We start from the raw sequence: 576,716 nt of genomic DNA, 5'->3' as shown, positions 1-576,716 counted from the left end.
ACCTGAGAGGGCAGCTGTGTCCTTGGGTTAACATTTCACTTGCAACTCTGACAGTGCAGCACTCCCTCTGTAGATTTGGTGTTCAAGTTTCTGGAGTGGGTCGTGAATCTGCAACTTTCAGAGTCAGGACAGAGTGCTACCCACTGAACTATGGCTAAGTCTAGCAGAAATTTCTGGTTCCTAACAGCTTAATGTGGATGTGTTTAGTTCCATGCCTGATCCAGGAGATGGAAAAGAGCAAGTCTTGCAGACTGTATGGGTAGATGTCATGACGATCTAGTGACAGTAAAGAGACATGTTCTGTGGCGATTTATAGATGTATTTATGTGTGATCCCTGACAGCCTATTGGCAGTAGTCTGATAGATGTCTAATCCTTGGCAGCATGCATACGACCTTGACTTTAGACACAAATATCCAAATTCTGTGTTTCTAAAGCCCTTGTTATGGGTTGCAAAAGCCTGAGTGTGCACACCCACTATTGTGCAGCAGCTCCTGTAGGTATTCAGTTCAGATACTGACCACAACTGACCTCTTTTTACATTGTTATTTCATAGCAGCCCAACAATTCTTGGTGGCAATGAGCCAAGATGCTCCCGTCCCACTGGTCATCTAATTTTTAAATGTCAGCAGAGGCAATACCGACCAGAGCTTGGCTCGACTGTACAATTATTCCACACAAATGCAAAGTGCAATCGATTTTTTTTTCAGGCTCCCTGGTTGCTTCTTTCTTCAATGCATCAGTGCATCCAGCCCATATACTGGGCATGGCTGTGAGTATTTTTGACATTGCAACTGTTGAACAAACTGCTCATGCATGAACAGAGGGTTTGCGATAGCAAATGTTGTGAGGCTAAAATAAAGAACAAGATTTGAATATGACACAAAGCAGGTTATCCTGAGTAGAACTCACATCATTGGGTTTTTTGCTGCCTCAAAATTTGTGTGTTTATTTTGGGATCTCTGGTGATCCATTGTGAAGCATCTTGGCCTACAAGTTTACTTGCACCTATTTTTTGTTTTTTTAAAAATTTATTCTTTCATGGGATGTGGGTGTCGCTGGCAAGGCCAGCATTTGTTGCCCATCCCTAACTGCCCTTGAACTGAATGGCTTGCTGGGTCATTTCAGAGGGCAGTTAAGAGTCAACCATATTACTGGGATCTCTAGTCACATGTAGGCCAGACCAGGTAAGGATGGCAGATTTCCTTCCCTAAAGGGAATTAGTAAAGCAGGTGGGTTTATACAACAATTGATGATAGTTTCATGGTCACCATCACTGAGGCTAGCTTTCAATCCCAGACTTTATTAATTGAATTTAAACCCCGCCAGCTGCCATGATCAGATTTGAACCCGACCCCCAGAGGTTTAGACCAGGCCTTTGGTTTGCTAGTCCAGTGACATTACCACTACGTCACCATCTCCCCCTAGGGAACGATCCCTAGGGTTAGGGTTAGGGTTAGGGAACCACATTACCATCAAGCTGGCAAGCCTGATAGTGCCAGGCCTCTCGCCAGTGAAATGTGATTGAAAATCGGACCACTGTTCACACCAGGGTGTGAGCGATGGGGCAGAATTATGAGTTGGGTGGGTGGGCGCAGGCAGCTGGCCCAGGAGCAGCCGGGAAACGGGCTGCCACCTGCGATCGGCCCCCGACCGCGATTTCACGTTGGTGGGCCAATTAAGGCCCGCCTAGCGTGAAGGGCTGCTCCTCACTGGTTGGGAAGGGCTGAGTAAGGGTGGGGGCCAGTTGGCTGCTGGGTTCAGCAGCCGGTTTAAAACCAGCCCAGGCAACCCTGGAAGGCTGCCAGCAAAGAAGACATCTTCGGCGCTGTCGACAGAAAATTATGGCTCCCAGTGTAGCTGCAGACGCCAGGCAGGAGGGCAGGTTGGGTGGGCACTCGGCCCCTCTGTTTTCTGATGTGTGCCTCCCAGTCCTCCTGGAGGAGGTGGCTACCAGGAGGGACACACTTGCCCCCAGGGATGGAAGGAGGAGGCCACTGCATCTGACAAAAAAAGCTTGGCAGGAGGTGACAGCGCTGGTCGGCAGCCATGATGTGGCGCAGTGCACCTGGGCCCAAAGCCGCAAGAGGTTTAATGACCTGTTGCGCTCAGGAAGGCTGAGTACCGAGTTGGCATGGATCAGTGTGTTGAAGTGTTAAGGTCTGGCCATCCCAGCCCTGTGGAGCTCAGGGGTGTTAGAGTCTGAGTGCCAATGGCCAAGGGGGTGAGCCCTGGCTGCTTGGACTGAGCGCCTTAAGGCTCGAGGGCCACGACTCGGATGTGCCCTGCGAGGTGTTCCTCAGGTGGGGCTGGCCAGGCTGCAATGGTGCTGTAGGTAGAGAGTGGACTGATCAATGCTCCTCTGTCCTTTCAGGAGAAGACAGCCCATAACAACACGGAAAGGTCGCAGACCGGCAAAGGCCCCGCTAACCTCCTAATCCTCACAAGGTATGAGCAGAATGCCTTGGAGGTGGAGAGCCGGCATGCACCTTGGCCAGCCTGCTGCAGAGAGGCCGGGGTGTCAGACAGTGAGAGTTTCGGATGGTGCAAACATTCTTGCCTAGCCTCTTCATTGATGGGAGCCTCGAACCTGGATTCCCTATTGATCACTGAAAGACGATGGCACCATGATGCGGATCTCCAGGGTCTCACCAGGGTGCCTGGCATGCACAGTGACAGTGTGATGACTTAAACTAATGACATGTTGTTGTTCTCCCTTAGATTTGCCACCACGCACCCAATCGCAGGACCCCGAAGACCCACCCCTGACACCAGAGGACCACCAGGCTCCACATGCGCCTGCGTCACACCCGCTCTCTGAACCAGGCACCAGTGCAGGTACCAGCGCCTTGGTGGGCATTAGATCGGCGGCTAGAATGTCGGTAAACATTGGTGAGGGCACTTCACACTCGCTTGAGGTGCAGGCAGAGGCAGAGAGTGCCCCCAAGGCGCCGGCAGTCAGAGGGCTGCTGGAGACCAGGTCAATGCTGAGTCGAAGGCTGATGATGAGCCTCTGGAGTCGTCCATTAGGCGGCAGATGCTGGATGTCCAGTGAGCTGTGCGGGAGGATCTGGCGGAGACCCATCAGGGTCTGCGTGCCATGGTCTCCGTTATGCAGGAGTCCATGTGGAGCATCAGCACTGCGTTGACCCTCATGGTCGAGCGCACTGCCTCCTCCATTGAGAGAGTGGCGACTCTCCTGGAGAGGCAGCTCCAGGGGCAGAACCAGGGGTTCCTGGGGTTGCGCTCAGACCTGCAAACCCTCACACAGGCACTGACCTCAGGTAGTCAGTGTCCATGTGCGAGATGGATGAGGCACCTGGTATCCCAGCTAGGTGCCCGTCCATCAATGGTGAGCAGGGAGGTCCAGAGCGACCTCACGTTGGCGCACGAGCTGCCTGTCATCTCTGTGGGCTCCTCTCAGGGCACTCTGGATGAGGGCAGCAGCTCCTCCGCCCCCCTGCCAGTGACTGTGGGATCTGATGAGGTTGTGGTGACTGGGGAGATGCCAGCCATGGCACTGGCTGCTCCCTCCCGGGCGGGGCCAGCACAGGCTCCACTGGCCAGAGGATGACCCACCAAGGTCAACAAGATCAACAGGACAGGAGAGTCAGAACGCTGCCTCCAATGCCGGTGCCAGCGAGGGGGAAGCATCAAGATGTGGCACTTGCAAATGTGAGTTTAAGACACTTTGACCACAAAAGGGGTTGGTCACAGGTGATCTTCTGTTGTGTAATGCTTTGTTTAATTTAACTGGTCTGAGGTTGAAGACTAGAGAAGGTTCTGTTCATTTGATTGGACCGTCAAAATTAGATAAGTTTTCTTTTGTCGTAATGGCCCGAATATCCTTCATTTTTTTAATTTAATGTGGTTCGGGGTATGCCAGTATGTAACGCTGGACGTGGGTGGCTCTAAACTCTATTGCACAGGCACTGAGTGGACTTTGGGGTCAAAGGAAAGGGTCATTTCAGACATCCGGGATGGAGGTGGCAGCCCTGGCATGAGGTGGTAGCACTTATTTGGCAGCCTAGCTGAAGGGGTGTTGGATCAAGGCATCCCTGGTGTCCCTGCCTCCCTGGAGGTTACAGAGGTCTGCCTCCACACCCTCAGCGCTCTCCTCACCGTGCTCCTCTTCTGACTCACTACTGGATTTATCCTCTGTGGCCTGTGCAGCTGCGTCAACATCCTCTTCCTCTTGTGGGTCTGCCCCTTGCCAGTGCCAGATTGTGGAGAACGCAGCATGTGACTCGATCAGTGACACCCACGCTGAGGGGTATTGTAGTGCTCCCTCTGAATGGTCTGGGCATCAGAAGCGAATCTCCTGAAGACCTATGGTCCTCTCTATCACTGTCCTTGTGGAGGCTTGGCTCTTATTATAACGCTGCTCTGCCTCTGTTCTTGGGTGGCGGAGAGGTGTCATAAGTCACCTTTTCAACAGATAGCCCTTGTCACCCAGCAACCATCCATCCAGTCGGGCTGGAGCACTGAATAGCCTTGGCACCTGGGAGTGTCTGAGGATGTAGGCGTCATGGGAGCTGCCTGGGTACCTTGCACAGACTTGCAGAATCTGCATCCTGTGGTCACACACTATCTGTACGTTCATGGAGTGGAACCCTTCCTGTTGACAAAGGCACCCGGCTCACCCGCTGGCGCCTTGATGGCCACATGTGTGCAGCCTATAACACCCTGGACGGAGGGGGGGAACCCAGCAATCGCTGCAAAGCCTCTGCCTCGCTCAGCCTGACTGGCCTCATCCGTACGGGAATGAATAAATGTCATTACCCACCTGAACAGAGCATCAGTCACCAGCTTGACACAACTGTGGACAGCTGATTGGGAGATTCCACAAAGATCCCCCCCTGAGCCCTGGAAAGAGCCGGAAGCATAGAAGCTGAGGGCCACTGTGACCTTCAGAGCCACTGTCACGGGGTGTCCACCCACACAGTAGGAGCTGATCTCAGGGCCGATCCTCTGACAGGTGGAGGTCACTGTCTTCCTTGAGAGGCAGAGCTTCCTTTGACATTGTACCTCAGACATATTGAGGTAGCTGCATCGCCGCCTGTAAACCCTGGCAGCAGTATAGTGGCGTCTCCTGCGGCTCCTAACGCCTTAGACTATCCGCTGGCCTGCGCCTCCTGTGCCTGCGCCTCTCCTCCCACAGGTCAGTCCCCTGGAAGCTGCATTAGGACATGTGGCCTCCTCTGCCTTCTGCCCCTCTCTTCCTCCTCAGAGGAGGTGTCTCCAGCAGAGGCCACAATCCCCATTGCCAGTGTGACAGAAGGCTGGCTGATACCTGGAAGGGTCCACACCTCAAATGAAGTCTGGAAATGCTAAGAATGAAGCCCCGAACAGAGATGAAGCTGCCAAGTACCAGTAAGTCACCAGCAGCAAACTACCCTCACTACTGACACTGGCAATGCTGCTGACCCTTTCTATCCCTCCCGTGGATGAGGTTTTGCAAATTGTCGGCCGGCCGCCTGCCTGTTTTGCTTGTGCGACGAGTGCGAAATCACACAGACAATGTAAAACCAGTGTCAGTTGCCATTTTAATGGCCTTAGCTGGCTTCTTACTTAATAGCGGGCACAGCTCCAACTCCCACTCACTCCTGCCAACCGAACTTCGACATGAGTGCGTGATGGCACCGAGACCCTCACCTGACATCATCGTGCGCTATCTTATGCTCGAGCGAGTCCGGCACGCGCCCGCCCACTCAGTGAAAAATTCTGCCCAGGGCCTTGGGTGATCATTTGGGAAGTAAAAGGTGGCCTCCTAGGAGGAATGGTGGGGGGGCAGTGGGGCAACGATCAGGCTTTGGGGGTGGGTGTTGGTGGAGCTGAGTGTGATGATCGGGGGAGGGGTGAGGTGATGTTCTGGGGGGGTCGGGGGGTGATGACTGATGGTGGGTTGGGGGTGTCAATTGGGGGATATGGGCGGAGGTGATGATGAGGGGAGAGGATGGAGATGATGATCGGGGGAGGGGATGGGGATGATGAGTGGGGGAGGGGGTGTAGGTGATGATTGGCGGTGGGGGCAGGGTGAGGGTGATCAGGAGGCCTGGTGTCAGGGTGCTCAAATTCATGTCATTGTAAATTTGATCTAAATAGACAGTTTTAAGGAACATATTGCCCCTGTCACATAGGAAGAGATCATAACATTCTACTCCCAAATACTCAAGAGCACAGCTTTATACACCCCGCTATAGACTGGACAGAGAGAGACCCTTCTTTATATTGGCTTTTCTTCCAGGACCACTCACTTACTGTCTGACAATTGCTGGCAAGAGAAACCGACATGCTTGCATGCCCAGTAATGAACTTTTTTTTTTCAAACTCAGGTACATCTAAATCTGAAATGCCTGAAATAAATCAAATTCATCTAATCTGAAAATTAACTATGACAAATTTAGGCCAATTCAGGCTTGTAATTTGATTACACCTGGTGTAGATGACTGATGATGTAAAGGATGAAAAGATATAAGCCAAATAAATGTGCGTATAAATAAAAAAAATATTGTTGCCTCCAGTCCAGAACATAATGAAAACTTTTATTGAATCAACGCTAAAAAGGAGAGGACTCCCTTTGCATGTTGGGAATTGTAGGATGAGGGGGTTGTACAAGTGCAGTCCTGATGCGATAGAATATTTCACCGTAATCTTTTCAGCCAGACTAGATTCATGCTCTCAACTGATGAACTGGAGAATGAAACTCCGACTGGCTCAGTCATTTTAATTCAGTGAGTAGCTCGTGCAGAGTAGGAAGATCTCAGGTTTGATTGTGTATTTAAGACCGAGATAGATAGGTTCTTGATTGGTAAGGGGATCAAAGGTTAAGGGGAGAAGGCGGGAGAATGGGGTTGAGAAACTTATCAGCCATGATTGAATGGCGGAGCAGACTCGATGGGCCGATTGGCCTAATTTCTGCTCCTATGTCTTATGGTCTTATGGATTGCTGGGCCCTGTGGATCTCTCAGAACTCTGGCCGGCATTGCTACGATGGGTCTCAGTGCCCTAGTTACTGACAGCCAGGAATAATAGCCAGCCACGGTTCTAGCTAACTAATCCCTGCCACTGATGCCCTCTGCAAGATGTATATGTTTACAGGTGGAAGGCAGGGTAATAGAGGCCATTGAATTGAATGGTCTGCACCTTGGGATATCTTCGGGACAATGGTATTTGCTGATGATTGCACAATATTCATCACCATTTGCAACTCCTCAGATGCAGAAACAGTCCTTGTCCATATCCAGCAAAACCTGGACAACATTCAGGCTTGGCTGACAAGTGACAAGTAACCTATGCACCACACAAGTGCTGGGCAATGACCCTCTCCAACAGGAGAGAATCCAACCATCTCCCCTTGACATTCAATGCCATTACCATCACTGAATCCCCCACCATTAACATCCTGGGGGTTACCATTGACCAAAAACTGAACTGGACTAGCCATATAAATACTGTGGCTACAAGAGCAGGTCAGAGGCTAGGAATTCTGTGGCAAGTAGCTCACCTCCTGACTCCCCAAAGCAGGTCCGCTATCCACAAGGCACAAGTCAGGAGTGTGATGGAATACTCTCCACCTGCCTGGATGAGTGCAGCTCCCACAACACACCGTGCAGAACAAAGCAGCCTGCTCAATTGGCACCCAATCAACCACCTTAAACATTCACTCCCTCCACCACCAATACATAGGGGCAGCAGTGTGTACCATCTACAAGATGCACTGCAGCAACTCACCAAGGATCCTTCGACAGCACCTTCCCTAAACCCGTGACCTCTACCATCCAGAAGAACAAGGGCAGCAGATACATGGGAACATCACCACCTGTAAGTTCCCCTCCAAGCAACCCATCATGGAAATATATTGCCGTTCCTTCACTGTCGCTAGGTCAAAATCCTGGAACTCCCTCCCTAACAGCACTGTGGCTGTACCTACACCACAAGGACTGCAGCAGTTCAAGAATGGGACTCAAGGGCCATTAGGGATGGGCAACAAATGCTGGCCTAGCCAGCAACGCCCACATCCCGTGAAAGAAAATAACCAGCGGCCATGGTCTTCAGCGGAACAGAGCTGTGATGGGTGCTGTTTGTGACATCTAGAAGAATTCAAAAATTCATTCTTAATTTTGACATCTATGTTATTTTTAATTAATTCTCATTTAAGGAGCAACATTCAGCTGCAGCTTCAATTCCCTTGATCGTACAATGTTGGCCTCCCAAATGTATGCACCCTTCAACAAAGGTGTCGCTGTGTTCGATACCACCTAGGTTAAGGCAGCCCATCCACCACCTTAACCATTCACTCCCAATGCACAGTGGCAGCAGGTGTGTGCACCCTATACATGATGCACTGCAGCAACTCACCAAGTCTACTCGACAGCGCCTCCCAAACGCACGACATCTACCGCCGAGAAGGGCAAGGGCAGCAGCTGGGTGGGAACACCACCACCGGCAAGTTCTCCTCCAATACATGCACCACCGTGACCTGAAAATATATTACCGTTCCTTCACTATCGCTGGGTCAAAATCCTGGAACTCCCTCCCTAACAGCAGCTTCATTGCACTGACTGCAGCAGGCAAGGTGGGTTCACTAGGGCAATTGTGGTTGAGCAATTAAATGCTGGCCTGGCCAGTGATGCCCACTTCCCATGAACAAATTAAACAAAATCCCACTCTGTGCCTCATCACTAAAAAATCCCAAACCTCACAAACTGTGGCACATTAACAAAAGGTCAAACTTAATGATCAGTTAAAATAAAACTGCTGTATGAATTTAACAAAAAAAAACCAGATGGGTGGGAGTGGTTACATTCAAAATAGTTTTTATTTTGAGATTCAGATGGCAAAAAGAAAGCTTTATTCTTTTAGGCTGCATCATCTCATGAACTTTACTCACACTCAAGTACTATGGTTTTCTCCTAACTTTTTATTTGGAAACTTAATTTCTTCAGCTGGTCCCCAGCAGCAGAGAGGCGGAACTTCTATAGGGAGATGCAGGCTGCCAATGACATCTTTTTATTTATGTTTAACAGTTCAATTTCACTTTTTCTCATTTTCTCCTCTCTCCTCTCCAAAGGCACGGCCCACGGCTGAACAATGAGGACCAGCAAAAACAACATTTGCAGTGCACAGTTCACAAAGCAGAAACCCAGCAAGGTGTTTCACCAATAGACGGAAGAAAATGGATCCCCCAAATAGGGAGAGATTAGGAGGCGGGGTGTGGCCAAAGAGATAGGATTTGAGAAGGCTCCTCTTTAGCAAGGTGCAGAGGCGGAGATGTTTAGACGGATGACTCAGGGGAGTGGGCCTGAGGCAGCTGGCTGGGCCAATCAAAATTCCCTTAGGTTCAAGCAGTCCATAGTAAATGGTCCAACTGGCCATTCCCCAGATAAGCCCAGGCAGTGAGTGATGTCGGGCTATTTAACCACGGAGGCCATCACAGTTCTCACTAAGTGTTTGCACCTGGACACTTTTGAATATGTTGCTCCTCTTTTCTACTCTATAACCCAGGGCACTGAAGTTTGCTGTAACACTTAAACTCCTGCCCCAGCAACCAGGAATCATTGTTGGAGCATTTACCCCAGCAACCAGGAATCATTGTTGGAGCATTTACCCCATCAACCAGGGATCATTGTTGGAGCATTTACCCCAGCAACCAGGAATCATTGTTGGAGCATTTACCCCAGCAACCAGGAATCATTGCTGGAGCATTTACCCCATCAACCAGGAATCATTGTTGGAGTATTTACCCCAGCAACCAGGAATCATTGTTGGAGCATTTACCCCAGCAACCAGGAATCATTGTTGGAGCATTTATCTCAGCAACCAGGAATCATTGTTGGAGCATTTACCCCAGCAACCAGGAATCATTGTTGGCGCATTTACCCCAGCAACCAGGAATCATTGTTGGCGCATTTACCCCAGCAACCAGAAATCATTGTTGGAGCATTTACCCCAGCAACCAGGAATCATTGTTGGAGCATTTGCCTGTTCAGCGCGGCTTATCCATGTTGCTTATAGTCACCAGTCCATCAGGGCAGTGAGGGCTATGTTTGTAGCTGTGTGTAGACTTCAGGGTTGAAGCCAACCTGCCCACTTACTGTCCAGATGACCCTTGGCGACGGGTGCACGGGTGGAGCAGAAAAGCAAGTCTGGGTTATCTCCGAGGCAGGTATTTTTAATCAGCTTTGGCATTCATCGAAACCCAAACGAATATCAAATTTAATGTAATGACTACGTAATCCTACCATTCTTCTCCAACAGTACAAAACAGCGAAAAGATGAAGAGCTAACCTTCATAAATCTGGGGCAGCTGAAAGGTTACTTATTATATCGCCAGCTGCATAAACCCCCTTCTGCTCCACAGCTGCAAATTTGCACTTGTGAATTCACAGCTGATTCACAGCAGAATTATTAATGCAAACCAAAAACTCTTATTTACTCCAATTTGAGATCCCAGTAAAAACTCCCACCTCCGGAATGTCAGATGGAAGTCAGCAGTGACGCAGTGGGATTTACATTGGACTTTGACAAATAGACAAATGCGAAACTCTCATCCTTCCTTGGCCACAAGAAAAACACCGACACTTAGGCCGGGCTGGCAATTGCAGGCCGCCCTGCAAGCAAAGTGAGCCATGGGAGAACCTAGCAGAAAAACAGAGGGATCACAGTCAGTTTAGATCATTCTGATGCGAATGGGAAATGCAGAGTTGGCAAGGAGAGACCTTTTCAGGTGGGCACTGGTGGCATGGCAGATGGGGTGTGTCAGGCCCACAGCAGAACACAGATCTTGCGAGTCAGCTTAACACAGAAACGTGGGTGGGGGGGCGGTATTTAATACGGCAACAGGGGTCTTAGCTGTCGGCTGGAGGGCGAGCGAGAGTCCCACGTCCCCTCTTTTAGCGTAGGCCCGCTGCATCGAGTGACACCCAGGCACTTGGCAGGACAGCGGCAGCCATTTCCTGGGGTCAAGGACCCTGGAGGTGAAGTACCGCCAGTCGAGAGGTGACGGCCAAATCAGTACGACACCCAGCCGAGGCCTAGGGCTGTGGATAGACTCAGACCACAGTCGAGTGAAAGGAGGAAGGGGTTTGCGGGTTAGGGGTTGTGAAGGGGGTCAGCAACAAGGGCAGGGAAGTGGCTCCCAGCAGGACCCTCCTTACCAGTGCCAGGCCCCTTGATCAGGCACTGAACGCTTTCGAAGGAGGGAACCCACCCCTGGGAGTTGGCAAGCAACCCTGCATAGGTTGGCTTATCATGCTCCCTGCACGGCAAGTCCCCACCCCTGCCCATGCCTGAGTTAATACCAGCAAGGGTGGGATGAGGCCCTTAACCGATTTAAGGGCCTCAGTTGTTGGCGGCAGGTTGTGGGGAGGGTGGGGTGAGGTGGGGTTGCAGGCGGGAAGTCGGTGGGGATCCCAGCTGTCCTGTTACCTTCAGGGATCAGCACACGTTCACTCCAAGGTTCCTCTGTTCCTCTACTCTTCTCAGTATCCTACCATTTATTGAATATTCCCATGCCTTGTTAGCCTTCCCCAAATGCATACCTCACACTTCTCCAGATTGCATTCCATTTGCCACTTTTCTGCCCTCACGACCAGTTCATTTGCATCTTCCTGCATTCTATAGCTTTCTTCCTAATTTTTACAGCAAACTCCTTAATCATGCCGCCAGCGTTTACGTCTAAATCATTGATGTAAACCATGAAAGGCAAGGGACTCGTACTGAGCTCTGCAGAATTCCACTGGAAACAGCCTTCCAGTCACAAAACAGCCCATCAGCCATTACCCTTTGCAGCCTGTCTCTGAGGGGGGTTTTGGATCCAACTTGCCACTTGCCCTTCGATCCCATGGCTTTTATTTTCTAACCATTCTGCCTTGTGGAATCTTGTCAAAAGCCTTGCTAAAATCCACATTTGCTACATTAAATGTGCTACTTCATTGACCCTCCATGTTACCTCCTCAAAAATTTCAAATTAGTCAGGCACCACCTTCCCTTACAAATTCCACGCTGACTGTCCTTGATTAATCCGTGCCTTTCTAAATGATGACTTATACCGTCCCTCAGAATTTTTCCCAATGATTTGTCCACCAGCAGGCTAACAGGCCTGAAATTATTAACTGTATCCCTTCTCGCTTATAGGCCTTTGCATTTTTAAAGGTGACTAGAAAACCGCACATGATGTTGTCCATTGTCAGTGGATGAATGCAATTTTTTGTACACAAAGTGTTGATAGTATTGGGAGAGAGATTTCTGAACGTCTCCACAGAGCCATCTAAAGATCAGAGCGTGTACCTAGACAGTGACAAGTCAATAGAGCAAAACAGAACAGAAAACGTTGACAGAAAGCACCCCTAAATCGTGTCTACAGAAAACAGTAACTACCTGCTGTAAACATGATTTTTAAATGATATTTGGATTAGCATACAGGAAACTAATGTAAGCTGCTGGGCATAATTCGACAGGTCTTATTAAGGTATTTGTAGTCTTAGAAAGTTCAATAGTAAGCATTTATTAACTATTGGAAAATATATACATGTGTACAGTAAAGGTCCAAGCTAGGAGCTGTCTCCATGCTTGCTTCTACACACGACTCAGTCCAACACTACACCGACCCCTAGGTGCGGGTCATGTGTTCTCTTACATCACTGTGTGGGCGGTACTGTACTCAGTCCCACGTTAACCCTTTATGTGCCAGACCCTTATACTACAGAAACAAGGAACTACTGTTATTTATATTTAATAATATTATTTAATTTTTCAGATAATTATAACAACAAGGGATTGACTTTAAGTCCCAGCAGCTTGACAGGCAGATAGGGCTAATGTAAAAAGGCACTTGCAAGGCTATGTTTGAGGCCTGGGGTATTTTAACTGTCAGGCCCCATGCTGCCAGCCAGTTACCTGACCAAAATGGGCAGAGCGTGTCAGAAAAAAACATTTGCTGACATCAAGGGCAAGCTGGCAGGTTGCGAGGAGAGAGTTTCAGGATGGACTTGCGGTGGAAATCATAATAGGATGCTGATTTACACTAGTGTGCCTGCCTGCTTCGGCAGCCATATTGCCGTGAGCAATTCAAAATGGAGGCCAACAGGGTTCCTGTGGGAACAGTCTCCCTGGGTGAAAAAGTTCCCAAACTGTGAGCAATTATGCCTGTTGGTTACAGAATGGTATGTCTTAAAGTAGCCTCTGTAGTCTTCAGTAGGTTAACTGTAAGTCTTTAAGAGCTACTAGAACTATTTACACATGTACAGTAAAGGGTACAGGCTAGGAGATGTCCCCAAGCTTACGTCTACGCCTGGGTTGGCGTCATGTACCTTCTTACATCACTATGTGGGCGGTACTGTACTTAGTCCCACGTTAACCCTATCTGTGCCATACCCTTATACCACAATGCTAATCCCAAAATTAAAGCAAAATTGGCCAGGTGCCTGAGAGTGCTGAAGAAACCCAGCGGACCAGTGGAGAGAGAGATTCAGAGTTAACGCTTCGAGTCCAATATGACGCTTCATTGGAAACGTTCTTCAGTTCTGAAAAAGAGTCATATTGGACTCAAAACGTTAACTCTGTTTCTCTCTCCACAGATGCTACCAGACCTGCTGAGTTTTTCTAGCACTTTGTCTTTTTATTCTGCTCACCCTACTTGGGCCATGCATTTCAAAATGTTTTGGGTTCACATTGTCTGAACAAGCACTTTCTGCTAAACACTTTCCTCGTGGTCAATTTGGGCCTACTTCCAAAATAATAGCAATTTTTACGTGTATTTACTGTCAAGCGTAAAATGACAGAATTGTCCTGACACCATTTGCATTTCTGCCAGGAGTTTAATATTGCGGGAAGCACTAATTGCTAAAGGGATAGAAACACAAGTTAAACAAATTGTAAGAAGGTGGATTGCATTAAATTAAATCGTTTTTCTGAAATAACTGAACCTTATACCAACTGTGCTACAAGTCACACTTTGATCAGGATTTCATTCCAGTTAAGTCCTTGGGGGCTTAATTTAATACTGACACAAAAGTCAAAAACAGTCTGTTTTGGTTTCAGTGGCTAACAGGAGTGACTGTAGAAAGCACCTTGTGAACTGTTTGAAAAATTCCCCATGCACCTTAATATGTTTAGAAAATATCAGAAGATCGCATGTAGCACAGGAAGTTGGTGGATGTGCTGGTTTTGAATGACGGGAGCAAATTGCAGCAATGTTCCTTTAAGAAGCAGATTTTCAACCAGAAATCCAGAAGTGGCAGGCACTGGGAATCCAATTCCCATCTATTTGTCATGGCGGCTGTTTGTATAGTGACCAGCACAATATTTCTTTTGCTTAGGCCAATAACAGCACTTTCTGTAATGGTGGCGTGGTCTGTTGAGGGGGAAACATTTAAAAATAACTTCTGAAAATGATGATAAGAGGTCCCCGGAGTGTGTCAATGTTTCAGGAGGTCCCCAGCACACGGAACATTTAAAGGCTGTTTTAGTTGAGGCCACCAGGACTAAAAAGCCCAGAAGTAGGGATGGTTTCTCTCTTGACTGGCAGTAAATCCTGGACATCTCACAAAGCTCAGGAGAATTCAACAGGGAAATGATTGGCTTTCTCCCCCTTTGTTTTTGATTATGGTTTCCAGTGTGACACACAGATTAGCTCCTCATAGTGCCTAAAGAGCAACTAATACACCTTCAAGTTTCCATATACAAAACTAGTCTAGAACAAGGGGTCTCAGGATACAGGGTAGGCCATTTAGGGCTGAGATGAGGAGAAACTTCTTCACTCAGAGGATGGTGAACCTGCTGAATTATCTATCACAGGAGGCTGTGAGGCCAAGTCACTTGATATATTCAAGAAGGAAATAGATAGATTTCTAGACTCTAAAGGTGTCAAGGGGTATGGGGAGAGAGTGTGAGTACGGCGTTGAGATAGAGGATCAGCCATGGTCATATTGAATGGCGGAACAGGCTCGAAGGGCCGAATGACCTACTCCTGCTCCTATTTTCTATGTTTCTATGGGTGGAATTTTTTGTGCCCGCTGGCGTCGGGCGTGTTTGGTGGCGTGAGTGGACAATATGGCGAGAAGGCCGGATATCAGTTTCACGACGTTGTGAAACCAGTGTGCAATCGTCCGCTCTGCCCCTCGATGGCAGGCCACGTTTCCCGCCGTCGGACATCTGGAACCTCATTGTAATACAGCCGCATATTATTATAAGCCCAGCTGGCCTGAAGCATCCCTCCACACTGGATCATCCGGCAGATCACCGTGATTGCACGCCAACGTGTTTCACGAGTGTACATTAGCGACATGCACCTCGTGAGCTGTACTTTACTCGGGACTTTGAGGCTTGTTGGCCTCGGGCAGCACTCGCTGTCATCAGCGCCAGGCTTTGCAGGCTGCACCACATCACTTTTAGGGGGGCTCACGGGCGGGTCTCTACTTATGAGGCCAGCCATAAGGCGGGGGTGGCTTTTCAATGGCTGCAGGGCTAGGGCTTGCTTGGGGAAAGCGGAGAAGTGGCCTCAGGCAAGGGAAGAGCCTGCAAGGCGAGGGCATTACTGGGGAAGGGGGGTATCCCAAGGCGAGTGTGGAGACGCAAGTTTATCTGTGCAAGTAGCCTCAAGCGGGTGAGGGCTGAGGAGGCAGTCTCCAGAAGAGATGAGCCCAGATGGCGATGTGAGGGTGTGTGTGAGAGGGTGAGTGGTGATGTCCCTTGAGCTGGCATCGAGTGCGATGCCAGTGAATGTGTGATGGGCTTGAGTATGTGAATTTAGAGTGATGAGATGTTTGCCTTACCCTGGTGGCACAGGATGAGATCATTCATCCGTTTTCTGCACTAGATGGTAAACCTCTTGTGTGCAGCGTTGGCACTGACCACCTCTGTCACCGCCTCCCAAGCCGGAGTGGTGACACTGATGGGCCTCCTGCGGCCAGCGCGGGGGCAGAGGACATTGCAGCGGGCTCCAACGGTGTCCAGAAGGCATCACAGGGATATGTCACTGAATCAGGGGGAGCTGCACTCTTCTTGGCTTTTGGGGCCATGTCTTCACCGGTGCCGTCCTGGGCTGGAAGCACTGAGAGGTGTGCGCACGGCTGCAGTTTAAATAAGGCGGCTGGTGTGGTGAAGCGGCGAGGTGATGGCGTGGCGGGCGAACGAGAGCCCGCTCGCCATGGAAACGCCGTGTTTCCCGGGAATGCATAGTTAGTGAGGCGTGAGTGGGGCACGAAAAGCCGACATTGTGGCTGGCGGGTAAAACGACCTTTGTTCCGTCCGCTACCGCACTTAGTGCAAACCTGGGGCGATTCCACCCTCTGTTTCTATAGGCACTCATGCAAAAATAAAAAATCCCATGGCATTTAATGTTTTGAATAGGAACAGCAATAGCAAGGATGCCATGGTGGAGACAAACTAGAGCAATATGATTCAAAGTAACATCTCCATGCCCTCTGGCAGGTGCTGAAAAAACATGACCTGCCCTTAGATTTTCTATTTTCGACACACCCTTTATGAAACTGTTTTATAGGTAGCAGGGCCATTGTTCAATTATTCTGCAGCACAGAGGACTTGTCCCATGATGGCCTGGTTCTTGATTCAAAGTCATAAACTAAAACTAGGCTTACATTTTCGTTTTTCTTTTTTTATCATAGAGTTTTAACCAAAGCCGCACCAGGAAGGATTGTGTGGCAGCGTCTCGAATGGCCGGCTTGCTTCGCTGTGTGTTGTTAAGCACCAATGCCCGGGAGCAGAGATGTAGAATGTGGCTTCGGGCCTCTTATTCCCCCTGGTTTCAGTCAGGCTGTCTGAGGCAGATGATGAATGGGAGGCAAGATTGTTCCTCACCGAGAAGCAGGGCAAACCAGTGGGAGAGCCTAGTGTTCCAGGACTAGTGACTGATTGCAATGCCGGATTGGCAGAGGACTGGGAGCAGATTGCCTGCCCACTTTCTTGGCTGAGTTAGTGGGAACCCGGTGGGTGGAGAGGGGGTGGGGGGGGTGGGGTGCAGGTGGGGGTGCAGGTGGGGGTGGTTATTGGGGGTGGGTGAGGGAAGAGCCTAAAGTGGGTGACAAAACCTTCAAAAGGACGGATGAAATGCATAACAAAAGGCACAAAAAGGTCCACGTGCAAAAAAAGGTGCAAGATCGGGATGATGAAATGTATTTGCAAGCCTTGTGCCGTGGGCTGTATAGTGGGCAGTTTGCTGCTGTAGTTTTAGACTGGAACCAAGTCAGAGCAAATGTTGCAGGAGCTTCACAGTTGATCTTTCGTCTGGATTGTTGTGGGCTGGGTGACATCAGTGAACTGGAACTCCCATTGCACAGGCATGAGAATACATTCCCATTGCCAGGATGTGTCACAATTGTAAGAGAAAATAAATGTTTTCCTTTCTGTCCATGACCTCATGGAGTATTAAATTAATGTAATGGAGCCAGGCTTGACTTTGGCTTAAGTCTGGATCATATTTAGTTATTTTAGGTCTCCGTGATAAGTAAACTTTGCAGGAATTTGGGGCAATCTGCATGGAAAAAAAAGCTACTGGCTTGATCTTAAAAAAACACACATACAACATATTTAGGGAGAAGCTGAAGACTTGTAGATCTGATTGATGTGTCATCGTGTTAAAAGTTTAATTCCGTTAACAGGAAGTGGAAGGTCCTGGTGCAAACACTTCCTGCTCTGGGAATCCTTATCCAGAACAGTTTGCCTTTTTGATCTTGGAATTATTTTTAAGTTGCTCTTGTGTGTCCCTGATTTACGGAAAAGAATGCTGCCCAGTGTTCCTGCTCCTCGCAGATGCCGGTGTGTAGGCATTAAGCAAGGGGAAAATATGGCTCAGTAGATAAATAGGCATTGAGACTCAGTGTCGAAGGTCACATGCTAATAATGGCCATTTGAACAAGCTAACTGTGGACAACTAAAGGAAGCCATACCTGGGGAAGGAGCATAAGGAGAGCATTAGAGGGGAGAATGCTATGGAAAGATATTAGGAGAAATTTAAAAGAAAAAGGTAGCAGGAAGTTATCAGTAGTCTAAAACAAACTTCCTGTCTTCAGCTATAAGAAATAACATTGACTTAATGGGACCACACACTGGTGGCTTTCCTCCTGTATTTATTGTGTCCAACCCCATTGGCCCATAGTCTTGGTCCATAGCTACAGGCTTTGTAACTTCCAGGACACATTTATGACTGGTGATCAATGCCTACTTTCAAAATGGGACAGGGCAACAAAATTAGTTCCCCACAGAATTACTTAGCTACATTAAGCCAAAGAGGCTGCTCAATTGGCAAATAATTCCAAATGTGATTTGATTAACGGATGCGTACTTCAGTGTTCAGGAATTTTTACAGCGAGCTCTTCTGAGCAGCAAGGCATTGAGTCACGCGAACCAGGAAGATCCCAAGTTCAGTCCCCCATTGCCGCATCGACAAACCTCAGCCTATGTGGAGGGTCAAAACAACACAGTGGGTGGGTGGTGCGGCAGAGTGGAGTGGTTAGAAAAATCAGCCAAGATTCCTACTTGATGCTGGAAAGTACTAATGCATTGACAGTAATGGCCTGGATTTTGCAATCAGCAGTGAAGGATTGGTGTATGCTGTCCATTGCACTTACAGCTGTGAACAGTGGACTGTTTGTTGTCATTGGGCATCTGATTTAACACAGTGTCCTCTACAGGGGATCTGTGCCATGTCTCAGCAGGGCAGGCTGCAGCACTGAAGAAGAGACATACACAATCGAAACGTTCACTCTGTTTCTCTCTCCACGGACACTGCCAGACCTGCTGAGTTTTTCCAGCACTTTCTGTTTTTATTTCCGATTTCCCGCATCCGCAGCCTTTATTTTAAGCCACAGCTTGTCTCTTTAACCAATCAGGTTGAAGAATCCTCACTAAGCCACGCAGAGTCCAAACCAGGAAGATTAAGTTAGGACATTTAATGAAATGATAGATCATGTACAGAAATTGAAATAAAGCGAGGGGAAGAAAGAGGGAGAGAGTGAGAGATGAGGGGCAGAAAGAAAACACTGAAAAGAACCAAGATCAAAGCTGGGACTCTCTCCGGGTTCTGCACAGTTTATTGTTGCACCCTCATTCTGCAGTTACTCACTCGGCCATTGGGGGAGCTCTGCATGCCCTATTTTTGCTGCATTTGGTTTCACACAAGACCCTGCGAGCAAGCATGTTATTTTTTTGCGCTTAGTAACAGTGATGCAGGTGGAGATGAGGTAAGGTTATCTGCTTACAATACAGCCACTCCCTTGCCACATAATTCCCCACAGAGCCATAAAACATTAATCCTGTGACAAAAATGAGCCCAAAGGCATTTAAGATTTAAAACAAAACTTAGAAAAAACACAGAGCACGCACCTTCTTATTTATCACTGCCCAGCTGAAACCAGTTTTACATCTTGCGGTATATTTTCAGCAAAGATAGATTACATGACAAATCTGATGCCTGAACTGAAATGGTGGTGGCAGAGGCATTATTTCCTGTCTGTTTTCAGTTTTCCAGCCTGGTCTTGATGTGCTCTCCATGGGTATAGACTCTTAAGGTTGACCCACTGTTATGATTTTCTTCACAAAATCCGTGAAGGGACCCCAGAGGCGGCCATCCTGGAGATCTGAAGGAGGCTTTCAATCAGCAAGTCATCTCTCTGCCAGAGAATGACGCCTTTTGTTTCCCCTGCCACTAGCTTTTGGATCTGGGTTCCAAGCTCGGTCAATCACCATTATTATGGCATTGTTATATCCACGAATGCCATCACTCCAATTGGCGGGTTTATCTCCTGGTTAAGAAGACAAAAGTTGAATGCAAACAATGGATTTGTGCAGGCGGACGGAATGGAAGACGCTTTACAGCTGAAATCTTATTTTTCACTCAGACATGTAGCAAAAATCCTCGTGGACAAAGAATTTTACATTTTGAAGTGGATCTGTCCATGGGTGGATTGGGGTCGCTGTGGCACATTATGCAGGCAGGAGGTAATTTGGGCAGAATTAGAGGGGCTGGGGGGCAAGGGGAAGGTGGCCCAGCCGGGAAAGTGGGCGTGGTTTATACCAAAGTTGTCGCAAAATGCATAAATGACTAAGTTTACGAGGTTGGGTTTTAGATCAGCTACAACAGGCTTGTCCAATCTTGTCACTTGAGGGGCCACATTTCCATTTTTCCCTCACTCAAGGGGCTGGTGAGCAAATTTCGGAAAGTTAAGGTTTGACATGACCTTAAACATGAATTTCAGAATAAAGTTGAGGTGTGAAGAAAAGAAAAGAGCAAAATTAAAGCAATGTCAAAGCAATAAATTGATAATTAAATAAGATTGATTAATAAAGATCGTCATTGGGGTGTGAGAAGGACCGAGTCTGTTTTTCTGGCTCACTCCCAATCTCTTGATGCCCCCTCATTCACCCTCACCCATTGTGTCAGGGGGCGTGCTTGTGTGTTGGTGTGTGGGGGTGAGGGTAAATGGGAATCCTGAGACTGTGAGTGAACCAGACACATACACACTCCCACACTCACTCACTCTCTCTGTCTCCCCCCACCTCACTCACACACTCTCTCTCTCGCCCCCACACTCACTCACTTTCTCTTTCCTCCCACACTCATTTTCTCTTTCTTACACGCTCACTCACTCTCTCTCCTGCTGACATACACTTTCTCTCTCCTCCACACTCACTCACTCTCTTTCTCTTCACACTCACACACTCTTCCTCCCCACACTTGTTCTCTCTCTCTCTCCCTCCACACACTCTCTCTCGTCCCCCCACACCCTCTCTCTCCCCCCACACTGACTCACACTCTCTCTCCTGCCCATACACAATCACTCGCTCACTCTCTCTCCCCCCAGACACATTCACACTCTCTCTCTAACCCCCACACTCACTCACTCACACCCTCTCTTCCCTACACTCCCTCACTCTCTCTCCTGCCCATATACACTCACTCACTCTCTCCCCCCACACACACACACACTCACACTCTCTCTCTACCTCCCGCATTCACTCATTCACATTCCCTCTCCCCCACACTCACTCGGACTCTCTCACCCCCCAAACTCGCTCACTCCCTCTCTCCCACAATCGCTCACTCTTTCTCTCCCACACTCTTGAGCGGTGAGTCTCTTTGCCCGCATCCACCTGGCCTGGCAGCATCTCCCTCCCCCATTCAGCCCAGCCCGCCAGCCAGCGTCTCCTTCCCCTCCCGCTAGCCTCCCCCCACCCAGCCCGGCAGCTCCCCTCCCCCACCCAGCCCAGCAGCTCCCCTCCCCCACCCAGTCTGGCAGCTCCCCTCCCCTCGCCCAGCCCAGCAGCCAGCCTCTCTCCCTCTCTCTCTCTCTCTCTCGTTCTCCCTCCCCCTCCCCCCACCAACAATACCTCTTTTTCCAGAGCACATTGCTGCTGCCAGTGTTGTTGCTCCTCCAGCCACAGGCTGCCTCTCTCCCACATCGTTGATCGGCAGCAGACGTGGGAGAGGAATGGCCTGTGATTGGAAGAGCAACTTCTTTCAGAATCCTCCACTCCACTTACCGACATTTTGAAAAGTGCCTTCAGGGGCCCACATCGCAGGGCTTTGCAGGCCACATACGGCCCCTGGACCGCGCGTTGGACAAGCCTGAGCTACAACGTGCAGAGCACGTTGGAACTATGGTGTTACAAAGTGCACTCTGAACGCCAGTCCAGCCCAGACATAGGGGACGAAGCTGGCCAATCAACTAGCCGGGCATGTGGAACACATGATGTGACTGGTGTTTATTAACCCTTAAATAATAGCGCTAAAACAGAGGAAATGGAAACATAAGAGGGCCCTGTGAACATCCGACGGACTCTGTATGTTGTTCTGATTGATTATGTGGACACATCATCCACATTAGCGGAAAGAGATTTCAGGCAGGGTTTTAGAATCGTGCCCAGTCCCTGCCCACCAGCGTAAATTCAGCTATTTTTTCATTTCTCTGCTTTCCCCTTGTGTTGACCCCATATGGCTGCTTTCAGCTTCAGTGACACATCCTTTACACTAAGCAGCAGGATTCCTTGAGCTACTAAGAGATCGGAATTCAGATTAATTCAAGCCAAAACCAAGTGTAAGGTTGTGGCTGGGAGATAGCATGTAAAGTGTTATGATGCAATGCACCTCCCAGTGTGCAGCCTAGTATGGGTATTATTATGCAAATATTAAATGGACTGGGTTGCTGCCAGCTTTTTGGTTGTAAGGGTGGAACTAACAAATTTGTGACTCCCATTAACACAATACTCACAGTAATAATAGTTGCGACCAGCCAGCTCCAGAGTACATTTTCATAAAATGGTGGCAGAGTAAATCATTTGTCAACTAGACTTTGATCGTCATATAAAGATTAGAACCTTGAAATTGCCAACAAAATGAAAACAGAACCTGCTGCAGGATTACACTTCACATTCAAGAGTAGCTCCAAGGATAGGGGAAGTGGTGGCGTAGTGGACCAGAAACCCAGGATAATGCTCTGTGGACCAGGGTTCGAATCCCACCACGGCAGATGGTGAGAATTTGAATTCAATGAAAAATCTGGAATTAAAAGTCTAATGATGACCGTGAAACCGTTGTCGATTGTTGTAAAAACCCATCTGGTTCACTAATCCCCCTTTAGGGAAAGAAATCTGCCGCCCTTACCTGGCCTGGCCTACATGTGACTCCAGACCTACAGAAATGTGGTTGTCTCTTAAAAGTGCCCTGTAAACAAGGGCAATAAATACTGGCCTGGCCAGTGACACCCACTACCCATGAATGAATAAAAAAAAGGATAAAGCCATTGTACAGTTGTATTTGAACAATTAAGCTGGATTTCAGACCCACCCTTCCACTTTCAGGTTATCCTGATCTAAAGCAGAAATTTTAAAGAAAATGCTTCACTGTATGGTGAATTAAGTTAAAGCCGCAATTCTTGACAAAGTAAGGTACAATTCATTGCACAAGATGCTTGTCAAAGAGCCAGAGAAATAAATGCCTTGGTTGGCTCATTCTGATGAAAGGCCACAAAATGAAACATTAACTCTGTTTCTCTCTCCACCGATGCTGCCAGATGTGCTGAGTATTTCCAGCGTTTTCTGTTTTTATTTCAGATTTCCAGCATCCGCAGTATTTTGCATTTGCCTTGGTCGAGTAGCCTCCTTATGCTGAAGGGAAAGCAGATGCCTTCAACAGATAGTGATCCCTTCTGACCACCAGGGAAACGGATATATAAATCAATCCACATAAACCGTGCTTCAGAGGTTAGATTTTGGCTGATCCTGGGTCTGAGACAATATCCAAAATACATTATGACTGCGGTATTATCAGTGAAGTTAGAACTCTGCTTCAGTCCAACCCAGACCTGGGAGCTGGCCCAAATTAATCAACCATTCGAATGGTTGGGGAAGAAAATTACCAGAAATACATTAAACCGTTCAGAACAAGTGTGTTTTGACATAAACACACCAGAAATTACAAAAAATAAAATTGGTAGGATATGTCCCTGAAAAGCATGCTCGGTCAGTGACTCCTTCCTTTTTGCAGAGACTACAAGCCACTAAACGTGATGGTATATGACTATGTTAATGTAATATCACATATCTGCACAATGGACATAACGGAAAAGCCAAGACTGCTTATCCGAAAGACAGGCCCAATCTAAATCAGCCCAAAATTATTTGCATGAATATATGAGAGACTTGTCCTAATTTAGACAGGAGTCTATTTATAAATTTGCTGCAGAGCTCATGTTTGCTTCATTACTTCAGACTAACTTTTTAAAATCCATTTATAAAGCCATGGACCAGACGCAGCAGTGACATTACTCTGATATCTCTTGTAGGCTGGATATATGAGGACCTAAAATTCTCTTTTCTGGTGCCAGACCAGGAATCTTTACCTCATACCAATCATATTATGTGTGGCCACATATTAAATATGAATCCAATGGCCTTATTCCTGTTGGCTCAATAATTCTCTCTATTTATGTCAGGAGTATCAGACAAGAAAGCTAGAGGGAAACTATTATGAAGGAATGTGGCTATAAATGTGAAGGTATAAGAGAATCCAGCTATAAATAAGGAGTTATAAGATTAAAAAGAGTGAATCTCCCATGGAGTAAGGATTAAAAATTAAAAACTGAGCTCATCAGCTGGACAAAGGTTTAGAAGTTTATAAACTAACCTGGGCATAATTGTGTGCTCAGGGACAACAATATCCTGTGGCATATCATCTAACACAAGGCAGTTTTGGGAAAAAAAAACAGGAACTGGCCTTTACATCACCTCAGCAAGGCATTGGTAAATTGTAAGATACTACAATCTAACAATGGATAACCTTAAGGATGACCCTAAATAACTTGTTAACTGAACACTAGAAACTGGGTGTTGCAAGGAAATGACCACTATCTGCACCTCTTAGATCTGCACCTGTTTGATTTAAGGATGTTGACAAAAAACAAAGGATGTTGTCCATCATGAGTGCTCAACGTGCTTCCTGCTAGTTTAGATCTTTTAGGATATAAATATTAAAACTACACAGTAGAAGTTTTTGATTCATTGGATTCACTCATGTGTCTCTCAAGGTAAGGGTAGCTGCTATAGTGTAGTGATGATAGTTCTCCCTTAATTGGGGTAGAGGAATCTTGCAAGCTTTGGTAGCTTTCTACTTGGGGATTTAAGGTAAATACCACTTTAAATATTGATAGATATCTTAAATATCTCTCTGTAACATTCATAAGACTTGGATTCTCTATTAGAAACAAGATTATACTTACTTTTCCTAGAACTGTCAATATTGTAATTGAATTGCCATCAAAAGTGAATTACATGTTTGGTTCTTTAATAAACTCTTATAAAATTTGGAAAAGATATTGTCTCATATAGCCTTCTGTATCCAAACTCAAAAACCCATTTCTATACACTCTTCAGTTGAGAGGAGGAGAGATGCCCGGACCCTTAGAATATCCGGGTTGCTATAATATAAGCTAAAACTTGTCAAAAAGGTTATCTGGAGGACAGTAATATTCTCTGGTGACTCCTTTCCTTCAGGGAAAGTTCTTCGGACCTATTTAAGTGTCTGTGAGGCCTGTCTTTCTCAACCTTAAGCGACAGTGATCATGCGAGGAGTACGCCTGATCTGGAATAGCCCCAAAAGAGGCTAGGGTTATAATCCATTTCACTATTGGCAGGACGTGATCTTGCTACATGAAGGCAATGTTCAGCCACTGCCTTCTGAACAAGCCTGAGCCTGGTTCATATGCTGTCATAGCTTCAAGTCAGTTTGGACAAAAGAGTTTTGGATTTATCAACATTTATACAAACTCCAAAACTGTTCCATAAACACAACAATAAGTTATATTATTTTTCCAATTACCTTTCCCATCTCCCCTTGCAGCAGAATTTGTTGTGTTGTGGGGAAAACCTTCCCCAGGTGGGATCATTGCTAATTAATAAGTTGGTTAAATGTTACATTCAGAGATCTGCTTAACTATCAAATGGACGTCACTGCTGTTGAACAAGTGGTATTAAGAACACCAACTTATATTTATACAATATACAATCAGGCAGAATCAACATGGGTTTGTGGAAGGGAAATTGTGTTTGGCAAATTTATTAGAGTTCTTCGAGGATGTAACAGGCAGGTGGGTAAAGGGAAACCAGTAGATATGGAGTATTTGGATTTCTAAATGGCATTCAGTAAGGTACCACATAAAAGATTGCTACACAAAATAAGAGCTGATGGTGTTCAGGGTGATATATTAGCCTGGATAGAGGATTGGTTAACTAACAGGAAACAAAGGGTCTGGATAAATGGGTCATTTTCAGTCTGGTGAACTGTAACAAGTGGAATGTGTTTTAATACCATGCTTTACATCGAAAATGACTTTATTTAATTATTGGGCTGAAACCACTGGTTGAGTATTAAAAGACTGAAACAGTATTCCAGTAACTTAAAACAACAGCTTCTAAGATGGCCAGACATTTGCATGACTGGACCTCACAAATTCCAAAGCTATGGAATTGGAGTCAATCTGTTTAGAAAACCCCATCAGAGACAATCATCTTGAAAGAGTGTGAGTGGACCATTTCCTCTCCCATTCACAAAACTTCCAGACAATCACCTGTGTACTCAACTGGGTGGGACCAAACATTAGATGTAATCACTTTGAGCAATCAACTTTGCTGAGAAAGGAACTTGTCCAGCCATAATCTAACCATGTCTACACCATGGACCTGGAATCAACTAGCTATGACCATGTTTGGGTAACTGGTCATTTGGTGAGAGGGGATCTCGTGATGAGCCAACTAGCTCCCACTTTTTTTGTGTAAGAATCTGCTTTTCTCCAGGCCAAGAAGCAGAAGAAGGAGAGATGATGAAGAATCAGGGCCCCTGAGTAGATACTTTCTCTCTCTTTCTCTCTCTTTCTCTCTCTCTCTCTCTATCTCCATCCAGCCTGCAAGCCTGAGCCCTGCCTGCTGTTTGACCATCCAGATGCTGCAGGCAGTGTCTTAAGAATCAACCCAGCAGCTGCTGGCTTCATAAGAAAAGATAAATCATTCATCAACACCTTTAAAATCGTCTCGACACAGAAACCTGAAAGATCATGAAGCCCAGAACCATCTGAGTCATCAATCTACAAGATCTGGATACTCCCTGACTTTTATTGGACTTGTAAACCACTTAAACCACCTTCCCACTTTTTAACTTATTTACGTGTGTGTGTGTGTGTTAACCCTTGAATGCATGTGTGAGAGTCGGAGCATTTTTATTACTTTTATTTAGGCCGGGTGTTCAGTGCAATAAATATTATTCTCTTTTCTTTTTAAGAACTGACAAGGAAACCTGTCCATCTGTGTCTTCTTTATTCATAGGACTTAAACAGTTAAACACTCACTGATTTGGTAAGCATATCCTTATTATAAAAGAACAGTTGCAAGTCAAACGAGGAGTGGGACAAACAGGGAGACTTTCCACCCTTCCTCAACTGATCACAACAAGTGCCCCAGGGATCAATGCTGGGGCTTCAACCATTTACAATCTATATTAATGACTTGGATGAAGGGACCGGATGGATTGTAGCCATATTTACTGACGATATGAAGGTAGGTCGGGAAGCAAGTTGTGAGGAGGATACAAAGAGTCTGCAAAGGGCTACAGAGAGGTTAAGTGAGTAAGCAAAAGTTTGGCACATGAAGTATGATGTGGGAAAATGTGAGGTTGTCCACTTTGTCAGGAAGAATGGAAATGGAGAATATTATTTCAAAGGAGAGAGACTGCAGAATGCTGAAGTTTAGATGGATCTGGAAGTCCTTGAACATGAATCACAAAAACTTAGCATGCAGGTTCAGTAAGTAATTAGGGTGGCAAATGGAATATTGACCTTTATTGCAAGGGAGATGGAGTATAAAAGTAAGGAAGTCTTGCTACAAATGTGCAGGGCATTGGTGAGACCACACCTAGAGTACTGTGTATAGTTTTGGTCTCCTTACTTAAGGAGGCATAAAGTTGCATTGGAAGCAGATCAGAGAAGGTTCACTAGGCTGATTCCTGGGATAAAGGGGTTGTTTTATGAGCCTATACTCATTGGAGCTTAGAAGAATGAGAGGTGAACTTACTGAAGAACGTACGATTCTAGGAGGGCTTCACAGAATAGATGCTTCTCCTCATGGGGAATTTAGAATTAGGGGCCATAGTTTAAAAATAAGTGGTTTCCAATTAAATGGAGATGAGGAGGAATTTCTTCTGAGAGGGTTAATAGTCTTTAGAATAAATAGTTGTTTGACCGGCACAGACTCGATGGGCCGAAGGGCCTTTTTCTGTGCTATAGGCCTCTATGACTCTATGACTCTATGAGCTCTCTTCCACAGAGAGCAGTGGAGGCTGGGTCATTGATTATATTTGAGGCTGAGTTAGACAGATTTTTGGTTTACAAGGAAGTCAAGGGTTATGGGGTACAGGTAGGAAAGTGGAGTTAAGGCCACAATTGGATCAGCCACGATCTTACTGAATGGTGGAGCGGGCTCGATAGGCTGAATGGTCTACTCCTGCTCCTATTTCTCAAGATCTTATGATCTTATTTAGCACCTTTAACATAATGAAAGATCTAAAGATGCTTCCCTGGAGCGTCATACAACAAAGTATGATGCTGAGCCACAAAGGGAGATATCATGACAGATGGCCAAACACTTGGTCGAAAAGGCAGGTTTTAAGAAGCATCTTAAAGGAGGAAAGTAGAGTAGAGAAGCCGAGGTGAGGCAGCCTCCAAAATGTATCTGGATGGGACTGACAAAAACTCTCAGGATACAGTCCCCTCTCATCTGCCTTATTGTATCAGAGATTTATTTACTTTGGTGATTTCAAAAATCATTTTCAAAATCTCTCACAAATTTCTCGCAGAGGACATCTCAATCCCAAATAACACCACATGAGTTGTTGGAACAGCAACGAGCTTTGCGAGACACCTCCGCTAGACCTTCATCAACACTGGAATCGTGTAACTGAGATTCTTCTCCTCCAATGGGACTGCAGTGGGAAATTTTGTGTCCTAACAATAAGACAGGAAATAAGATCTCCTCATTCTTCTGCCTGAACAATGACACAGATTCTCTTTATGTAGGGCTAATGCAAATTTCTTACAGAAATATTGCAGTCGACGCCACCCTTGTCCCCTCGTGCTCCTCCGGGAAGCATTTCATTATGGTTGGGCCAGGTTCCATTCTTCCTTTGTTTTAGGGCAGAAGTTACATTTACTTGTATTTCATTTAGATACTGTAAGATTGTGTTAAAAGCATGAAAATTAACAGGAAAAATAAGCTTTCAAGTGGACCTGTAAAGTTTACATCTGTACACTTTTCGTTCAGCAGTTTTTGTAAGAGTTAAAGATCAAAATAAAACACAGCAGTTAATCATTCTTACCTCTCCCTATTTAGTCAAATTTTCTTTTACTAAATTAATCTGCTGTCTTGAAAGTATTCCGAGCTTGGGTACAGTTATAGGGCATCAAGTTCCTTTCAATTGTTTGGGCAGGCTACTTCTTGCCCATCTCTGAGTCTTAAAGGTGATTGTTGGTAGATGATTTGACCATGGGCGAGGGGTTGTGGGGGCACCACAGTCGTGTCCAGTTACCTCCTCACTCGAAGTTCATGTATAAAGTCCCAGGACAGTAGTCAGGAAGCCTGGCTGATTTTTCTCTTCCTAAACTCGGGTCACTGAGGCCATGAAGCCCTAGCTGCGATTAGCTGGCTTACAACAACAGCTTGAATTTAGCTGGCACTGTTACTATAGTTGAAAGTCCCAGTGCGCTTCACAGAAGTGTTATGAGACAAAATTTGATGCCGAGAGGTGGGCTATACAATGCAGGTACTCACTGTGCAAACTTTCTGGCCCATGCAAGTGAGCAGTGATTCTTTATTTTAATGGTTATTCCAGTCAAACTGCCTATAATTTTGATACTAATAAATCCATTCTAGTTTGATCAGGCATAAACTCAAACATTAGTATTGTGAGGCTAGAATTTGGGTTAGTTGTATTTAATGCTAATGATCATATAGCTCTACTCATCAGGTCTTGCCACCTGCAGGAATTTTGCTATAAGTTGATTCTTTCATCCACAATTTCAATGACCTTGAAGTCATTGAATGAGTTGAAGAAAATATCAGAAGTACACTATTAAATTAACAGTTTCTTTTAACAGAGCTCATAATGTGCATCACATAATTCAAATTTGAATTTCCGAACTGGCATTTTCAATCTATCTGAAACCATACACTAGCAGGAACAACTAGGCAGCATAATTTACATTGTCACACTCAGGTGCCATTTGCGTCATTTTGTGTCTGAAGTAAAAATTGTAAATGCCTGAAGGGAAGAGAGCAGCTTCCATGAAGGGCACATGGATAACGTGCGGGAAAACGGCGGGAAGAAGCTGAGTAGGAAGGAGAGCTACAGTCTCTGTCCACAAAGTGCCGACACCAGCACCTCCTCCAAAACTGTGAGCGTTGCTAACTCCTTTTGCAAGTGAAATCTTTGAGCACATCATGAATGGCCCATTACAAAAAGCAGTGCAGCTCCCGAGAGATCTAAACCACCAATACCCCTGCTGCTGCTTCCCGGGGAATTGGCCAAGCATTGCACGTTGAAAGAAACAAAGGCAGTGACCAAGCGAACTGGCTCCAAGTTAAAACTCCAAACTAAAAATAAGCAAAACACTGGCCTGCAAAGTGGCCTCTGAAACCCTCACCTCTCCTTTTCCTCCCACTGCTGAATATACATTTGTAATCTGAACATACATTGCAAGCTTGTAAATGTAATCCCACTTCACATTGGGATTACAGTTCAAATAGGTTGCCAAATAATGGAAAAAGCTTGTGAAGAATGACCTTACAGATGAGTAGATTTTTAAATCATCGTGTTAAACTCAGAATTGTTGGAAGAAAAATGTGATAAACCTCTTGGTGCTTGCAAAGTGATTTGTGAAAATGAGATAAAGGTCCACAAAAATAGTGACTGAAATGTTGCCAGTATAAAAGATATACATTTATTTAAGCTTCTTAAAAGACTGATCAGCAGCCACGTAGCTCTGGTGCTAAGATATCTGGCACCCATGTCGGAAACCTGAAATTGAATCCCAGGCTAAAGTAGAATTCACACTCTGCTTTCTCATGACCTGCACTGGCCGTTCCACACTCTTTACTGACTGTGGATTGCAGGAGTGGGGTAAAGAATGGGAGATGAGTGCCTGAGAGATATTTCAGTGGACCTAAGACATTAAGCCACGTTATAAACTTTCCGAATTAACGGCCAAGAAGGTTAATGCAGCATTTCCTTTCAAATTTGTTTTCTGTGCTATCCTGTGGAGCGCTTAAATGCCAAAGAGGAGTTTACCACATAGAGAGTGCCACCATGCTGCAGGGAACATTGATTCTCCCCCCACTCCATTTTTGTGACTGTGATTTATGCTGCGAACTGTAGCCTACAGCTGTTGTTGTTGTGCTTAAAGATGGGATTCATCCACTTTTTATAACAAGACATAATTTTTCTTGCCTAGTCCTCTACCAGAATGCTGTCACACTGCTGCACAGAATCTGCCTTGCATCATGCGCAGGCGAAAACAATACTGCAATGTGACACATGGTAGGGAAATAAATACATTTGTGATTTATCTTCATAGGTGACAAACTAATGCTGACTCAGGACCTTCCCCAGTAGCTGCTGGTTCCTACAACCTGACTAACAAGCTTGCAATGTATACTGTTTAATGTTTTTGGCCAACAAGGTCCTGCTGAATTCTCTCTAATGGAGGGGCTGTGAGTGGGGAAGAAATCTCAGGAGTCAGTAATTAGGATAACCCATGTTTTTGCCCATCTATATTTTAGTTAAGAATGGTTTCGGGAGGTAGAATTGTTGGCCAGCGGCTGAGGCCCTGTGATTTATCAGAGCTTCCCATAAACTAGCACAACCCCATCCTGCTGTGTTGCGCCACAACTGGATTCAACTTTCTCCAAAAACTTTCCCAACAATTCAAGTGGAATGCCAAATTCAAAGTTGGAACATCACTTAGTTGTTCAGGAAAGTACAAAGCATTGGCCCGATTCCATCTCCTCTAGCCGGTTAAGAAAAAGAAATGGGTCATTTTAGTTTTGGTTTGTTCTACACCAGCGGACAATTCATCAAATGCTTACCATCACTTCCATACTTATGTGCTACATTTGGAAGAAAGGGGTTAGATAGATTGGGAATTAGCTTTAATGATTTCTTCCCCTTGCATGTTATTCTGTCTGTGGAGTCTGAGTATGTAGTGTTTAATGACTATATAGTCTGTAGTGGCTCAGTGACTATAAATAAGCATCTGATTCTCATGCAGTCCAATGGATTACTTTTTGACGTTGTTTAGTTACTTGGCAATTTTATGATACAGTCAAATTCACTATCAGTTAAAGATGTACATTTTCAAATTCCTTGGTCATCTACAGGAATTGCATTGCAGTCCCAATCGGCCTGTGATATTTATGCATTTAAGATCCCCCCTTACACACTAACATTTATTTTCAACCTCTGGATGCAGATTTGATCCAATTTAAATTTGTTCCCCAGTGGGAGGCTAATCTAAATTTTGAATAGATCTCATCTCACGCTCATTCCTATCTAACAGCTAACACAAAAAAAATGAGAAAAGAAACAGCAGAGCAAATATGCTAACTGACAACAGATGTAAAAATGGCTTTGCTCAAGTTACACTAAGCTATATGATTGAAGAGATTCTACCGGAGGAGTTTTGAGTTCTTTTAAAAACTATAGACTTCCTTCATTCTTTAAAGAGACAATAATGCTTTGTGACAGATTATTGTATGTTTTTTTAAAAATACCAGTGGGCCAAATCCAACATGGCTGCAGCCTTAAGAAGCCTCTGTAATTTTCATAATAGCTGTGTTTTTCACCAGTTCCAAAAATATGAGTTATATCATATCTTTAAAGCTGAAAAATATATATATAATTACTGCAAAGACTTTGCTCATTTCGCTTCTGATAGAGAAGATAGTCAGATAGTGAGGCTAAAAGTCATTGCCATTAAAAGTGATCATTACTCATGCCCTACATTCCATGCCGTCCCAATGACTGGATTCATATTTCAGGCAAGTGGAGTCGAATACTTTAGACCATTTTTAGAATGCGGTCTTTAGGAGCCCCTGCTTTGGCGAGGGACATCTTGGTTTCTCTTTTATAAAGGAGGCATAAGCAATGCACAATGACACCAGGCGTCCTGTCGTAGGAGAGAGCATCGTTGGGGTGCCAAGGTTGATTGAGAATTGAGGGGGTCTCATCACGGGGACCTTCAGTGTGCTCAATTCCTAGAGAAGCAGGAAAATGTGCTCTGGAACAGAAACAGAAAATGCTGGAAACGTTCAGCCAGTTTGGCACCATCCGTGCAGAGAACAGATGAGCTAACGTTTTGGGTATGGACCCATGGTCAAATTAAGTATACTCCGGAGCCAGACAAGCTTAGACTGAAATACATTAAATAGGAAGAGAAAGGATGTGCATGTATGTAGTACTTTTCATGACCTCAGGATGTCCTAAAGCGCATCAAGTTGCAATGTAGGAAACATGGTGGCCCATTTACAGAGCAGTGAGATAAATGATTAAATAATCTGTTTTTGTTCAGGAATAAATGTTGACCTGCATTTATACAGCATCTTTCATGCCCTCAAGATGTCCCAAAGTGTTCTACAGCAAGTAAGTACTTTTGAAATCTAGCCACTGCTGTAGTGGAGAAATGTGGAGCCAATTTGCTTCAAAGTAGTGCTTTGGGATCATTTTACTTCCACCTGAGATGGAAGATGGGGCCTCGGTTTAAAATCTTCTCTGAAAGACGACTCCTCTAACAGGCAGCACTCCCTCGATACCGCACCAAAGCGTCAGCCTAGATTATGTACTTATATATCCGGATTCTGGCTGAAACCCACGACTCTGGCATCTTACATGCTGCAAAAAATACAATGGCACTTGAATTCAACATTACAGCATCTCAGTTACAGGCGTAAAACCAGCACAACGATGACAATTTTGGCAGAGCAGCAGCCAACACCTGATTAGCTGAACTCTCAGGTCACTGCTAAACTCACTATCCATTTTTTTAGGTGACCCGCAAGTCTACCCTGAAATGAGAGCAGGCCTCAGAGAATCCTGGGCTTAATTCAGGGCCTGTTTGCTTTTTGCAGTCTGCAAGCTCCCACTAGTTCTTCAGGCTGCACGGCAGCCTAACCATTAATCCAGTAAAGCCTCCTCCTGCCTCCACATTAATATTGTAGGCAGCTGCTAGCCCCTGCTCACACTTCTCCTGTTTTCCTCTCCCTCCATCCTTAGACTTACCTGCAAGTTGATCAGCTTCTGAGGCCCCTGAAATTGGAAGGCTCTGACCTATGGCTTTCTCTAGAGTGCCCAATTGATAACTACCGTTACTGGATTTAATGAAATAAGCTCAAGGACGGATTCTTCGGTGCTCCATCTTCCGACTCGTATTACTGAGCGCTATTGAATTCAGGCTGCACAATCTCCTGCAGCACTTTCTGCAAAACTGTTTTATGAATCAGAATTAGTTTGCTCAGCATCATGATATTACTTACATTACACACACTCAAACCCCACAGTACAGCTTACCTATGACTTCTCACACTGTATTAAAAAATGAATGGTTTCTTCCTCTTCAGAACAGTTTAACTTTGATAGATTGTGTCTGTGCTCCAAAGGTGGACTTAGACTCCTTAACCAAGTCATTGCTGTCCTTGGCACGTATGAATCTCTTGAATCTCTGTCAAGGCATTTTCTCTTTCTTGTATTATCCTGTGTCCCTTTAACTGGATGGCCATGACTTAAGATTTATTTAGATATCACCTTTAACATATAAAAAAAATTCCCACACAGGAGGAAGGATTAAACACTGGGGGAGGTAAGATGTGACTAAAGGCTTTTGGTTTAAGGAAGCTTTGAAAAGCAACAAATGCAGAGTTATGGGGGTAATTATAAAAAGAGCTCCAGAGAGTAAGACCAAAATGTGGACGCTCTGCCTCCAATGGTGAAAGGAAGGTAGTGTGCAGAAGGCCAGAGTCCAGGGCTATCTGAACAGGGGGTGTCATTTTAACCATGGTCACTGTTCCCAAGTGGGTGTCACTTCCGCTCTCTGGCTTTTGCAGATTCCCATGTGATTCCAATGAAAATTTCATGTGCCGATGGCATGCATGGGAAACACATGTGGTCACGTGCGGGGGAGGCTGTTCATCGGTGAAAGCCACCATCAGCTGACAATGCTGCAGCTACAGCCGGGCTACAAAAGGATAAAAAGGGAGGCTCTACATTACCGCAACAACCTCCCTGCTCAACTAAATTGCCATTAACATGAGACTTATTGAGAGCACAAAAGGTCACACGGGTGTTATTCAAATTCAAATTTCACTTGTTCATGTGAGCATCATTGTTATTTGTTGACACTGACTTTGTCAGAGAGCTCAATGTACTGGCATGCCTCATGGTTGGCACACATTAATGGTTGCAGGGGAGTTCGGGACATTTTTTTATTGTGGAAGGAACAATGTTGTGTTTATGCGTTCACTCTTTATTGAGTGTTGATGTTAGTGTCCAGCAACACTCTGTGGGACAGGGCTGAATTTACAGGCTCAGCTGGCCCTCCCTTCTGTGAATGGTGAAGGACGCTGTCCAAAATCGCTCCCAACGGGGATAATTGAAATGGTGTAGATGAACTCAAAGTTCTGTAAGGATTCTGCCAGCCAACACCCTCAGATGGACCTGCATGTGGACAGTATTGACCCTGCCCTTTAGACCCCTCATTTTCTTATCTGACTGACCCCACCATACCCAGGACACCAGGCTCTTGCCACCTCAGTCCTCCATGCCTCCAATCCAAGCCTTTGTCCTCCCTTGGATCCCTCCTCCACTCCTCCCCGCGCCTGACACCAGTCCAAACCTTCCATTCACCCCCACCTCCAACCCCATCACTACTGACTCACCCTTGCCGATCCCGATTCTCCATGCAAGCTGCCATTCTCCTTCTCCTCTCCTTTGTGCCACAGAGTTCAATGAGGAAAACCACTGGTCTCAGGCAAAACTGCACAAAGCTGACTGTTGCATGCCACCTTTAAGCAAAAGTGAGCTGGGTGCCCCGAGTTTCTCGGGCACGGCTGACTCAATCTTGAAATTAGGACGTAATGACAAAAAGTTTCAAAATAATGAGTGTTCATGGCATGCAAATGTATTACAAGTAGGAGACCACCAGAGAATGGCGGGGGCCTCCAACAACACGCCGCTAACTTAGGCCCAGACTTTTGTTCCAGGGGCGGGTGTGCAGAGAGGGGAGAACTCCTGGCTCTGCAAACCCAACCTTCAAAAATGACAACCCACAGTTCTGATTTTCATTCTAGGGTGGCGGGATGGATTAGAAGTTGATTCGCCACCCCCAGAACGAGTGTGGAGGCTGCCAGGCAGGAGGAGGGCTGGCGGAAGGCCTGCCCCTATGCTCCAGCGCTTTGTCGAATTTTGGCATTCATGGTCCTCACGCCCACTAGGCCCCACATCCCCGTGGCCCTTTAGAACCCCTATGCCAACTTAGTGCAAACTCATGCCAACCCATGCCCCCCACCCACCACCCTTTGCCTTTACCCCCTCCATGTCAAAGCACCTAGTATTCAAAAAAATTATAACAAAAACATCCCTCCAGCTCTCAACCCTCACACCCCCCACACACTCCCCATGCCCCATCCATGTCAACCAACGCCACTTCCTGCTCCCCCACCCATCCCATCACCCCTCAAAACTCCTATGCCAACAAATGCCCCTCCACCCAGCCTCATGACCCCTCATACCCTTATGCCAACTTATGCTCCTCTAACCAACACCATGGTCCTCACACCCGCTATGTCCCACATACCCATGGTCCTTTATAACCCTATGCCAACCTAGTGCAAACTCATACCACCCACTGACCAACCATTGCCCTTACCGCTTCCATGCCAGGGTGGAATCGGCCGGTCCCGATGGCGGCGGGCGTCATGGCGGGTGTGAGCAGACAATATGGCGAGGAGGCTAAAAATTGGTTTCATGATGCAGTGAAACCAGTTTGCGATAGTCCATTCTACCCATCAATGGCGGGCCACGTTTCCCGCCACCACATGCTGGGAACCTAATTTCAATGCTTTAGCATTTTATTGTAAGCCCTGATCGCTGGAATCATCCCCCACGTCAAATTTCCCACCCATGTTGGTGTGATTTCAGGACGGCGTGCTTCATGGCTGCCTTTAAAAGATGTGCATCCGGCGAGCTGCACTTCAAGGGGAATTCAGATGTGAGTCACCCAGCCTTGTGCAGCACCAATGAACATTACTCATAGGAAACCATCTGGGGAATGGGGTGGGGGGGTGGGGGGGAATGGGGTGGGGGGGTGGGGGGGAATGGGGTGGCGGGTATGGGGTGGGGGGGTGGGGGGAATGGGGTGGGGGGGTGGGGGGGAATGGTGGGGAATGGGGTGGGGGGTGGGCACAGGCAAGTCGCTTATTCCTGGCTGGCTTTCAATTCAGTGCAGGGGCGAGCGCACTAGTGCAGGTGAGGCCAGGGTAGGGGGGTGGAAGCGGGGGGTGCAGGGGCAAGGCAGCACAGACGGAAGGCAGTACACAAGCACATGCTGGGGGGCAGGGGGATGGAGGGTCAAGGAAGCAGCCACAGACTTGGAAAAGCTTGTCACAAGTGAGCATTCTTCCGCAGTTGAGGCCGTTCAGCTGCAGCCCCATTGACATGCTTGGAGTGGCGCCTCTGAGGCTTTTCTGCCCACTCAAGTAACACAAAAGCATGAAAGTGCCACCAAATGCTCCAGGAATTTTCACTCCTCGGACACAGCCTGCAAATTCATGTGCATTTTTGGGGGCAGCAGAACAACTGGCTGACTGGGCAAGTTGTAGAATCCCCCTGTGAAAGATGGTCATGGTGCAGTCACTGGTGGAGGCGCTCACAGCCCCTTGCAATGTCTTTATCAAGGTTTGGATCAGTATTCCTCATGGTTCAAGCTAACAGCTCAGTGTTACAGTGCGGGTTAGGAGAATGCCTGTGCCTGAGCTGAGAGAACATCGTGAAGTCCAATGGCCAAAGTTGCCGCCAATCGGTCAAGTGGACTGGGGAAGAGGTGGGTGGGTTTTCGGACAGCCGTGAAGTGTACTACATACTGGCCATCTAAATGGTGGCCAGCACTCTCCTGCACGCATGGAAGGGCCTTCAGATTTAACCAAGAGAGGTCCTTAGGACATATATGCTAATGCACGCGTTTCTCTCTTTGATCCTGCAGGAAGAGAACAGCAGGATCATGGAGCCTGATGATTTGGTGGTAGGCCTCATGGCTTACAGGGAGCAGAGAAGAAGAGGAGTGCGGCAGAGGTGCCTGGCTCGGCAAAGGGAGGAGCACCTCCCTCAAGGTGAAGGGGTGGCTGGGGCTCCTGTGCATGCAGCTGAAGATCCACAGTGAGACGTCGCTCATAGGCACTTTGGGTCTATAGATGGCGCTTGTCATTCCTGCAGAGGACTGAGAACCTGTGTCGCTGAAGACTGCGTATGTCCAGGGAACTGGTTGGTCATATATGCCACCTGCCGCAGGATTTGGCGCCATGGAGGCATGGAGGGCATCCACTGCCAGTAACCATGAGAGTGACCACCGCACTCAATTTTTACAGCAGTGGCTCTTTCCAGGGCTCCACAGGTGAGCTGTGTGGGTTCTTGTAAGACTCCACAAACAAATGTATTCAGGAGGCCACAGATGCCATCTTCACAAAGGCACAGAACTTTGTCCATTCTGACCAGAAAAGGAAAGCCAGGAAGCAAGAGCGCTGGGATTTGCGCAGATCTCTGTCTTTCCACAGGTGCAGGGTGCCATCGACTGCACTCATGTGGTGTTTAGACATCCATGGCAACAAGCGGTCCACTAAGTCAACCGCAATGTTCAGCTGGTGTGCGACCACCACAAACGCATCCTACAGGTCTGCGCACAATTCCCAGGGAGCATCCATGTTATGACCGATGCAGTTGGTAAAGTTGAGTTATTTAAAAATCCAGAGGGAAACTTTAAACAACTGTGATAACCTATAATTTTAAGTGTTATGTCTGAGATGCGACTCTAAATTCAGGAATCAGACCACCAGTTCTTATTAAACTAATTGAATCAATTTATTAATTTACACAAGTTAAAATATTTATACGATGGCTACAGATTTACTACGATCGTAACTATTAACAAATTCCCAAACTAATCTCCATTAAGGCAACAGCAACCCATAGACTTAACCAAACATCAGGCAAAGTATTTTCACCTTGCAAATTCAAATTGAGGTTCTTTTCACTTTGGTTCCTGTGGAGACAGTTTGAGGCTTACAGCTGCCTTTGATCTCGTATTGCCTCTGACCCGCACACACAAAACTGCTGAAGTTATACCTAGCACTGCTCATTGAATCTAAATTCTCATTGTATCACCAGCCTCTTTGAACTCCACTTTTTAACAATAAATCCCCTTTCATAGTACCAATTTTATTAGTAATATAAACATAATGCTTTGTATCTGAGGAACAAAGGGACCTTAGTGTGTGTGTCCATAGATCTCTGAAGGTGGAAGGGAATGTTAGTGGGGTGGTGAAAAAGGCATATGGGACACTTGCCTTTATCAATCGAGGCATAGATTACAAAAGTAGGGAGGTCATGTTGGAGTTGTATAGAACCTTGGTGAGGCCACAGCTGGAGTACTGTGTGCAGTTCTGCTCGCCACATTATAGGAAGGATGGGATTGCACTGGAGAGGGTGTAGAGGAGATTCACCAGGATGTTGCCTGGGATGAAACATTTAAGTTATGAAGAGAGGTTGGATAGACTTGGGTTGTTTTCATTGGAGCAGAGAAGGCAGAAAGGCGACCTGATTGAGGTGTACAAGATTATGAAAGGTATGGACAGGGTGGATAGGGAGCAGTTGTTCCCCTTAGTTGAAGGGTCAGTCACAAGGGGACATAAGTTCAATGTGAGGGGCAGGAGGTTTAGTGGGGGTGTGAGGAAAAACATTTTTACCCAGAGGGTGGTGACGGTCTGGAATGCACTGCCTGGGATGGTGGTGGAGGCGGGTTGCCTCACATCCTTTAAAAAGTACCTGGATGAGCACTTGGCACGTCATAACATTCAAGGCTATGGGCCAAGTGCTGGTAAATGGGATTAGGTAGGTAAGTTAGGTGTTTCTCACATGTCGGTGCAGACCCGATGGGCCGAAGGGCCTCTTCTGCACTGTGTGATTCTATGATTCTGTGATCCTGTGATCTGCTAGATAGGGGGTAGTTTTCACCCCACCTCTTGAATGCTCCATTCAAAAAATCTAAATGCACGCTATCTTACATATCAAAACCAGTACACATCAAAGCACCCAGATTAGCTGGCTTTAATCCAATTATGACACGCCCACAGACTAAACCTCTATTTTAAAAGAGAAATATTTTCCAATAATATTATATAAATTAACAACTTCGTGACAGTCGATGACTCCTACATCCTTAGCAGATCTCAGATTCCTGATGTCTTCCAGGGTTGAGGGAGGCTGCGGGTTTGGCTCCTCGGGGACAAGGGCTACGCACAGAGGACGTGGCTGATAACACCCGTGTGGCGGCCTCAGGCTGCAGCAGAGCGATGGTATAATGAGGCTCATGCTGTGACCTGGAGTTTTGTGGAGCAAACACCAGGCATCTTGAAAATGAGGTTCTGGTGCCTCGACAGGTGATCCGGTGGAGCACTGCAATACGGTCCACCGAGGGTGTTGCACATCATAGTATCTTGCTGCATGCTACACAGCCTGGCGCTGCAATAGGGGGAGGAGCTGGCTGAGGAGGAGGTAGGAGAGGTGCACATCTCCTCCAACGAGAAGGATGTCAAAGGGAATGATGGTGATGAGATCCTTGAAGATGAGGAGGCCAACGATGAGGCCATTTCACTGGCCAAATGAGGCAGGTGCACTCAGGAGGCTCTCATAGCCGCAAGATTCGTGGAGGATGATGACAAGATGCAGTGAGGACAGTCCTGACATCCTCACCTTGCATCTGTGAACATTTGACTCCTGTGTAGCTGATGGCAGCACACATACCCTCAGTGCTCAGGCAATGTCATGCAGACACAGCAGAGGCCCTAATAATCGTTAGATTCCAGGAGGATAATGATGATGACATTCAGTGAGGACACTCCATGGATCTTCACATTGCCTCTGTGAACGTCTGACTCCTGTCTGGCTGAGGGCAGCTCACTTGTGCTCTGTGATCAGGATCATATTATGGAGATGCAGCCGTGAAACTTTAAATGCACCTGATTCTTTGTCAGCCTTCAACACCTGTCCCCCTCAGAAGCATGCCGTCACTGGTCACAGATGCTGAAGAGATGGGGGCCAGCCCCACCTCAAAGGTGCTGAGAGCACACAGAGAGAATGATGGAACTCTGTGATGCCTGCCCTCGACATTCTGGCAGCAATAATAAGCACCAACGAGGTGCAGGCATCACTGTGTCCAGTGAGTGTGAAACCCGACCATCACTTTACTCTGGAGGTTACACACTTCACAGGGAAGAGGCCCTGGACTGAGATATTTGCCTTTACCTTGTAAAGGAACCAAGGTTTCACATCTGAGTGTGATACTACTGGTCCCTGGTCGAGGTTCCCCCAATTTGTTAATTTCGGGACGAGGCACCCCAAATTGTTATGCTCCTGGGTGAGGAAGGATGAACTGGCTCCCTAACTTTATTCAAACCCCTCAGTTTGCACAAGGTTAATTTAAAAAGGATCCCTTCCCTCGTGGATATCTTTTCCCAGTCCAAATGTATTTATGTTTTAAAAGGAGCCAATTTAACCAGGCTTTCTAAAGTCAAAGAAAGGGTGGGTTTATTAGTGACTAAATGTGACAAAAATAATTAAAATGCAACACACATGCACACAGGTTAGATATGAGAAATTGAGTCCAAAAATAAAAGTTTAAAAAAAAACGAATCAGTCTTTGGCTTGTCCGTGAGGAGTAAATGGTGAAACATTGCAGCCGTTAATTTGGGGTGATTCCGATGGCGCTGATTTAGGTAGTTGAGCAGTTGGTTTGGAGATTCCTGGTTCTGCAGGTTATCTGAAAGGAGTTGTCTTGTTTCCTTTTCGACTGTGGCTTTGCTGGCTTGTTACTTGCTTCCAGCAATCAGAGAGAAAGTTTTTTTTACCTGCAAGTGCAGGGATGCCTATTTGGGGTTCTTCAGCTCTGACCTTCACAGCCCACACACACCAGAGCAAAACGCCAGACTGGCACACAGAACTAGGGTTGCAGTTAGCTTTTTGAAATCATTTTGCTTGTGTATTCCTGGAAGTGAAAAAACAAACACGTTGTTCACCCAGATCAGTTTTCTGTTTTAACTCATTTCATGTTTACAGTCTGCTATATGACTCAACAGGAGATGGTTTCGGCTGAGATGGTAATCATTTTTCCTTTATCTCTGCACCTACAGGAGATTAGAATGTTATCATTTATTGTGAGGGGAATTGATTACAAAAGTAGGGAGGTTAAGCTTCAATTGTACAGGGCACTGGTGAGACCACATTTGGAGTATTGTGCAAAGTACTGGTCTCCTTATTTGAAGAAAGATGTAAATGCTTTAGAAACAATTCAGAGAAGGTTTACTAAACCATTACCAGGAATGGGCGTCCTATGAGGAAACATAATTTGTATGTTCGTATGTACAGTTCAGTTTGCATTGTCTCTTTTCCTTTGAAGTGTCCCTATCTGAAGTAAGCCTTGTCACACCTTTTAGGTGCGAAATTCCGATCTTTCTAAACCAGTTGGACAAGTAAATCCACATAGGAATTTTCCAGCAAGAGGTTACCTTACAGCCTCAGCCAGCTTTTACTTGTATGTCCTTCTTTAAAAATCACATCCTACTTAAAAGTTCAATGTATCCATAAGTAATTCAGGGTTAGGATCCGTGGTCATGACAAGTGACACAAATACTGCTCATCATAACAAGAAGCCATAGGCAAGGAGACATTCTTGGGAGTTTATTCACAACAGGGAACATTATGTACAAATGATTAACACCCATGCCCAGGCTGTGCAACCACATCTCCTTAACTTTCCTAACCCTGTCGCTATGCCTTGGTGCTCCCCTGACATCCACAGCAGAGGTGGCCTGCTGACTGCTATACCCTATCTGTGATGACCTTGGTGAGTGTCCTCTGAAGGGCCGAGACCTGGAGGGCCCCAGCCTGCTTTGGGTGTCCTGCTGTGGGCCAGGTGCACCTTCCTCGGCCTGTGGAGCTGGAGATGATGAGGCCACAGGAAGAGGGGATTTGGATCAGCCAGGCATTCCCGGAGTCCCTGGGTGGATGGTCCCGGGGTGTTGAGCTGCTGGTCCTCCTCGCTATGGGTGCCTGAGGGCCCCTGCCTGACTCCTTGAGCAGAAGGGGAAGCTGGAGTGAGATCGAGCTGCCCTGCAGCTCTCCCACGTTGACGCTGTTGGAGGCCAACTGTGGCGTCAGGGATGGAGTTCATCCCTTACAGCAGTGCAGGAGAGATGTCCTGGACCAAGGTCTCCATGGTGGCCACCACCCTGCCAGTGTTGGCCACGGTGCGTTGGCATGCTGGCATTACCACCTCAGCCTGAAGGCAGTCAGACTCCTCCTTCGTCCCTTACAATCTGAGGAGTGCACCAGACATCCCTTCCTGATTTTTCTTTTATTCATTTACGTGATGTGGGCGTTGCTGGCTAGGCCAGCATTTATTGTCCATTCCTAATTGCTCTAGAGAAGATGGTGGTGAGCTGCCTTCTTGAACCACTGCAGTCCCTGCACTGTAGGTACACCCACAGTGCTGTTAGGGAGGGAGTTCCAGGATTTTGACCCAGCGACAGTGAAGGAGCAGTGATATACTTCCAAGTCAGGATAGTGAGTGGCTTGGAGGGGAGCTTCCTGGCGGTGGTGTTCCCATGTGTCTGCTGCCCTTGTCTTTCTAGATGGCATTAGCCGTGGGTTGGAAGGTGTTATCTAAGGAGCCTTGGTGAGTTCCTATAGTGCATCTTGTAGATGGTACACACTGTTGTTACTGTTCATCAGTGGTGAATGTTAGTGGAAGGGCTGTTAATCAAGCAGGCTGCTTTGTCCTGGATGATGTTAAGCTTCTTGTGTGTTGTTGGAGCTGCACTCATCCAGGCAAGCGGGGAGTATTCCATCACACTCCTGACTTGTGCCTTGTGGATGGCGGACAGGTTTTGGGGAGTCAGGAGATGAGTTACTCACCGCAGAATATCTAGTCTCTGACGTACTCTTGTAACCATGATTTTTTTTTTGGCTAGTCCAATGCAGTTTCTGGTGAATGGTAACACCCTGGATGTTGATAGTGGGGGATTCAGTGATGGTCATGACATTGAATGTCAAGGGGCAATGGTTTGATTCTCTTTTGTTGGAGATGGTCATTGTCTGGCACCTGTGTGGCGCAAATGCTACTTGCCACTTGTCCGCCCAAGCCTGGATATTGTCCCGGTCTTGCTGCATTTGGACATGGACTGATTCAGTATCTGAGGGGTCGTAAATGGTGCGGAACATTGTGCAATCATCAGCGAACATCTCTACTTCTGACCTTATGATGGAAGGTGGTCATTGATGAAGCAGCTAAAGATGATTGGACCTAGGACACTACCCTGAGGAACTCCTGCAGTGATGTCTTGGAACTGAGATGATTGACCTGCAACAATCACAAGCATTTTCCTTTGTGCTGGGTATGATTCCAACCAGTGGCGAGTTTCCCCCCCTTAATCCCATTGACCCCAGTTTTGCTAGGGCTCCTTGATGCCACACTCGGTCAAACGCTGCATTGATGTCAAGGGCAGTCACTCTCACCTCAACTCTGGAGTTCAGCTCTTTTGACCACGTTTGAAGCAATGTTGTAATGAGGTCACGAGCTGAGTGATCCTATTGGAACCCGAACTGAGCATCAGTGAGCAGGTTATTGCTAAGCAAATGCCACTTGATGTCACCGTTGATGACCCCTTCCATCCCTTTACTGATGATGGAGTGTAGGCTGATGCGACAGGAATTGGCCGGGTTGGATTTGTCCTGCTTTTTGTGTACAGGACATACCTGGGCTACTTTCCACATAGCCGGGTAGATGCCAGTGTTGTAGCTGTACCGGAACAGCTTGTCTAGGGGCGCAGCAAGTTCTGGAGCGCAAGCCTTCAGTGCCATTGTTTACTATTGTTCCTGTGATTGTCTTTGCAGTTCCACCAACTGATTGAAGACCAATTCCAGAGGCTCATCACCTAGGAGGCAGGATGTCCCTACCTCCGCCTGCTGTTGAACAGGTTGTGTGGTGCACTTACCAGATCGTGATCCCGAGGTGTGTGTCGCTGTGTGAGGGTGAGCGCTGTGACTGGTCTTCAATGTGCTGCCCTCAGTGTCCTCATCCGTGATGCTCTCGGCGCTGGGGTCGAGGTCACAATTGCCTGAGGGCAACGTGGTAGATGTGCCTAGCAGAGAAAGTGGGGATTGTTAGTGCTTGGCAGCTGTGTTGAACACAGAATAGTGGACTTAGAGTGGTGCTGAGAGGAGGATCATGTGGTGCAGGATCTTTATGTGGGTGTTCGCGACTGACCTCACCATCGTTGCAGGAACAGCCTATGCCCTCTGACCGGCTCCAATGTGCGACTCTCAAACGTAGTGGGGATCTTGATGTCCAGCACTCCACCTCCAGTCTGGGACCTCTCCCGTTCATTGTGCGCGATCTTGTTCTGCAGAAAGACAGATGAAGAGAGTGTGTTCAAGGTCCAGGCCAGGCCAAATGAGAAGGATGCCAGGTATGCGCAGGTGCTGAGTGGAGCAATGGGCCGGATGAGGAGGCAGTCTCCAGAGGAGATGAGGCCAGATGGAGATGTGAGGGTGTGCGTGAGAGAGTAAGTGGTGATGTCCCTTGAGCTGGCAGTGAATGAGATACCAGTGAATGTGTGATGGGCTTGTGAGTGTGTGAGTTGAGATTGATGAGATTGACTTACCCTGGTGGCACAGATGAGATCATTCATTCATTTTCTGCACTGGATGGCTGACCTCTTGTGTGCAGCGCTGGCACTGACCACCCCTGCCATCGGCTCCCAAGCTGGAGGGACGGGACTAATGGGCCTCCTGAGGCCAGGGCGGGGGTAGGGGACTTCACATCGGGCCTCCCTGGTGTCCAGATAGTATCTCAGGGATGCATCACTGAATCGAGGGGCTGCAGTTTTCCTGGCCTTTGGGGCCATGTCTTCTGCGGAGCAGTCCTGGGCTGCAAGCATTGAGAAGTGTGCGTGCGGCTGCAGTTTAAATATGGCGCCCGGCATGAGGAAGCGGTGAGATAACGGCGTGGTGGGCAAATCAGAGGCAGCCCGCCAGTGATCCAGCGTGTTTCCCGTGACTGCATAAGTTATGAGGTGGGAGGGGACGATACAACGCGAAAACCCGCCATTGTAGCATTTCTTCACACCCACTACTGCACTTAGTGCAAATCTGGGATGATTCTGCCCCTCGTATCCACCATGGGCAAACATCAGGAGTCATGCTGACTTAAAATAAAATTATGTGTCTATTGATGATTTCACCATCTTAACCAAAGAAAAACACCCATTGATAAAACCTATTGAAATTTCTTCAACTAGTCTCTTAAGAAAACTAATATTCCGGGACCAACTGTAGCTGTCAATCAAACTGCTCACTTAACAGGCACCCCACTGTGATAATGTTAGATTGTTAGATAGTCATTGCAGCACAAATCCTATAGTAAAACACCAAGCACTATGTTTCTGAACTCCAGGTTTCTTATTAAATTTAAAGCCCAGCAGAGTTAAATCCATTGACACCTGTGACAGTTTCAATGAGTTTTGATAGTTCCAATGGGTTTTGCCAGTACCAATGAGTTTGACAGTTCTTTGAAGCTTTGACAGTTCTTTGACAGCTTGGCAGTTCTATGACAGCTTGGACAGTTCCAATGAATGTATGCAATTTTTACATATAATCATATTCACTTTTAACATTCCCAAAGGGTGTCTTACCTCTCCTAAATGTATCCCAGGATCACATCCAAAGGAGTACCTTACCTCTCCAAAGGGGTACCCTGGCTATCCAAATGAATCCACCAAGATCAGACCAGCTCTTACCTAGTCTAATCTGCACAGTCTGGGTTTCACACTCGTGGCCTACCCAAAATCTCATCAGTGGAGGAAGATAGTGATTTAAATGGCCAGCTGCCTCTGTAAACCCCGTGTACATGAACCCCAGCCTGACTCCAGTCCTGCCCCCTGAAAGTAGGAAATGTGGTCTTTGGGAGCAGGGCTTAGGATTTTCTGTCATTTTTGCTCTTTTTGGCATGTTGGAGAGGCTCCCCATGGCAAAAATCTGGGGCCTCAATCTCTTAAATTTGAACCCATTGTCGGGAAAGTGAAATTTTGGCTCGTGACTAACTCTGTCACCCTGCCCAGCACATTTCCCACTTGTGCAGGCCCCATAAAATTCCCCCAGACTGTCTGATGCCCAGACTTCCACAATCTATGAATTCCACTGAAATCTGTTAAATCTCCCTCCCCTATCTGAACTTTTAGGAACTTATTAGAAAATACTCTATAAACTGGTTTGTTATGAGTCTGAGCGTGGTGCTGGGGTGGTGAGGTGCTCAACTGGGAGAGGTGTTAAGAGTTCTTATTGAATCACTTCGCATTCCCCTATTGCCTTATCCTCTTCTGAAGTTGGACCATGCCCTCGAAAACCCCACCTAGTGAATAATTCCCATTTATGTTGGGTATCAAACAGCTATCAACATAGAGCATCCCACCATTCTCCAGAGTAGAAGTCGGGCCTGGATCACTCATTGCACTTTGCAGACGGAAATCTAAATTCTTGGGTTGGATCCCTTATTGAGAAACCTGTAATGTAAGCATTTTGCAAATTTTTGATCAGAGAGCCAATTTTTATCTTGCAAAATTAGCGCCTCTGCTGTAACTCGCTACTTATCTAGGATCAAACTATGGGTTTTGAAATTAATAAAGAAAATGCTAGGAGCACATATCAATGAGTGCATACGTTCAAAATGTGTAATTATTCCTGTACCGTTAGCATTTTCTTGTGCTGTTTGGAGCACGTCTACCTTTTTGGACAATTTGCTTTTAGGGAATGGCAAAAATGTCTTAGAATGGTACAAGATCACTTATGCCTAAGAAGATAAAATCGGGTCCTGTATTTCGCTACAGAGCCTGATTCTATTTTAAAATTCCATCACAGAAACTGGTGTTACTATTTTTTTCCTGGCAGTGCTGTCATTAGAAGTAAAAATGAGCAGTTGCCATTTCTTGTTTGGGACTGAGGGAGGGCACAATGGCCTCTCCCTCCTGATGGCATTTCACGACTGGACTGACCTTCATGGTGCTGAAATTGGCTAAGCCTGAAAACGAGCTCGGAGAATCACAGATTTAACCACAGCAAATCGGTGCTGCCACCTGTTTTCAATGAATGCTCCAAGCAGCCAGCAGTCCCTATGCTGCTCGTTGGCTGCGCATATCAGCGCGGGGCCTGATATTATAAGAGGCTAGCATTACTTAAAGGCAGCCTGTTCCTCTTAAAGGGGAGGTGCACTGCGGTGTCAAGGAGAGGCGAGGGTTTTTGGAAAAGCGTGACTGGGCTATTTTACTTTGAGGAATGGCTGTACATGTGTGTGAGAGAGAGAGGGAGAAAGCACCACGGTTTTCTAACAATGCACTGGGGGTGCAAGAGGTGAAAAGAAGGAGCGATTCCTTGGCAGGCGGTGGGACACGAAGCCCCCCCTCCAGACTTATGCCCAGGTGATAGTGGGAAGAAGTGAGAAGAAGCTCAATGCCAGACATGAGAATCTGAACGAATTGCAGGAAGAAGTTGAATCATCTGACACGAGTTGTCAAGATGAAAGAGTTCAACTTGAGATGGCTCATCTCACTAATTTACCACTAGCCTCACCCACTGGTCAATTCACTACGCCCCATCATTCACCTACCAATAATCTGTTATTAATCAGGACTGCCACTACCGTTCATACATTTGGCCTCACCCTCACATACTCAGCACTGTTGTAAGCCCCCGTATCAATAACTCACAACTCACACACACTGACAACTATTCAATCTTAAGCCCCATGTTATCCAAACATTTGCTGGACATTCACTGACACAACTCTTGCAAGATAAGGTGACACACAAGAGCAGCAAAGAGCTGGAGGTGGAGGGAGTGAACGTTTGTGGAAGGGGTGCCAATCAAGCGGGCTGCTTTGTCCTGGATGGTGTCAAGCTTCTTGAGTGTTTTTGGAGCAAGGCAGGTGGAGAGTATTCCATCACACTCCTGACTTGTGCCTTGTAGATGGTGGACAGGCTTTGGGGAGTCAGGAGGTGAGTTCTGAGTAGAGCAGTTGTTTTGGGAGTGTGGAGTCAGGCATATGAAGGACATATCCCACCAGCAGAGCTGGTTTTAAGTGATTAGTGTCTCAATACTGAGAAAGTTGGCTTGGGAGAGGACGCTGCTGTTGGACTGCCTCTCTTGCCAGCGGATTTGGAGGATCTTGCGAAGGCACTGCTGCTGGTATTTCTCCAGTGCTTTAAGGTGCCTGCTGTAGGCTGTCCAATTGCTGAAGCATACGGTGACGTGGGGATTACGGCTGCCCGGTAAGCCATGACCTTGGCTTGGGTTTGGGGTCCTGATCCTCAAACATTCTTCTCCTCAGTCGGCCGAAGGCTGAGTTGGCACATTGGAGGCGATAATGAATCTTGGCACCTGTGTCTGCCCTCGTTGAGGGGAGGCTCTCAAGATACGGGAAATGATCCACATTTTCCAGGATCTCGCCAGTGATCTTAATCTATTGGGAGAGGTGTTTTACTGTGAGAGCTGGTTGGAAGAGGACCTTCATTCTCCAGCGATAAGCGAAAGGCCCATTTTGTCATGCGCTTCCGAGGAGTCGACAATGACCTGGAGCTCAGCTCCTGAGTGAGCGCACGCACAAGTGTCATCTGCATACTGAAGCTCTATGACGGAGATTGGAATGGTTTTGGTTTTGGATTGAAGGCAGATTAGGTTGAACAGTTTCCCATCTGGTCTCTAGATTATCTCCACACCTTACTTTCTCCTTAGTGCAGGGTCTCACTCTGCTTCCCATTGACAACAACTAGTGCAATTATCAAGAGGGAGATTTTCCATCGTGACAGCAACCATTTGTCCTTTGGCTCACATTCCAAATGTACAAAAATATTGATGCCACACTGGGCAATCAAATTATATTTAAAGTAAACTCGACTGCTCCAAGTGTTATGTGGATTTTGTGTCTGTGCAAGAAACCTATTTGACTCATAGTAATATGGGGTGGATGTCATGGAACAACAAAAATTTGACCCAAAGTCATCCAGTCAAATTATGCTACGTCGCACCTTTAAACTATAATAAATGGAGTGAACGTGTACATTTAGAATTCAAATAGTTTGAACTATTAAAACAGCATTCATTCAAATTTTGTATGTGGACAATGTATCCCATAAACTGGGCGGACTGCTCCAGGACTACATGGAGGCAACGACAACACTTCCAAAAAATACCTCACTGGCTGCAAAACGCTTTGGGACACCCTGAGGTCTTGGAAGATGCTATAGAAATTCAAGTCTTTCCTTCAAGATAATGTTACTGCTTTTGTGGGATCAAATTCACATCTGATTGCATGTGTCTGGAATCATGATTATCTAATTAGTGTAAAACCGAACTGAAAGATGTGCATTAGCACACTCCACTTCATTGTATCACAAGGTGACTTCAGATTCACTAAATCCACCCCATTGTTTTTTTTAAATTCAAATGAGCTGTGAAGTCTGCAGCTGAGGTCTCTTGATTTGCCCCAGGTTACAAGCAATGGTTCAAAAACTATACAAACAGGGATTACTCAGTGGCATCAGATGCAAATGTACTCAATATATCCAATAAACCATTCAGTAAGAACTGAAAGAAATACAACCTGAAGTAACAGCTCCTAAAAGCACCGTTTTTGAAATTTTGCGGAGTTACAGAAAATATAAAACCTCAGAGCTCTTATAAACTTTCCAGAAATAACACACACGCCATATACAATATATAAATTTATATCTATATTTACAGTTCCTGCAGCTATGAGACCCATATCAAAAAGAAATCGCTGATCCATGGTCTACGGTTAGGTGGTCACCCAATATCCCAAGAGACCACTTAGCTAAAAATAACACAACTGCACATTCATCACCATAGTGACAGAATTGCACCCAGAGTGGGAGTCTGACCATGGTTTGTGAAGATCTGCTAATTTTGGCATGTCATCAATGTGCCTTACTAAACTTGGTGTGAGCAGCTTTGGTTGACATTCTAACGCTAACCATTCTCTTAAAAACATAGACGAATAAAAGTTTACAACTCTGGGATGTTTCCACTCATTTCTGAGCTCTTGGAACAGCAAGGGAACGACTGCTCAGTGTCACATTTTACTTTGAAATAAATCGTGTAAATTGGGCAAATATAGCTACGCTTAATCCTTAAGTTATTTGCTTAGACAAATAAATAGCAGCAAGAGATAGTTAAGAACAGTTGATTCATTACACAGTATACTCTGTGTTATTCAGCCAGCAGATGATTTTGCCCAATGGGCAGGAACATATATATCACATATTTCTTGCTATACAAAATAATAACATAGTAGTGCAGGCAAAGACAGAGAGGACTTGGAAATAAGAGCATTAGAAAACAATCTACTGTATCCATCAGCTCCCGGGGAAATGGAACAGTGCCAGTAAAGTCCATTGAATCTCAAAAAAAAACACAAGCTTTTGAAGGCAAGTTAAGAAAAGAGTAAGTTCTCAATAGAAGTGAAAAACAAGGTTTTTCTGCCTGCTGGAAAGCTCTCCCTCAATTATTGAGCCTTTTTCACTGAATCGTGCTCACAAACAATGCAAAGTGTCGATTTGCACTTTCCTCAGACTTAACACTCCAATCTTCCATATAAGCCACACTTTAGCTCCCTCAAAACCCTTTGTGAAGTTAGAACAATCCTGCAGATAATTTTTGAAAGGTACATTTCAGTTCCTCTTGAAAATCGGCTTTGGATTTGTTTCTGAATCTCATGTTTGTTGTTGTGCCCTGCCCCTTGGCTGCGATGATTGTAAGTTGTTGAACTCCCATCATCCAGCCTGATAATTGAGTGATCCATGTACAGGAGACATCTCTCTTTCTGTTTGAACACCCAAAGCTGCACATACTCCACAGCTGATCAGGTGGCTTAGATGTGGTTTCACAACATCATCTTGCCCTGCACTCCTGACTATCGCCCCGCATTGACTTGCTATCCTTGATCCCTAGGCTAAATTGCCAATCTGTCCACTGTTGGTGGATAGAAATTGTAAATAATGAATAAATAGTATATGGATTTTGAATAATTTGGAGTAATCAATATAACCTGTGCATCACTGATAAACTGGAACCTAAGGAAGTGGAATCTGTTCCTTTTACAACGCCCGTCAGAATCTGCATGGAGTCCATAACGGGATGAGATCTTATATGTGCATCACACTTTTTTCAGCCTATTGATCGCCTTTAAAAATTAAATGAAGCATAAAGAATGCACCATGAAAGCTTCAATTAACTCCTGTACACACTGTGACATTGTGTTCTGTGCATTGCCAGTATAATCACCCCCAGGAGTTTGGGAGGACCCTGTGGTGAAGAGTGATTCAAGACAGCTGTAACACCGCCACAGCTAGAGAGATCTGGCCTGACTGAGAAGGAAAATGTGTCCATATCTGCAACTCACAAATTTCAAACATGCCTTTCCTGTTCAATTTGAACACACCATGCCTTTAGATTGTAGCTCGTTCCTGAACTCTGTAAGCCTCAAAAGGCATTCCCTGAACATCATCCTGCCCCTCAGAGGAAATAATCTTTAATTCCACCCATCGTCCATATTAAGAACTCAGGTGAGATTTTTATGCATTTGTATTTTTGTCTCTCTTTCAAACACGGAATGGGATGGCGGAGGGGTGTGTGGGAAAGGATTCATTGTCTACTGTTTAAAGCAAAATCATGAACATATTTTTTATAGGTGAGGTATGGGTTTGCCCTTAATAGCAAATGGCTTAAATCTTCTGTCATGGTTAGTCTCTGCATGTATGGAAGTGTGAAAGTCATCATTCACAAACTGCATAAAGTCTAAACTGAACAAGATTCACCACTTGACAAATTAATTGGAAGATTTTGCAACTATCCAGAAAGGGTGTTTTTTTGCCAATCACCAGCATCACTGTGAATCCTATTTATACCCGATTGATGATTGAGACCAGAAGAAATTCAGCAAAATTTAGATTTTTCAACAAAATAAATCTTCCACTTGAGAAAAAGGCAGAATATTTATTGACAAGGAGAATTTCCCTCAATGTCTTTCAGTTTGTATAATTGTTTTGCCCAGCAAAGGCATGTGCTATTCACCGCTCCAAACATGGACTGTGTTCCTGTGGAAGCTTCTGTAACTTTCTTTTATGTTTTAAAATGGACACTCACAAGGTGGCTAAGATGGCTGCCAAGTGTCAGGTGACCTTTGCAACTTCAACACAGAATACCTCAAGCTTCCGGAAAGTTCCGAATTGAATCATATTAGGTGGGGGCCTCCCCTTTGATATGCCCAGACAGTACCCCTCTGTAGAATTCACACCTGCCATTGTTCAAAGTTCACTCCAAACACAAAACCAATAGACCTCTAGACATCTCATTTCCAAAATCAATGCTTCAAAAAAGAGAGCTGAAGAGATCAATTATCCACAGAATAAGTATGAAAGACCACCATCCATTTCCTATCACGTAGCATGCCTTTGGACTTCCCAACATTCTGGTTAGATAATACCAGTATTGGTCATGTGATTGAAACTGGCTGGAGATAAAAGGGTTTTGATCTAAAGACCCAGAAAAGGCCTGGGCAGTCTGCAGGAGAACACTACAAGACAGCAGGTGCATCAAAAGGCTGTGCCATCCTTGCCTTTTAAAAACCAGGAGGCTGTAAAGTCTTTAAAAGCCTCCCAGCCTGATCCCAAAACTCTAAGTCCATCTGCAGAGAAATTTGACCTCCTGATACAAAAACCACAAGCACCTAGCTTCGTAACCTGCTCAAAATTCATCTCGTCAAGGGAACCCTGCAACAATCCCGATATCTGACTTCAGCTGTTTGAAGTCACCTGAACTACAATTCAAGAGTGGAAAAGGGCCTCTTTCCCAACCAGGCTCGCAATGACTGATTTTCTACAAAAAGCCGAACATGTGAAATGTTAACTATTCTTTTGGTTTCCTGCTTGTAAAGGTGCACTATCCTCTTTAATTGCATCTTTCTTGAATGTGCGGTGTGTCAATGATGCAGCATTTTAGACTTGGCGTGAGTGTTTTTTTTATTCATTCTCAGGATGCTGGCTGGGGTCAGCATTTATTGCCCATCCCTAATTGCCCTTGAGAAGGTGTTGGTGAGCTGCCTTCTTGAGCAACTGCAGTCCATGTGGTGTAGGTACACCCACAGTGCTGTTAGGAAGGGAGTTCCAGGATTTTTACCCAGCGATAGCAAAGTGTGTGAATAAATAGTCTTCTTTATTTTTAAACTCAATGAAGTCCACTGCTGTTTACTTAAATTGACCAAACGTTAAAGGGGGCTTAGAAATGCCTTTCCTACCTGATTGTGGACAGTAAGGGAAAGGAATTGGGGGTTTCAGTTTATTTCTCCTCCCCTGTCCATAACAGTAAAACAGACTGCAGGTCTCACCTTCACCACTGAATTCATATTGTTTACGACTACTGAATTAATAGGAAGGAAACATTGAAAATCACCCATAAACCAACGCTCTTTACTACACGTTTTTCCACAGTTTCCAAAGAATCTAACAGAGAAGGTTGATTATTCATATTGTAGAATCCTTTTGTTGTGATGCAATTCACAAGCTAAGAAATGGAGCGACAGGGGTTCACTTCACCATCATTTTATTTTCCCCAGAAAAAACATCCAAATTGAACCACTATGCAACAAAAGCACCATGAAATGAGTAAATCACATTTCGCAGTAACGGCTACTGCCATTTTGCGGAGTTTTTGATTACACTGTCTGTTTAGGGGGAGCTGTGAGTGCTTGTATCTAAGTAGTTAGCCTGCAGGAGGGCTGAACAGCAAAAACAAATTCAGACATGTGGATAAATGCATTACTGAAAATTATGTCCTCTCAAATCAACATTTTTGTATGATATGTGAGCTACCGACTTTCATTTGTGAACATTATTTCCTCACAGGCCTTGTAGACCTCAAAACAATCATTAATGCATGGTAATTTATGAAGCTATTCACTTTCTCTTTGTCCTTGATGTGGTTAGCCTAGAAATAAAAAACTTATAAAAAGTGACAATAGGCTAGAATGAACAATGAGGGAGTAATGTTCTCAGATTATTAAAAAAAAGGACGCTATTGAAAAGAAGTGGCCCTTTACGTGCTCAAAGAGCAATGAAAGATGGGAACCAACCAACCATCATTGCTGAGGTGACAATGAGTGAAGTGTACTCTCCTGTTTACCTGTGGCTGTCAGAGCGCTTATATGCAAATTAAAATTGAAAATCTACAACATAAATGCCTGCTTTAAGAGGGCAGGAAATAAGCATTGCACAAATTGCAAACCTTGCTTCAGCTGGGCAGGGCAACTTAAATGTGATTATACACTTACCTTTCGAGATTCCCATGAAAGCATTTGTACCACAAACCAGTAATAAATCTCCGAGTTCATATAGCAGAATAGTAAAGCTTTGATTGTCTATCAATGTCGCCTGAATGTGCATCATTTTTTGCTGTACACTTTTAATATAACATATATTGTACATTTCCTCATAGTGTGTGGGGGAGGACTTAGGAAGCGGAGCAGGTGTGAGTTATGTGTATGTAGGTGTCCCTTTTACGTATTGTCCTCTCATTGTGCATGGCCTGCACATTCAAATGCACTGTACATTTTCATTTTTTTGTATACATTTAAATGTGCCATGTCTTAAATGGAACAACCTAGCAGCCCACATTGCACCTACTAAGTTGCTGTGTGCAGATTTAAAAAAAACATTGGCAAGGGGGTGTGTGTCTGTGTGGCAGCTAAAGGTGGGAGAAGGTGTGGATGTGTGTGCATGTGTCTGTGTGTGTGCATGTGTGTGCCTGTCTATCTTTGCGTGTGTATGTGGGAGTGGTGGTGTGCATGTCAGTGTGTGGGAGGGGGTGGTAAGTGTGTGCGTGTGGTGTCTGTGTGTGTGGGAGGGGGTGGTAAGTGTGTGTGTGTGGTGTCTGTGTGAGTGTGGGGGAGGGGGTGGTAAGTGTGTGTGTGTGGTGTCTGTGTGAGTGTGTGGGAGGGGGTGGTAAGTGTGTGCGTGTGGTGTGTGTGTGGGAGGGGGTGGTAAGTGTGTGTGTGGTGTGTGTGTGGGAGGGGGTGGTAAGTGTGTGCATGTGGTGTCTGTGAGTGTGGGAGGGGGTGGTAAGTGTGTGCATGTGGTGTCTGTGTGGGAGGGGGTGGTTAGTGTGTGTGTGGTGTCTGTGTGTGTGGGAGGGGGTGTTAAGTGTGTGCGTGTGGTGTGTGTGTGGGAGGGGGTGGTAAGTGTGTGCGTGTGGTGTGTGTGTGGGAGGGGGTGGTAAGTGTGTGCGTGTGGTGTGTGTGTGGGAGGGGGTGGTAAGTGTGTGCGTGTGGTGTCTGTGTGTGTGTGGGAGGGGGTGGTAAGTGTGTGCGTGTGGTGTCTGTGTGAGTGTGGGGGAGGGGGTGGTAAGTGTGTGCATGTGGTGTCTATGAGTGTGGGAGGGGGTGGTAAGTGTGTGCGTGTGGTGTGTGTGTGGGAGGGGGTGGTAAGTGTGTGTGTGTGGTGTCTGTGTGAGTGTGTGGGAGGGGGTGGTAAGTGTGTGCGTGTGGTGTGTGTGTGGGAGGGGGTGGTAAGTGTGTGCGTGTGGTGTGTGTGTGGGAGGGGGTGGTAAGTGTGTGCGTGTGGTGTGTGTGTGGGAGGGGGTGGTAAGTGTGTGCGTGTGGTGTCTGTGTGAGTGTGGGGGAGGGGGTGGTAAGTGTGTGCATGTGGTGTCTATGAGTGTGGGAGGGGGTGGTAAGTGTGTGTGTGGTGTCTGTGTGGGAGGGGGTGGTAAGTGTGTGCATGTGGTGTCTATGAGTGTGGGAGGGGGTGGTAAGTGTGTGTGTGTATGGTGTGTGTGTGGGAGGGGGTGGTAAGTGTGTGCGTGTGGTGTGTGTGTGGGAGGGGGTGGTAAGTGTGTGTGTGTGGTGTGTGTGTGGGAGGGGGTGGTAAGTGTGTGCGTGTGGTGTGTGTGTGGGAGGGGGTGGTAAGTGTGTGCATGTGGTGTCTGTGTGTGTGGGAGGGGGTATTAAGTGTGTGCATGTGGTGTGTGTGTGGGAGGGGGTGGTAAGTGTGTGCGTGTGGTGTGTGTGGGAGGGGGTGGTAAGTGTGTGTGTGTGGTGTGTTTGTGGGAGGGGGTGGTAAGTGTGTGCGTGTGGTGTGTTTGTGGGAGGGGGTGGTTAGTGTGTGCGTGTGGTGTGTGAGTGTGTGGGAGGGGGTGGTAAGTGTGTGCGTGTGGTGTCTGTGGGTGTGGGAGGGGGTGGTAAGTGTGTGCGTGTGGTGTGCGTGTGGGAGGGGGTGGTAAGTGTGTGCGTGTGGTGTCTGTGTGAGTGTGGGGGAGGGGGTGGTAAGTGTGTGCATTTGGTGTCTGTGTGAGTGTGGGGGAGGGGGTGGTAAGTGTGTGCATTTGGTGTCTATGAGTGTGGGAGGGGGTGGTAAGTGTGTGTGTGTGGTGTGTGTGTGGGAGGAGGTGGTAAGTGTGCGTGTGGTGTCTGTGTGGGAGGGGGTGGTAAGTGTGTGCGTGTGGTGTGTGTGTGGGAGGGGGTGGTAAGTGTGTGTGTGTGGTGTCTGTGTGAGTGTGTGGGAGGGGGTGGTAAGTGTGTGCGTGTGGTGTGTGTGGGGGAGGGGGTGGTAAGTATGTGCGTGTGGTGTGTGTGGGAGGGGGTGGTAAGTGTGTGTGTGTGGTGTCTGTGAGAGTGTGTGGGAGGGGGTGGTAAGTGTGTGCGTGTGGTGTCTGTGTGAGTGTGGGGGAGGGGGTGGTAAGTGTGTGCGTGTGGTGTCTGTGTGAGTGTGGGGGAGGGGGTGGTAAGTGTGTGCATGTGGTGTCTATGAGTGTGGGAGGGGGTGGTAAGTGTGTGTGTGTATGGTGTGTGTGTGGGAGGGGGTGGTAAGTGTGTGTGTGTGGTGTGTGCGTGGTGTGTGTGTGGGAGGGGGTGGTAAGTGTGTGTGTGTGTGTGGTGTGTGTGTGGGAGGGGGTGGTAAGTGTGTGTGTGTGGTGTGTGTGTGGGAGGGGGTGGTAAGTGTGTGCGTGTGGTGTGTGTGTGGGAGGGGGTGGTAAGTGTGTGTGTGGGAGGGGGTGGTAAGTGTGTGCATGTGGTGTCTGTGAGTGTGGGAGGGGGTGGTAAGTGTGTGCGTGTGGTGTGCGTGTGGGAGGGGGTGGTAAGTGTGTGTGTGGTGTGCGTGTGGGAGGGGGTGGTAAGTGTGTGCATGTGGTGTCTGTGTGGGAGGGGGTGGTAAGTGTGTGTGTGTGTGGTGTGTGTGGGAGGGGGTGGTAAGTGTGTGTGTGTGGTGTGTGTGTGGGAGGGGGTGGTAAGTTTGTGCGTGTGGTGTGTGTGTGGGAGGGGGTGGTAAGTGTGTGTGTGGTGTGTGTGTGGGAGGGGGTGGTAAGTGTGTGCATGTGGTGTCTGTGAGTGTGGGAGGGGGTGGTAAGTGTGTGCGTGTGGTGTGCGTGTGGGAGGGGGTGGTAAGTGTGTGTGTGGTGTGCGTGTGGGAGGGGGTGGTAAGTGTGTGCACGTGGTGTCTGTGTGGGAGGGGGTGGTTAGTGTGTGTGTGTGGTGTGTGTGTGGGAGGGGGTGTTAAGTGTGTGTGTGTGGTGTGTGTGTGGGAGGGGGTGGTAAGTGCGTGCGTGTGGTGTGTTTGTGGGAGGTGGTGGTAAGTGTGTATGTCTGGTGTCTGTGTGAGTGTGTGGGAGGGGGTGGTAAGTGTGTGCGTGTGGTGTCTGTGTGAGTGTGTGGGAGGGGGTGGTAAGTGTGTGCGTGTGGTGTGTGTGTGGGAGGGGGTGGTAAGTGTGTGCATGTGGTGTCTGTGTGAGTGTGTGGGAGGGGGTGGTAAGTGTGTGCGTGTGGTGTGTGTGTGGGAGGGGGTGGTAAGTGTGTGCGTGTGGTGTGTTTGTGGGAGGGGGTGGTAAGTGTGTGCATGTGGTGTCTGTGTGAGTGTGTGGGAGGGGGTGGTAAGTGTGTGCGTGTGGTGTGTGTGTGGGAGGGGGTGGTAAGTGTGTGCGTGTGGTGTGTGTGTGGGAGGGGGTGGTAAGTGTGTGCGTGTGGTGTGTGTGTGGGAGGGGGTGGTAAGTGTGTGCGTGTGGTGTGTGTGTGGGAGGGAGTGTTAAGTGTGTGTGTGTGGTGTGTGTGTGGGAGGGGGTGGTAAGTGTGTGTGTGTGGTGTGTGTGTGGGAGGGGGTGGTAAGTGTGTGGTGAGGGAGGTTGGCAGTTGGGGGGTAGGGTGTGTGCATTTAAGAAATTTAGTTTTGTTTTCCCTGCTGGCTCTTTTGCTGTTATCATCTGTCACAATGAACACAGGAGGGTGAATCATGTGAAATGGTTTTGTACCGTGTAGTTTGAGTTGCAGTAATACCAGCATTGACTTCACTGCGTGCTGCAAGGGAGTACTGCACACTAATACATAATGCGGTATAATTACAAATTGATTTTCAGACTAAACTGGATCCAATTCTTTCACACTCAGCCCTGTCCCCACAGCCCTGACTCATTTCTATCGTTTACCTTTCTTAGGCTGCAGGTGAACATTCCTTTCCTCTCTAAAAAATCAATGCTACAGGCTTTCCTAAGGCCTCTGCCACTCCCTCTCCCCGTTTAGTGCCACTGTTACTCTCCCTAAGGGCTCATAGCCACCATTACCTGGCACCATTCTGTCTCACAAACACAATTAGCATCCACTATCTCAAACATCAGTAGCTCTTGAAGATCAGTTGATACATTTTCATATCAGCGCTCATCTTTTGATGTGTTTGGCAGTAAGTATCTTAAAGCTGAAAACTCAAGAGTGGGAAATCCCTTGCAGTAGGTAATCTTCTAAAGTGCCTATAACTAGAGGCTACTTCATACCTGTATAGTCCAGTTGTTTACTTAATTCAAAGCGTCATGTTCCCAGTCAGTAGATTGAAGATCATTGATACCTTTGTGTTCAGATCCTTAGTTAAAACTCATTACTTAACCATACATCTTAATTGGGATTTTTTTTTTGTCATCAGATGCCTGACATAAAATTAACACCCGTCACGATGTTTAGGAATCGCCAAGTGAACCTACTGGCGCATCTCCACCCACCTATACGGTTTCTGTTGTCCAATATGGAATGCACATATTCTCCCCTCAGGGACACATTCCACCAAACCAAGGCTGGACAGCCAGGGCTGAAGGAGTCTCAAACATATCCAGGGACAGTACAGCAGTTTAAATATAGCTAAAAATTGTAGTATAAGGGTCTGCCACATAAAGGGTTAATGTAGGACTGAGTACAGTGATGTAAGGAAACACTTGACTTACACCTAGGGGTCAGCCTAGTGTTGGACAGAGCCATGTGCACAAGCAAGTGGGGAGACAGCTCCTAGCTTGAACCCTATATCCTGTAGTTAATAAATACGTACTGCTAACCTACTTAAGACTACAAGGACTTCATCAAGACCTACTGAATGGTATCCAACACCCTACAACAAAAATGTATAGCTTACCAGGCCTACTTTGCAAAGCCTTCCCATTTACTACAGCAGTGCCATGGAACATTGATTGCAGGGTTATCTGGATTGGAGGGGGTAGAATCCTAACCCCTCATGATAGCTTGATTCATAGACGCTCCATTCATGAGCATGATTTGCAAGTCAATGATCAACAGAGCTTTAAAATACTGCAGTCTGCCTGCTTCAGGTATTGGATCGAATGTGCCACAGAGGGTCGATTTACTTTTTTGATCTTTTATGCCCAGGCACATCATCGTGAAGCCACTCTTGACCACTTGGCAATAAGCAGTAAGAGTTTGATGGGACAGGCCCCATGGAGGAATGGGCTGACAGTGTGGAATGGGAAGAGTTTATGTGGCCTTTTGCTTGATCATACAGTCACAGTTTGACCTTTAACCATGCTCCATTTCAGTGATACTCTGTGAAGCATCTAACAGGAGCATATTGTGGGTAGGCAGGGGGACATGCCCAGGTTATCCCCAGTGCTGTTTAAGATGTGTCTGTAGCCACAGAGCTTTGAAGTCAGCATCCCGCTGGCTCGCCACTCAGGAGATTTCAGAATTCCCTTTGTTTTTCCTTTATAAGCAGAGTTATCATTTTCTGTCTTCCAAAGTTCCCTTGCCCTGTCTGTATAAATTATTATTTATAGCTGTCATTCGTCATTAACTCCTTTTTCTGTTTCTCTTCAGCATTTTGATTTTGATTTCCTTTCGTTTTCCCTCTCTTCCGTTTATTTTTTTTTATATATTTCATCCCCCCCCCAACCCAATCTCTACTTTCTCTCTCTGGTTCCTGTCCGTAGCTTCTCTCTCTCTCTCATTTCACACACGTATGCACTCTCATGCATACACACAGAGTTGTAATTTATTTGGAGTTAATGAGTAAAGGCAGGGGCCAGTATTAGCTTCATTACCTTCCATTCGTCATACTCTCTCCTAATGGAGGAACCTCCATGCTGAGATTCTAATGGTTACATTAAATTAGAAACCTCTCAGTTCCTTTTTTTTTTAAAAGAAAAATCTATTTTGATGCAGGCAATTTCTCCTTTAGCTGATTAATCATAAAATGGACTCTCCCTTGCAGAACACACTAAATTCCTTGCTCAAGTTGAAATGGGGAAGAACCTACCCTTTTTCGGAAAGAAGAAACAAACTTGTATGCTAATTACATATTTGACTGGAGCTAAACAGCACTGTCTGAATGGGGGGCAAATTAAGAAACGAAGTTAGTGAATTAAGAGGAAGCCCATTAAAGATTACCTGAGGGGAAAGTGAATGCAGTCTGTAATTCCAAGCATGCGTTGTGCCAGCAGTTGTAAATCCCACCAGAATCTAATTTGCTTGGCAGTAAAATTCAGCCGTGTGCCTTTTTATTCTTTATCATCTTCCACCTGTTTGATGTGGATTTAACTCATTTCTCAGTTTGCTTTCATCTAGTTTCTGAAATGCAATAAATCCTTCAACACAGGTGACGAAATCCTAAAAGTAACATGTTTTGATAATGTTCCTGGTTTCATACATGGTTCGAGCAAGTCCCCAGGGTGCATTTACATTACAGCAGCAGTGTTGGAGTAAAGTGGGCTTTGCTTCTCTCTCTTAGACTAAATCCAGAATCAGGGTTTGCTCTGGATGGAAGTGGAGAGGCAATTCTTACAGGACGAATCTCACTCTGAAGTCAAATCAGGCCTGTATCCCAGATGTCCTTTACAGAATTTTAACACAAAGTGAAAAATGTTCGCTTTGCTACTCCTGTGCATAAAACCTGACGTAAGCTTAATGGGCAGCTTTAGATGCAGAAACAAACTTCTACTATGTTCATTTGTTTTGCATTTTTTCTCAGTTACATGAAAACATGATTCCGTTGCACTGTATTCTCTGCCGATATGGATCACTCGCATCTTCCTTTGGCAAAGACGATGAATGAGGAGACGCCCTCGTTCACCAGAACCTGATTCCGGCAGGGGCGCTCGAATGATTTCAGTGGTGGGCTCTCAGGCTATGTCTGCTACCGCCTTCTTCAGGCAAAGGCTGACTCCAGTGGTCATCAAGCAGAGTTGCTGAGAAAATGTGGAATGTGAAGTGGTTTGGTTTTCTTGGGGCTGTAAGTGCCATTGCAATGAACCAGATGGTGTAATCGTTTCCTGATTTCCCTTCAGGTGAAATACCTTCTCTCAGCTTATAGCACAACATTTGAGCCTTTGCCTAAATATTGATAAGCTTGCCCAACTGGAGCATGCACATTTCAAAGGCAGCTGGGCATCAACCGGAGATCTTTTGGTCCATTAGCCCTAATTTTGTGTATATATCAGGTTGAAGAAAGCCGGAGGAACTTTGAATGGGAAGAGCTATGGGGCAGAATTTGGCATTCCCCCATCGGCGGGTTTGTACGCACGGGTCGTAAAGTTTTTCGGATGGCCTTCCCACTGGGCACCCGCCTGCCCCGACCTCTTTGCAACTTTACACTATAATGGGAGAGGCCTAGGCTGGCTGGCCTGCCCTTGCCCCAGTTGAGGCCCTTAAGTGGCCAATTATTGACCACTTGAGGGCCGTTTCCCACCCAGCCTCAATTTTCAGTCTGGCGGGAGGAGTTCAGGGGCGGCGGTGGGGGAGAGGCGAGGGGGGAAGCCCAAAAACTAACCCTACTCAGGCCTCGGGCAGGAAGGGGGATTGGGGGGGCTCCTCCATCAGTAGCTTCCTTTTAACAGCTGGCACCCCACCAAAACATCTGGCCCCCGCAATGCTCCCTCCCTCCCACCACCCTCTCCACCAACACACCCGCTTCCTTCTGCCCACTCCCCCTGGGCCTCACCACCCCACCCCACCCTGAGACCTGATCTGATGTGGTCTCGAGGCCACCCTGAGACACTTACCTGGTCCTGGACTCCCGGGGCTTCGGCTCCGAGGACTACTTGCCACCCCAGCCCTGTCCACTGCAGCTTCTGACACGGCCGAGATTAGAGTGAGAGGCAAAAGTCCTGCCTCCAGCCAATTAACGCTTGTTGGAGCGTTAAATGGTTGCGGGACACGTGGTATCATTGGCGGTGTGTTTGCCACCGACTGCGCGGATAGCGAGAAGGGAAACGCCGCCATCATAAAAATCCTGGCCATGGTCTATTAGCAATGGTGCTAAAGCACCATGTACGTGTTTTGTTTTAATGGACTTTGTGGGAATTTTGGCCTGATAAGAGATGAGAGATATTCGTGTTGGGGAATGGCACACTTTCCATTTAGGGAACTCATTATCAATAATAAAACCAGCACGGTGATTATCGAATTAATTACAAGATACAGTTTGCTCCAATTATTGTGCTTCGGCTCCAGTCTCAACAGACAACCTCTCACCGCATGAATGTGACTTTTCCATTTCCAACACCAGACATCTCGTGGTCTTTCGAAGGGGTTACCTAGTTTTGTACTCATGCCAACCTTTTTTTGTAACACTAGTAAGTGAGGAAAACACTCGTATATGGGAGATTATTGATTTAGTGGCACATTTTGCTTTATTTGGTATTTCTGAGTTTAAAAAAAGAGTAGAAACAAACGTAAGGCAATGTTATCTTTTTGCTTAAAAGAATGAAAAATACACTACAAAAGTACATTTACTCACTTAGTCGCAAAATTGAAGCAGTTTTATACTGTGGCTCCAGACACATTCAGAACCGAGTTCCCTTCATATCAGGCTTTTAAACAGACTTCGTGGGATGGGGGCATTAAGGCCAGCATGTGTTGCCCATCCTTAACTGCCCTTGAACTGAATGGCTCACTAGGCCATTTAACAGGGCAGTTAAGAATCAACCACATTACTGGAGTCACATGTAGGCCAGTCCAGGTAAAGATGGCAGATTTCTTTCCCTAAAGGACATTAGTGAACCAGTTGGGTTTTAACAGCAATCAATGATTACGGTGACAGTCACCATTACTGAGACTAGCTTTATATTCCAGATTTATTAATTGAATTTAAATTCCACCAGCTACAATGGAGGGATTTGAACCCATGTTCCCAGAGCATTAGGCTAGGCCTCTGGATTACCACTATGCCACCATCTCCCCAAGATTGCATTAGGCGTGAACAAAAAATAAAAAAATACCTGGAAAAATTCAGCAGGTCTGGCAGCATCGGTGGAGAAGAGTACAGTTGATGTTTCGAGTCCTTATGAACCTTCAACAGAACTAAGTAAAAATAGGAGAGGGGTGAAATATAAGCTGGTTTAAGGGGAGTAGAGAGAAGGGGGGTGGGTGGTTGTTGGGACAAGCAAGAAGTGATAGGAGGAGATAACCAAAAGATGTCACAGACAAAAGAACAAAGAGGTGTTGAATGTGGTGATATTACCTAAAAGAATGTGCTAATTAAGAATGGATAGCAGGACAGGCAAGGTGCAGATAGCTCTAGTGGGGGTGGGGTGAAATAAGACTAAAAGGGCATAAAAGGTATAGATAAATGATCTGTGGAATACATTAAAAATAATGGAGATAGGTGGGAAAAGAAAAATCTATATAAATTATTGGAAAAACAAAAAGGGGGAAGAAACGGAAAGGGGGTGGGGATGGAGGCGGGAGTTCAAGATCTAAAATTGTTGAACTCAATATTCAGTCCGGAAGGCTGTAAAGTGCCTAATCGGAAGATGAGGTGCTGTTCCTCCAGCATCTTTGCATTAGGCTTGGCTGGAGTTGAACCCAGGAGCCAATGACCACTATACTACAGGTGAGGAGTCGGTATCTGTGAAAGAGCAAATGGTGAAGGAAGGTTTCAGTGAGTGAGGCAACTCCCTGAGACTGCAAGATGCAGATTTCACCCAGGTCCGACTCTGCCACGTGTGTATAACTTTTGACAGTCTCTTCCTGGATATCCTTTTCAAACAGCTCCAGGATATTGCAAGTCAGACACTGAATGAGAGGTCATGGTGCCTCACTGCAGACACTGTTGAAGCAGCCTCAAAGCCCAGTGTAGTTAAAGTTTCTGGAAATTCCAAAACTGACATTGGAAGTAGAGTCTTGGCTGTGTCTGGAATTCCACATCAAGCAGCACTAAGGTGTGGGCATCCATATAAGGAGTAGACGGGACAAAACTTCATTGCTGCAAAATTTGGCTTTTCAGTAGCCGGCTTTTCAGTGCTAAGGGTGTTGTTTTGGCCCCGAGATGGTGTCCACACTGTACACTTCGGTTCCAAGTCATGCTAGATGCCGTTCTGGTGAGAACATCAGCACATGGGCAGCAAGCGTCTGCTGGAAGTAAGCAGAGTATGCAGATCGTGACTTCAACCTGAGGGGTCTTTTGACAGGGTCAAGATGTGGAGAGGATGTTTTCTCTTGTGGGAGAATCTAGTACTAGGGGTTACTGTTCAAAAATAAATGGTCACCTATTTAGGACAGAGGTGAGGAGAATTTGTTTCTCTCAAAAGGTTGTGAGTCTTTGGAACTCTTTACTTCAAAAGGCGGTGGGAGCAGAGGCCAGGATTTTACGACCCACCCACCCCCCCGCCCAGCGGGATATTGCGGTCCCGCCGAACTGAACGGAGATTTAAACGGCTCACCACACCCACCGCGGGGGAGACACTCCACAGCAGGACCGTAAAATCCTGGCCAGAGCCTATTTAGAGGGACCATCAACCATTTTCGGCTAAGTTGCTGATTGATTTCTGCCGGCTCTTGCTGTGATCATAGGAGTGTTTGGTTGTTTATAGAACTCCTTAAAGTTGCTAAAGTCAACAGGGAATGGTGTGGCAGGTGCTGAAAGACTTGATCCTGACTTCAAGGATTCCGCACACACCACTTGCTCCCAGGCAGGGCTGCAATAGTAGGCATTGCCCTTGGATTGCTACATGACTGGGAGAACGAGCTGAGGCCCAGCATGACTGGGAAAGCTGCTGGAAGTGGGAGGAGGAGGAGGAGGAGGCAGGGTGGGGGGGGCTGAGAGAAGGTCTCTCAGCAGCTGAACATATCGACCCAGGGTGTTCAGGGAGCAATTCTCTTACCTGAACTCCAGTGAGCCACAATGTGTGAGGCATTTTCACTTCAGGAAGATGTCCTCGCTGAAATCTGCCACAGCTGCGGCCTCAGAGCAGGAACCATGAAGCCTTCATTTTGTGGCAGTCCACTGTGCCATCTGCACTTGAACCACCACGTCAAACCAGAGGGCGACTAGTGAGCGACAGGAGCTGTCCATTGATGACATGGCTCATGACCTCTGTATGCAACCAACACTCAGGTGGGCAGCATGCATACAATGAAAGTTGCCACGCGAAATGTGATAGAGCAGATTACTGGGGTGCTGAAACAATGCTCCTGTTGCCTGGACTGCCCTGGAGGAGGCCTGCAGTATTCTGGCATAGCACATGTCAAAGATTCGTGATGGTCTGGCATGCTGCACAATGTCACCATCATGAAGGTTGGCATGCTGCCCACATCAGAAGCCAATGGCCTGGATTAATTGGGAATCTCCTTGCTCGCTCCTTCTGGGGACTATTGAACTTTTCTTTAAACGTGTGCCCTTCCCCTAATGTCTGGTTATTAAATATATCTCACTTCACCACTTTGCTCTCAGTTCTATTTTCCACACAAACTGATTTTTTTTGCTGTTGCAATTAAAACAGTAAGATGCCAGGTGATGATATTCTGCATGGTACACACATTCTTATTTCATGTTCCAGCACATGCAATGCTCTTTACTAGAGCATCTCATCTGGATGTCCCCCTCGATGTGCATCGGTGTGACAGTATCTTGCTTCGTGGGTGTCACCCAACGTTTATCTAACCATCTCGCAGAAAATGGCAGTGGTGCATTGACATGATTCGCGTTTGGTAACATATTTCATTTGGGGGTTTTCCGTTGATTATGAAAGACCTTAAATAGTGACCATTCTCTCCTACTTCTAGTACCTTATTGCCATGCAGTGAATAATGATTGCAACTAACCGCCACTGGTTGAAACGTGTAATTGAAAATTTACAATTGAGCATTATTTCCGCCATCCAGCCTCTCATCATGAGATTAATTTGCTCTTGATCACTCTGCCATAACCATTAATACCAAAGGGATAATCGGAACTGACAAGGAATATGCCCATTAAATCCACTTGAAGACAGTAGCTCTGTACAAGAGGAAACAGATCCTTATAGTTTGGGAACGGCTGCTGTAGTTATCTTTCATATTCCATAATGTTCAAAGGTACCTGTGTTGTATATATTCTCACTCAGGCGTGAGGTATTATCCATTAAATACTGTACTTACTGTTGTCTCATCTGCTTGGGTCAGAAGTGACAGGACATCCCATTTTGAACTTCCTCTCCGCTGCTTATTCTGCAAACATTTCCAATTGTGAATGGGCATTGAAATCAGAAAGGGGGAAACAGAAGCCTTGCTGGGCTTGTGGGCATGAAAAGATCCTTGGTAAATCTCCAGGGTTTCAGTCAGGATGTATATTACATTCCTGCAAAGTGGATGGCACCTCTGATTAAATTTCTCATTCATATTCCTCCTTTACAGCTGCCAGTGTTTGCTAATAATCTTAGACCAACATTCAACCATTAAACCCTACACAAAGGTCAGACAGGAGTGGGGGTGGGGGAATGGTAGAGGATGGAATACCAATGCTTCTTGAAAAACTTTTCTGCGGAACTCGGTTGCAATCTCTCTTTTTGATGGTCTAAGTGAGTTAACTTGTCTTTTGCCAAACATCTACATAATTAATAGAATCATAGAAGGTTTATGGCACAGAAAGAGGCCACTCGGCCCATCGTGTCTGCGTGGCTGAGAAAACGAGGCGCCCAGCCTAATCCTACTTTCCAGCATTTGGTCTGTAGCCCTGCAGGTCACGGTATTTGAGGTGCACATCCAGGCACCTTTTAAATGAGTTGAGGGTTTCTGCCTCTACTACCCCTTCCAGCAGTGAGTTCCAGACACCTACCACCCTATGGGTGAAAAATGATTTCCTCATCTCCCCCCTAATCCTTCTACCAATCACTTTAAATCAATGCCCCCTAGTCACTGACATCTCTGCTAAGGTAAATAGGCCCTCCCCATCCACTCTATCCAGGCCCCTTTTTGTACATCTCAATCAAATCTCCCCTCAGCCTCCTCTGTCCCACGGAGAATAATGCCAGCCAATCCAATCCTTCCTCATAGCTGCAATTTTCCAGTCCTGGCAACATCCTTGTAAATCTCCTCTGTACCCCCTCCAGTGCAATTACATCCTTTCAGTAATGAGGTGACCAGAACTGCACACAGTACGCAAGTTGTGGCCTAACTAATGTGTTATACAGTTCCACTATAATCTCCTGCTCTTATATTCTATGCCTTGGCTAATAAAGAAAAGGATTCCATATGTCTTCTTAACCACCTTATTGACCTGTCCTGCTACCTTCAGATCTGTGGATATTGACTCTAATGTCCCTCACTTCCTCTACACCCCTCAGTACCCTCCTATTTATTGTGTATTCCTTTGCTTTGTTTGACTTCCCCAAATGTGTCAGCTTGCACTTCTCTGCTTTGAATACCATTCGCCACGTTTCTGCCCACCTGGCCAGTCCATTGATATCTTCCTACAGTCCACAGCTTCCCTCCTCACTATCAACCACGTGGCCAATTTTTGTGTCATTTGCAAACTTCTTGGTCTGGTTGAATAGCATTTGCCACTCCTTTTTTTAGCCAGTCTGCCATGTGGGACCTTGTCAAAAGCCTTGCTAAAATCCAAGTAGATCACATCAATCGCAGTACCCTCATCAATCCTCCTTGTTACTTCCTCAAAATATTCGATCAAGTTAGTCAGACACGATCTTCCCGTAACAAATCTATACTGACTGTCTCTTTTGGAACAAGTGCATTACCAGGTTCGGAAGGCAATTTCACTAGAAATCTACCAGCGAACTGAGATCTCATAATAATTCCAATATCTTCTACATCTGACCGCACCCACGAAACCAGCTAATCCAAATCAGCCACAACATTTAACGATCCACAACTCAAGGACAAGCAAAGGACACCTAATGTACATTCTTTTAACTTTTTTACTGTACTCTAACTTCATTTATTTCTGATACCTGCGTGTGAGGGGCCATGCGTTTTTATTTATTTTGTCAGGTTTAGTGATTAATAAATTTGCTATTTCTTTAACTCAAGAAAACCTTGTTTGATTGGCTCCTTATTGCTTACTGCATCAATAGTTAAATGCATTTGGATTTGGAAAAGGCATATCCTCGTGAGAGAGAAACTTAAACCTTTGTTGTGATCCAAGAGGAGAGCCAGTTCACCCCTTCTCATCTGGTTAGAACACAAGCTACATCATGTGACCACTGGTAGAAAAGGACCCCTCAATTGATTTACAACAACAACAACAACAACAACAGGCTGCATTTATATAGCTCCTTTAATGGAAGAAAAGACCCCAAATCTCTTCACAGAAGTCAAATCAGGCAGAAACTCAACACCCAAGCCAAAGAAGGTGATATTAGGAGGCGTGATCAAAACCATAGCCACTGCCTTTATTTCGTAAGCAAAGTTCATAGTTATTTTGTCCCAGACTACCACAATGCCGGTCACGGAGGTCGGTTTTAATGGGGATCTAAAAGGATGAGTGAGAGGCTTAAGGAAGGCACTCCAGAGCTTATGGCCTTGACAGATGAAGGCACGGCCGCTGATGGTGGAGTGAAGGGAGTGCGGAATAGGTAAAAAGGCAGATTTGCGTCAAGTATCTTGGGCTTTACACATGACTACACTTGTGGAATAGGAATTCACTGCCAAACTGCATAATGACAACCAGGCACAAAATTTACAAATTCTGGTGAGGCGTGAAAGGCAGGGGAAAAAAAATCCAAAATAGAAGCTAAGCAGTGAACTAAATGTCCCAAACTAAAGTTGTTGTTTGGGAAGCGGTGACAGATTTTGGCACAGGAGGCTGGAGAAATGTTGCAGTGATTCGTAAACTGAACTACTGCAGCCAAGCTAAGACCAATAGCGAGTGGCCCAGTTACTGATGACTCAATATGAAAAAAAACTCTTGCGAGAGTGGGGCAGGGATTTGTTTTAATAATCATGTGAATAGCCAAGATCTATATTTACAGAGACCATAGGGACCAATGAACAGGTATTTGCATCTCCAGTAAATACGCTGCTGCCTCACAGCTCCAGGGACCCGGGTTCAGTCCTGACCTTGGGTGTCTGTCTGTGTGGAGTTGCACGTTCTCCCCATGTCCGTGTGGGTCTCTGCTAGGTGCTCCAGTATCCTCCCACCGTCCAAAGACATGCTGGTTAGGCGGATTGGCTACGTAAATTGCCCCTTAGTGTGTGTGTGCGTGTGCCCTGTGATGGACTGGCATCCCATCCTGGACCATTGACCTAGCGCCCATTGCCTGTCGGGATGGGCTCCGACTCCCCATGACCCCGAGTTGGAGAAAGCGTTTCTGGAAAAGTGAGTGAGTGAAGCGAGAGTAAATACTTCAAATCCATGATGGGGCTTGGGGCAAGGATAAGAGAGGAACAGTTTGCCGATAAAAGACAAAAGACACTTGATTGGCACCCCATCCACAAACATTCACTCCCTCCACCACCGACACATTGTGGCAGCAGTGTGTACCATCTACAAGTTGCACTGCAGGAACTCATCAAGCCTCCTTAGACAGCACCTTCCAAACCCACGACCATTACCATCTAGAAAGACAAGGGCAGCAGACACATGGGAACACCACAACCTGCAAGCTCCCCCCAAGCCACTCACCATCCTGACTTGGAAATATATCACCGTTCCTTCACTGTCGTTGGGTCAAAATCCTGGAACTCCCTCCCTAACAGCACTGTGAGTGTACCTACACCACACAGACTGCAGCGGTTCAAGAAGGCAGCTCACCACCACCTTCTCAAGGGCAATTAGGGATGGGCAATAAACACTGGCCTAGCCAGCGAAGCCCACATCCCATGAACAAATAAAACAAAACACCTAAGTCACCTCCTACCATCCTGCTAACCACATGATAGAACGATAATGGAATTGAACAACGTAAATAATTGAGAATAAGGGTACATTTACTGCAAGTTTAGAGCCAATGCTGAGTTGGCAGTGTAAACACAGAACCAGAATCCCAACTAGCTCTCCCTGAATTGGAAGCAGAATCGCCCTGGCACCAGTCATTTCACAGCACTTTGGTTTGACACTATATGGAGTATAAATCCAGAGCAGTCTCTAACCTGGTTTTGAAGTGCTGAGAAGATCAATTGGACCTCGGAACCTTAATTTAAATATTTAGAGATAAGGGATACACATTTAAAGTTCTCATTTTTGCTTCATGCGTGCATGTATCCAGGCATGTTCTGACCTCTTCCCTTAGTCTCAGCCAAGCAGGAGCCAAGTAATTTAAATAGCGTTCTGCCTGACTGGTACACAAACTGCAGCTACAGGTCTCAGCTATAAAAGAATATGCACCTCAAGTGGTTTTGCAGAAGGAAGAACAGACCAAGTTTGTTGCATTTTTTAGAACATTTCATGAAGTTTAATGATGTACAAATAATACAATACATTTGCGGGGCCTGTATCTTTAAGGAAGGGTGGAATGCACTTTCTGTTCTCAATGGATGATATGCATCTCTAGCAAAGTTGCTGTATTAGAGTGATTGTCAAGCCACTGTTATATTCAAGCGGAATTCGGTAAACAATCAGAAGCCGTGCTCATTCCCAACAACAACTTATATAAGTTTATTTAGTAAGTAGAGTCTATAATTATTTTGTCCCAGACTATACAATGCCAAGGGAGATCTACTAAATAATATTAAATTTCTATTTCATGATAATAATCGGATAATGCTAAACTGCTTTAATAGAAAAAAATTAAATCTTCATTAATAATCACAGGCAAACATTTCAATATTTCTTCTCAAATTCTCCTACCTCTTCCACGTGGCAGAAATTCCTTTGGGCCTGTTTTTGGCTCTGAAATGGAGTCGTACACTGAGCGTGCACTCCAACGTGGAGGCCTGAAGCCAGCCTGAAGTTGGGCCTAAGGCCTCATTAATAGCAGTTGGGTGAGCTGGTGCTTCTAGATGGTGCTTCCACACACGTACATTTAATAAGGATGAATTTTGGGCCGCTTGCCTCACTAGCAGTGACCTGAAGGAAATTCCGGAGGAGGTGGGTAGGGCTGCCAGCTGTGATTAAATTTATTCCTGGAGGTTTCATCACATGACTTAATTGCCCTCACGCTCCAGCCACTAGTCGGCCAACACATCCAATCTTGCCTTCCTACACCAATTGAAAGCAAAAAGACTCATTACCCAATTGGATGATTCTTAACTGTCAGCCAAACAGTGTTTCTTCCCCCCATTTTCAATATTCTTATACCTGGTGAAGAGAAATGTTCAAAGAAAAAGATGAAATAAACAATCTTTTTTACGTCCTCATGGTTTTTCTCCACGGTTGCACACAGTAGTGTTCTGGAGATTAATCTCCAATTCCAGGAGACTCCAGGTTAGTCCTGGAGGGTTGGCAATCCTAGGGGTGTGGGTGGGCAGGAAAACCTAAAAGGGGGTGATTTTGGGAAGGCAGTGGCTATCAATGAATTTAGGCCTTTATTTCAATAATATTTGTTTTTTCGAGAGGATATGGTCCTAATACAGGCCTCAATATACTTGCGTCATTTCAGTAGCAGCTACATGTTTGTATTACAACCAGGTCATTGTTAATAGCGTACAGCCCTTCTCCAAACATCATTCTGTCCCCTGGAGTGTTGGAAGCAATTTGGGGGCATTTCCAGCTCCATAAATTAAGAAAATCAATAGCCACTGCAATTTCTAGTCTGCGTCTGGTAAGAATTGTTTCATCTGAGTAAATGTTACTCATTTAAATAGAGGGAACTTTGTGGAAAAGATAACATATTATTAAGGGTATAGGATAGTAATAACATCATTTTCAAGAAGATTATGGTCATTACTGACCCTGAACTGCTCATTACCGGCCTAAGCAAAGTGAGGGATGATTATGAGACCCTCAGGGTCAGTAATGACTATAATGTCCAAACAAAATTACTATTTAAAACGTTACTGCCATTGTAGAGTATGCTACTTAAGAGTGTAACTGATTTTCCACAAATATTTGTACACCTAGCAGGGCAATACACTTTATTATGGATTATGTATCAAATATTCAGATATATAAAGACACAACAGTTTGAAAAATACCAATTCATATCTACTTAAAGAGTCCACAGGCAGAAAAAATATGGTAGATAGTGGCTTCCAGCCTTGTCGACAGCAGCTGTTATAAGGGGAGTCTTGCAAAAGTACAACTTGAGTTGGCACACATCTCCTCCAGAGGCCTTACTTATATCGCAATACAGCCACCAAAGGTGCAGAACTTACAGCTGTTTGATCCTAGCCACAGAAGTTTTCAAATTTACTATGCAAAGGTGGAAATCTGGGTAAATACGTTTAAATAAATACCAGTTATGTTACTATATGGACAAGCCAGGCAGCTCGCAGGCCTAAATCCAGCAAGTGGCATTGGGTCACCTGTTTGGGACAGGCACCTTGCTGGTGCCCACGCCTCAAAATGGCTCCTGCCTCTTCGTGTCAGAGGAGGCAGGTGGCCAGCACTCTGCACCAGTGGGAAGGGAAAAATCGACCTCATGGACTCTCATACACACAAATCTAGAAAAGCAGCAAAAGCTGACCGACAGCTTCAAAAAAATGACAACTACTGACAGGTAGTGAAAATAGAGAGTATGTGAAATAATTACATAGCTTTGTAACTGGAGTGTGCAACATTCCTTGCTATTCCCCCCCGCCCTGCCCCACCCCCAGAAACTCATATTAGGCTTGGCTGATTTGATAGCACTCATGTCTCTGAGTCAGAAGGTTGTGGGTTCTAGTACAATTCAGCACAACAACCTAGGCCAACTTTCCGGCACAGTGCTGCCCTGTCAGAGGTGCTGTCTTTCAGATGAGGTGTTAAACAGAGGCCCTCTGAGGTGGACATAAAAGATCTCCTCACACTGTTATGAAGAAGAGCAGGGGAGTTATCCCTGGTGTCCTGGCCAATATTTTCCCTCAAATCAACATCACAGAAAACCGATCATTTGGTCATTAACGCATTGATGTTTGTGGTAGTTTGCTGTCTGCAAATCAGCTGTAACGTTTCCTACTTGACAACAGTGACTACCCTTCAAAACTACATAATTGGCCGTAAAGCACTTTGGGACACCTGGTGGTTGTGAAAGGCGCAATATAAATGCAAGTATTTTTTTCTCTCCTTTTGGGTTGGGAGAAACAAAGCTCAAAAGTACGTGAAGATCTGAAGGTGGTGCATTTCTCAGGGATTCTAGGACAACTGTGCCCCCATTCATGTGCAGTGACTGTCAGCAGGCTGTTTGACTGTGATCAACCCAAACCCAAAACTGTATACATCCACAATAGCTTGTGTTATGGTCTCCGGGAAGCTGTCAAGGTGCTGGACAAACGACAGGCTCACTCGTGTGTCCTGGCAGGCAATTGCGATGAGGCACAGCATGCTAAGTTAATAGAGGCACTCTGTGCTGAGCATGATCAACCTGATTAAGGCTGATGTCAATAAGGAACTTGGTGATGGGTAGGCCTGTGCAAAATAGACCAGGAAGGGAAACCTCACAAGGTTGTAGGCCGCAGTTGCGTCGTTGGCGAGAGTTATGGCAAAGACTCACAAGCCAAGGATGTCATTGACAGCTATTTCAGAGGAAAGTGATGTGTTTCATAAATAAAAACAAAAACTAAAAAAAAAATCAGCCCAAACCCACATACGCCAACCATCCATCGTTTAACCCGACAGTCAATGATTCAACCCAGGTTTCGGGATTTCAGAAGAGAAGTAGCTCAGCTTCCTCCCTCCTGACACTAATTGGAGTTTGTCAACCAATTACATCAGCTGGAGGGCAGGACTGGAGAACCAATCAGGTTGGACAATTATTTTAAAGGGATTAATTAAGCATCATCATTTAAAACAGTCGATCTGGTCATTTATTTCAATGGGATCTTGTTGTCCACAAATTGGCTGCCATTACCAGACTACAAAAAGTACTTTGCTGGCTGTTCTGAAAGGTGCTATAGGAATGCAAGCTGTTCTTTTCAATTTCTTCATACCACTATTAAAATAGAGGACGGAGAAGAATGCTATTAGCAAGACTGTTGCTCCTAACGTTCATTTCTAACCTCAATCATCTTAAATGTTTGAATTGCGCAGCCAGTTAATCAATATCTAAAAATGAAGGGAAGGGGAGTCAGCTTTATCTTTGGTTCTGACACTTCATCACAATTCAGCTCGAGAGATTTGTTTTGACAATACTTATTCATATCCCTCCTGAAAGCTACTGTTTGTTTAGATATAGTTTATTTATCAGTCACAGCACTGGCTGGGTAAATGTCCAAAGGACAGTGCAGACCACAGCTGGACTTCACTGCTCTATTGCCCGAATCCTCTATAAACTCATTAAGCCCCAAGTGACTGTGCGGGGTGGAGTTTAGTTCTGAGTTTTCAACTGAGTTTCTTGAACAACTGAAAGGAAGTATGTGAGCTTTTTGTAACAGCTCAAGTTGTTGCCAAGCTGACCTTTGATTCATATTGGTATCACTTACATTATGAACATGTAGCCAGCAACTAAGCCTAATAAGGGCTCATATTCGACTGAGAACTGAATGTGATTAAAGGTATACTGCCTCCTATAGGTCGCGCTGAGGATAGTTTACCTGCAGCCAGTGCTCTGAAAATGGCTGCTAGAGGAAGCAAGGGAACAGCCTGAATGATTCACCTTGAGTTTTCCCACCCTAATCCAAAGTCTCCTTGTGTTGGAAACACACATAGGGAATATCTCCACCTTACCCTTTCCCAGTTGAGAGGGTGGATGTTCTCTACCTTTCAAAAACCATGGCCTGAATCTTTTGGATGGCAGGATCCAAAGAGTCGGTAGGGAATACATCCCCTCTGACTCCAAGTGCCCCAAGCCATTTCACACTCAAATGAGTGTCAATTGGCTGCAGGAGGGAATTCTGCCCCTCATTCGGGTGGAAGTCCCTGCCTTAGAGAGCTGCCAGCCAACCTGATTGGCCAGCAGCTCTCCAGTCCCCGTAGCGACAAGAGCTGCAGTGGACTGAAGAGGAACTTCAGGAAGATACCAGAGCCTAGGTCCCGGGACCGGAAAAAAAGGTAAGTTTAAGGGGTCCCATGGTGGGGAGGGTAGGGAAAGCCTGGGCGGGGTGCAAAGGGGGCAATCAGTGTGTTGGGGAGAGGCCAGGGGCAAAGGGGGAGGTCCAGCAACCACCGGAACTTAAGTAGGGGGAGCACTAGAGGGCAGAAGGGGGCTTCTGATGTAGGCGCTCCTCCCTTCCCACCCGAGATTAAAGCCTGTTCATTTTCAGGCATCCCCCACACCAGGGGCTGAATTTTGCCCTTGACGGGCGGGCGGGCAGCCGATTGCCGCCGTCGAAACGGGCCACGCCGCCATTTTACGTGGGCGGGCCAATTAAAGCCCACCCAGCATGATGCCCGATGGGAAGCACTATGCGGGGTCGGTGGGGGGGGATTCCCCAAAATAGAGAGTGCGCTCTTTCACGCATGCACACGATAGAGCGCACATCTCCCTGAGGCTAAGTGCTGCCTCAGGGAGATCGCTGAACGGTTGTGAAAGATTAAAATTAGAATAGTAAAAAAATCATTAACATGTCCCCCTCATGTGAAAATGTCACATGAGATGGGACATGTTAATGAAGTGCACAAAAACTTTATTAAACTTTTTAAAATCCGATATCAAACCTCATCCCGACACTGGATGAGGTTTGTTAAAAAATCACTTACCCGCCTGCCCGTTGGGCACGAGCGCCGACCCAAAGTTCGCACAGGCCCCTCAAAATCGTTGCCAGTTGGTGACTTAATGGCCTTAACAAGGCCTTTAATTAATGGCGGGCATGCATCACGCTGCATAGTGCGCCCGCCAACCTAAACATCGCGATGCCGCGTGCTGATGTCAGGTCGCTCGCGCGACATTTTAAGCGCTGACGTGCGGACTCCACCACCCGTACACCAGCCAGAAAATTCAGCCCCAGGTAAATCCTCCCACCAGCCTAAAAATTGAGGCTGGGTGGGAAACGGCCAATAACTGACCACTTAGGGGCCTCAACTGGGGCAAGGATGGGTGCCCCGTCCGAGGCCTTGCCCGCCCCAGTGTAAAATCGCTGTGAGGTCGGGGCAGGCGGGATCCTAGAGGGAATCCCGTTCCTTCAATTTCACGCTTCTTCCCACTCCCCGCCTAAAAACCCGTCAGCGAGAGAACGTGAAATTCTGGCCCATGTGAAAATTTCAGTGAACAAACGCCGACGCTACCAGGTCTGCTGTTGACAGAAACAGAGTTAACGTTTCAGGTCTGTGACCTTTCGTCAGAACTGAGGAAGGTTAGAAATGAAATAGATTTTGAGAAAGTGCAAGGGGCTTGGGTGGAGTGAAAAACAAGAGGGAAAGCGTCTGATAGAGCGAAAGGGCAGGACAGATTAAATGACAAAAGATTTCATGGTACAAAACCAAATGGAGTTGTAATGGGACAAGCAAAGAAACAAAAGATGTATCTAGATGAGGTGTGAATGGCAGGTTTAAGCAGCCATCCAAATGCAAAATAAAGGGATTCATATTTTCTCCAATGAGTATCTGCTTTTTCCAAGGACAGAATCAATACTGTAAACTAAAAATACAATTGTAGCACCATGATCATGTCAGAGTTTAATATTCACACTGAGGATTGAGAGACACATAGGCAGATTTCAGAAAGTGTACAGGACAAAAAATACTTTTTCCATCTAAATTGTATATTCAATAGTGAGCAACTCAACTTCTAGCCAACCAAGTCCTTACACTAGCATCTGGACATGTGATTAAGCTTCGCGATATGTATTGATGATATAATCCCTTGAACACACTCACCATCTTTCCCCTTACAGGAGTTAAACTTACAAAAAAAAATGAATGGAATTTAAATTTAAATAAATCCAGACTCATATCTAAACAACCTTGGGTTCTGATCTCAGCAGAAATTATCCACTTCATCAAATCACTTTCCATTCCTACTCTTCTTACCCTATACTGAGTTTTTATTCCAAGCTTATTCCCTCCAATTTTCAGCTGTATGCATTCTTCATCCAGTCTCCAATTTCAGTCAAATAATTCAGACCGTGTATATTGGATGCATAATGCTTTTTTTGCCATGGTTATAGAGGTATGATAGGCCATTAGTTAAGGATATAGGGTGTACATTTGATTCGGGAAAATTCCACCAATTCCTCCAGTTGTTAAACTGCAGCCCCACGTATTGTCACCTCACCATAACCTTCTGCAGTGGATGGATCTCAATGTAGGTGGCACATTCAAAACAGATTGAGAGCCGGCAGCTCCAGGTTTCATTGGGTTTATCCATGGTCCACTTTGGTTTACTTTCAACACTTGAAAGAAAACCCATGATTCTAATGAGGCCATGGTACAGGTTTATGTACTGCTGTAAAAGAGTCTTGCACTCATCAGGACAAATGCAAAAATGCCAAATTTCAAACAATCACAACAATTTATACTGCAGGAGTTAAGGACAAACTATATTGTTGACATCTGGAATTTGGTCCTACTATACGTCAGGGTTAGTTTGTTGGCAGGAGTTGAGAGAAGGATGGTTTTGGGGGGGTGGTGGGGTGGGCAGCGGGGGTGGGGGGGGGGTGGTGGAGACAATGCCAAACAAGAAATGTCGTGGTGAACGTACGGTCAAAGGTTAAGCAGATGGGATTTTCAAAGTGCACTTGTAAATGAATTAGGAGAGATTCTTTTTTCATGGCGGACACAGAGGGGAGAATGACTGGGAGGAGGAAGGCGGATGTGGGTGGTGACTGATACAAGGAAGTCATTAGGGATGTGATTTATACAATGGGAGTCATGAGGCCAAAGGTGGCAAGGTTAAAGGGGTAGCTTCAGTGAGCAGCCAATAAGAGAAATGAATGCTATTGACTCAGGGCGGAATTGTCCCTGATTTGCACAGAGTGCACTAGAGGGCGTGGGAAGGGACGTTTTACCCGCTGGCTGCAATGTCGGCTTTTCACGCCGTATTGGCCTAATCCTGGTGCCCCCCACCTCATTAATTATGCATTCACGGGGAACATGCTAGATTGTTGGCGGACGAGCTTGGACTTGCCCACCATGTCATGACCTCAGCGCTTCCTCAGTCCGGGCGCCATATTTAAAGCGCACCCGAGCGCAGCCTACTCCATGTCTACAGACCAGGACTGCTCCAGGCAACACATGGCCCCGAAAGCAAAGAAGACAACAACTCCCAAATTTAGTGACACCTCTCTGGGTGCCGGCTGGACACAGTGGAAGGCCGCCGCGATGTCCTCTAACCCCACTCTGGCTGCAGGAGGTCCACCAGAGTCATCAATCTGGCCTGGGAGGTGGTGGCAGCGGTGGTCAGCACCACTGGAGCACAGAGGAGGTCAGCCATCCAGTGCAGGAAGAGGATGAATGGTCTCATCTGTCCCGCCAGGGTAAGACACTCTTCTCATCACTCAACTCACACACTCACAAACCCATCACACATCCACCGGGATCTCACACCTCAAGGGACAACACCACTAACTCTCACACACACCCTCACATCTCCATCAGGCTCATATCCTCTGGATCTCGCATCCTCATCCTGTCCATGGCTCCGCTCACCACACAAACACTCCACACAGTGCCATGTGTCCTGCTCACACTCCCTCCATCTGTTTTCATGGAGGAGAAGCTGGCTCACAACAGCAGGGAGAGGTCCCAGTGGGAGGGGCCCACGTTTGACCCCTTGCTTACTTTGAGGAGTGTGCTGTCGCACTGACTGCTGAGGGCGTGGACCACACCTGCGGCAACGGTGAGGTAAATGGCGGACACCCTCCTGGGGATCCGGCATCAGAACATCCCTCTCTCAACGCAACTGTGAGTGGTCTCTCTCCTGCTTTCGACTCTGCTGCCATGCACTAATCGTCTCTACTTTGGTTCACAGGGAGCTCTGCCAAGCGACCGACACCCTCAGCCAGCCAGTCCCTCAGCTCCATCCAGGTCCTCACCTCCAGCCAAGAGGACACCTCTTCTATTGAAGAGCTGGAAATAAGCAGCCTGGAAGACCCATCACAGTGCTTACCCACACCCTCCACCAGCGCAGAGACACACACCTTGGTGGGACCTAGATCTAGAGCAGGCTCAGGTTCACAATCTGGTGGTCACTGCATGGACATGTGTCCACAGCTGGAGGAGGCAGGTTCTCTGGGGCACTCGGAGGCCTGCTGGGAAAGAGGCATCTATGGGGTCTGAGTCAGTTGACGAGCCTCTGGATTCGGCCTTCCAACTCATCGTGGAGAGTCAGCAGAAGGCGGGGGAACATCACGCAGAGCTGTTAGAAGCCCTCAACAGAGTGGCACGCAAGTCAGAGGAGTGTGTCTGCCTACTCTCTGATGAAGTGGTGCCCACATATGCATGCATGGAGGTCTCCATGAGAAGATTGGCGGCCGCTATAGAGACCCTGGTCCAGCAGAATGCGGAGATGCACGCAGACCTGCACTCTATCGTGTGAGTCATGGGTGAGTTCCTGCAGTTGCAACGCAAGAGGGAAATGGACACCTCGACTTCCCTCCAGGTGGTCCTTCCCCTCAAGGAGTCAGGCTGGGGCCCTTGGGCACCCAAAGGGAGGAGGAGCGGCAGCCGGACACCCCTGGGTCATCCACTCAAGAACCTCAGAGGCTATCTGCTCCCTCCTTTTGCCTGTGACCCACTCAACCTCATCCTCTGACACTGCAGAGGGAGCAGCTGACTCACAGGAGGACAGTCAAAGCAAACTGGGGCCCTCAGGGCCTCAGCTCTCCAGAGGACGCCTGCCAAAGTCAACAGAGGCAACAGGGACAACCATTGCACAGGCTGTCTCCACCCCTGCTGCGGATGTCAGGGCAGCACCTAGAGGAAATGGTAGGCCTAGAAAAGTTAAGAATTTCTGATCACAAGTGGTTGCAGGGGTGAACACATTTTGTCTCTTTATAATCTGAAAATATATTCACTTCCACTGAATATAATCTGAAAATATATTCACTTCAGCTTCATTGACAGACTTCGCGAGTCCTCCCCCTGCATCCTCCCCACTAGCAGTTCAGCTGCAAGCAGCCAGACCAGAAGTGATTCTGGAGGGAGAAGTGGGCGTGTGGCAGGGCCTTTTGGAGTATCGTGCAAACACTCTCCCACGCGCCTGGAGCATTCATCTCACTGTCCTGAGCATTTTCAATGCTGCTGCTGGGGTTCACTTTCAGGTTGTCTATCTGAGCTGACCTGCATCTCCGCCCACCCACTGTTCACACTCCCATGCAGCACCTGCACCCGTCCAACACGAGGATCCGCTCACTTTCGATTTGAGAAAAATGGTATTCATCACATTTCTGCTCAGCTACCTTGTCTTTCCCCCTCCCTCAGTCGCCCATGTCCTTTCCCCCATCACTGTTGACCCCCCCCCGGCATCACCTTCCATCTCCCTGCCATCAACTACCAACCAGAACCCTTTACTTTCCGGGATGTCCAGGTGAACATGCACGTTTCCTATCTGGCTGAAAATTCCACCCCCATCCACATTGACCTCCCCAACCTCCTCCTTCCCATCCCCAGGGTCCGTGTCTGCCTCCAACCACCCTTGGCAGCCCTTCTACCGCTACCGTCGCGCCCTCACCCTCCTACCCTCCTGGCTCCCTCTGCCCCCTCTCATACTCACCCTTCCCTCCTACCACGTCCACCCTCAGTTCCTCCCCAGGAGGCAGTCATTGTCCCCACAGACCCCTCCCTTGCACGTTCACCTGGACATCACCCCGCCTTACTCCCTCCTCCACCTTTATGCCTTCCCTGCTCTGAACTCCTTCCTCTCCCCTAGACTCCTTCATACACCTGGACTCTTTCCCCCCCTCCAGGCTCCTTCCCTTACACCTTCCTACCCCTTACACCCACCTCCCTACTTGATGCGTTCTCCCCTGTTATGCCCTCCTCCCCCTCGTACTGCCTCCTCCTCCTCCCAACCTCACCACCCCCACCGACACCTTCGGTGTCCAGCCTGCTATGTACGTGTTTATTCAGGGTCCGGTAGTTGTAGGGCTCCAGCATCATCTGCTCCTCGGATGTCTGTGATCTGAGCCGTAACGGTAAGTCCTGACTTCTGCACGTCACACTTGTCCAGACGTATTCTGGGCCGGCTAGTTTTCCTGCCAGTATAATGGTAAATCTGGCGTGGGGGGGGGACGATTCCAGTCGGGCCTTACTTTGCATGCCATTAGCGGGAGGCAAATCAGATTCATACCAGCCTCCATGGAGGACACCATCGGATGATCCCGCTGTGCTTTCACTCTGGCGCGAAACTGGTTTTTGGCCTTCTCACCATATTGCCCCCTACCCCCCCACCCCCCCAACCCTGGTCGCCATGATGCCCAATGCCAACGCGGCCGGAAAATTCCGGCCTTAATGTCAGACAAGAAACGTGTTTATGAGCATTGGACTGAGGGCACACAGTCAAACAGTTAAAAGATGAGTTTGATGAAGATTGGGGATGAAAATAGGCAAAAAAAAAATGGCTGAACCAATTAAACTTTGATTGGTGTAGTACTAGATAAGCCATTCTTGACCAGTTCGAATGTATGTCAATGCAGCTCCTCCTTTTCCTCAGTCTTTACAAAGGGCCTCCTTGTGCTGGCACTGATACTCTGTTTCTCACCTCATCCTTCACTTGAGGCTCCATTGCTTCCTTCTCATTCATTGTCAAACTCTTTGTGCTCGGCTGTGATGAGCCAAGCCCTTGCAGCCCCTGTTTTAAGTACTTCTAATTGGTACACTCAGTCCTAATCCTTTTCCTGAGCTGCCAGATGAAGCAATTTTAGCTTTCTGTCTGTGTCATTGTGAGCTGCGCTGGTTATATTTACTGCTGCCTGCTTCTAGTAATTTATTTTAATTGTACTTTGAACAGCCTGTTTTTGGTATTCATCCCACTTTAGTTGCTGTCAACTGTTATAATTCAGCCCCACTCACAACTTGCTTTATTCATGTTTACAGCAACTGTAGTTCCCAGAGGTGAACCCAGGAGATGAGAGTGACAATTTAAGGCATCTGCTGAATGGAAACTAGCAAGCCTCAGGGTTAACAACAACTGTTAACGCACCCGAATTGGTGAAGGATGATACGCATAAACTGCAGATCTCTTCACTAAGTGGAAAAACACTATGCTGTCAGATAGTAGGCTATTCAAAACTCGAGATCGGATTTATATGACTGAAGTAAATTTACACAGAAGCGAAATCATTCAGCAAGCGTTTATACATTGATACTTCCAACTGTTTCCAAAACCCAAAATGTCAAAAGATTTGAGCAGTTGGAGTCCTTTACCTGGTGCAGATTCTTATGCAGAACACCCTTATCATGAGATTTCTACCTCGATACCATGAGGTGGAAAGCAATGGTTAAACAGACAGAGCTGAAGAACTCAGGGCAGCACGCCAGATGCACCCACATCTCCTTTTGAAAGGGAGCATGGCTTATTTGAAGAAGCTTCTAAGTTCTTTCAAAAACAGGCCATTAACTATAATATTCAATTAATTCTATCATCAAGCCAGTGGAGATATGGATCGCAGCCCCAACTGCTGTCGGGAGAGGTGCTAATAATATCAGTTTTAAACAAAGTCTTTTGGAATTTTCATCAAGCATGGCCCCAGTTAATATTTGTGACAACAGAGAGAGAGAGAGAGAGAGAGCTCCATTTTTTCTCCCACTACCCAACTTCCTCGCATTATCATTCCACAAGATGGTGATCTTGGTTAGACAACATTGGTCTTATGAAATACTTTTCAAGGGCATATGGGTGACAATATAAAAAGACACAGCTTTACCCAACCCCACTCCCTTCCTGCCCCGACCCCACACTGCATCAAACTGCTATTGCCCACAGTACGGTGTGTTGCTTTACCCTCAGGCTCAGAAACAATGTGCATCTTTTCAGAGTGCTACACAGCTACATGGAAAGTACATTAGCCCAGCCAAAAGTTCAAATGGAAATGCAGACGGATGTTTTAAGATATTACACAGGACAAAGCCTTATGTCTGTCAGGTTTTTAAATCCCGAGAAGTAATTCACAAGATAGTTACAGATGAAGAAAGTCATTCGACCCGTCTAAATTCATCCAAGAAAAACCTTCAAATCCTCCTAATGCAATATCCAATTATTTTTTGAATGCTTTCAGGTTTTTTCCCCCCCCCGCCACTATTCTATCTGGACGTTTACTCTGTATGTTGATCACTATCTGCCTGAGGAAGAATTCCATGCTGTAAGCCCCAAATTCACCTTACATTGGTTACAACCAAGTCCTTCTCTTACCACTTAATTTGAAGTAATACTCCAGATTTATCTTTTCCATTTCCTTAACTATTCCATATGCCTTAATCTTTCAGATCCCTCTTCTCAAGACTAAAAAGGCCAGAGGGGTTCAGTTGGATAACCCTGGAGAATGGAAACAGGCTTCATGATGCACAATTAACCCTTGCCCGTTCAGTGTAATGCAGCAGCATGCCACCTCCAGGCTGCCTGCTCCTATGTGCAGTCAATGCTTCGTGTGTCACTTATTGGCTGCGTGCATCAGCGGGGACCAATTGATATCACTAACTTGCACTACTTAAAGCTGGTCTGGACCTCTTAAAGCAGAGGTGCAATGTGACAGGATCACATGCTGGGAGTCTGGAACCTGGGAAAGAGAGATCAAAGGCTGACCGTGGCAGACAGGAGAGCCCCAGGTTTTTGGACGCTGCACTGGAATTCTTGGTGGAAAAGGAGGAGAGATGACGGGAGATGGGTTTGGCTGGGGGTGCAGGATGCTCTCCTGATACATGCTGGGAAGGCAACAGGAACGGGTCAATATCAGGAATCATGGATGCAGTGCCACAAGAAACTGAACACAAGTCGTCAAGGTCAGTGGGTGCACCTTGAAGCCCCATATCCTACGAACTGCACCACCACACTGCCATCACTCACCAGCCAACAATCTCAGGCTCAGTCATAGCAGGCCATTGCTTCACTTCACCCTCACTTCACACTACTGCAAGCCTCACAAGATAGTTACAGATGAGGAAATCCATTCGACCCATCTAAATTCATCCATCAAGAAATTCTCCCACCCTCAGCCAAGTCATCCAAACATTGCACAACACGGAATGAAATTAAATTCTCTCTCATCGCATGGAGAGCCTCAGTTTTTTTTTCAATTCATTCATGTGGGCATCACTGGCTAGGCCAGCATTTATTACTCATCCCTAACTGCCCTTGTTCAGAGGGCATTTAAGAGTCAACCACATCGGAGTCCAGATCAGGTAAAGATTGTAGATTTCCTTCCCTTAGTTAGAACATTAGTGAACTAGATGGTTTTTTATGACGATGGTTTTGTGGTCATTAGACTTTTAATTCCAGATTTTTATTGAATTCAAATTTCACCATCTGCCATGGTGGATTTGAACCCAGGTCCCCAGAGCATTACCCTGGGTCTCTGGAATATTAGTCCAGTGACTATACCACTATGCCACTGCCTCCCCTTATGACAGGCAGCCTAGACCGAGGTCTCCATGGCGGCCGCCATCTTACCAGTGTTGACCTCAGTGCATTGGCATCCCGGCGCGATCACCTCAGCCTGAAGATGGACGGACTCCTCCATCGTGCCTTGCAATTTGAGGAGTGCAGCGGACATCCCTTCCTGTTGTTCCCGAGCTTGCCTTGGCAGCTCCAGCAACTGAGACAAGACTGAGTCCAGAGGCTCCTCATCTGACTCAGGGTCAGCGAATTTCCAGCCTCCAGCAGCCCTCCGAGTGTTGGACACCAGGGAAATCCCTGCCGCCACCCGCTGTGTATCAGACAGTGCGATGTGCTCACCAGATTATGATCCCAAGGCTACTCTAAAGCTAGGTCCCACCGAGGTTTGTGTCTCTGCACTGGTGGAGGGTGTGGGTGAGCGCTGTGAGAGGACGTCAAGGAGGGTGCCTTCAGATTCCTCTTCAGAGATTTCTTCGGGGCTTGAGTCGAGGACCTGGATCGTGGACTCCATCGGCTGTTTCCCAGATGTGCCTGCAAAAGCAAGGAGAGATAACCAGTGTATGGCAGTGGCCTGTGACACAGGACACTTCACTCACAGCATGGTTGTCTAATGGATGTTGCACTGCTGGATCCTCACTTGGTTGAGCACCACCGACCTCATCATCAGCACAGGAATGGTCCAGGTCCTCGCTGGCCAGCTGGATGGCTCTGTTTTCAAAGTCTGTGAGGACCTTGATTTCAGGCGTTCCTCCACCAGTCTGCAACCTCTCTCTCTTGTTGTGTGCCAGCTTTTCCTGCATGAATAGAGATGGCGAGAGTGTAAGCAGGACGCCTGCCAGGCCAGATAAGAAGTATGCCTGGCATGTGTGGGTGGTGAGTGGTCTCATGGACGGGATGAGGACAATGAAGGGGTGTGTGAGAGAGTGAATGGTGATGTCCCTTGAACTGGCAGTGGGTGAGGGCCCTGTAGATGTGTGATGGGTTTGTAAGCGTGTGAGTTGAGAGTTATGAGAGGAGTGACTTACCCTGGCAGAACGGAGGAGATCATTCATCCTCTGCACTGGGTGGCTGTCCTCCTTTGCAGGACGTTAGTGCTGACCACTGCTGCCACCGCCTCCTAAGCCGAATTGGCTACTGCCCCTCCTGCGGCCAGAGCAGGGATAGAGGGCAACACGGCGAGCCTCCACGGCATCAAAAAGGAGATGGATGCGTCACTAGACCCTGCCGGTGGGGTTGGGGGTGGGGGGGGGGGGTGGGGGGTGGGAGGCTACAGTCTTTTTGCCATATTGGCCATCCTGTCCTCTGTGCAGCAGTCGTGGGCTGGAAGCACTGAGAGGTGTGTGCGCGTCTGCACTTTAAATATGGCACGCGGCGTGATGAAACAGTGAGGTGATGGCGTGGCAGGCGACTGAGAGGCTGCCTGCTGTGGAATTGGCGTGTTTCCCGGGAACATATAATTAATGTGGCAGGTTTGGGACGATACAGCGTGAAAACCCGCCATTGCCGCCAGCGGGCAAAACATCATTTCCCCTGCCCGCTACCGCACTTGGTGCAAATCTGGGACGATTCCGCCCATTGTCCTGTAACTTACACTATTCTTGTGTTTTCAAACAAACCTGGTCATCACCACCATTGTTTTCAAGGGCCTGTTTACTCTGTTGATATGAGATAGAAAATGCGCTGTGACTGAATGCCTCTTCCCACTGAAGAGCTGGGGAATACTAGCACAAAATACTGTAAATTTAAAATTAAAATGCAGTCACTTAAAATAAATTAAAATGAAGTGGTCTTACCACACAGAACATTGGTTGTCTATGAGGCTAGTTTGCTTTCTGTATATAATTGAATGTAAGAAAATGACAGTCACCAATTCTGCCAGCATTACAAGGATATAAAGCTCATCTTACAGCTGCACAAAATTTATTTGAACATTTTATGACAAGAAGAACCACTTTGCATTATCCTTTTGTGGTTTTATTATTAAGTACTTAGCTGTTCTGCTCATTGTCACTTAAACACTGACAATTTCCCTTCTCTGAGGATCATCCTGCATTTCCCTCTGTCTGGGCAATGTCGCTTTTGATTTTCACAGAAGTCTCATATAACTGCTTTGAAAATGGAGGAATAAAGAACATCATTTTTTTTTAGGAACAGGAAAAAGTCATTTATGGCAATCACGATCCTGCTTCATGGATGAGCCCAAGCTTCTGTTGTGGTTCAAGGAGACCAACCACCAACTGCTCAGGGCAACTGGAATGGGCAATGAATGTGGTCTGGCCGGCCAAAGCCACATCCCAAAAACAGATACAAAAAAAAATTCCCCCCAGAAACATTTTTAGTCGACTTTTGAACCTGCCTCAAAATTTCCCTAGTAGCTATTCCACAACTCTGTTAATTCTGGGTAAACTGTTGCCTGCTTTTCCTTCTTACCGATTGTCTTCTGTTTTTAATTTGCTTCCCTAAGTGCTTGATCCCTACACCAATGTGAATAATTTGCCTGGAACAATTGCTTTAAAATATCTTAAAAAGCTTCCATTAGATTACTTTAAAATTCTTTTTCCAAGGTAAACAAACCCAAATGCCTTAATGTTTCCTCACCATTTACATTTTCAATACCCAGAATTGCACAATGTTCTGTACTATTCACGACTCCTCAGATACTGAAGCAGTCCATGTCCAAATGCAGCAAGACCTAGACAACATCCAGGCTTGGGCTGACAAGTGGCAAGTAACATTTGCGCCACACAAGTGTCAGGCAGTGACCATCTTCAACAAGAGAGAATCCAACCATCGCCCCTTGATGTTCACTGGCACTACTATCACTGAATCTTCCCACTATCAACATCCTGGGGGTTACCATTGACCAGAAACTGAACTGGACTAGCCATATAAATACTGTGGCTACACGAGCAAGTCAGAGGCTAAGAATCATGCGTCGAATAACTCACCTCCTGGCTCCCCAAAGCCAGTGCACCATCTACAAGGCACAAGTCAGGAGTGTGATGGAATACTCCCCACTTGCCTGGATGAGTGCAGCTCCCACAACACAGGACAAAGCAGCCCACTTGATTGGCACCACATGCACAAACATTCACTCCCTCCACCACCGATGCACAGTATCAGCAGTGTGTACCATCTACAAGATGCACTGCAGGAATTCACCAAGGCTGCTTCGAACAGCACCTTCTAAACTCATGACCACTACCACCTAGAAGGACAAGGACAGCAGATAGATGGGAACACCCACCACCTGGAAGCCCCCCTCCAAGTCACTCAACATCCTGACTTGGAACTATATCGCCATTCCTTCACTGTCAATGGGTCAAAATCCTGGAACTCCCTCCCTAACAGCACTGTGGGTGTACCTACACCACATGGACTGCAGCGGTTCAAGAAGGCAGCTCACCACCACCTTCTCAAGGGCAATTAGGGATGGGCAATAAATGCTGGCCTAGCCAGCGAAGCCCACATCCCGTGAATGAATAAAAAAAAGAATTCCGTCTGAAAGGGCAATAATAAAAATATTATGATTAGTCAACTAAACACACAGGAGGTGAAAGTCAACATGAGCAGAGAAATGTTTTTGCTGCCTGCGATATGACACACATGATATTCGGATTTGTTGAGGGTACCTTAATCTCTTTCTAAATATCTAGTTTGTTGCATTTAACATCTAACTGAGATTTACTGCTTAAATTGTAAATTTCATCCAGGCTTAAGCACTGGAGAGCTGTTGAGTTTAGTTAAATAAGGTTTTTCTATTCCTGGAGTTCAGCTAACTCTTTTGTTTCAGAGCATATAAATACAGGCTTCTCGATGTGGCTTAGCACAGGAGTGCAACTTTGAACAGAGTGCTGGAAGTTTGGTGAGTGAGGGAGTTAGGGGAAGGAGATGCTCCTTTGCTTTTCTAACTTTCTCACCCTGTAGGAATTGGTGCTTACTCTACTACAGGAGAAGAAGCTAGCTGTTTGGTGAGTATCTGGTAAATGCCTATGGCCTATTCTATGCCTACCATTTAACATAGTATACAAACTGGTGGTAAGGTTACTAAAACATATACAAAAGGAAAATAATGAATTGAGTAAAATAATTAAGTAGTTAATTAAAACATGTTAAGGATGTCAGGAACAGGTGATGTGTCATGGCTGCAGCATATGGAAGCTCCTGGATGCCATAGTGATCCAGGGAAAACATGTCTACAGTAAGTGTTTGTGGCTTGAGGAGTTTCGGCTCAGAGTCATTGAGCTGGAGGCTGAGCTGCAGACACAGCAATCCGTCAGGGAGGGGGAAGTTGCTGGGACATTTTGTACCAGAAGGCAGTCACACTCCTTAGGATAGGGTCTTCTGATTTGGTCAGTGGTCAGGCACAGGAGGGTGTGACTGTGAGTAAGTGAGGCAAGTAAGGGGGCAGGAGTGCAGGAGCCTCAGCCTTTGCAATTGTCCAACCGGTTTGAGGTTCTTTCAGCTTGCTTGGATAAGATTGGGGGCTGCAGGGTGGATGAGCTGACTGACCATGGCCCTTTGGTACAGGAAACCATTCAAGTGGAGGGGTGGAAGAATGCAAAAAGGAATGTAGTAGTAGCGGATAGTATCGTGTGGGGGATTGACACTGTTCCCTGTAGCAAAGAGCAAGAGTCCAAACAGCTGTGTTGCCTTCCCGGTGCCAGGGTTCGGGATATCTGCCAGTACTGGCGGGGAACTTGATGTGGGAGAGGGAGGATCCAATCGTCGTGGTCCACGTAGGTACCAGGAGCATAGGCAGGATAAGGAAAGGGGTTCTACATAGTCAGTATGAGGATCTAGGCACCAAATTAAGAAGCAGGACCTCAAAGGTATTAATCTCTGGATTATTACCTGAGCCACGAGCAAATTGGCATGGGGCAAATAAGATTAGAGAAATAAATGCGCGATTCAAAGACTGGTGTGGGAGAATGGGTTCCGGTTCATGGGGCACTGGCATCAGTACTGGGGAAAGTGGGGTTGTACCTTTGGGATGGTTTACACCTGAACCGTGCTGGAACCAGTGTTCTATTGAGCCACATAACTAGGGAAGTAGGGAGGATTTTAAACTAAATAGTTGGAGCAAGGGATCAAATGTGGGAAGATGTGGTAAATCAAAGACTAGAGACAAGGCAAGAGAGAAAGGTACTAATATAGGAAACGATAAACAAACCGTGATAGGAGGAACAGAGAGTACAAATCTAAGAGTAAATCAGCAGATATGACTAGAAGTTATAAAAATAATAAAAGGACAAAACTAAAGTCTCTGTATTTGAATGCACATAGCTTTCGAAACAAAACAGATTAACAGATAGCTCAAATAGAAATAAATAAGTACGATCTGATAGCCATTACAGAGACATGACTGCAGGATGAGATAGATTAGGACCTGAATATTGAAGGTAACATGACATTTAGGAAGGACAGGCAGCTAGGAAAAGGTGGAGGGGGGCTCTGTTAATTAATAATGGTATTAGCACAATCAAGCGGGATAACCTAAGTTCAGGAAACCAAGATGTACAAGCGGTTTGGGTAGAGATGAGAAATGATAAAGGTAATAAGTCACTTGTGGGAGTGGGATACAGGCCACCTAACAGTAACCATATGGTAGGACAGAGTATAAAGGAAGAAATAATGGGAGCCTATCAGAAACATATGGCGATAATCATGGGGGATTGTAATCTACATATGGACTGGAAAAAATCAGCTGGGCAAAGTAGCCTAGATGAGGAGTTCATAGAATGTTTCCGGGATAGTTTCTCCGAACAGCACGTTCCGGAGCCAACCAGAGAGCAGGCTATACTAGACCTGGTATTGCGCAATGAGATAGGATTAATTAATGACCTCATAGTGAAGGCGCCCCTAGGTAGCAGCGATCATAACATGATTGAATTTTACATTCTGTTTGAGAGAAAGAAGAGTGGGTCCAAGGTTAGTATTTTAAACTTAAATAAGGGAAATTATGAGGGCATGAAAGCAGAGCTTGCTTCAGTGACCTGGAAAATTAGGTTAAGTGACAGGTCAATAGAGCTGCAGTGGCAGACATTTAAAGGGATATTTCAAAATACACAGAATAGATACATTCCAATGAGAATGAAAAATTCCGAGGGGAGGATCCACCATCGGTGGTTAATTTGTCATGCAAATGGACTACAACTTCACCAACTAATTACGGGCATATTAGGCTGATTAAAAAAGGCCTGTGTTTTTTAAAGAAAGATAAGAAAAGACATTGATCATAAGATGGCTGATACTGTAAAATGACCACTTTCTGGAAAATTCCTATGTGGATTATACTGACAGACTTGTCCTGGGAGAACATGGAATTTCGCACCTAAAGAAGTTCGACACCTCTTACTTCAAACGGAGACACTTGAAAGTACGGCATGGAAAATACAAAAGGTTAGACTTTAATCTCCTGTGTTTGTGCAGACAATGGAAACTGTGTCCTCAGCCAACTACTTCTCATCAGACATCCAAACACCCATCTCTTGTTGATTTCTATCTCAGATGTGCCTATTTCCCCCTCCACAGAGAGAATAGGTTAAAACTGCCTATGACCAGTATTTGGCAGTGACAGAAGCAAGAAGAAACACCAGACTAAGTCATTCCTACAGAGACAAGCAGACCATTCCTCTATCTCTCTCTCTTCCTGGAGGCAAGTGTGTTTTATCAAGGACAACAAGCAGGAAGAAACAGGGCAGCCTCCTCAGTCACCCCTGCAGAGACAAGCAGGTCATCTCTCCCTCTGGGAACTAACTCACAAATGTCTCCAACAGACTGCGAATCTGCCAAACTCTTACTATCTTTTTATTTTTCTAGCTAGCTTTCTCTTATACCCTACTTTCTCCCTCTTTAGTTTCTTTTAAAGTCATTCTTTGCTGGTTCTTAAAATCCGTCTAATCTTCTGACCTACCATTAATCTTCATCAATTTGTACAGTAATTTGATACTATCTTAAACCTCCTTATTTAACCATGGATGATGCATGCTTCTCAAAGGGTCTTTCTTTCTCACTGGGATAAATCTTTGCTGAGAGTTATTAAATAACTCCTTGAAAGTTTGCTACTGCGCCTCTACCATCCTGCCTATTAACCGAGTTTCCCAGTTCAATTTAGCCAGTTCTGCCTAATTCATACCTTTAAATTACCTTTACAGTAAAATGCTGATGAGTTGAATCCCACAGGATCCGCCCACAAATTTGTGTTAAGCGGATCCTTGTAATGGCTAGTATGCAGGAATAGCAGGTAATTCAGAAAGCCAATAGAGTTATCATTTATTGTGAGGGGAATCGATTACAAAAGTAGGGAGGTTATGCTTCAATTGTACAGGTCATTGGTGAGACCACATCTGGAGCACCGTGTACCGTACTGGTCTCCTTATTTAAAGAAAGATGTAAATGCATTAAAAGCAGGTCAGGGATGGTTTACTAGACTAACACCAGGAATGGGCAGGTTGTCTTATGAGGAAAGGCTAGACAGGTTAGGCTTGTATCCACTGGAACTTAGAAGAGTAAGAGGTGACTTAATTGAAACCTTTAAGATCCTGAGGGGTCTTGACAGGGTGGATGTGGAGAAGATGTTTCCTCTTGTGGGAGAATATAGAACTAGGGATCACTGCTTAAAAATAAGGGGCCGCTCATTTAAGACAGAGATGAGAAGAATTTTTTTTCTCTCAGAGTGTTGAAAATCTTTGGAACTCTCTTCCTCAAAAGGCGGTGGAAGCAGAGTCTTTGGATATTTTTAAGGCAGAGCTAGAAAGTTTCTTGATTAACAAAAGGGTGAGAGGTTATCAGGGGCAGACAGGAATGTGGGGTTGAGGTTACATTCAGATCAGTTATGATCTTATTGAATGGCGGAGCAGGCTCGAGGGGCTGAGTGGCATACTCCTGCTCCTAATTCGTATGTATGTTAAGCCCCATTCCCACATGAATCTCTATGTAACTTGATAATGCCTACAAACGCAGTCTTGTCAAAAACAACAGATTCAAATGCTGAATGAAAACACAGTAACTCAGTAAGTATGTGAAAAAGTCTTTATTCAATTTGTTCATACCTTACAATGGCCTGACCTTTTAAAAGGCTGGTGCTTTCCTTTGAAAAATGTTGGGAGTTAGCTCCAGGAAAAGCTCCATCATCTTTCTGCTTTGCGTGCTGTTTTCGAACATTAGGGATACAGTCCGCCACACCGGCAATGCAGTCAAACATGTTTTCCGTGTTTTGTGTTGCAGTGAAAAATGCCGGAGCATCTCTACAGCCATCATGGCACCAGCCAATGGTTTTCCACTTGTTGTATCAACTTCACCTTCTCTCTGATCGACTACACTTTTAACTTTCTCATGGATTTAGCCATACTCACAGGTTTTGCTCACCTTTTCACAGGGAGGTCTTGATGTCAAATGATGGCTTTTCCAGTGCTCCTTGATTTTGCACTCTTGTGTGGTCTAACCCTACTCTGATTGGTCAGTTTGGCCATAGACAAGCTTAGACAAATTTGGATAATCCAGATTTACCAGTGTGGAATTTTGGCTTATCACAGTATGGGATTTGCTGTTTTGCCAGTTGAAATGGTTGACGACTTTGACGTAACTGGAATTTTGCATCATCCAAGTTTGTTTCATCGCGGTTGCACTATGCTTAGATTTAATATATTAGTCTAAGACCCACACTTTTCACCTTCAAGCTGATCTTGAAATTCTATTATGCTATGATTGCTGATACCGAGAGGCTCCTTTACTATGAGGTCATTGATTAATCCTGTGCACATTACCAGGTCTAGAATAGCCTGCTCCCTGGTTGGTGCTGGAATGTACTGCTCTAAGAAATTGTCCTGAATACACTCTATGAACTCATTTTCCAGGCAACCTTTGCCAATCTGATCCGCCCAATCTACATGTAGATTAAAGTCGTCCATGATTATTGCGGTACCCTTCTTACATACACACCCCTTTATTTATCCCTGTATACTCTATCCTACAGTGTAACTACTGTTGGGGTGCCAATAACTACTCCTACAGGTGATCTCTTATCTTTCCTATTTCTTATCTCTACCCAAACTGATTCTACATCTTGTTCTTCTGAACTAAGTTCATTTCCCACTGCTGTACTGATGACATCTTAATTAACAGGTAGGGTGACAGCTGGACAGTATGTTAGATGGGCACAATGGTAATTGGTTAGGGTGGCAGGTGGGTAGAGTAATTGGCGGGTATGGTGGCAGCTAGTTAGGGTGGCAGCTGGGTGATTTGTATAGGTAGATGAGTGGGTAGGTTGGTCAGAGGTTAGTTGGGTCAGGTTGCGAGGGGTTGTCAGGTCAGGGCTGGTCATGTCAGGTTGGGGGGGCTTGTCAGGTTGGGCCAGGGGGAGTTGGGTGGTGGGGGCTAGTCAGGACAGGTTCGGGGTTGTCGATGGGGGTTGAGGGGGCACGGCAGGGGTCAGTTGCATAGTTATCCAGGAGTTAGACTAGAATTTTTCTGTCTAACATTTCCTGGGTAACTATCTAGGTAAGTAAGTGTGATAGGGAACTGCCTGAAGTCTCTAACTCTAACTCAGAGTTGGAGACCTTTGCAGAGGGCCCCGGGGAGCACGGGAATCTCCGACGATCTGGAGACCGGAAGATCTGGCCTATGTTAAAGGTGCTATATAAATATAAGTTGTTGTTTTTAATGGGACTGAATATTGGACAAGGTGTGTTGTGGCCAACCAATGCAATATTGCCTATTTGCAACCCCTCCTATGTCCAATCTCACTCCACACGCTTGCAGTATTCCAGATGTGGGGTCTGATGAACACTTTAGACAACAAGAAGTCAAATTCTTCATATTTTTAATCAAATATACACCCTGTACTCCACTGATAGTTTCATGGGTTTACCAACTCGATAATTCCCAGATCTCTGTCCTGATCAGAAATCTGTACCAGTATTCCATTTAACTCATCAGCTTGGCTCAATTAATAGTCAGGTTAGAAAGTTGTGAGGACTTCAACGTATAATCTAGGCTCCTAAAACAGTGCAATATATGCAAGTTCTCTTTACTCAATTCTAAACTACACAAATCTTCGCCTCAGTTGAAAATAGCAATGAGGGGGCTGCGTAAGGACTAGTCACTGAGCCAGACAGTTTAAGCAGTTCCTTAGTTCAATCCTCATGGCACTTGTCCTGAGACTGGAAAGCGAGGACAAACGGAGAAAAGAGAAAGCAAACAGGTCGGAATTCACACTCCTGTTTACTGCCCAGCAACTATGATCAGAAAGCGCACACGTGAAGGGAAAGTGAGCAGAACCCACTGTGGTCGAACAGTTCACTGACACTCGTTGCTGTGCTCACATGGGTAGCAGAGGGAGTCCAGCGCCCATGGAACTATCAGCAAGGAGCCAATGTCGGCCGAGAGGGAAGGAAAAACTGACAGAATAAATCAGAAGCAGCACACTGTATTTTTTGCAGTGCATTGTAGGAATGTAATGAGACACCTTGAAAAGACTGAACTTCCGAAGCTAAAGACACAAGTGTTCGATATTTCCTCATTTTTATGATTCCCTTTCACGGTGCCCACCAAAATGAAATAAAACGTAAATCTTGTGATGTGACCAATTTTGACAAGGCGCCATGTATAATCAAATATTGTTAATGGTAGTCCTGATGGACACGTCCCACTGCAGTTCGTACAGGGCGTAACCGTTAGACTATTTCAGTGTGTAATCAACACAATAAATTCTTTTCTACACAGATTATACCTTTATCACTGCAAAACATCAATACTATAAAAATTGGCAGGTCCGTTGACATCTTTAATAATCCTGAACTGTTCACAGTTTTTGTATATAAATTTCTAACTCACAAATCTGAACTTTTCTGCCAACAATAACCTTTTAATTTAGTCTTCGCTATGTATTAATCTGACTTTAAGGCTACAACAATATAAATTGTTTCTGCTGGGATCCAGAAGGCTCCAATTTCCTTTTGTTTCATCATTAAAAAAAAATTACAATTTTTTTTCCCTATAAATGTCCCGAGATTTGTCGGCAGATGTGGAACAGATGTGAGTGCACAAATATCATGACATCACAGGCACCATAATGAATATCCTTCATGCTCAGAATCATCGAGAAACTGGGCAAGAAGAAAGTATTGTCTTGGAGCCAAAAATAAATAAAACCCTGACGAATCACTAAAAGAAAATGCCAAACCTTCAGTTAAAGGACGTGGTGAAATGCACTCCCAAAGACCACAGGCTAGTGCCATTCATCAACAACGGAACGATTGTGATGGTAATTACATGCAATGACCGGGCAAAATAAAACCTGACCCGAAAATATAGTTAAGTTGTCAAAGTTGGTGGGGGAGTAGAAATTGACCATTTTGGTCAACTCAAGCCACAAAACATGGATTATCTTTGAATTCCAAAATTGACCAACCAGCATTCTCTGTGTAGTTGCACTCAATTTGCATTATCAATCATTACATTAGTGCTGACCCATCAGCAGTGACCTGTGTTTGCATGAGTAGAGACTGCCAAGAGAAGACCATATGCTATACACACTAAACCTGTGGCCTGCTCAAAGAATGGCGGGGGGAGGGGAACAGCATGCAAATTCACTTTTATCATAACAGCACTTTAAAACTTCAATTTGGATGACTAATTAATTGCTGTAAATGATTTGACTGAGATTCCAAACAAATAGTAATGGTTTATGAAAAGTTGATGGGCTCTCGTGGGGTTTTATCTTCTTCCATCTTTTACCGTTGAGGCCTCTGCTGATGCTGTTCTCAAGACAGCTCCAGGGAAATGTATAAGTGGAATATGGGTTGGCTTGGTTTCTGATTTTCTTTCTGTATCCGTGAGGAAGTGCTTTCATTGCCTTCAGCTTCTCCTCTCTATTGGATCGATTTCTCAGACTGTCAACGATTCCGCTTGTGTGACATGACCAAGGACGTGATACCAGGAATGCGTGGGTACACAAATCAGGAAAGGATTGACAGGCTGGGTCTCTTTTCTCCTGAAGGGTGGCCTAATAGAGCTCTTTAACATTATGAAAGATTTTGATTGAGTGGATACAGTGGGAATGTTTCCTCTTGTGAGGTTAAGCAAAACTCAACGTCGTCAATGTAAGATAGTCACCAAGAAATCCCACAGGAATTTCAGAAGAAACTTTGTTACCTAAAGAGTGGTGAAAATGTGGAACTTGCTATCACAGGGGAGTGACTGAAGCGAATAGTATAGATGCATTTAAGAGGAAGCTAGACAAGCATATGAGGGAGAAAGGAATAAAGTGTTACAATGTTAGATTTAGATGAGAAAAGATGGGAGGAGATTCGGATGGAGCCTAGACACTGCCATGGACTGGATGAGCCAAAGGGTTTGTTTCTGTCCCATATACTTTATGTAATTTTACATAACCAACGCCCAACAATCCATCACTCTTTTAAAATGTTTCAGCCCCCTCTCAGGCATGTAAGGGAGGCACAAGAATATAGAGATTATAAGCATTCAGAAAAGGCAGTGTTCACCAATTCCCATGTTTACTGAATAGTTTTTAAGTTAGAGGGACTAAGTTAAAGTGATTAGTTGAAGGAATTTCTATGTATTGAATGAGTGTTTTTTTCAATAGTGATGTCATCAATAGACATGTAACTTTATTTTATATCAGCATGGCTCCTGAGGTTTGCCCATGGTGGATACTAGGTGAGTTGGCATGAAGAGGGTAAGAGAAAAGGGTGGTGGGTAGGGGCATAGGTTGCCATGAGTTGGAACTAAGTTGGCATAGGGGCTATAAAGGGCATGGAGTGGACAGAGGGGCATGGGTTGGCATAAGGGGTATGAGGGGCCATGGGGTGGGTAGAGGGGCATGGGTTCGCATAGGGGATTTAAGGGGCCATTGGGGTTGGGTGGGGGGCATGAGGTGGCATAGGTTGGAGTGGATGGGGCATGGGGAGTGTATGGGAGTGGGGGCAAGGGCTGTTTTTTGTTTGGTGGCTGTTTTTAAAATTTCTATTGAATTCAACAAAGTGCCAGAGAACAGAGGCAGGGCCCACTGCCCCACCCGACAATAAACCTCCGCGCTCATTCCAGGAGAGGTGGGCCTGACTTCTAATCCAGCCTGCACCTCCCCCCTCCCCCCCCCCAACCAACCCCCACCACCAACCCTACCCTGGAACAAAAATCAGAACTACGAGCGGTCATTTTTAAAGGTTGAGTTTGCAGAGTCGGGAATTCTCCTGGCTCCACACGCCCAACCCAGGAGTGAAAATCTGGGCTATTTCAGATTTCAGTCTGATTCCTGGAAATGTTTCACCATTAAAGCATGAATTGGCTTTCCTTCATTCTAAATCTTTGGTATAAAGCTTTTATACATCAGCCTAGGCACTTATAATAACTGAAGGTATATTTCAGGGTTTAAGGTGAATTCTGTAAGCGTCTGATCATTAATACTTTGTCTGAATTGTGTGTAATTTTGTAATTGCGACTAAAACTTTCCTGCACCATTTGAAAATACATACCCTCCCTGACAGGATATCACAGGCATTATTAAGGACCAAAAATTGTACATTTTTTAGGCCTAATGTGTTCCAAGCGAGAGAGAAAGTTGATTTATTATTTAGTTTTAACCCAATCAAATCCATAAGATACCATATTGAAAATAGTCACTTTTGAGTTGGATGCACTGCAAGTTTCACTGCAATTACAAAATTACACACAATTCAGACAAAGGCCTGAGTATTAATGATCAGACACTCACAGAATTCACCTTAAACCCTGAAATATAGCTTCAGTCATGATAAGCGCCGAGGCTGATGTATAAGAGCTTTATACCAAACATTTAGAATGAAGGAAAGCCAATTCATTCCATTTTAAAACTGCAACCATAACATTTAAATACAGCCACAGTTGTATTTGTTTAAACCAATTGTGGTCTATCTCATCCTTTCTGATCATAAATGTAACTCATAACATTTGCTTGATGTTGATACATCTACATCTATCCTCATTCACTCATCTAGGTGCTTTGAGTTCTGGGCAGAAAGTAAGTACACCTCCAGCTTTAGTAACTTTTGCGTTTTGATCTATTTTGATGCAATTCAACATAATTGGGTCAGTCAACATAACCATACAACTCCAATCCCTTCCTCAATATATCTCTCCGATTCTGATCAATGCACACAACAGACATATGCATATGTTTTGCATAAAATGCAGCATCTCAGAACCAGATAAGATCTTTTTAAAAAATTATTTCATGGGATGTGGACATCACAGGCAAGGTTGCCCATCCCCAATTGCCCCTGAACTGAGTGACCTGCTAGGCCATTTCAGAGGGCAGTGAAGAGTAAAGTACATTGGAGCCTGGAGTCACATGTAGGCCAGACCAGGGGATGGCAGATTTCCCTCACTGAAGGACATTAGTGAACCAGTTAGATTTTTATGACAATTGCTGATAGCTTTGTGGTTGTAATTATTAAAACTAGCTTTCACATCCAAATTTTATTAATCGAATTTAAATTCCACCAGCCATCATGGGGAGATTTGAACCCCTGCCCTTGTGAGTATTAGCTTCTGGAATATGAGGCCAACAACATTACCACTACACCAACCTCACCCAACATAACTAACATGTAGGCATAGATAGGTGTGATGTATTGAACTCACCCAAGGCAGCCTTGTTGGAAGGCAGCGGTATATAAAGGACAGCTATATTTAATCTCCACATGTTCATTTGCCCATTGAATCTGGATTAAGATATAATGAGTGTCCACTTTCATTCAATGGTGCTGATGTGAGCTGAATTTTCCCATACAAAAAAACTCCCTCACTTTCTAATTCCTGCAGGGTCTGAGGTTCTATCATCTCACTAAACAGGAAGGACAAGTTTCATGTGAATATTTTCTCTTACAGCAACCAGTCATTGGACAGATTAGTTGTCACACTGTTTGCCAATGTTAATTAATTGTATCATTCCAAGTGACAGTAAATGAAGCCTTTTCTTGAATTAGTTGACAACATCAAGTTCTTGGTCATTAAACAGGGGCGAAAGTGTTAACGCCTGAACCAATTATAGGTGAAAGAAAACGATGAGACCAATACCAAACAAAAACAGAAAATGCTGGAGAGAGTCAGCAGACCTAACAGCGTCTGTGAAGAGAAAAATAGAGTTAAGGTTTCGAGTCCATATGACCCTTCTTCAGGGCTGAAGAGACCAATACCAAAGTTGAGGAAAAGTCATCAACCTGAAACATTGGCCGGAATCTTGTCCTTGTGTCAGGAGACACACCAAAGAGCCTGAAAGCAGGAGCGACCCCATATTGGGCGCTCTGCAGGACCTGGAGCCACATTTTACATGGGTCAGGTGACTAATAGGTTGCTGTCAGAGCTCCTGTCCCTATCTTTAAGGATGCTCGTTCGCCCCCCAGAGCTGTTGGCCAATCAGAGAGCTGACAGCTCCTGGGGGTGTCCCTGTCATAATCCCAAAGTGACTGTTTATCTCTGGGGACAGGTTCAGGAACCGGAAACGGTTCCTATTTGCTTTGCACCCTGTAGGGAAAGGCCAATTTCAAGGGCAAGAATTTTCTGCCTGTTGTGTGGGCCGTGCAGGAGCGGGTGCGGACCTGATCGTCACCCGCGATAGGGTCCGCACCGCCATTTTACCCAGGCGGGCCTATTAAGGCCCGCCCAGCATGAAACGCAGCTCCCAAGGACAGCGGGAGTGGGCGGGCGGCGGCAGGACTGCTATGGCCGCAGGGCCTGTTTTAAAAGAGGTCCTGCGGCCTTGCAAAGGCTGTCAAACATGGCCTCTGGAAGGGCTCCCCAGAGCGCTGCTGGTGAGCAGGCCAGGCAGGAGGGTAGGGCAGGGGGGCACCATGCCCCGAGTTTTCTGATGATTGCCTTGCTGCCCTCCTCGAGGAGGTGGCAGGTCTTTGTATCCCAGGACGGAAGGAGGAGGCCCTCCCCGCATGACCAAACATGCCTGGGAGGAGGTGGCAGAGGTGGTGAGCTCCCGTGACATGGTGCAGTGCACCTGGATCCGGTGTTGCAAGCACTTCAACAACTTGTTGCACTTGGGAAGGGTGAGTACCATGTTGCCATTGGTCACTTAACCCAGCAGGTAGGCTTTCCCCCCCTGGCCATGGCCCCGCCCCAACTCCGAGTGCAGTTACTGCAGTGTATCATTGATGACATGTGTCCTTCGCTGGGTGGGCCAGCAGATATTGCCCATGGCAAGGTCACCCTGAGAGGGTGGTGTTGAGATGGGTTCTGCACCCGCAGCATGTGGTACAGTGACACCAACATGACTGTTTTGGGGGCAACCTGGAGGATCTGCAGCTAGGCGTAGAGCTGGAACTGCAAAACATGTCTAAGTGAAGGTGCTGAGATGTTGGGAGGGGAGATTCCCTTCCATCTGCTGCCCTTCACATTCCACGTGCTTGCGCCTCCTCGCTTTGCAAGGTTGGACCGTGTGGTGCCAAATATGATGTAGGCAGCATTTGGCCAAGGTTTGGGGGCGGGAAACAGGCCTGGCATCTTTGTGTGAGTGTGCGGCAGCTGCGGGGTGAGGAGGCACTGGAGCCCTGCGATGTCCCACTCTGGTTGGGGTAGGCCGGCCGTGAAGAGAATCCAGGTACAAGTCGCACTAATCAATGCTCTTCTCTCCTTTTTAGGTGAAGAATGCACAGAATGCCGCCGAGCGGGTGAGGACTGGCGGAGGGCCGGCCCAGTTGGCCATCATTACCAGGTTCAAGCAGGAGGCCCTCAATCTGGAGAGGTGCCATGCGTCATCGAGATGCGGTCAGTGAGGCTGGGGTGCCACGGGCAGGTATGTTTGCCCAGCAGTGAGGTCACCATTGTTCTCCCAACAGCCATGGCAGTGCTGAATAATCAGTGATTGAAGTTTGCAACATGGCTTGACCATTGTTTATGGAAGGATGAGCGCATAATGATCCGGGGGACAGGGATGCACATTGACATTGTCTCCACGTTAACTAATCAAATGTCCTTGTTCTTCCTTTCAGCATCAGCGGAGCAGGGCCAGGAGGAGGAGGCACAGGGGGCCCTTCTCACACCTGAGGGCCCTGAAGTCTCTGACCCACCAGCGTCACACCATCTCTGTGAGGCAGGCACCAACGCAGATACTAGCACCTCGGTGGGAATTAGAACATCGGCTAGTGTCCCGGGGCACAGTGGTGAGGGCACTTCACAGTCATTGGAGGAGCTGGCAGAGACAGAGAGTGCCCATGGCGCCAGCAGTCGGAGGACTGCAGGGAACCAGGTACATGCTCAGTCGGTGCCTGATGATGTACTTCTGGAGTCATCCGTGAGGCAGCAAACGCTGGAAGTCCAGCAGGATGTGCAGGAGGATCTGGCGGAGATACATGAGGCTATGCTTGGTTTGGTCTCCATGGTGGAGGAGTCCACGTGGACCATTGCTGATGCAATGAACCTCATGTCCGAGTGCTATGCATCCTCCATGGACAGAGTGGCGACTCTTGTGGAGAGGCTCCTCCAGGAGACCAATCAGGGCTTCCTCGGGATGCGCTTGGACCAGCAAGCCCTCACATCGGCATTGACCTCAGCTGGTCAGTGCCCATGTGATAGATGGTCCGAGTATCAAGTTTCCCAGCTCGGTGCCCACCTATCCACAGTGAGCAGGGAGGTCCAAAGCGACCTCACGTCGGCGCAGCAGCTGCCTGTCGTCTCTGCGGGCTCCTCTCAGGGCGCTCCGGATGAGGGCAGCCCCTCTGCCCCTCTGCCAGTGACCGTTACATCCGAGGAGGCTGCGACGACTGGGGAGATGCCAGCTGTGGAACTGGCAGCTTCCCCCCAGGCGGGGCCGGCACAGGCTCCACAGGCCAGAGGACGTCCGCCAAGGTCATCGAGGCCAACAGGACAGTACGGTGAGCAGGCTGTTTGATGCCAGTGCCAGCGAGGGGTCAGCACCAAGATGTAGCACCTGAAAGCGTAAATTTAAGGCACCTTAGGCACACCACGGGTTTCTCACTGGTGGTTTTGTGTTGTTCCACAATGAGGTCATGATTAGTTGGTCTGGTGTTTAACACCTTTGTCATGTTGTTTCCTTAAGTTCATTTTGTTAGATCATTAAAGTTAGACATGTGACCATGGCTGAGGGTGCTGCTTTTCCACTGCAGATGGATGGTTAACCATGATGTTATGAGTGGGTTGTGTCACATTGAGCTTTATTGACAAGGCCCTTAGTTAATGTTCCTATCCAGGCAGATTTATCACTCAGGTATCAAGCATGCAGCCTGCAGCACAGGCTTTTGTTGGAGGTCTATCTGTGGTGCTCTTGCTGAAGGTTCGTTGGATTAAAGCCTCCCAGGTGTCCCTGCCTCCCTGGTGGATGCCCGGGTCAGCGTCTACCCCCTCAGCGTTCTCCTGTGCGTGCTCATCCTCGGACTCACTGCTGGATTCATCGTGTGCAGTCAGAGCAACTGTGTCCACATCTTCTTCGTCCACTGCGTCCCCCCTTTCCAGCACAAGACTGTGCAGGGCGCAGCATACAACCACTATCACTGAGACACGATCTGGGGGGTACTGGAGTGCATCTTGAGCAGACCGATGGTTCTCTCCACTACAGCCCTTGTGGTGCCGTGGCTCCTATTGTACCGCTGCTCAGTTCCTGTTCTTGGATGGCGGAGAGGCGTCATGATCCACCTTCTGAGGGGATAGCCCTTGTCACCCAGCAGCCATCCAGCCAGGCTGGAGCACTGAAGAGCCCCGACACCTGGGAGTACCTGAGGATGTAGGCGTCGTGGGAGCTGCCTGGGTACCTTGCACAGACTTGCAGAATCAGCATCCTGTGGTCACACACTATCTGCACGTTCATGGAGTGGAAGCCCTTCCTGTTGATGAAAGCACTGGGCTCACCTGCTGGCGCCTTGATGGCCACATGTGTACAGTCTATTGCACCCTGGACACGGGGGAAGCCAGCAATGTCCGCGAAGCCTCTGGCTCGCTGTGTCTGGCTGGCCTAGTCCCAGCGGTATTGGATGAACATCAATGCACGCCTGAACAGAGCGTCTGTCACCTGCTTGACACAAGTGTGGACAGCTGATTGGGAGACACCACAAAGATCACCCACCGAGCCCTGGAAAGAGTCAGAGGCATAGAAGTTGAGGGCAGCTGTGACCTTTAGAGCCACTGGCATGGGGTGTCCACCCACACAGTTAGCGGAGATCTCAGGGCCTATCATCTGACGGATATAGTTGACTGTCTCCCTTGAGAGACGCAGCCTCCTTCGGCACTGCACCTCAGACATATTGAGGTAGCTGCTTCACCACCTGTAAACCCTGGCAGCAGGATAGTGGCATCTTCTGTGGCCCCTTCCGCCTTGGACTTCCTGTTGGCCCCTTGTGCCTGCACCTCTTCTCCCAAAGGTGGATCCCCTGGAGGCTGAATGTGCACTTCTGGCTTCCTCCCCCTTCCTCAGAGGAGGTGCCTCCAGTGGAGAGCACAACTCCCATTCCCAGGCTAAAGGAAGGTTTCCTGAAGCCTGCATTCCCCAAAAAGGATCGTCACTGTAGAGTGCTGACCTGAAGGTTGTGAGTCCGTCCAAGCAGCTGGTATGAGTTTTGAAGTATTTCTGCTCACAGAGACAAGTATCAGTAACTTTCCAAATTAAATATCTGACTGAGTACATTTGCGATCCCGCTGACCCCTCTTATCCTGCCCTTGGATGAGGTTTATACAAATGTGTCTTACCCACCTGCCCGATGCTCCCGTGCGACAACCTGAAGATCGCACGGGCCCCGAATAATCACCGTCAGTTGGTGGCTCAAGGGCTTTAAATGGCCCGTTAATTAATGGCGGGCGTGCATCGGAGATCATCACGCGCATGCCCACCGAAATATCGCGATGGTGCGCCGTGACATCGGGACGCTTGCTCGACATCACCGCGTGTCATTTTACCTGTCCGCGTGCGGGGCCTGCCTCCCACACGCCAACGGGGAAATTCTGCCCCAAGTGTTTTTCAGGGTGGGTGACGTCCTGACCATATCTTCAGCAGCAACTAGGCAGCTAGCCTTACTAGAACTTAGAAGCGGCTTTGCGTTCTGGGCAACCATGCGATTAAAAGCAGAAGGAGAAGGTAGCTCTGTCAATACTGTCCTCCCAAGTAATGGAATAAAGGAGGCTGAACTGTCTACAGAAGCTTCCAGCCAGAAATGCTGAGTGAATAATCCTGTTCGACCTCCTCCTCATGATCCCAGGATCCAGCTTGTTAAATTCAGGCCGTGTAATATTAACGATTGAATGCACTGAATGTGGCCAAGGTCTGACCATATTCTGTCTTTAGTGTTGCAGACCTGTGAACTAAATCTGTCCAGTCTCCGACTGCTCCAGTGCAGCTATGACACTGCCGGTCTAGTTGACAATTCAGAAGATTAGTCAAACGTGCCCTCCACACACTCAACAATATAAAGATAATCTGCCCTGTCACCTTCCTTTCAATAGCAAGTTTACAGCACAGAAAGAGGCCACTTGACCCATCGTGTCTGGGCCCAGCCTAATCCCACTTTCCAGCATTTGGTCTGTAGCCCTGCAGGTTACGGTACTTGAGGTGCACATCCAGGCACCTTTTAAATGAGTTGAGGGTTTCTGCCTCTGCTACCCCTTCAGGCAGTGAATCCAGACACCTACCACCCTCTGGGTGAAAAATGTTTTCCTCATCTCCCCTCTAATCGTTCTACCAATCACTTTAACTCTATGCCCCCCAGTCGCTGACCTCTCTGCTAAGGTAAGTAGGCCTTCCCCATCCATTCTATCCAGGCCCCTTTTGTACATCTCAATCAAATCTCCCCCCAGCCTCCCCTGTCCCACGGAGAACAACCCCAACTGATTCAACTTTTTCTCATAGCTGCAATTTTCCAATCCCGGCAACATCCTCCTAAATTTCCTTAATCATTAGTAAAATGATGGAAGGAGCCATTAATAATGCCACCAAGTGACACCTAACGCCAATAATCTACTTATCACCTCTCACTTGGGGCTCCCCTCCAGGACTGCATCACCTTGATCCAGATTGGGATACAGAGCTGAATTCTAGAGAAGAGGTGGGAGTATATACCCTTGACATTAAGGTAATGTTTGACAGAGTACAGCTTGATCCCCACTTTGTCCGAGTCAACATTACTCCTACAAATAAAACCAGCAAAAGCTAATTATTTGTTCATTTATCTCATTGTACTTTTTTGTGGAATCTTGCTGTGCACAAGTTTATTGCAATGCTCCTCTTTACTACAAGAGGGACCAGACTTCCAAAGTATTTTGTTAGCTGTGAGGAGCTTTTGGACCGGCTGAGAAAGGTATGACCCGACAATGAAAAAGTGGTATTGATGAAAGCAATCGTGAAGCTGGCTGACGGCTGTAAAAACCCACTTAGGGAAAGGAACTTGCCACCTTTAGCTGGTCTGGCCTAAATGTGACTCCAATCCCACACCAGTATGGTCACTTCTTAACTACTCTTAGTCGTCTATGAAGTCACTCAGTCGGACGAGTAGGGGATTGCTAATAAATGACGATCTTGCCCTGCCTCTGCTCATAAGCTGCTGAAACCCTCATTCATGACTTTGTTACCTCTAGACTCGACTCCTGGCTGGTCTCCCATGTTCTGCCCACATGACCTCCTGCAACCCCCACTCCCGGTAAACTTGAGGGGCAGAATTTTGCCCTTGATGGGCAGGCGGGCCCCACTGGCTCAGTGGTGGGCGGGCAGCCGATCGCCGCCACCGAAACAGGCCCCGCCGCCATTTTGAGTGGGCGGGCCAATTAAGGCCCACCCAGCGGCCTGCCCAATGGGAAGCGCTATGCACTTCCTGTGCAGGGGGGAGGGATTCCCCAACTGTCAGAGTGCGCGCATGCGCACGATAGAGCACACATCTCCCTGAGAGTAAGTGCTGCCTCAGGGAGAGCGCTGAAAGTGTTTGAAACTTTAAAAATAGAAAAATAAAAAAATTACTAACATGTCCCCCTCATGTGACAATGTCACACGAGATGGGGCATGTTAGTAAATATCACAAAAACTTTATTAAACTTTTTTAAAACAGATATGAAACCTCATCCCGCCAGTGGATGAGGTTTCATGTATTATCGGAAGCCCGCTGGGGCTCCTGGCCTACCCACCAAACTTAAGGTTGGACGGGCAGGGCCTTTAATTAATTTAACTACCCTATCCATGGCCTCAATTGGCCATTGACAGGTCGATGGGTGGACAGCTGATTTCACTGTGCCCCCGCCTTCCTGAATATTTAAATGGGGCGGGTTGACATCGGGGGTTCCTCCCGTCATCCCGCGTCATTTTCGCTTCGGCAAGTGGGCCCCGCCCCCAGCTCGCCGACGGAAAAATTCTGCCCGAGGTCACCAAAAACTCTGCTGCCCATGTTCTAACTCGCACGATGTCCTGTTCCCCCATCACTACTCTGCTCACCAACCCATACTGACTCCTTGATATGAAAACTCTGATCCTTGCTTTCAAATCCCTCCATGGCCTCTTCCCTCTCTATCTCCGTAAACTCCACCAGACCCACAACCCTCCAAGATATCTACACTCATCTAATTCTGGCCTCTTGAGCATCCCCGATTTTAATCGCTGCACTATTGGTGGCTGTGCCTTCAGCTGGCAAACCATAAAGTCTGACATTCCCCTCATGAACCTCCCTACCTCACTTTCTTCCATCGACAATCCTTAAAACCTACCTCTTTCGCCAAGCTTTTGGGCATCTGACCTGCTCTGCACTTGGCCAGGATTTTGAGTTTGGCGGGCGGGTGTGGTCAGCGGGCCAGGGAGCGGGCTCGCCACCTGTGATTGGCCACCGACTGTGATTTCACACTGGCGGGCTAATTAAAGCGCACCAAGCGTGAACAGCGGCTCCCCAATGGGAGGCATGGGTGGGGCGGGGGCCTGTTGGCTGCCGGGTCCAATGGTGACCCGGTGGCCGGTTTAAAACCAGCACAGTCAGGCCCTGGAAGGCTGCCATCAAGGAAGACATTTTGGTGTTGTCAGCAGGAAATTAAAAGTTATGGATTCCAATGTGGCTACAGACACCAGGTGGGAGGGCAGGTCAGGTGAGCACCCGGCCCCCTTGTTTTCTGATGAGTGCTTCGCGCTCCTCCTAGAGGAGGTGGCTGCCAGGAGGGACAGCCTTGTCCCCAGGGATGGAAGGTGGAGGCCACTGCACCTGACAAAAAGAGCTGGGGAGGAGGTGACAGCGTTGGTCAGCAGCCATGATGTGGTGCGGTGCACCTGGGTCCAATGCCGCAAGAGGTTTAATGACCTGCTGCGCTCAGGAAGGGTGAGTACCGTGTTGGCATGGATCAGTGTGGTGAAGTGTTAAAGTCTGGTTGTCCCCCCCCGTGGAGCTCAGGGGTGTTGGAATCTGAGTGTCAACTGTCAATGACGCCAGAGCTGGCCAAGGGGATGAGCCCTGGCTGTTTGGACCGAGTGCCTTGTGGCTCAAGGGCCCCAGACTCGGATGTGCCCTGCCAGGTGTTCCTCAGGTGGGGTTGGCCAGGCTGCAATGGCGCTGCAGGTAGAGAGTGGACTGATCAATGCTCCCCTGTCCTCTCAGGAGAAGATGGCTCATAACAGCATTGAAAGGCCGCAGACCAGCAAAGGCCCCGCTAACCTCCTAACCCTAACTAGATACGAGCAGGTCGCCTTGGAGCTGGAGAGGAGACAAGCACCTCGATCAACTGGCCACGGAGAGGCTGGGGTGTCAGACAAAGATAAGAGTGCAGTGCACAGAGGTGAGAGTTTCAGATGCTGCAAACATTCTTGTGTGGTCACATCATTAATGGGAGCCTCAAAACTGGATTCCCCATTGACCATTGAAAGACGATGGCACCATGATGCAGATCTCCATAGTCTCACCAGGGTGCCTGGCACACACAGTGACAGGGTGATGACTTTAATTAATGACATGTTGCAGTTCTCCCTTAGATTTACCACCATGAGCCCAACTGCAGGGCCCCGAAGACCCACCCCTGACACCAGAGGATCACCAGGATCCAGGTGCGCCTGCATCACACCCGCTCTCTGAACCAGGCACCAGTGCAGATACCAGCATCTTGGTGGGCATTAGATTTTCAGCTAGAATGTCGGTGCACAGCGGTGAGGGCACTTCATACTCACTTGAGGTGCGGGCGGAGGCAGAGAGTACCCAGGGCTCCGGCAGTCAGCGGGCTACTAGAGACCAGAATGATGCTGGGTCAAAGATGATGAGCCTCTGGAGTCGTCCATTAGGCGGCAGATGCTGGGTGTCCAGTGAGCTGTGTGGGGGGATCTAGCGGAGATCCATGAGGGTCCGCGTGCCATGGTCTCTGTTGTGGAGGAGTCCATGTGGAGCATCAGCACTGCGCTGACCCTCATGGCCGAGCGCACTGCCTCCTCCATTGAGACAGTGGCGACTCTCCTGGAGAGGCAGCTCCAGGTACAGAACCAGGGGTTCCTGGGGTTGCGCTCAGACCTGCAAACCCTCACACAGGCACTGACCTCAGGTGGTCAGTGTCATGTGGGAGATGGATGAGGCACCCAGTATCTCAGCTAGGTGCCCGTCCATTAATGGTGAGCAGGGATGTCCAGAGTGACCTCATGTTGGCGCACGAGCTGCCTGTCGTCTCTGCGGGCTCCTCTCAGGGAACTCTGGACAAGGGCAGCAGCTCCTCCGCCACCCCCCCCACACCCCCCACCGCCTGCCAGTGACCGTGGCATCTGATGAGGCTGCAGTGACTGGGGAGATGCCAGTCGTGGCACTGGCCACTCCCTCTTGGGCAGGGCCAGCACAGGCTCCACTGGCCAGAGGATGACCGCCAAGGTCATCAAGGCCGACAGGACAGGAGAGTCAGCAGGCTGTCTCCAATGCCAGTGCCAGCCAGAGGGTTGTGGGGGTCTGGGGTTGCTGGGGAGACGATCCCAAGATGCAGCACTCTCGAATGTGAGTTTAAGGCACCATGAGCACAATAGGGGCTGGTCATGGGTGATCTTCTATTGTGCAATGTTTTGTTTATTTTAACTGGTCTGGGACTGAAGACCTGTTCATTTGTTTTGACTGCGAAATTGAGATAAATTCTCTTTAGTCATAATGTTTCACCTTTTTTATTTAATGTGGTGCAGGGTACGCCAGTATGTAATGCTGGACGTGGGTGGCTCTAAACTCTATTGCACAGACACTGAGTGGACTTTGGGGTCAAAGGAAAGGGTCATTTCAAACATCCGGGATGGAGGTGGCAGCCCTGGCATGAGGTGGTAGCACTTATTTGGCAGCCTAGCTGAAGGGCCGTTGGATCAAGGCATCCCTGGTGTCCCTGCCTCCCTGGAGGTTACCGAGGTCTGCCCCCACGCCCTCAGCATTCTCCTCACCGTGCTCCTCTTCTGACTCACTACTGGATTCATCATCTGTGGCCTGTGTAACTGCGTCAACATCCTCTTCCTCCAGTGGGACCCCTCTTGCCAGTGCCAGATTGTGGAGAGTGCAGCATGTGACTTGATCAGTGACATCCGCTCTGGGGGGTATTGTAGTGCTCCATCTGAACACGTTCAGGCATCGGAAGCGCATCTTCAGAAGACCTATGATCCTCTCTATCACTGCCCTTGTGGAGGCATGACTCCTATAATAACGCTGCTCTGCCTCTGTTCTTGGGTGGCAGAGGCATCATAAACCACCTATTCAAGGGATAGCCCTTGTCACCCAGCAACCATCCATCCAATCGGGCTGGAGCACTGAAGAGCCTCGGCACCTGGGAGTGTCTGAGGATGTAGGCGTCGTGGGAGCTGCCAGGGTACCTCGCACAAACTTGTAGAATCTGCATCCTGTGATCACACACTATCTGCACGTTCATGGAGTGGAAGCCCTTCCTGTTGACGAAGGCACCGGCCTCACCTGCTGGCGCCTTGATGGCCACATGTGTACAGTCTATTGCACCCTGGACACGGGGGAAGCCAGCAATGGCCGCGAAGCCTCTGGCTCACTGTGTCTGGCTGGCCTCATCCGTACGGGAATGAAGAATAGTCAGTACTCACCTGAACAGAGCTTCTGTCACCAGCTTGACACAACAAGTGGACAGCTGATTGGGAGACTCCACACAGACCCCACATTGACCCCTGGAAAGAGCTGGAGGCGTAGAAGTTGAAGGCCACTGTGACCTTCAGAGCCACTGGCATGGGGTGTCCACCCACACAGTTGGAGCTGATCTCAGGGCCCAATCATCTGACAAATGGAGGTCACAGTCTCCCTGGAGAGGCGGAGCCTCCTTCGGCATTGCACCTCGGACATGTTGAAGAAACTGCATCGCTGCCTGTAAACCCTTCTGCCCCTCTCTTCATCCTCAGAGGAGGAGGTGCCACCAGCAGAGACCACAATCCCCATTACCAGGGTAACAGAAGGCTGTCTGATACCTGGAAGGGTCCACACGGTCTGAATTTTCTGGGGTCCTTGGAGAGGCCAATGAAGCCCTGAACAGAGATGAAGCTGCCATATACCAACAAGTCACCAGCAGCAAACTATCTACCAAACTCCTCACTACTCACACTGGCAATGCTGCTGACCCTTTCTATCCTGCCCGTGGATGAGGTTTTTGAAGTTGTCGGCTGGCCGCCTGCCCATTTTGCCTGTGCGACGAGCATGAAGTTGCATGGGCAATGAAAAATCGGCATCAATTGACTTTTTAATGGCCTTAACTGGCCTCGTAATTAATGGCGGGAGCGGCTCCAGCACCAGTATGTGCCCGCAGAGTGAAATATCACGCAAGGGCGCGATGATTTCGGGACGGTCACCCTGTGTCTACAGGCACTATTTTACACTCGAGTGTGTCGGGCATGTGCCCACACACCGAGCAAAATATTCTGCCCCTTATGTGGCTTGGTGTCATATTTTATTTTGTAATGTTCCTGTGAAGCGCCTTGGGACGTTTTACTATGTTAATGGCTCTATATAAATATAAGTTGTTGTACCTGAGATTGAGTAAAAAAATACATAAATATGCATTCTTTCCTTTTTTACAACCGGCTCTCTGCCAATGCCATTGTGAGCCAGTAGGTTGGCGATGATGGACACAATGCCACCCACCCCCTTGATCCATTGTGTCCCCATACCATGCTATGCCCTCCACCCAGTCTTTATGGCCCCTTATGCCCCCATACCAAACTATGCCTCTCCAACCACTCCCCAATGGGCTCTCATGTCCCCATGCCAAGCTGTGGCACTTCTATGCCAATTGACCGAAATTACACTGTATAGAGTCAATGAACCCTATGGTGGCAATGGGATGTGTAAAAAAAAAATTTAAAAAGCAGTCCTTCATTCATAACTTTCCACTACATTAAAAAAGGTGTCATTTTACTACAGGGCAATATCAGTGTCAATCATCCAGACCCTTTAAGGTTTCAATAGTAGAAACCGCAAGCACTTGAAGCCTCTTAATCTTGTGTAGTTAAACATTGTGAAACTGACAGCAGTGATCAGAGTGCCAGAGCTGTCAATCAAGCAATGTTTTCCCTGGGGCTCAAGTTTTGTGGTACTCTAATGGATTTCTGGGCTGTCAGCCTTGGCGGGAGGTGGGGGGGGGTGGGGGGAGAGGAGTATAGCCTGGCATAGGGGACATGAGGAGCACTTTTTGAACTTATCTTTCAAAAAATTCCCTCATGCAGACTATGGTTCATGACACCGTTGAGTCACCCTGAACCATGTCTCTTTAAAAAGCTGGCCCAACTTAATGAAAATTGCAGAGGAGTAAGACATACCCATCTCCCCAATAGAGCTGCCTATCTCCGCAATGGAATTGGCCAGGTGAGGAGTGCCGGGTGCAGGTTCACGACCTGAACCAGCCCGCACCCTTAAAAGGCACTGCCAAAAATCAGAAACCCTGGGAACAGGGTCGGGAACCCTGGAACTGGGCCACGCCTGTCATTTTTAAAGGGGCTCCTTCGTCATCCTGACTCAATGAAAATCCAGGCCTTTATCTTTGGCTTGCCGTTTCCACTATGAGGGAGAGAGCTGCAGGTCAGGGGCCTACACCCCCCAGATGCATGCGACCACGATCGGTGACACAGCAGTTGGGCGGTTCAGACCGGTTGCCATGGTGCCGCTGCTTGGTGCTCCAAGGTACAACTGACATGGAGAATTTGGAAAACTTACTCTGCGCCTGACCAACACACCTATTCATGTTTTTCAGTAACGTTATCTAAAAATAATCACATTTGATGTGTTCCCATGAGGAGCCTGGCTTGCGCTCCATTTAATTTCTACAGCAATGCCCCGTCAATGATCTTTCAAAAACATCATTGTTTGAACAAACAGATCATTCTGTTACAATGGAAGAAGCTCTTCAAATATGGAGCAGTCCTGCGGCGCAAAAAGGAGCAAATGCACTTGGGCTGGGAGATCCACTAATCCAGAACGAGCCCTTGAACAAATAAGAATATGAAAAGCTTCACGATATTTCGTATCGTTACCCTTAAGATGTGCTACTTGTAGGATGTATGCTAGATACAATCCACAGAAAGGCTGACCACTGGAACCTGCCCCTTTATGCAAAGCAAGGCATTGACAGGGAGCAGAGTGACTACAGCAAAGGTCAGAGGCGGAAACAGTTATTTCTATGGTTAACCAACTGTGATAAATTTTAATCAAGTGCAGCTGTAGCTGTTTAATGAACCGTTACTCGAGTCGCTCCCCTAAAGTTTACATCACCCACCGGGACTCACAGTCTGTCATAACCATAAAATAATAACAGGAGAAAACCCAGAATAAATACATCTCTCTCTGAGGCTGTGGCTGACAGCTTTACGCCAAAAATGGAATCACGTATCAAACAGAAATATTTTAGGATTATTGTTGTTAAAGACAACAGACGTGAGAACTATTCTGCACTTGAGGCCATTTATCTATCTCTACCCTCTGACCTTTCGTGTTAGAAATGGAAAAGGTAACACTTTGAGGTTTCGCCTGGTTGAAAAGCCCTTCAGTAGTTAAAGGTTAGAGCACACTCTAATGAGAGCCAATGCAATCAAATAAAAATGCTGTAAGGCAGATAAAATCCATCTCTGATTTTATAGTACAGTATTTTAATCAAATACTCTCCTGTAATGAGGAGAAAACTAGACATAAAAGAAGATCATCAGTGGCCTGCATATTAAGGTCATTTTGAGGCTAAGGTCAAAGGTTAAAGAGTTTTACAATATTCACCGTATTCTGTAATGTGAGACTGAAAGACCTTCTATTTCCTTTCGCCAAATACCTCCCTGATCTACTGTTAGTGTTAAATCACATCAATAGAGGACAGATGGTTGCAAACATCAAGAAGATATGTTTTCATTTCAAAGCAGCCTTGAAGCCAAAAGTATTTAAGGTTTGGTTGCAAAATATTTTCTTCTAGGTAGCTTTCCGCAATTTACATCGCTGACTGGAGCTTAAAAGTGTTTGTGATCTCCCTTGCACACACATGACTGGCTGCCCATACTATCAATGCCTGAGTGACCCAGAAGAAAAAGAGGGGTCAGGAAGATCATCACGAACCAGCCACTGCTCTGAATTGAAGAGGATCCTGGCTCCAGGGATCATGGTTGGTTTACTGAAGCGGCCAAGCCAGCAGTCCTTTGTTGGCCGCTACACCCAGTCAACAGTTTCTCTGCCATTGACTCCTATTCACACGTTTGTAGGCACTTTTAGTTTGGAAGAGGTTGGAGTTCATGGCAGATGCTTAGTCCACCCTCCATCAACATGATTTTCAAATCGAGGGACCTTGGAGATCGAGTGGTCTTACAGATCCAGACTTTGTCAGACCCTCTCCTGTGGTTCGCTAAAGGGATGGAGTCATCTGCGTGTTTGTATCGGGCGTTTAATTTAAGTGCGGCTTCTGTATCCTGAACAATAACCTAAAAGTGCCTTCAGAAAGTGAGATTTACAGCGGGTGGGTGTTGAACTGAGCTCTGTCTGGATGCTGCCACTAGCTTACTCTGTCCCCCACAATAAGACATCCCTGACAATAAAGTGGGAACCAGATACCCAGGCAGCAATAAAATGCTCAAACTGCTAATGAGGTCGTGCTATAGACAGTGCTGATACCACCCGGTTTGTTTTTCTGTTGCCAGGCAACTGCAAACCTGTTGGGACAAGAATTCAAGAGTGCTACTCATTTGCTGAGTCCACAGCACTGACTCAACAGTATACCAGCCACATATTAAACACCCGATTCACAAAGTCCCAACCGCAGTCATGCTCCTATGCAAATGTTTTGAAATGTCATGGCAAATCTCTGGAATTGAAAATATGCTTTTATACGCATTCAGCAGGGCTGGAGATAGATTAGAAACAGTTATCGCTGGCATTGTGGATGAAGACACTGATCATTGTTCAGGCAAGATGACTACAACCAAACCATAGCCACAGACTGTTTCCTGTTTTCCAATTGGACAGATCTCTGCCGGCGTTAACTGATGCAGCTCCAGAGAACAGGCTCAGCCAAACGTAAAGTACTGCGGATGCTGGGAATCTGAAATAAAAACAGGAGGACGCTGAAGCAGTTTTGAGAAAGGTCACAAGCCTGAAACGTTATGTTTCTCTCAGCTTTGCATTCGTAGTTGATTACCTGCAAGCTTGTTCCGTATACCATATGACTCCCATACCACAGAGCAGTGGGGCATTCAATAGTCCACAAGGTGAATCTGTGATCTCAGCAACGCTGTCAAAGGAGGTGTAAAGATGAGCAGAGCTCAGGCACAGCCCTTGGGTGGGGTGAAATAGAGTCATAGGGTGAGTCACAATGGGCTTCCCTCACCTTGAACATCTCACAGGGCACTGGAAGTGCCAAGGGCAGGTTCCATAACCAGCTGCTGTGTTGTGTAGTTGGATGCAAACAGAAGAGGAGAAAAATTCTGAAAAACCTGTAACGATGCCTGTCTCATTGGGCAGAATTTTACGCTTGGCGTGTGGGCATGCGCCTGACTGGCCCGACATGCCCGAGTGTAAAATGACACCCGATGACATTGGGCGTGCGTCCCAATGTCATCACGCACTCGTGCGACATTTTATTTGGTGGGCACACAGCTGAGTCAACTGTGCGCCCGCCGATGATTAAAAGGCCTATTAAGGCCATTAACAATCTAATTAAATTCAAATCTACGGTTGGCGGACAGGCGAAAAGAACAAGCAGCCTTTACATTTTCAGGAAATCTCATCCACGAGCGGGATGAGGTTTCCTAAAGCAAATAAACATTAAATAAAAACTTTATTTTGGGATTAAAAACATGTCCCATCTCATGTGACAGGGTCACATGAGGAGGCATGTTTTATTAAATTTTTACTGTCTTTATTAATTTATTAAACAGCGCTTCAACCTCCCTGAGGCAGCTCTGTGCCCCAGGGAGACTGAAGCACTCTTTCTCGCGCATGCGTGAACTGCACGCTAGGCCCAGCTCTCCCTCCTTCCCCCGCCCGCACAGGCGGCGTTGAGCACTGCCACTGGCGATCCACGCAGGGTGGGCCTTAATTGGCGTGAAATCGCAGTGCAGAGCTGATCGCGGGCGGCAGTCGGCTGCCCGACCACCCGCCGAGCACCCCTGCCAAGGGCAAAATCCTGCCCATTATGGGTGTGGAGGAACCGATTTAAGGCTTCCCAAGGCATCTCTTTATTCCTCAATTTCAGAACTATAAAATTAAAAGGTAATTGAGAATGGCAGCAAAAATATTTAACAAAGAATCAGCCTCTGACCCCTGAGTAGGAAGGCCGTGGGTCAAAGTGCCACTCCAGAGATTTGTTTTGTTCTTTGGTGGGAATAATAGGTCCAAGCGCCTTCAGTTCTAATGCCCTGGCAGAAGTGTCGAGATGTGCCCTCTGGGGACTTGCACCTAAGTTTCTGAGATCATGGGCAGGGGACCTCATTAGCATTCCAATGGCTCCTGACAGCACCAATATGCATGTGCTGGAAACTGGCCAGGGCACAACGAAAAGGGAAATTCCCTACGTTTTCAAGTTGCACAATCTTGCTGTAATATTCCATTGCATTGGGCAGGTCAAAAGATATGTAAATCTTGCTGCATCATGAACTACAAAAGCATTTCGCAATGCATTTTTATCAGCATATTTTTCCTGGAAATCCAATCCCTCATTCCTGAATACAAGAGAGGATACAGAACAGACACAGTACAAGGGAATAAAAGCAAAATACTGTGGATGCTGGAAATCTGAAACAAAAACAAAAATAGCTGGAAAAACTCAGCAGGTCTGACTGCATCTGCGGAGAGGAGCACAGTTAACGTTTCGAGTCCGTATGACTCTTCATCAGAACGGACAAGGGAAGCGCCCCGGGGAAGTTTGTGTTTCAAGTTGGACCCTATTTGAAAATATTTGACCATACGGTTTATAAACATATTTACCAGGTTATTCATATTTTCCCATTCTCGAGCTCTGAATGCATCCTCTGACACATCAATAACTATGTAACCCTGTAATTGAGGATGAGTTCTTGCAATTCCCAGTTTAGAATCCCTGCTTTTGCAAGTACAGACAGGGGGACCCAATGATGGACTGAGGAAGTAAAGTTGGACCGTTCACCAGAAGTGAAGCCTGAATGTTCTTGGTTCTGGGGAGAGATAAAATTGCAATTTATCCTTAGCTCAGCAGTAAGGTTGTAATTTGGATTTGATTGAAGGTCTTATTTTGATTTTGAGCTGCAGCAGAGTATAATAATTTGAAACAGATTTTACTCAATGTGAATTTTTCCTCAGTCAACCAGCTCGGAGGCAAAGAACCATCAAGAGCGAGGCTTCTGGTTCTGAAAGTCAGGCATGGCTGGAAAACATTCTAATCTCTGGGCTATTTACCCATTGTGCTTGATAATTTGCTTTACTGCTGAGTTTAGCGCAATTGCATGCATCAACGTGAAGGAAAGCAATGCTGGGATAACTGAGGCTTCCACAGTGGAGTGGCAGTAGCACATGCTCGGGTGGAACATAACGCTGAACTCAAGAAAGAAAAAAAATCAGACTGATAGAAATTATGGAACAGAATGAGGCCATTTGGCCCATTGAGCACTGGTCAATGATAGCTCTTCAACTGTAGCCATCTACTCTTAAAACCTTTATCTGCTCTATCTCTATGTCTTTACTATTCTTCCACTTCAATAGAAGTCTGTCTTAATATCCACATGTGGTAAAGTTTCCCATGTTGTACCAGCCCTCAGTTTGAAAAAAAAATCTGCCAACTTTTCCCTTCATTGTTTAGATGATTTTTAAAAAAATATATTCTTTCACGGGATGTGGGCATCACTGCTAAGGCCAGCATTTGCTGTCCATCCCTAACTGCCCTCAAACTGAGTGGCTTACTGGGCCATTTCAGAGGGCAGTTAAGAGTCAACCACATTGCTGTGGGTCTGGAGTCACATCTAGGCCAGACCAGGTAGGGGTGGCAGATTTCCATCCCTAAAGGATATGAATGAACCAGATAGGTTTTTATGGCACTCAACAATGGCTTCATAGTCACTATTACTGAGACCAGCTTTAAATTCCAGATTTTATTAATTGAATATAAATCCCACCAACTGCCATAATGACCTTTGAACCCATGAGCATTAGTCTGGGCCTCTGGATTACTAGTCCAGTGACATTACCACTATGTTACCATTTCCCCCCAGCTATTAGCTCATTACTCATTACTAATATGCTAACCAGTTGAAACAGTATTTTCTCATTTATCCATGTGCAATATAATGTGGATGCTGGAAATATGAAATAAGAGAAGGCATAACAGCATCTCTGGAAAGAGAAAAACAGAGTTAGTGGGCAGAATTTTGCTAGCCTCCTGGCAACAGGTTCAGAGGCAGGTGGGGTGGGGGGAGGGGGGAGGGGACGGCGGGTTAGAGCAGATCCCCCATGTCCTCCCACCGCCAGCGGCGGTCAGGCAGTGGACCTTTCCTCAATTCTCCCGACAGTGGCCAGCTAGAGCTGTTACTGCGTCCGTCACCTGCTCCTGCGCACGAGTGCCATGCTCACCAGCTGGTGCCACCTGCTCGAAACCCATGTCGATGCCCACCGACATGAGAATATCCGGGCTGGTGGAAGGTGTGCTGGGCTGAAGAGATGCTGTCTCCTCAGGTGGCTTCTCCTTTGATGTCTCACGTGGTTCAGATGCCACACCTGCCTCGCCCTCTGTGACAGGCTGGCCTACTGCAACCCATCCAAACTCCCACATCCTGATCCATCTTTATGATTAGAAGGGCACACCAACTCCCCTGCCCTGCAATATGAACATGCTTCTCCTGCAGGCTGAAATACACAGTGCCACACTTATCTCTTTGTCCATCTGTGTTTGTTATTCTGTGCCAGTTTAGTTGCTCACCATCAGGCCAATGGGAGGCCAGCTGCAAGTGGCCATGAACAGTGAGCACCTCTGACTGACTATGGTCAGTGTGGCAGCTCTGTAGCTCACCGTGCACAGTGGTCCTTGGTCATTCTCTATGCATGGGTCAGGCATCTCGCCTCACACCTCATGGGCACCAACAAGCAAGGCTGCCACCTTGCCATCATGCATGCAACTCACCCCCTCAGACCGCACCTGGTCTTTGAATCACTTCTGGAACTGCACCCATGCGTGTGCAACCACCCCCATAGCTGGTGACTTCCTCAGCCCCCTCCAAACTGCTTTCTTTGTGCAGCCTGCTGGCCCCACCCTCCTGTCCATTGGGAACAGGACCTCTCTCCGTTCCCTCGCCGTTTGCAGGACCACCTCCAGAGACCATGGAGCCACCCTTTCTCCAGCCCCAGCCATTCCTCCACAGGCTCTCTTCTGCTGCAGCCCTTCCTCTACCCTCTGTGTGCAACCTGTGTGAGGAAGACTGTAGACTAGACCTTAAAACATGGCACCTGCAGGCTGCCTGCCTTAACTAGAATCCACCCGTTACACATTATTGGCTAGCTCCCCTGCCAGCCGGACTCTAATTGGCTGTAAAATTGGAAGATCGCCATTGTAGGCCTCCCACTCCGCACACGCAGTCACACAACCTGCAAACGACCCCAGTTTTGGAATGTCGACTTATTTAGTAAATCCAGCTCAAAGTTCCAGATCGACTCTGATGAACAATCATCAGCCTGAAATGTTAACTCTCTCCACTGACGCTGCCAGACCTGCTGAGCATTTCCAGCATTTTCTGTTTCCTCATTTATCTTCTCACCTTCTTTTGAAGACCATTTTTGGAGCTACCTTTATTCCTTCTCTATTCCAGTAATAAAAAGACCTAATTTTTAGGCCTTAACTCAATCTCCTTCCTAGCAGCTTCCTAGTAAACTTCCACTTTACCCTTTCCTTTGTTGTAACATCCTTCCTGTGTTAATTGGCGCCTAGCGCTGCCCACAATGCGCCCAACAGCCAACATCTTCTTCAAATTCAACTCACATCCTCGTGCTTGTTTTCAGTGCCCATGTTGCCGCCTCTCCTACCTCCATTCTCATTTTTAAAGCTCCATGGGGTTAACTCCTAATGGGAATTCTGAAGGGACGTGCCCAAACGTTGAGTTTTCTGCCTGCACACAAACCGATCTCTACCCATAGATCTCTCCCTCCACTCAGCCAAGATTCGTGCCACTGGGGTAATTTTCACCGTCACTGTCTGGGGCAGTGACCTGGCAGTGCAGAACCCTCACCCATTGCAGAGTCCACTGCTTTTCAATGGGATGAAAATGGACGGGGATGAAAAACACTCAGTCAAGTCCTGCACTGGGTGGGAAAACTGCTCCATTAGGCAACTGCCCAGGCAGTGGCAGCGAGAATGATCCCTTCGATGTCAAAATGATTTATGCAAATGGAGACACCCAGGGACGTACCACTGTCCAGAAGCTGGCTGTCTGAAAACGAGCGTGCCAGTGCAACCCAACCTCAAATATTAGCAATATTATGAGTGACAAGCAAGAGAAGCATTTTCAACTTTCTTGATATAAATTGCATTTCCCAGCTTATTGCTTTTCAAGAGAGTAAAAAAACTCATAGGAACCAATATAGCAGGAGATATTGGCCCAGATCAGATTAACCATAGTTTTAAAAATTCAGGAAGCTGAATAGCTTTGCCACTACAGGCAATTATATCACTAGACTATTTATAAGGCATTTCCTGGTCTTGATGTAGTTCGAATTGAAATATATCTTCTTTTCCCTTGTTTCCACATGTTGAAGAAAATTTTTTAATAAAAAGTATCAACATCTACGGCATCTCGTTAAAGCTCTTTACTGAAAGAGCCATCACTTACCCTGCAGCAGCAACTTACTACATCCGTTTTTATTGGTGATTAAGTTATTTTAAATTAATTTTAAATAAAAATTGCAATTTTCTCCTTAATAACAAGATAGCTTTTCCTCTTTTCCCCTTTGTTGGCTTCTGAGGTACTTTCTGTGGTGAAGTCATTTTCTTTGATTAACGGTAGGTTTTAAAAGTCCATCTTGAAAAATTAGGGCTCTAATCGAATGAGGACAGAATTCTGAGCTGTAAGGATAATGGTGAATCAGGGTGAGCAGTTTCTTTGTCTTATTGGTCTCATCTCCGCTGACATTCACGTAGCACCTTTTTACAGACAAAGATCATCCCAAAGTACGTTGCAGTCAATGTCGTGCTATTTGAAATGTGGTCACTGCTGTAAGGTCGGAAACGCGGCAGCCAAGATCTCACAATGAAAGCAGTGCTGCTGTCGTGGTGTTGGTTGAGGGATAAATGTTGGCCAGAGCACCGTGGCCCTCAACTTTGGTGCCAGTGGATTCTTCCAGGTTGAAGCTGGTGACAGCACCGTCTTGCAGTTCGCCATCCATCACTGCATCCGAGAGAGGTCCGAACGCCAGGGGTGAGGACTTCACTCCCATCTCTCTAAGCAAGGCTTTGCCAGGATGGCACAATTTCCCTTGGTGCAGGGAGCCATTGACTGCACACACACGGCACATCTCAATGGTGAGATGTATCACAGCCTCGAAGGTTCCACTTCCTGAATGTGCAGTTGGTGGGTGACCATCACATTGGTGATTTCCTGCTATCCTTGCAGCAGTCATGATGCTCTCATTCTGCCCGTCAGTCATCCAGCCACCTTCAAGTCACCACATCAGGCCAGAGGGTGGCTGCTCAGTGACATGGGCCATCCACTCTTCATATGGCTAATGACTCCCCTTTGCCACCTGACTACATGTGGTCAGTGATCTTACAGTGGCAGCCATGGTGCAACTAGGAATGTCACGGAGCAGACCATCCTGAACCAACAGAGCACTGCCTAGACCACTTGCAGGGGGCTCTCAGGTGCCATGTCTCCTGACTTGTGGTGGTTTGTGGAATCCTGCACAGCCTGATTATCATGAGGTCACTGCCCTTGTCACCTGTCATAGTTGAACAGCTGGAAGAATGTGGAAGCAGTGGTAGGTCTGTGAGAGTGAGGTGAAGTGTATGATTGTTAGGCATAAGACCGGATTGCTAGAAATTGCTGCTGGGTGGGCGATCTGGGTGTGGGACACTAAGTAGTGTGTGAGATTGGGGGCACAGTTGGTAGGAGATGGCTTTTGAAGCTGCAGTCAATGACCTTGGTAACTCGTGTGAGGTCATTGTACTTTTTTCCAGCACAGAATCCCGACTCTTGCCATTGACCTCAGCGGCTATCTGCTCCCACTGTCTTCAGCGTCTGTCCTGATCTCCTGTGGAAAGATGACCTCTCTCCTCCTTTCCACCTTCTGCTCTAAAGCCCCCAGCACTACGCCAGAGAACCTGGGAGCTCTCTTTCTGGCCTGCTGTTCCATTGCTTCAGTTTCTTCCTGCCATGTCTTTCCCAGTCACTGCCAGAAGGTGCTGCAGCCAGAATTCACCTCCCCCTTTAAGAAGTTCAGGCTGGCTTTAATTGGAATTAGCCTCACAGGAACCTGGGCCCCCTGCTGAGTGTGCAGGCACTCACTCAGCAGCAGCTCACATAGCATTGGACTGTGTACCACAATCACGGAGATGAGCTGGCAGCATGGAGTTTGTGCGCTGCCGCATCACTTCTCTCATGTTCTCTTGCAAACCCTGTGCCCACGAATAACGCCTGCTCTCATCTAAAAGACAGCACTTCTGACAGTGTAGCAGTCCCTCAATACTGCACTGGGCTGTCAGCCAAGATTCAGTGCTCAAATCTCTGGCATGGGACTTGAACCCATGCTCTCTCACTCAAAGGTGAGCCACAGCTGACACTTAAATGCGATTATATCCTCACATTTGCATATATTTCTTACGGGTCCCGCCATACATGGCAACGAGGTGTGGAAGTCCCTTCTTAATTATATCTCACTCTACACACTCTCCAAGATAAACTGTAGCTGCTTTCAGCAGCTACTTCTCTTGTCCTCCCTTCACACTGTCCCTCATTCATTTCTGCTGCTGAGAATAGTGATGGACTCGGTGTCACTTCAGGAAGAGGAGGGTGGCATTCCTGAAGATGCACCTTCACTCGATCGGTGCATAGCAAGCGCTAGCTCAGAGAGTGGCACATGTACTTTAAGAGGGGAAGTTAGAGGAGGGGTCTTCATTAGGGCTGTTAACTGTGACTAAACCTGTGGAGGTTTCATCACATGACTTGCCCCCACATTCCAGCCATTTGTCGGCCAACACAGCCATTCTTCTGACGCCAATTAGAAAGAAAGACTCATTACCCAATTGAACGCTGCTTGACTGTCAGCCTTTTGTCCGCCCTCATTTTCAATATTTTTACCAGGTAAAGAAAAATGTTCCAAGAAAATGGCAAAATAAAAAAGCTTTTCTATTGTGCTAATGATTCTTCTCCAGGGTTACACAGAGCTGTGTCCTGAAGATTGATCTCCAAGTCCTGGTGACCCCAGACCAATCCTGGAGGGTTGGCGACCCTAGTCTTCATGTCATGAGCAACCAGGCAAAATTGTGTAGGAGCTAGAGGCAGAGGTTGGAATACCACTGCTGCCAGCTTACTGGAGGGCAAAACTGCATTCTACATCTGGTACAGAGGGTGCAGATGTTGACTTGAAAGGCCCAGGCTGCTGAAAAAGATGGTTGATGGGCACACACTTGGCCTAGGAAGAGGGGACATAAAATCAGACAGAATTCCCACTCAATATCCAATGATCCATGCTGGAAAAATGTACGTTTGGCTGATGGAGGAGAACAGCACCTACCTTGGCTGCCCTTCCACAGACTAGTAACCTCCTGACACACTGTCAGGTTCACACATGGCCAACTGGGAGATACGTCAGAAGGTTACCAGAGCCTGGCAGCCAAACTCAAAGAATGCCGCATCTTCAGGAAGAAACTTGACAAAAAAGTTTTTTAAAAAAAACAATGCGGGATAAAGATTTTTTTTACCTGAGAAAAAACCTTTTGCTTGGTTCATCTATGGCCACTGTCAAAACAATCAGGATGGAAAGACCCAAGCAATAAATTGTGAGTTAACAGGTATTTTACTGAAGACAATAGAAGATGCCATTTGAGAACCAGACAACATTCTGACCATTTAGAAACACAATTGGCCTCAACTTGATTAATTTATTGCACCAATGTGAATGCTACTTGATAGCAGTTACTGAAAGAAAGGACAGTACATAATTAATTCTGCCTTTAATCATGGCTCTGTCTATCAGTGTTGCGCACAGAAGGTATGTCAAAAATATCAAGGCCTATTAGAGATTCAAGCATAATATTATTATTTTCAATGTTCTTTTTAAGTATTGGTGCAAATTATATTTTATACTCAATTTACTTTCGATTGGATCCTAAGTCAAAAAGGATGAGTGTTAAAAAATAAACTGCAGCAACCATATATATTTGGTGGAATGTTAAAAGTAAAAACTCTTTTATTAGCTCAGCAGTTTAATTCAGTAACTCGCGAAGTTGTACATCAAGGGAGATGTGAGTCCAATCATCATGAGTTCAGCCAGGGTGACAATGGTGGTGTTACCATTAGCCTCAGTTAACAGGGAAGATTGGCCATGTGTTCTCCTTATGGTCACTATTCAGTGTCCTCACTGGAAGAGCAATGTGTGGGTGTCAAGTGAGAGCAGGGCTGGGATTGGTTACATTGCCCTCAGTGATGAGTCAGGGCGTTGTTAACTCACTGGCATGACCCGCATGTGGACACTGGCCTTTTGAGCAAGAGGTTGCGTGATGACCAATGTCCATGAATTGCAAGAGGTCAATGCTTTGCAGCAGAGGTTGGGACAGAAGGAGGGAAGAACATTTACAACACCGAAAAGTAACATCTGTTTTCAATCAGACCTATCTATAGTATCTCCCTCCACATCCTGGTGTTTCCTTTCTCAAAGAGAACAGGCTAATTATACAGAGAAGGTTTTCTCCCTCGTAATATACACCGTGTACGGAGCAACAAGGCTTGGTTGCACTATGTAGACTTTAACCACAATATTCAGGACCCAAGTGCTCTGGCTACGTCAACCAGGAGCATTTTAACTGAACACCTCTTCAAGAAAAACTGGTGTTTCGTGTTCATGTCCAGTGGATGTTGCTGCAGTGCAAGCAGTCAAGCGACTTGCATATTGAGATGATTTACATACTGAATTTTATGGTGCATGAACCATCAAGTTAAAAAGCTTCACGTCAGCAGGATGGTGTATCCTCCAAACAATATTTACCGCAATACTTCGAAACAATGACACGCTTGCCGAGCCCTTTTTTTTTAAAATATTTATTCAGAAGCCAAGTTATCTATAAAAATCTTAATACTAAAATGCTTTTACATAGAGATCGTGTCCATAAAACGTATTTTTTTTTTAGTGTTTACACAAAAACTGAGACCATAGTCATACTTTACACATTTACAATAGGGTTTTTACTACATTTAAACACTTTTGTTTCTTAGAATAACAGTTCCTTCCATTTCAACAAAAACTGAAAACAAAATAAAAACAAAAATCGACAAGCTTAAAAAAAAAGCTCTCCAGGGTTTTCAATTTCAAAATATTTTAATATCTAGTAAATAACTCTGTAATATTGTAGTTTTTTTTATTGTATAATTTTTTTAAAACTTCTCCTAGCCACTTGTAGCATTAAAACACTATTGAGCAAGTCTCAGACGGTCCTGCGTCTCACTTGCCCATTTATTTCCCATGATGCATCACAATTCCAGTCCCCAGAAGCTCTCACTTTACAAGGCAAAAAAAAAAATAAAATCCCAGTGAAACCTCAGCCGTCAGTGAGGAAGTATTGCACTCGTGTCACTGGACTGAACAAATAGGTAACAGAACGCCGAACAGATTGGTCCAATGGTGACATCACATAAAGTACCAGATGGAACACAGCTGAACATCCTTTTGCGGGACTGGGGAGGAGGGGGAGGGGAGCGGGAGGAGGGGAGGGGAGGGGGGGAGGGGTTGCATTTCCATTATTCTCCACTGTGAATTTTTTTTTAAAAAACCTTAAACACAAGGCCGTCCTAAATCGATCCCTTTGACAAAGGGCTGGGTCCCCAAGGTTAGGTCCCCGTCTCACTGCTTTTGTTTCTCATTTGAGGTACAGAATGTAACAGGAAATTCTGTGATCTACAAGCAAGAGATTCTTGCATACAAGTAACAGCCAATATGGACCAGCTCCCATGACAGTAGAAATTAAAATTCACCTTGTTTACATATATATTATATACATATATATGCAACTTTTCTTTGTTTCAAAGGTTGTAACTTTTAAGGTTATGCAAACACTTTTGAAACAGGCTTTATTCCAGTTACCTGTGATGTACCCACCTAACCCACTGTTTCAGAAATGCATGGACATCTGACTTGCGAGCCAGAAATTCCTAACAAAATTACCTCCACCCAGTGAGCTGACCTTTGACCTTTCCAGGCAACAGGTCAATAACAATTTTGCACACGAAAAATATACAGATTTTTTTTTTTTAAAACTTTCCTGCTATTTGTTCTTGTGTAAAAAGTTCTTCATTCAGTATGTCTAAAAGAGCCTGAAGCTTCAGAGGAATCTGGTTCTCTTTCTCTTTCAGCTGTTGCTATGGAGCTTACAGATTCCACCTCCCACCCCCACCCGCCACGCCCCCCCCACCCCCACCCCCCTGCCAACCCCGCACCGCCATGTTTCACTAAACCACCCAGTTGATTGATGAGGTTGACCTATTGAAAATACAGAATATGTGATTGTGATGTCACACTGCACCATTCTCAATGCAAAAAAAAGGTCACTAAGTGAAAGTTCAAATGCCAAAGATTAGTCTCATAAAAAAAAAGCATCCTGCAATTTATCTTAAATACATTTTTTTGATATATAAACAGGCAAACTCAAATAATCCTTCTGGAGGGCAGCCATGTTATATAAAACAAAAGGAAGATCATGCCTAAGCCAAGTTGATTTTCTGTAGCATGGTATTGTTGGAGACTATGAGGCTTATGTAAGGCTCTGCATGACACTTACAACAAAGTATTAAGAAAAAAATCCCCAAGAACTGAGATGCAGCAGTAATATATGCTGTATATATATATATATAAAAAACTTTTTACAACATATTAGTGTTTCAAAGCAACAAAACAAAATACTACATTGATAACCTATGCCAAGCAATAACAAACAACATGAACTCAAACTTTTAAACACCTTTTGTAAACTGTGGTTGTGATCTGTTTTCATGGAGACAGTGTCCCTTTTACGATAACTATGCAGGGTTACCAACAAGCTAGTATGTAGTGCCAGTCTACAACAGGAGTCAAGTCAAACTCTCCCCTTCAAACATTCTAACGCCATAGCATCACCATGAAACCACGTGTGGAAAATAATAGGGGGAGGAACCATCACAATACTAAACAGTGTATATGCGAACTATGCATTTCCAACTATTCCACTTCTACACCCCAAAACAGGATGACATTGCCTCTTTTATTAAAATGCTGTGAGTTTTATTTTTATTTTTTGCAGTTGGCATAAACAGCTCAAATAAAGGCTACAGCTAGCACCTTTCCAAAGTTAAATCAATATTAACAAATATTTATTTGACCTCTCTTTAAAGCCACCATGGTATATTGCAAAATGTACACAAAGATCTTCATGGGGAAGTTTCATGTTCCTAGAGATAGGCTGGCAATATTGGGCCAGCACAGGTACTGGATTTGTAGCAATCACATGTTAGGAATGCAATACCACTACAGTGCTGATCTTTACAGTTTAACTTTCACACTATTATTTCCAGTTTTACAATAGATTTTGATGACAGTGCAGTATCAAAATTGTTTTTATTAGTAGTCCATTCCTACTTGATCTTATTATGGTGGCATAGATTTGCCTGCTTGCAGCAAATTAAAGATCAATCTGAGCACTCCCTTGTGGTTTAACAAGGTAAGACCTTCCAAACTCCTACCAATGAATTCACCTTCTAACATTCAGCCATCTTAACAGCTTTGATTTTTCTTTCCACTCCCTGAATGCAGTTTCAGGAAGTGGTACAACAGTTAATTCACATTAAACGCGACAAATAGTTTTAACACTAAAATATACATTATATAAGGTAAAAGGGCTTTAAAGGGAACCCATTTCCTTGCACTGATTGTCCTTTACTTAGGAGCTATTTCTTCCATGATTGATCACAATGCTGAAGTGCTAATTTTCACTTTGTTTTAATTTTTAAAGACAAACATATCATCATTCTGCTCTGACTATGCTGGTGGTAGGTTTGTCTCTATGGTGCTAAATACCAGCCATGAAGTGCTTTGGTTTTAAAAGCAGTGAAATATCTTTTTGGATCCCTTTGCTTTACTTCAACCCAAAAATACCCACTGTCCACTTTGGTGCACTTCAGTTTTTATTCTATGTATAATGCCTATGAGGATTTGATTGAAACCAGTCACGAGGCGATGTTAACCACAGCAACATATAGGGTGAATACTAGATCAATGCCAGTGTAGGCACTGTGTGTAAGACCGTCACTGCCTCAATCCAGACATTATAAATCAAATATTTTATATATCTACCAAAGTTCTTTCAGTCCTGCACCTGAGGCTGTATTAATGATGAATGGACAGTATATAATATCAAACTAATCCACAATACTGCTGATAGGCAGCCTTGTGATCTAGTGCATGTGCGTTCTGACCTGCTGGTCTAGGGAGTGGTCGCGCACAAACTCTCTGTCCTTCCTCATCTGATGAGTTCCAATCCCATCAGGGGAAGTGCTGAGGGGAAGTGAGGCATTTGTCCTGGAGCCAGAAAGTTCATGCTTCTCCATTTGGGGATGAGTCAAACGACATCGCTCACATGCCTCGCTCAGTAGATGTTTTAAGAAGAATTCAGTTGGAGACAGAATGGGGATAGAGAACTATGGAGGCAGGAGAAGATAGTGTTATCACGAGCTTGTGGATGTACAGCATATCCCATTTTTATTGAGTGTTAATAACTTGTGAAAACCCTTAATGTTTCGAGCACCACGGGAGCAAGTGAGTTACAAAGACCCTCGTCTTGAACTCATCTTCACTGTTGAAAAGGATCTGCTTACATTAGGAGCTCTGTTTATTGGATTGAGGTGATGATTGAATTAATTCTGGAATGGTAGCTGCAGCTGGCACCCATTACATAATAATTCACCAGAGTAAATAATCAACCACAGAAGCAGTGAGAATAATACTCACTCTAGTCAATGAATAAGCTTCAGATTTTCAAAGGAGCTTTTTTCTGATCTAAGTGATAATATCATGAGGATTTGTGAGGGTTCTTGGATCACTGCTTATTTACTTAATTAATAACTTATAATTGACAAACCATTTCCTTTTGAGAGCAGTTTTCCAGTCAGCACCATTTTCATGCCGAATTGCCAATTACATCACAACGATCAGAAGAAGCCACAAATCACAGTCGTCTTAAATACTTAGTGTTGAGTGTTTGTATTTTTTCCTGAAAACGTTGAAATATTTTGAAGCTATCACTCTATGGAGTCAAAAATCACTACCTAAAAAAGACCCATTAAAAGTGGGTCTGGAACAGACCGAAAGACAGAAAATGCTCCAAGTTAGCCAGGGCCTGAAAGATAAAGATAGGTTAATGTGTGGAGGGGTGGGGACTTCAGATCCTAATGATCGAATACGCTGTCTCCCCACAAAATGTTTGCTTTTTGTTCTCTTTCAGGTTCTGATTAGCCTGCTGTATATTTGTATCCCTATCTGTTTCGATTTCAGTTTTCTGCTGGTCTGTGGCACAGATCTCCAGGTCAGAGTCTTCTGTTTCCGTGTTCCCCGATACATGATTGTCTGTCCATTAAAGCGAATAGACAGAAAATCAGGCACAGGAGCACACACAGCCCAACCACTGTCTTTGGCACCAGTGAACTTGCAGTTATGGAATAAAGCTGCAATTAAAAGTAACAAACATTTAGCCTGATAAAAGTCTAGGTTACCCATCGCTCAGCTACACCTTCTCCCTCTTAGTTATTACATTGGGCCAAAAACGTATTAATAGGAAACTTAACAATGCTGTTGTTTGATTACCATTTGTCTATGTCTATCTATTGCATTGGGCAAAGCCCTCTTCCACAACAGTTAGTCTATATATGCCTCAAATATAAGAGTTTATGGCAGGTTCAGATGGGTTTTTCATATCTAATTACCTTCAAAAGTTGAATTAGAAAAACATGATCTCCACCATGCGTAACAGAGTCTGTTTGTAGTTTCCAAACCTTTGAGGTAAAAGGGAACATAAAGAGAAGTTACCCCTGAAACAATTACAGATTGGAACTCAACAGGTGATGCATTACACAACGCCTGGGTTTTAAAGGCGTATTGTCTCTCTTTGCTTTCCTTCCACAATGATTGCTTAAATGTGGAACTAAAGGAGCCAAAGACTTGTTTGGTACTGGCATTTATGCTTCATGTGGTTTATTTTCAATAGTTTATCTTTTCAATGACTCATAGTGGAACTTCCTATCAGGTAGAGCTAAAAAAAAATCTTTAAAAACTGGATCAACTAAAGGGTTGTTTCCTGAAAATAGTAACACTTTATGAGATCAGTACAGCAGAACAGATGCAGCCTTCATGGATTTTGTTGTCAATTCACTGGTATATTTTTAGTAAACCAATCAGCATGATTTTCTCCCACTTCCTGAAGTAAGCAGATTTCCATTGTTTACAGGAGAGAGAAGGTGACAGGTGTGTCATAAGGGGATTTTCTTCAAAGGGTTGAGCCACATTATTTCATGTGGGATTGCTCTTTGTATCGGTTAGAAGCTCTTAGAACACAGCCCGCATAAGCCACTAAAAGGGAGACTGTCTCTTTAACATTTGTGCAACAAAGAGGGAACAAACATGGCCGACCATTCCCTAAATGTGTGCAGAATTCTATACAATTTTCAGCAATAGGGATTATAATTCTCTTCACCAATCACTTTTTTTAAAAAAAGGGAACATTTAATCCACAGAGTGAATCACTCAACAACGGTTCATTTAGGAGGTTAGAATTAGTCTGACAGAATGATGCCACAAACTGTCTTGTATAAGAAAACAATCTTCTTCAAAGTCAAGTCTTTTTTTTTCCCTTTCTTTTTTCTTCTTCAGAAGTTCCAGCTAACAAGCAGTCTCAGCTGAGCTGAGTAATGCACTGCATTAAAAAAAAATCCCGGGTTTTTACAAAACTCTCCAGGAAACAAAGTAACAACAAAATGTTAGACCTGATTCTGCTTTGCAAAGTTGAAAGCAGACGGAGGTACTGGGAGTGTATGGCTTGTATGATGCTCATTTTTCTTCTTTCTCCAATCTATGCACGCACACATACATGCACACACGCACGCACGCACGCACGCACACACACACACACACACACACACACACTCTGAAATAAATTCCATGCCGTTTGACCCACGGTTGAAACCTGCTCTCATCAAGGTCTAGTTCCCATGTGTCCATTCTAGCTTCCTTGATTCTTTGAGGCCCAGAGCTCACCTCTAAACCTCCATTGTTTTGCGGCCTAGTTCTCTCGTGTGCAAATTCAGCCTGGTCGACCCACTGCTGCCTAGAAGTCATGCGTTGAAATTCCAGCCCACTTGATGCCCTAAGGGTTCCACTTTGGTAAATCCAGTATTACTGATCCTCAGAAGACTTAGTTCTTATGCCTCCACAAACCGTGCTGTTTAATTATTGTGTATCCAAAAACCATTTTGCTGATCAGTTAAGGGATCACTGCGAATGATTCCAGGACCAGGTATGAGCCTCAAGGTATTGATAACAAATTTCCAGATCCAGTCCATCTTGCATCATTTGAAAAGTTCATTAGGTTAGTTAGTTTTTTTTTAACAGAATGGTTTCTCAATCTCTGTTAGTGTGGTGCAAATCCAGGGCTATATATTAATTCATACATTTAGTTTTTAACAGAGACTGGGCACTCCATCTGCGTTGAGGATTCTGCCTATTGTAGGGTCGTAGGTTCCTGCCAGGTAGTACAGATCCTGACTGTCATGGTACTTCTTGGTTTTTATCATTTGTTCATACTGCTCCAGACTGACCACCTGACACTTATGGGAGATAGTCTGTACATCGTTTTCATCTTCATGACAAGATTGGTACAATGCTTTCTGGAACAGCAAGGGAAATTCTTATTAGAACATGAGCTTAGTGCTGAGGTGTACATTCCAGTAAACTATAATATGAATGGTCCTTAAAGAATCAAATACTAGACCTCACCAGGACGTGACATGTGTCTACACACACACAAAAAAAGTTAAATTTAAAACCAGAATGTTATGTTTGGAAGATGACCACATATTGTAGCTTTAACATTCAGTTAGAGCTCCCAGGCCAACAAAGTCAATGGAAGAAAGGCAGAAATGTGTCCTCGTGTAATTATAGAACTGCAATTAACTGGAAAATCAGAATATCGTATTCAGGTGTAAACATGTAGCCACTTGTACCTGCATTAGTGCTTTGTGCGTGACTAAGAAAACAAATGCACAAAAATGATGGATTCAAGACTTTAACCCTGGGTTTATACTATAGGAAACCGAGTGTCACATTAGAAACACGGTCTGACTGTTATTAAGTCTCACCTTGCCATCATTGCATTTTTTGCCCAATTTTGTTTCCTCAGGATGATAAAACCATTTCACTTTAACCACCATGTTGCTTCCCCATGATTCCCACATGCTTTCAATCCGGCCAATGTACGGAAGATTTGGGCGTCCAACGGAGAGGAACACAGCACAATCGCCAACGCAGATTGTCTCCTTCCCTCTCACAATGGCTTTGTAGTAAAGTTTTTTTGCTTTTCCTTTCATCCCTCGTCTCTGTGGAAAAAAAAAATCAGGCTTGGTTATGAAATAAGAACAGGAAACGCTGGAAACACTCAGCAGTCGGGCAGCATCTGTGGAACGAGAAAGGTCAATGACTTTGCTAATCTTATTCAAGTGCTGCAGGACTACAGTATCACCTTCCCTTTGTTTTTCATTTTCGCCCCCTTGGGATAATTTGCATTTTTATAACTGAGAGAAAAGTGGATGATAGTTAATTGCCTTCCTGCTTCACACGATGCTACTTTGTCTATCCCACTGACTTCAATTGGAAAGGCAATGGGATGAGATGTAAATTGGGCTGCTGATTCACTGCCACCTGTTTCATTCTGCTTGGTAATAAAAGCTCCAATTACCCAGCTTGATTCCTAAGGCTCCCTCATTCATACCTTCGTCACCTCCTAGACTTGACTATCCAAATACACTCCAGGCTGGTCTCCCGCATTCTACCCTCCATAAACTTGACGTCATCGAAAACTGCCTGTGTCTTAACTCACACCAAGTCCTATCACCCCTGTATTCACTGACCTATATTGGCCCCTGGTCAAGCAGCATCCTAATTTTAAAATTCTCATCCAGCCCCTAGGGAGGGAGATGAGGGAAAAGTGTGACTATACGGTTCAGTCAATTTTAATATGTTTGACTATTGGCCCATCTAAGAATGACATTATTGATAAAACTGTTCCTGTTCGGTTGCCCTCCTGGATGGAGGGAACAAGAAGATTGACTTGAAAGGTCTTGCTCCTTGCATCCCTTTACACATCACTGCCTGGGGAGGGGTGGGATTAGTAGCAGCATTATAAATGTTGCTGAAGCCTACCTGAGTTGGCTTCCCAGACCATTTCCAGAGCTGTCGTGCTGGAAGAAAGGAGGAGATTTTGGGGCGATTTTCTACAGATGGTAATCTCTGTCTCTTTGACAGCTCCTTGGCCTTTTGAAGTCGGAATTCTTCCTGTCTCTTTAATTTGATCTTATTAGCAGGCATCACTGACTTGACTGAAAAGGAGGGCGATGACATTTTTGGCTCTGTCTGTCGCGGATCTGAGGGGGTCAGCATTGCAGGCACAGGGTGCGTCATACAAGTTTGAAGCAAGACCGCTGAGTCATCATCAGAGCTGTATGATGAGTCATCATTGTCTGATGAACACAAGCTGGAAGTGGAGGTAGAACCAGATGTTGAAGATGATGAAGATGCAGAAGATGAAGAAGAGACAGACAGCCTAGACATAAATCTCGAAGTGACACTCTGTTGCAAGTTTCTATTTTCATCCTCGTCATCAGAGTACGAACTATGGCTGTCACTGTCACAATCCATGCCAAACTCTGATTGACCAGTGTACTCATTCATTGCTAAGCTCATAGGAAGGTTTTGAAGTTGAGCGTGCTTTCCTTTTAGAAGTTCTATCCTTCCATTTCGCTCTTTGCATAGCTGGGAGTAGCCAGCAGCAACTTTCCCTCCAAATTCCTTCTCGCCCATCAGCAAGGCTTTTCCGTTTTTTGTTTTCGGAGATGTCACACCTTCGTGATCTAATTTCACGAGGTATTCTGTCCCTGCTTTTCTCTTCCCACCTTTTGGAACTGACATGTCCATTTTTTCCACCCTTCTGTACTTTAGGGCCTTAGAGTTTGGCGCGAGACTTGAACTGCTTCCAAAGGCTGCAAAGGTGTTGGCGATGCTGCTGAAGGAGTCGACTTCGAAACCACCACTGAATACAGGGGGAGGAAGGCCTTGCACTGGAAGGAACCGATCTTTACCCTTTATCCTCTTTGCACTTCCGTTTAACTGAAACAGGTTTCCTAAAGCAGCGGTGCTCTTATTGGAGTTCCTTTTCTTTGTCTGGACGATTCCTGGCCAATTTATCAGTGCATCGGTCTTTTTACTGAGCATATGTCCTGCTTTCAACAACGTTGATACCTCAGAGTTTAAAACTCCTTTTCCTTTTCCAGAAAGAAAGCAAAGAATTATTCTTGTATAATTTCGATTGAGAATCAGATCATTTTACTGCAAGGTGATCAATCATCCCTCTGCACAAATTAGATAGATACATTACCTGTTCTTTAAAAAGTATCACCGCACATTCATGATCCTTTACACTATTAATCCTGTAATTATTTATAGATCTTATGTTTCCTGATAAATAGGCCTTGCTACAGTCTGCAAGCCCCATTTTCCACTGAGCTGCTGTAATCACTTAGATAAAAATATGAAAAATAATATTGTGAGGCATTTAATATTTTAAAATGTTAATTTGAAAACTTGTTAAGAGGCTAGTAACTGGTTCACTAGTTTTTAGGCTGGAAATGCACAATCATCCCCTTAACACTTGATATAGGTTAGGCTTAAGGCAAATGGTTTTCCAACCAGCAGCTGTTCGTGCTAAAATAAATGGCCCATAATGGCGACCCAGCCGCAAATTGTCTATGGGGTCTAGGAAGCCCTACGCGTTCCTGTTCACACCATGGAGAATATATCACACCCATGTTAGTCGATATACCCTGATGAGCACAAAAGACCCTCATACTTCTCCGCTCTCAGCTGCTGAAGGACTATGGTCTGAGTCTCGGGCCAGAGTACATGGGTGGTTTCAGTCCTAAGGTGTGAGTAAAACATAAACGGGATACAGGAATACCCCATTTTAAGTAACCGATACCCTCCTGGAAACCACTACTTAAGTCAAAACCACTTATATTGAAGCAATAGGGAAGTCCTGTTACAACTGTACAGGGTGTTGGTGAGGCCACACCTGGAGTACTGTGTACAGTTTTGGTTCCCGTATTTAAGAAAGTATATACTGGCATTGGAGGCAGTTTAAAAGAGATTCACTAGGCTGATTCCTGGGATGAAGGGGCGACTTATCAAGAAAGGCTAAACAGGTTAGGCATTTCTCCATTAGAGTTTAGAAGAATGAGGGGTGATCTTATTCAAAAGTACAAGATTCTGAGGGGGCTTGACAGGGTAGATGTTAAGAAGATGTTTCCACTAGTGGGGGAATCTCGAACTAGGGGACATAGTTACAGAATAAGGGGACACTCATTTAACACTGAGATGCGAAGGAATTTCTTCTCTCAGAGGGTAGTGAATGTCTGGAATTCTCTACCTCAGAGAGTTGTGGAGATTAGATTACTGCAAGTATTTAAAGAGGAGGTGGATAGATTTTTGAAATAGTGGGGAGTTGAGGGCTATGAGGAGCTGGCACAAAAGAGGAGTTGAGGCCTGGGGCAGATCAGCCATGATCTTATTGAATAGTGGGGCAGGCTTGAGCGGCCGAATGGCTTATTCCTGCTCCTATTTCTTATGTTCTAAGTTAAATGTATGTAATATCAGGAGATGCATTCCCAACTCAAGATTGTTGGCATTAATACATTAAGATAAACATGAAATAAACAAAACACAATGTGAATAAATCTATGTACCTGGTGATGTAGCAAAGAACCAAACAGGACAGATTTTGTTTTTTCTGATTGCTCTAAAATAAAGCTACAAAATGTATCCCCAATATATAGTCGGCAAATTTTTGCGAGATCAATTTCTCCTATGCTGACTCATGTTAGTTTGTTTTAACCCTTAAAATGACCAGCTTGCCTGTGCTAATTATCCTCCTGGTTGCAGCCAAAACCTAAGCCAACAGCAGGTACCAAGGTGGGGGTGGGGAGACTAAAACCTAAGCCAGAAGTTCTAGAGATTGGGGGGAACAGCCCTTTCATTGATCATCCCAGCCAGTAACTATGCAGACAATTACAAAAAACTTTTGCACCTAGTTCACAACTATTTTATAATGGGGTGCTATCTGAAATGAATAAATGGGTAGTAATTTTTTAACTACTTAATAACAAAATTATTCTATTCGGAACTACTTAAAACAAGGCACAGCTGCATTTGTTGTGCGAAAGCAATAGTGAAGTGGTGATTTACCTGCTTGTGATACAATTTGGCCCTTACACATAGCCATGTGTAAACATGTATGAATAGCGTATTGCTAAGAACTGATGTTCTTCTCATTATAATCCAAATATTAGAAGTGAGAACATGTCCAATTTGACAAATTGTTCTTTCTACGGTAAAACTACACATAACCAATTGTAGATGGGGCTGATTAGGAAGCTAGAGACATAGGGGTCAACTCTTCAGGGGGCAACTAGGTAGGTGGGCAGTTAAAATTGTCAAAGTTATTTTTGCTCCCTGGACTTGCTGGTTTGGAATTTCCACTGCTCTCCTGAGCAGGCAGCCAGGCCACCCTACCAAATAGCTGGCGGGGTCCTTATAGACCTCTGCATGCCTGATTTTTGGTGAAGGCATCAGGACCCAACTGAAAGGTGGGTGGGCGACAGGGGTCCGGGCGGGGGTGGGGGGTGGTGGTGGTGGTGGAGGAGTTGGGGTTGATGGTGATATGGTGATTAAGTGGGAAGAAGCCGTAAGTTTGTTGTCAGGCTATCCTGATGGATAACAGGACCGGGGTTAGAAAGGCCCCCAAAATTTAAGTTTAAAAAAAAAATTACTTTTCTTGTTAGGGCCTTGAGCAGCAAGATCATTTTTCTCAGCCTCAACAGAAATGATTCTCCTGCTGGCTGCAGGATGGCCTGGCACCAATCCCACCACTCATCTACTGTTGGCAGGTGGGCTGTTCTATGGACCACCCAACTCTCTGTTGCTTCCCAGCACCTTCCCACCCAGACTCGTCAAGCGGAGGAGGTAAAATACTCCAGGCTTTATTTCTGGAGCAGTGGGATGAGTTTGTAACTGGCACTGCTGCCAAATGGCACAGATCAGGTCAAAATCAGGGCCTATTAGCCTCGTTCGGGCCCTAAGAAGGCAGCCGTGTGAATTTGTAACATTAAGACTATATATTGCATTGTGAGTCACTGAATAGCTGGCAGTGCAGCATGAGTTTGTTCTGGAAAGAAAGCGAAGAAACTGGTTTGTTTGTATTGCAAATAAACCAGATTTGTGAGCTTTCATTTTTACTCTGTACGCAACTTGGTAAAAAAAACATTAATGGAGGCACATCCTGGAGCAGGGTAGGACTCGCCTGCTTTACATGAATCACAATGGGAGGGAAGTACTAAACAACTATCATGGGATTTCCACATTGTGTGACTATGCACATACTGAGCACAGCTGTGATTTGCAACTATCTGTTTTTTTGTGATGTCATTGTAAAGGAGTTGCTATTCTATTGTCCACCATCATTTATGGAAGGCTATTGCTAGCTCATGTCAATTGATGGACAACAGCAGAAACTATTTTTCATTCATAATAGCACATCGGCCAACTGAATGCCACATTTAATACTATAAGGCCCCTTTAACCGTTCAATTATATTTGTTTGCCTACATGGAAACTGAAAGTGCATTTAATACTGAGCCATCCTTTCATCTGCTTTTTCCAGGCACTACTGCTACTGCCTGTTTGTTGCTCTCAGCCAGCTTGGCCTGTAGTAGTGAGTGTAGGAGTGGCTATTCCCTTTTGTTGCATACTCAAGCCAACTTCCTCTTACAACCTTGACTTAATTTACATTTATTGCAGTTGTTTGACTGCTGAAATAGCCTTGCTGTATACACAGAGTCAGAGTGAAGCTTTGCAGAGCCGTCTGTATAAACTGAACATTATCTGCTGTGCTGGCCAAAGCAATGAAGTGAATCATGCACACAGCCAGAAGAAGATTTGTTACTTCCTTCCCCACAATGATTTTGTCAGGTCTGTTGTCTGATTTGATTCCACTCCATTGTAGAAACCCCAACGCAATTCCAGCTCTTTGTTTACACTTTACTAGTTCCGCTGTGAACTGACTTGTTGCTGGCCCAGTAATAACTTTACAAAATTCAAGAAACGGCCAAGTTCGCGTGTTGCTGACTGCATATTTAAACGCTGCCTCTCTCTCTTTAGAAAAAAATGGTTTCACTGTGGACGTACTTACTAATCTGCTTTTGGTCTGCTAATAGTTATAACAGAATCACAGCAAATATTATAGATTGTGAATTACTGCATGTCATAATGTTGTCACCTCCTTAATTGGCAGAAGAACTCAAATGGTAATGAGTGCGGTTGGACTTTTAAAAAGAATCCAACTTTTTTGAACAAACTTATGTAACTAATAGAGGGCTTGGGTTACAGTTTAGCTACTATTAAGCTTTTCTCTTTCAGAGGACTGGGTGGTGCAGTAGATTAGACGCAGGTGTTTTACCTTAGGCAGCCGAGTTCAAATCCTGGCTAGAATGATGAGATGAAAATCTCTTCTGACTGATTGTTGTAAGAGCCCTACGTGAAACTCTGGGGTAGTTTCAGTCCTCTTAGAGGTGATTGGCCTGCAGCACATTTCTGTTCCTAATTTGGCAATCTCACTCAGATGCGGGGAATGGAAATCTGTTGAGGTTCAAGGTGAGGCAAAGGAAGCTTTACTCTGCATCAGAGCGGGATATTCTTGACTTAGGAATGCTTCATTTTGACAAGTTGGTGCCGTAAATGGGAAAACGCCACATGATAACGCTCCTAACCTGGCTTAGTGCAGGAAATACCACACTCGTGTAAAAGTTGACCCTGTTATTTTTGGGTGAGTTTTTTTTCCCCCCAAACGCCTTGTGTAAAAGTCGATCCTAGCTTTTCAGGGATCAAAGCACAAAAATTTCAGAAGCAAAATATAATCCTGGAGATGTTAATGATTCGATTTCAGTGTAAATGTATAAACGCTAATGAAAATGAGCGCCGGTCAGTAAATGCCGAAAACATTTCTACAACTAAATTTTGTTTTTATTCATTCGAATTATTAAGGTGATCAGATTATGAATGATAATTAATATGAATTCTTTAGCATTGTTAGCTTTTACTTTCTTCCATTGCAATGGTATTTTTTGTGCCTAAGTCAAACACACATGTCAACCCCTCGAAAACATTACCTGTTTAAAAGCTGACCCCATGATTTTTAGCTTAAAAAATTGGTCTCAAAAATTCAACTGTTACATGAGTATATACGGTAATGGAATTTTCTCTTTCAAATGCCTTTAAACACCAATATTACCATTTGATGCCCTGTGCACAGAACCATTATCTACTAGAATTGTTGAAATAGAGAATCTCTTGACATGCCTTTCTTAAGGATATAATTTCCTAGAAAAAGTAAACTCATCAATCGGTTGTCAACAAGCTTTAGAACTGGTCCACAAATTCTGCAATTTGTAACGCGGTCTTAAAACCTATGTCGCAGCAAGTCAATGGCCAGAATCTCTTGTGAAGAAGAGACTGTTTGTTTGCTTGCTGCAATGAATTAAGAAATTACGCTGATGATCCAAGTTCCTAACAGCCTATGGTATAAGGAAACTACACAAACAAGGAGGAGGGAGTGAAAATATAGTGCTGTCGCACGAGTCTAACAATGAGATAAACGCTGAGCAAAGATAAACCCACCAGCTTTCCCTTTTACTGAAGCCTTTTTGCCAGGGTTTTTGCTCAATTCTGACGCATTTTTTCCATCCAGTGTATGGTTCTGGCTGCTTTCTGCACCTTCTCGCTTTTCACTGGGCAATCTCCTAACTCGAAGTCTCCCATTGGATACCAGCAATGCAGGGGAAGGTTCTGTACCTGTAAAAAAAAGATGTCTGTTGAAATGTGCTAGTTGCCTTTTTTAAATTTTGCTTTCGATGCTTCTGCAGTTCTATTGCCTACCCCTGGAAGCCTGAATTTAAGATCATTGGAATTTAAAGGAATGTAGTTTTATTTTTCAATCTAAAAGGAACAAGCCGGCTGTGTACATGTTCTATCTTCTAAGTAAACCTAATGTCTGATATATTCCTTTAGAAACTAGCCCAACAGCTCTTGGAAACCTAAACTAGCTCAGGATCCAAACTAACAAGCACCTTTTGGAAACTCAGTACCCGAAGCCAACCTAGTACCCAAACTAACCCAGCACGCCTCCGAAATCCAGTGCTGAAACCAATCCAACAGCCCAATCTAATCCAACATCCAAACTAACCTTGGAAACCCAGTGCCCAAACTAACTCAGCACCTCAAACCAACCTAGAATGCTAATTCAACTCTAGATTGACAAAACTTCAGAGAATGACACATAACCACGAATAATGTATACAGATTAACAGCTCCCAGATTCAGCTGCTGATCTATGCTGTCAGAGTGCCAGCAGAAAATGGCCTCAGGTTTCCTCGGGCCTGACGGGGAAATCAGACATGTTTCCTGTGCCTCATCACATCTACTGTGGCCCGTTGGGAAAAAAATAAGCACGAGGATAGCACTGGGTTTTGTAATAATGCAGTTCAAGGTCAATTAGCCTGTTGATAAGCATGGCTTAGGTTCCTACATGGCGACTGACTATACGAGTGAATTATCTGTGGACGCCCAGCATCCATGAAACCCTACTCTAGCAAGGAATTAGTGCTTTAGCGAGGGAAGGGAGATGGGGATAGAGAAAACTAGAAAAGAAATTCCGATTCGGATCATTAAAGAGGATTAATTTTACAACTTTATTACCTAATGTGCATTATCGTCATATTTTAATATCAGTGCTGTACTCATCAGTATATTAAACAATGCACTAAGCAAACATGATTTGAACAGCTCATAAGTGCATGATACATTTTTATATTCTCTAAATAATGGATTTTTTTTACAATATTTCAACAAGCAAAAATAATTAAGTCACTGGGGAGTGGGAAACAGGTGATCTTTTACTCGGTTGAATGAGGCATAAAACACACACACACACAAACACAACACACACACAGGCACAACACACACAGACACACAAACACATACAGACACACACACAGACACACACACACAGGCGCACACACACACAGGCACACACACACACACATACACACAAACACAACACACACACAGGCACACACACACAAACACACACACACACAAACACAACACACACACAAACACAACACACACAAACGCACACAGACAAACACACACACACAGACACACACAGACACGCACACACCCTTTAGCAGTCATGAATTATGGCTCTTCATACATGTGAATGAGTCTCCCATTTGCTTCTTGCAGGTAAGTTACCGTCTGCATCTGCATCTGGGGATGGTATTTCTTCACATTGGCTCTTTAAAATTCAGGGGGTGTCTTTCAAAGTATATGGTAAAGGCTAACATGATGGTTAAAAGATTTTTTTAAAAATCACTGTCCCTGAGCCACATAGCTTGATTAGGTCCCAGATTCAATTTGGGATCTGTTCTGAGTCACTGGCCTCAGCCTGGATGGTGGTAGTTGTACTAGAATTAATGCTGCCCTCTAAGTTAGAGCATACAAACATAGGAATTAGGAGCAGGAGTAAGGCCACTCAGCCCTTCAAGCTTGCTCCACCATCCAATAAGATCATGGCTGATCTGATTATAACCTCAACCCCACATTCCCGCCTACCCCTAATAGCCTTTCACCCCCTTGTTAATCAAGAATCTATCTAGCTCTGCCTTAAAGATATTCAAAGGCTGCATTTTGAGGAAGAGAGTTTCAAAGACTCACAACCCTCAGAAAAACCTTCTCTTTATCTCTGTTTTAAATGATCGACCATTGATTTTTGAACAGTGACAAGCTGATCAAGGTTCCTGTTCCTAACCACTATCCTGTGCTCCCTGCTGGAACTGCAAAGGTTTGCATTCAGGGTGATCCTCCCCCATGCTCCAATAGTCTGTGAACAACCGCTGTTGTAGGTTGCACATAAATACTGATTACTGGGAAAGGGATCAGAGTGTAGCTACCACCTATCGAGAGGGAAGTCGGCACTGTCAAGAGAGAGGAGAGAAAACTAGAGAGAAAAAGAAAAAACTTGTATAAAGAGCCTGTGCAGTAATATTTCTTGGTTGTGTTGATTCCATCTTTCAGTATAAAATAACATTTTTGTGAAGCAGCTAAATAATACTTTGTTGGTCTTTGGCTAGATTTCAGAAACACATAGGGCTGGATTTTATAGGGTGCCATGTTCCTTGGCTCCCCACCGCTCCCCTAGACGAAAAGGTTGGTTGGGAGCCCGCCCACAAATAAAACAGCTGCCCTGCAGCCACTTAGCGCTGGGCAGGGCATTAATTGGCTCAAGGCGTGACTTCCACCCCCAGACTCAGGCGCCAGGTTCCAGCAGTGGCCACTACTGTGACTACAGCCAGTCCCTGAAGAAGAGGAGGTTATGGAGGCCAGACTGAAGTGAAGACCGGTGTTTGCGGCCCCTGACTGGCCCCAGAGTGGTGGGGATGAGGGGGTGGGGGCCTGGGTTTGAGAGGCCATGCAGAGGGCTGGGGGTGGTAATGAGCTCAGAGGCGGTGCCTCCAATTGGCACAAGGAACCTCCAAAGGATGTTCCCCCTACTTGACTGACACCAGCTCGCCCAGTGTAATAATTATGGTTTTATTTAGTGTGTAATGTACCTTTAAGAATAATGCTTGTTAGGAAAGATCACATGATCTGTAGAAACCAATAGGAGAGTAGCATGGGCTACCTCAGCAGACAGTGCAGAGATAGAGTTGGAGTTGAAAGCACGCATTTAGTTGCTGCTGAGTATATCGTAAATAAACTTAATGTTTCCACTTAAGAAGTGTCTGCAGATCAACTCTATCATTAATAGCACAACTCGGCCATCCTTACAACAAACTGGTGATGAGGATAAAACAGGATTGAACAGAGCAATCAAGTTAAAAAGAAATGAGCACTGTATCTAGCCCAGCGATTGTAAGTAGAAAGCTCCGTTAGAATTGAAGAAGTTATCCCCTCTCAAAACACCACAATTTGGGAGAATTGATCCTTTTGAACCAGCCGCAAATGATTGGTCCCAATACATAGAACGCCCCACGTTCTTTTTTCTAAGCGATCGAGATTACGGGGGAAGAGAGGAGGTGAGCGATCCTCTTAAGTATATGTGGGAGCAAAATCTACGGTTTGATTTGAAGTTTAACGGCACCCAGTGCCCCAGATTCAAAAATATTTCGATGAATTGGTGGACCTCATGAAAGGTCATTTTCAACCAAAGCCCTCAGTCACAGTGCAGAGGTTCAGGATTACATCAAGAAATAGAGATCCAGGTGAGACAATTGCATGCTATGTGGCAAATTTGATGCAGCTAATGGAATATTGTGAGCTTGGTATGACTCAAAATGACATGCTCAGTGATTGTTTAGTGTGTGGTGTGAAAGAGGACACTATTCAGAAAAGATTATTGTCCAAAGTGAATGTGGATTTCAAGAAGACACTAGAGATAGCGCTGGCCATGGAAACTACAGTAAGAGATTCAAAAGCAATACAGGGTGTGCAAAATGGCGCCATCCTCCACATTGGGCGGGAAACCCCAGCCAAAAAGGGTGTGAAAATGCAAGACCCCGCCGGGAAGCAGGAAACGGCCCCCGCTAGCCGAAGAATATAGAAAAATAACTTAGCGGCAAAATCGAAGAAGAATTTTAACAGATGTGGAAAGACAAAGTCTTTTAGCGATCGGCAGTTTAAAAAAATCGAATGCTCATAATGTCACAGAAATGGAAATATAATGAGGTAGTGCAAGGAAAGATTCAAGCAGGCTTGTAAACAAAAGAAGAAGCCCAGGTAGAAGAGCCTGAAACAACAATTTCAGACATTTACTCGTTTAATGTGAAAGTTGGAAAGACAGAACCAATATTCGTCGCAATGCAAGTAAATGGCAAACCTGTTAGAATGGAAGTGGACACGGGAGCTTCCACTACAGTAATTGGAAAACATACCTTCAGATATCTGAATAATAGTGAACATCAATTAAGCTCAAAACATATACTGATGAAGACATTCGAGTAAAAGGCATTAACAGAGTAACTATCCATTGTGGAAGCCAATCAGCAAAGCTACCCTTGATGGTGGTAGCAGGTGAGGGGCCAAGCCTCCTGGGGCAAAATTGGTTAAAGGGAATTAAATTAAAATGGGCTGAAATTTTTCAGTTGAGAGCAAGTGGGCTACCAGAGCTACTTCGAAAGTACGCCACCACCTTCAAGGACAAACTTGGGAAAATCCAGGGGCTGCAGCCAAAGATTCATGTGGGTCCAGAAGCAAACCCTCGCTTCAGGAAGGCGAGGCTGGTACCATGTGCCCTGTGAGAATAGGTCGACACAGAACTAGACAGATTAGAGAAACTGGGTGTTAAACGACCTGTGCAGTTCTCAGAATGGGCAACACCTAGTCCCTGACCTTAAACTCAACCGATACGTCCGAATTTGTGGAGGCTACAAATTGACGGTTAATAAAGTAGCTAAGATAGACAGACACCCCATTGCAAAAATCAAATACCAGTATGGCAAGCTGGCAGGAGGGGCCACCTACACAAAGCTTGACATGTGTCATGCTTATCAACAGCTAAAGTTGGATAATGCCTCCTGGGAATTTGTCACAATTAATACCCACAAAGGGTTGTACCAATATACACGATTGCCATTGTGTATATTGGTATATTGCCCATTGAGAAATTTCACCAGTACATACACAGACGCCATTTTACAATTGTTTCAGACCACAAACCATTGCTAGGATTGTTTAATGAGGATGAGGCTATACCACCAACAGCCTCAGCAAGAATACAATGATGGGCTTTAATTCTGGCAGCATACGAATACACTTTCGTACATAGACCTGGCAATCAAATCGCAAACGCTGATGCCCTTAGTCCTTTGCCTTTACAAGAAAATGGTGAGCACATCCCCGTTCCACAGGAACTTGTTTTACTGTTAAATTTCTTAGATTCCTGGCCGGTATGTACTCAACAGATCAGAGACTGGACAAGTCGGAACCCAGTCCTATCTCAAACATGAGAACAAGTGCTGCATGGTTGGTCACAGGAGCCCGTATCTGATGAAATGAAACCGCACTTCAACAGAAGACATGAAATAACCAGTCAGGTTGGCATCTTATTGTGGGGAGCACGAGTGATGGTTCCTCCAAAGGGAAGGGAGCCACTTTTAATTGAGCTACACAGAGCCCATCCAGGAATTTCCCAAATGAAGACCATAGCACGCAGCTATCTATGGTGGCCTGGGATGGATGGTGAAATGGAGAGTTTAGTAAAGCACTGTGTGCAATGTCAGCAACTGCAAAAGTTGCCAGTGACAGTTCCGTTATGCCCTTGGGAGTGGCCAGGTAGACCCTGGGTGGGGTTACACATTGACTATGTAGGGCCTTTCCTGGGAACAATGTTTTTGCTCATTATTGATGCCCATTCAAAATGGTTGGACGTATATGAGGTGAAGTCACCAACATCGGCTGCTGCAATTGAGAAACTACGTCAAGATTTTGCCATTCATGGACTACCAGAAGTAGTTGTTTCCAAGTGCTGAGTTTCAACAGTTTATCAGCCTCAACAGTATCACTCATGTAAAAACTGCACTGGATTGCCTTTCCTCAAATGGACTGGCCGAAAGGGTGGTTCAAATGTTCAAGGCAGGCATGACAAAGCCAACTGGCAATTTCTTAGCAACCAAACTGGCACGCTTTCTTTTTCATTACAGGACTACCCCTCACATAACAACAGGTGTCACACCTGCGAGGTCATTGTTGGAAACGGTGTCTCAGGATGAGATTGAACTTAATAATGCCGAATTTAGAGGGGAAGGTGGAAAGGAGTCAGGGAAGCCAGAAAACTAGACATAGTCATGAGAGGAAACTTACCGTGGGAGAACCAGTCTACGTGAAAAACATCGGGGAAGGACCAAAGTGGTTACCGAGTGAAATAAGCAGTGACTGGACCTCTATCTTACCACATGGAGGTGGAGACTGGATCATATGGAAACATGTGGACCATTTAAAAGAGAGAGACAAATCGCCAAGATTTGTTTGCACCAGTGACCATGACTGGGTCTGCGCTTCCTGTTGAGGACACTCAACCCAGGACTGACATGTCTAATGTTCCTGTAAGAGTTGAGGACACAGAACTGCAAGTGCCCACTGAAGCACCCGATGTTCAGGCAACTCCAGAAAAGAATCTGAAGTTGTGGAGCTGAGACGTTCCACACATGCCAGGAAACCACCTGAAAGACTGAACTTGTAAATTCCTTACCCGGTGTAAATATGATATGTATAGCCGAGTTAAAGAAGGAGGAACGTAGTAATTATGATTTTATTTAGTGTGTGATATATCTTTAAGAATAATACTTGTTAGGAAAGATCACATGATCTGTAGAAGCCGATAGCAGAGTAGCGCGGGCTACCTCATCAACTCTATTAACAGCAAAACTCGGCCACCCTTACAACACCCACCAAAAGCTGCTGGGCTACCCGCTTGGAGTGGGCCTCCCCCGCCATGGGTAAAAGAGCAGTGGGGCAGGATGAGGCACTTAAGTGGCCATTAATTGAGTGGCCACTTAAGGGCCTCAAAAGACCCAAGGGCGAGTTGGCTGCCTGACGCCTCCACCACCCCCTGTAAAATGGGAGGCAGGTTGGGGGTGGGCTGGCCCCATACTGCATTTTACAAGCTCACTCGCCTTCAAACACACCAGCGGGGTAGCGTAAAACCCAGCCAATAAATTCAGAATTGCCAAAAAAATTTCTTCAGTGTTAGATATTTGAGAGATTCCAGAAGTTCATAAACATCTTTGTGCGCAAACACTCTGTGACCAGAGTGCAGTCTTGTTCCCCAGGATTACTCACACTGGATTTTATAATCCGGAGGGAGGAGACGGATATTTGACAGAGAAATTCGTCCCACGTCACCATCGTCAAACTCCACCGTGACACAATCGTCTTCATTCTTCTCTTCTTCCTCCTCACTGGTACTGCCTGCTGGAGAAAACACAAGCACAGGAGAGGCTCTGGTTACAGGGAGGATACAGTTAACAAGAGATGATCGCTTTCAGCATTTGTTGTTTTTGCTAAGTTAAAACTATGCGCAGCGTTTAAGTCAAACAGTGACATTCACCACCATTATGCCATCAACTCAAATATTCATCTTACATGTGCAACCACTTTTTAAAATGAGTCATGACACAATCATTGTAAATTCCAGCATAAGAATCCTTTAACTGTGTACATACTCAAATCCAGGCTCCTACAATGTGTACAATGTTAAGACAAACAAGTTATTCATAGCAAAAAAAAATTAAACTAATCTTTACTTAGTCAGGGAGAAAGTGGTGTAAGTAAAGAACTGCTGATACACCATCAACAGTTTTCTTGTAACATAATCTTTAATTTAAGAGCATATAAATATTTATAATTCCAAGTTGCAAGGTGGTGTTATAATACCAAAACTGCATTGATCCTCGGCACTACCTGGAGATGAGGGAGATGTCCTCTGTATGTTCCAAAGACTTGTTATACTGTTTCTAAAAAAAAACTTTCCAATTTCATTCCCTCCCTCCCAGTTACTGAAATGGTGCAGTAAGGAGCAGATTTTTCTTGTTTTTTTTTAAACAGATTCCCTTTCTATCTACATCCATAGATCTCTCTCATACATCTGCCACAATGGTTTAATAACACAATCTAGCTTGTCATAGCAAGATTTGGCTGTTCTTGGACATTCCCTCGGTCACTATTTATCCCTCAACCAACATCACTAAAAAACAGATTATCTGGCCATTATCACATTGCTGTTTGTGGGACCTTGCTGTGTGCAAATTGGCTGGTGCGTTTCCTGAATTCCAACAGTGACTAAAATTCAGAAGTACTTAATTGGCTGTGAAACGCTCTGGGACATTCTGAGGTCATGCAAAGCAGTATTTAAATATAAGCCTTTCTTTCTTCCCCAAAATCCCACTACGTAAGATGGTTGATTCAGCATCATGAATGATGTATTTCACAAAACAGAAATATATATTAAGTTGGGAATGCTAAATTTAGTGGCAGGCTGGTATTGTGCTCATTTACAAGTGATGATGGTAATTCCTTTAGCTCAACTGGAATGAAAGCATTTTTTTAAAGAGTAATTAAGTATTCAGTCAGTGCAGATATGACACCTTTTGACTGTAGACACCAGTCGCTATTGATTGGTGATACATTTTACAAAATCCCTAAATACAGCTGGATCGATCTCTTGTTGGGCATAGGTCACATGACTCTAATTATATGCAGATCTAATTATAAGTGACATTTTCAAGTTATTGCACGCAAAATAAATCCATTGACTATAGATTTGAGTTTATTTTTAACCTGTTGCAGTTATGGTGCAGACATCAGCTAAGAATCCACTTTGATCAATTCTGTGTTTTTTTTTACAGTGGAGTCAGTTAATGCCTGTTGCAATCCTTTCCTGTGCTAAATTACCTTTGTCAAACTGAAAATTACTCAAGGACTATCCTGTATAAAAAGCACGGTCTAAGCTAGGAATATTCAACCTCACTTTTAACTTTAACTTGTAAAAAACATCAATGTCAATCTGAAACTTGTGGTCAAATAATTAATAAAATGAGCATCATGATTCTAATAACTACTAGTCCAGAATTCGCTTGATTGAATAATACTAATGGCCAGATTTTAGGCATTTTTTTTTAGCAAGCTAATCTGACCGTTATTGTTGATGAGTGCCAGAGGATATGTGCCCAGTTACACCAGCACTTGAGCATCTGCCTCTCAAGCAGATGGTTACACACTTGAACCTCAGTTACAACCTTTTGACAAGAGTGTATCCACTTCAGCTGCTCTTCTTTAAAGCACAAGATGAAGTGATATATTTCGGTGGGACACATCTCAAATGAGAGGAGAAAAATGAACATATTGGGATGGACACTCCTCCATAGGGGCAGCTCCTTCATAAAGACAGGAAGGAAGGAAAGAAGGGAAGGGACAAAGGAAAGGAAGGAAGGAAGGAAGACAGGAGCGAAGGAAAGCAGGAGGGAAGGAAAGCAGGAGGGAAGGAAGACAGGAGGGAAGGAAAGCAGGAGGGAAGGAAAGCAGGAGGGAAGGAAAGCAGGAGGGAAGGAAGACAGGAGGGAAGGAAGACAGGAGGGAAGGAAGGCTTGCATATATGTAAAGCCTTTCATAACCACCATGACCAAAGCACTTTACAGCCTTACTTTTGAAGTGCAGTCACTATTGTAAAAAGTGGCTAATTTACACAGTGCAATCTGCCACAAACAGTAATGTTTATTTTTGTGATGCTGACTGAGCGATAATTATTGGCCAGGACACCAGGGATAACTCTCCTTTTCTTTGAAATATTGCCATAGGACCTTTCACATCCACCTGAAAGAGCAGAGGGGTCCTCGGTTTAACATCTCATCCTAAAGACAGCCAGCACCTCTGACAGTGCAGCACTCCCTCATTACTGCACTAGAGCGTCAGCCTAAATGTTTGTGCTCAGGTCTGCAGTGGGATTGCACTTCTTGCCTTACTAGCAATGGCCTGAGTGTAGCTCCCGGAAGTGGGCCTTCAGCAAGCAACTACAATGACCGTCGAGTCTGCGATGCACTCCTGCCAGCCTTGGTTCCACAGAAAGTTTTGAAAGACCTGGCTTTTAGTTGGCAGCCTCTGAAGGAGCGAATCTTCCACTCATCACTGCCAAAGTTCTGTGAGGAAACCTGAAACAGGCATTAGGCTGCTCATTAGGGGACTCCTGTTTCAGGTGGTTGCCAGGGATGTCTGAAAAATGACAACACAATCTCAGCTCTGGTGAAAGGTCCTGACCCTCATCATTGCTGTGGGGCTTGGATGTGGTCATCATGCATCTGGACTTACAGGTAATGCTGTTGGTAAGCTTTATCTTTTATTGAACATTAGGCTAACTACATACAACCCAGACTCAGCGCGAGGCTCTACATGGAACTCTCTCTTTTCATGCTCTTGCCATGTGATCTTATGTCACTGATGATGATGTAGGCTATATATTTACATATTTAACATTAACTCTTTATCCGACAATGACCTGAAACATTAACTCGGTTTCTCTCTCCACAGATGCTGCCAGACGCGCTGAGTATTTCCAGCATTTTCTGTTTATATTTCAATTTCAGGTTAGACTTTTTTCAGGTGTCCTTGGGCCGCAGAATGTTGCTCCGCAACATTAAATCTTGTTGTGCCCATCGCGCATTCGTAAAACAGGTGCCACAAGGTCCAACTGCTACCCCATTATCTTTGCCCGAGGCATATTAATCCTCCTAATGGCCAATTGTGGCAGTCATGGAGGTACCTGTGACCTTTTCCATCTGCTCTACAGAAGGCTTTGCATCTTTCCTATCAAGAATAAAAAAGAAAACGTTGATTGAGAGTGAGTCTTTCTCAAAAAGAAAACCCCCAAAAAATCGAAAGGGACTAGAAATACCTGCCTGCCTGAACTACTACTTTTATTTCAGCCAAAAGTCCTGAGTCAGAAGGAGTTAATTGCACAACTTCCCACTAGGCTTTGATAAACGACATCTGGATCTTGCACTCCCTAGTCACATTCGACCTTGGAGCTCGTCAGTGACTGATATGACCAGTCTGTTCTCATCTCAAACATTCATACTAGCGGCATTTCTCTCCACTTCACTCCAATATTATCAACATCCATCACGCCTCTCTCAATGTGAGTAGCAGCATCATTTACACAGCTTGCAATATTCAGCATGCACCACAAATCCATCACCTTAATGGAGTACTAATTCAAATTTAAATGTTTGTGCAGCGGCTATGGAAGTGGCCTTCGGTAGATAATTATATGATATTGTTTTTTCTGCTGACAATTGTAGCAAAGCCATATAACTGACCCATGGCTCCCTTATCTCTTGGTGAAATATTCCAGTTAACCGGCTGTGGGTTTTTCTCCACCCCCCCACCCCCCGCCCCACTTTTACTCCTCAAATGTTGCTTGATTTCATGTCACACTAATCCTCCCAGCACAGCAGGAGAGTGGTTTGTGAGCAAGGGCATGCACTGATCTGCAGTTTTCAGGGAAAAGTGGACAATATCACAGAATACATTCTCCAAAACAGCTGTAAAAAAAAAAAATACATATATAACAAATAGGAATGTAGGAGCAGGAGTACGTCATCCAAGCCTCGCACTGTTCTACCATTCTATTCAAATCACGGCTGATCTATGCCTTAAATTCACTTACCCCCATTTGTTCCATATTACCCTGTTCCCAAACAAAAATCCAGCAATCGCAGTCTTGAAAATCTCAATCGATTCAACATCTTTGGGGGAAGAGTGTTCCAGTTTTTCCACTATCCTTTTTTCTGAGAAAGTATTTCCTCATCTCGCTCCTAAACTGTTGGGCTTTAATTTTAAGGCTATGCCTTGTTCTGGATTTCTCCACCATAGGTAATAGTCTCGTTCTATCTATTGAATCTCTTAAGCATTTTAATCACCTCAGTTAGGTCACCCATCAAGTTTCTAAACTCAAGAGAATGCAAACCAAGCTGCCCTCATAATCTAACCCATTAATAATAATTTAGGCCACAGTTTCATGCTGATGAACCCACGCTGTACTCTGGGGCCAATGTATCCTTCTTGGCAATGAGATGCCCGAATCTAAACAAAATACTCCAGATGAAGTCTGAACAAGGCTCTGTACAACTAAACGTTCACTTCTCTTTTGTATTCCAATTAATTTGAGGCAATAGGTCAACATTCCATTAGCTTTCTTGATTACTTTTTGTGCTTGTTCTCTAACTTTTCATGATTGGTGCAGATGGATATCCTAATTCTTATGCTCGTCCTCAGTTCCTGGTCTCTCCTCAATAAGAAAATATTCCAGTTTGTCTTTCTCAGGTCCAAAGTTGATAACCTTGCACTTCCCCACACTGAACTCCATCTGCCACAGTTTTGTTCACTTGCTCAGCACATCCATCCCTCTGTAACTTCTCGCTCTGATCCCGCAACCAACGGATCAGATCAAACGTCTGCAGTCCTGCCAAGTCCAGTTGTGAATGGTGGTGGGCAATTAAACAATGAACTGGAGGAGGAGGCTCCATGAATATCCCTGTCCTCAACGATGGGGGAGCCCAGGACATCAGTGCAAAAGATAAGGCTGGAAGCATTTGCAGCCATCTTCAGCAAAAAGTACTGAGTGGATGATCCATCTCAGCCTCCTCCTCCGGAGGTCCCCAGCATCACAGATGCCAGTCTTCAGTCAATTCGATTTACTCCATGTGATATCAAGAAATGGCTGAAGGCACTGGATACTGCAAAGGCTATGGGCTCTGACATCATTCCAGCAATAGTCCTGAAGACTTGTGCTCTATCTAGAATTAGTCATGCCCCTAGCCAAGCTATTCCAATACAGCTACAACACTGGCATCTACCTAGCAATGTGGAAAATTGCCCAGGCATGTCCGATCCTCAAAAAGCAGGACAAATCCAACTGGCCAATTGCCGCCCCATCAATCATCAGTAAAGCGATGGACGGTGTCATCGACAGGCTGTCAAACAGCATCTACGCAGCAATAACCTGCTCATTGACGCTCAGTTTGGGCTCTGCTGGGGCCATTCAGTTCGTGACCTCATTACAGCCTTGGTTCAAACATGGACAATAGGGGTGAACTCAAGAGGTGAGGTGAGAGTGACTGCCCTCGACATCAAGACTGCATTTGACACAGTGTGGCATTAAGGAGCCCTAGCAAAACGGAAGTCAATGGGAATCAGCGGAGAAACGCTGCATTGGTTGGAGCCATACCTAACACAAAGAAAATGGTTGTGGTTGATGGAATTCAATCATCTCAGTCCCAGGACATCACTGCAGGAATTCCTCAGGGTAGTGTCCGAGGCCCAACTATCTTCACCTGCTTCATCAATGACTTTCCTTCCATCATAAGGTCAGAAGTGAGGAGGTTCGCTGATGATTGCACAATGTTCAGAACCACTCGCGATTCCTCAGATACCGAAGCAGTCCATGTCCAAATTCAGCCAGATCTGGACAATATCCAAGCTTGGGCTGATAAGTTGCAAGTAACATTCACGCCACACAAGTGCCAGGCAATGACCATCTCCAAGAAGAGAGAAACTAACCATCGCCCCTTAATATTCAATGCCATTACCATCACTGGATCCCCCACCATCAACATCCTGGAGGTTACCATTGACCAGGAACTGAACTGGACTAACCATATAAATATTGCGGCCAGAAAAGCAGGTCCGAGGCTGGGAATTTTGTGGAGAGTAACTCACCTCCTGACTCCTCAAAGCCTGTCCAGCATCTACAAGACTCAAGTCAGGAGTGTGATGGAATACTCCCCTCTTGCCTGGATGGGTGCAGCTCCAACAATCTTCAAGAAGCTCGACACCATCCAGGACAAAGCAGCACAGTTGATTGACACCCCATCCACCACCTTCCACATTCACTCCCTCCACCACTGATGCATGGTGGCAGTTGTGTGTACCATCTACAAGATGCACCGCAGAAACTCACCAAGGCTCCTTTGACAGCACCTTCCAAACCTGTGACCTCTCCCACCTAGAAGGACAAGGGCAGCAGATACATTGGAACACCACCACCTGCAATTTCCCCTCCGAGTCACACAGTGCCCTGACTTGGAACTATATTGACGTTCCTTCACTGGGTCAAAATCCTGGATCCCCATTCCTAACAGCACTGTGGGTGTACCTACATTACATAGGCTGCAGCAGTTCAAGAAGGCAGCTCACAACCACTTTCTCAAGGGAAATTAGGAATGGGCAATAAATGCTGACCTAGCCAGAAATGCCCACATCCGGTAAAAGAGTGATAAAAAAAATTACACAACTAACTGCAATTGGCAAATTTGGATATACAATTTTCAATTTCTTCTTTCAAGGTATTGATTTTTAAAAATTCATTCTAGGGATGTGGGTGTCGCTGGCTAGGCCAGCATTTATTGCCCATCCCTAATTGCCCTTGAGAAGGTGGTGGTGAGCTGCCTTCTTGAATCACTGCAGTCCATGTGGTTTAGGTACAACCACAGTGCTGTTAGGGAGGGAAGGATTTTGACCCAGCGACATTGAAGGAACAGCGATATATTTCCAAGTCAGGATGGTGAGTGGCTTGGAGAGGAATTTGCACGTAGTGGTGTTCCCATGTGTCTGCTGCCCTTGCCCTTCTAGGCGGTAGTGGTTGTGGGTTTGGAAGGTGCTGTCTAAGGAATCTTGCTGAGCTCCTGCAGTGCATCTTGTAGATGGTATACACTGCTGACACTGTGGAGGGAGTGAATGTTTGTGGATGGGGTGTCAATCAAGCGAGTTGCTTTGTCCTGGATGGTGTCAAGCTTCTTGAGTGTTGTTGGAGCTGCACTCATCCAGGCAAGTGGAGAATATTCCATCACACTCCTGACTTATGCCTTACAGATTGTGGACAGGCTTTGGGGAGTCAGGCGGTGGGTTACTCTGACTTAGCCTCTGACCTGCTCTTGTAGCCACAGCATTTATATGGCTAGTCCAGTTCAGTTTCTGATCAATGGTAACCCCCAGGATGTTGATCGTGGGGGAATTTAGCAATGGTAATGCCATTGAATGTCATGGGGCCGTGGTTAGATTCTCTCTTGTTGGAGATGGTCATTGCCTGGCACTTGTGTGGCGTGAATGTTACTTGCCATTTGTCTGCCCAAGCCTGGATATTGTCTAGGTCTTGCTGCATTTGGACATAAACTGCTTTAGTATCTATGGGGTCGCGAACGGTGCTGAACATTGTGCAATTTAAATGCTGTAAGGTGAACGTCCCAGTACAGATCCATGGAGAATAGCACTTGCCATGTCCAGCCAGTCAGAGAGCATTTCCTTTAGTCCCACTCTCCATGAACTACCTCCAAACAATTACCAGCATGGTTCAGTTACCTGCAATTTCATGTATTCCCATTTGGTGGACACACACTGCAGGCAAAATGATAGAACCTGACTTCCTTGGATCACTATAAACTCATAGATTGAATTAAAAATGGACAGAACCATTAGCAGACGTTGGAAGTCCTTGAAACAAAAATGGAATTTATCTTATTCGGTCACTGTTTGTCATCCTGGTCATAGATATATAATTGTTATCAGCACTAACGCAGCTCCCTGAACTAACCAAAGGAGGCATATCCAAGATAAATCACAAACAAGGGTGGAAATTTTGATCAATGAAACTCACATACACACGCTTAATGCACTTGTGTGCGTGGGTTATTTTTACATGAAGTGTTCATGCCCGCATTAAAATGGGACCCCACGGGGTTATGGTTTGAGTGCAATAAGTGCTCATACATGAAAATTACCAATCAGGATGTCTGCTCTAGAGTAATCTTATGTTGTGTTCATATTATTGCCGGAATGCGCCTTGAGCCTGCTTCTGTCTATACTGGGCTGAGAGATGAGTTTGTCTCGTTTATACGTTAATTAAAAAAACTCAAATTGTCCCAATTTAAACCACTCAAGGTGCTGTTTCTACTTATCTTTAATTAAATCAGGCTGTGCTTGGCTCTTTCCAGCCATTTGAAAACTGTACTTCAGTCGAGTTGCAGATTGACTTCCACTCAAGTGGTTGGTCATACAAGTGAGATACACAGATCCATGCTGAGCCAATTACGGCTTCTTTAATTTAACCGGGAATGGCGCGATTATGATTGCGTCTAACAGTGACTGTCAAGCTGGTTCATCAATCTGAATTCGCTCTAATTCTGACACTTTGACGGAGCCGAGTTATTGTCAAGTTACCTCAGGAAAAGGTTGGATTGAGCCTGGATTTTCCTAAACTGCGTTTTCCCCCATCACTTACAGCAAGAAAAATATTCAGCTGAAGCCAGTGAAGTCAAAGAGCTGAAAATGGTTCCTGCAGCTTTTGTACGTGTTCAGATGGAACTTTCGGTGTACACCCTTTGCGATCATGAGAGCCCAGTTCCAGTGCTAACACTGGCATAGTGAACATGAGGCACTTGGGCTAAGATGAATAATAGCAGCTGCTCATTGCTATCTCCTTACTCAGCCGTGATGTTGCTAGCCTAAAGTTTGTGTGCTTGAAGCATTTTATTCAACAGTAATTATTTACCCTGTTCTGATGCATGGCCTGCAACCCATCTTGGGAGTACGGGTTGAGGAGGTGGGGGGTGTTAGGGGTGAAGCCTTGCTTGCTATTTTTGTTGCAGAACAACAAAGGCTCTGTAGGCTGTGGCTCACTCTGCAACAAATCAGTGTCAAAGCAGTCATTTAAAAATCAGGTGATTTATCAAAATTATTACAGTTTTGCTATAATAGGCTGCAAAGAATATTGTATTTTATTTTGGACAAATATTATCGTCTACTCCTGCTCATTCCAAGTCATATATTGCTCAAAAATGGCGAATGATTTTTAATGAGGCCTGAGGCCCAATTTCTGGAGGCTTCGGGCCTTCTGATGGGACACAGCTGCCCACCAGCACCAATTCATGGCCCAAAAGGAGCCAGGATGAATTTCTACTCCTACGTACCAAATGGAATATGGGGGTGGGTTAACACCACAAAATATATGAGTTATAAAAAGACTTAACATCGCTCTTGCATCCAATTAAAGTTTTTCTCCTCAACTGCAACAAAGAATGAGTCCTGTTGTGACTGTCATTATTTTGCTGTGTTGCCCGAGGCTGTGCTTTTATTCCAAAGGGAGCATCTGCAGCCAACGTGGGCAGTAGCTGTACCATAAGAATGAAGGTACGCTGATACCATCCTCGTCTACCGTAAAAGTGCTCTGACCAGGAGACATTGTTAAACCGAGAAACCTTAACCTTGTTTCAGAATGTAGCTGCTCTGGCGCAGAACATGATCAGTAACTCTTTGTGACAATACAGGATTTGCAGTGATGGTTCCACTTCCACAGGTTCTTTGGTAGACATGACAACAAACAATTAAAAATATAAGGTTGTGAAAATGATGCAACCGCAGCTTTCCCCTTCAGCAAGTGCTGAAAAATAAAGCTGACATAATTTTGGATGTTCCTCCCATCCACTCAAGACTAACTTCAGGAGACTGTCCCGTCAACACGGCTCTCCTTTGGTTCACCTCAGAATGTGCTTTTGCTGATGATGCTCTGTATGGCATACGGGGAAATCAAAAACGACTCCCTTACAGCCAGGGAAATCTGACGTTCGCTCAACTAGTACCATCTGTGTCCTTGAGGCACTTTTGAAGATAGTTGGGTTTTCAATGGCCGGCAGAATATTAATGACGTCTGGCTGTCAAAGTGGACCACTAGTCCCACAGGGTGACCTGCATGTCCATCTAGGAGTTCCAATTTGTCTTGGAACATTTAAAACACTGAACTCATACCGATGCAGGAGACAAGTGTATGTGTGCGGGCTCATTTTTCTCTTTATCCCAATGGTGAGCTTAAAGCTCTTTGGAATTACTGCAAGACCAGCATTAGTCAAAAGCAGCTCAAAGCAGATTGAAACACGAGCATAACATGTGCAACATAACTGCAGAAATTACCAATCAAGATGCTGACAATGTCCTCTGAAGTCTAAAATCACACAGACACACTAAAATAACTTCATGAAATTAGAAGTTTGCTCACCTCCCACTCATTCCAATGGACCTGACATGTCCTAAAAAGCAACATTACAGCACAGCAGCATTAAAAAAGGAATGACAATCCAATGGGCTTAACTCTTGATGGTAATCAAAAGGCCCATGTTTTAAGTTGGCTTTACATTTTGCAATTGGTAAGTAAAATTGCTGCACTTGAGTTGAAGTTGTATTTAATATATTAGATTACAAAGATGATTTGTTTGCAATCAATGATACTTCTTGCGCTTTATATTTTCACATTCAATTTACTCTGGTCAATCTGAGAAAAAGTCTTTTGTTACAGAGGCTGAGAGGAAGAAAGAGGGGAGTCATTCATCTCACCAGTCACACACGGAACAACTCTGCACTGAACATCTATCCTAGACTAATGACATGTTAGGTTACTTTCACACCACATACCTATGGCTGCTCTGTGGAAACTTATTGTGGACTTGCACCTCTAAATGTTACACTGCAGGAGAGCAATCGTATAGCAGCCTGTGTTCCAAAGTTTCTCCCATGCTCCAGTGATGAGTGGGTCCATCCATTTAATTTGTCTTTGGGAGTGATTGTAACTGACAACAGGATGAACATGGTGAAGGTCACGCAGGAGAGTAACTATAATTACGTGTGTGGTTTTGCACATAAACTAAAACTTGCTGTCACTTCTGCACCTGACAAACGCTGATCTTTATGTCTCACCCCTGCCAATATGCTTAGCATTTGCAATTATTTCCACAGATCAAAGAAACGTGGGGAGCTCTGAGGCTGCTTCAACCTCAACGTGACTCCCGGCACAACCTCAGACAAAACGTTCAAAGTGGTCCTCACATGAAGCTACTTATGCGGTGGAACTGAAACATGAGCTACACGCCATTGCTATTCTTCATGACACTGAAAAAGACTTGGAACTGCTCTGTGTTAAAACTACAGCCTCACCCCTCCCTATCTCTGTAATGTCCTCCAGCCCTCCAGCCCTCTGAAATTTCTGTGCTCCTCCAATTCTGCCCTCTTTCACATTTCCAATTTTAATCGCTCCACCATTGGTGGCCCTCACTAAACATTGCCACAGTTCTTCCTCTCTTTACTCCTTTAAGACACTCCTGAAGACCCACTACTTTGACCAAGCTTTTGGTCATTTGCCCTAATATCACCTTGTGTGGTTTGGGGTCAAATTTTGTCTTGATAGCCTGTGAATATTAAATACAAAATGGCCATAAGAGACCCGAGTAATGCAGGAGTGTTTTATCCAGTTTTTGCCCTCACACAGTTCCCAGGATAACAAAGTTCTGCAGCTGATGCGAAGGTTGGCTAAGAGAATGATACCTATTCTTAGAGCCCTTAGTTATTAGGATAGGCAGTAAAAGTTAGTGCTTATTTACTTTAGATCTTTACTTAGATCAGGCATGATTGAGATTTCCAAAGCAATTAAGGGCTTTGATTCAGTCTGGCTGCACAGATTATTTGAGATGAATTGAACTAGGAAGCATGCATATAAAATACTTAGGCAAAGAAGTAAGTTAGATCCTGAGAAGTATTTCCTTTCATAGAGTTAATGCCCTCTAGAACAGACTATTGAAAGATGAAGGAGGTAATGTGTTGCTATAGTCTACTAATAAGGAATGTGACATATTCCTAAGAGGGTATTCCTGGTTAGAGAGGGTAAGTTTTCAGGTAGCTGTTATTATGAAGAGTTACGAGCAATATGCTGGAGCCTTGAAGCTTGATTGCCTTAGGGAGTCAGCGAAGAATTTCCCAAGGTTTTCTCTGAACTGGGCATACTTCATTTCTGGTTTTTACCATTGCAGAAAATGTTTATAGGGTTTGAGAAGGGGTTGTACTGTTGTCTGGATGAAAGGGACTTGATGGCCCCGATGGTCTTTACTCACCCGCCTTTTATACATTTATATTTAATGCACAGACCCAGGCAACAAAGACGTAGAACTGATTCCCTTCAAGTGCTTTACTCCAAGAGTTAGTGTTAACCTGATGACAGAATCATTCGCCATTGTTCTATGATGCCACTGACTCCTGTTTACACTATGGGAATTGAAAGAGGGTCTTGCATGCCTTCAACAACAACAACTTGCATTTATATAGCGCCTTTGACATGGCAAACTCTGGTGCTTATAAGAACATTATCAATAAAACATATTTTTGACACTGAGCTACAGATGGTGATGTCAAAGAGGTAAATTTTAAGCAGCTTCCCAAAAGAGAGAAAGGAAAGAGGCTGGTAGGTTTAGGAAGACAATTCCGTAGAATCGGGCCTTGGACTTGTGCAAGAGGCCAGAATTGGAGGAGCACAGAGAGCTTAAAGACATGTAGGGTTAAAAGTTACTTCGGAGTCAGGGAGGAGCGAGGCCATGGAGGGCTTTGAAAACAAAGATGAGAATTTTAAAATTGAGGCAATATAGGACTGGGAGCCAATGGAGATCCCAGCACAGGGATGATGTGTGAACAAGACTCGGAGCAAGTCAGGACATGGGCAGCTGAATGTAAGTTTACAGAGTGTGGTAAATGGGAGGCTGGTTAAGTGAGAATCAGAATAGTCAAGTCTAGAGAAATCAAAGGCATGGATGAGGATTCCCCCAGCAGATGAGCTGAAGCAAGGTTGGTGTCAGGCAGTGCCTTGCAGGTGGAAGCAGGCAGACTTGGTGATGGAGTAGTTTTGTGGTCACTTCGTGGTCAAACGCAACACCAAGATTGTTTTTTTTATCAGCTTCAGACAATTGCCAGTGATGGAACTGGTAGTCAGAGAACAAGAACAAGGACCAAAGGCAATGGCTTCAGTCTTCCCAAGAGTTAGCTGGAGGAAGCTTCTGCTCATTTAATACAGGAAGTCAGACAAGCAGCATGACAAATCAAAGAGGGGTCAAGAAAGGTGGTGGTGAGATAGAGTCGAGTGTCATCAGCATACATGAGGAACCTCATGTTCTTTCTTTGTATGATATTGTCCATGGAGTGGACAAGGACAGATCCTTGTGGGGAGGCGCTTCAGAGGTAGTGGCATAGGAGCGGGAAGAGAAGCCTTTGCAGGTGATTCTCTGGCTATGATTTGATAGATAAGAATGGAGGCAGGCAAGGGCAGTTCCACCAGACGGAGAGGCGTTGGAGGAGGATGAAGTGATCAACCATTCGGAGGGCTACTGGTAGGTCGGGAAGGATAAGGAGGGATAGTTTACCATGGTCACAGTCACATTGGATGTCACTTGTAACTTTGATAAGGGCTGTCTCGGTACTGTGGTGGGCGGAAACCTGATTAGAAGAATTCAAACATGGAATTGCAGGAAAGAAGAACACAGGATTTGGGTGGCAGCAACATGTTCAAGGACTTTGGAGAGGAAAAGGAGGGTGGAGGTGGGTCAGTTGTTTGCATGGACCGGACGGTCAAGGGTGGATTTTCGGAGGAGAGGGATTCATGACCGCAGATTTGAAGGGGGGGAGAGAGTACCTGAAGCAAGGGAACCATTAAAAGGTCAGCTAAAATGGGAGCGAGGACAGAAGTTGGGTGGTCAAAAGTTAGTTATGCTCTTGTAGCAAAAGCACCACAGGTCCAGTTAATTTATTCCTGTTCCACTTAGCCTCTTCCTCTCCAGAGAAGTGGCTTCTTCATATTCATTTATGCATTTTACGAATGATCTAAAACGTGTGATTATTTTTATTTTATTGCAAATGCTAGTGCAGGCTTTAGAACAAACCAAATGAACTGAATGACAGAACTGCTAAATGTGTATGTGGAAATAATATTAAGTATCTAAGCAAACTAAGCTTCCATTGTATTAACGAAACAATACAATCTCCACCCCAAACACAAAAGAACGTTTTTCACTACATCAAGTTGCATCTCCACCTTCCACATTATTTAGCTGAGTCCTTTCAGCACTCAAACAAATTATAGTGATTTTGCTAATGTGTCACTGCAGGGTGCAATGACTTACCATTTTTACAAAGTGCTCTGGCATCTTTCCAAATGCCGTACCCTTTTACCAAATTCCATATAATTTTCTCAGTGATGTAACTCATGCCTTTTCACAAGTGCCAGGCTTTTTTTTTTATCACTCTCCTTAGTGCGCCAATCTGATTTGTCCAAGTACCTTCCCACTTTTCCTTTGCAGTAGATGGAACACAGTAATGGAATTGCAGGGCTGCAGGGAAAACCTTCCCTGGGTGGGATCACTGATAGTTTATAAGTTGGCCCAAGTGATAAATCAAAGATCTACTGAACTAAGAAATGGGTGTCACTGCTGATGAACAAGAGGTATTACCAACAACAGCTTATATTCATATATAGCCTTTAACATAATAAAACATCCCAAGGTGCTGCAGAGGCACCTTATAAAACAAAATATGACATCGAGCCACATAAGGAGATATTAGGTCAGGTGAACAAAAGCCTCCTCAAAAAGGTAGGTTTTAAGGAATATCTTAAAGGAGGAAAGTGAGGTAGGGAGGCAGAAAGGTGTAGCGAGAGTATTCCAGAACTTGGGACCCAGGCAATAGTGGAGCGATTAAAATCAGCGATGCTCAAGAGGCCAGAATTTGATAAACTCAGACATCTTGGAGGGTTGTGGGGCTGGAGGAGATTAAGGAGGGGCAAGGCCATGGAGAGATCTGAAAACAAGGATGAGAATTAATATTAATAATCAAATTTAAGCAAATGTAAGTGTGCTTTGTGTAGTTTTCAGATGTATTCGCCTCTTAATTTACAGTTAATTAATACATTATGCATAAGTGGCAAGGCTGTACAGTAGGAGTAAATTGACATCATTGGTAAAATATAATATTTAACTTTGAAAAGCAAAGTGAGCAGCAGTCGTTCACAATCAAAGCAGCAACAGAGCACGAGGCTGCAGCCTTTTCCCCTCACGCACCAAAAATGGCACAACGTCAAAGTGTGTGAATCAATTGCTACATTTATACACAGTCACCATATGTTTACTGTGCAGCCTAGTCGTTTATAAGGTCCTGCCTTAGGTCACCATTAAGTTGACATAAGAAGAGGCCCTTCCAGCAGTTACATATATATGTATGCAGTGTCGACTCTGGTGGGACTCGAACCCACAACCTTTGAATCTCTTTTACAACTGCAGCTAGAAGTCCAACACGCTATCCGTTGCGCAGAGCTGGAAATGTCAGCTCCACAACTCATATGGAATCAGTTACTGTTCAGTCTTAGGAAGCTAAGAAAAAAAGAAATTTGCAAGGTCGCAAGTTACTCAGACATAATCGCTCAATTTCCTTTTATCTTATTTTTATACCGGCTTTCTTGCTACATCTGATCCTTTGTCTCAGGCTGCATTCCCCACCCTTCCCCCACTACCGTACCCAGGCCTGGGTCCTCATCCACACTCTTGTTTGTTACGATTCACTTCCTCGGGTTAAAGTTCAAGTAACAGTTTTTGGTGCTTGAAATGTTTAAACATGCTCAAAGTGACCCTCTGTGCCAGGTGATACCTAATTTTTAAAGCACAAATGGGATCAGCTGCAAACTGAAGATTACATAAACTGCAGATGTGGTTGTAAATCTTTGATTCCAACTCGATTCAGCACAGTAAAAGTTGTCGAAAGAAGTCAGTGTGCTGCAGTCAACATAAAAGGGCAAAATCAAACCAACAGCTTCAAAATTGCTGATATAGTCCCCAAAAGGCCGATAACTCAAGAACAGCTCGATATGAAAACCAAAACTTTGTGTGAGCACTTTCCCCTCCCCCGCAGGTTATGCTGGCATTCTCCCTCCCACACCCTCTCAGTTAATGTTGACATGGTCCTTCCTCCCCTGCCTCAAAACTATGTTTCCAGCTTCATCTTTCTTCCTCCAAAGCACCATTCCCCAGTTATGGTCCTTTGATCCTTACATTCCCCCATATCCTTTCCCCTTCATTGCCTTCTATTCCCACTTGTTTGCCTCTTTAACATCATCCTCCTTCCCTTTCATTGTCATCTATTTCCCCACCATTTCATTATTACCTGTTCCCCCCTTCCCTCTTTCCTTTATTCCTTCTCCATTTCCCTTTAGCCTCTCTTTATCAAAGCCTAGACATCCCTCTTTCCTTCTCCCTTTCAATCCCTTCCATTTTTCCTTTCTGCTTCCCACCCCCACCTCATTTCCTCCTTCCTTCTCTCCTGGAATGCCATCATTACTTCCCTTCCCACTCCTCCCAGTGGCATTCCTGCCTGAATCCTCATAACAATGTGAGATTTCCTGGACACCGCACACCACAGGTGGAAATTCCCATGTACTGTTTGTAGTGGCTACATGACCAGCCAATATTGGTGGAGTGGTATTGAGGGGTCTGCTTTGTGGAATTTTGGTCAGCAAAAGATGACTTGCAGGCCAGTCTCCCAAAACATGGATGGTAGGCATATTTGACATGAACAACATTGTATGTGTAAAACTATCAAGTTTTTCTTTCTATGCATTCACTTTAGCTCTACAAATCGGTCTAGATTTTATGCCTTTCTGTCAGTGAATCTCCTGAATTGGATGGTTAAGAGGAGATAATTGTTCATCACAGAGGCACAACCCTGACTGATTTGCTCTTCTGGCCTTGGGGCCATTTTAATAATAGACTCGGGCTCCCTGGCCTCTACCATGGTGTGTCACTGAAACAGCACTCTCAGAATGGCTGCACGTGCCCTGAAACCAATACAAATCCTCAGGCCCTCCTCTGTTGCCTTTGGTATACAGGGCTCTTGGGATTAGGTGGTGACCCTTGCTTTGAATGCAGCAGTGATGCATGTGATGGGAATTAAGTTGGAGAACATTATTTCTCTTATTGGTGAGCATATTGTCCTCTACTGGGCAGGGAGTAGTGGGGTCACACAGCAAAGAAAAGGGTCTGACCAGGCATGTCCCTGACCAATTTTCTGCCCTTGCCTACTTCAGATGTCCAGGAGAAGGGGTAGTTCGTGGTGATGGCAGAAAATCCAGTCCATTGTTTAAGCAGAACATTTTGTTTTATATGCAGTAATGTAACAGGGAGCTATTCAGAGTGTTCTAACAGCTAACAGCACCATGATGCACAAATGAAACAGTAATAGCACAGGGGATGCAATGTCACAATGCACAATGAGCTGTATTATCATAACACTCCAAAGGGAATCAAAGTCATCGCAATAATCTCCAGGAAGACAATGAGCTCACAGTGCTGCACAGGGAAAGCAATTGCTCCAGAATACAAACAGAAGAAAAGATCAGTACAGAAAAATAGTAACATGGTATTACTGGACAGGGAGTCAACAGCAGTCGCGATACTGCGCCAGGAGGCAATGGCATCTCAGCTGCAGAGGAGCTCAAGGTTTCAGTTAAACAAAGCTGGTGAGGAAATCCTACAAAGAAATTCTATCTTAGGAAGTTACTTTTGGTTTTGGGGAATTAAAAGTAAAATTTGAAACCACAACACTGACTAATAACCATTAACAGGGGCACATTAGATCAGAACTGTTTGCTCAGATTACAGAGGAAACCGATGAACTAAGCAGCACGGGAGAGTAACAGGGTTATGTTGTGTGCAGAGGGGGAGTCGAGCGAGACAGACTTTCCAGAAACACCTCTTTGTTTCTGCGCTGATATCTTGAAACCTTCAATCTCACATTACTACTTCACTCACCAATAGCGTGTGTCACATTAAAGTGTCCCAGTGGCTCCCAGCTGACTGGGGAGAAATCTGTTAAACGGTCCATGAAATATTTGATAGTAAAAAGGTACTCATTTAACCATCTCCCGAACTGTTGTCAGCTGGGGCCTTTTAATGGTGCTTTCACCATGGTGACAAAATAGATTGAATTTAATTAGTTCAATAAAGGGTGTACATGACAAAACTCAACTCTGGCAGATGCAAGAAGCTGACCAGCCATGATCTTGTAATGCTGGAATGAAAAATCATGGGATGAATTTTCCCATAGGCTTTAGGACTCTGACATTAGGACCAACTGGGAGTCCAGACTGTGCTTGCCACAAGGTTATTCCCAAAGGTGACCTCCTAATAGGCCACCTCTCAGATCACCATTCAATTAAGGATGGCGGGCGGGTTCCATGCTGCCAGAGGGCTGGCAGCTCCAAAGCCTCGGGTGCCCCGCCAGGAGGCATGGGCATGGCTGAAGCAGGTCGAGGGTCAGGAGGGCAGCTCAGCAAGGAAGCGTCCACTGAGGGGCAAGTTTAAAATAAAAATTCACAGGGGCTAAGCAGGCAGGCTGCTCAGATCAGACGGGAAACTCCTCTAGACAGCTCGCTGGGGTGAGGGCGCTCTCTTTCCTGCCCACGGCTCCCTCTTTGGGACATGGGTCCTCCAGTGCTGATGTCCCCCCCCCCGCATCCTCAGACTGCCACAAGGAGGCCGCTTCCAATGAGCTGGCAGTCTCCCCACATGCCAGGGTCCACCCTGCCACCAGCCATCTAAATAGCCCCTAATTGGGGTCTTGTATATGGTATTTTTGGCTGCCGCCTCTGTTCACAACGTGCTAGAATTTCACATTCAATTTGTGGGTGAGAAATGTGGTTCTAAAACGAGTGTCTTAAACTTAAATAAAGGCCGTTAAAAGGGTATGAAGACAGAATTGGCTAAAGTGGGCTGGGAAAATAGGATAAAAGATGAGACAGTAGAGAAAACAGTGGCAGGCATTTAAGGAACCAATTCATAGCTCTCAACAAAGATATATTCCATTGAGGAAGAAAGACCCCATAAGAAGGCTGCAGCATCCTTGGCTAACTAAGGAAGTTAAGGATGGTATCAAATTGAAAGATAAGGCTTACAATGTTGTAAAGATTAGTGGTGTCCCAGACGATTGAGAATCCTTTTAGAAACCAACAAAGGATGACTTAGAAAAAAGGGAAAAATAAGAATATGAGAGAAAACCACCGAGAAATATAAAAAGAGACATTAAAAGCTTCTACATAAGTATATAAAAAGGAAATGAGTAGCTAAAAAATTCATTGGTCACCTTAAAGGATGAGACTGCAGTATTAATAATGGGAAACAAGGGAATGGCAGACTTTGAACAAGTGTTTTGTATCTGACTTCACAGTAGAAGACAAAAAAGCATCCCAAGAATAGCAGAAAATCAAGGGGCAAAAGGGAGGGAGGAACTTAAACCAATGGCAATCATGAGAGAAAAGGTACTGGGGAAACTAATGGGATGAAAGGCTGACAAGTCCACTGGACCTTATAGCCTGCATCCTAAAAGTGGCAGCAGAGATATTGGATGCCTTAGTTGTAATCTTCCAAAATGCCCCAGATTCTGAAAAGGTTCCAGGGGACTGGAAAACAGCAAATGTAACACCTCTATTCAAGAAAGGAGAGAGAAGGAAAGCAGGAAACTAACAGCCTGCTGGCCTAACATCTGTCATTGAGAAAATGCTAGAATCAATTATTAAGGAAGTAGTAGCAGGACATTTGGAAAATCATAATATAATCAGGCAGAGTCAGCATGGTTTTGTGAAAGGAAAATCATTAATAATTTATTCGAGTTCTTTGAGGAGGTAACAAGCAGGATGGATGAAGGGGAATCAGTAGATGTAGTCTATTTGGATTTCCAAAAGGCATTTGATATGGTGCCACATAAAAGACTACCACACAAGCTAAGAGTTCATGGTGTTGGGGTGATTTAATTGTCCGAATCGAGGATCGGCTAGCCAACAGGAAACAGAGAGTCAGGATAAATGGGTTGCTTTCAACTTGGCCAACTATAACTAGTGAAGTAATACAGGGATCAGTGCTGGGGTCCAACTATTTATGACCTATATTAATGACAGTATTGCAGCCAAATTTTCTGAAGATACAAAACACAAAAATAAGCAAGTTGTGAGGAGGATACAAAGGTCTGGATTTTCACAGAGTTCCTTTAAAAATGGCGGCGGGATTCCTGGCTCCATTCCTGGTGCCCCTAATTTTCATCAAGACGAGATAAGGGTGAGGGCTGGTGTGGATCTCAAGGCCGCACCTTGCACTCCCAACCTACTCAGCTCTATTGTGGGATAGGCATCCTGGAGCCCCCCCGCAGCTTTCACGGAGTTGGGACAGCTTTTCACAGCCTGTCAGAGGTGTCATGAATCGTAGTCTGGATGAGGGAGCTTTTGAAAGGCAAGTTCAAATGGTCTTACCCATGCCACCACCCCCCATGCCAACCTATACTCCTCTGCCCACCCCCCCTGGTCCTGCACACCTCGATGCAAATCTGTGCCCCTCCATCCATACCCATGGTCCCCCATACCTTCCATGCCAGGCTATACCCCTCTACCCACACACAGACCCCTCTTACTCCCATGCTAACCTATGTCCCTCCAACCATCCTCATGGCCTCTCATAACCTCCATGCCAACCCGTGGCATTTCCATGACCATTCACCCAGTATCGCTCTGTACAGAACCAGTGAACCCTATACTAACAACATTACGTGTGAAAAAGTTTTTAAAAAGTCATTCATGACTTTGTTATAAAACTATTTTTACTACAATCCTACAAAAGTGTCAATCAACCAGACCTTTAAAGTATCAATAGCAGAAACCGCAAGCACTTGGCACTTCCACCTTGTGCAAATAAACATTAAGAAATTGAGAAATAGATCTAAGAAAAAGAGTTGTCAATTGAGCAATGTTTTCTTTTGGGTGAAGTTGTTTCAACGGACTACTGGATGTCTGGGGTCTCAGCCAAGAATGCATAGTGAGGGAGGTAGCTGAAGGGGCATAGATTGGTATGGAGGGTATGAGTGGACATGAGGGATGAGTGGATGGGTAACTGTTGGCATTGAGTGGGCTTGTAGAGTGTGTGGTGGGGGGGGAGGGTGTGGAGAGGTGTGAGGGGTGAGGGCTGTTTTCTGTTTTATTTAGTGTATCACAACTGACATGGCCCGCCTCTGCAGCTGGCAGCCCGTCACTGCCTCCGAACTCTTTCTGGGGGCGGCGGGCCCAACTCCAGCATGCGCCTGTCCCCACCCTGGAATGAAAATCCCGCCTTTGCAGGCTCTTCCTCCTGAGGCAGGCGGGCCGAGTCAGGAAATTTCCCGGCTCCCACTACCTACCTCCAGGATGAAAATCCAGCTCAAAAAGTCTGCAAAGTGATATGGTTTGGTTAAATAAGCCAGCAAAAATTTGGCAGTGGGAGTATAATGTGGGAAAATGAGAGATTGTCCACCTTGGCTGGAAGATTAACAAAGCAGAATATTATTTAAATGGAGAGAGAAGGTAGAATGGTGCAATACAGAGGGATCTGGGCATCCTTGTACATGAATCACAAAAAGTTAGCATGCAGGTATAGCAAGTGATTAGGGAGGCAAATGGAGTGTTGGCCTTTATTGCAAGGGGGTTGGAATATAAAAGTAGGGAAATCTTGCTATAAATGTACAGGGCACTGGTGAGACCACACCTAGAGTACTGTCTGTAGTTTTGTCTCCTTACTTAAGGAGGGATATACTTAAGGGAAACAGTTCAGAGATGGTTCACTCGGCTGATTCCTGGGATGAAAGGTTGTCTTATGAGGAAAGGTTGAGCTGGCTGCACTGACTTGAGTTAAGAAGAATGAGAGGTGATCTTATTGAAGCATTCTTAGTGGTAACGGGTTTGTTAGGGTAGATGCTCAGAGGGTGCTTCCTCACGTCGGGGAATCTAGAACTAGGGGCCACAGTTTAAAAGTGAGAGGTCTCCCATTTAAGATGGAGATGAGGAACAACTTTTTCCCTCAGGGGTCATTGGTCTTTGGAATTCTCTTTCCCAATGAGCAATGGAGGCTGGGTCACTGAATATATACTTAGGATGAGTTAGAAATTTTTTCAGCAACAAGGAAGTCAGGGGTTATTGGAGGGAAGGTAGGAAACTGGAGTTAAGGTCACAATCAGATCAGCCATGATCTTATTGAATTGCAGAGTAGGCTCTAAGGGCCAAATAGCCAACTCCTGCTCCAACTTCTTATGTTCTTAGTTCAGCGCACAGGCAGTCTGCGTCCCTATCACCGCTGGGAAACCTCCCAGTCAGCCAGTATGCAACAGGGCGCCATCCCAATGTGGTTCCCCACCACCAGGGGGTCAGAAAAACTCTGCCCCATATTTGGTTGGTTGTGGGGTTTGGGTTCCAGTAAGTTTACTTCCTTTGCAGCTTCCACCCTTTTAATAACCCTTTACACATTTCAAAGTCTCCACTGAACCCTTGATTGTATCAATGCCGTTCTCATTTTAGCTGATAGTTAACTGGTTGCTGTGACTATGGGTTGTTTTCTTCTCCCGGTGTGCCCACTTCAGACCCTTATTACATGTACTACATCTACAAATGAAGATGTGACACCTACTTTGGATGATGGTTCCTGGGTACAGGCAGCGTGACTTCTGACTCCAATAAGCACACACTCTGGTAGCTGGTGGCAGGAATTGTGTTGAAGGTGGTCTGACATCAAGTACCTGCGGGTATTTTTTTATATTTTATAAAAAAGGTCGTTAAGTAACATTGATAATACATCATATTCCAGAAGTGCCCTCATGAAACTAAACTTCCAAAATAAATGATCGGAATAAGTCTTTAATACCAAATTGAGGCAGTTATCAACTCCTGCTGGAAAAACTCAAATCCCCGCTTAATTAAAAAGAATGTTTGGCTGTGGTAATGTCCTCACTGGACATTCACACTTTCGCTCCACACCCCCCCAACCCCCATCTCCACTCAGCAAGTGCTTTAAATACAGTTTTTATTGCTGGCCTCCACCCTGTGGTTTAGGCACCGACTCACAGAATGATGCCGCACAGAAGAAGGCCATTCAGCCCACCGCACCTCTGTCAGCTCTTTGAAACAGTTATCTAATTCTTCCTGCCATTTCCTCAGAGCCTTGTGACTTTTTCCCCTTCAAGGATTTATCCACTTTCCGTTTGAAAGTTTTTGAAAGCGCTTTTCCACACTTTAAGCCAGTGCACCCCAGATCATAACAACTTGCTGCGGGAAAGAAATGGTTCCTCATTCCCTCCCTGGTTTCTTTGCCTGTCTGAGAAAAGATGGGAGGGCAGAAAGTGCGAAGCATTCCAAATTCAAACCAGATTAACATGTTTTTGACACCACTCTCTTACCCGCTGCTCCCCTCCAACTCTCTGCCCCAGGCTCTAGGTTACAAGCTAATTACGTCCCAACATAAATTTTCTCTATAGATATCACATACTAAAACTATCAATCTTACGGTGACATAAAATATTCATAATCTCAACTTTAATTATCACTCATAAGCAGACTGGACGAGGTTTGAACTGCGGGCAGCGGGAAATGGTTGCAAAAGGAACTCACCGCTTCCTGGAGCAGTTGCTCCAGGGAGTAGATTCTCTGTCGGTTTCCTCTTTCTCCTTGAATCACAACACTGTAGCTGTACAAAGGCAAGGAAAGGCCAGTTACTGACACACTGTGTCAATACGTCCATGCATGGAAATATTTATGAATTCTGTAATTGGATAGGATATTACAGCTGACATGGGGCAGCCCTTTAAATGGTTTCCTTAGTTGAAGGGATGGAAGGAAACTCCTGGGAGCCAACAAGACTATGGACCTTTAGTGCAAAGAGTGTAATCATGGCAAACACACAATTCCCCCCACTGTCAGCTGCACTTGGAAATATAAGTCGCCTGACTTGCCTTGTTCCGGGACAGTGGAAAACCACTTTCTTGTGAACTGCTGTTGGATTCACCAGCCCTGCTTCTGGATAAAGAATAATGCCAGGTAGGGAAGCAAACAAGGGGGAGAATTGGTGCAAGAAGGCTGTCATAAACCAGGATACCAACGTGGCGGCACAATGTGAATGTTAAAATGGGAATTTCTCTTCCGTTAGTGGGCTGCAGAAAATGCGGAGTGCTTAGTGTGTGTGTGTGTGTTTTGTGATGACCTGTACTTAGCAGGTCATAAGGTTGATGGCACCATGATGCAAGATGGCGTCCAAGTAACCAATATGGAGGTTGGGGTGTACATCCTCATGATGCAATGGAAGTGTGCCTCTCGCGCATTACCAAAGGCAGAAAAAGGGACGTCCAGTGCCCACGCCTGAAACGTGCACCAGGCCCTATGCATTTGTAATTAGAGGGCCCCATGTCTGTTTGCAGCTCCCTTTGTAAAATCAGATGCAGCCAGCACTCATGGCCACTGAGTGGAGGGACAGTGTTCCATGTCACTTTGCCACCCAGTTTTTTTATCTATCATCAGTTTTCTCTTCTGCCTATTTTAAAGAGTTAAAGGGCAATCAGGCAACTCTATAGCTATCACCTTGATATATGGAGCTGGAGAGCAGGCATATGGTTAAGAATACTCAATCTAGAACACCCCACCCCAGCACAATAAACTAGGTTCATTATATTTATGTCTGTAAACATTACATGCATCACCCTTTTATATTTGTGTTGGCATCTTTTCCATATTATACACAAGGTGTTACTAGTTTCTCTTCTTCTGAGTTAATCTGCCTTGGTCTGCTTCTGCTGCTCAGTCCACACGAGTCCCAGTTACTAAGTTACAGGGAATTGGGAAGCTGTGTGCAATGCAGTTCGGACCCTCCACAATGGTGGTCTGGCAGCTGCAGCCACTTTTAATTACAAACAGTTTTAAAGTTACTGAGAAGGTGCCTCAAGATGGAGGTGCCCTCTCTCTTCTTTACCTGGAGGAGCAGGCTGCAGCTCCTTCAGTGTCAGAGGGCCTCCGATTGACACCTCAGCTTCGAGAGCCCACCCACCCTCCTTAATTTGATGGTCAGCGCATCCTCTGGTCACTCACTGGCTAATCCTGCAAAAATTACTGTCAGGTCACTGATCCTAACATGGTGTGGGGTCAGGACCCGGATTTGATCTGGACATTTGGGTCCCGACTCCAAGTGGAAAATCTTGCTCTACGTCTCATTGGTCATTCAAGTACAGGTAAGACTCATTCTATAATTCAATTTTGAGGAGAGACTAGGTTTTTAAACAGTGTTTCAGGCAAAACCTCCTCTTGCACTTTGTGCTTCTGATTTTTGATAGGTTTGTTCCTCTGATTAGAACAGCGAGTTGGGATGGGCTGATCCATGGGGAATGCTGCAAACCGTATACACTTCTTTTAAAAACAAACATGATGGATATCCAGGAATGAGATTCTCAATCACTGTGAAATGAAACAAAATTAAAACTGTCTCTTACATATCAGGTGACTGTAGAATTTTGACACATCCTGCGTACAGTAGTTTGTCTTCCTTTGGTATAAGAATGTGAAGTCCTTCTTTGAGATCTTCCTTACTGATGGCACAGGATTGAGGGACTGAGAGGGAACAAAAACAAACAATATTCTGGTTTAGACTGTTTCTCTACAGTTCAATGCTGAATGCCAATTAGGAATTCTGGTAGGGTCCTTAATTCACTGGAATGGCTTGGTACAGAATATCCTACCTGGATTAATTGTCCTTACTTAACTCACAGAGGCTGATAAATAATTGCCTTATTGCAATTCCAAACGCTGGTTTTTATAGAAGTTACTGTTAAAAGCAAACAGGGGAGCCCAAAAACCAAGATAAGGCCAATTTGGTCCATCTTGCCTCTTCAGAGGAGATACTTATAACATTTCAAGCAAGCGTTAGCTACTTGCTTTTGTTACGATGTTAAAGTCTTTTTGTTCACCTTTCAATGTTTTTAACTTAACAAACATAACTGCGGGTAAACGTTCAACCCCCACAGTGATTAGAAATCAGCTGTAATAAAGTACAGGTTACTTCACACATGACAAAAACCTGGAATTGTCTTGGAAAAGCTTGCTTGAGTGAGCACGTCCTAAGAAAATGAGAGCAGGTATATTAAAAAAGTCTCACCATAATTTTTAGTGAAACATTTTATTATTAGAATCTGTACAATTAATGGAAGCTGCAATTTAAGGGGCAGTCTCTGATGTCTTGGCATATGATCAATTTGACCTTTAACTAAAATCACACAAAGTTGCATCATCGCAAGAATATTTCTACCTTCCGATATGGAATACTTTGTTTCTTGATGCAGACAAGAATCTGAGTAGGAGCCCCGTAAAATGTTTGGAATTTTCCATTTCAGGAAGTTTCTTTTAATAGCAAGCCGCCTGATTAATCTCTCCAATCGGCACCCGCTTTCTATTGAGCCGCGGGCTTGCAACTTGCTCATTTTTAATTTTGCTCGCCCGCTACGCAGCACTTAGCGATTTAAAAAAAAAAGCTCCTACCGCACAATTCTGCTGAGCAGCTCACACCGGCATTCTCGTCTTCCTCCGAAAAGCTGCTGTCTTCGTCGAATGCAAAATCATCCTCGGCAGCAAAGCTTTCCAATAGTTTACTGACAGCTCGTCCCCTTGACTGCATGAAGCAAGAACAAAGCTCTTTAGATGCGCATTTGAATTCATCTTTCCCCTCACAGTGTGTGTGGGTGTAATACTATGTTAGGCAAGCTCATTGCTCCCAATGTCAGAGTGAAGGATATTACATTAAAAAGCTGCCTGCCCTTGTCCTAATTCTTACAAAGTCCTGTTCATCCTGTTTGTCCTGGGGAGTTGGGTGGGAGCCAGGGGTTCAGGTGCAGTGTGAGGTCTGAGTGTGGGGCTGGCTGGAGGCCACGAGGAGTGCAGGTTTGGACTGGCCCTGGGAGCTGCTCTTCAGAGTTGGGGAGGGCGGGCCCTTCTCTCCAGCGATCCAGGAGGTGCTCTCCCATGTGCAGGTTCAGCTGGGGCCATCCTGAGGTCTTGTGTGTCTGGGAGAGGAGCTTATTTGAGAGGCCTTAGTTGTGTGGCATGATGGGGGTCTTTTGGGGGGGATTTAGAGCTGTGGTTAGAGTTCTCTTGAGGAATTCTTGGTGGGTTCAGTGCTGTGGTGAGGGGATTTAGTGGGAGGGATTTGATGCTATGGTGAGGGGCTGTTTGGGGGGCAGTTAGTGCTGTGTGGGGGCCTTTTTAGTGGGTTTCAGCACTCTGACGGGGACTTACAAGGTGGTTTGGTATTGTGTGAATTTTACTGAGGGGGTTAAATTGCTGAGGTGCTGGTCTAGTGAGGAGGTTTAATTTAACAATTTAACTGAGGTGGAGGCTCTATCGAGTGGGATTAGTAGCTAGGCTGGGTTCCGAAGGTGGGCACCAGAGATGGGGGGTGTGCTGCCTGCTGTAAGTGGCCTCATGAAAAGGCACACGTGAAGGACATGACCTTATCTACATCTGTGGCGATCTGGGCCCTGCCAGTCGATGCCTTTCAACACTAACAACAACAAGAGTTATTGACTGAGGGAATAAACCTGACACTAAATCTGGAGTGAAGTCTCATTAGGTGGTTGGCATTTCCTTCAAGTTAACGTCTTCCAGCAACTCCTGTAATCAACAGGCCCCAGGCTAAAGGCCTTTGTCTTTCCTCTGGATACGAGGTCGAGGGGTGGGTACAGATGCTCGGCAAGTCTGCACCTCCTAAAACCATGCCTAGGCCACACGGCAAAGAAAGGAAGGTAACCTTCCGGCTTGGAAGCTGCAATGTGAGGACAATGAGCCCTGGCACAAACAACCACCCACAGGAAGCAAGTGTACACAAGATGGCCATGACTGACAGTGAGCTACACAAGCCTGGTGTCGACATTGCTGCTCTACAAGAAACCAAATTAACCGACACAGGCTCTAATTGTGGTGGTAAATACACCTTCTACTGACATGGAAAGACCACTGTGAGCATGATGTAGGCTTTGCAGTGAGCAAATGGCTGCAGTTAATTGAGTCGCCCGTAGCAACCTCGGAGCACGTCATCTCCTTGTGGTTATCATCTTATGGAGGCACAATCAACATCATATGTGCCTATGCACCAATCTGTATGCCGGCATCTCAGACAAGGAACATTCCAAATGATGAGAGACGATTCATCTTGGGTAACTTTAACGTATGTGATAGGGTGGAGATTGATTCATGGCCGACGTGCCTCGATCATCATGGGATGGGCAAGATCCATGATAACGGACAATGCCTTCCTGAGCTTTGTGCCCTGAATGAACTCTGCACCACCAACACCATCTTTCAGGGCTGACATCACCACTCGGTATCATGGCCTAACCCATGGTCTGGACATTGGCACTAACCGGACCTGGTCATCACAAGAAGGTGCCAACTGTTCAGTGTTCTCCACCCCTGCACCTACCACAGCGCAGAGTGCGACACCGACCACTCTCTTGTCAGCAGCAAAGTGAGGGTGTAACCCCCAAAAATTTCACAGCTCCAAACATGACAGCCTGCCACGTAACAACATCCCTTGCACAAGTAGTGATGCCAAATACCAGCACTTCACACTGTCTCTAGAACGAGTGCTACCCACCAAAGGTTGGCCAGGAAGTGCTCATGCTGATATCAATGAAGTTTGGAAGTTGCTGAGCTCCATCATCTGTGAAGCAGCGGAAGCATCATTTGGTAAAGACGGAACTGGCAACGAGGACGGGTTTGAGATCTGCTCAGCCCAGATGACATTTGTCATTGACGCAAAAAACATGACAAACCCGACACTGAAACTGCATGACCTGAAAGTAGCCAAGAAAGGCGTGTGAAAGATAGGGAGATACTGTGCAAATAAAATCTGGATTAATTTATGTCAACAAATTCAAACTGCCTGTGACAATGGAAATCTACGTGTTACGTGTGAAGGGATCAAGAGGGCACTTGGTCCGATCAACAACAAAGTTGCCCTCCTGAAGTCAACAGATCGTGTGAAGCACTCACTGACTGAAATAAACAGATGTCCCTCTGGGCTGAACACTACTGTGATCTGTGCTCTTGTGAGGCAGACGTCTCCCTGTCTGTGCTTGATGCTGTCCTGCAGCTTCCTGTCATGGACTAGTTAGATGAAGAACCCTAGAGCTAGAGCTCGAGAAGGCCATAGATCGCTTAGCAACAGAAAGGCACCTGGCAAGGGTGGAATCCCAGCCGAACTGCTCAAGAACGGAAAGTTCCATTTATTGACACACGTTTATAGCCTTCTCCTTCTCTGCTGGAAAGTAGGGTCCGTTCCACAGGAGATGAGTGATGCAAAAAGACATCATGCTGCACAAAAACAAAGGTAACAGAGGAGACCACAATAAATACAGGGGCATCTCACTCCTTACTGTCATGGGGAGGGCCTTTGTTAGGGTCATATTTAGAAAACTCCACCTACTTATGGACCAAGTGTACCCGGAAGCACAGTGCAATTTCAGTGCCGGCCGATCTACTGTGGACATGATCTTCTCCATACGCCAGCTACAAGAGAAGTGTGGGGAACAGGGTATACCCTTTACCTTACTTTTGTAGATCTCACTAAGGCATTTGACAGGGTCAGCAGAGCAGGATTCTACAAGATTTTGGGGAAAATTGGCTGTCCAACAAAGTTCCTCAGTCTCATCTGCTCCTTCCATGCCAACATGCACTGCACTGTAAAGTCTGAAGGCTCCACCTCCATCAGTTTTGGAGTGAAACAGGGCTGTGTCCTAGCCCCCACTCTGTTTGGCATCTTCTTCTCCATGTTCCTGACCGTTGCCTTCCCTGCAGGTATGGAAGGAGTTTACTTGCACACTGGGTCAGACAGCAAGCTCTACAATCTATCAAGACTGAAAGGGAAGACAAAAACATGTCACATCCTGGGCAGAGAACTCCTCCACGCTAATGATGCTGCAGTGGTCACTCATGCAGAAACTCAGCTGCAAAGACTGATGGACTGTCTGTCGCTCTATCCCTTGCCTGTACCTTGTTCTCCCTGACTATAAGCATAAATAAAACCGTGGTCATGGGATAAGGTGTTGTATCTCTCTCCCTGATCACACTAAACAACGCCCCTCTGGAAACATTTAGCAAATTCTGCTTCCTCAGGTCCACGGGGACAGTTAATCCGACTCTTGATGCAGAACTTGATATCCACATAGAAAAAGAAGCTACCATCTTTGGTCAACTCGTGGAATAACATCAAGCTGACCCTTAGGGCCAAGCTCATGGTTTATAAGGCCTCCCTTCTCAGCGCCTTGTTGTATGACAGTGAAGCATGGATGACTTAGAGCTATCAGTGTCTGGGTATAGTAAGGGTATATCCTTGCATGAATCTGGCAGTCTTCCCAAAGGCAGAGCTCCCATGTTTGTCAGCACTCATCAAACAGAGATGGCTTCATTAGCTCGGGCACGTCCGCAGGATGGAAGACGGTCACATACCCGAAGACTTTCTGGATGGTGAGGCAGCCGGAGCCAGGCAGCCAGTAGGAGGCTTCAAGGATGCTTGCAAGTGTGACATGAAAGCCCCATTATCACACCAGGGAATCATTAGCTGAAGAGAAAATGGTGACGTCACCTGCGGGTTGGCATACACCATCACGATGACCAGTGGATACACAGGCTATGGTAGCAGATGCCAATGTTGAAAAGAACCCACAACGACAGTTGGTAGCTTCATGTACAGTACTTGTGGCAGAACCTGTCTCTCAAGGATTGGCCTCTTCAGCCATCAGCAAAGGTGTGCCAGATGAAGACCCCCTGTCTGACATGGATTGCTGGATGCCCATCGTCTTTCATAGATCGAAGGATACTGATCACGAATACTTAAGTGTCTGTAAAGCTAAAGATCTCACCTTACTTTCAGCAGTTGTAACAATGGTTTCTCTTAACTGTCACAGAACAAGATCTTATTCCCCGTTATATCTTTCAGACAAATATTTGTATAGTCTCTTTAATGCTGCAGATCATATGTACAGTCCTCATCTCTTTACCCTACATCATTCTACCAGGGAAAACTCTACCATTAGATTTTTAAAATGCATTCACTCATAGGATGTGTGTGTCGCTGGCTAGGCTAGCATTTATTGTCCATCCCTAATTGCTCTTGAGAAGACTATCACACATACACCAACCAAACCACCAAGGATTGGATTCTCTCCCCAGGGAACACATATGTAGATAACGCATATTAGATTGGAGGGTTTGAATGCTCCTTATTAGATGATCTGAATGAACTGGATACTGTTGGCTAGACCGTAAAGTGATTGAGGAGCTGGATAAATAATTCCAAAATCACAAAAACAATTGACTATTTTTGTTCTGTTATCTTCAAGCAAATTATGGGAAATGACTGCTGAGATAAGTAGAGTTACGGCACAATATGTGCTAAGGGACACAAGAGAACCAGGCAAGTCAAGCACAGAATGATGCAGTTATTTGCAAACATTAATCCCATTCTACACATTTCAGATTCTGTATCTAATTTAATCCTGAGCCATACTCATCATCAGTTATTTCATGAAAGATTAACACACCTTCAGGAGTGGGATGACATTAGTAAAACTATCCTGACATCTAACATTCTCAAACACATTCTCTTTAAATGCATGTCTTTAAAACTACACAGGTGAACACGCATTTAATTTTTAAAAAAAAACGTAATTTAATAAGTTACCAATTTGTTGGTGTTTTTCTCAGAGGTTATACCAGCCTTTAGTAGTTATTCTGCATTTCAATTCAGCTCAGATTGACCAGACATTTTGTTCAATCATTTGACTAAGAACCACTATTCTTGGTTTTTAATTTGGTGATCATTCATGTTTCCCCCTGCATTTTATCAAATCATTTTTAAATAGTTTATTCATATAAATGGTAGCTGAAAAATGAAGCAACTCCTGATTCCTCTGGGTATTCAGGGCCACTGATTCGTTTACGGAGGTGGTTTGCTATTGTATAAAGGGACTTCTTGTTTTGTCTTCTCACCTCTTTCACTGGCAGTTTGCTCTTTAGTTTGTTCAGCCTATTCCGATTATAGTCAGTGGGGTTGGCTCCTTTTTGTAAAAGGCACAGTCCACTTGATTTCTGACACAGAAAAACAAAAGTGTAAATGGCAGTGCACAAAGCTTGGGTTCAATTCCAAAATAAAAGCAAATCCCATGTGGAAGTTCCATTTAAAGAAGATTCATTCCAGAGAATGCAGTCAACCTTTGAGACACAATTAACATCAGTGGAAAAAAAAAACCCTTCCTGTCCAGGCATGAGTTACACAGGAGAATGTAGGGCAATATGAGGGCGATGCTCATCTGATCCCTGCCCTTTTCACTAAAAGGTAACAAGGTGGTAATATAGAGACACAACAGACCTGCTTATCTAAGGAGCTAGCTGACGGAAGTTGTCCTCTTAAGGCATTTCCCAAAGCGAATGCTGCTTTCTTCAGCTTTATGAATTGAATAAATGGGCATTGTGGCTATAAATGTAAAATAGAAAATTGCAGTCCAAAGCACACTATCTGACATTCAGTCCCACCATTACTGTCAACTGGTCCACAGCCGTGCTTTTTTTTAAACCACGCGAATATTGAATATTTGCAAATTTCTAATTGCAGGTAGATGATTGATTATATTACATCTGTAAAGCTAATTGTCCACTAATTCCAATAAAGAATTACAGAATGGATAGAAACGTTCTTGATATTGTGCTTGGGGGGAAAAATGGCAACTTTGGACCTATGGTCCCAAAGCTCTCCGAACACTGGGGCTGTTCTTGTGTCATGTCTGGGTCTATTGTTAACTAATTGATAGAGATCGATTGCCATGATTACTCAACAAAATTATCGTCACAGCCTGCAACTACCAGGATGGTGGAAAGTTAACAAGATGAACCTTGGTCTTTTCTCATCTAGAAACCCTTGTGTTCTTACTCTTTCTGTTACTAGTAGGATGATTTTTTGGACAGCAGGATTTCCTGCCTTGCCGCCTGTAAAGTTGACAGGGAACGCATCCCCACTGATACCGGCTGTTTAACACTCTGATTGGCCAGAAGCTCTGTCGTCCCAGTAGCGTCAGGTTCAAGCATTGGCCCCTGTAGGGACAACTGGCAGCCCCAAAGAAGTAGAGCTGATGGAGGCCAGGCTTCAGGTTTGTAGTAGTAGGGCCTGGAACGTACAGGGTTAATGTGGGACTGAGTACAGTACCGCCCGCACAGTGATGCAAGAAGGCACATGACCCAGAGTCAGGGTCAGTCTAGAGATGTGTAAAGACCTAGAGTGGAGTCAGCTCCATACCTGTACCCTCCACTGTACACATGTATATAGTTATGAGTTGTTGATAAAGACTTGCTGTTAATTTACTCAAGATATTAAGCCTACTTCACGGTATCTGAAGCAGGATTCCTCAAGGTAAGTCTGGGGTATCAGCAGCGTTTGGCTGGCAGACCCCAGCGAGGGGGGTGAGGAGGCTGTGCAGCCACATTTAAAAGGCTGGAGGGGGAGGGTTAAAGGGGGTGTATGGCCCAGTGGGGGACCCCCAAAGAAGGCACCAGTCCCCCTGCTGCCCAACACCAGCTCGTCCAGTAAAAGCTGCCGGGATACTGACCTGGCGTGGGCCGCCTCTGGGGAGGATGAGGCAATTAGGCAGCCATTAATTGGCCCCTCAAGGGCCTCAATAGGCCCAAGGGTGGGCAGGCCACCCGACGTCTCCACCGCCTCCCGTAAAATGGAAGACAGGGTCGGGGGCAGGCGGACAGGCAGGTGCCAGTGGGGGACCGTAAAATTCTGCTCTACATTTTCAGAGTAAGATGAACAGTAACCTTGTTCTGCTTCCGCATTGGCATTCGAATCTTCTCTCAGTGCTCAAATAGCTGGCGTTATTTGACTAGGGATAGTTCATTATTCCTCATGACTCCACGGTTACCTCTGCCATCACTGAAAGCAGGATTGTGAGGTAATGGGATTAGGAGGTTTGCCACATTGCAAGTCGTGTGTCCACTGAAGCACACGATAGTCAGCTTCTCTGATGATGGTCTGATCTGCCTTGAAAGCTGAGCTGATAAGTCTTTAAGCTACTCATATTTCTGACGGATTGCTGGGACTTAATTTCTTGACCACAGTGATGTAAGGTGAGGGCCCTGCACCAGCGCAACAACTCGTCCATGAAATTTCTAATTATAGCAAAATGAAGAGCAAATGTTACAAAGCCCATGACAGGCCTTTGAAGAACCTCCTAAAGTAAAACTCCAGTCAATGGTCATTAACCCTTGGAGTATTCCAGCCAGGCTGGTTTTCTGTCATCTCAAATCTGCACTCATTATTTTGCCCACCTTCAGTGATTTAAAGCTGCTGGATTATATATTAAAAAAACATTCATTTTTAAAAAAATGTGCACAACTTTAAAATATTTACCACTCGTCAGAAATTTGCCCATTGAAAAACTCAGCTCAAGGACAATATGGGGAATTCTAGTTTGTACTTATACCAGGAAACTATTGAGGTGCTTCACCTCTTCATTTTTGCCGTTATAAATATACTCAAAAGCAGCCAGATTTTCTGTTTATCTGGCAGGAAGGAGATCTGATCTCACTTCTACATATTCACTCTCCTTCTGTCCCCTGCTACACAGATGGCTGGCCCAATTTGGGCTGCTAATTATTCAAAGGCAGTTTTTAAAACTTATTTATTTAAAATGAAAACGTTGCTGGTGAGCATGGAGCAAAGTCTACCACAAATATGCCATCACATGGTTCAGCTCAGCATGGAGCAGCGAGACATTTAAACAAATAAACATTTTAAGAAATTGCTGTCAAATAAATTGCGGCCAAAAAACGGTTCAGGCGACAATCAGACAAAGCAGAAACAGACAGACATGGAGGCCAGCCTTCCTTGCTGTAGACTGGTGCAAAGGACATGGTAATGATCAAGCCCAACAGCAACAACAACTTGGATTTATATAGTGCTTCTGATGTAGAAAACAGTCTCGAGGCATTTCGCGTGGGATGTGAGGGAAAATGAATGCTGAACTCAAAATGGAGGTATAGGGAAGAGGGACCAAAAGCTTGTTGTCAACGAGGTGGGTTTTAAGGAGGTTTTTGAGGGAGGAGTGGGAGGCGGAGAGGCAGAGTGATGCAGGGAGGAAATTCTAGGCAGGTGGGCACCAAAGATACGCAAAGTGGAAGAAATGCAAATGGCTAGTGTCGGAGAAACAGGGCTACATAGTGAACTTGGTGTTTTGGATTGGAGGGATTTGTGGAAATAGGGAGTTGTAGGACAGGGTGAGCAGTCAATTTAAAGACATTTAAATTTGAAGATAGTTTAATGTACATCAAAACTATGGGGCTAATTTCAACTCCTGGTCTGTTTGGTAGGAACAATGTGGTTAGGGGCCTGGATAGCGAGGGGGTGGGGGGGAAGGGGGTGTCTTGGGGTGTCAAGGGTTCAAGTTGTGCGTTCACAATTTTGACCTGCTTAAATTCAAAGGTTCAAATAGAGGATAGTGGCCACAGCTGGCTCAGGTGAGTGATTTCATCTTCAATTTTAAAGTTTCCTGATATCCTTGGAGGAGCAGGAATGTTCCTTCTTGCCCCAATAGCGTACCTTGGGCCTGCCCTCTCCAGAAACTCCTCCATCCCCGGGACGTAGACTTACCCATCCCTTCCTCCCCACTGACCATTGTGTAAGGTGCTGTGGATCATTTCCATGATCTTTTGAAATGGCGGACCAGGCTCGAGGGGCTGAATGGCCTACTCCTGCTCCTTGCTCGTATGGCCCCAGATTGAGACTTGTTCTGCCCCACTCCACCACCCACCCCCCCACCCCACTCCCCGCCAACCACCACCATTCTCGACCCCCACCCGCCTGCCACAAGGTGCTGGCTTCAGGCAGGTATCAAGAGTTGTGGATTGTAAACGAGGCCCAGGATTTAAGTGGGGTGGTTGGGAGGAGGGGAGCGCTACCTGTTCCAGCCCCCGCACCACCGATTTCTGACGCAGTCTGAAATCAGCCTTTATTAATCTGCAGCACACAGATAATGCAAAGAACTGGTGAAACATTTTAAGATGCCATTGCCATTTCACTTTTTTTTTTGTTGAATTACGGGCAGTTTAGCTTTAAGATTCTGGCAATCCGATCAGCGCAGCAGACTGCTGGAGTAAGACACTGTATCACACAGTAGCAGGCTTTGGGCTCATGCCAGAGACTCTCTGCACTGCTAGCCTCCAGTCATGGCTGAGCTATCACTGCGAAACACAGAACTGAGGAGTGCTGCACGAACAGTGGGAGTCAGGAAAATCCAGAGGGAAATCTGTCCTGCTATTGTCATGTGTGGTATAGGGAGATTTAAAGTTGGAGAGGGCGGGGGAGGGGGAGAGAATCCGCGGCCAAGGTGAAAAAAATAAACAATTCTAAACGAAATCCTTATTGGCACGTTGTCGGATTTGGTTATCCTCAACGGGTGAGCGGTGCTGGTCAGTGATTGAGGTGTGCTTGTGGTGACATAGCACTGGGATCAAATCCTCAAAGAAATCCATCCCACTGTGCAAAATGGTTTCCTGTCATCTGATATAAGGACACAATGACAGCAGCTGGAGACACGACTGTGGCTGACCTGCTCCAGTCTTTCGGCTGAACGCGGGTAACCAAGTGGCAGGGGTGCTGACACTGGAGGCGTTGCAGGGGCTTTGAAAACAAATTTAAAAAGGCATTATTCACGGGGGGGGAAGAGTGAAACCTGGCAGAGGTACTGTACGTGGCTGAAGGAGCCACGAAATAAAACCGAAAACTATTGAAACCTTTTGAGGTTAAACAACTTATCAGTAAAATGCCCGGAGTTAAAGAATGCTGGCTAACACACAACAGTCCGGGCAACGATGTAAAACGATTAGTTTCGGTTGGAAGGTGCGTTGTTTTTTCTAAAACCTACCTTGAAAGTTGCTTGCAGTACTTTGCTTTTTCTGGTGATGTTTTTACATCTGTTGGCAGAGCCTTTCTTGGCCTGCCTTCTGGATGCCAGTTTTGCAGGTACGGAAGGATCACCGGGACTTAATCGCTCGTTGTGCAGCAGGGGCCGCAGGTCAGATTCAAAACGGTGCCAAATTGTCACCTCTGCTCCCCCCTTAGCGTTCTTCAGCTTTTTATTCTTTTCTCCTGCCTTCAGCGCTTTTTTCTTAATCGGCGGCAGCTTCTCAGTCTTTTTCACTGCATTGCTAGGTTCCAGGCCGTGCTTGGCAGGGCGCTTTTTAATCTTCACATCTCCATCTGCACTGGAAAATCCGAGAGTTCCTGGAAACACAAGGAGAGGAATTTACTACTCACACACACGCTGGCCAATCCAAGAGGAAAAGCAGGAACTCACCCATTTCCCCCCCCCCACCGCCCCCCCACCACCCCCTCAGCCGAATCCAGCCCATTCATCAAGCACACGGAATGCCTCCGGTGGCCTTTAATCCATCCCGGCACTCGGGAGCGGAAATGTGAGGAGAATCAGCAATGGCCTGTGAAGGCTGCACAGTACAGTAGGAGCTGAAGGTTTGACGCAGTTAGATCATTGTAGATATTTAGCTCGACTCAGTAAGCTTCCCTGAGGCAATTTGAGGGATGGGGTGGGGGCGGTGGGGAATGGGTTGTTTTCATACAGTGGCATCTGTCAACAGTGACCATTCACAGCTACTGCAGAATTAGTCCTTATTTGTAGGTGGTCCCTCTGCACAGCTGTGAAGTAAAATGAGATTTGAATAAACTAAATCCCTCTACCATTGTTTATCATCAGCAGCTCTGAGTGCTTTGCAATAACCATTTGGAAGCTGTCCTAAGCCACGTGCCGATCATGCAAGTTTCCTATGGACATGTTTTTTTTCCTAATAATAAAATCAGAACTGGGAATGGAAGTATGCAGTTGTGGTTACATGTGGCAGGTGGTCCCTATTAACAGATTTTATTGCAAAGTACATTTGTGAGGCTTTTGTTTGGAACTTTTATGGCTGTTTTTTGACAGTTGGCTCTCATTCTTGGGCAGACGTCATACTTATTTGAATGGGCTACAAAAATTAAATTTAAAGAGGGAAACTCGCCATCAGCCAAGCTTCCCTATGTGCACTCCATTCAGTTTGTGATTGTGCTGTGTTGGAGGCAATTTTTTTTATATATGCATATTAATTCTTGGGATGTAAGCATTGCTGGCAAGGGCAGCATCTATTGTCCATCCCTAACTGCCCTTGAAAAGGCGATGGTGAGCTGCCTTCATGAACTGCTGCAGTCCATCTGGTCCAGGTACACCCAAGGTGCTGTTAGAGAGAGAGTTCCAGGATTTTGATCCAGCAATGCTGATATATTTCCAAGTCAGGATGGTGAGTAACTTGGAGGGGGTCTTGCAGGTACTGCTGTTCCCACGTGTCTCCTGCCCTTATTCTTCTAGCTGGTGGTGGGTTCAGCAGGTTCTGTTGAAGGAGGCTTAGTGAGTTGCTGCAGTACATCTTGTACATGGTACACACTGCTGCCACTGTGTACCAGTGGTGGAAGGAGTGAATGTTTAAGGTGGTGGTTGGGTGCCATCAAATGGGCTGTTTTGTCTTGGATGGCATTGAGCTCTTGAGTGTTGTTGGAGCCACATTCATTGGGCAAGTGGACAGTATTCCATCGCACTCCTGACTTGTGCCGTATAGCTGGTGGACAGGCTTTAGGAAGTCAGGAGGTGAGATACTCTCTGCAGGATTCCCAGCTCTGATCTGCTCTTCTAAGCATTACCTGCTACTTACCCAGAAGGCCTTGCCTTTCCTTTTTCTTCTTTGCTTTCTGATTGGCTTCCAGCTTCACGACAGAGGAAGGCGATGGGCCAATGTCGGTTGCAGCGAGTGTTGTCGAGTATTCTGTGCGCAACCCCAGGTTGGAGTCTTTGATTGGCAGTTCAGTGATGGCATCACTGCCATCAGCACTATTATAGTTGTTGTCATGTTCACTCATATCTGGGCCAGAGAAAGATGGGGGGAAAAAATTAGCAAACACGTTTGTGCAGGTGTCCATTCGATTATTCCTTAATACTTTAATTATGTGGACAAAATACAGTGTTGAAGGTAGCAGAATTTGTTTTGACAATTGGTCAATGTGAAGACAAACTACTGGGCACAAGTTCACCACCCTGCATGGTACTCCAGCCAGTTTGGTCACATCTCAAACTGTCAATAGGATGTACAATTCAAGATGTCAATTGTTCCTAAAATGGATTATCTTACTTTGAAATGGTTCTCTTACTGACTAATACAGACCTCACTTTAACAGAGATTCTGAATCTCTGAATGAGTGTCTCTTGCCTTGGAGGTGCTATTCAAAAAGAAAGACTCTACATTTTCCACTTGTGATGCAAGGGAAACAGTCCAGTTATAATGGGTTTCAGTTGATGAGAAGCCTGGCCAAAAAACTGTAATCAGTCACTCAGCTTCCAAGTCTCTGCCACTGTTGCTAATTACCCCAGAAACTAAGAGGCATGTGATTGAGGACAGGTGAACTCGCCCACTAATAGTTTCCCTCTCTGTACTGAGGTATCTCACCTTTTCTCAGTAATCCCTTGTTACAGTCAAGCTATTATCCTGCAGTTCACCTTACGAAGAATTGTAGACTTAAGCAGACCCAATGATGTAATTCTGCCAAGTATTGATAAATCAGTGTTGCGCACTGAGACACTGTGCACGGGGCCAACATTAATCCATCTATGTCACATTAGTTCCGGAAAGGGTGGCCGGGATTTTCCAGGCCCTGCCACAGCAAATGCAGCGAGCCAGCCAAAAGTCCATGGACTTCAGTGGCACCTTTTTGTTTCAAAAGCAGATATTTTGAATTGGAGCATTGACTTGAAAATTTGGGCCTTTCGACTAGGCAAGATTACGGGGTGGTTGGATAGAAGTGTGTAAATTTATGAACGGGTGGGGTAGAGTAGATGGAAACCAGAGAACGAGAGGACAGGGATATTGAAGTTAGATATGAAACTTAGGACAGAAAGCAGAAACAACTGTTTATTCAGAGGGATTTGAATCTGTGCAACGCACTAGCAGAATTAGTGAGCGAAGCAGAAACCATATCAAATTGGATGGATGAACAAAAGGAGGATAAGGAATTAGGTAAAACAAGCTGGGCACACAGGATTACTTCTTGGGGATAGGCACTAAGACAGATTGGTTGGGCCACATGGCCTGGTTCCATGTTATAATTCCTCAGTGGTTTTATGAGGCATAGTACCCGTACGCAGCATACCAGCATCTGAAGAGAAACCATCACTCTCTGTGGACATCCATTCCTTCTCATTCACCGTTGGCTGAGCTTCCTGCTTCTGCTTCTTATTGCTGGCTTTCTGCACTTTGACTCCAACAGCCCTTCTCTTTTGCTGAATACCGGGTTTCTTTTTAATGACAGAGTTAGCCTTCTGAACCGCTTTGTTTTTTGAAAAAGTAGCTTTACTACTTGGTAAACCATCTTCTTCTCCCGATTCCATTTTCAAGGCTGTAATTGAAAATAAAGTTGGCGTCTTCAATTATTATATTAGAAAGCTTGTGTCCACATGCACTTTCTGTCTACAAAACTCTAATTCCTGTTGCCATGTTTCATCAGACTTTTGTGCCAACTTTCCCCATTATAAATTCACAATGGGAAACTGCATATGTAATCCTGTCACACTGTACTTAAGTCCTCTCACTAGCCATTAAATTGAGGTATAGTCTTTCCCTCTCCTGCCTGTACTGTAAAGATGCTCCCTTATTCCCACCAACTCTACTTTTCGATATGCCTATAAAACTTTCAATGCAACTATCAATAATAACAGAAAATCAAAGTATTTATGTATAAAATTAGGGGCACAACTGTTGTCAATTTTATATGTTTGATTTTTCCTCAGAGAAATGCAGAGATGACCCTAGTTTCTAAGTGGGCAACAGGTTCATTTACAGTGCTTTGAAGTATCCCTGCAATCACAAAATGTCTGTATTCTTGCTCATCCCTGCTCTAGCTTCTAGTATTTTCTAGCGGCTCTGTTTATTTTAGCTTTGAGTCATCACCCAGGCTTAACCAATCAAGCAAAGTGAACATAGGTCAGTCACCAGACTCTCACAATCAATCACAGAAGAATTGAACACTACAACAACATGATTTTTAAAATGGGAACTAAATTCCACCTGCATGTCCATCACCCCATCCTCTAATCCTGCTTCACCTGAGGACTACTTGACTCCCAATTTATGTAATGCCACAGGAGATTGCCTAATAAAACTGAATAATTTAAAAACATGCGCCTCAAGAAAATGATCTAACCTATCAGCCTACGCCAGAGATTTGTGGCAGGTAAAAGTCTTGTGAAAGAGTCTCATTTTCCCATGTTTTCAAAGAGCAATTCTAGGTAGCCTAAGTTCTTCAGCATCTTGATAAAAAGGATTGTGTGCATAGGTGACCTAGATTTAAAATTAAGCTCCTGTCATCTGTAAATTTGTCCTAGAATGAGTGTTTCAAAGTCATAGAATTACTCCAATGTGTGAGTACGGGACAAAACCCAGATAAGTAGTTTGTGACCAGAACAATTTAAAAGTACCAATCAGGGCACAATATTGACCAATGATTGGTTAATTCTTGCACTTGTATTAAACATGGCACTCTAGTGTTAGTAACTATTCACAGGGGTGGGGAGGATGAGATTCATCCCAATAAGCTTAATTTTAAAACGTGTGTGGAAGGGAGGAAGAATGTATGTGTTTTCATCGCTTCCCTTTGTTTTGTTTCTATATAAATGCCATTCACTTCTCCAGTCCTTGTAATTATTAACTTGCCTGTGCTCTCAGGTGTTGTCAAACCTGCTGTGAATTTCTAGCATTTCTGTATCTGTTTCAGATTTCCAATTTTAAAAAAAATCATGAGGTGAGTGCACGTTGTTTTATGACTCGTGGACGCCATTACATTTCTGAAACTCGAGACCTAGTTCCACGTCTTCTAGCAGCACACTTACCCTTTTCAGAAGTTGCTGCAATATGTTTTGCTCTATCCTGGCTGTGTGGTATTGAGGCAGTCTTTGCTTTTCCCAGTCGCTTCTGAATCTTGCCAGGCAGGGCTGATGTTTTGCCCCTAAAAGGACTGGTGTTGGCTGATTTCAGGATGGCCGCCGTGTGCGATTTACTTGCAGCTTTGCCCAGTACTTTCTGCTTTGGCCTCGAGCTGTACTTTCCCAATTTAGACGTGAGGCTGGTTTGAGGGGTGTCCTTTTTTGCCCTTGGTTTAATCTGAAAGAAATCCATGTTATGTGTGAGATTAAAAGATGCTACCATTTATTTACGTTGATGTATGTTCCTAGCGTCTACTTCGAGAACCGTTTCGTTACTGCAACACCAAAGTCTATCTCGGGCCAATGTTCCAATTTGCCAACAGTACCCCTGAAAGCTAACTGGTTCCTTCCCAAAACTGTAATGTTAAAACAGTTTGAAAGGTTGAATCTACCTGTTAAAATTATTCCTCCCATTTTATGCTGCCTGAATGCTGTTATCAAATGAATTCCTCCGCTGGGCTTCTCGCCCATGAAAGCATTACTTGATGGGCCCTAAGTCCATGAGGTGTCTGAAATATTTCCTGAAGAAAACACAAGTGTTCTGATGTGTAGAACATAGAATGAGAAAGGCCTTTCCACATTCCTCCACCCATCTCTATTGAGAAAAGAGGCACATGATGCAGGAAGCAGAATTGACGGGGGAAAGACATGAGCTACACACCCCCTACAAGCAAAGATAGCCTAAGCAGGAAAAAACTCCAGGACCTGATGGTCACAGAAGGTGAGTTCATAACGTGGCCAAGCAGGATGATTGTCTGCCTGTAAACCCTTCCAACGTGCCTGATGGCAGGCGGTGAGAGTGGGGAGAGTTTCCTGGTCAGCTACACAGCAGAGAGCAATGGCAAACCACTTTGCCAAGCATAATCACGGACCAATCCAATGGAAGTCCACGGCTACCAATGCCCTCTTAGGGCTTGGTACCTGAAGGAGGATAGGCTGAAATGGAATCCGGCAACACAACAGTTCTGCCCCCATCCTTCATCCTGTTTGCCCCACCTGATTTATTCACACTGGCTGCAACTGTGTTGTTCCCACAACAACTTTTGTCAGTTTCCATTTAATACAGCGATAGCGTATCCTGCCTGGGAACACTGTCAGATGCACTCTCCTCAGTATGGCTTCCAGAGCTCACGAATGGTAAATGATGTCTCTAAAGCTGCAGGTTTGTTTCAACTTTTAAAATAAATTTCTACCTTGGAATGTAAATTTTCCTAAAAGTCTCAACAGAAGAACTTGCTGTCACAGCAAAATAGTTTTTCCTCTAATATCCTCCCCTCTTCCTTTTGAAAGTGCCAACTTGTGAAAGAAAGAAAGTCTTGTATTAAGTAATGCCTTTCACAACCTCTGTCTGCTCCCGAAGTGCTTTACTTTTGAGGTGGAATCTCTGTTGTAATGTAGGAGGCAGCGTGGGTGCTGTCCACCATCCAAGTGACTATGTATACACCATGAAAAAGACCATTGGTAGACATGACCGTTAGAGTGGGAAGCAGGGAGACGTCAATACCCAGCTCAGTCCGGTCGGTCTTTGCTTGATGTTCAGATGCGCGTTCATCCCAGTAGGAGTCATGGGGTAGTGATGAGGTGTGAATTCACTGGCTGATTTCTCCCTCCCTATCTGAGGATGCTGAACTTTATTGTAGCACTGCTATCACCAGCCACGAGCTGAGATCAGCCAACTCAGCAGCGGGTAGGGAATGAAGTTGGAGGAATATGGCATGTCAGCAAGGTTCAGCTTCATCCATACAGAACTTTTTCTTTATTAACTGAGCCATCAGAAGAAAATAGTCCAAACATGAGACACATTTGTTTGTTACACCATCAAGATTGGTTTACTGACCTCTGACCCAGTCTTATTGCCGCCATATTCCTGTTCCTTGCTCTCCCTCCCGGGAAGTTTGCACTTCTTCTTCTTGGGCTCCCCTTCATTCCTCAGTTCCTCACAGAGGAGGCTCAGGCCTGTCCTGATGGATCTAGAAATACACAAAGAAAAGGCCACCTTCAGTGCTCTGCATTATCGAAGCGATTACTGTAACAAACACATCCTGACAGGCCCACTTGGCCTCGCTGAGCAAGACCCAGCTTGATGTGGTAATCTCTGAATCACCAATTAAACTAGATCACCATTAGACTATTCACTGCTGCTTTCGAATAGTTCATAGATAGATTTCTACTCCGAGTCATTCAGCATCAAGTTTCTAATTGACCACTGGGACATTAACGCTGAGGAATTTTCCATTTTGAGAATGAGGTACATTTTCCATTGACTTCTTTCTCCCCTGCCCTGCAACCCACCCCATTTCACAAAAGTACATTGATGGATATTAAAAGACAATGAGAAAAATGTGCAGAACAGATGGTAACAACTCCACTTTCCATACATTTCAATCCCCTTTACACTGAAAGAACAGATTCAATTCAAGGTCAGGTTAATTGTGATGACAAAAATGCTCTCTCAGCATTTGCACTCACCTCTGCTCTCGAGTCAGTTCATGCACCGGGCAGTATTAAATTACCATCCTGATGCATGTGTTGCAGTTTTCTTTGAAGCAGAAAGTGACAATAGATCAGAGGAAATAACTATGGTGATTTGCTACTAACATTTTTTACTGCAGGCCCATTGTAAAAACCTTGTACGCAGTAGTTTTGGAGCATAAACAATTTTGAACTGATGTCGGGGACGTGGGAGCAGTCAGAGTATAATCAGGAAAGTCAAACCTGACCTGTTTGCTCATCCTCTGTAACTGTTTCCTCACACTGACAGACTGCCGAAGGATCCTCAGCATTGCTGGTGGAACCTGAGATTTGCTGCTTTTGCAGTGAAACCATAGCTACATGATCTCATCTGGATTCGATCAGAACAATCTCATATAGGGATAGCAGCCAACATGCCCGAAAAAAAAAAAATCTACTTTTTCAAGATTTGGGTAGGTAAGGTCAAGGAACTGAAATGTGACCTCTTGTTATTTTGATGTTGCGTTTCAACTTTCCATCTGTTTGCTATTTGGCTCATAATTTTGTTAAAACTCCTGTTCATTCGCATCTGCTTTTTGAGCATTTTCGTAGCAAGGTTAATACACAGATTGGAAATGTCAGTGATCACACAGGAGTAAGAAAACAGTGAAGCAAATCTCAATCACTGGGTAATGGGGGGGTGGGGGGGGAGAAGGCCTTTTTCTGGTGCTAGTAATCAGTGAGCATTTCTCTTGGGGCCCACAACGCCCAGTTATTACTGTTGTGGGAAAAACTATCTACGCTGGGGATACTGTGAACAAAAGCCGATGTGCATGCCCACGTTTTTAAATCCCTTGCCTACAGGCTCTTGTTCGATCTGCAGCCGGAAGAAATGTAAATCCTCTTGTACTCCAAAAAACAAAAATGTGCACAAAATGCTCTGCTTCGGAGTAAGTCATCTAAGTTCCAACTGTTGTTGTACTGATTCAGTTAACAGTGGCAGTGATAGGAGCTCCTATTTTAGGTGAGGGTGTATAAAATTAGCTCGCCTTTTCTAAAAATTCATCGAATGCTCGCAGAAGCAGGTCCGGATAGCCAGTTCATTTGCAAAAACACTTATTCCACACATTTTGTGCTGATGCACAGCTGTGTTATTTTAGTGGCGTTGCAATGCTTTTACATAACACACAGGGTATACGGCACAAAAACAGGCCATTCAGCCCAACCAGTCCATGCCCTTCTCCTCCCCTCTTTCTCATATGCTTATCTAGCTCCTCCTTAAACGCATCTGTGATATTCACTTCCACCACTCGCTGTGATAGCGAGTTCCACATTCCCACCAATATTTGGGTAAAGAAGTTTCTTCTGAATTCCCCATTGGGTTTCTTGGTGACAACAGTATCTTATATGGATGGTATCAGGCTATGCATTTCCCCATAAGTGGAAACACTCTCTCTGTACCCACTCAATCAAAATATGTCATAGGCCAGGGATTTTACGGCCTCTCCCGCCTGGCAGGATATTACAGTCCCGCTGAACTGCACGGAGATTTAAATGGCTCACCGCATCCACCAGGGGGTGACATGCTGCGGGGGGGCCGTAAAACTCTGGCCATAATTTTAAACACCTCGCTTAAGCGACCTGTCAGCCTTCTTTTTCCAGCCTGTTCATCCTTTCTGATATGTCTACCCACACATATCCAGTATCATCCTTGTAAATCTTCTCTGCACTCTCTCCTGTGTCTCTACATCCTTTTTATATGGCGACCAGAACTGCACGCAGTACTCTATGTGTGGTCTAACCACGGTTCCGTAAACGGTTTAGCAAAACTTCCCTACTTTTCAGTTCCATCCCACTAGAAATAAATCCTGGTGCTTGGCCTTCCTAACCTGTGGCGCGACCTTTAGGGGCTGGTGTATTTGTACTTCAAGATCCCCAGGTAGACTAGTACAGTGTAGCTTCAATCTAAGTTAAGCGGAGTATGTCAGATCACTGTAAGTATATAGTCTGTTACAAATCAGATGCCAAGTGCATTTCAAAACACTACCAGCATTTTCTTTAAATTGTTAATCTTCCCACCGCCAACAAACAGTAAATTAACTTGCTGGCGTTTAGTGGCATAGCTGAATTGGCATTTGGATGCCGGGTAGCAGGGCTCTGTATTGCATTTTCCGCAAGTAGGGGATGGTTTAGAGCTGTCATTGTAAGATGGGCTGCCAGCCCCATAAGATCGAACCACCACAATGTCATATTTGTGGTAATAGAGACGTTTGAGAAATAGACCAAATATATATTGAGCCAATCAGAATCAGCTCACCCCATTTACTCAACTGAGGCAGTTTGTAAGTGGCAGGTTTTCAGTGCAGAAAACATTTCAAGAACATTGATGTTCATAATTACATGACACGGAAAGGATTGAATACGTTGCATAGAATGGTTAGATAACAATATGCTTCATTATTTTAAACCCTCGCTTGAGTTGTCAAAGGAACTGGCAAACTCCTTGATTCGAGGTTCAATTTTCTGAGCCCTTCTTTCAATCAAACATCACCTACTGCTCTTTAGGGCAAATTATTGCTTAACTAAATCCCTGCTCGGAACAACAAAAGAGAAATTGTCTCCATAATTTTAACTTTTATTTATTTAATTTAGTGCCTGAGTAGCCTGTAATCTGATTCTGAATGAAATGGGTCATGATCCTGGGTTCAAATTGCACAGTCAGCATTGGTTCTGTTAGCAAATCTCACATGACTGCTCTTACACTGACCTTAAGGCCTGTTGCCCTTTCCTGACCTTAGAGCCAAGTGTCACCAATGTCCTAAATTGCTCATGCATGAGAGGGAAGGAGACCCCTGTTCAACTACACGAGCACCAATAGAACTCAACAGAATTAACTTCATATGGTTAGCATAACAAAAGTGGAAAGTTTAATGGGTAAGAAACTGCAGTGCAACCTTTGCATCTTGTCAAGTTCCATTTAATCTGAATAAATTCTTTTGTTTAAGAATAGTCTATTCTTTCCAGTCTCACGCTTTGAAATAAATAGTTCTAAACTCCTGGGCATACTGCTGACTGTACAACTTTTGACTCTTCTCTAAACCATACATAAATTATACCCGTGGAATAAACCCTCATTTATTTTGAATATCTGTATTGTATTTACAATATGCAATTAGAAACTTAAGATGTACATCATTTATATTGGATGTTTGGTCTCTGCCATGAGTAATGAGATGTTGAGTTGACCTAATTAAATGGATAGTTCAGTGAGAATGGGGACCAGTTATCAGTTGACTAAGTATTTTATAGACTCAAGAAAACATTACTCATAAGTGAAAAGCGGCCTTCTGTGTCTAAATGGAGCAGACTTTCCAGATTTGGTTTGGGTGAAAATTCTGTGGACTTGAACGTGGATTTATCTAGCCAGGTGTGCAAATACATGGTGTAGATTAAATTGAATGCGATTCAGCATTTTACAGTTTTCATCAAATTCCAACAATGGCAATAGGATGGAAGAACCCTGAATTTTGTTTTACATTCAGGTGGTATCATCGCCCTTTTGAAGGTGCTCAATTCTGGGACAAGCAGACACTGCTCCAAAAGTTCTATTTCCATGAATGCCATCAGTAGCTGACAGGAAAGCTCTGGCTTCCGCTATAACGTCTGCCAAGAGACTGTGTCCATGCAATTGGTATTTTAGAAACTTCAATTTTTTGCAGTCCAGAAGTTAAAATGGCAGCATTATTTCACTAATTCTGCCTCTTCAGATCCTGTTTGGAAACTTAAAAAAAAATGACAGCTCCGTCAAGCATAAAAATGCTCCTTATTTCAGATTGCTGACATGTCTACAGCATGTTCAGGAAACCTTTCAGATTACTGTGCCAGTACAGCGTCATGCAGTTCATGTATTCACATTGCTTATGGCTGCTACAGTGTATACTGCAAATGATCTTAACTTTCAGTATTTGGCATCACACTTCGTGCTTTGGATTACATAATGCAAACTGTGCCAACAGTCAAATAGAGATGTTATCACTGTGTCACTAGCAAGTGAAATCAGATATTTAAATGTTTAAGATTGTGGGCCCTAGGTTCACTTCAGCTAATGCCAGCATCAGGCAACAGACTGATGATATTAATGTGCGGAGTATTAAAACATATGATTAGAGATCATAATTGGATCAGGGAGGGGGAGGTGAGATAAATGTATTCCTAAAAATGGGAGCCAAAACACACTCATTCAACTTTTCAGTATACTCTTGGAGAACAGACCCACGCCTAACAGTGTTTAGGAAAGTTAAATTCATAATAAACCAGCTGAGATTCTTGCCTTTTAGTTACTCTAGTTTCCAGATTACCTGCAAATGTTGAAAGGCCACCTGTGGGAATATGGCTGGATGGTGTGATGGTCCTGTATGGTTGGTGTTACAGTGCACTAGAATCTAAATCTGGTGGGAAGGAAGGTGATTCAAAAACAGTGTCTGCTCACAAGCCAACATGCTCAGCATTGAGGCACTAATCACTCAAAACCAGCTCCACCGGGGCAGGACATGTAGTTTGCATGTCTGACCCCAGTCTCCTGAAGCAACTGCTCTACCTGGTACTCAGTCATGGCAGGAGACTCCCAAGAGGACAGCGGAACCACTTTAGGGTGGCCCTCAAAGTATCCCTGAAGAGGTCAAACATACTCACGGGAGTACCTGGCTTGTGACCAACCAAAATGGAGGAGGTTCATTCTGGAAGGCACCAAACACATCGAGTGACTTTGTTGGGAAAATGAAGTCAAGGCCCTGGAAAGAGCACACAAATCTCCACACACCTCATCTGTCTGACCAATCAAGCACCGCCTGTTCCACACACAGCAGAGCCTGCAGATCGTACACTGGACTCATCAGCCATCTCAGAACCCAACAAGTCATCCTTGGTCCCAAGGGACTGCCTAAGAAGGAGAAGAAGCACTCTGACCTGTGACATTAACTAATGTGTTGGCTCCTGTCTTGCATTCCTCAAAGGATGAATTCCTAATCTCAATTACAGTGCTAAATGGAGGCCAAGTGCATCCGCCCAGGGAGAGGAGAGCTACCCTGGGCTATATTTGTATACCTCCCTTGTGGGACTCATAACCTTTGGCTGGAGTGTAGACAATAGAAAAGGGGGAGAGAGTAAAATACCTTCTTGCCCCTCCCCAAGATTGCATACATTGCTTTAGTTTACCTACAACAACCTATTTTACCTGCAATTAATTATAACATTTTATTAATAGACTTGGTGTTTAATGTAGGTGATGGGGGTTTTGCCTGCCAGCTCTCTAGCTGGCGAGGGCCCACATCGCCTCTTTTTGGAAGCCCCCCCACCCCCGGCCACATTAAATGCTAATCAGGCACTTAACTGGACAGTGGTGGCCATTCCCTGTGAACAAGGACCCCAGGGATGGAAGTCCCGCCCACCATCATTGCTTGGCAGGGCCACCGGGGAGGCTGTGGTTGCCACCCATAATGGACCCACCCCAGGCCCAGGATTGCCGAGGGACCCAGGCCACCGGCGAGAGATGGCAAGAGGGTGATTGTGGGGTGGGGGGTCATGGGGGTAGGGAAGGTCCGCAGGAAGGGCAGCAGAGTTGCTTTAAGTGGGCCCTCCCCCAACCCCCCTTCCCAATGTTAGGTTCCTCTTCAAAGGCACTCAGTGCCAGATCGCGGGAACTCCCTGGAAGCCCATAAGCAAGCCCGACAGGGTTCGCTTTTCGGGTTTCCTGCATGGCGAGTGCCCCACCCGTCATTTGTGAAGAGCAGAGTTGGTGGGATGAGGGCTTTAAGTGGGTATTAATTGGGTGGGAAGGCAGCTCACAATCCCTCCCACCACGGCCCTAATCGGGGCAGAGGTGAGAAGGTGGCAAGGTCCCCACCCGCCATCCTCTTGCCTGATTAAATGCAACCCCCACCACCAAACTTGCTACGGGAGAGGGCATTAAACTCGGACCGAGGTTTTTGCTTTTACTGCTCTCTCAGTGCTCCATCTGTCATGGATAAACTTGCTTACATCTGCTGCACACAGATATATAGATCTTTCACTCCATGTCAACCTGGCCAGTAAAATCTCACTGCTGAGAAAAATGTACATAAAATGTTTACATGATGAAAGAATACGCTGTTGGCTGGACTTGAAATCGTTAAGGATACTTCATTACTTCACTGCACAACTGTAAGTCATGAGTTACTGCGTTTGAATGTGCTCAGCCTGTATCTGCACCCAAAATCTCTCCCTTAATGAGCGATTTAGAGCTGCTGTGAGCGTGAAACTTTCTGTAAATGGTTTGTAAGTAGGTGCATGCTACATGTTGAGTAGAAGTCAGATTATTATCAGGTAACTAAGGCCATTTAATGATTGCATTTAATATGCAGAACAATTGATAAGTACAGGCATTAATTAAAATTTACAGAAATTCTAAAACTGAAGACAGTTCCAGACTGTAGTGCACAAGGAGAAGTGCTTTGACAAATTTTCTGCACAACAACATGTGTCATGTTCCCTTCCAAACCCAGATCCCACCTGGAGGCAAGCTAATAAAACAATGGGGAGCAGAGATGGGGGATTTTTAAAGGGAACAGAATGTGTGCTGTTACCAAGGAGTTGATTCATGTGATTCCCCCGGGGCTCTGACTGAATTAAGTCTGATATTCATACACACACTGGGAACTCTTAATCATTTTGTGCAAAGGAGTGGGTACTGTTGACAGACATTGCCCTTTAATATGGTGGGTCATGTGTAAAATATTCTCTTGCATTTCCTGCCTACATGTTAGTCAACAATAATAGTCAAAATAGTCAAGTGAAAGTGAGCTCCCATCAGCTGAACTGAGACCAGCTCAGTTGACTTATCCTCTCCACCCACTTGCTGCTGCTCGAAGAATGCCTATGGGAGAGAGAGAGAGAGAAGCAGCGGCATTTTAAGGATCTGGAGTGGATTACGAGGCAGCCACACATTGAGGGATTGAAAAGATGCCACAAAAATTGACAGGGCAGCTCAGCTGGTTTATGAAACCCACCTTCAACCTCAAAATATTTTACTACTTTGGAACGTATTCCAGATTGTGTACCTCCGTGTGCTCCATACAAACGTTATGATTTATTATCTTTTCCAGTTCCACCTTTAATAATGCCAATAGTTGTGGAGGAGAGTCAATTTTGCTTGTGTGGATTGTAATTAAGCTAAATGTGATATTGTGCAACCTTGCTGTGTAAAAAGTGATAATGGGATCTAGTCACAGTCTTGTTTGTAGCATGAAAGCAGCATTTTAAACGCTATGTTCGAAAATGTGGCAATATGTTAAATTGAAATAAAAAAGGTACATTGTTACCGGGTCAATGTTCAATCTATGTTTTGACCATAGCTGTTCATAACAACTGCCAAAGCTCTGCCTAATAGCCTGTGCATTTCTTGTCTGCACACATACATAATCTGCTGGTTTACAAAAAATCCCACTACTAGGTTTGCTTTTAAAAAATTGAAAGGCAAGAACCATCTAACTCCTTCACGTTCACTGCTGATTGTCTTTTTTGCATAATGTTGCTTAAACAAAAGGCTGACTTCCAGCTTTGCACCCTGGGTGGTAATCTGGCAAGGTGGACCACCTGCCCCTTGGACAACTCCGTCCACTGCTTGCAATAGGATGAAAATCAGCCGACTCCTATAATGACCGAATGACCTGCTCTGCCATGTTTACTGCCCAGTGAAGTTGAGAATTACCCTCAACGAGTGCTGAATTGGTGTTACTGGATAAACTAATCTGAAGAAAATGTTTGCATTTATAAAGTGCCTTGTCATGTGTGAAATATGCTAAAAACACTTTAAAACCAATCGATCACTTTTGAGTTTAGTTAATCTTATCATGTAGGCTTAAAGCACAGCCAATTTGCATAGCAAGGCCACAAAAAACAAAGGAGGGAATGACCAAATAATCTGGTCACGGCACCAGCTAAAATTCCCCCTCCTTTCTTCAAATAGTGTATGGCACCTTAAGTCTACCTGAGCAAGATGACAGCACCTTGGGTTCACATTTCTTTCAAATAACATCACCTTCATCAATGCAACACTTCCTCAGTCCTGCAGTGAAGGATCCCCCCCCAGGTAATCTGTTCAAATTTATTGTGTGAATCCAGATCCTCTGACCCACAGATGGGTATGCTACTGACTGAGATGAGAAGCTGAATGAATACATGAATGGAAAGCTAGGATCACGAGTGTGCCACTCTAGACGAATCAATCACCCACTGGTAATATTTAAGACTTCTCCATAAAGTGCAGTTCAGGAACTTCTTTCAGCTCATACTCTTGCATTTCTCAGCACTCGCTCCCGGAGAGCGAAATTTAAAATGTCAACAAGCTGGTGCAGAGGATAAACAACCAACGTTCACTCTAAACCTCCTAAAAGGAATATGGGTACGCTGGCTGCCTTCTAAAGCCATCATTATCTTTTTTTTACACTCCCAATGTGGGAGTTGATTCATTTTCACCCCACATTATTTTTATGATAAACTACCATCATCCCAAATTTTGTTGTTCAATTCAGTTTCTATAGTCATTGTTAAATTCAGTTTTATAATTTCCCAGTTTGACTAACTACTTACTTCCTGAAGTTTCACATCATTGTCGATGTAGCTTTCTTACTCATTATTATGTGATTTTTAAGTTCATTTAGCAAGGTAACATGTGATTAGTACTTCAAATATTAAAATGAATGGCACTGAACTCATTATACACTCTGGGAGTGAATCTTTAGTAACTGTGAAGTATTCTTCTGAAACCTACATAAACTCTGCATATTTTCAGAGCAAAATGTCTCAGACCAAATTCAATCTAAACATATTTTACATATACAAGAAATAATCAAACAATTTTTCTCTTTTATGTATATAACACTGACTTTAGAATTGGTGAAGATAACTCAACCTTTTTAAATTCATTCATGGGATGTGGGCTTCGCTGGCTGGGCCAGCATTTATTGCCCATCCCTAGCTGCCCTTGAGAAGGTGGCGGTGAGCTGCCTTTGTGAACCACGGCAATCCATGTGGTTTAGGTACATCCACAGTGCTGTTAGGGAAGGGGTTCCAGGATTTTGACCCCGTAACATTGAGGAACTGCAATATAGTTCCAGATCAGGATAGTGTGTGGCTTAGAGGGAAACTTCCAGGTGGTGGTGTTCCCATGTGTCTACTGCCCTTGTCCTTCTAGATGGTAGTGGTCATGGGTTTGGAAGGTGGTGTCGAAGGAGCCTTGGTTAGTTCCTACAGTGCATCTTGTAGATGGTACACACTGCTGCTACTGTGCATTGGTGGTGGAGGAAGTGAATGTTTGTGGAAGGAGTGACAATCAAGGCTGCTTTGTCCTGGACGGTGTTAAGCTTCTTGAATGTTGTTGGAGCTGCACTCATCCAGGCAAGTGCAGAGTATTCCATCACACTCCTGACTTGTGCCTTGTAGATGGTGTACAGGCTTTGGGGAGTCAGGAGGTGAGTTACTCGCCACAGAATTCCCAGCTTCTGAACCGCTCTTCTAGCCACAGTATTTATATGGTTAGTCCAATTCAGTTTCTGGTCAATAGGACTCCTAGGATGTTGATAGTGGGGGATTCAGTGCTGGTAATGCTATTGAATGTTAAGGGGCGACGGTTAAATTCTCCCTTGTTGGAGATGCTCATTGCCTGGCACTTGTGTGGTGCAAATGTTACTTGTCACTTGTCAGCCCAAGCCTGGATATTGTCCAGGTCTTGCTGCATATGGACATAGACTGCTTCTGTATCTGAGGGGTCATGAATGGTGCTGCACATTGTGCAATCATCAGCAAACATCCCCATTTATGATGGAAGGAAGGTCATTGATGAAGCAGGTGAAGATGGTTGGGCCCTAGGACACTACCCTGAGGAACTCCTGCAGTGATGTCCTGGAGCTGAGATGATTGACCTCCAACAGCCACAGCCATCTTCCTTTGTGCTAGGTATGACCCCAAACAGTCGAATATTTTGCCCCGATTCCTATTGACACCTGTTTTGCTAGGGCTCCTTGATGGCACACTCGGTCAAATACTGCCTTGAAGTCAAGGGTAGTCACTCTCACCTCACCTCTGGAGTTCGGCTCTTTTGTCCACGTTTGAACCAAGGCTGTAATGAGGTCAGAAGCTGAGTGACCCTGGCGGAACCCAAACTGAGCATCAGTGAGCAGGTTATTGCTAAGCAAGTCCCGCTTGATAGCACCGTTGATGACCCCTTCGATCACTTTATTGATGATACTTCATTTTAATGGAATCTATAGTTGACTTACCCAAACATTAGTCAAATCATCACAAATTGCTTATAGGCAACCAATATGGAAAAAAAAAACTTACAAGTAACTTTCATGTAACCTTACCCTTCAGTGGTTTATGTATTTAGTATCTTTCAATAATAGATTGTGCCACATTAGAGCCACTTCTGATCAACCTGTAGTTATTAGAGATCATTTGAATTTATAAAACTTGTGGCCTAAGATTGACAGAGGTCAGTATTAGGGACATCTTAGAATTTCACTTCCGGCATAATTTTAAGGTTCATATAGAACCTGCTATTTTATTCTCCCTTCAGAAATTCCATTGGGAATGAAAGTAATTCTGGCACCTTAATTTTTCAGCTGTACAACGTTCAAGTTAGCAAGGGATGAAGTACGTGAGAATCTGGGATCGTTCTTTGAACAGAGAAAGTTGTAAGGAGATTTTCCAAAGCAATTCAGAATTATGAGGGCTTTTGATAAAGAGAGAAAATCTAACAGGGATGTTGTAGCTTCACACCCATTCGCCGCTACCTTTTGGCTGTGTTGAAGTTAAGTTTAAGGATTCTTGTCCATCTAATTTTTAGTACATGTTGTTAATCATATTCTAAATGAGATCTACACTGAAGTACTCCTGCCTTATGTGTACAAAAAGCCGCAGAGACAAAAGGGTTGACTGCACAAAAAAGGAGCAAAGTGAGGCTAAAGTTTTACAACACCATAAAAATACTTCCTGTGATTCTTTACAGACACGTTCTTATTAATTTTTTTGACACCCAGTTTTTAAACCACAATGGCACCGACTCAAGTGGTATTTCCTGTAGATTTTTCAATTCCTCACAAGATACAGTCTGAGGGTAGCACTGTAATGTGAGCTATTTTTGCAAAAAAACAGCAGCAGTGTTTGAGGTTGAAAAGCCCTACATGCAAAAGATCATGAAATAGAGCCAGTACATTAAAACACTTACTGAGAAAAGGGTCAAGTCACATCCAAACAAACCACTACTCCCTGACTCCTATAGTACCAGTGGAAGGGTTAGGTCATGATAACTGAATGCATATTTGGTGTCAAACAGAAAATTTGCCAAATAGGATTTGACTGTCCTGTCTCTTCAATTACAAAACAGAGTTCCATGGGGAGATGTGACATTTTTTATGACCTGAGGGGTTTTACACATGTTCAGCAGCAAAGGAGTAAGGAGGCTGTGATGCATGTTTCACCTTTATCCCACTCAATCCTAAATGAGCTATGTGAAACCTCCCTTCGCATACCCTCTCTTGGTTTATCACTTTGCTTTCCAATTACTTTGACGCCAGCAGATGTAAGAAATCAGGGAAGTGTTGACTTCATCTAACCCAGCAGAGTAATTATCTTTTAGATAACACCTCCCACTGGTCCTACCTACAAAATGCAAACCCCGCTGCTTCCGAGATGCAGGAACACTGATCTAAATTGAAGCGTTGATGACAAGGAGTAAATGAAGCAAAGTGATATCAGCTTGATCTGAAAATCATCTCCCTTCCCTTCCTTTGCCAGTATCAACATTTGCTCCCCCACCAGTTCCCGGTCCCCGATCTGCCTTCGCCCCATTCTAACTCCCTTGGCTGAGAAAGCACCTTTTCTCGATAGCCAGCGTAACACTCTTAATGATTATTTTGCAGGAGGCATAGTTTTGCAGGGTATCAGTGGTCAGGTGAGTTGCAGCACTTTACAAGTAGGCATCATTCAAGTTAGCAAGCCAGGTAATAATTAGCAAAAGCAACCATTAGGTTAGACTGTCAGACAAGCCTGAAATTTGAACTTCTGACCCTTTGGTCATAAGCCCAGTGTCCCACACTGCAGCTACAGATTGTTACCTATCCTTAAACGCGGTTACCATTCATTGGCATTACTTGATATTGTGCTCTTACATAAACTAAATTTCCAATAAGGAAAAGAACAGGGAAAAAAAAACAGATTGAGAAAAGTCCATTGGCTTATCAAACATTGTCCTCCCACAGGTCACATGCGATGTATTTGATGGTGAATGACTCTACCCTACCGATTTAATTTTCTAAAGGAAACTGCTCCCAGATCCCCAAAGGTAACCAAGCAGAACTCCAGAATAATCATCCATTCCTGTACCTGCAACATTCAACTGTGAGCTACAGACAGGTGCCACAGCACATCCATGCATATAGATTATTTCATCATTTCAGTCTTTTACTCAGACTATTATTTCCAATTCTGGTGCTAACTAAATATTTGACATCTTTATTTGGAGTAAGTTCACTGATACAGCTTCTGTCTGTTAATTTTATTTCTATCGCTCTTTCCTGTTGTACTTCCTATATTTACTCTGCAGTGATTCTGAAGAAGGTGAAAAGGATTTCTTAGAATCAGACTGTGCAGAAGGGGGCCATTCTACCCAATGTACCTGTGCCAGCTCTTTATAACTGCTGTCCCATTAGACCCACTCCCCATAACTCTTCTTTCCACGCATCTGCAAGTTTTTACCTTTAAGTACTTTTCCAGTTCCTTTTGAAAGTCATTATTGAATCTGCTTCTGACACCCTTTCAAGTAGTGCACTCCAGACCAAAATAACTTGATGAGTTGAACAAAATTCTCCTTATCACCCTTCCGATTCTTTTGGCAGGCTTTATATCTCAATAGTAAAATATTTCTTATTACATAATATCCTAATCAAAAGGGATTACATTCTTGAGTGTGATCTTGTATTGAAAAATTGGAAAGTAGGAATCATTTGAATCATTCCAATGGAAGATTTGGAATTGTCACGATGCTGTGAATGATATATTCACTCTCTTGTGGCCAAGTGGTTGGGAATGGAGAGTCAGACATTTGCTGTGTTCAGTTGCTATTGAATATTGGAAATGAACCCGAAATAAGCATTAAACACTCAATCTGCATTGTCAATAGTCACATTGGTTGTTACAGGTGGGCACCTTGTCCGAATGCCATACAGTTATTGCAGAATTTGTGGGCACACACCACATGCCATACTGGACTTTGCAGTGGCCATTGTCTGCCCGAAGAATCCAGTTTCTAGAGGAATGTCTTTTAGTCACTTGGTAGTACAGAACCTGAGTATTGCTGAAAATAAGAGACATGCTGTCAAAGCTTTTCCTCTTGCACTCATCGGGCAGATGAAAGAATGCCTAATTTCAAAGAGAACAACAAATTATACCTCATGTGAAAAGGGGTGCTGAGTGGTTGGCAAGTCAACTTTGGTTGGTTGAGACATTACCATAGCGAATGCACTAGGAAACTATTGTCCCCCATGTTTATGTTTATTCAAAAAAGGTGCAATGCCTGGACATATTCTTTTTGCCCACAAGGACAAGTCCCTGCATATGAATATATGTAGCTTCCAGCAAGCATAAGTGAGCTACATTGTGAGCCCAATTGATAATCTTAAATTGGTTGTCTGTGTAATTCTTCACGCACTTGGCATTGTTCAGCAAATGCTGTCCAATCATGGAATCATCTCTAACATTAGAACTGTTCGCAATAGGCAGAGTACTGACCATATTCAACCAACCTGTGCTTGAAAATCTCAGAACATAGGGCAACATTTTCCCGCCATCGAGGGGGGGATGTGCGGGAGCGGGCGGGCTTGTTCCCGATTGGTGCCACCAGTTGGAGGCTTGCCGCCATTTTACGGGGGCGGGCCAATTAAGGCCCGCCCAGCGTGATGTCCGCCAGGAAGCACTATGCGCTCCCTGTGCAGGGTGGGGGGAGGGAGTGCGGGTGGGGATTCCCTGAGCCGGGAGTGCGCTCGTTCACGCACACACGCAAAAGAGCGCACAGATCTCCCTGAGGCTAAGTGCTGCCTCAGGGAGATCGGTTCTGGTTTGAAAATTTCAATGAAGAAGGGGAAAAAAGTTACTGACATGTCCACTCATGTGTCACTGCCACATGAGCTGGGACGTGTCAATTTCTTTTATTCAAATATTTTATAAAAATTTTAATACCCTCATGAAACTTCATCCCCCCGTGAATGAGGTTTCATGTTTTTTCAGAAGCCCGCCTGGGCTCCCGGCCTGCCCGCCAGCCTTAAAGTTGGGCAGGCAGGTCCATTAATCGTGTTAATTACTTTATTATTGGCCTTAATAGGCCTTTGACAGTTCGGCGGGCGCGTATCCAATTCAGCTGCACGTCCACCGAACTAAAAATCTAAATTTGACGCGGGGTGACGTCAGGATGCACGCCCAACTTCACCCGGCGCCATTTTACCCGTCGGCGAGCAGGGCCCGCCTCCCCGCTCGCCAAACGGAAGATTCTGCCCATAATGTCTAGCGTTAGATGTGATTCCACGATTGTGCAAGTGTTGCCCATTCTCGAGTGTACTAAGAATTACACTAATAACCAATTAAAGATTATCAGTCAGACTTGCAATGTAGCTCCTTACACTTTCGAAAAGCTTCATATATTCATATGCAGGGACCCATCCTCTGCAGGCAAAAGGAATATGCCCAGACATTGCAACTTTTTTGAATTAACAAAAGCATGAGGGAAGAATAGTTCCCTAGTGAGTTTGCCATGGCAACTTCTTGACCAATCAGGGCCTCCTTTCTCATGCAGTATAAATTGTTGCTCCACTTTGAAATTTGGTATTCTTGTGAATCTGTCCTGACGAGAGCAAGACGAAAAGCTTTGACAGCATGTCTCTTTTTTCAGCAATACTCAAGTAATATTTTTGTTATTGTGTCAATATGGAGTTAATAGACACACATGCCTGTGCATGATAATGTCATGGCAACTGGAATGCATACCTGTCACCACAACAGTACCTCTAGCAAGACAGGTGACAGCCAAGAACTATCCAGTGAGGTCTGGGTTTTCCTTGCTGCTGGTCTAAATAAATACAGTGGATCTATGTGGGTGTGATGGCTGCTCATGTCTGACACATGAGTTGGTGGTCAAAGAGCAATATAAAAGTACCTTGTGCTTCAACTAGCATTTATTAAATTGGTTGGTTCCTTTGGAGAGTAGCAACACATGGCTCAAAATCTGGCCAGTTCAAGTTAAGTCAAAGGCTGACAGGTAATAAGGCAATGATGTTCTAAAGCATTTACTTGGAAAAAAAAGTTAAAACAGGCAACTAAGCACTGTGAATCTCTCAGTAGGTGGTAAATTATATCACTGGTTATATATCACCGGTTATGCTCATTTGAAAACTGACCTGAAAATAACATCTCGTCTGTTTGAATTCAAATGCTGCAAGAGTGAACCCTTTGTCTTCACTGGGAGATTTTGTTGTTGAAAGAAAGCCTTTTGCTTTGAAGGCAGTTTTATTTCTGCTCAGGGCAAATGGGTTCAAGCTCCCCACATAATCTGGGGCTCAGAAACATCAGACTGAATGCAATCAATTAAATTTTAATTATTAGGTTTTCACCAAGTCTATACCACTAGAATTCACAAAGGCAGACTTCCCATTCTTATCTTCCCGAGCTGGGGTCAAAGTTCAGAGGCTACCCTATCATACAACTTTCTGGAGCAGGTCTCTGAGGAGTTCACTCCATTAGCAGGGTTGAGGAGAATATTCCAGGTCAGGCTTCTTTGTATCTCCAATACAAATTACTACTGAAATACAACAAAAAAGAGACTATTGTAGCTAGCTGCTTGCTCATCCTGACAGGCCTTCCTTTGGGAAGACAGTAAAGTGCTACGCAGAAACACGCTACTCACACAGTTGGTTAAGGATGGCTATGCCATTCCGATAAGGTTTTCAATTAGTCATATAAAGCACTTCTACATTCATTCTCAGCATGACTACACCAGAACTCACTTCAGGTAGCAGGGCTGATAAAAGTTCACAGGCACTCCCTTTTATATATTGTTTCACAATTCAAATTAGAGGCCATAGACGACGGTACTAATGACTATGAGCAGGTGCCAAAAAGCTCTACATTGCTAGTCTATCTCACGTGTTAAACCTGAAGTCCTAAAGCACAGGTATGAGTTTCCACATCCCTCACATTAGAAAAAGACCTGAATAAGGCTTTCTGAAGAGTTTTACCCACAGAACACACACACGTCAATGCTATGGCTTTAAGAACGATGATTTTAATTCTTGGGTTGTAACAAGCCAAATTCACCCCTGAAAGCTGGAGTCAAAATATCATGTACAGCAGAACTTTTTCAAACTATAAGGGCCTAGGAAGTTCTGTGACTGCCTTCAAGCGACAGCTAGATTTGGGCGAGGGTGGAACTTTCATCCATTCCATGGGTCTTGACCCTGCCCCACATACTGGGATCAGGAGCATTAGCATAAGTTGGGCTGGCTCCGGCATGATTTTTAATACTATGCGTAACTGGTTATTTCCATTAGCCATAAGATCTAATTAATTGATCACTCTTCTAATCCACTGCTGTAGGAAAACTATCCACTGAGAAGTAAAATGTGTTCCGAGTCTGCCGGGATCAAATCCTAGCACACACGGGAGCAAGACAGGCAGACTGGGTCATCTTGCCATTGACCTCTTTCTGTGATAACCACACGAAAGGGGGCAGGCACACAAATTGCTTGGCCCCAGGGCAATGAAACCCTGAACAGACAAAAAAAACGGTGTGTACGCCCAACATGACTAGATCCCACCTGAAATTGGTTGCCCAGTTTTCATGCTTTCACGTGAAAGGAAGTTTTAGACAAATATGTGTGTGGGTTTGAGCTTTAAGCTTGTGTGGATTGAAGATCCAACTCACTATCATCCTTAAGCGCTACTGGAGAATGGTAACAGTTTCATCTCCCTTGTCTGATCTGGACTGAAATGAAGGTTGCAAGAGGTGAAAGTGCAGTTTCTGACGCGTTGGGGGTTATTTTCTGGTTTTGTTTTACTCAGTCCAGCTTGTTGTATCTTGTTAGCTCTGGATTACTTGGAGGGAAGGGGATGAACTTAAACTTTATTTAAAATCCCTATGCCATTCTGCATCATTTAAAACTTTTCTTACAGTTCCAACTCATTCTTATGCAATTTTTGGAAGTGCAGTTGACCCAGTTCACAGCCAGAGCAAATCACACTTTCAGTCATTAATAACCACGGTTTTTCAAATGCAGTCTGAAAATAAATCTGATATTGATTTTTTTGTTTGTTTTGTAGCCATGTTTTTTCCTGCATTCGGCCCGAATAATTAATAATAACTATTTCATGTTAGTTCTGTTGCCTGGAAGACCAGGACATGCAAGAGTCGGATATTTCCACAGCCAATCAATGTTTGAATTGCCAGTAGTGCATTGTCAAAATGAATTCCTCCCAATCAGCCACTCTTCCTTACAGTGGCTGCAAAAATGCACCCTAAGTAGAAACTCATGCCAACTGAAACTGGGGGAAGGGGGAATAAATTTCCACTGCTCTAGCCCAGAAGTGGAGCCTCCCTAATGGTGGTCATAGGTTGGAAACACAGCATTACAATGTAGTAGCCCTATTTCTACCACTGCATTCAATCTTAGCAAGGCTGTACAAAGGAAGAGGTCAGGGTCCCAAGATATTAGGCTACCTAGCTAAGAGATGCAAGTAGTACACCAAAATTATCAGCAAACCAATTTCAACTTTTTGGTTGTAAATCTTTTAATAAGGTAGCTATGGCCACGTGTAATGAATACCAATGAAACACTCAAAAAATTACCTTTGTGGTTGTTAAGCAGCTGTTTCAGAACTTCATGATTCAAAACAATTTCAAAATGATCTCAAGGATTGTAAACCACTATTTGTTGGAGGCTGTTTCAGAATCTCAAGCAAGATTGCATTTATTGACAATAAAAGAAGTCATTAGTCATTCGATTCTGTGGTCTAATGCTTACTGAGGTTTGTTTTTTCCCTAAACTATTACTTATGACAAAGTCTCCTACTGGGAAACTAAACCATTTGTTCAGCTTTAATGTGATTGGCCGTTTTGCACAAATTGTGCTACCTCCATTGAATCAGTGAGTTTGATACATTGCAAACACCAATCACATTACTGACTAGCTAAATACGCCTGCTGTGTTGGAGGGGGTGGGGGGGAAGGGGTGGGAAAAGAGGCAATTTGTACCACAAAGAGGTTGAATTAGAGTGGGTCTTCCAGTGTGGGAATACCATCCCTGCGCAGATAATGAATGATAATTAGTCCCTGTGATAATGAGCACTACCACAGCGTAACCAATGGCTTTATCTTCTGCAGTGTTGGGGGCTTTGCACAAGTTTGGAACTTGTTTCCAAGTTGCTGTGTGATGAGTGTTGATAGCGCACTGGACATGGCTTGAAAGAGTGAAAGACCTTTTTCTTAAAATGCTTGTCATAACTTTTCTCCTAAATACTTGTTCTCAAAAAAAGCTTCATATTTGAGTCTGACATATTCATCTTCAAAGCTTTGATCATAATGAAACGTATAAAAATAATGTTAATATTACAAATCAGTTTAATGGCAATGCCTTGTGACAAAACTATTGCAAGTAATATAAACACACTTACAAGTAATTCTCAGTGAGCTGGATTGAAAGTCATAGCTATTAAATAATCATGTATTTTGAAGATAACATGGTCAAAGGACTTCCAGTTTCAAGCACTGCAAGTACGAAAACCAGCCTCCAGAGAAAGCTTAAACTCGTTCCCCTTCAGTGTGTTAAGTCTTTTTTGCTGCTCTCTCTCAAATTAGTTACTGGAATATGTGCAGAAACATTAACGTTATTTCTCTTGGCAGCAGGTCTCCTCGCTCGGAATGAGATAAATGAAGTTTCAGCTCTTGATTTGAGTTGACAGTCAGTAAAACTCAACGCGACAACAACAACTTGCATTTATCTAGCACTTTTCACATAGTAAAACATCATATGTCATGTCACAGGAGGGGTTCCCAAGCAGAATCTAACACTGAGTCACATAAGGAGATAGTAAGACAGGTTATTCAACAGCTGAACCAAATACGTAGATTTTAAGGAATGCCTTAAAGGGGGAGAGATAGGTAGAGAGAGGCAGAGAGGTTGAGGGAGGGAATGCTGATACTGAGAAACTTCAGAAAAAAATGCTGGAATTAACAGCCATTAACAGGAGTGTATAAGAAGCAACTGAAGCACTCATCCCAGGTGTGGCTGAGATAAGAACCAAGGTCTGTAACATTTACACAACCACTGATCTCTGACCTTCTGCAGTTTGTTCATGTAGATGTGCAGGAAAGATCAGTGCACTGACATCCTTGTTGCCTGGCAGCATAGATCATAAGTAAACTTTATTGTCACTCCTGGTATTTGTGTGCATTCTCTGACATCAGAAGGGATTTCTGTATCATTAAGAAGGGTTTGTAGAATTCCACTGCAGACTTCAGCCTAACCAATTTTACTCTGGAGCTAATCTGGCAATGTAAACGCTCATCAATTTGAATTATACCAGCGGCAGAGTAGATGTCAAGCAGCCCACCTGCTCTTAAGCCAATGAGGCCCTTAAAGGGCCAGTTACCTCCTCCCGCCACCGCTGCAGGAGGCGCCCACACCATGTGGCAAGGCCACCAGGTACACCCTGGCTGCCTGACTGTGGCCTGGGGTTTGAGTGCCTCCTGTTTGGGAGCTCTGTGCCCAAGGAGGGACCCCCACCTCCGCCTCCCAATTGCGGCCCCTCCCATCCCTTTTGCCGGAGCCTGCCTGACTGGCCCCGGTGAAACCGCCCCACTTATCTCAGCGCCTGACTTCCTGTGACAATTTTGTGGCGGGTTGGCTGCTCTCCCAGTAGCGGCCACTGCTTCAGGTGGCGCTGGTGGCACTAGAGATCTGCTGGCATTTGACTTGCTGGCAGCTCTCAGGGAAGCTGCACTTCCTCCCATATGGGAAGGGTGGGGGTGGGGGTGAGGGGGGGGGTGTGAGAAATGGGGTGCAGAAGCCACGAACTGAGCCAATGAGCAGCCATCGGGCCATCAGGTTGGGGCTTGCCCGCTCTGCGGAGGCAAACTTGCTCCTGACGGTCCAGCCGGGTGCAGGGGCGGACGGTTTGTGAGGGCCATTGCCACCTCCGAAGAAAATTACTGCCATGAATTCAGAAGGGGGAGATTCTATTTGACCAACGCCCTTTTGAGGTAGCATGATTTCTCAAGTGGATTGCGGAAAGCTCTACAATACGATCCATTTATATAGCCAATAAAGGGGTAAGGACAAGCCAAAGGAAGTTGTGCTCGAACTGTATGGTGTGCTAGGCAGACCACACTGCACTGTGCCAGCACTGGGGCCATTAAAACACAAGAGAAACAGTGAAGCCAAGGATGCAGTTCAGAATCAGGCCACACGGCTGATCCCTAGCATCAGGAAACAGTAGCACAAGAAATAATGGAAGAATGTGCACTTTTCCAACTGCAAAGGAATGGATAGAGAGGTGATCTTACTGGGAGTATATGAGACAGTCAATGGTCTGGAAAAGTTTGAAGCAGAAAGTTACTTCAAACCAGGAGCGTAGGGCTAAGGGTCACAGGTACAAACGAGTAAAAGACAAATTTGAGAATGTTATTGGGAAGATCTTTATCAAACAAATTGTGATCATCACAGGAAACAGACTTCAGGATAGGAAAGTGAAGACAAAACCCTGGAATGGGTTGAGATACAAGTAGATGTTAGGGTAGGGGAACTGTAGGATTTGCAGGAGTGGCAAGCTAAGATGCAATTTGGAAATAAATAGCCTCAACCTTTTGTGATTTGAAAAGCGGATCCAGTGGAAAAAAAATCGAATGTCGTGAAAGCCATACTGACATTGCAAAATGTAAAGAAAACACAAGTGATATAAAATATCTAAATCCTTATGTTAATTAGATCTTTAGCTACAGACTGTTTCAGCTTGTAACAGTTTAGGAAACACGAGCACATCAGTCCAAAGCAGCTTCACTCTGCTTCCATTCCACCTGACTTGTCCCAAAGCAATTTCCTCTTTCGTCAATTACACGATTGTTGCATCAGCATTTCAGCTGCTGATGGCAAACTGGCAACACAACTGAGATTAAGGAGTCATAGCCTACCCAAAAAAAATCTGCTCCTGGTGCCCCTCTCCAACATCAACGCCGATTCTAATGGCATCACAAATCCAAAGCAGCTTGCCATTGGTTGCTACCATGTGTATTAACTGTTGGTGACCCAGGCAGCTTGAGTATTTTGCTGAAATGCTTCAGATACGTTTATTTTGCCGATTCTGTTGGATTGTAAGAAGTTGGAACTGTCTACTGCCCTAATCAGGAAACAGTGTTTGGATGGATTCAGTTCAGGTTTTCCGAACTCTCCATTTTGGTTTCATTTAAGTCTAGCTTCCGGTTGCTATATTCTAGAACTGCAAGTGCTGCTCATTTAACATAGAGATATGATGGTGGGAGAGAGTTCTTACTTTTTCTTAATTGCCAGGTAAGTTCCTATTAGAATATTCCACAATTCTAGGCTGAACGGAAAAAAAATAGGAAAATAATGACTTGCATTTATATAGCGCCTTTCATGACCACAGGTCAGCCCAAAGCCAATTAAGTACTTTTGAAGTATTGTCATTGTTGTAATGTAGAAAATGTGGCAGCCAATTTGCTCACAGCAAGCTCCCACAAATAGTAATGTGATGATGCCCAGACAATCTGTTTTTATGATGTTGGCTGAGGAATAAGTATTGGCCAGGACACTGGGGATAACTCCCCTAGTCTTCTTTGAAATGGTGCCATGGGATCTTTTTAGTCCACCTGACAGGTAGAAGGGGCCTCATTTGAATGATACACCTTTGATAGTGCAGCATTCCCTTTGTACTGCACTGGAATGTCAACCTCAAAATTTCTGCTCCCACGGGGCCTGAACTAATAATTTTCCTGACACAGAGGTGAGAGTGCTACCACTGAGCCACAGCCGGAGCAGCATGAGTGCTTGATGTTGTTCTGAATACACCATGGAACAGGAATTTTAAATCAGTAAACGGCCACTTACTTTGCTTTTTTGCTGTCACATTTCTCCAGTTCACTAAGCTGTCCGAGCGATGACAGGACAGTGGAAAGATGTTTGCGTTTCCTTGGTCGTCCAGGTCCTCGCCTTGCTGGGCTTCTTGAGTTTTCATCTCTCCTACCAACCAGAATACAAATAAAGCTATCAACTTGTCACCACCAGGTTCTCATCTTACGTTTTCATGTACATGTCTCCACATCTTGCCCTCTTTTCAGGTCATTTGCCGACCCCCAAGCACCCTCCAACCAGTAGGCGAGACTGTCTGGGCCATGACCTTTTCCGTCAGTGTAAATGATGCTTTGCTGTGATTGACTAGGTAAAGGAGCTATTTGATCAGTTGGGATGAATTATGTCCATTTTTTTTTTTCACTGTAAGATGGAGTACCTCGTTATTGTGCCATGCTTTAGTTCGTCGTTGAGGAGAAAGCTGATGCAATTTTCCCAACCCAAAGCAGGCAAGGTAAGAATGAAACACAGTCCCTGGGATCAAACGCATGGCATCAAGTCCTCACGACGCCTTCCATAAGATACACTTCGACTGGCATAAGCACAATATTTTTAATATGATCCTTTTTTTCCCTGACTGCAACTCAAAACTCCAATTTACTCTAGATAATGTTAACATTTCGAGTGCGTTTTCTGCTTCAAGGACAATCGCCTCATGAAATTGAACCGGCAGATGGAGACAAAGCCAGAGACTTTGACGTCATGCAATGAGCCAGCAATTTTCTACTAACATTATACCAGAACACACCATAAATACTCAAATTACTACAAGGTAAGATGCATCTAACTCCATGAGTAGGAAGGTCATTGGTAACTTTAGTAACAAGCCCAAGATACTTATCATGAAATATAATGAAAAGTGTATTTTCTGTAATGTTGATTATTATACAGGTTATGAAATGGAGCAAAGAATACAACATGGCTGAACCTCACTCTACAAAAGAGCTTGTCAAACATTTACTACTGCACTGGTTTACGTTCACACTTAAGAATAGCCACCTGGGAAATGTACCAGAGGAGGATTGGTGACTATGGAACTGTGGCCCAGCAGGAGTCGTTGGGCTTTAGGAGAGAAAGAGGAAATTGGGAAATGACGCTGAGTGTATGTGTTGTGATGCACAAGGCATTGCAGTGGTGTGGGACTAGCCAGTGGGCCTCTTCCTGTGTGGCATTGTTGTATGTCCATATGGTGCAAATGTTTCCTATGTTTTCCCCTCCTCTCCTGAAAGGATGTGCGGTTCAATATTCTCCATGGGCAATGAAAGTCTCTGGATGTCGTGCATTTTCTGCACAAGCTGCAACAGTCAGTGGCATTAGGCTCGGGGCTCAGGGATCCAGTCGAGAACCTGATCTTGTCAGCATCTGATGCTCTCATATTTACAGCAGTGATCAAAAGTGGGGCTCTTTGCTGAGCTGCCCCTCCCTAGCCTCTGCCACACTGAGGCCAATTGTAATAGCCCACTCTCACTTACCTGAACGCAGCTAATTCAACCCTGCCTTTGGATCTGCATCATACAAGGTAATGCATTCACTCGCTCAATTGGTGCTCGGTTAACAGGAAAGTCGATGTGGCTGGAAACGGATGTAAAACTCGCTCCTGGCTGAGATTGCGCTGTGAATGCGATTATACGCTGGGTGGCCAATTAAGGCCCGCCCAGTGTGAAACACGACTGCCAGTTGTTTCTTCCGTGCGTGGGGGTGGGTCCAATGGGGACCAGGCGGGGTGTTCAAAAACAGAAGAGGCAGCTCCCTGAAGGCTTCCAGGAGTTGTGGGGAGGCTGAGGGAGCTGTCTGGACGCTGTTCAAGAAATGTCCTTGTGCGCAGTCATCACCTCAGCACCTGGTGGTCATGGAAGGTTAGGGGGGAGGGGGTTGTGGGGGGTCAAGTTGGGTGGGTACTCTGCCCCTCCCCACCCCCCCATTTCTCAGATGAGTGCCTGGGAGTGCTGTTCGAGGAGGTCAGTGCCAGGCGACATATCGTAATGCCCAAGGATGGCAAGAAAAGGTCATCCCAACTGACCAAGAAGGCCTGGACAAAGGTCGCTGCCCAGGCCAGTGGGCATGACGTGGTGCGCCGCACATGGCTTCAGTGCCGCAAAAGGTTCAATGATCTTCTGCAGTCAGCAAGAAAAAGTGGAGGGATGTCATGGACCTCTATGGAGAATTTTAGTCGGGTGCCCGTTGCTCAGAACGTTCAGAGGTCTGTGAATGTGTATGGCAACTGGCATGAAGCCTGCCCTGCCAAGGCTGGGATGTCAGCACGACTGGTCTCAGTGCTTTGCAGGGTGAGATGTACCACAGTGACATGGCCCGCCTAATGCCCGGGTGGGCAGGGGGGCGGTGGGTGATGAGGAGAAACCAGGAAAGGACCTTCAGGGAGACGGAGCAATAATTAGACTTTCTATTTTATCCTGTCAGGAGAAGAGCAGTCATAATGCTGCGGAGCACAACCCTCAGAGAAAAGATTTCTCCTCATCTCTGCCCTAAAAGGGCGACTCCTAATTTTAAAACTGTGCCCTCTAGTTCTGGACTCACCCACAAGAGAAAACATCCTTTCGACGTCACTTTGTCAAGGCCGTTCAGGATCTTGTATACTTCGATCAAATCACCCCTCACTCTTCTAAACTCCAGTGGAAACAAGCCCAATCTGTCCAACCTTTCCTCATAAAACAACCCACTCATTCCAGGTATCAATCTAGTAAACCTCCTCTGAACCGCCTCCAATGCATTTACATCCTTCCTTAAATAAGGAGACCAAAACTGCACACACTATTCGAGGTGCGGTCTCATCAAAACCCTGTATAACTGAAGCATAACATCCTTACTTTAATGTTCAATTCCTATTGTAATGAAGGATAGCATTCCATTAGCCTTCTTAATTACTTGCTGTACCTGCATACTACTTTTTGTGACTCACGCACTAGAACACCTAGATCCTTCTGCACCTCAGAATTATGCAGCCGTTCTCCATTCAAGTAATACTCTGCTTTGTTGTTCTTCCTGCCAAAGAGAACAATTTCACATTTTCCCACATTAAACTCCATTTGCCAGATCTTTGTCCACTCGCTCAACCTATCTATATCCACCTGCAACCTCATGTCCCCTTCACAACATACTTTCCTACCTATCTTTGTGTCATCTGCAAATTTAGCTACCATGTCTTCACTCCCTTCATCTAAGTCATTGATGTAAATTGTAAAAAGTTGGGGCCCCAGCACAGACCCCTGTGGGACTCCACTCATCACATCCTGCCAATCAGAGAAAGACCCATTTATGCATACTCTCTGCTTTCTGCCTGCCAGCCAATCTTCTATCCATGCTAATATGTTACCTCGTACACCATGCGCTTTTATTTTCTGTAATAATCTTTGATGTGGCGCCTTATCAAATGCCTTCTGGAAATCCAAGTATAGTACATCCACCAGCTCCCCTTTATCCACTGCGCATGTTACTTTTTCAAAAACACTTTCAAAAACTCTTTCACAAAACCATGCTGACTCTTCCTGATTGCCTTGAGCTCCTCTAAGTGCCCAGGTACAGCCTCCTTAATGATCAATTCTAATTTCTCCACGACAGACATCAAGGGAGACCTGCATGCAGCAGCTCTCCACTGTCTCCTCAGCCTGCCTAGTATGCATAGTGACTTTGATGATTGAATGTACTGATCTTATGCCTTCCTCCTACAGATGCGCCATTGCAGGAGGCACTGACGACCCTGAGGACCCACCCCATTGAGCTCCGAGGAGGACATCACACCTGTAGCAGCATCACATTGTCTCTGTATACCAGGCACCAGTGCAGGTACTCACACGTTGGTGGGCATTAGTTCTTCAGCCCCACAGGTAATGGAGTAGTGAGGGCACATCACACTCGCAGGAGGAGCTGGCAGAGGCAGAGAGGGCCCAGGGAGCCAACAATGAGAACACAGCTGGAGACCAGGACCATGCTGCGTCTGAGGCAGATGATGAGCCTCTGGAGTCATCCATCAGGTGGCAGACGTTGGATGTCCAACGGGGTACATAAGGAGAACTGGCGGGGATCCATGAGGGTCTGCGTGCCATGGTCTCTGTCATGGAGTAGTCCATGCAGAGCATGAGTTTTTATTTCACCCTTAACACCATGCGCCCAGCCTCCTCCACGGAGATAGTGGTGACTCTCATGGAGAGGCAGCTTCAGGAACAGACTCAGGGGTTCCTGAGGTTGTACTCAGACCTACAAACCCTCACACAGGCAATGACCTCAGGAGGTCACTACCAGTGTGAGAGACGGATGAGGCACCTAATCTCTCTGCCGGGTCCCCGTCCATCAACGGTGAGCAGGGAGGTGCAAACGCACCTCGCGCTGGCACACGAGCTGCCTGTCATCTGTGTGGGCTCCTCCCAGGATGCTCTGGACAAGGGCACCAGCTCCTGATGATGTCGCGACCACTGAGGGGTGCCCAGCCATGGGGCTGGATGCACCTTCCCAGACAGATCCTGCTCAGGCTCCAGCAACCAGTGGATGACTGCCAAGCTCATCAGGACCACCAGGGCAGCAGAGTCAGCAGACTGCCTCCAATGCCAGGGTCAGCGAGGTGGGGAGCACCAAGACGCAGCACCCACAGACGTAAGTTAAAGGCACCTTGAGCCCAACAGGGGCATGTCACAGGTGACATTATTTGCATTAACTATTTTGAAGCTTGAGTGAGGGATGGACACTTTGTTCATGTGAAGAAACATAAACATTTATTTGACTTAAATGGGCCGAGTTGGCTGGATGGTATGAATAGGTGCCAGATGCAGCACAGGCTTGTAAAAGTGTGGTGTTATTTGGTGCTAGTGTACTGGGTTGGGTTCTCAATTATTAATTATTTGCAAAGGAGACTGTGCATTGGTTTGATGAGGCATCAGTGCCTTGGGTGCCTGGCTGAAGGTTCGCTGGATCAAAGCATCCCTGGTGTCCCAACCTCCATGAAGGTTCCTGTCCTCTGCCTCGCTGCACAGGTCCCCTACTGACCCCCGAAAAGAACCGGAGGCATAGAGGTTGAGAGCCACTGTGAGCTTCAAAGCCACCGGCATGGGGTGTCCACCCACGCAGTTGGAGGCGATTTCCAGACCTATCATGTGACATATTGCTGTCACCATATCCCTGGAGAAGTGGAGTCTCCTGCGGCACTGGACCTCGGACATTGGGAGGTAGTTGGAGCACTGCCTGAACACTCTGGCCGCTGGGTAGTGGCGTCTTTGGCGTGCCCTCCCTGCTGGCCCTGCACCAACTGAGCCCGTGCCTCTCCTCTTAAAGGTCTGTCCCTGGGATGCTGCCCACGTCCACATGGCCTCCTCTCCCTCCTACCCCTCCCTTCATCTTCAGAGGAGATTCAACCAGCGGAATACACTATCCCCGTTAGATGGGATGCAGAGGACCAGTGCCATGAAAAAGAAGGAGCACTGTGCTGCAATACTCAGGGGAACCTTCCAGGAAGATGAGGAGCTGAGATGCTGAAAGGCAGGTTTGACAATCAAATGAGATTCAAAGAAACTCTGGGACAACACTGTACTCACACAGCATCGAGCTAGCAATGACAGAGAAAGCGCTGCTGCTCCAGGTGCCGTTTATCCCATCTGTGGATCAGGAAATGATTAAACGCGATTTTATGCCCGCCCGTTTTGCCCGTGCAATGAGCTAAGAATTGCACGGGCAATGTTAAATCTCGGTCAATAGGCTTTATAATGGCCTTAATTGGGCCTTTAATTGTCAGCAGGTACAGCTCTGACGCCCGCGCGCGCCTGCCGACCTCAATATTGCACGGTGTGTGCGATGGTGTCGGGACGCACGCCCCAAGTCATTTTGCGCAGTTTTACGCGTGTTCGGGTGGGGCACACGCCTGACCTGGGAATGTAAAATTCAGGCCGAGAAACAATTTGAGAAAGTTCCATGAATGACAGCAGCTTTTAGGAAGCTGTGCCGTGACATTGTTCGTCTTAAGTATTTGTGCTGTATAAAATTAGCAGGTATCGCAAATATCTCACGTGGCGATATCAGCTCATTCGATGTGGCTGCTTTGATAATTCCTTCCAACACCTTTCAGCTATTCTAAAATAGCCCTGCATCCCATGCTTTCATCATATCCTTGTCCCTTTATGTGACGAGAATAAATTGTGCTCGTTAGATCAGAGCCTTAGCCACACTGTTGCTGTACAGACTGAGCTGTGTGCAGAGACATAAATACACCTGGAATTGTCTGATCGCTGAGTGAGGTTATGTTGGAGCCAGCAGTACAGCCCTCCCAAACACCCAGAATGGAGCTGGGGATGACGGGGAAGGAAATTAGGGGAGGAGGGAGGAAGTCAACTAAATTGAAAAAGTGTAGATGGAAAGATAAAGGCTGAGTTAGCTACGGGAGAGTCGTCTTTAGTGGAATGAGTCTGATCTGTCGAGCCACCTATTCTTCAATACTACAGGCAAGACAGAATTGTATCAACAAACTCAGATGTGTGGAAAGCAGTTTGCTGGGAGCTGCGCTCTGCGCTATCTGAACAGTATTTCTGATTGCAGCTCTATCACGTGTTTAAATAGGTGATATGAGATGGCACCCACTCGTGATCATGTCTTCTTTGAAGTTTGGCCAGTTCTCTTTGCTTTTCCTTGTAGCGACGCTGTAGTTCAGCAAGCCTCATTCTCATCTCCAGCTCCTGTGTGTCCATTCCATCCATTGCAGCCTTTAGAGGACAAACCTTGACCACAAAGAATCAATATAAAAGAATCAACCATTCTGTAAACAGGTCATCCTACCAAATTAAAATCATTTATGCTAATTATTGATACATTATTCCCACTTTGACCGCCTCCAGTGTTTGCTTCTTTCACTGGTATAAAAGCACCTACTTCACATTATATATATATATATATATATATATATATATGGCATCTGACACTACACTAGCTGTCCTTCTAATTCAATTTTAAATCCAAATTTAAAACCATCCTCCATAAAAGTCTTCCTTTCCTCATGAAGTTAACATATAAACGATAACTAAAACACAGTATTATTGGTCTAGCCTAAGTTCTCTTGTACCCAATTGTGTGCCTTGTCCCTGAAGCTGGGCATGGATTGGTACTTCGACAACTTGTCCTACAAATGCTACACATTAGCTGACAGCGTACACCCCGAATCAAATCATTTACAATTGTTTTACATTTGTCCCTGGATCACATTATTGTGATTCACAGCCGCTTCATATGGATGGATGGGCGAGAAAAAGAACATCAACTTTTCAGTCCTGGCAAATCAGGGCTGCCATGCTGTACCTTCTTGGTGCATTTTGCGATTTTAACTTCTTTCCCTATTTGAATGGACTCCACACAAAAGGTGTTGCGCTTGTGTCCGACGGCCCCATTTCCCAATGCAAACCATCACGTGTGAAGGTCTCTGCTGCATTTAGCCCAGGATTTATTGGACTGGATGCTTTCTGCAGCTGGATAACCAATGGTCCAGGCTCATGCACGAAGAATCAGGCGAGTGGGATTCAAGAGGCCCACCAAGTGCTGTGGAGCCTAAAACAGCAAGGAGTTACTTTCTTCACTGGCTATTTTCTAGGGGGATGCAGAGAGTAACCCAGTGAAGCTGAGAATTAATGGTGTCTAGCTCGATGTCACAAAATCTACCAATAAACTCACCGTCTCTGCCTTTGGACTCCATGAGTACTTCCTCCGTAAATTCAGCACCCGTGGGATTCGCACTATGTAGGATCTGCTTGACCTTGTGTCAATATGGGGGTCACCCAATTCGAGGGACACTGCTTCCACCAATGAGCGGGCAGCAGCAATAGTCGCAAGGCTTTGAAGATCGTGAGTAAGCATAGCCTCGTCCTCCCCTGTGTACAAGAAACATTTCCATAGTTCATTAGCACTGATGCATTGTCTTGTACACTATCTTTTGCAATACAACCTCAATCTGTCAAATGCTAGCTTTGGTGCTCTCTCTCTCTCTCTCTGTCTCCAATTGCCTAAAAGTAGTGCCAGTCACAAATTTTCAAGTGCTCAGATGTTCACCTTTAGTTTTCTTTACTGCCCGATTGCTAAAAGCAGTTCCTACCTAATTCCTTTCAACTTATATAAAAGCAAAATACTGCGGATGCTGGAAATCTGAAATAAAAGCAAAGTGCTGGAAAAGCACAGCAGGTCTGGCAGCATCTGTGCAGAGAGGAACAGAGTTAACATTTCGAGTCCATATGACTCTCCTTCAGAGCTAAAAGGAATTAGGTGGAAACTGCTTTAAGTAACTAGGCAGTTTAAAAAAAAAATCTTTTAGCTCTTTGGGTCATACTGACTCGAAACATTAACTCTGTTTCTCTCCCCACAGGTACTGCCAGACCTGCTGAGCTTTTCTAGCATTTTTTTGTTTTTATTCCTTTGAACTGATACCTATTATTCCATCGATTTATTTTTGCAGTTTATTCTTTATGCATTGCTATCGATTGGGGAACTGCAGGAAGCTGAATAAATATTCAGAGCAACTGCTTTGGAAAATTAATGGGCAAGATTAGAAGATTCAAAGAGCAAATAAAGTCTTTCACCTTTGGAAATAGAAGCTACTTTTATGGACAAGGAAACATAAATTAATGACACTCTGCAGTATCAATATTTTACACTAACTTCCCTATCAATCTAAAAATCAAGTCAAAACATCTTTACTTCTAGCTTACATATCAAATTCTCTGCAAACCCTGGCATCATCAGCATTCTCCATTTAACTGAGTCCATCGCTTCCACCTCACTCCTTCACCTGTTCCAGGTAGCCTGGCCATCTCCACAAGCCACTGGCAACATGTAAAACACTAAAGGAGCTAAATTGGATAGCCTCCTAAAAGGGGGCATACGGATTGCGGTGCACAACTAACCTTCGCCCATTCAACTGGCTGCAGGCAGCACACCAACTTTGTGCTTCCTGCTCAACGAAGTGATTGCCGTGTGCAGCCAGGGCTAACTGTGCTGTTCATTGGCTACACACAAGAACTGGGGCCCAAAATTATAACTTCTTAGCACCACATAAAATTAGCCTGTACCTCTTAAAGGAGAGATGCCTTGTGTAGGGCAGGTGCTGGCTGTCATGCAGGAAGTGTATCTGACCTGGGAGATGGTGAAGAATGGGCCAACATGGGATAGAATGGGTTCCATGGCACGGCATTGGAGGCTTTCGTGGAGCAGCTGGAAAGCACGTGGTGGGTCCTGTATCCGCAATCTCCAGACATATGCTCAGAAAGGCAGGACTCAAGCCCTGAGGAGCTGGTTGCAGTGCCACCAAAAGTACAATGATCTCACTCAAGTGGTCAAGGTCAGTGGCTGCCATCCCCTACCAACTGCACCATTCGCCTCAGTCATTGCTCAAATGACCACATCTTCATCACTCACCTATCAACAAACTCTATCAATCAAGACTCATACCTAACATTCATATATTTCGCCTCAAGCTCATACGCTTAGCATTGTTGCAAGCTCACAGCTGTATACACTGCCAGCTGTTCAACTATGACAGCCACTTCACCTAAACCCATTGCACCACACTCGCTGACACACTTCCCCCTCTGTTGCAGGACAAGGTGGCACACTCTCAGGGGACAGGTGCACCTCCATGTCTTAACCCTGATGGAAGAGATGCTGCTGGTCATTACTGGGACGCTCATTGCTGAGATTGTGGCCAGTGGCAGGGCAGAAACCGTTGAAGAAGATGAGATCCACATACCTAACCCTCCTTCTGACATCCCTCCTCCCCCTCATCCCACACTCTCTTCTTATTTACAAACGATAGATGGTGAAAGCATGCACCCTCCTATTTCCTGCCCTCTCTTCTCACCACAGCCTTACTCTTGTGTCTTTTTTACTTTCTGATACCCAAGAGGTGGAGCCTGATCTGGCAGTGAAGGAACACCAACACAGTGATCATAAAGACACAGCACTATCACTTGATTTCAAACTCACAGCCACCAGCTCAGATCCTGATACCCTGTGTATCTTACAGGATAGATTATAAATGGGATCTGGGTGTGTTGCGAACATATGAACGTACAAATATACAAAAAAAGAGTAGGCCATTCGGCCCCTCGAGCCGAACTGATAGTAACCTCAAATCTGCATCCTGCTTGCCCCCAGTAACCTATCACCCCCTTGCTTACAAAGAATCTATCCACCTCTGCTTTAAAAATATTCAAAAACTCTGCTTCCACCACCTTTTCAGGAAGGGAGTTCCAAAGACTCACAACCCTCTGAGAGGGGAAATTTTAAATTTTAAATGGGTGACCCCTTATTTTTAAACAGTGACCCATAGTTCTAGATTCTCCCATAAGAGGAAACATCCTCTCCACATCCACCATGTCAAGACCCCTCAGGATCTTAAAGGTTTCAATCAAGTTGCCTCTTACTCTTCTAAACTCCAGCGGATACAAGCCTAACCTGTCCAACATTTCCTCATAAGACAACCCACCCATTCCAGGTATTAGTCTGGTAAACCTTCTCTGAACTGCTTCCAACGCATTTACATCCTTCCTTAAATAAGATGACTAATACTGTACACAGTACTCCAGGTGTGGTATTACTCGTGCCCTGTATAACTGAAGCATAACCTCCCTACTTTTGTATTCAATTCCCCTCACAATAGATGATAACATTATATTAGCTTTCCTAATTACTTGCTGTACCTGCATACTAGCCTTTTGCAATTCATGCACTAAGACACCCAGACCCCTCTGCATCTCAGTGCTCTGCAACCTCTCACCATTTAGATAATATGCTTCCCTTTTATTCTTCCTGCCAAAATGGACAATTTCACATTTTCCCACATTATACTCTATTTGCCAGATCTTTGCCCACTCACTTAATCTATCTATATATTTTTGTAGCCTCCTTATGTACTCTATTAGCCAGCCAAACTTCTATCCATGCCAAAATTTTACCCCCATACCATGTGCTTCTATTTTCCACAATAACCTATCATGTGGCATGCTATCAAATGCCTTCTGGAAATCTAAGTACAGTACATCCACCGGATCTCCTTTATCCACAGCACATGTTACTTCCTCAAAGCACTCCAATAAGTTGGTTAACATGATTTCCCTTTCACAAAACCATGTTGACTCTCCCTGCTTGAACTTATACAAGTGCCCTGCTATAGCTTCTTTAATAATAGCTTCCAACATTCTCCCTATGACAGATGTTAAGCTAACTGGCCTGTAGTTTCCCGCTTTCTGTCTCCCTCCTTTTTGAATAATGGAGTTACACTTCCAATGTAATGAGACCTGCTCCGAATCCAGGGAGTTCAGAAAATTAAAACCAATGCATCAACTATCTCACTAGCCACTTCTTTTAAGACCCTAGGATGAAATCCCTCAGGACCCGGGCATTTGTCAGCCCGCAGCTCCAACAATTTACTCAGAACCACTTCTCTGGTGATTGTAATTTTCCTGAGTTCCTCCCTCCCTTCCATTTCCTGATTTATAGCTGCTTCTGGGATGTTACTTGTATCTTTTATAGTGAAGACTGGTGCAAATTACCTGTTCAATTCATCTGCCATTTCCTTATTTATCAATTCTCCAGTCCCACTTTCTACAGGGCCAACACTCACTTTGTTAGCTCGTTTCTTTTTTAAATATTTATAGAAACTCTTACTATCTGTTTTTATATTTCTGGCTAGCTTTTTCTCCTACTGCTTATTAATCTTTTAGTCATCCTTTGCTGTTCTTTATATTCTGTCCAATCTTCTGGCTTTCCGCCTATCTTTGCACAATTATATACCTTTTCTTTAAGCTTGATACTATCTTTAACCTTTCTAGTTAACCATGGATGGTGTGTCCGTCCCTTGGAGTTCTTCTCACTTGTTGAAATGTATCTATTCTGTGTATTCTGAAACACCCCCTTAACCGTTTGCCAACTGCATCTCTATTGACCTATCCCTTAACCTACTTTGCCAATTCTCTTTGGTGAGCTCCGGTTTCATGCCCTCATAATTGCCCTTATTTAAGTTTAAAAACATAGGGCAGAATTGCCCCAGATTTGCACTAAGTGCGGTAGTGGGCAGGAAAAATGACCTTTTATCTGCTGCAGTGGAAGCTTCTCACGCCGTATTGTCCCGATCCCGCCGCATTAATTATGCATTCCCGGGAAACACGCCGTTTCAATGGTGGGCGGGCTCTCATTCGTCCGCCACGCCGTCACCTCGCCACTTCCTTACACCGGGTGCCACGTTTAAAGTGCAGCCGCACGCACACCTCTCAGTGCTTCCAGCCCAGGACTGCTGCAAATAAGACGTGGCCCCAAAAAGCAAGAAGCACTGCAGCTCCCAGGTTTAGTGACACGTCCCTCAAGCGCCTTTTGGAGGCTGTGGAGGCCCACCGTGATGTCCTCGACCTCTGCTCTGGCTGCAGGAGGGGCAGCAACATTACCACTCTGGCTTGGTAGGCGATCGTAGTGGTGATCAGTGCCAATGCAGGGAGAGGACGAAGGGATACCCCCCTTCCCCAGTACAGCCCTCACCCTACAGTGTCTTCCCTTGTTTGAGGCCACTTCTCCCACTTCCCCAAGCAAGCCATAGCCTTGCAGCTGCACAAAGACACCCCCACCTTACGGCTGGTCTGGTAGGTAGAAACCTGCCCGTGAGCCTCCCTAAACGTGATGTGGTGCTGCCTGGCGCTGATGACTGCGAGTGCTGCTTGAAGCAAGGTAGGCAAACAAACCTCAAAGTCCCGAGTGAAGAGCAGCTCACCAGGTGCACATCACTTATGTGCTGTTGTGAAACACGTCGGCATGCTATCACGCTGATGTGGGCGGACGATCCAGCTTGGGGGGGTGGAAATCAGTCCAGAGGGCTAGTCTTATAATGATATGCCGGTGCACTACAATGAGTTTCCTGACGTCTGATGGCGGGAAACGTGACCCGCCATTGACGGGCTGAACGGACGATCGCAAACTGGTTTCTTGACATTGTGAAACCGATTTTTGGCCTTCTCGCCATATTGTCCACTCATGTCACTGAACACGACCAACGCCAGCGGGCATAAAAAATTCCACCCATAGTCTCGGACCCACTGCTCTCTCCCTCAAACTGCTCAAACAAATTCAATCATATTATGGTTGCTGCTACCTAGGGGTGCCTTCACTGTGAGATCATTAACCAATCCCCTCTCGTTGACCAATAGCAGGTCTAGTATATCCTGCTCTCTGGTTGGCTCCAGGACATGCTGTTCTAAAAAACTATCCCAGAAACATTCTATGAACTCCACATCTAGGCTACCTTTGCCCACCTGACTTTTCCAGTCTATATGTAGATTAAAATCTCCCATTATCACCGTGCCTTTCTGACAAGCTCCCATTATTTCTTCCTTTATGCTCCATCCTACTACGTGGTGACTGTTAGGGGGCCTGTACACGACTCCCACAAATGGCTTCTTGCCTTTACTATTTCTCATCTCTACCCAAACCGTTTCCACATCCTAGTTTCCTCAATTTAGGTCTTCCTTCTCTGTTGTGCTAATACCATCATTAACTAACAGAACCACCCCTCCACCTTTTCTTCACTTCCTGTCCTATACCCTTTAATATTCAGCTTCCAGTCCATGTCCTCCTGCAGCCATGGGTAGGATTTTTGGGTCATCAGGTGGGTACGGCAGGCGGGCCCGGGATCGACTCACCGCCTGTGGTCGGCTCTTGACCTCAATTTCACGCTGGCTGGCCAGTTAGTGCAAAGGTCTGTGCGTGTGTGGGGGAGGGCGCACTGAAAGCTCCCTGAAGGCACAGAGCTACCTCAGGGAGCTGAAGATTTTTAAAACCTAAATTAAAGACTTTTAAAATCCGAAAAAAATGACCTGACATGGGGCTGACTCAATATAAAATGAACGGAATGAAAATTCTGCCCAAAAATTTATATTTATTTTTTACTTAATTGTGGAAACCTCATTCTGCCCATGGATAAGGTTCACTAAAGCAATCAAAAGGCCGCCTGGCCGATTCGCCCGCCTGCCAACCGTAAGGTTGGACGGGCAGCGAGAAACAGGGTTAAATTAATTGATTAAGGGCCTTAACCGGTCTCTTAATTGTCGACTCTCATGTGCGCCTCTGCTGGCCGCAATATTGCGCGAGTGCACGATGATGTCGGGATGCTCGCCCAGCGTTATCGTGCACTATTTTAGGCCCGATCGGGTCAGGTGTGCGCCCGCCCGCAGGACATAAAATCCTGCTCCATGTCTCTGTAATGGCTATCAAATTGTACTTATTTATTTCTATGTGTACTCTCGGTTCATCTGTTTTGCTTTGAATGCTTTGTTCATTCAGGTACAGAGCCTTTAGTTTTATCCTTTTACTCGTTCCATAACCTCTAGTCTCATCTGTTGATTTACTGTTAAGATTTATACTCTCTCTCTCTCTTCCTATCACAGTCTGTTTTTCATTTCCCATAATAATACCTTTCTCTTTTGCGGTGTCTCTACTCTTTGATTTACCACATCTTCCCAAATTTGTCCCCTTGCACCCACTACTTAGTTGAAAACCCTCTCTACTTGAGACGCTGGGCATGAATGGACTGCAGCCAAGGTTAGGGACAAGGATAGCCGGAGGATAAGGTTACACATGGGCTCCGCTGTAGCTGATTCACATGAAGGCTACAATGGGGTAGCCTGTAGAAGATGGACAGGAAATGTTGGTCCATTAGGAAACCTGCCAGAAAGGTTGTGGTCAATGACCGGAAAGGTGGAGGCTAACTTGACACAGGGCTTTGTGCAGAGCTTGGAGCCCACCCTTTCCAGAATGGAACTGGTGGCGAACTCCATTCTCACATCTGTGGACCCAACTATGATGCAGTGGTCGGTGACTGAGGTTGCAGCTTCTACTGCAGTGCCAAGCATCAGCTACCCAACATCTGAGGGCTCCAGTGGCACCTCAGGCTACTGCCATCATGGCTTTGGATGACAGTGTCCAAAGGAGCATGCTTGATGTCACAACAGTTCAGCAACCTGTCCTCCAGCAGACCATCAGGATCGCTGAGGCACTGCTCTGGGGTGGCTCCATGGAGTACAAAACTGCTGCCCTCTCTCAGGATGTCAAAATTCATCCTCTCAATCGCTGCCACTCTGTCACTGCCCTTGCTGTTCCATGTCAGCTGGTTAGACAGTTGCCGCCCATGCCAGGAGCTGCAAGATGTCGCCCTCCAAGACCATCTGCAGTCTCCCCCAGTAATAGTCAACAACCTTTCACCAGCCATGCCTCAGTCACTAGGATAGCACTGTGGAGGAGCACTGGGACAGACACAGGTACATGGAAGACAGACACTAAGGATGATTAGTTGACATTTGTGTAAACAGCATGCGTGATTTCATTTATAAGTTTGGTTTGGAATGTTTATTTTGTGGTGGCTTTTATTTTTGCATTGTGGCCAGGTGAACATTGTGATGGTCAGCGACAGCAGGAATGAAAGCAGATGTGAGGCTGTTGACGAATGGGTTATTCGGGCTGAGGTTATTGATGTTGCATCTGAGGTCTGCACGGTCTGTCTGGCCAGAAAGAGGCTGTCAAACATCCCTTCAACCAGACTAGCCCAATCGGCAGAACCAAGCAACGAAAGGACCAGTGTGACTTAGATCAATGTTAGCGTCTGAAATAAGTGACTCTTCAGTATTCATATCAAACTTGAAGTGTAGGCCCCCAACATCCTGGGGTTTACCAGTTTTGACCAGAAACTAAACTGCACTAGCCATTTAAATACTGTGGCTACAGGAGAGGTCAGAAGCTAGGAATCCTGCAGCGAGTAACTCACCTCCTGACTCCCCAAAGCCTGTACACTGTCTACAAGGCACAAGTCAGGTGTGTGATGGAATACGCGCCACTTGCCTGGATGAGTGCAGCTCCCACAACACTCAAGAAGCTTGACACCATCCAGGACAAAGCAGCCCTCTGGATTAGCACCCCTTCTACAAACATTCACTCCCTCCATCACTGACACATGGTGGCAGCAGTGTGTACCATCTACAAGATGCACTGCAGGAATTCACCACGGCTCCTTAGGCAGCATCTTCCATACCCACGTTCACTACCATCTAGAAGGACAAGGGCAGCAGACGCATGGGACCAACACCTGGTAGTTCCCCTCCAAGCCACTCACCATCCGGATGATGGAAATATATCACCGTTTCTTCACTGTCACTGGGTCAAAATCCCGGAACTCCCTCCTTAACAGCGCTGTGGGTGTACCTACACCAGATGGACTGCAGTGGTTCAAGAAGGCAACTCGCCACCACCTTCTCAAGGGCTATTAGGGATGGGCAACAAATGCTGGCCCATCCAGTGATGCCCACATCCTGTGAATCAATTTTAAAAATGGCCTGGCAGGGCCTAGCGCTGGTAGAAGGGGCAGGAAATTTAATTGCTACAGCAGGCCTCCCAAATTCACTACTACACATGGATGGCAGTTAGCAGCCAGAATAGTCCAATTGTGTAACACATTCTGCCGGATGAATAGCTCTCCATTTTTGTGTATTTTGAGAACCCCACTAGCCAGACCACAGCACCGTGTTTCATTGGGCCTCAGCAAGTGGTCTGCTGGTAAAATGAGCTGGGAATTCAGGCCTCATGGAAGCTCTGCAAAACCCTAATGTGAGGTTTAAGTGGCAGAGGTCAAGTGGAGGGCATTGGTCAGGAAAATCTACCCTATTATTTTCTGTCTACTCATGTTTTTGTGGATAAATGTAGAAAAACAATTCAAAGCCCATTACACATACAGACTGAAAAACCCCCGAACTGTCTGATATGGACATTCGACCCCAGACATCTTTACTCAAGGATGTCACATTCCAAAATAATAGTGTAACAGAGTTTCTTTAATAGCTGAGAGGACAATCAAGGCCTTGGTTTAATGTCTCATCCAAAAGACAGCACTTACAACAGTGCGGCACTTCCCCAGTACTGCACCGGAGTGTCAGCCTGGGTTATGTGTTGATATTTTTTTTTATTCATTCATGGGGTGTGGGCATCATTGGCTAGGCCAGCGTTTATTGCCCATCCTTATTTGCCCTCGAGAAGGTGGTGGTGAGCTGGAGTGGGGTTTGAGCTCGCAATCATCTGAATCATGAGAGGCAAGGGTGCTGTCACTGAGCCAAGGCTGACACATGATACTAGACAACCGATGTTAAAAAATGTACAGAACCACAGAAGAATTTTTGATTTGTGGAGCTCTCTGAATAAACTCATAAAAAGTAATCTTAGCCTAGTTTACTTGCGGAAACTGCAGTTGTCCTCAAAGAGTTAAAATCAAATTTCAGGAAAATGCTGGTGTAGATCTTCAAAAGGGTCATGGACTAAAAATAAGCAAATTATGTCAACTCATCTTAAAAAAAGACAAACGCATGATGTCATAAAACATTGCAACACAATGCCTGTTCTCCAATTCCCTAGTTATCCTATAGGAGTGACCTCACCTTTTTCCCAAAGAAGAGTCACTAATGGATTCAATATGTCCTAAGATACTTCAGGAACAGTCAATCATTTTGGCCAGAAATGATCAATTGAGATGATAAAAGTTTTTATTGATTGAAAAATGTAACAAGACTACATGGATTCAATAATTTAATTTCCTGTGTATATGTGTGTGATGAGATTTATATTCCGCAATCTGCAAGTGTGAGGTACAGAAAACTCAAGTGTGTTTGCCCTGGCATTGGGTATGTCCATGTAAATAAGGTGATAAACAATGTTTTAATGGGTGCATATTGTATGATCAAGCCTGTGTGTTGCTGGGTACATTGTGTGTGTGTGTGTGTGCGCGTGTGTAGATATCGGCCATAATTTTCCAGCCACATTGGCAGCAGCGGGCATCATGGCAGGCTGGCAGGGGGGAAACAATATGGTGAGACAACCAAAAATCGGTTTCCCGCCATCGTGAAACCAGTTTGTGACTCTCCGCTCCCCCGTAAATGGCAGGCCGCGTTCTCCATCGCCGCACATTGAGAACCTAATTTCAATACTTTGGCATCTTATTATAAGCTCTGCTCGCTGGAATCAGTCCCCCATGCTGGATCATCCAGGTACACCGGTGTGATTGTTTCACAACTATACATAAGCGACGTGCACCCGGCGGGCTGCACTTCACTCGGGACTTGGCGGTTTGTTTGCCTACCTTGCTTCGGGCATCACTCACAGTTATCAGTGCCAGGCTTCACAGGCAGCACCGCATCATTTTTAGCGGGAGCTCACGGGCAAGTGCCTACCTATCAGACCAGCCGTAAGGCAGGGCTGGCTTTTCAATGGCTGCAGGGCTAGGGCTTGCCTGGCGAAGGGGGAGAAGTGGCCTCAGGCAAGGCAAAAGGCTGCAGGACGAGGGCTGTACTGGGGAAGGAGGGTATCTCAGTATGTATACAGGGGCACATGTTGATCTGTGCAAGTGACCTCAAGATGGTGAGGGCTGAGGAGGCAGTCTCCAGAGGAGATGAGGCCAGATGGAGATGTGAGGGTGTGTGTGTGAGAGAGAAGTGATGATGTCCCTTGAGCCAGCAGTGAGTGAGATACCAGTGAATGTGTGATGGGCTTGTGAGTGTGTGAGTTTAGAGTGATGAGATGGTTGTCTTACCCTGGCGGCATGAGATCATTCATCTGTTTTCTGCACTGGATGGCCAGCCTCTTGTGAGCAGCGTTGGCACTGACCACCTCTGTCACCAGCTCCCAACCCAGAATGATTGCCTCCTGCAGCCAGAGAAGGGGTAGAGGATATCGTGGTAGGCCTCCACGGCATCCGGGGCGGGGCGGGGGGCTGCACTCTTCATAGCTTTTAGGGCCACGTCTTCAACAGAGCAGTCCTGGGCTGCAAGTATTGAGAAGTGTGCACGCGGCTGCAGTTTAAATATGGCGTGAGGAAGCAGCGAAATTACGGCGTGGAGGGCAAATCAGAGGCAGCCCGCCTGTGCCACGGCATGTTTCCTGTGGCTACACAATTAATGAGGCGGGAATGAGATGATACGGCATGAAAACCCACCAAAAAACAACTTTTTTCCACCCACTACCGCACTTTGTTCAAACCTGGGATGATTCCGGCCTTTGGCCCTGATCTACCTGCAATAGTCAGATTGGGGACATACCCTGCAAATTTCGCTAACGTGCCAATCTCTCCTTTTATAATTTACTCTATATTTTCCTGCATTTCTAATTAGAATATGCTGCAGTAAGCTTTGTGATAAACCAGAAACAAACTAGGCAATAGCCTTACAATGGGTGACAGTGTTCACAGGCTGTTCATGCTGCTTCAGTCACTTCCCCGTCCATATCAAAGGTGATCCTGGAGTAATTAAAGAGGGAGTGATAATGTAGCTATAACTAGAAAACTACAATAAATAAACAGAATCTCCTGGCAGCTAAAAAATATAACTTTTTGCCTTAATTTGTTTTTAATGTACTGCACAATGTATGACTCCAATAACTGTAAGCCACTTTAATTAATAGACGACAGCATCTCAATTTCATACCCCTTATCTGAACAAGCCCCTTCCAGACAGGTCACAGCCTCTTGTTGCCAAGTACATAAGAAACCTAAAAGCTCGTTGGGTTGTGCACACTCTTCAGCACAGCAGCTGTAAAAGTGTGCCCATTTCGGGAGCGTAGGCTTGGTGATGTCTGTCTATTTCATCAACCCAACTGCCCCTACAGAAAGGCTCACCTGCAGATTAAAGCCCTCTTTGAGAGGGTGGTGGTTCGACTCCATCTTTAGATTGTTAATCCTAGTCAGTTACGACCACCTCCCTTTGAAATGAATCTATTTCGCACCAATTTCAGTGGAAATAACCAGCCAAATTTTTGCGGAAAGGAGACCATTTTCAGCCACTATCCAACGCCTGGCCTACAACCTGGGTTTCCAAGTGTTAAATAATGCAGCCCATCCCTTTGTAATGTTTTATTCTGCCCTGCCCGGGATTGTAAGCATAAGGCATCGGTCTTCCTTGACCTTTCTGTCAGTCTCTATTCCTGACGTAGGGTTACATTCAGCCGAGCCAGTCTATGCCAGTGACTAAGCTTGCTTCAACTCTTGAGGGAAGAACGTGAAAAACAAGAACAGGAAATTTTTTTTCACGGACGATGAGACGGCTGACAATCCACGTTTCTTCAACACTTCAGGTGAAGATGTGGAAACCGGGCTCTGTGGGTTTTTACCTCTGCCTCCAAGGAACATTCAGGTAGTAGGCGCATTTAACTTTAGTCGGCACTTTATACATTTTACTGCCAAGTGACAATGATGGTTGCCAGTTATTATTCAGTTTAAGCTGTGGTGTCCCTTTTCCAGTTTTGTGACTATTGTCAATTTTGCTGCTGCCAGGTTCCCAGCGCAATTACTTTTCTGTCTAAGCAGCAGCAGCAGCATGAAACCTGGCGCTAATCCAGGACAGTGGCGATTGGCATTTATTTTAATATAGTGGAGAAATGATAATTAACCTCTCACTGTTCATGCTGAGAATAATGGATGAACGGCCCGAAAGTACCAAGAAAATATGGCACGGCGTAAGTAATGGCGCCAGCCACTTACTCTGTCACTTCAAGGGTTTCTATGTCATAGACAGGCCATAGCTTTGCTGCTAATCTCCAGGAAAACCAAGGGCATGACATTATATCCAGCGTATAAATACGTGTACGTCATATGATACAAGGGGCAGGGTTTCCCAGTTCCGCAGCCGCTTGAAGTCAAAGGACCTTTTGGTGGTCCATCAAATTTTCCGTCCCGGCTCTGACAATTCCTGCAGTGGGTAGGACCGGAAAATCCCGGCCCGTGTGCATCATATGTTACATGTGTGTGTTTCGGTACACATTCTTTGATAGTCTGTGCGCAAATACGCATCTGACAGCATGAGTGATTAATCTGCTTTCGTCAATGAGCACGTGTTTATGATAATCTATATGCGAATGTGCATATAGCTTACATTTCCAATCAATGGTGAGAATCGTATCACATTTTTTCGATTTTTCTTTTAAACACCAATCTTGTATCATACGTGACTTGACCCGTCATTATCAGATTAAAAATAAAAGGCTATCAGACAGCACAACAGCATAAGTTTTTAAACCCACCTGATGGATAGATTTAAAAACGTTGTGTTGTAAAAGACACAGGAGTACTCCAGTTTTCAGCTGGGCACTGTGGACGATACTGGTGTCAGAATTTCCAAAAGTGTCAATTTGTATATAAAAAAAACTTTAAAATAAATTCAAACCAAAACTGCTAAGAGATTAATTTTGGTCTCAGACCAAAATTAATCTCTTCAGCAGTTTTGGTTTGAATTTATTTTAAAGTTTTTTTTATATACAAATTGTTAAACAATCCAAACATCAATATTAAATAGCACTGAAAACTAGATTTATCATTTTCCCTCTTGCACTTTTTTTTACTGTGTGCACCATTCCTGGATTAAGTGAATGGGTGTGAGTGAGTTTTCATTCACTGGTTCTTAAGAGTTATGTGATATTGGTCTTAGGGTGACGTTCCCTTTTGGTGACAGTGCAGGCAATCTCCACTTGGAGCATCACATAATGTCCTTGCCAAAATTGGGGACATGCTTTATAAGAAACAAGGGGTCGAACTTTGTGTTCAACTCCTGCGCAGCACAACGTGTTAGCTGGTCCCTGACGACCAGCCCGTTTACATTGTGAGCTGGAATCCGGGACACTGGTGGCAACTGAGAAACAACTGCTGCATGCTTGAAATTTCAGCAAGTGCCTGTAATGACAAATCGTACTGACGGCTTGTGTGGTGTGTGCTCAGCATTCAGCCCATCGGCAGCCAGGAGAAGCTTGCAACATCTGTTTGATGTCAGCAATTTCGTGGCCTCCCGAGGAACCTCTGAATTCTACCTCCGGAAGGTGTCAGTCTCGGCTCAGTGTTGGCAGTATTGCCTCGGACTCAGAAGGCTTCACTCAAGCCCTACTCCTGAGATTGAAGTGAATAATTTAGGTTGACCCTTCAGTGCAGTACTGAGGGGGCTGCTGCTTTCAGATGAGACGCTGGGCTGGATTTTACCACCCCCTCCCCTCCTGCCGATGGGTTTGAAGGTGGGTGGGCAGGGAAAATCCAGGGGTGGCCTTCCCGCTGCCTATCCACCTGCCCCCCCGACCTGTCTGAAATTTTACAGTCGGAGGGGGCATCGGGCAGCCTTGCACCTACTGAGGCCCTTATGGGGGCCAATTAGTTGAACATTAACCAAACATTTCACACCACCCACAAAAATAACCCATTAAAACAGATTATGTATCGCGTTGTTGTTATATGCAACGTGTTTCCCTGCTGTACAACAGGTGCTATATTTCAAAGGCTATGGAACACTTTGGGAAATCTGAAGGTTAAAACACCTAGTTTATTTTGAAATATTGCAGCCCAGGGAAACCCTGACTTTTATGAAAATGACATAAGGGACAGAGTGAGGGGGATGGGGGAGGGATGCGTGGTTGGAGGGACGGTAAGGAACAGGATAGCAATGTTCTAAACCTCCTAAAACGTATCAAACCTAAAGGTGAGATTTACAGAGCATAAGCTTACAGGTAATTTGCAGGGTTTGTTTTAAATTGCTTTTCACCAATTAGTCCCTGTTGCTAATGAATAAGAATGTGGGCCTTTAGCAGCCGATACATTGCCTGTCATAAAAAAAATGTCCTTAAATGAAGGAGTGGTAGTTTTAAGAAAAAGTAAATCTTTGACAACAAAAGGCCATCTCAAATACTTTCTTTCACTTTCTAGCAAGAGCTCAATCGTGCAGATAGATTTGTGCAACCAGATAAAGTTAAATGTACAAGACTGGTGAACACCTGTCAGGGGAGGGGGGAGAGGTTTAGAACATAACACACACTCTACCCTCACAACCCCTCAGTCACCTCTATTGACAAAACACTGTCCAGCCCCCTGTTGACTCTGACTGCACTTATTTACCTCCGCTGAGCAGTCACCGCTCATTCTGCAGGGCAGTTAAATCTAAACAATCCACTGCCCTTCTCCTTTCTCAGCTTTCCGTTTGTCCAAATGAGGCTTTTTAAAATCTTGTTTTGCTCCCGAGTGGGTGATTTCTCGGGGAAGTTGCTCCCCTGTGTGAAACTGCTGCCTGAAAGCTGCAGGAAGTGATCAGAGAGTGTTCCTGCCATGTTGGTGTGGGCAGGAGGAAGTGTTTGATTGTGCTGGGTGAACATCACAGCTGTTTGGCATTGTGTTCTCTCAATGTTTTGAGACCAGAGTGAAATACAGGCCTTTGGGGAGATTCGTTTTACAAGACGAATTCTTTATCTTTTCGTAACACAAAGAGAGAGGGGCTTCAGGCACAGGGTTTTTTTTTTGGCAACTGTTTGAAGGTTTTGATAATCAGGAAATAAGTCATTGTTGCATTGTGCCCGTGTTTGTTCTATAAATACCAAAAAAGAAACGACACACTAATTTAATCCCTTGCGCCACATCCTTCTGTGACCTGTTCTGCAATAAAAATTGAATTTTAAAAAGGTCTGTTTTTATATGAACATATTCCCAAAAGCCTCAGTTACAAAGTAGCTTCATTTTAAATGAATAGATTATATCATTTCAGTTAAAATATATCTAGCATTGTAGTATCATCGGTGGGTAGTAATGGTAGTAAAATAGTTTTGAAGAAGGATGTGAAGTAGCGAAAAGCTTAGACAGATACTAAAACTAATCGAAAACCCCTCACAAAATGGGGAACGAACTGAAATGATCTCAAAATTCTCATCTGCATTTACAAAATTGACTTCAAAGGCCCTTGTCCCACCCTGTCTCTAAAACCTCCCACTGGCCTACATGCAGCCTGCAACTATCTCTCCATTGAATCTGGACCATTGTCCCTTCCTTTCAGTGTCACAGCTTTCAGTTTGGGCTTATCCTTTGGCCTTTGCTTCCTCAACCCGCCACAATGTGACCTTTTCCCCGCTTTCATAAATGTCCTGAAATCTTACATTTTCAACCGTTTCCTTTAACTCCTCCTTTAACTCCTGGTCAGTGTCCACTTTCCACCCATCCTTCTGAAGTTCCATGGGGTAATTTTGTTACAGTACACACAGGCACAAGTTATTGACGCTTTACAGCTCTCTGGGTTCAACACGAAATTCAACAATTTAAGGCTGTAATCTCTGCCCCTGTTTGTTTCCTTTTCTTTGCATTTTTTGATCTTACTCCTGCTTTTCTCTTGTTGTTGCTTTCGTCTATGCATCACCCTGCCATTCACATCTCCTCTAACTTTTCCCAGTTCTGATGAAAGGTTATTGACCTGAAATGTTAACTGTTTGTCTCTCCACAGATGCTGCCTGACCTGCTGAGCATTTTCAGCATTTTTGGTTCTTAGTTCACTTTTCTAGCATCCACAATATTTTGCTTCTGTACAAGTTGTTATTATTTGGCAATATTATTGTTGCACATATATTCCAACTGAAGAAGTGCTTTTTAACATATATGCATTTATTTTATTGCTGCTTTATAAAAGAAAGAGCTTGCATTTATTTAGTGTTTTACCACTAATGAAGCATTTTGAAGTGTAATAATGTAGGAATTGTGGCAGCCAATTTGTGCACAGTAAGACTCCATAAATATCAATGAAATAAGTGAGCTGATCACCTGTTTTAAGTATTGGTTGAGGATAAATGTTGGCTAGGACAATGGAGAACTCCCTTGTTTATCTTTGAGCAATGCCCTAGGATATTTTATGTTCACCTGAGGCGCCAACAGGGCTGAAGTTTTACTTGTCCATTTATAAAATGGCACCTCCAGCAGTACAGCACTCTCTCAGTAATGCACTGAGGTGCCAACCTAGGTTCTGTGTTCAAGTCCTTGGAATTGGGCTTAAACCTCTAGTCTTCTGACTCAGAGACAAGAATGCTGTCACTGAGCCAAGGCTGACACCTAACAGCTTTGCCATGGACTAATTGCACAATTAGTTTAAAAGTATCATCACAAAGCTTACCTTCAGCTGAATTAGGACTTTTAGTTAGAAGCTGCATTGTATTGTAATAACTAGAGCTTGAATAATATAGTACAGAGTAAACCATAACATTTCACTAATCAGCTCCTGTTGTCCCCAAAATTAACAGTTAAGTATACCCTTACACCACTGCTTATATGATGCAAATAGAATATTCCTGTTAGTGTTAAATCAGATGGATAAAATCCTGAATTCAGAAATTTGACATTTGCTCCGTTAGAAATTCATGCTAGTTTAAGATAATACATTTTCTCATCAAATGTTCTCTTCTGCCCTCCCAGAGGGTGTTGACTACTTGGTGGAGTCCCATGGACTCTGAGCTCCATCTGGGAGCTCAGCCAAGTGTCCGTTATTTATGGCTGAGTCATGATAGTGAGTGTTGACAGGCAACAGTCAACATTAGAGCCAAGCACAATTCTGACCTCACTCACACACTTTCACCGAAGTGTCACATGGATAGTAAGTAGCAGCAGGAAATGTGGCTGGCATTCCTTTTTTAAGTTAGATGCATTGAGACCAACGGTAGTGCCCCTACTACTGCCCTGGCTCAGAGCATCTAACCCAGCGCACACCAAAGATCAATACTGGAATATCTGAAAAGATTTTTGAATGAGACCAAAACACGGTCTGCAAGTTTAGGTGGGTGCAAAAGCTCCCCATCTTAAGAAAGACAATATTCATCCTCAACCCTTAACCTATTTGATGTTTGTGTAACCTTGCTGTGTGCAAATTGGCTGTCACATCAGCGACTACACATCAAAACTAATTCACTGGCTGTAACTACTATGGAGCGTCTTGAGGACATGATGTCATGCGGCATTGACATCATTTTGTTCTTTCTCTTGATGTTCTGCATTGTGTAGTTACTCCCTGGATAAACTGACTGAATAATTAGATCAATTTTTATTTTGAAATTCCACTTCACATCTGGATTTTCAACAACTATATTCTTTTGCCAATGCCCAGATTCTTCCATTTCATTTTTTTTGTAGAGGGTGGGGTGGGGCGGAGGGTAGTGTATCCAATCATAGGAACAATTAAAGTAAAAGATTAAATGTAGTTAGAAAGGAGCTTAAAATGACTAACTGAAGAATCATCATGCAGACACTGATATTGAACAGAGTAAAGATGAGTTAAGTTAAGGTAATTACCTTGACTGGTGCCATCACAGTTTTGTTGCTGCTGTTCGAGTTCAGCCAGTTCACTCAGCAGAGCTATTCCATGCATCCCCGAGCAGGGGTAACAGGTTGAGGTTGTAGGGTGTGAAGGTGCTATGGGGGCACTGGGAACCTCAGGCTCTAAAACGAAGAGCTCTCCCATGCTGAGGCCAGCTGCCACCAGGGCATTCATCCCTGCTATGCAGTCCAACCGCCACTTGAACACTTCATCCCTCTCTGAGGCATCATGGCGAATTTCTGAATCCTCATCTCGATTCACCTGTTTGGCTTCTTCAACAATTTTGCATTCCTGGTTTAAGTCAGTTTCAGCTACTGAACCCAAGTGATCAGAGTTCCTTACATCCAATGTTTCATTGGTTAAAGTTGTGGATTCACTGGTTGTGCGAGGTGACTTAGTCACTGAAATCTCTTGTCCTCCCTCTTCTCCTGCAAGTCCTCCATCAGTGACAATTCCCTGAGAAGCAATCAAATGCCTTGAGCATTCCATGTTTTCTTTCATAGATGACTCAAGTTGCTCCACAGTTGAATTCTCTGCTAGCATTGCATTTACTGTCTCCTTTCCTTCTGAGGTGCAGAGAACCTTGTGTGTGTTTTGCTCTACAACATCCAGGTCGTTGGTTGCGATCCGTTTGTCAGTGAGGTTTGCCTCCTCCACCATGTTGGATTGAGTATCACAGTGAATTTTCGCACCAGGCGTAAAGGTTCTGGACTGCTCTGGTTCAGCCGCCGTGGTGACGGGTTGCATAGTTTCGGGGTCCGCAGGATCGGCAGAGTGCACAAGTGGAGTAGGGGAGTTGTAGCCCATGGCGACAGCTGTGTATGTATAACCAGGTGGGAAATCTGAAACAGAGAGAGAGAAGGATCTTGTTTTATCCAACACATTAACCCCTATTGTCCAGCAGAATCTGAGCATATTCAATGTGGTTTTACCAGCAGAGACAGTTTTCTGAAATCCTTTCTACCATGATGGGGGAAACTCCATTTAAATTGTTCAAACCTTTCTGATAAATAATTCTCTGTGGTGATTTTTTTTTGGGGTGTGTGATCCTGTTCTATAAAACAGAAACTGTGATCTGTAGGGTCTATCGGGCAATGCAGTTGCTGTGTTAAGTCCATTTTAATTTATTCTCCTTTTCACTCTGATAAATTGAACATGCCTGAGTGGACAAATCATCATTTATAGCGACTGTAATCATAATGCCATGATACTCACTCTACGTCAACCTTTTGATACCGCACTAGAAAATCTCTTTTTTGTTCAGGTGTCTTACGTTCACACGCTGTTACAGTAACATTAAAAATTATTAACGGAACAAAAAACAAACCAAAAAGTGCAGGGGGAAGTGGGAGCAGAGGTTGTGTGATGCTTGAAACTTTGAGCAAGGTTATCAATTGGTTTCTGGGGGTGAAAGGGTTAAGCCTCGTCACTGCAATGCTCTTCACCCTGAACTGATAATCTCCCAACCGATCGTACAGCTGACACCCAGCGCAGGCAACAAAACAAATGTTATTACTCTGTCTTCCCCAAGAACTCTGAAGGTGCCCCTGACTTTATCCTGGCTGGCAGCATCCTGACTACCTTGTCATCAACTGAGTGTAATTAATGATATCCATCCGCCTCTTTTGACATTACCACCAGATGAATATGTATCCTTCCACCAAACTGCTTCCTTCCCAAGGACTGCTGAAGGATAAAAAGGTTCCTATCTCAAAGGTTGCTCCTCCCTTTCTCTCCAAAGTAAAACAAAAGAATTAGCAGCTGCATATCATCTAGCCTTGAAAATTAGAAGGAAAAATGTTGGACTTTAGTCTCTTGTCTGTTTGCTAGACATAATAGCTTTAGGGTGCTGGTAAGGTACTTGCAGCTGATATTTATATGGTAAGTTGTTAAGGTTTAAGGATCATGTAAAGTACATTGAGATTAAAAAAAAGATAGAACAGGAGTTTTCTATACAACATTGTCCTTTGGCGATTATTTCTCTTTTTTCCTTCCAGAGAAGGCAGACAATCTGAGTCGTGGAGCTGGATTTTCCCCACAGGACAGGGAATGGGAGTTGGGATTGTCTCTGGGTTCTGAGCCTGACACTGTGGGCGGGGTGGGGGGTGGGGGGAGGGGGGCATTGTGGAATTTTCACCGAGGTATCCCCTTAATTAGCATGCAGACAGGTTCCAGGCCCAATTAAATGTGGCAGGTGGGCTCCAGAAGCTGGAGGGCCAATCAGAGGCCTTCCAGCTTGAGAGGGGCGAGTAACTGCTTCAACATGGAGGCAACCTCTCACCAACCTTTTCAACACTTAAAGCATAAAACAGGTAAAGCAACCAGGCCATCACTTCCGGGAGGGGTGGGGGGAAATCCCTCCACAGTCCGACCTTTGACTACACCAGCACCCAGGTAGGGGAGGGCCTCTGCGCCTGTCTGGGGCGTTGGAGCCCAGCCTGCCAATGGGTGCCCACCTCCAGGAAGTTAATCTGCCTCCATAACAAAAACAGAAAATGCTGGAAAAACTCAGCAGGTCTGACAGCATCTGTGGAGAGAGAGAAACAAAAGTGTTTCTCTCCATTGATGCTGTCAGGCCTGCTGAGCTTTTCCAGCATTTTCTGTTTTTGTTTCAGATTTCCAGCGTCCACAGTATTTTGCTTTTAATCTGCCTCCAACTGTGTCGGGAAAATCCCAGCCGGCTTCCTTTAAGTGTGGTTAACAAGTACGGGCGGGTAACCCTGCCAACCCCGAATACAACTCGGCAAAAATGACCGGCACCGGGAGCAGGCTTGGGGAACTGGCATGCCGCCCGGTGCCTGTGCTTTCAGGACTCGTCCGCCTCCGTCCCATCTCGGTGGGGTCCAAAAATTCAGCCCATGGACTTTTCCATATTAATGGGGATGAGTACTCTATTGTCGCAAGCTGCTTCAACTATTTGCCCAAATGAAAACTGGCAGATCTCACTAACTGAAAGCTGGTGAGCTTAACACTCTATTCAGAGTGTCCAACAGGATTTGGTTATCAGATCATCCACCCAGTAGCCAGTGGGGAATTTTCTTTCAGCTGAAAACTCAAAAGTTGTCCGTTTATCACAATACTCCTGGTAGTGTCCAGAAAATGTAAACGTATAAATACCCAAATAATAAGACTCCACTTGTTGATTGTATGTCCCTACGAGCAGTGATGTCAGATCATAGCTTTTCCTGCCCTCCCCCAACGTATTATTTTATTCGTTCACAGGATGTGGGCGTCGCTGGCTGGGCCAGCATTTATTGTCCTTCCCTAGTTGCCCTTGAGAAGGTGGTGGTGAGCTGCCTTCTTGAACTGCTCCAGTCCCTGTGGTGTAGGTACACCCACAGTGCTGTTAGGGATGGAGTTCCAGGATTTTGACCCAACGACAGTGAAGGAACGGCGATATATTTCCAAGTCAGGATGGTGAGTGGCTTGCAGGAGAACTTGCAAGTGGTAGTGTTCCCATGCATCTGTTGCCCTTGTCCTTCTAGATGGTAGAGGTCACAGGTTTGGAAGGTGCTGTTGGAGGAGGCTTGGTGAATTGTTGCAGTGCATCTTGTCGATGGTACTCACTGCTGCCACTGTTCATCAGTGGCGGAGAGAGTGAATGTTTAAGGCGGTGGATGGGGTGCCAATTAAGCGGCTGCTTTGTCCTGAATGGTGTCAAGTTTCTTGGTGTTACTGAAGCTGCACTCATCCAGGCAAGTGGGGAGTATTCCATCACACTCCTTACCTATGCTTTGCAGATATTGGGCAGAGTCATCTGGGGAATCGTGGTGAGTTAATTGCCACAGAATTCTCAGCCTCTGACCTGCTCTTGTAGCCACAGTATTCCTAGAGCTGGTCCAGTTAAGTTTCTGGTCAATGGCAACCCCCCCAAGGATGCTGATGATGGAGGAGTCAGCGATGGTGATGCTGTGATACGTCAACGAGAGAATGATCAGGTACTGTTTTTTAGGAGATGGTCAATGCTTGGCACTTGTGTGGCATTAATGTTAATTCCACTCATCAGCTGCAGGCACAGACTGCTTCAGTATCTGAGGAGTTGTGAATGGCACTGAACACTGTGCAATCTTCAGCAAACATCCCCATTTCTGACCTTATGATGAAGGAAAGGTCATTGATGAAGCAGCTGAAGATGGTTGGGCCTAGGACACTCCCCTGAGGAACTCCTGGAATGATGTCCTGGAACTGAGACGACTAACCTCCAAGGACACAGCAACCTTGCTTTGTGCTAGGTATGACTCTAACCAGTGGAGAGTTTTTACCCCTATTCTCACTGACTTCAATTTTATTAGGCCTCCTTGATACCACATGTGGTCAAATGTTGCCTTGATGTCAAGGACAGTCACTCCCACCTCACCTCTGGAATTCAACTCTTTGGTCCATGTTTAGACATGGTTCTGGCAGGACCCAAACTGGGCATTGGTGAGCAGGTTAATGGTGAGTTAAGTGCCACTTGATAGTACTGTCAATGACACTTTCTATCTCCTTAATGCTGACTAAAAGTAATGGGTAATTGGCTGGATTGGATTTGTCCTGCTTTTTGTGGACAGGGCATACCTGGGGAATTTTCCAAATTGTCAGGCAGATGTCAGTGCTGTAGCTGTAGTGGAACAGCTTGGCTAGGGATGTGGCTAGTTCTGGAGCCAAGTCTTCAACACTACAACTGGGATGTTGTTAGGGCCCATAGCTTTTGCTGTAGCCAGTACCTACAGCTGTTTCTTAATATCACGTGGAGTGAATCTAGTGTCACGTGGAGTGAATCGAATTGGCTGGAGACTGGCATCTCTGATAAAGGAGGCCTCAGGAGCAGGCTCAGATGGATCATCCACCTGACACTTCTGGCTGAAGATGATCTCAAATGCTTCGCCTTGATATGTGTTCATTGAGGATGGGAATATTTGTGAAGCCTCCTCCGCCTGTTAGCTGTTTAATTGTCAACTACACCCATGGCTAGATGTAGCTGGACTGCAGAGCTTTGAACAGATCTGTTGGTTTTGAAATTATTTACTCTTTCTATCGAAAGCTGCTTCCAGTGTTTAGCATGCATGGCTTCCTGTGCTGTAGCTTCACCAGGTTGGCACCTCATTTTTAGGTTTGCCTGGTACTGGCTCTGTCATGCCCTCCTGTGCTCCCTTTTTGTGTTAGCTTCTACCATCATTCCCAGAACACACAACTGGGGTGTTGCCTCTGACAGAAAGACTCTGAGCTATAGAAGCTGCAAGAGTCCACATTCATCTGCCATTCATTCATTGATCAATCTTTACATCGGTCTCTCACCACTCATTTTCCAGCTGCTGCAAGTTCTGCTGAGGGAAAGGAGAACTTAGAATGGGGCATTTGTTGAAACACAGGTTCATCCACATTTACACCAGTCGCTCTCTGTCATTCGAGTAAGAATCAAGAGGTCTATCATTTTTATAGGATATACTGACAAGTCCACTGCTCTACTAAAATATCTGTGTCTAGTTATCCTGTCAGATTTTGAAGTACCAACTGGACTCCCAATAACCGGAGCCTTTCAATTTTATGCAAAAACATTTGTACCTTATTTAGTGTTGATGACATACCTGGCTCAAAGGTTTCTGGATAATGTTGAGGTGGCTGTCTTTCCACTCTCTTTTCAGCTGCTTGACTTTCTGTGGAATTCTGGGAAGGAGGGCGGCTGACTGCTGAGGATTGTGGGGCAATGGCAGGATCCGAAGAAGGGCAAGAAGGTAAAGGACATACAGCAGTGGGCTGGGGGGTGGGACAGCCTGATTTGGGTCCAAGAGAAGGAGAATGGTTGCAAGGTGAAAGTTTGGCAGAACACATGCCAGATGGCAGTATGACGGGTGAAGAAAGACTCTTGGGAGAGTTTAAGGCAACTGTTTTATTTGATCTCCTATTCCTCTCTAGAGTATGTTCTTCTGCTTCTATCCGGCGTTCCTCTGCTTTCCGATGATCCTGAAGAAAAGACAGAAATCAAGTGGTGAACTGACTCTGTTGATGTCAAAGATTCTTGTTTCTTTCTGTTTTCCTATAATTAAGGGGACATCAAATCTAAACATCAGGTTACTTAGGAACATCAGAACAGGAGTAGAGCATTCAGTTCCCCAAGCCTATTCTGCCGTTCAATTACATCATGGCCGCTGTCTTCTCACTCCATCCACCCACCTTGATTCTGTACCCCTTAATACCCTTGCCTCACAAAAATATGTTAACTCTTGCATTGGTAACAGAGATTCAGCTATCCAAATCAAATAAAGCTGCATTGTGTCAATGAAGTGAGCATTTATGTTTCGAATTTACAAGCTCCACTGGGGATTCTCACATCTAATTTGATAGCAGCTTCTCACAACTTCCTCTTATACTCTAGAACTCCCATGGCACCACTCAATTGCTGTAGCTTCATAGCAAGGGAAGGAGCTGAGAGAAGGCAGCCACCATCAAAACTCCAGCTGAGATTTCAGCCTTGGTCCCTAACATTGCTTTCCAATTCAGGTATTCGATATTACATGATCTTTTTTGGACAACAAACTATTTACTCAGAACAAATGCATTGGTTTTAATTTTCCAAAATTCCTCAGGTTCTGGAAAGGTCCCATCAGACTGGAAAATAGCAAATGTGACTCCTCTATTCAAGAAAGGAAGAGGACAGAAAGCAGGAAACTACAGTCCAGTTAGCTTAACATCTGTCACAGGGAAATTTCTGGAATTATTATTAAAGGGGTTATAGCTGGGCACTTAGAAAATCTCAATGCAATCAAGCAGAGTCAACATGGTTTTGTGAAAGGGAAATCACATTTTACTGATATTTGGAGTTCTTTGAGAAGGTAACAAGCAATGTGGATAAAGGGGAACCTGTGGATGTGGTGTACTTAGAATCCCAGAAGGCATTTGACAAGGTGTCACATCAAAGGTTACTTCACAAAATAAGAGCTCATGGTGTAGGGGGGTAACATATTAGTATGGATAGAGGATTGGTTAGCTAATAGGAAGCAGAGAGTAGGGATAAGTGGGTCTTTTTCAGGTTGGCAACATGTGATGAGTGGAGTGTCACAGAGATCAATACCGGAGCCTCAACTGCTTACAATTTCAATTACACTGACAATTTACAAAGACTTGGATGAAGGGACCAAATGTATGGTTGCTAAATTTATTGATAACACAAAGATAGGTAGGAAAGTAAGTTGTGAAGATGGTATAAGGAGTCTGCAAAGGGACATAGAGGGGTTAAGTGAGTGGGCGAAAATTTGGTAGATGGAGTATAATGTGGGAAAATGTGACCTTGTCCATTTTGGCAGGAAGAATAGAAAAGGTGCATATTATTTAAATGGAGAGAGATTGCAGAGCTCTGAGGTACAGAGGGATCTGGATGTCCTGGTACATGAATCAGGAAAAGTTAATATGCAGTATGGCAAGTGATTAGGAAGGCAAATGGAATGTTGTTGTTTTTTGTAAGGAGAATGGAATATAAAAGTAGGGATGTTTTGCTACAGTTGAACAGGGGGTTGATGAGACCACATCTAGAGTACTGTGTACAGTTTTGGTCTCCTTATCTAAGAAAGGATATAAATGCATCAGAAGCAGTTCAGAGAAGGTTCAATCAACTGAGACCTGGGATGGGGGGGTTATCTCATGAGGAAAGGTTGGACAGGCTGGGCCTGTATCATTTGGAGTTTAGAAGATTGAGAGGTGATCTTATCGAAACATATAAGATGCTGAGGGGAGTTGACAGGGTGGATGCTGAAAGGATGTTTCCCCTTGTGGAAGAGATTAGAACTAGGGGACTGTTTAAAAACATGGGGTCTCCCATTTAAGAGAGATGAGAAGAAATTTGTTCCCTCAGAAGCTCATGGATTTCTGGAACTCTTTCCCCAGAGAGTGGTGAAGGCACGGTCAATTAATGTTTTTAAGGCCGGGGTAGATAGATTCTTGATCAACGAGGGAGTCAAAGGTTATTGGGGGTAGGTGGAATGTGGAGTTGAGTCCACAATCGGATTAGCCATGACCTTATTGAATGGCAGAGGAGGCTCGAGGGGCTGAATGGCCTACTCCTGCTCCTAATTCGTACGTTTGTATGTACAACTCCAAAAGGAGAGGTGCTCTTTACACAGTCTGGCTGATTGTGGGGTGCTGTGAAAGATATGGAGAACAGGGGAACGGAGGTCAAAATGTAATTCGTCAAAAAAAAAAGCTATGCAGACAGAATTCATTCATTGCATTTTTTTCTCACCACTAGTTGTGAGTGCCGTTGGAGTTCAAGTGCTTGTGCCCGTTGCTGTTGCTGCTGCTGATGCTGCTGATGCTGATGCTGCTGATGCTGTTGCTGCAACATGTAGAGTTCCTGCTGCCGCAGAAGCTGGGAGCGAGGGTATACTGAAAGCTGTCCTGGATGCTGCATATGTGAAGTGGGCGCTCGCGCTGGATAAATAGGTGGCCAGAGAGAATGCGCAGGATCCATCACTTCAGCTGGAGGACCCCAGCAAAGAAAGAATCACATTTAGACAGTATCACAGTGCTATCTTCTGCAATCAAAGACACCCTGTTGTTCTGACATATTGAAGCATTCATTTTGAGATCATTTTACATTACAATCGATAAAGAAATTAGCTAGCTGTGCAACTTAATGTAGAAACCAACTTAGTTCCTATTAAAGTTGAATGATTTAATGCAAAAATGAAAAAAAAGCAGAAGGTTCAGCTTCAGAGTCAATCTCAATCTAGTACCCATTAGATGTCTTCAGGCTACATGGGGAGCATGTCAGTAATTCCTGACATTCATATTACAGCAGAGTTTTTAATTACCTTGATTCAAATAGTGAGATACTTGGGAAAATTTCATTGCTGAATTATAGGACATCTTTCTACTTATGCACCTTGTTGCAGCCAATGCCCATGCCTAGATTAATTGTCACATCGGTTAGGTGTAGCATTCATATAACACTGGTCGGAGAATGCACATTATACCGAACCTTTGTAAAATCTGACACTGCTTGCTTCTGAATAGATTACCATCATTTGGCCTCCGCGGAAATATGTACATATCTAGTTAGCTCTCAAATTGTTCTACCTTTGCTGCCATTTTTGGCTCATCCTCTGACTTTTTCTCCATTAACTCAGGAGTCCCCAGGGCTCGGTCAACTCCCTTAATCTGTCCCTACTTTCACCAAGTTTCTACCGATGATTCCACTTTACATCCATTAACCTCCTTCAGATCATACACCCCTTGTGCTCACCAATTCTCTTGCAGTGCAAAAGCTAATCAACTAAATATATATCTGCAGTCATCCTTCAAGGGAAAATGCCAATCTGTTTTTTTTTTCAATTCTCCAAAGTCAGTTTCTTCAGGTATCCCTCAAGACTAGCCAATAGCGGCAACCTCTTACAATTGAGAACTTCATGCTTCACCTTTCTGACCTATCGACATTTTCAGCCTCACTATCTGCTCTGCCCTCAAATGGAGCTCCCACATCTCCTCCATATAGCTATAGCTTCCTCCAAGAAGCTTTCTTTTGACTTTCCTGTCAAAAATAGAAGACAAAACAAGGAATCTTATTACCTGGGCAATCTCTTCCTCAGTCTCAGTCTCCTGTTTTTGCTCTCTTGGTTGCACCATCTCTCTCTAGGTTCTCAATATTACTATGGTCAATGCTCTTCTGGCCCTTTCATCCTTGTTTCTCCTAAGCTGCAGATATGTTGCCTTCTGTGCTGCTCTGCTTCTCTACATTCTCATTGAGTTGAAATCGCACTGTGCACTTATTCTAACCTATTCTCTCAGGGGATACGGAAATTGTGGAACTCCTAATCTCCTGATATTATGATTTTTTATGGGTGCAAAACAATCTCAAGAAGTTGAATATTTCTAAACCACTACGGAAATTGACAAGCACATTCCGATCTATAAAATTGCAAGAGCAACAGGACACCCGCTAGTATATTATTATCATTTCCAGGTCATTCTTGATAACCCCAACATTAATAACTTCCACAACAATGTAAATGACCTGCTCCGATACATTCTTGGTGCATTATATTAAGATAGATACAGAATTCAATGCTTCCATCGGGAGCTGTGCTCAAGGGAAGCACAGGTCAGCGACAGGGATACAGCATTGTAACCCAGACTTTTCAGGCACACACTCCCTTTGGGCTAGGCCCCTCCCTGACTGTGGGACTGCTCAGCTGATCCTCTTGTTTTGTGAAAAGATGGCTGGGTGAATTTGTTGGTGTATTAGGATAAAGCCCGAGGAATGAAATACCTTATCCTTTTATTTTTTTATATACGTTCTTTGATGGGATGTGGGTGTCGCTGGCTAGGCCAGCATTTATTGCCCATCCCTAATTGCTCTTGAGAAGGTGGTGGTGAGCTGCCTTCTTGAACTGTTGCAGTCCATGTGGTGTAGGTGCACCCACAGTGATGTTAAGAAGGGAGTTCCAGGATTTTGATCCAGCGACAGTGAAGGAACGGTGATATATTTCCAAGTCAGGGTGGTGAGTGGCTTGGAGGGGACTTACACTTACACACTTACGCTTACTCTCAAGTCAGGTTTCTTCCTGTGTAAATTTCTATTTTTACATAGCCTATTTATTCTAGGCTCTCCGAATGAGATTTTTTAGAACTTATGTTCATTAGTGTCAAAGCACAGTTAGTTTTAATAGGGATTCCTGTTTAATGGGAACTACATTGGAAGCACTGGATTTCACCCTTCCAACAAAATCATGGCTTTCATCCTGTGTCATTAAGTTTGGATTATACTGACCTTGAACCGGGAAGCAGTAAAGTAAGGAAAATGTGCAATTTCTTTTAAAGGTCTGTGGAATCTGTAATTGGTTTTAAAATGTTTGAAAATGACTTTTAAGAGTTTGCATCAATTGTAAAGGGATCATTTGTAATTTTCTTGGATAAGAAGAAATACTGGTCCAGGTGACCTGGCGACCCTTGACCTGGAAACAGTACCAACAGCATGGAAATTAAGAAAGAGGTTGTGTGGTTGGCAGACACAAAGGAGAGCTGCAGACACAAAGGAGAGCTGCAAGAAAAAAAGCTGCAGGGTGAAGGCAATCAGCATACAGATGCAGACACAAAGAGAAAGCAGACAGGGACAGAAAGAGGAAAACAGAATACATGTGAGGAGAAGAAGCAAATCACTCTAAGGGAGAAATCAGTTTTTCCGTTTGGCAGAAAGGAGACAAGAGTTCTCGGAGACAATGTGGAAGCTGGCTAAAAATGTCTAAAACCTGGAGAGCTTTGTGAATAGCTCGGAGCTGTTAAAAAGCTGGGTGTTTTCCCAGCAGTGACTAAATCATGAACTGGGGTGTTATTAGTTGTTTGGTTGAAAATGAACTCTGGGAAGCTACACCATCGGGACCTGAAAGAGAGGGGGTTCATAAAGGGGGCTGTCATAGCCTCCAGGGCTATGGGCTAAGCTTTGGAAAATGGAATTAGTGTTGTCAGATCTTTGTTGACCAGCGCGGACACAATGGGCCGAATGGCCTCCTTCTGTGCTGTAAACGTCTATGAGTCTATGGGAAGTCTGCCTTGCTGATGATAATCATACTCGTGAAACTCAAGGGTAAAAGCTGACGTCAGATAGACTCCTGGCCTACCCTGCATGAATAAAGAATAGCATATTATGGAACTGTGCAGCTACATTATGCCACATTTCTGACTCATATTAAAGTAAAAGCTACAAAATTTGGAATCTTATTAATAATTTCTTCATATGGGGGTCATTCAGTGAATTTGTTTATTTTGGTTTTACGATTTTCCCACAAAGATCGTAACAGGGTTCAGGTTCAGGTTCAGGACCCTCAAGTTATCATTCCTCCACTCAATGCCAACAATTAGAAATCACTGATGAGGAAATACATGACACAAGTTGATTGGAAAAATCTACTTAAAGTAGATACGATAATCTTAGATCATATGTAAAATCATATACTTCTGTTAGGGGGTTGCTTTACTTAATTTATACCTTTAAAAGTGGATGCCTGAGAAGGCTGTGATGATGTTAAACACAAAAACATATGGATCTGATTTTCAATACATTTCAAAATATGTTCTGATTATACATGTCAACTGAAAATGATATGGAATTAAATCCAGAAAAGGAGAATTATTTGGCCATTCCGGCATTTGAAAGGGAATACATTTCACCTCTTCATGACATGATGAACTAATGGTAGTCTATTCTTCCATTGCTCTTTGCTGTGTTTACTGTGACACCTCAACACAAAGGTCAATAGGGAGACCACAACAAGCCCAATTTACCTGGAGTTAAAATAAAACTAGCAGAGAATAAAACACACTTTTGTCAAAAAGTTAACAGGCAAGGGTTCATAGGAAGGACCTCCTTTTCCCATCTGGTCTTTATTATGTAGATCTTTTTAAGTCCATGTAATTTTATTGTTATAAATTATAAAAATAGGAAAGGAAATATCAATTGTATTGTTTTATCATTGAATCTCTTTCACATTGTGGTTTCCCGCATTATAATGTTCATCTTATTTTTTACAGAATTACATCATGTGTCTGCTAGGGAAAGAGAGAAAAAGAAAAAGAAAACATGTATTTAAATATGTCTTTACACACCCTACAGGCGTCCCAAAGGGTTTCATGAACATGAACATTTATAGTAAAATCAAGCGATGTGCAACCATAGCAAAAGGGATGGGGAAGACTTGCACATTTTCAGGAACAATGATCTTGATACCAGTCGAATTTTATCAAGATCTATCTGTTTATCCTGTTTAAAGAATATTCAAAATTGAATACATCAAGCAAGAAAAGGGTCAAAATTAACAAATGAATTTTATGCCCCTAATCTGCACACCCTTAATACCATTGCATTACCGAGATGATGAGGAGTTGGGTGTGGTGCTGGTGGCTCAGTGGGAAGGATAACAAGCTGGGCTGAGGGATCTTGGGAAAGTGGGAATACTGTCTGCATGGCACTTGGCATCGATGCTGGGAATCCAGGTGGTAGATTTGAATGCAGAGCTGGGTGACCAATTCCTGTGTTGGTGAATAAAAACAAAACAGGTCATTTGTAAAAAAAAATAAGCTGAGTAAAGAAAGGTTAAAATGTACATATTGTGATGCACAATTACAAGGAATGAACTGCTCTGGTCAATACGTGCAATCTCAAGCACTTACTTTTTAAATGCATCTGCAGTGTCATCATACAAAGCAACCAGAAAAATTCTTCTCCCATGTATTCAAGCATTTGTACAGTCTTCTCATCTTCAGCTATCACTCTGTAGTACTGTGCTTATTCTTCCTAAGCTAATAAAATGTCTCACAGCAATAACACCAAAGGAAGCAAAGAAGAGAAGAGGATATTTGATCCATTCAAAACTCTCTCCTTTTACAGATCATGGACACTGTTCTATCAGCTTCCCCACTTATTGCACCATGAGGGAAGGTTATGTAAAATGTATTCCAGATATCCAATGATGTTTGCGTTAGTTTTAAATAAAATGGGAAAAGGGTATTGCATTATTCTAATATAAACTGAAGGCTCAATGGAATTTAAATGAGCTTGAATGATACGCTTATGCACCCGGGAACAGGAAACAGCAAGTGTGTACACTGGAAGGGCTGAGTTAACCTCGCCACTTTCCTAGCCGAGTTCACTTTGAATGTTATCAAACTTCAGTGTACTGCTGGCCACATGGCAAAAGTGTCATCAGCAAATTTTATATTACAAGAATGTGCATCCTCCATATGATTTATGGGCAGTTAGGTTGATTAACTCGTTTGATGAATTTGTGAAGGGGAGTATAACGAGAAAGAAAGTAATTTGGAAGAGGAAGGAGAGACACATATCCTTCCACAGGGAGTAATGACAAAGCAAAATTATGGGATGAAGTTACCACAGCAGCAGTACCTTCCTACCTCTCCACCTCCTACTCCGTGTTTAAAACCCATCGCTTTGGCCAAGCTTTTAGACCCCTCCAACTATCTCCTCCTTTGGCTTAGCAACAACCTTTGACGTTTCTATTGCCTTGGGATATTTTTCTACATTGAAAGCGCCATATAAATGTTTGCTGTTATTGCTGGTGCTAAAACTAGAAATGCCAAAGTAAAAATCTACCCAAAGTCTGTGCAATAACATTTCTTCCTCAACACTTTCAAAACTATTTGTTTTTCCAAAGAGAATTTTCTCGTAAATACTATGCGGACAGCCAATTCCTCTGGTGACTTCCACCTGCCATACTGGCCACTTTGTATGTGCCATAATTTTCTTTTGCAAAAGTTTAAATGGTCTTTGTACAAGAGTTATGATAGTGTATTGGTTACAGAACTGGGCGAGTAATTCAGGGGCCTGGACACGTCATCCAGAGTATGTATGTTCAAAACTGACAATGGCAGTTTGAGAATTTGAATTCTGTTTAAAAGATCTGGAAAATAGAATGTGGTATAAGTGAAAATGAAGCTGTCATGATTGTTGCAAAAGTCCAATTGATACACTAATTGCCCTTTATGAAAGGATACCTGCCAATCTTATACAGTTAGCCTATAACCGCCCTTTAAAGTTATCTAGGGCTAGGCAATAATTACCTGCCTTACCCGTGACATCCCACAAATAGTTTTTAAAAATTATAAGGGGAAAATGAAACAAAGAACAAAAAAAAAATTTAAAAATCAAAAGAAAAACAAACATCAATTGTTGAATAATCCTATAAAAATCAGACCTTCAGAAAATGTTTTTTAAGAAATTAAATGAAAGGCTGAAGAAATTGGTAAGTACAATTATTTTAAAAAAAAGAATCCATATAAAAATAGGGGGAAAAAAACAGAATGAGTCACAGGGCAATTATAGAATTAATCCAGTTTTCTGTCGAAATCACACATCATTCTGTTCTGCATCATCTCTTACACAATGAGAGGACATTGACAGTTTCCCAAAACATAGAAAATGAAGATTAAAATAATAGAAACATGCTGCCATATGTAACATTTCTTGCAGTTGTCGTCAAAAATAGATGACTAGTTTTGCTTTTCATACAGGTGAAATGATAGTTCAGTGTAACTACTTTCAGTTAAATATTTTTAACAAATGAACATAATTACCCCGGAAAAGAGATTAGTCCCTCGCCATAAATAAATGTACTTCAGCAATTTGATCTCATTAGTTTAACTACTAACAATAATAATTGGAAAGATATGGTAATACTGCCCTGTTGGAATCTTCTGGCAATTATTGGGATCAGTTATAATAACACAGTGGGTGTGTTAATGCAACTAGGTGGTACAGAGGAAAATACAACTGCTACTGATATTCTGGAATGATTTTTTATGCATATAATTTTATGATACTTTCACCTGTTCTGCCGTAGAAGATTTGGATAAACTACAACACAAGGTAGAGATTGAGACGTCATTAAAAAAAGATATTTTGATCAGTGATCTGCTGACTCATGTCGCAATCCATTATGTGTTGGTGTCTTTCCAAAACTACTGAAAAATCCACATGGGTATGGTTTCTGTTTGCTCAGCCTAGAGGACACACCCTGCTTACCCAAATCCAGAGAGCTTGAAGACACTCAGCTGTGGGAACCCCCAGAGGGAACCCCCAGAGTGTGCAGGAATATTGTTGAGAGTTTTACCAGTTAAAACTATGCATTGCACCAGCATTGAGAATTTCAAGGTTTCCCCGCTGTTTGTTCAACCTGGGCCACTCTGCCTAGATGGGCACAGGGCAGCTCCCTGCTCCCAGTGACAGGTCCACCCCTTCGGGTTCCAGCAGGGAGATGGGCTGACTGCTCAACTGTCCATAGTACCTTAAGTACCACAATCTGCCTTTGCTATTGGATTGCCACAGGCCTTAAATAAAGATCTTAAGGATGTTAGGTGGTACAGTTGTCACTCCAATCATAACACAATTTCCATTGACATTTCGAGATAATACTGGCATCAGGTAATCACACTACTGATTCCTCAAGTAATTCATTGAATCAGAAATGTCTATGAAAGGCAGTGGCTGTCCATAATGCAGCAGAAAACAAATCTATTTTACTGAGTAACAGAACTTAAAATATTCCCTTGAATTGGAGAAGTATTTGGAGTACATTAGTTTAAAACGAGAATCAATTTTATGCCCGCATCCTCTGATTTTTAACGTGTTAAATTATGAAAGGCTATTAACTGATGAAGATGGAGGACAAGAAACTAAAGTATTATACATAAATTTAAAATAATCACAAAATGAATTAAGGAGCAAATTAAGAATGTCATCACATTGAGAGGATTAGTTTTTGTAATTCTCTACCACAAACCATTGTTGAAGCAGGGTCCATAAATTATTTGGAAAGGAAATTAGATAGTTGCTTGAAAAGAGGGATATTAGCGTATATGCAGAGAGAGCAGGAGAGTTGGGTCAGAATTAAATGCTCATGCAGAGAAAAACGACAGTGCAAACTGGATGTGTCAAATGGTCTGTCTCTGAGCAGCAACATTTTATAATTCTTTATAGGGTGCTAAAATCCAAGACATATTCTAATCATCTGTTTAGGGTACTGTTCAGTTATTAAAAACAAAACTCTTGTGCCTGATTCATTTTCGACATTCCAGATGCTGCATTTCCAAACTGAGTAATGAGCAGAACTGCTTTACTTATGTATTGTACACTCCAGCAAAAAGGATTATCCCCTGTACAAGTGGTAATCAGATACTCTCTCGCATCTAATGACTGGATTACTTTGGCGGCAGATGTAGTAAGATATGAGAGGGCCCATTTTGGAAAGCTAGAATTTGTAGAACTGCTCAACCAAATATAACAACCTTGAGAATGCATTTGCTTTAGGAAGAAGATACTACCATCATTAGTACAGATGGGTTGGCTTAGGTCAATAATAGATTTTGACAAACCCTTCTTTTCTCCTGTCAGTTTGGCTTTGTGTATAATAATATTGACTCATAATACTTCTATCTGCAATCTATCTGCCTGATGTTTTGTTTGTGGAGTTTCCAACACTGTTGAGTAAAAAAGTGAAAATGCGTGCAAGGAGTTGACCATGGCCTGAAATTGAGGATGTTCATACGGTGACATTACATTCCAAACCATCTGCAAAGAACTGAGAAGGGGTTGACAGCAGCACCATTTTAGTTTTCCAAGAAAACAAATCGGAACTGCACCTTATAGGGAAAACACTGCACTCAGGCGGCACCAAGAAACATTCCTTTCGAGGCTGCCCCCTTTCTTTACTGCACAGTTTCAGCTTCTGCATCAGTGCCCCTGCAAGCTCCTGGGGCTCCCTAAGCCTAGGGTCTTCCAAGCTCTGTGAACTTTGGTAAATAGGGCGTGCCCACTACATGAGGCATAAAGAAACTGTACCCATGCACATTTTCAGTTTGATTAGGAACTCTTGTGACTAATTCGTTTGGAACATGCATATATGTTGGCAATCTCATTTGCCTGGATAGAATTAAGGCAAATATCAAGTTTGAAGTCACAAGATGTCCTCACACCTAATTTCAGTGGCTGGAGACAACTTCGGCATTTGTATGACTGTTTTCATGTGGAAATTGGCCTGCGTACACTCTAAGCAGCTGACAGTACCAAATGAACTTCCTGGTTTCCTTCACACTTATATGCATTTCAAATGTAACTCCAGACTTTCACTTGACAAAGGGTGTCTTTCATTTTGTGACTGAAGCATGAATAATATGTTATTCACTTTCAAAATATGGGGTTTTACTTTTGCTCCATCCCAACTATAATTCTCCATAAAAGTTGCTCATCTCCTCAACAGCTGCATCAGATGTCAGAATGTTTTCTTGGGCTGTTGTAACCACACATGATTTCACCATTGGCTCTTTCTCATGACTGGTTCATTTGTGCTTTTATATTTTACTGTAAGTAACATATTTGTGTGGTAACGCTTCTGTCTACCTGGACCAAAGCACCTTCTCATTTAGCGAAGTACTTTCAATTCTTAAACTTCTTCCATCACTACATAGATGGAATTATCGATAGATGAGCCAATGTATATTCAAGCTTAGAAAGATGGGTTGATACATTGATAAAAATGTTTAAGGATATCAGCAATACAGATGTTTACAAGGTTTATATTTCCCATACGGGCAACCCCCATTTAGTACTTAGCAATAAATGCACCATGACTACCTTTTTTAGCCATGCATTTCTTCAACTCGTTTTTGTTGATTTTTCTTTCCTTTCACATAGTATTTGAAATACAATTTCATGTAAACAAGCCAAAAGTTGGTAAATGTGAACCTCACTATCTTGTTTTAGGGGTAAGAATAACAAAGAAATTGTCCATTGTGTCAGCTGTGTATTGGATACCAGTGTGAAAGGTGCTCTAGTCATGAGTCAACTTGAACCCATGAACTTGGACATTGCTCTTTCATAAATGTAAGATGGCAAGACTGACCGTATGAATGCCCACCCATCCACACGGAGGGGCTGCCTGTCCTTGGAAGCCAATGTGGAGGCGTAAGGTGAGGATGTGCATTGGGATCAGTTCCTAGTTGGTTGGCTTGTAAAGATGACCCTCCAGTGACCATCAGGTTTGGATTTAGATCTCCAGGACAACCACTAGACGGACGGATTCGTGCAAACTCCACAAGTTCCTTGTTTTCTCTGAGTTCAATGAAAATGTTTTAAGTTAGTGACAATCACGTCATCTTTGTCATACAAGGAGCATTTTCAATGCATTGACGGCAGCAGTTCAAGGAGAAGACTCACCTTCAGCTTTCCAAGGGCAACTGAGGACAGGCAATAAACGTGAGCCTTGCCAACGATGCCCATATCCCAAGAATGAATTTTTAAAATATCAAGCGTCCTTTTCATAATTTTTGATACTTGGAAAATGTAAAGATTTTGAAACCAGCCATGCACTCCTTTTGGGACCTCACTGCAATGACGCCCTTTAATCTCTAGATCTAAATCCTGCTCCTGTAATGAAGCACCAAACAGACCAAAAGTGGAAAAGTGCAGACTTTATTCCTATAGGCTGGGTTTTATTTTTTTTGACAGATACTAGGCTGGATTTTCACAGTCAGGGAGTCTCCGCGGATCTTTAAAAATGGCAGACAGGACCCAATTCCGGGATTCCCTGCCCTATTCCTGGCATCCCCAATTTTCGCCAGCATAGGATAAGGGTGCAGGCTAGTGCGGGTCACGAGCCCACACCATACACTCCTGACCTGTCCAGCTCCATTGCAGGGACAGGCATCCCCTAACCCACTGCAATTTTTGTGGAGTCGGGCCAACTGTACAAGAAGTTCTGGTTTACGGTCCTTCAGAGTTGTCATGAACCATAGGCTGGATGAGGGAACTGTTGGAAAGGCAAGTTCAAAAGGTCTTACTCATGACCCCATGCCCCGCCACCCATCACCAATGGTCCCTCATACCTTCCATGTCAGCCTATGCCACTCCACCCATTCCCAATGGCCCCTCATACCCTCCATGCCAATCTATGGCACTTTCATGCCCATTCACCCAGTATACACTTTGTACAGAACCAATGAACCCTATAGTAACAATGGCATTGTGGAAAAACTTTTAAAAAACAGTTACTGATACATAACTTTCTTTAAAATAAACTGCTTTTACTACAGCCCTATAAAAGCATCAATCGTCTAGGCCTTTAAAGTATCAGCAGCAGAAACTACAAGCACTTGATACCTCTTTATCTTGCGGAAATAAACATTGTGAAATTTACAAAATAGATCTAAGAGAAAGAGCTGTCAATCAAGCAATTCTTTCCCTTGTATGTAGTCTGTTTCAACAGGCTAATGGATGTCTAGACTCTTAGCCAAGAATATATAATGAGGTTTAGCTGAGAGCCCAGACAGGGTGAATGGGCATAGAAGTGTCATAGGTTCGCATGGAGGGTACAAGAGGCCATGGGTAGAGGGGCATGAGGTTGCATGAATTGGCATGGATGGGCTAGGGGGAGTGTGTGGGTGGTGAGGGGTTGTGAGAGGTGAGGGCTAAAGGGATTTACTGGTTTTATTATAACTGGGACAAAGTCCCAAAGCACTGAGACAGGGCTTTTAACCATCTTGCCTTGACACTTAGCTGCCCCTTTGGCTGCCTCCTAACTGTTCCCAGGGACAGTGGGCCCAACTCCAGTTAGCACCCATCCCCCACAAACCAAAATTCCTGCCTTTGCGGGCACTTTCTCCTGAGGCGGGCACACTGAGAGGAGATTTCCCGACCCCGTCTACCCACCTCTCAGGTGAAATTCCAGCCCATGGATTCCCCATGTTGTCTTATTTCTATGCCCATTAGTAATTTGTCACCAATTAGCTTTCTCCACTTAGAAGCTGAAATAATCTGGTCTGTGGGCCTCACCACAACTACAAGCATTTCCATTTCACGATCTGTAAGCTAAAGGTGTAACTTATGTGAGTCAGGCCGACCAAACATTCATTGTCTCATCCTCCATGAGATGGAACATTAATTATAGCTGTCATGCTGAAAACAGACATCTTTCGTTCAGCTAATGGTCTTCCACCAAGTGTAGAAGCAACCAGCGCCACTCTGGGATATGAGCATCATAGTCCATGAGTCAAGCACATAACCAACCAGCCCTTTGAGTTTTAACTCTCCTTTGCAGTTTTCCTGGTGCTGAAACTCTGCGAAACCTTTTTTTTTTAACGTGTACCCTGCTCCTATAATAATGTTGAAAGAAATAAACCTATGGAACCTATCAGCATTTCTTAATTCAGGATTAAAATTATTCGGCTTAGTTGTGTTAGAATGATACTCCAGTCAGATTACCGAATTGTCGAAAGTTTTGGGCACAGAAAGAGGCCACTTGGCCCATCGTGTCCGGCATTTGAAAGGATATCGGAGCAAAGTGGAGAGCTGTAGAAGAAACCTGAACTCTCAAGCTATTCAATAAATCACAATACGTGTGGCAACCAATTCTGATCATCTGGGCTCAGGTTTTGGGGACCCGACAATAAAAACAGTGTTAACAAAGACACTTAATGTTGTATTAATCCGTGCACGGCCTTACCGAAGTAAGTGGTCCCTTTCCCTGTCCAAACGTGACAGCCCCATTCTTTCCTCACGGAAATGATTGTTTTCTTCCTCTGCTTCCAGGTCTATGACGTAGGCGGAGCGCGATGATCCTGCAAAAGATGAAGTATCGTTTGCAGCTAACCAGTGCCAATGAAAAACCCATGCCAAGTTCATTACAGTGGTACAGCTTAATATGAGTTCTAGCCAAAGCAAATGCACGTCCAAATGAACTGTTCTAATTGTCAAATAAAGGTATCCAATGAAAGTTGCTTCTATTTTCCGACATTTAATTTGCACTGCGTGATTGGCCACTGCATTAGCATAATTTTAGGTCAAATGGAATGTGTGATGCCGCATGGAAGAGTTCTGATGATTTACTTTAGATGTTTATGGAGCTACTTCATCTGTAATATTTCAGAGAGAAATTTTCAAGTTCTACATTCAGTTTTTGCTGGATCGAATACTTAAATGACATGGTGGATGGAAAATTATAATGAAGGAATTAACTTTCCCACACTGAGATCCTTTACAGGCTTTATAAGGAGTACATTTTGGGTCTAGCGTCTACTCAAAGGCAATAAAAACTAAAAACTAATAACAAATTGATAATAGCAGAGAATTGCGAATATATGTGGAGTTCCTGTTTCATTGCAACTTGAGGTGCTCTGAAAATTTCAATCATTTATATTTTCAACCGGATGTTTGATGTGCTCCTATAAGTGATAACTCACAGTAGGTGACATTCAAAACAGGCATATCACAACTCTTTTGGGGATCTAATTTTGGACACTTTGTGGTCAGTTTTAACAGTATTCAGCGCAAATTACCTTCACATTGGAAGTGAGGACTGTCAGTCCAGTCAGACTGTCAGTTAACGTCAGAGTACAAGATCAGCAATGGGAGCTGTGATTCAACTAGGTTGAGCTGAACAATGTCATGTTTTCATAGCCTCAAATGAATCACTTCAGTCTAACAAACATATGAAGCTGAAGCAGCCAAAGCAAGAATTAACCTGCAACTCAAATACGTAACTATTCGGGGAAATTAAAAACTGTGCTATCATGGCATATAAAGATAACACTGCATTTGAAATATTCCCAAGTAATTTGTCACCAGTAAAGATCGGTGACAGACTGGATAGCTTTTACCAACATCCCCATGGAATAATAACAACAATCAGATTTATGAAAATAAATTTTACAAATTAATCCAGGTTATTAACAAAAGCATTGTTTGACTACTTATTTAGGTATTTAACAGAATCCCACCTTTTAAACCAGGAATATGCCTGTGCTGTCTGCTGGACTCAGCACTACAAGGCAGTTCATGCTTGTTCTGGTTGTCTTTTTGTCTTGCAACTGCTACTGCGATCCCAACTGGCGGCTGCCGTACCTCTCCGTCGCCCTGAGATGACTCACTTTCCCTTCCTTTGGCACAGTCTGGACGCTCCAAATCTAGGTTTGATTTCCCACTTTGGAATTTAATCTCCTGATGGACACAGCTGGCCCGAATGTTTCCCAGACCTCCGAAAGGGGTCTTCTGCCCAACAATCAAAGCCTGCGTGCCGGGGGGAAAAGAGCTGCTGTATTTTAGTAAACTCTTCATGGCCGAGACTTCGTCGGTTTGACCTAACATGTCTTGGTTTAGCACAGACCCTTGTGACAACATTGCCGCCTGCTGTAAACTTGAACTAAAGGGGTCAAGATAGGAGTTTTTCCTTTCTTCACCCAATGGAATCTGAGGGCTCTGCCATGATGGTATGTGAGATCCATTGTAGCTCATACAACTGAGCTCCGGTGGCCTTCTCTTCATCTCTGAACCACTTCCTATGTGCTCCACCTCAGGAAGCTTATGGTGCTGGTGCCGTATCCTGGCCACTTTTTGCCCCTGTGAGTCTTTAGAAGCTTTCTCATGTGCATCACTGCCATGTTCCCGATCCAGCATGTAACCGGAATGGGTGAGTTTGGCACAGCATGTCTCCAGCTCCTTCGAACAGAAACAATCCTGAGACTGTGGCATAACATAAGTGCTACCTTTCCCTGAGGGGCCCTTGGCTGCCTGAGGTGTGAAGGGCATCACCATCTGTGCACCAGTGCTGCTACCACACTGTTGTTTGGATTTTATGGCTGAATTGTGGGGCCAATCCATTCCTTTCCCATCTAGCTTCAGAGATGTGTGCGAATTAGGAACTGTCCCAATATCAGACCTCTCTGTGCTTTTGTCATGTGTCTTCTCCTTCCCTATGTTTCTGTTGACCTTGCAGTTTTCTGCAGTGACTTGAAACAGTCGACTTTTGTCACTGAAGTGTCCCACTGAAGGCACGTACGTAGGCCCAGTGACCTTGAGCTCCCTGCCGGCCTTATCTTGAGGAGGGTAAAAAAGGTCTAAGTTGGAATGAACCTGCAAACAGGGGAATGTTCCAGAGGCTGTGCTAGATGATGAAGGAATGTTGGACAAAGAAGAAGGAACAGAGTACGCAACAGAATGGTGTGGAGTTTGCCAACTGTCCGAGCACTCAACATGCATTGGACCAGAGGGGCCATTTTCTCGGAAATCCCTCTCAAACCTTAAGCTCTCTTTGGTACACCTGCCTGGGGTATGAATGTCCATTTGCCTCGGTAAAATCCCACCAATATTAGTGCAGCTTGCTAATAAAGTCTTATTGGAATCTCCATTCATAACTTTGGAGTTTGTTAAACAGCTATTTAAGTGTTTATTTCTGTTTTCACACATGCTATTATGCATATTTGTTATGTCGTCTTTGCATCTAACGTCTGGCATCAGGGGCAGCACAATTTTATGCCTGTCTTTTCCATCGTCTTCTGAATGTCTCTCCTTGTGTGTCCTTTGACTGTTCATTGAATTGGCTTCACCCTTACTCATTCTTTCCTTATTAGGTTCCTTCGCAGTTAGGAGTCTGTCAGTTTCCTTGATCGTTTTGTGGGAATGGCTCATCTCTCTGTCTCGGCTGCAGGAACCAATGGGATGGCTGGGTGCCGCTCGGGAAATGGAAGGAAAACTGTGATTGGCTGAGAGCAAGGTTGGCTGCCCGGGTAAATTCCTCAGATAGAAACCATCTGCAAGTTGAGAAAGACCTCGTAAGATTAGTGTATGATAATATATCACCGTCACTAACAACACTTCCTCTGCTTTCTTGCACAGCTTACCTGCTGCTCAACTCAAAACCCACATTTTTAGGTCACTCTGTACCATTGTATGATGAATAGTTGTTTGTTTATATATCATATTTTGCCTGAAAATTTTACCTGCCATTTTTCTTCTTCCCCTTTCTTCCCTGAAGGCACAGACCACTGGTGCTGGAGGATAATTCAAAAACATCTAGTATCTCGCCCAAGTGGCCATTACTCATGTGTGAGCTTTGAAGGATTTCTGAATGCCTGCTTCTGGCACATACTGAGCAATCCTGGGAGTGCTCCTCAAAGACTTACCTTCACCATGGACAGAAATATCATAGGAAGCCTACCCGCTATTTCCTAAAACACTTTCCTGATGAACAAGTTCCTGTGTCAAGGATGTACTTTTAGAAAACCAACCCTTTATTAAGTTCAGTCGGTTTTTTGACCATAGGGGGAATCACAGACAAACCTAGCCCTGTTTTGAGCAGGACTAAACAGGTACACAACAGCAAGAGCAGGGAAGCCTAGCCAATTTATCCTTTCCTAACCCGGGACAGTAAGGATAACTACAGATTCCTGCCCAGCCCAAATCAGTTAATTCAGCACGGTCCAGGATTGGAACATGAATGGAGAGGGGCCTGGCATCAATTTTTAATTTCCTCCATGGCCTTGCCCCTCCTTACCTCATCCTAACATCCTCCAGTTCTACAACCCTCCAAGACCTCTGCGCTCACCAATTCTGACCTCTTGTGCATTCTCGATTTTAGTCACTCCACCACTGGTGGCCGTGCCTTTAGGTTCCCGGGCCTTAGGCACTGGAATTCCCTCCCTAAACCTCTCTGCCTCGTTACCTCTCCCTCCTCTTTTAAGAAAATCCTCAAAGCTACCCCTTTAACCGAGCACCTCGTCATCTGTCCGCATGTCTTCTCGTGTGATTCGGTGTCAAATTTTGCTCGATAATGCTCTGTGAAGCACCTTGAGACCTTTTACAGCTTTAAGTGAGCTTTATAAATACAACATGTTGCTATTGTAAAACTGGGCTTGCTTAAACCAAAAGCTGCTTAAAGAAGAGTTGTGAAAATAAAATTGACATTGAAGACTTTGGTACAGCGGGAATTATCAGATGATAAATGCATCTAGTACTTTGCTGTATTCTGTTCTTGAAGTGTTTAAAGCAAATTTGAGTATGTAGGAGTGAATTTGATCCACTGCACATTAGCCCAATACCAAGGAAATACTTGAGAGTTCTAATACCCCTGGACAACCACGTTAAATTTAAAATCTCTCACAGGTAAACCAATGACAGAACATATATACCCCAGGCAAGAGACCCCTCCTCTATATGGCCTCACAGTGAGTTTTGATCCTTTCCTCCACCATTGAGGGATGTCAGTTATATGAAGCACTAGGGAAGCTGGACTTGTCCCTCATAAAGCAGTGGCCGGAGACCAGAGAGGGGGAGCCGCCATGTCCCAGCAGGAGGTCACGCTGCAGAGCTACAACAACGAGCTGGTTAAATGTATCGAAGATTTGTGCACAAAAAGAGAAGAAACCCAACCAACAAATCTTACAAGAGGAGAGGGAGAGAAGGACAGGCTACAGAGTGATATCCGCATTTTTAACGGAGAAATTTGCCAAGGTCAATCAGGGTCTGGCGCGCAAAATGGCAACCCGAAACGAATTTGATAGAACTGCTGCGAGAGACTGAGGCTACTCATATGAAGATCCTCGAAAGCTCCCAGACACTGCTGACTGTCCTGAGGCAGGAAGCAGGGACCCTGAATCAAGTCAATGAAAATGGTGACAACAAGAATTCCTGATGTTTGACAATCAGCTTCAGAGGAGCCGGAAGCGTGGAAGAAAGGGAATCTGTGATTGTAACAGTGAGAAAAATAGTCAATAAACGCCTAATGCTGGATCACTGTTAAAACAATTTCAAATTCTAGCAAGGGATTGATAACTACTTAAAAGACTTTAATTTGCATTTCTGTTGATAATGGAATTTATAGATTTGGGGGAAAAAATGAAGCAGAGAGGGTTAAGGGGAGTTTTTTCTTTAGAGATTCTAAAAGGTTTTGGTCGATTTCATGGAAGGGAGGAACTGTTTTCACTGGCAGGCGGGCTGATAACCAAAAGACACAGATTTAAGATAACTGGCAAAAGAACCTGAGCAGATGAGGAGCTTTTCTTTTCACTCATTGAGTTTTTAAGACCTGCAATGCGTTGCCTGAAAGGGCGGTGGAAGCAGATTCAACTGTAACTTTCGTAAAGGAATTGGGTAAATATGTGAAAAGGGAAAAACATTTCAGGGCAGTGAGGAAAGAGCAGGAGTCAGGCTAATCGGACAGCGCTCTCCAAGGGCAGGCTCAGGCACGATGGGCTGAATCACCTCCTTGTGCGCTGTTTGACCCTATCTGTTCTAATTGCATCGCTAGATGCGAAACCTCACAGACACAAACTTGTGCTCACAGTGAAGCATGTTAGGGCTCTTCACTCACTGGCACCTCCCTTTTAAAACAACCTTTCCTTTTACTTCCTGACTTGAATTTTCCCTTTCTTCCAACGTCAGTCTCCTTCTTTCTGTTTTTCTCCCTCCATGCTCCACCTCTCTCTTACCCTTTTTTACTTTATTGATTTCTCTGTCTTTGTGTTTGCTCTGTGCCGTTTCTTGTCCATGGAGTGGATAACAATCAGCATGAATAATTTTGTTTCGCTGGAAGTGCAGAGCCTTGTGTACGCTTTTCATTCTTAGTGGTCTCATGAATAAGGTTTGGCATCTCTCTGCCATGACTTGGGTTCAATTCTGATCAGGAAAGTCATTCATCTGGCCTCCCCTAATGGTTTGGTAGGTACAGTCTATTGTTAATATGAAGTCACTTCATTTGAATAATCTGTTCATTTGAATTTTTTTTGCACAAAGAGCCTTCAGTGCTGTTTTATTTACATTGCTTAGATTGAAATACTGGAAAATTTAAATTTTTGGAATGCAAATAACAACTTTGAATTAACAATCAACTCTGAACCACTGATCTGTGGGTGATAACGCTACAGCTCTGAAGGGTCCAGGTTCAATCTTGGCTTGCATTATTCTCAGTACGGGTGACAATGAAGGTGCTTAGGTGTCCCTGAGCTAGGGAGAAGAAAGGATTCCAACTCAATGGTGGATAGTCAATGTGCGTCTGTATGTGAAGGAGTTAGGACAGCAGGTGAGAACAGACCGTGTTCAGCTGTAATGCCACCCATCCCCCTAAAAGCAAACAGCTTACCATCCAGAGACAGACATGAAAAATGGGTATTTGGGTATGATGCTGTAAGCCAACAATGACTGAGGGACTGTACCACAGCATGAATCACCTCTCTCAGATGAGGGGTAACTCTTTCGCGTTATCAACAGTCACAGATTGTAACTCTTTCGAGTACATTCACAGTTCTTGGTTTCCGGGAGTGGGACATGAACCCACAACCTTCTGATTCAAAGGCGAGGGTGCTATGAACTGAGCCACAGCTGACACCTCAGATGAGGGGTAAAAGGAGGGGAAAATCCAGAGTGCTTCAGAGGCACTCTGTACATAGTTGTAAAATTTAAATACCTACTGCATTTACTACAGTTGAAACCAATAGAGATGCTGCCTTAATAGGGAGGATAAAATACCCAATCAAGGCAATAACAACAGGCAGGATGTTATTTAGCTAAAGGCCTTGCACAAATGTTCACCAGTTTGATTTCAGCTTACAAACCATATGTGGTACATCATTAACCTAAATATCATGATTAAACTCTAATTTCAGTGTTTACTACATGTTATGAATCAATAAGATTTTCTTCTGATTGCTTTTTTTTCAGAATCCTGGATTTTATTTGAAATAAATAGTAAAATGCAAGATGACAACTACAGCCCAGTGAAATAATCCATTAGGTACTGTTTAGTAAACACATGCAGCAACTATATTTAGGTGGAATATTTCTGGTTAAGACTGAATGCCGCATTGCAGACCAAAACTAGGCTCCTAACTGGTTGAAAATGATACATACAGCACTCTGCTGGATAACTAAATGGTCATAATTCCAATAGTTAAGTGTTAGTTCTGTTAAATTGAAACAAAGTACAATTAAAACATAGTGACGTTATTGACATTACTATTTTGTAAGCTCAATCTAAATTTACATTTACTTATGCTGGATATTTCACTTGCCTTTTTGTGTATCATAGAACCTGTGCTGACCATAAAGTACGCTGTTGCTGTTACTGTGGTGATCCAGGTGGCTCATGGGAAGGAAAGTGGAGGCCAAACTGCTTGAAAACCTGGAATATCCTGGGACTGAAGAAAATACAAGGTTAGAGTTGCATAGCACAGTTGCTTAAGAGAGGGTGAGCATATTTCTTTTTAGACTATACTTCAGTTATCATAGTCCAAGCAATAAAGTGGTTTTCAAACAAATGTCTTCTAATTGCAAACAGACCATGGAAAAGAAACCACTAAGGTTTCAGTGCTTCTGTGTATGATGAAAAAGAATAACATAAGATAGAATCTCCACATTCCTTGTACTTTATTTATGACTGATAGAGTGGATTCAACTACTGTACTTTCACAGAGTAGTCTGGCATGTTGCCCTCCACTTTGAGACTCAGTTCAACTGAAGATGATTTATCAAAAAGGTCACTTCTCATTCTCTCAAAATACTACTGAATGGCAACTAACAATAAATTATAATTAAGGGCACGTTAAAAATCCATGCTCCATTATCTGTTTTTATCTATGCCAATAAAATTCATCGAAACTACAGACAGAAGGAGGCCACTCAGCCCACTGCACCTGTACTAGTGCCAGTTCTTTCGCTGGGATCATCTACTCGAATCCGTTCTTTGCTTTTCCTTCTCGTATTCATTTTCAAATAATTACCAATTTTCTTTTTAAATTGTTATATAAATGGAAAACAAGAAATCCTTGGGCACACCACAACCTACATCCTATCAATCTGATAAACATTGATTTTTGTTTTCTACCCATGCATCTACATGCCTTTCACATCATCCTCCCTCTCTGTAACTAGTTTCATATGTACCCTCTTATCAAATTCCTGTCGAAAATTCATCCATATAATATCTACCATTCCCATTACCTTATTCCATAATTTTTTTTTAAATTCAATAACTTAGTCAAGCACAGCTTGCTCTTAGCAAGTCCACAATGACTGTCCCTAATTAGCCCTAATTGTATAAATGTTTGTGAATTTTATCCCTGATTATGAGCTCTAGGCTTGGAATATTTCTTTAAATTCATTTATGGGATGTGGGCGTCACTGGCTAGGCCAGCATTCATTGCCCATCCCTAATTGCCCTTGAGTAGGTAGTGGGTGAGCTGCCTTCTTTAACTGCTGCAGTCGCTGTGGTGTAGGTACACCCACAGTGCTGTTAGGATGGGAGTGCCAGGATTTTACCCAGCGACAGTGAAGGAACAGCGATATATTTCCAAGTCAGGATGGTGAGTGGCTCGGAGGCAAACTTCCAGGTGTTGGTGTTCCCGTGTATTTGCTGCCCTTGTGCTTCTAGATGGTAGCAGTCATGGGTTTGGAAGGTGCTGTCTAACAAGCTCTGGTGAGTTTCTCCAGAGCACACTGCTGCCTCTATTCGTCGAGGGTGGAGGGAGTGAATGTTTGTGGTGGGGTGCCAATTAAGCGGGCTACCTAGTCCTGGATGGTGTCAAGCTTCCTGAGTGTTGTCGGAGCTGCACTCATCCAGGCCGGTAGAGGGTATTCCATCACACTCTTGACTTGGGCCTTGTAGATGGTGGACAGGCTTTGGGGAGTCAGGAAGTGAGTTACTCGCCACAGGATTCCTAGCCCCTGACCTGCTATTGTATCCACAGTGTTTATATGGCCTCTATGACAGCACCTGAAATTGTGCAGCAAGGATGCAATGGAAAATGGGGCATAGAGGCTTATAATCTGATGCCTGCACCCAAAAAATGTTTGAAATTTTCTCTCTACTACTTCCCAATCCTCCCACCACCTCGAGGGTCTTGGCTGTATGTCCCTAGACTGCCCAGTGCATTTACGTGAGAGTTGAACACGAGGTTATAGGAATTAGTCCATTTCCCAGCCTGTCCAACCAGTGTAATGCTGATCCCGAGTGAGAACAGATGGAGAGTGCACAATACTTGCTCCAGTAGCAGGAGAAGTGCTGAAGGCAGGGAAGGAGGACAAGGGTCTAAGCTGCCATGTGGGCTTTGCACGGACCATTTGTGAAAGATCTTCACATTTTCAAGGAGCTTGGGCCCCTTTTTAACTTCAGCTCCTTCCCCTTCTGGTGCTGCAGTGAGTACCCTGCTGCACTTCACTGGATTTTACCTGCAACTAGTGATGAGCTCCTCCTATGTAGTGTAGATACTACTAAGGAGCACAACCTGAACGTATGATGAACCCTGAACCAGCAAATGGATCAGAGTCACTGGGGGGTTGGGAAAGGGGCTGAAAATCCTCTACACCTCTGGCAACAAAACCACCAGGCAGGGAAATCAGCCTTGGATGCTGACCCTTAACTTGCCTTTGGTTGCTGAGCAGAGATGTGAAATATGCTATGCTCCTGCAGTTCTGCGGCATAGTTTCCATTTGGAAACATTTTGGAAAATTATGGTTAAGATTTCCGTTATCTACCTCCCATCCCACAACAACACCACCTCCCACATTCCACCCCACCCACCCAGCCACCCCCTCCCCGCCTCAAAAGTCCCTTAGTATTCTGGGTGCTTCTTTTCTACTTTTCATCTAGCTTAACTATATTTAACACAGTTTTATTGCTGCTAGTTATAACCAGTAATTGGTGTTCTACATCTGGCACCAGTATTCTTACAGGCCTAATTTCATCTTCCTCTATAAAAATTGAGGCAAAGTACTTATCAAGTGTCACTGTCATTTCCCCATGCTCAATTACAAGCTGGCCCTCCTTCATATTTAATTGATCTCATCCGTTCTTTTATTTCAATGTGTTTATAAAGGGTGTTGGTACACCGATGATAGTTCTACCTCTCCAGCCCCTCTCTTGAGCTCTGCATCACCTCTTGTGTTGTTGAGACTACTTATCCAACAACCATTCAGATCTTTGCCAACTCTAGACTTGACTATTCCTCTGCTCTCCTGGCTGGCCTCCAATGTAGACTGTAATTCATTCAAACCTTTGCTACCCACATCCTTTATAATACCAAGGCCTGTTGAGCTATCATCCCTGCTCTCACTGATTATCATAGCTCCCAGACCTCTAATGCCTCAAATTTAAAGTTCTCATCCTTGTGCTTAAATCTTTTCATGATTGTGCTTCTCACCATCTATGAAACCTCCTCCAGTCCTAAATCCAGTCCTCCTTCCTACAAACTATCTATTCCTCTAACTCCACCCCCATTTATTGTTGAACTCACCCCCCGACAGCCACTATGCTTTATCCACTATTGGCAATTGTCCCTTCATTCATCTGGACCCCACGTTCTGAAATGTCCTCCTGTACTTTTGTCCATCTCATATTTAAAAATCTCCACTGCTCGATCTGCCATCTTTTTCCAACCAATTAATCCAGGCGAGGTCCCCTTTCGCCCTACTGAATTTATGTAATTTCCAGTGCAACACCTTTAGCTTCAACTCTCATTTATCTGCATTCATTTTCATTGCGAACCTCATTCAGAAACAGGCCGTAATCTAAGGGCTCTCATACCTTCAGCTCCCTTACTTGTCCTATATATCCAGAACCCAAACTAGCATTTTTGCTCGTCCTCCAATGCACTGATTAAGGAAACAGTTTTCAATGCGATGCTAAGAAGTTCTTTTCATTTTGATCTCAAACGTTTGTCTATTCTCAGCTACTGGCTATTGCTGCGCACAGCATTAAATTAGCTACAAATCACATCCTCGATTTCTTTCCCACCATTCAGTGGTCTATAATGCATTCCGCACATGGTAACATACTCCTTTATTATTTCTTAACTCAACCCAGACAGAGTCTGTCGAAGGATTGCCATTGTTACAAATCTTTTCTTTCAATGGGTGGAAACAGTTCTGTCATTAACAAAGGCCAATCCTTTTCTTCCTTTGGTATCTTTCCCGAAAATTTTATAGCCAGGAATATTTTGTTACTAGTTTCACCCCAGCTGAAGTAAGGTTTCAGTAAAGGCTATAATATCAAATCCCTCCACTCTAATTAGTGCCTTTATACACTGCAATCCTGATCCACTCATATTCTACAGTATTACCTCTCTTTTTATTTTATTAATCTTTCCTTCACCATCCTTCCTAGCTTCTCTCAATACACCACCCTTGAACTTAATCATTCAGGCTTCTTTGTCCTTAGCAATACTTACTCGAGTCCTCCACCCACGTCCTTCCAGTAAATCTTTTCACTCTACCCTCCCAGAAATTATGAGGTTAAACTCATACCTAGTTCAATTCAAATCACTGAAATTAATTGCAGGCCACTGAGCTTATGAAAATTAGAATTTACATGTCACCTTCCTGGGGTGGGGTAGAGGTAAGTGATGCATGAGTGGACAGGAAGCTCCTTTTACCGACGTTCCCTCTACCAGGGATAGTTATGCAAAACGATTAAATTCTGAGTTCATTTTCATAAATGACTACACAAGTAAAATTTCATTAACAAGGAATTTGGGGAAATCATTGAAACAAGATTTCCTGTCTCTCATAGTAAGTACTTGTGTTTGGAATTTCCTGCCCTCTGCTGCATCATTATGACAAAGGTTCAGAAGAAAATGTTGTACTTCTCAAAATCCTGGGCCAGTTGTCTGCAGTTTCAGACACCAGCAATATTACTCAGCTGGACAGGAACAAAGAAAAATGATTATAATGCTAAAAGACTGAGCCGCCCACACAAAGTTCGAATTTAGACTTCGTTACCCTTTTAAAAAGCCCCAGCAGAAATGCTGTTTACAATAGCTTATTAAGATGTCCAATCATTTTTGTGGGTCATTGAGTTATTTGCACAGCGTTCACCTCAACTCATGCTCTTGTTAATGTGTTCGACCACCTTCTGTAGGGATTCATTTTCATCTGGACTGCTTCCAAGTTCACAATAATCTGCCTTGTTTTCACAGTTGTTCTATAGCGTTACTCCCCAAGATAATAAAAATGTTTTTTATTCAGCACTAATGAGTAACTTATTAACCCTTTCATTGAGATGAATGTGGAGCTCTGTGTTATTTTCAAGGTGGGACATGTACTGTCCTATTGCTATCTAGAGGTCGCTTTGCCTCAGTCGCCAATGCGCATACAAAGCATTTAATCCCAACTTCATTCATACCAAAACTTTTGAAAACTTCCAGTTTGAAACTGCAGGAACGTTACAAACAATAAGCACAACACAAAGAAAGTGTTCATATAAATTAACAAACACATGTTGACAAGTGACAAAACACTTTTTGCCTGACAAGTAGAGCATTTACAGTTAGTTTTTTTTTACTCCAGATATTTTCCTTGGTTACATCATTGTCAGCTATCACAGCTCACACCCCGATTAACCAGTGTGTCTTCACCTGGCCGCTATCTAGGTGCATGTTGCGAGGCCTGCAAAACCCTTGTTACTTTTCTCTCATGTCCGGGATGTTATCACATGATCTTTGTTAGGCAGAAGAATAAAGACTGTGGCTTAAGCTATAAACCGCAAGACAGGTTTGTTGAACAGTAAGCAGGTACAGCACACAATATAACAGAATGTTTACAGTAATCACAACCTTTATATTCTCCTTGAAATATGAAAAACAACAGATGCTTTCTTGTACTGACCTTCACACAAAAATGACCCTTCAGCCTCAGTTGCATATTTCATATGTGGCTAGCTGTTACCACACATCGTCCAATTAACCTCAAACATCTAATGGTCTCAGACTAACTGTCAAATTTCTTTGACAATATCTTGGAACAAAGGGACAGTAAAAGCTGCATCTCCCATAGTTACATCAGCCATTCCCAGGGTTGCAGGTACAAATGGTATCTCCTGATCATGGTTATCTCTTGCTCTCAAGACCTATAATTTTAGGACATTTATACTTATCTAGACAGCTTTCAGAGACACTACTAAACAAGATGATACTAAGGATTCTGTATTTAACCAGTATTAGCATGTTAAATGACTTCTAGTTCTACATAAAGAAGGTAAAGGTACATAGTAATATCTTTGGCATGCCAATATAATGCATACTGCACATAACTTGATGGATCAGCACTTCATTTTAATCCTGTAAGAGCTGTAATCAGCAAGACAGAATTCAATAAATAATCCACCATGGATATACACACCTAATGTTTGTCACGGTGCAGTATTTATCCAGGTGTTTGCATAACTGTTTTAATCATTCTATTTAAGCTATTTGATAATAATTTCCCTTAAGCTATTCAATAATAATTTCAACAAAGCATATACAATGTCAGTAATTAACAAGCAAATCAAAATTTGTAATGACTTCAGAACAAACAGGATTTAGTTCTGCTCGGAAAGCACAGGTACGATCAGAACTCGATACTGATGGAGGGAAAACCTAAGCCCCTAAAATTCACAATCCTCCATCTACACATCAGGTTGTATTGTCTAAGTTATACTGACTTATTCATGTCAACCCCTTCATTGAAACAACAGTACGATATATCCTGTTATAAATTGTGCATGCTTCAGATTCAATTTACTGTCTGCTGAACAATTCATGTAAAACATGACATACATTTTAAATTTAATATACATATTTTTTAAAATACGTGCATTTCTAAAGAAAAATTAAATGGCATTTACATCTAATTAGTTATTCTTGTAAAATCTCAACTGAGCCAATCTTGTCCCATCTCATCTGGCAAGTGCATCAAGCAGCAACAATGTTGTCATGTAAGGGGTCGAAAATATGATGGAAATGGTTCCCTGCTTCCAAGCCAACGGGAAATTCACATGCAGCAGATAAATCCACATGCTGAAAGGGTTAACGTGTAGTTGTTGTATTAAAGCTGTCTCCTTTAATTAGGGTTGTTAAAAGTTTAACTGGTTCCACTAAAGCAAATGAGAGTCTGTAAATTCCAACTGCAGATGCCCGACTCCCACATGGAGTCACCTTTCCCCCACGGAAAGTCACTCCCATTGTGGCAGATGGACATTAAACATCTGTGCTGCTAAATTCAATGCACAATGTAACAATTCCACCTCTAAGTACGACCAGACAAACCAGACACCGCTTCACTTTAGAACTGCGGTTGATGCACCATTAACTGTAATTTCCAAAGTTAATTTGCAGGTACATTAAGAACAAGTTGTATATGTGATGAAGATTATACCTGTGGGTGGGATAACTGCAAAACTTTTTGTGGAAGGCTTACCCTTTCTGATTCTTTTTAAACCATTTTCACAGGGTTGATAATACTTGTGGATATGCTATGGGCACATTTGAATAAGTGGGTTAATTTGTAAATGGATGTATAATAGGACACAGTAGGGATGGGACTAAACTATTTTATTATGATTTGCAAACCCCACTATTCAACCCCAGCTTTTTATGTTTGAAAATGCAGCCCAGTTCCCTACCTGTTGTTTTAAACTTTCATCACTGAGCTGCTCCTTGTGAAAGGATCTAAGTCAGGTGGCAGGAATGGCTGTTAAGAGGGTAATGTGATTTTGGATAGTGAGCTGATTGATTTAAAGGTGGATCTCATGCTCCCAATACAGGAGTTTGGCAAAACTGCACAGCTTCATTTACTTTCTTTAATTATTGGAATACATCTTTTTTTCTTTCAGGGGGAAACCAACCACAAGTCACTCAGCGATAAAATTCTTCATTCAACACTGCTCGTTTACACTGTGTTGAACCCATTTTTGCTACAACTTTGGCCCCAGTTTGTTCAATCTAGCACTGTTGATGTAATTAATGAGAGAGAGAGCAAGAGACAGCGTCCCTTCACATCCAAACTGAAATACTTGAGGCCAAATAAATGTGCACTGTTGCATTCAGCAGTGCACATATAAGACACCATCGTATTACAACAGATCCAACTGGGGTTGGGGGGGTGGTGGGGGTGGTGGAGAGGGGCTGGAAATGCATCAAATCTTCAATAACCCTAAATCATTCAAAAGCTATCAAAAACGGTCACAAATACAGAATAAGCTGGATACTTAAGTTGATTATCTTCTATTGCCACAGACCAGACATTGAGAAAGTCGCACATCAGGCTTGCTGGCAAATCATTACAAATTAGTTACATTGTCATACAAGGAGTTGACCGTTATTCTGCAGTGACTAAAAGAGAATAATGACCTATAATTAACATGTTTGTTGTTTTAAGTTTTTTTTTCCATGGGAGAGCACTACAGCTTTAAGAGTGAAGAGGAACTGTATGATACACAAGTGTGCAGTGCCCTGCCAAGAGCATGCTCCAGCACTCACTGGCAGCCACTAACACACCAGAGAACAATGACTTCTGTATTCAAACACGGAGAGTACGAGAGAGAACAAGTCTGCATCAAAAAAAAATCATTTTTAATAGTAACAGCTGTCCCTGGAGCCGTGACCCTGACAACGTTTGAACACTGAAGCTCTTTCAAGGAGTGACAAAATAAGAACCGATGCAGCTGTGCAAGGGAACTCATTTACAGTTCGGGCAGATTAACGCACATGTCCTGAATAGGAGACAAGAATTTTGATTTACGGAAGCCAAAGATTAACTCTTAGGGGTCAAAATAATTCTAACGCAGATGAATAACGACACACAAGTGTGAAGACATCCCTGGGCACATCCAGGCCATAAATAGGACTTTTTCCAATAAACGTATCGGTGTGATCCTGGAATAGCATTTTAATAACTATATGTGTGTCCGTAAACATATATGTGTATGTGTGCATATGTGTGTGCATATGAGTCTAAATGTATGCATGCATATGTATGTGCATAGTACATATCTGTGTGTATATATATGTGTGTGCATACATTAAACAATAATATTCTGTGCATGTCTTGATTTCTATTATCATAATATCCACCATTAGAAAACTAAAGATAAAATGGAGCTGGGTAACACAGTGGCACAGGAAATGATTTTACTGGTATAAAATGACATAAAACATGTGGACATTGAAATCTGACAAAAGTTCAACGTACAACAGGTTAATCCTACGATGAGTATATTTTTCAAAGCTGCACACAGGCAAAATACATTCCATCCTTGCAGCTGAGTCCTTGGATCCAAGAATTCTGATGGACGGAATGTGCCATAACACAGTACAAAATGTAGCAAGAGGCTATACAATTTTTCAAGCTATATGATTTTTCTGCATGATTTACGTGTAACATATTGACAAGCCAACGTGGTAACATCGCATCTAACGATTCCAGAATTCTGAGTGAGATCAATGTGAAAGAATAATGCTGCCCTTTCCAGTACAATGTGTCTGGGTCCAAACACAGGACAGAGATCACACATCGTGTACAATGGATCCAAACGGCAACAGCAAAATTTTGTAACCCCAGGAGCAGGATTTTACGCCCCGTGGGCGGGCGCGCGCCTGGCGCAATCAGACGTAAAATAGCGGGCGATGCAGTCGGGCGAGCGTCCCGACGTTATCGCACACCCGCGCGGTATTTCGGTCGGCGGGCACGCGCGAGAGTCAGCAGCGCGCCGGCCGACAATTAAGAGGCCTATTAAGGCCATTAATCAATTAATTAAAAGCTCTTTTTCGCTGCCCGTCCAACCTTACGGTTGGCGGGCGGGCGAATCGGCCAGGCAACTTTTGGATCTTTTAGGAAATCTCATCCACGGGCGGGGTGAGGTTTCCAACAATAATTTTAATGCAATGGAAATGATTTGACATTATTTTTATTACGTTTATGTTCATGTGAGTGAGCCCTGTGTGGGAACAGTTTTTTCAGACTTTTAGAACCTTTATTTTTGGTTTTGAAATCTTTCAGCTCCCAGCCTTCAGGGAGGTTTCAGTGCACGCTCCCCCTCCCCCAGCGCCAGCGCAGACTTTACCGCTCGCCCTCCTCCCACCCCCACCACCCCGGCAGCGCTGGGGCTCTCAGCGCACCTTTCACGCTGGTTGGTCGTTAATTGGCTGCCCCGAAAACCCTGCCCCTAATTTTGAGACCAATCCGTTTTTAAATCTTGATCTTGTGTTATAGATATCGAAAACAAACAAAACAACAGCAACAAAATAATTACGTTGTAGTACAAGATCTATTTGACAACTAAATCGTGTTCTCATCATACTTGTTGGCAATATACACACTTTTTCCACAGTGATATAACGGATGTACTAAAGTATAGATCACTAATGCTATATAAGCTGGCATTCACAAACGATCGATCCACAGCACACTAGAAACAGATTAAAGCATTATCGTTTTGTATCAACCATTTATTCCATAGAAAGGCATTAAACTGCTTTTTTTAAATTTTCAACGGGTTGCATGTGCTTTGAAAAAGAGCCCTCACAGGATTGTTTTACTCATGCTGAGGCAACTTAAGACAAAAATTAAATGTCCTGGTTATTTTCTCGTGCACCTCCAGCAGCATCAATAGCCCAGAATCTGGAACCAGGTGCTTTATATATGGAAACCCCTTCTATAATACAGTTAGCAGCTGAAAATTGTCATTTGTGAGCTCATCCATCTCCTGACCTCTCACTTTACTCTTGTATTAACTTCAAAGTCAACCATTTTTACTTTAACACTTTCTTATTAGATAAAATCTAGAGGGAAAAAGAGTGGTGAGGAAATATCAAAAAAAACAAATGGACTTTGCATGTGACAGGTAACGTGTCGACATTGAGGGTTGGTATGTGCAGTGTTTTTTTTTAAATTCCCACTTTTCCTCCTCAATTCCAATGTGATCAGAAGAAAAGGCCGATTCATGTTAAGAGAAGATGTTAAGTGGGAAGGCAGCAGTCAGGCATGCTGGCTGGAGCAGTCATATTTCACACAAAATATTCAGTATTTGGTGAACAGCAGCATTTGTGTGCTGGAAGATCTGGATATGTGAAACCCATGCACAGAGAGTGGAACAGGAGCCTTTTCAATCAGTCTTCTTCAGACCAGTGAAACAGTCCACGCCCACATGCAGAAAGACCTGGACAACATTCAGGCTTGGGTTGGTAAGTGGCAAATAACATTTGCACCACACAAGTGCCAGGCAATGATCATCTCCAACAAGGGAGAATCTAACCTTCTCCCCTTGAGTTGCAACAGTATTACCATCACTGAATCCCCCACCATCAACATCCTGGGGGTTACCATCGACCAGAAAATGAACTAGACTGTGGCTACAAGAGCAAATTAAAGGCTGGAAATTCTGTGATGAGTAACACGCCCCCAAAGCCTGCCCACCAGCTACAAGGCACAAGTCAGGAGTGTGATGGAATGCTCATCACTTGACTGGATGAGTGCAGCACCAACAACACTCCAGAAGCTCAACACCATCTAAGACAAAGCAGCCTGTTTGATTGGCACCCTTCCAACAACTTAAACTTTCACTCCCTCCAGCTTACGCAGTAATAGCAATGTGTGCCACATAAAAGATGCATTGCAGCAACTCGCCAAGTCTCCTTTGACAGCACCTTCCAAACCCATGACAGCTACCACCTGGAAGGACAAGGGCAGCAGACACACGGGAACACCATCACTTCCAAGTTCTCCTCCAAGCCACACACCATCCTGACTTGGAAATTCATCGCCGTCCCTTCGGGTCAAAATCCTGAAACTCTCTTCCTAACAGCACTGGGTGTACCTAAAGCACATGGACTGCAGCGGTTCAAGAAGGAGCTCCACACCACCTTCTCAAGGACATCTAGGGATGAGCAATAAATGCTGGCTTTGCCAGTGACACTCACGTCTCATGAAATAATTTTTTAAAATGATAACTAAAGCTACAGGCCTCTTTTCACAATGCATTGGCTGATCTATCAAAACAGAACATGTTTGAAGATGGATATTTGCAGGATATATTCCCAAAGATTTGTTCTATGTAGACAGTTACAGAATAATCAATTTCAGAAACAGCTCTGCAAATAGGGACATACATTGCAATCTTCAGCCTGTGGAACACTAGTCATAGCTGCAATAAAAAGGTTCCAAAGATTCTCTTCACGTCACAATATCCACCAGCCTTATAGCAGCTCTGGTGTTTCAGTTTGTGCAGAGTGGTGTAATGTCATTGATAGTTTGATTAACCTCAAATCAATCTTCTGCTCTTATGTCTAGAATGCATCATGGCCGAATCATCTATATATGAGGGATTTTTTTTTTTCAAAAACAAGAATCTTTAAAGAAACAATGCTGTATTAGTGTAGGAATTAATGTCCCAATGGCTCAGCATTAAAAGCACAGTTCAATGTAGTGTGGGGCCATCTGAGATTGGGAAGGTCATGAGTTTGATGACTGTCATGGACAGAATTTATATGTGTTTTCTTACTGTCCATGATCAGTGGTGTTTTGTACGTGAGGAGTTTGTGTTTTCTTACCCTCAGAGTGATTGTCCCAATTTAACTAGCTCCAACAGCAAGCTTTTTGTCAATTTTAAAATTGTCATGAAAATATAATAATTTTCATAATATTATTGTAATTTATTGTGAAGGTCGGTTAATAGTGGGGTTTGGATTAGTTTCTGTGTGTGGGTGTGTGTGGGGAGGTTTTAATTGAATTTCAGAGAACTGGTCTGGGTGCTTTATGTATCAGAAGGGAAACTAGGTTTGAAGTGCTAAACATGTAAACATGGCTGAAGTTTTAGAATGTGAGGTGTGAAGAACATTTGCATTTTTAGATAAATCCGAGTAGTGAATTTCAAAGAGATGGTAAGGTGTTACACCTAGCCAACAGAGGCTAAGCCAAACAGTGTGTTTACTTTTCCCAAAGGTTACTGTTAATTTGAGCACTATGAAAGATTTATATTACGGAAAAAGTAAAGTTGCAAAGACATATTGGAACAATGGAATTGACATTAAAAATGGAGAAACATGTATAAAAGAGATGAGATTATGTGTAAGAAAAGAAGAAATTCTAAGATCTAACAAGTGTGAAAAGCCTCCAGCCTCTATGTACCAAGCTGCTGCCTCCAGGGGCAGGATTTCCCGGTTGGCATTCGAGGGCCAACTCATAAAATAGCACGGGATGACGTCGGGCGGAACTCCCGACGTCACCCCGCATCATTTCAATTTTCAGGTTGGCGGGGGTGCAGCCGAATCAGCTGTGCGCCCGCCGACCTGTCGACGGCCAATTGAGGCCATTTAAAAAGTAATTGCAGTAGTTAAAGGACCTGCCCTTCCGACCTTAAGGTTGGCGGGCAGGCCGGGAGCCCTGGCGGGCTTCAGAAAAAGCATGAAACCTCATCCACGGGCGGGATGAGGTTTCATGTAGGTTTTTAAAAATTTAATAAAAGTTAAATTAAAAGTGATGGACGTGTTCCAACTCATGTGACAGTGTCACATGGGGGGACATGTCAGGGGAATTTTATTTATTTATTTTTAACATTTTTGAATTTGGCGCCGATCTCCCTGAGTCAGCACTTTGCCTCAGGGAGATGAGTGCGCTCTTGGCTGAGGGAATCCCCCTCCCTGCCCACACAGGGAGCGCGCTTCCTGGCGGACGTCACGCTGGGCAGGCCTTAATTGGCCCGCCTACTGGTCGGGGGCGCCGATCAGAGGCGTGCCTGCACGCACCCGCTCCTGAACTTCCCCCCCCAATGGGTGGAAAATTCTGCCTCAGGAACCAAAGCTAAGAGAATTTGTTTTAATTATCACTGTCCAGGCTATTATGTGCTCTGTTGGAATTTATCTTATTTTATTGTTGCCTTAACAGGGGTGTAACTGGGAGCTAGATTAATTAGGAGAGCTAGGAGTTATCATTGTAGTAATCTGTAAACCTATGTATGTGCTTAAAATCATTTCTTTTATTAATAAATGTTTAATTTAGCTTTGTACAAAACCTCTAAGGCTCGGTGGTCTTATAACTACTGAACTCAAGGCACGCATCTCGAATAAAAATACAAACTGCATAGCAGTTGTCCCAGCAGTTTCAAGCTTCCCCCTGGAATTTGAGCAGCTCGGCATTTACCATCCACTGTGCCATAACAAAAATAAGGAAGTTTATTTATTATCACACACTTGCCCTGGAGGTTTAAAAATGCAAACTCCCGCTCACTCGACTCACCCACACTATCACTCGCACAAGATTAGATACAGATAAGGGTAAAACAATACAATTACAACTTATAATTATCTCAGTCTCTTTTGTGGCAGGCCTGTAGTTTCTTAGATGAAGATGGGCTTTAGCTGAAGTGAAGTTCTTGTAAGGCAAAGGACTCTCATTAAGCTGCAAAGCTTTTTGTGGTTGAATTTCCAGGAGGCTGGTTCTCAGGTGAATTCCAAGTTGGAACAGATTGGGGAAGTCCTTCTCTTTGCTCAAAGTCTCCCACTTTCAAGGTATTGCTGTTTATTACCTTGGCTACTTCGATGCCTTGCAGCTGGTTGATGGCTTTTGGTGAAATCTGTTGGCAGAACCACTTCTTGCTGTTACTTTAAAAGCAGGCAACCAACATGGCTGTATCACCATGTGACCTGCTACAAATCCAAAGTCTTTCTCCAAATAAGATGGGTGGCCAGGTTGATTGTGTATCCCGTGCGATGATTTTCACGCCTTGAGAGTTTGAGGCAGCCGGTGTCTTTGGTCCTGAATGCCCCATTCAATTTGAAATTACCCTTTTGATTTAGTTTCAGGAAAAAGCGTGTTGTCTCTTGAAACCACAGAGTGTTTCAATGCACAAGAGAAGTCAGGTGATCCTCGGGTGGCCATCTTTCTGCAGCCTTTTGTGGTTTTTAAAAGTATAGAGCATTGACGGAAAGTTCATTATATACTGGAACATGACAAGTGCTATAGTGTCAGCCATGGCTCAGTTTGTGGTGCTCTTGCCAAATGTTCTGGGTTCAATTCCCAGAGGCTTAAACACACAAATCTAGTCTGATGCACCAATGCAGTATTGAGTGCTGTGCTGTCTTTGGAATGAGAAGTTAAATGGAGGCCCTATCTCTCTTTCAAGTGGACCCAGAAGATCCCATGATACTATTTTGAAGAACACAGGAGTGACGTCTGCTGTCTGGGTCAATATCCAGCCAACAATCAATATTACTAAAACAAATTATTTGGCCATTATCACATTGCGGCTTATGGGAGCTTGCCATGAGTAAATTGGCTGCTGCATTTCTTCTAACAGTGAATACGCCTCAAAAGTGCTTCATGTGAAGCACTTAGAGACATCCTGGGGACATGATAGGCAGTGTATAAATGCGAGATACTTTTCTTCATACCAAGGAGGTTAGGAGCATCTGTTGAGCTAGTCCTGATAGTGAATCAACTAGAAGCTGGCTATGGGTGAAGATTAGGTAAAGAAACAACTGCACTGGTTTCTGAGGCTCCCAACAGCTTCCACTTCAGTAGGACATTTATGAGTATGAAATGATGGCGAGGAACCTTACTCATTGCCTCCGCATATGAGAAAATGGGAAGTGTGTCACACCCGTGATTTGCCACTATGTGGCCAGTGGAGTTACATGCCACTGGCACAGACATGGGGGCAGGATTTTCCCCCCGTCGGGGGCAAAGTTGAATTGTGGGCGAGCACAGGCACGCCTCTGATCGGCACCCCCGTTCGGGGGCGCAGCGCCATTTTACATGGGCGGGCCAATTAAGGCCCGCCCAGCGCAACATCCGCACGGAAGCACTAAGCGCTCCCTGTGCAGGCGGGGGGAAATCCCTAAACCCGAGTGTGCGCCCTTTCGCGCATGCGCACGAAAGAGTGCACTTATCTCCCTGGGGCTAAGTGCCGCCTCAGGGAGATTGGCTGTTCTGTCACAAATATTAAAAATAGAAAAAAAAATTCCTGATGTCCCCTCTGACACTGTTGGGACATGTCCATAACTTTTTAAAAAACTTTAATAAAGTTTTTAAAAATCTACATGAAACCTCATCCCGCCCGTGGATGAGGTTTCATGTTTTTTCTAGTTCCTGCCGGGGCTCCTGGCCTGCCCGCCAGCCTTAAGATTGGATGGGCAGGTCCATTAATGAGCTAAATGACTCTGTCAATGGCCTCAGTTGGCCATTGACAGGTCGGCGGGCGCACAGCTGATTTTGCTGCGCCCCCGCCTACCGGAAAATTTAAACGGGGCGCGGTGACGTCGGGAGTTCTGCCCAATGTCACCACGCATAATTTTACGCGTCGGCGAGCGGACCCCGCCCTCCGACAGGAAAATCCTGCCCGTGGAAAATGTAAAGTTCAATGCCCTGACTCACAGATGAAGAATTTACCTGGGTGAGGTGGATCTTTGGTGCTGAGGGAAGTGAACTTGCAAGCACACGTTAGAACTCCAGAGGAAGGTGAAAATTCTGGATGAAATGATATGCCTCTACACCAGTGGGGAGGGGGGATTATTTGACTGGCCAAGTTTTAAAACAAAAGAATTTACACATTTGCTTCCAATTCGAATATGTCCGTGCGTGCGTGCTGTTTAAAGATCATACACGAGCCAATAGGGAGATTTATCTGAAATAAGTCAGCAGAATTATTAAGTACATGATTTATGCAACCAATTTAAAAAATATACTGATAGCTTTATATGGGCAGCATTGTATCAAATTTAAGACAGGGCAAGTGTGAGAGTCAGTCTGTTCTTCATTTACAACCAACCCCCCAGCCCCCAACCACCCCACACCATCTCTCTTAAGCAAGATAATACTGTGCTAGTCCATAATTGCTTCAATGTTCTTTTGTTCAGGAAAATAACAAGGCTGGAGAGTTTCCTCAAGAATCTTTGACTCATAAATGACTAAAGTTGATGAAATTGCCAGCACTGACCAGAACATGTGAAAGAAATTCACTTTTCCCTCGGCACCCAAGAAATCCCCTTCTTAAAAAAAGTGTTCTCATCACGACTTTCCAGGACGGAATTCAGGGAGGACTGCAATTCCATTTCTCCAGAAAATGATGAAATCGTTTCGACTAGCAATGATAAATAGAAATGTTAGGGAAGAGAGAAAAAAAAGTCCCTATTCCCCGGATACCGAAGAAATCTTTATTTTTCTGTGGGAATGATTGCTCTTTTCATTATGTGGACAAGTGATTACACATTCAGGAAAATATTGGAAAAATAATACACTGGAAACAGCTTTCGAATGTTTTTGAGCCTTTTTTTTTGGGAGTGGAAAGAGAAGGAATCCCAAGAAGTTTGCAGCATATCTTCCGATTGATTTTTTGAAAACAATATAGTTTGAAAATGTCTTTTGAGGGTTAAGTCTGTTAGTTCTTGGGGGGAGTCGATTTAGGGGTAATGTCACTGGACTAGTAATCCAGAGCCCCAGGCTAATATCCTGGAGATGTGGGTTCAAATCCCGCCATGGTAACTGGTGGGATTTAAGTTAAATTCTAAAAAGAAAAATCTGGAATTGAAAGCTAGTCTCAGTAATGGTAACTATGAAACTATCATCGATTGGTGTAAAAACACATTTGGTTCACTCATGCCCTTCAGGGAAGAAAATCTACTATCCTTACCTGGTCTGGCATGTGACTCCACAGCAACGTGGTTGATTCTTAACCGCCCTCTGAAATGGCTGAGCAAGCCACTCAGTTCAAGGGCAATTAGGAATGGACAACAAATGCTGGCATTGCCAGTGATGCCCACATCCCATCAAAGTATAAAGCAAAAAAAAACACAGGGGAGAATTTTCTCCCTGTCGGGGTGGGGTGGGTTGGGCGGGAGCGGGCGGGCATGCAGCCAATCAGCTGTGCGCTGTCATTTTATGTGGGCGGGCCAATTGAGGCCCACCCAGTGTGACATGCCCCCGGAAGCGCTGAGTGCTCCCTGTGCGCGCATGCGCGTGAAGGAGCGCAGAAATCTTCTGTGCAGCTCTGTGCCTCAGGGAGATTAGTTTGATTTCTTAAAATTTTAAGGAAGAAAAGAAAATTTTAAGGCATGTCCCCTCATGGGACAGTGTCACATGAGCTGGGAGATGTCAATGGACTTTAATAAAAACTTTCATTCAATTTATAAACACTTCATGGAACCTCATTCCGCCCGTGGATGAGGTTTCATGATAAATGCGAAGGCCGCCTGGGCTCTTCGCCTGCCCCCCCGCCGACCTTAAGGTTGGACGGGCAGCTCCGTTAAGCATTTCAATTGATATTTTAAGTGGCCTTAATAGGCCTTTGATAATGCGCCGGGCGCACAGCCGACTCTGGAGCGCGCCCGCCAAACTGAAAATCGGAATGACGCGCGGTGACGCCGGGACACACGCCCAACGTTACTGCGCAGCATTTTACACATCGGCAAACAGGGCCCCACCCCTGCTCACCGACCCGAAGATTCTGGCCACAGTTAAAATAGCTTGTATGGAATTGTTTGATCAAAACTTTTTAAAACTGTTTACAGGGAGAAAAAAATTGTAAAATGTATATCTCTACGATTAACTACAAATGAATAGAAATTAAAAATAATAATTTGGACTGAAACATCTTAGCTGCTTGCAGTATTCTGGAACAATGTCCTGTCCTTAAAAGGACTCACTAAAACAATTGAACAAATGAAATGTTACAACTGAGGGTGTGTTGCAAATACGTTTTCTTTAGAAATACTGTTAACTCATTTGTTCCAGCGATCTGTTTTTTGCCAGGTCGCAGCAACACTGAAGACATGGTCGTAAAACAGCGTCTGACACGTGTGACATGAACTGCAAACTGCATCTCACTGTCCGCTGCACTGAAGAGGGCATTAACAGATCTCGGGTATTGCACTCCCCAGTTAGCTCATTTTTAATGCTGACAGAATGTAAGGTGCTGAGTAAGAGAGAGAAAAGTAGGAGCAGAAATGGGGAAGGTAGGGAGAAAGTGGGGCAGTCGAGGGGGGGGGGTCTGGGGAGAAAATAACACCAGAAGAGGGGTAGGTATTGAGGGAGCTGGGGGATGGGGGGGGAAAGGGAGGGACAGGAGGAGGGAAAGTGAGAGAGAAAGTCAAGGCAGTGGGCAGGCGGGCCAAGGAGAAACTAGAGGCGGTAGGATGAAGGTGGGGAAAATGTTGAGGCAGGGGAGGGAGGAGACGAGGAGCATTCATTTTCCCTTCACGTAAAAAACAATTAAAAGTTAAGTTAGGGTTATGTGGGTACATGTAAATCAGCTCTGCGCTGGGCTAGAGCTACACTGCACCCAGTGCAATCTCAGAGTGGTGTGAAAGATCACGTGAGGGAGGTCTTAAATCATTCGGTTGCAGATTGAGACCTGACTACTAAGCCTCACATCAGCATACAAGTGCCAGTATAACTACAGTCCTAGGGCCACCAGTAGGAAACCTCACATGTACTTTTTCAACTTTTTCAACAAAAAACAATATTTTTTCTAAGCAAACGGCTTGTTGTAGATTCCAATGTAACTACTTTATATAAGGGCCTGAATTTCACACTTGGTGTGCGTGCCAAGTCGGCAGGAGCGAAAGTGGATGTGGAATCTGCTCCTGGCTGCAGCCGTGTTGTAAATACGATTTCACGCTGGATGGCCAATTAAACAAAACGCCCAGCGTGAAACGCGTCTTCTCAATGGTTGGGAAGGGCTGGGCGGGGGCGGGAGCCTGTCGGGCGCCGGGTCCAATGGCGACCTGGCGGGCACTTTAAAACCAGCCGAGGCATCTCCCTGAAGGCTGCCAGGGGAGAATATTTGCCGTGTGTCCAGGAAACCATTTCACTCAAACAATGGCCTCACCAGCGGCTGGAAACGTCAGGCTGGTGGGCAAGTCGGGTGGGCCCTCGGCCCCCCCATTTCTCGTACAAGTGCCTCGTGGTCCTTGTGGAGGAGGTAAGAGTGCAGCGCACAGGGGGTGAGAGTGTCGGATTGTGCAAACATTCTGGTGTAGTCTCATCATTAATGGGAGCCTCTAACCTGGAGTTCCCATTGATCATTGAAAGTTAATGGCACCATGATACAGATCTCTACTGTTTCACCAGGGTGCTTGGCACAGTGACAGTGTGATGATTTAAACTAATGTCATGTCATTGTTCTCCCCTAGAATTGCCAGCTCACCCTGAAGATGGAGGACCCCTCTTCTGGTGCTATGTTCTCCCCAGCAGGACCCGGAAGAGCCACCCTTGACGCTAGGGGTCCACTGGGTTTTAGGTGCACCTGCGTCACACCCCCTCTCTGCACCAAGCACCAGCGCAGATACCAACATGTGGTAGAGCATAAGATCATCAGCTAGAATGTCGGTGCACAGCGGTGGGGGCACTTTCACACTTGCCTGAGGCGCAGGCAGAGGCAGAGAGTGCCCAGGGCGCTGACAGTTGGACGACTGCTGGAGACCAGGATGATGCTGAGTCGAAGGCTGATGATGAGCCTTTGGAGTTGTCCATTAGGTGGGAGATGCTGGATGTCCAGCGGGATCTGTAGGAGGATCTGACGGAGATCCATGAGGGTATGTGTGTCATGGTCTCTGTTGTGGAGGAGTCCATGCGGAGCATGAGCACTGCGTTGACCCTCATGGCCGAGCGCACTGCCTCCTCCATTGAGAGAGTGGCGACTCTCCTGGAGAGGCAGATCCAGGGACAGAATCAGGGGTTCCTGGGGTTGTGCTCAGACCTGCAAACCCTCACACAGGCACTGAGCTCAGATAGTCAGTGTCCAGTGTGGGAAATGGATGAGGCACCCAGTATCCCAGCTAGGTGCCAGTCCATCAATGGTGAGCAGGGAGGCCCAGAACAACCTCATTTTGGCGCACGAGCTGCCTGTCAACTCTGCGGGATCCTCTCAGGACGCTCCAAATGACGGCAGCAGCTCCTCCGCCCCTCTGCCAGTGACCATGGCATCTGAGGAAGCTGCGTTGACTGGGGAGATGCCAGCCGTGGCACTGGCTGCTCCCTCCCGGGCGGGGCCAGCACAGGCTCCACTAGCCAAAGGAGGACAGCCAAGGTCATCAAGACCAACAGGACAGCAGAGTCAGCAGGCTGTCTCCAAAGCTGGTGCCAGCGAGGGGGGAAGTAACAAGATGCAGCAGTTCGCAAACCTAAGTTTAAGGCACCATGAGCACAAGGGCAACTTGTGATTTGCTGTTCTGCCTTGTCTTGTTAATATGTTTACTGGTGTGACCATTAACACAGTTGGAGGTGATCTCAGGCCCAATCATCTGGCAAATGGAGGTCACAGTCTCCCTGGAAAGGCGGAGCTTCGTTTGGCATTGCACCTCGGACTTGTTTAGGTAGCTGCATCACTGCCTGTAAACCCTAGCAGCAGGATAGCGGCATCTTCTGCAGCCCCTTCTGCCTTGGACTTCCTGCTGGCCCTGCGCCTTTTGTCCCTGCGACTCTCCCCCCACAGGTCGCTCCCCTGGGAGCTGCATAGGGACACGTGACCTCCTCTCCCTTCTGCCCCTCTCTTCCTCCTCAGAGGAGGTGTCACCAGCGGAGACCAAAATCCCCATCACCAGGTAACAGAAGGCTGTCTGGTGCCTGGAAGGGTCCACATGGTCAAAATCTTCCGGGGTCCTTGGGGGTACCAATGAGTCCTGGAATGCTCAGACTGAAGCTCAGAGCAGAGACAAAGCTGTCAAGTTCAAATAAGCAACCAGCAGCAAACTCTCTCCCAAACTCCTCACTACTCACACTGGCAATGCTGTTGCCCCTTTTAATCCCCCCCACCACCTTGGATGAGGTTTTGTTAAAAGTGGGCTGCCCGCCTGCCCGTTTTGCCTGTGTGACAAACGTGAAATCGCACGGGCACCGCAAAATCGGGATCAATTGCCCTTTCAATGACCTTAAGTGACCCTCTTTTTGTTGGTGGGCGCAGCTCCGACACCCGTGTGTGCCCGCCGACCTGAGGAGAGCTTGTGTGCAGGATGATGTTTGGACGCACGCCCGTCGTTATCCTGCGCTATTTCACGCCCGTTCAGGTCGGGCACACGCCCGCCCACGAGACGTAAAATTTTGGCCAAGGTGGGTTATTTATAGTTAGGCAGCTCTGCGTATTAAACTGTGTGTGTGTTCAGAGACAGGGCTGGAGTCAGGGTCATTTCTAGTCAAGAGAGTTGGAGGTTCAGTGGGGTAAACGGAGTATGTGTGAGCTTTGCATTAGGCTGAGGCAGCAGCATGTCCATTTTAGTGTTGAGCAGAGTGCTCGGACTCATCTCTTGAGTAATCAGTCCTAGTGTTAATCTGGTGTTTGGGGTCTGAGGTAGATTTATCATATTTGCAGACTTGTCTGTAAGGATATGAAGTATTTTTATAGGCAATTAGTAACATTGTGATCATTGAATGCACATCAGAGTTGGAATTGCACACGCTAGTACTGAGTCTGTTCTAGTAACCTAGACATAATTGGCACAGGTCTGCTGTTAGAAATCACTCATTGCCAACTCTCTATATTTTCAGTGAAACTCTCATTTCATTGCCAGTTATGTGGGCCACATTACCTGTTATTTGCCACTCTAGAGGAATAACTTGATAAAACATAGTTGTTCCCAAGTAACAAGAAACGGGGATTTAATTGGTTCGGCCTATATGGTGCCAATAGAAAAAATAACATTTCCCCTTTGTAGAACACTTTGCTCCATAAAGGCAACCGTTAGTCAGTTTGAAATTAAAAACTAATTTGTGAGAGCTCAGAACCAAATTCACTTACCTAATCCATCATTGTTTTATGGATAGAATTTTACTGCTATTGCTCCTCTTTCATGATTTTGACGAAAGTAAGTTGCGTTCAGCTTCCAAGAGAACCTCTCAATAAATTGACCACTGCTCAATTATCTCAGGGCAGCGAGATAACCGTCCAATTGCTGACTCCTGCTTCCAATTCGTATGTTCGTGTGTAACCACCTCCTTTCTACTCCATCGCACGTTATGCTGGAGTTAGCTTCAGCGTGGGCCTTGTGCTCATCTAGGTAGACGCCTGGAGGATGTCCATCTGTCCCCATTAATTTCAAGCCCATTCAAACCAGGCTGAATCCTTTAATGTACACGTGTACTTCTTTGTTTAATTTGCGCCTGTAGCTTATTTCAAATGGAACTACTAAACCACGCAGGCCACGCAGGAACTCTGACTCATGTCAAGTCTGGGAGTGGTGAGCAACATGTTCTCTGCCGGCAGTGCTCTTCATTTCGTGGCTTCGGTTAGCAAAGTAGCTTGGTATTCCCTTCAGTAAATGCTCTCATTAAAAAAAGTAATCTCTGCTTTCCTGATTTTCTTTGTTGAATTTCAAGGTAAAACAAACTTCCTCTAGCAAAGCCTTAGTTAGTGGATGTGCTTTTTCAAAGGGGGCGGGGTGGGAGAGAGAAATACATTTGTAGCGTTTGACTTTGTACAAGCTTTTAATGTTGTAAGACTTAAAACCCCGCTGTAAACTAAGTACCTCCGCAGAGATATCCATTCATGGGCCCCTTGGAGAGCTGGAGTCATCCAAACATTGGGCCCTCTCAAGGTTAATTATTTCTTCAGAGAAATTTGTTATGTTTCCAGCCAGTGCAAAGACATTGGGCTGAAAGTGCAAAGCAAGGGCTGTTTCTGATGGTGCAGCCATCCAATATACTTCAATATACACCATTTATCCAGTATGCTTTTAAAGAAAAACAACCTTGTACAAATAGTGCACTCTCATTTCCAGGACAATAGAGCTGGGCTGTTATGAAACCTCCCTGAAACGTGGCATTACAGAACAAAACATTCCATTTTTCCTCAAAGTCACTCTCTTAACATTTCAGCAACCATGGAATTCAGATTGTGTTGATTCTAACAGGCATTCTTGGTCCAAAATGGAACCAAGAAACCAGGTCAGTTCTAATGTGGTTTTACTGCAGCTGGCGTCCCCACAAACTGCTCTCAAACCACCGCGGTCTGACACAATCTGACATGGATAGCATACCCTCACCCACCTTTCTGCTCTTTGTAGAGCAGGCTGCACTAGAAATGGAAACTGCCCTGGTTTGTGAAGGCTAATACGAACCTGGTATAACTTTCACACTATTAACAAGTTCTGAACCAGCCACAAACAACAGGATTGTTCGGTGAGGCAAAGGGAACTTGAATTTGCCTGAAAGCTAAGCTCTGTTTGTCCTACCTGTTTACAATTGCCTTGCACATGAGTAAGTTCCGCATTACGTGTAGGTCTCTGCCAAATGCCAATTCGGACTTATCGGGCCACTGGCAGTGAGAGCCAGCAACTGAACATGGAACCTTGTTCTAACCAATCTCCTATCCATTCACTCTCTTCTGTAACATTTACCACCCCCCCCCTCCACCGCCACACAAACTGGTTGTACTGAACACGAAAATTATGTTAACATTTTCTTCTGGGCTTGTACACGGGCACCAGCTCCATTTTAACCTTAGTTCATTTTCAGTATGGGAGATGTAATCAGCAGGCAGAAAGTAGAAGTGTAAGTCCACGGACGCTAGCGCCTTCTACTTGGTAGCTGGGGCAAGAAAAGACTACCTATTTGACTCTTCTACAAATAACCCTTCAACAGGAAAACCTGACACAGGAAACCTACTGCAGTTTACCAAACCAATTTGAAATTGTAAGAATAGCTTCCACCTCTTTATGCAAAGAGTTCTTAGAGCATGAAATCCTTTGGCATGGGAAATGGTCAAGGCAGAGACCGCCGCATCTCTTAAGGGATGAGCAGATAAATATTTGAAGCAGACAAGGAGCAGGGCTACAGGGAGGCAGCAGGGCACCCGCCTCTCATTGCTCTCGCAAAGAGTCTGCACAGACACAGTGGGGCCAATATCATTCTTCAGTGCTGTGAATTTCTACAGTTCCATAGTTGCAAAACACTGACGCTATTAATGATGATACTGCTTCCAAAACAAAGCAGAAAACAAACTCTGCCTATGCCAGTACAAACACGCCCCTGTAAGTGTTTACAGCGCCCTCATCTTAAATGATCACTGGCAATTTTTTAAACCTGTACTGGATAAAGGAAATAAGCATACATATTTGCTGCATGATCCACATAATATTTGATATATAAACAATCTCACTTTCAGGTCTATCAGGTCTCATAGATCTCCGCCTAAATTCAGAATAAGGGAATTTTCAATATTTTATTTAAACAGCTGCTTGAGAACAAATGGAGATCCTGTTGTAAAATTACCCGGCAAGTCATAGAATAACAACATCTTATTCCACATGGCTAAAGTTACATGAGTAATATAGAGTGTAACAAGCTGATTAACTCTTTTATTATCTCGGTACGGTACATGAAGTTGGAAATGGCAAAAGGCAGCCTTACAGACCCTTAGCAAAGCCAAACTTGAAACAGGAAAATGAACCATTCTGCTGATGGGAAAAATTCTCTCCCAGCCTTGTCGATATTGTTTGCTTCGAACGGTTTGGTCTAAAAATCTAAAGATAAAACCCTTCTTTGATTCCAGGGTCCTTCCAAAGTGGGAAAAGTAGTATTGAAAGAAGATCCTGATGAGCCGTGACAGAGCAATGGAAAGTTCCAAATTCCACCTTTCGTAGAAGCACCTTAAGTCTCCTGTGGTCCGGGGCAATCTCATTTATTTCCTATTACGTTGACCTAAACTGAGTATAAACTCTTTGTTCTCACATTCACCTCTCCTGACCCAGTCAGTATGTTTGACAATACCAGATTATCAGCTCTATATTGTGCTGTGTGACTGTGTTCTGTGGCCAGTGGTTTGGGCCGGGTAACCTGTACCGTTTTGGTTGAAATCTTGCAGCTCCATGACTGTCTTTATACAGGCATCACACAGGCAACTTTAGAGGAAAGGGTGGGCACCAATGTTCCCTTTAGCTGGTGTGCAAGAATAGTTTCTCCAGTGTGTGGTCCCTTTAAACTTTTTGCACGGCCAGGCAGCCACAAAGCTTAGCAGAACACAGGCGGACACCCTTGACAGTCGCACAAGTAATCTGAAACAATTTAGAACAAAGGTAAATCTGCAGGTTTGCTCTCAACTGGGATTGGGTCTTTGAGTTGGAATGAGTCAGGAGACCAGTATAACAGTCAGAAAAGAAACATGTGCTGCACATTCATGCCAGGATTTCACAGGAATCCCAGCTAATCAAGCTCCACAAGGATATTGCCAGCTCCCACTCAGGGCAAGGTGAACAGCATTCAATGGAACATCCCAGTGGACAGAGCAAAAGTAATCCTAGCTATAATGAATACTCCAATGTGTCTTAACCCCCTTTTTACACAACGTCTCTAAAGGGACAGAAGTCAGACTCAAAAGGAGTCACTTGATCCACTTCCTGTGTCTCCGCATCATTTATATCACACAATAAACTTCCACTCACCTGGAAATCGGCTCCCCTGGCAGTGCACAGGAGAAGAAATGAGCAAACAAAACAAGATCCGACCGGAAAAGACATGCACCAAACCTTTCCCACAATAATACATCGACCTGGCCGGTCACACTTGGCATCACGTAGTAGTGCCGCAGAAGGGCTGTGTGCTGCGTCCACTGCAATGGGTTTAAGCCACTGGAGGGCTAGTATTGGCATCAGAGGCATAACCTCTGTCGGGCTGTCTGCCTTCAATGGCACTGCTACCACGTATTTGCATTAAGTACCCCCGATAGCAAGCATGAGATTGAAGGAAAAGGATCAAAGTAAAAAGGGCGTTTAGGCTCAATGCACAAAATGTTTACAAAAATGCAAAGCGCCCCTGAAACTCTCGAATCTTTCTCCCAATCAGGAGGAACAAATGATGTTGATCATCTTAAGCTTTCTATCTTGCCAACCAGAGGAAATAATTTATAATTATTTTATCTATTGTAAACCTTCATAATCTTAAGTCATCCATTGTGACATTTTTTTAATTCATTCACGGGATGTGGGCTTTGCGGGCTGGACCAGCATTTGTTACCCATCCATAGTTGCCCTTGAGAAGGTGGTGGTGAGCAGCCTTCTTGAACCGCTGCAGTCCATGTGGTGTAGGTGCACCCACAGAACATCCCTTAGCCATAGCTCCAGTGGAAAATAAGTTTTGAAGTCTGCCTTTATAAATATTGTCTAGCCAGTGTAACACATCTGAATGAACCTACGTTGGGATCTTTTTATTCTTATAATAAATTAAAAGCAAAATACTGCGGACACTGGAGATCTGAAACAAAAACAGCAACTGATGGAAAACCTCAGCAGGTCCAGCAGCATCTGCGGAGAGAGAAACAGAGTGAACATTTGGAGTCCAATATGACTTCTTCTGAGCTTGATCTAGTTCCAAGTAAGTCATGTTGGACTCGAAACGTTAACTCTGGACTTGCTCATTTTCCCAGCGCTTTCTGTTTTTATTTCTTTCTATTGTTCTATTGTTCTTCGCGTGTGCTGCATGCCCCTTTTCTCTGCAGCTTTTTCTTCCTTCCTCTGTACACTGAGAAATTAGTAGATGTAATCCTGCTGTTTGATCGCAGTTTGTTCCCTACAACCACCACAGATTCAGAGCTGTCCTCCGTTGCTAACCACAAATCCTAAGTTAGCCACCAATCCAGAACTGCCTGACCCAGAGACCTCTGTTTTTAATTTCATTTCTTCCCAATCTTTAACTGTATTTCCTGTGTGCTCTGCCAAGTGGTACACGCAGAAGAATTTCTGGCGCCATTCTGAATTCAGCCATCACTGCAGCTATTTTTGTGGTAGTTCTGCCCTTTTAAATCCCCGAGTATATATCTGGAAATACCATATGAAAAAAGCACAGATTTCTGGTAATCCCCGGTTAAACTGAATGAATAAGACGAAAAGAATCCACTTTTTATGCAGGTGTCTGGTCTGATGCTTGTCCACATCTCCTTTACTGGAAGTATCAGAGCTGCTGCATTGCTTCAATTCAAAAGATCCTCAGTACTTTCTGGATCAAATTTAAGAATTGATTCAGATCCAGGACTTGCGTGGATGTGATCCAAATTTACTGAAAAGGCATTGAACCTCCCAGGAAGACCGAACAAATTAATACCATGTTTGAAAAATTTAGCATTCAAAGAAGCCTCCCAAAAAGAATAGCTACACCCTAATTTGGAGATCTTCAAAATGGAGGAATCCTGTATGGATTACCCCAGTTACCACCAGGTCGTCATGGCAACTTGCTGGAGCAATAGAATTCGGGTCTACATCCCTAATGACTTTCCCACAGTCAAAGTTTGATTGACAGATTCTTGTGCAGCAAGCGTATTAACGGCTGTGGAGCAAGGCGAGGAAATGGAGTTAAAGAACGGCTGCTCAGTCTTGGGCTAGCTGAATGGCGGAACAGGCTCGAGGAGCTGCGTGATCTATGTCTTAAAACTGCCAACCTCAACTATGCGGAACAAATATCAGGCAGCTCCCCATGATGAATGGGGAGAAATCAACTTCAGACACTCGTGAGCACCTCCTAGTGGCAGGGTCACATTAAGAGTGTTGGCAAAGGGAAGAGCTGCATGAAAAGTGCTCATCAAGGGACAGTGTAACACAATGTGGCAAGAGCTAAGAATGGGAATAAAACAGTAAAAATATAGTACAGTTCAGCTGTTTGCAAATACAAACTCTGCAATGACTCACTGAGCCTCAATTCACTGATGGATCATGCATCAATGTATTTTGTGCATATTTAGAACCTGCCAAGTGGTAAATTTCTATTTAACTATCTCCTAATCAGCTGTAATTTAATTAGCTACTTGTAATGTGGACTTTTTTAACATTGCTTTCACAAGATTTACTGTAATCTTAAATGCTAATTACAAGGTGCTCAGTGGCTTTAAAGGACAGTCTATCACTGCTCTAGGGCGCATTTTAATTTGAACGCCCTCAATGTACTGACTCTGACCTGTTACAAACTGCTCCTTAATCACAATCAACTATTAATTTGAACCACATATAAATGGTAGGCTCTGTTTAAGCTTGGTGTCTGTTTAAAGTGAGTTTCTGATTCACAGAAACGCTAGTAAGAGGTACAGCAAGAGAACATTCAGCTTAACATTTATAAGACTAAAGGAGGTTGTCGTTTAATGTAACTGCAGCAAAGATTGTCAGGTGAAGTGCCAATTCCAACAAAACAAAACCTCTTTCTCCAAGAGCCAGGGGTGTTCTGATGGAAAAATTATGAAATCTAATCCTCAGTTCTCATTGTTGCCTCATAATGGAGGTATTTTAGACAAGATGGAAATACAGAGAGAAAATATATTTACCCTTTTCAAGACTGAACTTCCAATTGAAAATATTCAAAATCAAGTCAAAGAGTTTTATGTCTTCAGAACCGAAGCTCCCCAGCAAACATACATCGTACTTTACTGTTTCACTACTTTTTTGATCTTGCCTTTTGCAAATCCTGACCATAAAAAGCTCTCGTGTCTGCGAATCCATCTCGATTGGGGAGGCAGCAGAGGGCAAATGAAGTCATCTCCAAAAGCTGCTGTTAATGCCATCGTATGGTCATGCAAAGTGACAAAAGCAAAATACTGCGGATGCTGGCAATCTGAAACAAAAACAAAAATACCTGGAAAAACTCAGCAGGTCTGACAGCATCTGCAGAGAGGAATACAGTTGACGTTTCAAGTCCGTATGACTCTTCATCAGTTCTGATGAAGAGTCATACGGACTCGAAACGTCAACTGTATTCCTCTCTGCGGATGCTATCAGACCTGCTGAGTTTTTCCAGGTATTTTTGTTTTTGTTTCATGCAAAGTGACACTCGTGGCTGGAAGAGACAGATAACACCAGTTCACCTTCTCCCCTCTTCCTCACCGCAGATGCCTTGTGCTGCTTTTGAGCCATACCACACCAAATGCAATGTAGGTAATTCAAGCAACAAGCAGTCCAGGTGCTTACCTCAGAGCTTTTGATTGGGAAGCATCCTCGCTACCAGCAGGTTTCTAAATGTTGAACTCTTTAAATAAATTTTTCCCCTTCATGCACATCACCCATTTCAAACAAGGTGAAATTCTGATGGCAGCTACAAGGTCTGAGACCGACAACACGCAAGAGATAAGGAAGAAACAAAATCAGGGAAGGGATTGATGCATGCCACTCTTGTAATGCCAGCTTAATGGGGCATCAAAAAGGATACGGGGGCAGATTTCTGGGTGAGGGATAATGTGCATGTTGGGAGCAGGAAATGAAAGAAAGTGTGTTGAAAATGGGATTTAAAAACAGGATATTTAGATCTTCCACCATTCACTAATTTTAGAAGATAAAACATATCAATATAAAGTGGGGTCTTTATTAACTTAGATGTGGTTTTCCATTTTCTTTTTGAGTAGGTTCTCTGACTGATATCCCATAGATCACCTGGTGGGGTGTCTGGTCTCTCAAATAGAAACAAGTTCATAATCCCACCCATGATTCATCTTCAAGTTTGTAATAATCTTATAATGCCTGCATTTACTGAACGCCATTTATCTTTAGATGTGTTCAATTATTTCACATCATTACTTTTGAAGTGTAATGATTATTATGCAGACAAACCCCACCTTAGCTCCCCTGAGCCTATCAGGAAGATAGTACTCCAACTGGTTTGACCAGTCAACCAGTCCATGATAACAGAGTGTTTTCGTCCTTGAAACTTGAAATTATGCAGCATATCAGCAACAAGTATCTTGATGTGTTAAAGTGGGTTACGGCTTTTGTTAAAGTAAATTAAGCACTTTCATACAAATCTGTTGACTCATTTTTACTGATTTTTTTTTTCATTTTTTTCATGGGGGTGAGGGCATTTATTGCCCATCCCAAACTGCCCTAAATTTTGTGAATTGAGTTTACTAGGACATGCGATTGGGGAAAAAAGGATCATTTATTAGTTCAGTTGTATTGCTGACGGCTGCAATACCTTTGAAGGAATGTGTCTTGAACATGGGATTTGATGTTCCAAGCATCGTAAGTGATACTTCAATGGCTTCTACATGTTTCATTCACCAGACAACAATAAAATTCACTTCTGCAGCACCTTTAACATGGAAAACTGGCCCAAGATGTTGCATGGAAGAAGAAAAGAACAGATGTGAAGCCTTTGTGGGCATTTAAGAATGAGGCTGAAGTTAAGGAGTCTTTAAAGGTGGGGAAAATTGTAGAGACAGATGGAGAGTGAGATCCAGACAGGAAGATTGTAAACTCATTCTACTCTTTTAAGAACCTCCTCAAAAGCCTAACTATTAGACCAAGTTTTTTTTTATCAGCTATCATTTATCATTCCTTGGTTTAGTGTTCATGTTCCCTACGCCACTATGACATGGTGTGGATATTCTGAAGGAGGAAAAGAGTAATAATAGCCATGGTCACAAAGAATATCATTCACAAATTTGACCAGAGCAGCCTTGGTGTTGTGAGCAGAAGGTAAGCCAGATTCAAGAGGCTGGAACAGGGGGGCTGAGGTGAAGGTGGACACTGAACTAGGACACAAGTGTCTATAAACTTCAGCAGTAAAACATACATTTGAAATGAGGTGCTGTTGGAGATGACAGAGGAGTCAAGAACAGGTCGTTTGAGAAAGGGGGTAATAGTGGTGGTCTTGAAAAGGAATTGAACAGTACTTTCCAAAAAGGAAGCTGTCTGCAAAGTTGGCAAGCACAAGGGCCCAGAACGGTAGCTGATGATTGGAAGTTGGGTATGGAGAGGGTCAAAGAAGCAGAAATGAGAAAGGGCGGGCTTAGTGTGGAAAAGGAGAGAAATCAGGAAAAAGCCACAGAGTGATCCAAGACAAAGGCAGCAGAGTAGATGAGGGTGAGACAGTGTCTGAGGCAGCTGCCTGGATGGTTTCAGCCTTTGCAAAATAGCAATTCACGAGCTCCTTGGACTTGTTGTTATAAATAAGGGTGGATCAGATGGCAGAAGGAGGACTTGATGAAGCTGGTTGTCATGCAGAAGAGGAGTTGTGGGGTTTCCTTATCCTCCAGGATAATCCTGAAGCAGTAGTAAGACTCGGTTAAGGACAAGGAAGCCGATTGAGTGAAGGCAAGACGGTACAGGGGATCAGAAACACGGAGTAACTTGGTAGGGGCCAGGAGATTAAAGGCTGAAATGTCAGCTGAGACTCAATTGGTATCATGTTTGCTTCGGAGTTAGAAGGTTGCAGGTTCAAATCCCACTCCAAAGACTTAATTGAACCTAAAAATCAAGGCTGACACTCCAGAGAAAGTACTGAGGGAGTACTGCACTGTAAGGGCTGCAGTCTTTCAAATGAGATATTAAACTGAGGCCCTGCCTGTCCTCTCAGGTGGTGCAAAAGGTTCATTTTCTAAAGAAAAGCAGGGGAGTTTCCCTCAGAGTCCTGGCCAATACTTATCCCTCAATCAACATCAAGAAAAACAGATTCTCTGGTCACTATCACTTTGCTGTTTGTGGGAGCTTGCTGTGTGCATATTGGCTGCCTTGTTGCCTACAGTACAACACAGACTGCACTTCAACAGTGCTTCATCAGCAAGAAAGCGCTATAGAGAGTTCGGAGGTTGTGATATGCATTGTATAAATACAAGTCTTTCTTTCTTTCAAATTCGGTGGAGCAGCTGAGTAAGCTAACAGAAGTAGTGGTGTTGTGAGGAGATGGAATTTGGAGTTACTCGGCAAAGCGGCTTGGGGCTCAGAATGAGGGAGAGTTTTGTGAGGAAGTCATGCAAAGAATTATATATTAACTTCAATAAATCCAAATTTTGGTGACACTGCTATTAGATTGTAAATCTCTATTGCAAAAAGATCCATCCCAATGGAACAAGAGCCCAAAAATTACCATTTTTGTTATTAAAAATTTTGACTTTAATCAAGATGGAATGGTCCCTCTAAAAGTGGATGCATAGTCATTCCTCTCAGGTTGCTGAGCAAAATAACATACAACAGTACGAATCACAGTATCATCTAACTTGGGTAAAGGTTTCATGGAAAACTGCAATAAAGTATCAAATGTGTACAATGAAACAGACCAAGATTATAACTGAGGGCTTTTGCCAGTCTGTAAGAAAGCATATTCTTCAGCCATTTGAGAAATGTGTGCAGGTAGTGTTCAGTTGAAGAAAAATATATTTGTTTTCAGTCATTTTTAATATATAATGCTCTAAAATGTTGACGTTTCTTTGTAAAACCTACCACCGCTCTTTGAAATTTAACATGATATTCCTTCAATCGCCAAAAATTCATCTAATTAGACCTCATCTTGAACAGTTACTGTACTTTGAAAGCTTAAGCAGAACTCTATTTATCAAATCCCACACTATCAGGAAGGCAGGGGCTTTGTATGCATTAGGGATTCAGAGAAGAAGTTACTACAAGGGAGTTATCTAACTGTTCACATCACTAAATATTTACTTGTCTAACATTGCTTTATTTGTTCTTTGGCACTGTTCAGTCCCTTCAATGCACTGATTCATTTTGTGCCCGGTAGAAAGCATTCTGAGGTCAGGTATAAGCTGGCAAATGCACAGCCTCACTGTATTCCCATAAAAACAGCATCACTTCCCTATCTTCCTTCCACTGTGCCAAATTGGACAAACTAACAGGGATTTTTAAAAGTGAGAGCAGCAAGCAGTTTGTTTATTGTTCTTTGAATGCTAGACCAATATGTCCAGTGCAAAAATGATCCAATTATATATCAAAAATTTAAAAACCACAAACATTTTTAACAAAGCCAAATTAAATTTGTGCAGTGAATTTTTTTTTTCCAGCTTAATCTTTTGCACGCTTCCCTGACCAAACATGTGTCGTGATGTTGTAAAGATTAATATAAGTGCAATAGAGAAACCTCAAAGCCTGAGTTAGAATGCACTGTTATTAAATTCAATGCACTGGACTGCTCCAGTGTTAGACTCATGTTCACAATGTCATTCCATCACTAGGGTACTAATATTATAAGAACAGTCAAGATACTCCACTGGTCTGAAATATCTTTACACTGTTGACCTGTTTAACCCCTTTTAGTACTAAAGGAGACAAGAATGCTCAGCACAAATAACAAGTGATCTCTTGACAAAGAATCAAGCTCCATTTCTTGATATCAAAATCCAGGAACATAAAGAAGGTCCATATTTTCTTATCATTGATCCATGACCAACTGAATGAGAAAGTATTGGTCCACTGGACCCTGGTCCTCAGCCATCGCTTCTAACTAAGATTGCACGCTATATTCTATTTGTACGCCATATCTTGATTTAATTTTTATCTTTTACTGAACCAACACAATTCTCAATTAATTCAACATACTTAACATGATTAATCTGGCTGTTTGGTAGCCCAATGATCTACCAATATCCTCTCTACTGTGGGTGATGCTGCCAGATTTCTATAAGGCTCAGGATTAAGGGCTTTGCATTCTTCCAAAACTAAGGCACTAACATTGGTTCACAATAATTTTCAGCCACCTGACCAGATTTGATTTCTCCCCCACAGTGGCTAACTTCATGTTGATAAGTAATGATGTTGTCTGAAATATAATGTGGTCCAATTGCTACAGTGCTAATAGTAAGACCTCCAGTTTGAAAAATGTGGGTGAAAGATTAAAGTGACCAAGTAAAACGTCACAAGTGGAATCCAAACTACCCACTGACCCCATTATCAACAGACGCATTCCCTACACTTGAGACTTGCGTTGCACTGTGTACCTCACAGCTGCCATCAATAATCTTGCACTACGGTTGGTTAGTCAATTCTACTTCACCAAGGAGTGGTCCTGCTTTGGTGAAGTGTGCTATCTCTGAAATAAAAACAGGAAGTGCTGGAAAATCTCAGCTGGTCTGGCAGCAACTGTGGAGGGAGAAACGGAGCTAACGTTTCGAGCCTAATATGGCTCTTCTTCGGAACTTCAAACTTTGAGTTCCGTTGAAAATCAAAAGGAACCCTCTGAAAAATAGCAGGGAGGTGGAGTAACAAGTGGCCCTGAGACTCAAAACCAAACATTGATTGTTTGAGAGGTTGGCCTGCTATTATCTTTACTACCAAGTTGCCTAGCCCATTATAAAACCTTATAGATTTAGACTTGTATAAAGTGTCGTAATAGCTCTATATTCTTTTCCATTTGTGTTCCTGTATACTGTTACAGCTTATTTAAGATAGAGGAAACATGCTATAAATTTTACACGTTGCTCACATAAAACCAATCAAGCTAAAAATTCAACAGAGTTTACTTATATGTTGCGTAAAAGTTATAAATTTATTTTAATCCTATAGCTCAGACCGACTTCTTTTCGTATGTGTCGTGACTATTTTGACACTGGTTGTCAAAGGGTTAAGGGATCAACACAATGCCCTTAACTCGTCAGACACACCACCTCGTGAAGTCAGTTCAATGATAGACAGAAAGACAGGCAATGTTGGCACGGTGCATTGAGCACTGGCATCAAGCCCAAATCCAGTTTGACAATTTGCCAGCTGGCTCCTACATGTCGGGGCCTGATCGTACGAAGCATGCGGCTGCCTAAACTGTATTAGTGGAGTCCTCATTGAATCCCAGTCTGTCGGAGCAGTGGAGAGTAATCATCCTGAATGGGGCAGTCAGCGCCCTAGTGTTAATGATGACATGCTTCAGTGGGGAACAGAGGTGATTAAGATTCACTGGGTTTTGTATGTAAAGAAAAAAAAAGGACACAATCTTAGACTTGAGATGCCCTAAGATCTTACAATAGGAAAAATACCAATGATAAACCGCGCCTGATATTCATCAATCTAATGCAACTCTGAATGGTTTAGTTAGTAAATCTGGTGGGGATAAGGAAACTGTTCGTTTTTGACTTGTTGAATTATTGCCTAATCATTTGCCTTAAAAAGTCACACGTACAATCCCAACATAGACGCATAGTTATCAACTAAAAAAGTTGTTGGCTTTATGCCTTAACTGCACTTGGCACATGCCTGACTATACCTAGCTCTCTCTTCAGTCCATTTTCTTTTCCCTAAATTAGAAACTCATCTGCAGGAATGATATATTACCTTGACGGACAATCATTATTTGCACATATGCAGAAAAACAAGCTATTTATTTGCATGTCTTATAGTTGCATACCTTATAAACCTTCTGATTGTAGTTTGATTTTTAGATGTGGCACTGTTTTTTCTTCTTAAATGCCTGTGGCTAAGGGTGTGCAAAATTAGGTTACAGCCTTCAGAATTGGAGAATTTGCTTTGATATAATCGCCTTTGATCTTTTCAATTGGCTTTTATTTTCACTGCAAGTGGGTTAAAATTGCACAATTTTGTGGAGCAGAATATTTGCCAGATGTTTTAGTTTCTCGGCATGTGGGTCACTTTAATGCAATATCGTTAATGACAAAAAAATTATTTCCCTACTGATGTTAATGCTTTACAACCCCTTTCAAATCACGTCAACGACCGGTGCAGTAGGAGCTATGGATAAACATGTTGTCATCTGAACCTACCCAAACTGATCCAATCCATTGGGAAATGAAGTACAGCTTCCAAAGAGGAAGAAACATTTTGCTGCTATCAATCACTCGACTCTTAGAACTTGGATCACCTGCCACACCACAGAGGAAGAAATCTCCCTTCTCATTTCATTGGTTACAGGGACATAATTTATCTGGTGCCCATCAGGTCACTTTTGTGACTGGGTAATTGTACCCACTGGCATCCATATAGTGTTTTCTGATGGCTCCATTTTTTAATGAATATGATCCGGCTGGAGAGTTTCAAAAGACATTGGAATACTTGGGAAGTATTCATTTGGAAGGCAGAACCGGGGAACTGATTTTACTGTTCCACACTGTTGTGCCTGAGACTGAAACTCTGCTAATTATAGGTGACGTTTGGAACATTGTTTAGCTGTTGGTTGCGTATGGGGGTCAGTTCCTTTTGTGTGTCCTGCTGTTTTTTGTTTTGGGCGGGTTTTGTTTTACACTCTATACAAATATGAAAAGCTGATTACTACTCTCTGATCGTATTTCCTATTGTAATGGCTCAAAAATGCATTGTGGAAGGAAAGGAGCAGGCATCAAAGGGCTACAGCAAGCAGGTGTCTGCAGTTCACTAGGGTACATTTCTCCGAAGTGATCAGCAATTCCTATTACACACAAGCTAAATATACAATAGTGTTTGTGGAGGCTTAAGATAATGGGAGAAGGCTCCTTCTAAAATTAAGCCTGTTATTTCTAATAGTTTATCTGTACTCTTTTATTCGAGTGATTTTCAAATTTCATGGCATTTTCTTTCTCTGTCTAGATGGCTGTCTGGTTCTATAGCGACAAAATACTCCTTACTGTTACAGATAGACAAATGGCTTTTTACTGGGCTTCTAAACTTCTATACCTTGGTATTTGATGTGCTCGTACAGTCATTGGTCCATTGGTCCCACAATTTATTTTAATCCTTTATTTTGAAAAAAATACGAGTTTATGATTGTAAGGCAAACATGACGAAGAAAAATTTTTCCAAATTGTGCCAAATACCACTTTTTTCATCATTTCTGTCAACATGAAAGTTTAGTTGACACAAAGAATCATGTCTGCCAATTTGGGACTCCATGTGCAACAGCCGTGTGTGTTCAAGAATTAATTTCAGACACTGCAAAGTGATTCAGCGATTTTTCTTCTGAATCTGACATGAAATGTTTAAAGTTTCTATCTATCAATGTCAATCTACAGCATCAAAATGAGTGTGAGAAATGATATTCTACAAATGTTCAAGCTTGCATCAAATTTCTCTCTGCTGTTATTTTAGTGGAGATGTCAACCATTTCTTTTAAATTTACTTAATCTCACAATTAAAATAGCAGGGAGAGGCATTTGATGATTGTATTAAGTATTCATAAGCTGATATCACTTCCAGTCACTTCCACCCTCACATGTGTCACAGGTGGCCAATTGTGTTTCAAAGAGTTTCACTTTCTGCATTCTGTTTGTTAATAAAAACTCTGTTTAGAAAGATAAAATGTTATACTGAATAACCAAGTAACAACAACATTTTCTAACAATTGAGTGCTAAAGCTTTAAAGTTGAATAATCTGATGACTTCATTGCAGTAAGATGCAATGTCTTACATACAATGTTTGTATGTCAGAACTGCTTACAATTTAAATAAAATCTTAATTAAAGGAAACAGAATTATCAAACCACAATGTTTCCTTTCAAATATTGTCATTTATTTTGTAAATGAGTGGCTGGTGGGGGGGAGATTAACTTATTAAGAAAACAGTCTGGGCAAAGCTCTTAGATTCCCACTGAACTGTTCTGCAGCAAAAATTACTTTAAACAACGCCACTTATCCACCTCACATCAAACTGCACAAAATCGGCCTTTCAGAAACTTTGAGATCAACTCAACAGATAAACTTTTCCACATCCATAAAAAGGTATGACTGCTTTTGTATATATGCATGTAACTACTCCAAGGGGAGAATTTTCTCCCCATAAGGCAGGCTGGTCAGGAGCGGGCGCGGAGCCAATCACCACCCGCGATCAGCTGCGCGCCGCCATTTTACGAGGGCAGGCCAACTAAGGCCCGCCCAGCGTAACGCACACCTGGAAGCGCTCAGCGCTACCTCACATGAGGTGAGACATGTTTATGAATTTTCATGAAAATTTTTATTTAATCAATAAACCCTTCATGATACCTCATCCCGCCCGCAGATGAGGTTTCATGAAAAATGCGAAGGCCGCCTGAGCTCTTCGTTGGGCCCTGACAATTCATTTAATTGGTTGACCAATGGCCTTAACAGGCCTTTGACAGGTCGGCGGGTGCACAGCCGACTCCGGCGCGCGCCCGCCGAGCGGAAGATCGGAATGACGCGCGGTGACGTCGGGATGCGCGCCCAAGGACACCGCGCGTCATTTTACGCGTCGGCGAGCGGGGCCCACCACCCCTCCCACACGCCGACGAGAAAATCCTGGCCTTGAAATCATTTACGAGACAGTGTTCAGGGGGAATTGTCAGCTTTCCTGGATAGATTAGTTAAAGTGGGCCAAGCGAGCAATCTCATCTGTATTTATCTTGTGATCCTGTGAAGAGAGCGGTATGACAATGATAACCTCTCACAGCCATGGATTAAACATAACTACATTTTAAAAACTCCTAAAAATCAAATAGCTATTCATTCTGGGAATACATCAATGAGAAGGGATGTTGGTAGGTGTGGTGCCTTTGAATTACGTTTGAATGCTGTGGGCAGGGCTAAGTACATAAACTGTTCTTTTCCTATGATCTAGTAAGCAGCACAACAAATCAAAGGAACATCTGTCATAGGCAGTGCTCATTTTAAGTGGTATATAGCCTGACAAAGGTTGCAGCACACAGTATTAACAATGGATGAGAAAGGAAAGATGATTATGAAAGAGATTAAAAATAAAATGCAAGAGAAACAAAAGATAACATAAAAGAATGAAGATGGAATAGAACATTAAAAGGAAACCGGTATCCAGCAAATCAGAGAAAGCAAATTAAAGAATGTGAAGCAAAAATGAAGGGAAGAGAAGAACTTGCGAACAAAGAAATCCAATAACCCGAGTTATCAATGATCAAAGGTCATAGGTTAAGCTAATCTGATGCAAGTTAGTTAGGGCATGGGGGTCTCCTGAAATCCGAATTCTCTAAGACACTGAACTAAAATGTTGCATCAAACAATGTGATCTTCATAGTCACTGTGATCATGCGTACTTACCTGACATGCAACCCACAGGAATTTAAAGAAAATAATGAGTTGTGGCTATTATTCTGAAAGGAAGGGGTGAAATGAGCAAAGGGCCTTCATCACTCAGATCTTGCGATTATGACATTTAGCCCCAAGCACTTTGATTTTTAGTTCTGCTCTGTCGGCCGGAGCCCTGTAAGGGGTTTTCGCTCACCCTTTCGATGACATTAGTTATGGATTCAAGAGTTTAAGGATCTTTCCAGAATGTAGAAATCCATGCTAAATTCAGAACTGTCAAAACTGGATGAATATTTCTACAAGTGGAGACTGCAATCAAACCCAGCGTTTAACTTCTCTGCATTCCTCCTTGAAAATCACCAAGTGCACAATGCCCTAAATATCACCTTGGAGAGATAGCACTATATATGACTCCCACCTATCTTGGAGTGACCCTTAACTGCTCCCTGACTTACCATCACCATCTCGAAAAATTACCAAAAGTGCCAAGACATGAGTGAACATCATCCACAAGCTCCCTGGCACAATACAGTGCTTCGTATTTCTGCCATAGCTCTGGTCTTCCCGGCAGCTGAGTACTGTGCACACGTCCCAGCCTCGTCATCACCAAACTCATTGACACACAGCTTCACTCAGTGATGAGGATAATCTCTGGAACTCGGAGGTCAGCTCCAGTTCAGTGGTTACCAGTCCTCTTAAATATCGCCTCTCCAATCGACAGGACACAACAACGTCCAAAGAAATAACTTGGAACTTCCCAACCATAGGGGCCTTCAAGGCCCCCCCAACTCACCACATGGCTCTATGAGACCCCCTCTGGATACGTATCGAATATCTCCAATTCCAAAACACTGGAGGCAAGTTTGGGCAGAAGGCACCCTTCCAAATAAACACATAGGCCAGGGTTTTGTCCTCGTTGGGTGGACTTGGCGGGGGCGGTCAAGAAGCTGACTGCTGCCCGCGATTGAGGCCGGAACGCAATTTCATGCTGGCAGGCCAATTAAGGCCTGACCAGTGTGAAACGGGCACTGCAGCGCCTCCTGTATGGGAGAGGGGGAGAGGAGAACGAGTGGGGAACATCATGCATACACGCAAGTGCGTGCAGGAAAAGCTCCCTGAGGCACAGAGAGCTGCCACAGGGAGATGAAAAGCTTTGAAATTTAAAAATAAAGATTTTTAAAATGTTAAAAATCATGTCCACTCATGTGACTCTAGTAACACGTCCCTGCTCATGTGACAATGAAGTGTTTACATTTTTATATTTTTTATATATCCCCTGGTGAATGAGGTTTCCTAAAAAAACGCAAAGGCCTCTTGGCCTTTTCACCTGCCCATCAGCCGTAAGGTTGGGCAGGCAGCGAAAAATTTAATCCAATTCTAATTTTAACGGCCTTAATAGGTCTTTTAATTGTCGGTGGGCACGCTGCCGATTCACGCGCACGCTCACCGACCGAATTATCGCACCAGTGCGCAATGACATCGGGACCCTCGCCCAACATCATCGCGCGTCATTTTAAGCTCGTTCAGGTCAGGCGTGCGCCTGCCCGATGAGGGTAAAGTTTCTGGCCATTGGCCAGAATCTTCCATCCAGAGTCCAAGCTTGGTAGCGTGGAAGTGGGAGTGATTTCCGCTGGAGGGGGCGGGACTGCTGAGCGCTGGCAATCTTGCACTATTCAGCTCGCTAAATATGCATCACGAGGAGCTCGCCAATTCTGGCAGTGGGGGCAGGCAGGAAGTCACTGTCCCCACAGTTACCTCATGAGGCGCCCGGACAGCCTGCACTATCCCTTCCACCTTTGCCCGGCCACTGCCCAACCCTTCCCCGCTAACCCCTTCTCCCTCCCTTGGTCACCCTCCATGCAACTGGTATTGCCACCGCCCAGTCTTGAGCAGAGGCTGGCATTTACAGACATTCCCCAAAGAGGACAATGCAGCAGCAGCTCACTGTTAACCACAGGAGAAGCCAACTTCACCAGGTGCACGCCACTTAATGCGGTCGTGAAAGTGAACGTTCTAATTTCTTGCTGACGGGGGACTTAATGCCAGAGTGGTGGCCTTTTAATAAGCGTGCATGACCTGCTAATACAGGCAAAAGGGCTTCCCAACATTGTTCGTCGGGAAGCTCGACTGGCCTTTAACCTGCCTTTGAAGTCCCGAGAACATTATTGCTGAAGTTCATCCCGCCATTGGAAACTGATTATTGGGCTCACACCAAGTTAAGCTCCCCTCCCTCCCTCACCACCACCCCCCCCACCCCACCCCCCAAGCTTCCCGTTGCTGCTGGGGCTGAAAGCTTCCAGCCATTGTCTCCAACTCAACATCTCAACAACCTTAGCTTCATTCTCCCCCGGAGCATGTGCACAACCCTCAACAGAATACGGACTGGGCATAACTGACGTACAAGTGGCACCTCAAAACCCCGCCTGGCTGTGACAGCAGATACCCTGACCAAACCATGGAGCGCGTAATAACATCTTGCCCCCCCCCCGCCCGCCCCCCGATTCAAGTTTGAGGGCGGCATCCTGGAGTCACACTTGCTCTCCAGCAGCGCACTGGGCTGGCGAGGGAAGGTGACATTTGAACTGTGGTGGCAGCTTCTGCTCCTAAAGCCACATGAAAGAAGTCTTAAGGGCAAGCTTCCCAATGCTTCCTGAGTTTGGTCAAATGGGTTAATAAACATCTACCAGAGCATTTACCAAAAAAAAACAGAATTTACATTTAGAAAGTAACATTCAGCTAAATTGAATTTGTGGTGGTGAGAGATTGCTATTGTCTCAGACATGACATTGTGCCCTGCTCGCTACCTTCCTAGTTTGGTGCCAAGTGGTGGTTATGGGTCTGTCACGGGTGTTGACAGCAGTGGAAGTGAATTGAGATTGTGAATTAAGTGCATTCCACCAGAAGTCTAAATTCAAAGCATTAAAGGATTTTGTCTTAAGTGAGATGGTTCCTTTCGTGCTTTGTTCCTAATATATTAAATGTCAAGTGTAACACTTCATAGCAAAGTGTCTTGCAACCCACTCTACATATTAATACACAGTGAAAGGCACAATGAAACAATCAGTGGTAATAGTACTGCAACGTTGCATCACATCCTGCGCTACAGGATTTGTAGTTTTTAATCACAGTTTTATTTTTTTCTTCTTGAAGGTACAATTAAAAACTGCATGAGGAATAGCCAAAGGGCATAATTGGATTTTCAGGAGATGTTTGATAAAACGTCTCAAGTATGTCTCTTAAGAAATTAATCGTAAATTATCTTGCTGAATTGAAAGCTGGTTCGGTAAAGAAGGTGCTGTTAAACGCTTAGCTTGTGGGAACAGAGGTGGCAGCGGGGGAGGTGGGGTGGGGTGATGCTGAGGGAGAGCAGTTGCCTACTGGGGCTCCACAGGCTTCTGTCTGAGTCCTCTGCTGCTCCCACTGTTGATGAATAGTCCAGAGAACAGTACTTCTTACATCTGCTGATGATCCCAAGCAACACAGACAGCTGACAAGTAAAGGGGACAGGGGCTGCATTCAAGAAGTCTGGAACAATTAAGTAAATGAGCAGAAAAATGGAGTATGCTTGTTATTATCAATATAAACGCACACTAATGCATATTGAAACAGTGATGTCCACATGCAAATAAAGAACACAAAAAAGATTCGAGTGTGATTATTGATATACACTGAAATGTTTCAGCCAAGTTGAAGCAATCAAATACCTGAGTGCATCTCCATAGGTCCAAAGACATTATTCCAATCTTATTTCTAACAGTGGAGGGGATATTTGTGTGCAGTATAGGCACTGTATATTCAAAAACAGATTGGCTCATTCGAAGCGAGTGACTGGGACTTGGAGTTTAAATTCTGCAGAGATATTTACACAAGAGGAATTGTTTTCACAGGGGGAAAGGCCACTTAGGGAAATGCAAATCCCAGTCTTCATAATGTTAAGAAGTACTGTGCAAGTCTTACAGATGTGAGCAAATGATGTAACTTGCATAGTAAACACAAAATTCGACTGTAGATAGTTACGGCTAGTTACATTAGATTTTCTGTCCCCATGGAGGAATGAAGATCAGGAACAGGCTGTCACGACAAAACAGTCAATGATGTCTTAATTAACCTCTTCAAAAAGTAGCTGGATCAATATCTGGTTGAGAATGTAACTGAGTGTTATAGAGGTATGTACAGGCAGATTATCAAATGCTGCATGGGGCGCAATGGTTCCTACGCTTCTGCTGGTGGGGAGGCCATGTTGCCTGTGGAGAGAGACGAGTGGGCAGATATGCTGGAGTTTTGCTTAATAATTTCTGAGTCAGGGAACATTCATGCAGGACTCTTCAAATGCAGATTAAACAGAAGGAATTCAACCTATGTCAGAATCCATGGATAGACTGTCATGGTGTGCAGAGATAAGATGTAACAGACTCTATTTCTTGTCCTTATTCCACACTTTCTTCAGCTCAAATTAAAACGGATAAGTTACAAACATGAAAAATAATTGCATCGGAATCTTTACTACATGACTTGATTGCCACCTAGATTGCAAGGGTTGACTTTCAAGTATTAAATGTAACTACAGCAACACTTGGTAACAGCTCCTTAAAGTGGAACAACAGAGATGAAATATCTTGCAGCCCTCCACACTGTATGGGGACAACTGTTGCCCAGGTCCACCATTTTTTATACTTTATTCTGTACAGGGCCAATGCTGACACCACGTGCATTGACTGTTCATCCTCGTACAACTATATGTTTGTCACACTCTTTTGGTTCCTCTTTTGGCACTTCCCCTTCAATCTCGTGCAGCACATTTGCCTTTATCTGATCACCTTTCCTATCAGTACTTCTGTGAAGAAAGGGCGTGTAGTGAGTACAATGTTACGAACAAATAGTAATGCCAGTTTGTAAATGCTCACACTTCAACGGGTACAGCATCTGGTGTGGTGTGAGCAGACTCCTAGAACCAACACGACATTGCTACAGCAGAGATCTCAGGGCAGGCTGTGCCTGGCTCTTCTGGGATCTGGGCCTGCTTCAAATACCCCAGGTTAGCAACGTCACTCCTTTAAATGATCCTCACACAGAGCTCTAAAAACAAAGTAATAGCGAATGGCAAGTTCTAAAGGAGTCATAACCTTATGATACAGTATTTAATTTGAGTGATTTCAAAACTATGAGAAAACCTTTATTAGAAATGTATTAATTTATTAACTACTGTGTTATTTTAATGTATTATGTGAAACTTATTATAGCAGCAATGCTTTACAAATCACCATGTCACAGCAAGGCAATTAGGAGTGACCTTTTGTAACATGAGAATGTATTGTGAAATCCTTCATAGATCATGCACACGAGAATCACTATGCATTTATGTATTGTAAACCACCCGAAGAAACCACTCACTGTGTGTATTGGGTGGGGTCTCTTTATTGCACTGCTAATCTAAAATTCAATCTGAAATGTCTTGTTAATGAACCTTTTCATCTCCACATTTACTTTCCAGGAGCACGGTAATGATTTATAAAATAGTTTTTCAAGTACACAAGAGAGCCAAGCCACTTCTCTAAATGAATGTGAGGTTCTCCAGCAAACTTTATAAACGTAAAGATTTATAGTTTAACTTGTAAATCAGCCCAAGTACGCCGAGATCACTATTTGGCTGAGTATAAATTTCTGACGCTAAGCTTAGAGGGAAAATTCAAGCCTATTAAGAGGGACAGCAGATTTCATTAGTTTATTCACATGAACCCTCTGCCAGACTCTGCTCCTGTGTAACATATTCCGGAGTGACCTGCCTGCATGCAACCTGTAAATTTGGTGTGCAACTTGCCCCAAGATCCCCAGCTCATAAAATAAATGTAAAGGAACACATTTCTCCTCAAAATTGCAAATGCATCTAGAAGGTTAACATGTCAGAAATGAATGTTCCACAGTGAGAAGCAGCAATGATTTCCACCCAGGCACAACAGTACCACCCTGATATTTCCACAACACTGCAGCTGGTTAAAAATGCTTGGCAGAGAGTTACGTTTGTTAGTAAACTATTAAAATGCACTATCCCACAGATAAGATCAAGTTTCCCTTTAAACTGACAAGGAGACTATTAGACATGAGGGGTCCTACAGATTCAGGATACAACCTGCATCATTAACAAGGAGACATGCTTCTTTAATTCTGCTAAATGGATAATGTTTCAGAAAGTCAGTTGGTTTCACAGGAAGTGAGACGTTCTCATCAGTTTGACCAGAAGTATCACATGATACATTTGTGGCACTGGCAAAGTATGGGGGTTTTGACATATAGTTATCAGAAACCCCAGCAAAAACCACTGGGAATAACGCACACATACACATACACATGCATGCATGCGCACGCACACACAACAACAACAACAAGCACTATATTTAGCAGGAGGTCCCTTTGGTTGTACCATGGGGTGTAAATACATTGACAAGATATAAGGCAGCTAAGGTTATCAATCTTAGGAGGGATAAAAAATATCTTTACATCAAAGCTGTAACATGGCGAAACAGGGAGGTATTGTCTTTGAGAGACCTTTAGCTCAATGGGAACAATGAGATCGATTGGCCTTTTATGTTTTAAACATATTGACTTTTTTTTCGTTCCTTGATATTGATCAATTATAGAGGGTGAGTTAATTTTAAAGAATGTAAGGATTATTGCCTGGAAATAACAAATGCTTAATGTGCTCATATCAAATTCCGCTCTCCGCTATCTTACCGGAGGCGTGAACGATACATTTTAAATGAATTAATGCTTCCATTAAAATAGAAGAGGAACTTGATATGAGTGTGTTAAGTGTTCAGATGATAACATTGCTCACAGTCATTTCCAAGCGTTTTTGTGTAGTAAGGGAAGCTGCAATCCTTCATATTAAACAGGATTTTGTATCAGCACAAAATTACCCTGCATCAAGAGAAATGCTATTGACTCACCTGAAATTAAATTTCAATGTTGCCATTGGTCTTTCATCCCAGAGGGAGCCCTTCTGGCTACAAAAAACGAGCATCTGGTTCTTTAACAGTTGCTCCCCCTAAAGCATGTACAGTGTATTCGCTGAGTCGCATCGTTGTCTGTAAACCCTTAATCACAAGGATCCTTAATAAGTATCCTTTCCACTCTGTTCAATGTCAATTTGTACTTTTCTATCATTTACTGCTCAAGAAATGTAGAGTTTGGCTTGAAAAACTGATGCCGATAGTCCTTGTTTCTGTGCACTAATGTATCCTGGGCTTGTCTGCTGTATTTACAAAACAAGCTTCAAGTTTTATTTTCCATGCTTAGGATGCAATAATAAAAAATGCTACGATGAACTGATGATGGTGGAGTGTATTTTCTGTTGCACTGAATGGCGATATGTTTAAATTTTACTGATTGAAGCCTACAAAGAATTTAGAAATTTCCAATGCTCCGACGATAGTTTGCAGCTATTTTGGCAACCCTGGGTAGGTATGGGTCAAATATTCTGGTGAATGAAAATAGCAGTCTCGATTTTAACCCTGCCCAATCCTACCTCCACCCCCTCCTCATGGAGGGCAGAAGAGGCTTGGGGAGGGTTAAAGTGTCAAGGTCAGGCAACCCGAATTCAACCCAATCCCATTCTCGCCCTCTTTAGGCTTTGAAAGACAAGGGCAGGATTTTCGCCAGTGAGGCAGCTAGCCACCTCAGTTTAAAGGACTCTGTCAGACCCAATTTTCACTCGGGGGTGGGGTTTGCGGAATAGAGTCAGGCCCACCGAGCCCGCAAGCGGATCCCAGGCAGCCACGGGGGCAAAAGAGTGCTGAGGCGGCCTGGTTATCTCATTTGTTCTACTGGTCATCTTAGTCGTTTTAGAAGCCACGGGGTCCTCAAACCCTCACCCTTCAAACTTTCTCAGCCATCCCACATGGTCTCTGCATGCCACCTCATGCCCCCCACTCACCCCCCCCCATCTTTCTTCATACTCCCAGGCCACCTGCTTGCCAACACATCACCTCACCCACCACCATGCTTCCTCATACTTCCAAGCCACCTCCATGCCAACTCATGCCCTCCATCCACTCCCCATGGCCCCTCATATCCCCGATACCACCTCCAAAGCCACTTGCCCAGTATCCACTATAGACAGACTTCAGGAGCTATATGGAGATTAAAAAACTTCTAACAATCTAATACAGTTCTCACTCATACATACATGATAATGAAAAAAAAAATCCCATTCATAAACCCCATTCAAAGCTTTTAAATCTCCTGAAATGGTTGATCTCTTATAAAAAGAAACTAACTTCTATACAAGGCCAACATCAAAGACATCTAATCCTTTAATAGCCTCTTTAAACTGTCAATCAAGCCCCACTGAGCTACCTTTCGCATTTGAAACTTAGCCAAGCATTCATTATGACATCTTAATAATAGCCCTTGGGCAATGTCAACAAAGGCCTCTACTGAAATTGCATGAACAGATTGTTGTTTTTTTTCTAACCTACACCAGATGGGACTGTCAATCAAAGCACCCAGCTGAGGGTTTCTGTTTAACTTTCACTGACAGATTCAGCCTGTGTTTTTCATGTTTAAAGAGCGGGGGCTTTAAAATCTTCAGATCATGACACTTAAACAGACCTCATCTACCCTTCAAGAACACTTATGTCCACTGCATTTTTTGTGCAAATTTGTGATTCCCACACTGCAGGTTAAGACCCTTAGACCAACCAAAATAGGGTTTGTTTGAACTCAGCACTAAGTTCAAATGGCCTTCCTGAGTTTGGATTTTCGTCCTTTGTGAGTCATGCCCCTCCCACCTCCCCCGCTGGCAAAAATGGGACATGTGGAAATGGGGCCAGGACTTCCGCATCTAATTCCCCTACCCCACCATTTTTAAAGGACTGTGAGTTCTCCCAACTCCCCATAACTCTGGCCCCAGAAGTCAGGTAATGGCTGAAACCCCCACAAAAGGCAGCCAGGAGCCTAATTAACATGCCAAAGGTACAACTGGCATCAACGGTGCAGCAACTTAAATTTAAGTGAGGCTCTGGAATTCCTGACAGCTGATCCAATTTAAGATCTGCTGATTTCTCACATTAAGTGACTCCTTTCGCATTCTTTGTGGGTCAGGGGGAGCAGGGTTGTCCCCAAGTCCCCTGAAGGAAGCCTTCATCCTCAGCCCCAATCTCCAATGTTACCCCTGCTCCTGATCGCCAACCTTCCCCCCCACCCCCACCAACCTCCGAATCTCAAACATTCGCCCCACCCAACTGCCACCCTCACCAGCCACCCTCATCAATCTGATCTTAAACCTTCCCCCTCATTCAATTGTTAGTCTCCCTCTCCTTCAACCCCCACCCCACAATCATAGGGCCCAAATCTGAAGCTCCCCTTCCATTGCCAGGGACAGTCCCCAGCCTCTCATCACCAATGTTCTCGCCCACCCACTGGCCCCAGTGGAGTTGGCCCTACAATGCCCTACTCAGCCCCAGACATTATGAACAGCAGGGTCTCCACACTCCAGGGCTGGGTTCTTCATTCAATTTTGCCCTCCATGGTACCCTTCCCAGGCATTCTCTGTTAATATCGCCAATACTTAGCATCAATTCCATCAAGAATTAGGGAAGTTCAATTTAAAAACTGTATTACTTGGCATCAGTCTCTATACAGGCTTTTTTCCCTCTCATGTTGCTGCTTCTCCATTTATCCCCATGGGGCAGCTGACTAACATTGAAATTACAGGAAACCTCTGATAGGGTATCGGCTATCTAGCTTTAAGATGATATCTCTCTACCGCAAAAGCAAAGAGTGAATGTGCAAGGGAAGAGAGTTGCATGGTTCGAGAAATGGCCAGGTGACAGAAACCAAAGGGTTGGGGGGAAATGGATGTTTTTCAGATTGATGGAATGTGGGTGTTGTGTATTGGACATGTCTCCTCTTTTCCATGCACATAAATGATTTTGGAATTAATGAAAGAGGAACTAGACTGAAGCTTCTTGACAATGCCAAACGAGAGTCCACAGCAAACCATTAGGGACAATGCAGGAGCCCATTGACAGGTCTGAGGAATGGGCAGAGAAGCGGTGGACGCGGCTCAGTGCAGTGAAACCTGAAGCAGTAACTGGACCCTAAAGATTCTTTAGAAGAATGAAAGAGCACAGAGATCAAAGAAATATATATCTTTAAAAGCAAGAGTGCAGGCAGAAAAGATCATTAAAAAAAAAAAGAGCAATAGGATTCTGGCTTTTATACACAGGTGCATTGAATATAAAACCAAAGAAGTGATGTTGAATTTGTACAAGACATTGGTCAAGTTGAAGTATTGCAGTCAAATCTGGCCATGTGATTATAAGAAAAACATTAGAACCACAGGAAAGTTCGCTAGAATTATACCAGGAACTAAGAGGCTGTTTATATATATTTTTTAAAAAACTTGAAAAATTAAGACTAGTTTCCCAGGAGCAGGGAAGATTAAAAGCAGATCAAATAGAGGTTTTCAAAATGATGAAGGGTTTTAAGAGGGTAAATACCATACTGAATGATTGTTTTCACCAGTCTGAAAATCACTAACAGAGCTTCAACTCAGAGCTGGAAGACAAGCACCAACATGGACTGGTTGGGCAAAATTTCTAGGTTGGAATTTCTGTGTAATTCTGTAATTATTACTAGAAAAATAGAGGGGAAGGTTAGAAGAACAATAAGCGTTCTTAAAAATGGAACGATTTGCGACAATTGCCTGCTGAGAAACAGACTATGTGACAATTTGAAAAAAGAAAATTGAGCAAATATTCAAAAGGGAGGAGGCAATGGGGAAAGGACAGTGAAATGGAATTAAATGTTAATCACTGCAATTAAACAGTTATGATCAGCACGGATCTGACTAGCCAAAAGACCCTGTTCTGCTTCAGAAATTCTATAATCCTACAATAAAATACCTTCTACCGCAATCTCGGGTATTGAAGATTAGTTGCATATTGTTTACATTGCAAATTAGGTAAATAACATGAGTGAATCATGCACACTCTGAAATGAATGGTTATCAATGGATTTAAATATGCTGCACATCTCTGTAAATCTGCCTCAGGTGCACCAATACAATGTCAACACAGGCTATTGAATGTAAGATGCAGCAAAGGATTTCATTCCATATATACACTTACAATTAAAATTTGATATAGGCTACTAAGTGCAGGTCTGTTGATCAACTGATGGTATCTTCAGTTAATCGCAGGACTATATGCCAAAGGATAGTATTCAGAGCGAATGATGTGTTTTCAGAGGTTCAGGAACTGTACAGGCATTGATGAATGATTCACATGGTTCACAACAATATAGATTTGAATTTTGGCCAAGATACAAATACAGAAAGAGTTTTGATGATGCAAGACCACATTAAGAGCTTTATGTACACCTTCTAAATATATTCTTTTGTGAGGTGCATTTTAGGAAAATATATTTCCATTCTGGTCAGTGCGGAGTCATTATACACGTCAGCCTTGGTTCAGTCGGGAGTGCTCTCACCTCAGAGTCAGAAGGTTGCGGGTTCAAATCCAGCTCCAGAGACTTGAGCACAAAAATCTATGCTGACGCTCTGGTGCAGCATTGACAGAGTACTGCATGGTCAGAGGTGCATCTTTCGGATGAGATGTTAAACCGAGGCCCCATCTGCTTTCTCAGGCGGATGTGAAAGATCCCACAGCACTATTTCGAAGACGAGCAGAGGAGTTGTCCCTGATGTCTTGATTAATGCTTAGCCCTCACTCAACATCACAAAAACACGTTGGCCAGAACACTGCGCTCGTTGGGCGAGCATGCGCCCAACCCAAACGAGTGTAAAATGACGCGTGATGACATACTCGCGTGATATTTCGGTTGGTGGACGTGTGGAGTTGGCAACGTGCCCGCCAACAATTAACAGGCCTATTAGGGCCATTAAAGATCTAATTGAATTAAATTTTTTGCTGCCGGTCCAACCTTACGGTTGGCGGGTGAAAAGACCAAGCGGCCTTTGCATTTTTTGCGAAACCTCATCCACGGGCGGGATGAGGTTTCCATCCTTCATTTAAAAAAAAACATTTTCAAACTAATTTGTAACATGTCCCTGCTCAGGTGACAGAGTCACATGAGGGGGACACGTTTTTTTAACACCTTAAAATTCTTTATTTTTTAATTTTCAAAAATCTTCACCTCCCTCAGGCAGCTCTGTGCCTCGGGGGGGCCTTTTCCTGTGTGCACCCACCCGCATGCGTGAAGTTCCCCGCTCGCCCCCTCACACAGGGGGCACTGAGCACTGCAGCAGCGTTTCAATCTGGGTGGGCCTTAACTGGCCCATCAGTATGAAACCACAGTCGCGGCCTGATCGCGGGCGGCAGTGGCTTCCCGACCACTCCCGCTTGCCCCCACCGAGCCCTTCCAACGAGCGCAATATTCTGGCCGTTATCACGTTGCTGTTGCGTCCCCTACTTTACAACAGCGACTACACTTCAAAAAGTACTTCCTTGGTTCTAAAGCACTTTGGGATGTTCTGTGGTTGTGGAAGGCACTATATAAATGCAAATTCTTTCTTTTCTTTGTAGGCTCATCCAACTATCATGTTCATTAAGAATATGTATACGATATATACTGAGGCCAGGATTAAAACTTTGACCAGAGAACATCGCACAAGTGCATTAATTTTTAATCATTTATAACATCTAATGCGATTTCTAGACTAGCGATTTTTAAAAATCAATATGATACCTGAATTAATGATGGAATGAAGTGTTGCTATTTGCTTTGACTGTCCTGACTTGTAAAAATAATTACGATTTGATAAATGTTTATGAGCCAAATAAGATTTTGCTGTTATTCACACAACACTAGCTCCTTATGCAGTCCTTGGACATGGCATTCTGTGACATTGCAGTACCAAACATCAGCGAGGAAAGTACAGATCCACAGTTCAAAGCACTCCACACCACAGTCATGCTAAGAATAAATCTTCCAAGTTCTCTCTGTTTCCAGCCTCTGCTATGAATGTGTGTGGGGAATCCCACTGAGAATAATATTATTAGGCCCAAGGCCACCAGATGTCTTACCACCCAGACTTCCACTCAGTGATGCACTCAGGATCGCTCCCAGCTGAAAGTGGGAAGCTTCCTTTCAAATGTGGGCTTTGCACAAGATTTCTCAAGTCCCTGGGGACAACCGCCGATTGGGTTTCTTACCTTCGTGGGAGTGGGAAAACCAGATCTGCGATGTTGCGGAGTGTGGGCTTCGGAAGGCGGGCTCCGAGGGGGAAGATGTAGGTCCCGCAGGATGAGCAGGTGCTGATCCCAAGCTGCTGGCGAGGAAACTTCCCATGAATGTGGCTGATGAGTTCCCCATCAGTGCGTTGCCTGATGCATCCAAAAGAAAAGAATAAAACAAAACACCGGCAAGGTTAGCTCGGTCTTTTCAGTAACACATTTCTGCTCTACAAACTTTCTCAGCTGTGAGCAATCTTTATCTTTCTCAATCGGTCTGTCACAGGCAAACACCCCCAAGGCAAGTGTGAGGCATTAAGCACAAGTAAACTTGAGGTGAGAAGGGTTGCTGACATCTCTCACAATTAACCACTGCATTAAGTTGTACAACCACTGTTCTTTTTGGGCTCTGTAAACCCCAAATCTACCTTCTGATTTACTATCTGATCGGAGCCTGTATTTGTATTTAAAATTGCACAGTTCTGGGATGGGAGCCAGCTCTCAAGGGCCCCACTTAATGTGAGCTCGGGCTGTTCGAATCCAGATCTTAGGGTAGCCCACAGCACAAAACCACACACAACTTGGCACAAGCTTGTGTTCTCATTGAGAGAGACCATAAAGATAGTTGGGATTGGAAGGGCCATTTTTGTGTGGTTGGGGTAAAGGCAACATGGGGCAGAGAGAAAGGAGCTTTGTTTTGAATCTGCGTTGGTTAAATCTGAACGCAGAGTTTGTTGCTGACCCTGAGTAATTCCCTCACCCTGGCATCCCTCACTTTGATTAGCGCAGTGCATACACATTGATACATTCAACACAAAGGATTCTCCAACCATTAACATGAGATCTAGGGAGAAGCACAGAACCACAAATATGTAAACTGGTCAGCAAAATTAGATTCAATCGAAGGGGCTGAAAATCCTTGGTCCCTCCAGCCCACTGTCAGCAGGGTCACAGCCAGGGCGGGTCTGTACACACTGGGCACTGACATTACCTAGGAGTTCCTTTTGGCTCAGGTTTGGGGCAGAGCCTCTCGGCACACTGAGTAAGGCCACGAAAGTGGGGTGGGGGCAGGGCTTGGGGGCCTGGGAGTTCGCACAGCTGTGGCTTAGAAAATGTAGTTATGGGATTGGTTGCCTGGACGCCCAGAAAGAATTTAACATACTGGCTTCAGATGTGGAGTTGTGGGACCAATGCGGGATGGAAGGCAGTTTTCCCCTCACCACCACCCTCCACACCCTCTGCACACACCCTCAACACCCTCCGCACACACACAACACCCTCCACACACACACAACACCCTCCGCACACACACAACACCCTCCGCACACACACACACACACACACACACACACACACACACACACACACACACCCTCCGCACACACACACACACACCCTCCGCACACACACACCACCCTCCGCACACACACCCACACACACACACCCTCCGCACACACACACCACCCTCCGCACACACACCCACACACACACACCCTCCGCACACACACACACACACACCCTCCGCACACACACACACACACACACCCTCCGCGCACACACACACACACACCCTCCGCGCACACACACACACCCTCCGCACACACACACCCTCCGTACACACACACACACACCCTCCGCACACACACACCCTCCACACACACACACACCCTCCGCACACACACACACCCTACGCACACACACACACCCTCCGCACACACACACACCCTCCGCACACACACACACACCCTCCGCACACACACACCACCCTCCGCACACACACCCACACACACACACCCTCCGCACACACACACACACACACCCTCCGCGCACACACACACACCCTCCGCACACACACACACCCTCCGCACACACACACCCTCCGCACACACACACACATACCCTCCGCACACACACACACCCTCCGCACACACACACCCTCCACACACACACACACCCTCCGCACACACACACACCCTCCGCGCACACACACACCCTCCGCACACACACACCCTCCGCACACACACACACACCCTCCGCACACACACACACCCTCCGCACACACACACATCCTCCGCACACACACACACAGCCTCCGCACACACACACACACACACAGCCTCCGCACACACACACACACACAGCCTCCGCACACACACACACACCCTCTGCATGCACACACACACACACACACACACCCTCCGCACACACACACCCTCCGCACACCCTCCGCACACACCCACACACACACACCCTCCGCACACACACACACCCTCTGCGCACACACACCCTCCGCGCACACACACACCCTCCGCGCACACACACACCCTCCGCGCGCACACACACCCTCCGCACACACACACCCTCCGCGCACACACACACCCTCCGCACACACACACACCCTCCGCACACACACACACCCTCCGCACACACACACCCTCCACACACACACACCCTCCGCATACACACACACACCCTCCGCACACACACACACCCTCCGTGCACACACACACACAACCTCCGCACACAAACACACACACCCTCCGCACACACACAACACACACACCCTCCGCACACACACAACACACACACCCTCCACACACACACAACACACACACCCTCCGCACACACACACACCCCCTCCGCACACACACACACCCTCCACACACACACACACACCCTCCGCACACACCCACACACCCTACGCGCACACACACACCCTCCACACACACACACACCCTCCGCATACACACACACACCCTCCGCACACACACACACCCTCCGCGCACACACACACACAACCTCCGCACACAAACACACACACCCTCCACACACACACAACACACACACCCTCCGCACACACACAACACACACACCCTCCACACACACACAACACACACACCCTCCGCACACACACACACCGTCCGCACACACACACACCCTCCACACACACACAACACACACACCCTCCGCACACACACACACCGTCCGCACACACACACACCCTCCACACACACACAACACACACACCCTCCGCACACACACAACACACACACCCTCCACACACACACAACACACACACCGTCCGCACACACACACACACCCTCCACACACACACACACACCGTCCGCACACACACACACACCCTCCACACACACACACACACCGTCCGCACACACACACACCCTCCACACACACACAACACACACACCCTCCGCACACACACACACCGTCCGCACACACACACACCGTCCGCACACACACACACACCCTCCACACACACACACACACCCTCTGCACACACCCACACACCCTACGCGCACACACCCTCCGCACACACACGTTCCTACAACATTTTCTGACATGTTCAGAGCAGCTGCCTTGGCAACTCTAGTGGGCCTGGGGGCATCTCGTGTGTCCATTGACGGTGCTTAAATTGAATGACCTCCCGCAATGTCAGATACTCTAATGTGATCAGTGACAGAGAATATCTGGGTACAGCTATTACGCTAAAGACATAAAATACTGGTAGTATTCAGCAGGTCAGGCAGCAACTGAGGAGAGCCCTGAAACATTGGCCATGGTTTTGCCCTCGTCGGGCGGGCTGGGTGGGTGTGGGCGGGAGCAGGTAGGAAGCTGACCACTGCCCGCAGTTGCGCCGGACCCCGATTTCATGCTGGCAGGCCAATTAAGGCCCACCCAGCGTGAAATGTGTGCTGCAGCACTGCCTGTGTGTGGGTGGGGGGTGGGCAGAGCTGCCTCAAGGAGATGAAGATATAAAAAATTAAAAATAAAGCATTTTAAAGGTATTAAAAAACGTGTCCCCTCGCGTGACTCTGTCACATAAGCAGGGACATGTTAGAAATTAGTTTGAAAATTTTTCATTTTTTTATTAATGATGGATCGAAACTTCATCCCGCCCGTGGATGAGGTTTCCCAAAAAATGCAAAGGCCACTTGGCCTTTTTGCCCGCCCGCCAACCGAACGGCTGGATGAGCAGAGAAAAATTTAATTCAATGAGATTATAAATGGCCTTAACAGGCCTTTGAATTGTCGGCGGGCGTGCAGCTGACTCCTGCGCGCACGTGTGCGCCGACCGAAATATCGCGCGTCATTTTACGCTCGTTCGGGTCAGGCGCACGTCCAGCTGAGCAGCAGAAAATTCTGCCCATTAACTCCGTTTCTCCCTCCATGGATGCAGCCAGACCTGCCGAATATTTGTTGTATTTTCTGACTTTATTTCAGGTTGCCGGCATCCACAGGGTTTTGCTTTTTGGGATCACTGATTTGCACTATTGTGGCCATTGCACACATTTATAGCAGTCCTTTGAAAGCCAGATGATTACGTGCACTGTGAATCTGCATGTGAGAAAAGACCCCAGCTTACACTTACATGATCAAAATATTAAACACATGAGCTACGCATCACAAAACCTGCAAATGGTGAAAACCTAAAAACAAAAGTTCTGGATTTAGCCAAGAGTCCACAATCAGCACCTGCATGTTTACATAATTTTTAATCTGGGTCAAATGGTGCAAACTCAACTGTATCGACTGACCAACCGTATTATTCCTGGACCTGAAAAACCTGCAACCAGAGTTTCTGCATCCAGGTTCCAGTTTAGCTCAGTTGTTAACACTCTTGCTTCATCATCAGAATCGTGCAGCTTCAAGGTCTAATTCACCACCTGAGCACATGAAGCATGTTGACACTTTGGTGAATATTTGAAAGGGTGTTGCATTGTTAGGGGCGTTATCTTTTGTCTAAAATACACAGCCATGATCCGTTCAGGTGAAGAGACTCGCACTTCCCTGGCACCACTTAAAGAGGAGCTGGGGAAGACATTCCAAAGCGTCTCACAGCCAATGATTTACTTTTGATGTTTTGCGCACTGAATTCATGGAGGCAAGACAGGGAGATGATGCAATGGTGGCATAACGGTAATGTCACTGGACTAGTAGTCCAGAGGCCCAGGCTAATACCCTGCCAACATGAATTCAAATTGCACCAATGGCAGCTGGTGGAATTTAAATTCAATTAACACAATCTGGAGCTAAAAGCTGTTCTCAGTAATAGTGACCATGAAACCACCGTACATCATGGTAAAAATCCAGCTGGTTCACTAATGCCCTTCAGGGAAGGAAATCTGCCATCCTTACCTGGTCTGGCCTACATGCGACTCCAGACCCACAGCAACGTGGTTGACACTTAACTGCCCTCTGAAATTTCCTAGTAAGTCACTCAAATCAAGGGCAATTAGGGATGGGCAACAAATGCTGGCCATACCAGCAATGCCCACATCCCATGAAAGAATAAATCAAAACATTTGGAAAGGTCTCACAAGCAGCAATGAGATGGATAACCAGTTAACCTGCTTTGCTGATTGTGGGATAAATGTTGACTAGGGCACCAGGAAAAATCTCCTGCTCTTCAAGCGCCATGGTGTCTTTTACCTCAGTTCAACATGGCACCTGAAAGGCAGCGATTCTGACAATGCAGTATCCCCTCAGTGCCACACAGCAGCATCAGTCGAGGTCATGTGCTCAAGTGGGGCTTGAATGCATAACCTTGCAAGACTGCTACCAGTGAGTCAACAGCTTTCTTTCGTTACCTGACTGACATTCCTCTCTCAACTAACAACGCCAAATTCAGGTTAGCTGGCCATTCATCTCAATATGGGACCTTGCTGTGCCCAAATTGGCTGCCGCATTTGCTTAAGCCACAACAATGATTGCACTTCAAAGCTAATTCAATGGCTGTAAAGCTGCTTAGGAAGTTGTCAAGATGTGATGATGCGCTATATAAACGCTAATCCTTTCTCCCTCCCTTTGGGAAGGGGGATGTGTTATGACAAACATTTCAGGTTGATAACCCCGGGGTTAACTCTCCACAGATGCTGCCTGACTGGATGAGTATTTCCAGCATTTTCTGTTTTTATTTTGGATTTCCAACATCTGCGGCATTTGGTTTTTTGTGCTAAGGAAAAATAAAAATAAAGAAAAGGTCGTGTCACCAGACACTATAGCAGACACTACATGGTTAATGGATAAAATGTGGTGTAGCTGGTATCATATGTCCTACTTTTGCTGGCATCATTTCAGCATGGATACACAGGGGAAGAACGTGTTTTGCTTGATTCAGGCGTCCATTCTTCACGTGGCCTCGGGCTAAACTGGTACTCTAAAATACATCAGCCAGTTTTTACAACCATGCAATATTTTAAGAATGTTCGTGGGAAGCATGCCTTCGGGCCCCCAGCAGAACTCTTTGTATGTAGCATTTGTCAGACAGTATCTGCTCTATCCAATGATGCTGAGTAGGCGCTAACACATGCAGGACACACCAAATGCTTTTATTGAACAATTTAAGCAATTATCATTTCACTGCAAGACTGGGAGTGATTGTTAATGAGGGAGAGGGTCAGCGGGTACAGGGCATGAAGGAATCCAGCTTTGCCAGCTCATATACCCATTACAGTTTTCCACAGAACGCAGATGCTGGAGACACAGGCACATTGAGCTAGTTGTACAGACGCCTACTGTTTGCTGGTACAGTAGCAACATACATCTGTAGTCTGCAGTCTGAGGTGACAGCAAGCTATGGAAATATGGGTGAAGCGAACTGGAGCTGGATTATAGTGAGGCGTGTAGGACAGCAATGTGGGCCCAATATGATGTGCTTCTCCATAGAGCATAGGCTTTTCCGTTGACTTAATTGGTAAAGGCAATGTGTAACTAAGGCATGGAGATCAGACGGTTCCAGGTTTGATTCCTGATTTAGCTGATGCCAACTCTTCCCTGCCTTAGCTTTAATGCTGGAACTGGCCTCGGTACTCAAGCTAAACAGGGTAAAATTGGCACTGCCAGGGGCCCCGCTCATCATTTCTACCAGTCACCTGTGATCTCCACGGTTAAATATCCTGTCAGCATTCACTATCTACGTTCACATGACCAGCCCCTGCTCATACATCAGCATGGGTAAGCACATTCAGAACAAGGGGGGAAAATGAACAAAGGAATACAGAATGCAGAGCATTCATGATCCACATATGATGGTCTTAAGATCTTCACATGACACCCAATGAATTTTAGTGCTGTAGTTGTCCTCTTTAATAAAGAGTGGCCTCACCCATCAGATCTCATAAGAGGAAATGCTTATTGTAGTGTTCTAACAATTTGTTTGGCATCATGCATGTTCATCTCATTGAAACATATAACATTTCTCAGATGGTTTGATAGCATAAATGCTGAGAGGCTGCTTCCCCAGAGTCCAGAGATAGGGGTCATAGTCCCAGGGTAAGGGGTCAGCCACATAAGACTGAGACAGGGAGACATTTCTTTACTCTGAGAGTTGTGAATTCTCTGCCCCAGAGGGTAATGGATGCTCAGTGTTGAGTACAATGTTCAAGAAGCTGGACGTCATCCAGGACAAAGCAGCCAGCTTGATTGGCACCACATCCACAAACATTCACTCCCTCCACCACCGATGCACTACAGGAATTCACCAAGGCTCCTTCAACAGCGTCTTCCAAACCCACCACCACTACCATCTAGAAGGACAAGGGCAGCAGATGGGAACACCACCACCTGCAAGTTCCCCACCAAGCCACTCACCATCCTGACTTGGAAGTATATCATCGTTCCTTCACTGTCCTGGGTCAAAATCCTGGAACTCCCTTCCTACCAGTACTGTGGGTGTACCTAAACCACACGGACTGCAGCGGTTCAAGAAGGCAGCTCACCACCACCTTCTCAAGGGCAACTAGGGATGGGCAATAAAATGCTGGCCTAGCCAGCAAGGCCCACATAGAGCGGGAAAGTAGTGTTGATGTAAAAGTTTAGCCATGATCTTACTGGATGGCAGATAGGCTCGAGAAACCATATGGCCTACTGCTAGCAAAATGCCAGTGAACCAGTAAAATTGCCCCCAATTGGGGCTTTAACAACATTAATTGGCTGTCTGCCTCCTGTGAAACTCCCCAGCGGGGGAATGCATCAGGGAGTCATCTCAACATGGTTCCCCACTATTTTTCTGGCACCACATTTCCACCCCCCCCCCCCCCCCCCCCCACCCAACCAAGCACCCAATACAACCTCAGGAAGATGCAACCCTAAGTGCTAGCTGGCTGCAAAATCCAATAACAAAGATCCACTGCAAACTATTTTGCACAAGCCAGTAAGATACCCATCGAATAGGGAAACTATATCTGCTTAAACCATAAAAATAAACCCTCCTTCCCACCTTAGCTCTTCTAGCCCTGGTGAGCTAAGTAAGATCTCACTCGCCAACTATCATGATGGCAGGGTTTGGAAAGTGAAACTGTACGTTGACTGGAAGAGAATTTTAGAGGGCCAGGCACACTGGACCTAAGGATGGTCTAAACTGAGCCAAACTCAAATGTCATGGAATGAAACTGAAATGGCAATTCAGGCCATTTTACAGTTGCAGTTCAGTTTAGCTCTCCTCCCTCATAGTGACTGACTACAAAGAGCAGAGTGAGACTCTGAGGTTTCCTGATGCTAGCAGTCTGACATGTTGTCATGCTGGTCAATCGCTGCACAGCTCACTCCTAGCAAGGTCCTGCCTTAGAAGCCCTGTCTTTTATTTTTAACTATTGTCACTTATTTTGCTAAACATGTTAACCTCTACATGGTTCTACAGTTATCATATTTGTGACCATTCTTATGTGTAATCTTGGGCTACAAGGGTTGACTGGCTACTGAACATCACAGGCCACTCAATCCTTTTCTTGCCCAACTTTCACCCAGGAACACTCTACAGTAGGGTTCACTATGTAGTTTGCCATCTGCAGGCACCATGGCTGATTTTTTGTTGGCAGCAATGAGGTCAACTTTAGCTGAAAGTAGCTTGAAACTTGAAACCTTTCTGAACTCTAGCTCAGTACTGTACCAGACAGTGCATATGCCACTGGAGAAGCCAGCACAGTGGCACTGTCTAATCACTCCACTGTTACCTGGGAGCAGCACTTGGGTTCAATGTGGCAGGAAATAGCTAGAGAATGGTTCAAAGCAAATTAAACTTGACAAAGCTTTGGTAATGTTTAGCAAGCAACTTGATTAATTTTTCAAAGAAATATCTCTTCTGATCTCTCCTAATTATTCTTCCTTCTTGCACATTTTCCTCAGTGACCCGTTTGCTGTCAATGTAGTCGCTGCCTTGTTTGAGAATTCCGTTCTGCTCAGTCTTTCCACTGGCTCTCAACCAGTCTCTTTGTTTTGTGCCACTGGCTTTCCTTGGCGATACTCCTTTTCCCAGCCTGTTTTCATCTGTCCTGACTTCACAACCTTTATTGCCTCTCATTTGTTTCAAAGTTCCTTGGAGCTGAAGGTTACAATGCTTATAACTGTCACTAGCCATCCATGTCCATGGATGCATTAATCCACTTAATTGCCTCAGCAATCCTACTATCTGGTTCTACCTCATCTCACCATCATCTTAGTTTGCCTCTTGGGCTTCTGCTCAAATGAATTGTCGCTTGCCTTGCAGTCTGCAGGGTCCATATCTGATAGCTTAGCGTTAGATGTTTGGATGTCAGATGGCAAAGCCCATGATAAAATTAGTTATATGAGCTACCACAGCCTTGCATTTGACCAGTTAAAATTTCACAGTGGAACTTCAGTGAGAAAGTACAAAATAAACGTCCAGAATAAACGGTACCCCAGTGAAATCTTTAAAATAGTAATCCCTACCTAGTAGCTCAAGCTGGCAAAATAAGATGAGGCAGCTTTTGAAATAATAACCGCAGTAGAGCAATGGTCCCTTACTGACACTCGCCAATATGCCTCCACCATTGGTATATTTATGGCTTAAATATAAACTGTATAAAACATCATCCTTGAGACACCCCTCCACCACACTTCATGTAAAGTTCCCAAAGACAGATTTTAAAACCTGACTGATAACTACAAAGTTCAGACACATATTGCCTTAATCCATGTGAAAGTGACATTTATAGTAACTAGGAAATTTTGTTCCCCTTAGGTTCTATGTTTTGGTGCCAAATGCAATTATATTCTATATACTGAAAATGGATTCTTGATTGCTCTGAACTTTCTCCGAAGCAATAAATGGGGATGTAGAAGGAAATTATGTAGATGCTTATCAATATATTTTATCTGCTTTATATTGTCCGCCTCTGCTGAAGTCCATTGACTGCTTCCATATTACTATAAATATACATAAAATAAAATTGTAATCACAATGCACATGTTCAATTGCAACTGAATCAAAAGGTCTTAGTATATTCAGTCATCAGTACATAGTATAGATGGTGAGTTAAAATGCACCTTATAAAAAGTAATTTGACACTTAAAATGTCAATGATGTGATAACTAAATATTAACCAATTTGACATTTTTTCTTGAAGTATTTATAAAGGAAATTTTGCCAAGATTACCAAAGGTCCCTGTTTAATTCTCAGTTGCCATTTCCATTCATTACAATATGCAGTCACACTAATACATTTAGATTTGAGGTTGCACAAATTCATTCATCACCAATTTGTTTTTATGACCCCCTGATTTTGAATTATGCCTGATTTTTTTTTTACTATGCATTAAACACACTCACTGCTGCAAGAGCATCATTTAATCTGGAGGGAAAAAAATAAAGTGCGCATTTTCGGTTTGTGTTCCATTTAGCAGTGCAATGGGTTCATTTACGGGGAAAATATTTACAACTGAGATCCAATGCATTCACAGGTCTGAGCAGATGCTGCGCCATAAACTACTGACAACCTTTAAACTGTGCTGAGTGGTGCTGAGGTGCGTTAGTTGTGCAGTGCAGTTGAATAGTAATGACTGTGTTGTAATGGGAGAGTGCTTTATGTTGAAATGTAAAATGGTAAACATCATTGCATTTCATAGTACATGGCAGCGAGTGGCTATCCTACCGTGTACTAGTAAAGGTCAGCGATTTCTGCTATTTTGCCATTTAACATAAAATGCATTTTTGTCACATTGGATATACACCCATTCTGGTCATGGGTTCTCTGATTAGACAAGCTCCAAATGAATGTGGTTCAATTGAAGGGGTACAAACTCAGACATTAAAACCATTCACACAGAGCAGTGATCTCCTAACATGTAGGGAACATCATAAAGAACATGCATCCTTGTTATTTATGTCGTTTCTCTTTATCTTATCTTTACTTATGTTTTTTTTTTCCCAAGCCAGTTCCTCTTCACACACAAGACACGCAACATCCCCAACTGCTGGTTATCAAAAGGAAAGCAGGAAGCCGGAGAAACTCCAAACTTCCTGTAATCAATGCCATCAGCTAACATCAATCAAAATTAGGGCTGATATCTTCTTGCTTTAATTCTGGCCGCTTCCAATTTTATGCAGAGAAATATCAATAATTGTATTGTTATAATTGAACCTAATACCATTAGGGGTACAGAAAGTATGAAAATTGTAAGTTTTGGTTCTCAAAAAGGTTAGAACCTTTGCGCTGAGATTTTGTGAACATGCAAGAAAATAACCTTCCCAATGTTTCAGGGAATATAAAGGCAATCCCTTCATCTCCAAAATGAACTCTCATGAGAAAATGTCAGCACCTAACCCACCTGCGGCTGGTCAAATATTGTGCACAAACTCTCCCCACCCCAATGACCAGCATCCACCATAAATCGATCAGTCTGGTTAACAAGGCCTGCAGATCCTCCTTTTCAGTAGACCAGGTTATTTGACAGAATCCTATTGTTACACCGCCACATATCAGGCACACCCACAACTGGGCCACCAGATACACCCACAACTGTGACATTGTGCATCAGGCCCACCTCGCTATTACACCAAACCATCTCATTCGCTCCATAACTGGGCAACCAAGTATCAGATGCATGTGACAAAAATAACCTCAGGTTTCCAATAACTCCATGCTTGCACACTCCCCAGCAGCACAGCACACTCCCCAGCAGCACAGCACACTCCCCAGCAGCACAGCACACTCCCCAGCAGCACAGCACACTCCCCAGCAGCACAGCACACTCCCCAGCAGCACAGCACACTCCCCAGCAGCACACTCCCCAGCAGCACAGCACACTCCCCAGCAGCACACTCCCCAGCAGCACACTCCCCAGCAGCACACTCCCCAGCAGCACACTCCCCAGCAGCACACTCCCCAGCAGCACAGCACACTCCCCAGCAGCACACTCCCCAGCAGCACAGCACACTCCCCAGCAGCACAGCACACTCCCCAGCAGCACAGCACACTCCCCAGCAGCACAGCACACTCCCCAGCAGCACACTCCCCAGCAGCACACTCCCCAGCAGCACAGCACACTCCCCAGCAGCACACTCCCCAGCAGCACAGCACACTCCCCAGCAGCACACTCCCCAGCAGCACAGCACACTCCCCAGCAGCACACTCCCCAGCAGCACAGCACACTCCCCAGCAGCACACTCCCCAGCAGCACAGCACACTCCCCAGCAGCACACTCCCCAGCAGCACAGCACACTCCCCAGCAGCACAGCACACTCCCCAGCAGCACACTCCCCAGCAGCACACTCCCCAGCAGCACACTCCCCAGCAGCACACTCCCCAGCAGCACACTCCCCAGCAGCACAGCACACTCCCCAGCAGCACAGCACACTCCCCAGCAGCACACTCCCCAGCAGCACACTCCCCAGCAGAAGTCAGTGGATAAAGTGAGAAGTAGGAAACCTGGCCACTTTTCGTCACCCCTACCAAGTGAGCAGAAGGTCAACTTTAGTGTCCAAACTGCTGCTCTGAATGACCATCATCTAAGCATGGGTCAAAGCTGGGATCTCTTGGACTATACAGTTCAGGTTCACAAGATTACCCACGTACCAGTTAGCTTTTTTTTATAGCAATAACAATTTGCTTCACTTTCAACAGAAAATTATGGGGATGTAATAAAAGGCTGGAGAACACCCTACTGTGCCCATCCTTGACTTCAACGAGGCTGACAGAATGTCCCCTTATTCCCCAGCTCACCCCCCAGCAATGCAGTGTACAAGAAATCAGAAATCTCAGTCGCTAGGACTGGAGAGCTGAGCATCACTATAGATAGGAAAGACTGCAGTGTTCAACAGGAAATCTGAGTTGCAATTTAACTCCATAGAGTGGACAGCCAACTGTGTCATTTTGACTTCTTTCTTCAACCCTAACCCTACTGGATAAACAATAGCTCCACTGCAGCACAACATGCAGACAGTGATTAGTGCTGTAAGTGGAAAGCACCTTTCAGAAGCATGTTTAATCTTGCTGCTGTTATTTCAAAGCAGTCCTCCACAATAGATTCTTTAAAAGATTTATCAAAGATCGGTATTATTTTACTGAATATAGTGCTGTGGTTTGGAGCACAGCAGCGAAGGGATTCCCCCTCCCCATATATCAAATGCATACAGTTCACTCATCCTTCATTGTGAACTGAAGTCCTTTTCTATAAATAAACAAAGAAAATGTCTCAACTCACAGTGTCAACAAAAGGAAGAGAAAAAGTGGAGCAAACGCTATACAACGGGCTGCATGTTACGGAGGATAGTCAATCCCCCCCATTGTTCCCAATGGGAGAAAAGCACAGAACTACGCGGGAACTGGTTAGCGAAATGGGCAGAACAGCTTTCTCTTTCCCTCCCTTTGTTTTCAAAGACGTTATTTTCACATGGCAACGTCTGACTCAATATGAAAATATTGCCGCTGCTTTTTTTTTGGGAGTGGAGGAAATCCATTCAAAAAAATTCCGACACAAATTCGAAAATCACCGAGAGCTAAATTGTTTGTGTTTATGAGAAACCTTTTCCATAATGCAGCCTCGAGGTACATCTCCTCCTAACGCTGCTTATTTTCCCAGCAGTGCAGGTGTCAAATCCTGTGAATTTTGCGCATTTGTACTCACTTAATTGTACAAACTACACCTCTGAACTTGGACGATAAAGAAACAGCAATTATCTGCTATCTGTTTTGTCAGGTATCTGCCGAGAAATGATTGCTCACTATTCAGAGCTCATTTCCATCCAAGAAAACTGACCCCAGCTGTCAGTAATGGAAGGATGATGTCTGCCTTGCGAATGACACAGAATGTTGCCAGGAGAATCCAGGTGAGTTTTAATCTTTTTTTTTAAAGGAAATACCTGACACGGTGGATTTTTCCCCCCAGCTTCTGAAATTTTTAGTTTAGCTACTCTTGAATTTAGAGGGGGCTTTTGAGGAACATGGATGCCGGAGTAGACCATTCGGCCCCTTGCGCCTGTTCTACCTCAGTGTTTTGTGCCTCTAAACAGAGTTGTCGATTCTCAAACACATTTCAACGATAGTTTAACCTTAAGACCAGGAGAAATATTTTTGTGGCAAATCGATTAGAAATTTCCATGTGTAAATTTTTCTAATGCTTATATAATATTCAGCATCAATAAGTTACAGAAAGCCATGCCTAAATAGTAAAGTATGATCGAGGTTGCATGTGACATGCGTGACTCTCCTCCTGTTAATAGTTTTAGTAAAAGTCAGTGTGAGAACAGGGAATCGTGGCAACCTTCTCATTAAAATAATTCAAAAGTGAAATTTGGCCTCTTTGGTGTTCAAGGGGTTAACAGCCATCAGCAAAAGGATATATTCATCCTCCCTCTTTGGGCTGGATTTTAACACAGGTCAAGCAAAGTCAAAGTGCAAACGCGCTGCACCATTGAGACGGGAAACCACTATTCCATCTGTTTGGGTTCAATGTGAAGCTAGATCCCAATGGTCAAAAGATGGTGTACACTCCAGGGATGTTCACTACTTCTGGATTTAGTTACTGTGAATAGATATCTGAGTTACATGATTACTTGCCGACTCCTTTTGGAACACGAAAAGGCCCTGTGCACCTGAAGTCAGAGTTGCTTGAAACTTGCCAAAGTAGTTGGCAGCATTTCAAGGTCTGTCACTGCAGGTTGATTAGAGTGTGTTCTGGCTGTTTAAGTGGGCATGCAGGCTTCATTCCTGGATCTCACACATCAAACACCATATAGTCTTCATTTGTATATAGGTTCCCAACAGGCATTTAAACTATTTTTCAAACTCTTCTTATTTTGTACATGTTGCAATCATGCCGGTTTCAAATGGGCTGTTTGTGACGTTGTACAATAACAAACTCTTCCAAATGAATAAACTTTACATGAGTTTATACAATTTGACTCGGTCGCTGTAAATCCCATGGAACAGAATCAGTTTAAGAGATAACATGAAGAGTACTTGCAGGTAACTTAAAAACACCCCACCAATTTACACAACCAAGTAATTTCTCCTCCCCCAACAGCACCACCAGCATGAGCTCTGAGCTCACCCTCAATCCAAAGACCAGAACCTTTCTGTATGGATCACTGACACTATTCAGAAACAGGAACTCGGATCATGTTTCCTTCCCCCTGCACGAATCTATGACCCCTCCCGCAGCCCTGACAGACTGCAGACAGAATCGATGGCTGAGCGACACATGCCGATTTTGCCCATCTAACCAACTAGAGGCAACAGTGCAGCCACAGCAACTTTTCAGGGCTGTGGTGAATAAAGCAATCTGCAAGTTGTTGTGCAGAGGAACTTCTAATTTAGATGCGTATGCAGATAACAGATGCATTTCAGCAACAAAAATGCTGCATTCTGAACCAACTACTAGGACAATCCCTTCATTATAAGCCTGTTTTGTTTTGAGGGAGGCAGTAATGTTCCTTATCACTAAAAGGACTGATTTTGGAAAGCAGTCACACCACATATTGTCCCTGAGCAGACGATAATAGTTTAAAAGCTTCATGTGAGTTACTAAAGGCTCTCCACTGATCTGATAGCATCGACTTTCAGCACTACGCTGAACTGCAGAACACCACAGCATAGAGTAACGGGAGGAAACTTTGAGAATATCGAATCTAAGATAAGAGGCTCCAGTAAGACAGATGAAATCCTAGAACAAAGCAGCTCCACCTCAGGATTAATCTATGTTTAGGTTTGCAGTTCTGGCTTCCTGTCCTGTACATTAATAGCGGAAAGTTAAGTTAAACAGCAAAGATTTTTGAGCTTTTACAGTGCTACAGTCACCTCAATCTCGGTGGCATTGATGGTGGTAGATTCAGCAATATAGACCATCACTGCACAAGCTGCTTATTCCATGAGCCACCAGCAAATGTAAAACTTAAAACATAGGGCAAAAGCAGAATCGCCAGGGTGTCGAACTCTAATGGTCAAAAATTACAGTAAATAATATTAGTCTAGACAAGATGCCGTGCATGTGAAGTCTGGCAAGAATCCACAGGAGACCTTCCCCAGAATGGCCTCTGCTGGTAGTCCATGAAGGGCTGTCACTTATTCTCTCCTTTACATTTTTTAATTACATCCTTTTCATTGTCAATCAAATATGTTATCTCCTAGGCAAATGATATCAATGCATTGTGAACTCCAGCAGTTATCCATATTAAGACACCCATCTTTATACATATTAAGAGGATTTCATGAGATCTGGCCACATAGCTGATCCCAGCAAAGGCAATAAACTGCATCTACAATTGGGCCTGCAGATCAGAGGCATGCCGATTGTTATCCGGTGAGCACCGTTGGAGTATGGGCATGTGTGGGCGCTACATGACACCTACCACAGTCAAATAGCCTGGACCACCAGATGTTCAGTGAGTTCAGGAAAGACTGTCTGCATCTGAGTAATCACGGCTCAGCACGAGTCACCACTTTCGAGAGAGATGTGGAGAAAACTGCCAGGAAAAATATTGCCCTCATCCAGAATTCAAACTGATTCTGGATGCAAAGTGCAGAATTATGACTAAAAATGACTCCTCAGATTCATAAACTTAAATTTACTGCCTTGTTTGTTGCTAACAGCTTCATTATTTGACTATAATTAGCATTCAGTATCTCACTGAGATTTGATAGACAGGATCAGGTTCCATAAGAGTTCCTTTGAGATTCTGGAATTTAGAATTTATTTTATTCTGTGCCTTCCCAACCCACCATTCCTAAATTTCGGAATCCAAAAGAAATTTTCCAGATGCCAATCCCCAACCAGTCAGTTGCATTTTTTAACTGGTTGTTATTCAGAGCTATTCACACTGTGAATTTTGTGAGGAAGATGACTGTTTAATATCAGATTGATGTAGAACTGTGACAAATTTTGTAGTTAGGCTTCAATAGAATACAAATGGAATAACTTTTAGTTGCACTAGGCAATTTTCCAGATACAGTCTATTCAATGAAAGAACATAAATTAGCAAATAAATGGCTTGTTATTGATTTGTGTGCAATGTTAAATTAAGAACATGGACTCTTTTGACTCGGAGCACATCCCTGAAGAATGAGAGTCTAATTAAAAATTCATCCTGAACACCTGTTTCTACCACCTTTGCCCCTTGTAGCAGCATCATAATATTCTTTAATACTTAAAGGTTTCAGGGTCGCACATGTCGTTTTCCTATTCAGAAACCTATTTCTATATTCATTTTATATCCATTTTACAGCCCTCGTCTCTAATTACTGCACTGGAGCATACCATTTGTATCGAAGATGCCAAAGCTACAAGTTATTATTAAAGCGGCAAGGGCCACAAATTAAGTCAATTAAATGCATTTCCACAAAACTTTAATTATTAATATGACATTTTAAAATGAATCCCTCACATTTAAGATACTGCTGGCCTGCAGGAGTTTCTGAAGCGCTGTGTGTGTGTGTGTTATCAGAAAGAAAATTGGCCATTAACAGCAGTTTGAAAACTATGAATAAATTTGATAATATTTGAATTAAGCATTTCGGGTGTTAGTACGTTCATTGTTTTGAAGTTATGTGAAATAACTATTTTTGTGGCTCTAGAAGTACAATGTGTTCTGCAATCTTTTTGTAACTTGAACCTTCTTTGTTAAAGTAAATTAATTTACTGATGATCTCACTAATCCAACCGCTATTATTGTCACAAACACTTCAGTTTACAGTGGGCATGATAAGAGGCACAAGTATGTCATGATCACAATGGATTTATATTTCACAGTACTCCAGTTCTGCTTAGTATTTTGTAATTAAGCTTGCTGCTGATAAGGTCAGTAGCTTTTCCCAATGAATATTTTCAATGCTTCTGCAATAGTAAATGTAATTATATTATGCTGTTTTTAGATTCTTAATTCTTAGATTCTTAATGCCAATTTGCCTGCAGTTATACTACATCCTTTTGAAGTGAACTTAGCATTTTAACAAACTTGTATTTTCATATCTTTACATCTTCATTTGTGAAAAGGTATTTTCCACAAAACAAATATTTTGATAATACTACTTTTTCAATATTGCTATTTGATCTCTATAAGATTGCATCAGGATGAATTACTCGTAACTTATTCAAAATATTCATTTTATCATTTTTTCAACTAGTCATTGGCCCAAGATGATTATATGGGCTTAATTGCCATGTGGACTGAACACAGGGCTTGCTGCAATCTAAACACTGGATGCAGTCTGAGTCCTGGACACAGTCTGAACACTGAATGCAGTCAAAACACAAGCAGCATGCAGGCTGTGGCAAGTCATATCACAGCATCACAGTGTGTAGCAAATGACTCAGAAAAATATCATGATATTGTAACCTCTACTTTGTCCAAAATGCTATTGATTTCCCCCTTTTTTTTTAAAGTCCAGCCCCTCTGGTCTCATTGGGTCTCTACAGGCCACATGAATCTCTGCATCACAGGAGTGCCAATGTGTCCCCTGCATACGATAATACTGCAATGAAAACTAAACGCAGCTGCTCTCCCCTCCCCCTCTCCCCTCCCCCCACCAAAAGCAGATTTAAGATAAACATGCTGAAGTAGAGACTGTACCACAATATTGGCTTAATAAACAGAAATAAGGTATCTTACTGCTTCTATCTTAGACCAAAGGTGTCATTTTGGTGTTTAAAGTGTTAATGCAGCACACACCGTTTGCAGAAAATGTTAATAATAACTTCCTCTGGACTCATGCGGCTTTAAGAGTCTGAGATTAATTCAGTTTGGAAGTAAGGAAGTGATCTGAGTTTTGTAGACCTGTTGCCAGCTACCGCCCACATTAGGCCTTGCGCCTGCTGAATAGCAATGAGATGATTCTGCTGGATGTGGTTTACATTCCTACACCTACAGGCACAGCAGTCTCCACACCTGGCTCTGTTGTCTTCGGGCAAAAATGGAAAGACCAGCCCTTTCCTTTTTTGTGTCAACTCCTGACAGAGCTTGGAAACAGCGGGATGACTCAGCGTAAAAAAGCCGGTAAGCAGGGCGCTGTAACAGATCATCCCTGTTAACCGTCTTGCTGCCATATCTTTGGGCTTCTTTTGAAACAATTGAGTTAACATTAACAGTTAGGTTTGCATAGGTTGAAAGTGATTGATAGAAAAAGTTAGAGAGGAGATGATGAAAGATTTTTTCAGCCAGAGGGTTATGTGGGGGGGTCTGGAACTCACTGCCTGAAGTGGTAGTAGAAACAGAAACCCCCCAGCTCATTTAAAAGGTGTCTGGATATGCACCTCAAGTGCAGTAACCTGCAGGGGTACAGACCAAATGCTGGGTGGCTTGTTTTTCAGCCACACAGACACGATGGATCAACTGACCTCTTTCTGTGCTGTAAACTTCCTATGATTCTATCTCTTAGCTATGTTCTTTGAGAAAACCATTTTGACCTTCTCAAGGACAATTAGGGATAAGCAATAAATGCAGGCCTAGCCAGCAACGCCCACATCCCATGAATGAATAAAAAAGAACCTAAACATCAAGCTCTTTTAAGTCTGCTCAGGAACTGAATTCAAAGTCAATTCGCAGGTGTAGTGCTATCCTGCTCAGTGGATTATCCCAGGATACAGAGCTCGATCCCATTATGTGAACTGCATTTGGATATGGAAGAACTGGCTCTGCTTTGGTTCACACTGTTGCCTGAGATGCCCTTCATTTCAGATTTTCGAGTTGAAAGTAATTTTTAAATAATTTTTTTAATAGCTGTTGAGTGATCCATTGAGTCACTGGCTTCTTTTTTGTTCATTCATGGGATGTGGGCATCATTGGCAAGGCCAGCATTTATTGCCCATCCCTAATTGCCCTTGGGAACTGAGTGGCTTGCTAGGCCATTTCAGAGGGCATTTAAGAGTCAGCCATACGGTTGTGGGTCTGGAGTCACACGTAGGCCAGACCAGGTAAGGACGGCAGATTTCCTTCCCTAAGGGACATTAGTAAATCAGGCGGGTTTTTACAACGATGGTTTCATTCACCATCTGCCGTGGTGGTATTCAAACCCAGGTCCCCAGAGCATCACCCTGGGTCTCTCGATTACTAGACCAGTGACAATACCAGCATGCCACCACCTGCCATCCTATGCCATCCCTCTGTGTAGTATCTAGGTCTTGCAAGACACCCTGCCTTCAACCTGGGGAAAGCCATTAACATGAAAAGTACTTACCAGGTGATGATAAAGACAGGACCTCTGTGATAAAATTCAGGAAACATTTTTTGACTTCACCGTCATTATAAACCAATGACATTGCAGCGAAAGAATGTATAACTTTACAAAACACAGGAAGTTATGTACACTGAGTTTATTTACAATCCCTCTACAGAGCCATATTTCAGGGCTCACCCATTAGCTGTGAGCGTCTCATGTACCAAATCTTTCCCAGCTGAGTGGGGTCTGATTTCCATACAGAGTCACTTGCGGAAGAAATGTCCAAGACAGCCTGCAAACTCTGCAGCTGATCATTTAGAAACACTAACTGTGCAGGAAAAAGAAATAATCAATTAACTCCATCATCAGTATTTCCCAGGATAGCTGGAGACTTGTCTACATTCCCTCCCCACTAGAAATCAATATGATCAAGCCTCTAATAACTCCACCCCAGCTTCTCATAAATTTTAATGCGCCTGCCTTCACCAAGCCGTTTTGCACACTGAGGGGCTCAGGCTGCTGTGGTATTAATTGCACTTACTTTATAATGGAGAGTGAGTGTCGTCACAATTTTTGTAAACTGGCAGTTCTTTTAGAGGTGGGCTTAGAAACGCCTGTTGCTGAGCATTAGCAGTCGAACACTCAGCTGACAGCCCTCTACCTGCTACTTCAGCAGCGGTGTTAAACCATTTAAAATAAACAGGTTAATACCCTCATTAGCATAGTGGACACAGGAACATCTGACACACAGGTTTAGTGTTTCTGCGTTAGTACCTGCCAACGGTAAATTCTAGCTCAGAATCACTAAGTTACAGCAAATATATCAAGGGTCGACCCTTGCCAGGATCAGATTTGTGCGTTAAATCCAGTAAGATAAATTGTGAAGTTCGGCTAAATTTTTATTTCCCGGGAATGCGGTGTACACGGAAATAAGTCACATCTTTCACCAAAATGTAGGAAAATAGCTGGATATGATGGGCCTGTTATAACATTCTGTGTGGAAGAAAATTCTAGCTGTGTGCAGAAAAAAGGAAAATAAAGTAAACAGTGCAAATCTCAACATAAGCCATCACCAATCTGGAGACATTCTGGTAATTTGTCCTGAATCTATACTACACAATATCCCTCTTTATGATACCCCAGTTTTGGATGGTGGGGAGGTAATTCTACAGGCTGCACTCAGAGTCCAGAAAGGAAAACTGTCATATTAAATAATATATAATACTTCTTCAAATGAACACCACAAAGGATAGATCAGGTTTTTAAAAAACATGAACATTGGATTCTTCGCATTACTACAGTATATGCATTCAATTACAAAATTGAATTCAGGTTTTCTTGGGTTTAGAATTTCATACCACAAATACTGATTCATTTACGAGTTTCTGAGAATTCCTTTTAACCTTCCAATTCCCGCTTACTGGGATCCTTAATAATACAGAGAAACATATGACATAGAAATGAGTTATGCAGATGATGCACATCAATGAGCAGTGAATTGTGGAAAATAAAATTGACTGAGTGGCACTTTATCTTCTAACACACGAGTCTCGCATTCGATTGAGTTAAGAGGCCACAGCAGCGGAGGTTTTGTAACCACAGGTTGCTGACCTGAGCTTTACACTGAATCTATTTATATATTATTACTAATAAACAGCTCAGGCTGGCCAGTATCTTAATTGTCCTGCTGACCAGAAGGGCTGCCTGCTACTCAAATCCTCTCATCTCGATCAGGTGAGTTGCATCTGTTTATTATTTGGTCCAACGGCCAGAAAGTAAAGCAAGGAGGAAAAGGTCATTTCCGATGCACCTCCTTGAATCGTACCTTCTGCCAACCAATAACAGAACCACAGTGGCTCAGTCATGGAGAACGCTGTAACTCAGGTTACTGGCAGAAGCATGGGAAATAGCTTGTAAAAAGCATGTGTTAAGCTATCAAGTGCAAAATAACAACTTTCTGATATTGGAATACAGGTAATGTTACAAGAAATGAATTCAATATCCATTGGCATCCAGTGAATGCTTCAAGTACATTTGTTTTAAGGCTAATGATAAAATAAAATAAAATAATGTATATATATATATATATATATACACACATCACATTGCAGCTGTTCCTGATGAGTTGTCTATTCCTGTTTATTAAAGCTCAGTTTTCCTACAACATTAATATTTTTCTTCTTCTATAATCCAATCCTTTGAAATAATCTTCATTCTAATATTTCTGGTCTGTTAAAATTAGTGACAAGCCAATATCCAAACCTCCGTTCCCTTTTCAGCAGAAGCCAGGGACATACACTGCAGACCCTGATTTCTTTTTAAAACTAGAATTTGTGCTAGCTTGCTGGGTTTCTGACTCTATTTTGTCCCAGAAATAGTTTATTGTATTATACACTTTCACACATAGGTTCATTACATACAATATCGGATATAAAGGCACTTTTACAGGCCAAAGCACAATATTACACAAATAATTGGATATTGTTGCATTCCCTCAGCGACACCCTGATAAACAGTGGTCAATATGATCCAATATCCACCTGCTATTGTATGGCCTGAAATAAATAATTAATAATAACTTACAATATGACCTATATGGTCCATCACAGGAACAGGGGTTATTGGCAATGAATGGTTTTTAAAATTATGAGGCGGAGATTCCTGATGAATCTCACTGCTTTACAAATCTGGAAATGCTTTGGCTGAAGAAAGCAGATGCACAGAAGGATGAAGGAAAAGATAGGAAGGAAGGGTAGGAGAAGTGGGAGTTACAGGGACAGGTGGAGATTGACAGAAGGAAGGGAAAGGACAGGGGTGGGGAGGGTGAGAAACGCACGACTATGCAAGTGTGGTGAATATATTGTGAAGCTGCCGTTTAGAAGGCAAAGTGGAACTGAAGAGTGTTACAGACTGAAACCATCCTGCAATTTGTTCTACTAACTCAGGAGTGGGATCGCTACACTGCCTGAATCACATTTTTCTGAGATGCATGGAAGTTTTTGTGTTCCTAGTATAACTCATTTTGACACCAGATGGTTGCCTTTCTGCTGTCGACTAAAAAAAAAGCCACAATGTTAAAAATACCAAAAAAACACAAATTGCTCTAATGAATAACACAGAAAAGCATAATTATGTCACCACAGTTGCCGTTGCTGCTCCTGCCCCTTCTAGCATTTACACAGGCTTAAAAACATACCTTTTGTGTTAATCGTATTAGGAATTAGGGCTATTAAAACATGGTCTATTTTCTGACTTAAATTATGTACATCAACTTAGGGCATAAAAGTATGGCCATAAGAATAGGAGATGTGAGGATGTTATGGGCTACCAGGAAGAAGTTTAAATATATAAGATGAAGGAAGAGGAGTGGGGCAAAAAGACAGGAGTAAGGCAGAACAGAGAATGTGTGGTAAAGCACTTTCATTAAAACATTATTCCACATAGCCCATGTGAAATTCTTCACCAATTCTGAACTTAGATGGGATATTATTTGATACCGTTAGAGCCACAATTATGCAGTCACATTAAGACCTGACTGAAATTTTTTTTAAATGGCAAAAGCTATCAGACATTGCATTTATTAATGAGGTATTACATTAATCACAAGCCTTAGATATTATACACATGCTTCTCTATTACAAACATGCTAGACAGGGAAATGATTCCTATTTCAAATCATAGAGACCCCCAGTTTGCCATTGTAGAAATGTCTAAATTCAAACGGTTATGTTTTTTCCATGACAATGTCCAAGACTTCCAGCATTTCTAAAGGGAACATTCATTTTCTTCAGCCAGAGTGATTCCAGATTCTCGAAACAGTGAGATGCATCAGGAAGCAATGTTCCCACAGTGTTTTAAACCATTTAACATCAATAGACACAGGCGCTGTGAGTAGCTTTTTTTTAACGATGATGTAACATCCCAGCCAAAAAATGTATTTGTGACATTAGAGGAAAATTCTTAGTCTTTTTTAACAGTGGCTGGAGGCTTTAGAGAGTTTTTTTTAGTAATGAAGTTCACAGATTGGTGTAATATTTCAGTAGGTTTCTATTGGAACTTTATCCTTACTGGTGTGCCTGCCAACATTTTGGAAGGAAAAATTTGGATGAGGCTCAGGCAAAGGCCGAGTAGGAGGGGAGATTAGGGCTAACATTGTGTAGGTGAGTGAGTAAAACTGGTGGAGGGGTGTGACTGATTATACCTGGTGTGTGTGTGTATACGAGTGTACGAGTGTGTGTGTGTGCAAGTGTGTGAGTGATTATACCTGGTGTGTATGTATGTGAGATTATACCTGGTGTGTGTGTGATTATACCCTGTGTGTATGTGTGTGTGTGTGTGTGTGATTATATCTGGTGTAGGTGTGTGAGTGATTATACCTGGTGTAGGTGTTGAGTGTGTTTGTGATTATACCTGGTGTAGTCATGTGTGGCTGGGTGTGTGTGTGATTACGCTTGGTGTGTGTGTGTGTGTGTGTGTGTCTGTGTCTGTGTGTGTGCATGTGTGATTATACCTAGGGTAGGCGTGTGAGCATCGGTGAGATTATACCTGGTGTAGGTGTGTGTGTGTTTGCGATTATATATGGTGTAGGTGTTGAATGTGCTTGATTATACCTGGTGTAGGTGAGTGTGTGAGTGATTATACCTGATGTAGGTGGGTGAGTGTATGAGTGATTATACATGGTGTAGGGGTGTATGTGTGTGTGTGTGTGTGTGTGTGTGAGAGATTATAGCTGGTGTAGTTATGTGAGCATCTGTGAGATTATACCTGGTGTGGATGCGTGAGTGTGTGTGATGGTAGCTGGTGTAGGTGTGTGTGTGTGTGTAGGTGTGTGAGTGATTAGACCTGGTGTAGATGCATGAGTGTGTGTGTGATTATGCCTGGTGCAGGGGTGTGTGTATGTGGTTTTACCTGGTGTAGGTGTGTGTGTGTGTGAGATTATACCTGGTATGTGTGTGTGAGTGATTATATCTGGTGTAGGGATGTGCGTGTGTGTGTGTGAAATTATAGCTGGTGTAGGTATGTGAGCATCTGTGAGATTATACCTGATGTAGATGCATGAGTGTGTGTGATTATAGCTGGTGTAGCTGTGTGTGTGTAGGTGTGTAAGTATTTAGACCTGGTGTAGATGCATGAGTGTGTGTATGATTATACCTGGTGTGCATGTGTGTGTGATTATGCCTAGTGCAGGGGTGTGTGAGTGTGTGGTTTTACTTGGTCTAGGTGTGTGTGTGTGTGAGTGATTATACCTGGTGTAGGTCTGTGTGTGTGAATGGTTTTGACTGGTGTAGGTGTGTGAGTGTGAGTGATTATACCTGGTGCAGGCATGTGTGTCTGTGTGAATGATTATACCTAGGGTAGGTATGTGAGTGTGTGTGTGATTATACCTGGTGTGGTTTGTGAGTGTGTGTGTGATTATACCTGGTGTAGGTGTGTGAGTGTGTGTGTGATTATACCTGGTGTGGTTTGTGAGTGTGTGTGTGATTATACCTGGTGTGGTTTGTGAGTGTGTATGTGATTATACCTGGTGTAGTGTGTGAGTGTGTGTGTGATTATACCTGGTGTGGTTTGAGTGTGTGTGAGTGATTATACCTGGTGTAGGTGTGTGAGTGTGTGTGTGATTATACCTGGTGTAGGTGTGTGAGTGTGTGTGTGATTATACCTGGTGTGGTTTGAGTGTGTGTGAGTGATTATACCTATTGTAGGTATGTGAGTGTGTGAGTGACTATACTTAGTGTAGGTATATGAGTGTCTGTATGATTATACCTGGTGTAGGTGTGTGAGTGATTAGACCTGGTATAGGTGTGTGATGTGTGTCAGTGATTATACCTGGTGTAGGTGAGTGTGAGAGTGATTATACCTGGTGCGGGTGTGTGCGTGTGTGTGTGTGAGATTATACCTGGTGTAGGTGAATGAGTGTGTGTGTGACTATCCCTGGTGTAGGTGAGTGTGAGAATGATTATATCTGGTGCGGGTGTGTATGTGTGTGTGTGTGTGTGTGAGTGATTATCCCTGGTGTGGGTGAGTGTGAGAGTGATTATATCTGCTGCGGGTGTGTGTGCGTGTGTGAGTGATTATACCTGGTGTAGGTGTGTGTGTGTAAGTGATTATATCTGGTGCGGGTGTGTGTGTGTGTGTGTGTGTAAGTGATTATATCTGGTGCGGGTGTGTGTGTGAGATTATACCTGGTGTAGCTGAATGAGTGTGTGTATGACTATCCCTGGTGTAGGTGAGTGTGAGAGTGATTATATCTGGTGTGTGTGTGTGTGAGTGAGTGATTATATCTGGTGTGTGTGTGTGTGTCGGTGCGTGAGTGATTATACCTGGTGCGGGTGTGTGTGTGTGTGTGTGAGTGATTATACCTGGTGCGGGTGTGTGTGTGTGTGTATGAGTGATTATACCTGGTGCGGGTGTGTGTGAGTGATTATATCTGGTGCGGGTGCGTGTGTGTGAGTGATTATATCTGGTGCGGGTGTGTGAGTGATTATATCTGGTGCGGGTGTGTGAGTGATTATATCTGGTGCGGGTGTGTGTGTGTGTATGAGTGATTATACCTGGTGCGGGTGTGTGTGAGTGATTATATCTGGTGCGGGTGCGTGTGTGTGAGTGATTATATCTGGTGCGGGTGTGTGAGTGATTATATCTGGTGCGGGTGTGTGTGTGTGTGTGTGAGTGATTATATCTGGTGCGGGGGTGTGTGTGTGTGTGTGTGAGTGATTATATCTGGTGCGGGTGTGTGTGTGTTTGTGAGTGATTATATCTGGTGCGGGTGTGTGTGTGTGTGAGTGATTATATCTGGTGCGGGTGTGTGTGTGTGTGTGTGAGTGATTATATCTGGTGCGGGTGTGTGTGTGTGTGTGTGTGTGTGAGAGTGATTATATCTGGTGCGGGTGCGTGTGTGTGAGTGATTATATCTGATGTGGGTGTGTGAGTGATTATATCTGGTGCGGGTGTGTGTGTGTGTGTGTGAGTGATTATCTCTGGTGCGGGTGTGTGTGTGTGTGTGTGAGTGATTATATCTGGTGCGGGTGTGTGTGTGTTTGTGAGTGATTATATCTGGTGCGGGTGTGTGTGTGTGTGAGTGATTATATCTGGTGCGGGTGTGTGTGTGTGTGTGTGAGTGATTATATCTGGTGCGGGTGTGTGTGTGTGTGTGTGAGTGATTATATCTGGTGCGGGTGTGTGTGTGTGTGTGTGTGTGTGAGTGATTATATCTGGTGTGTGTGTATGTGTGTGAGTGATTATACCTGGGCCAGAATCTTCGGGTCAGGGTGTGGTGGGAGGGCCCCAGCTCACTGATGTGTAAAATGACGCGGTGACATCAGGCGTGCGCCCCGACGTCACCATGCATCATTCCGATCTTTCATTCAGCGGGCATGCTCTGTAGGTGGCTGTTAAAGGCCTGTTAAGGCCATTAAAAAAACAATTAACCTAATTCCCAACACTGCCTGTTTAACCTTAAGGTTGGCGGGGGGCAGGCAAAGGGCCCAAGCGGCCTGCACGTTTTTCAGGAAACCTCATCCACGGGCGGGATGAGGTTTCATTAAATAAATAAATAAAAATTTCACAATTCATAAACATGTCCCAGCTCATGTGACACTGTCACATGAGGGGACATGTCTAAATAATTTTTATCTATCTTTATTTGAAACCTTCAATCTGAACTTAATCTTCCTGAGGCAGCTCCATGGCTCCGAAAGAGCGCAGGCCCCGATTCTCCCTCCTCCCACCACCCGCACAGGTAAACGCTGAGCACTACCGAGTGTGCGTCATGCTGGGCGGGTCTTAATTGGCCCACCCACGTAAAATGGCGGCACGCAGCCAACAGGCATAATCTCCTGCCCCTGGTGTAGGTGTGTGAGTGAGATTGATTATACCTGGTGTAGGTGTGTGTGTGAAATTGATTATACCTGGTGTAGGTGTGTGTGTGAAATTGATTATACCTGGTGTAGGTGTGTGAGTGATTATACCTGGTGTAGGTGTGTGAGTGATTATACCTGGTGTAGGTGTGTGAGTGATTATACCTGGTGTAGGTGTGTGAGTGATTATACCTGGTGTAGGTGTGTGAGTGATTATACCTGGTGTAGGTGTGTGTGTGATTATACCTGGTGTAGGTGTGTGAGTGATTATACCTGGTGTAGGTGTGTGAGTGATTATACCTGGTGTAGGTGTGTGAGTGATTATACCTGGTGTAGGTGTGTGTGAGTGATTATACCTGGTGTAGGTGTGTGTGAGTGATTATACCTGGTGTAGGTGTGTGTGTGTGTGTGATTATACCTGGTGTAGGTGTGTGAGTGATTATACCTGGTGTAGGTGTGTGAGTGATTATACCTGGTGTAGGTGTGTGAGTGATTATATCTGGTGTAGGTGTGTGAGTGATTATACCTGGTGTAGGTGTGTGTGAGTGAGTGGTTATACCTGGTTTAGTTGTGTGTGTGTGTGTGAGAGAGAGAGAGAGAGAGAGAGAGAGAGAGAGAGAGAGAGAGAGATTATTCCTGCTTTTGGGGTGTGTGATTATACCTGGTGTAGTTTTGTGTGTGATTATACCTGGTGTAGGTGAGTGAGTGTGCGAGTGATTATACTTGGTGCAGATGTGTATTTGTGAGTCTTTGATTATACCTGGTGTCTGTGTGTGTGTGTCTGTGTGTGTGTGCATGTGTTTGTGCGTGTGTGTCTATGTGTGTGTGCGTGTGTGTGTGCGTGTGTGTGTGCATGTGTGTGTGCGCGTGTGCGTGCATGTGTTTGTGCGTGTGTGTCTATGTGTGTGTGCGTGTGTGTGTGCGTGTGTGTGTGCATGTGTGTGTGCGCGTGTGCGTGCATGTGTGTGTGCGTGTGTGTCTATGTGTGTGTGCGTGTGTGTGTGTGCGTGTGTGTGTGTGTGTGAGATTACACCTTGTGCCAAACATTGACATTCCCCCCATTACGTGAGTAGTTTTATGGGTCTGCACCATTAGCAGGGAGCCTTGTCTGGCAGGACTGCATTTGCTGCTCTCCTTGTGTTTTTCTAACAAATCATTTCAATGGTTAGAAAATCACGAATTTCAGCAGAAATTCAGCATAAAGTGTCCAAATTTCCAACACCTGCCAGCAGGTTGCCTCCCCATTAATAGGGCCACATCACTCTCTATGCAACAGGTTCAAGTCAAACCAGCACATTATGTGTGGATGCTAAAGCTCAGTAACTGCCTTGCTGTCACCAGTTTACCACCACACAATTGTGCAAAGATCGGTCACTATAAGGGAGCTTAGTTTGGTTTTTATGCCCCTACAGTGGAGTGCCTCAGGTATGTGGGCATTTTTAAAATTCATTCATGGCATGTGGCTGGGCCAGCATTTATTGCCCTTGTTCAAGGGGCATTTAAGGGTCAAACACATTGTTGTGGGTGTAGAGTCACATGAAGGCCAGACCAGGTACGGACAGCAGATTTCCTTCCCTAAAGGACATTAGTGAACCAGATGGGATTTTACAACAACCAGACTTTTAATTGCAGATTTTTTATTGAATTTTAATGTTGCCATCTGCCATGGCAGGATTCAAACCTGGGTCCCCTGGGAATTACCCTAGGTTTCTGGAATACCAGTCCAGTGACAATACCACTACGCCATCACCTCTAATGACCACTGGAAAACAGCAACTGGTGTGGTACATCAGTTTCCTGGCAGAGTGTTTCAAAGAGGAGGCAGAAAGCTGGAGTGAAAAAAGGAAAAACAGCAGAGAGTTCAGGAAACGAGTTGGTGAATGTGAAATGTGTCAGCGCAGTAAAGCAACAAGGGTTCAGGACAGAGAAAGGGCAGCACGAAAAAAAGAGACATGAAAAATGGCACAGGGACAAAAAATGGCAACCCACTGCCTGCAGGGATATGGCCAAACGAGAGTCAGCATTTGCTTTCATCCAACACTCTGTAAAGGTTGTGACAATTGAGATACGCCATCGCGCTCCTGATTTCTCACACCCCTTGCCCCACACAGGCAAGTACCAAGTTTTGAAAAGTTGAGAGCACTATAACAAAAGTTGAATTTCTAAACACAGCAGCAATCAAGAGGCAAACAACAACATTCGGAGCCTAGTGATAAAAGCAGAGTACCTGACGGGTATATATTTAAAACATCACTCGGTTTCTCCTTCTTCTTTAAGAGTCACTTTGATCTTCTTTCCTGCTATTAAAATGAAAGGCACCTTGAGTCCCAGACTTGCTGATGGGAATAGGATCCCATGACATGTTATTTGTTTGGATGACAACCCGCCATTTACATCCGTAAATTCTATAAGAAGACTCAAGGTTGTGGACAAATAAACTGAACCCAACTGAGCTCATTTCAGCACAGGCTTGAGATCAAAGGCAGGTTCAGAAACCCATCACAGGGTCCTATAAATCATCCATCTCTCCCTCCCAATCAGGCAAATCCATTTGCTGCAGCGGACAGCACTCAATTTCTCGTCCATATTTTCCCTGCCCCTTTCGTAGTTCTCCTGGTGCCATGCACCATCTACCAACCGACAAAATAGCCAGCCAACCTGTTCCTGGGTTTGTGTCAATAACCCCGCTCCATTCAGCAGAGATGGAACAACCTTCACTCCATACCGCATATATAACCGTGCAAAAGCTACAGGACTACATCAATTGCTGCTTTCTCAAAAGGGACCATCATTTGATGTAATATATCGTGATGTGACAAACAAATGCATGCTTTAGGTTCACAAACTGTAATATGTACAACAGTGTTATATCTTAGTAATCGGCTGCAGATTGAATTCTAGTAATGACGCAACAATTGTTTCACAAATTTAATCTTGCAGTGAGGATCCCGCCATACATTTGTTGAATAAATTGTCGGGATAGCAACTGTGACTGTGACAGATCAGACGTAAGTCTTCTAACAACTTTCTTCCCTTTTCTCCTCTTCACCCTCTCCTGAAGATGTCCCCTCCTGCTGAGCCACAGTTCAATTGGGGCCGTGCACCAAGCGATTCCTCTTCTATTGTGAGGCTAGACAATGCCAGTCAGTGGGGATTTTAACCACAGGGGTTGTTGGTGATGAACCTGTTTTTTGTTGCCCACACCTGCGCACTTTTCAGGAGATGTCAATGAATAGCAATCAGATGCTAGAGCTCAGGGTGATCTTCCCCTCTTTGTCACAGTGACCTGAAGCAAACTATAGCACCCCCACTGCCAATGTGGGTAAAATCAGCCAACCTGGCACAGACTGCAATATCTGAGACCTTTTTCGTCTGAGTGGCTCAGTTAAAGGTTTCCTTAATCAACTGTGCACTTGAAAGATCAGTGACTCAAATTTTCTGGTTAGATATAACACTGCTGGCTTCGTCGTGATGTTTTCCAGTCAATAGCTGAGGCAGACAGACCACAAAGGTCCCATATTTGTTCTGCAGTCTGTGCTGAGTTAGCTGGTCTCAGCTAAAGCAGCAGTCCTTTTCCTTAGGCAGTCCCTCAGGATCAAGGGTGATTTGCTTCCACTCCAGTTCACTGGGTTCTGGGATGGTTGCTAAGTCCAATGCAGACCCTGCCACATGCAGGGGCAGGTAGTGCTTAGAGGGTCAGGTAGACGGGCTATTTGAAGGTTTGTGCTCTCTCTCCGACACCTTGACTTCACCTCTGTGTGTTCCCGATGAAGTATCTCAATGTGCTCAGTGTCTTCTCAAATCAACCTTCTCCATTTTGGTCAGTCACAAGCCAGGGACTCCTATGAGTCGGTGGATATGTTAGATCTTTTCAGGGATGCTTTGAGGACGTCCCTAAAGCTTATCCGCTGTCCTCCTGGGAGTCTCCTGTCATGACTGAGTTCTGAGTGGAGCAGTTGCTTCAGGAATCCGGAGTCAGGCAAAGGAACGGCATGTCCCACCCAGCGGAGCTGGTTTTGAGTGATTCGCGGCTTGATGCTGGGCAAGTTGGCTTGGGAGAGGACGATGCTGTTGGACCGCCATTCTTGCCACCGGATTTGAAAGATCGTGCGAAGACATCACTAGTGGTACTTCTCCAGTGCTTTGAGGTACCTGCTGCAGGTTGCCCATATCTCCAGCGCATATAGGAGCACATAAACCATGACCTTAGTCTCAGGTTAGCAGCAGTAGGAGCACTTGGACATGATAGGAAAACAAACAGGATTCCTACACCTCATCACTATCTAGGGCCTCTTGCTTGAAGTATGCATTGATACATCCCAATTGAGGATAAAATCACACCTCTGTGATTCAATAGGCTGTCGATTCGCACTGTAAAGGTTCATATATTATTCCTTGGGAGAGGCATCAATGGGTGGCCATAGTACCAAACTAAAGCAAGGAGTTAGTGCCTTTGGGAGAATTAAGGAAAGAATTGGTTAAAATATGAGAACAATAATACCAAAAAATGTATAAACGCACACACCTGGTCTCTGATGATATCGCTCAGGGGTAGCCTAAGCTCTGGGGCATTGCTGTGATGTTTAGTTGCTAACATTGCCTCCCCCTTTAAGGCCAAGTAAGAACTGCCCAAAATAAATCCTGAAAGCAATCAGAACGCAATCGCTATTTGAAAACTGGCAAGCGCTTGTAAAGTTCAGGTTCCAGGTCAGAAAAAAGACAGCGTCCTTTCTTTCTAATACTGGTTAATACTTTTAACAGAAGTGTGATGTTTGGAGGGTGACAATCTACTTTTTTTTCATTTGGATAGCCAATAATGGGCAATTGTGAGTGATTCTATGGATAAACCAAGAATGAAGGGTGGGAGTCATTATTGAGACAGACCAACAATGGACAGTGGAAGTGATTATAGGCCAGACTGTCCTGTAATGATGAGATGGCTGACATAGACCATCAATTTCACCATTTAGCTGGTCTCACAGGTGATAACTTACGCTATAGTTTCCTGGCTTGCTAATTAGAGCATAGTGGAGAACAGAATTGGTACAGCTAATGGTCACTCTATTCACATCGCTCCATGAAAGATTCCTTATAACTTTATCTCAAACTGATACTCGGCTTTTCATGCCGTAGATTAAACATTTGTGCGCATACATATAAACAACTGTTGAATTCTTTCAGGCATTTATTTAGTTCAATGGACCTTTTAGTTAAACAAGTTGGTCAAGCAGCAAATTAGCTCCAATAAATGCTCAAAAGGGAAACTTATTGTAGAAAAAAACGCAAGAGAAAAGAATTGCTTCACTGGCACGGCAATGCAACGGTTTAAGATCCTGTCTTCCTACGAGTCCTGATCAGCAAACACATTACCATGTCATTTATATGCAACCAGAGACTACATTTAAAATCAATAAATCAAGCTGCTGCCAGGCCACCAGTGCTATTATTTTTCAGTCTAAATGGTAGCGGCATGAAAACTGTCTGAAAAGGCAGGGAAATTGCGGTCGCCATTAACTGTCATGAAGGTGGAGCTACAGTCGAACTGATTTCGGCAAAGGTAGAAGCAGAACGGTGTAAAAGACAATATGGGGTGACATAACTAACGCCATAAAAGTCATGTACTCCATAATTCCAAGGATCCCTACATCGTATGGTGCAAGCCCCCAAGAAAATCTGCTCTATACCAATAGATGAATAATGGAGGTTAGTAGTGATCACAATGGAAAAGAATTACTTCAGCGTCACTTGTGCTCCTTTCTTCAGAAAAACATAAAATTATTTTCTCTCCCACCCACCAAACAGTGTCCAAGGGATTGTCTATCCTTGCTTTATCCAAAAGCTAGGTTTGAATAATAAATTGAGGTCTAGAACATTATACTCACATCTAATTATCCGGTACAATTAGTGACGATAGGAAGCACAACTCCAGCTGCATTTTTCCACTCTTGTACATAGTTTCTTTTGGTACAATTCACCGTCTTTCCTTTGTTTATAGTATCTTCCCTCAACTTCCTTTGCACATATAGAATTGCTCGGCTGTGGGTGGTGCAACACATTGTGGTCTGTGCCAGGGAGTGGGAGGGTGCAAATTAGCTCCCTATAGAATTCCCCACAGGAACCATCGCTGAACCCAGCCAAGCCATCATGGAGAGGCCGCTGAACAGGGATCAGGAGCTCTCTTACAGGGGGGACGGAGCTTCATTCCAGGATGTCACTGAATGCTTATAGGTGGCCAGGTATTCAGCAACACATGGACAATAGACACATGACTAGGAATTGCCAGCTTCTTAACCATAAAGCAGAAAGACTGAATGATTTTTGAGGCCACAACTGTATAACCATAGGGTGTCTCAAATTGTAACTTATTAAGATTAAACTACTTTATATTATTTTGAGATGTCTGAAAAGTTCAAAAGAAACTTTAGAAACCAAAATGGAAGGAAGGGCTTTTATTCCTCAATTTTTTTGTGTAATATTAATGACAAAAATATTAAGCTGCTGGTATGAAATTCCACTGCTAATTTAATGAAGGTCTAGACTGTTTAAATTAAATGGGTTGATGCCTTTGTTTAAATTTCATCAGATGGTTTAATACATTAGTTGCTCATATCGCACAGCATGGGCAGAATTTTCTGCCTGTCGGGCAGGCGGGCCCGACCCAATCTCCGGCGAGCGGGGAGACGATCCTCGCTGGAGAAGCGGCCCCGCCGCCATTTTAAGTGGGCGGGCCAATCAAGGCCCGCCCAGCGTGACATCCGCCGGGAAGCGCTGTGCGCTTCCTGTGTGGGCAGGGGGGGGAATACCCCAAATGCGAGAGTGCGCTCTTTCGCGCATGTACACGATAGAGCGCACATCTCCCTGAGGCTAAGTGCTGCCTCAGAGAGATCGCTGACAGTTCTAAAAACATTAAAAATAGAAAAACAAAAAATCCTTAACATGTCCCCCTCATGTGACAATGTCACATGAGATGGGACATGTTCATAATTGACACTAAAACTTTATTAAACTTATTAAATCCCGACATGAAACCTCATCCGGCCGGTGGATGAGGTTTCATGTTTTTTCTATTCCCCGCCGGGGCTCCTGGCCTGCCCACCAACCTTAAGGTTGGACGGGCAGGTCCTTTAATTGTTTTAATGATCCTGTCGATGGCCTCAATTGGCCATTGACAGGTCGGCGGGCCCGCAGCTGATTCTGCTGCGCTCCCACCTTCCTGAAAATTTAAATGGGGCGGGATGACGTCAAGGGTTCCCCCCCGACGTCATCCCGTGTCATTTTATGCCCCGCCCCCTGCTCGCCGATGGCAAAATTCTGCCCCATGAGTTTAACACACAAGATGTGTTTTGCTAGTCAAACAAATGCAAAGAATTTGAGAAACTAAATATTCGCAGGGTTATTGCAGAGAAGATGTTTTCCACTCCTTCACTCTCTTATATAAATACCCGTCCTCGTTTCAAGGATGACTGTCTCATGAATAAAGGTACAACTTACTTTTATGCAATCAAAAAACCTCCAATCATGTATGGCTAACTCCAACATGTCTAGTTTGATTAGTTTAGCACAGTCCTGTTAATAGAGCACAGTTCAGCTTAGGAATGAGTACAGCTCTATCATTGCGTCCCAAATGATTTTGACTCTGCTGAATTAATTCCGGGATCCTGGCTCTGTCCCTGAGACAAATTGCATCTGCAGTCTCTCACACTCTCTCCTGCCTCCACTGAACATCTGACTCAAGCTCTTGGCACCAATCTCATTCCCAACACTCACATAACTCCAGCAATCTGGAGTTCAGTGCCAGTTTCCCATCCTCTGCAACCGATATCCTGTTTTTCCTGCAATCTTCCTAGCTTTTTTTCTTATCGGAACACAAACGTATGCATGTGTGTGTCAGTCTCTCGAACCCACAGTCTTGGAACAAAGGGAAACAATGGCTTATGAAGGGAAATTAACCTTTCTTGTTTTCCCCTTTTTAAAACTCGTTGCGTACGAGTGAAGGGGAATCAACTTGAGATCTGAATTTTGATCTGGATGCCCACCAGTAGTAACAGCTGGATTCCCAAACAGACAGAAAAACAGCTATTTTGCAGTTCAAAAACCAATGCACTGTCAAAGCCCACTAGCCACATTTTAGCCTATGAATAATGAATCCCCTTTTCTTCAGCTTTCAACCTATCAGGAACCATAACATAAACTTCAATTCTACTCTCTGTAAAAACATCACCAACAATCTTACAAATGAGGCAGCACATGAAAAAAATAAGAGCCATTCAGATGTGTGTCTTTTGAAATATGTGGCTGGCTTTTTAAACAAGGGGGAGATAAAAGAAAAACTGTACATTTGTGAAAAAACACAAAATGCTGCAAATGCAGTTTTTTTCCCCCCCCAGATGGGGATTGACCTGTGTTATTTTCAGAATTTGTTGTCCCACTTTATTTATTTTAACAAGTTGGAATAAACTGAAAATTCTACAAATGCACAAGCGGAATCCAAAAAGAGCAAAGATAAGCAAATATTTCTGGCGTAAACCCTTTATCAGAATTATCTGCTTCTGATGAACATTCACATCCAAAATATAAAGCTCTCTTCCTAGTGTGCATTGGCAGCGTTTCTATCTCTATACAATGGAACCAAAGTTAGTGTCGCACATGATTTTGGAAAGAAAGGTGTAAAAATGCAGTAGGAACTGTTTAGAATGCCATCCATTTTGGACTGGTTTTTCAATTTATCAGAGCATTTCCTTGATATACATCAGGATACAATCAAACGGCAGAAAAATGCAGCATCATTTTCATATTTTAACTGTTCCGTTAAATTTGAGATTATTCAACCCTCCCCCTTGCTCCCCCTCCCCCAGCAATTTTCCAACTGCGTCTTTTCATATTCCTGGAGTACATACAAGGAGCTCAGTGTGGCCTCACCGAACCAAAAGCAAATAGTAAAATGTCCAGAACCTGTAATTATATAACTAGAGGCTGCAAGGTTCTGCTTTATAATGACACATGGTTCCAACTGGTTGTGTAAGAAAGTTTATATATAAAAGAAAGGACAAATCTCAATGATGCTCGACTTATCCTAAACAACTGTTCACTATTCCTTTCCGGCTCAACTGAGCGGGAGACGGGTTAAATTAATTTATTCAAATGAACACAGCGACACGGTCAAGACATTCATTTTATTTTTTTTTTAAATCCTTGCCTACCTTTTATATTTAAAGATATGAATACAATGTTTGCACTCTAAAGAAATGTAATGATCTAATTAGTCAAGAGCATTTGATTTCCTTTCAGACCTTGCATCAAAGCAATGAAAAATAAAACAATAAAATGACATTAAAGCTGAATCAAAGATTGTGCATCAAAATAAAAGCTGTAATTTGTTTCTGAAGCATTAGATTCACAATTGCATTTGTATCCTTCAGAGATGCATTTATAAAAGATATATGCAAGTAACTGAAACGGGTGTAATTCCACAATGTGGGTCATGAAATGCAAAACACTAAATAATCATATTTTGCTTGCTTTTTCAAAAAGGCCAATTTAAGAGCTCTCGTTTCCTGGCCTGATATTGGGCTCTCGCATCTCTCATTTAAAAATGCACAAACACAGTTATGAATTCATCGCAGCAAAGAACAGGCAAGCAGAAAGGCCAGCATCTATTCTTTTCCTATTTATCTTATTTGACTGTCGATTGCATTGACGGTAGTTATCTTGGCTAATAACTCTCTGAGTGCTGAGTGGCCCTTGTTGCATTCAGAGTACACATATTTACTGTCATGTAACATCTGCAAAAATGGTTCTCTGCGTGGCTGTCATGCAAAATATTAGAAAGTAGCACAATCGTGTGAGGGTCACATACATTTCTCAGTTTACAGTGTCCCTTGATTGAGCAAACAAAAAATTCCATTTCATCATAAACTTCCTTTTGGTATTTTCAATCAGTATTCTATATGTAGCACGTCAGAAGATTTGACAGACTAATGACAGGTGTTATCACCACCTATCATGGCAGAATCTGGATCTCCATTGTACTTAGTTTTACTGGACTATAACCACCTTTAAAAAGCTGCACCCCCTCGTACATTTTTATAATTTCCTTGGTTTATAAAAGACTAACTTCTATTCAGGACAGCACTTTAAATTAGCAGTGAGTAAAGCCAACAGCTTGTGAGAACATTGACATGCGTGTTAGAGTGTACATAATTCAAAATGCAGGGCAGTGTTGGCTCAGAATAATTTACAACTCAAGCCAATCGTATTCTCCACATAAAAATATAATGAAAATAAATAGGAAGAGTGCAAATGAACCTTCAGCCAAAAATAGAAAGGGAAGGAAAGCAACATTCACTTGAGGGGACTATAAGAGATTTCAGAAGGGTTTGATAATATTATTTGAAAAATTGTACTCTTTTTCTACTGATGTTTTATTTCAAAAAAGATTGAAAGCTCATAACCACAGTTAACATATTTAAGCATTTACTGACAGCTAATGATGTTCTGAAACATTTTGGATAATAGTCCCCTTCCCCCACCCTGCCTCCCAATATGTATGTACAGTGGGTTAGTTAAAAATACGAGCGGAGACAATTTGCCTCTCACATACTACTGTGGAGAAAGCTGGTGTACTGAATTCTGAACGCCGGTGAGAATATTCAGCAGTCATAGGGTGAAATGAGAACTGATCTGCAGATGGCAATTAGAGGGATTCGTACAGGAGATAAAGGATGTCATTTTGTGATGTTATACTTTCAACAGAAGACCCAAGGGAAAGAGACGCCATGCCTTTGAAAATAAAAGGCCCGAGTCTATTTTTGTTTTGCATCATCACATTAACAAAAGTGGTCATTTGCAGTTTTGTTTTGATTAAAAACTAAAATTAGTTGCATTGTTGACAGAAATAATGACTTGTTATACATTTTAAAATGTTTATATTTTCAGTTCTAATTATGTCATCCGTGAGACCTGTTCAAAGCCATAATTATCATTTGAAACCTGGACAAGCTTCACATCTGCCATGGAATGGAGCAAGCCCAAACCCGCCTTTCTTTAAGCACTTTACCTAATTGCAGGATTGAACCAGAGAGAATCGAAGGGAACACAGATACATAAAAAACGTGCATTGCCAGTTAAAGTACAAGAATCTTCCCAAATTATTACATTCCATTTTTATAAAAAGTAAGGGATATTGTGATAGTACATTTTTTTGTATAGTCAATGCTTCTAAAGTCAGGTAGCGTCCTCTATCTTACCATCATAGCACCACGAACCACACAGTGATTCAGAAGCCATCAAATGTTGGTCCATTTGAAAATTTCAGGCTTTACTCTTTCAAATGAAATTACAGAACAGACAAGTCTCTAGATTCCCTGGACTCTGTGAGCTTAGCCAATGATACTGATCAGAAAAGCTCCAGGTCTGCTCTGTGTTGAATTTGCTGCTCTCACCCGAGCAGCTGGAGATGCTACAACTGGCCTCAGTGCCCTGAATCAGAGAAGAGAATATTAGCCAAGGTACCTGCAACTGGTATCTATCCAATGATCACTGCTGTGTGCTGTGGTGCCAAATCCAGTCTCTATTCATATATTCCCCACAGTTAAACAGACTTACTGTCTAGGTTAACACAGAAATAAATGAGGTACCTGAGATGACTAGTATTCATGAAATCAAGCTGCAGCAAAGGACCAATGCTTTCAGGAGAGTGAAAACAATTGTTTTCTTTTAATTAAAGGAATTAATAGATTGTAAAAAACAGATTGTTTTGCTAACTTCAGCAACTAAATGCTAATAGAAACCTTTTGGGCACTATATAAGTGTTTTACCTATTAAAATATTTGTAACTGATATTATACAGTAACCATTAAAATAGCAGCAGTGTTGAACATTGCAAAGTCATTTGGAGAATAGCAGCATAACGTGGGACTTGTTATTATCATTTTTGGGGGAGGATTAAAATTTGGATTTAGCAATCAAAGCTCAGTAACAGGCACAAGGTTGATCTGTGAATACAGTATTCTTGAAAAATAAGAAACTGAGCTATGATGAGGAGTTAGGCATGTGTGGGGAAAAATGGGAAGTCTTCAATAAAAACACAAATAACAGTTAGAACTGAAAACAAAATCTCTTGTACAAAATATTACCCAAATATAGAATTGAAACTTGTAATAGTCAAATCATCAAATTTCTTATAGTCGTGCTATGTTCAACAGATGAGTCTGTCTCATGCAATTTATGAACAGAAATGTGGTCATTAAACTTCGCACAAAGTAATGTCTCTTCTCTCATTTGATTTCTGCAGCTGTTTGCAATTGCTGGAGGCAGAAATTCTATTTTCTAATGTGCAGTTTTACTTGAAAGAGAGTATTTATGATTAATAAGAGATTTTTATACTGCACTTGGCTTTCTTAAGATTTCTTTCTTTCAAGAGATGAAACTATACTGAAGGACACAACCTTCCATTTGAGCTCAGGGAGTTTGCGCCTTTAGACCACATGTGGTCAAGGAAAACTAGTCAGTGCACAATGTGATTATAGTATTTCTGAAGAATACAAAGGTATTATTCAAATTGATTTGTTTTGTCACTAATATTTTCATGGGGATTCTTATTACAAATTTCAAAACTGACTATAAGAGTTTCCCTTCTTATAAAGGGAAGCACATATCAAAAGTTGAGGGAGTGCAAGTAACAATTCCCTTTAATATTCAAACATACATTTCTCGCAAATTATTCAACAGGCAGATACTGTATGTTTACCGTTACATAATTTCTGATTGGGAATTAGTAGACAAAACTACATGACTGCACATGCAGTAAAGCTGCTTTTAGCTCCGGGAATTTCATGTTAATATTCAGAGTTAAGGTCGTGCTCAACCTCAGCTTCATGCTCTCATTGAGTCCAGTTAAAAACAATATTGGTTGTAATATCATGGCAGACTAGATATGTGTGTTGCATTTACTATAACTAAACATGCTGCTCCAGAAACAGCATGATCACAGAACTATCCTGCTCACTAGCAATAAATTCCTGATGACATGAGGGCATTCATCAAAGGTCAGGTAATGACAAAAATCAGCACCACCCACTGGGTCGTGCATTCATTCTATGCTCTTTTTTTTGTCGGAAGCGACTCAACCATTTTCTGTAAGCTTCGTCCATGAATCTCTTTTAAAAATATTAATCACAATGAGTGCTTTAGAAAGGATAATCCCACAATCAGTACATTTTGAACCTAACCGTTACTTGTTCTACGCACCCAATGTGAGTGCACTCTAATCTAATTCAATGTATGGTTTGCAAAGAGTGATATTTTGAGCATTGAGGTACTTGATTTGGGTAAAAATAGTTTTAAAGTGCTAAAGTTTTCTGACTCGGTACGTGGTACACTATCAAAGGTCCATGTGCAAGAACAGCTTCCATTAGCATCAGAAATAATAGTAGTTTTGTTATATCTAAGTCTACAACAATGTTAGAGGGACTGATCTTCACTGATAGCGCAGTGCCCTGATGAGTCCTTGCAAATACAACACTGCAATCCATTAGTTTGATACTCAGTGATTCTCGAGCCACATCCTCACTTTGTGCAATGTAATTAAAACCTCCAGTTGTGTAAGTCACTTGTACCCATCTGTTGCTGTACACAATTCAACAGCAAACTACTAACAACAGCATTGCTATTTAGCCTCTAAATGTAGGACTGCTTTTGTAACAATTAAAGTATACATTTTTTCTTGACAAATTACAGTACAATATAACTGATTTTCTTTAGTTCAATGTGCTGCTGTAGGATGAGAAAAAGCAAAGCTAACCATAGATCCTTTCCGCGGTCAATGTTTAAACCAATGGACAGATTTTTAAAAGTAGCTTAAAAAAAAAGCTGAGCAAACGTCTCATTAATTCTGCTCAAAACAAAATTATTCACTTTTATGAAAATATATCTAAGGTTAACAGGTAACTGTTACTCATATCATTGACGGCAATAAAAGTTTATAGAAGGCCCATCATGCCAAATAGGCCAATTGTTAAGAGCAATTCAAACTGAACCCCCAGTGCCCTCTCCCCCTAGCCCCAGTATGCATTTATTCCCTTTTCTGTCTCTGAACAAGCCCTGGTATAGTTCAATGTCTGAACCTAAACTTGTATCCTTGTCTAATTATCTATGAACTTATCTTCATATATTCATATATCACTGATAGGGCTAGATGAAGTAGGGTGGAGCATAAACACCAGCATAGACCAGTTGAGCTGAATGACCTGTTTACATATTGAAATGTCTATGTAATTCATAATAATAGCTTTGTGTCTGCTATGGATGTCCAATTTTCTTCGCCCTCATCAGTTATATGTCTCTTTGCTGTTCTTCCTTCAAATAGGTTAGTCTCATTATTTTTTACTTTTTTATTCCCTAATCATATCACTCAAACCTTTCTCGCCAATCACTGAAAGAAAATTCTATCCAATTGCAATGCAGCAAAAGAAAGTCGTTCTGGAAATCTAGAGACACAGTGGGTTAGGTATTGACCTCTCACCTTTCAGGAGCCAGGCCTGAGCATAAATCTAACTCAGACAGCTGACAGGATTAAAGTCTCCTCCATTTTCTGGCTGTAAGGGATCTAAGTGGAATTATCTTGCGCAGTCTCAATCCAATTTCTAATGGGTAAGGGCACACAGCATAAAATTGTTCCTAATACAGCACTAATTGGCACTCATTCAGGAGGAACCACAGGATGGGTGATGTGAAGAATGGAAAAATGTCACACTGGTACAGTGGAAAACGTTCTTCTGAGTTTGGGGTTGAAACTCATTGTTGGGGCAGAAATGTGGGAACTATTCTCCGCATTCACTTGTGCTATACCTAACCAGAAAGTGCTTGATACTGGCACTGGGTACATGAAATTTGAAAAGTTATATTGACTAGAATTAACACGATGAGCAAAAGTGTTTTTTATAAATGTAAAAATATGATACAGCCACCATGACAGTTTCTCATCATCCCACTATATACCACAAAAAAAAATTGTAATATAAACATGTTGGAAAAATTCAACAATTCAGAAAAGAAATCACAAACTTAACATTCCACCTTCCAATTGCTTATATGACTCTTCCCACAAGGACCCATTATCCCTCACCAGGCCTCACCAATAACCCTGAACTGACGTATGTCCTTTCCCCAATATTTCATGGCACAAGACTGGTTCCCTCAGCATTGGCCCAATTTATGCGACATATAAAAGAAAGCACATTTACACAAAGACCTCATTATTCCCACTCTTGGCTGGCTGCCTTTTGTGCCTGCACAAGGAAAATAATCTGGCAACAGAGTACTCCCAGACTGCACACCAGCTTTGCGCGCTCCCATGCCCTGCTCCCAATTCCTGCCTTCACCTCACTGATATGGGACCATCAGTCTCAGCTTTGAGAGCCCTCGCTCTTCTTATCCTCTTACCATTTCCTAGGTGCTGTATCCGTCTCCAGCCTTCATATTATCAGGTACCTTTGAACCCATTTCCAACTGCGCTACTTTTCCCCAAGTGGTCTTGGTCAAAGTTTGCCCCTCTACATGGGCCCAGCCTCTGGTCAGCTTCCTGTAGTTTTACTGAACAACCATGTCCTGACTTGTATCTTACTTCAGAATCCTCAGAATGCATCTGCCATATCTGTCCTTCTCCACCATCACTTTGAAACGGAACCCATTACTTGTTCCCATCTCTTGTCTTGCCCTATACTCGCTCAAATTAAAGCCGCAAGATGGCAAATGGTAATTCCTCACTCACAGAGAGAGCAAGGATTATTTTTGTGGCTATTAGAGACTTTGCATCACACGTCTGCCAGTAGATCACCATAACATATGGCTGGAGAAAGAGAAAGTGCGTTACATACAAAAGACTCAACTCAGAAAGAAAGGGGGAGAAAACGTGTGAGAGGTATGTGAAGCCTGCCAAACAGAAAGAAAGAGAGAAAGACCTGCAGAGAGTGACACACAGAGAGAAATACAGAAACTGCATGACACATGTGCATGGAGAGTAAAAGTAACAGGAGGAAGACAGGGATATGGAAGATTTACACAAATTAAGAGCATAAAATGGTGTTAGTACAAATAAATAAAGCAATAAAAAGAGAAGTATCTCTAACGCATACAAGAGAGAAAAAGAGACAGAAAGAGTTTAAGACAGACTGAAATACAGAGTAAGGAGACTAGAAAGCGATGGGGGTGTCCCCATATTTTATAATGCTTTGCTTATGAGTAATAACAATGGAGATCAGCTGGTATATCACAGGCTACAATTTCTCTGTCCAGGCATTTATTGACAAAATAACACTACTGTTCCGCTGCCAATTAAATGTTCCATTATTAAATAAAGCTGACATATTGCTGTAGCAGCAATCTTACCAGGTTTCTTCCAAGTCTTCCAACTTCCCCTCCACTCAGGTCAATCTCAGATCCGTTACAGAGCGCAGACTTTGGAGATCATAAAGTCACAAAAAGTGCAACAGGTCCGTACAAAAGCTAATCCCTCAAAAATATATTGTATACTGCAGGATAAGGCACTGGCTGGGGAAGTTAGTTAACAAGCTACTTACTGACTTCCAACAATGAGTTTCAGACTTCCTCACTAAAGTGTTTCTGCTAACTTTATTCAGTCATCAAGGTCTTCCCACTGACATTATTGATCAATTATGCCTGTTATCGTTTTAGTCACACTTCTGAAGTTAGTTCCTGTGCGGCCAACAACTGCGTCCAAACGGACTAAGATTACTGACTGAAAAAGACTTTTCTGCGTGGACATGGATTTGAAAGTAAGAAAATTCCTGGCTTGCACAATCATGATCCATGCATGGTTTGAGGCAAAAAATCTGACTTCTTTTGTGGAATCCGTAAGGTTTGGAATCTGTATGGCACACTGTGAAGATGGTGCACATGATGCAATTATGATTACATACAAAATTTAACAACTTTACTTTAATGCATCAGTCTGAAGGGAACCTTCGGGCTTTTAATTCACAGCAAATAGAATGGAATGCTGCAGTGTGAAACCCCATTTGATTTCTCATTTACTCCCCTCATCAAATAACGATGGCCATTCACGCTGGGGTTTGGTTCCAGACACCGGCAACCCTCCAGTTCCTCACCAAAGAGACCATCCTATACAATGAGTATCGGCATTCATCAATACAATAAGTGTCCGCAGCCCATTTGACCCTAAGAGGCAACCAACTGAGTTCTATTCTTAATTCCCAAAAGTCCACTTTCCAAGAGGGGTCACTCGACAGTGATCATGAATGGGAACACTGGCAGATTTCCCCTCTCCTAGCCTAGAGATAGTGGGGCCAACTGTATCTCCCACACTGCCAACACCTGCTGAGAATAACTAATTCAATGTAGACAAAAGATCAAACTGGGCCCTTCCTAATCTCTATGGCTCCGTAGCATTTATCCACAAGTAATCAGAGAAGCATTAAGCATCACTTAGGCCACAACCATAAATCTATGTTGTGATTTGCTAACTAAATCTGAGTTAAACTATAGGCACGAACAAATTCAGAGTTATTTACTCCTACCTTTCATTTGGAGTAAAAAAATGTTCATTTCCTGATATGAGCTTAAAACCAGCTGCAAATCAAAGTAATTCAAATCACCCTCGTGTAAACACTCTAAATCAAATAGTCGGTCACTTGGGCCCCCAAGGAAAACCACAGCATAATAGGTCTAACAGTATTAGGTGTTTTATGTCAATGAATACTTTATGTGCTATACATGTCGTGTGATATGTGGTGGATGTTTATGCAGTCAGTTGCCTGGGTTCCAACAAGGCTACAGAACAGCTACTGACACAGGTCTCAGCAGAATCTTCGACACAGTTCCCGAAACAGACTCAAAATGCAGCCACAGTGCAACTTCCAATGCGCCTAATCATAAAACGACCAATATAACACCAACACAGATCCCAAAACACATCCAAGTGCAGCTCTCAATGTACATCCCCAACTCCCAACATACACTGTCAAAAAAATAGCTCCCAATATTCATGCCAATTCAACTCCAAGTGCACACCGTTTACAGCTCAAAATGTGCTCGGGAAGAACTGAAACACTCTTCAGGCTTTCATTTTTTAAAAAGTGTCATTTGTGAAAACTAAGTCATACGTTTTTCCAAAAACAGTCAAGGTAACACAGTTACAAATGTTTCTTTTAATAACATTTCAGACAGGGAATGGCTTTGTTGCTGAGGATGCGTTCATATTTCTGATAGCCAGCATCCAAAAATCATTTTGGTAAATATATTAAATCGTGAATTGGATGCTCTCTGAATACTGTAAAGGGAGATTCGTTTGGAAAAATAAATACAGAAACAAAATTACTTTAGTAAATTATATCACTGATTTATAGACATTATTATATTTATTATATCCAGGCATTTGCAAAATCAACTGATCAAAACAAATAGAAAATGATGCTACTTTTGTAAATGCTCATAAAAAGCAGCAGAAGAAAAGAAACTGCACTTTATATGGCATTCTCAGGACATCATAAGTGTTTCACAATCAACTAATTACTTTTAAAGTATAGTCACAGGTGATTTGTTGGCAAATAATCAAAACAGCAAACAAAAATGCCACTCTAAATAGAAATATATAGAGCATATTCAAAAATTATTTACTCCTCAAATAATGATTATTTCTCCATAAAATGTTCTCTTCCTGCTTGCAGACCTCTTCATACCTTGGCACATATACTAAACATGCCTTCTTCCTGTCACATGGCATGAGAAGAATTAAGGAATATAATGGCTGTACTTAACCATAGTACAGTTACATAGTGGTTATGTTACTGGACCAGTAATCCAGAGGCCTGGGCTAATGATTACAGAGAAGTAAGTTCAAATCCCACCACAGCAGCTGGGCAATTTAGATTCAATTAATTAAATAAACCTGGAATAAAAATCTAGCCTTAGTAACAGTGACCATGAAACTACCTGGATTGTCATAAAAATCCAGTTGGTTCACTTCTATCCTTTAGGGGGGGGGGGGGAAATCGGCCGTCCTTACCTAGTCTGGCCTACATGTGACTCCAGGCCCACAGCAATGTGGTTGACTCTTAACTCCCCTCTCAAATGGGTTAGCCAGCCACTCGGTTGCACTCAAGAAGAGAGCTCATTCACCACCTTCTCGAGGGCAATTAGGGATGGGTAACAAATGCCAACAGTGCATGAATGAATAGAAAGATACAAAATACAATGGTGAACGTCCAATAAATAAAATATTGGAAAACTATAAAAAAATGAGAAGTCATTTATATGACTTTAAAAAGTCACACTTGAACATACATTAAGGCTATGACAGATTCTCAAGCCTTGGATAACTGCATGACCATTTGAACACCGCATTCAGTTAATCAGCCACTCAGCATGTTAACAAGACTCCGAAGAAACACACAGGCCACTTTATATTCGAGGCTAAGGTTCAAATGGAATCACTTACTATTCCAGCAAAACACTGGTGTTTACTTTAATGTGTATAAAAATAAGAATTAAATAATTCAGAGATTGCTACGCTAGATAAAGCTATTTTGACATTGTTTACCGTTTCCAATCCAGAATGTGGAATTTGGAGGTCACAGAAAGAAAGTGCAGTTGCTTGAAAATTAGAACAAAATAGCTAAAAGATTTTGGGGCCTAATTTTTTCCAATGCATCCCTTCCCCTCCTCCATCCCTCTCCCACCAATAAGATCAGCACTGGCCCTGCACAAAAACCTGCTGTTGTCTTCAACTGCGGCTATCAGTTTGATTGAGGACTGCTGCCCCAATCTACACTGAATTTAACGCCTGTGTTACTGCAAAAAAAAACAAAGGACCACCAAAAACCTCCGAATGATAATCTCGTATGTTTAAAAAAAAAACCTTTTTTCCTCCAAGCATAATTGTGCTTCTGTTATAAAACAATTTACAATTAATTTACTAATACGGATAAGTGGATAGATTGGATTACCATGATTGAAGTGTACGGCCCCTTGTCGAGTGTACGTCTAAACATTTTAAACAGTCCAATCTGCTATCTATTGCACGGTTTGACCACATTTTCTCCTAATTTATGCAATTTGTTACACACAGAAAAAAAGTTTTGACGTTTTTCTGACTCCTTTTTTTAAAAAAAACTGGCAAATTGTTTAGAAAAATTGCTTGGCTCCAGGTTTGAATACAGTTGCGATCGGAATGACCGCGACTCTCCAAAGAAATTCACTCGGGTTTTCTCGCTCCGTCTGGACAATCTGAAGCTACGAAGTGAAAACGCTATTTTCTCCCCCACCCCACCTTAAAAAAAAAATTGCGCTGATTAAATGGCCTCAGGAGAAACCAGTGTAAGAATGTTCTCATTAAAGCCCCTTTAAATGAGATATATGGGGGTGAGGGAGGAGGCGTTTGTAAATGGGGAGAAAATAAAACAGACGATGCTTTTCTAAACAGACTGAGTGAATAAGATCAGCGGGAGCTGGAGAGTAAATAAATAGTAAGATTAGAGAGGGCGGGGAACTCAATTCAAACTCTGCACAATGCAGCAGTTCCAAAGTTTTAGCGACCGCCGAGTCCTCACTTTTTTTAAAAAAAACAGAATATGGCAGAGAAAATTTAAAATTAGCAGTTTGATGCTTCGGATAAAGCAGAAAGGCGGTGGAACAAACAGCGTTAACAGGCTCGGGTCCTTGCTAAAAACAGTAAAGACTTTTAACTAGGAGGCGAATCCCTTTAAGGTTGGACCAAGGGATGGTTTATTTTTGTTACTATCGCTTTTAAAATCAGAGGTGGCTGGACTGTGGACGCTGGGAGCTGAATGGGGGGGGCGGGGGTTCTACCTTATTTAACACAGGCTCCGACGATTTAACACTTCGAAGTTAATATCTCTGGTGTTTGACTTGGTAATCCGAGGCAGGAAGGCTGGATAACTCCCCCACACCCCCAGTTTACCAAAACTGCTCGTCAACTGCATTAGCAATCCAATCTCAAAGCACGGCGCAGTTTTGTGCTGTGTAACTTTCGGCCCTTGCCTTTCATTTTGGAGCTGATATCTGCTTTATACCATACTCCGTCATATATTTGAGTCCGCCCCGGGCTCAGGGTACGGTGGAAAGCTGTAAAATCGATAACAAAAGCCTGGTTCGGGGACTTGAGCAGTTTGCAAGGGGTTTTTTTTTTGTGTGCGCCAGGGCTTGAGTCTTAATGCGTTCCTCCAAAGGAAGTACAGTAATTGCGAATGAAAAGAATGATTAAGGGATAAAATGCTGAACGTTTCAGTCCAGTGTGGTTGGGGAGGGGGGAGGGAGAGAGAGAAAAAAGACCAGTTGTAATACAGCTTCGGAATCTCTTATCTAATTCTAGAGTTGGATTCAAGAGCCCAGATGAATTTTTTAAATCTCATACAATTTCGGAGTTTTTTTTTAAAAATGTTTTGTTTGCGTGAACAACGGTTTTGAGGGAAATTACCGACAGGGGGGGAAAAAAAAACGACTTTGCTTTAAGAGTTTCCTCTGAATGTTTGAGCTGTCATGAGGCTACATCCTGGGAGATGCACATTGTCTGCTCGTGATTTGGAAATTACAGCGAATATTCGCCCCACCTTCACTTTCAGGCCAAGGTTCCCTGCGTTAGATGTCCAGATGTGGGGACGCCGGCCTTTTACATTTTACATTTGTCCTTCATTATTTTAATCTATGGCATTTCTGGCTATTCGCATTAGAGTTTGCATGACTTCCCTCGTTGCATCAATGGGTTTTGAATCCTGGCCGTTTGAGCAAGTATTTTTTTTTTTCCCTGGGCAAAATGAAATCCTCCTCAGGGATGCCGAATTGTCCATTCAAGTAAATGCCGCCAAAACAGCCAAGGAAGTGAATTCGTGATCTTCATTTGTAACGTGCGAAGAAGTTGGCTTCGCTATTCGATGTTTCCTTCGATTCCTATCGCCCCTAATTCCAAAGGTGTACAAATATCTGTGTTTATTTAAATTTCCGGGGGAGGGGTGGGGAATCAGAAGCATTAACCCTTTAACGTGCCATGTTAACCTTTCATTACCCAAATGCTGTGACTCAGACTCGCCCTCGGAGCCCAAGGTGGACTTCACCAACATCTCGGCCTAAAATAATCAACTTGGGATTTAACAACGTGAATAGTGCTTCATTTTCGCTAAGAAACGAAACATGCATGCTCCCCCCTCCCCAAATCTTTTTTTTTAATTTGAAGCAAGGGCTGAGGGTATGGGGTTTGGGGGGAGGGGAGGGCGTTATCCAGAGCTTGGCAATAAAAAATCACTCCCGATAAATCAGTGACAATACAATCGCGACAGGACACTGCACAGCCCAGCGATAGAGGCGTTCGTGTCCAATCGCCCGGCGACTGAGATAAACTACCGGCTGAAAGGGTGCAGGAGACTCTGGGCTCCGAGGACCGGCAAAGGGTCTGCTTTTAACTCCGTCTATTTCAGTTACATGTACATGTGAAAAGTACATTCCGCCCGAATGGATCATATCTGTATTTGCTTCATATTAAGTATAAATTAAACGTCTACTTATCTAATCAATGGCCACGACTTCAAAGTCCAGTTTCATTATTAATAAACGCCTATATTGTTTCTAAGCAAACATATTGCACAGCTCTGACCTATCCTTGTGTGATGTTAGAGATTTGCCCGCCTGTGTACATACCTGTACCCATTACCGCTTCTGCTGGCTTTAAGTGTAACGTTAGCTTTATATACACATCTTTCTGATAAGTACAGCACACACCAACGCACCTATCTAGCCGGATCTCTCCATTATCTATTCCATCTGATCAAAGTAATAAATCAACTCGTCTATCGACTTGTCTGTCCAATAAATCTATCTGACTAATAAAACTATCTAAATATTGATCTACTTTTCTATTGACAGGCAATTTCACAAATAAAATAGGGGACCTTCGCAAGCAGCCAATGCGTTGGGGGGGCCAGCGAGGAGCAGGAGTGGCAACACGGGGGGAGGGTGGGGGGAGAGAGAGAGAGAGAAAGAGAAATGACTTAGGTTGACTAAAGATACAGAAACCGGGAGGGAGAGAGCGGTGAAAAATGAGATTCTTTGTGTCGTCTTGAACAAAAAAACTGGCAGGAATGTTGACCAAATAAAAGTACAGGAATCGCCAAAGACAGACAAGGGCAGCGAATGAAATTGTGCTGAGATGAATCAAAGGCGAATCAAGTTCCCCCTCTGTATGTGTTTGTGAGGGGGGAGAGAGAGAGAGAGAGAGAATCGCGCCTGTTTTTAAGCTCGAATCCCTTTGACCACCGGATTTATAAATGGTGGATTTGAGGGTTTAGTTTAATTCTTGGGCAGTTTATTTTGTGATATTCCAATTGACCCGGCGGTGGGAGAAATGATTGCTGCTTTAACCCAAGATAGACCTGGGTGCAGCAAATAGAAATCTGTAAAAAGAAACGGCAGCAAAAGCCTCCCTTCGCCATCTAAAGAGCGGGAGAGGCTCTGCACTGTTTCCATTTTGGACCGAATTGCATGTGAGGCGGCTATGAGTATATTCACACATTCCCGGCCTCTGAATATATAGCATCACTATTTCTGTAGCAAAACGCCTGCAAACGCCGTCCAGAAATGGCAAAGCACACTTTATGGACGCTGGGAATCAATCAGGCGTTGGTATATATCTCTGTATCTGGGGTGGACGCAGAGCCAAGGCTGACCCCCAAGCAGGTAGCGGCAAATAACTTTTTTAAGCAGGGCATATCAACTTTTTCTCGCGTTTCACGTATTTCCATGTGATCGCCTGCACGGCCCCTGTGGGAATGGGAACCTTGGTCAAATTCCTGAACACTGGTTCATGGAGCCGTACACAGGGAACGTTTAGCAGAGTATTTAAGTGGGAAAGCTACAAACAGCAACAATCGGGGGTTCAGCTCCCTAAACATTTGGACAAAAGGAATATCGTTTCCTTCAAAATATTGCTGTATTTTCTTGGCCTTGTAGTTAAAAATAAAATCTGTTGAAAATAACGCTCATTCGTAGTAAGTCATGTTTGGTGACATATATAAAAATGGTAAAACTACATTGAAATGTATACGGCTGCACAGAAATGAATGATTATACATATAATTCAAGTGAATTCGCTTTTTTTAAAACGTTGCTACACTTTGTTAAAGAGGAATGTGTTTCTTCTAAACGGCTTTATTTGTTGTAATGTGATTATTGTCTATCAATAAAAGGGTCAACTGCCAGTTAAAAGCCTGAACAAAGGGATATTTAAAAACTCCTATCTCTTTAAAATGTTCGTACACCACTCGCTTCTCATCTTTACGTAACGTGCACTGGCCAAAAAGGACAAAGCTATTTGACTGTAATCAATGGCGAGCACTGGGTCACTCCAGCGAAAATGTAGAGTCTGCCTCTTTAGATTGGTTCATATTGTAGTCAGATTAATATAACGCCTTGACTCGGTGCCAAGTGCATCAAGCGAAACGTTAAAACACACACACACACATATATTCCAGGATTTTGTAATTCAGAATCCGAGTCTGCATTCTCCAACGTGATCGCGATTTCAATATTCCCCCACAACCTTCTGCTGGACAATTCCCCTAATGAAAGTTGTTGATTCACCAGTTGGGGTTTTACTCCACACTTCCAAAGACACCTTTGCCGCCACATCAGGTATAACCTGCATCCTACAGTATTAACGATTCTCTAAGACTGATCGATCCAAACAGTCCCAAGTAACCTTCCTTTTCATTTGACTAATGCAATACCTGCTCAGCAGTTGCCTCCAAGCAAAAATAGCATGGGATGGAAAATGACTTGTTTTAATACATATGGCGTGGAAATGTATTTTTTTTTAAAATTCCATGTGGTTTACAGAAACTCTGCAACTTGCCTAAAGCCTCGCAGTGAAGACCGTGACCGGGGGTTTTGCAGGTTATCTCAATAATGGCAATTTAAGCATTTTCCCATGTAACACATGAAGAATCGCCTCACATCTCTTACACTCCTAAACCCCACCAAACGAACTATTCATCTGCCAAATTTGTCAATGCAGCCAAAGGTATCGGTGAATGGCTGTAGTTCCGAGGGTTGGGAGGTGAGTGTGGGAGGCGGGGAGGGGGAATTCACTGACTATTTTCGGCGGTGACTGAAGTGATGTCGATTTTTCCCCCCCCCCCACCCCTCCAGAAATATTACCAAGCTCCGCCGTAGCCCTCGCACTGGCCAACACCAAGAGGAACGCGTGTGCCTGTGAGTGTGTGTGTGTGTCTGTATCTGCGTTTTGCTCTCTTTTTTTAACCTGAAATTTGATCCAAACTATATACTTAAAAACCATCACTGAAAAAAAGCAGAAACACCGACATTCAAAACATCTGCTCTGCCAAACCAAGGACTGACAACCTCTTTATTATTGTTACTGCCGTTAGGATAGAGGAACGCCGAGAGCAGCAACATTTGTGGAGTCCGGCGACGCTTGAATCTGAATTTTCAGTTAGAGAAAGTGAGTTGGAGTGAGGCACTGGAATCCTTGCTCCAACACGTCTGTGACATCCGCAGTGCTGCACCACTTATATTAAACTATATATATATATATATATGTGCATGTGTGTGTGTGTAAAATTAGTACCATTCCGAGAACATGGCGTGCATTTACACACCGAACCAAACTCAGCATTCTGGCTTGGGTTTCCTCTTTTTAGATCAAGCAGCCGAATATTTTTCTTTTGCACGAACGCCTGTGCAGTATTTGTTTAACAGAATACCAGGAACACTTGACCAAGCCTCTGGATCTCGAGTGAACCCATTTTCACCCTCACACTTCGCAAACCATTTTAGAAAGCGGAATTTCGAGCATTACACCACACCATTACACACCCCGCAGACAGACACATTGCCACTGCGCTTAACACTAAATGTGACGGGCGGGATCACCTCTTTTTTTTGAATGGCTCCATTCAATATCGCTTTGCACTATTACATTTCTGCAGAATATGCAGAAACTAACGGTCAGAATTTTCCTACTGCAGTATATTGTATCAAAATACACATCTCTTGTGAGCCGTATTCAATGTGACTCCAGTTTCTTTGTACTGAAGAACATTTGAATATATGATTTGCACACTGCTTTTCTACAGAATGCAATGCGCTTTATCAGGATGTTAACAGTATAAAGCATTACCATTCAAACTAAGCATTATCCCAGGAACATTCTAGCTGTTCATGTTAATAGACATCGATTCATGTTCTGAAAACGCTGCTCCCAGCCACATTGAGGTACTAACAAAAGCTTGCATTGGGAGCATGCTTTGGGGAAATTTCGCAGAGCTATTTGCAAAATTATTTACTTCCATTAGCAGCCTGGACTTGTACACAGACACACACACACACACAGAGAGTTCATGGAGAGATTCACTAACCTGAATGTGTAGCCATGGGGAGGGGAGAGGGAAAGTATTTTGCAGGCTGGAATTGGGCCGGATGCGGTGCGGTGCTGTGGCCGCTCGAGGCGATCCGTCCGACGGCTCGGTGCGACAGGGCGTCTCGCTCCCTGGCCGCCTCCACGCCGAGCGCATGAGAGAGGAGGTGGGGAGGTGCAGCGAATTCCCTGCCGTCCATAACGGACCCCGAGATCACCCCAATGTACAGATCCACAAAGCCAGGCAGGTCTCCGGGAGGGAATCAGGCGGATCCGAGCTCATCTGAGTGTTGGGCTGTTCAGCTAACCGAGTCTGCTTTGCTCTGCAAGGAGAAAGGGAGAGAGAGAGAGAGGGGGGAAAGCAGCGATCAATCGCACATTTTACTTCAAACCCAGGGCAGGGAAACTTTGCGGGCTCCGTCCTGCCTTCCTCGAAGCCGCCATACTGCACCAACCCGTCTTGCTAATTCAAAATCCCTCCATTTCCAGCTCCCTTCTAATGACAGAGAACAGGAAATTCAAGAAAAACTCACAGCCACTAACCAGCCCATACATTTTCACAGAAGAACCAACGCCCGAGACCATTTTAATAATCTATATTTAAAAAAAATCACTCTCCCTTATAAATCACACCAATTTACCTTAGCACTTACATACTGCTCAACAATGAAAGAGAATTAAGCCAAATACTGCACTTACAGAGGCTGCATTCAGCATACGGATCCCGAGGACATAAATTACTCATGACATTCAGAGGATTAAACAATGAAATGTTTATTAAAGGCGGCCCTGTTTCTAAGACGAATTGGTTCGTGCAACAGAATTTGTACTGTATTTTTTCTTTACCATTTTGTCCAGTTATATGTGCAGGATGGATTTCTGTGCCCGCTCTGAGGCAGCGCGCATCCAATGTGCACTCGGCAATTTAATGCAAGGGGTTATCATTCAATTGGATGCTCATCATTTGTCTTCCATCCATCTCCTCTTTATTTTTCAGCATTTTCCCTCTCTTCCCTCCTCTCTTCCTTCATTTCCACCCGACATTAATTTCAGGCTGAAATTACCACTGCCACAGCACACTGATATTGACATAGAGAGCTGTGTGAAATATTTTAAATTCTAAACGGAGACGTTCGTGCTAAGGAAAATCAAACGTCTGAACCCCCCCCCCCCCAACACCAATTTCTCAAATCAATTTCAAAAAGTCGGTTTTCATTTAGGAAACCACCAAAGCGGGAAAACACACACCCAAACCCCGAAACTAGACAGCAGAATGCGTCCTACAGCGAGCACGCTCATACACAGATTGCAATTTTAAAGAATTGGTCACAAAGATGTAGCAATTAATCAACAGAGTACAGTGTACATTTTTTTTTAAATAATTAGAATCGGATTGGGTAAAATGCCCGGTTTTTTTTTCCAAATATGGGGGATTGGACGATCAATTCATAGCGCAATGTGTTTCCTTCAGTGTGTTCTGGTCCTATTCTCTCTACCTAGCACTGCTGTGCTTAAACATTAAAATCCAATTTCGCCCACAAAGCAGCGGTGAAAGTTATTTCTCATTCTTACTGCTTCTGTACGTTCAGGAATATATAAAAAAAAATTGATACCCTCTCTACAAATACTGAATATGAATGAACTATTTCGCATCCGTCTGAGAAGCGAGCTGCTTCAAGCTAAGACCGCTCCCTCTCAGTTTGAGAAAAGCAAAGGCGGCTGTTGTAGAGACTTTACATTGTTATCTATTATTTCCCTCTCCCCCTTCCCTTCTTAAATTAGGGAAGCGTTTGAGAAGGTGTTTTGGGTGAACCTAAAGTGAATGGTATCTGCTGGGGAGGAATCGACACTGCCCTCACGAACCCAGCCGGGCTACAGAGCGCACAGAGTGGATCCACATGCAGAGCGTCCCGCTTGGAGCTACTGCTTCCGTTTATACACAAGGCTACTGGCGTTGCACAGCCAAAATAAAGAGAACGGTTTATTGATTACATTTCTTTAATAACAACACAAAAGACGGAAATACATTAGGTTACACTTAAAGTAACAAATATTTTAATTTTTAAAATGTTTGTCCTTTGACTTTCATTGTATATATGTAGCAAAAATGTGTACTTACTGCAATTCCGAGTATACACTGCCTTATTGTGAAAAAGCAAAAAAAAATACTAATTTTTAATTATCTGGACGCTATGTGACATGCTACACTTCTGAAAAGGTTGCAGTTGAGCACGAGCACTAAAAGATTTCTTTGCTTGAACAACTTGTCTGTACAATGAGGCACGCACTGCTAGCAATCCTGGGCTCTTGTCAATCAAACTGTGTAAACAAGACCCCCATTGGCTGGCGGCCCGCCAGATTCCTGTCAATCAAACTGTGTAAACAAGCCTCTGATTGGCTGGCGGCCAGTCCGCACCGAGCTGCATGAAAAGCAATTAGGGCGCGGCGACGGTTTCGGGGCGCCCCTCGCTACGAGTCGCCAGGAGAGAGGTATAAAGGGAAGTGACGGTTTCGTGGCGGCCTCCAAAGAGACCCAAATGGCCCTAGAGCAGAAAACGGGAAGAGTAAAAGAGTGGAGTTGTACTGCAGGAGGAAGGTGATCTTTGCAGAGAAATACTGAGGGGAGGAGGGAGTGGGGGGGGGGGGGGGGGAAGCAATTACACGGGAAGAAAAGTGCAAACGTAAGGCAGCAGAATTGCAGAACAGAGAGGGAGCCATAAGTGATAAGCAACGTGGAAGAAAAGGACAGAATGGGACAGAAAGAAGACAAAAAGTGCTGCTGTGAAAGGAAGCAGGAAGAGCGAGATAGCAGACTTTTCCAAACCCTGCAAGCAGGCACCAAGATTACTGCGACATGACCAAGAGGAGCAACAAAGGGATTGAATAGAAGAACACTTTAAAGTCATTTAACATGTGTAAGGGTGAGTGTGAGAAAGATAAAGCAGGTGGGCAGCTGTGCCCAAAGGGGGAGATGGTGGTTTCAGAATGTGGTCTGACGAGTTCGCAAAGGGGGAAAAAAAAAGAGATCTGAACAAGCTGGAAGAACAAGCAGTTGTTGACGGTAGGAGGAAGAAATGCAATACAACATGCCTGGCGCGAAGAGGAACTTCCAAAGGCAACGTGCATTGCAAAACACACATGGCGTGCGTGTGTGTGTTAGCATCGGTCTGGGCTGATTTCACTCTGCACTGTAGGAGTTTCAAGAAAAGGGAATCATGCAAAATCGAGGTGGGTTAAAATATATTTATTTTTCTAATTCTGTTTCTGTGTTGTCATTTCTCCCCCTGCCTTCTGAAGCTACCAGCCTCTTGTGTGTATATATATATATATGTGTGTGTGTATGTAAATCTCTGCATCTGTTTGATTCTCATTCCCCTTTTTCTAACTTGTAACTCCTTTTTGCCTTCCTCTCCCCCTCTCTCTCTCTCTCTCTCTCACTTTACACCAACAGTGCACAGAGGAGTCCTATTGAAGCCTGGAGGACCAGCGGATAGGATAATTAATGCAAAATGACTGATGGCTGTTGAAGAAGGCAAGTCCTGCAAAGAGGATTGTGCGTGATCAATGAAGCATCACTGACTGACAGTTTCCTTCGATCTTACACCCAGATCCAACTACCGGAACGAGGATTTGTCACCAGAGAAGGGAGGCGACTCTATACATGCTTGCAATGCAAGGCAAAAGGCAAAAAAAAAGGGAGCAGAAAGACGCCTCTTTTAAAAGTAATTTTATGTAAAACAGGAGAACATGCGGAGGAAACGACGGGTAGAAAAAAGTAGTTTTCAATTACATCTAAGATTGGAAATGACTGTTGCCGACGTTATATTTAATGTATATATTTAAACTTTGCAGTATATAGTTCACAAGATTTTACCCAAACGCCCGTTTTGTTATTTTTGTGTAGATCGACTACACAGGCGGGAGCTGCAGAGATAAATAGACATTAACCGTGTTAAAATCTACAGCACCAGCACCTGGCAGGAATTGTCCATTTTTAGGCCGGCTTCGTGAATTCAGAACCGACCAAGCAGTGATCGATCTCTGGGCTTCGGGGTCTGATTCGGGAACCTTGACCGTCAGAAACCAGTTTAATGCAACAAAAAGTGCATTTCAGAGGGGAAATAACGCCCGGTTTTTTTATTTCAAATTTTAAAACTGACTAAATTCAAATAGGCACGGCACCAGCCAGCTCGTCTGCTGTGTGATTTTCCAGAGAGATTGTAAAAAGAGCCTCGGAAGAAGAGAGACTGTTATTTTAATCCGCCGAGCTTTAAGCGAATGTGAGAAATCTCTCTAATAGGGTCCTGCATCTGTGCTGTATTATAAACTGTTGAGGTCACCCTCGTAAACGGAAGGAGCGATTGGCCCGGCTGCCTCATTACCATGCATTTTATGGAAGAAAAACGTAAAAATAAACGGGGCTCGAAAAGACTGAGGCAGTGAATGTTTACACCGTGCATTTTATATTTCTGCTTTCTTTAATCGCGTGTTTTAAGAGGAATTTTCAGGGACATAATCTGGACAGATCACGTTTCGAAAGTGCTGCATTTTTTTTCTCGGGAGAGGGAGTGGGGTGGGGAAAGAGATCTGGTTTTAACTTTTAACATGTAGAAGCCGACCGATAGCCATAACGACTGCTTTTAAACATCAATTAAAGAGAAAGTGTTTCAAAAGTAAACCAGATGTCTGTTCGTACTTAGTATGAACATTCTAAGTGACTGTAACGGCGAATCAAAGAAACACATAAAAACCGAAATACCTCATAAGGTCAGACATTTCCTCCTTTAGGCTCGAACAGTTTTTATCAAAAAGAAATTTTAAAAATACAGTTTGTACAATGGGCCCCTTTATTGTACGATGGCGCTCTCACACGGTATCATGAAGTTACTAACATGTAATCGCACGAAGAGAACTTGCCAAAAATGATTGAAAATAAGGATAGCAAGCCCCTTTCACGGTGGCGAAGCCTCTTTTTTTGGCGTCTGTTGCAACCATTTTGAATGAAACTTTTCCCTAATATATTTTACAAATGAATCTGTAAAGAGCGCCACAGTTTACTAACCCCCCACCCCCAAAAAAAAGCTGGAAGTCTTGTCGTTAATCAGGAATGCAGCTAAATGCTGGGAGTTTCTTACAAAGCAGCAACCTTCAAGGTGGAAACGAAGGCATGCGTGCATTGGGAACGCAATGCACAACTGAATCAACTCCATTTTAAACCTCGTTTGGTCTGGTTACCCTTCTTACTGCATTCGCTTGTTTCCTTCCCAGTTTTTACTCTGGATAACAAATTTCCACATTCAAGAGCTGGTTGTTTTTGTGTGATTCCTTTACCAGTATCTTCCCCTGACTGGGATTTTTTTTTTTGCTGCTTGATATTTTGTCCTATTGAAATCCTAAATTTGAAGGCAGTGAAGGGTCCACCACGCTCACTGCGTGACCATCCTGCCTGTCCAAAATCACCAAAGGGAGTTCAGTATGAAATCGGAGGGTTGAGAGCTTTCACGTCAACTGGAGGAGGTGAAATAACCTCCCCAGCAAATTCTCAGCCATATTTAAAAATGAGGTGGTTTCGAATCTCAATTCCTCCGCTATATATATACCCCATTGAAAATTAAAGGCCTGATAATTCAGAGTCAGAACTCACACCTTTGTCGCTAAGTTTCATTACTGAGCATGTTTGCTTCCTGGCGTATAGGGTGTATTAAATCACAAATAGCACTCTCCCTTCAGTTATTCAAATAAACCGAGCCCCTTAAAACCAAAGTTGTTCCAGCTATGCTTTTGAATCCAGCAGTGTAAAATAGTTTTAAATCTACAAGTTGCTAATAATCATGTTTGTCACGCATTTATCTCCTTTATATTCCCAGATACAGTTGCTGGGAGCCCGATCGGGGTTTTATTTTAAAGCTCTTCCTTACACATTCTAATTATTTAAATACGGATAACAGGGTAGCCTCGGACATTCGAACGCTGCGTTTTGCGAATATCCTGCAGGTTTATTTTTGTTTTTAAATGGATTTGGCGTGTTCTGAATAAACACTTAGGGTGCTCGATCATTTTGGGAATAGCTGCAGATATATGCAGTGAATTTTTTAAAAAAAAGAATTCTTGGGTGATTCATTTCAATATTGTTTTGCAATTGTACAACAACAGGAGGTTGCTATTTCTGACGGTCTGTCAGTTTTTAAAAAAAGAAATATTTAAATAGACTCCAGACAAACCCCGGTATTTTTTTTTGGGTGGCCGTGTCTTTCTGTTTTATATAGCAGAGATGAGAGGACCCCCCTCCTTTCCACTTTAATGGTCGCCACTTTTAAAACTGAGGGATGTAAATGTGAACTTGTCCAAAGGGCCATGGCTTGAGCGAAAAGAATTTTTATGATTTGTCATAGTTGTTAATTATCAATTTACTATCCAACAACATGACGAAAACACAGCCGATGTTCAATATGTAAGGTGGTTATTAGCCATTGCTATCTGCTGATGAATTTATGCATTGTAATGAATTTAATTACCGATCTAAATAAATGCTATACACTGCATGCAGATGGCTGTTTTAATATTGCATTTGGGTTATCCGCGTTTTGGACGCCGCAGGCTGCTGGCCCGTCTTGCAGTAGGAGCGGCGAATGGCGAGGGCTTTCCCGCGAGATTGGGAGGATTGCACTCGGTTCAGATTGCAGGCTGAGAGGCGGGCGGCTGCTGATGGCTGTGATCCTTCAGCCGGGCTGCTCTGGGAGATTCAAACGCGGTTCATATTTCAAATCCCAATACTTGATGGAAGAATGTGACTGTTAGAGACAGAGTGTGTGTGTGTGTGTGTGTGTGAATATAAATGCCCGAGTTATTCTACTACACCCCGAAGCAGTGACTTTGAAAATCATCACTCGTATCTGCAAAAATCTATTGACGACCTATTTTAAATTGCAGGGCCGATATTTCCCAGGCAATTGTAAAATCATTTTCATTGTGGGTGGGGGGAGGGATCAGTTTATTTTTGGAATTTCCCCACCCGCCATCAGACGCCGAAACTCGGTGACAGGGGTGTAAATGTGGCGACGGAATGGTAATGTTAACTTGCCCGGGCACAGAGCTGCGTGAATATACTTTCGGTTTCAGATCTTATCAGTCGGAAGGGACGTGGAGGCTTGTGGCTAGAAATCTGTAATTTATCAAAAGTTTTTTTTTAAAAAGAGGTCTTTATTTGAGAACAGCAGGCTGGAGCGGGAGCACGAGAGAGAGAGATAGAAACGGGGGACCTAGACAGCAAAAAGGCGAGAGAGAAACTAGTCTAGAGCAGACTGAAAAATCCGAGGAGAAAATAAACAGCGACTTGGCTGAAGAAACTAGGGGCAAGACTGAGGAGCGAATATTCACCACTCTTTGTGCTGAGGGGGGCAAAGTTTTTTTTTCAATTCAACATAATGTGAGCCAAAGGGGGGAGAGGGTAGCGTGTGTTTGGGGGTGGTGGGGGGCGACGGGAGCCGCTGCATCTTAGAAACTCATTTGACCGAATGAAAACTGTGTCTGGAAAGTCAATATTACTTAATCTGCTTCTTGGAATGAAGATAGAGTTAACGATATACACAATTTGTTCTGTGTGTGTGTCTGCAATAAATAACATGCATTTATTCAAACGTTATACAAAAAGCAATATATCTGCAGACTGGGAGTTCAGTGGCTCTGCTCCTATGTGTTTTGGCTCATTTTTTTTGTGCACAATTTCACTATCAGGGGATGGTGCTGCTGGAGCCGGAGGTTCCTTCATTGTCATTTAAAGAGACAAAACGCTTTGCCGCGTGGAGCACCGGACATGAAGTGAATGACAAAGCAGCGAAAGCAAAAATGGCACAAAAATGCATGCCCTGTTTTACAATCGAATAACACCCAGATTTACAATCTAAGTCGATCCTCGTGATGTTTGGTCGCACAGGGCGACTCTGTGAAGCTTGACAGCGTTTGTCTGGACTTTCAAGCACATCCCAATGTCGCCTGCACTCTGCAGACTCCCTCTCTCTCCCCCTATCCCTCTCCCTCTCTCTCTCTCTCCGCTCTAAGTGTGCTCCGACCCGGTTACTCGCAGGAGAATTCAGCAACATGACATGGATATTGCAGAACCTCCTAGAGTGAAACTGAAAACACACAGACTCTGCTCTCTCTCTCTCTCTCTCTTTCAAACACACATATACCTCAATACCAATGTTAAACCCTGAGTGTGTTTCCCCCCCTTTGCAGCAACAGTATGCTGGGAAGCCCCTGCACGTGTTGCAATGGCCATTATTTTCCAAGCTGCAATGATACTGAGGAGCAACCCATCACACATTTCACTCAGAACACGTTTACCTCAATGTTAAAGTGAGCAGGAATTACATTTCTAGCGGTAGTAATTCCGAATCCAGCTTGATTCAGTTGGCGACGTTGCCTTTTTATTATATTTCCCCCCCTCCACACACACACACACACAAATGGACTAAAAAAAAATCAACATCCATTGCCTGACAAGCTTTTTGTTTTGATTTACCGTGTTTGTAGCACACCCCCCCACCCCCCCCAACCCTGCATTTTAAGCAGACAATTAGCAACCTAGCCTTCAGTCAGGGCAATACAATAAGATGATAGCTGATTATGCCAAGCCCCATCACAAACAGTTCCCCCAGCCCTCGGGCTACCCCTATCCAACTCCTTTTCTTCCTCCTCTTTCGTTGTTTAAAAGACACAACACGCAATAAAATAAATAACTGAAAAGCGGTAAAAGATGTTCAGCCTTTTTTTTGTACACCCCGACCCCCCTCACCCACCCTCCCTCCCCCAGCAATGTGCCTCCAATCAAGATGTGTTTCTTATTCAGCAATGTTAACCTTTTTTTAAAAAAAACCGGATTCTGCAGATAAGAGAAGGGAATTACAGCGTTCTGCATGATTTCACTCCCACCATGCCAACCGCCCGATTATCTGCACAACGCCAAAAAAATACGCGAATTTCGACGGTAATTTGATTAAAAAACAAAAGACGTTCCGAGGTCCTCAATGCAACACGAACCAAAAGAGTTCAATCTATTTGCTTTAAGCCTGCAAAACAAGGTCTAATTGGCAACGTATTAGTAAATCCTGCAACTGCAGCCCTGTCAGTGTTTTTTTTTTAAACAACTTCAAAAAAAATAGGATCTATGGAAGAGGGAATGAATGACATTGCGAAATAGAACGGTACCGGGTGACAACTCTGGTTGGATCCCGACTACAGCAAAACATGCTACAGGCCCTGTCATTAATGCAATTGTGCAGCAATTGTATGAACTACATTTTCGCCGGCATCTGATTTTTATATATATATATATTAAACCGCCGGGTGTTTTTGCACTACAGCAATTTATGACGGGTTGGTCTGTGCAGTGATTCCCGGTGTGTTTTCGGGCCAATAATCACAACAACAACAAAAAAAAAGAGGCAGTCAGCGGTGAAACAATCCTTTCGGCAGCAAAGCCGCCCGTAAATGAAAATTCTGGCGCATTTGCTTCAGAATCCCACCAACTAACATTTGGCGCGTCCCCTCAAGTACAAGCGGAACCATTGCTCCCGAAATCTGAAGTTTAATTTAAGTAACAAGGGCATTTATCACATTCCCAAGTAGCAAGGAAAATATGGGGGCTCCGCCATTCTCACCCACACGATCGCTGCTAACATTTCCCAACGGAAATAGAATGAAACCGATTAGGTATGAAATGTGTAATTTACTTCCAAAAAAAAAATCCAGTTGCAAATTGCACATCGCTCCTAGTAGATTTCCAGGAAATCTAAAAGCAATATCTTGTCCCTTTCATCACGGTTTCAACTCCTTGCGCGTTTTTTATAGCACAGAAGTTATTTTCAATTCTAAAATTGAATCGGTAATCCACATTCCGAAGCAGAGTCAAAGGCAAGCACTCTAATGAGAAGCTTATACTGCTTATTATCTGGGAGACCGTGTGGTCAATCATTTTAGGACATCTGACCATTTAAACAGCGTTCATAGGTTTTTACAAATACTGGTACGTTTCATTCTGCTCTTATTTCTCTTTCTCTCTCTCTCTCTCTCTCTCCCGCGCCCCATATAATGTATTTATTTATAAACGCCCCGATGAGGGTGGGGGGGTGGAGGCGGGAGAAACACAATTTTTTTGTTTCTAAATGAACATACCGAGAGGACGCAGGCGGCAGATGGAAAACGTTTCCGTTGTAAATAGCTGGTCGCTTTGTATTTTGTCCCGGGTTGGCCCTGTTTCGCTGATGGATGGATGGATGGTGTGCAAACAGGATTCTACCTGTCTCCATGCAGTATCAGAGGGAATGAACTCGGTCAAACAGATGCGCTCTGCGCTGCCACTCCGCACACAAATTTATGGCTGGCTGACGTGCCTTTTCTCCCACAATGGAGCCGCTTGACATTAACCATAAAATTGATGAGAGAGAAGCGAAATCTAATCCCTTTACCAGATCCTCTCCGCTTTCCCCCCAGTTTTAGTATCCCGCTGACCAGGCAGCCCTGCTCCCTTTGTCTCAGACCCCCGGTGCTTCCGCCACTATGTTTTGTGTTGTTGTTGGGCTGGTTTTTTTTTGGGGGGGGGGAGGCGGGGTGGTGGGTAGGTGGAGATTTTGTGACTTTGTTGCTTGGGGTGGGCGGGGGGGGGTGAAGAAAATTCTAATTCTGCGATCGGTAAAGAAGCTGCAATTACTGCAAACTTCCCCAAACTCGGCTATTGTTGTATTTGGAAGTTGGATAAAAGCAGGACTGAACCAGGAACTCGTCACCCTCCAACCCACCACCACCACCGCCCCCGCCACCCCTGCAGAAAGAAAGGATACACTTAAAGAAATGGACACACATCAAGGATTTATTCTGAATCTGCTTGACTTTTTGTTTTAAAAAAAAACATAAAAAGCTCATCCGTTCCCTCTGCTGATTTTCATGTTGATGGTATTCCGCAGTCCTTCCCCTCGCTGAGCTCTACAGGACACACACACACACAGCCCTGGCTCACTGTTCTTCTGGTTCCCGGGCCAGCACAGCTCTCCCAGGCACGAGTTCATTGCCCTGAACTTTCAGCCGAGGTCATGACCCTGGGAAATGAGTGACGTCGATTTTGGGAGCACCCACTCGCGCTCCACCTCCCCATCCAGCCCCCCCCCCTACCCCTTGGTGTGACGTCACACAGCTGCTGATGTATGCCGTCATCTAGGTGATGTCATCAACCACTGAAATTCCACAACCCGGAAATTCAAACCAGCCCGAATCCCTCAAACCATGAAGAGAAAGACCACTTTACAGGAAGCAGCTTTGCATGGTGGCTTCATCGTTGTGTATAAATAGTTCGTTTTAAACCCTCCTTCCATGTCTTTTGCTGGCTTATTGATTATTCATATTCATATCGATTGTCCAATCGCTTATTTTCTCTATCTCCTTCATCAGCTGGCACCAGCTATTTTCAATTTTCAAGGTCCCGGGAGGTCGCCAGCACAGTGACATGACCGTGTCCTGGAGGTTGTGTAGGAATGCACCCCGATGCATTTTATCAATCTGCACCGGTCATAACGTTGGAGACAGTTTTTCTGAACATAGCCAGGCATAGCAAGAATCCTAAACCTGGAGAAATTATGCTGCAGTTGAACTGTTTAATGTACACAGCTGTCTGTCAGCGACTACCCTGAATACAGAGAAGTGGGGTGCTGATACTGTTAGACCTGAGCACTCTAGACTTGGGAACTGGTGGCTTCAATTTGGATGAGACCCAAAGGTATTTTTAAAAGGGGAAAAAAAGAAAGAATCTGTTTACAGTATTAGAAAAACTCCAGGATAAGGCTTGTATTAACTTCTTCTTGAAGTTATCCTTTAAATGCATCATATAGTTTTGTGGGAAGCCACGCACAATCATATATATTTTAAATTGCTAACATATTGATTCCTCATATAACTTCTTCTCCAATGAAAACAAATCAATTGAGCATTTATTCTTTTATGGTGAAATTGCCCATCCAGCCATCAGATTTGTTTGTTTGATCTGTGTTTGCAGTATATGATATTTGATCCAATTCATTAGTAATTCACAAAAGTTTAATTTTTCCTGCTTTACGACTATCACTCACAAATCAAAATTATGTAAGGAACTACGCTAATTATTTAATTCTTTGTAGGAGTCTTGAAACTATCAGATTGCCTTAATAGGAAAAACAAATGGCTCTGGAACTTCTAAAAGTTCTTTGACTATGTCTACGCAGCCTTAAACTCTCAGTTAATTTCTTTTTGCCTGAAAGTTATTTTGTATTTTTATGTCACTTTGTTAAGAGTTCGAGTGAATAACAACTGAAATAACTTTTCATATCACCTGTTTACAAGTATCTGCCAGGGTAAATCAGTTACATTTCAGTTAAAAAAGTTGAATGATAAATAAGAAAAAAAGTCTGGAATATATCATTGGTAGAACATAGACCACAAGTACAGCCTTTTGCATTAGCTCTTTCTCTGGAGTGATGTCAATATTACAGCTAATTAAGCCATGGAAGACAAGGTCACTCTGTATCTGTATGAAAAGCTATTACTTTTACTATTTGTAAATGTGTCACTTTTTTTCCCCCCAGTTTGGCCAAGTGGGACAAGCAGCATTCAAAGCAATAGTTCGCCAATGCCTTCTAACTTAGATTCATGCCTTCTTAACATTGAACACCAATCCTATCACAGTCAATGATCGTGCTTACAGTGTCTAGATACCAAATTGATGGCGATCAGCATGGAGATCATCCAACCACGTCAATGCCTGGATACCGTGTGACTGCTGCAGGAAGACTATTTAGGGACCATATGTACCTAAATGATTGTAAACAGCAGTGTTATTGGCACTGTACTATGTTTACACAACAGTCTTTATTTTGTATGTGGTCTTTCCAAAACATTGCCAAGATACATCTTATGCGCTATAGCTCAAACTGAGACCGCGTCAAAGCAATGAAAGCAATATATTGGCAGTTGCTATGTGAGATGACAGTACAGGCATTTTGGTTAAGATTTGAACAACATGGTACTGTGGTACTGGAGAAGCCTTTCCAGAAGGCATTCCGCACTAGGTGCAAATTAAATGCACTAGCGAATTTTCTTGCATGTCTCATTTTTGCCTGACAGCAGATTTCTCAGATAGGTAAACTCCCCCTCAGATAATATTTCATTGCTCAAAATTCATATTTCAATGGTTCTATTTGCACACCACAAAAAAGATTGCCTGAAATACTACGTGACAGTTTTGCCCAGTAGGTGAATTTTCTAAACATGTTTAAAAGCTAAATAAGAGGCACTCTTTTGTCAGCACATTATAGAGTAATTAAGAAGGAGGATGCTGTTGGGTGACTTGGTGATTCAGCACATGCTGCACCACAGATGGTAAGTCTCAAAATTCATAAATGGGATTTCCTACATAAGATGTTTTCCTATGACAAGCATCCAGTGTGGGATGTTACACAGAAGAGGCCAGGAACTGCCCATAATGGAGGGAGAGGGGGATAACAAGTGATCCAGTCATCATGGGCTACTTTTGACTATCTTCTAGTGGCAGGCTATTCAATAATAAGAAAAAACTTGGCATCCACAGGACATCCTAAAGCACTTTGGAGCTAATGAATTAATTTGAAAGGTACAGCAAGGTCCCGCAAACAGGCCAATTAACCTATTGCGATGGTGCTGACTGAGGAATGAATGTTGCACAGGACGTGTGGAGAACTCCCCCGCTCTTCTTCAAATCACACCATGGGAACTTTTAGATCTGAAGAGCCATACAGGGTCTCTGTTTAACATTTCATCTGAAAGATAGCACTCCCTCCAATCTGCACTCAAGTGTCAGTTTACATTGTGCATTCAAGGAGTGGGGCTTGAAACCATGACTTTCTGACAGAGACAAGAGTGCTTCCAACTGAACTAAGCCAGCACATTAGCAGAGGCCTGAGAGCAAGAGGCAGTCCCTTTACCCATGAGTTGATCGGGGGGTATTCAAATCGTGTCTTCATAATAGGAATCAGTGGAGGAATGGGGTGCTTTCCTTGCTTGCAAAATATGTTAAAGGCACTGTGTGCATAATCAATAAATTCTTCCATTCAGAAATTCTGTTTACACACCACAGTCATCATCATTAAAATACTGTTGATGTTCATTACTGAAAAAATTCCAAAGTACGATCTTCACGTTACATCTTTATTATAAAAATTGTGTCAAATCACAATTCATCTGCCATCTTAGATTCTACTAAACAGAGATGATTGTGAAATTAAGTTGGCAACAAAACTGTAGTTATTCCCTTTTCCCTCCTTTTAAACTGAATGCTGTAGCATTATGAGAGCTACCAATGCATTATTTGGGCATGGAATAAACTCCTCGAAGAAAATTTTGTCCAATTGTCATGATTTTAACAATTTCTTTCTGATTGTTGGAGAAAACCACTCAGTTGTAAACAATCACTAAGAATTTTATAAATAAGGAAATAATCGGATGAACCTAGTGGCAATAAAATGTAGGGAATCCCAGACATATACAGTCCTTGGCACTAACATCTGGGAGTTGGCGTTCAATTTGGGAGACTAGTTAAGCAACACACAGTCATAATCACAGAATCATATCTGTCAGCCAACATCCCGGATTCCTCCATCACTGTTCCAGGGTTTGTCCTCACCTACCAGCAGTGGGGACACATTGGTTTGCTGGCAGAAGGAGTTGGACTGGAATAAAATGTAGGAGGCTAGTGAGCCAACTGGCAATCTTTCTCTGAAGAAGAGTCATGCGGACTCGAAACGTAAACTCTGTTTCTCTCTCCACAGATACTGTTAGGCCAGCTGAGTTTTTCCAGCATTTTCTGTTTTTGCGGCAATCTTTCTTGGTTATTTTTCTGGTACTAGCCCACAAATTACCACATTTATATCTTACAATTTGCCATGGTGGATTTGGATTAAGGGCTTCTGGGTTTCTGTCAGCACAATTAAAGAATATCACCTTCAGTCTCGAACACTTTCCTTAAGTGTGAAACAGCATGGCCTCAAGTTGCTTCGGAAGGTTCCACTGCACTTCCCACATCACTCCAGAAGGACTGAAGCGGAAAAGGCAGAGGCACACCATGCTTACCCAAGCTGAAGCACAGGGTGAAAAGGCTAAACCTTTGGTGTGGGTCAAGAACTCCTGGACTCTAAAACAGCCAAGCCCACTCAGTTCAAGAGAACAAAGCTTCCCTTGAGTATTCTATTAGGGCTAGCCTACCATTGGGCCACTAGCTTACAGTATCATCTGGAAGAGAGTGAGAATCATTCCAGCCCCCAATGACAGTTTACTTCTTTAAATCTTATCAATAAACTGACTAGTTGGTTAATCATTAATAGTGCCAGGAAGTACTACAGACCTGCTCGACTCAGATATCTGATTGCCAAGTTTGTCACAGAGGATCTGCTCCCATTATCTCACATAATCAAGCATATCACCCTGGAAGCAATGTGAGTCTAAAGGGTCCCCCATTTAACATCCACCCAAGAAAATAATTAGTGATTGGTCTTTGGACAGCTGACAAATGCAGATTTGAGCCCTGCTTGAGGATCACAAATATCTGATTCATCAATATGAACTTTTCCAATGTCCAGGCTAACTATTCTTCTGGGTTTTCTGAGCCAGATTGTCAATTTATGTTGAGTTATGAGTTATGGGCTTTAGATCCACATCTAATAGGGTTGTGGATTGAAACTACTTATAAGTCATTTCACTTTAGGACCCTTAAGACTGGCAGAGAGATGATACTTCTATCAGTTGCAGTGCATTCAAATTCAAGCCCCATTAGTGAACGGATAATCGGTGGGTTACCTACTTGGTAGCACTGCTTCATTTATTGACATTTTTGTAATATTTAGTAACCAGGACCAAACATCCTGTTTTTGAACAAAAGCATGTTATTCACTAGTGTCATCTAAAGGCCAAACCAGTTTCAGGAATATGCAAAGAAGTGATCTCTAAACAAATGGGACTTTGCCAGTGACAGCAAAACCGTGACAGCTAATCACAACACACCTACAATGATGATCTTGTAACACTTCTCGAATGGCTAACGAGACACTTAACCACTGTAATCCAGAAGTGAAGTGCGAAATTATTGCAGAAAATATCTAGATTCCAGCAAGAAAAATCTGATTTAACAAAAAGGTTCTGGAACACAATAAAAAATACAAGCAGGCAGGGTCAGCAATTGGGTACATTTTCATCTTCACCATCTGTACTGAAATTTGACGGGGAAGATCACCTGCCCATGATAGAACTCATCCAATATCCATTTCATTTATTTCAGATTACTGTTCATGCAGCGAAGGTGAAAAGTTACCCCAATACGTTTCCAGCATAGAGGACTGAAAGAGAATGCGCAAGGAGGAGTGCAAAGGTAGGACTTACTTGATACTATAAAGTAGCAACAAAGGATACATACACAAATAATACATGTGCACTTAAGGTAAAGTTTTGTTTGTAAATTATATATGAAAAAATAATGTCCTGACATCACACAAATATTAGGGAAGGTATAGCAAGCAAGGTAGCACAAGTGAAAACATGCAAAAAACATGTTATATGCCAAATCGGGAGAAAAAATCGACTCCAGGATAAAACATCTGTAGGCTGTATCACTATTGTTTAAACAGTATTCTCACCACACCATTGCTTTTAGATTTATAGAAAAAACTACCACATAATAGGAGATCCCAATGTTCATCGGTTTTGGACCTCCATTCCTTAAGGAACTCATTTAATCTGCTGAAACAATAATACATTAATTGAGGAGGGAAAGTTTAGAAATTACTGCCATTCTGCAGTGATTGGAAGAGAGGTCAGCACTGGTACCATACTGATAATATATTCTATGATTTTGTCACGATAATGAAGGAAAGATACCAAATTACGACTGGAAATATTGGACTTTAAAAAATAAGACCTGAGTTTTTACAAATGCACATAAGTCACTGGCTGGGATGCTGCAGGGTGACTCCCTAAGAGATAATGGAACCCCACCCTGTTGCCAGACAAGGTACTTCTAAAGACATCCAGAAACTAATTGCTCCCTCTGGTAGAGACAATGGAACATAATGGGAGATGAGTATCATCTCATCAAGAAATCCTGTGAGCAATGCCCAGCCAGATTTGTTCTTTCCACTTGGGATATACAAAGAAGGGGTTAAAAGTGAGCTGAAAAGTTGCCCCGGGATCTGTCTGTTGGTGGGTGTTCTGAGAGAGAGCAAGTGCTGGAAATTTGACTCAGAAGTAACAGCCACACACGGTACCCCTACAAATCACCATCGTGTTGTGACCAACAGGAGCGGGGAAGCGGCTGGCAGGGGTGGAGGGGCGCGCGGGATGCTGAATAAAGACAGGGGGCCAGTTCATCCCTCCTCACCCGGGGTATAGCAATCTGGGAGTGTCCCAGCCAGGCAGTGACAAATTGAGGGGTCTCACCTGGATCAACAACTTTGGGGAACCTCACCTGTGGGTGGATCGTAATAATTTGCACAATATGTTAAATCATTGTGTCCATAAACACTAATTGTGAAAAAGCTCATAATGGTGTTTGCAATGACAATACAGCACCCAAATGGATAAGGGCACTTACATATTCATAATGCGTCATCTCTCATACCAATGATATGGTCCTCACCCCACTTAAAGCAGGTACCAGCACATATACACAGTGCAGGAGATACTAATGGGCAGGAAGCACAGAGTGAAGAAATGAGCATTAGTGAAGATGGGGTAATAACAGTAGCAGTTGATGAGACGTCAGTTGCTACAGAGTAGAGATCTAACCTTGCAAATGCCCTGACTGAGTCCGATTGGAGAACATCTGAGTGGGCTTGCTTTCAAATGAAAACTGCAAAAGCATCCAGATTATGACCAGGTGTTATTTGCCTCCTTACACATAATGCAGTAAAGTGGTACAGCTATTCTCAGTAGAAAAATCCAAGACTCAAACATTCACTGCCATCTCTACATAAGTGATGCATGAGAGCATTGGTTTTTGCATTGCAATCTTCAAATTATCTGCAACTGAGCCATTATTTATGCATGCGATAAATACAGTAGGAGCATTCAATGAGAAATGCTCTTATTTCTCATGAATGCTCCAACTGTTGCTATGAATGTTTTCGTATACAAACTCAAATACACAATCCTGACCAGCTTCAACTCTCTTGGAGAATTGCTTTAGGCAACCATTCATGTACCTCATGAATGCCCACTGTTTTATGTTCACACATACATTACAAATGTGGAATACCACAGAAGCAGTCTGTTGGCACTTGTAAATGAAACCAGAAAATACTAAAAAAGATGCAACTATTCCATCAGCATCTGAAAAGAGAAAGTTAATACTTTTGCTGTTAGTTCTTTCTCAGAACACCTGAAATGAAAGCTTTTTTATTCTCATTTCAGGTACTGGTAGTCTACTGAATTTTCTTTCTTAGACTTCCAGCATTTGCAATGTTTTTCTTTTTACTTCTACTATTGGCATTTAGTTCATCAGCACAAGTTACATTAGATAATGCTTCTGAAAACACAAGGGCTGCAGCACGAATGACCCTTGTCACTGATTTAGGTCCATCAAGGTGAGTCACACAGGTACGGGGTGAGAGCCTGCTGTGTTCTCTGTGGATCATCAATTGTTACATATCATCAAAGCTACTCATTCAACTATAAGAGGCGTTCTAGTAGGGCACACGCACAACCAACGCAGAGAAATTAATGGTACACTGGAGGCAAATTCACTAGCAAAGCATATTAAATGTCTACATCAGCAGCATTGCACAGATGAATAAAATTAATTCACTTTTAACAAACCTTGTAGTCTGCCATTCCTCTATTGTACAGAAAAGTGTCAGTTGTCCAAAGCCAAACAAACAAAACATATACAATAGACAACAAAAGCCAAACAGACAATTATGCGCAAAAGAATATAAGTGCCCAACTGTCAAGTTGGCTGGAAAAGAATGGTTATGAAACACTCTCACTCGATGTCTCCCAACCTGTGATCTATGACTGTTTCCGCTAATTAGAAGTTTTGGGTAATGTTTTTGTGATACAAGTCCTCAATGGTAAGATATAGAATAAAATGGTGGACTTCTGAAATGCCCTCTATGGATGCCTGTAAGGTTCCTTGTGTGGAGTTAGGGGGCAGAAGTGTCCTTCACCGTCCTGGCAGTGCAGAGTGAAGGAATGACTAGTGCTTCTGATTTTCTTGGAACAGCTTGCACATTTTAATCACTGCCTCTCCTATTTGAGCCTGGAGCCACATTCATTGTTCTTTGACCATTTACAGGTAGCAGACTCTGCTGAGGTACATCCACTGCCAGGGTTGTAAGTAATGTATCTATGTGTTTTGTGCTCCTGAGCCATCCTTTTAAATTTACACAAATCACCTTGTAAGGAGGATACAGAGGCTCCATCCCCTAAAAGTCCCCACTGAATGCCCAGTATGAGGCTGGGACCCAATACATGTACAACTGTACAAGGCATTGGTGAGACCGCACCTGGAGTACTGTGCACAGTTTTGGCCCCCTTACTTAAGGAAGGATGTAGTTGCATTGGAGGCAGTTCAGAGGAGGTTCACTAGATTGATTCCAGAGATGCAGGGCTTGTCTTATGAGGAGAGATTGAGCAGTTTAGGCCTATACTCACTAGAGTTTATAAGGATGAGAGGAGATTTAATTGAGGTACATAAGATGCTAAAGGGGATAGATAAAGTAGATGTGGAGCGGATGTTTCCCTTCTGGGGCATTCTAGAATGAGAGGCCATAGTTTTAGGCTAAGGGGTGGTAGATTTAAATCAGAGATGAGGAGGAATTACTTTTCTCAAAGGGTCGTGAATCTGTGGAATTCACCACCTCAGAGTGCAGTGGATGCCGGGACGCTGAATAAATTTAAGGAGGAGATAGACAGATTTTTAATTAGTTACAGGTTGAAAGGTTATGTGGAGAGGGCAAGAAATTGGAGTTGAGGCTGAAATTAGATCAGCCATGATCACATTGAATGGTGGGGCAGGCTCAAGGGGCTGAATTGCCTACTCCTGCTCCTAGTCCTTATGTTCTTATGTACATCCTGCTCCTGACCTATTTGTAGGCCTTCTCCGTCCAGAGTTTATGAATATGGAGTTATTGAACTAGTGAACAGAACCCCCCATTTAACTCACAAACGTCATATCTGACCCCCCATTTAAAGGATAGATTCGACATAACTTTGTTATCCACCGGGTATTTTCTGGGGAACAATAAAATTTGCCTTGAGCTTCATATTACTTTTCCAGATTTTACTGCAGTGTGGGGTGATTTTCAGCTTAGAGCTAAAAACGGGATGCTGATGAATAAAAATCATATGGAGCGTAGACCTGCCAACCTACCGCTGTTTGTCCTTCTTCTGACTTTTATGTGGATCTCCATTTAGGTGGCTCCTGCCTAAAACAGGCAGAGACCTAATGTATATATGCTAATCAGGGTCAAATTATGTTGCCAAGACGCAAACATAATTTTTGTCTTTGTTCATAATGATACTGCTAATTTCTCCTCCTGTCCACAAGCCTTGGGTGGTACATGTTGGGAGCTGGCCATTTCCAATGATATTTAATGGATCCTCATCTGCTTTAAAGTAAAGCGCTGAAGAGGTTTGGGAGATGTTTTCTATTGCTATGGCTTTTGGCTACTTAGACCACAACAAAGTGGCTATAGAACATTCTGATCACTTAAGGGACCTGGCAACACACTTTGTTCTTCACGGAGGTCCTTCTGGCAATTCCATTCTGGCCATTGAAGGGAGGCATAATTAGAGTTGCAGCTGCATGGATAACAAACAGAATCCTCCCCCTTCCCACAGAAATTATTGACCCAGGACAACATACCTGCGATTCCCTTAGGAACAATACAGAAGGAAGCTGTTCTTCTCTGGGGACACTGTCATAGAGTGGTTGCACCTTCTACAACAAATCACAGAATTACACAATGGTTACAGCACAGGAGGAGGTCATTCAGTCCATCGTGTCTGGACCAGCTCTCTGAATGAACAGTTCACCTAGTGCTATTCTCCCACCTTTCCACACAACCCTGCACATTCTTCCTTTCAGATAAACATCTAATCCCCTTTTGAATGCTTTGATTGAACCTGCCTCCACAACACTCTCAGGCAGTGCATTCCAGAACTTGACCACTTGCTGCATAAAAATGGTTTTCCTCATGTCACTTTTGCTCCTTTTACCAATCACTTTAAATCTGTGCCCTCTCGTTCTCACGTGTGGGAACATTTTCTCCCTGTCTACCTTGTCCAGGCCCCGCACGACTTTGAATACCTCTCTCAAATCCCCTCTCAGTCTTTTTATCTCCAACAAAATCAGCCCCAACTTCCTCAATCTACTTTCATAACTGAAGTTCTTCATCCAGGTAACCATTCTTGTGAATCTTTGTTGCACTCTCTCTAATGCCTTCACATCTTTCCTAAAGTGTGGTCTCCAGAACTGGACGCAATACTCCAGCTTGAGGTCGAATGCGTGTCTTATACAAGTTCAACATATCCTCCTTATTCTTGTGCTCCACGCCCCAAATAATAAAGCCTAGGATACCATATGCTTTATTAACTGCTCTCTCAACCTGCCCTGCCACCTTCAATGACTTATGCACAAATATTCCCAGGCTCCTCTGCTCCTGTACCCTCTTGTTATGGACAGGAGGGGGGTTAATATAAACAGCATGAAGTTCTCCTCTCACCACCCGTCCATAAACAGGACAGTGTTTTGATTTGTTTTCCTCTTGATAAGTGGTGGCAAATTTCTCAAGTCCTCGGCTTTGGTGTGATATCATTTTCTACCAATAGCCCCGCAGCAAGATAAGATAAACTCGAGATAGGATGAACTCAAAGGGTTAGTTTATGTGCGCACACTCAAAACCAGGGAAGAGGGTTGCAACGTCATGTCCACACTCAGATAGTTAAGAGAGGGATAGAGAAAAGAAGGACTTACAGTACAAAGCCCACGGAGAAAATAACTATTGGTTCACGCGAGATCCAGAGTCCAAAATCAAAGCCCAATGAGGTATTCCCTCATGGAGGTTGGCAGGCTGAAAACCAATGCTGTATAGATCACTTTTCCCAGGTGTTGACTTCACACAATGAGATAGACATGCAGAGATGAATCAGTCTTATAGGTGATACAACAGAATATCCAGCAGAAACATTGTAGATGGAGCTAGGTATTCAACCTGGGCATGGCTTCTTTTCTGTGAGGCTGCCAGTTAGATGATAAACAGCAGACTGAACTTTTCAGTTCAGCAAGGCAATATTACTGATTCCACAAGCCAGAGACCAATGTCACACGACTCCCACCTCTCCATGCTATCGTTGACAAGGGATGTGTATCTCTCATATGGATCCCCAAGATTGTTAAATGTCTCAACCGTTAAGAATTGAAAGAAAGGTTGTGGGGCCCTTTGTATTAGCAGATGAGCAGACTCCTGTTGGCCAGCCTGGATTATGAAATGCAGATGGCCTTTGGATAGCTCTCTTTGTATTTGGCCTGTGCAGCCGGCAGGGGGTCATTAGCGGCTTCTCAGCGATAACGATGTGCTAGCTTCCCCGGATACGGCCCAGTAGCTTCTTTTGTTCGGTGTGTGGTGGGGTGGTGGGGGGGGGGGGTCACAGACAGACATAGATTCAGACAAATTTAAAGGTCTTTGTCCAGTTTTTAAAATTTTACAAATAGTCACGAGGATATCTATATATATTTGATAGAAGTATACAGTGTGAGATCTTAGTCCCCTCACAGCCCCCGTGACCTCGTAGAAAGAAATGAATTCGATTTCATTTTTTTAATGTGGTCTTATTAAGGAAGAATAGGAAGTAAAGAAGTATGCATGCATTCTTTTACTCACACCGACACATCAGACACACAGCCGTATAACAGTACAAAGCTGTATCCTGCTGTATTTTTTTTTTAGGTTTAAATCTGGGTTAGTGCATGAGCAAGGATGTCCTATCCTGAGATCTGGGATGATTAGGTGAGCTGGGAAGATTCATATCCACCTTTATGGGAAGTATCGTCGGGGTTGGAGCTCTGAATTTCCCTCTGCTGGGGGTCAGGTATAAGCAAAGCCATTAGTTTCAGAACTTTGCCTGTCCAACTCCTGATTAAGTGTCCTCTACAGGGTCTGGGGCTTTTACAGGGTGGTTAGCACACGGGATGAGTGATGGTCCAGCTGCGTGGGGCTATCTGCAGGGCCATGCAGGTATCTCAATCTGAGTTCCAGGTCCATTGATCAAAGGACTGTGTGGCTCTGGTCCAGCTTAGCTCCTCCCTGTCCACCTTGGTAACCTGTGGGTTCAGCTGTTCAAGCCCAGGGACTGTGGTTAGACTGATTTGTCAGGAGGTTGGGGCGTTTTAATGGGACTTTGGCCTCTGTCAGGGATTCTGGTTTCGTATCCAGCTCAGGCCCTAACACCAATGGGGCGTTCCAGTTACTGTTGCTAGGTGCTATGGGTTGGCACGCCAATAGGTGGGCATTCTGCTCTTAAACTTGGGCCAGCCTTCCTGGCCCAGATGATAGGAAGACTGCCTTTTGTGAGGGGCCCCTCCTGCATCCAAACTGGGTAGGGGTACAACGTTATAGCCTGAAATGCAGGGGCAGTGCTGTCAGGTTGCCCCATGAGTCTGCACTAATTTGGGTGGGTATGGGATCTAATCTGGTTGGAATTGCTCTGCTGGTCAATTGGGTGTAAGGCTCCATGTCTTTTGGAACACTACTGCCCTCTGATGGATCATCAGCTCTCACTGTAGCACCCTGTGGCTATTCAACTAAGTGAGGTGTCACCCTCACGCTCTCTGGGCCAATTTGGGAACATTCCTGGTCCCCACTTAAATTCACCATAAAGCTGCCAGCTAGACCAATCAATGGCTTCTTAACTGGTGCTTTTGGTTTGGGGGTGGGTGCTCTCTTAACTTTATCCCTGTCCCTGGAACACCACTGCCTTCAAGTGGAAGTGCAGCTTTAGCTACACTCCCTTGTGGCGTTTCAACTGGGGGAGGCATCTCAATCCCTATCTGCTCGTCGGTGTGGTGACTCCCCTTGTCTGTATTTAAATTTGGAAAGAAGGTTTCTGCCAGACATACTTCAGGCAATTCCTTAACCTTGGTCTTTCCTGGTTTAATTACATGCCTTCCTTCAGGCTCTTCGATGATGTGGGGCATCTCCCTCACTATTTCTTTCCCTGCTCTGGGACTCTGCTCTGGTCCCTGTTTAATTCTGGGATATCCTGTGATTCTATTTTAAATTCTTTTGGCTCTTCCTGGACCTCTTTTAACTTTACTGGCCTGGCATTGGCTGCATTACATTCAAGCAGCTCTCGCTCAACGGTTATGGGTTTTATTTCACACTTTGGGCCTCTAAACATTCCCCAATCTTCTGCGCTCCTGCAGGATTCTGCTGGCTAACACGTTGCTGCCAGACAAATTGTTTCGGAGGAGGAAATCGATTCCTGCTACTGGTAGTTCAGGGACAACGGCCACCGTGACAGGGCCTGAAACAAGGTCACGCTCCAGGTGGACCCTATGGAGGGGCGGAAACACCGTTCATCCTCCCTCTCTACTGATCAGGGCTTTGGCCTTCAGGGAGGGCTCGCGGCAGTCAGGGCTGGGGGGACGGGGTTGACAGTGTAGGTCTAAGTTTCCCTTCAGCATTAGGGGCCGAGTGGCCTCTGTGTCCCGGAGCAGTACGAAGGAATTGCTCACATTCTGGGACAAAATTCCGAAAGCTCTCTGGAATTTTGTCGGGTTCAGACACACATAGCACTTTGCCCTCCAAAGGATTAGTTTCTGCAGTGAGAGTGTCTGCCTGCCCTGCTGCACTACCCATTGGGATGTCCTTTGGGGGACTATTCAAATGGAGTCCTATTAGACTTACAGGCTTTCCTCGCCATTTCCCACACTTGGGTCTGGAATGGCCGATGTTATTACAATGGGAACACACCAGTCACTTTGTGCTCTCCTTGCAGACTGCAGGAGGGCTTGTCGCACTCTCCTTTGTGCTTTCTTTTCTGGGTGGGTGCCTTCCTATCTAGGTTGCCCTGCTTATCTTTCCAATGTTCATGGGAATGGTTTAGAAAGGGCCTGCCTGAGTGCCCAGGCTTGTGGGTGAGATCGTAGCCATCAGCTGTGACTGCTGCATCCCTGGCTGTGGGGATCCTCTGCTCCTCCTAGTGCCTCCACAGGTTGAAAGGTAAGGAACTTTTGAATTCCTCCAGCAATTTCAGCTCACACAATCACTCATGTGTGGGACTCTTAATGACCTTACACATCGATCAAACGCAATTTGTTTCAGACGCTCGAACTTGACATAGGCCTGTGTGGGCTTCTTATGAGCATTCCAGAACTGCTGGTGATATGCCTCCCCTACTAAGTCATAGGCACTTAGGATGGCAGCCTCGATCTGCTCATAATTCATGGACACCTCAGGAGTCAGCATGGAGTAGATCTCCTGGGCTCTCCCTGACAGCTACCCTTGAAATAAAAAGGTCCAGATATCCAATGGCCATTTTAACTCTCCTGTTACTCTCTCAAAAGTGGCAAAAAATGACTCCACATCACTCTCTTCAAATTTGGGAATCAATCTAGCATACTTGAGGGCCTCAGAGAGTGGGTCTGCGTTAGGGCAGTAGGGGTTCTACCGGGTAGAGAGAGATTTTCCCTCACAGCTTCCAACTGTCTGCTCTCTCTTTCCCCCTTTGAGCAGTTATCTACATTTCCAATTTTTGGAGCTTGAATTCTTCTCTCTACCTTTCTCTTTTCCTTTCTGTGTCTCTCTTTCTCCTCTTGAAATTCTAGCTGCAATCTGAGCTTTTCCATCTTGGATTTGGTACGGGGAGGGGATTCGGAGTCATGGTTAAGCTCTACATCTACTTGTTCTATTGAATATGTGACATCCAAATGTTCTACCAACAAGTGGATCAGTTCACTTCTCTTCACTTTACCGGGTAACTTTAACTGCATCTCCGTAGCTTTCAGTTGTTTTGTGCTGCTAAGGGATGCTAATGTTTCACCATTTAGATCTCTTTGCTTGACCCACATCTGGGCATCAAAAGTTGCCATTTTTTAAATTTTAGGGAAGGGAATTTGTTGTGGTAAGTTACTTGCATTTTAAAATTTGTTCCAGCCACTGATTTTTTTTCCTTTTGGTTTCCAATTGGCTCTCTTATATCAGATTTGACTTATGTCTTACTTGGACTTTGGCCAAATTCAAATGGGTGATCCCGGATTTGAGCTCCCAATTTCCGTTACGGACAGGAGGGGGTTCATTTAAACGGCACTAATTTCTCCTTTCACCACCCGTCCATAAACAGGAAAGTGTTTTAATTTGTTTCCCTCTTTATAAGTGATGGCCTATTTCCCAACCCCTCGGTTTTAGTGCAATCCAACTTTTTATTAATAACCCGACAGCAAACTCAAGATAGGATGAACTCAGTGGGTTAGTTCATTTTCATGTACTCAAAATGTGGAAGGCGAGTCACAGCTTCACATCCAAATGCAAACAGTAAAGAGGGCAATAAAGAAAGTAATGATTGACAGTACAGAGACCATGGAGAAAATAAATATTGGTTCACATGGGTTTCAGAGTAAAGAATCAAAGTCCAATGAGGTATTCCCTCATGGAGGTCAGTGGGTTGAAAACTGATGCTGTATGTGGTGTTGACTTCACATGATGAGATAGGCATGCAGAGATGAATCAGTCTTGCAGGCGTTGGTTCAGAATGTCCAGCAGAAGCAGTGTAGATGGAGCTAGGTTTCAGCCTGGGCATAGCTCCTTTTCTGTGAGGCTGTCAGTTAGATGGTGAACAGCAGACTGAACTTTTCAGCTCAGCAAGGCAATATTACTGGTTCCACAAGCCAGGGGCCCATGTCACATGACTCCCACCTCTCCACACTGTCTTTGACAAGGAATATGTCCCCCTTGCCTTGGTCCCTGAGATTGCTAAATGTCTCAACCATTAAGAATTAAAAGGAAGGTTGCAGGGCACTTTGTATTAGTAGATGAACAAACTCCTATTGTCCAGCCTGGGTTATGAAATGCAGATTGCCTTTGTATAGCTCTCTTTGAATTTGGCCTGTGACCCCTTCCTGGGGTCATTAGTGGCTCCCCAGAGATAACGATGTGCGAGTTTCGCCGATAATGCCAGGTAGCTTCTTTTGTTTGGGGGCGACAGACAGACACAGAATCAGCCACTTTTAAAGAGTTTTCTCCAGTTTTTAAAAATATAGAAGTAGCCATGAGGACACCTATATGTATTTTATCAAAATATACAGTGTGATGTCTTAGTCCCTTCAAACCCCTTAGAGCTGTACCCTTTATTTTATATTTTCTTTGCAGTTCTTCCTACCAAAATGAATCGTTTCACACTTCTCTGCATTGAACTTCATCTGCCAACTGTCCACCCATTCCACCAACTTGCCTATATCCTTTTGAAGTTCTACACTATCCTCCTCACAGTTGACAATGCTTCCATGTTTCATATCTTCCGCAAACTTTGAAATTGTGCCCTGTACACCAAGGTCTAGGTCATTAACATACATCAGGAAAAGCAAAGGTCCCAACACTGACCCCAGGGGATCGCCACTGCAGACCTTCCTCCAGCCCGAGAAACATCCATCATCCACTGCTCTCTGTTTCCTGTCACTCAGTCAATTCTGTATGCATGTTGCTACTGTCCCTTTTATTCCATGAGCTATAACTTTGCTCACAAGTCTGTTGTGTGACAGTGTATCAAACGCCTTTTGGAAGTCCATGTACACCACATCAACTGCATTGCCCTCATCAACCCTCACTGTTACTTCTTCAAAAAACTCCAGCAACTTATAATTCATAAGGGATAGATCCACTTGCGCACCTCATTCTCAAGAACCAGGTCTGGCATTGCCGCTTTTCTTGTTGGTCTGGAAACATACTGCTGTAGAAAATTCTCCTGAACACACTAGGAACCTTTGCCCCTCAAGTCTTGTAGAAACTGCCACAGCCAAAAACCTGATTCAATCACAGCCACTGCAGTACTGATTCTCTGCCCACTAAGACTTCAAAAAGGATTATAATTTTACAGCCTCATTAATAAAAAATGCCCCACATTAATTATTATCCTGCTGTGAGCTCCGAGTGCCTGTCCTGTCCTATGTGCCATCCTACCCGTACTTATGTCTCACAAAATGATGCATCAGTGGCTTCAGCATCAGAGGCAGAAGGCTGCTGTGGCTCAGCCAAAGCCTCTCAAGCTGCCAGTGGTCAGCGACCTTGAGGAGAATGGGACTGAGGTACAACAATAACTCCACTGTCAGGTCAATGTGATCCAGCTGGCTTTCTGACACCAAGTGTGGGCTTTGGCTCTGGTATAGTGCGTACAACATGGTGTTAGTTTGAGAGATAGCAACATGCTGGTTTTCCATTGAACAAGGAGGACAGATAGATGGGAACACCACCACTTGGACCAAGTTATGGAGGTTCTGCAGATGTGTGACATTTTTGGTGAAGATCATGCCCATGGAACTCGGGTTGGTTGTGCACTGCTTTTTGCTCGGGATTCAGGCTAAATCCTAGAAGAGGAGCTGAAATATTTTGTAAGGAAGGTAGAGTTTTGAAGGGCTTTGTGACTGAGTTTGATGCTCTATATACTGTGTTGACTGCCGAGCCAATTTGTAAGATCTGTCTTAGCTGCATCTGCCATTGAATGTGCAATTCATAGTTTATAATTTACCACAATTTGCCTGTTAACTCGTGTTTAACTTATAGTGATTCTGGGTTGTAGGGCTAGTTAGTATAGTATTTAGTGTTTGCTTTGCTTTACTCTTGTATAGTAAAACCTTTTCTGTTTTTAAACCATGGCTTCATTCTTTTAGTCAATAACTTGGATTTCGGATTTCTTTTTTATTTAAAAAAGTTATTTGTCTCTACTGAGATTGTACAAGTATCCATTGAGGTGATCACTCACTGCTGCGTTTAGGTGTAATTCCCCAAAACCCCTAACAGTGGATGTGGACTTCTCCAGACCATCCCACATAGTTCCTAAGCTGCCTGGCAGACAGTCTAGTGCATTGAACAATTGCTGGTGCACAGAAAACATATTTCGTCTAAAAACAGGTCCCCACCTCTGTATTGCCCACCTCTTCTGCTAAGCTAGTATATGAGTATGCCCCCCTCCACCCCCACTCCCATCACACAGCCCATCCTCCCATGAGCTGTTTCCTGAACCTTGGATAAGCTGTATGCTATACCTTTCATCTGCTCTTACTTATGTTCAGTGCATTACCCAGTGCCCATCCCTCTGTGAAGTGTCAATTGTACGCTGATATTTGAGAGTGTGAGACCAAGTAACGAAACCTTGGGAGGGTCCTCCCCCTCAATCCATGTTTCTGGAACTCCCAAGGAGCCTGACTGACCTAAAAAAAGAGAAGAGGAACAAATGTTAGGAGATAGAGAAAAAGGTAAACAGTACCTGATGAGTGTGATCTATCAGCAGGTTTTCATGCAGAGTGTATGAAAAAGCTAAGTGGTAATAACAAATGAAGGGAAGCCTCTCACTGTGAGTGCTGTTAATGGCCACATACTCCATTATTGTCAGAATGTGTATGGAGACAGGACCCTTTCCTGTTCTTCTATTCTCCCTTCTTCAAGAAGAATGGAATGAATGTGTGCCCCATTGAAGTACTTTGAAGCTATCTGAAGCAGCTCACCACAGATGATGAGAAGAAGCTGCAAGCGTAGCCAAAGGGAGATGAGGTTATCAGGGCAGGAGCAGATCTAGAGGGTGTGGGCTCAAGCAGAAGGGGGCATGAGGTGGGAGGCGGAAGGGTTAATAGCACTGGGGTTAAAGTAAAATGGTGCAGGCAATGTGGAAAGTAAGAGAAATATGAAGGGAAGTTGCACTTTGGCTGTCCTGGTGAGGTTATTATATTTTCCCTCTGTCCTGGGAACAATGCTGGTGCCATCATCTTGTTCCCCCACCTCACTCCTGTATTGCAGACACATCAGTCTGGACACTCCCGCTTGCTCTCTGAGCATCTCCATGGCTGCATTAGAGGGTCTGGAGGATCCTGAAGGAAGTCATGCTGCCTGCTGCTCCAGAAAATTGTATTCCATTCACCACTGTTGAAAATTGCACCTACCTTTTAAGAGGCAGCCAGTTGCCTTTATGTAATGGCTATCCGCCAGATTTCTCACCCTCCCAATCAGTGAGCTGTCTACTGGAAGGGTGGCTATTGTGGGAAGCTCAGCAATTATACACTAATAAGTCTGACCACAAGGATGGCTTGGGCCTCTGGTAGGTGGAGCATACAGCTTATCCAGGGCCTGCCCATTGTGTGTTCTACACTACCTTATGCTTTCTTTAGCTTTCATTCAACTATTTACTTAACTGTAATAAAAGCTGGAATAAGAATTTTTTTGATGAACTGCAAGTCTGTGTGCGATAGTTATCACCCAATCTGAACTCATACCAGCTGTTGTTGTGAAAGTAAGTCAGGTTGCAGGCATGAATTGGCATATTTTCAACTATGTCAATAAAATCCTGGAATAATTTGCTAATTCTAGTTAAGCTCTTGTGTTTGAGCACACAAGTAGTCAAACCAAGTGCAGTCTCAGGTCAAGTGAGGCTAGAAGCCGGAGTAGATTTGGACCATTGCAGGCAGATGTAATGTAGATCCTGTTTTAAAGTGATAACTTCTCTCATTTTTATGTTATAATTATTAATTTCTACAGCCACATTTAAAATGCAAGCTGCCTTTTTAAACATGTCACCCTGTAATGACATGTTTGCCAGAGACAGTGCTACAGTGCCTCCACTGGAAGTAAGATGAAATTACAGCATGACAAGTTTACATAGATTGTTTCAATTACTAATATAGTCATAGGAATTCATAATGAAAAAAACATGCAGGAAAAGTATTGAGATGTCAGATCTTTAACAGATTATAGAAGGGTGCAGTAGAGAATGAGTCAGTGACTTTGTGTAAACAATAGTGTGAGGAGTGCAGGAATGAGGAAGAGAGTGTGGGGTATAATGTGAGCAAACTGGGGGTGAGGGAGAAAGAGAAAAGGAGTAAGCTTGAGAAAATAATTTACTGATGACTGTGGGAATGTGGGAACTGGTTACCCCCATTGTACGACTAAGATCAGAAAGGGAATGGGGTAATTTTCATGTTCACTGCTTGAGTGGTAAACTGGCAGACAGCCTGCCTGTTGTAGAACCTGCCCAACTACATTCCTAGTTTCCCTTGCACACTTTCATGCACACAGCACACAAAAAAAGCAGACTGCACATAACCTGGACTAAATCTCAAAACAAGTAAAAGCTCCGATTTTTCTCCTCCAACTTTTCAGCCTGTTGTCTTCTGAAGCACAGACACACAATCCACACGTGGCAGCAACTCTCTGGTATCGTGTCAAAGTATCCATTCTTCATATGAGAGGTGATACGGTGGGAAACATCACTTCTGAGCCTAGTGGAGTCCACCCAACACCCGCCAGGACACGCTTTCCAGCAGGAGTCAATGGGCAGCCATCAGGAACGGGAGACCAGGCTGATATTTCTTTGTGAACAGTTGTAGTGACCTGGTTGTTGACCTGACTGAGGCCAGGTAGCTCAGCATAAAGTGATGGTTGTACTTGAGATCTTCAAGGTCTATATGGTGTAGGTTAATACTAAGCAGCATCTTTAATCGTTAGACCACGAGTGGAGTTACATAAACTGTGACTTCTAACATAGCACTGCATAAATATAGCTAAAGGAAAAATATGATTCTTAATCTTTTACAGATGCTATTGGTCATTGACCTGATTAAAAATATTAACCAACAAGTAGGAAAGGCTGCAATTTGACTATAAGTAAAACATTATTTTGTACAATCGTAGCAAAATTGGGCAGGTAATAAACATTCATCCCGTGATAATTATTAAAGGACATTTGTTAATTACCTTACCTATTTACATCCCTCCCAAACTCCAGACTTACACAATCTTTCAGGTAAAAGCAAAATACTGCAGATGCTGGAAATCTGAAATAAAAACAGAAAATGCTGGAAAAACTCAGCAGGTCTGACAGCATCTGTGGAGAGAAACAGTTAACATTTCGAGTCAGTATGACTCTTCTTCAGAGCTAAAGGGAAGTAGAAATGTGATGGATTTTATACTGTTGAAGAGGAGGTGGAGCAAAATAGAAGGTCAAGGATTGGTGGGAGCTCAGGAGAGATTGACAAAGACGTCATGGACACAAGACAAAGAGAGTGTTAATGGTAGTGTTAAAGACTAAAGACCCTTTGTCTTGTGTCCATGACGTCTTTGTCAATCTCCCCTGAGCTCCCACCAATCCCTGTCCTTCCATTTTGCTCCACCTCCTTTTAAACAGTATAAAATCCATCACATTTCTACTTCCCTTTAGCTCTGAAGAAGAGTCATACTGACTCGAAATGTTAATTGTTTCTATCTCCACAGATGCTGCCAGACCTGTTGAGTTTTTTCAGCATTTTCTGTTTTTATTACACAATCCTTCATTGTTTGAATGTCCAGGCTCACCCATATCAAATCATTTTCACAGATACTGTAAATGGTGTTCCTTGGTTAATGCAGTAGGCGATATACGCTGAGGACTGTATTTGGAAGCATTGCACAAAGGAGCTACTACAACAAGCCTTCTTGTCTTACAGCTAGACTGACAAAAACTAGGTCATAATGCTCATTTGGAGAGCCAGTGCAGACATGGTGGGCCAAATGGCCTACTCTTGTGCCGTTAAGATTCTGTGATCCTGTGATTCATTCTGCACAACTGATCCTCAACTGTTAGTCGGACAATATTTATTTAGGCAAGGATTATGAAGGGCTTCTAAACAATATTATGCTTCTTCAGTGGTGTTTAGTACCAAAAGTAAGGCTTGAATTGAACCATAAGACCATAAAACATAGAAGCAGAAATTAGGCCATTCAGCCCATCGAGTCTGCTCCGCCATTCAATCATGGCTGATAAGTTTCTCAACCCCATTCTCCCGCCTTCTCCCCGTAACCTTTGATCCCCTTACCAATCAAGAACCTATCTATCTCGGTCTTAAATACAATCAATGACCTGGCCTCCACAGCCTTCTGTAGCAATGAATTCCATAGGTTCACCACTCTCTGGCTAAAGAAGTTTCTCCTCATCTCTGTTCTAAAAGGTCTTCCCTTTACTCTGAGGCTGTGCCCTCGGGTCCTAGTCTCTCCTACTAATGGAAACATCTTCCCCACGTCCACTCTATCCAAGCCTTTCAGTATTCTGTAAGTTTCAATCAGATCCCCCTCATCCTTCTAAACTCCATCGAGTATAGACCCAGAGTCCTCAAATGTTCCTCATATGTTAAGCCTTTCATTCCTGGGATCATTCTCGTGAACCTCCTCTGGACCCTCTCCAGGGCCAGCACATTCTTCCTGAGATACGGGGCCCAAAATTGCTCACAATATTCTAAATGTGGTCTGACCAGAGCCTTATAAAGCCTCAGCAGCACATCCCTGCTTTTATATTCTAGTCCTCTCGAAATAAATGCCAACATTGCATTTGCCTTCCTAACTACCGACTCAACCTGCAAGTTAATCTTAAGAGAATCCTGGACTAGGACTCCCAAGTCCCTTTGCACTCCAGATTTCTGAATTCTCTCCCCATTTAGAAAATAGTCTATGCCTCTATTCTTCCTACCAAAGTGCATGACCTCACACTTCCCCACGTTGTATTCCATTTGCCACTTCTTTGCCCATTCTCCTAACCTGTCCAAATCCTTCTGCAGCCTCCCTGCCTCCTCAATACTACCTGTCCCTCCACCTATTTTGTACCTGAAATCAATATTATGGTGTTGAGTTGAATATATCAAATTTATGAATCGAGTTGTTTTCACAACTGACCACTCCTCTGGAATTATACACTTTATTCCTCCTCTCTTAAGCAAACAATTCACGCTAGGGTGTAGTTCCAGAGGTGGTGACATCCCTTTCCCTACATGATCAAACTTATTTAAGCCTGGACAAAAAAGGCCAACAGAGCAATCAAACATACAACTGTGTCAAGAACTTGTACTTATACCACGCCTTTCACTTAGGAAGACATCCCAGCATGATTTCACAGAGATGTAATGTAGAATAGATGCCAAGCCTCAGGAGGACAGATACGCAGGGGTAAACAATATCTTAGTCAAAGAGGTGGGTTTTAAATGAGGGGCTTAAATGAGGAGAAAGATGTAGGGCGTTTACCAATGGCGGGGTAAAGGGAGAGAGAAGATGCATGAATGGTCAGAATCAAAGGTATGGAGAATTCTAATAGGGGGATTGCAGGTCCCAAAAATAGGGAGATGTGAGGCCATGGAAGGACTAAATCTTAAGGGTGAGAATTTAAAGTTGAGGTGCTGGGGCACTGGAAAGCCAGTGTAGACCAGCAAAGGTAGCAGTGAGGGGCAAGGGCACTCACTGTGGCATAGAATATGACAACAGATTTGTGGATGGCTTTACATTTATGGAGAATGGGAGGCCAGTCAGTAGAGCACTGGAATAATTGACAAAGACGTGTACAGGTCAGCATCATAAACCCCAATCATGTCTTCATTTGGAATTTACACAAATGAACAGCTGAAGGGGGTGGAGGGTGTGGGGAGGGGAGAGATTACTGAATTTCAGTGATGTAATGCATTAAATCATTGAGTTGCAGGAGAGGGCAAAACAAAGATATTTAGTGTTCAAAGTGATTTTTCTAAGAATATTGCCCATTCTTCTTGAGTCTTCGATCTAAATGGGTAGACTTTGATCTGCTTCTTTATCTTTAAGTTAGGCAGTTTATATTGTGTTACATTTTACATCCAATTTTCATTATTTTGGAATTTTGTATTCTGATGACTTGATGCCATTCTTGCAATTGTTTTTCAGTACTAACAGTAGATCTTTCAGACTCCAGACTGATACAGTAACTATCACTATGCCATCTATCTAAAGCAAAATGTTTATAGTTTTCCCCTCTACAACCCTCATGGGAAGCTATACCAACTGACCATCAATCTTGTGTCTGATTTCTATTCCCCTGATACAGAGCTAATTGAGCTCCAACTACAACACAGGCCAATATTCTGAATATAAACATTTTAACTCTGGTAGTCTGTTAGAGAAGAGGATTAAAAAAAAATCATGTAATCAAATGAGAAATTACAATAAATTTGTTAACTCCACCCACTGAAGTGAAACAAGTGTTTGGCAAGGTTCTGATATTGGGTAATACCGGTTAGCAACTAATGAGGTGTTAAAGCGATGCTTTTAGATAAACAATAAAAAGATGAGCATTAACAATATGTCAGTTACCAATTTTGCTGAGGAAGCTGTCTACAATTAACGACATGATTATAGCTCCATTTATATTGCACTTAGTAAGCTGCTATGGCCACTGCTTCCTGATGATTATACTGGGTCTCCCCAGTTGCTGATCATAAGAAATCCCACAAATTTAGTCTAATACCCCACTAAGCGAACTGTAAAAGCAACTTATTCTACAGAACTGCTTCCAGCCAAATTAGTTCTGCGACATTTTGGACTGGATTTTCCCCCAGGTTTCGGGACCCTGACGTCAGGTTCAAATGGGGGGCATCGAACCTGCAATTGCTGGCAGTATGCCTGGTGGTTCAATTGTTCCAAAAGCAAAATGCTGCTGGAAATCTGCAATAATAACGAAAAAAAAAAAATGCTGGAAATACTCAGCAGGTCAGGCAGCATCTGTGGAGAGAAACAGAGTTAATGTTTCAGGTCAAGATGTCCTTTCATCAGGATTATTGGCTCAATCTTTCCATGTCCATGTTCACCAAATATTAGGGGCAGTGGACAGGCTACTGGCTCAATCAGAGCTCCAGAGCCTCAGCAGCCCCACCAGGAAAGACGGGCACTGCTGAGGCAGGTTGCGGAGCATGAGGGCACCTTGGACACGTGAATACAAATGAAAAATGATGAGTGCTGAAGTCGCAGATCGGAGGGAGAACCCCCTCTGGATGAATTGTTTGGGCTGCAGTTTTGGCCTTTCCTGTGAACCTGTCAATGGTACATGAAGCCTCTGGCTCTGATGGTCCCTCTCATGCAGTGAGTGCAGCTCTGCCACCAGCCAGGAGATGTGAAATCATCCTTAAATGGGACCTAAACGATCTTAATTGGCTGCCCACCTCTGTGGTACGGACAGCCAATCCTAATCCCAGACCGCTCCTCAGAAAGTTCCCCAGCAGTGGGAATGTGTTGGGGAGCTGTCCCGATGTGGCTGCCTCCTATTTTCCTGGCAAGCACACCCCCCTCCGCCTCTACGGGGCCGAGAAAATTCAGCCCTTTACAGCCGCTAGTAATTCTGAACTTGCCTCATTTACACAGCAGGGTTGAAAACAGAGCATAAGTGACAGAAAATCCCTACAAAACAGAAAATAAACACTGCCGCTGCTTGTTGCTACTCCTAACAGGAAATCTGTTGTCATGGTATGTCATGTTCGTCTGTCTTGATTCATAATCACACATCCACTGTAGTTCATCCACAACCACTCTGTGACATCCATCATCCAACTGCACCTAGGTCAACCCCTCTTTCTGCTGCCCTCCATTTTGCCATCTAGAAGAGATCTCTGCAGCTTTTCAGCCCTCATCAAATGGCCAAAATACTGAAATTTTCTTTTCTGGATGTCACTTTTCGAATTCCTTCACTCTTGCTAATTCAAGCGCCCCTTCATTTGTATTATGGTCCGCATATGGTATTTTTAGCATATGTCTTAGCATCACATTTCAAAGGCTTCTAATTTTTTTCCCCACAGGTCTTCATTTATTGTCCAGGTTTCCATAGAGGACAGCGGATAGAATATAGCACCTTATGAGATTTCTCCTTGCTACAAGCTTGAGTTTTCTTGTTGTTAACACATCTTTCATCTTCACAAAATTACTTCTGGCTATCTCTATCTCTTTTCTAACTTCTGCATCACATCTACTATCTTCAGTTATCATTTGTCCTCAATAGACAAACTTATCTATTTGCTGCAGTATGATACTATCAACTTCAATCTTCACTCTAGTTTCTAATGTATTCCTTCTAACTACCACTGTTTTTGTCTTTTTGGTGTTCATACTCAATCCATATTCTGAACTTCTCGATTTTGCTTGATCTATGATATTTTGTAAGGCCTCTTCTGATTCTGCCAGTAGTGCTGTGTCACCAGCAAGTTTGTTATGTTCTTACCTCCAATTTTTATCCCTGAAAGTACAACTAGTTCTCTGAATATTTGCTCTGTATACAGATTGAATAATTTTGGTAACAGTACACAGCCTTGTCGTACTCCTCTCTTCACCGAAAACATATCTGATTGTCCATCTTCTAGCCTGATGCTCGCTAATTGATCCTAATATAGGCTCTGGATAGATCTTACATCTTTACTGTCAATTTCACATTTCAGCAACATGTCTATTTGCTTTTGCTGAAAAGCACGATCAAAAGCTTTTTCATAGTCCATGAAGCATATATTGATAACATTAGGGGGTGGGGAAGGATTTAAGAAGCTGCACCAAAAAAGTTACCTGCATGCCAATACCATTAATGGGAATTACTTTTAACCATTTCCTCTCGCCCACTATGTGTGTCCTTGTAATTTATGACTGTAAAGAATGTTTTGCCAAGTTGCTAAAAAATTTTTAGAATTGCTTTCATTTGCAACTGACATGAAAAGTTACATAATAGTTTTGATGAATAATGCTAATGTACAGGCAAATATATATTAAGCAATGCTCTAACTTGCTGAATAATATTCATAATATTCAAAGGTGCCATGATCTCATAATATGTGCATATAAAAGACTCATGTAACAGAAAGGGCTTATGTTGACTCCATAATAATAATATCTTTGATAGCCAAAATGTCTGAAGGAAGGTGGTACTTGATAGAGTTTATTACTGAAGGAGCCCTTGCAATACATTTAAAATCATATAAGTTTATAGCACAGAGGAAGCTTTTTGATCCATTACATCTGTGTAGTTTTCTTTCTAGAGCAATGTAAAACTAATACGACTCTCCTTTGCTCCTCTCATAGTTTCATATGCTTCAAATATTTCTCATATTTTCCCTTCGATCTAATGGTACTGCTCTGCCACTCCCTGTGATAAAGCATTCCATCCAACAACAACCCTGTTAAAGAAGCCTCTCCTCACGCTCTCTGTGACAATTTTAAATTGATGACCTCTGGTGACTCGCTCCTTAACCAGGAGAAATTGTCTTTCCCTGTTCACTCAGTCAAAATTCTTTCAGAATTTAAAAAAAACTCCCATCAAATCTCATCTTAACCTTCGCTGCTGCATTGGAACCAGCCTCAGTATCTCACATGTCTTCCCATAACTTGTGGTCCAAATCTTTTGATAAGCATTGGAACAGCTGCGCCTGACTCTGATCAGTCAGAAAACTGTGCACTTACCTGGTCACGTTTTGTTTCCCAAACATGATAACAGCACGGTGAACCTACAATTTTGTTATCATTTTAATGGATTTTCTATAAAGGGTTGCCCATATCTGCATGGAGTACTCTAACTATGGTTTTATCAATGTTTTCTACAAATTCATCAATACTACTTTTGAACGCTATGCCCCTATTTGTAATACCCAAATTTCTATTATTCTTTGCTTTTGTTTTATTTACTTGCACTCACATTCTCAGAGAATGATGTATTTAAACTAGGTTTCTAATAGTTGCTTGGTGGTAGGGAACTTGAGCATTGCTGAACAAAGAGACATGCCTTTGAAGATTTTTGTCTTCATCAGGACAGATGCAAGAATCCAAATTTCAAAGGGAACAACAAATTATACTGCATGAAGAAAAGGGTGCTGATTGGCTGGCAACTTGGCTGTGATTGGTCAAGACGTTGCCATGGCAAATGCACCAGGGAGCTATTCTCGCCCATGCTTTTGTTATTAAAAAAAGGTGCAAAGTCTGGATATATCCCTTTGACAGCAGAGGACAAGTTCCTGCATATGTAGCTTGTAGCAAGCATAAGTGAGCTACATTGCAAGCACAACTGATAATCTAAAATTGGTTGTTAGTGTAATTTTTAGCACATTTGGAATTGTGCTAATCCAATTGCAGAATCACATCTGACGTTAGATATTATGTTTTGAGTTTTGCAAGCACGGGTTGGTTGAAATTTGGCCTTCTTGCCTCTGTCCTGATGAGTGCAGGATGAAAACTCTTCGAGAGCATGGGGAGAATTTTCCCCATGTCGGGCGGGCCGGTCGGGAGAGGGCGCAGACCTGATCGCCGCCATTTTACGCGGGCGGGCCAATTAAGGTCCACCCAGCATACTTCACGACTCCTGTGGATAGCGGGAGTGGACGGGCAACAGTGGGCACGCTCAGCCTGCCAGGTCCAATGGCAACATGGCGGCCTGTATAAAGGAAGGCCCGGCAGCCTTGAAAAGGCTGCTTGCAATGGCTGGGCAAAGGGCTCTGCAGAGGGGCAATGTTAGTGATGCAAGTCCAGAGGGTAGGCCATCAGGGCAGTGTGCCCCTCGTTTTTCAGATGAGAGCCTAGCTGCCGTCCTGGAGGAGATGGCAGTGCACTGGGGGGTCCTTTTCCGAGGGATGGGAGGTGGAGGCCCCTCCCCCCCCCACCTGACCAAACATGTGTGGGAGGAGGTGGCCGAGAGTGTTAGCTCCCATGATGTGGTGCGGCGCACATGGCTCCAGTGCTGCAAAAGGTTCAATGATCTCCTGCACTCGGGAAGGGCGAATATGATGTTGCCTCAAGTCACTTAATGCAACCGTCATCCTTTCCGTCAAACCCACCCCACCCCACCATCCCACACCCCCCGCCAACTCCGAGTACAGTAACGTCACTGAATCCCTCACGGCATGTATCCCTCGCTGGGTGTGCCAGCAGATATTGCCCAGGCCCAGTTCATCCTGAGAAAGTTGAGCTAGGATGTGTTCTACATCCACAGCATGTGTGACACTGACACCCAGACCCAGAGTATAGAATGGGGGTGAAAGTCAAGGGTCTGCACCTAGGCAGAGTGCTGGAACTGGGAAGCACGTCAAAGTCAGGGTGCTAACATGCTGGGAGGGGAGCTTCCGGTTGGCGGGGCACCAATCCATCTGCTGGTGTTTGCGCTCCATGTGCTTGTGCCTCCTTGCTTAGCAAAGTGGCACCTTGTGGTGCCACATACGAAGGAGGCAGCATTTGGCCAATGGTGGGGGTCAGGGGGGGATGGTCAGCCCTGGCTTCTTTGGTTGAGTGCAGCAGCTGCGGGGTGATGAAGAACTGGAGTCCTGCAATGTCCCAGTCTGGCTGGGTTGGCAGGGATGTGATGGGAATTCAGGGGCAGGCTGGACTAATCAATGCTCCTCTCTCCTTTTCAGGAAAAGACTGCGCACAATGCATCTGAACGAATGCAGACTGGCGGAGGCCAGGCCCAGTTAGTCATCCTTATGGCTTTCGAGCAGCAGGCCATGGACCTTGAGAGGTACCATGCCCCCAGGTCCGCCGGTGGCAGTGAGGCTGGGGTGCCACAGGGAGGTATGTTTGGCCAGCACTCAGGTCACCATGTGTGTCACAGAAGTCATGGCACTGCTGAATGCTCCGTGATTGAAGTTAGCAACATGGGTTTACCCTTGATTATGGAAGGATGAGCGCATAATGATCTGGGGGAGCAGCATGCAAGCTGACATTGTCTGCACTCTAACTAATCACATGTCCTTTTTCTTCATTTTAGCATCAGCGGAGCAGGGCCGGGAGGAGGAGACAGAGGACCCACCTCTCACCCCTGAGGCCCCAGAGAAAGTGCACTCTATGGCATCACACCATCTCAGCCAGGCAGGCACCAGCACAGATGCTAGCATCTCGGTGGGAATTAGATCTTTGGCTAGTTTCCCGGGGCACGGCGATGAGGGCACTTCACACTCACTTGAGGTGCAGGCAGGGACAGAGAGAGCCCAAGGTGCCGGCAGTCGGAGGAATGCTGGGGACCAGGTACTTGCTTGGTTGGTGGCTGACGATGGGCCTCTGGAGTCGTCCGTGAGGCAGCGAACGCTGGAAGTGCAGCAGGGTATGCGGGATGTTCTGACAGAGATACATGAGGCTATGTGTGGCATGGTGTCCATGCTGGAGGAGGCTATGCGGAGCATCACTGATGCAATGAGCCTCATAGCCAAGCACAATGCTTCCTCCATGGAGAGAGTGGCAACTCTCGTGGAGAGGCTCCTCCAGGAGAACAATCAGGTCCTCCTGGGGTTGCGCTCAGACCTGCAAGCCCTCACAGTGGCATTGGCCACAGCTGGTCAGTGCCAGTGTGGGAGATGGTCTGGACACCAAGTATCCCAGCTCGGTGCCCATCCATCTATGGTGAGCAGGGAGGCCCAAAGCGACCTCACGTTGGTGCAGCAGCTGCCTGTCATCTCTGTGGGCTCCTCTCAGGGCACTCTGGATGAGGGCAGCAGCTCCTCCGCCCCTCTGCCAGTGACCATGGCATCCGATGAGGCTGCGGCGACTGGGGAGATGTGGAACTGGCTACTCCCTCCCAGGCAGGGCCATCAAATGCTCTGCAGGCCAGAGGACGTCCGCCAAGGTCACCGAGGCCAAGAGGACAGCACAGTGAGCAGGCTGCCTCAGATGCCACTCCCAGCGAGAGGACAGCACCTAGACATAGCACCCGTAAGCGTAAATTTAAGGCACCTTAGGCACACCACGGGTTTCTCATTGGTGCTTTTATGTTGGCCCACAGTAGTTTATTGAAGACTTGGCGCGATGTCCAACACCGTTTTTTTTTGCTTTATGAAGTTACGTTTGTTCACTCAATAAATTTGGACATGTTGCCACGCCTCAGGGTGATTCCTTACTTCTGCAAGTGGACGGGAAGCCACAATGTTATGAGTGAGTTGTTTGACATTGAGGTTTATTGACAAGGGCCTTAGTTAATGTTAGTATCCAGGCTGATTTAGCAGTCAGGTATCGAGTGTGGAGCCTGCAGCCCTGGTGTGTGTCGAAGGTCCATCTGAGGTGGGCTAGCTGAAAGTTTTTTGGATTAAAGCCTCTCGGGTGTCCCTGCCTCCCTGAAGTATGCCCGGGTCAGCGTCTACCCACTCAGTGCGTGCTCATCCTTGGAATCACTGCTGAACTCATCGTGTGCATCTGGAGCAACTGCGTCCATGTCTTCCTCGTCCAGTGCGTCGCCACTTTCCAGCGCCAGATTGTGGAGAGCGCAGCATGCAACCACTATCAGTGACACACAGTCTGGGGGATACTGGAGTGCGCCCCCTGAGTGGTCCAGGCACCTGAAACGCATCTTGAGAAGACCGATGGCTCTCTCCACCACAGGCATTGTGGTGCCCTGGCTCCTAGTGTGCCGCTGCTCAGCTTCTGTTCCTGGATGGTGGAGAGGCGTCATGAGCCACCTTCTGAGGGGATAGCCCTTGTCACCCAGCAGCCATCCAGCCGAGCCGGAGCACTGAAGAGCCCCGGCACCTGGGAGTGTCTGAGGATGTAGGCGTCGTGGGAGCTGCCTGGGTACCTTGCACAGACTTGTAGAATCTGCACCCTGTGGTCACACACTATCTGCACGTTCATGGAGTGGAATCCCTTCCTGTTGACGAAGGCACCAGGTGACCCGCTGGTGCCTTGATGGCCACATGTGTACAGTCTATTGCACCCTGGATGCAGAGGAAGCCAGCAATGACCACGAAGCCTCTGGCTCGCTCTGTCTCCATCCCAGTGGTAGTGGATGAAAGTCAATGCACACCTGAATAGACTGTCACCTGCTTGATACAAGTGTGGACAGCTGATTGGGAGACTCCGCAGAGATCACCCACTGAGCCCTGGAAAGTGCCGGAGGTAAAGAAGTTGAGGGCAGTTGTGACCTTTAGAGCCACTGGCATGAGGTGTCCACCCACACAGTTAGGGGAGACCTCAGGGCCTATATTCTGACAGATGGAGTTGACTGTCTCCCTTGAGAGATGGAGCCTCCTTCGGCACTGGACTTCAGACACATTGAGGTAGCTGTTTCGCCACCTGTCTATCCTGGCAGCAGGATAGTGGCGTCTTCTGCGGCCCCTTCTGCCTTCTACTTCCTGTTGGCCCTGTGCCCCTTGTGCCTGCGCCTCTCCTCCCAAAGGTGGCTCCCCTGGAGGCTGAATGTGGACTCCTGGCCTCCACCCCCTTCTGGCCCTCCCTTCCTCCTCAGAGGAGGTGTCTCCAGTGGAGGGCACAACTCCCATTCCCAGGCTAAGGGAAGGCTTCCTGAAAGCTGCAGGCCCCAGAAATGATTTCGACTGTAGAGTCCTGACCAAGGCTTTTACCCCTGTCCTAGCAGCTGGTATGAGTCCTGAAGTCTTCCTGCTCACTCAGGCAAGTAAAAGTTACTTTCACACTTAAATCCCTCAAACATCACATTCGCGACCCCACTCACCCCTCTTATCCCGCCCGTGGATGATGTTTATACAAATGTCTCCTGCCCGCCTGCCCATTGCGCCCATGCGTCGTCCTGAAGATCACACAGGCTGCGAAAAATCGAGATCAATCACTGCCGCAAGGGCCTTAACTGGCCCGTTAGTTGATGGCAGGCGTGCATCCGAACTTATAGCGCCAGCCTTCCCAAATATCGCAATGGCGCGCGGTGACGTTGGGACGCTCGCCCGACGTCACTGCACGTTATTTTACACACGGGCGTGCGTGGCCCACCCCCGCACGCCAATGGGAAAATTCTGGCCCGTGTCTCTTTTTCCGACAATCCTAGGTTTCTCTATTAATCAACACCTTTCATTATCTTTTGATTGAGTGTACATTCCTATTCTTTGCATTTTCTGCTGAAAATTTATCATTTCAAAGCATCTTTCTTAAATTGCTTCCACCTGCTCCAAAGCATCTGCAGAGGATGTTGATGTTGCTGGTACAGAGAGTGAGATCTTCCAGATTCAATGAGAATCAATAGCATGACATTCTCTGGAAGTCATCAACCTTGCAGAGACTGACAGGCAATCACCTTGCTTAGATCAAGCAAACTACACAGTATTGGGTATACAGAGATGAAGCGATTGTCCAGGATGGCTTCTTTTACAAAGGAACAAGTCATCATCCCTAAGGAGATAAGAAAGGAGACGCTGAAGTATATCCATGCAAGCCATCAAGGAATTGAGTCTAGTCTGAGGAAGGCAAGAGAAGTTCTCTACAGGCCAAACATAAGCAATAAGATTAAAGACCACGTCAGCCAGTGCAGTTCTTGAAATGAAAATCAAGTTAAACAAAAAGAGCTGCTCATGACTCATGACATCCCAGGCAGACTATGGATGAAGCTTGGAGTACACCTCACCGCTTTCTTTGGAACTGACTACTCATCACCGTCGACTACTATTCAGGCTACTGGGAGTTAGACAAGCTGGCGTCAATGACTGCCAGTGAGATCATAGAATGCCCGAAAACAAACTTCAGCTGTTATGGCATTCCTGACATTGTGATGAGCGACAATCTCCCTCAGTTCATGAGTGAAGAATTCAGACACTTCATGAATGATTGGGAAATTCAGGACTACACATCGTCTCCACACTATCCCCAGTCAAATGGAAAGACTGAGGGAGTGATGAAAATTGTGAAAGGAATCATCAAAAAATTGAGTAGATCCAGTACTGATGTGTACAAGGCAATCTTAGAGTGGAGAAACATACCTACTGAAAGCATTGAAAGTAGTTTAGTCCTGCGGCCAATGTCATGCTGCACCCAGATTACTCTTCCAACAGCTAGAACTCTACTGAAGTCAGAAGTAGTAACAGGAGCGAGTGACAAAATCAAAATGAAACAACAGAGACAAATTTCACTTTGATAAGGCAGCCATCTCATAGCCCGAGCTGAGAGTTGGAGAGGCGGTTGGAGCGCAAACATTCAACACACTCAACATAAGTCAGCCCACTTGGCAACTTGGTTGTCACCTCGATCGGACACGGTGAGAGTGAACGACCAGTAATTCGCCACAACCGCCGACACAGGTGTGCAACCGGAGAAGCTGCTCCTTCACAGCAGGCAGCCCATGAGAAAGACTCGATTTTGCCAACTGAACAAGGAATGGAACGACCATCAGTCCCAACTGCTGCCCAACAAATGCAATGGATCAGCAGCAATGCTCACCATGGCAACGGCACGCCCCACAGAGGCAATGTCAGCACAGGACCCAGCAGATACCAGACAAACAGCCAACAACAATCCATACATACGAACATGCGAGATAGGAGCACAGTAGGCCACTCGGCCGCTCAAGCCTGCTCCTCCATTCAACAAGATCATGGCTGATCTGATTGTAAGCTCCCACCTACGTCCAATAACCTTTCACTCCCTTGCTTATCAAGAACCTATCTACCATTTTATTAATAGAAGAGTTGAACCCTTTAATGATTATGTGTGCAATGCATGTGCAGGACAGATGAAAGTGAGACAGATTAGAATGTGCAGTTTCCTGTTCACTGGGATGACTTTCTTCATAGACTGTATCCGGTATGGGTAGAATTTTCCGGTCAGGAGGCGGGCACTGTTGACAGGCTCGGGAGCGGCCGGGGAACAGACCACTGACCGCGATCGGCCCCTGACCACAATTTCACAGCGGCTGACCAATTAACGGCCAGCCAGGATGAAACGCGCACTGAAATGCTCAGCGCTGCCGGGGTGGGGGCGGGTGGAGGGCGGGTGTTGATATAAGTGCGGGCGGGGGCGAGCACTGAATGAAAGCTGCCTGAAGGCAGAGAGCAGCCTCAGGGAGCTGAAGACTTTAAAACCAAGAAATAAAGTTTTAAAAATCCAGAAAAAAAATATCCACGCATGACAATCAGTCACCTGAACACATGCATGATGAAAATTCTGTCCAGACATTTTTTTTAAATTTAAAAACGGAACCCTCATCCTGCCCTTGGATGAGGTTTGTTGAAAAATGCAAAGGCCGCCTGGCCGATTTGCCTGTCCGCCAACCATAAGGTTGGACGGACCACGAAAAATCGGAGACAGTTACTACTTTAATTCCCTTGATTGGCCTCTTAATTGTCAGCGGGCGCGTGCAAAAGTCGGAAGTGCACCCGCTGACAAAAATATCATGCGATTTTGCGGACAATCAGGTCATCGTCATGTGACTGCTGAGGTCCTCTTGGGTGAAACAAGCGCTTTGAGCAGAAGCCATTTTAACCACCACATGCAGCAATCGGCACTCAGCTCCTAATTTGATCTGAACTGGGGAGAGTGGTGCCGGACTGAGATTGTGGAGTCTCCTTGCGGAACAGGGGTAGAAGAGTCATCCTTTGGTGCTGTCTAGCACATTTTAGCATCTGGCGATCGGGAGATTTATGGCAGTTTGAACCTATTTTAACTGAACCAGTTGGGATCCACTGAGTTGCCACAATGCCACCTGGCAAGAGTCAAGACAAGTTCCCCTTTAAGGGCGCCGATGTAATAAAAAGAATGTGGTCCAATCAAACTGAAAGATACTTAAAGGAGCCCAAACTGAACCAAAAGGAACCATAGCAACTAAATCATGACGTTTTATCAAGCCCTGGAGCACCCATGGGGCACAGAAGGCCTCAAGCATACCCGGCCGCACTAAACTTTTCAAAGATTATGACTAATTTCTAAAGCTTCTGCCTTAAGCTTGGTCCTGGTGTTATATTCTTCCAGCTCAGAATGTTGTTGTGTAAATACGACGCAAAGTGGTAAATTTGCAAAGCTTCTCGGCCAGGCGGCCTTTGCATTTTTCAACAAACCTCATCCAAGGGCAGGATGAGGTTTTTAAAAAAAAACCTCGCTTGTTTTATTTTCACAGAAAACACTTTCCCACGGGGTGGCAAAATTTCACACAGCTCCTGCAAAGCCCACTGCTGTTCAAATTCAGCAAAACTGAGGGTGAATAATCGGACACGGCAATTCAGAAGGAAGAGCGAATGCCAAAAATAATTTGCCCTTCTAAGCAGCAGGTGATTAAAAATCTTAACTCCGAATTGGAATAAGCACACTCTCCTGTGTAATTCTGATTGTACAACAGATCAAAACAGGGTCACAAGCTACTGTTACATTTGCTAAAATGTTACTTTCGATGTATGCGGAAATGTGGAGAGGCAATTAAGCTCCCTAATAATGCCACGATTAAGCTACTATGAAACTAGATCTGTGTAATAACATCAAGAAGAAACTTAAAGTTAAGACACACTACTCAACAGCAGTGTTATTCAATAGTTTGCATTGGCATGTCATAAAGTACATCTGTCTGCGTATAAGAGGTAGCAATTCCTCTGCCTGACAAATACCTGATACATGCCGGTGTTGTGTTGTGTTGTCATCATGCCACTGGCATGTTGCTATTTATAAGACTCCGGTTCCCATTCATCACTTGAATAGGAAGCAGGGACTATTTATTTGAAATGTGACTATAGCCAAAAGTAATTTGCACACTTGGAACCTAATATGGTGATTAAGACATTTTATGTCACAACCCTGCTGTTCTGGGTTTGCATTCTCCCAGCTCTGCCTGCACAAATATACAGGCCACACTTGCAATAGCCTTTTGTCAATTGTTAGCCAGATGTTGAGGGAACCTAAAACTGAAGCAGGCACTCTTGATCGGAGGCAATTATGACTTTATTGGCAACCCATGGTGTCATATTATCATTGCAGTTATACCTTACAGTAGCTAAACTAAAGGTAGAACTAATTATGAATTAAAGAAAATGAGAACTTTAAAATAATACATACTTACAACTAGATGAAGTAGGCACCCTGTAGAGTACATACCCCTGCCATGTTGTGTTAACTCAACCTTATTACAATTACACAGCTCTACCTTGAGGCTTTTCCCTGCCTGCTTGATGCTCTGTAACTGAATGGCATCCATCCATCTTGGGAGGTATCCCTGGGTGTGTGTCACTTCTGGACTGAACTTTCATCTGCTGTGGCTGTACAAGCCAACTTGTAAGTGGCAATCCCTTTTGCAGCTGGCACAGATGAATAGCGTGGCCTGAGGCGTGCTCTCTTTTCCGCCATCTCATCATTTCTTTTGTCCTCTACTTTCTCCAGGCCCTTCCCGACTGCTTGTCTCCAGGCAACTCCGGTCAGCAGCAAGGACTTCCCCCGCATCGACTCCAATCCTGGACAACTTGAAGTCTCCCTTGCAGACATCCTTGTATTGCAGACATGCGTGACCTGTTGGTCTCGTGCCAATAGCAAGCTCACCATAGAGCATGTCTTTGGGGATGTGGCCGTCATCCATTCGGCGCACATGCCCCAGCCAACAGAGTCACCGCTGACTCGAGGGCAAGCACGCTGGGGATCCCTGTACACTGGTGTACTCCCATATTCAGCACTGTCTTGCCAGGAGATTCCCAATATTTGCCTGAGGCAGCGAAGGTGGAAGCTGTTCAGCTGCTTTTCTTGCCTTCATAAGCTGTCCATCTTTCGCTGCTGTAAATGAGGGTACTGAGAACACAGCCTGGTACACACGGAGCTTTGTATCGTCGGTTAGTTTGCTGAAGGTCCACACTCAACTTCTCAACTTTGAAATGACAGCCTTGGCAAACTTGGTGCTGATTTCGGTATCAAGGGACAGGTTGCTGGTAATTGTTGATCCAAGGTGTGTGAAGCTGTCGATGACCTCCAGAGTGAGGCTGTTGATTGCTGTAGTGTGGCCTTGTCACCTGTTTGTAATAGAGTTGATCTGCAGACAACTTTCTAAGTGGAAACATTAGGTTTATTTACAATACAGCCAGCAACAACTACACATGTGCTTTCAACTCCATCTCTATCTCTACACTGACTGTGGAAGTAGCCCGAGCTGCTAACACATTGGTTTACACAGATGATGTGATCTTGCAACACAGGACCATTTTTAAAGGTGCAGTCCAACATTTAACAAAACCATAGTTACTACATTCCTCCCCCTTTAACTTTGCTGTACATATTGTGCTTACAAGTATATTTATTTCTTGCCATTATAATATTTACACCGGTCATGAAATTTTCAAGTTCAGTCTTTCAGGTGGTTTCCCGATTCGTGTGGAATTTCGCAGTTCCACAACTTCAGATTCTTTTTCAGGAACCACATTCTCTGGAACTGCATGAACATCGGGGACCTCGGTGGGCACTTGCAGTTCAGCGTCTAGAGACATCAGACATGTCAGTCCTTGGTTGAGCATTTTCAACAGGAAGCACTGGTTCAGTAATGGTTACAGGGGGAAGCATATCTTGTTGTGGTGTCTCTCTTTTCCTTAAATGGGTCCACATGCTTACGGGTGATCCGGCCTTCCACTTCCACGTGGTATAATAATGGTCCGGTCACTGAACTTATTTTGCCTGGTAACCACTGAAATTCTTCACATATTCTGCTTCTCCAACAGTAAATTGCCTCTCAAGACTATGTAAGTCATGCACAGCATTTTGGTTTCCTTGACTCTTCTCCACCTTCCCCTCCAAGTTTGGAAATATTAGGCTCAGTCTTGTCCTAAGACGGCATCTCATCAACAATTCTGCAAGTGTTGCTCCTGTTGCCATGTGGGGGGTTATCCTGTAGTGAAAAAGAAAGCGTGCAAGCTTGGTCTCCAATGAATTATCTATCATTTTCTTCATATTTGTCTACAGCATCTAGAATTCTTTCCAGATAAAGTCTTGGAAGTAACTTGTACCTCTTTGATTTTATCTTCAGCATCATCATGCAGCAAACCATTATGAGGGACTGGAATAAAATCAAAGTAGGCACAGTTTGATAATCTGTTTATTGCTTCCTTCAAGTATTTATAGGAGCTACCAGCCACCATTTTACTGTCTTTTCAGAACCTTCTTCCTTTTTGTCTCCTCCTTTCCACCACAGAGTTTAGTCTCGTCCTTCGTTTTGACTTCACTGTCGGCCAGACTTCTCTCTGATGAAATCTCAACTTGTTTTAGTTCAGTAGCTGAGCCTCCCAAAACTTCATTATCTGCTTTTCTCTTTGAAATCTCTCTGATTTTTGTTTTCAAAGCCTCTTTGACTTCATTTAGCTGATTCTTCAGCCCTTCTGTCTCTTATTTGTATTTGTTGGCTGCCTCCTGGAAACTTGATCATTGATGTGTCTTCTCTGCCAACTGGTTCTTTAGTTTGTTCAGAGAGGCGCTGAATTCTTCCTGTTTCTCTTCGTACTGTTCCAGAGGCACAAACTTTGACCTGAGGGAATCTTGTCATGTGTGAAGGCTTTTTAAACAGGTTTTCCTTTTCCTTGTGAAGGTTACTCACTTTGTCTTGAAGTCTGTCATTCAGCAGGGTCTCCTTGAGTTGCTTCTGCTGTTTTTCCATGTTTTTGTTTAAGATAGACTGCATTTCTTCAGGTTGTTGAGTCCTTACACACTCCTTTTTCATCTTGTTGCAGTCCTTGGACTCTCCAGACTCTTTCTGTCATACTTTGCCTTGTTCCTTTTTCAAGACATGAGCTCTTCCAGCTTTCTTTTGAAATCTCACTGGGCAATCAAGGTTGATTTCCCTTAACCAGTTTCGCCCTACAAGGCTTGGTCCTGCACTTCTCAGTACCATCACTGGTAGCTGTGCCAATTGGTTTCTATAATAGACAGTTACTCTGCTGATACCTTTTACTTAGATTTTTTCGCCTGTGTATGTTTTTAACTTGGCAGATGTTTGTTCCAAATTTAATTGATGTTCACCATTATTTAAATATCTGAAAGTGTGTTCTCCGATTACAGTAGTGGAAGCTCCCGTGTCTACTTCCATTTTTACTGGTTTACCATTCACTCGTACTGTAACAAATATTGGCTCTAGTCTTCCCAACGTTCACCTTAAACAATGCATAAATGTCAGAATTTGTTGTTTCAGGCTCTTCTACACTGTAGATTTCATTGGGCTTCTTCTGTTGTTTGCAAGCCTGTTTAAATCTCTCTTTGCACGGTGCGTGTCCACTTCTGTAACTAAAGTAACATTCTACTTGTTTAAACTACCAATCGCAAAAAGACTGATTGTTTCCACATCAATTAAAGTTGTTCTTTAATTTAGCTGCTAAATTATTTCTTCTTATTTTTCGGTTAGTGGGGGCTGTTCCCCGCTTCGCGGCGGAGTCTCGCTTTTTCACGCCGCTTTCAGCTGACTGTTCCTGCCCGATTTGGAGTGCGGTGCCATTTGGCACCCCTTCTATTGCTTGTGAATCTCTTACAGCCCTTTCCATGGCCAGCACTACTTCTAATGCCTTCTTAAGATCCAGCTTCACTTCAGCCAGCAATCTTCTCTGAATAGTGACTTCTTTACACACAACACACTAAACAATCTCTGAGCATGTCGTTCAGAGCCTCAATGAACTCACAATGTTCCGTTAGATGCTTCAAATTCACCACGTAGCTAGCAATTGTCTCACCCAGGGCTTTATTTCGTGAATTGAACCTGAACCTCTGCATTGTGATTGAGGGCTGAAAATGTCCCTTCACGAGGTCACCAATTCTCCGAAATTCTTTGAAGCTGGGGCACTGGGTGCCATCAAACTTCAAATCAAACTGTAGGTTTTGTTCCCACAAGCATTCGCTTGCCTCTTCCCTTTCCCTCTGATTTTGTTTGCTTGAAAGAAGAACGCGAGGCATTCTATTTACTGAGACCAATCATCTGTGGCTGGCTCAAAGGGATCAATTCTACAAAATTATGGCATTTTGGGTGAGTAGATCATCTGTTACTTTAAACGGATGTTGATACTCACAATCGCTGGGCGAGGTACAGTACCGATTCTGATTTATCTTGATTTATCCTCATCGCCAGTTTGTTGTAATGTGGCCTTGTCACCTGTTTGTAATAGAGTTGATCTGCAGACAACTCTCTAAGTGGAAACATTAGGTTTATTTACTATACAGCCAGCAACAGCTACACATGTGCTTTCAACTCCATCTCTCTCTACACTGACTGTGGAGGTAGCCTGCGCTGCTAACACATTGGTTTACACAGATCATGTGATCTTACAACACGGGACTATTCTTAAAGGTACTGTACAACATTTAACAAAACCATAGTTACTACACTGATGTTGATGGAGAGTGGAGTCTCCGCATCCTAGCCCATAACTTTGGTCTTCCTGGTGCTGGTTGTCAGTCCAATATCCTTGCAGGCCCAGGAGAACTGATCTAAAAGCTGCTACAAATGAATTTTATCATGGGATGCCAGCACAGCATCATCAGCAAACAACAACTCAAGAACTAGAAAATTACACAATTTAGTCTTGGTGCAGAGTCTTGCCAAGTTGAACAGCTTGCCTTCAGCTCTGGCGTGCAGGTAAACTCCCTCACATGAGTCACCCAAAGCGAACAATAGCAGCATAGAGAAAAATATACCAAAGTGAGTTGGTACCCGGATGTAGCCCTGCTTCATCCCACTGCTGATCTTGAAAGCTTCTGATGTTGCTCCATTGTAACTGACAGAACTGTGCATGTTCTCATGGAATTGAAGAAATGATGCTCAGTCTGAATTCTGCAGCAGTTTAAAGGGTCCCTCTCTGACAAGGTCAAAGGCCTTGGTGAGGCCCTTGAAGGCAACGTTAAGTAGTCTGCACTCTTCGTGGCACTTCTCCTGTAACTGCCAAAGTGAGAAAATCATGTCAACTGTCACTTTTCCAGCTCTGAAGCTGCACTGAAACTCGGTAGATGTGTGATGCAATCTGGTTGGAGCAACATGAGTGAAGACCTTTCTCACAATGCTTAACAAGGAGATGCCCAATCAATTGTGATAGTCACTGCAATCCCCTTCGTCTTTACACAAGGTGATGACATTTGCACCAAGCATGCCTTGAGGCACAAATCTTTTCTTCCAGCAAAGGCATAAAAGATTATGGAGTTGCTGCAGCAGTGCTGGTTTTCTACTTCCGATGATTTCAGGTGGAATGCCATCGTTTCCTGGAACTTTACCACTGGCAGGATGGTCAATGGCCTTTTCGAGCTCTACTATGGTGGGTCTGCTGTCCAGCTGCTCCATGTCAGGAAGGTCTGGAATGGCACTGGGAGCTTCTTCAGTGACAGTGTTCTCTGTTGCATTGAGTTTGAGGTAATGCTCCACCCACTTTTCCATCGACATGCAAGGTTCAGTGATGATCATCCCTGCCTTTGTCTTCAAGGGGGCTGATATTTTTGCTGCTGGGCCTGTCCCTTTCTTGATTCCTTCATACATCTCTCTAGCATCCCCGGTTCAGCAGCAGATTGTATGCTGTTGCAGAGTTTCAACCAGTATTGACTGGCACAGCCGAGCAGTCTGCTTGGGCTGGATTCCGGCAGCTGTGAGAGCATCTAGGTTTTGTTTGCTGGGAACTTGATTTTAGTTCGAGTGCTCTCCTCTTGTTTGCGGTAACTGGCTCCATTTCAATCCAATAAGCCTCAAACCAGTCCGTATTCCTCTGATCTCTTTCTCCAGTGAGTGCAGAGTTATAGATGTGGTTGTGCAGTGGATCCCACTTTGACACCGCACTCTGGCCTTGGGTTTTGTTGTCCAAAAGAGTCTGCGCGAGGATGTTGAAGAATTCCTGGGTCCTTTCTGAGTCAATGGCATGGCAGATGTTGATCCAAGGGTGGCCTTCCTTCTTGGAGTGGTATAGTTTCCTTGGATGAAGGTTGACCTTGCTACACACCAGGGAGTGGTCAGTGTCACAGTCAGCACTGTGATAGCTACAAGTGATGAGGATACTGTTGAGGGTGGTATGTCTGGTGATGATGAAATATAGCTGGTGCCAGTGGCATGATCCTATATGTATCCAGGACACCTTGCAGGAAGTAGCCATTTGTCACAGAGGGCAGAATTTTCAGTCTGGCGGGTGGGCATGTTTGGCGGGCCTGGGTGCAGCCGGGGAATGGGCTGCCTGCGATTGGCACCTGACCGCGATTTCACGCCGGCTGGCCAATTAATGGCTAGCCAGCGTGAAATGTACGAGGAAAGGCTCAGCGCTGCCTACGGCGGGGGGGGGGGGTGGCGGTGGAGGGGGGGGAGAGCGAGCACAGGTGGGAGGGAGCGTAAATGGACAGCTCCCTGAAGGCAGAGAGCTGCCTCAGGGAATTAACAACTTTAAAATTAATAAAGAGAGAATTTAAAATCCAGAAAAAATGTCCTTGCAGCAGAATGCGTCACCTGTGCGTTGATATTATAAAAATTCTGTGCATAGATTTTTTATTTTTTTCTATTTAATTACGGAAACCTCATCCTGCCCTTGGATGAGGTTTCCTGAAAAATGCAAAGGCCACTGGCCGGTTTGCCTGCTCGTCAACCGTAAGGTTGGACGGGCAGCGAAAAATCCCTCCTAATTGACACTTTAACGGCCTCTTCATTGTCGGCGGGTGCGTGTGCCCGCTGACTGAAATATTGCACCAGTGTGCGATGACGTCGGGATGCTCGCCTGACGTCACCGTGCACTATTTCACACTTGAGCGTGTCAGGCATGCCAAGAAAATTCTGCCCGTAGACTCTATGGTTATAGTGTAGCCCCAGCAACCTCTGTCTATTTTCATTCATCTTGCCAATTCCCTGGTGCCCTTTGCACATTGGCCAAGCTGTGTAGTCAGTACCCACCCTTGCGTTGCAGTTCCCTGGAAGGTACAATCCAACAGTACTGGGAACTCTGCTGATGGCAGAGTCAAGTGCCTCAGAGAATTGATCTTTGATATCTGGGGTGCAGGTGGGTGTTGGGACAAAGATGCGCATGAGGTTAACTGGGTCCACGCTTGCTGTCAAGCGAAGAGTAAGAAGCCTCTCTGAGTCTTCTGTGGGTGATTAAATCATCACAAGTAGAGTTTTTTTTGCTGTGTTATGAAAACCAAACTTATCTTAGTGTTGAGAGTGGAAGTCGGGAACTTCAGTTCCCAAAGGACCGGGAGTAGGTGCACATGCACAGATCGGCATTTTAATATTCCTTGGGCCCAGTGCAAAACAGTGTGAAAACCCGGGTCAGGTGGCCGGGAGCAGAGTGCCATTGCCAGCAAGTGTCCCAGGCAAGGGACAGGGAGAGGGGGCAGGGAGAGGCCCCAAATGGAGATGGGACAGGGAGAGGTCCCAGAGAGGGGCCAGGGACAGGAGAAGGTCACAGTTCAGATAAAAAGAGAGGAGCAGAGAAACAGGCTCCAAACAGAAGAAGGACTGTGGGACCAAGTGAAGAAGGCAGCAGGAAGTTGGTGAGTCCATGCTGTGGGCTGCCGGGGCAAAAGTCCCCCTTTGGAGCAGGAGTGTTCTGCTCGGCGCAGCCAAAGATTTGAAGTCGTGCTTGTGAGTTGGTGCTTGAGTGTATGGTCGGGAATCCAGGGGAACGGAATCTCGGGAGATGACATTGAAACCCTGCAAGTTGGGCTGTTGTTGACATTGTCGGTGTTGGAGCGACTTTTGGAGAGATCTTCAAAGGTAAACACTGGAATCCCTTGTGAGAGGGACAGAGTTTCCGTGAGGTTGGTTGATTCACAGTGTTACTGATGTCTGGGTGGGTCATTGAGAAATCCATGGACTCTGTTTTGGTCGCATTTGGCATTTATTGTGTAGTGTGATGTGTTCGACCACAGTTTGCCTGTTAACTCCCCTGTACCTCATAGTTACCCTGAATGTTAGAGTATAAGATAGATAGTGTAAAGTGTTTTATCTTTCTGATCTTGTACAGTAAAGTTTATTTTTGCTTGCTCAAAACCCATGGAATCTTGTGGTTTTATTCATGGACTAAATATCTCGAATCTCAAAATTTGTCTACTTTAAACAAAACGTTATTGCTCCCTACCCGAATCTTACAAAAACTTGGGGCTCTGGTCAAGGATCACAACAACTGCTAAACGCACTCCATGTTCATGCGTTGCCTCTTGCATTTTCCCTGTCAGAAGAACATGTCGTGTTTCTCTTTAAGGGATCAGCTTGGAGCAATCCTGGTTTCTTGCAGCGCAGCGATGTCCACATTGAGCCTTGTAAGTTCTTTGTCGATCACAGCCGTCTTTCATGCATCACCAACCTGCAGAAGGTTGTCAGTAAGGCCAGGACACGTTGTCCTTACATCCTAACTTTCAACATGAAAGACTGGTGTCTCCTTTATGAGATTGTCTTGCCTGGTGCACAGGTTAGCAACCCAGGACCTCACTGCAGGAGTTCCTCAGGTTATGTTCTAGCCCTAAACATCTTCAGCTACTTCATCCAATGACCTCCCTCCATCATGAGGTCAGAGTGGAAATATTCACTGATGGTTGCACAGCAAACAGCACCATTCATGACTCGTCAGATACTGAAGCAATCTGTGGCCATATGGATAACACTCAGGCTTGAGCTGATAAGTGACAACTAACATTCACGCCAAACAAGGGCCAGGTAATGACTATCTCCAACAAGAGAGAATCAAACCATCTCCCCTTGACATTCAATGGCATTACCATCACTGAATCCCCCACTATCAACACCCTGGGGGCTACCATTGACTAGAAGCTGAACTGAATCGGCCACATAAATACTGTGGCTAAAAGAGCAGGTCAGAGGCTGGGAATTCTACAGTGAGTAACTCAGCTCCTGACTCCCCAAAGCTTGTAGATCATCTACAAGGCACAAGTCAGGAGTGTGATGGAGTGCTCTCCACTTGCCTGGTTGAGTACAGCTCCAACAACACTCAAGAAGCTCAATACTATCCAGGACAAAGCAACCCACTTGATTGGCACCCCATCCACTATCTTAAGCTTTCACTCCCTCCAACAATGACGCACAGTGGCAGCAGTGTGTACCATTTACAAGATGCACTGCAGCAACTAACCAAGGCTCCTTCAACAGCACCTTCCAAACCCACGACCTCTACCACTTAGGAGGACAAGGGCAGCAGACACATGGGAACACCACCACCTGGAAGTTCCCTTCCAAGCCACTCACCATCCTGACTTTGAGCTACATCGCCGTTCCTTCACTGTCACTGGGTCAAAATCCTGGAACTCCCTCCCTAACAGCACTGTGGGTGTACCTACACCACACGGACTGTAACAGTTCAAGAAAGCAGCTCACCACCACCTCCTTGAGGGCAATCAATGCTGGCCTAGCCAGCAACATGCACATCCTGTGAACAAATAAAGAAAAAAAACTCGCCTGTTGAGAGATGGCTCTCTAAGTTCCAAGCACCCATTGAAACAAGTGCTGTGGCGATATCTGATTCAGGGCTGCCCAGCTTGAGGCGGATGTAACTATCCAACGAGATGCAATGATCTCTCCTACCATCAGAAGTAACCCCTGGCACTTGTGCTCTATGCCAATCGAGCGAGATAACTGTTGCTTCCTGTCTTGTGCCAACGTAAACCACAAAGTTGAAGAGCCCTCTTCACGACACAGCTTGAGCAAATTATATGGAGACCCTGAGTTACCCAAGCATCGGGAATCCCTGCCGACATTGCTAGTATTGTCCAAAGGAAAGGATAAAATCAATACTGTTTGGTACCAGCTCTACTGCAGGAGTTGCTGGAAAGCTGCCTGATAGATGACAGATTACGGGCAATGTTATTCCATTCTGGATTTTCTGTCAGGATCTACTCCTTTAGCCTTCTTCTCTCCTGAGACACCCACAAGGCAGTGGGGCTGTTTAACCAGAGCTTGGGGTCTGGTTCATGGCACCAGTGTGTAACCACATGCCAGAGGGCCTCTATGCCACACATCTGGGGACCAGGCCTTTTCCAAGTCCCCTGTAGCTTTGTCTGTGTCTGCAAGTTTACGTATGTCGCCACAAGGAGGCATTATGTAGGGCTTGCTGATGAAGAGGCTATGTCCTGGTGGGACGCAGTCAGCCTCTCTTTTCATAGATAGCCAGCAGTGAGAACTGAAAGCAAGAGGTGACAAGCAGGCTAACCACTATGCACCACCCACTGTGTTAACACACTTGGCACCTCACATCAACTGGAGGCATAAACTCTAGAACTAAAAAGCTGAAAAAAAATATTTTTATTAAGAGCTTCCATTTCACTGAGGAGACATCCGGCCAATTTGCATCCAACAACCTGCTCTGAAAATTCTGCTCACATTGCGACAGCTGTGACAAATTCCATCGTAGCAGCTGAGCCAATCCACAACATTCAAAAACAAACAGCATTCAAAATGAAACAACCTGCAACATTCTAAAAGAGAAAGTCAATTTGCCCTATCTCCCAGAGTTAACGGATCCTTTAAAAAATTCCAGGATCTGGATCCGGCTGTGCATCTTTGCCAGAAGCTGATCCGTTCTTCCTTGGGCCATACCCTGTCTGTGTACCCAGGTTTGTTGAAATCCAATATTGAGATATATTGTTTATAGACAAACAGACTAACAGACGAAAACATTACCTCTGCCCACCTTCAGTTAGGGAGGTAGTGACTCCGAAGTGGGTAAGGATGAATTTGCCTTGTCTAGTCAAATGTTCACATTTGGTTATCAATGTGAAATTCTTAATGCTCTGTACCAGATACCAAATTATCACCTATTCGAGCATAGTTGGCATGTCCTTCTTTGGTGGTAGGTGATTAATCCAGAAGAAGAGCACAAATCACCCAGGTATGATCTCATGAACAAAGAGGATAAAATGAATAGGAAAGAAAGATTTGCAATGATATAGCACCTTATAACACATCAGAAATGTCTCAAATCGCTTCACACATAAATTAACCTTTCAAGGAAATGCTGGTATGTCGGCAGTGCAGCAGCTAATTTGTGCAAAGCAAGATCCCACAATGAGTGACGTTTCTTGAGGGCCAAAACACCATAAGAATTCACTGATTTTCTTTCAATAGTACCATGGAATCTCTAAAATTTGCTGGAAGCACCAAAAGATGCTAAGAGAGCCTCTGTTTAATATCTTACCCATAGGAAGGTACATCTCAGTTATGCAGGAGAGAGTCAGCCCAACTTACATGATCAAGCCCTGGAGTCGTACTTGAACCCCTAACTTTCTAATTCTGGAGTGACAGCGCTACCATGTGAGCCAAACTGACATCTGAGCCAAAATGGGCACCAAAACAATGCCATTATTGTCATCTTGAGCCTTTGGCTATACTGTTGCTACTCTGCTGTGTCCGATTCATTGGAATGCAAGAAAAATGTAACCAATTCGAATATAGAGAAAAAATAATTATCTAAAGGCCCTGTTAAAGCATAATCAAAGAGCCCAAAGCTTAGATTGACCTCCCCTTGCACTATGACTATAATTTCATCCATACCCTTTCACCGTTCCCATTTCCCATTTGTCTGCCACACCCCACCACCCCCCTGACCCCCACCCCACCCCATGAACAGGAACCTGCTTTATTCCCCCTTTAGATTAATGGATCCTCATTAATTCCAGCATATTGATGGGGGGGTGACCACACCATTAACTTGTTTCTTTCAGTTAGATCAGTCACTTTATGTTGTATGAAGACAATTTTAACAGATCACGGGTTGAAGAGATATTCATAGAATTCACAAAGAAATAAAACATGGAAAAATGGAAACAAATGACAGTTAGAATTTCTTTTCCACGTGAACACTGCAAATAAGGGGGTTGGCTAACTCAGTTGGCTTGTAGGCAGGCTAGCTAGCTAGTTCAGAATAACACCAACAGCATGCATCCGATTCCCATTCCAACGGAGGTAAACTGGAGATCTGCCTCCTTGCCCTATCCCCGAGAGTGGAAGGCAATAGCAAAGCACCACTAACAAAGAAAGATCTGTCAAGAAAAACAGCTCAAAGTGAAGCATCCACAGACAATGAGCCAAAGATCTGCCTTCAGCAGAGCACATGTAAATGAAAATGAACTACAAATAAAGACATATCCAATAGGTCCCTAGTTTTATTCGATAACACTTAACATTAGAAACTTAGAGAAAATTATTTTATTGACATTAAATGACAGAAAAAATATATTTTGATAGTGGCAAAGGGCATTCTGCTCTGAAAAGGTTAAAAACGTTATTAATATTCTATGCAGAAATACTAAATAGCAATAACATTTGAGTCTGCATTTATAAATCATGGCAATAAAAGCACTGAAGTATAGAAAAACCTCTCTATAATGGCCACCCAAGGGACTACCCAGAAATGATCTTTATAGACAGCTAGCCATACAGATAAGATTTGTTTCCATATACAAAAATGGCATTGGAACTGAAGCATAGTGATGCTTGCAAGCCTTTTTTGTTTCTAATAAAACATTGTTTACAGCACAGCTTTCAATTTCCTATTAAGTGTTAATGCTTGGATAGATTTAACATCAACTGGAATTTTTATTAGCAAGGAAGGGTAAATCGGACAGTGGCAAAATTACCCGAACCCTTAAGAGCCAATTCAGTCAATAATTAATGCAATGGGAATAATAGGGAAATTCCGGCATTATTTAGGGAAACTTCAGGCTGGTCTTAATGCTGCCTGAGCATGCCAAAAGTGCACAGAAATGTTTTTGTATGTTAAAACGTTCATACAGCACCAGCTTCACAAAAGAAGATGAAGCACCTATTCTTACCAGGCCTGCCTAGTCTCAATTATTTTGCAGTGAGACTCACTGTTTGTTGGGGAAACATGTCACTTGTTTCTGTGTTTCTTGAGAGGAGCAAAGTGTACACACCTTCATTTAATGTGCTTGTTATTTAATCTGTCGCAATTGTTTTAATCAAACTGAAAGCAACACTCTGAGCTTGACAAATATATTTATACGTCCCAGTGATGATTTGACACTGTTAGGATATTCTCAAGACTTTTTAGGCTCAATAGGCATTGACAACATTACAGTATTTACATTACAACAGTGACTACACTTTCAAAGCACTTCATTGGCTATGAAGTGCTTTGGGACATCCTGGGGCTATGGCATTACATAAATGCAATCCTTTCCTTCTTTAATAGAATTATTTTCCAAAATGCAAAGTGAGGTTTGACTTATCACAATCATTTCTTTTATGCTTTTTAGCGGCATTAATTGGGGTGCATTTAGACTGCACTAAAACTACTGCTATGTAAATCTGGATTCTGTTTGCACTTTCCTCCTGATCACTTTTTAAACCTACTTGAAATTGGTGTAAATGTTCAGTGATCAAGGACTCTCATGTGCCCATTCTCTAAGCATTCATATTTCTACCTGTTGGGGGGAAGCGCAGCACGTGTGTAACAGCACCCAGCATGACTGTAACTAAAAATTGATGAGAAATCAGGCAGTATGGCACATTCCCATATTTATCGTGGACAGATAGATGAGGCTCCATCACACTCCAAGTGAAAGTAAAGTTTCATGCCCCAAGAAGCACTTCAAAGCCTGCATACCTTTCCAGAAAAAATGAATATTTTAATTATGCTATGAAGTGATACAATGCGGCTGAAGGAAAAAAATGCCAAAATAATTTATGAAAAGGTAATGCCCTTAAGCAAAAATAACCATTTAGTAAAAGCATACTATTTTTCTTGTTCACTGCCATTAGTGGAAAATAACTCTGGGCTGTTTGTAGGTGAGTTGTAGGTGGAGACAGCTGGACCAGAAACTCTTCAAAAGCAGTCAAAGGGTAAAAGACGATACATTGTCCCCACAGCAACTGAGCTTCCTCATCTTCCTTTGTACTATCATTGATGGCAGAGCTTTTAGATGCCAAGAGACTTCTTTCCCTGCCTTCCATACTTGGCCCACTACACCTCCCCCCGCTTCTCCCTTCTCATTTAAAAACTTTTGCAAAACTTATCTATTCACCCAAGCTTTTTGTCCCTCCCTAAACGCTTACCCCAGCTCAGCACTCTGCTCCTCCACTATAATAAAAAATTGCCTTGGAAAATGTTGTGCATTGAAGACGATGTGCAGATGCTAATGTTGCTGCTGCTGTTGCTCTTACCGTTGTTGTCAATTGCCATCATTACCTGAGCTGCAGCCTGAGTTCGTATTTATGCTGCATCGTGTCCTGCCCAAGTGGGAGTTCTGCACATGCCTGGATTTGCAACCGCAACTCTTCAACAGTTAAAAATTGTAGAAGAAGGGAGAATCGCTGTTCTCTAAACTTTGAAATGAATATCAGGTAAATTCGAAAAGTTATTCAAATGTTCCTATAATCTCTAGATTTACAGTGCAACTTTAGTGTCAGTGACAAATGGATATCATTTTGCACTGCTGCCAAACTTGCAGTGCAAATGCAGTCCAAATGACTGTGTTGTTTCCAAGGGTTCTACAGTTTGGTGTCAGAGGCTCCAGCCGAACTCTGAAGGGCAATAATCTCTGAAGTATCTGGAGGTATGTGCAACCAAGCTACATCAGTAGATTTGCTAATTAACAAAACTATCATATTATCTGTCCTCTGTCAATTTATATGCATGTGGCTCAAGATGCAATGCAGTTGGATGAAACCAGTTGGGATACTACCACTTGTGTTTCCTTTATCCAGAATAATCGGATTACTCTTTGCCTAAGCCTGATGGAGAAATCCTTAAACTCTGCAAGTAGAGAGTTTCATTCTGTTTTTCAGATGAGATAGTGATCAACTTCTCACGCTTGCATATTAACACAGTGGGGCTCCTTTCAATAGATTTCTCCACATTTAGAGTGAATTTTGCTTCTTTACTGTGGTGGTGTGTTATTGCCCTTTGATATTGGTGGCACAACCAGAGTATCTTCCATCAGCTTCTTAGACACCAAAAAATAGTGGCTTAGTGAGTCTTATCTTGTGGGCACTACAGCATCATCTGTAGGTTACACTTGATCATTATCAGAACATTGCTGTGAAATGTGGCTTTTTTGGAACTTGCTCTATTGTTCACTTAACCATAGCTAGGAATACTCCTGCAGTATAAAAATAATGCAAAATCACGTGGCGGATATGTGAAGAAATATGTTACCCAGATAAGTATTTTAAAATGTACCTGTATATTGTCACTTGAAATGTGTATGTACAATACCTTTAAAATGGTAACTAAATCTTTGGGGCTGGTCCCTATTCTCTTCATGACTAAGGACTTAGCAAACATATGATCAGCCAAGAACAGCCTATTTTAGGTACATGATCTTTCATGAGCGTGAGGTCTCACTCTCTTGTTTCAGATTTACTCCCTGGAGGTGCTTTTCACACCCATTCGATGGATACTTGTGGTTGTTTTCACATCCCATGTTGTTTGGCAGGCTGCATTTACTTGAAGAGCTATTTGGTGGTGTTGGTATGATGACATATTTCCCTGAAAGCCAAATATTAATGACTTCTTCAGTAAAAAATCTATACTCTAATCTCTCTGAAGCAGGGGCAGGCATTAGCTTTACCCCCACTATTTCCCAGTCCTACTGCCAAAGGAAACAACATCAGACTTGTTCAGAAAGGTGAGATGACTCACAGCTCAGTTCTTAAACTGATTTATTTCTGTGATCTCAGTTTCTATTTGATTTGATGACTGGACATACAGCTGGCCAGTTAAACACAAGTCAAAAACGTGAGTGCATTGACAGGAAATTAATGAATTTACTGACAGTTTGATGCAAGATACCACAAATATCCATTAGGAACAAAATCTAGGCTCAATTGTTTTATTCCCAAGTTAAGATGCCTTGTAATTTAAGATGCAAACTTTCTATTTGACTCCTATATAACTATAATGTAAATGCATTTGAGCTATGATAGTTGTCCTCAGTCAACAGAAGACATGTTTGAGAAAGATCACCATATCAGCTTCTAAAGCTAGAAAGGCCAACAAAACAGGTTCGTGAAACAGAAGAACGATTGATAGCAATCCCACAGTTCTGCATTCCAGACGTCAAGGGGCGGAATTTTACAGCCCAGTGACAGAAGGGGTGGGGCCATAAAACGCGGCGGGCCATTCAAAAGTCCATTGACTTTGGCGGGACTGTAAAATCCCACCGGCGGTGGAGCCCAGTGTCGGATTTTAACCGTGAAACGTTCGCATTCGTGTTCACTGGGGAAGATGGTGGTCAGTGCTTTGGTCAATGCAGACGATGATTGTGGGCTCTTGTGCAAATCCTGATGAATGCTGATTTTACCTGATTAATTATACCCAAAGTGAATCTTAACAAATGACTGTGTATAAGGAAGTCTATAAGTAGGCTGCAAACTTGTTGGTTCAAATCAAATCTGAATTAACAGTGGTGTCCCAGTAAATTATACAGATGAGAGCATTATTCGCAACTAGAATGTGATACATTTGAGTCTCAAGGCTGCCTGGCACTTCTGCTCACTTGGATGAATTCAGCTGAAACAGTGACAAAAGGTTTGCTGTAAAAGTAGGTGGGAACCATAGCAGAATAATAGTAGTAATGAAGACATTAGGAAAGGACTCAGGGTCATTTCAGTTCAGGGATACTGGTGTAGGCATCCTTTGTATTTAACAAATACTGTAACAAATTATTAAATATAACCTTGCACAGAAATATGAGAATAAGTTAAGTAATAGCCCATTTGTATTTATAGTCATGCAAAGATCACACTAACTATAGTTCAGGACCTGAACTTAAAGTGATCTCCCAGGGTATGTAATTAGGGCTGCCCCAATTCAGTTGTGAAGAATAATTAACTGAATAACAGTATTGTTTATACTTGGCCATGGAGCATGATTTAACTGTAAATTCACAAAGCAATATGAATATTCAGCTCAGTATTAGTAGGATGGTTCATTTTTCTATAGTGATATTGATTCATTTCAAATAGGTATATGTAAGAGTAACAAAGTTGAACACTATACAGTTTAATTTTCTCAGGTAGTATGCTGGAACACACTTGATCAAATAATTAATTAAAACACTTTAATCAAATTCAATTACGCACGATTTTAACACAATAGCTGATGTGTTTATTTAGGGAGTGTGCACCTCTGTGATATTGGAGGAATGTATACCTGTGATGTAAATAGTGAGAAATATGTGCTAATTTCAGAGCTGAAGAAAACAAAAAGCATGGAGATATTTGGATTTATGAAATATGAGTCTGAAGCAGTTCATTTTAAATGGATCAGGATAGTTGGGCAAGAAATGTTACTTTCAAACTGCAGAAGCCACAAGCAAAGCAGTGGTTTAAAAGGCACATCTGTTCACATATGCTGATTCATTTTTGTAATTCTATAGTATTACATATTTACAGCACAGAAGCAGGCCATTCAGCCCAACAGGTATATACCGGTGTTTATGCTCCACACGAGCCTACTCGCACTATTCTTCACCTAACCGTATCAACCTATCCCTCTATCCCTTTCTCCCCAATGTGATTATCCAGCTTCCCTTTAAATGCATCTATGCTAGTCACCTCAGTTAGTGCTTGTAGTAGCAAGTTCCACATTCTAACCACTGTCTAGGTGAAGAAGTTTCTCCTGAATTCTCTATTGTGTTTATTAATGATAATCTTACACTTACAAACATCAGTTCTGGTTTCCCTCACAAATGGAACATCTTCCCTACATCCACCAAGTCCTTTCAGAATTTTAAAGACCTCTATCAGGTCATCTCCCAGTCTTCTCTTTTTTAGGAGGAGTCCCAGACTGTTCAATCTTCCCTGATGGATACAACTTCTCAATTCTGGTATAATTCTAGGGATCTTTGTCGTACTTTTTCCAGTACATGGAGACCAGAACTGTTCACAGTATTCCAAGTGCAGTATAACCAAGGTTCTATACAAGTTTAACATAACTTCTCTGCTTTCAGTTCTGTCTCTTTAGAAATGAAATCCAGCTCTTTGTTTGCATTTTTATGGCCTTATTAACGTGAATCATTACTTTTAGTAACTCCCTGATTCCAATGCACCTCTTTGTCATTAGCTGCTATTTTCCAAGGAGTATGTGACCTCTTTATCCTTCCAACCTAAACCTCACTCATCTATATTGACAGTCATTTGCCAATCACTTGCCAATTCTGCAAGTTTATGAATATCTTCCTCTATTTTGTTGCAATACTTTTCTGTAACAGCATTCCAATTTGATGTCATCTACAAATTTTGAAATTGTGCTACTGATTCCTGAGTATAAATCATCTGTGTAAATTATGGCAGTGGTTCCAGCGCTTCCAACTTTTCCCAGTGTCACGGACAAAATTTGCGCGTTTTCATACTGTCCATGATTAATGTGTTTTGTATGTGAGGTTATGTGTGTTTTCTTACCCTCAGAGTGATTGTCCCAATTTAAATAAGCAGCAAGCTTCTTCATCAGTCTTAAAATAAAGGATGTTATTTATTATCCCATACTTGACCAGGAGGTTTAAAATGCAATGTCTCACTGACCTCATACAAAAAGATTAGGTACAGATGAAGAAAAAAATCACTGCGAGCTACAAAGTCTGATTGTCTTGGTCAATCTTTCGTGGTCGGCCTGTAATTCCTTAGATGAGTTGATGTTTTTAGCAGCTTTTGCAGTTTTTAAAAGTAGACAGAAAACATGGCTGTGCCCATTATGTGACTTGTACTTGCCCAAAGACAGGTGGTGTGTTGATTACACATCCTGTGTTGTCGTTTGACACTTTGAAATTCATCCTCTCTAGTTTGGATGAAGGGGCCATCATAATACAATGAAATGTCAATGGGATCCATTTCACATTTGTCTGAAATACATTGAGTTTCAATGTTTTGTTTGTGTATGGCGAAACAGAAAGATGAGCTGGTTGGAAAGCTATAGTTCTTTTTAATTGATGGTCCATCCTTAAACAAAGGGATGTGTGAATTTCCAGGATGGCTGTGAATGTCAATATTTAATTAGATATTTGCTTGAGACTCAGGACTGTCTGACTCAAAATGCTAAAAGTCACATGATTTTCAGTGGCCATTTTAATAGACTGTTTGTGTTCAAAATGTTAAAGTATTGCCTGAGAGTTCATAATATACTGGAGCATGACACCAGGCTGAGACCTTTAACCCCTATTCTTTGATTCCTGCTTTATAGTCAAGGTAGTTTCTATTCTGCTACTGCTCCCCTGACTTGATATGTTTTGACCTAGTCAGGAGTCTAATTTGCGGTACCTTATTGAAGGCTTTATGGAAATCTAAATATATTACTTCTACTACATTGCCTTATCTGCCCTTTCGGTTATGTTTTCAAAGAGTTCACTAATGCTTGCATGATCCTCACTTTTAAAATTTGTGCTGACTACTCTATTATATTTGCAGTTTCTAGATTTCTCCTGGACTCTACTCACCATTTAAAATTTTTCCCATTGCTGTTCTATTTCTTGGTTGTCAGTAATTTTTTTTTGTTTATTTTCCCTAGTTCTGTTCACATCCCATAAAAAAAATCAGCTTTCCCCAATGTATTACTTTCCTCTTTGTCTTCCCTATCTCCTTCTCAATCTTTATCTTAAACCCTGTTATGCTTTGATCACTGTTGCCTAGATGTTCTCCCATACTTATTCTTCTTATTGATTCTGGTTCAGTTTACACTATTCGATCCAGCAGATCTCCTTGACCAGAATCTTCTGTTTGGCATGCAGGGGCTGGCCTTGCTCACCGACACGTAAAATGACACGCAGTGACATCAGGCGTGCGTCCCGACGTCACCGCGCATCATTCCAATCTTCAGTTCGGCAGGCACGCACCGGAGTCGGCTGTGCACCCGATGAACTGTCAAAGACCTGTTAAGGCCATTAATAATCTAATTGAAGTAATTGTCAGGGCTGCCTGTCCAAACTTAAGGTCGGCGGGCAGGCGAAGAGCCCAGGCGGCCTTTGCATTTTTCATGGAACCTCATCCACGGGCGGGATGAGGTTTCATGAAGGGCTTATTAATTCAATAAAATGTTTCAAGAAAATTCATAAACATGTCCCAGCTCATGTGACAATGTCATATGAGGGGACATGTCTGAATAATTTTATTTATTCTTTTTTTCAATTTTTGATAATGAAATTAATCTCCCCGAGGCAACTCTGTGCCTCAGGGAGATTTCTGCGCTCTTTCCCGCAAAAGAGTGCAGGCCCCGATTCTCCCACCTCCCCCCGCCCCACACAGGTAGCGCTGAGCGCTTCCGGGTGTGCGTCACGCTGGGCAGGCCTTAATTGGCTGGCCCACATAAAATGGCGGCACGCAGCCAATCGCGGGTGGCGATTGGCTCCACATCCACTCCCAACCGGCCTGCCTGACAGGGAGAAAATTCTCCCCTTCTCTTGTTGGCCTTCATACATATTTGGTAAGTAAGGAGTCTTACAAACATTATAAAAAGCTCTATATCCTACATGCCTTTTGGTATCTCTTCTTGCCAGTTTCTCAGGGTGGTTAAAAATATTCCCATGATTATTATTCTATGTCCTTTACACATTACACATATTTCCTTACATATTTCTTCCTCTACCTCCTTTCCACTATGAGGTGAACTGTAGTATTCCCCTATAAGAGTGCTTGATCCCTTCTTACCTGTTATATCAACCCAAAAGGATTCTGTTTCTAACTTCTTATGTCCTTTCTTTCCCGCTGTCATTATGCAATCTTTAATTAGTGCAGCCACTCCAGTTACCTTCTCCCTTCCCTATCCTGGCTAATTATGTTATAACCTAGGGGAGAATTTTCACGTCGGCGTGCGGGGACATGCCAATGCGTAAAATGACACATGGTGACATCGGGCCTGGGTCCCAACGTCATCGCGGGTCATCCGGACCTTTCGTTTGGTGGGGGCACGCCAGAGATGGCTGCGCGCCCGCTGAACTGTCAAAGCCCTGTTAAGGCCATTAAGAAACCAATTCATGTAATTATCAACAATGTAGGTGCATCAACAGGCGCAAGAACCCAAGCAGATTTTTCCCCTCCCTTGTCCAATAATGGAAAGTAATATTGGACTGAGTGCAAAACAAGCTGCTGATTTGCTATTGCTTGATTTAGCTTTCACTCAGGACAATTTTATACCCTATATCTTTGCAACACTAGTTCCTTGAAGATGCTCAAAGTGGGAGTCAATGTATTTATCATTGGATTGCCTGGTGAAGCAAGTCAGGACAGATTTGGAGAACCTTATTAAAGCTGCTAGAGAATTTTGAGGATGCCCCATGCCAAAGGAATACCACCTCAGTAAAACCATCCCTGCGGAATGAATACTACAATTAGCAACAAGCACACAAAAACTGGAGTCTGACTGGTTTGATGTCCCCAGGGAAACAGCAAAACTCTCTGACAGATGACCAGCTCTGCAGGTTTTTTGAGCGCACCTTGAAGGACAAAGGGTGGAATTTTACACTGGCGGGATTTTATGGTCCCGCCAACGTCAATGGAGTTTTGAACAGCTTGCCGCATTCTACAGACCTGCCCCTGCTGTGACAGAGCTGGAGTTTTCTGGCCCCACCAGGGTGGGATCTGCTGTGGGGGAAACAGCGGGCCAGACGAAAGCCCATTGACTTTCAGCGGGACCGGAAGATCCTGGAAGGTCCTTTGTCTTAGCAACACTCTTATCAGCAGAAACTGTAAACCAAAATAAGGAATGTCTAATGCAAACCTGCTAGAAACATCTCAGTAACATCAAGATGTTCTTTGTGAAAGAGGAAAACCTTAACTATCAAAACGGTAACCAAACCTGGACTGCCCTAATTCTGCCCAGATGCTGACCAGTTGCAATTAGAATGACAATCAAATGTTAGTGCTGTCCAGCAACTATGTCAACTGAGAGTACTTTAGTACAACTGAAGACTTTGCCAAATTGCTTATAATTGGATCAAACTAGCTAAACAAACCTACTTTCCTGAAATGAGTGTTCCACACCAGAAATACATCTATAAGGTTAACATCTCTTTGAACTACTGAGGTGACACAATTCTCTGGTATCAGTAAGAGGACTTGAGAACGGTAATAATATTCATTGTGGGAGCATAGTCTAAAATATACCAGACATTTACATGTGTGGCTTGTGCCTCTGTACAAAGAATGTAACCAGTCTGTGATGTGACAGTCTGTATCATAACTTTTCTGCATTAAGTATTCTCACATTAATTTTTAGCTGTGCAAGTAGTGCAAATTTAACATGAAACTTTACTAAATGCTTTGGAAAGGATTTTCTTTTATCTTTGTCCTGATGGCCAGTGAGTAAATTTCTTTTCTGGAATTGACAAGGAATATCAAAGGCTCATTACTGTTCACGCCATTGCTCGCAAACAGATGCTCATCAGCTCAGGGTCATTTGGCTAATACCTCAGGTTTGTGAAATGCCAACGCATGTAAGTTTGCTACTGTGAGAGAAGACAATTGGTAATGGCTGATTCATCGAGGGATATTCTAAAAGAAAGGTGGCTGATGCCTCAAGATTAACATTTGTGACATTGGGGAATCTGCTTTGATCTAAGTTGCCATAAACCTGCATAGTGAAGTATATTTGGAGTTGACTCGCCCTGTTCTCCATTTATTTTCATGTCCGAGTGGTGAAACAGTATTCTATAAGACACGCAACTCTAAAAACAAGCTGAGAGTTCTGAATACTTTGCTGTTTACAACTTGGGATAAAATAGTGTGTATGTTTCGCATTGTCCTGTGCTGCTGTATTGATATTGCATCTGTGTGTATTTCTCATATTAAATGTAACTTATAGTTGGCATTTTTTCCACCCATCAGCAAGCAGGAGTGCTTGGTGGGAAATCACTGCAACATCTGGTATGTAACCCAGCAGTAAAAGTGTAGCTGTTAATCCTATGGGATAATACTTCCATATGCAGCAGTTTTAAATTGGGCATTTTGATTCTTAGGAGATACAGGTCCACCTTTGGAAACTGCAATTAGCTATGAACACAAATATACATTTGGATATCTCTGTAATCCGGATAATTTTGCAGAATTCCAGCATTGACTATCAACCACTGCCTTAATTGATATATGCCTCGCATTTAGGATCATATGGCATTATCAAGAAGAACAGTGAGTACTGCCAGTGTTCTGACACAAATCCCTCCCTTAACAACATCACCAAGATCCAGGAAAAAGTTGCCTTTCTTGATTGGCACCTCATCCACAAGCATTCATTCCCTCCACCACTGGCACACAGTGGCAGCAGGGCACACCATCTACAAGATGCAATGCAGGAACTCACCAAGGCTCCATAGACAGCACCTTCCAAACCCACGACCGCTACCATCTAGAGGGACAAGGGCAGCAGATACTTGGGAACACCACCACCTGGAAGTTCCCCTCCAAGCTGTGCACCATCCTGACTTGGAAATATGTCGCTATTCCTTCATTGTCGCTGGGTCAAAACCCTGGAACTTCCCTAACAGCACTGTGGGTGTACCTACACTGCATGGACTGCAGCGGTTCAAGAAGGCAGCTCACCACCACCTTCTCAAGGGCAATTAGGGATGGGAAATAAATGTTGGCCCAGCCAGCGAAGCCCACATCCCGTGAATGAATATTTAAAAAAGAATTATTGTGGGGCCTACTGTGCATAAAACGTCTGTTCCATTTGCTTACATAACAAGATTTGTTTGGTCAGTTAGATATCTCACACACATGAAAATCCATCACCATGTTTAACCGAATTACTGAGAAATCTGCATGTATCCTTGTTCTGGAGTCCACAATTTCTTCCTATTGGAACACATCCTAAGTACAGAGAGGTTTGGTGCAGGTTGCAGGCCAATGGTTTAGGGGCCACAGTGTGCACAGAATTATTGCTGGAGTTTATCCAGTTAAAACTACAAGGTTTACCACCCAACTATTATGACTCCAGCTTACCAGCTTATCTGAAACCCAGTGGAACGAATCCGATCTATCCATCCAGGTTCCATTATTGACAAAATCTCACGGTTCAATTACCAATGGGGCTCTGGAGTCTTGTGGACCTGCCTAGTTTCGACGTTGGATTATCGAGCCTGGCGTTGGATGGTTTTGAATTTCCAGGTGTATCATCTTGACCTCAAAGATATCCTAATTCCTTCCTCCAACAAGGAACATTGCTAGACAGCTGACGGGCAGCAGAACTGTTGTAACAACCCAATTGGCTGACGCTGCCATCCAATCTTAATCTGGCCTGTACGTGACTCCTGTCTTATACTGTGTGTGACCCAGTTGGAAAAGCAATCGTTACACTTCAGGAGGGGAGACTCATCATCAGAGTCTGTCTTTTTCTGATCATTCTGCGGATCACTCAAACGGCTGATGTACATGCTGCAACAACCCACAAAGAAAATCACTTCGAGAGCTATTGATGCTGACAGGTATCAATATCTAACTTAAACATATAGAGCACCACCTGGAAGGTGACACATTCCACTTAGGCAACTATTAGCTTGACACAGACCATTCCGCCTGCTGTAGTTTAATCATTTCCTTTTCACTTTTCCATTTAGTACATTTTCATTCTTATCCTATTATTTTGGAATCAAAACACACAAACAATTAATGCCACTTAGAATTAAATTACACGTAATAACCTTGTCTATCAGAATAGTAGGTGGGAGTGATTACAACTCTTCATTGAGGAGTTCATATGATTGCATAAACCACAAGGCCAATGTATTGTCATCTGCCTCTTAAGTAACCCATTTAAAAAAGTAATGCTACTTTCGACAATAAATACAGTCGTGCTATTTTGAACAATAAAAATTTAAGTCTGATTTACTGTTGCAATCTGTGGAAGGCACTTTTGTCCTTGATGGCAGTTGTCACGGTTGACATTGATGGCCAGGACATTCCAATCATTTGAGGTGTGACGACATCCTCATTGAAGGAATAAATCTGGAATCTCACCACTGTGACTCACCAGCTACCTCATTGATCAAATTATACTGTTGAACTATGCCCCCTTTAAAATAGCCGGCTTCTGTTCAGACAGCTGGCATTGGGCTAATGATGTCCCAATAATGTTGTAATACAAAACGTGAAACCTTGGGGAGAATTTCCCCCGTGTCAGGTGGGCTGAGCGGGAGCAGGCGTGGGTGGGCGTGGACCCGATCACCGCCCGCGATCGGATCCGCGCTGCCATTTTACGCGGGCGGGCCAATTAAGGCCCACCTAGCGTAGTGCACGACTCCTGTGGATAGCGGGAGTGGGCGGGGGGGGCGTGCACAGGCCGCTGGGTCCAATGCCAGCCCAGCGGGCTGTTTAAATGATGGCCTGGCAGGCTTTGCAAGGCTGCCCACAATGGCTGGGAGAAGATCACATCAGAGGGGTGATGTGCATCACACAAGTCCGTAGGGTAGTCCATCGGGGCAGGCCAGGCCGGAGGGTAGGCCATCGGGGCAGGCCAGGCCGGAGGGTAGGCCATCGGGGCAGGCCAGGCTGGAGGGTAGGCCATCGGGGCAGGCCAGGCCAGAGGGTAGGCCATCGGGGCAGGCCAGGCTGGAGGGTAGGCCATCGGGGCAGGCCAGGCTGGAGGGTAGGCCATTGGGGTAGGCCAGGCCGGAGGGTAGGCCAGCAGGGCAGTGTGCCCCTCATTTTTGCGACGAGTGCCTAGCTGCCCTCCTGAAGGGGGTGGCAGCGCGGCGGGAGGTCCTTCTTCCGAGGGACACCTGACCAAACACGTGTGGGAGGAGGTGGCTGAGAGTGTCAGCTCCCATGATGTGGTGCGGCGCACGTGTGTCCAGTGCCGTAAAAGATTCAACGACCTCTTGCGCTCGGAAAGGGTGAGCACCATGTTGTCTCAGGTTATTTAATGCAGCCGTCACCCTTGCCCCTCCACGCCCCCGCCAACTCCGAGTACAGTAACAGCATTGAATCCCTCACGGCACGGACCCCTCGCTGGGTGTGCCAGCAGAGATTGCCCATGCCCAGTTCACCCTGAGAGAGTTGAGCTAGGATGTGTTCTGCATCCGCAGCATGTGTGACACTGACACCCAGACCCAGAGTATAGAATGGGGGTGAAAGTCAAGAGTCTGCACCTAGGCAGAGTGCTGGAACTGGGAAGCAGGTCGAAGTCAGGGTGCTAACATGCTGGGAGGGGAACTTCTAATTGGCGGGGCACCAATCCATCTGCTGGTCTTTGCGCTCCATGTGCTTGAGCCTCCTCACTTAGCAAAGTGACACCTTGTGGTGCCACATGTGAAGGAGGCAGCATTTGGCCAATGGGGGTGGGGGGGTCAGCCCTGGCTTCTTTGGGTGAGTGTGCGGCAGCTGTGGGGTGATGAAGAACTAGAGTCCTGCAATGTCCCAGTCTGGCTGGGTTGGCAGGGATGCGATGGGAATCCAGGTGCAGGCTGCACTAATCAATGCTCCTCTCCTTTTCAGGAGAAGACTGCGCATAATTCCACAGAGCGGATGTGGACTGGCGGAGGGCAGGCCCAGTTGGCGATTATAACACCTTATGAGCAGCAGGACATAGATCTGGAGAGGCGCCATGCCCCCAGGTCCACCAGTGGCAGTGAGGCTAGGGTGCCTGGGGAAGTATGTTTGGCGAGCACTGAGGTCACCATGTGTGTCCCAGCAGCCATGGCACTGCTGAATGCTCCGTGATTGAAGTTAACAACATGACCATTGATTATGGAGGGATGAACACATAATGATCCAGGGGAGCAGCATGCAAGCTGACATTGTCTGCACTGTAACTAATCACTTCTTCTTCCTTTCAGCATCACCGGGGCAAGGCCTGGAGGAGGAGGCAGAGGGCCCACCTCTCACCCCTGAAGCCCCAGAGCAAATCCACTCACCAGCGTCACACCATCTCTGCCAGGCAGGCACCAGTGCAGATACTAGCACCTCGGTGGGAATTAGATATTCGGCTAGTGTCCTGGGGCACGGCGATGAGGGCACTTCACACTCGCTTGAGGTGCGGGCAGAGACAGAGAGTGCTCAGGGTGCCGGCAGTCAGAGGACTGCTGGGGACCAGGTACTTGCTTGGTCAGTGGCTGATGATGGGCCTCTGGAGTCGTCCATGAGGCAGCGAATGCTGGAAGTGCAGCAGGGTGTGCGGGATGATCTGGTGTTACATGAGGCTATGTGTGGCATGGTGCCCATGCTTGAGGAGTCCACACGGAGCATCACCGATGCATTGAGCCTCAAAGCCGAGCGCCATGCTTCCTCCATGGAGAGAGTGGCGACTCTCGTGGAGAGGCTCCTCCAGTAGAACAATCAGGTCCTCCTGGGGTTGCGCTAGGACCTGTAAGCCCTTACAGCGGCATTGACCTCAGTTGGTCATTGCCCGTGTGGGAGATGGTTTGTGCACCATGTATCCCAGCTCGGTGCCCATCCATCTATGGTGAGCAGGGAGGTCCAAAGCGACCTCACATCACCGCAGGGGCTGCCTGTCGTCTCTGCGGGCTCCTCTAAGGGCGCTCTGGATGAGGGCAGCAGCTTCTCTGCCCCTCTGCCAGTGACCGTGGCATCCGATGAGGCTGCAGCGACTGGAGAGAAGCCAGCTGTGGAACTGGCCGCTCTCTCCCAGGTGGGCTATCCAAGGCTCCACAAGCCAGAGGACGTTGGCCAAGGTCACCGAGGCCAAGAGGACAGCACAGTGAGCAGGCTGTCTCAGACGCCACTCCCAGCGAGGGGACAGCACCTAGACATAGCACCCGTAAGCGTAAATTTAAGGCACCTTAGGCACACCATGGGTTTCTCACTGGTGCTTTTATGTTCGCCCACAGTAGTTTATTGAAGACTTGGCGCGATGTCCAACACCATTTTTTTTTTGGTTTATGAAGTTACGTTTGTTCACTCAATAAATTTGGACATGTTGCCACGCCTCAGGGTGATTCCTTACTTCTGCAAGTGGACGGGAAGCCACAATGTTATGAGTGAGTTGCTTGACATTGAGGTTTATTGACAAGGGCCTTAGTTAATGTTAGTTTCCAGGCTGATTTAGTAGTCAGGTATAGAGTGTGGAGCCTGCAGCCCTGGTGTGTGTTGAAGTGGGTTAGCTGAAAGTTTTTTGGATTAAAGCCTCCCGGGTGTCCCTGCCTCCCTGAAGTATGCCCAGGTCAGTGTCTGTGCACTCAGTGCGTGCTCATCCTTGGACTCACTGCTGAACTCATTGTATGCATCAGGAGCAACTGTGTCTACATCTTCCTTGTCCACTGCATCCCCCCTTTCCAGTGCCACACTGTGGAGAGTGCAGCAAAACTATCAGCGAAACACACGATTTGGGGGGTATTAGAGTGCGCCCCCTGAACGGTCCAGGCATTGGAAGCGCATCTTGAGAAGTCCGATGGCTCTCCCCACTACAGCCCTTGTGGAGCCGTGGCTCCTATTGTACCGCTGCTCAGCTTCTGTTCTTGGATGGCGGAGAGGCGTCATGAACCACCTTCTGAGGGGATAGCCCTTGTCACCCAGCAGCCAACCATCCAACCGAGCTGGAGCACTGAAGAGCCCCGGCACCTGGGAGTGTCTGAGTATGTAGACATCGTGGGAGCTGCCTGGGTGCCTTGCACAGACTTGTAGAATCAGCATCATGTGATCACACACTATCTGCACGTTCATGGAGTGGAAGCCCTTCCCTGTTGACAAAGGCACCGGCCTCACCTGCTGGTGCCTTGATGGCCACATGTGTACAGTCTATTGCACTCCGAACGCGGGGAAGCCAGCGATCACTGCGAAGCGTCTGGCTCACTGTGCCTGACTGGCCTCGTCCCAGCGTTAGTGGATGAAAGTCAATGCACGCCTGAACAGAGCGTCTGTCACCTGCTTGACACAAGTGTGTGCAGCTGATTGGGAGACTCCGCAGAGATCACCCACCGAGCCCTGGAAAGAGCTGGAGGTATAGAAGTTGAGGGCAGCTGTGACCTTTAGAGCCACTGGCATGGGGTGTCCACCCACACATTTGGAGCTGATCTCAGGGCCTATCATCTGACAGATGGAGGTGACTGTCTCCCTTGAGAGACAGACCCTCCTTCGGCACTGCACCTCAGACATATTGAAGTAGCTGCTTTGCAGCCTGTAAACCCTGGCAGCAGGATAGTGGCATCTTCTGTGGCCCTTCTGCCTTCTACTTCCTGTTGGCCCTGTGCCCCTTGTGCCTGTGCTTCTCCTCCCAAAGGTGGCTCCCCTGGAGGCTGAATGTGGACTACCTCCTGGCTTCCTCCCCCTTCTGGCCCTCCCTTCCTCCTCAGAGGAGGTGCCTCCAGTGGAGAGCACAACTCCCATTCCCAGGCTAAGGGATGGCTTCCTGAAAGCTGTAGGCCCCAAAAATGATCTTCACTGTGATTCCTGACCAAGGCTTTTACTCCTGTCCAAGCAGCTGGTATGAGTTTTAAAGTATTCCTGCTCACACAAGCAAGTATACTTTCACACTTAAATACCTGAAAGATCACATTCGCGACCCCACTCACCCCTCTTATCCCCCCCGTGGATGAGGTTTATACAAATGTCTCCTACCCGCCTGCCCGTTGTGCCCGTGTGACAACCTGAAGATCACATGGGCCCCAAAAAATTGCAGTCACCTGCTGCCTCAAGAGCCTTGACCACATGATTAATTAATGGCGGCATCCGAGAACATTGCGCGCCGCCCACCTAAATATCACGATGGTGCGCGGTGATGCCGGGACGCTCGCCCGACGTCACTGTGTGTCATTTTACACATCGGCGTTCAGGGCCCCCGTATGCCAACGGGAAAATTCTTCCCCTTACATATTTGTGGTTCTTGTTTCTCCATAACATAATCCCAGCATGTACCCAGCAGATAAATTTACCAAATTATCTTAGTTGAACAACGGGTTAAGTGCAAATGGAATTCATTTGAAGTTTGTTAAATTTTTGTTTGCTAGCACTCCTATGAAGCTGCTTGCGACATGTTACTATGTCAAGGGCGCTGTGTAAATGCAAGTTGTTGTTGTAACTTTCCACATCTCTCTCTTTCTCGGTTTCTCCCCTATTATTTGTTCGTGGGATGAGACTGTTTGCTGGCTAGGCCAGAATTTATTGCCCATCTCTAATTGCCCTTTAGAAGGTGGTGCTGAGCTGCCTCCTTGAACTGCTGCAGTCCATGTCGTGCTGTTAGGGAGAGAGTTCCATGATTTTGACCCAGGTACAGTGAAAGAACAGCTTTATAGTTCCAAGCGAGGATGGTGTGTGATTTGGAGGGGATCTTGCAGGTGGCGGTATTTCCATGTGTTTGCTGCTCTTGTGCTTCTAGGTGGTAAAGGTCATAGGTTTGGAAGGTGCTGTTGATGAAGCTGTGGTACATCTTCTCATGCTAGACAACAATTCTTGGTAAATTCTGATTGTCTGGCATCTCTGGTTAACTCGAATGCTTTAACAACATTACAAAGCTGCTTCCCTGTGTTAGACACCTGGTCTTGGTTAATTTGGTTACTGACAGCTGTGCTGAATGATGAATGATCTATACTAAGCAAACTCCCCATTACTCACTGACCTCTGACCTATTCAGTGTTAACTAAGTCTGTTGCTGATAATTCATGCACAGGTTGGAGAAGGTGTATAAATAACTAGCTATCGGGGGTAGGGGATGATTTCCACTACTACGGTCCTGAATCCTGGGGAAGGCCCAACACTGCCCAGTTAAGTGCCCGACAGGCATTCCATTTGGCTGGGTCTCCCCCATGGAAGTGACATGGGTTTCCCACTGGTTCTCCAAATGGTGGGCGGGAACCCCGTCACCCTTAACTTTGTTTTCCTCCATAGATGCTGCCTGACCTGCTGATTATTTCCAGAATTTTTTATTTTTATTACAAAAACAAGGGGGGTTACGTTGAAACATAATAGGATACTGGTCCTTCCTCCAACTAGAGTGATCCAATTCTGGGCATCACACTTTAGGAAGGATGTGAAGGCATGAGATTGGGCGCAGAAAAGATTTGCAAGAATGATTTCAAGGATGAGGGAGTTCAGTGAAGGGGAGAGAGGGGAGAAGCTGGGGCTGTTCTCCTTAGAGAAGGGAAAGTAGAGAGGTGTTATGGTAGAGGTGGTGATAGAGGTTTATCGAATAGCGATAAACACGATTAAGAATATTTTATTAAAAATAGACATTTAAGATGCGAATGAATCCCAATATAGACGTGTCTGCAGTTGCTAGAATGAAGCAGGACTGGAGAACTGACATATACAATTTTTAGCCTCATCCTTTAATCAACTAACTAATCCTCTATTTGATAGGACAGTGCATACGTACATTAATTACTGCCTGGAAACGCAACACACACAAATGTAATACACAAAGAGTTCCTTGTCAACACTGAAATTAGTGGAAATTTATTCTGGACATTTTAATAAAAAAACATTCAATACATTTGATTGTAGTAATCTATAGGTAGCCCTCTCCCAAAATCAAATCAAGTTCATAGAGATCACCAGGTAGTTTCTTTTCAATTTATGCGATTGACCGGAAGACGGCAAGTAGATTGCTGGGCTAGGGTAGCACAGTTTTAATTATATCGTGTTGGAGAGGTTTAACTTGCACCAGCATTTTTTTCTTTCTCATACGCACCACAGATGTTCACATCAGCCCTTCTGCAGTCTAATGCACTGTGGCTAACACTTACTGGTCCGCAAGCAGCAGAGGCTAGTCGGTTGTGGGCTATAAATATATCTGGTTTTCTGAATTGCTTCAGAGCTCATGATTGCATCGCTAACGCATTCATTTGGATAAAATATACAGGAAGCCAAATGCAGGAAAAATTGCATAAGAATATAATTTTTTTTAAGGATAAAGATATTAGGCATGTTCTTTTTGACACATTAAACCCACCTACCCACCTTTTCACTCTCACGCTCCATTATTTCTTTCTCCAGAAATATACCTGGTCCCCTCTTAGAGTAGAATAAAGTGGTTACAGCACAGAGGGAGGCCATTTGATCAGTCATGTCAATGCCGGCTCCCTGCCAGACCATCTCGGCTAGTTCCACTTCTCAGCCTTTTCCCTGTAGTCTTGCAAGTGTTTCCTGTACAGATAATTATCCAATATCCTTTTGAAGCCACGATTGCATCTGCCACCACCACAACCTGAAACTAAGTCCAGGCACCAGAGGCCCAGATAAGTTTAAAGGGTCCAAAGGCGGGGAGGGTAGGGAGGCCTGGTGCTGGGAAGGGGGAGGTGGGGTGGGGCGGGGAGTGTGGGGGGGCAGTGGGGGCCCTGAAGGGAGCAACCGGGGTTTCGGGGGAGAGGCCGGGGTGGAGACAAAGGTCTGGAAGCCGCCGGACCTGAAGGTAGGGTGCACGCAATGCATTCCATATCTTAACCGTTAGATACTTGGACGTTTTTTCCTCATGTCACCTTTGGTTCTTTTTCCATTCACCTTAAATCAGTATCCTCTGACTCTCACCCCATCCCCCAGTGGGAACATTTTCACTCCATCCACTCTGTCTGGACCCCTCATGATTTTGAACACCTCTATCATAACACCTCTCTACTTTCCCTTCTCTAAGCAGAACAGCCAGCCCCAGCTTCTCCCCTCTCTCCTCTTCACTGAACTCCCTCATCCCTGAAATCATTCTTGCAAATCTTTTCTGCGCCCAATCTCATGCCTTCACATCCTTCCTAAAGTGTGATGCCCAGAATTGGACCACTCTAGTTGGGGGAAGGACCAGTGTCCTATTATGTTTCAACGTAACCCCCCTTGTTTTTGTAATAAAAACAGAAAATTCTGGAAATAATCAGCAGGTCAGGCAGCATCTATGGAGAATAAACAAAGTTAAGGGTGACGGGGTTCCTGCCCACCATTTGGAGAACCAGTGGGAAACCCATGTCACTTCCATGGCGCAGGCCCAACCAAATTGCCTGTCAGGCACTTAACTGGGCAGTGTTGGGCCTTCCCCAGGATTCAGGACCGTAGTAGTGGAAATCATCCCCCACCCCCGATAGCTAGCTTGAATTAAAGAGACAGTCCAAAACATAGGCCAGAGTTTTATGCTCCCCCACCAGATGGTTTTTAGGTAGGGGTTGGAGGGGGTTGTTAGGGTAAAATTAAAGGGATGAGATTCCCTCCCGGTTCCCACCTACCCCAACCATGCAGTGATTTTACGCTGGGGCAGGTAAGGCCTTGGATGGGAATTGGGGCCCTTAAGTGGACACTAATTGGTCACTTAAGGGCCATTTCCCGCCCAGCCTCAATTTTTAGGCTGGTGGGAGGACTGAAGATATGTGGGAGAAGCTTGATAATCAATGGAGTTAGATCCAGGGCTGAAAGGGGGTGGTCTCAATCAGAAGCCCTCTTCTGAAGTCGGGTGCCCCCCCCCCAACTTAATGTCCGGTGGCTTCCAGACCTCTGTCCCCACCCCGGCCTCTCTCCCGAAACCCTGATCGCCCCCTTCGGCCCTCCAACACCAGGCCTCCCTAACCTCCCCGCCCTGGGACCCTTTAAACTTCCCTGGGCCTCTGGTGCCTGGACTTAGTTTCAGGCATCCACCTGTATTTCCTCACCAGTCCACTGCAGCTCCTGTTGCTCCAGGAGGTGGAAGTCCTGCCTGCAGCCACATGACGCTCATTCGGGCATGAAATGGCTGCGGGGGCACTCGGAGTCGGGGGCGGGGGTGCGTTCCCTGCCGACTCTTCGGATGACGGGCAGGGGGACCCCGCCATCTGAAAAATTCAGGCCATGCTCATATTAAAAAACCTCGCATTTGTAACACTGTGCGGCCTACGGGAAGCGTAGGAAAGCTGTGCGACTCCCATGTAATCCATCAGCCATCACTAAATCCCAGTGGGCTCAGAGATAATTGGTATCATTGCCTCACTATGAACCTAACTGACAACCCACCACAAGCGGGCGAGTCTCTCACATCGGCCCCTTCGCGCCTCCAACTTAATCACGGAGGTTTCCCCCATGGGCTGACACACGTCCTCTCCTGCGATCGAGTGGGGCCTGCCCGCCATGTTTCCCGCACCACAGGGAGGTTTCACCCAAGGTTTCAGGCCCGATGGGCTGGGTATTTCCAGTGTTTTGTGTTTTTAATTTGGATTTCCAGCATCTGCAGTAAAATGACGTGTGATGATGTCGGGTGAGCGTCCCGGCGTCATCGTGCGCTCGCGCGATATTTCGGTCGGCGGGCACGCACGGGAGTCTGCAGCGCTCCCGCCGACAATTCACAGGCCTGTTAAGACCATTAAAGATCTAATTGAATTAAATTTTATGGTTGGCAGGCAGGCGAAAAGGCCAAGCGGCCTTAGGATTTTTAGCGAAACCTCATCCACGGGCGGGATGAGGCTTCAATCCAGCATTAAAAATAATTTAAAATTTTCGAACTAATTTCTAACATGTCCCTGCTCATGTGATAGAGTCAGGAAAGTAAAAGCCCATGAGATTCAGGATAATGTGGCAAACTGGATATAAGGTTGTCTTTGTAACAGGAAACAAAGGGTAATGGTCAATGGATGCCCTTGCGAATGGAAAGTTGTCCCAAGTGGTGTTCCACAGGGCTTGGTGTTGGGACCCTTGCTGTTTGTGTTATATATTAACGATCTGGACGTGAACGTGGGGGGCACGATTGGGAAATTTGCAGATGACACAAAGATTGGCCGAGTAGTGGATCGTGTAGAAGATAGCTGTAAAGTGGCAGATGGATTTTAACATAAAGAAGTGTGAGGTCATACATTTAGGGAGGTCAAACAGTTATAGGGATTACACAGTAAATGGGAATATACTAAGAGGGGTAGATGAAGTGAGAGATCTTGGTGTACAAGTACACAGGTCCCTGAAGGCAGCAGTTCAAGTAGACAAGGTTGTGAAGAACGCATATGGAATGCTCTCCTTCATTGACAGAGGTATAGAAAATAAAAGTAAGGATATAATGTTGGAATTATATAAAACACTGGTGAGGCCACAACTGGAGTATTGTGTGCAGTTCTGGTCACCACATTACAGGAAGGACGTAATAGCTCTGGAGAGAGTGCAGAGGAGGTTTACAAGAATGTTGCCAGGGTTAGAAAAGTGTAGCTACAAGGAGAGATTGGATAGGTTGGGGTTATTTTCCTTAGAACAAAGAAGGCTGAGAGGTGACTTGATTGAGGTGTACAAAATTATGAGGGGAATAGATAGAGTGGACAGGATAAAATTGTTTCCCTTGATGGAGAATTCTAGAACCAGGGGACATAGATTCAAGATAAGTGGCAGAAGGTGTAGGGGGTACATGAGGAAGAACTTTTTTACGCAGGGGGTAGTGGGTGTCTGGAGTTTGCTGCCCAAGTTGGTGGTAGAGGCAGAAACTTTAAACTCTTTTAAAAAGTACCTGGCTCTGCACCTTAAGTGCTGTAAGCTGCAGGACTATGGGCTGGGTGCAGGAAGGTGGGATTAGAAAGGGCACCTGGGTGTCCTCGGGCTGGCATGGACAAGATGGGCCGAATGGCCTCCTTCTCTGCTGTAACTTTTCTATGGTTCCACAGGATGCATTCTTAACATTTTTAAAATCTTTCTTTTTTATTTTTCAAAATCTTCATCTACCTGAGTCAGCTCTGTGCCTCAGGGAGCTTTTCCTGTGCGCACCTGCGCGCATGCATGAACTTACGCACTTGCCCTCCTCCCCTCCCCACACAGGCAGTGCTGCAGCGTGTGTTTGACGCTGGGTGGGCCTTAATTAGCCCACCAGCTTGAAATCACTGTCATGCCCCAATCGCGAGTGGCAGTCGGCTTCCCTACCACTCCCGCTCGCCCCCACCGAGCCCGCCCAACGTGGGCAAAAGCCTGGCCTATGCTTCCATTTATAAAACCCTGGATTCCTTATACCTTATCAATCAGTTCCTCAACCTGCCCTGGCACCTTCAACAATGTGTGCACATACCCCCAGGTCCCTCTGCTCCTGCATGCCCTCGAGCCCAATATTTCCAGTTTGTTCCTTCTCTTCAATTCAGTATCCTTCCCTCGTCATTTACTTCCCATTGCTCTTTAGATAAATCATAGCCCATTCCCTAATATATTTCAGTAGAAATATATTGAATACACTTATTTAATTAAAATATATCTGCTGTAATAGGGACCAATCATGGTGATTGCTCGGTTTGCAATTTGAAGTTACAAACGATTTCCATTTGACATTGTCGGTGAAATACTATCGTTTTATTTTAGCATATATTCTGACATTAGAATGTATACACTCAACATTTTCCATATAGCAGTATCTTGTAGTTGTATTTATCGTTTTACATACTAATTCTGTTGGCTCAATGATATTTTTTCCACAATGTTCTCAGAAGTATTAATGATTTCTAACTCAACAAATTCAAAACAAATTGCGCAGATTGTAACAAAGCATACTTTCTTATGGAAAATGCCTCTATTTGAAACTTCTCGGCACAATAATATTTAAAGACGGGCAGATACAATAATATGCGTAGAGATGGCTAGCTTTATCCCCTCTGGTCTCTCCTGTAGGTACAGTTGCTCAGATATGACTCCCAAGGCTCCTGCACCTCTGTTACCCTTTCCAGTTGTTATTATTCATGTGTATAACCTTGGCTTGACTCCTGGCACACTCTTCGGTCGTGGGAGGAGGCCTATCCAACCTGAACCTTCTCGTAATACACACAGGGTGGAATTTTACGGCCCTGTCGCGGTGGGGGGGGTAGGGCGGTAAAATGTGGCGTGCCGTTCAATATTCCATTGACATCGGCAGGACCGTAAAATCCCACTGGCATAAAATTCCACCCACATACACAGATTTCCAATCGCAATGTCTAACTAACAACGAGGAGCAGGGATAAAAGTTATCGGGGATAAAAAAAGTAAAGATAATGGATTCCACTAGGTTGTAATAGAGTCTTATTTTCACTAGTGCCACTTTAATTTGTTTTGAATGAAGATATAGGTAGCAATAGGTATTTATTTAAAATCATGTTTCACCGAGCCATGGGCTTAGTTACGTGTGCATTTTATTTGTTTTCCTTCCCCTTGTGGTTAAGAAATAAAGCAGAAAGGATATCTTAACAAGATTCGAAGTCAACATCCTAAAAATTTCAAAATGTTCTTTTGCTAAAAATAGATGCAAACCTATTCATTAGGCTCCATCACAAGATCTTAAATACAGTGTAACACCAAATGCTGCTTTTAATTTCAGGATTTGTGTAAATTAAAAAAAAATATTGGATGAAGAAGCTGGACTTGCACCCAAAGTAAAGTCAGGGGACCAACTGCACTGTGCCACCTGGCACCTGAGCTCAATTTTACTCTTAGCTTCATATGAATGCCCACCTGGCACAGCTTGCCAGTCAGGGATGATGGGAAATCAGTTAGTTACTACTCCGATCTCGCTGACAATCTGACCTTTTTTTGTGGGGCCAGGAGGAGAACTGCTGCTTCTCTGAGCCCCTCTGAAAATTAAGTGGAAAATTTCCTGGGCCTTGTTTCTCGAGTGGCTTCCAGGGTTGCCACTCAATGCCTGGCGCAAGAAGGTGGAGTGCGCCCGGCGTGCAGGCCACACATTTGGAGCTGGTGCTGAACCCCAATTTAAGGAGCCAATGCCTCTTTCAGGTGTGTGCACTGTTTGATTAAGCCCATATGGCGTCTGGAGGCCTAACATTGATTTCACACTGGAGGAATGGGCGGCCATGAGTTGAAATCTGCACCCCCATCTCTGCCACCATTAAATGGGCTTGTACAGATCTCTGATTCCATTTTTATAAACGCGAGCAAAGAAGTAACCATAACTGGATTCCGTGCTAAGACAATCCTTAAATTTATTCAAGGTGGACCAATTATTCAATGATACACCTGCAGTCTTCAATAATTCTCAGCACTTTTGAAAGAATCCAAAGATTATCCTTAATAGAATAAATGCTGTAATAAACTTGGTGTACCAGACAGGTTTCACGTTAGAAACAGTAAACTTATTTACAGAGCTTCTGATGAAGCTACATGCTTGAACAAGGCCCACAACTAGAAAGCTCTGCCCTGAAGATTACCCACACTTAGGGCTGGTTCATCTGTACAGTCACATCATCCCCAAAACAGTGTGAAAGGTTTTACTTACAATTACTACCTTCCTCCCCCTTTAATTTTGTTTTGCACCTCTTATTTACAAGGATATCTTAATCCATAACATACATAAATATACGCAGTTCATGTGCTTATAGGTTAAGTCTCTGAGGTGGTTTCCTAATTTGGTTAGAGCGATGTAGCTCTGTGGCTTGAGATTCATCTACTGGATCAACTTGATCAGGAACTGCGGCATCAGGGACATCCTTAGACAATGGCAGTTCAGAATTATTTACTTCAACAGAGACATCAGATATGTCTATTCTATGCCAATTTCTATGTCAATCTGGCACCTTAGGGATCAAATGTTCGACTTCGATTTCAGTTGGAGTAACTGGTTGTTGGAGTGTCTCTCTCTGCTTCTTAGAGGATCCACATGTTTTTGAACAATCAGTTTTCTAATTTCACTTGGTAAAACAAAGGCTCTGTTTCAGAGATAATTATACCAGGAGCCCATGTAGGTCCATTTCCAAAATTTTGCACGAAAACTGTCTCTCCCACAGTAAATTTTCACCCTTTACTATGAATAACATGATTCACTTTCTGACTACCCTGATTCTTCTCTACCTTTCCCTCTAAGTTAGGAAACACAAGACTCAAACTTGTACAAAGGCAGCATTTCATTAGTAATACAGACGGTGTTGAACCCATTGTTGCATGGGGAGTCATGCAATAGTTGAGAAGAAATCATGAAATTCAAGTTTCTAACGTCCCTTCGGATAATTTCTTCATTCCTGTTTTAAAAGTTTGTACTGCTCTTTCTGCTAACCCATTGGATGAGGGATGATATGGTGCTGTTTGTTATGTTTAATCCCAATTGTCCTCTTGATTCTTTCATGAGATGTGGGTGTTGCTGGCAAGGCCAGCATTTGTTGCCCATCCCTAATTGCCGTGTTACAATGATCACTGGAAGCTGGGCTGTCTGTTGCCTGTAGGACACAGGTACAGTGGCGATACCTTTTAACTGTATTTCCTCTCCAGTGTATGTTTTCAGCTGAGCCGTGGTTTGTTCCAGATTCAGCGGCTGGGTACCTTCACTTACGAATTTAAATGTGTGTTCTCCCACCACTGTGAGCGATGCTCCTGTGTCTACCTCCGTGACTAGAGGCTTCCCATTCACTTGAAGTTTGATGGTGATTGGTTCAGTTTTCACCGCCTTGACATTGTATAGGGAATAGATATCAGTATCAACAGCTTCTGGTTCAGTTATATTGTGCACTTCAATCATCTTGGTCTGTTGTCTGATTGGCTGTCTCGATTTCACCCTGCATTGCTTTATAACATGCCCTTTTTTGTGACAGTAGAGGCATTCTGCCTCTTTAAATCTGCAGGTTTCTGGGTACATGGTTATCCCAACATCGGTAACAAATTAATTTCTGAATCACTGGTGAGATGCTTCCAGTATTCCCTTTTGATTTTCGAGCAGTAGAGACTGTCTCCCATTTCACGGCTGTCTCCCTGATTTTTGCACCACGCCTGGCAGTAGAGTCCCGCACCAACTGAAGAACAGCGCCATGTTGCACACTCTGCAAAGCCTACAAGTCCCTCTCAGGACTCTCCATTGCTAGCGCTATTTCCATGGCGTGCTTCAAATCAATATTAACCTCTGCAATTAAACGGTGCTGAATGGCGTCAGCGTGTACAGCCCAAATCAACTGATCACGCAACATATCATTGAGTGTATCTCCGAAGTCTCAGTGCTCAGTCAACTGTTTCATGATATAAGTTGCGATTGACTCACCCGGGGCCCTTACTCTGGAGTTGAACTTAAGTCTCTGCGCAATCACCAATGGCTTCGGCTGAAAATGTGTCTTCATGAGGTCTACCAGCTCATTAAAAGATTTAGAATTGGGCGCATTCGGGGCCATCAGACTACAGATGAGGTTATATGTCCTGCTCCTGCAGACACTTTAAAGAATTGCTTTCTGCTTCTCATCCGCTGTTATTTCATTAGCCACGAAATAAAAACCCGAGGCGCTCTGTGTACTGGCTCCAGTCTTCCATGGACGAGTCCTAAGGGTCGATTCTGCCGAAGGGTGGCATGACTGGTGAGTATACTTTTCTTTCTTTCCTTAAGAATTGATTTTCTCGCATTCACAAGTGCGAGGTACAGCATCGGAGCTATTTATCCTCGTCGCCAATTGTAACAAACTTGGTGTACCGGACAGATTTCTTGTTAAGAACGGTAAACTATATTTACAGAGCTCCTGATGAAGCTACGTGCTTGAACAAGGTTCATGACTAGAAAGTTCCACCCCTAAGATTACCCACATTTAGGGCTGATTCGTCAGTACTGTCACATGATCCCCAAAACAGTATGAAAGATTTTACTTACAATCACTACAAATGCTTAATTTTATATGTAATAAACATGGGGGAAGAAAAGCAGGTTTTCTTTTTGTAATCTTGTAAAGAAATTGATAATTATAGATTATTCCTTAGTAGTTAGATATAATTTTATAGACATTCCAGTTAGGCTAAAGAAATCAACAAATAATGCACTTACCTTGGATTTATATGGTCTTTTGCATTGAAAGAACCAATGTTTCATTTCAGACAAACAGTTGTGTGGAGCAGGAAACATGATGCAGACTTATTGTGCAGATAGGTGCGGGTGATCATCAGATTTTCTTATAGGTGGGATCTTATTTAGGTGGATCAATGAACACTTAAACCTTAATAATGTTGGAGTCAAGATGTCTCAGTAAGTAAATACATTGCAAAGGGCAGCATTGATCCATATAAACCAGGAAGACCCCAGACTTCAGGTCGAGTTAGTCCATTTGAAGAAGGGTAATAGTGAATTGGTACATTTGGCCTCAGGGTCTAAGACGAGGCAGGGGAAATATCATGGAGTTTCCGCTGCTGACTACTTTCCAGTGACCCCAGATGGAGTTGGGCGCTTGTGCAAATGTTGGGTCAGGGCAGGATCTGTTTTGGCTGTGAATACATCGTTGAATACAATGAACTTGCATTTTGCATTGGAACTTTCACATGATCAGGATTATCCAAAGCATTTTACTTTTGAAGTGTAGTCACTGTTGTCATGGAGGTAAACAAATGGACAATTTGCCCTGCAACAAGGGCCCCCATGAACAACAATGAAATAATTGACCTGAACATTTGCTTCAGGTTGGTTGAGGGATAAATGTTGACCGGGACAGCAAGAGAATTCCCCTGCTTTTCTTCGAATAGCACCATGAGGCCTTATGCAACTACAAGTTAGGTTAGGCCTCAACTTAACATTACATTCAAAGATAGCACCTCTAACTGCAGCACACAATTGGCACTGCACTTGACTGGCACATAGGATACATGCTCATGATTCTGAAGTGGGGCTTGAACAAAAGTATCCTCTAATTTTTTTGCTTGTGTGCGGTAGGTTCGTTGAAGTGTGCGAGCCCTTATAATTTTTTTAATTGGCCGCGCACACATGTAATTTAAAGGGGCTGAGTTGTGCACAGCCTGTGTGAAACTTTCGGGCTGCAGATTTCACGCAGGTTAGAGAAACATTGCCTTGAATCCATAATCTGCTGTCTCATCAAGCATCATAGAGTTAAAACTGAACCCTAGATATAATGCACTGTTAAACAGTGAATAGTTTATGAAACTCACTGTTTAGGTCACACACTTCTGGCCAGGCTCCCACTTTTGAGTCCATAAACTTGAGATCATCCAAAACTCTGCTGCTCATGTCCTAACTCGCAACAAGTCCCATTCACTCTTCACCTCAGTGCTTGCTAACTCACATTGGCTTTCATTCAAGCCTTGATATTGGAATTTTCGTCCTTGTTTTCAAATCCCTCCATGCCTCCCCACCCCCCCCCCGATCTCTGTAATCCAGCATTACAACTCTCTGAACTATCTGTGGTCCTCCAGTACTGACCTCTTGTGCATCCCTGATTTTAATTGCTCCACCTTTGGTTGTCCTGTTTTCCGCTGCCCAAGGCTGTAAGTTCTGGAATTCCCTCTCTGGAATGGCACCTACCTGCCTACTATCATTTACATGCCTCGGTGTCAAATTTTGTTCAATAAAGCTTTGGATGTTTTATTATTTTAAGGCACTATATAAATGCAAGTTGTTGCTGTTGTTGTTGCCATCTAAGACACCAAAGAGCTGATGGTGCCCCCGCCAAGGTCCCAATTATGCTGTCAATCAAAGAGGGATAAGGGAAAATTAGAGAACCATAGAATCTCACTAGTGGATATTTATATACAGGGAAAATGTGTGTAAAAATAATGGACAGAAACTTAAGTGGGGAAAAGGATTGGGAATTTAGGCAAATGCTATAGCAAACCTTTGGAATGTGCTGCATTAGCAGTCAAAGCTTACAATAACCTCAGTATAATATCACAGAAAATATGTGCATAGTTTAAAGTAAAGCGTATTCAGTTCTGAACAAAAGACAAGAACAAAAGGCAAGGCCATTTGGCCCATTGCTTTTTTTCTGTACTGGATCACTTCTCTTATTTGGTGCTGCACACAGCTGCTGCTTTCTTTACCTCTTTTTCCTATGGAGTTGGAAGTCTTTATAACACTCGTGTGATTCCAAAATAGTGAAAATAAAAATCCCATTTCCAAAATTAAAATACTGATATCATCAGTTATTTTCTCTGGTTTATCGTTCTCTCCCTTCCATTATAATATACATGTATATAAATATATGTATATATAGAACGCTGAGTAGGAAACCATACAATATGATTAGATTTCTGCCTGTGAGGTTGACTTGGTCCCTTGTGGAATAAAAAACTATTACCTGGGCCATTGTTCAAAATATCCATGCCTGTTTTTTTTAATAATGCAAGAAGCAGTTAATTTCATAAACTCAGATTTTTATTATTGCAGAGATTAACTATATTACAGGAAAATAACAAAGCTGTGTATTTTTTTTTTACTTTGTTTGAATAAACCTTTTAAAACCACAAAACAATGTGCAATTATTTTACCCTATTTTATTATAGCAGACAAAAAATGTATATCAGTACAAAAAAGAATACTTGCTCCATTTGGTTGCTTTTGAAATATCATGGTGTCATCTTTTCCTTTATCACTACTTTTGGCACCTCATATCACCTAATTTAATGGAGGCAACTTTTTCTCTCACTGAAGTACAGTAATACTGAAACATACAAGCCTGCAAACCAAATTCAGCTCCCAGCCAAAAATTCTAAATTCAGGACATGAGCAATAAACTGTACCTATTTCAAAATGCTTTTTATTTCCTCTTACCCTGTGAGAGTTCGTTCCTGTTCCAGAAATAAATTTTTCATTTCCAAATTTCGGCCAGTTAAAGGCAGGACGTTTTGCAATACTTTCATTTTGTTAACATCCAAAACCTCCGCAATTTCAAACAGCGACTCCCTGTTTTCAGACTTCATTTGAACCCCCGTTGAGCTACATAAGCAAGACCGGGAGGCATACTGCTACTATAATAGTTGCTTTGAGGAAACTTACAGATTTAAGGAATGTTCTGTGATTCCCTATTGTTTATCTAAACACATATGCTGGTAACGGGCATGGCTGAAATCTCTCCATTGAGAAAGCAACCTGCAATTAGCTTTTTGAGGAAGTGTTTTTAAAAAATTCTCTGAATTTCAAAAAAAACATCAAATGTCATCCTTGCTCAGATATGCTCACTGTTAAGTTGCATCACATCAGAAATGCAATTACAGCAGCTGAAATACTGGCCAATGAATGCCTTCGAAATGCATCTAACTCTTGTAATTCTGGGGTGAACTACTTAAGCCTAATTTTATAAAAATGATATCTCAGTTCCTTCATTGGATGTAGAACTGTATATAATTAACTTCATACCAATCACAGGATACATTTTTGCTATTCACGAAGCATAAGATTTAAAAAGCATGATCATGGTTTGTTGCTAATTTGGAAAAATCGCTCTAACTTAGGAAAATGACTTTGTTTCCTCAAAAAGATTAAGAAATTCCTTTTGACAAATCAGTTGATTATTTTGGCCACGTTTAAATGCCAATTGCCCAGGTAGCATCATGATACTAATGATAACAATTACATTTATTAGGTTACAATAGAGATAAAACAATCCAAGTAAGGATTAGGTCAGTGCAGTGTTAGTTGGCTTGGATATTGTGGAGTTGCAGTTGTATTGCTGAATTACTACCAGACTGGCTGATTCGTTGTGCATGCTCAATTGGTCCTGAACATCACTTCAAGAGATGACTTCTTCAATTGTGTGGCCGATAGTTTTCTTTTTTCTTCCAAAGGTCAGTCCTTTGTCAGCCCTGGCGGATCTGAACTCTTGGGCCAATCACAGTATCACGGTATTTTTACAGTGCAGAAGGAGGCCATTCAGCCCAAGGAGCCTGCACTTGCTCTCTGAAAGAGCATTCCACCTCGCCTCACTCCTTATCCCCGTAACCTTGCGTATTCTTTCGTTTCAGGTAGCAATCCAATTCCCTTTTGAATACCTCAATCGAACCTGCTTCCACCATCCTTTCAGGAAGTTTGTTCCAGACTCCAACAACCCTCTGGGTGAAAAAGATGTTTCCTCACATCACGTCCTTTTGCCAATTATTTTGAATCTGTGCCCTCTAGTTCTTGATGTTCTCTTGAGTGGGAACAGTTTCTCACTACTTACCCTGTCCACACTCCTCAGCATCTTGAATACCCCTATCAAGTCTCCTCCCAGCCTTCTTTTCTCCAAGGAAAACAGTCCCAACCTCTCCAATCTATCCTCATAACTACAGTTATTCGTCCCGGGAATCATTCTTGTGAATCTCCTCTGTACTGCCTCCAATGTTAAAAGTTCTAACTTAAATTTCAAAGGGATTGTTCTTCAGATCTTCTGACTGGGAGAAAGAATGAGTCCAAATAAAACAGCTGCCATTTAGTTGCATGAGTGGCACCGTCCCATTTTGTGTGCATGAATTCCTAATTTTTAAAAATTCATTTACGGGATGTGGGCGTTGCTGGCTAGGTTAGCATTTATTGCCCATCCCTAATTGCCCTTGAGAAGGTAGTGGTGAGCTGCCTCTCGAACCACTGCAGTCCATGTGGTATAGGTACACCCACAGTGCTGTTAGGGAGGGAGTTCCAGGATTTTGACCCAGCAACAGTGAAGGAATGGCGATATATTTCCAAATCAGAATGGTGAGTGGTTTGGAGGGGAATTTACATGTGGTGGTGTTCCCATGTATCTGCTCCCCTTGACCTTCTAGATGATAGTGGTCATGGGTTTGGAAGGTGCTGTCTACGGAGCCTTGGTGAATTCCTGAAGTGCATCTTGTGGATGGTACACACTGCTGCTACCGTGTGTCGGTGGTGGAGGGAGTGAATGTTTGCGGAAGGGGTGCCAGTCAAGTGGACTGCTTTGTCCAGGATGGTGTCAAGCTTCTTGAGTGTTGTTGGAGCTGTACTCAACCAGCAAGTGGAGAGTATTCCATCACACTCCTGACTTGTGCCTTGTAGATGGTGGACAGGCTTTGGGGAGTCAGGCAGTGAGTAACTCACCACAAGATTCCTAGTTCCTGACCTGCTCTTGCAGCAACAGTATGTGTAAGGCTAGCCTAGTTTAGTTTCTGGTCAATGGTAACCCCCAGATGTTGTTAGTGCGGGACTCAGCGATGGTAATGCCATTGAACGTCAAGAGGCGATGGTTAGATTTTCTCTTGTTGGAGATGGTTATTGTCTGGCACTTGTGCGGCATGAATGTTACTTGCCACTTGCCAGCCCAAGCCTAGATTTTGTCCAGGTCTTGCTGCATTTGGACATGGACTGCTTCAGTATCTGAGGAGTCGCGAATGGTGCTGAACATTGTGCAATCATCAGCGAACATCCCCACTTCTGACCTTATGATGGAAGGAAGGTCATTGATGAAGCAGCTAAAGATGGGATAAGGAACACTGATAAAATATTGCTGGGAGGAATAAATAGCTCTGAATTTAAAATTTGATTTCAGTGCATAACAAGTAGGCTCCATTAGCCATCGGTTTAAGTCATCATATTTTCTTTTCTTTATGAGTTAGTCACATTCCTTGAAAGCAAATGCTAAATATAATAAGCCTGAGAAAGGGCCCACACCAATCATCCATAGCAATGCTATAGGTCAATCTGCATTATGGGATGTTGTTTCTACCAGTATTGAAACACACAATTATCTCTTCCGTGGACATTTTGTACATGTAACTGTTCAGCAAATATGCCCTTAGAATAAAGCAAACTGAGTTAAAAGCACATAAAACAGTGCTTGAAAATATGTTTGTCAGTCCTCCTTATTAATGCATCAGAACAGAGGATTAGTGCTTTTCATTACTGATATTATGCAATGACAGTAACAATTCATTCTCATTGGACTGACCCTGTGTTAAATTGAAGCCAGGACTGACAAAGATCCAGGTAAGTCCAAAATGCTACCAGGCTGGAATTGCTGCCTGACTAAAATTAATTGGATCCATTGCTTAATAATTAGCTAAGTGCTAAATCCATATTCAAATTTTACTATCCTGTCACATCATTTGAAGAAATGCACAGCTCGTATTACCACACACATGTATCTTTAAACCAAATCGTGCTATCTTAGACTGATTGGGTGGCACAATGGATTAAACAATAACCATTCACCTCTGGAATTAGGATTTACAACCAGTTCAAGCTGAATTGATGAAACATCACTCTTTTTGCTTGATATAAGGTGTCCTGGCCAATATATGACGTGCTCTTGTGTCTATAATCCTGGTCCTGAGCGGACATCTAATCACAGCACAAAATATGCCTCTCAGCACTCTTACTTAAAGATAAAACCACAAGATGGGTGGTATAGTAAGTTGTAAGACCAAAGACTGGCTCTTTTAATGTTTTTTTTACCCTCTGAAGTCTTCCAGAATAGATACCCTTATCAAGCAAAAGATAACTGAAGTTCTATTTAAAGACCTCCACCAATAATGTTCTTTAAACAGGAACTCAGAAATGCATGAGAGCCACCGATACTATGTGGCTGTCTGAGGTTTTCCATTCCCCCTGAAGGGAAAGTACCTGGTCACTCCCCAACCCCATGTTACTTTTCAAACTGATTAACATGATTGGGGTGTTAACCTTCCTTCGGTGGTGGCTTGCTTGTCTCTGATTCAGAAGGTTATGGGTTCAAGGCCCACTCCAAAGACTTGAGCATATAATCTAGGCTGACATTTCAGTGCAGCATTGAGGGAGTGCTTCATTGTCAGAGGGGTCATCTTTTGGATGAAATGTTAAACTGAGGTCTCATCTCTTCTCTTAGTTGGGTGTAAAAGATCCCATGGTACTAGTCAAAGAAAGCAGGGTGGTTCTCCTGGTGTCCTGGCCAATATTGATCCCTCATCTAACATCACTAATACAGACTTTTTGATCATCTATCTCATTGTTGTTTGTTCGACCTTGCTGTGAACAAATTGGCTACTGCATTTCGTATAATACAATAGTGAATACACTTCAAAAGTATTTCATTGGTTGTAAAGCACTTTTGGATATCTTGAGGTAACGAAAAGTGCTCTTTAAATGCAAATTCTTTCTTCTTTCTGCCTCACGGGGGTAGATCTTGACATTGTACAATGGTGTTAAACGGGTGATAGTGAACCAGCAGCTGGTTTTACAACTTTTGCAATTTTTATTCCTATTGAAGTCAATGGAGAGATGGAAGATGAGCTATCATCATTTTTAAGCTATTGGGTAAAGTCAAGATCTACTCCACATTATGAAAATCCCAGAAGAGAGCCAAATTCCTCCCAATCTAAGGTGCGTTGCACAGGTGTGCCAAACCTTGTGCTGTCTTTTTACTATTTTGAGCTTTTAAAAATATTCTCCGTGAATTGAAATTGGTGAAATTTGCAAAAATCGGCTGCATTAGACGTGTACTTGTGGTTACTGAACTGGGTTAGTTCAAGTACTAGAATTTGCTACGTTACAACAGTGAATACTTTTTGAAGTGTTTCATCGGCTTCAAAGTGTTTTGGGTCATTCATGAAAACCATTGTACAAACACATGTATTTTGTTCTTAAAGAGAGAATCCCAATGGCTTTTTCCCATTTTTAACATTTCCTTATATTTTATTATTGACTACAGGGGCGAGCAAGTCTTGTTTTGATCTCTGTTCTGTTATATTGCTTCCTTTGCTTTAACTTTTTGCCTCTCCCTTCTTTAAGGTTCTCCTCCAAGTGTACGTCCTTCTCTGTTCAAGCTGATCACTTCCTCGTCCTGTGCTTGTGTAACCAATCATAAGGAAATACAGTGGCGGGCATTCTGACCCCACTAAAATTTTGCCTAAGCGATTTCAGGCTAGTTCTTGAATGGGAGCCAAAGGTTCCTTTAAAGTCTGCTGCATGGGCTGCTTAACCCCTTGGACAAATAGATGGATCAATGTATGATGGGAGGTGATGGCGTAGTGGTATTGACACTGGAATAGTAATCCAGAGACTTAGGGTATTGCTCTGGGGACCTGGGTTTGAATCCCACCAAGGCAGATGGTGGAATTGGAATTCAACAAAAAAAATCTGGAATTAAAAGTCTAATGATGAGCATGAAATCATTGTCTGTTGTTATAAAAATCCATCTGGTTCACTAATGTCCTTTAGGGAAGAAAATCTGCTGTCCTCAGCTGGTCTGGCCTACATGTGACTCCAGATCTACAGTAATGTGGTTGACTCTTAAAAATGCCCTCTGAACAATGGCAGTTAGGGATAGGCAATAAATGCTGGCCTAGCCAGCAATGCCCACATCCCACAAACAAATAAAATAAAAAATGTATATTTCACTTGTGAGGGCCAATTGCACATGGGATCCTGCAACCAGTGTAGGTCACCCATTTGCATACTTTAGCAGCATCCCACTGGAAACCCAGGTGAGCTGTACTAGTTGCCTTTTGTGGGCTCACTTGGAAATTGCATCAGGCGGGCATTGGGCTCCTATGGGCCAGTCAGGGTTTTTTTCAGTTGAACATTACCCCCTAATGACTGAAAAACTGGCAGCTGACGATGAAGCAGGGAGAACACTGCTCAAGTGTCAGAGGAGCAGTGGCTATGCAGATGGCGTGGAGAGCATTTAGAGAAATGAGACCAAGGATATAGGCAAAACAAAAAGCTGCCACAATTTTTGAAAATTGTGTTTGGCTTTAAAGAGTACAGCTCCGTAGCATATAAACTTTATCATTATCTTGCTTTGTTGCATCCATTTCAGTTCTTTAAAAAAAAAACTGTAAATGATGACAATGTTATCAGGATTTCAGCTGGACAGTGATATGAAGCCCAGGGTGAGCTGCATTAAAATCAGCAAAAGTCCAAACGTCAGTCACAAACCAGGCAGTGATTCTGACTCAGGCAACCTGCTGATTCTATAACGGATGTCGAGACAGTAAACCCGACTTTTCTCTTTACAGACACTGACTGCCCTGCTGTGTATTTTCCATGTTGTTACATTTTATTTCAGTTTTCCAGCATTTGCTGGTACTGTTGAATTCAGTAACCATTTGATTCCAAACCCCAGTGATTGGCTCCAAATCTCCTGACATTGGCAGAAAGATGTTATTAATCATGGTTGTTTGTCGCTGTTTGATTTATTAAAGGAACCTGCTGACACTTCGATTCTCTCCTTAATCTGTAAAATTCAGCTGTATTTAGATGTATTACAGATGTATGTGTACAGATGTACACCCTGGTATTTTGCTAGATGCCATTTTTCCCCTTTTGACAAATCGTTTTTTTTTTGTTTTTGCAAAACATAACTATGAACCAGTAATAAACGATGGCTGTGTCCAGGAGTCGAATATAACGCTGCTCGTGTTAAATTGCTTCCTAAGTGCGGAAGGACACACTCAAAACTGGAACAAAGGCACCGAAGAGTTAATAACAATCGCTCGGCCTGTGATTGGAGAGCTGTCACGGGGTGAACCAGGAGAGAGAGAGAGAGAGAGAGACTTCGATCCGATTGAAATGAAATGAAAGGAGCCCCCGTCGCCAATTGGGCGAGAGCGGATGACAGGCCAGCCGAAGGAGAGAGGGAGGGGGGGGGGGGGGTCGCTGATTGGTCGGGGCAGGCTGGCAGTGACGGCAAACGGATCCAATGACTTGGCTCTCCCACTGACCTTTTCCGCCCTTCCGAAGTTCTTAGAGTTTTAGCCTCACCACCCCCCCCCCCAACCCAACGCACCGATGGGGAATAAACAGCAGCCGGGAGACTGGATACAATCTGTAAAATGTAACAAGCGGGGAGCTCTCTCTGAAATTGTAACATGTTCAGCAGACAGGGAGAATGGGGGAATCTATGCGGGGTAGCAGCACCGGGGGTTTTTGTTTTAAAGAATATTTTAATCCCTCCCCCTCTCTCCTGCTTTTTAAAAAAATATATATATTAAAAAGCTGCCCAGCTTCTTTAAGGGGGGACAAATCGTGCTCAATATGCGGCGGGCCGATGGCTACAATTTTCAAAGCGATTGAAATGTTTTCTACTCCTGGGCGGTGAGGAGAGGAGGAGGAGGGGGTAATGGCATCAAGTTCAGCACAACATGAAAACTCCACGTGTTCGCCATAACTCTGCAAAATGCATTCTAGTGAAGGTGCAGCGATTACATCTGAACAGCACCCAACCCTCCCCCCCTCCATTATCCATCTACCATCCCCCCTCCCCACTCCATCTCCTCCCCACCCGCCCAAAAAAATCTTATCACCTTCAGAAAGACGGTGGGAGATTTACTTATGGAGAAAGTTTAAATGAGAAACGAAAGGAAACTCGTGTGCGGAACTGATCGGAGAAATAAGCTGACCATATTTCTCCTCTCTTAAAAATGAGCAAAACAGATCCAGGACCGCGCGGATGGAAGCGAAAGTTGGAGCTTTGGAAGAATTCAGCAAGGAAGGAGGTGGAGAGTGATTGAAAGAAAGCAGACGTGTTTTGAATTAGAGAAAGAGAGAGAGAGAGAGAGGGAAAACAAAACGGGAGCCACTCAAAAGTGAAAATGTGACCGTGGTGAAATGTGGCGCGGTTTAAAATCCAGCCAAGACGCGAGAGAAGTGAAGGTAACGCTCTTCCATTGTCCTTTCTCAGCCCGCAAAAAACCATCTTGTTCATAAGGCGGCCGATCCGAGCTGACCCGGGGGGGGGGCGGGGAACCATCTCTGCAGCACCGCTTCTGTACAGAACAAAAGAGCACATGGCGCAGGACTTGGCAGGCACAAAGACACTTTAATAATAGTCAAATGCTTACTTATATATATTTTACGCAGTACATTGTTGGTGTTAAAATAACAGTTAATTAAGAAGGGTTAGGGGAAATTAATTTTAAAACTTGGGGATATGTGAGGAAGGGGTCTGTTCATTCTTTAGATCATAGGACTTGTGACTTTGAAGTAAAATCGGTTTGATTATTTGTAACGTGCCAAACCAAAGAGCTGGCCAGCTTATTCTGTCTTTCTCGCTTCGTTCACGGTTGTTAAACAGCTGTAAAAGAGGAAATCGCTATATTAATCAGTACTTATAGTGTCTTCGAGGTTTTTTGCGCGCCTACCTCAAAGCGTGTGATTGGAAACGTGTTAAAACTTTCTAACATAAACATTTTAATGAAGCTCTATGCAATTGTGTGTGTGTGTGTGTGTTTTGTGTATAGGGAAACATGTTTTTTTTAATATGGTCGTCCATCGTTCACTCGAGATAATTTATAAAGTGCTCAGAATATGTCTTGCTCCTTGAAATGGTGTTAAGAAACACTCTTAAAATGTATTAACTTTACAATTCTGCCCACTTGCAGCACATATCGTGGGACTGAAGCTGCCGATATTCTGTTAAATAGACGCTGGGACCATTTCACGTTTATTTCAATTCTCAACAACACAAATTTCACTCGGGCAGCCAGAATCAGAAAGGGAGCAGGCTGGCGCGATTTCCCCCGCGGTGTTACAGCAAGTTGCAAGTACAGATTTTTAGTGTGATAAGACTTCAGTAAATCTTATGCTATTTAATTTTTTTTTATCGAGTTGTTTACCATCTCTGTAACACGAATTGGCGTAAAGTAATTGGAAACAGCTACCGATTTGGAGTTCTAATTGAATTTGAAGTTGTTCAGATCTCATTTTGTTACCGAGGTACTTTCCAGAGAAATGTCTGTTTTGGTTTCCGATCCATTGATATTTGCGTTAGGATTTACAAAGGAAACAGCAGTAAAATCCCAACTACCAAGCATAACTATGTCCAAAATACGGCACTGGATATGTGTAAAATAATACTAGTCACTTCCTCTTAAGCATTTTAAATTCGCACATCTAAAAAAAATACACTCAAGATTTTGAACGTTGGTAACGCTAAGTCACACCTTGAATTTTACATTTGCAGGATTTTATTTTTTAGGATTAGGCTGCGGATGGAACATTCTTGTCAAGATTAGTCGGCTTCAAAAGCCTATGATTCTCCAAAACAATGTTAAACTTCTCAACTGGTTGCAGTCCAGAAATGTTAGCGTAGGCCATTTGCTAGAACTTTCTTCATTTCCAAAAAAAAAGCCCTAAGACGACCAAAATTGGAGCCAACCGTTCATTCTGCTGCAGCAGTTTAGAAATGCAGCCGGAGCGTGCAATTTCATACATTTTCTGAGCTTTTTTTTGCTGTGAATTGTATTTCGTTTTAAAAAGAGAAACCCAGCTATCTTTGATCCGCGTTGAACCTGATTAATGTTGTGTCGACTCTGCTCTCAAACGCCCCTTTTACACAACCCTTGCTCTGTAACACCCGCTGCCGATGTTACACATGGGCTCACATTTTGCGTTTAAGGCGTTTTAATCGGCTGGCTTTGCCTTAGCACCGGGGCGAATTCTGCTTTTATTGTTTTGCTTCATGTCCGGAATACAGTCTAACTTGGGTGAATAGGCTTTCCATACGGAGGTAGAATTAATGTGGAATCGAAACTGCGATTCTATTTTTTTCTGTTAAGTGAAGATGATTGTTTAAGAGCTGTTTAATGCTAACTGGGCGCTCAGCATTGACAACATAGACCTAACCCGTTAACTTTTCATATCAAACAAGGTCTTTTCGTGCAACTTCTGGCATATTTTGGAAACTCGTGTGACACTACCTCCTGAGACCAACACAAGTGTTAAGGCTCTTTTTGCTGGCGGGAACAGTCGCTAACGGTTAATGGTTAGGAATATGGGCTTTAATATTCTTCCCCCGCGTTTATTTTTACCTAATAGCTTATGTGTATCCCAGCAGAGATAGAGGGATTTAGATCTGTGATTGCACCGAATATTTCAGAGCAAGCTACTGAACTAAAGTTAAAGCGAATACATCAATCCACCCTCAGTTCTGACTGAGATGCCCAATTAAATTACATTTTTCGTTCGGAGGTGCTGAATTCTAATGCAAGGCTTGCAAAGAAATGACAACGTGTGCTTGGGTGAGTTCTGCTCGGAATCATTATTATTCTGTTATTGTTGTTCCTGAATTGTAAGGGCTGATCGAAAGAACTTGGCCTGTAGTGAAAGGTCTGGGACGTGGTGTTTGGACCACGATGCGAGGAAGCCTTGGGCTTTTTCTTTTGCAAGTCTGAACAGGAATTAGGTCTGGATGGGTTTGCCATGCAAGGTTGCAGCAGCAGGCACATTTTTAGGCCGTCCCACGCTAGCTATATGTGACTGCTTTTGGAACAAATGCAAGCCAAAACACACACACACATAAAAACCGTTTCTGATTTGTGCCGGTTCTTTGCTTCATTCATTCTGTTCTAAACATATTCTTTTCTGCATTAGGAGGGCCAGAGAAGAGGAGAGGAATGAATTGCTTGGAGGGTGGGGGGAGAGAAACACCCCGGACTACATAAAAGATGAAGAACCTACCATAAAACACGTACAAAGCACTGTTAATTCCCAAGGTTACTCATTGTGATTTAAGAATTCCGCCTTCAGACTGTTTCAAATAAGAACTTTCTAGAGTCTATGTGGTCACACACACGTTGATGCAGGAGCTTGTCTTTATTGTGGTCGCTGTATACTTCATCCGCTTGTGCCACTGCTTTGCCTGAAAACACAATAAAAGCATCAACTCTTCCCCCTTTTTGATCTTTATTTTTGCAAGTTGTAACTTTGGTAAACGCGTTTTGAAAAGGTGGAACGGTAAAGGCATATATATATATATATATATCTCGCTGGGGAAAAAGAGACAAAATAAAATAAGACCAACAATCTCCACGTTTTCAATAAATGTCCAGGCTCCCCTCTTTGGAGAAGGCGAAGCGGGAACACTCTGGGCCTGTGCAAAACTTCACGCGGTGTGCTTAAAACCGTGACAGTTTTCAACAAGAAAAAACATAACCGGGTGTTATTGCAGTCACCAAGGCGCTAGCATATCATTATCCCTTCTTGCCCCAACCCAGAGCAGCGAAACTAGATTTAGGAGCAGAATTCATTTGAGTTTGTGTTTACATTAATTTCGCAGACACAGCTTTTCGGTCGGAATTCTAATTGATCAGATGATTTATTATGTAAAATGAAAATCCGAGGGAACGATGAGCTCAAATTCTGCGGTTGACATTTTATCTAATTCTAAAAGCCACAAATGAGCAGGATTTTTCTGTACCACCGTCAGGGCCGTGTGGCGTCTCTCGCAGCTGCAATGCTGAGACTCTCTTCAAAGTGAAGACGACAGTTGTAATTATTTTGCCTTGCTCATTAGTCAATGATTAGTAAATATTTGAATGGTCGAGACTTCAAGATATTTTAAAATAATTTTTTTTATATTAAAAAAAAGGGCTGTTTATTTTCTCGCCAGAAACGTTCAATTTCGCGTCCTGACAATGTCAGATTGACTTTGAAGAGGGGACACTTTTTAAACGGTTCTAGCAACAGTATCGCTGCTTTCATGGTGCGGTTGCTGCAATGCTTTACTTTTATGGGGAGGGGTTGGGGAACCTAACATGAAGCATCGAGTGAGACTCCCGTTGTGGAGCAGCGGCGAGCTATCCCAGGGTAAAGACCCTGCTTTGAAAGCTCGGGGCCCTTTTCCCCGCTGACTTGGGCGCTGCACATTCCCTCTGAACCAAGACTCGGCGGCACGTCGCTCCCCTCTCCAGCCAGCCTCCCCCGCCCTGCAATCGGCTGACTTGCTGACAAGTTTCGGAGGGGATGGGGAAGGGAGAAAATCACAATCTCTTCCTCCACACCCCCACCCCACCCGGACCCCAAGAGCTTTGACAAAGCCTCGCCCTGTTCTGATCGCAATTAAACAGAGAACGAGTCGGCGGGCGTTGTGGATATTTACAACGTGCAGTTAAAGCCAGGCAGGCCCCGGCTGCAATTGTAAAGCAGACCTCACAAAACCCATCTGAAGGCTGGGCGCCCGTTTAAAACTCACCCAGTATTTACCAACAGTGCATTTCCTGGAGAACCGTGATACAGACGTTATGTCTTTTCCAGCGAATTGTTTTAAGGTGGAAATTCTGTATAATGACATTAAAACAATCCAAATTCATTTTTTTGGTTAAAAAAAACATAAGATTTAAGGCATTGAGATATTTCACGTGTTGACTGATTATAAAACGTGAGATGAACCGACCCCAGTGTTGCCATTGCCTTGGTTGGTTTTTTGCAGTGGACAATGTAACAGTGAGCGTGGATCCCACACAGAGCTTCCATAATGTTATTTCGGATTGGTAGCATATGTCGTATAGCAGTGGGGGGGGGGGGGGGGGGGACGATGAAAAAGGGCACGAGAATGCCAAGGAAATGCACAAGGGTGGCTTCAACTGACTCAAAAGTAACGTGTTCCACTCACAATCTCGGGTATGAAGTATTGAGAGTACCGCACTGATGGTCGGCAGGAGTTGTAAGGCAAATCCGATCAGACTCTCATCCCTGACACAGTCGAATGATAAAGGGGCTCCCAGTGCTGAAACTGGGCGATACTGTGATGCACTCCCCACCATCACCCCGCCACCATCTCCCCTGCTGCACCACACTCAAGTTTAATACTGAGAGTTAACATCCTTCTGATAAATTTTCAACGTGACGAATTATAAAGAACATTGAGTACAAGTGATAAATTTAAGCAGGGGTGGGGGAGCAAATGGATCTCCTTTTAAAGAAGAGCTCATTTCCTTGCACGAAGTTAAATTGAAGACCATTTTACAGGATAGGAGAAAACGAGGTGTTTTTTTAGTGTCACACTGAACACTGGCATTATATAGGCCTTGTTGCGTTGGCTGATTAGTCCCTGCATAATTTGCCAGCAGGAGGAACTCAATAATAACTCATGTTATAATGCGATGGAAAACTTCTATTGAGGAACCAGTTTGGGTGAAGTTGACTTTCAGATCGTAAGGGACATTACGTCCAAATCGATTGGAAGATATTGCCATTAAAGGGGCTGACACGTTATATTTTTTTTCCTCTTTGAACTGGGTGGCTCACTTCGTCAACATTTCTAGAAGTGAAAAATCATGACACACACACACACACACAGAGCGTGGAAGAGAAAATAGAAAGCAGATGGTGAGTAGGGGAGTGCTGGGGATGGGATAAGTTGATGAATGAGCCCTAATTTTAAGTGTTTGCCCCGATCGAATAACCATAAAGGGAACTACAATACAGAAATGTAACAACGTTTTAATAATAGAAAATTGCACATCGACAGCATATAACCAGAATTATATCCAGTTTGACCCGTAATGAACTTGGAGCAGGAATGTAATATTTAACAGCGTGATTCCTTTTAGAAAAGCAAGTTTAAAATAAAGGCCTTTGCAAAGCCAATATCCTTCTAATCACGCCATAATTATGTTTTTATTGGTGTGGTTGATAGATTTTTTGCGGTGCTTTTATTCAATCAAATGAAAAACAATTTTATCTTCTGCAGAAGAAAACTGCATCAGCCTGCAACAGACAATACCGCCACAGTCCAACACAAGACAAAGTGCAGAATTAACCCAATAAGGAAAGCTTGGTGATAAAACTCAGAACAATTTTGAAATGTTTTGGCACGACATTGATTTCTTCTGAAATATTTCATCTGGTGACTGGAACAAGATGGGACTCCGTGAGATAACATGTCTCGGATGTGATCAGGGCGCCCCCCCAGCTATATAAAGGTGCGGAGTCCTGCTCACACCCTAGAGTTTTGCAAGTTTAATCATCTGTCCTTCAAACAGGCCTGCTCCCATTGGACAAGTTTGTGCAATACTTGTCTTTACCTGGTAGAGCCCCACTCCTCCCAAGTGCATCTCCTGTTTGCTGATCATACAAAAGCATTGGAAATCTCGAGACAGAAATCTCTGCAGCAGGAGAAGTGTGGGAGGGTAGTAAAAAATGCAATGAATATATTAACATGGGTTGTATTTACAGAGAGCTAACACATTCAAATATATTTTTCTATAATGAGACAAACAAGGCATATACTCCAGATATTCTTTTGGACTATTCCGCCCCAGTTTTCTGCAATGTTCTGAAGGTGCTGACTCATTCTGTGCTAACTTCCTTGTGCTGCTCCCTTGCCCAAGTGGCAATCTTTCCCATGTGCATTTAGACAGTGAAAGTTGGCAGGCTATAATTCCGCAGGGGCATCCTCTCTGTCATACCCAACCTGGTCTTCCTCTGATATATCTGTACGCTCTTAAATGATCCACAACTAGAAATCAGGAACTTTGGCCAATTTCATTCACCCGTCACTTGCTGTGGGATGCTGAGGCCAACTCAAGAGTCTCTACAACTGTCCATTTGAGATCAGTTAACAGGCTGGGATGGAACATTGAATTTTACCACACTGCAAAGCTCTGTTCCACATGTTTTTTATATATATAAATTAGAATAAGAATTTAAAAAAGGACATGAGGTTATATTTTGGCTCCTTTTATCAAGTTGTGACAATGTGATATTTAACTCTGTTTCTCTCTCCACAGATGCTGCCAGATGTACTGAGCTTTTCCAGCATTTTCTGTTTTTATTTGTGATATTTCATCTTGCCCAAACCAGTAGCTGTTCATTTATGCATAGCTGGAACAGGAAATTTTCTTAATCTTTTGTTACGTTTTCTCCCCTCCTTTTTTCTGAAAGCATTTGCCTCCTTGCTGTGGTTCCATAGAGGCTGAGCATTTTCCAGCACATCATTCGAGTGGTCACTATTTATGTGTGAGCCATGACAATAAAGGAAAAAAGGCTTGCATTTATATACTGCTTTTAATGACCACTGAACACCTCAAAGCGGTTTATAGCCAATGAAGTATATTTTGAAGTTTAGTCACCATTGTAATGGCAGCCAGTAAGCACACAGCAAACTCCCACAAACGTAATGTGATAATGAACTGCATAATCTGTTTTTGTGATGTTTTGAGGAATAAATGTTGGTCAGGACACCAGGGATAATTGCCCTGATCTTCTCTGAAATAGTGTCAAGGGATCCACCCAAGCAGGCAGGCGGGGCCTAGTCTTACCATCTCATCCAAAAGATACCACTTCCAACATTGCAACTCCCTCGTTACTGCACTGAAATATCAGCTTTCAATCTTTTTACTCAAACCCTTGAGCGGGACTGGAACCCCAAACCATATGACTCAAAGGCAAGAATGCTACCGACTAAGGCATGCTGGACAATGAATATTGCAGGTGATTCAATTACTGGAAGTATCCCACTCAACCCCAAACTATTCATCGTTCAATGTCCAGATACATACATTTCCATCAGGGAACTGCTGGATCAAGAGACGGAAATCTGAATGGCTTTCTGTACCATCCCAACTCGGAATGAAGCCAGTTATAATCCCCCCCCACCACTGTAATGCTGCTTGAGAGTACCTAATTCAGTAAAGATTAGGGTTTCTTTTCCTGATTAATAAATAACTATCTAGCTATTCTTACTGGAACTAGATAGGTGTGGTTTTGATTGACAATCAGATTGGACTTCGTTTTTTTTTTGCCAGTCCTTGCCGACGCTCGATGTGTAAAGCACAGACATGCATTTATATAGCACCTTTCACCACCTCAGACTGTACCAAACTGTTACAATCAATTAAGTATTTATAAAGTGTAGTCCGTGCTGTTTTGCAGTAAACACACCAACCAATTTGCTCACATTGAAGTCCCAGAAACAACAAAGCGATAATGACCAGATAACCTGTTTTTAGTGATGTTGGTCGAGAGATAAACTTTGGTGAGGACACTGTGGAGAACTCCCCTGCTCTTCTTTGAAATGGTATCAAGGATCTTTTACATCCACATGAGATGGCTGACTTAGCCTCAGATTAATATATCATCTGAAAGACTGCATCCCCAACAGTGCAGCACTGCCTCAGTATGGCGCTGGAATGTTAGCCTATATTTTGTGCTCGAGTTTCTAGAGTGGGCATGAACTCACAACTTCACAGCTCAGGGCTTTGAGTACAATTACAGAGATATTGTAGACGACTTTACACTGTTGTATGAGGGATGGGTATTGAGGCAAAGTCCTGGATGTCTGTTGGTACCCCACAGGCCATGAGTCCCTGCCTTCAATAGAGGATATTGGGTGAAAAATAGCAATTACTTTTAATTGTTATAGGAAAGCATTCATCAAAAATGTAATGCTGGGTGTTTCACAGAACATTGATAAAATACAGGCACGTGAGTCTTTATTGTATTCACTCCATCTAGTCTAGTTTTCGCATACAATTAGTGTTTTTTTATAAGCTAATTGAGCATTTAAACCATGAGAAGAATCGACTATCCTGTTAGCTAAATTAACTCCTACAGTAGATGTTGTGTACAATACGTGAAATTAATTTCTGAAAATATCCCCTGTGTTTAAATTTGTAGGTCCGCAATTGCAAATAGAGCTGAGATTGTCATTAATAAAATGCAGAGATGGGTATAATTGCATTGTACCAACTTAAACCAGTTTGTTTTTAAATGTCTTATAAAATTTACTAAGTGTCAGGCAATTTTAACAAAACTAAAATAACACAACTTTAACTATAAAGCCCTTAAATAACAGTTATTGGACATCCATCCTTCAGAACAGGTAATGCGTGGATTCTCTGTAGTGAGGAAGGTGTTAAGATTTGATAAGATTTGATCTCAATAAACTTAGAGTAAGTTTGTTAGAGTAACATTGAACATCTTGATAGGAAAAGTTCCCTTACAGGTATTAGAATAGGCAGCTCAACATTATGTGTAATATTCTGTATGAATAATAGGGCCTGGAAGATGCAAGTTTATGGATATTTATCCAGTGAATAGATTTTTAATGCAGTATTAAAACTAGTTCACCCTCTTTTAGTTGTCCTGACCAGAGAAGGCTGAAAAGCTGAGGTTCAATTATGAAATCCCAGGAAAACATCCATGTTTGTGTCACCTGATTTATTTTAATAGACTATGAAATAATGGGATGGCCAGCTCAAAAGTCAAAGGTCACAGATTCAATCATTGACCTCAAAAGCACCAGCGGACCCAACCTTGCCCCAATCCCGACTTGCTATGAGTGGGAAAAGGAATCATCAGGGCACAAAGACTTGCAAAGTGTTCATTACCAGTTGAACATTCCTGTTCCTCCTGGCCCCACTAGCAAAAAAATGTTTGACTTATCCTTCTCAGGCAGCAGGTTTAACTGAGTGGCATGCCCACTGCGGGTGCCATGCTCAGTAGGCTGTTCAATTGCCTTCAGGATCCTTCAGGTACCATAGGGTCGCCATTAACACACAATACTGAGGCTTCCACCTGAGTCAGATGGGGCATCTCAGCTGCTTTTAAAAAGGGGCCAGCTGAGTTGGCAGCTGACAGGAATGGGACAGTAAGTCTTTGCACAGCTATCTTAACTGAGCTGTCGCCATGGATCCAAACTACCCCTCCATGTTCATTAAAACTGTGAGATGTGGAATAAGGTAACGCTTTGCCTTATGCCAGGTGAGTCATAACTGCATTGTAATTAGATCATGTCAACCATCAGATCTTCAAGCTTATATGAGAGCAATAAGAACACCGATATTCCACTGAAAAAGGTAATATGAAATGTAAATATTAAGGCAGCAATTTATTTAGGCCATGGATGTGCTCTGGAGCCTTCTGCACCACCATTGGCAGGTCCGTCATTTAATAAGTATAAGTCCTGGGGGGAAGGGAGTAAAGGAAAATGGGTGTGCAGGCCTTGGGAATGCCGTGAGGCTAGGTGGAGCACTCGGAGGGCCACACCTACTGACTCCACATAAAGCATAAGAAAATAATAATCTACCTTTCTGTTGGTTGCTAGGTTGCATCCCAGCCTGGAAGGAGTTGGCCCAACTCGAGCTCTGCTCAGGCCAGCCTGACCTTCCTAAGTGATCCTAAGCTAGGCATTTTCAGGTCATTGGCAAAAGAAGCAACGGAGATATGAGGAAAAACTTCTTCACGTGTGAGTGGTTGGGATCTGGAATGCACTCCCTGAGAGTGTGTTGGAGGCAGGTTCGATTGAGGCATTGAAGAGGGAATTAGATTATTTGAAAAGGATGAATGTGCAGAGCTACATGGAGTGGCACGAGGTAAATTACCCCAGTGCAGACATGATGGGCCGAATGGCCTCCTTCTGTACTGTAAACATTCTGCAACCTGTTTTGGGCTGCTGCACCGGATACATGAGAAATGGTTTGACTCAGTTTCGGTCCGGACATTTTCAGGCCCAATGAAGACCTCAGTGGATTGATAAGTAGGTGTGTTAATTTGTCCAACACTACAGTTTAAATCCATATCAAATCTATGGGAATCTCCATGACCTGCTCCTGAAGTACTCAAGAATGCCTGTGCCTTTCAGTATGTCACTGCAGCCTGCGAATTAAAAATATTTCCAAAGCTTGAAATTACTGCTTGTTTCCTCTCCCAGTTCAACCTCATTCAGGGCATTCAGTTTGCTGAGGAAGCTGACTTCATCACCTCTCCATTGTCATCCAGCTGGGAGGGACTGCTCTTAGCTGGTTCTATTCTTATCTATCTCATCATAGCTAGAGAATCACATGCAATACCTTGTCTTCCCACTCCAGCACCATTGTCTCTGGTGTCCCCCAAGATGTATCCTTGGTTTACTCCTATTTCTGATCTACATGCTACCTACAATGTTAATTGCTACATGTACATTGGTGACACCCAGCTCTACCTCACCACCATCCCTCTCAACCCCTTCACTCTCTCTAAATTGTGAGGCTGCTGGTCCAGCACTGAATAAGCAGAAATTTCCTCCAATTAAATATTGGGAAGACTAAAGCCATTGTCTTTGGTCCCCACCTATTTCCACCCATGTAAAATCATCCAACTGTCCCTGCCTCAGCTCAATTGCTGCTGAAACCATCATCCATGATTTTGTTATCTCTAGATTTGACTGTACCAAAGCATTCCTAGCCGGCCTCCCATATTCTACCCTCTGTAAACTTGAGGTCATCTAAAACCCTGCTCCCTGTTGCCTAAATCACACCAAGTCCCATTCACCCATCACCCCTGTGCTTGCTGACCTACATTGCCGCCCGGATAAGTAACACCTCGTTTTTAAAATTCTTAACCTTATTTGCAAATACCTCCATGGATTAATTCTTCCCTATCTCTGTAATCTCCCAAGTCAGACAGTGATCAACATAAAAACAGAAAATGCTGGAAAGACTCAGCAGGTCTGACAGCATCTTTGGAGAGGGAAACAGAGTTAATATTTTGAGTCCGTATAACACTTCTCCAGAGCTCCAAAGCCCTCAAAGTGCCTTCTTTCTTTCTTCTTCTTTAGTTCTCTTGCCACGTCTAACAGCATAAGAGGCAGACAACGCATGTGCTCATGTCCAGTTTTTTCCTGGAACAGGTCACCAGTTGCTATAGCTTGAGGGATGCCACTCCGCATCAACCAGGAGACTCTCCTGCACTTACTCCCTGCCATCGGCATATTGGAAGGATTAAGAGGTTGATAGCCATATAGCCATGTTATGAACACACCTTCCTTGGCCATCAAGTCCTGGAGTGGGACTCGAACCCAGTGCTTCTGGTGCGGAGGCAGGGACACTACCCACTGCACCACAAAACCTCCCAAATGCCCACACTCCTCTAATTCTGGCATTTGAGCCTCTCTGATTTTAATTGCTGCATCATTGGTGGCTGTGCCTTCAGCTGCCAAGGCCCTAATAAAGTGAATTTCCTCCCTAAACCTATCACCTCTTTCCTCATTTAAGCCACACTTTAAAACTGAACAAGCTTTTGGTCATCTGCCCTAATATCTCACTATATAACTTAGTGCCAAATTTTACATTATAACATGCCTAGAAGCACTTTGAGACATTTATTACAATAGAGATGCTATATAAATATAAGTTGTTGTTTTGTACACACCTATTCCCTTTGCCTGTCGACTGCAGTTCCCTGATGTACCTTTCCCTGCACTCTGCTATAATTTCCTATCTCGATTCCAAATGAAAATAAGTTTGGGCCTTATGCTGAGGGCAACATTTTCTAGAGTGCACGAACAGAGACTTGAGCACATAATCCAGTTACACTCCAGGCCAGTACTGAGACACTGATGCACTATCAGAGGTATTGCCTTTCAGATGAGATGTTAAAATGAGTTTTTGAGTAGACGTGAAAGATCCCAGAGCACTATTTGAAGATGATCAGAGGAATACTCTGTACATCCTGGCCAATATTTTCTCTCAATCAACATACTTAAACAGGTTATCTGGTCATGCTGCATTGATTACTGTTTGAGGAACTTGCTGTGGGCAAATTGGCAGTCGTGTCCCCCTGCATTATAACAGGGACTATACTTCAAAAAGTAAATATTTGGTTGGAAAGTACTTTGGGACATTCTGAGGTCATGAAAGGTGCTATATAAATGCAAATCCTTTCCTTAAATTAAACTGCTCTATTAAGTAAAGGAAGCAATGGGAGAGGCCAAAGGAAGGGGGAATGAAAAATAGCTGAATCAGTTAAGGAGAATGGAAAGGAAAATATGGATACAATCAAAGGGTTCATGTATTTTATATCAGATCTCCACGCTTACATCAGTCTACAACTGTGTCACATATGTTAATCTGAAATCCATTCATATGGTTTCACCATCTTTAATTTTAATTTTTTTGAAGTTCTAGGGGCAAAATGAGACTGGGTCTGCCTTTGGGCCTAAACTCAATGCTACACAGGAAGCATGTGGTCAGACAGAAAGGCACAAAGCCTGTCCAGAATTGGACATTATCTTAACTTTTTGGGTGCCTGTTGGGTCTCCATAGAAATCATGCCCTTCTCCAGAATTGAATTTCAGGTCACCAGCCTCACTGGCTGTGGCCAAACATCCGTGGTTTACTAAAGAAGTTAAGGAAAGCACAAACTTAAGGAAAAAGCATACAACTCCACAAAGATGAGTGGCAGGACAGATGATTGGACAGAATATAAAGAACGGCAGAGAATGACTAAAAGGTTAATCAGGAGAAAAAAATTAGAGTATGAGAGGAAGCTAGCTAGAAATGTAAAAACGGATAGTACGAGTTTTTACAGGTATTTAAAAAGGAAAAGAGTAAGTAAAGTGAGTGTTGGCCCTCTAGAGAGCGACAGTGGGGAGTTAATAGTGGACAATAAGGAAATGGCAGAAGAGATTAACAAATATTTTGCTTCTGTGTTCACTATCAAGGATACAAAAAACATTCCAGTAATAGCTGCAAATCAGGAGATGAAAGGGAGAGAGAAACTTGGTGAAATCACTAGGAAAATGGTACTGTGCAAATAGATGGAGCTGTGGGCTGGCAAGTCTCCAGGTCCCGATGGACTACATCCTAGCGTCTTAATAGAGGTGGCTAATGAGTTAGTTGATGCGCTGGCGTTAATTTTGCAAAAATCGCTAGATCCTGGAAAGGTTCCACCAGATTGGAACGTAGCAAATATAATTCCTCTATTCAAGAAGAGAGAGAGGCAGAAAACAGGAAATTATAGGCTAGTTAGCCTGACATCTGTTGCGGGGAAGTTATTAGAATCAATCATTAAGGAGGTTTTGCTGGGCACTTAGAAGTTGTCAAGGCAATCGGTAAGAGTCAGCATGGTTTTGTGCAAGGAAAATCATGTTTAACCAATTTATTGGAGTTTTTTAAAGGAGTAAAGTGCACAGTGGATGAAGGGAAGCCTGTAGACGTACTGTATTTGTATGACCAGAAGGCATTTAATACGGTGCCACATCAAAGATTATTACTGAAAAAAAAGCGCATGGTGTAGGGGGTAACATATTAGCATGGATAGAAGACTGGCTGGCTGGCAGAAAGCAGAGAGTATGCATAAATGGGCCTTTCTCTGATTGGCAGGATGTGATGAGTGGAGTCCCACAGGGGTCTGTGCTGGGGCCTCAACTTTTTACAATTTGCACCAATGACTTAGATGAGGCGAGTGAAGACATGGTCACTAAACTTGCAGATGACACAAATATAGGTAGGAAAGTATGTTGTGAAGAGGACATGAGGAGGTTGCAGATGGGTACAGATAGGTTGAGTGAGTGGGCAAAGATCTGGCAAATGGAGCTTAATGTGGGAAAATGTGAAGTTGTTCACTTTGGCAGGAAGAACAAAAAAGCAGAATATTACTTAAATGGAGAACGCCTGCATAATTCTGAGGTGCAGAGGGATCTAGGTGTTCTAGTACATGAGTCACACAATGTTAGTATGCAGGTACGGCAAGTAATTAAGCAGGCTAATGGAATGCTATCCTTTATTACGAGAGGAAATGAACGTAAAAGTAAGGATGTTAAGCTTCAGTTATACAGGGTATTGGTGAGACCACACCTCGAATACTATGTGCAGTTTTGGTCTCCTTATTTAAGAAAGGATGTAAATGCATTGGAGGCAGTTCAAAGGAGGTTTACTAGATTGATACCTGGAATGAGTGGGTTGTCTTATGAGGAAAGGTTGGACAGGCTGGGCTTGTATCCACTGGAGTTTAGAAGAGTGAGGGGTGATTTGATTGAAGTATACAAGATCCTGAACGGCCTTGACAAGGTGGATGTCGAAAGGATGTTTCCGCTTGTGGATGAGCCCAGAACTAGGGGGCACTGTTTTAAAATTAGGGGACGCCCTTTTAGGACAGGGATGAGGTGAATTTTTTCCTCTCAGAGGGCTGTGCGACTTTGGAACTCTCTGCCTCAGAAGGTGATGGAGGCGGGGGCATTGAATATTTTTAAGGCAGAGGTAGATAGATTCTCGTTAGGCAAGGGAATCAAAGGTTATCGGGGTTAGATGGGAATGTGGAAATCGAAACACAAGAAGATCAGCCATGATCTTATTGAATGGTGGAGCAGACTCTAGGGTCTGAATGGTTTACTCCTGTTGCTATTTCTTAAGTTCTTATGTTCTGAGCACTGTGGGTATACCTACACCACATGGGCTACAGCGGTTCAAGAAGGCAGCTCATCACCACCTTCTCAAGGGCAATTAGGGGTAGGCAATAAATGTTAGCCTATAGACAGCATCCCACATCCTGTGAAAGAATTTTGAAAAAGCTAGGTTCCAGGAGCATTTTCAGCACAGAAAATGGGGAAGCATTATTGCTAGGATTTTGGAGTTAGTGGAAATGTTCTTGCTCCTCATGCCTCCACAGAAAATTGATAAATTCCTATCATTAAAATACTCATCGGTGACTGACTTGGAGAGGGGACCTTCAACATATTCAAAGGGCCTATCACTTGTTTAAGGCATTCACCTGGCATGCCGAAAAAAATGTGCACATGAATTTCACAAAAAGTGCAACACCTGCACAGAATGCACGCAGTCCAAACTGTTGAAAAATTGACATAGTCTGTACCCTCTTTATGCCTGAATAATAGGACAAAATATTCTCAGGTGCAAATTAGAAAAAAAAGTACTTTCAGATAACACTAAAAAGCTCTTCACACAAAACGTGATAAATGCCTGAATCAAACTCCCACAGAAAGTACTAAAGAGGCAGCTTTTAGGAATCTTGGATTAGGTGGGAGGCAAAAATGGGCTCTGATTGGCCAAACAGTCTTTTCCCATCCTTGACAGTTTTTTTTGTTCTTAATTAAACAGTTCAGTAGACGTGGCATAACTATGCCTTAAATAGCTTCCAAGTTTAACTGCACATGCACAGACTCCAGAGGCTGCAGTCAATTTCAGAGGAGTAATGGCAATTGCACTACTAGGCCATGGATATCACTTCTAGATGCACAGTCAACTGCTTAGTGAAGATCATGTAGTTTTTACCATCTTTAGTGCAGAGTCATCAGGAAAAGCCCAATAGGTGTAAAACCTAATCCCAAGAACATTCCCACAAAGGATACCTGACCCTGTCATTATCTAGTTGTTTCATTATTGTGGCGTGGTTTGTCCAGTAGATGACTGAATGCACTTGAACAAAAGCAAAATGCAGCAGATGCTGGAAATCTGAAATAAAACAGAAAATTCTGGAAATGCTCAGCATGTCTGACAGCATTTGTGGAGGGAGACAGAGTGAAACCTGAAATCTGAATTCAACCTGAAACGTTACAATGTTAAAAACTCTGTTTCTCTCACCACAGATGCTGCCTGATCTGCTGAGTATTCCCAGCATTTTCTGAAGTAACTTGAATCTGTGCTTGGGGCTTCCAAATGTAATACAACTGGGCAAAAGCGGTTGCTAGTCTGCATATTTCTTCTTTGGCTCTACACGTTTTACCTTCATGAAGCAAACATATAAACCTGATGGTATCAGATTTGGTAGACTTTCATGAGTCTAAATAGTTACAGTGTTGTGATTTTATTTACTTCACAAGATCACACGATGATTAAGGTTGAGAGAAGCCATTTAACCTGCCTCAGTTCACCAGTAATGAAATACCATGGATTTCATCCATTATAGCATTCAATTGGTCCTTAAACGATTGCAGAGTTGTCAACTTTACTTTTTCCACACTATTAACTATCTTTTATGCTACTATAAGATCACTTCTTGATGTCTCCTTTCAAGTTTGAAAATCCCAAGTTTCTTCACTTGTTTGTCCCAACTCAGACCCCTAACACTAGGGAACGATGTTGTGGCTTTCCTCTCTATTGCTTCCAATGCATGAGTGTTTTCCTTGTGGCTTAGTGGCTCAGAATGGACACAATACTCAAGTTGTAGTCTGACTGGAGCAATATAAATTTTGATCATGACTTTCTCTGACTTATATTTTATTTTCTGGATAAATAATTCAATGTTGTATTGCTCTGTACTGGTTGGATATGTTCAGCACAGAATCTCCTCAGGCTCCTAGGTCCCTTTCAGCTTCACCTTATTTCAACACTGATCATGAAATATGTGTGTTGTCCATTCTTCCTTCCTATATGCAATACCTTAAGCTTATCTACATCAAATTTTATCTGTCATATTTCCACCCACTGACATATTTTGTTTAACTCCTTTTATACTCTTGATACTGGCTCCTCTGATTTCAATGCCTGCCCTAGTTTGGTACCATTTACAAATCTGACCAATTTGCATTGAGTTTCTACATCAAACAATCTAAAGCATTGATGCAAATTAGAAACAGTAGCTGGCCCTGGGGCATCCTTCTTGCTATACTCCCACCCAAACATAATTCCTGCAACAATTGTTTTTTTTGACCCTCAGCCAATTTCTTGTCTATTCCCAACATGTCATATCCAAAATTAACACCATCATATTCCAGTCAGAGCAACATGTTATTGCACCATTGGCAAGACATTCTAGATTATAAAATCTAGCATGTATAGATAATTATCTAATAACATACTTTATTTATATGTTATTTGTCGGCAAAATCTTTCTTGCCAGTTAATTCAGTATACCCTCATCTACTGATCCTCTTGTTATCTGATGTACAGCCAATAGAAAAGCTCAACAGCCATATTAGTGGTAGCCAATGAAAATAACAATGTTATAAATGGTCAAATTCCACAGAATGTCCTGAGAAAGTAAAATGAATACAATTGAACTTTGTTAAGGAGTGTTAAAAGCTGTGGTGATGTTAAAGTTTGGATGACTTTGTAAATTGCTCATGTTTTGCTGTATTGGCTTCTGATGCCATTTCATCTCATGTTGAAGCCTTGTATTGTTTATTATCTAAATAATGGAGCTATAAAAAACTTAAGGAAGTATAAACTTTGGAAAGCATCCATTATCCAAAGGCACATGTCCACTCCTTCTGATCCACAGGAGTAGCTTTGGTGTAAAAAAACTAAAACATTGGCTGACACAGTCTAGTAAAGTGGTACCCCCCCAATACCGAGTCATGGGTCCAAATCCATGGTTGCTTGTCATTTGAATTTACTGACATCACTTTGGCAGACTTTGTGAGTCTATTGCTACGATACTAGTGATGTAGTAATACATAAAAGTGAGTTCTTATTTCAGAAAAAGAAAAACCTGTGTTGCCCCATCTCCCAACTGAACTGTCGACCCCAACACCCTAATCGCTGAGTAACATCAAAGGGAAAGTGAAACTTCACAACCTTCACTGTCTTGCTTTCTTGTTTGCCAAAGAATTCCAACCATGAGGCTGGCCTAGGGGGTACGGAAAGGAAGATTGGAATTAGGTGAAGTGATGCACTTATTTTGAATCTTCACACACCTATCTGCCAATTAGAACCCTATGCTAAGACAATTGTCTGATTCTTGGTTTTATTTTTGTCTCTCTCTGTCTCCCCATCAGTACCATGTTTGTTGTATATGTTTGCAAAGATTGACTGAGAATAGGATTTCATTTATTGATTTTTCCTCGTTAGAATTAAACCTCTCAATGCAGTAAGAGCAGAGGACCAGATGTAAGTCTGAGACCATTTTGCATTATATTGTTTAAAAATAAATAAAACCTAACTAAACAACATTAGAGTTAAATAGAGTAAAATTTCCATTGATTAGCAAATATAGTCACAATAGCAATTAATTAAAATATTACTCTAAGTGAAATGGTTGTTTAGACTCAGAGTCAGTTAAAATGCTGGTTATTGAATTTTGTACATTTATTATATTGCAGCTCCTCTTCTGAATATAGGGAATTGTCAATCACAGTTATTGTTCCAGTAATAAAGGCAAGTTATAATAAACATAATGGTATAAATTTTAGACTTGGGTTAGGGTCTTTCTATAGTGGGACTGGCTGGAAGTTTCGCTTTAGAATGTTTAGGTTAGATTGTCTAGAAAAATCTACCACGGAAAACAATGTGTTTATTAATTGGGAAAGGGAACTATTTTGTGTTAGCATGATACATGAAGCATTAAAGAATTCCCTGCCTTGTTGAAATGTGGTACAGTAACCTAAACCCAAGAGTAGAAAGGCCCACTCAACCAGTATGGCACCTTAACTTCTTTATGTACGATGGTGTGCCATCTCTGCCTGAGATGTTTCAGTATGACATAACGACATGGAATATCCAACTGTGTCAAACACTATGGGGGGATTTTGTGGAACCTGTAAGAGCAGGAAACTTGGCATGTAGTATGACTTAATTAGGCGGGATGCAAAACCTCGATTTCCCGAATGCGGGTTAAGATGCAGGGATCAAATCAGCAGCATGTTTGAGGTGTGTTGAGTTTCATGATGGTATGTGGCGTGTTCATATGTGTAATACATTTGCCTGCCATGGATACTCATTAGCATGAAAGAATTTTCAATGAACTGCTACCCTCAGGATAAAGTCCTTTACACATGAGAATCTCATGGCGCCCGGGTCACTTTTGTTTAAGGGTGGTGTGCAGCAGTCAGCTTTGTGCAGTTGTGTGTAATTTCAGCAGTTTTCCTTGCTTAACTCTACACAAGGGAGGGGAGCAGGAGAAAGGGCAGCTTGCATGGAGACTCAGGATTGGCAAGGGTGAGTCAGTGGTGAGGGGGTGTGGGGTTGGGGGCATGGAGGAGTGGAAGGGAGGGGTCCAGGGAAGGACAGAAGGTGGGGTCAGGGCAAAGAGGAGTGAAGTGGGAAGGGCCTGGCATTCTGGGTGTTGTGAGGGGTGATGGGAACAGTCAGTCAAGGGAAGAAAGTGAGGGGTCTAAAGGGCATTGTCAGTACTGTCCATATGTGTGTCCATTGTTGGCAAAGTCTTCAGCTGCTTCATCAATGACCTTCCTTCCATCATAAAGTTAGAAGTGGGGATGTTCGCTGATGATTGCACAATGTTCAGCACCCATTCGCGACTCCTCAGATACTGAAGCAGTCCATGTCCAAATGCAGCAAGACCTGGACAATATCCAGGCTTGGGCTGACATGTGGCAAGTAACATTCATGCCACACAAGTGCCTGGCAATGACCATCTCCAACAAGAGATAATCCAACCATCGCCCCTTGATGTTCAATGGCATTACCATCACTGAATCCCCCACTATCAACATCCTGGGGGTTACCATTGACCAGAAACTGAACTGTGACTACAAGAGAAGGTCAGAGGCTAGGAATCGTGTGACGAGTAACTCACCTCCTGACTCCTCAAAGCCTGTCCACCATCTACAAGGCACAAGTCAGGAGTGTGATGGGATAATCTCCACTTGTCTGGATCAGTGCAGCTCCCACAACACTCAAGAAGCTTGACACCATCCAGGACAAAGCAGCCCACTTGATTAGCACCACATCCACAAACATTCACTCCCTTCACCAGCGACGCAGAGTAGCAATAGCGTGTACCATCTACAAGATGCACTGCAGGAATTCACCAAGGCTCCTTAGACAGCACCTTCCAAACCCATGACCACTACCGTCTAGACGGACAAGGGCGGCAGGTAGATGGGAACCACCACCTGGAAGTTCCCTTCCAAGTCACCCACCATCCTGGCTTGGAAATATATCGCCGTTCCTTTATTGCCGCTGGGTCAAAATCCTGGAACTCTGTTCCTTACAGCACTGTAGGTGTACTTACACCACATGCACTGCAGCGGTTCAAGAAGGCAGCTCACCACCATTTTCTCAAGGGCAGTTAGGGATGGGCAAGAAATGCTGGCCCAGCTAGTGAAACCCACATCCCGTGAATGAATAAAAAAAAGTCTCAACAAATAACGATGATGCTCCCATGAAGTGAAACCAATGTAATGCGAATTATTTACATGTACAATTTAATTTTGGAAAACACCCCTGCCACCTTTGTGTTTGCAAGTATTATGTTAATGGTAATGGAGTTGGGCAGGGAATTTTTAGCTATGATGTAGAGCCTCCTTGTTTGACCAGGAGGCTCGTTTATAGTCTGCCCATAGCTGCTGCATTGTCAGCTGATGACAAGTTTCACCAATGAAAAGCATCCCCTGCTGTTGAATCACACGTGTTTCCTGTGTAGGTCACCAGCACGTCAAATTTTAATTGTAATCATGTGGGAAATGGGAAAAAAGAAGATTGTAGAAATGGCACATACGTGCAGTTCCACCATTGGGAATGATGCAGCATTGACAAAACCCCGGTCTATATTTCCAATTGTGTTGGAAATGTGGAAATGTCATCTCTTGAATGTAGCCCAACAAGACTAAATTATGTAGATTGTAATGTTGGATTGTCTCAGGAGGATCTTTGAATTGATTTGATCTCCCTGCAGGCTATAACTGTGTTTCTTCATTGCCCAAGGAATTTAGATAATCTGGGAGAATTCATGTACTGAATGGTCTTTCCACATTTCATGTATTCTCAATTTTAAGTTGCACTCTTAATGTTATTCCCATGGAACATCATAATAATGTTAGATAAAGATTTTCCTTGTTTGGTTGACCTGTCTCTGTAAAATTATAATGGCTTATTTCTGTGCCCTATCTAGCCAGTGTTGCCAAATATCCATCTATGTGTCATATTTCAATGCCTGTTCTGCCTATGGGAACATCTTTAATGTAGCCAAACATGCCTCGGCACTTCATAAAAACATTATAAAACAAAATATGACACTGAGTCACCAAAGAAGAGATTAGGTCATATTACCAAAAGCTTGGTCAAAGTCGTAGGTTTTAAGGAGTGGGTTAAAGGAGGAAAGTGCATAGAGAGGCAAAGAGATGTTGGGATGGCATTCCAGAACTCGGGGCCTAGGCAGCTGAAGACGCAGTCACCAATGGTGGTGCAGTTAAAATTGGGGATGCTAAAGAGTCCAGAATTAGAGGAGCGCAGGTATCTCGGAGCGTTTTGGGGCTGGAGGAGATTACAAAGACGGGGAGGAGTAAGGCCATGGAGGGATTTGAAAACATGAATGAGGATTGTAAAATCAAAATGCTGTTTGATCAGGAGTCGATGTAAGTCAGTGAACTCAGGGGAACTGGCCTTGGTATGAGTTAAGACATGGGCAGCAGGGTTTTGGATAGCCTCAACTTTATGGAGGGTAGAATGTGGGAGACCAGCTGGAAATGCATTGGAATAGTCGAGATGTAACAAAGGCATGAATGATGAGCAGCAGATGAGCTGAGGCAGGGTTGAACTCGGGCATTGTAATGGAGGTGGGACTAAGTGGTTTTAGTGATGGAAGCTCATTTCAGGATCAAATATGAAACCAAAATTGCGCACAGACTTGTTTAGATTCAGACTGTTTCCAGGGAGAGGGATGGAGTTGATAGCTAGGGAATGCAGTTTGGAGCGGGACCAAAAATAATGTTCTCAGTCTTCCCAGTATTTAATTGGGAGACATTTCTGCTCTTCCAGTACTGGATGTTTGATAAACAGTCTGATAATTTAGCAACAGTGGAAGAGTCGAGAGAAATAGTGTTAAGGTAGAGCTTCATGGCATCAACGTACGTGTGCCAAATAATGATGTGCTTTTGGATAATGTCACCAAGTGGCAGCATGTAGATGAGAAATAGGGCAGAGCCAAGAAAAAACCTTCGGGGAGCACCAGAGGTAATGGTGCGGGGGTGGGAAGAGAAGTTATTGCAATGATACTCTAAAGAATGGAACGAGGTGTTGGCATGCAGTCCCACCCAGCTGGATGACCTTGAAAAGCTGTTGCGGGGAGGATATGTGGTCAAGCATGTCAAAGACTGCAAGCAGTCCAAGAAGGATGAGGAGGAATAGCTTACCTTTGTCACAGTCACTTAGGATGTCACTTGTGTTTTTGTTGAGAATATGTTGGTACTGTGGCAGGGCGGCAACCTAATTGGAAGGATTAAAACATGGAGTTCCTGGACGGATGGACACAGATTAGGGAGGCAACATGTGTAAGGCCTTTAGAAAGGAAAGGGAGGTTGGAGATGGGGCAGAAGTTTACAAGGACAGTGGGTTCGAGGGTTGGTTTCTTGAGACGAGGGGTGATGACAGCAAATTTGAAAGAGAGAGGGACAACACCTGAAAAGCGAGAGCCATTAACAATATTGGTTAACATGGGGACCAGGACGGGAAGTTGGGTGGACTGCAGTCTAGTGGGAAAAGGATCAAGGTAGTAGAGGTGAGTCTCATGGGCAAGATGAGATCAGAGAGGGCATGAGGGAAGATAGGAGAGACACTGGAAGCCAAGACCAAACAACTCACTTTATTCCACTGATGAACATTGCTCCCAATGCAAGTGCCTCCACACCAAGAATCCTGGATGTACCACTCATTTCTCCTATCAGCAAGATGGCATCAAACAATACAGCGACTTCATAAGATAAATGGGGACGTACACTTTTATAAAAATATATGTGCAACTGTATCTCTCAATATGTATTTATACCGGGGAACATCCTCATTTCATAAAAAAAAGCTGAAAAAAGTCTTGAATAAGTCAGGCATGCCCCAGAAGTTTTTTTGAGGAAAGCTATATGTAAAACATTGTTTCTGCTCGGAGGAAAAAACACAAATGCTCATTTAGCCGGGACTCTCAGAAAACAGCAGCTCATTCAATTTCTTTTTGCCTCGGGTTTGTGCATAACTAACAATGGGCAAGGGTAGAGTGATTGATTCAATGGCTGTCAAATGATCTGACTAATTCTAATAGCCTTCAGTCCCACTTTCCAAAACTCCTGATTGGCCCTGACAACCTCCAATCCAACCTTCCAACCAACTTGGTCCTGACAGGATTTAATCTCCCCTTTGAAATGATATGATTTGATAACGCTAATATCCTGTAATTCCTGTGGAAAATGCTGACTCTCTTATGAAACTCTAAGAGACTGAGCCCTGGGTTGAAACAGGAGCAAAATACCTCAGATGTTGGGAATCTGAAATAAAACAATTTCAGCCATTGGCTTCATATCTTATCAGCTTAAAATAGTGATAACTGTCACATTATGAGATAGGAGCATTGAAAAACTCTGTAACTGAAGGGAAGTATCACAGCCAAATCCTACCATGTTCTCTTCTCAAGTTTGCATGCGTACTTTCCAGTTCCTCTTCTTGAGTTTTCTCAAGGGCAGGTCCGACCATCACCACAACCATGGGGTAGATCGAAGAGACAGGTCTTGAATCCAACCCCAGCCAGAATGGGGAAATCGAATCCTATGCTGTTGGCACCAATCTGATCCACATTGGCCATCCAGTCAACCAGCACCCCCATCCCCAAACCAAAGAGTCTGAGTTGCTATGGCATCATACACTTTTATATGCATGTTGTAGCCTAAATAGCAATGGTAGCTCTTGTGGGGACTTTACATGGTGGACAGGGCTGAGTTTGCTGTTGTCATTTCCAGAGCCTAGGTTGATGCCAGGCGGTCCGTCCGGTTTCATTCCCTTTTTATGTGACTTTAAAGCAGTTTTATACTGCTGAGTGGCTTGCTAGGGCCAACCACATTGTTGTGGGTCTGGAGTCACATGTAGGCCAGACCAGGTAAGGACAATAGATCTCCTTCCCTAAAGGGCATTAGTGAACCAGATGAGTTTTTACAACCATTGACAATGGTTTCATGGTCATCATTAGACTTTTAATTCCAGATATTTTTAAATTTAAATTCCACCATCAGCCATGGCAGGATTCAAACCTGGGTCCCCAGAGCATTACCCTGGGTCTCTGGATTACTAGTCCAGTGACATTACAACTACGCCATCGCCTCCCCATAAACCAATTTGGCTACATTATGAATGTACTTTCCTTGGCCATCAAGTTCTGGAGTGGGATTTGATCCCAGAGCTCCTAGCTCAGAGACAGGGATGCTACCCACTGTTCCCCCAAGCCCTCCCTCACTTTCCAGTAGGAGTGAAATAATTGTGTGTTAGTTATGGCTTAGTTGGTAGCACTCTTGCCTCTGAGTTAGAAGGCTGTGGTTTCAAGCCCTGCTTCAGGACTTGAGCACAAAAATCAAGGCTGGCACTCAGTACACTGCAGTACTGAGGGAATGCTGCAATGTTGGAGGTGCTGTGTCTAGATAAGACGTTAAACTGAAGGCCCCATCTACCTCTCAGGTGGATGTAAGGGATCCCACGGTACAACTTGGTGGAGATGGTGACACAGTGGTAACCTCACATGGATCAAAGGTCCAGGCTAATGCTTGGGGACATGGGATCATATCTCACCAAAGCAGTTGTTGGAATCTAAAATCAATTTAAAGAAAAGCTGTTCTCAGTAATGGTGACCTTGGAGCTATTATTAATTGTTGTAAAGACCCACATGGTTCACAAATGTTGTTTAATGAAGGAAATCTGCCATCCTTGCCTGGTCTGGCCTACATATGACTCTTAGCTACTCTCTGAAATGGCTTAGTTCAATGGCAATTAGGAATGGGCAACAAATGCTGGTCTTGTGAAAGATTAAAAAGAAAATGAGCAGGAGCCCTGGCTGATATTCTCAACCCTAACCGTAGTAAATTGCAAGTTCCACCCTGTCTAAAACCAGCCAACGTAGCACAATTTGGCAACTAAATCCAGTTTTCTGGTCTGCCTAAATCACCTACATATTGCATTACCAAGGGAGTTATCATTTACTAATGATAATGATTTCCTAGTTCCAATTCCAACATACCTTGTTTTCAGCTTTGGGAAAATATAGTAAATCGATGGAAATTAAGGCAGAATACTTGCTGCTTAACAGACTGATGTGCAAAATGTATATTTAATGTATGAAGTCATGGTTTACGCTAGGCTAAGTCTGAAGGCATTCCAGTGATCCCTCAGTTTTTAATGACAGGACTCGTAGGTTTGTTTGATGGAAGAATGTCTATCATTCTCTAAGATCTGAATATCGGATGTTCTTGGAGAGCAGGGGAAAGTTTTTAAATTGAAGTTTTATATGATGCCAAGGAAGAACTAAAAGAGCTAATCATGTGACTTTTTATCATCACCACCACATGGCGTCAGATACTGACATCCATTTGTAAAACTGTTGCTGAGCTTCAGAAGCCAAAATTTCAAACAAATTTCAGGAATTTGCGAATTATTTAATGTGCTGTTTACTATTTAATCGAATTTCTCTTGGTCACTGACAGCTTGCTGAAACTTTTTATGTTATGGAGATGTGCCAATTTCATCGTATTATTTTAGGGAATTAGCAGCCTACAGGTTATCTATCTAATTTCTCACTTTCTAAAAGTCACATTGAAAATTAATTAAGTTGTAGGGATTTGTGTTCTGATTTAGCTGAATCTACCTTGCTATCAGCTGAACAAAAGGCACACTGCAAATTAAGCTTTTATTACACAATTTCTTCGGAAAGCTCATGTCAGTCGAGCACAATGAAAGCATTGAGCGGTGTGGATTTTGAAAGGGTTAGCCCTCAGACGAGACCTATCAACCTAACAGATTCGAACCTTTGCTCCTTTTTGGTCTGTATGGCTCAGTTGAGCCATCAGACAAAATGTTTGCTTGAGTTCTCTTTTTGGTGTGTGTGTGTACATGCAGAGCAATAATTGATACAAAAGACATGTAGGCAAAGCAACAACTTCCATTTATATAGTGCCTTGAACGTAGTCTTTCACTCTAGCATAATCAGCCAAAAATTAAAACTAAAACAAAGAAAGAGACATTCAGACAGGTGACCGAGAACTTGGTCAAAGACGTAGGGTTTAAGGAGCTTCTAAAGGGAGGAGAGAGAGAGTTGATCAGGATGAGGGATTTAGGGCGGGATTTTCCGCCCTCCCGCCCCCCCTCCCCCACCGCCGGGATCTTCCAGTCCCGCCGCAGGTCGATGGGCTTCTGGCTGGGGCACTGCCTCGCCCGAGGCGGGTCCCACCCGTGACAGGGCCGGAAAATCCCGGCCTTAGTGAGGAAATTGCAGAACTTTGGGCCTAGATGACTGAAAGCTCGACAAACGGTTTTGCGGGGGTCGGCGGGGTGAGTTGGGCAGAAGAGGTGGGATACACAAGAGTCCAGAATTGGAGGAGCAGAGGATTCTCGAGGGGCTGTAAAGTTGGAGGAGGTTACGGAGAAACTGAGGCTGGGGCGGGGAGAGAGCTGGTGTTGAAGACCATGGAGGGATATGAACACAAAGGTGAGAATTTCAAAAGATGAATCTCATAAAGGCATTGAGAATGGGATAAAGGAATAACTCAAGAGCATTTTATGTGTTAATATTACATATTCATGGGGAGAATTATTTCAATAGCAAAAGGTGAGAACATGTATTTGCACGTTTATTTTCAATATTACACATTTTTCAGCATTTTGTAATCTCTTGTCGATATTGGCTCACCGAACTCTGTTTGAAATGCAACCCATTTAACAGATTTCTATCTTGTTGTCACAAAGATTGAAGCCCTGAACAGTAAGTTTTATTTACAGAAGGAGCTGACGCACAACCTGCTCCTGAAGTCCCGAGCTCAGTGATTGGCACGGAGAGCAGGAGAGCAGCAAATTGTACACAAGGTCTGTGCTTCAAGGTCTGGATTTCTGTTACCAAACTAATATGTCACATGCACAGATTGTATTTCAAACAGGATTTTTGGCACACATGATACATAAACGACAACACTTCAAGGAGGATTCTATTTCTTTCGCTGACTGTACCCTTAGAGTGAGTTGAAAGTAAATATTTGGTGAAAATTCTTTAGTGCTATGGCAGCTACTTAATGTGTAGTGTTATTTTGATCGAAATTAGTGCAGTGCTTATAATTCATTGTCAACCCACTATTTTTGACTAAACCTGTGGGGTGCAGCAGGAATTTTAAGGCATCATTCTGTGCTCCAAGGCATATTTAGATATAAGAAGCTGGAATGTATCACTTTTAGATTACCTTACAGGTTCTTCAATACTTCCGGGCTCACATTGATGTCCGAATCTACATTGCTCATAACAATTCAAAAATTTGTAATATAAGTTGACTCCAAGAAATAGCAGCAGGATGAATTACAACTTTAGAGAACAACTTTGATGGCTTTTTGGTCAGAACGTTATCAATTAAAAATGCTTCTAACATTTGAAAATCTGGTTTTTTTTGCAACATGTGGGATGGGCAGGCTTGAACAGCAACTTAAAATACATCCAGGTTGATATTTCTTATGTTCGAGCCTGATTAACATTTGGACCTGGGCCCTAAGTGGAAGGAAAAAAAAATGGACAAGGACTTGGAGTGGTAGGGCTTCATCCCAACAACCCTGAATGTGCATTTTTTGACAAGTCATGATCGGATGCAGCAGCACAACATTAGGGGGTATAGGGGAGATTTAAATCATATTACAAGGAAGAGGTAGTGACATTTTAATGCAGAACCCCTATGAGCTTGGCGTTGTGAAACATGAAGCAGCTTTTGAGCAGAAAGCCATTTAAAAGGACAGGACAGCCAGATTTTTCTTTCTGCAATAGCGAATTTAAGTGAATTCCAAAGCAACATTGAATTGTAAAATGAAAGGCAGCAATTAGTGTACAATTTGTGGGAGCAGGGGAGCAAAGGAGTCACTGAGATGCTCCTTTCTTATCAGTTAGCATCGCCCTTATATGATGGTTGTTGATCAGGTTCCAATTGCATTTGCGCTCATTTAAGGAAGAGGGAAAAGAAGAGCAGGAATTCCAGGATGCCAAGAAGTGACACAACATCGGAGGAGGAGCAGGGCTTCTATCCTCAGGCACTGTGCCTGGCAAATATGTCATGGCAACTGGAACTTTCTGGGACTTGCAATGTCTTTACAGGCTAAGATTCATTAAGGACTCAGTAACTATAGTTGTGTAATTTGCTGCGAGGATACACAGTCAGCAGGTATATCACTGTCACTGGTAGTGAAGGTGGCAGCCAGCATGAACTTCACCACCTCAGGTTTTCACAAGGACCCGTTGGGACAAGAGGAATATTACAATCTGAAGTGGACTGCTGCAGATGATTGATGCCAAGAGCAAGCTATTTGCTCACTTTCCCCATTGGCATGACAGAGCAGCATGAGGCAGCAGTAGCCTTGTTTTTAAAAGGCAGGTCTCCCCAGGGTCCAGGGTGTCATCAATGGCACATATCGCCTCCGTGTGCTACAATCGACAGTCATGCCCCATAAGCAACCCATAAAGGATTGCGCTCAAACAAGGTTCAGTTTGTGTATGATCTTTAGCACAGAATGGGCAATTAGTGAATTTATTGACTTGTAGAGTCTTTAATAAACATAAATTTCCATAAACGAATAAGAATTAACTTAGCAAACACTCAGAAGTTCATGATATATGCAATTGCCCATTTTTTTTAAATTAAAAAAATTCTTTTAACCCACCCCCAAATATAGTTCAGAAGACCAAGATTTTTAAGCTGAATTTCCGACTTTTTGATTGAGGAAATAGAAATCCATTTTCAATAAATAATCTGTGTTGACAGTTAGAAAGGACTACAAAAGAAACCACAGCTGTTGCTAATCACAGGTCTTGTCTAACTTAGCACTTTATAATAAAAAAGTTGCAAATTTTTAAACATGTGACCTGCCTGAAATAAATCTTTGAGAATTCAATCTCCGTCTTGTTTGAAAGTCTTTTGGAAAATGCAAAGGAACTCATAAATCCTCGTGTGAAGGTAGACCCATTTGCTTTGAATCGAAAGATTGTTAATGCTTGCCCAGAAATTCCTTAAACTGCACATGCTCAGAATACATAAATATGGTTGGAAGTTCCCATGCAACTTTTTTAGTCAAAGCTTGATACAGGCTGGGGTCATGAAGTGAAAACTCAAGATGTTAAAAGATGCTCAAGTGCATTCAGTTGGTAAATTCAAATCTGTCATTGTGAAATATGTTAATTTTTTCATCTTGGCTAAAATCTGATTTTCGGTTATTGAGAAAAATGGCAGACGTTACGTTTTGACAAATTAGGTTTGGCTTTTGTAAGACAAGATGGCTATGAAATCAGGACTGCGGTGATGGAGTGAACTCTGCAACAATTCCCTGATCCATAGCCTCACCCAGTGAGGTTTTGTGTTGGTGCTGGACCATACCAAAATGTACCTCATTCTTAATTTTGCTCTCATAAGTGCCAGCCATAAGGCACTCTCACCTCTGGGTCAGAAGGTTGTGAGTTCACATTCCACTCCAGAGACTCAAGCATATAATAGCGGCTGACTCTGCAGTAGTTAGGGACTGTTGCATTGTCACAGGTACACTCTTTTGAATGAGGTTTTAAACTGAGACCCCTACTGTCCTCTCAAGTAGATCTTAAAGATCCCATGGCACGATTTGAAGAAAAGGAGTAGAGGTCACCTCAGTGTCTTGGGCAATATTTATTCCTCAACCAAAACAGGTTTTCTGGTCATTATCCCATTAATGTTTGTGGGACCTTGCTGTGCTCAAGTTGGCTGCTGTGTTTCTTTTTTTTAAAATCATTTTATTGTTTCTTCTTTATTTTTTTCTGTTCTGTCTGACCAAAATAAAATCAGTATGTTAACATTGTGGTTTACTTTCGTTGTATATGCCTCCTTCTTTCACTTGGGAGAGCCGATTTAACAGTTAGTAGACTGAGCCATATTCATATGGAATTTGCAAACCTAGACTGGGAAATCAGGCAGGAAATGCCTTTTGCATAATCCTTGCCCAATTTGCGCATATCTTCCATTGGGACTTTTAATCAGTGCTGAAGTGCCTTGTAGAAAATGGGCACGAGCTTCATTAAGGCCATGAAGGCTTTTTCAAATTAACACAAAACATCTCAGCGAGGTTTCTTGTCCAGAATGCTCTTCCAGCCCATGTAAAATAGGTGATGATGGGAAAGACATGTTCTGGCCTTTGACAAGCTCATTTCTTGAAGGTACGTGGGAGATTTTCTTTTATTTGCTCCATTGATGCTTTCAGTGTTAGATTTGTGTGGGTTTTTTTTTTGCTTCATTGTTTGCTCCATTTATGTCTACTCCTCTACTTTGGTTTGCCTGCCTATTCAGCTTCTGGATTTTTTGAGACCTGCAATTTTGCTTGCTTCAAACGAGATTCAGAATATGGGAATTCCTCTGTGTGTTTCTCTCTTAGTGTCTTCAAAGAGTAACACAAAGATTGAAAGAGTGACAAGCAGCAGAGCCCTGAAGGTGAGTGGTGATACATCTATCCTTAACTTAGCAACCAGACGTACAACCTGGGAATGACTGAGAAAATCCATCTTTGTAGCGTCCGTTTCACCCGGGAGGCTGATATGAAGTTATACCATCTCCATATTTCTGCTGACAAGATTGGCCACAATCAGTAGCTGTGAAGGTGACCATGGCACTGAATGTTTACTCTGGATCCTTTAAGACACCTTTGCAGATATATGCAGTGTCAATCAGCAATTCACCAATGCATACTGCAGACTGTTCAACAAAGTTAACATTCATACCTTTCCTCATGAAAAGCCGCCAACATAAAGCCCCTTGTGGTTCATAAAAGCTATTACATTCAACCCCCTACACTAATTGCCATGGCCTTCATGAGTTTCATGAGCCACAGGGGGTTCCATTCAATCAAAGCGTAGGTACCCTGTAGCCATCAGCACAGAATCATGCAACAGTCAAAACCCTTTTATTTTAAGATAATCCATCATACTTGTGTTATTTTAAATTGAACACAAACTGGACAGATGGCTGCTAGGTGACCAAAGATACCTTGTTTCGCACTGGCCTATGACCCTGTTGAGACAGTAATATGACAAGATACATGAAGCTACCAGGATAATTGTGGAACATACAATCAGTCTGTTGAATTGGTGCTTCAGATTCCTGGAAAGATCAAGGTTGTACTGTGGTATAGAGGTGCATATTTCATAACTTTGCCATATAGAGAAGCCTCATCATGAATCAATAACTAAGGATGTCCAGCCACAGGCATCAATACAGTAGTGAATGCAAACCAGAAGGCATTCCTACTGAAACCCATTCTCAGCAAGACTAGCCATATAGAAAATCTAAATATGATTTCGCTCTGAGATGTAATTAGTATGTTTTGTGAAAAGCTTAAAGCGGTAAGAAAACTTAAATAAAAATGGAGATGCTGTCTTTCTGAGCACTGATCATTGTTACTGAGATGCCCTGACATAGCATTAGTAATAATCAAATAGTAACTATAAATAGTATTCAAAATTATTAAACAATTACCATTTTTGCTGCTTCATTTTGCTTAGTTACAGTGATGTAACTGAAGTTCTGGTAGTTAATAGGAAAACTATAGTTGAATGTTTGCTTTCTAAGTGGAATTGCCATATGCCAGTTTGGGTTTTGCATGCCATGGTTAGAAATTACATTTGATTTTAGTGCTCAGTGGACTTATCTTTTACAGGGCACATTTACAGGACCAATTTCATGCCTTCCATCACAGCTCCATCAGCACCACCATGGAAGGGATGCGACAATTATCTCCCAGTCCCTTTCATATATGCCCCACCATCTGATTGTGTTCCACAAATGCTCTGCCCCATCTTGCCTACCAAGTCTCCATTGGTACACCAGCCAGGGAGGTATCTTTCACAGGTATGCTGATAACACCTAACTTGACTGCTCCACGTGCAACCAGACTATTGCCGTACTATCTATTCCGGTCTAAAACCATAACTTTGATGAGCTGAAGTTCCCTTTAGCTCCATAGTGCATGTTGAAACCTTTCACTGGTACCGATATACCTCTGGTTCCAGTTACCAATTCAGGCTGAACTAAGGAGTACACAACCTTGGCATACTGCTTTATGTTGAGCCCATATCATATTGCATCCTTACATATAGTGAGACAATTTTCCAGTTCTAAGACATGGAAAGTTGGTACACCTATATATATATATATATATATATCTGCTGCTGAAATGCTAACCAATACTCAAAACCTCTGAAATTACTTCTTTGAATGCTATTCTCACCAGCCTGCCATCCTTCACCTTTTGATAACTTTTGTTAATCTAGAACTCAGCAACCCCCTTTTGCACAACATCCCATACAATCATCATCAGGGGAGGCAGTAGTTTAGTGGTATTGTCACTGGATTAAAAATCCAGAAACCTGGGGTAATGCTCTGGGGACCTGGGTTTGAACCCCACCACCGCAGGTAGTGAAATTTGAATTCAATAAAAAAAAATCTGGAATTAAAAGCCTAGTGATGACCATGAAACCATTGTCATAAAAACCCATCTGGTTCTCCGCCACCCCTACCTTGCCTGGCTAATGAGTGACTCCAGGCCCACAGTAATGTGGTTGACTCTGAAATGGCCTAGTAAGCCACTCAGTTCTCAAGGACAATAAATGCTAGCCAGTGATGCCCCCATCCCATGAACGAATAAAAAAAATCATAATGGCTGTTGCCAATTTATACTTTCTCTTCCAGCCAATGCTTTGACTTGGAGGCCCTCATACTTTTTTGCAAATTCGTACCTTGCTTCAGCAATCTTCTCCAGCAATCTTCTCCAGCCATCTAACCTTGCCACACCCTCAATTCCTCTGAACTATTGATTAATGCCACTCCCTAATCAAAGGCTAATCTTTCACCCATTCATCATCTGTTCTTTTCTTTGCTACCTCTCCTGTTTCCTTTAAATGCCTTTTAAAACCAGGCTCCTTCATCCAGGTTTTCAGATCCTTCCCTTAATTTTCCCAATTCTACTAACCAACCTCTTAATTCCAATAAAAGGAGCTGGGACATTCTTCTACATGATGAGTGTTATTAAAACCATAAATATTGTACATCATTGCATACCACCAGTGGTTACTTTGTAAACTGAATCTGGTGCTTGGTGAGTTGTATGATGTAGGTAATGCACCATATTTCATAATTACAAGGTGCAGCAACATATTGCAAATGTATCCCAAACATTGAGCAGCATTAGGTACTGATTGTATGTTGGAAGTGCCATAGTTCTACATCATTATTTATACCACTAAGTTGTGATAAAAATAAGTGTGTAATGTACAAACAGCCGATATTTGCACTTTAAACAAAATTCTAAAAACAGTGGACCAAGGCCACAATAATTTTACAGACGAGGAAGGCCATTTTTTTCCATCTTAATTCATCTGTCCAGAGACATCCAAACTAACACTCCATTGTAACATGCTTTTTTTTGAAAAAATGATTTCAGGTGTTTGCCTGCATTGCTCTGCCTGGAAGCACATGCCACATGTTGATTTCCTCTTGTGAGAAGAAAAGTTTCCTTGTATCTGTCCCAACTTCACCATTTGCTAATTTGAAGCCGTGTCTCTTCGTTCGACTCCTCCAGATTAATTTGAAGCAATATTTCAAGTTAATGTTTTCTATTCCCTGGACAAGCTTGCTTGCCTTGATAAGGTTACTGCTCAAATGCCTCCATTCCAAGCAGCAAAGTCCGTTTCTCCCATCTTTCCATATAGCTCATCCAAGCCACTGCAAGACTTGTGACTTGGCTCTGCAATGCTAGAATTGGAAACCAGAATTGGATGTAGTATTCAAGGTATTGTCTGACCATAGCACTATACACTTTGATCATGTCTTCCTCTAACTTGTATTCTGCTGCTTTGGCTACATAGTGCAACATGTGTGCATTAAATTTCAACTGCCATTGTCCTGACGACTTGCATATTCTGCCCCTCTAGTGGCGGGGCTGGACACAGGATGTCCCTCAAGCCATGTAATAGTCCAGGCCAGATACCTCAAATATGTAGCCTCTGTCCAGTAATGGGTGTGTGTATGTTGGGGTGGGGTGTTGGCAGTGACAGGGAAATCTGCCCCAAACTGTCCATGTATTGAATGTGACATGGATGGTAGCATAGTGATAATGTTACAGGACTAATTCAGAGGCCTGGACTAGTGTTCCAGAGACATGAATTAAGGAGGGATTAAAATCCAGTCTCATTAATAGTGATTATGAAATGACCAAATTGTCAGAGCCCCATCTGGTTCATTAATGACCTTCCAGGGGAAAAATCTGCCATCCTTACCTGGTCTGGCCTACCCTACATGTGACTCCAGATCCACAGCAGTGTGGTTGACTCTTAACTGCCCTCTAAAATGGCAAAACAAGCCACTTAGTTGTATTAAACAGTGACAGGAAAAACGCTGTGGGTGAACGCACGCCACAAGGACTGCAGTGAGTTTAAGAAGGAGCTCACCACCACCTTCTCAAAGGCAATTAGGGATGGGCAGTAAATACTGGCCTTGCCAATGACACTCACATGCCAGGAACGACATAAAAAAAGTAAGCTGAATCATTAAAATTTGGATCACAGTCTTAACTTTCGTTTTAGATATAGTTTCTGAAAGATGAAAATATAAAGGGAGGGCGGCTGCTGAAGTTTATGAAAACATTTACACAATAGCGATTCCAAAATCAAGATTTGTTCAGTAAAAATAACAATGCATTTTTCAAATAAGCACATTGCATCTTAAGGAATCATTTAAATCATCATTTTTGTTTGCAGTAATCATCTGCATTGTGCAGTTTATAATTTTTCTATATCTTAAATAGTGTTGCAGTGTTTGTACTGTATGTACAAAATCCAGTCATAGCCTTGATCACGAGAAGTTTTATTTTTCACACAAAGTGAACAAATTGATTTTGTTGCTGTTCGTGAGAATGCAGTAACTACTAACAAACAGAACTATACAATTCCACAGGTTCTACTCTGCATCAATATGATAGCAGCCTCTGGAGCCTATGAGGAGCTGCAACTTGCAAAATAAAAAGTGCCAGTGGCTAGTGGCCTAGAATCATTGGTTCTCTTGCGAACAGCATGGTTTGAACATGAATTTTTCTTAAAGGATCAAAAACGATTCCAACCATTGCACTGTAACCCTCATTAGCATTGCAAGAGGACTGGGGATTATTTCTTCTATTAGTCATATACTGTTTCTTTTCTCAGTGTTCATGTCCAGTTATCAGCACAGTCCATTGAAACAAGTGAATAAGATTTAAAATTTGTTTTCAACTAGCCTTGATAGTTCAATATACATTGAGGACAATTCGGCATGCCTCATTCAGCATTAGGTTTATTTAAAAAAAGAAACTGTGAAACAGCTATCAAGCAGAATACCAACATGAGAGCAAAGTCTAAGAACCAACCTTTATATCAACTGATCAAATGTTTTCAATCTTTAGCCAGAAGCTGGGTGTGCTGCACTGCTGTAAAAGACTCTTAAAAATGAAGTAGTGATTGAAAAATGTTACAATAGTCAGGAAAAAACTGATGTCATCGTGCTATTATGGTGCAATATCTAAGACGCTATGACGTTGAACAAGGCATCTTTTCTATTTTTTTCATTTATTTATTTCACAAACTAAGAACAAATTCCACACAATAAGATTTAATTATTAATTTGCAAGTTTCAAATGCGTGACAGAATTCAATAAGCAGTATTTAAAGGGTTAGGCAGATGCAGCATTGAATTTTATTAGCGCTTCAAGGGCATGAATGCCCCCCCTTTAACATAAGGTCTCTCCTGGGACCAATGCATTTCTCACATGAGTAGACAGTGCAGACATTCAGTTGTATGCTTGTATTATACAGTTTAATACAGTTACAAACTGCAGAGTGGGGAGGAGCCTGACTGAGGTGAAGAGACTGAATTGAGAAGGACTGGTTCCACTTCCAGAATGTTCACCTCATGATGCTTCGCAATCTTCCTATTTATTTGGCTCATTAACTCCAGCCCCAAAATAAAGTAAAATACTTTTTGATTTGATTGCGCAGCTGAGTTTAGTACTAATAACCTTAACAAGGCCTTCAGGCAAAAACCACACTTAGACCTAATTCACTGGCCCATTTTGGTCAGGTAAGATTCCACAGTGCGGTATTAAACAGAAAATAGTTGATTAACATCTCCGACCAACATTCTGCCATTCTTTACTCTCACAACCTTTTACAACAGAATTGTTGAACAGTGGGATGTGCAGCCGTAAATGTAAATGCTTGTAACTCCAAGTCCCAGGGAAGGAAAGTAAAAGGTTACGTTGGGGATCACATTGTGGAATGAGAAAGGCTCAGATTAATCTCTTTTGCCGTCCTCAATGCTCGGTGTCATTTGATATATTTCAGTTACTGCCTTACAAAAATGCAGGTGGATCTGAACTGCTTGCCAACTCTCGTATAACATATTCCTGGAGGTTTGATCATGTGACACATGTCCACATGCAGTCAATCACATGACATTGTTTGGCATGCTCAATCACCTGACATTTATCCACTATTTGCAAATGTTATTCCATTTACCCTAGTATCACCAAGCCCCAAATAGAATATAACCTTTTGTTTCATCATGAGATGAATAACATTATTTATAAATTAAAGAACACGAAATAGAAAGATTTAAGGTCATTAAAGTTGAAATAAAAATTATTTCTGTGATGTTTCTACAATATCAAGCACAGAGACACACCAAATTCCACTGATTCGACAAAAACATCATTAATACAGGTAACCTCTAAAGTTTTTGTACAATTTTATCACTTTTTACAATACACAGCAAGTTATAAAACAACAAATAATACAAACTAAATTCGATTCACTGACTCCCACACCCAACAGCTGAAGTCCAGTTTCAGGGAGGTGCCCAATCCTCAGGGAAAAACATCAAAACTGCCTGACTCTTAGGTCATCACACATATACAACAGCACACAACACGGGCCAGCTCAAATTCTCTCAGTTTGCGTTTCCCTCTCTCTCTCCCAGTTTGTGACCCCCTCTCTCTCACTCTCTCCCATTTTGTGATTCTCTCTCTCTCTCTCCCATTTTGTGACCCCCTCTCTCTCTCTCTCTCCCATTTTGTGACCCTCTCTCTCTCTCTCTCCCATTTTGTGATTCTCTCTCTCTCTCTCCCGGTCTATGATCCTCTCTGTAGAGATGTACTACCGAGAATCTTCTTTAGTTGATTAACAAACTTTATTTACAGAGCTGCTGGATTAGCTGCATGCCTCGAGAAAGGCTACAATACAATTTCTAGACTAGGAAAACTCCACCCCTTATAAGATTCCCCACACTCTGTAGGCTGGCTTTAAGGCAACATTCACCACATCCCTTCCTGTTAATTCTTTGTTTTACATTCCTTATTTACACAACTTACTTTATACAGGTGAATAGAAAACAATATCAAAACATCTTAGAAATAATCACACTTGAACTTTATCATGAATTCAGATGATAAACTTATATACATAGGTCCAGTAATTACAAATCAAGTTGTTGAGGGGGTTTTCTGTTCTGGGTGGAGCGGTGTAATTGTATAGCCTGAGGCTCTCCTACAGGATCGACACTCACAGGAACTGTGATAATGGGTACCTTTTTTGGCACGGGCAGTTCATCACTATTTGATTCAATGGAGACATCAGTTATGTCTATAACAGGTCGATCAGGTACTTTGGTGCTTACGGGTTTGATAACATTCCTTGGTGACAACACTGACTGTGGAAGCTTCCCCCTGCTCCTCGGGTGATCCACGTGTATACGAACGATCCGGCCTTCCACGTCTACTTGGTATGAAAGGGGTCCAGTCTCACAGACAATAATTCCTGGGATCCAACTTGGGCTGCTACTGAAGGTTCTTACATATACGGCTTCATCTACTATAAATTTCCAGGCTCTGCTATGCAAATCGCTGCTTGTTTTCTGATTACCTTGGTTCTTCTCTACCCTCCCCGGAGAATTTGGAAATACGGGGCTCAGTCTCATTCTGAGACAACGCACCATAAGCAGTTCTGCTGGTGGAGCTCCCGTTGTAGTATGTGGAGTCGTGCAGTCGCTAAAAAGGAAGCATGAGATTTTGGTTTCCAAGGTTCCTCCCTACAATTCTTTTAGCCCTGACTTGAAAGCAGGGACTGCTCTCTTGGCTAGTCCGTTTGATGCTGGGTAATAAGGCGCAATTGAATTGTGTTTAATGCCATTTAGTTTGATGAATTTCTGAAATTCAGTGCTTGTAAACACGCCTCCATTGTCTGATACAATGACTTCGGACAGTCCGTGAGTCGAAAAGCACTGGCGTAACCTTTCGATGGTGGCATGCAACGTAGGTGATTTCACTTCAAAAATCTCCATCCATTTTGAGTGTGCGTCGATTATAAGCAAAATCATTGTGCCAAGGAATGGACCCAGGTAGTCTACATGGATCCGCACCCATCATCAGCCAGGCCATTCCCAAGGGTGTCGTGGGGCTGCAGCTGGAACTTTTGTTGCAGTTGGCACTGTTGATAGTGCTTGTCTAGCTTCTCAATATCTGCATCTATACCAGGCCACCACACATAACTCCTGGTGAGCATTTTCATTTTAGAAATGCCAGGATGAGTGCTGTGTAATTCGTTTAGGAGCAGATCCCTGCCTGGTACAGGAACGACTACTCTTGCTCCCCAGAGCATGGTGCCATCCTGACAACTCAATTCGTATTTGCGGGTAAAAAATGGTTTCATTTCCTCGGATACTGGCTCATTTAACCATCCTGTAAGTACCTGGACTCTCGCTTTGGACAGAAGTGGATCTCGATTGGTCCAGTTCCTGATCTGCTTCGCGCAGGTGGGTGACGTGTCTAAAAAATTCAATGCAAGGACAATTTCTTGGCGTACAGGAGTACACGAGATGGTTTCTTGCAAGGGTAGGCGGCTAAGGGCGTTTGCGTTCACTATGTGTATCCCAGGTTGATGCTTGAAGTGTATTTGTAGATGGACAGAATTAATGCCCATCACTGAATTCTTGCTGAGGCTGAGGCTGAGGCTGAGGCTGAGGCTGAGGCTGAGGCTATCAGCAGGATCGCCTAGTCTTCTTTGAAAAGGCCCAAAAGTGGTCTATGAATAGAGACAATAGTAAAGTGCCTGCCATGTAAGTACTGGTGGAATTTTAAGCTCCGAATACTATTGTCAGCCCTTCCTTCCCGATCTGCGAATAACCTTTTTCAGCCACTGAGAGGGTTCTTGATACGTAACCAATTGGCCTGTCAGAGCCATTGTCCATTTCATGGGACAACACTGCACTGAGCCATATGGAGAGGCATCACAAGTGAAGATCAATTCTTTAGATGGGTATACTTTATATTTCTAACAAGGTTGAGGAGTGCAGCAGTTGTTTTACTCTGTTAAAGACTGCCTCCTGTGGAGCCTTCCAGGACCAACGATGGTGCTCATTCGGCAGTATGTGCAAGGGGGCCGGTACAGTCGATAAATTGGGTAAAAATCATCCGTAGTAGTTTTCCATCCCTAAAAATGATTTGAGTTTGGTGATATTTGTGGGGGAAGGTGTCTCCTTTATTGCTTTAACCTTTTTCTCTATGGGGTGTAATCCTTGCGCGTCTACACAGTGCCCCAGATGGGTAACCTCGGTGGCTAGGAAAGTGCATTTCTCATTTTTTAGGCGGAATCCAGCTTCCATAAATCTTTTTCATGCCGCCTCTAAATTTGCTAAATGCTCGGCCTCTGTCGATCCAGTTGTGAGGACATCGTCAAGGTATACTACACCCTGTGGTAATCCCTGTAGCAAACTCTCCATCGTCTTTTGAAATATTGCACACGCCGGAGACATGCCAAAAGGTAGGCGCGTATACTGGAATAGGCCTTTGTGTGTGTTTATTGTGACACCCTCCTGCGATCTGTTATCTAACTCGAGTTGCTGGTACGTGTGGCTCATATCCAACTTAGTGTAGGATTGACATCTTGCCAACTTTCCGTATAAGTCTTTCTCGGAACTGGATATTTATCCAACTTGGTGGCCCAATAAAATGTTAGCTTATAATCTTCGCAAATACGGACAGCCTTATCCGGTCTCAGTACGGGGACGATAGGTGCTGCCCATTCCGAAAATTGAACTGGCTGCATGGTGCTTAGTTCCTCCTACCTGTTTAACTCAGCATCCGCTTTTTCTCTTAAGGCATATGGTACCGATCTTGCCTTAAAAAAATTGGGGAGTTGCCTCTGGATCAACATAAATCTTGGCTTGCAAGCCTTTGATTTTCCCTAATTTGTTGCGAAAGATGCTGTTGTATTTTCTTAACAATTCTAGCAGTCCTCCTGCCCGCACTTGGAAAATCTCGGACCAATTTAACTTGATTTCTTTTAGCCAATCACGGCCCGGAAGTCTTGGTCCTTCCCCAGTCACTATTATTACTAGGAGCTGGGCTGAATGCTGTCCATAGCTCACAGGTACCATGGTAGTGCCTGTTACTTTTATGGCTTCTCCCGTGTAAGTCTTTAACTGGGCACAAGTTCTCTCCAGGCTAAAACAGGGAAGAAATCAAGTTAAAAAAAAATCAGCTCTGTACCTTGTCCAGTGATTGTAAGTAGCAAGCTCTGTTAGAATTGAAGAAGTTATCCTCTCTCAAAATGCCATAATTTGGGAGAATTAATCCTTTTGAACCAGCCACAGATGACTGGTCTCAATACATAGAACACCTCACATTATTTTTTCAAGTGAACGAGATTACGTGGAAGAGAAGAGGCAAGCGATCCTCTTGAGTACTTGTGGGAGCAAAACCTACAATCTGATTCAAAGTTTGATGGCACCCAATGCTCCAGATTCAAAAAGTTTCTATGAATTGGTGGACCTTGTGAAGGGTCATTTTCAACACAAGCCCTCAGTCACGATGCAGAGGTTCAGATTTAATCCGCGAGATAGAGCCCTGGGTGAGACAATTGCATGCTTTGCTGCAAACGTGAAGCAGTTAATGGAACATTGTGAGTTCGGTACAACTCTGAACAACATGCTCAGAGATCGTTTAGTGTGTGGTGTGAAAGGGGACACTATTCAGGAAAGGTTATTGTCTGAAATGAATCTGGATTTCAAGAAGTCGCTAGAGATAGCGCTGGCCATGGAAAGCGCAGTAAGAGATTCAAAAGCAATACAGGGTGTGCAAAATGGCGCCGTCCTCCACATCGGACGGGAAACTTCAACCGAAAGAGGCGGGAAAAAGCGAGACTCTGCCAAGAAGCGGGACAACCCCCACTAGCTGAAGAATAAAAAATAAATAAATTAGCAGCGAAATCAAAGAATAATTTTAATCGAGGTGGAAACAATCAGTCTTTTAGCGATTGGCAGTTTAAAAAAATCAAATGCTACTATTGTCATTGAAATGGACATATGATGAGGCTGTGCAAGGAAAGATTCAAGCAGGCTTGTAAACAAAAGAAGAAGCCCAATGAAATCTATAATGTAGAAGAGCCTGAAACAACAATTTCAGACATTTACTCGTTGTTTAATGTGAAAGTTGGAAAGACAGAACCAATATTCGTCGCAATGAAAGTAAATGGCAAACCTGTTAGAATGGAAGTGGACACGGGAGCTTCCACTACAGTAATTGGAAAACATACCTTCAGATATCTGAATAATGGTGAACATCAATTAAGTTTAGAAGAAACAGTTGCCAAGCTCAAAACATATACTGATGAAGACATTCGAGTAAAAGGCATTAGCAGAGTAACTGTCCATTGTGGAAGCCAATCAGCAAAGCTACCCTTGATGGTGGCAGCAAGTGAAGGGCCAAGCCTCCTGGGGCAAAATTGGTTAAAGGACATTGAGTTAGAATGGGCTGAAATTTTCCAGTTGAGGGCAAGTGGGCTACCAGAGCTACTTTGAAAGTACACCACCATCTTTAAGGATGAACTGGGGAAAATCCAGGGCCTAGAGGCCAAGATTCATGTGGATCCAGAAGCAACCTCTCACTTCATGATGGCAAGACCAATGCCACATGCCCTGTAAGAAAAAGTTGACATTGAACTGAACAGACTAGAGAAACTGGGCATTATACAACCTGTTCAGTTCTCAGAATGGGCAGCACCCATTGTCCCCGTCCTTAAACCCGATCAAAGCATCCAAATTTGTGGAGACTACAAACTGACAGTTAATAAAGTAGCCAAGATAGACATTCCAAACATCAAAGACCTGTATGCCAAGCTGGCAGGAGGGACAATGTACACAAAGCTTGACATGAGTCATACTTACCAACAATTAGAGTTGGATAATGCCTCCTGGGAATTTGTCACAATTAATACCCACAAAGAGTTGTACCAATATACACGATTGCCTTTTGGTGTCTCCTCTTCAGAGTGTGTGCCATCTTCAGAGAACAATGGAAAGCCTACTGCAAGGACTGCCCCAGGTTGTAGTCTATTTAGACAATGTATTGGTGACAGGATTCACTGAAAAAGAGCATTTAGAAGAAGTCTTAAAACATTTCTTACAGGCTGGAGTGCATTTAAAAAAAGAAAAGCGTACATTCCAAGTGAGGGAGATAATCTATTTGGGTCACCGGGTAGATTCACAGGGCCTCCACCCGGTTGAGGAGAAAGTGAGAACCATAAGAGAGGTACCTGCGCCAAAGAACACCTCAGAACTCAAATCATTCCTAGGAATGATTAGTTATTGTGGGCGGTTCTTACCCAATTTGTCTATAGTGCTGGCTCCCCTGCATCCTCTACTCAAAAAGGACCAACAATGGTCTTGGGAGGCATCCCAGAAAGAAACTTTCATAAAGGTGAAACAATTGTTGCACTTGTCTAACTATTAGTGCATTATGACCAGACGAAAGAATTGGTGCTGACATGTGACACATCTCCATATGGAGTGGGAGCAGTGCTCTCCCATCGGATGGATGACGGCACGGGACAGCCAATAGGTTATGTATCAAGAACGCTCACCACAGCGGAAAAGGGATACTCACAGGTAGAAAAAGAAGGCCTGTCCATCATCTTTGGTGTCAAGAAATTTCACCAGTATGTACACGGCTGCCATTTTACAATTGTTTCAGACCACAAACCATTGCTAGGATTGTTTAATGAGGACAAGGCTCTACCACCCATTGCCTCAGCAAGAATACAATGATGGGCTTTAATTCTGGCAGCATATGAATACACTTTTGTACATAGGCTGGCAATCAAATTCCAAACGCTGATGCCCTTAGTAGTTTGCCTTTACAAGAAAATGATGAGCACGTCCCAGTTCCACAGGAACTTGTTTTACTGTTAAATTTCTTAGATTCCTCGCCCGTATGTACTCAACAGATCAGAGACTGGACAAGTCGGGACCCAGTCCTATCTCAAATATGAGAACAAGTGCTGCATGGTTGGTCACAGGAGCCTGTATCTGATTAAATTAAACCGCACTTCAACAGAAGACACAAAATAACCAGTCAGGATGGCATCTTATTGCGGGGAGTGCAAGTGATAGTTCCTCCAAAGGGAAGGGAGCCTCTTTTAATTGAACTACACAGTGCCCATCCAGGAATTTCCTGAATGAAGACCATAGCATGCAACTACCTATGGCAGCCTGGGATGGATGGCAAAATAAGGAGTTTAGTAAAGCACTGTGTGCAATGTCAGCAACTGCAAAAGTTGCCAGTGACAGTTCCTTAGCTAGACCCTGGGTGCGACTACACATTGACTACATTGGAACTTTCCTGGGAACAACGTTTCTGCTCATTGTTGATGCCCCTTCAAAATGGTTGGACGTATATGAGGTGAAGTCACCAACGTCGGCCACTGCAATTGAGAAACTACGTCAAAGTTTTGCCACTCATGGACTACCAGAAGTAGTCATTTCCAATAATGGCATGGCATTTACAAGTGCTGAGTTTCAACGGTTGATCAGGCTCAACAGTATCACTCATGTGAAAACTGCAGTGTACCACCCTTCCTCAAATGGACTGGCCAAAAGGGTGGTTCAAATGTTCAAGGCAGGCATGAAAAAGCTAACTGGCGATTCCTTGGCAACCAAGCTAGCACACTTTCGTTTCATCACAGGACTACCCCTCACACAACAACAGGTGTCACACCTATGAGGTTATTGTTGAAATGCCGTTTCAGGACGAGAGCATCATAATGCCTAATTTAGAGGGTAAGGTGGAAAGGATTCAGGGAAGGCAGAAAGCTAGATATGACTGGCATAGTCGCGAGAGAGTTTACCGTGGGAGAGCAGGTATACATGAAAAACTTCGGGAAAGGACCAAAGTGGTTACCGGGTGAAATAAGTGTGGTGACTGGACCTCTATCTTAGCACATGGAGGTGGAAGACTGGAGCATCCATAAACTTGTGGACCATTTAAGGAAGAGAGAGACAAATCACCAAGATATGGTTCCACCAGTGATCATGACTGGGTCTGCGTTTGCTGTTGCGAATATTCAACCCAGGTCTGACATGTCTGATGTTCCTGTAAGAGTTGAGGATACAAAACTGCAAGTGCCCATTGAAGCACCTGATGTTCAGGCAACTCTAGAAACAGAGGTTCCTGACAAAGAATCTGAAGTTGTGGAGCTGTGATATTCTACATGTGCCAGGAAACCACCTGAAAATCTGAATTTATAAATTCCTTACCCTGTGTAAATATTATGTTGTCTTGAAAAATATGTACTTGTACATATAATATGTATAGCTATGTATATAAGTAAAGGGGGAGGAATGTAGTAATTATGGTTTTATTTACTGTATAATGTACCTTTAAGAATAATACTTGTTAGGCAAGATCACATGATCTGTAGTAACCAATAGGAGTGTAGTGTGGACTATCTCAGCAGTCAGTGTAGAGATAGAGTTGGAGTTGAAAGCATACGTGTAGTTGCTGCTGAGTATATTGTAAATAATCTTAATGTTTCCACACAAGTGTCGGCAGGTCATCTCTAAGATTAATACGCAACTTGGCCACCCTACAACAACGCCATTCTGGGGAAAATCACGATAAATGACTGCTGAAGGTGAGGTTCAGAAGCCCGCAGGGAAAATCCAGCCCTAAACGCTAAAGCTTCAAAAGATATCAAGAAACAAAGAGAGTTGTGGGGTTTCAGTTCATAAATCTTTAAAATATGACAGATAAATTGCTAAAACTGTTAAAAGAAAGCGTGTGCAATGCTAGGTTTATGAATGGTTGCATTGAAAAGCAGACCTGTAATGCTAAACCTATATAAATCATTGGTTAAGTTGCAACTTGAATATTATACTTCTGTTGGTCATCTGATTTTAAAATTTTAAGGCTGTACAGAATGTGCGGAAGAGATTCACTAAGATGATTTTAGGAGTGGGAGGCTATAGTCCTGAAAAGAGGCTTGACAATCAGGGGATCTTTTAGTGAACCAAAGAAGATTAAAAGCAGCTCCGATCAATGCGTTTAAAATTATGAGGAGTAAATAAGGTAAAACCATTTCCATTGGTTAGTGAGTCAATAACTAGAGGGCACAAATTTAAAAAACATTACCAGAAGAATAAAGGGAGGTTTGAAGGAATGCATTTACACAGGGGATTGTTATGTCATGGAATTCCCTCCAAAAACCAGTGGAACTAAAAGGGAGTGGAAATATTTTCTTTTAAATAGTAGGCGGTTGTGATTAAGTGGACAATTAGTTGTTTGGTAGTACGGAACTTGAGTATTGCTGATAAAAGACATACTGTTGAAGCTTTTTGTCATGCACTCATCAGGACAATCGCAAGAATAGCAATGTCAGGTGAAGCAACAACTTTATACTGTATGAGAAAAGAATGCTGATTGGTTGGCAGGTGGACACTGATTGGTAGTGGCCTTGCCATGGAGATTGTACCAGTTGATGGTGACTTGACAGTTAACTGCCAAACATTGTTTGAAATTTAAACCAGGCAGCTTGACTGTGATTGGTCAAGGGAAATACCTTAACTAACATATCCCGTTCTGGTCACTGAGATATGAGAAGGGCATTTAGTGTTAGGTTTTCATGCCTATGTCTATGGTGGAACAGAGGCAGGAGGATTTAAAAACAGCAGGCAGGACCCAGTTCGGGGATTCCTGCCCCTATTGTGCGCATGTAGGATTTTTCTAGCCTCAGGATAAGGTGCAGGTAGTGAGCCTGCACATAGCAATCCCACCCTTTCCTACTCCATTGTGGGGGTGGGCATTTTAGACTCCCAACCACATCCCCGCTATTTCGATGGAGTCAGGCCTGTTTTGTTAAGAGATGTTGTTCACAGCACCTCTTAAGAGTTGTGATCCATGGGAGAAGCCTTGCCTGGGGTCAGGAACCTTTTGATAGTTCGGTTCAAAATGTCTTGCCAATTTCAAATGTCATAATTAGATGCTGTACGGTAAGTTATGTATGTTTTTAATGCAGTGATTGGTAATAGGACTCTATGCTTAAAATGTAAGTGATCATTAAATTGAGCAGCATTATGTAAGTGTTCAGATGCATTAGAGTACTTTTGCCACTCTTTCAACAGTATTGAGAATCAGATATTAACGTGTCATCTGGAGACTGTGCTTTGATTCTTACATGGTCTAAAGTCCAGACATCTGTTGAGCCTTTGCAATAGCTGGACAAATGTCTGACTTCTTTGATTGAAAGTCCATCTTTTGAGTCTTTGAAAAAATGGACAGATGGCCATCTTTATTCAGCATCTTTAAATGCATAATTGTATTGAGCTTTGGAGAGTTTGTTTATTCAGTTGTGCAGGAAATCTCATTATGAATGCTTTGCTGAGCTCCAAGCCCCACTAATGGACTTAGCTCACCATGAGTTGCTCACACAGCTGTGAAGCAGACTGTGAGCTTTTTTTGATTGACAGTTTTATAAGCAGTTAATAGGATTGAAGTGTTTTGAAGCGGTTTATGAATGGTTGTTTGTTTATTTTGACAGACTTATGAGCTCCTACGAGAAGCATTTAAAAGTAATGAGTACTTTTCAAGGGGAGTTTGAATGGCTTTGTGTTTTATTGACAGTTTTATGAGCTCCATTGAGGAGCAATCTTTTTCAAAAGGTATATGAATGGATGATTGTTTATTTCATGAGCAATTCAAAGACTTCCCATTGTCATTGCAGGACTCATGAGTTCTGTCCATAGTGGATACTGGGTGAATGGGTATGTAGGGGATATGGGGGGGTTTTGGAAGAGGTATGGGGGCATAGAAAGAGCATGGGGGGGGGGGGTGGGAGTGAAGTGGAGTGAGGGCTGGGATGTGTAACTCTCAGTTACAGAACTGGGCCGATGTTCCAGTGAATGGAGACAGGCCTTCTAACCTGCCCGCCTTGGCACCCATCCACCTTTGTTCCCACTTGAGGCCTGCTTCTGGAGGCGGCTGCTCCAACTCCAACCTGCTCCACTACCCTGCCACCCCACCATGCAAATAACATGGGCGGGCACTGCTGGACAAGAGGTGGGATTGGGAATTGGCCAGACTCAGAATTCCCACCTTGTGGACAAAAATCCATGTCTTAATCTCTGGAAGCAACTGCCACAGACAGAATTTATGCATTTTCTTATTGGCTGTGATTAAGGTGTTTTGTATGTGGGATGTGTGTGTGTATATTTTTTTGCCCTCAGAGTAATTTGTCGCAATTAAAATTTTCCCAGCAGCAAGCAGTTCAGTGAGTTTTAAAATAACCCACACTTGCCCTGGAAGCTTAAAAACACAACATCTCACACACACTATAGCTAACACAAAAATTAGATACAGATGAAGGAAAAAACAATAAGATTAAAATGTATGATTGTCTCAGTCTCTTGCAGCAGACGAAAGAGTTTCTTAGATGAGTTGATGCTTTTAGTTGAATTATAGGTCTTGTAAGCAGTGGAGCCTCAGTAAGCTGCAAGACTTCTTGCAGTTGAATTTTCAGGAAGTTGTTTCTCAGGTGAATTTGAAGTTGGAACAGGTTGGAGGAAGAGTCCTTCACCCACTTCCAAGGCATAGCTGTTTAATACCTTGGCTATGTAGTCATCTTGCAACTACAGCTTTTAGATGGTCTTTCTTTCTCAGAACAGTTTTAAAAGCGGGCAACAAACATGGCCGTCATATCAATGTGACCCATTACAAGCCCAAAGTCCTTTTCCAAATAAGGCTAGACTGATAAACACCCTGTGTTGTGGCTTTTCACACCTTAAGAGTTTGAGACAACCAAGGTCTTTTTGTTTGGATGAGGGGCCATCACAATACAATGAAAGGTCGATGGGATCCATTTCACATTTGTCTAACATCCATTGGGTTTCAATGTCTGTTTTGTCCCTGGCGAAACATGGAGACGAGTTGTCTGCAAACCCCATTGTCTGTAGGTTATGGTCCCTCCTTAAAAAGTGAGATATGCAAATCCCACAAGTGGCTGTGAGGTTCCTTCACTCAGGTCCATATTTAATCAAGAATTGGCTGCAGATTCTATTGTCTACAGTTCAAATGCCAAAAGTCACATGGTATGCTGCAGCTATCTTAACAGCATTTGTGTGTGTTCACTTTTTAAAATATAACTTTATAATTTGGAATATCTTCATGCCTGTATTGGTTATGACACAATGCAGTGAAGAAGCTGATTTTTAGCATCAGGAGGCTGAATTATGAAGAATGACTAGAAAAGAAATCAGGTGTTTCAGCTGATGGGAGGCGGCTGAGAGGGACCTCATAGTGTTATGTGAGATAGTAAGTGGTAGGGAGATGATATATCCAGAACACTAACACAGACTAAACATTGTCAGTAGAGCATGGAAGAACAAGTTCAAATTTGTGAAATCCAGGTCGAAGACTGATCTTGCAACATTCTGCATATAGAATGTACTTAAGGGTAGGATAATAGGAGAAAAAAAACATTGAATCATTTAACCAGCTGGATACCGTGACGGGTAGAGCTGTTGGTTACAACTCAGATCCTGGGTACTAATAACAACATAGATCCTGGATGCCATTTCAACTATCTCATTTGGATCGTAGGGTGATTTTTATAGCTACTGAAACGATTATCCCATAGAAGTTGTGCAAAATGTTAAGACTCCCTGAGTTTTGACTTTGATCCCTTCACCATTAAGACCAGAACTGAAAAAAAAACAACTTTATATTTCTTCTCCCCTCTCTCATATTCAAATGGATGAGTTGGGTGGCCCTCATGACCTTCCTTATTCATTTCTACATGATGATCTTGTGAGTTTGCTTTTGTTCTTTTGGTGTGGCACCACAAAGTCTTCTTTCTTCCTCCATTGGGTAAGGTGCAGGATAAAAGAAGGCTGTAATTATTCGCTGCAATTCAAGAAATCTCAAGACTATAATGGATGAAAAAAAATAGTATCAGGGCTGCAAGGCTGTGTTAATAAAAGCAACATGATATTCCATAATGCTACAGTTCACAAAAGGTTATGAGTTAAGCCTCTGACAGAAGAAGCCACAGAGCTCGAGGTGTTCCGTGTAATGCTTTACATAACAGCCTGCTAATATGCCTAATGGCATAATTGATGGTTGGGGTAAGGCAGAAGAAAGGAGATGGAAAGTTAAGTGGCTTGTACTTAGCTTGGAATTGCTCTGTCTTAATGGCCAGTTTATATTGCAGAATTGCTTAAGTCAGCAAAACCAACTCAGATCCTGGGTGCTGCTGCAACCACCCCATTTGCAATGCAAAGTGTTTTTGTTCTATACAGCTGCTGGAACAATCACATCCCACAGAAACAGTTGTGCAATGTGTTAAGGCTGCTGGAGTTATGGATTCAATCCATTCATGACGAGGAACACAATTGAAAACAGCAACATTGCGGCTTTACAATCCCTCTCTCTTCTCTCAGGTTTGGGGTGGGGGGAGGGGAGGGTGGGGAAGGTGGGGAAGGTCCCAAAGATAGATGGACAGGAGATCAAAATGACAGCAGATATCATCCAGTGCCATTGGCGCTGTACTTTTTAAGGTTGCTGCAGCCAGTGCTTTAACCCTAGTGGTGCATGGAGAAGGATTTCTTCTGATGGATTTCCAAATAGCCAGAGGCAATCATGGTTCCCTGTTTAAAATTGTAGTGCTGGGGCTGCCAGGAAAATACCAAATATCTCCACAGACCTTTATGTATGGACTGAAACCAATGCAAAATCTAATTTCCAACTCTTCAGTTGCATAATAATGTCCTGCCAAGTTATTCAAGATTAATCAATAACTGAAGTATTTTTGTGAACAAGCATTCAAAAACCATTAATAAAAGTAGAAAATGCTGGAAAAACTCAGCATGTCTGGCAGCATTGTGGAGAGAGAAACAGAGTTAATGTTTCGAGTCTTTATGACCCTTCTTCAGAGCTAAAGAGAAATAGAAATGTGATGGATTTTATACTGTTTAAGAGGGGGTGGAGTAGGTGGAGCAAAACAGAAAGTCAGGGATAGGTGGGAGCTAAGGGGAGATTGACAAAGTTGTCATGGACACAGGACAAAGGGAGTATTAATGGTAGTGTTAAAGACTAAAGAAGGTGCTGAGAGTGGCATAAAGGTAAGTTAGCAGAAAGTGTTAATAACAGAACAAGGTCAGCACTCTGAAAGCAAAACATAAGAACAAGTGGTCGGATGGCCCTATTAGTGGCAGGGGTGGGGAGTTGGTGGGGGGGGGGAAGCAGGGGCAGGTGGCCGTTATTGGGGGGAAAAAAGAAGAAAATATATAAATAAATATATTAAAAATTGAATTAAAAAAGGAATAAAGATAGAGGAGAGAGTTCATGGTCTGAAGCTGTTGAACTCAGTGTTAAATCTGGAAGGCTGTAAAGTGCCTAATCGGAAGATGAGGTGCTGTTTCTCCAGTTTGCGTTGAGCTTCACTGGAACATTGCAGCAGGCCAAGGACGGACATGTGGGCATGAGAGCAGGGTGGAGTGTTGAAATGGCAAGCGACAGGGAGGTCTGCGTCATGCTTGCGGACAGACCGAAAGTGTTCCAAAAGTGGTCACCCAGTCTGCGTTTAGTCTCCCCAGTGTAGAGGAGACCGCATTGGGAGCAGCAAATACAGTAGACCAAGTTGAAGGAGGTGCAAGTGAAGCACTGCTTCACCTGAAAGGAGTGTTTAGGGTCTTGGATGGTGAGGAGGGAGGAGGTAGAGGGGCAGGTGTTGCACCTTCTGCGATTGCATGGGAAGGTGCCATGGGAAGGGGTTGAGGAGTTGGGGGTGATGGAGGAGTGGACCAGGGTGTCCCGGAGGGAATGATCCCTGCGGAATGCCACCAGGGAGGGTGAAGAGGTGTGTTTGGTGGTGGCATCAAGCTAGAGTTGGCGGATATGGGGGAGGATGACCCTTTGAATGCGGAGGCTGGTGGGGTGAAAAGTGAGGACAAGGGGGACCCTATCATGGTTCTGGGAGGGAGGGGAAGGTGTGAGGGCAGAGGTGCGGAAGATGGGTCGGACATGGTTGAGGGCTCTGTCAACCACCGTGGGTGGAAAACCTCAGTTAAGGAAGAAGGAAGACATGTCAGAAACATCGTTTTGGAAAGTGGTATCATCGGAACAAGTGCAACAGAAGCAAAGGAACTGAGGGAATGGAGTCCTTAGAGGAAGCAGGGTGTGAGGAGCTGTAGTTGAGGCAGCTGTGGGAGTCAGTGGGCTTGCAATGAATATTGGTGGACAGTCTATCACCAGAAATGGAGACAGAGAGGTCAAGGAAGGGAAGGGAAATGTTGGAGATGGACCATGTGAAGGTGATAGAGGGTGGAAATTGGAAGCAAAATTGATAAATTTTTCCAGGTCCAGACAAGAGCATGAAGCAGCACCAAAACAGTTATCGATGTACTGAATAAAGAGTTGTGAGAGGGGGCCTGAGTAGGACTGGAACAAGGAATGTTCCACATACCCCATAAAGAGACAGGCATAACTGGGACCCATGCGGGTACCTATAGCCACACCTTTTATTTGGAGGAAGCGAGATGAGTTTAAGGAGAAATTGTTCAGTGAGAGAACAAGTTCAGCCAGATGGAGGAGTGGTGGTGGATGGAGACTGTTCGGGCCTCTGATCAAGGATGGAGAGGAGAGCCCTCAGACCATCCCGGTGGGGGATGGAGGTGTAGAGGGATTGGACGTCCATGCTGAAGAGGAGGCGGCTAGGGCCAGGGAACTGGAAATTGTTGATATGACGAAGGGCATTAGAGGAATCGTGGATGTAGGCGGGAAGAGACTGGACAAGGGGAGAAAGAATGGAGTCAAGATAGGAAGAAATGAGTTCTGTGGGGCAGGAAAAGGCTGACAATTTTAAAAATTTATTTATATATATTTTTTTTTTTCCTCCAATTCCCTCTACCTCCCCACCCCCCAACTCCCCCAACAGGGCCATCTCACTTGTTCCTTTGTATTGTTTTCAAAGAGCGCTGACCTTGTTCTGCTACAAACACATTCTGCTATCTCACCTTTATGCCATTGTGAGCACCTTCTTTAGTCTTTAACACTAGCAGTAACACTCCCTTTCTCCTGTGTCATAACATCTTGGTCAAATTTCTCCTGAGCTCCCACCTATAACTGACCTTCTGTTTTGCTCCACCTGCTCCACCTCCTCTTAAACAGTATAAAATCCATCACATTTCTACTTCTCATTAGCTTAGAAGAACAGTCATACATTCGAAACGTTAACTCTGTTTTTCTCTCTCCACAGATGCTGCCAGACCTGCTGAGTTTTACCAGCATTTTCTGTTTTTATTTCAGATTTCCAGTATTTTGCTTTTATTCAAAAAAACATTTTTGATTGGAGAGAGAAGACTTGCAACTTCTTCATCAGGATCACGTTATGTATAAATTTGACAAGATGGGAATGTTCTTTATTCCCCAGTTATGTCTGTATTTGTGAGGTTTAGCTATTGGTCAGACCTAGTGCACCCCTCATACAGGCCTGTCCCTTGCCTCTCACCTGGAATTGAGGGTCAGAAATCTGATGGTCACTGGCAAATCAGCCTTCTTGCTACTAACTAAGATCAGCAGCCAGAAGATTTCCAGACCCAAGAGTCTTCCAGCCGATTCTTGTAAAAAAAAATACTTGGATAACTTTCATGGGTGCCTTGGTTTTGGTTCAGGGCCCTCTCAGGGCTATTTCTGAGTGCTCCTCGAAATGGGTACCGTCTGATTGGTTCAACAGGAAACTGAGGCTGAAAGCCATGTAAGGCTCCTCCTAGCTCACTGACATAGCTGTGCATGCTTGGAATGTACCAGCTCCCAATCGCCCCCGTGCCTCAGCACCATCGGGAAATTCCAGGGCACCCTGAGAAGGCCGGAGACCTTGTGTCTTCATCTATCTTTACTTCTGAGTTGCCCTAAGAGCTGAGTATTGCTGGGGCACAAGGGAGAGGAAAGTAAGCCTTGAAGTCGTTCAATGGGATTTATGTCATTGAATTGTGCGTTTGTAAAGGCCTGAAAAAGGTTTGTCAAACAACGTGATGTCCCTTTAAGAGCAAAGTCTGACAATGGCAGGCTTCACTACAGAATAAATTTGTGCCATAAATAGATTTTTTATTTTACGCCACCCATTCTCTCTGAAGTGTCAGCTGTTTCATTCATAATTACACTCGCTCCCAATGCCAGTGCACCTCATGATCCACAGTGACCTTACACCCTTTGTTTACTCATTAGAAACAGTTGAAGTCAAGCCCGTGACATGTGAAGCTAATTATGAATTCCTGATGAAAACAGTTACACTAAAGTTTTTTTGTCAGAAAATCCTATTTGTTCAGAAGGAAGATCAACTGAACTCTGACACATTGAATTACTTTGAAGCAGACATGCAGTGTAAACATTGAAAAGATAGAACTCATTCAGCATTATTAGAACTTAACCAGTGTAAACATTGTGAACGTGAAAGGTAATTTCTGTGAGAAATCTTATGCTTAGCAAGCTGACGGATGTCTGCATACTATTGAGGAACATGCAGACTTAATTACATAACAGGGCGCAATGATTTAAAATCCACAATTCAGAGTTCAGAGAGGTTACTTAATCTGAAGGCAATAGCATTCCCAGATTGTACACCTTATTTTGTGTTTCACACAATCAGCAGTGTTAATAAAAACCCAGGTAGTGGATATAAGTGCAGGAAAGCGACCTTTGACCTCTGTGTGGTACATTCCCAATCATAACCATTGTAATGGGACATCACACAGAAGCCATGCATTTCCTCTCAGAGAATAAAGGGAAGACAGCAAAAGCTGCCCTGGTCAGCTCTCAGGTGTCTGCTGACAGCTGGTTCAACAATGGCATCAGTGCAAGTTTGAGGATTGCTCACAAAAGGAATTCCTCAGCTACTTACGGTGCATTTAAAAAATCGAATGGCTGGAAGTTGTTGTGCTGTGGGAGCTGGTTGGAAAAGGACCTTAGTTTTCCGGGTGTTTAGTGAAAGGCTCATTTTCCCATATGCTTCAGAGAAGGAGTCGACTGTGACCTGGAGCTCAGTTTCTGAGCGAGCGCACAGACAAGCATCATTTGAATGTTGAAGTTCAATGGCTGAGGTCGAGGTGGTCTTGGTCTGGATTTAAGGTGATGTAGGTTGAACAGTTTCCTGTCAATTCTGTAGATTATCTCCACGAAGTGGATAATTTGCTGGAGGTGAGGTGCAGTATTGCAGTGAGGAAAATGGAGGAGAGAGTTGGTGCAAAGACGCAGCCTTGTTTGACTGAAGAGCCAGTCTTCACTGAGATAGAGTTTGTGGTGGTTCCATTCCTGAGGATCATGGCTTGCATGTCATGGTGGAGTAGGTGGAGGATGGTGGCAAATATCTGAGATATTTGATTTGATATTGATATTGATTTGATATCAGATTTGAGGAGGATACTCCATAAGCCTTTGCATTTGACAGAGTCAAAGGCTTTCATGAGGTCAAGAAAGGCTGCATACTGTGGTTGGTGCTATTTCTTGCATTTGAATTGTTGCGCAGCGAAGATTGTGTCTGCGGTGCCTCTCAATGGGGGAAAGCTGCACTGCGACTCTGGAAGGCACTGGGAGGAGGCACTGAGGAGGATCCTTGCAATGACCTTGTCTGTGGCAGACAGCAGGGAGACTCGTCTGGAGTTACCACAACTGGAATTGTTTCCCTTCTGGAATATAGTTACAATCACAACACCTCTCAGATCTTGCTGCGTGTGATCATCTTCCCAGATGAGGTGATATGAAGTTGTGCAGCCGTGCCAGGAGTGTATCGCTGCCATGTTTCAGATTTCAGCAGGGAATCTGTCAGCTGTGGGGACCTTGTTGTTTCTCAACTGTTGAATGCCTTTTTCAACTTTGCTCCAGACCAGGGTAATACCGAGACCAAGCTGGAATGGTGTTGAGGATATTCAAGTTGAACACAGAGTCTTGGTCGAGGAGTTCTTCAAAGTGTTCTCTCCAGTGAGCACTGACTGCTGTCCTGTCCTCAGTGATCTCCCTCCCCATGCTTGCCTCTCAGCATGCTGGACCCTTGAGTGCTCGGGCCAAAGGTCATCTTGATCACGCTGAAGTAAGCGCATGCTTTTGGTGCCAGCGAGCTCTTGGACCTCCCCCGCTAAGAACAACGGTGAAATCCTGGAAAATGTGGGCCCATTTTCCATATCTTGGGACTCTGCTCTCGACCAAGGCAGACATGGATAACAAACTTCATCATCGTCTTCAATGTGCCAGCTCAGCCTTCAGCCAACTGAGGAAAAAGTTATTTGAGGACCAGGATCTCAAACCCAAGATTAAGGTCATGGTTTTCCAGGCAGCAGTGATCCCCGCACTCGATGCTTCGGAGACTTGGACAACACACAGCCGGCACCTCAAATGGCTGGAGAATTGCCACTGCCAATACCTTCACAAGATCCTCTAAATCTGGTAGCAAGAAAGGTGGTTCAACAGCAGCATCCTCTCCCAAGCCAAGTTGCTCAATGTCAAGGACTGATCACTCAAAACCAGCTCCGCTGGGCAGGACGTGTAGCTCGTGTGCCTGACTCCAGTCTCCCGAAACAACTGCTCGACTCGGAATTTGGTTGCGACAGGACACTATCAGGAAGACAGCGGAAGCTGTCCTCAACTCATGGGAATCCCTGGCCTGTGACTGACCAAGATGGAAAAGGCTCACCCGGGAAGGCACCAAGCATATCGAGAGACTTCATCGGGAAGACGCAGAGGTGAATTCGAGGCATCGGAGGGAGTGCACAAGCCTCCAAACTACTCATCTACTCAACCCTCCAAGTACCATCTGCCCTACATGTGGCAGAGTCCACAGATCGTGCATTAGATTTATCGACCATCGAACTGGAGTGGAAGCAAGCCATCCTTGATCCCAATAGGCAATCTAAGAGGAAAAAGAAGATTTTTTAAATAGTTCTTGGGATGTGGGTGATGCTGGCAGGGTTACATTGGTTGCTTATCCCCAGTTGTTCCAAGAAGATAGAAGTGGGCCCACTTCTTGAATTGATACAGTCCTTGTGGTGATGTTGCTCTCAGGATAGTATTAGGCAGGGAATTCTAGAATATTATGAAGACTTAGGGATATATTTCCAAGTCGGTGTATGACATGAAGGGAATCTGAGGTGATGGTGTTGCCCCCATTTGCTGCCCTTGTCCATCTTGCTGATAAAGGTTACATGTAAGGAACTTGCTGTTGAAACAACCTTGGTGAGGTGCTGCAGTGCATCCTATATCATGAAGTGGGGTGAATATTGTGTCCAGTGGCAGGCAAGCTGACCCGACAACCACTTGTCCTACATCGTGTTGATCTTCTTGAGTGTTGTTACGACTGGACCCATCCAGGCAAGTACTCCAGACTTGGCCTCTGCAGGTGGTGGAGAGACTTTGAACGTTAAAGATGTGAGACAGTAACTACAGGGTACCCAGTCTCTGCCCTGCTCTGGTAGCCGCAAAAGGTCACAGAAAAAAAAGAGGGGGAGTCCCATCCTCAACAAAAGATTAATACTTATAATAATTAACTTTTAAATGCTTGATTGATTTTCCTAACATTGTGGAGGTAGTAGTTCCAGCCGATCACTGATTGATGCAAATCTAGAATATTACCTGATCTCGGTTTCTTCAATAAACAGAAAGTATCAAAACATAACAAATGTTCCGTGAAAAATAAGCTCTGGAGTAGGAAAGGCACAACTGGGAAGTCCTTAGCTCCTGGCACAGTTGATTACTTTGAATTGTCCATCATTCACAAGAACACCATTCATCGCATTAACTTTGTTGAATCTGATATCATTTTATATGATGTACTGAACCTCTTTAATCTGAAATAACCACTTGATTGGTTTCAGGTGTCTGGGATGCCTGTGGGTTTACCCTTTAGAAAATCAAGGACAATAGAATTAAAACCAAATGTAAATATTTCTCTAAACAGTTTTGAATACATTCCACAGATGATTTTGATTTCTTTAAATGAATTGCACCCTTTCATATTCATCAACTGTTAGTTCATCCCCACATAATTCAACAGAGGAGAAAAATCACAAACACATTGACAAAAGTGTTACTTCTTCATCTCTAGACCTTTGCTATCTACTCTGATTTGGCATTCCAAACAAGAAAACTGTATTACAGCTCAGTTTGAAAAGGAACCTTGTACCATAAAGACCTTGGTTCAATTGTCGGACTGCACTGAGGTGATCTTAGCCAGAGCATCAGGTGGGATATTATGACGTTCTGTAGCCCTGGAATTGGGAGCACAGAAGTCAGCCTGAACGCTGGCATCTGAATGCTTTCCAGTGACCCCTGCTGGAAATTGTATGTGCTGACATCTCAGGAAAGAACAGGGTCATGTTCAACTGTGAAGGGCCCCACGGTTGAATAGTCTGGGCGCACACATTGGGCAGAATTTTACGGCCCCGTTTCAGCGGGGACGGGGCCGTAAAATGCGGCGAGACATTATAATCCCCATTGACTTCAGCGGGAAAGTAAAATCCCACTGCTGTAAAATTCTGCCCATTGTCTGGGGGCACACAATCGGGTTGGTCCCTTGGCTGAGGTAACCGAGAGCTGCTGGCACCTGTAGAGCTGTGCCCCAGCACCTGGGAGTGGAGGGGAGAGGAAAAAACATTCCAGTGTGATTTAGATTTCAGGTGCCTTGGTGCATTGGAATCTCAACTGATCCAGAACCATGGCTTTTCATGGAATGTTACAGAAAGATTTCCTAAGTACTTACTGCTGCCATCTCAATTTGCAAGTGGAAGTCTAATGAACATGTTTTTTTTTCTGTGTGGCTGTGTGAGATGGTTGTGGTTGTTGGAGGTCAATCATCTCAGCTCCAGGACATCACTGCAGGAGGTCCTCAGGGTAGTGTCCTTGGCCCAACCATCTTCAGCTGTTCCATCAATGACTTTCCTTCCATCAGAAGGACAGAAGTGGGGATGTTCGCTGATGATTGCACAAAGTTCAGCACCATTTGCGACTTTTCAGATACTGAAGCAGTCCATGTCCAAATGCAGCAAGACCTGGACAATATTCAGGCTTGGGCTGATAAGTGGCTAGTAACATTCATGCCACACAAGTGCCAGGCAATGACCATCTCCAACAAGAGATAATCCAACCATCTCCCCTTGACATTCAATATCATTAACATTGCTGAATGCCTCACTATCACTATCCTAGGGGTTACCATTGACCAGAAACTGAATTGGACTAGCCATATAAATACTGTGGCTATAAGAGCAGGTCAGAGGCTGGGAATTCTGTGGAGAGTAACTCACCTCCTGACTCCCCAAAGCCGGTCCACCATCGGAAGGCACAAGTCAGGAGTGTGATGGATCCACTTGCCTAGACGAATGCAGCTCCAACAACACTCAAGAACTTGACACCATCCAGGACATAACATCCCGCTTGATTGGCACCCCATCCACCACTTTCAACATTCACTCCCTCCACCACTGACGCACAGGGACAGCAGTGTGTATCATCTACAAGATGCACTGCAGCAACTCACCAAGGCTCCTTCGACAGCGCCTTCCAAACCTGTGACCTCTACCATCTAGAAGTACAAGGGCAGCAGATGCTTGGGAACACCACCACCTGCAAGTTCCCCCCAAGTCACACACCGTCCTGACTTGGAAATATATCGCCGTTCTTTCACAGTCGCTGGGTCAAAAATCCTGGAACTCCCTCCCTAACAGCACTGTGGGTGTACCTACACCACATGGACTGCAACGGTTCAAGGCAGCTCACCACCATCTTCTCAAGGGCAATTAGGGATGGGCAATAAATGCTAACCTAGCCAGCGATGCCCACATCCCATGAACCAATATTTTAAAAATGCCACAAAGACACATACCTCTTTTCAGTCACTTATTGGAAGTTGGATGAATGCTTCACAAGTACCAGCAGGAATTGCATACTTCTCCTCCCCAATCTGTCCGACTCCCATTAAACTAGATGTCCAGGAATGAAATGACCCCTCAAACACAAGATGCTTTTTATGTTTTTTTCCCTAACTTACATTTCTTGTTCTCCAGCTGGACAGTGTCCATAGTTACGCCAACTGTGTTGAAGGTGGAAATGGAATAGTTAGCAGGCAATCTTAAAATATCAATTTGGACTAATTTGGCCCCACAAAAGAATCCTGAAAGAAAAACAAAAATGTATCTTCTTTTCAGGAGGCTCCAGCAGTCTCTTTAATGACCGTTGGTCAGACTGCTCAATGACCAGTATAACTGGAACTAGAATGCAGGGATAGCATCCTACCAGTGGTACGTTAACATTGTAATCCAGGACCTAGGACCTAACTTGCATACGTAAACAGCCCCTTGCCTGGTTTTGGCATTGGCTCGCATTTAATGGTCTACCTGAAGATTGAATCGGGTAGGCAAATGATTGTCCACCACGTTTTCCTCTGCTGGTTGCTCATTTTCAATTGAGAATAAGACAAGTGGCAGTTGAAAATCGTCCACAAGTCCAAGTGAAGTGAGGTTTGCTACACCCTTATTCTATCCTGACTGACGGTAATACAAAACTGGTTTTATGATTTGTACCTGGTTTTGCCTCACCACAGTGTTAATCAGTTAGCCTCTCAGATGGCTGGAGAATGCATACAGTTGCACATGTGAGATTATAGCATCCAGTTCTTAAAACACAGGGATCTATTGTTATGGCATTGTCTCTCTGCTCATGTTATTGTCAAAGTTGTCTAAATATTGGGCCATTAGAGTAATCTCCCGATCATAGGGAACATGAGATCTGCTTACAATAGAAATCAACTGAGCCCAAGTGACTAACTAGAAAAGATCCAAGTAGGCATATTGAAAAGGCAGGCTAAAATATTGAGTTATTGTAGGGCCAGATATAAGGCATTTTAATAGCTTGTTGCAGACCTAATTAATATTTTAGCACTGTGCACCAATAGTTAATCAAATTACAAATTACACATGAGCTCAGTCTTCTTGGTTCAACAATAATTTGGGTGAATTTTCTCAACAGAATTTAAAGTGCAAATGGATGTGAAACAGATTTTCACTGCTGTCATTTAGCACATCCACATCATGTTGGCTGTCAGTCACTAGCAGTGAAACCTGCTAACTACTGGTACTGGATATCAATTCCACAGGAACTTGCACCTTGAATTCCAAATTGGGATTTGAGCTGATTAGTGTAGTTGCCAAACTATGTTGTAACCCAAATTCATTTGACATCAACATATTTTTTAAATTCTTAAGGATGAACTAAAAGTTGTAATTAGCAATTATGACATTTTAAGCTATAGTAGCCCACCTTTTTAATCTGCACCTCCACTCTGAGGCTTCCAAACACAGCACTGCCTTGGTCAGGACTCATCTGGAGTACCATTCTGTTAGGGATACTGCATTTCAGGAAGTATCTATTAACCTTGGAGGGAGTGCAGCACTGATTCACAAGAAGACTAACAGGGCTAAAAGGGTTCAATTATAATGGCAGTTTGCATAAACTTGACTGGTATTCCCTTGAGTACAGATGATTGAGGGGTGACCTGATTATGGAGCAGGATTTTTGGGTTGCTCGGTGGGTGTGGTGGCAGGCCTGTGGGGCGGTAGGGAAAGGGTGCACTGCCCGCAATCGGCCCCCGGCTGCGATTTCATGCTGGCTGGCCAATTACAGCCAGCCAGCATTCAGCGCGTGCTGAGAAGCTCAGCGCTGCTGTTGTGGGGGCGGCAAGAGGACAAGCCTGACATCAGGGCGGGTGTGGGGGGACCGCACAATGAAAGCTCCCTAAAGGCAGAGAGCTGCCTCAGGGAGCTGAAGAATTTTAAATACAACATGAAATTCCAAAAAAAAAATGTCCACACGTTGGACTCACTCACCTAAACATATAGATGATAAAAATTCTGCCCAAACATTTTTAAATTAATCTCGGGAACCTCATCTCGCCCGTGGACGAGGTTTCCTCAAAAATGCAAAGGCCGCCTGGCCGATTCGCCCGCCCGCCAACCATGGCATTTGATGGGCAGCGAAAAATCGGCATCAGTTGGCTTTTTAATGGCCTTAATAGGCCTCTTAATTGTTGGCGGGTGCGCTGCTGACTCTGGCGCGCGCCCGCCAACTGAAATATCGCGCAAGTGCACAATGGCGTCGGGGCGCTCACCCGCTGTCATCGCGCGCTATTTTACACCCCATCGGATCGGGGCCACACCTGCCGGCGGGACAAAAAATTCTGCCATGGTGTTTAAAAAGTGGAAGAATTTGATAGGGCAAATAAAGAGAAATTGTTTTCTCTGGTGGAGGAATCCAGAACAAGGGGAAATAATGTTCAAATTAGATACTAGGCCATTTAGGAATAAACTCAGGAAGGCTTTATACCCATAAAGGGTTGTAGAAATTTTGAACTCTTTTCCTCCTGCTACCCAACCCCAAAAAGGCTGTTGAGGGTGGGTCTGGACTGGAATCAGTCCACTGAGACCGATAGATTTTTGTGAATAAGGTTATTAAGGGTTATGGAACAAAGCCAGGTAAATGGATAAAAGCAAAATACTGTGGATGCTGGAAATCTGAAACAAAAAGCAGAAAATGCTGGAAAAACTCAGCAGGTCTGACAGCATCTGTGGAGAGAGAGAAACAGAGTTAACGTTTCGAGTCCGTATCACCCTTCTTCAGAACTGAAGGGAAGTGGAAATGTGATGAAATTTATACTGTTTAATGGGGTGGAAAAGGTGAAGCTGGATAGAAGGCCAGCGATAGGTGGGGACAAAGGAGAGATTGGCAATGATGTCATGAACTCAAGGACAAGGGGAGTGTTAATGGTAGTGATTAGTGCTAAAAAAGGTGCTGATAGTGGCAAAGGTAAGAAAGCAGAATGTGATAATAGGAACTGATGGTTCTGCTATTGGAGTTGAGAACAGCTGTGATCTAATTAAATAGCAGAACAGGCTCAGGAGGCTGAATGGCCTGCTCCTGTTTAAGTGTTCTTATGAAGTAAAATTGAATGCTGTTTCATTTGAACTTTGAGAGAATATTGGAGCACCAGCTGCAGCTAATAGGTCCTTTTGGAATTCTACTGGGAATTTTTAAATGAATACATTTATCGTAAAACCTTGTATAACTGCAGCATTATGCTAATTGTATTAGTCCTACCTGTTGGCATTTATCGGGCAAAAATTATGATCTATAGTTATCAATTGAGCTCCCACATTGACATTTCCCTAGCCGAAGCAGGAGAAATGACATTCCTTTCCAACTCCAAGAGAGTTAATTTTGTTAGTAGGAAATGACACTTAACTTTGCAACGGTTGGATGTTAGTTGCATGGCTTAATGTGCTGTTGGTTAGAAAGTACCATGGGAGGAAGTGGTAATTCAAGAAAATACATCAGCCCGTCGTTTCAAATGCTACCTGATAAATTTAATTATGCTAATCGAGAAGACAGGGGTGGAAAATGTGGCAAGGATCTGCCCCGCATCCCCACTTAATTTTCCATGTCCATTATCCGAGGATTTGGAAAAGAGGGCCTGCCCATATTTGGCACATGGAAAGGACATAGTGACACCAAACTTTCCAGATTCCATTATTACTGCCTCGCGGACACTGAACAGTCTCAGGATAAAGGGCCAATCATTTAGGACTGAGATGAGGAGAAATTACTTCACTCAAAGAGTTGTGAATCTTTGGAATTCTCTATCCCAGAGGGTCATGGATGCTCCATTATTGAATGCATTTAAGGCGGGGATAGACTGATTTTTGGTCTCGTAGGGAATTAAGGGATATGGGAGCAGGCGGGAAAATGGAGTTGAAGTCCAAGATCAGCCATGATCATATTGAATGGTGGAGCAGGCTCGATCGGCCATATGGTCTACTCCTGCTCCTACTTCTTGTGTTCTTGTGAACCATAATCAGGCATAAGAATTTGGCATCCGGGTTTGTAGGTGCTACCTTAAAGTGCAAGTGAGTTTAAACGGACTAGCTTACATTTTTACAATGTGCCGTCAAAGTATTACTACTGTGTCTTTTGTCGCTTTCCTTTTTGCTTCTACCATCTACTTTGCCATCTGCTTTTTTGCCATCTCCTTATGAGCTGCCATTTACTCCCTTCCCTCCAGACAGGCTACAAATCCACTCCCATCAGAAGTTCCTCTCTATCTTTGTTCCTTGGAAGAAGCAAAAGAAGAAGAGTAATAAGGGAAGTCAAACTGGTGAGGTTGCACCACAGGGAGATGTCACCAGCTTACTGGAGTTACCCCTTCCCCTTGCTCCCTGCCCCCATCCCCACACCCCCAACCCCCTACCCACCAACAAACACAGATATACATTCAAACACACCAGAGTGTGGAAGCAGAGGTGCATTTAATGGAGGAACAGTGCCTGTGGGGGCTTTACTTTTCAAAGGAAGCTGAGACAGAATTCCACTCAGTGATGTGAACTGACCTGCAGTTCACCATCACATACCCAGCTCTGCCAATGGCTGTTGGGATCACACTTTGCTCACAACTTTACCACAGGGTCATTCCAGGCTGATTTCTCTAAGGCCCAAGAGACCAAAGATTGCATCCTAAGTGGCCATAGTTGCTCCTTTGATCATTACCAAGACATATGTCAACGGATATTGATCCCAGTCCCTCAGTCTGCTAGTCATCTGTGAACAGCAGCCATCATGCAAGCAAGTGCTCACTTCTCAGGGAGTAGTCATAAAGCCCCATATTTGAAGGCCATCTTCCATTACACCATTCTTTACCATAGTGAGACACATCTTGAAATGAAAGCTATCCTCCACTGCCCTGGCTGATGGCATCCTGCATGCTTTCCCAGGCCTCCTCGCTGAGTAGCAGGGTAACCAATGCCATTCATCAGCTTGAGGTATTATACCAAGTTGGTGTGGAATATAGACATATTCAAGCTGCACTTCAGGTGCCTGGAATGATCATTCTTTCATATAATGAGATCCTGAGTGGCATGGTGGCGTGCTATGTACTGCACCGTTCTGCTTTACAAGGAAACTTCCTCAGAGAATGAGGGCCCCCATGGAGAACAAGGGCATCAGGAAGAGAAGGGGAAGTGGCCTGGAGGAGATGTGGTTGACAATCTGCTTTTGGCTGCCAGCTGTGTGGCAATATGATTTCTTGGCTGGCCACTGCACGAATTATCCTGCCTGCACATTGATTCCATTTCTATAGACCCTTTTATGTCTGCAAGAGCTGCACAATTTTCATTCATACCAACAGCAAGAAAGTTATTGCCAAACTTTACCATGAAGAACATCTGTAGGCACAATCACTTTACCACTATCATAGCTTAATTGACAACCCATACTGTGTCTGGATGTGCACTCAGTTCTTGCCACCTTGCTTCCCCTTTGTGGCAGTGTGTGATATATGGTATTTCCATGTAATATACTGATTCTCCTAGGTGCTAGTTGAATGGCATGTGAGGCTGCTGACTGTGGCATGTCCAAATAAGCTCTCAGGATGGAGCACATCCTTGCCTCGTTGCAGCTAAACCTAGAGATGGACCTGTTTTATTCCTCACAATGGGGTGAAAGAAGGTCTACATGTCCAGCTATCCTTTGAGAAAGAGCATCATCCTGTATGCCTTTCCTCCAATGCCACTAATACAGCGCGTGCTCACTACATGGCCACTGGTTTACAGGAAAACAGAGATTAAGTTAGTAGCAAAATTGGTGAAGTCAAGTGTCAGCATGCAGCTTATAATAAGATGGAGAGACTGACATGTGCATGCACCAGCCAACAGAGTCCATGTTAGGTTTAATGTAATTTGCATATAAAATGGAGTTAAGCAGCATTTTGAGGTCAACGCTAGGGGTGTATAGGACGTTACACTACCTCCTGGGCAGTGATTATAAGCAATTCAAGTCCTGCTCACATACCCCAGCTCAATCCCATATGATACTCCCCAAATTTCTAATAAATGCTGACATGGTAAAAAAAGTTTAATGACAAAGTAGACCACTAACTCAGTTAACAAAGATGTCCAGTATTTCCTCTTTTTGACAATGCCATGTCCTTTATCCTCCTCACCATTGTTATGTGCAAATAAGCACTCAAATTGGTGTGGTAAGAGCTAGCATCTTAAAAAAAAAACTCCTTTAAAGAATAACAGTAATAGAAGAGAGGGCACTGGAGTGCACTTCTCCCCATCAGGGTACCATCTAGTGTAAGGTTAACAATATACAGTCACTACATATATCTTCCCTTCAGTTTGTTCCACTAATTATGTTTCATGGTAATTGTGCTATGTGATGATGCATTATGCACTCATAGAAATGAGCCATTTCTGTCCATTATGCACAAAAGTTGTTATTCTATTACCTGGTTGTCAGGTTCTAAGTAACAATATCATAAGTATTATTATGAATATCAGTGCTCAATATAAAAGACTGCTCACTTCACATGGATGTAAAAAGGATTTGGAGTGTCATTTTCCTATAAATGATGTGCTGCTTGTGCCAGTAATGTAGACCACAGATCTCTCCCTCCATGTTAGCAGCACTTTTCAGGCGCCAGTTAGAGAAATCATGGACATCAGCCAGTCAGCAATTCATAATGTTCCTTTTCAAGTCACTACTGCCTTTTTCAGAGGGGGGCCTCCAATGTATTAATTTTCTGACATGCCCTCAAGTGCATGCGGAAATCAAACTTGGATTCCTTGTCGTGGCTGGAGTATAGGAACACAGGAACAGGAGTAGGGCATTTAGCCCTTTGACCTGTTCCACCATTCAGTGAGATCATGGCGAACTCCAAATACCTGCCTTTGCCCCATATCGCTTAACACCTTGGATAACAGAAGTCTTCAATCTCAGTCTTACAATTAACAATTAATTGCTCTTTAATTGCCACTTGTGGATGAGAGTTTCAAACTTCTACTACACTTAGCCTGACGAAATGTTTCTCAGTTTCACCCCTGGAAGGTTTGGCTCTGATTTTTGACTAGGCCCCAGTTCTAGACTTCCCAGCCAGTGAAAATAGCTTCTCCCAATTGACCTTGTCTGTTCCTCTTAATATCCTGCAAACTTTGATCAAATCATCCCTTAATCTTCTAAGTTCCAGGGAACACAACCCTAGTTTGTGTCACCTCTTCTCATAGCTTGAGTCCAAGCGTCTTTCTATTAAACCTATGCTGCACTCCTTCCAAAGCTGATATATCTTTCCTGATGTGTGATGTCCAGAACTGCTTACAGTATGACAGGTGCGGTCTAACCAGGGCTTTGTACACTGAAGCATGACTTCTATCTCCTTACATTTTATTCCTCTAGATATAAAGGCCAACATTCCATTTGCCTTTTGATTATTTTCTGTACCTTTTATACCCAGATTGACTTTGTAAGGATTTGGGAATGCAATTAATTATATTCAACTAATCATCCATGAAATGTGAATTAGCACATCTGCCTTAATAGAACTTTCTGACAAAAAGGTCTACACCTCAAATATCAATTCAGCTTTTTCTTCACCGATCCTAAAGGACATGCTCTGTATTTCAAATAATAATTTGTATCCCTTGCAACTGTATCTTAAAGCATTAATATGATAGGAAGAAAGAAATGCATTAATATAATGCCTTTCACGACCTCAGGGCACCCTGAGGAACTTTCCAATAATGAAATGCTATTGAAGTGTAGGCACAGTCGTAATGTTGGGAACGCAGCAGCTAATTTTGTGCACAGCAAGCTCCCATAAACAACAGCATGATAATGACCAGATATTCTGTTTTAGTGGTGTTTGTTGAGGGGTACATATTAGCTAGGACACCAGGCAGAGCTCCCTTATGCTTCTTTGAAAAGTGTGATGGGATCTTTAACATTCACCTGAAAGTACAAACAACCTTTGTTTAACTTCTCATCCAAAAGACAACACCTCCAATAGGGCAGCACTGCCTCAGTCCTCCACTGAAGTATCAGCCCAAATTTTGTGTTCAAGTATCTGGAGTGGGACTTGAACCAACAATCTTCAGTGCTGCTCCTGTCTTTTAATAGGTATATAACTGAATGATATCACATATATGTGTGTACACAGGTAATAAAATAACAGCATTATACCAAACATCTGGCACGTAAATCTACATTGTGTACATCATGTGCATTGGCAAACATCAAAAAAATTAAATTCCATTTACTTAATTTACAATGATATCTGCCTGCAGCCTTTTGTTAGCTCACTGGGGAGAAGTTTCAATCATAACATTTTAATAACACTCACTTTAAAATGATCCCTGAGTTACAAAATATGTTTTAAATTCTGGCAACTGTTGAGTTCTCTACTAATATCCAGTGTTTAAAAGCTGAGAGTTCTTCATCTGCATCTTAAATTCCTTAAGTGGGACTGTGTGTTTAACAGTAAACTACGTATTCTCCAAAAAGGAGGGGAAATGGTGTATGTTTCTTTGGGACTTCTTTCACAGCAATTGAGTCCCAGAAGATTAGTTTCAGATACAGCTTCAGGTGTGAATGGTGTAAAATGCAGGAAGATGAAAAAGGATTGGGAAGAAAGTATGATAAATAAAGTTAGGAATTATACCGTCAACAAAAAGGTAATAACATTTGTTTCTTTTTACGTCGTCCTTATTATTTTAATCAGTTCAATGTGTCTCAGGCTACTGGTTAAGCAGGTAGCATGAAAAACATAACTAATATTCAGTTTATCATTCTATCAGCAGCAACATGCAGTAAAAAAACATAACTAACAGCAAAATATAAGGCACCGAGAATTAATAAAAATACATTTTTACAGTTTATTATAAGTATATGATGTACAAAAACATTGAATTGTTTTTGAAGTGCAGTCATTGCTATGTAGGTAAGCTTTTCATGTGGAGACATACAACTGGATCCATTACTTCCTACAATGTAAGATGTCAGAATTTTAGGCATTGAGTTGGGAATTGATTGAAAATCTATTAACTTGGTAGTCGTTTTTCAGATTTATATCTCCCATTTTCCCAAAGAGTTTTAAAAGGCAAAAAGTTGGACATCATTATTGCTGTGTGTATAAAATATTTATTTTTTTATAAATATTATTTATGACTCTCTTGGGTTTTGTGACTGAATGCTGTAAAATTGTTCAAGTAATATTTAGAACAAAACTGCACTGTTGCCACCAAAGCTTCTAAACAACTAATAACCAGTTTTCGTTATAGGACTGTTAACTTTTAAGTTGGAAGATTAATCTTTTGAGAAAGCTAGAAAGATTTAATGATGTATCTTGGTTAAATATAAAACTGGTAAAGTACTCAACAAATTGGCAGTGTTTAAAATGAGTCATGAATTGCCGAGGTGAATGACTAACAAACAGAGGTTTTAATTTCTCACAATGGGTTTCTTATATGCACACAAAAGTAAATGTACACTTTACATGTGACTATATGTAAACATATGGCTTAAATGCACCTTTATGTAAATATATGCTTTATATGCACCTCTATGCAAATACAAACTTTATAAATTATTATTCATAAACAAATACTATAAAATTGCTGCGCATAAGTATTTTGTTAACTGAACTATTCCAATGGATACCATATTGAAGGCTAAACAGATAACATGAAGAATAAACATTACTAAATCTAAGGAAATCTACGCCGTGGAACCATTACAAACATAGGATATAAAAAGGATTATCTACTGGCTGTAACTTGCACAGATCGAAGTTCAGGGAACCAAACTACAGTTTGTATATCACCCACATCTAAGTGAAAGTACTTACATTTGCAGTAGCAGAGTTTTGAGGTTGCAAATTTATTTAGATGTACTGTGTATTTTCTTAAAATTGCACCTAGTAGTCTTTTTCGAACATCTGCTCCTGTCTTTCGGAAGAGTATAGAATATATAAGTAGTATATTCTGCACTGACAATACTGGCCTCAGATTTATATTCTTACTAACAATCCTCCCCAGCTGCTGTTAACTATAAGTTTGGAATTGGCAAGGTAGAACGCTGGAGCTGTGCTACAGGGTGATACAACATGGGTTTGCACCCAGGGGTTAACCTTTTATTAGCTGTGCCTTTCAAGGGAGAAGACAAATGGAGTCCAACCAGGTGATTTCTCACAGGGAAGGTGACAGAATTAAAGGGTGAGTCATGCAAGGCTTCTCTCATGTTTCCTAGCAGCCTGTAGTAGAACAGCATTGGCAGAGGACTGGGAATATGTTGGCAGATTTCCCAATTGGCAGGGGACTCAAGCGTGACCCACCTCAGGAGAGGGGGGGGAAAAAAACTAAGACGAATTACAAAACTTTTGAAGAAAGAAGAAACAGAAGTACAATGCATTGACTGCATGTGCGCATACTTATGAAGTGATTATGTTCATTGTTTAAGCTCTGAATGGTCGGAATATAACAAGTTTATTATTTATTATCTTCCAACGTGTAGCATAGCGCCCTCTGGTGCATACCAACTGAAAACTGCGAGCGGAACAGAGGATGGAATTTACTAAAATATTATATCATTCTAGACTTTGCTTGTAATGTTGTTTTTAAAAAGCCGACTTTCAAAAAAATCATTGGTTAAACGGTGGTAATGATCTGGGTGGACCTATTATAGAATAGGGCTTAAAAAGGCAGTGTGGAATAATGAATGGAATCTGCACAAACTTAACAATGCGGCACATGTGCGTACTTATAATGTATAAAAACAACAAGAATTCTTTTTCAAGATTGTTCCCCTCCTTTCTCGAAAGTGCTGGCTCATTAATGCTGTAAAGATATTAATCCGAGGGTGGGGGGAAGTGCGAAGTTGTGTGCCTATGGGCACCGGTTGGCTTACAGGACAGCAGCCAATTGCATCCTTCATGTGTGGGCATTGATGATAAAACTGAGCCTCAAAGATCACAATGATCTTTGGATTAATCCCTGGTCCATACTGAGTTAGCTGATCCTAACCAGAGCAGCACAATTTAGGCAGATAATTTGACCAGGGAGCTACATTCTGTATTTCCCTGCCATCCAGGTCCATGTAACATCTAGCAGGAGTAAACAGGTAGCAATTAGAATAGGATCTTTTCCCATCTATTTCCATTATTTTTAAATGTATTTCCATCCATTGTTTTATCTCTACCTTTTAGCCTATTTCAATCCCTTCCCTTCACCCCACCCCACCCCCACTAGGGCTATCTGTACCTTGCTTGTCCTGCTTTCTACCCTTAATTAGCACATTCCTTGGGTAATATCACCACCTTCAACACCTCTTTGTCCTTTTGTCTATGACATATTTTGGTTATCTCCACCTATCACTGGTCCTCTATCCAGTTCTACCTGTCCCACCCAACCCCCTCCCCCTTAAACCAGCTTCTATTTCACCTCTTTTCTATTTTTACTTAGTTCTGTTGAAGAGTCATACGGACTCGAAACATTAACTGTGTTCCCCTCCGCAGATGCTGCCAGGCCTGCTGAGTTTTTCCAGGTATTTTTATATTTGTTTTGGATTTCCAGCATCCACAGTTTTTTGCTTTTATATTAGAATGGGATCTTTGTTTGACACACCCTTCCCTAGGCACTAAGGTTAATTGTCACACCCTGTGCCGCTCTGGTTAAGATCAGCTCAGTATGGATCAGGGATTAAACCAAAGATCATTGTGATCTTTGAGGCTCAGTTCCTCACTGGGCACCAATTTACCATTTGGGCCAGTAGGGAAATCATAACTTGTCATTGTTAAAGAGTATTGTAAGTGCAATATGTGCATTGAACAATAAGCACTTCCATAGAACAAGGATTAGTTGTTCCTTTCTAGTTCTCTGTTTTACTTCTCTTTGCAGACATGATCCATTCCAAGAAAACCACCTAAAAACCAAAGATATTACCTTCAGTGAAATGAGCATTAAAACCACAATAAAAAACAAAAACTGCTGGAAATTCTTGGCAGGTCAGGCAGTATCTGGGGAAAGAGGAACAGGGTTGAAGTTTTGGCGAGAAAAACAGTTAATGAAATGTTAACTCTATTTCTCTCTTCTCAGATGACGCCTGACCTGCTGAGCATTTTCTGTTTTTATTTCAGATTCCCAGCATTGGCAGTAATTTGCTTTTGTATTAAAAATGACAATTGGGTGAAATATTGCATTAAAAGTGACCATTTAAAGTAGTCATTTGGTAGTAGAGAACCTGAGTATTGCTGAAAAAGACACATGTTGTCGAAACTTTTCGTCTTGATCTCATCAGAACAATTCACAAGAATACCAAATGTAAAGGGAGCAACAATTTATAATTCATGAGAAGAGAGCGCTGATTGGTTGGCAAGTGGACTCTCATTGATAGAGGCATTGCCCATGGAGAATACACCACATGGAGAGTCCACTTGTCAACTAATCAACACTCTCTTCTCATGAAGTATAAATTGTTGTTCCCTTTACATTTGGTATTCTTGCGAATTGTCCTGATGAGTGCAAAATGAAAAGCTTTGACAACATGTGTCTTTTTTCAGCAATACACAATTTAAAATGTTGCTGCAGTTCAACTGAATACAACTGAGCAAGGCTGTATGCATTACTTCTCAATGCAGGTGTTGCATCTTGGCAATTATAGTTATACTTTCATAGATTTAAACCTGGGTGTCCAAACTACAGTGCATAAGCCAGATGTGGTCAACAAGTCCTGGCAATTAGGGTTATAAAACCTCTTGGTTTCTATTTGTTTAACTGTTGGTTTGTGCTAGTTAAATGTTGTAGACTCAAAGACTTGGATATGCTGTTGCATCTTTTGTCATCAAAGCTTCAATCATAACCCTGAAATCTCATTATTATATATGAGAGATATATGTAGTTTAATGAAAATAGTGCATTCTCAAGTTTTTCCTAATTGTGTTTTCATTCAGTTTTCTCCCATGCTTTCCTGGCTTAAAACTGCAGGGATACCAGTGGCTGATTTTCTTGATCTGACCACCGCAGGGACTTCTGGGTGAGGAGGACTGCGCCCCCCCCCCCACCCCTCCCTACTTAGTGCAAATTCCTGCTGCTACCTGAGGCCAAATGCTCGAGTTCACCTGTCAGTCCCCGTGTGTGTGGAGGGAATAGGAGTGGCTGGAAGGAAAATGAGCTGGCAATCAGGTCTCCACTTGGAATTTGAATGTGGCGGGTGGGAGCAGCAAGCCAAGAAGAGGAGATCAGACTGATGGGACCTCACCACCCAATGTTCCTCGTTTACTATGGCTATCTGGTTTCAGCCAGGGTAGCGAGGATAATTTCAACTCCCATGAGTCTTCTGGCTCCTTTCCCAAGGGGTTACCCTTCCCATGTGACCCTAGATAGCAAATGGTTTCAAGCTATTTGAACTTGGGTGTTACCAATGCCAAGTTAGATTTTATCCTTAGCCAACATCTATGTGCATGCAAAAACAGAATTACCTGGAAAAACTCAGCAGGTCTGGCAGCATCGGCGGAGAAGAATCAAGTTGACGTTTCGAGTCCTCATGACCCTTGGTGAAGGGTCATGAGGACTCGAAACGTCAACTTTATTCTTCTCCGCCGATGCTGCCAGACCTGCTGAGTTTTTCCGGGTAATTCTGTTTTTGTTTTGGATTTCCAGCATCCGCAGTTTTTTGTTTTTGTCTATGTGCATGCACTTCCCAGCAGTCATCACTGGATCATCATCAAAAGAATGTTGTCTGATCTTCTCTTCTCTAGCTTTAGGGTGTTGACTCCAATTGCAAAGCCATTATTTCTGTTCCAGCCCAGATACGTTAATACACCAAAGATCAGGGTTGGATCTGAAACTGCCTTGCCGTAAAGTGCATAATAGTCCATTTGGTGGGCATTTATCCACAGAGCCATACCAGGGAAACTGAAATCCAATTCCTTTGCCATTATTTTTACCTGTAATAATAATGTGAAATAAATTGCGAGCTGTTATGATAATTGAAAGATCACTTTAACAGCAAAAAAAACATAGGCCAGAGTTTCTCCAGGGCTCGAGGACATAACAGCACCTTGCTGCTTCAGTCATATCCTGCAGCAAACGTATCATCAACACAGATGGATAGAAAGTAGAAGGAGTGAGACAAGAGCACAAATCTCCAGAAAACAAAGTGGGATAGGGTCAACAAAGATTGAATTTTCTTTAAATGGCCTGTTTTTACTGAATGCTGCGCTGGCAAAGTGTGAAAAGTTCTTTCGACATGGGCCTCTGGATCAGCGGCGACTGAATAGTCCAGGAATATGTTGTCTTCATGACCTGGACCGCACCGATATATACTTGGCACTTTTGGAATCGCGCAAATTCAGCGCGCGTTGTGAAGATTCGGATCACAGGGTCAGCAAGAAACCGCGAAAAGGCTTTTGTGATCTCGGAAAATATGCAGGAGATACACGGATGGAAATGTGCAAAGAAAATTGAAAATCGCGTCAGCTGACCTTTCATGGTTTAGTTCAAAAACAGGAGGCTGGAATTTCAAGGGACAGGACGTTACAACCAAAATTACATGCTGCAACCCAGAGCATCGTTTTAAAACGCAGCAGGGAAGAGCTTTCAAGTTTACCAAAGCCCTCTGCAATTCAGCGAGGTAATTAATTTATTGCTTTCATCAAAGGATACAATTTGCCAAGCTTTTTACATGTACTACTCATCACCCAGTCCACTGAAGCTCCTATCAAGGAATTATTTGTTCATCTCCATCTGTGAGAGGCAGTAAGGCTATAAAAGCTTGGCAATATTGGTTCAGTGGGGTTGGGCTGTGTTCCTTGTACACATTAAACTCTATAGCTTCCAGTATTGTTTCTAAGAGCCTGGAGAGTGACTGTGGAATTCCTGTTATCTGCTGCCAATAGTGTGACTTTCTAAAGCATATCCTTTCAAAGAATAAATCTCTTCTCCCTGTTTTGTGGTGTGATAAACTTCGGGGCAAACAGGGCCACGCCCGACACATCAAAGCAGGCTAAAGAAGGGATAAGGCAGTGCTGTACCACATCTATCCGACAATAGGCGCATTCTCCACTCCCCAAAACTTTCAAGAATATCTTTTGTGTGGGCTAAGGCAGAGCGAAGCCAGAAGGAAGCGTTTAACTCAACCAGAGTGCAAAACTGTCCCAACCTTGTCCAGTTTTCCAGTCCAGATGATTCCCTCTTTCCTTCAGATTACTCCCAAGTCACACAAGCCAGAAACACAAGGACAGAAACCACCCAGCAGGAAAAGAAACAGTTTGGACCAGTACTCTTATTTCACAGTTTTAACTGGTGTTCCATTTTAAGGTATACAAGACCAGTTCGGACCAGTATTTTTATTTCCCAGTTTTTACTGGTTTTTCCTTCCGGGCGGGCAGGTGGCCAGTTAAAGCTGCCCATGGAACTTGCCTGCTGAGGACCCACTGGCTTCTCACGGGTTTCAAATGTAACCTGGTCTTCAGCAAGCGAGGCAGACCCAGGCCAACCTCACGGGACAAAGAGACGGGGCCTGAAGAGGTTTTGAAAAACACATAACAAAAATACCTGGAAAAACTCAGCAGGTTTGGCAGCATCTGTGGAGAGGAACACAGTTAACGTTTCGAGTCCGAATGACCCTTCAACAGAACTAAGTAAAAATAGAAGAGAGGTGAAATATAAGCTGGTTTAAGGGGGTGGTGTTTTGGATTTCCAGCATCCATAGTTTTTTGCTTTTTTTTTGAAAAACACATGCCTTCCTTAAAAAGTTCAATATGCCTGTAAGTCATTCAGGGCTGTAATCCAGTGTCATGACATCAGTCACTCCTTCATTAATTATAGACTCCAATAATTTCAAAAGGTTCATATTTTCCATTTATTTTGCTTCCCTTGTGAGGCCAGGAGAGGGAATTCTGCCCCTGCCTGGGGATTACCCTATCCCCTGATTGTGGCATCCCCAACGGTGAAGGCCAGCATGAGGAGGATAGGGAGGCTGAAGAGGCTCTCTTACAGGTAAGTGTCTCAATTTTGTTCATGGGGCCAAGAGGAGAAGGAAAGTTTAAGTAAAGTACCCAACTCTCCCCCCCCATCCTCCTGTGAGACAACTCCCCAACCCCCCAAATCCCCTGGAACCCCTTTCCCTGCATTCATCTGAGTGGCTCTGGGTAATACTTTGTGACTCAATTTTTCCAGAAGTCAGTAAGAATTTTCGGAAGTGAACCAACAGTGAATGAAACTCAATGGTTGGCATTCCAGTGGCCTCATACTGCAGGCAAAGGCTCTCTCTCTCTCTCTCTCTCTTTCTCTCTCTCTCTTGCTGGAGGCAAGTCATCAAAGCCATAATCAAAAAGGAAATAGGACAGCTCTTCAACCAACCTGCAGTACCAAGTGTCTCCCAACCAACTGCTAAACAGCCAAAGTCAGCTCTACCAGAATCACCCAACTTAATAGCTGCAACATTTTACCATCTACGGCTCACAGACAAGCCAAAGACTGATCCTTTTTATTTTTTTAAAAACTCTTATTTGGACTCAACTTCTCATTTATGGTCTGTGTGCATGCGTGTTATGTTTTTATTATTTTTTTCTTGGGTTTTAGTAACTAATAAACTTACTCTTTATATGACTCAAGAAAGCCTGGTTAAATTGGCTCCTTCTAAACAATTAAGTACATTTAGACTGGGGAAAGGTATCCCCGGGGGGAAGGGATCCCTTTTAAAATAACCTTGTCAATAACCAATCAAGGGGGTTGAATAAAAAAGGGAGAGACAGCTGATTCCTCCTCACCCAGGAGCATGACAGAATTGGGGAGGGTTAACAAATTGGGAGACCTCGCCCGGGGACCGGTCGTAACACTGAACACCTTGAAAGTTTTCGGCTGATCAACGAGAGGCTGCATGGATTTGTAAAGGTACATCGTGCCTGATGTGTTGGATTTAATTTTTTGAAGAGGGACTGTCTATACCTGTTATTTATGAGGATTTGCAGAAGGCATTTGATAAAGCCCCGCACATGAGGTTGTTAGCTAAACTTGAACCTCATGGAATTAAGGACAAATTATTGACCTGGCTAAGAGATTAGCTGAGCTGCAGGAGACAGAGAGTGGGGATAATGGGCAGTTATTCAAATTGGTAGGATGTAACCAGGGGCATTCCACAGGGATCCATCTATCTATCTGTCACTGTATTTATTAATGACGTAGATGACAGAATAGAGAACCACATAACCAAGTTTGCCGCTGGCACAAAGATCAGTGGCATCATAAGTTGTGTAAATAGCAGCATAACATTGAAAAGAGACATTAACCATTAAGTGAATGGGCAAAACTGTGGCAAATGGATTTCAATGTACAACAATGATGATAAAGCGTATAAATATAGCACCTTTAACAAAAGAAAATATCCCAAGACACTTCACCTGAGTGTTACAAAGCAAAATGTCACATAGCGAGTTTTAAGACAGATGATCAAAAGCTTGGCCAAAGAAGTAGATTTTAAGAAGAATCTTAAAGGGGAATAGAGAGGTAGAGATGTTTCGGGTGGGAATTCCAGAGTTTAGGGCCCAGGCAGCTGAAGTAGAGCCACCAATGGCGGAATGATTAAAATCAGGGATGCTCAAAAGGCCAAAATTAGGGGAGTGCAAGTATCTTGGAGAGTTGTGGTGGGAGATTATAGAGAAAGGGAGAGGCGAGGCATACGTGAATTTCACGCCCACCCTTCTCACACTACCCTCCCCTCCCCACCCCCGCCCACACAGGCAGTGCTGAGCGCTACCACTCGCATTTCACGTTGGACGGGCTTTAATTGGCCCACCAGCGTGAAATCGCATTCTGGCCTCAACCGGCTTCCCAACCGCCCCCGCCGAGCCCGCCCAACAAGGGCTAAATTCTGCCCTATGTGCACACCACACTTAAGTATATACTGAATTTAAAGAGAGTACAGTGTAGATTTATTACAGTTGTACCTGGACCCCAAGGGTTAAATTACATAGATAGATTACTCAAACTAGGGTTGTGTTCCCTGGAATTTAGTGAAGAGATGATTTGATCAAAATTTTCAAGATATGAAGCAGAACTGAGGAGGATAAATAAGGAGATGCTGTTTCCATTAGTTGGGGAGTCTAGGACTAGGGGACATAGTCTAAAAAATAGATCCAGGCCTTTCAGGAGTGAAATTAGTAAATGCTTCTACATGCCAAGGATTGGAGAAGTTTGGAACTCCCTTCTGCAAATGGCAGTTAATGCTAGGTCAAAGATTTAAATCTGAGATTTATAGCTTTCTGTTAACTAAAGGTATTAATGGGGTTTGGAGTAAAGGTAGATATATGGGGTTAGGTCACCAGATCAGTCCTATGCTCATTGTATGACAGAACAGGGCCAAATAGCTAAATGGTCTACTCTTGTTCCTGTGTTCCTAAGACTACATTTTTAAGATCTTTTGCAATTTCCCCAGAAAATTTTGAACACATGAAAATATTTATTACTGTTATGATCCCAGCTGATGTTAATACTGGACAAGTCAGACTCCAGAGTGAAACATGACTTGATAAATCCTAACTCTTTTTAGAAAGCATCGAGGACAGTTACTGAACAAGTTCACAGGAGTCTGCTGATGAACTTTTAACACAAAAAGGAAAACATTTATTAAACAAGAAAAATGGACTATAGTGCACCAGACAAAAAGGTTGTAAAGATCTCAGTACAACCACAAGAAGACAATTTAATTTCCCAATATTCCTTTACCCAGCAACGTCTTTACAAACACTTAAACCAGTAAAAGTTTTGCTACTAGCTTAACACAAAGGCTCCTTGCTTGGGACTGTCACACATATAAACGATTTTCACCTGGTGAATTTTTGAGCATTCACTAGATGCTTCTCACCCAACTCGTATCTCTCCCCTAGAGATCCAAAACCACACTCTAACCTCACTATTACTTCAATTGCAGAGCAAACACACGAGTTCCCTAAACTCAGTCTCCCAGTAGCCTTGTAGTATTTCTTATCTCGCAAAGCTGAAAAAACTCCATCTTCACTCTCTGACACACACTGAACTCTTCCCTGTCTTTCTCGGTGTCTGTCCCACTTGACCACTGTCACAAGGTAACAGCCCAGTTTTTTTTCTACTTTTGTGTTTTTTCCCAAAATCACTTAACATCTAATCCCTTTTTAACTTCAGAGGTTGTAAAACCTCATTAAAAATATATTTTTATATATAAACAAACACAAAAGACTAACCTTTCAGCCACAGGCCCACCCAGACTCCCAGGCACCAAGGCTCATAAACAACCAAAAATGAAACTGAAACTATTTTACCTTTCTTAACACACAAATATGCATAATCAACTTAAAAATTAGACATTGCTCCTAACATTGCTTTTGAAGCAAAAACAGAAAATTCTGGAAAAACTCAGCAGGTCTGGCGGCATCTGTGGGGAGAGAAGCAGAGCTAACGTTTCTTCAGAGGTTTTAGACAGATTGACACTGTAGTTTGAAAAGGTATGATTATTTTCAACAGATACATCTATTAGATTAATGACAATTGTAAACTAACAGATGGAAGACTTTAAATGTCCAAGAAGAAACATGGGGTGGAATTTTCCATGCCCGCTGGTGACGGGCATGATAGCTGGCATGAGCGGACAATATGGCACAATCGGTTTCACTATGGCGGGAAGGCAGGTCGCGATTGTCCACTTAGCCCGGTCATCGGGAGCCTCATTGTAATACATCAGCATATCATTATCAGGCCATCCCGCCAGGCTCTTGCACCCCCGCTGGATCATCCATCCATGTCGGCGGGAAAGCACACCAACATGTTTCACAACAGCACAGAGGCAACGTGTACTTGGTGGCCTTCACTTTGGGTGAACTGGAGGTGAGTGAACAGCAGAGCTCACCAGGGTCGCCTGTTGCTTTGCAGGCTTCAGGGATGCTGGGGGGTCGGGGTTAAGTGCCGCCCTGCCCGACTGGTGGTGGTGGGGGGGTGGGTGGGGTGGGGGGGGGTATCAGGGGGCAAGTGCAGCCCTGCCTCTGAGGTGACATTCAAGGGTGAGGGGGAGCACTGTGATGGGACTTCAGGGAGGGTGTCTCCAGATTCCTCTTCAGAGGTTTCTTCGGAGTTTGATTGGAGGCCCTGGGTCATGGACTCTGTCAGCTGTTTGGCAGATGTGCCTGAAAAAGCAAGGAGAGATAATTAGTTTTTTGGCAGTGGCCTATGAAAGAGGACACATCACCCACAGTATGGTTTTCTGCTGGATGTTGCACTGCTGGGCCCTCACTTGGTAGAGCAGCGCCGACCTCACTGTCAGCACAGGACCGCTCCAGATCCTCGCCAGCCAGCTGGGTGGCTCTGTTTTCAAAGTCTGTGAGGATCTTGATTTTGGGCATTCTGCCACTGGTCTGCAACCTCTCTCTCTTGTGTGCCAGCTTGTCCTGCATGGATAGAGATGGAGAAAATATAAGCAGTATGTGTGCCAGGCCAGATGACAAGTGTGCCTGGCCTGTGTGGGTGTTGAGTGGTCCCATGGATGGGATGAGGACAATGAAAGTATGTGAGAGGGAGTGAATGGTGATGTCCTTTGAACCGGCAGCGAGTGTGGGCCCTGTGGATGTGTGATGGGTTTGTGAGTGTGTGAGTTGAGTGACTTACCCTGGCAGAACCGAGGAGATTATTGTGGCACTGGGTGGCTGTCCTCTTTTGCAGGGCATTGGCACTGACCACCGCTGCCACAGACTTCCAAGCCAGGTTAGTGCTGTTGCTGCCCATCCTGCGGCCAGAGTGGGGGTAGAGGACATCCCGGCGGGCCTCCACGGCATCCATTGAGAGACGCGTCGCTGAACCTGGGGGCTGCAGTCTTCTTCAATTTCAGGGCCATGTCTTCCATGCAGCTGTGGTGAGCTGGAAGCGCTGAGATGTGTGCTTGCAGCTGGACTTTTAACATGGCACCCGGCGTGATGCAGTGGCAGGGTAATGGCAGGAGGGCGAATGAGAGCCCGCCTGCCTTGGAAACGTCGTGTTTCCCGGGAGTGCATAAATAATGAGGCGTGTCCGGGACGATACGGCGTGAAAACCCACCATCACAGCCAGCGGGTAAAACGTTTTACCCGTCCGCTACTGCACTTAGTGCAAATTTGGGAAAATTCCGTCCATGATCTTAGGTGAACCATGATAAGCCTTTCTGTGTTAAACAAGGACACTTAACCTGTGGTTTCAATGTAAAACCAAATGTTTGGCAAATCAGGGGATATTCTGGCTCTGATTAATTTTTGTCCACCTCTACCCAATGTTAAAATGATGTTCTGTCCAGAATAGTAAATGGCACGACAAGTAAGCAGCTTTTGAATCACTATCAGGTCATCGTATTATCAGTTTCGCTAAGATGTGGCTTTCAATGGTAAAACTAGGCCTTGTGGGAAAGCCAAGTAGCAGCATGTTGACTCAATCACATGGTCCAAACCCATGGTTGCTGCCTTCAGTAAAAGTTTGTAGAGGGCAACATATTAAAGTTTCAAGCTGCAGGGGGCAGCATGGTGACACAGCATGTTGTAGCTCCGGGTGAAAAGACACACAGTCGTGTGTGTTAATCCCTATCAGTCGAAGCAGTTGGTGTCAGTCATGCCACTAAGCAAAGTGAGGTTGAGAGGTAGAGTGGAAGAGGTGTTCCCGTCGGGAGGGAGGAGAGGAAGGTAATATTGGACCGACCACCTGTTCTTGCCGATGGCTCTCATGCACTTCTTAGTGGCCTGCCATTGACTGCAGTTGGCAGATTCCCAGCAGTCTGTAGCCCACCTTCTGGGCTGAGGGAGAGGAGAGGCCCCTGTAGGATAGAAGAAGTCAGAAATAATACAATAACATGAAATGGAACAATCCTAAATGGTGCTACTTACTTGAGGTTTTGGAATATTCAAACTGTAATAGAAGTTTACTTTGCATTTTGCTGCTACTCAGGGTATGAGAGGAAGAGCCAGATATGTGAATAGGTGAGGCCCAAACAAAAATCACGTCAAATTTTTATATGCTCAGGAATTTCTGATTTGCCAAATATTTGCTTTTGCATTGACTATGGAATTACTTGGAAAGCACATGAAAACTATGAACTGGATGCAATTAATGGTGTTTCATCCTGGAGAACTCTAAACATCAAAATCTATCTACAAAATATCACATATTTGAAGCCTACGTAAGCCTCAAAGCTGCCAGCCTTGCGCTCTGAGCAAGGGAAAATTAAAATACAAAAGCATTCATTTTATTGGTCGCCTGATTCTGCAATAAACAAACAGCATTTTCAAACAACGTATCGATTTGTAAAGCTAATAGATAAAAACTTTTTTGGATAGCCATGTGCTTTCTGCACTGTGAACAGGGACTTGAAGCTTTTGCCGATGTGAATTCTCTATCATTTCCAAGATGTTAACAAATTTTTGCATTCTGGTGGACGGTGTAAATCTCATCATTGTGATTTACTGCGCACACGCTCATGTTGTCAGGCTTGGCAATTTTTATCACAGCGCCCCAAATCATAAACAAAAGGGCTGCAGTTCTTATCACGGGTAACTGGAGCAATAAGTCAAAGCAGCTCCAGGTGCTTGTGTAAACAGAATGTTTAAAGAATGTCAGAATGAATGAGCTTTGAGTATAACTGATCCTTTGTGTGGTTTATAGAGTCAAAGAATAAAATAAGGAGATTACTCTTATCTATGAACTTATCAGCATTATTTTAGTCATATCCAGTAATTTATTAGGTATGTCCGTTGACTGCCTTGTATTTAAAATCAGTTATCGTATTGAGTTCTGGCTGACTGTATTAATAGTGGAGAGGGAGGGAGATATTATTTGATTCCACATAGCAGCAATAAAACCTTAATGGCCATAGTATTCCTCAGGCAATATAATAACGCTTTCGTTCTGCTGGCACTATGGGTGTAACATGCAGAGATCTGTTATTTTCTGCTTGCGGCAAGGCTACTTAAAATGTTTGCATGTCCTCAGAGTAAACTTCACAGTTAATATTTTCTATAGCTGTGGGCTTGGAATGGGTGAACACGGCATTTGCTAATTATTAGTTCCATCTTTTACTTTCAAACTATTATGACTAGTGAGTCAGCTGCGGCTTCGTGGTTACACTCTCACTTCTGAGTTAAAAGGTTGCAGAGTTCAAGTCTCACTTCAAACACTTAGGCACAAAATCGAGGCTGACATTCCAGTACAGTACTGAGGGGGTTGTGGCACTGCTGGAGGTGTCATCTTCTGTATGAGACATTAAGCCAAGGCCTCAGGGTGGCTAAATTTGATGGCCCTGGAAACCGGATGCGGGGATCATGATGCACAATTAACCCATGCCCATTAACTCCGAGGCAGGCAGCATGTCGACTTGTCCTGTTTTAAATGATTTCAGTGTCCAGCCAGCGCTAACTGCACTGTTGATTGGCCGGGTGCCTGAGACAGAGGCCAATAGGAGTGGCTAGCAGCAGCCAAAGTTAACCTGCACTGCTTAAAGGGAAGGTGTATTGTGGTTGGAGCAAGTGCTGGGGAGCTGAACCTGATCTGGGAAAGACAGAAGAATGGCTGAATATAGAAGCGATCAGGCACCCTGGTTTTCCAACACTGTACTGGAGGCTTTGGTGGAGGTAGTGAAATGGAGGAGAGATTATATGGAGCAGTGTCACTGGAGCTTAATGCTTCAGCTAATGTCCTCTGTTAACCTCCCGCAGCTAAACACATGTTCAGTAGAAGGAAGGACCTCCCACCATTTCTATTAGGTTAGATGCTGGTTGATTTCTTCTGGCTGTTGTTGCTTTGATTCTACAAGTGTTTGATGCTTTCCATAATTGGCTAAAGTTGCCAAACTCCACTGGGAGTACTGTGCGCTGCCTCGGTTCTGTGCCACCTTGTCCACAGGGGGCCAGGGGAACCTCCTAGCATTTGGTTCAATGGCAGTATGTGCTGTGGAGGTCAATGGCAAGAGCCTAGCACTGAGGACTTGGATGCAGTACCACAAGAAGTTTAGTGACCTCACATGAGTGGTCAAGGTCAGTGAATCCATCTTCAAATGCCATATCATACCCGCTGCATGCATGGTCTCAGGTACTGGTCAATTCACCACACCTCTACACCCACCTACAACAGTCCCTATTCATCACAGCTCATATCTAGCATTCAAGTGCTTCACCTCAGCCTCAAATTTAGCATCACACCCACATTTCATAGCTTGCACACACTGCCAGCTATTCAATCATGTCAGCCACATCAACCAAGCAGATTGCGCCACACTGGCACACTTCCCCCTCTCATGCTGGACAAGGTGGCACAGAACCGAGGCAGCGCACAGTACTCCCAGTAGAGTTTGGCAACTTTAGCCAATTATAGAAAGCATCAAACACTTGTAGAATCAAAGCAACAACAGCCAGAAGAAATCAACCAGCATCTAACCTAATAGAAGTGGTGGGAGGTCCTTCCTTCTACTGAACATGTGTTTAGCTGCTGGAGGTTAACAGAGGACATTAGCTGAAGCATTAAGCTCCAATGACACTGCTGACATCAAATTAGCATTGTATTTTGATTGCCATCATGCTCTGTACGGCCTGCACGCTTCCGGTGGGTGTTCATTGCACTAACACCTTCGCCAAAATGGAGACTTAACCCGAAAGTGTGCAGGTACCATGGGTAGAATTTTACGCCTCGTGGGCGAGCACACATCCGACCTGATTGGGCGTAAAATAACGCGAGATGACGTCGGGCCAGCGTCCTGATGTCATCCCACATGTGGACAATCTTCAGGTCGGCGGGTGCACGCGGGTGTTGGAGCTGCACCCGCCATCAATTAAAAGGCCACTTAAGGCCATTAAAAGGCCAATTGATCCCAATTTTACATTGCCCGTGCGATTTCATGCTCGTCGCACGGGCAAAACGGGCAGGCGGGCAGCCCAATTTTTGCAAAACCTCATCCGAGGGCGGGGGGGGTAAAAAGGGTCAGCAGCATTGACATTGTGAGTAGTGAGGAGTTTAGGAGAGAGTTTGCTGCTGGTTGCTTATTTGAACTTGACAGCTTCATCTCTGCTCTGAGCTTCAGTCTTAGCATTTCCAGGCTTTATTTCAAGCTGCATTGGTGTCTCCAAGGCCCCCAGAGAATTTTGACCGTGTGGACCCTTACCGCCACCAGACAGCCTTCTGTTACCCTGGTATCGGGGATTGTGCTCCCCTCTGGTGGCACCTCCTCTGAGTAGGAAGAGAGGGGCATGTGTCCCAATGCAGCTTTGAGGGGAGTGACCTGTGGAGGAGAGGCGCAGGTACAGGGGGCGCAGGGCCAGCAGGTAGTCCAAGGTGGAAGGGGCCACAGAAGACGCCACTATCCTGCTGCCAGGGTTTACAGGCAGTGATGCAGCTTCCTCAACATGTCTAAGGTGCAATGCCGAAGGAGGCTCCGCCTCTCCAGGGAGACTGTGACCTCCATTTGTCATATAATTGGGCCTGAGATCACCTCCAACTGTGTGGGTGGAAACCCCATGCCAGTGGCTCTGAAGGTCACAGTGGCCCTCAACTTCTATGCTTCCGGCTCTTTCCAGGGCTCAGTGAGGGATCTATGTGGAGTGACCCAATCAGCTGTCAACAGTTGCATCAAGCTGGTGACAGAAGCTCTGTTCAGGTGGGTAATGACATTTATTCATTTCCGTAATGACGAGGCCAGCCAGGCTGAGTGAACCAGAGGCTTTGCAGCAATTGCTGGCTTCCCCCGCATCCAGGGTGCCATTGACTGCACACATGTGCTCATCAAGGCACCAGTGGGTTAGCCGGGTGCCTTCGTCAGCAGGAAGGGCTTCCACTCCATGAACATGCAGATAGTGTGTGACACAAGATACAGATTCTGCAAGTCTGTGTAAGGTACCCTGGCAGCTCTCATGATGCTTATATTCTGAGACTAGGTGCCGAGACTCTTCAGTGCTCCAGCCCGACCGGATGGATGGCTGCTGGGTGACAAGGGCTATCCATTGAAAAGGTGGCTGATGATGCCTCTCCATCACCCAAGAGCAGAGGCAGAGCAGCGTTATAATAAGACTCATGCCTCCACAAGGACAATGATAGAGAGGACCATAGGTCATCTGAAGATGTGCTTCCGATGCCCAGACCATTCAGTGGGAGCACTACAATACCCCCCAGAGCATGTATCACTGATAGTGATTGCATGCTGCGCTCTCCACAATCTGGCACTGGCAAAGGGGGACCCACTGGAGGAAGACGATCTTGGCACAGCTCCACAGACCACAGAGGATGAATCCAGTAGTGAGTCAGAAGAGGAGCACAGTGAAGAGAGCACTGAGGGCGTGGAGGCAGACCTCTGTAACCTCCAGGGAGGTAGGGACACTAAGGATGGCTTGATCCAATGCTCCTTCAGCTAGGCTGCCAAAGATCTACTACCAGCTCATGCCAGGGCTGCCGCCTCCATCCCGGATGTCTGAAATGACCCTTTCCTTTGAACCCAAAGTCCATTCAGTGCCTGTGCAATAAAGTTTAGAGCCACCCACATCCAGCATTACATACTGGCGTACCCTGCACCAAAAAAAGAGGTGAAGCCTATTCAGGCCATTGCGACAAAAGCAAAATTTATACAATTTTGACACTCATAACAAATTAAAATTACCACCTCTGGTGTTCATGCCCACACCTGTAAACATATAAACAAAATATCACACAACAGAAGATCACCCGTGACCGGTCATGGTGCTCATGGTGCCTTAAACTTATGTTTACAAGTGCTGCGTCTTGGTGCCTCCCACCACCAACTCACTGGTAGCGGTATTGGAGGCAGCTTTCCTGTTCTCTGCTGTCTTGTTGGTCTTGATGACCTTGGCGGTCGTCCTCTGGCCAGTGGAGCCTGTGCTGGCCCTGCCTGCCTGATAACTGGTATCCTCCCAGTTATCGCAGCCTCATCATATGCCACGGTCACTGGCAGAGACGGGAAGGGATTCCAGAGTGCCCTGAGAGGAGCCCACAGAGACGACAGGCAGTTTGTTCACCAACATGAGGTCACTCTGGGCCTCCCTGCTCGCCATTGATGGACGGGCACCCAGTTGGGATACTGGATACCTCATCCATTTCCCACACTGGCACTGACCACCTGAGGTCAGTGCCTGTGTGAGGGCTTGCAGATTCAAGCGTGACCCCCAGAACCCCCCCTGATTCTGTCCCTGGAGCTGCCTCTCCATGAGAGTCACCACTCTCTTAATGGAGGAGGCAGTGCGCTCAGCCATGAAGGTCAACGCAGTGCTCATGCCCATGCTCCTCCATAACAGAGACCATGGCACACAGACCCTCATGGATCTCTGCCAGATCCTCCCGCACATCCAGCTGGACATCCAGCATCTGCTGCCTAATGGACGACTCCAGTGACTCATCATCAGCCTTTGACTCAGCGTCATCCTGGTCTCCAGCAGTCCTCTGACTGCCAGCGCCCTCAGCACTCTCTGCCTCCGCCTCCGCCTGCACCTCAGGTGAGTGTGAAGTGCCCTCACCGCTGTGCACCGACATTCTAGCCGCCGATCTAATGCCCTCCAAGGTGCTGGTATCTACACCAGTGCCTGGTTCAGGGAGCGCATGTGATGCAGGTGCATCTGAAACCCGGTGGTTCTCTTCGGGGTCCTGCCGAAGAGGGGTGGCTCTTCAGGGTCCTGTGAATGAGTGCCTGCTGGCGAATCTATGGGGGAACAACAACATGTCATTAGTTAAAGTCATCACACTGTCACTGTGCATGCCAGGCACCCTGGTGAGAACATGGAGATCTGCATCATGGTGCCATCGACTTTCAATGGTCAATGGGGAATCCAGTTTTGAGGCTCCTATCAATGAAGAAACTACACAAGAATGTTCGCACCATCCGAAACTCTCACCTCTGTGCACTGCACTCTTACCTTCGTCTGACACCCCAGCCTCTCCGCGGCTGGTTGACTGAGGTGGGTGGCGTCTCTCTAGCTTAAAGGCATCCAGTTCAAATATCGTCAATATTAGGAGGTTTGGAGGGCCTCCATCTGTCCGTGACCTCTCAATGTTGTTATGGGCCGTCTTCTCCTGAAAGGACAGAGGAGCATTGATTATTCCACTCTCTACCTGCAGCGCCATTGCAGCTTGGCCAGCCCCACCCAAGGAACAGCTGGCAGGGCACATCCAAGCCATGGCCCTCAAGCCGCAAGGCACTCAGTCCAAGCAGCCAGTGCTCACCCCCTTGGCCAGCTCCGGCATCAGTGACAGTTGGCACTCAGACTCTAACACCCCATGGGGAAATGGCCAGACCTTAACACTTCACCACACTGATCCATGCCAACACGGTACTCACCCTTCCCGAGCGCAGAAGGTCATTGAACCTTTTGCAGCACTGCACCCATGTGCACCGCACAACATCGTGGCTGCTGACCTCGGCTGCCACTTCCTCCCAAGCATTTTTTGTCTGGTGTGATGGCCTCCTCCCATCCCTGGGAATGATGGTGTGCCGCCTGACACCCACATCCTCCAGGAGGACTGTGAGGCACTCGTCCAAAAAGCAGGGGTCTGAGTGCCCACCCAACCTGCTCTCCCGCCTGATGTCTCCTGCTGCTGCTGAGGCCATAGCTCCAATCTCCAGGCCGCTGAATATAATTCTCCCCTGGCAGGCTTCAGGGAGCTGCCTCTGCCGTTTTTAAACCACCTGCTGGGTCACCATTGGACCTGGCACCCGACAGGCCCCCACCCCCACCCCCACCCCCACCCGGCCCTTCCCCCCCATTCGGAAAACGTGTTTCACACTGGGCGGGTCTTAATTGGCCAGCCAGCGTGAAATCGCGGTCGTGGGCCTATCGCAGTTAGGGGCCTGTTACCTGACCACTCCCAGGCCCGCCAATCATGCGCGCCCGCCAAAGGTAAAATTCAGGCCCATTTTACACACCAAACAGACCCAAACAAAGGGCGCTACTGATCTGAATTTCACACTGCCCATCTACCCACTCAGATGGACCTAAAAGATCCCATAACATTTTTGGAAGAACAGCAGGAGTGTTCTCCCTGGTATGCTGACCAATATTTATCCCTCACCCAACATCATTAAAGCAAGTTACTGTGCCAGTATCAGATTGTGGAACCTTGAGCACAAATTGGCTGCCGTGCTTCATGCATGACAACAGTGACTACATTTCATTGGTTGTAAAGCGTTTTGGGTTGTCCTGAGATTATGAAAGATGCTACATTAATGCAAGTTCTTTCTTTTAATGTGCAATGGGCCATAAGACTGTAACTTTAGAGTTCTCTTTCTCCAAGAACAGTATGCTATTACTGTGGAAATTGCACCCAAGATAATGCACACCAGTTTGCTGGGCGTAGGACATTTCTTTAATTGTCTCTATTTCTGGCCTGTACCTCAAATACTTTACAGGAAGAATTGGCTAATAGATCAGTAATATTGTCACTGGATTCCATTAATGCCTAAGCAACCCTTCCTTAAATCCAGTGGGAGCTTCATATCAGCAGTACTAGTATAAATTAAGCTAATTATTCTGGTATATCACTATCGCCATGGGGAAAATCCAATTGCCAATGACCATAAAGCTGCTCCCAGCTACTACCAAAAGGGTTATTGTGCAACAGATGTGAGAAAATGGAGGTTGACTTAGTGTTAACTCTCTTCAGCTCTTTTCTCCCAACTGTCGTTCTACTGGTTGGTGAGCACTTTCCAATACCTCATCTCAGTAACTATTGTTCATCTGTGAGACTAGCCCGTGAGTGTTCGCAAACTAATTATTCATGAGGGGTATTACAGCAAAACCCAATCCTATTCTCACCTAACCTTCACACACGTGCTCATTTCTGGAAAGTGAGCATGGAGCAGGAATGCACCTCATTTTCCCCTTCCTAACTCAGGGTCACTGGGGCCAGTTACAGCAATCCCATCACAAGCCTAGCTGAAAGAAAGTTAGTCAGCATCGACCATATACCCACCCTGGAACCCTTCTGGCCTGTAAGGCTCAGTTGCTCAATTTTTTTTAATTAGCTGAGCCATTAAGGCTAGAATTGAACTTTTTACGCACTTATGATAGTCTATTTATGCGTGAAGTGAATATTTCCCAGTGTGATATTCAGGAAGCCTCTTCTCAACCAATTGCTAAATGATTCATTTGCAATAAGCAAATGTTTATTTGGTGGCTGTGGGGAGGTACTATTCTGCCTGAATGTTTTAAATCACTTGACAAATTAGATACAAAGTAAATTCTGTCCTGTACACATCACTTTACAAAGCATTGATTCAGGTAAATAACCTGATGGGAATAGAGGAAGCAAACTAGATATCACCACCTTTAGTTCTGATGCCTTAAACTAACTCATCTTACTGTTACACACTTTTAATTTGACTTGGCTTTATAGAAATGCTTCATGAGAAGTAGCCTTATCAAAGAGAATATCTTTCAAAAGCATCATCTCATCAATCTTCAGTAAATGTTTTACTGTTGTGTAGAAAATCAATTAATTTTAAAAATGCAATAATCCCTTCAGGACCCTCATGAATGAAGTCACTGTTGTCCCACTGTTTCTCATGCTGGGCAGACTGAAAGTGCTGAAGCATAACTTCTCAGCAGCTAGCCTCAGGCTTGTATCCAAAGCTCAATGTATTCAATACAACACCAAAAATATAAATCAGTTTCAAAAGCTGTTTATAACAGCTTTACCATATTACCTGAGCCATATTTTTTTATATAGCCCCAATGAAGGCCAGTACTTCATTTGATGCTACGCAGTGAATCGTGAGTTTGCATTCTGGATATTGAAAATTAGAAGAACATGATGAGATTCTAATTTGTAGATATTGCTAAGTTGTCCTAATAAGCCAGGTAATTTGTTGCCATATTTTTCTCAGAAGGCCTGTCACATTTTTGTGACCTGTTTTATGTTGCACATTATTCACAGGTGATGGAATTGTAAAGATTTCCTTCAGAGGGAATGTAAAATGCTTACGTACAGCAGGGACAGGCACTGTGTGTCCTACAATTATGTTTGGCCTGCAGATCTTGTATGAATATATATATATATAAAAATTTTATCTATATATATATTTATATATATACACACACATATACACACAAATGCACACATCCTTTGGAATGCTGAAATGTGTTTGTCTTTCATGCTGGATTACAATAATATGGTTTAAATTCATACCTGAGGTGGGGAAGGGTGAGTGCTTGGAAAAACAAATCTCCAAATGCATATTGCTAAAGCTTATATTGATTCCATTGTTATTCTCGGTATAAAATAAAAGACCATCAATGTCTTAAGTATAAGGCAAACCTATACCAGGCTTAGAAACAATCCTTTCTTCTGTGTTGCAACCATTTTATATGCAATTAGTTTGTGATTAGCTTAGCCTCAACTGGAGTATTGTGTCCAGTTCTGGGTGTCACACTTTAGGAAGAATGTGAAGGTATTAGAGAGAGTATAGATAAGATTCACGAGAATGGCTCCAGGGATGAAGAACTTCAGTTACGTAGATCTATTGGAGAAGTTGAGACTGTTTTCCATGGAGAATAGAAGGTTGAGAAGAGTTTTGATAGAGTTATTCAAAATCATGAGAGGTCTGGACAGAGTAGATAAGGTAAAACTGTTCCCATTGGTGGAAGGATCGAGCACCAGATTTAAGGTAATTGGCGAAAGAAGCTATGGAGACATGAGGAGAAACATTTTCATGCAGTGAGTGGTCAAGAACTGTAATGTGCTGCCTGAGAGTGTGGTGAAGGCAAGTTCAACCAAGGCGTTCAAGGGGGAATTGGATTATTATCTAAAACGGAAGAATGTGCAGGGCTCCGGGGAGAAGGGAGAGAATGGCACCAGGTGAACGGCTTTGTCAGAGAGCCAGTCCCCTACTGTCTCTCGCTTTTACTCACACGTATAACAAAAGAAAGTCAAGCTGTTCGGGTTATGTCATCAACCTGATAAGGCTGCTGGTAAAACAAAAAGTAAATTAACTCTCCTATAACTTTATAGTAGGTTTTTGGTTTATCCATTCAGGGTTACTGTAATGGGAGGTAGAAATTCAGTTAACAATAGATAAGGCAATGTGGTTTTCATGTACTGAGGAGAGCTGTATCTATGCATTGAAAAGCGATATGCGATGACATTGTAGACTAGTACTAGAACTGCTTTTTTACCGGCCTTAGAGAGACATTAACAGTGTTGATTCCTGATGCATGAGTTGCATGGCGCCCAGAGGGAACCCAAAGTTAAACTTGGTGAATTCGTAAGCTCCAGTTTTGGAACTATTTTCAGCAAAGCAAGCAAGGAAGCTGATCTCCATTTTTGCTTTCTGTTAATGATCGGGTCATATTACATGAAGCCCAGAGAAACTGACTCTTGGGGATGAATCTTAGTTGCAGAGTCCTGATGACACCGTCTGTCCACCAACCGGAAAATCCAGACAGTGTGTGAAGAATGCCCTTGATGGGCACCTTAATTGGACTAAGTTACTACCTACAATGTGTGGGAGGTAGCTGTCATCACCCCTCCCCAGAAGCCACCTCTCTGGAAATAGACCAGAGGAGAGGACATGCCAAAAGACCGACATACTGGCCGGTATCCAGGGGGAGAATTTTCTCCCCATCGTGGGGGCTGAGCGGGCACAGGCAGGCGCGCAGCCGATCATTGCCCACAATCGGCTGCACAGCACCATTTTACGGTGGGCGGACCAATTAAGGCCCACCCAGCATGATGCGCACTCGGAATCTCTGAGCGCTTCCTGTGCGTGCGGGTGGAGGAGGTTGAGTCAGGGCCTGCACTCCTTCACGTGTACGCGTGAAAGAGCGCAGAAATCTCCTTGAGGCATAGAGCTGCCTCAGGGAGATTAGTTTGATTACCAAAAATTTAAATAAAGGAAAAAAAGAATTTTTAAGACATGTCCCCTCATGTGACAGTGTCACATGAGCTGGGACATGTCAATGAACTTCAATAAAATTTTTATTCAATTTATAAACACTTCATGAAACTTCATCCCGCTTGTGGATGAGGTTTCGTGATAAATGCAACCTGAAGGTTGGACGGGCAGCACCGTTAATTATTCTAATTAGTTTTTAAATGGCCTTAATAGGCCTTTGACAGTTCGGCAGGCGCACAGCCAACTCCAGTGCGTGCCCGCCAAACTAAACATTGGAATGAGGCATGGTGACGTTGGGACGCACGCCCTACGTCACTGTGTGTCATTTTACGCGTCAGCGGGCCCAGATTCTGACCCAGAAATTGCCGCACTCCACTTCCACCTCAGGATGAAAATTCAGCCTCCGATTAAAGATTCCAAAGCTTTTGCCCATCACCCTGCCCTCTCTGCTTTCATATCATCCATGAGATGAATCTCCTACTCACTAGTTTCCCTCCCCACCTGACCATTCACTCTCTTTCCTGGCCCTTATGCAGCCAATGTCATCAATCATCCTCTTCCCAACAACCATCCTTCCCTTTTCTAAAGCTGTCACCCATCTTTACAAAATCCTATTCATGCCCAGCTGTACCCTCCTATTACCATCCAATCTCCAGCCTTCTTTTCCTCTTTTTAATTCCATTGACGAAGGAACTACCACCCAGCTTTATGCCCGCCTTGGTTGAAACACTGCTCAAATTCATCCACACCACTTCCACACTACTCATAGCGTAAAAAAAACTCCTAAGCCAAAGTCATGAACAACCTCTGACTATAACTGTAGATTGTAGTGCATTATCCATCCTTGGCCTTCCTACAATGTTCAATGTGCTTGAATGTACCATTTTCCATCGGTCTATCTTCCCCATTCTATCTGTTCAAGTGCTGCAATTAAATCTCCAACAATGGATTCTCTTAATTTCTTGGATCCATTGTACCAGATAACGCCATGATTCTAACTTCGCCATCTTTCTAGTACTGTCCCTTGGTAGTTAAATCACCAAACACAGGGATAGCTTTCATAGCTGCAACTTTGATGTCAACCCTTTGATTGCATCCACACTTTCGGACTCCTTGGCTAACATAAAACCCTGGATAAGTCATAGCTCCTTCCACCTCAGTATTAGGAAGACCAAAGCCACCCTCTGTTTTAAGTTGTTTCCTGATTATGCCTCCCAGTTGAATTGCTGCTTTCAGGTGCTTATTGTGTGTTTGAAAACAATCTTTGTGGGTGCATGGAGCTTATTGCAACTGAGCTCTGCTGATCATCATAATTGTCTTAATAGTACCATGAACCCAGACCAAAAAAGGGAAACTTTGTCTGCATGGAGCCTGATCCTGAGTAATAGTAGATGTGACATTTGAAACATCTGCTGGGTATCTGCCAGTTGCAGATTTCCCACTGGAACAGATCATGCGTAATACTGGGCAAAGACAGAATTCATGTTTAGGTGGGATGGTCACTGCTATCAGCTTGTCCTCACTGTACAGGAGAGAAAGGGAACAAAAATAAAACAGAGACATGAGAATTGCTGGAAAAAAAAATGACATGCTGCCAAAGCATTTCGTCATGCACTCATCAGGACAGACACAAGAATGCCAAATTTCAAAGAGAGCAACGATTTATACTGCATGAAAAAATGGTAAAAATGGCAAGTCAACTCTGGTCAAGGCGTTGCCATGGAGAACGCACCAGGGAATTATTGTCCCCCACAGTTTTGTTTAATTCAAAAAAGATGCCATGCCTGAACATGTTCCTTTTGCCTGCAGAAGACAGGTCCCTGCGTATGAATATGTGTTGCTTCTAGCAAGTGTAAATGAGCCACATTGCAAGCCCAACTGATAATCTTAAATTGGTTGTGAGTGTAATTCTTAGCACACTCAGGGTTGTTCAGGAAGTGCTGTCCAATCACGGAAACATATCTAACGTTAGACATTATATTCTGTATTTTGCCATCAAGGGCTGGTTGAGTATGATCAGTACTCCGTCTATTCTGCATTGCCCTAGGGATGTGCTGTTTGATATGATCCACCAGTCATTGGGACATATGCCATGTTATTCATTTGTGTGGTGGGCAGAACGTCTTTTTGGCTTGATGACAACATCCTGTTGGTGGAAAATACCAGTTGTGTTGCCAAGCTTCTCCTGTTGCTCAATTTTTTGAGATAAATTACCTTTCAAAGGTAATCTGAGGTAGACTGGGCACTTTTCAGGTCTGAAAGTGGCAGCATGAGTGTGCACGATATACAGTGAGCAATGACCTGATCAAGGTAACCATTATCCCGCAGGATAGTTTTGATGTGCCCTATCTCAGGATCAAGTTTGCACAGTGAGCAAATTGCTGGGACCCTATTTACAAGATTGCCGACAAGGCCATAGGTCCAAATGACTTGTGAATCATTTCTAGCATGTGCAGACCATATTCAACCAGCCCATAGTTACAAAACATAAGTGCATGCCCCACACGCCTGAGTGTAAAATGACGTTCGGGCGTGCGTCCCAAAGTCACCGTGCACTCGCGCAATATTTCATCTGGCGGGTGCGTGCTGGAGTTGGCTGCGTGCCCACCGGTAATTAAAAGACCTATTAAGGCCATTAACAACCTAATTAAATTCAAATCTACGTTGCCTGTCCAGCCTTACAGTTGGCGGGGCAGGTGAAAAGACCAAGCAGCCTTTACATTTTATAGGAAACCTCATCCACGAGCGGGATGAGGTTTCCTAAAGCAAATAAACATTAAATAAAAACTTTATTTTGGAATTGAAAACATTTCCCATCTCATGTGGCAGAGTCACATGAGGGGACATGTTTTATTAAACTTTTATTCTCTTCATTTTTTTTTAAACAGCGCTTAAATCTTCCTGAGGCAGCTCCGTGCCTTAATTGGCCCACCTGCGTGAAATCGCAGTGTGGATCCGATCGCGGCCAGCAGTTGGCTTCCCGACTGCCCCCGCTGAGCACCTCTGCCAAGGGCAAAATCCTGCCCACAATGTCTAACATTGGATGTGGTTCCATGATTGGGCAGCACTTGCAGAACAATCCCGAGTGTGCTAAGAACCAATTTAAGATTATCAGTCAGGCTTGCAATGTAGCTCACTTACGCTTGCTACAAGTTATATACGCAGGGACATGTCCTCTGCAGGCAGAAGGAACATGTCTGGGCTTTGCGCCTTTTTTGATTTAAAAGCATGGAGTTCCCTGGTGCATTCGCCATGGCAACACCTCAACCAATCAGAGTCAACTTGTCAACCAATCAGCACCCATTTTTGTGCAGTATAAATTGTTGCTCCCTTTGAAATTTGGTATTCTTGCATCTAATGAGTGCAAGACAAAAAGTTTCAACAATACACAAGTTCTGTACTACTAAAATAGTGACAGCTTGAAAACAAGACAAATCCAAGATGAAAGATCTGGCACATGATACAAAGTATCTTGAAGATATAATCCAAAGCTCCAGCACTACTGAATCCTTAAAGCAACGATTAGAATTAAAATAGGAAATTAAGTAGGAGTATTATTTTAACCATAAAAAGCGAATAAGAATTCCTTGATTTTTCTAATGTTGTGCACACTTTCACAATATACAATTAAGTACACCAGATTTGTGGTGATTTTTTAAATTCATTTGTCTTTAAGTCATTTTTAGTTGAAATCCCAACCTGGCCAGTTGTTTTAAAGCTGCTTGTTTGAATTAACTGAAAAATGCTAGCTGTGTCATTTGTAATGATATGTTGCAAGATTGTTATGGAAGGAATCAGAAGGTAATTGGCCATATAGTGCATGTGGGTGGTTCTTTAATGCAATTCAGCTGTGATTTTGCCCACGTTAACTAACAGACACCACCAATACAATGATGCCTTTACTCAATTTAAGAGAGTAATAATATTTACATTTATCTTCTCTAAAATTACAATATTTAAAATTAAAATTAGTATTCTACTGTACCCAAGCATTTAGAATGTGATAGTTATCTTGGTCCACCATTACATGTGCAGCAGTGAGGATGAATTACTGTAAACTTTTGGAAGCAAAGCCAACCACTCAGTCTGTTTTACTTGAGCTCACAGAACTTTTATAGAGTCCAGACATGCAACTTCCTGTTTTTATTTGAACATTCTTTCTATTACTTCCAAATTCTCACTCTTCCCAAGCAATTTTTTTCTTTGACATTATCTGTGAAACATTTTGCATGACCTTCCTCTGTATTCCATGTCCTATTACATTATTTTGGGCAGTGAGTCATTTGGTAAACGCTTACGCCACCAAGCCAGCACAAGGTAGCTTTCCCACAGTGTTACTCAGTTGAACTGATCCCAAGTTCTTTCCTCATAACCCCTCATAGCTAATCATGTTTGGCCATTGTTGTGTTGCTACAGAACTCTTGTATAAACTGTTACTTCATCAAGTTCCCAGATTTTGGCTTGGAATTGTGTTTCAAGTTTTCTTGTAGAAGGGAGCCTACTCCCGAGCATTCGAAACAAAAACTTCAGGCAGGACTTTCCCTCCATGTGCAGGAACCAGAGCTCAGGACTGTTTCTGGGTGCCAAACTTGCTGCAGGGGGTGGGGGAGGGGAAAGAGTCACTCGTGATTTTCTTGGGGCTGCACCCTTAATGGTCTGGAGACAGGTTGCCTGCTTTAAAGGAGCAACAGGCTGCAATAGCAGTTAAGTAAGACAGAGAGTGCTTCAAGATGGAACCACCCTCTCTCCAACTTTTTTTAAATCTTAAATTTAAAAAATGGCTTTTGCAGCCAAGCCACTGTAGAGTAAAGGGTCAACATCAGGAGCACTTGATACTGATGTAACTGCTGATGTAACTATGATACAATACCACATGATAAAGAACTAAGATCTGGTGAGAAGCAGAAGTATAACCTCGTGTAGAGTACTGAGATGTACATAGATCTGTACACAAGAACAGTTTTTGTGAATAACAGTGTATGGTAGCATTCTTAGAGTAATAGGCAAACCCTAAGGAAGCCCCATTTAGACCCCAAACTCAAGATAAAACATGGTGGCAGTGGACAGAGCATAAAGACCCAGAAAAACTCCAAGTGAAGACTGCAGACCTGAAAGACGTACAAATCCTTGGAAAAAGGATAAGAAGAAGAAACATTGAAGGCTCACCTGAGACCAGGGCATTGTGGATGCGGTGGATGCAGTCTGGCACACAGGCCTGGAGTCCACACAGCAGTGAGTACAGATCACAACCTACAAGCCAACCTACTGAAGCAGAAACAGATTCAGGGCTTAGAATAAGTATGGAGTTGACATTGCCACTCCCAGAAACTTTCCGAAGCGCTGAAGGCTCACAACAGGCTCAACACTGGGACAGCTGGAGGAAGAGATTCTCCAGATATAGAACAGCTTCAGGTCACATAAGAAGGAACAAAAGGATAAGGTCAGTACTTTATTCTATGCAGTATGGGTTATTGTAGATGATGTAATAGCAAGACAGGGAGTCAATGAGGCTTCAAGCTTTTATGATGAAGTCCTCCAGGCATTCGATTCATACTTCAGTGTTCAAAAAAACTTAATCATTGAACAAGCAAAATTTAATAAGAGGAAACAAAAACCAGGTGAATGCATGGATTCATTCATAAATGACCTATACAGACTAGCATAAAATTGTGACTATGGGATCCTCAGAGATGAATTAATATGCAATTGCATAGTAGTTGGGGCCTCAGATGAATCTTTATCAGATCTCTTGCAAAATGAGAGAAGATTTAACTCTCACAAAGGCAGTGCAAATAGTATGACAGACCGAGCTTAGGAAGCAAAGCAGAGTGGTTGTTCGTGGGGAAAATGATGTCCTTTGGAAAAGGCCATTTGATACAGTATGTCAGACAGAAAAGAGCACATTGAAGCAAAAGCCCATGAAATTGGGGAAAAGCACACCAATCGCCATCTTGAAATGTTCTTGATGTGGTTGGGAAACCTGCGCAAGCGGGAAGAATGTCCAAAAGGGGGAGCAGAGTACCACAAGTCTGGAACGTAAGGAGATTTTAAAAGTGTCTGCCGATCTAAAATACAAATAGCTCACAGGAAGAAAGAGAAAATGACAAGGCTAAGTCAAGCCAAGAATTGGGCCACTTAAGTGACCAATGAAGGGCCACTTTCTGCCTCTCTGGGCATTCTGCATGGATCGGGAGGGCTCACCACCATGTGAGGAGACTGCCCAGTGAAACCAGGCAGCTTCCCAATGGGCTATGGGGTGGGTTGAACCCTCCTTGATGGGCTCTCCATGGCACAAAAATGGGGTCCCCTGGTGACAATGGCTGCCCTTGCAGCAACAGTGCAGTTGGTGCTCCACAATACCTCACCACCAATTGCCCCAGCCAGTGTTCCCCCAACCCTACCTACCTTCCTTCGAGTGCGCTCGACCATTGAGGCGGCCTCATCCTGGAAGTTCAGCCTCAGCAATGGCTACCCACTAGCACAGGCGCTGTTGATGCTGCTGAGCTGCTAGCCCTCTGATTGGGCCGGCCGCTCTTTGGGGCAGACCGTTGACCTTAATTGAATGGCAGCCCCAGCTGCAGCCGTCTAATTGGCCACCACCAGGCAATATGGCTCCCCAGATCTGGCTGGCTGCCAAAGCAAGGTCACCTCCTGCTTTTGGCTCCAGCAGTGGGACTTCAGCCACCTGCACAAAATTCAGCCCAATAAGTCTGCCTGTGAAGGTACCCTATGGAGAGCCAGCAGTGTAAAGAACAGAGGCCCACTCACTCTGTACACATGTATTTGCATACACAACCCAAATTATGGCATTGGAACTTAGTATAAATAATTTTATGCGACATATATTTGCATCTGTGGGTTGGATGATACTGCTTTAGGCTATGACAAACATGCTGTCCAGTGCTGTAGGTAGATTGTTTACATTGGTCTGATTGTAATCAACTTAATTTTAAGGAAGTTTTAACAATGCTTTTTGCTCTAAGTTTTGGAATGAATAGCCTTGGACATTCACATTGTCAATGGAACTGGTAGCACACTTGCCTCTGAGTCAGAAAGTTTTTCGTTCAATTCCTGCTCTAGTCTTGATGTGTCTAGCTGACACTATGCCTTCAGGAGGTGCTGTCTTTTGGATGGAATGCTAAATCGAGACCTCATCTACCCTCTCAGGTGCACATTAAAGATCCCATGAAATTATTTCAAAGAAAAGCAGGGGAGTTCTCCCTGGAGCACGAGACAATATTTATCCTTCAATCAACATCATCAAAACAGAATATCTGGTCATTACCATATTGCTGCATGTGGGGGCTTGCTGTGTGCAAATTGGCTGTCGTGATTCTTGCATTATAACAGTAACTACACTTCAAAAGTACTTCATTGGCTGTAAAGTGCTTTGGGACATCCTGAGGTCCTGAAAGGCGCCATATAAATGCAAACCTCTTTTTAAAGCAAACCAGTCCACATTTAAAACAAGGTGAATTTGCAGCTGTTGAATAACCAGAGAATTTAAATGGAGCAACCTACAGTAAACTAACACTGTTGTCTCAATTTAGTTCTGTCCTCCATC

General features: G+C 44.1%; 1 protein-coding gene and 2 long non-coding RNA genes across 3 annotated transcripts; 2 read left to right on the top strand and 1 right to left on the bottom strand.

The window, feature by feature from the left end:
• Positions 1-132,458: 132,458 nt before the first annotated feature.
• Positions 132,459-379,911, bottom strand: bahcc1b (BAH domain and coiled-coil containing 1b). The gene is made up of 29 exons (XM_078571020.1): positions 379,749-379,911; positions 377,631-377,952; positions 322,929-323,099; positions 270,409-270,534; positions 264,346-266,154; positions 263,073-263,187; positions 260,475-260,683; positions 254,929-255,090; positions 250,310-250,545; positions 247,662-248,037; positions 242,070-242,936; positions 223,622-223,818; positions 222,542-222,678; positions 215,945-216,076; positions 193,132-193,264; positions 191,202-191,472; positions 189,467-189,712; positions 187,978-188,184; positions 186,147-186,505; positions 181,219-181,317; positions 175,714-175,843; positions 174,672-174,789; positions 172,807-172,882; positions 171,830-171,938; positions 148,803-148,931; positions 141,585-141,758; positions 135,006-136,123; positions 133,946-134,182; positions 132,459-133,474 (listed from the first exon to the last, which is right to left on the bottom strand). Exons 2-29 carry the CDS (start codon positions 377,827-377,829, stop codon positions 133,268-133,270), a joined length of 8,349 nt encoding a protein of 2,782 aa, XP_078427146.1. The 5' UTR covers positions 377,830-377,952; positions 379,749-379,911; the 3' UTR covers positions 132,459-133,267.
• Positions 379,912-380,133: 222 nt separating this feature from the next.
• On the top strand, positions 380,134-382,060 carry LOC144699786 (uncharacterized). Its single transcript, XR_013580617.1, has 2 exons — positions 380,134-380,857; positions 381,081-382,060. It is a non-coding gene; the product is annotated as an uncharacterized LOC144699786 (long non-coding RNA).
• A 93,605-nt stretch (positions 382,061-475,665) lies between these two features.
• LOC144699785 (uncharacterized) lies at positions 475,666-479,366 on the top strand. The gene is made up of 3 exons (XR_013580616.1): positions 475,666-476,351; positions 477,080-477,241; positions 479,070-479,366. It is a non-coding gene; the product is annotated as an uncharacterized LOC144699785 (long non-coding RNA).
• The last annotated feature ends 97,350 nt before the right edge of the window (positions 479,367-576,716 follow it).

This window comes from Cetorhinus maximus, chromosome 24 (genome assembly GCF_964194155.1).
Source record: "Cetorhinus maximus chromosome 24, sCetMax3.hap1.1, whole genome shotgun sequence".
Classification (NCBI taxonomy): domain Eukaryota; kingdom Metazoa; phylum Chordata; class Chondrichthyes; order Lamniformes; family Cetorhinidae; genus Cetorhinus; species Cetorhinus maximus.
Note: the sequence above shows the minus strand (reverse complement) of the source record. Positions and strands in the feature narration are given on the sequence as shown.

What these genes read in the sequence shown, in the direction of transcription:
- bahcc1b (XM_078571020.1), bottom strand. Translation starts at nt 377,829, where the DNA reads ATGGACGGCAGGGAATTCGCTGCACCTCCCCACCTCCTCTCTCATGCG. An exon ending in GAAAGGGACCACTTACTTCG is followed by an intron (nt 260,684 to 263,072) that starts GTAAGGCCGTGC and finishes CATTGAACTCAG; the next exon opens with AGAAAACAAGGAACTTGTGG. An exon ending in CTGCTCAGCAGAATTGTGCG is followed by an intron (nt 174,790 to 175,713) that starts GTAGGAGCTTTT and finishes GTTCCCTCTCAG; the next exon opens with TCCCTCAATCCTGTGCCATC.